The sequence below is a fragment of the Schistocerca serialis genome, chromosome 2, assembly GCF_023864345.2.
Source record: "Schistocerca serialis cubense isolate TAMUIC-IGC-003099 chromosome 2, iqSchSeri2.2, whole genome shotgun sequence".
NCBI classification, from domain to species: Eukaryota; Metazoa; Arthropoda; class Insecta; order Orthoptera; family Acrididae; genus Schistocerca; species Schistocerca serialis.
The window spans coordinates 473,066,085-473,642,800 of record NC_064639.1 but is presented as its reverse complement, the minus strand read 5'-3'; the positions used below and the strand labels follow the sequence as shown (position 1 = coordinate 473,642,800).

Sequence of the window (576,716 nt, the reverse complement as noted above, 5' to 3'; positions counted from 1 at the left end):
TTCCACACGGCCTTCAAGCTTTGCGTGAGCAATGGCCCATGCTGTCAGTTCATTTTTTATCACGGACAGAGCCGCTTGACTTATTTTACCATTCTTTATGTTCTGCTCCAAGAGCGGTGATATTCTTGCATGTCTTTGCGTGACTGTCTCAACCTCTGCCTGTCCCAGCTCGTCCTGGGGAGAAGGATCAGGCGCAAAAGAAGCGCGTTTTGGCGCACTCGAATCACTCCTTTCAGTTGTCTCCATGATCGTAACGAGTGATAAAAAAAGGTGGGAGCCCGTCTCTTGCCCCAGGCCGGCTCCTCTGGCATGGGGGGGGGGGGGGGGGGGCAGAATGCAGCTCGCCCAACGACCTCGCCCCTAGGTCAAGGGCACTCTCGAGCTGCTGGGTTCAACACGCCGTCTCCAGCGTACTGGTCCCCCTCGGTGACCTCGTCACCTACGATTTCACGCAACACTCCTCGGCAAAGTGCACCCCGCACTCCGGAGAGGCGGATGCACCTCTCGTCCTTCGCCGCCTACTTGCCCAAGCAGCCGGCAGGGGTGGCCGAGCGGTTCCAGGCGCTACAGTCTGGAATCGCGCGACCGCTACGGTCGCAGGTTCGAATCCTGCCTCGGGCATGGATGTTTGTGATGTCCTTAGGTTAGTTAGGTTTAAGTAGTTCTAAGTTCTAGGGGACTGATGACCTTAGAAGTTAAGTCCCATAGTGCTCAGAGCCATTTGAACCATTTGAACTTGCCCGGGCTTCCACCTTTCGGCCAAGGACCCACTCCTACTCAGGTGGTGGGCCGGTCACCCAGTCGTTCAGCGGTCTGGACCCATCTAACCCGGCCCAGGCGATGTCACCACCTCCTGGGTTTGGCAGAACACGCCCCGGTTACCCAGGGGCGCAGCGAAGCACTCTTGCCGACTCGCACCGCGATCCCACGCCGACAAACGAAGTCGCCGGCATGCAGAGCACCTGCTGGTCTGTTCCCTGCGAACAGAAAGGGACTGGTGTTCGGTCCCTCGACACAGCTCCCCCTGTGCCACGCACCGTTCGCTTTCACATCGGGTAGGGTCACCGCTCTCCATTTTGTCGCAAGGCAGAAATACCGAGCTTAACGTCTGGTACCACGGGAAGGCGGAAAGAGCCACTTGGGAAGGAGAGGCTATGAGAGACCCATCACTTCCCATTGTGAGGACTGCCGCGGCACGCCCGACTAGAAGCGATACGCGCCAGTGCGAGCCTCCGTGCCTTATGGCGCGCCGGCAACGTGCAGGGCCGCGGCGATCGCGCCGTCAAGCCGTCAAGCGACCGACCTCGCGCCCTAGAACTTAGAACTACTTAAACCTAACTAACCTATGGACATCACACACATCCATGTAAACCTAACCTAAGGACATCACAGACATCCATGCCCGAGGCAGGATTCGAACCTGCGACCGTAGCGGTCGCGCGGTACCAGACGGTAGCGCCTAGAACCGCTCGGCCACCACGGCCGGCTCTTTAGTCCAATCGTATGCCATCTATGCAGTTTGGTAAGAACCTATTTTGTTTATTAAGCTACGGCGCAAAAGTAGATCCAAGAAGCGAGCGAGGTGGCGCACTGGTAAAACACAGGACACTTCCGGGATGTCGGCTGTTCGTACATCCGTGTGCTCATCCAGATTTGGTTCCTTTGAAAGGCCACAGCCGACGACTTTCTCCATTCCCAGCTTCTTCTCTTTCTCTTAGTACCAGTCGTCAACGGGACGTTAAACCTTAACCTTTTTTTACATCCAAGTGTTCCCATAAATTATCAGGAAACCGAGCTCTGATACCTACAGCCCTCTTGATCTCTTGAAAGAATGATCCAAGCAGAACTTCACAAGATCAAATGTGGCAGAATCCCTATTGAAACCGACAGAAAAGTTGTTCAGCCTTCAAAAAAGCGACACACAAACAGATACGTAGATATGCGTATTAATGCAGCAACAAATTAGAATAAATCGGATTTTCTCGTTCCTATCAATGTTTTCTAGAGATTACCTTGGTTCTAAGCCAGATATCTGAATTGGGTCTTGCCCTCCAAAGAAAGAGTTAATATTTCTGCAATGGACCAATGTATTCACTAGTTTGGTCACAATTAAAATGTCGGAAAAATTTGTGATCGTTTAACTACCACAACTTTCCTACCTTATGCTAATCTTTTCATCTATTTAGCTGATGAGACGAGTGTTACAAAGCTTATGGAGTTTTGTGCACTGTATAGCCTACAACACTGGGTCTTAACTGGCGATTCCAGAGTGTCGCAGTTTTTTTTTTTTTTTTAATTTGCCAACATCATGATAGTGTCCCTGAGCCAACGGGCACCAATTGTTTCTAGGCGGTCATCCATCCAAGTAATAACTGGGGCCGAGGTTCCTTATTTTAGGTGACCAAGGGAGAACAGGCGTATGGAACATGTCAAGGCCGATAGCAGTCATATCATATACATGGTCTTTTATCTACTTTTTTATTATATCTCTCTGTTTTCAGCCAACGTTTTCAGAACTGGCATAGAAGAAAGTTTCCCTGTGTGTATGCGTGCGCGCGCGCGCGCGTGCGCTTGAGTAAATGTGAACAAAAGGAGTTTGTAGAAGCTATTTTATTTCGGAGTAGTTTCTTATTTTTTTCATCCAGATGAAACACATTCATCTCATTATATTTTAGTACTGACACTAAAGCTTCGTCATCGTTCGTTCCCAGAATCCTATCAGTATCATCATCATCATAATGACCATCATCATCATCATCATCATCATCATCATCATCATGACCATCATTATCATCATCATCATCATCATGACCATCATCATCACCACCACCACCACCACCACCATCACCATCATCATCATCTTTACATAGCTACGTAATTTCTACATCGCTGATAATGTGTTTAGCAAATTCAAATCTTCGTATGCCTTTGCAACGTTTCTCCTGCACTTCTTCTTCCAAGATAATTATATCTGGATGTCGTAACAGTTGTCCCTTCTAGTGATTGTGTCCATATATCTCGTCCTTTGCCTATTTTGTTTACTCTGATGCTCATCGATTCGGTATGATCGACATATAAAAAACATGTTTTCTGTACTGGGTGTTGGTGAGGTCGTAGAGCACGGTGAAGGACGACGAACTTCAATTTGTCTCTTCAGTGCCTGCCAGACATACGTTATATGATTCAGATCTGAAAGCCTCACTGATCGGTGTACGCGGACGTTTAGACGTCTGCCTTGCTGAGACTGTTGCATTTCTTCGGGCAGTTAAGATAATATCAGTCCTGCTGTGTGGAGCTGCAACTCTTGGTTGGCCTGGTACTGGCCTACGACGAGCATTTCGCGTGGCTCAATACCGTCACCATCCTTAATACATGGGAAATGACGTAGTGCTGCCCAGGCACCGTCACTTGGGAAGTGGTCAAGATCTACATTAAAGTGATCACTTTGTCGTCTAGCTGAGGATACAGTACCAGAGCGAAGTGGTTGTTGAGCTACTATACAGCCAAATGACTATCTCTGAGCACTTTGGCAGAACCCAGGAGTCAGTGGATCACATTTTCTGCTGATTCCGCCATTCCTACATCCGCTAGCCAGCCTAGAAGAAAAGTCGTACCTTGATGGAACGAGGAATGTCGGTCAGCAGTCAGAGATAGGCGAACTGCATTGCGTAGGTTTAGGAATAGGACAAGTGGAGACAATCTCGCAGCCTTTCGGCAGGCGAGGCCTGTAGCTGTACGAATTATGAAGGAAAGAAAATGAAGACCGTGTAGAGAGTTTGTAACATCCTTTAAGCATTCGACACCAGCGACGAAGATGGATCAATGCGGCAACTACCCGGGTTGTATTGCAAATGGATGCGAAACACTTCGTGATTTGATCTATCTCCTACATAAATCATCGATTCCCACGACGTAGAGAGCACATGGAGAAACACAGACTACTTTTGTAACAACTTGGAGCAAATTATAATTGCCCGTCTTCCATGTGGGAACTACAGTCTGCCCTAACTGCTCCACGTGGCACTGCTTCAGTACCCGACGGGATCCACTGTGATGTGCTACGACACCTCTATATGGAGGCGCAAGAAGTCATCCCATGTCTCTTCAACAAAACATGATCTGAAGGCTATTGTCAGGCTCTATGGCGGTAGACGATTCTGATACCGATTCTTAAGCCAGGAGGGGGGTGGGGGTGGGGGGAGAGGGACAGGTTATATCCGGATAGCTACAGGAATGTTGCGCTCACTAGCTGTATAGGAATGATTCTTCAGCGGATGAGAAACCGACACCTCTCGTGGACTATCGAAATCAGAAAATTAATCAACCGTTTCCATTCTGATCAGTCCATGCTGGACAACCTCCTCCAACTCAAAAGTGCGATACTGAAGTCAGTCCTACGGAAACAGGATCTTCGATCTGGAGGAAAAATATGATAGCACCTGTAAGAATAGAAATGTCATGGGCATATCCTCTTGTTGCTGGGGTTCTTCTTGGTTGCACCATACTTCAGGTACCGACTTGGCGCTACATTCTCCGACCAATTCCCATAAAACAATGGTGTTCCTTAGGGTAGCGTTTCGTGCGTCACCCTTTTTACCATAGCAATCAATAGTATCTCTTCCACGATAAAGAGCCTAGTCAAATATTCCCTACTTGTGGATGGATTTGAAGTATTCCGTTATTCTTCCAGTCTCACGAGTACTAGTGCCTACACGCCATCTACAGCTGACCCTTAAGAGGCTGGAGTACGCTGTATTGGGCTAGTATTTCCGTTTTTACATTCTCTGCAGAAAATTACTGTTTGTGTGTATTTTAATCTTTCAAGTCAATCCTTTACCTTACCAATATTCCGGAGGAGGGGCGAGATCTTGCATTTTAAAAACTCAGTGCGATTCTTGGGCCTCATCTTTGATCGGAGGTTAATATCTCCATGACCTGACGTAGATGAAACTTCCTGGTAAATGAAAACTGTGGGCCAGGCCGAGACTCGAACTCGAGCCGTTTGCTTTTTGCGGACAAGTGCTCTGCCGAGTGAGCTACCTAAGGACGACTCACGACCCCTTGTCACAGCTTTACTTCCGCCAGTACCTTTTGTCCCTTCTTCAAAACTTCAAAAGACTGTCCTGCGAACCTTGAAGAGTAGCACTGCTGGAAGAAAGGATATTGCGGAGACAGGGCTTAGCCACAGCCTGGGGGATGTTACCAGAATGAAATTTTCTCTCTGCAGCGGAGTGTTTGGTGATAGGAAACTTCCTGGCAGATTAGTGACTCTTCGGAGTTTGATGAAGATCGCTTAGAAGCATTAATCCACAATGATCCATGTCAGTGTACTCGAGAACTGGTAAACGTGATGAACTGTGATTATTCCGCTATCGTGCAATATTTGCATGCAACGGGGAAGGGTATGTGGGCATCGTATGCTCTAAGCCAAAATCACAAAGATCAGTGGGTGGCCATATGTGCCTCTCTGGTTGCTCGTCATCTGTATCTTTACTGGTGACGAGAAATGATGTCTTTGAGCTAACATAAGGAAAAGTAGGGAATGTTTGAGACAAAACAAAGCAGCGACTCCACATAGCAAGACCCGCGGATCCGCGTGCGTCCATAAAAGATAGCGTTTTGCGTCTGGTGGAAAGGCTGGTGTGGTGTACTACGAATTTCTTCCAAGAGATGTAATCATCATGGCTGTCATTTTTTGTCAATAACTGATATGTCTTGGAGACGCAGTCCAAGAACAACGACCAGGAATACTGCGTGAAGTGGTGCTACTTTACGATAACACGCGGACTGTTTCTGTTAGACTGACAAAAAACTCTATACAGGTGTTGTGTTGGGAAGTCATTCGGCACCCACACTATTCACCTGATCTTGCACCCTTAGACTTTCATCTTCTCGGCTCTCTGTCGAACAGCCTTCAAGGAACTTCCTTTCCGGATGAAAATGCGCTCTGAGCATGGGTCAAGGAGTTCTTCGCCTCAAAAACGAAGTGATTTCTACAGTCGCGGAATCTAAAAGTTATCCCAGCGCTGGCAGACTGTTGTGATTACTGAATGAGAATGTATTGTTCATAACTAAAGTCTCTGTTATACGTATCTGTTGTGCTTACTAAACTTAGGGAAAAACACTACGTAACCATGCGCTGACCTGATACTATTGGTTTATGACATTAGTATGGACAGATATACTGTAATATGTGTGTGACTTTTTTTTTTTTTTTGCTGTGGCTGTAGTTATATTGTGACCTTCGCTTTTCGTTTTAACACTCATATAACTCATAGAACGGTATGACGATCTTGAGAAAGGGCGCTGATGACCTGACTGTTTAGCAGCCAGAAACTTTAAATCCATCTATCCATCCATTCAATACTTTGAAATGACACTTCGTGCCACGTTCAGTGTTGTATTCACCAAGAGATTCTTGTCCATTAGACGATAATACATTCCTTTTCATTATCTTCGACTTTCACGCCTTTTCGGAGTATTCCTTTCACACACATAAAGCATAACTCAAGTTTGTTTTTCACTTCTGCATTTCTTTCTTAACTTTTGATACTATTCTAGAAGAGTTCTTTGAAAATTTTATTTTTCCGTCTTAACTGAATAAACAGAAAAAAAAACAATTTCCAGTATCTGTGGCAAAATACCACCATCAGATAAGAGGGCTGTCACAAAATTGGAGTCCCTATGTACACTGTACCAAGGTAAATGCAGACTCTGTGAAGTGCACGCCTGATCTATCCTGGGTGCCTCTCCAACCTAGCAAAGTACGTTGAGGATCTTAACAGCCGAACCGCCACAGACTCTAGACACGCTACTCGGCTCCAGGCTAAGTAACAACACCGTGCTGCGGTGTTGCAAATCGACAGCTACGCCGACTCGATGAAGAGGCTGGCTGCGCCCACCGCTTCTACCAATCTCTGGAAAGAACCAGGAGCAGTTTCAGAAGCCAGGGGAGGGGAGAACGACCTGCGCCTGGTTGTCAGTCGCGCTTTAGGCTTCTGTCGTGATTGTCTGTGCCACTTGCCGTACAGTATCTCCCAGAATACAAACAGAGCGTACATTTCATTCTTTACCCGACTATGACGCTTTTACCGTGATCTTCTTCGACAATGCTTTTTAATTTTTGGAAAAAAATTCCGTAATGCTTCTTCGATTAAATATAGATATTGTTTATAAGTAATTAATTTCTTCCAGTGCCTCAAATATTACTTCCTATTTTTATCTAAATCAATCTAAATGTATATATGTACCTATACGAATTTTATAAAGGTGCACTACTATGTTGTGATTGATCTGCTATCCATGACTGGCTAGATTAACCCAAGGCTGATTGCAAGTATGATCTGTTAAATGAATATTCATGACTCAATAATCAACTTTGAAGCACTACCTAACTGTGAATTAGCCAAAAGAAGTGAACATAGTAGCACATGCTTAACAGCAATTCTACGCAACGTAAAATTGATATGCGCAGCTCATACAACTGATTAAACTTTGTAAAACACGCTCAAAAGTCTCTCAAAATTACGAAGTGTAATATGCTTAGCTTGCAGCTGAACACGGTAAAGCGTGATGGTTTACCTTAACTGTTATCACATTACTAAACTATGAAAGTAATCTAGAATAGAATAAATACACTAAGTGATTGAATAATTACGTCGTCCAAGAAAAAATCTACACGTACTACTGCAAATGCCGGAGGCCTCACCATCATATTCTACAGAAATTATACACTGAAGAGCCAATAAACTGGTACGCCTGTCTAATATCGTGTAGGGCCCCCGAAAGTACGCAGAAGTGCTGCAACACAACGTGCCATGGACTCGACTAATGTCTGAAATTGTTCTGGAAGGAATCGACACCATGAATTCTGCAGGGCTGTCAATAAAACCGTAAGAGTACGTCGGGTTGGAGGTCTCTTCTGAACAGCACGTTGCAAAGCACCCCAGATATGCTCCATAATGATCATGTCTGGGAAGTTTCGTGGCCAGCGGAAGTGCTTAAACTCAGAAGAGTGTTCCTGGAGCCACTCTCTAGCAATTCTGGAAATGTGGGGTGTCGCATTGTCTTTCTGGAATTGCGCAAGTCCGTAGGTATGCACAATGGACATCAATGGATGCAGGTGATCAGTCAGGATGCTCACGTACGCGTCACCTGTCACATATCAGGGGTCCCGTATCAGTCCAACTGCACACACCCCACACCATTACAGAGCCTCCATCAGTTTGAACAGTCCCTCGCTGACATGCAGGATCCATGGATTCATGAGGTTGTTTCCATACCCGTACACGTCCATCCGCTCGATACACTTTGAAACTGGACTCGTCCGATGAGGCAACATGTTTCCAGTCATCAACTGTCCAATGTCGGTGTTCTCTGGCCCAGACGAGGCGTAAAACTTTGTGTCGTGCGGTCATCAAGAGTACACGAGTGGGCCTTCGGCCCCATATTCCCATATCGATGATGTTTCACTGAATGATTCACACGCTGACACTTGTTGATGGTTCAGCACTGAAATCTGCAGCAATTAGCGGAAGGGTTGCGGTTCAATCACGTTGAGCAATTCTCTTCAGTCGTCGTTGGTCCCGATCTTGCAGGATCTTTTTCCGGCAGCAGAGATTTCGGAGATTTGATGTTTTACCGGATTCCTGATATTCACGGCTCACTCGTGAAATTGTCGTACGGGAAAATCCCCACTCCATCGTTGCCTCGGAGATGCTATGTTCCATCGCTCGTACGCCGACTGTAACAATACGTTCAAACTCACTTAAATCCTGATAACCTGCAATTGTAGCAGTAGTAGCCCATCTAACAATTGCGCCAGACACTTGTCTTATATAGGTGTTGTCGACAGCAGCGCCATATTCTACGTGTTTATATGTCTCTGTATTTAAATACGCATAACTATACCAGTTTCTTTGGCGCTTCGGTGTAGCTTGAGACCATCAATCTACAAATTAGAAAATTCTGGCACATCATCAGCGAATTCGCATTTCAAAACCTTGAAACCTTACGTGCAACAGCGAGATATTTATTACTAATTCAGGGAGAAACTATATCTGACCGAACTATTTAAGTATCTGTTTCATAGACAGTCATTGAATATATATGGGAAGTATTGGCAACGGTTACCAACAAGATGGCTTCGGCAACATGTGCTTCAATATTTGCATGAAAATTAATTAAATGGCTGAAAAGGGCATAAACGAATAACAATGCCGAATCAACACTCAGTATTAACCTCAAGAGAATCAAACAAAGATATACACCACATGGGCTTTATATTACAGGTGAACATGAATCGAATTTCCAGCAGACACAAAAATACAAGCGTACTATACTCGTATGCCAAATAAAGGGCAAGAAAGGATGATTAAATCAATTGCAGAAAGCATTGGATTGAATAACTACGCCACTGTCCTGTAATCAGCTTCCAGCTTACGAAAAGTAAGTAAGTACCAAGTAACTGAATACAAATCCAAGCTCAACAATTCATCACTAATCTAGCACGTGAAATGACAGCAATGTAAATGAGCAAATACTAATGTCTTCCGAGAGCACCACTAAAGCCCGTGCTGGCTGCTCCTGCCATACAGCAGCGCTTTTCAGTCGTTGCTGGAGTACCAGTTAGTCTTCGTGTTTTACTGTCCCTGTTAGTACATACCGATAAACCAAATCTCGCAGTACACAAGTTTGGGATAGCAGTATCGAATCGGCACGTAAAATTTCGCCTCAAAAGTCATTTTGTTTGTAATGGGGTATCAAACCGTCGCTTTCCGTGAACACTGGGCCTCACATGAAAAACTTGATGAGGAGTATTTGTTTTTGCTGTCTCCAGCTACACATTGAAAGAACAAAACTGCAAATATGTGCCTAAACACTAAAGAAATGCACCTAACGACCCTTAAGAGGGACATCCTGTACATACACATAATTAATAACGCGTCATACAATAAATTATTAACTCTGTTTTAAGAAAAAACTTTACAGAATTTTATATTTTCAAGTATTAAGGCTCGACAAATGTCTTCGAGGACGTTAAAGTAAAATACAACAGGGTGATTCTGTAACGATGTTAACAACTTTCAGGGATTTTGTGGAAGGATAAATATCGGGTGATCAAAAAGTCAGTATAAATTTGAAAATCACGGAATAATGTAGATAGAGAGGTACAAATTGAGACACATGCTTCGAATGACATGGGGTTTTATTACAACCAAAAAAATACAAACGTACAAAAAATGTCCGACAGATGGCACTTCATCTGATCAGAATAGCAGTAATTAGCATAACAAAGTAAGACGAAGCAAAGATGATGTTTGTTGTGGCGTAACAAGCCTGCTACGCCACACTGGGAAGGGAGCCAAAAGAAAGGCACGCGTACACACACGCCGACTGGCGTCAAGTCTGGAACAGGATAACTATTGAATGGTAGCAAGAAAAGTACGTAGCTGCTTTATACTTAACTTTTATTCTTTGATGAATACAGCGTTCTTCTTGAGACATTTATACGATAACTCTCAAACTAGGTAAGGCTAATGGCGCCTTGCTAGGTCGTAGCCATGGACTTAGCAGAAGGCTATTCTAACTGTCTCTCGGCAAATGAGAGGAAGGCTTCGTCCGTATTGTCGCTAGCAATGTCGTCCGTACAACTGGGGCGAGTGCTCTATCGTATATCGAGACCTGCATTGTGGTGGCGCTAGGTCTGCGAACACACAGTGGCGACACGCGGGTCCGACATGTATTAAATGGACCGCGGCCGATTTAAAGCTACCACCTAGCAAGTGTGGTGTCTGGCGGTGACACCACAATGTTCTTTACAGGAAATGCTCAATATGTCCACCATCAATCATCAACAATAGCTGTTGTTGTTGTTGTAGTCTTCAGTCCTCAGACTCGTTTGATGCAGCTCTCCAAGCTACTCTATCCTGCCGGCAGAAGTGGCCGCGCGGTTCTGGCGCTGCAGTCTGGAACCGCGAGACCGCTACGGTCGCAGGTTCGAATCCTGCCTCGGGCATGGCTGTGTGTGATGTCCTTAGGTTAGTTAGGTTTAACTAGTTCTAAGTTCTAGGGGACTAATGACCTCAGCAGTTGAGTCCCATAGTGCTCAGAGCCATTTGAACCATTTTACTCTATCTTGTGCAATCTTCTTCTTTTCCCAGTACCTACTGCATCCTAAATGCTTCTGAATCTGCTTAGTGTATTCATCTCTTGGTCTCCCTCTACGATTTTTACCCTCCACGCTGCCCTCCAATGCTAAATTTGTGATCCCTTGATGCCTCAGAACATGTCCTACCAACCGATCCCTTCTTCTAGTCAAGTTGTGCCACAAGCTCCTCTTCTCCCCAATTCTATTCAATACCTCCTCATTAGTTATGCGATCTACCCATCTGATCTTCAGCATTCTTCTGTGGCACCACATTTCGAAACCTTCTATTCTCTTCTTGTCTAAGCTATTTATCGTCCACGTTTCACTTCCATACATGGTTACACTCCATACAAATACTTTCAGAAACGACTTTCTAACATTTAAATCTATACTCGATGTTAACAAATTCCTCTTCTTCAGAAACGCTTTCCTTGCCATTGCCAGTCTACATTTTATATCCTCTCTACTTCGACCATCATCAGTTATTTTGCTCCCCAAATAGCAAAACTCCTTTACTACTTTGTCTCATTTCCTAATTAATTCCCTCAGCATCACCCGACTTAATTCGACTACATTCCATTATCCTCGTTTTGCTTTTGTTGATGTTCATCTTACACCCTCCTTTCAAGACACTGTCCATTCCGTTCAACTGCTCTTCCAAGTCCTCTGATGTCTCTGACAGAATTACAACGTCATCGGCGAACCTCAAAGTTTTTATTTCTTCTCCATGGATTTTAGTACCTACTCCGAACTTTTCTTTTGTTTCCTTTATTGCTTGCTCAATATACAGATTGAATAACATCGGGGATAGGCTACAATCCTGTCTCACTCCCTTCCCAACCACTGCTTCCCTTTCATACCCCTCGACTCGTATGACTGCCATCTGCTTTCTGTACAAATTGTAAATATACTTTCGCTCCCTGTACTTTACCCCTGCCACCTTCAGAATTTGAAAGAGAGTATTCCAGTCAACATTGTCAAAAGCTTTCTCTAAGTCTACAAATGCTAGAAACGTAGGTTTGCCTTTCCTTAATCTTTCTTCTAAGATAAACCGTAAGGTCAGTATTGCCTCTCGTGTTCCAACATTCCTACGGAATCCAAACTGATCTTCCCCGAGGTCGGCTGCTACCAGTTTTTCCATTCGTCTGTAAAGAATTCGCGTTAGTGTTTTGCAGCTGTGACTTACTAAACTGATAGTTCGGTAATTTTCACATCTGTCAACACCTGCTTTCTTTGGGATTGGAATTATTATATTCTTCTTGAAGTCTGAGAGTATATCGCCTGTCTCATACATCTGCTCACCAGATGGTAGAGTTTTGTCAGGACTGGCTCTCCCAAGGCTGTCAGTAGTTCTAATGGAATGTTGTCTACTCCGGGGGCCTTAATTCGACTCAGGTCTTTCAGTGCTCTGTCAAACTCTTCACGCAATATCATACCTCCCATTTCATCTTCATCTACATCCTCTTCCATTTCCGTAATATTGTCCTCAAGTAGATCGCCCTTGTATAGACCCTCTATATACTCCTTCCACCTTTCCACTTTCTCTTCTTTGTTTAGAACTGGGTTTCCGTCAAAGCTCTTGATATTCATGCAAGTGGTTCTCCTTTCTCCAAAGGTCTCTTTAATTTTCCTGTAGGCAGTATCTATCTTACCCCTAGTGAGATAAGCCTCTACATCCTTACATTTGTCCTCTAGCCATCCCTGCTTAGCCATTTTGAACTTCCTGTCGATCTCATTTTTGAGACGTTTGTATTCCTTTTTGCCTGCTTCATTTACTGCATTTTTATATTTTCTCTTTTCATCAATTAAATTCAATATATCTTCTGTTACCCAAGGATTTCTACTAGCCCTCGTCTTTTTACCTACTTGATCCTCTGCTGCCTTCACTATTTCATCCCTCAAAGCTACCCATTCCTCTTCTACTGTATTTCTTTCCCCCATTCCTGTCAATTGTTTCCTTATGCTCTCCCTGAAACTCTGTACAACCTCTGGTTCTTTCAGTTTATCCAGGTCCCATCTCCTTAAATTCCCACCTTTTTGCAGTTTCTTCAGTTTTAATCTACAGTTCATAAACAATAGATTGTGGTCAGAGTACACATCTGCCCCTGGAAATGTCTTACAATTTAAAACTTGGTTCCTAAATCTCTGTCTTACCATTATATAATCTATCTGATACCTTTTAGTATCTCCAGGGTTCTTCCATGTATACAACCTTCTTTCATGATTCTTGAACCAAGTGTTAGCTATGATTAAGTTATGCTCTGTCAGAATTCTACCAGGCGGCTTCCTCTTTCATTTCTTAGGCCCAATCCATATTCACCTACTATGTTTCCTTCTCTCCCTTTTCCTACTCTTGAATTCCAGTCATCCATGACTATTAACTTTTCGTCTCCCTTCACTACCTGAATAATTTCTTTTATCTCATCATACATTTCATCCATTTCTTCGTCATCTGCAGAGCTAGTTGGCATATAAACTTGTACTACTGTAGTAGGTGTGGGCTTCGTGTCTATCTTGGCGACAATAATGCGTTCACTGTGCTGTTTGTAGTAGCTTACCCGTACTCCTATTATTTTATTCGTTATTAAATCTACTCCTGCATTACCCCTATTTGATTTTGTATTTATAACCCTGTATTCACCTGACCAAAAGTCTTGTTCCTCCTGCCACCGAACTTCACTAATTGCCATTATATCTAACTTTAACCTATCCATTTCCCTTTTTAAATTTTCTAACCTACCTGACCGATTTAGGGATCTTACATTCCACGCTCCGATCCGTAGAACGCCAGTTTTGTTTCTCCTGATAACAAAGTCCTCTTGAGTAGTTCCCGCCCGGAGATCCGAATGGGGGACTATTTTACCTCCGGAATATTCGAATGGGGGACTATTTTACCTCCGGAATATTTTACCCAAGAGGACGCCATCATCATTTAACCATACAGTAAAGCTGCATGCCCTCGGGAAAAATTACGGCTGTAGTTTCCCCTTGCTTTCAGCCGTTCGCAGTAGCAGAACAGCAAGGCCATTTTGGATAATGTTACAAGGCCAGATCAGTCAATCATCCAGACTGTTGCCCCTGCAACTACTGAAAAGGCTGCTGCCCCTCTTCAGGAACCACACGTTTGTCTGGCCTCTCAACAGATACCCCTCCGCTGTGGTTGCACCTACGGTACGGCTATCTGTATCGTTGAGGCTCGCAAGCCTCCGCACCAACGGCAAGGTCCATGGTTCATGGGGGGGACAACAACAACACAACAATAGCTGTAGTCGAGGAATAATGTTGTGAACAGCACTTTAAAGCATGTCTGGAGTTATGGTGAGGCACTAGCGTCGGATGTTGTCTTTCAGCATCATTAGAGATGTCAGTCGATCACGAGACACTTGCTACTTCAGGTAACCCCAAAGCCAATAATCGCACGGACTGAGGTCTGGGGACCTGGGAGGCCAATCATGACGAAAGTGGCGACTGAGCACACTATCATCACCAAACGACGCGCGCAAGAGATCTTTCACGCGTCTAGAAATATGGGGTGGGTTTTTTCGGTTCTAATAAAATCCGATGTCATTCCAAGCATGTATGTCAATTTTTACCTCTATATCTACATTATTCCGTGGTTTATTAAGTTTTCAAATTTATACTGACTTTTTGATCACCCGGTATATCAATTCGAGTAAGAGACCCTGCTCTGGAAACAACCGAGTCGAAATTTATAGGCGAAACTCGTTCTGATAGCTCTGACAGTAGAATACAAGTACTAATTTATAAGAGACACTCTACCCAAGTTCCTGGAACACATCCCTCTTGTTATTCGTCAACGGATGCGATTACAACACGGTGGAGACCCGTCTCGCTTTGGGATGAAGGTTCATGAACACCTGGAACAGACAGTCCCTGAAAACTGGTTATACAGAGGAGATCTCGTTTCGTAGCCAGCACGTTCACCTGGTCTAATCTTATTAATTTCATCTTTTGGGACCATGTGAAAAGTCTTATGTACGATACGCCTTTTCAAGACCGAAAATGATCTCTTTGTAAGAATTTTCTCTGCCTGCAACACTGTTCAAGCAACACCGGGGTATTAGAAAGAGTACGACAGAACTTTGCGCGACGGTAACATACCTCACTGATGCTGGGGGACGCCATTGTGGACAACTATTTAAAGTTAGCAGCTTGTGAAACTAGTGCAGCTAAATGAAAGCCATTATTACTGTACCGTAGATTTTCGGTCCCCCTGGCATCAAGTTACGCGTACCGTTAGTGCATCAACGAAGAAGTTAATTAAAGGTATTGGGGAGTATTCATAGGGAATTCTGTACGCCATGATCAGGGTTTTGAAGATGGGGACCTTAGTTACAGCACTGGCGAGCGTCAGGCGAAATTTTAGTAGCTTTTGGTAACGCCTTTCGACTAAGCCATTTCCGGACTAGGGGCCCTTGCCTTAAATTGATACATTTACCCTTCTCTATCATCCTCGGAAGTTCGTAACACCGTCGTAGAATCACCATGCATAACAAACTATACATATCTACCATATCACTCACATAGACGCAATAAGGAAAATTTTACAGTGATATTATATGAGTGGGTTCCCACTTGGGGGTAATTTTCCGGGCGGTGAAGGGTGGGGGGAGGGAGAGGGGAGGGATGGGAGAGAGGTAGTTGAAGTAGGAAGGGTTCGATTGCGCCAACATTACTTCCTCGTTAGACTAGTAAATTTTTGGTAGGTTGTCAAAGACGAGCATTAACGCAAAGAAAGTAATAATTTAAAGCAGTGTGTTTCGTTTACTATTAGACATTAACAGATGAGTTGATAAGTTGTAAGAAGATGTGTTTCTCTCTTATTTGTAGTTTTTCGGGCCAGTAAGTAGTAATCATAGAAAGATCATTGTAAATAACGTACCAAAGTTACAACCTAAAACTTGCTTCACAATAAGGGTAGAACTTAGTTCCGGATATGCTTCAAGCCAGCTTGCCCACTGCAGAAAGAAAGCTGGATACACAGGTCTATATTTTCAAACCTGGGCGTAGTAGTGGTTGGAAGCTTGTGAATTGGGGAAATTAAGTTCGAAGAAAATTTTTATAGAAATCTGTGAGAAGTGTTTCGTCATAACGTCGCATTAAGATAAAAAGAGGAAACATTATATCACAGTAGTGTGAGTGGCCTTCGTTGTGATCAAGGCTACGACAGATTTAACATCTGGCCATGACTCCAAAGACAACGCACAGTTAGCGCTACAAGCCACTATCTTCTCGCGTCGTTTGGGAATGATCCTCGTGTTTCTCAAGCCGCTATCTGAACACGCGTGACTAGGACGTGTACCCTGTAATAGCACTCCTCTTGTAATCCTCAGTACATACCCAGTGCCGCAGTTCTTTGTCGCCCTCACTTTATGGGAGACTTTTTCGCCCTGTCACGGAAATAAACATGTCCACATTTGGTTTGTAAGGTTTTCGTATTTTTTGTGCCATTGTAAATAATTCCCATTTACTGTACTGGGACGAAGCTGAATGAGCGCGCTGCACAAGTAGTGAATAAGATCCTTGACTATGTGCTGAACGTAATCTTTGGTGCGCCAGTCAGTTGTGCAGTGCTTGGGGAACACTAATTTGAGGTAGAGCAGCGAACTGATGAGTGTTTAGAGAAGGAGATTTGATATTTGTGAATAGGAGAAGAGTTTTTGGAGAAATTTTTCAAGGTAAACAATGGAAGCGAAAGAATGAAATGTTTGTTTCTCATAACTGTTAATTGAAGGAAATATTTGTCCCTCCGATAACTAATAATATTCGTGATTAGTCTTAATTTGATATCTTTGTTTTCATTATGTCACAAATAACGCAACTTTTTGGAATATCTGTAAGTTTTGTATTAAGAGAATTTCGTAGTTGTTAGTGTCTTCTTACATCGTATAGTCTTTTTGGACAACATTCAGAGTTCAATTTTTCAAGAACGACTTTCTTTAAAGTAAAACTCTCCTCCATCAATCTTAGTAAAGTCCAGAATATTTTGTCATATATGCACTGCTCCTTACTCCACGCGAAACTACAGATTGTTTGTCTGTCTTTTCTATTTGCTTTCGAGAAGCACACCAGACACAAGACAACATTCCGAACTTGAGGTAAGTTACTTTTATTTCAGGGCAGATCTCACTTCGCATTCTTACGAAGAAGCAGTTCATAGTCATAATTATCAGGTGTTGTGTTAAGCAAGCAGATTAATTTACAGTGAATAGTGTAAGCAATCTCAAAGAGTCTTTTTTTGCTCTAAGTAGAGCGTTATTTTATTTTTAGGGATATTTCAACTTCGAAATTGCACCTCATGTCACGCAATTTCGCCCCCAGGGGCTCAGTATTTGGTTGCTGGGTACGGGATTGGCGACCCCGGGTTCCTGAGCCGCGGACTGGTATTCGCTATTGGTCCTGTGTTACCATAAGCTCCCGGCATGCTTCAGCGACCACCGTGCGACGCAGCGGTGGAATGTTTTGTGTTTTGGAGAAAGTGGGGGCCTTGACTTCACTGCCTGGACTGTGAGGAAGGTACACACCTCTATACCAAAAAAAAAAAAAAACTTCAACCTCAAAGTGTGCTACTTGCTGATGAGGTGAATGGCTATTGAGGTAAAAGAGTCCGTAGCGGGCAAGCTCTGGGCTACCTGCCGCCCCCCAGTTGTTTAAGGTTTGCTCAGGCATGCAGAGCTCTGGGTCGACGGTTGTTTCCCTAGCGTCTCGTGGAATCCTTATGGAACGGTCTTATCATACTACTACTCCTGATGGGACGGGTGTACCTCAGCTAGAACCCACACGCATTCACCACAGACAGCTCGGTTGGTCAGTCCTCCCCAAAAGAGGTCTCAGAATAATAATAACAGGGCATTAGTGTGCCACAACACACTCGTTGTAATCAAGAGAACAAGCGGAACCTTTGAGAAGGTCTCCCCTTTCTGGATTCACAAGGCATTGGATGGTATTGCTGAGTCCCTAAAAAGTACCAAACGACTTCGTAATGGAACACTTCTAGTTGAATCTGTTAATTCTAATTAAGTACCTAAGCTTTTGGGATGTTAGACCTTAGGTGACGACTGCACAAACTCAGACCACAGATTCAGGTACGAGCACATGCACTTTTCAGCGTTCCTGTTGGTGAAACGCTACACTTGAAACAGAGCTCATTAGGAATCGTCGGCTATGGGCTTACCACCTAAGCCACATACCACCGTCCATCATCAGAAGCCTACTAAGCCGTCTCCTCAACCGAAGCAACCAGCTCCTTTCATAAGTAAAGAAATCGTCCTTCGAAAAATAGTTCCAAGTCGAAGAAAGTGGCAGTTAAACCTTCGGATCGGCGAGCTCTCTCCCTCTCAGATGGGAATTTTGCTATGGAGGTTATGGACTTCCAGTCGGAGGAACCGGAGGGCCGAGAACCGGCTAACGTTCCACCTGATCTCCCCGGTAACTCACCACCTCCGAGGGAGAAAGAAAAGAACAACCACCGCTAAACAATGGTTCCCATAGGGACTTCTGTGTTGCAGTGGAATTTAAAGGGATGTCGCTCACATTTGGAAGAATTACAGCTCCTGGTCCAGGAGAAACCATCTGCTTCTGCTTAAAGTCACCGACACACCTGCATTATCGGGGATAGCACCCCTATGGGAAGGACGATATTACTATAGACAGGGCTGAAGGTGGAGTGGCTGTTTTCATTTATGTCAGATGTCACTCCTCCCATGACCCTCTTACCACGACCATACAAGTAATTGCCGCGAAAGGTCTAGCACCATTTAATATCAAAGGGTGTTCTTTGTATCTTCCACGTAATGATGCTTTGGATGCAGATGCACTGACAGAACTCTTCCAGGCACTCCCACGCCCATTCCTCCTTCTGGGGAACTTCAATGCTCACAATGTTCTGTGGGGCTCGGCTACCACTTGCTCCAGGGGTCGGATGATCGAGCGACTCTTCCTTTATGGGAATATCTGCCTACTGAATGATGGTCAGATGACACGCTTTTCCACAGCTACAGCCATTGACCTTTGTTTTTGTTCTCGAGCTATCGCGCACTCATTTCAGTGTGAAGTAGCTACACATTTACATTGTAGTGACCACTTCCCAGTGTAGATCGTTGTGGTTTTTGTAGGTTCCCTGATATTCATGGAGAAATAATTAATGAATTACATAAATTTTAAAAAAATAAATGTTATTTCTCTTGGTATAGATCAGTTATGGCAGCCTATGTAATAGAAACAGATTCATAAACTTGAAAAATATCTAAAAAATAAATGAAAAATATAATTGTTTATTAATTCTAATTGATGTTTTCAAAATTTGCTTGGAATATTCCAGTTAAAGATAAAATAGGAAAAAACGAGGCTGATTATAGATCTGAATTTCTTTTTCATGAAATGTGTCTTCTAATAAAAACTCGTAAATGAAATAAAAATACATCGTGGAAATGCTACTGACAGTAAAAAAATTTAGAGCATAAATATTTTATCTACACAGTTACGAAGCGTGCAGAAAAAAGAAAGGCAGTCATTTATTTATATAAATTTTTATTGAAAATTTGGGGAAATTTAATAATATTTTACTTTTAAATGAAAGCTGTTAAAACTAAAAAGTGTAAAAAATGTCAAGTAGAGAAATCAATTGATAAGTTTCAGTCACACAAGTATACAAAATATAAGCATTCACTTATGTGGAAAGACTGAACTAGAAACTACCAAAGAAATAAATGTATTAAAGTGATCTGCTGATGTGAGAAATATATTACATTGTGTATTTATAAGCAACATTTAAAACTAATTTCGAGTGATGAACATTCTAAAATATTGTTATCAATTGAAACTAATGAACAACAAACAGAGTACAAAAATTTATTGGTTGTCAAGAAAGTAAAGATTTCAATTATTCTTAGTTAAGTTCAACATCTAAGGATAAGTATTCAGGTAGGTGTGTGATTATGATTATAATAAACAAAGGAAGAAGACAAATATACAATCAACAGCATCTAGTTTTACAGAAATCTAATAAATGTTTTTCTTTAATAAAAGAGACTAAAATGGAGTGACTAACAATTGCTCAACTGCATGACTATTGTAGAAGTAATAATTTAAGGGCATATAACAGGTTCAGAAAGATGATTTAATTAATTTAATTATTTCACATAATTTACCATCCACCACAATAACTCTCAATAATATGAAAGCTGCAGAACTCAAAAATTAAATAATTTAATGGTATTAGAAGCTACAGCAAATTAAAGAAATCAGAATTAATTAATTTAATCATTTTACAGCATTTTCCTTTTCATCCAAAATTATTCCAAAAGACTAGATCAAGATCTAAACATGTACGTAACGTAAATTATTTTTACAGATTTGATGACGATATTTTTGAGAAAACTTGACCTCCGAGACAAGAAAATATAGTGAGACTAGATCAAATATTTTCATATTTTCAGATTTGATGACGATATTTTTGAGAAAACTTGACCTCCGAGACAAGAAAATATAGTGAGACTAGATCAAATATTTTCATTCAGAGTAAACTATCTGAGCGAGAAAAAGGGGACAAAGTGTCAAAAAAACGATTTATTTGAGTTTAAAGAAATGAGATCTCAATTTAACGAAAAATTTAAAGCATGATCTGTTGGCTAGAAAATTGTCTTTAATGATGCTAATATTAGAAAACTCAATGCCGTTAGTGAGAAAACAGATTATGTAATGAAAGCATTCAGTTTTATGGTACAGACAGCTAAAAAGAGAACTAGTTTTAGAAAAGCAGGTAAGATGAATTTAACAGCTGCAAATCCAAAAATGTTTTATCATTTTACTACAGAATATAAGGCTTTACATTGTACTCGAGAACTTGTTTGAGTTCTATACAATGAAATAAAATATACATTATCATCTGATGCGTCTATTGATGTAGTACAGTAGAAACAACATTTAATATTCAGATGTTTGTAATTCCATGAGTTAGTGGTGGAGGTAAAAAATATTAAATTTAGCTGATGACAAAAAGACAAAAAAAGTACCACAACAATTACTAATAATGACAATCAATGTGGCCCTAGAGCAATGATAGTGACATACAAATATTAATTTAGGAAGAGAACTAATTACGAACGATTTTAAGAAAATTAGAGAAGGAGACGATCACAAGTTACAAAAAGAGTTAACCAACATATTATGAGACCAGTTAGGAGAATACAACAAACAACAAGGATTTACTGTAGATGATATTACAGATGTTGAGCAACTACTAGATATCGAAACAAATGTTGTATCTGCTGCGAATTTCAGTTCAGTTTTATGTACAAGGCACTTTGGAATTAAATAAATAGGAAGTGCAGGGAAGCTAAGGCGAAGTGATTGCATGAAAAATGTGATGAAATCGAAAAAGAAATGTTTGTCGGAAGGGTTGATTCACCATATAGAAAAGTCAAACAACCTTCGTAGAAATTAAAAGAAAGGGTGGTAACATTAAGAGTGCATTGGGAATTCCACCGTTGAATGCAGTGGAGGAGCAAATGGGTGGAAAGAGTACACTAAAAGCCTCTGTGAGGGGGAAGACTGGTCTTACGTAATAGAGAAAGAAACAAGAGTTGATACAGAAGAGACAGGGAATCCAATATTAGAATCGGATTTTAAAAGAGCTTTCGAAGACTTAAGATCAAATAAGACAGAATGGATTGATAACATTCCATCAGAACTGTAAACTCATTGGGGGATTTGCAACAAAGCAACTGTTCACGTTGGTGTGTAGAACGTATGAGTCTGGTGACTTTCGGAAAAACTTTATCCGCCCAGTTCAAAAGACCGCAAGAGCGGTAATTATCGCAGACATAGCTTAACAGCTCATGAATCCAAGTTGCTGACAAGTATAACATACAGAAGCAGAGGAAAAGAAAACTGAGAATGTGTTAGATGACGATCAGTTAGGCCTTAGGAAGGGTCAAAGCAACACAGAGGCAATTCTAGCGTTGCAGTTGATAATGGGAGCAAGATTAATGAAAGATCAAGACATGTTCATAGGATTCGTCGTTCTGGAAAAGCGTTTGACTATGCAGAAGGGAGCAAGATGTTCAAAATCCTGAGAAAGATAGGGGTAAGCTGTAGGGAAAGACGGATAGTATACAGTATATAAAAGAACCAAGAGGGAACGATAAGAGTGGTAGACCAAGAACAAAGTGCACTGATTATAAAAGTTGTAAGACAGGAATGCAGTATTTCACCCCTGCTGTTCGTTTTATATGTTGAAGAAGCATTGACGGAAATAAAAGAAAGGTTCAAGAATGGAATTAAAATACAAGGTGAATGGATAACAATGATCCGATTCGCTGATTATATTGCTATCGTGAGTGAAAGTGAAGAAGTAGTACACGATCTCTTGAATGAGTGAACAATCTAATGATTACGGAATACGGACTGGAAGTAAATTGAAGAAAAACGAAAGTACTGAGAAGTAGTAGAAACGAGAACAGAGAGAGACTTAAAATCGGTATTGGTTATCACGAAGTAGATGAAGTTAAGGAATTCCACTACCTAGGCAACATGGCAGCATTATAACTCATGATGGACGGAGCAACGAGGACATCAAAAACAGGTCAGTACTGGCAAAAAGGGCATTCCTAACTAAGAGAAATCAGTTGTTATCAAACATACTACTTAATTTCAGGAAGAAATTTCTGAGAATGTACGTTTGGAGCACAGCATTGTATGGCAGTTACACACGGACTATAGGAAAAACGGAAAAGAAGGAAATCGAAGTATTTGAGATGGGGTGCTACAGAAAAATGTTGAAAATTAGATGGACTGCTAGAATAAGGAATGAGTGGGTTCTGCGCAGAATCGGCGAGAAAAGGACTATATGGGAAACACTGACAAGAAGAAGAGACACGATTGTAGGACATATGTTATGGCTCAAATGGCTCTGAGCACTATGGGACTTAACTTCTAAGGTCGTCAGTACCCTAGAACTTAGAACTACTTAAACCTAACTAACCTAAGGATATTACACACATCCATACCTGAGGCAGGATTCAAACCTGCGACCGTAGTGGTCCGCAGTTCCAGACTGTAGCGCCTAGAACCTGTTATGACATCTCGGAATAACCCCTTGTGTACTAGAGTGAGCTGTAGAGGGTAAAAACTGTAGAGGAAGATTGGAATACATCCAGCAAATAATTGAGGATGGACGTTCAAGCGCCACGATTGTCCAAGACGTTACACAGGGCAGATCGGTATGAGTTTTAATACTAAAAAATATTTTGACGGTGCGAGTTTTAAATCGACACCAAGTCCCTTTTTTCGGGAACAAGGGCATACGACTACTAACCTGACCGACGTTATCCTAATATTGTGCATCACTTTGGTTTTTAAATAAAAATGTCAATTAAGGTTGTCGATACCTGTATGTGATGGTTTTTTTAATACTGGGCCGATGACCGTATTTTTATTGCTCCACTATACAATAAGCAATCGTGTATGGTTTGGATTCCGGTATACAGATATTTTATAACATAAAATATTTATAGGTTGCTCAGTATTATTTAAACAGTATTTTGCCGTTGTTGACTAAAATGTTCAGTAATATGCTTTGTATACTTACACTTACTTTTTACAATATGCCCAATAAGCACGCCTTATATGATAAGTTCGCGTTTATATTCTGATAACGAATTCTGCCAGTGTTATTCTCAGTTGGTGCTTAATTAACTTATGGAAAACTGTATTATTTTCTGTTCGTGGTTCTTTGTCGCCTGTAGATGTTATTTGGGGCAAGATCCTCACACTTTTTGTCTGCGAATGTGACCACGCCGCGCGAATTTCTGTTGGTCATATTGCCCCACTGCGCAGGCGTGGACCCGATTTCCGCCATCGACAGGGCTTATCGCACTGTTCACAGCTGGCCACTTCCCTGCCTGCATCTCTGTGCCTTGCGGTCTGCTGTATTTATGGTATGGCACTTTCGCAAGAATTTCCCCATCAGCCATCGTCTTAATACTGCTTTTATTACGAAATGATTTCTTGTTCATACTTCCAATATTTTCATCAATTTCTAGGCACACTGGATGGACTGCATCCCTATATCTAGTGGTTAACCGGTTGTGTTGGGCCTACTGTCAGCCGTTCCCGATTCATAATAGGTGTTTTTAACTTTTAAGTTTACAATTTGTGTTCTAACCCATTATTGATCTTTTATTGCAGTAGGTTGGGAAGACATTTCTTGACGGTTCTTATAGTTTTTAGGTAACCTTGAGGAGTCGTGGATTCATCCTTTATGTTTCCCTGACGATCCGCTAATTGCATCATTTATTTCCATGCTGCAATTATAATGTCATGATTCATCATGTAATTAATTGGCTCTTTCTCACTATTAATTGTAACTATAATTCGAGAACAACTATTACAGCGAACGCTTGTTCTACTTCAACAGATTTAACGTGATGATGTGGCTTCTAGGCTACTAAATCGGTCGTTAATTAAAATATGTAGAATTGCAGCCGAGTCGTTACTATTCAAGATATGGCTGCGGTTGACCCTCGTGCAAGATAGTGTGTATCGAATGAGAGTGTTCGCACGTCCCAACATTGCGGGAGCCACAGCTGTGTCTACATCTACATCTACATTTATACCCCGCAAGCCACCCAACGGTGTGTGGCGGAGGGCACTTTACGTGCCACTGTCATTACCTCCCTTTCCTGTTCCAGTCGCGTATGGTTCGCGGGAAGAACGACTGTCTGAAAGCCTCCGTGCGCGCTCTAATCTCTCTAATTTTACATTCATGATCTCCTCGGGAGGTATAAGTAGGGGGAAGCAATATATTCGATACCTCATCCAGAAACGCACCCTCTCGAAACCTGGCGAGCAAGCTACACCGCGATGCAGAGCGCCTCTCTTGCAGAGTCTGCCACTTGAGTTTATTAAACATCTCCGTAACGCTATCACGGTTACCAAATAACCCTGTGACGAAACGCGCCGCTCTTCTCTGGATCTTCTCTATCTCCTCCGTCAAGCCAATCTGGTACGGATCCCACACTGATGAGCAATACTCAAGTATAGGTCGAACGAGTGTTTTGTAAGCCACCTCCTTTGTTGATGGACTACACTTTCTAAGCACTCTCCCAATGAATCTCAACCTGGTACCCGCCTTACCAACAATTAATTTTATATGATCATTCCACTTCAAATCGTTCCGCACGCATACTCCCAGATATTTTACAGAAGTAACTGCTACCAGTGTTTGTTCCGCTATCATATAATCATACAATAAAGGATCCTTCTTTCTATGTATTCGCAATACGTTACATTTTTCTATGTTAAGGGACAGTTGCCAATCCCTGCACCAAGTGCCTATCCGCCGCAGATCTTCCTGCACCTCGCCACAATCCTCTAATGCTGCAACCTCTCTGTATACTACAGCATCATCCGCGAAAAGCCGCATGGAACTTCCGACACTATCTACTAGGTCATTTATATATATTGTGAAAAGCAATGGTCCCATAACACTCCCCTGTGGCAAGCCAGAGGTTACTTTAACGTCTGTAGACGTCTCTCCATTGATAACAACATGCTGTGTTCTGTTTGCTACAAACTCTTCAATCCAGCCACACAGCTGGTCTGATATTCCGTAGGCTCTTACTTTGTTTATCAGGCGACAGTGCGGAACTGTACCGAACGCCTTCCGGAAGTCAAGAAAAATAGCATCTACCTGGGAGCCTGTATCTAATATTTTCTGGGTCTCATGAACAAATAAAGCGAGTTGGGTCTCACACGATCGCTGTTTCCGGAATCCGTGTTGATTCCTACATAGTAGATTCTGGGTTTCCAAAAACGACATAATACTCGAGCAAAAAACATGTTCTAAAATTCTACAACAGATCGACGTAAGAGATATAGGTCTATAGTTTTGCGCATCTGCTCGACGACCCTTCTCCCGGCCGGCCAGCACGCGGGAGATGGGACTGGTTTCAACGACATTGTTACGATGATGACAGACGCCTCGCCCAACGACTCGCGTGCTTTTGTTCACCACGAGGTTTTCGCAGACCTTCTGCAAGCGCCTATGAGTACCTGCGATGCTTTGGTTTTCCGCCAAAAGAAACTCAATAACAATCTGCTTGGAAAGCACGTCCGTTACAGGCGACTGTTTCAAGGCTGCGTATAGAGCAGCCACCTACCGGAACTTCATGAAACTATAGGTGCTCAAGCGAAAGTATTTTACGAAGTCTCCCGACAAATTCCGCACTTTTTTGACCTAAATGGACCGAGAAAATCAGTTGCTTCACTTACTGAACGCGCCTCGTATTAGAGATTTTTGTGGCGAACAAAATACACTCCTGGAAATGGAAAAAAGAACACATTGACACCGCTGTGTCAGACCCACCATACTTGCTCCGGACACTGCGAGAGGGCTGTACAAGCAATGATCACACGCACGGCACAGCGGACACACCAGGAACCGCGGTGTTGGCCGTCGAATGGCGCTAGCTGCGCAGCATTTGTGCACCGCCGCCGTCAGTGTCAGCCAGTTTGCCGTGGCATACGGAGCTCCATCGCAGTCTTTAACACTGGTAGCATGCCGCGACAGCGTGGACGTGAACCGTATGTGCAGTTGACGGACTTTGAGCGAGGGCGTATAGTGGGCATGCAGGAGGCCGGGTGGACGTACCGCCGAATTGCTCAACACGTGGGGCGTGAGGTCTCCACAGTACATCGATGTTGTCGCCAGTGGTCGGCGGAAGGTGCACGTGCCTGTCGACCTGGGACCGCAGCGACGCACGGATGCACGCCAAGACCTTAGGATCCTACGCAGTACCGTAGGGGACCGCACCGCCACTTCCCAGCAAATTAGGGACACTGTTGCTCCTGGGGTATCGGCGAGGACCATTCGCAACCGTCTCCATGAAGCTGGGCTACGGTCCCGCACACCGTTAGGCCGTCTTCCGCTCACGCCCCAACATCGTGCAGCCCGCCTCCAGTGGTGTCGCGACAGGCGTGAATGGAGGGACGAATGGAGACGTGTCGTCTTCAGCGATGAGAGTCGCTTCTGCCTTGGTGCCAATGATGGTCGTATGCGTGTTTGGCGCCGTGCAGGTGAGCACCACAATCAGGACTGCATACGACCGAGGCACACAGGGCCAACACTCGGCATCATGGTGTGGGGAGCGATCTCCTACACTGGCCGTACACCACTGGTGATCGTCGAGGGGACACTGAATAGTGCACGGTACATCCAAACCGTCATCGAACCCATCGTTCTACCATTCCTAGACCGGCAAGGGAACTTGCTGTTCCAACAGGACAATTTACGTCCGCATGTATCCCGTGCCACCCAACGTGCTCTAGAAGGTGTAAGTCAACTACCCTGGCCAGCAAGATCTCCGGATCTGTCCCCCATTGAGCATGTTTGGGACTGGATGAAGCGTCGTCTCACGCGGTCTGCACGTCCAGCACGAACGCTGGTCCAACTGAGGCGCCAGGTGGAAATGGCATGGCAAGCCGTTCCACAGGACTACATCCAGCATCTCTACGATCGTCTTCATGGGAGAATAGCAGCCTGCATTGCTGCGAAAGGTGGATATACACTGTACTAGTGCCGACATTGTGCATGCTCTGTTGCCTGTGTCTATGTGCCTGTGGTTCTGTCAGTGTGATCATGTGATGTATCTGACCCCAGGAATGTATCAATAAAGTTTCCCCTTCCTGGGACAATGAATTCACGGTGTTCTTATTTCAATTTCCAGGAGTGTAGATTGTCTAATGACAACTTACTTCCAGCACAGCAATGGATTTTACGAGGAAACTGTTGAGTAGTGATGTCCAGCTTAGCGCTGCTGTTGTAAAGTAGTTTATGGAGATTTCTGAACAACAAGCACTTGAGACAGCCAACAAACGTCCAGCTAAGTGGTACCGCTATGTTGATCGCAGACCAATATTCCTAACATCGGTTTACTGCAGAATACTTGTACATATTTTCAGGTCGAAAGTAATAAATTTTCTTGAGAATGAGAAGCTTGTGTCTACGAATCAATATGGTTTTAGAAAACGTTGTTAGTGCGAAACTCAGCTTGCCCTTTTCTCACATGATGTTCCGTTAACTGCGGATGAAGGCCAAAAGGCAGATTCCATATTTCTAGATTTCCGGAAAGCATTTAAAACGGCGCCACACTGCAGACTGTTAACGAAGGTACGAGCACTTGGAATAGGTTCCCAGGTATATGACTGGCTCTAAGACTTCATCAGTGATAGAATAGAGTCCGAGTGGAACAGGAAATGAACTGATTCGTAATGGTACAGGATACCCTCCGCCACTCACCTACGTTCGTTTGCGGAGTATGTATTTAGACGTAGATGTAATTGACTCTATTGTAGTTTGTAACGACGACAAAGAAGAGCTGGATATCATCCAAGCATATTTCAAATGCGTTAACCTCAAAATTCGAATGGAGCAATGACCAGCTTAATTTCCTAGATTTATGAGGTCAAACGGACATACGGAAATTTGGGCCACAATCTGAAACGCAAAGAGATGGATATCTCTATGGTGAATTAAACTATCATTACAAACAAAGACAAAAACTCAAACGTAGGTGTATGGAGTAAATAAAATAAACAAGGCTTTTAAGTATGTCTTACTAGCTTTTTACACAAATAACAACATGGAACGAGGAAAACGACCAGGAAGAGACTAGGTTGGAACAACAACCACCAAAGAGCGATGCTTTCCTCCTGTTCATTAACAGAATTACTGATCTCATCGATGAAGTTTTGGCCAAGCATGATGTTCCAACAACTACTAAGCGCACTAATAAAATATAAGATACCATAAAACTGGAATAGATGCAAGTCATTCATTTATTTTTGAATTAGTTCCGCCTTGAGTAAACAAATTTCTTTTTCTTTTTACCCAGACATACAATGAGGTGACAAGTCATGGCATAGAGATACGCACGTATACAGTTGGCGGTAGTATCGTGTGACGAAGTATAAAAGGGCAGTACATTGGCAGAGCTGCCATTTGTATCAGGTGATTCATATGAAAAGGTTTCCGACGTAATTATGGCACACTACGGGAATTAACAAGCTTAGAACGGCGAGTGGTAGTTGGAGCTAGATGCTTGTGACATTCCATTTCGCAAATAGTGAGAGAATTCAATATTGCAAGATCCACGGCGCCAAGAGTGTACCGAGAACACCAAATTTGAGGCATTATTTCTAATCATGGGCAGCGTGGTGGCCGACGACCTTCACTCAATGACCGATAGCAGCGGTTTTCGCGTAAAGTTATCAGTGCTAAGGGACAAGCAACACGGCGTGAAATATCCACGCATGACGAACTTAATCGGTAGGTCAGAGCGCCGAAATTTGGGGTTAATAGGCTATGACAGCAGTTGACCAACCCGAGTGCCTTTGCTAACGCACGACATCGCCTACAGTTCATCTCCTGGGCTAGTAACGATATCGATTCGATACAAGACGACTAGAAAACTGATGAGTGCCAATTTCAGTTGGTAAGAACAGATGGTACGGTTAGAGTGTGGCCCAAACCCCACAAAGCCATGGACCCAAGTTGTCAACGAGGCACTGTGCAAGCTGGTGGTGGCTCCATAATGGTATAGGCTGTGTTTACTGCCAGAGTGGCCACCGGTTCTAGGCGCTATAGTCTGGAACCGCGCAACCGCTACGGTCACACGTTTGAATCCTGCTTCGGGCATGGATGTGTGTGATGTCCTTAGGTTAGTTAGGTTTAAGTAGTTAAGTCCCATAGTGCTCAGAGCCATTTGAACCATTCTGTAGGCTGTGTTTACATGGAATGGGCTGTGTCCTCCGGTCAAACGGGACCGATCACTGATAGAAGATGGTTATGTTCGGCTAGTTGGAGACCGTTTGCAGTCATTCATGGACTTCATGTTCCCAAACAACGATGAAATTTTTGTTACGCTATGTCACCGGGCAAAAGTTGTTGGTGATTTGTTTGAAGAACGTTCTGGACAATTCGAGCGAAAGATATGGCCACCAAGATCGCCTGACATGGATCCTATCGAACAGTTCGTGCACTAAATCCTGCACCGGCAACACTTTCGCGGTTATGGAAGACTATAGCGGTCGTATGGCTCAGTATATCTCTAAGGAACTTCCAACGATTTGTTGAGTCCATGCCACGTCGAGTTGCCGCACTACGCCAGGGGAAAGGCGGTTCTGAACACTGTTAGAAGGTATCCCATGACTCTTTTCCCCTCTGTGTAGCTCACTGTAGTTATAGCATCGTCATTGTTTTTTTTTATTTTCATTCTGTTCAGCAGAAATAAAATATAAAACCCATAGAGAGGCATGTCTGGGTGAAAAGATGAAAGAAAAGTTGACATAAATGTTTTCTGAGTATCATACCGCGTCATATTGTAAAAATTGTACTGGAGAAACCAGAGACGATAGTAGACACAGAAGAAGGCAACTGTAACCGTGGCCGAAACATTGGTTTCTCTAGTACGGTTTTTTACATTATGACGCGGTATGATGATTAGAAAACTTTTATATCAACTGACTCTGGTCGTGGAATCCTAAACAGTTATGAAAGAAACGTATCTGAGCAAAACTGGAGGACTTATGGGGCCAAACTGCTGAGGTCATCAGTCCCTAAGCTTACACACTACTTAATCTAATTTAAACTAACTTACGCTAAGGACGACACACATGCCCATGCTCGAGGGAGGACTGGAACCTCCGACGGGGGGAGCCACGCGGACCGTGAAAAGGCGCCTGAGACCATGCGGCTACCCCGCGCGGCCGTGTCTGACCAACACGGAACCCATTCACAAACAAATTTATTTGTATGCAAAGACGGACGCAAGTGTGAGCTTCAACCTCAAGACGCACGTCACTCCCTAGCCACAACTAGTGTGTACAAAATTCCGTCCAGGGGAGCGCGCCTACTTGTCATCACCGACATGGTCCAAATTTGTGGTATACACTGGGCTTGTCCAGAAATAAAAGTGGCAGAAGGGGAGCTCCAGATGTCCAAACGTTTAGAAAAAATGGCACTTTTGGCGCGTGTCAGGTGAGGTACGGGCCATTTAGGTGAGTGTTGTTTCCAGGCAGAAGTCGGCATCGCGAAAAAGTACAGATCGGTAAACCGAGGGTCGTGAGGTCGAGTCCCTAAGCGGAAACATTATTTTTTAATTTTTGCGTGACATACATTGCAAATAAACCAAACAATGCGCAATATACTGCATTTATTACTGTTTTCATAAAAGACACGAAAAGAAAAGGTCAAGTAATATTTGGGATTGCATATAAATCTGTAGGAAAGGATTGTTAAGTGTAGTCGAGAACTTCGTATACATAATTAGATACTTGTATCATTTTAGACGTAATGGCTCAAGTGGATCTAAGCACTATGGGACTTAACATCTGAGGTCATCAGTCCCCTAGTCTTAGAACTACTTAAACCTAACTAACGTAAGGAGATCACACACATCCATGCCCGAGGCAGGATTCGAACCTGCGACCATAACAGCACCGCGGTTCCGGACTGAAGCGCCTAGAACCGCTCGGCAACAGCGCCCGGCTAGACTTAATTATTTACACGTATTAGCGTGATATTCATCACAAGAACAGGAGAAGCAGTGAGTTCCTTCGCATCTCACACACATTATAAACGACGCATTTCACATTTACATGGTGATTTTATAGTTTCTACAGAAAAACAAAATTGGTTTACATTCATAAAAGATTCTTTCTCATTGCTGAATGAGGCAACAAACCATGTGTAACGTATTATTTCATCAAATATTTGCAGCGTAATGTAGTTCGTTCAGTCTTCTTGTGACGTAATTTCTTTTTTCTCTCCCGATAAGAGGAGTTTTGAAGCTTTTTGATCAAATTCTTTGCCTGATGCTAAGTGGGGGAAATCACTTTAAGACTACATCTTGAAAAATCTCATCGTATAATTGTGGATTTGTGTGTCCTCGCGAGTCAGTTAAGAGAAGAAATTTTTTTTCCTGGTCGTAAGGCTTCACCATATCAAACAAACAACAAATTTTATAATGTCGTAAGTTTTCCAGATTTTGACGAAGTAATGACGGCGTTCCTATATTTTTCTCTTATTTATTCACTACATTTTCGTATAAGTCGACCAAGACGAAAGATGCTTTCCTGTGAGAAGGCCAAGAAATAAAATTTCGGGAGGCAAGCGTTTAAGGCGAGACAACGCGTTATAATGTTTCTTTGTATAAGGAGGCAATAATCCTCGAGGTAGATTCAACAGAAAGAGAGAGTGACTTGAATAACGAAATATGAATACTGACTTCGCACAAGAACATTATTCCTTTCGGCATCTCATGGCGGGTAATTCTACACCCTGTACAAGTAATAAGGCACCTATAAATTAAGTTTTATCTCTGAACCTGTCTCACACAGATGAGGACGAGACGTTATTAAACAGTTTAATGTCTCAACCACAGCCTCTCAGCCCAGAATCCTAAACAGAAGCGTTCCTATGTCTTCTTTTTGGTTATTAGACAGCAAGCCAGCCCGGTATTGTATAGTTTAATTGTATGTTTGTCTTGACCACAAATATTTTCTTAATTTCGCGACGCGTTTCGGTCAGTGGCCATTTTCAAAAGGACAGTAAATAGATTGATCTAGCTTGTGTTGCCGGTGCGAATCGTAAGTATATAGATTTAATAAAATATTTGTGGTATTTTGTTAAATTATAAGTGCAACTATGAACGCTGCATCTCATTTTCGTTGATGCAAAATATTACCAAGCCTAGTATTAACTTACTGAAGTAAGTGGGAAAAGACTTTAACTGGACTGACATGCTCATAATCTGGCCCAGGTTTGTCTCATCTCCTTGTTTCACGGATTAGTATGCTGCGAATGTTATAGGAAATTACATATGACTGCATTATTAGAGTATATTCCCTACATCCTGAACTATGTTGAGTATACAGGTATTTGGAGAGTGAGAGCAATCTCAGATGGATAGAGGTGAAGAGGGAAATTCGCCCGATCCTTTGTTGATGAACAATTTCAGCATTCGTCAGACGTACGTGAGGTAACTGCGGAAAACTTAAATCATGATCTCTGAATGGAGATTTGAACACACACTTCTCGAATACTACGTGAATTACGAATTTACGGTTTACGCTATAGCAAAGTCATTATTTTTGGTGCTATAACCGTTCGGATTCTTGAATGCTATGTTAGTGTGAGGCGATAACAGCGATTTAAGGGTAGTGTTCCCAGAACTGACTAAGGCTTTCTCGGAATAGGACGCTGCGCCTCTTGGCAGTGTCAGGTCACCCCGTGAGACATCCGTGCTAAAGCTGAGCGTTAACTCAGCAATCAGTGCATCATCCCAGGGGCCGAATTCATTGACACACGCCTTCAGTGTTTGTAGGGCGTGGCGTTTATGGGGCGTCGTTTCTAGACAGCACCGCCGGGTGTCGCTTCCGGGTAGAGGAAGGCATCTAGGCCATAGGCCGCCTTTCGCAATCGACTGTTTGCGTCTTAATGTATCCAGCCCTTTAATGCTTGGTAGGCTGTTGCTGTAGCAGGTATCTTTTTGGACATGCTGCATCGATTATTGCTCCATATTCGACTTCAACTGCGATGTAACTTAAAAAAAAAAACCTTCGTGTTATTTGAGGCAACGTTATTGCAATACAGCATTATTTGCGGATGAGGTATGTGATAAAAATAGTCTCTTATTTCCGACACATTTTCAACCTAGAAATCCAATTTCAGGGACTACAAATTTTTAACCTTACGTTTGCTTCCATTCTTTACGTAGCGGTAAAAGAAACTAGACTGCTGTTATTTTTTACAAAAATAAGGCGTAGAACGAGAGTACAAATGATCTAAAAGCAGTCATGAAAAACTTTTATTATTGCTACTAGTTTAGATTCTAACAAATTATCTTCAAGCGAAGGAATTCTTTAATTACACTATTTTTGTAAAGACACGCGTGTTCTAGCACACCCTGAAAAACATCAAAAAGGGAAACTGAGTAAATGAACCTGATATATTAAACCTAAAACGTTGTTCCTAATCTCCAATGGAGTTAACAATAAAACAGTAAATGCACCAAATATTTAATGCCTAAGTGTTACAATACAGCTCTATTAGAAGCTTGACGCACAACTCACCTTTACGTTCTAATGCTTTACAAATAGTCTGAAGTTAGGTGCGCTATATTGTTTTAGTTGTTCTGAACAGCGTTTACATTTTATATATCAGGTTTTGTTGCCCAGTTTGCGTTGTTGGCTTTATGCAGAGTATGGATAACTGCCCTGTACATAACCAGTGCAATACAGAGATTGAAAAACTTCCTGTACCTAATCACTATTTGTGTCAGTACAAACTGATAGAAGTAATAGATTTTTCATAGCATCAAGCAAGATTAGTACTTACAGCTTTTGGCGCACGTGTGTGCAGTTTTCGCTGCCTACGCACGGTCGATATCCCGGACGTTATCATCAGTTCGGCGAGACTCAGCAACAGCAGTTCATATAAACATGGCGTCTACGGGGATCGCTGAGATGTAGTGTCAAGCTGGTTTCAGGATCCGGCACCAAATCCGAAAAGAATGTTGTAAATGTCAGAGTAGTATCATTTGACACAATAAGCAGTTAACATACAGAAAGTCACATTTATTGCTAATCTAGTTTGCAGTTTTTAAAATACGGTCGGCAATAGAATACAAAGAGCAGACTGTATTAGACCATGCACCATATCATCCTGCATTCAAAACACGTTTATTTTTTTTTTTTAAATCTCAGCTTCTGCGCTGTGTACAAATCTATAAATAACCAGAATGAAGTCACAGACTGGGCTCAAGCTTTTATAACCTCTACCCTTATTTTTCCACGTAATTTCATAATCATGATAGCGATATATGGAATTAACTGACTCAACTTAAACACTTAGATGGTTTACAACATTCTGGATTCTCAGAGTCGAAACTTGCAAACCGTTTTGAATTCCTAATAATTTGTGGGTTCTCATATTCCATTTGTGCGTTGTCACATTCCTAACTTGTGATTCAAATTTCTTTTCAGCCACACGTCTTCTTCTTGTTATTCAAATTTTCACAAACACTGGTGCGTTATTATGATACTTACAATTTCGGAGTGCAAAACAAAACAAAACTTTTTTGTCGACCAAAAACGTTTTCTACTTCGCAACTAGTAAGTCAGTTCAAAGGACTGTTTTGCTGCGCTTCTTTCCATCAACATCACGCTCGAACAGCTATTCTACACATAAGGGCCAAAGAAACCGGTATAAGCATGCGTATTCAAGTACAGAGATATGTAAACAGACAGAATACGGTGCTGCGGTGGCCGAGCGGTTCTGGGCGCTACAGTCTGGAACCGCGCGACCGCTACGGTCGCAGGTTCGAATCCTGCCTCGGGCATGGATGTGTGTGATGTCCTTAGGTTAGTTAGGTTTAAGTAATTCTAAGTTCTAGGGAACTGATGACCTCAGGAGTTAAGTCCCATAGTGCTGAGAGCCATTTGAACCATTTGAACGGCGCTGCGGTTGACAACACCTATATAAGACAACAAGTGTCTGGAGCAGTTGTTAGATAGGTTACTGCTGCTATAATGGCAGATTATCAAGATTTAAGGAGTTTGAAACTGTTGTTATAGTCGGCGCATGAGCAATGGGACATAACATCTCCGAGGTAGCGATGAAATGGAGATTTTCTCGTGCGACCATTGCACGAGTGTACCGCGAATATCAGGAATCCAGTAAAACATCAAATCTCAGAAATCGCTGCGACCGGAAAAAAATGCTGCAAGAACGGAACCAACGACGACTGCAGAGAATCGTTCAACATGACAGAAGTGCAACCCTTCCGCAAACTGCTGCAGATTTCAATCCTGGGCTATGATCAAATGTCAGAGTGTGAACCTTTCAAAGAAACACCATCGAAATGGGCTTTCGGAGCCGAAGGCCCACTCTTGTACCCTTGGTGACTGCACTACTCCTAGCCTGGGCCCGTCAACACTGACATTGGACTGTGGATGACTGCAAACATGTTGCTTGGTCGGACGAGTCTAGTTTCAATTTGTATCGAGCGGATGGGCGTGTACAGTTATGGAGACAACCTCATGAATCCATGGACCCTGCATGTCAGTGGGGGACTGTTTAAGCTGGTGGAGGTTCTGTAATGGAGTGGGGCGTGTGCAGCTGGAGTAATATGTGACCCCTGATACGTCTAGATACGACTAGATACGAATCTGACAGGTGACACGTACATGAGCATCCTGTTTGATCACTTGCATCCATTCATATCCATTGCGCATTCCTATGGACTTCGGCAATTCCAGCAGGACAATGCGACACCCCGTACGTTCAGAATTGCTAAAGGAGTGGCTCCAGGAACACCCTTCTGAGTTCAAACACTTCCGCTGGCTTGCAGACTCCCCAGACATGAACAATATTGAGCATATCTGGGACGCCTTGCAACGTGATGTTCTAAGAGGTCTCTACCCACTTGTACTCTTACGGATTATGGACAGCCCTGCAGAATTCATGGTGTCAGTTCCCTCCAGCACTACTTCAGATATTAGTCGAGTCCTTGCCACGTCGTTTTGCGGCACTTCTGCGTGCTCGCGGGAGCCCTACACTATATTAGAATGGTGTATCAGTTTCTTTGTCTCTTCAGCGCATCATTTTCTTGTAGAACCAGGCACGTCTACGAAGTGCCTTACATTGTCCCGCTGCTGGATCTCAAGAAGGCAGCTTTCGGTAGACGAGACCATCACTGGACTGCAGGCCACACGGGTCTAGACCCGAGACATATCTGGACCTGGAGTCAGCCTTTGCTGAGATCCGAATAGAAGGTTCCTGTAGCTTTCGGGATCCTCCGGGCACAACGATTTCACCATTCGCTTCAATCTTCTCGAAAGGAGACGATATCTAAGTAACACGTTCCGTCGACGAGGAGTCATTGGGCAATGGTCCTTCAACGTCGTCAGCAGTCAAAATGTAAAACTACACCGCTGCCCCGCGTTACTAGCACCGAGTAATAGCAATGTACCACTGCACACGCGTTTGTGAGATATGAAGTTCAAATTTCCACACGAGACAGATGGAATCAAAGCAAGTAAACTGTTTATTATTTCTAAAGTAATCTTCGTAACTGTTACTACACTTGTCTCAATTTTGAGAACAAGACGGTCAATGCCCTCATTGCAACATGTTTGCGGTTGCCTACGGAACCGCGATTTTTCCCGGGCGTGTACCTCTTTGTCCGAAGCAAATTGACGGCCACAAATGTTTTTCACCACGGTTCCAAAAATATGGAATTCGCATGAGGAGAGATCGGGACTGTAAAGATGATATGTAAGGCTTCACAACGAAACTTCTGCAGCAAAGTCGACATAATCTTAACAACAGGTAGGCAGCAACCGCAATATTTTTCCTTGAAGTGATTGACCAGCTTGTCTCACAGTGGCATGAATCTGTTAACAGTTATGGCGATTACCTTTGAAATAATAAGCAGTTTAATTACTCTTTAGGGTTCCGTACCTCAACCGGTAAAAATGGATCCCCTTTAGGATCTCTCTAATTTTCGTCTGTCTCTCTTTCTGTCTGTATGTCCGTCCGACTGTTAAGAGCTCTTTTTTCTCAGGAACGGGCATGCCTATCTAGTTCAGATTTATGTCACATAATGAGGACTACGGCCTCTTGGAGGTGTAAAACATTTAAGCTTCTAAGTCAATCCAATGCAAAAAATATACAGCCATTTACATGACAAACCAAAACATATGTGGTACTTCCCGTTGACCTAGAATTATGAAATTTGGCTAGAAGCGGGGTTTCACAGTATAGGTAAGAGACAAAAATTCGAAATTTATTAAATTGTAATTATATCACACATAAAATATTTTTTACCGTTAGAACTTGCAGTCATCATCCGCCAAAAGCATAAAATATTTCATTAAATCTTTTCTGCTATAAATAAAAACTGAAGTCCCCTGATAGCTTCTTTTTGTATGCTAAGGCTAGTCTCAGGAACCACTGTAGACATTGTGATACGGTCTTGAAATTCCTGGGACTGATATGTTACAAGTATCTATATCGATAAGAGGGAAAAATCGATCCCGGGATGGATGAACTATCTGTATCCATAATTGCGTTTGTACGAAACCCTCCGTGCGCGAATCCTACTCACACTTGGTCAGTTTTTCAGTTCCCAGACTGCCGCCTATACATCCACCTTGAATCATGGTGCCAAGTGACTCCGAGCTGAATGGTTTTGCTAGCTGTTGAAAGCGATTTCTATTGTCGAATATACGTGAGTTTGCGGTCAAATAAAGGCAATTTGGCAACACTGTAAACATATTTACGACAGCTATATTCATTCAGTACTGTATAGCTGCAGTGCGCTGTTTTGAGTTATAAATAGTTCGATTTCGGGTCTACATGTAGATTTTGTTCTTAAATTTAGTAAATGTACACTGCAGAATAAGGTGTCCAGCTTCTTAATAAATACACAGTATTCCAGCAGGTGTATACAGAACAAGAGTAATTATTTAATGCTACCACATCAATGACGTACAACTGTCTTCATTATTCCACTTTTAGGATGTATTCTGCCTTTAAACGATTCCTCTGTTAGCCATGCACTACACCCCTCCATGCGTTCCGGTCCATTACCAGCGATGATTCGCTTTTTTTCAGCTTATATCCCTTCCTTCCAAAGTAAAAATAGAAAAACCGACTCCAGCCCTCTCGTCCTTGTCCTATCCCCGCGTCTTTCAGCGTTGGTAGCTTTCCTGCAACCATTCAAGTTCTTTATTTCACAGTACTTCATCAGCTACGTTCGAACCCGCCTTCTGTTATACCCTCTTGCCAACGGTTCTATCGATTGGTACCATCTTACTTAGCACTTTCATGCCATCATGCCGTTATATTTCACTATAACACTGCATCCCCAGTAGAGTAACCAGCTCGCCTCACAAGTTATTACCCTTGTGTTACTATTCTTACTGTCATCATAGTATAATTATTAATTATAACTTTCAGCTATGAATCTATTATGATTTTTATTATTATTATTGCCTACAACGATGGATACCTGGAAAAATCTCTGCGTTATTACTGGGGAGACAACACAATTTAAATCTTTTTCGGGCTCAATAATGCAGGACAAAAGCTGCGATTTTACAAGTCGTGAATCACACACGCAGCCGCCTACCTGTTGACAGACTGGCTCAGAACATCGTTCACTAAGCGACTCCTTTCGCGAACCGCTACTAGTGCATCATCATTCTGTTTCTCCAAATGCACTCCCAAAATCTGAAATTCCTTACACCATTAATTTTGTCAAGGAATGCTCTGCTACTTAAAGTTCTGTTTAAAAAAATTTGAAGATGATCTTCATAACACAGTATGCAAAGAGGTCTCCAAAAACAGGCTGCGCTTTAGCAGCAGCGGCCCAGTTCGACGAATGACGTATTTACGTACGCTTTTCCCAAGATAGGGAACAGTTGCGAGCAAACTAACGCACAGTTAGTGTATACTCCACTGTACACTATTGCTCTTATCTTAACTGCTTTTGTCTCTTGCTGCACTTAATAACATGGATGTTCATGGATATGCCATTTAGGTACTCTGGTCGACGTTATCTAGAAAAAAAAATTCCGTTGTCTGGAGCCACGCCTTCGAGAGATCATCACTGAACAGAGGTCGTCCACTAACTAACCGTACTCCAGCTGACGGAGAAGCCTTTCTAGAAGCTATACACCAAGACCCCAAGAGAAATACGAGTGAGGAAGCGAGGCAACTACATGTCTCGCAGTACGTGGTCGTTGTAATGCACGTTGAAGAGCTGTACCCGTATCGTTATCCCTTAACGAAACACCACCATCCTGGACTTTTGTGAATGGTTCCAAGAGCAGCAGGAAGCCGCCAATGATGACTTCATAAAAATTGTTATATGATATGATAAAACTGCATTCCCACGTGACGGCATCTTCAGTATGAGCAACTGCCACCATTGTAGACTAAAATTATGGTCTAGAATTCTGGGAGACAGTGTCCTTAAATGGTGTCTCACCCGTTGCTTGAGCGAAGGTATCATGAATTTCTGGCAAAATTTTTGCAAGCATCACTAGCAGATATTCGACTTTTTGTTCGGCGGAAGTTGTGGTTTCAACATGACGGCGAACTTACAGATTTTGGAAGAAAATACGCGTCGATATTGTAGTAGAGTATTTCTTGGGAAACGGATCCGTCGTGAAGGTTCTGTTTTATGGCCTCCACCTTCGCCTGACATAGCTCCTCTGGATTTCGTTTTTTGTTGACTTGAAGGAATTCTACATTACCGATGATGTGTGATGATAATGTGTTTGCAAGCTACCCTTGTAGCGGCTGCGAAGATTCGCTAAATATTTGGAGGTGCCTCAAGGACGCTGGGAACATCTGCTCTGTATATTATGCACATTTTATGAATGACATGCTGTACTGACAGCGTATTAAAAATATTACCACTGACCGTTCTTACTGATTGTAATATGTAAGTTAACACTAGTTGATAAGTATTATAGCCGGCCGGTGTGTCCGAGCGGTTGTAGGCGCTTCAGTCTGGAACCGCGCGACCGCTACGGTTGCAGGTTCGAATCCTGCCTCGGGCATGAATGTGTGTGACGTCCTTAGGTTAGTTAGGTTTAAGTAGTTCTAAGTTCTAGAGGACTGCTGACCTCAGATGTTAAGTCCCATAGTGCTGAGAGCCATAAGTATTATAGTCATTTCGGTCCTATCAAAAGTAATTTATTTTTTAACGGAATATTATTCTTCATGAATATTTCTGACAAATAATTATGTTCCACGGTAAAGAAACTGTAATTGTAGGATATGTATCTTTCAAGAACAGTGTATAATATGCCTCTATTGGGAAGATCAAAATTAGAGTCTCGTGGGGTAGCCGCGCGGTCTGGGGCGCTTTGTCACGGTCCGTGCGGCTTCCGCCGTCGGAGGTTCGAGTCCTCCCTGGAGCATGGGTGTGTGTGTGTTGTCCATAGAGTAAGTTAGTTTAAGTTAGATTAAGTAATGTGTAGGTCCCATAAGAGCTTACAACAAATTTCCAAAAATCAAAATTAGAAAATAAAAGCGTTGCATTTCGACACGGAATTGAACTCGCGAACTCGGGGGTAATAACGTGAAATTTTACCCAGAGCGCTCTTTCTCTTTTTCTTTCTGTTTGTGGTCGATTTGCTTCTGTATTTCTGTGCAGACGTCGCAGAACATCTCTCACAATTCTTCAATGAAACCTTTCCTCACTTTTTAATTTTTTTTTACTGTTACTCTCACCGAAGACGCTGAGCCACCTTTTTGTCGTGTTATCCGTTTCCTCGTCGTTTCTCCTCATCATTTCTGTGCGGATGTCGCACGACGCCTCTGAAATTTCATCGATGAAATCATCACTCACTTTTTTTTCTATTTATTACAGGACGTAGCCAGTGCCCTGATCGACCACGCTCAGCTAATGTGTCGGCTTTACTACTTGGGCAGCCGTCTACGTGATACTGACTGAAGACACTTATCATCGCATGCCTTCCTTGGGGGTCTATTTTCTATTGAAAATATACACGGGACGAAATTTTGTTACAGACATTTTTGTACTGTCAGTACACATGGACGAAGTCTGGTTCATATATATGACGAGATTGCATAAATAGTTCGTCCCACCTAGTTACAGACGGTCAATAAAGAGTTTTATCGCTATGTTCCAAGTCATTCTACGGATGAAATAAGAAGAAAAACGGTTACATAAGTAGTGTGGTGTAGACTGTGTACTCCTTGACAGTGTAGGACCTCATACGGCCTATATTGTTCAGGATTATCTTTGTTAAAAACAATGTGCAATTGTTCCTTATCCTCTGCATCCGCCAGATTAGCTCTGTGTGATTTCTGTCTCTTCCGCAGGATGAAATTCAACTTCCAGTTATACTGCATCTTTTTTGTACTAACTATCAAATATGAAAGCACAAACACAAATACGCATTTACTCATTTATCACAAGAATGTTTATCTTAAAGTGAGATATTTCATGGCCTGGTTTCTTTTAATTTTATCGGCACAATTTTTTTTTTTTTTTAGGAATGCTGTCGATTTTGTAAGAGACACATTAAGCTTGAGGTGAACAGATTGTCCAGTTGTTCAGCAGTGATTCAGAAATTGTCTGAACACGAAATGTAGTTCACAGAAAAAGGAGTAAGTATCACAGCGTTCACATGTATGCAATGGATGTGTGTCACTGACGCTTTAGTTGCAGCAGTTTACAAACGAGACAGAATTAGTGCAGACAGCTGTCTACTGCGGACATACGAGTAGCTCGAGCGTCAGTATAAGTAATCATATAACGAAAATCGAATGAGGAAGTACGCATCGCATCAGCTCTCGGCCGGCTGTGGGGTTTGGATAACTAATCAGTTCGCATGGACGCCTAACATACATTGATTTCGTTAATTCCCCTCCCCGCCCCCACCTCTCTTACCATCCCTCCCTTTTCCACAGTGATGTTCTCCGCCGTCAGATGTTCCGCTTTTGGTATCACTTATATTTTTGGGGATAGTGAATACAGGGCTTATGACGCCCACTTTTACCATTGATATTTTTGCATTCATCTGGTAAATGTTGACCGTAATCTACTAGCCTGTATGTAATTCACTGCAGAAGCAGTGCTAAATGGACAAATGACAGCACAGAAATTCGTCCTGCAGCTTCGAAGGATCTTCCTTGTAAATATAACGACCGTGACGTGAAAATGTCGTTAACGAAACTAAAAATGCAAGGTAGGAACTTTTGAGGAAACACGATACGGAGAGAGGAATCGAGGGAAGATATGACAAAGGAAGCTTCTTGAACAACTCTCCATACGTCATGTGTCTGTGAAAATGCTACGGCACATTCTTAATATACAGGGTGCCTCAGGAAGTATGGTTAATATTCAGGAATATGACAGAAATGATCACGCGAAGCAAAGATGGATGCTTAAAAGGCGTACTCTCTATAATGCTTACGTTAAGAGCTACTAGTACTTCTTCATCTTCGATATTGTGTAACAAATCTCTTCTACTGCAAACTCTTTGCTTTCCATGTTTTGAGAGGTGGTAGTGAGGACCAAAACACGAAAAAAGTGTCCAGTAAACGTGAGCTCTAACTTGCATACCTTAAGAGCTATGTAAACTTGTTCATCTTCGCCACTGTGAAATACACTCCTGGAAATGGAAAAAAGAACACATTGACACCGGTGTGTCAGACCCACCATACTTGCTCCGGACACTGCGAGAGGGCTGTACAAGCAATGATCACACGCACGGCACAGCGGACACACCAGGAACCGCGGTGTTGGCCGTCGAATGGCGCTAGCTGCGCAGCATTTGTGCACCGCCGCCGTCAGTGTCAGCCAGTTTGCCGTGGCATGCGGAGCTCCATCGCAGTCTTTAACACTGGTAGCATGCCGCGACAGCGTGGACGTGAACCGTATGTGCAGTTGACGGACTTTGAGCGAGGGCGTATAGTGGGCATGCGGGAGGCCGGGTGGACGTACCGCCGAATTGCTCAACACGTGGGGCGTGAGGTCTCCACAGTACATCGATGTTGTCACCAGTGGTCGGCGGAAGGTGCACGTGCCCGTCGACCTGGGACCGGACCGCAGCGACGCACGGATGCACGCCAAGACCGTCGGATCCTACGCAGTGCCGTAGGGGACCGCACCGCCACTTCCCAGCAAATTAGAGACACTGTTGCTCCTGGGGTATCGGCGAGGACCATTCGCAACCGTCTCCATGAAGCTGGGCTACGGTCCCGCACACCGTTAGGCCGTCTTCCGCTCACGCCCCAACATCGTGCAGCCCGCCTCCAGTGGTGTCGCGACAGGCGTGAATGGAGGGACGAATGGAGACGTGTCGTCTTCAGCGATGAGAGTCGCTTCTGCCTTGATGCCAATGATGGTCGTATGCGTGTTTGGCGCCGTGCAGGTGACCGCCACAATCAGGACTGCATATGACCGAGGCACACAGGGCCAACACCCGGCATCATGGTGTGGGGAGCGATCTCCTACACTGGCCGTACACCACTGGTGATCGTCGAGGGGACACTGAATAGTGCACGGTACATCCAAACCGTCATCGAACCCATCGTTCTACCATTCCTAGACCGGCAAGGGAACTTGCTGTTCCAACAGGACAATGCACGTCCGCATGTATCCCGTGCCACCCAACGTGCTCTAGAAGGTGTAAGTCAACTACCCTGGCCAGCAAGATCTCCGGATCTGTCCCCCATTGAGCATGTTTGGGACTGGATGAAGCGTCGTCTCACGCGGTCTGCACGTCCAGCACGAACGCTGGTCCAACTGAGGCGCCAGGTGGAAATGGCATGGCAAGCCGTTCCACAGGACTACATCCAGCATCTCTACGATCGTCTCCATGGGAGAATAGCAGCCTGCATTGCTGCGAAAGGTGGATATACACTGTACTAGTGCCGACATTGTGCATGCTCTGTTGCCTGTGTCTATGTGCCTGTGGTTCTGTCAGCGTGATCATGTGATGTATCTGACCCCAGGAATGTGTCAATAAAGTTTCCCCTTCCTGGGACAATGAATTCAATTTCCAGGAGTGTACATCTCTTAGACTGTACTGAAGAAGTACTGAAACAGTGCTTGTAGCTCTTAAGGGCTGCATTTTAGAGCCCATGCTTAGTAGTTTTTTTGCTTGGAATGGTAGTTCCTGTCGTATCCCAGAATATTTACCATTCCTTCTCGGACAAGCTGTATACCGGAGAATAAATAGCTGTTCATTTATGCCTGAAAGTTGTAAAACAATGTTTCCCTGTAATTCGTACTAATAACATTGAAGAGAGGCTTACTATTCTTACAATACCGTTTCTCTAGGAAAACTGTGATTCTGTATCACGCTCCGTTTTGTTGATGGTCCTCGAGTTCATCTGAGGTGATTTTGAGTGACGCATTATATATACAGTCTTATTAGATGTAAAGAAGGCTTTCGACAATGTTGGCTGTAATATACGCTTTCAAATTCTCAAAGCAGCAGGCATAAAATAGGCCTACAGGTAGGGTAAAGCTATCTACAACTTCTACGATAATCAATTGCAACTATAAGAGTCGAATGAAATGAAAAGAAAAGAGTTATTGTGAAGTGAATGACAGGTTACTCAGTCTGAATACTAACCAAGCTGGGAAGGAAACGGAGATATTTGAAAAGGGACTTAAAGTTCAGGGGATAGAAATAAAAACTTAAGAGTTTGGCCGATGTTGCAATTCTACCAGCGGTGGCGCAGGACTTGGAACGTTAGTTGAAATGAGCGGTTTATTTATTGTAAGTAGTTTATAAGATGAATATCGACCAAATTAAATCAATGATAATGGAATATATTCGAATTAAATCACGCACTACTCCGGGAATTAGATTACGAAATGAAACAGTAAAATTATTAACGAGTTTTGCTATTTAGGTAACAAAATAGCTACGTTTGGCCAAAGTAGAGAGAACATGAAATGTAGACGCGGAATAGCAAGAATAGCGTTTGTGAAAAATTTGTTTACATCAAATATAAAATTAAAGTTAAGGTAGTTTGTGCTGAAGTTATTTCTCTGGAGTGAAGTCTGATGGAGAAGTGAAACTTTGTCGCTAGATAGATCAGTCAAGAAGTTAATAGACGCTTTTGAAATGTGGTACTACACAAGAATGCTGAAAATTAGATATGAAGATTGTGTAACTAATGAGGAGTTTTGAATCGAATTGGGGAGAAAATAGATTTGTGACACAACTTGACAAAAATGATGTATCAGTTGATAAAACATTTACTGAGGCATGAAGCAACCGTCAGATTTGTTAATGGGGATGGGAGTTGGAGGGGTAGAAATTGTGTATATGTCTATCAGTGAGTTAAGTCTTTCGAATGCAAGTAAAGAAAAACGTTTTGTTCAGGAATTTTGAAATGTGATGAACTTCATTTACTTGCAACGTGCATACAATGAATTACTTATCAGTGACAATTGCGCAATGCCAACTGAAATCTTCGGAGATTTCAAGTAAGTGTTAAAAGAAGACGAAGATTTACTCTACTGAACGTATCAGTGATCTGTTTTAGACGGTCACCTGAGTCTGTTGAGAATAAAACTAGCTTCCCTTTATCAGTATACTGTGCGTTAACAAAGGAACTACTTTCCAATCAATTGGGAACAGATACGCAGCGTCCTGAATCAAGGACTTACGATGTCAAGCTAATCTGTACCATGGAAATAAAATAAGTGTGCTAAATTAAATCTTCAATTGACTCTCTTGTGTGTCCTTTCTATTTCTTGACCCTTTCCAAGCATAACAAACGTGTTCCTTGAATTATACGTAGTATTAATACGTGTTGAATAATTATTTAACTTATTTTGCCAGTTGATGATTTTATTGATACATATGGACGCAGTGTTGTAGTGCTGAAGTTCTGTAATCGATGTGATCAGGTAACCATCCCCGAATAATTTATTTCATCGGTAGGAATGCTAGTGTGTTTCTTGTGATCAGTGTAAGCAGACAGTATTTCTTTGAAGTAAAGACCATGTAAAACACGTAATAATGATAATACAGCCTTTCCCAAAGTTGCGTCTAAATACGCTGCTGGCCATTAAAATTGCTACAACACGAAGATGACGTGCTACAGACGCGAAATTTAACCGACAGGAAGAATATGCTGTGATATGCAAGTGATTATCTTTCCAGAGCATTCACACAAGGTTGACGACGGTGGCGACACCTACAACGTGCTGACATGAGGGAAGTTTCTCATAAACAAACAGCAGTTGACCGGCGTTGTCTGGTGAAACGTTGTTGTAATGCCTTGTGTGAGGAGAAGAAATGCGTACCATCACGTTTCCGACTTTGATAAAGGTCGGATTGTAGCCTATCGCGATTGCGGTTTATCGTATCGCGACATTGCTGCTCGCGTTGGTCGAGATCCAATGACTGTTAGCAGAATATGGAATCGGTGGGTTCAGGAGGGTAATACGGAACGCCGTGCTGGATCCCAACGGCCTCGTATCACTAGCAGTCGAGATGACAGGCATCTTATCCGCATGGCTGTAACGGATCGTGTAGCCATGTCTCGATCCCTGAGTCAACAGATGGGGACTTTTGCAAGACAACAACCATCTGCACGAACAGTTCGACAGCGTTTACAGCAGCATGGACTATCAGCTCAAACACCATGGCTCCGGTTACCCTTGGCGCTGCATCACAGACAGGAGCGCCTGCGATGGTGTACTCAACGGCGAACCTGGGTGCACGAATGGCAAAAAGTCATTTTTTCGGATGAATCCAGGTTGTGTTTACAGCATCATGATGGTCGCATCCGTATTTGGCGACATCGCGGTGAACGCACATTGGAAGCGTATATTCGTCATCGCCATACTGGCGTATCACCCGGCGTGATGGGGGTGCCATTGGTTACACGTCTCGGTCACCTCTTGTTCGCATTGACGGCACTTTGAACAGTGGACGTTACATTTGAGATGTGTTACGACCCGTGGCTCCACCCTTCATTCGATCCCTTTGAAACCCTACATTTCAGCAGGATGATGCACGACCGTATGTTGTAGGTCCTGTACGGCCCTTTCTGGATACAGAAAATGTTCGACTGCTGCCCTGGCCAGCACATTCTCCAGATCTCTCACCAACTGAAAACGTCTGGTCAATGGTGGCCGAGCAACTGGCTCGTCACAATACGCCAGTCACTACTCTTGGTGAACTGTGGTATCGTGTTGAAACTGAATGGGCAGTTGTACCTGTACACGCCATCCAAGCTCTATTTGGCCGGCCGAAGTGGCCGTGCGGTTCTAGGCGCTGCAGTCTGGAACCGCGAGACCGCTACGGTCGCAGGTTCGAATCCTGCCTTGGGCATGGATGTGTGTGATGTCCTTAGGTTAGTTAGGTTTAACTAGTTCTAAGTTCTAGGGGACTAATGACCTCAGAAGTTGAGTCCCATAGTGCTCAGAGCCATTTGAACCAAGCTCTATTTGACTCAATGCCCAGGCGTATCAAGGCCGTTATTACGGCCAGAGGTGGTTGTTCTAGGTACTGATTTCTCAGGATCTATGTACCCAATTTGCGTGAAAATGTAATCACATGTCAGTTCTAGTGTAATATATTCGTCCAATGAATACCCGTTCATCATCTGCATTTCTTCTTGGTGTAGCAATTTTAATGGCCGGTAGTGTAGCACAAAATGATTGTGCCTTGCTACCTTTGATCTTCGACTACGAACATTTTGCACGTTATCAAGCACATCTAGAAATGAGTGCAGGGTATTTGGGCATCACAGTGCCCTCTTGAACTTCTGTGTTAGTGGAGCGCCTTTACTACAAGCTGTACGTTTCACATGCTGTTTTTCTGTGAACAGGCACTTGTGGCATTCTGCATGAATGATGCAAGCCAGCAGTGCGACAATTAGACTTTAAGCGCAGCAAGCTATTCCTCTCAGAGATCTAGGCCGTGTGATGTGACGTGACTTGTTGAGACTTACGCCTTGTATTTATGTCCGTTGCGGGCTGGAGTGCTTTCTCTGCAGAATAATTCTTAACGAGGATACTCGTATCTGTGTGGAGTGCTTCATACACACTGACGTAAACCAGAAATTTAACTGATTTAGGGTGAGGCTGGAAGTGGCGTGTTCTTACTCGGCGTCAATAATTTATCAACGTAGCAGATGCTTCACCAAGCAACTTCACACCCGATAGTAACAAGTAAATTCCACTAACTTCAAGGAATATCCCATTTGCCACAGAAGCCGTTTACTATCGGTGTACTGACGCATGTTATTATGAAATCGTAGTAAAGGGATACTTCGATGTGATTCTAATCATGTGGATAGTGCAGTAAGCCCTTAAGAGCAGAGGGAAAATGCAACTTTACTTCCTTGCATATTTTTTTATATCTAATGGATTTCTGAGGTGAAAGCTCGATTCCAAGCAGCAAGTGCCACTCTTCCATCTGAACGCCTTGCGCCGCGATTTATTGCAGTCTTTCACTGCTTTCGTCGACAGAGCCTGTCTCATTATGTTGAGGAACAGTGAGTCTTGCTGCAGCCCTTGTCCACAGTACGAGCAGCCCTTAGGGCTCGCCATCGCACTAGTGTTCATGACGTCGCCTTTCCGGCTGAGATCTTTTTTAACATGTGACTTGTAAGTACTGCATCTTTTCGAGTCAGTACAAACTTTAATTTTATTAATGTACTATATACCTAATGTTTTAGTACAGTTAGTCTAATTCTGAAGACGACACTCATAGTAGCGTCGAAACCAGGTCAATTTTGACTTAATATTTGTGACCGAGGGCTTATTTGTTACAATATAACAGTGAATTATGCCCAATTAATTTATGGTTTGAATTTTCAACAGTCTACCGGAGTGTTTACCATTTTTGCGCATTTTCTAATTTTTTTCTTGTAGTACACAAATATGGTATGCCAAGTTGTGTTTCACTGACTATTTAAACAAATGAGTGACTTTTCTTTCTTATATCAAATTTCTCTCGTTATAAACAAAACGTTGCCAGGGTATCTAACGGAATGAGCAGGAAACATGATAATAAATTCCATACCGAGCTTTTTAACACAGTCGCACAAGAATTTCATTATTATTCTTATTATTAATGAAACTTTTTGACAGATTAAAACTGTGTGAAGGAAGAGACTCGAGCTCGTGCCCGTTGTCTTTTGCGGGCAAGTGCTCCGCCGACTGTGTTTCCCGAGCACTGCTCACGACGCGTCCTCACAGCTTTACTTCCGCCAGTACCTCATCTCCTACCTTTCACAATTCTCAGAAATTTCATTCTGGAAACATTCCCCAGGTTGTTGCTAAGCCGTGTCTCCGAAGAATTCTTTCTTCCAGAAGTGTTAATGTTGCAAGTTTCGCTGAGAACGGGTACTGGTGAAAGTAAAGTTGGCAAGAGGGGTCGTGGCTTGTGCTTGAGAAGCTTAGACGGTAGAGCACTTACACGCGAAAGGCAAACGTCCCGGGTGCGATTCTCGGTCCTGCATATACTTTTATTCTGCCAAGGAGCACCTTATCAGTGCATACCCGGCTGCAGAGTGATAATTTCATCTGGATTAGTATTATTGTCAACTTTATTTTCATGTCATGCAATCTGTCTGTTAAGTTTCGGACTGCAGACTGCTTTCAGTTTTTTAAGCGTAGAACAGATTCAAGTTGTAAAAAAGCTCATGGAACATGCAAAATTTCCCCAGTATACTGACAGTGGGAAATCTGAGCTCAAGCTCGAGCCTAAGATACTGTGAAGTTATGAACACTACTTTCTATGCCGGCCGATGTGGCCGTGCGGTTAAAGGCGCTGCAGTCTGGAACCGCAAGACCGCTACGGTCGCAGGTTCGAATCCTGCCTCGGGCATGGAAGTTTGTGATGTCCTTAGGTCAGTTAGGTTTAACTAGTTCTAAGTTCTAGGGGACTAATGACCTCAGCAGTTGAGTCCCATAGTGCTCAGAGCCATTTGAACCAACTACTTTCTATTACTTTATTTTTTTTTAGATTATAAATGCATCTGACTTTAATTTTGTAATTATCAGAATGTTTTAAAAGCGTAGCAGCCGGCAGACGGCGCAAGAGCACTGACGCTGCGACCAGCAGAGAGCAACAGTCTGTGACAGCGCACGCTGCTGTCGTCAGGATATTTGAAAGCTATGCTTACAGATTTATTATTTTAACCCAACATCCATGACACCATTGTGTACAAAACTGAGAATGAGTAACGATGAATCAATATAGTAATTATAAAAATGTATATGGGGCAGCACCTGTAGCTGGTGGTAATTAATGTAACGTTTTACTTAAAATGTTTTAGGGTTTTATTTAAAAATATACTGTGACTGCAACATTTGACGACAGTTATAACAGTTTTACAATGGACATTTCTGAAGATTTTGTGGGAATGTAAATATGAAATTTTGAGGTACTATTCGCCGGCCGCGGTGGTCTAGCGGTTCTAGGCGCTCAGTCCGGAACCGCGGGACTGCTACGGTCGCAGGTTCGAATCCTGCCTCGGGCATGGATGTGTGTGATGTCCTTAGGTTAGTTAGGTTTAAGTAGTTCTAAGTTCTAGGGGACTGATGACCACAGATGTTAAGTCCCATAGTGCTCAGAGCCATTTGAACCATTTGAGGTACTATTCACTGTAAATGGAGACAGCGCCCATGAACACACAGTAAATAAGAAGTTTTGAGATACTATTGGCCACAAATCAAGACAGCACGGGTGAATTCGTAGCAACAAACCAAAAACCTTTCAGGCTCTCCTACACTCATGCTCATAAATTAAGGATAATTGCAGAATGTGGTGCCACACAACATGGAACTACGAAAAACTGGCGCTAATAGCATAGGCACATAGGGAACACACACGACACAGATCTCTAAGTCCATGGTATTGGTGATAAGTTGAGAAAACCGTCTCGAAACACGTGCTACAAAAATCCACTGTTTCCTGCGCAAGTACCCGGACATCAATATGGGATATTATAACTATGCACACGTACACAGGCCACACAACGGGTAGGCATACTCTGGATCAGGTGGTCGAGCAGCTGCTGGGGTATAGCCTCCCCTTCTTGCACCAGTGCCTGTCGGAGCTCCTGAAGTGTCGAAGGGGTTTGAACACGTGCAGCGATAAGTCGACCGAGAGCATCCCAGTCGTGCTCGGTGGGGTTTAGATCTGGAGAACAGACAGGCCACTCCATTTGCCTGATATCTCCTATTTCAAGGTACTTCCCAACGATGGCAGTTCGGTGGGGCCGTGCGTTATCATCAATCAGGAGGAAGGTGGGACCCACTGCACCCCTGAAAAGGCGGACATACTGGTGCAAGATGACGTCCCGATACGCCTGACCTGTTACAGTTCCTCGGTCAAAGACATGAAGGGGTGTACGTGCACCAATCATAATCTCACCCCACACCATCAAACCACGACCTCCATACAGGTCCCTTTCCATGACATTAAGTGGTTGGTATCTGGTTTCTGGTTCACGCCAGACGAAAACCCGGCGAGAATCACTGTTCAGACTATACCTGGACTCGCCTGTGAACATAACGTGGGACCACTGTTCCAATGACCATGTACTGTGTTCTTGACAACAGGCTTTACGGGCTCTCCTATGACCAGGGGTCAGTGGAATGCATCTTGCAGGTCTCTGGGCGAATCAACCACGTCTGTTCAGTTGTCTGTAGACTGTGTGTCTGGAGACAACTGTTCCAGTGGCTGCAGTAAGGTCCCGAACAAGGCTACCTGCAGTACTCCGTGGCCGTACGCGGTCACTGATGGTGAGATATTGGTCTTCTTGTGGTGTTGTACACTGTGGACGTCCCGTACTGTAGCGCCTGGACAGGTTTCCTGTCTGCTTGAATCGTTGCCATAATCTTGAGAGCACACTTTGTGGCACACGGAGGGCCCGTGCTACGACCTGCGGTGTTTGACCAGCCTCCAGTCGCCATAGTATTTTACCCCTCATAACGTCATAAATATGTTTTCTTTGAGCCATTTCATTTTCAACACACAGTCACCATTAGCACGTCTGAAAACGTCTGCACACTTACTCGTTGCACCGTCCTCTGACATGCAGCAACACAGCTCTGCGTATGTGGACTGCTGCCAGCGCCACCGTGCGACGACCGCAGGTCAAATGCACCGCATGGCCATACCCCGAGGTGATTTAAACCCACAAACCGTCCACCAGAGCGTTTTTTCACCATGTATCATCATTATCCTTAATTTATGAGCATGAGTGTAAATACATTTGTTATGTTGACCTTATGTATGATCAAGTCTTTTGAATATTCTGTTGGAAGTATGTTACAAACATTAGAATTGTGGGTTGTCATAACCTGATTATTATACTACTGTAATCTGTGCATACGGAATGCTGCGAAACTATGTACCTCAACATTACGTATTTAAAGTTTTTATCAAAATTTTATCTTCTGATGTAGGTAATATTTCGAAAACAAGCATTCGAAACCACTCACCATTAAAAATTATATGCAGCTTTGGCGGAAATCTAAATAGACAATACAAAAATGTTTATCAAACTGCGACAGCAACCATCGAAAATCTCATCCTAATGTTATCACACAGTCCGTACGTCAAGCGTAAGAAAATATCAGTTCTGATATTGGTCTCAGGTCTACAACAGTAGTGTTTACACCTCGCCAAAATGTAGCGGAACTATCCAAAACTATTAATGAACGGCTAATTTTAGTTGAAAATATTGTTAAAAAATTGATATGGGAAGAACTGGGTGCGCTCTTGCAAGAGCTCTGTTGCAATTTCTGAAGCAATGATGTCTTTGACAACCCTTACTGTTCATGGACAGTTCAAAGAATTTGACCCAAATAAATATTTTCATCTGGTAAATTTTATTAAATAATTCAACAATGATAATAGACCAATAAGCCATGATTATACGAGTCGAAAATTCAGCAGCCGCTTGAATACGTGCAAGATAACTGCTAGGTGAATTTCAAAATAATGATTCGTTGTCATTCTCTGATCTGATACACTGATTCACAGCATGAAGATTAAGCCCATCGGCCGTTAAACGAACTCTTGTTTCCGAGTGGACCTGTTTCGATATATAATCAAGAGGAAGTGTCAAACTGAAAAATCAACACAATAAAATACGAGTACAAATTTAAGTGAGACATCAGGGGAGATTCCATGCCAGAGAAAAATCAAATGAGTGATCAGGTCCCGATGCCGGTAACCGAAATTAAGTGTCTACGTGCAAGCACTGATTGATTCAGGAAATACGCTTGTCATAATTTCTAAATACTTATTTGAGCGCCTCAAGGTTGTTGTGGGTATTATCACGAGTTCCGTTAATAGTGTCTACATTGAGACAGCAATAGACAATCGAAGTTGTGCTGATGCTGAGCGAGCTCTAATTACATAAAATTTTTGACTGACTACTTCGAAGCTGGTATATTGGTTATTGAATAATTGAATTTTTGGAAATGACTATCTTGTGGAGAAACGTTCTAAAGATGTTGGAGAAGATTATTTGATGTCTAGTTGTGAAGGGCGTTTAGCGATGATCTTTTGGATTTGTTAGTGATATAGAAGAGGTTATGACATTTTGAGAGTCGTTAAGAAGAAAATTGACTAAGACGTCGACGTGCCAGTACAGTTAGAGAAGTTGGTATCTACCCTGAAGTAAAAGCACAATAAAGATGGTGCCCAGGGCACTGACACAAACATTAGTCGTTTGGCAGGCTTGTCAGAAGCACAGAGTGAAGAATTGCCGGATGTTGTACATATGTGTACTGATGGTTTTTTCAGAGATTCATAGATTAACAAAGGGATGCTAATCCGAATTTAAAGTCAAACCTTACAAGCCACTTGTGATAAACTGTTTTCCAGTACCAGGATCAAGAAGTGCAAAGAGATCAGCCTGAAAGTATCCAAGAATTCTTGCAGAAGTGTAATGGTGTGAATTATAAGTGCAGTCTGTATAACGCTGAGTAGGTCGCTGAGGAAAAAGTCGTTGACTGGATGCAAGCTGACTTTATTATTCCAATATTACGCGTTTCGGAAGTTACCATTATTAAATATCCTCGAACATCATGTTGCACGTAGATATAGAAGTTACATGTTGCGGTAGTATCTATGATATGCAGTCTGCTTGTAACTCCTTACAAATGTCACAAAACTACCCAAACTATTACATATGGGCTAATTGTAGTGCCACATATTGATAAAAATATGATGTGGAAAGAACTAAGTGCGCTCGTGCAAGAGTTCTGTTGTGAATTCTGAAGCAATACCGTTTTTCATAATTCTTACTCTTCATGGACAACTCTAATAACTCGACCCAAATAAATATTTTCGTGTTGTAGTAGCAACGATCACAAGCAGTCTTTACGTACGTGCATCGTGATGCTCCAAGACATCTGATGTCGGCAATGTCCGAAACGCGTAATATTGGAATAATAGTCAGCTTGCATCCACTCAATGACATTTTCCGCGGCGACCTACTCAGCATTTTTCAGACTGCACATTAATTTCGACGTAATCACATACCTGCTTCTTGACCTCGTGTCGCAGCTATAGTATGAATTACGTCAGCAACCTTAATTTGGTTTTTTGTAACTGAAATTAGATCTCATCTCAAGAACAGAAAAAAATTCGCATTTCACTATTATGGACATCGTTATTACCCTTCATATTTCTCCAGTATCATTTTTGAAGGTTTTGGAAGAGATTCTGAGAAATAAATTATTGCACAATGTTCTATGTTACGGGGATGAGTTTGTCAGCGTCCAGTGCAGTGGTATACTACCTGGAGGTTATAGAAAAAATCATTAAGACCTTCAAGAATACAGAAATCACTCTTAACTTGTACTAATAAGTATTTGGTATCAAGTGTGTATTAGTACGGTTGTTGGGAGGTATTAAATTGAACCTAAAAAACTTGAAGCCAAGTAAAAATTCGCTGTTTCACTTGTCGAAAACTGTTACAATCATTCCTCAGATTCTATAGGAGATTCATGGGAGGTCATTGTTTATCATCATATGCTCTGTTGGAATATGCCGAGACGACACTTGTTTGTATATGGGGAGCTCCACATGAAAAAGTGTTTGACGATATTGTAAGGCAACTACTCATAGCATCTCTCTTACAGCTTCCTGAACTAGAACAGATATGTTATCTCATAACAGACATTCACAGAAGAGGTTTTGGATGATCATGAGGGTAAGGAAAAACATCGAACAGTTGCTTATGCAAGCAGTTTTTAGACTTTTGTCATAGCTGGGAAGATACTACAGTGCTACTGAATGTGAAGCTCAGGTACTTGTCTGGAGTTTCGAAAGGTTTTCCTTCTTTCTTCTTGGTTAACACACACTCATGTGAAGCGAACACAGAGCACTGTCGCTTTGGAAAGCGTTTTTACCGAAAATCGATGTACAATGACAGTGTTTACGTATCATGTCACTTTACATGTATTTTACTGCTATCGAAATTAAACTTGCTTTATGTCACGTGACATCAACATCTTTCTACAAAATTCAACATCCTGAGAAAGGCTGAAAAATATTTCCCTTATAACTTGGATGTTTATACAAAATATTTTTAGTTTCTTACTATGGCGCGGATATGTATTTATTCCAATCTTTTATTACTCCATCTGCTCTTTTCTCCTCCCTCTCTCCCTCCATCTCCTCATACTCAATCCTTTCTTTCCATCTCCTTCGCTGTTCATTTCCTCCTGCCTCTCTCTGTCAATCTGCCATGGTCCCTCTCCATTTTCATCTGGTGCTACCCCTCTGTCCATCTGCTTCTTCCCCCTCTGTCCGTCTCCACGTTCTCCCTCTCTCCAACCATCTCCTCTTGACCCCTCTCTCTAACCAACTCCTCCTCTCCCCTCTCTCCGTCCATCTACTCCTGTTTCCTTTCTCTGTCCATCTCATCCTCTCCCTCTGTCCATCTCTTATTCCCTCCTCTCTGTCCATCTCCTCCTCTTCCCTTTCTTTGTCCAACTCCTCCTTTCCTCTCTCTCTGTCCATCTCTTCGTCTTCCCTTTCCGTCAATTCCAACCTCCCCTTTGCTGACATTTCTGACATCTTCACTTCCCCCTTTCTGTGACCATCTTCTCCTTCCTCCTCTCTGTCTGTCTGTATCCTTATCTGCCCTTCTCTCTCCACATTATCACAGTCAACCCAGGAGGTTGCTGCTACTCGCCTCCACAGTATTTTTTGCAGATAGTACGTAATATGTATGGCAAGCTTGGCTGAAGTCGATCCAGGGTTTACGAAGAGCTTTTCACTCCTTGCTTTGCTTGCTTACCCGCATGTCACATGCATTTAAAAGATATTTTACACACACACACACACACACACACACACACACACACACACACACACACATATATATATATATATATATATATATATATATATATATATATATATATACGTATTTCATCTGCAACTCTAGTTTTCATGTGGCTCAGTGTTTATGACGTAATATTTCCTGAAATATGTGTCATACAATAATATAATTTTCTGGATACATCCAGTGGTATATGTGGATATTGTCTGCAAAATGAGTTGCGATTAGGGTTGGTAGTAAGGAAGTAACAAATTAAAATGTTATGTATGATGCGGCTGGTTTTCACGTATCTCAGAGGTTTATGACGTCACATATCCTGAAATATATGTGGTATAGTCACATATATTTGCAGTTACATCCATTGGGATATATGAATACTGTCTACGAGATATGTTGCATATAGAGTTGGTAGTGAAGAAGTAATAACTTGAGAGGTTATGCATCACTTTTACTGAATGTACATCGAAAATGTAGTAAGAAACTTCATCATTTACCGGGGGGGGGGGGGGGGGGGGTGAAACGGTCTAGTAAAGACATGTAAATATGTGGAAAGTTACAAGTCATTAAGTGCTCTCGTTCTCAAACACTGGATGGATATAGCCACGTTATTTGCGCGACGCGAGTTACGCAAGTTTTCATCCCCAAGGCTTCGAGGGTACGTAGGTCGCTCTTATCCTCACAGTTGTTAGTGGTTCTTTACACACAGTAAGTGATATGTGTATCAAGTTAGTTTGACATCTACCCACCGGCTTGGGAGGAGATGTGGAACATACATACATCCATATTTATAATATGTGTGGGTACAGGATGTCCCAGAAGGAATGGCCAGAATTTAGAGTTACGACAGGAATGCTCTTTTAAGGCAAAAAAAGAAAACAAAATGGTATGGATATTTGCCCTAGGCCGAACGGTTTCCAAGATAGAACACCATAATGTACATTTGTTTTTGGGCTAGTGGGTGAGAAAGTATGTGTCTTACTCATCCAACCGCTTTGACGTTTTATTCTAGCCTACCTCGTTGCTTTCATTCTCGTCGCCAAGGATATATTTCTGACGCAGGAATAAGCGTAAACCCAAAATTGAATCCTGTGAGCCTCTCTTTGTGATTTCTCCCTGCAGTCACTAAAATTTTCTATATTTACAACGATTTTTGAGTTATTCAGCACGAGATTTTGCATTCTATTTATTAAATATGATTCAAACCAGTCGTGTGTAAGGCCATCAGTTCCATAAACAGCTATGTACAGTAAATGTGTTCTCTCACGGAATCCATTCGGTACAGGGCATACGTCCATGTGAACTTTTTTGCTTCGGATAGCATTACTGTCATTTGCCTGAATATTGCCCATTCCCCCTGGGACACTCTGCATAAAAATTGTTATGACTTTCAATTACAGACTTTATAAACTCACCGGACAAAAAATTGGTCACCCCAATGCACACGCAGAGTGGATGATTAAGCCTTCTCAGATGACGCAGCGATCGAGTCACGTGCTCAACCATGACCTCACTGCTCCTACGTGAGCATAAGAGCAGTGAGTATTGAGACATTTGTTTCAAGCGGGTATTTTGCGTAAACCTGGGTAAATACAAGACCATGACAGAGCGGCAAAATGAATCAATCGTGTTTGGCCGACGTCCACACGGTGTGTTACGTTGCTGAATTTATTGTGTGTAAAACACGTGGCCACTAAACACGCCGTCAGAACTGTGGTCGGAAAAAGACCCTGACATATGGAGCAGAGATGCGTTTCACGACTTGTGAATCAAAATTGGTTCCAAACCCGGCAGCAAATGCTGCAGCAGTTAATGAAGGTCCATCACAGCCTGTGAGGGAGAGAACATCGCGACGGAAGCACATAGAATGAACATTTGCAGTCGGTCACCACGTCGGTCACGCTCACGCAGGCACATAATAACAGCAAAGTTCATCGGAATGGAAGAATATGTAACTGGTGTTCTGAAAATTCCCCCACCTGTTTACATCTCGACTGGATTGCAGAATCACCTGACCTGAACTCCATTTAAAATCTGTGTGACATGTTGGAACAGCAGGTAAAACGCCGACATCAGCATCCCCGCAATTTGGTGGAATGGTGCGGTCAAATTCTCAGCGGGCTGCTTAGCCGGGATGCTACCCCGCACAACGTTGGCATTCACCTCCTAACAGAATCAAGGCGGCTATCAAGTCCAGGGGCTGAATTGCACGCTATTAAGTGATACTCATAACGATTTTTCTGGGAGTAACTAATTTTTTTGTCCAGTGAGCTTAGTTTGTTTTAGGATCTGAATATTACTGGCAAAATATTTCAGTTGCACTTAATTAACTTGACATTTAAGATTTGCATTTGTTGACGTTTTGTTTTCTGTCTTGGCATTTGAGATCAGAGACTTGTAATGGTCTGGTGTTTGTTTTTCGGCTGACAAAGAGTACATTGAAAAATATGTGCATATCTCCATATTTTTGTGAGTACTGATAAAGAGCATATGTAGTGCATCTTGGGAGTCAATTTCAACGTCAGTTACTTCTCATAGGCTATGGCTAATTCTACATTGGGCAGTCCCATGTGACTACTGGCAACTTTATTTCAAAAGACAGTTCCCATTAGTCGTATGGGGCAATCCAGTATAGGCTTGGTCAGATGAAAAGTAACTGATAATAAAATTGACGCCTAAGTAAGGTTACAAGAGAAAGAAATCTAGAGTACCATGAACTGTCGATAAAGTCATCCACTGACAGCTAACAACAACATAATGACAAAGCTATATTTTATGAAATCTTACTAGAAAATAGATATACATTACGTATTATTTGTTCAACAAATATCGCTCACTTACAAAACATTTGACACCTTTCATTAAGGTGGTTTTGAATGAGAAAACAAAAACCAATGCCGAACAAGAATGGTTATTACTATTTTTAATTATGTACAATAAAAGTTTCTGAGTGGCATGTGGGACCCTTTCGAGAATAATGAAGTCTCGATCTAATTCTCAACTCAAGTGCAGCACTAAGACATGGCCGAAGATCCTTATACTGATTCTGGCGCATACCACTATCGGTGAACACATAATTTGGTTGCACACCTCAAGACAGCATGTTCCAGATACAGACTCAGTACGTTCTCGCAGCACAGAAATAAGTTAGCCTATAAACATGGATGTCGCTAGCTTCCAAGTAACTACAGTTTAATGAAATACTTCTTACAGAAGTTGTTCAGACTTGGACGAGCACGAAACACTTTAACAGCCCACTGACGATTCACGCAATAAACAGACTCAGTGCTAAGACTGTCATACATCATCGTCCAGTGCTTTCGAGCATGGTGCCCGACGTGTAGGGCGACCGGTCAGTGAGAACGAAATACGGCCGGAGCGGTTAGTTTCCGGTTCCCTTGGTAGAACGTCGGCTACGAGGGCGCGGCGTACCCGCGGCGCACCGTGGCGACGAAGGCGTCGCCGCAGGGGTACTGCGAGAGGCGCTCGTTGAGCAGCTGCTTCATGACGCGCAGGGTGGTGGGCACGTCCTCCACCTGGGAGGCCCAGTGCGACAGCACGGCCGGCACGTCGTTGCGGCCGCGCTCCACCAGCGTCAGCTCGGTCGCCTCCAGGCTGCAGCGCGGCGCCGCCACCGCCGTGACGGCCTCCGCAGCCGCGTCGGTGGGAGCTGCCGCCGTCGACGAGGCCGACGCCGCCTGCGGGAGCTCCCGGAAGCGAACAGTGGCGTGCACCACGCGGTCGCGGATCGTCGTCTCGAAGTCGCCGTTCGGGCCGATACCATTCACCTGCAAAGCACCCATTCACTTCTTAGTTTCCAGTTTATTTCATTAGACAAAAATGGTTCAAATGGCCCTGAGCACTATGGGACTTAATATCTGAGGTCATCAGTCCCCTGGAACTTAGAACTACTTAACCTAGCTAACCTAAGGACATCACCACATCCATGCCCTAGGCAGGATTCGAACCTGCGACCATAGCAATATATTCGATACCTCATCCAGAAACGCACCCTCTCGAAACCAGGACAGCAAGTTACACCGCAATGCAGAGCGCCTCTCTTGCAGAGTCTGCCACTTGAGTTTGCTAAACATCTCCGTAACGCTATCACGCTTACCAAATATCCCTGTGACGAAACGTGTCGCTCTTCTTTGGATCTTCTCTATCTCCTCTGTCAACCCGACCCGGTACGGATCCCACAATGACGAGCAATACTCAAATATAGGACGAACGAGTGTTTTGTAAGCCACCTCCTTTGTTGATGGACCACATTTTTTAAGGACTCTCCCAATGAATCCCAACCTGGCACCCGCCTTACCAATAATTAATTTTATATGATCATTCCACTTCAAATCGTTCCGTACGCATACTCCCAGATATTTTGCAGAAGTAACTGCTATCAGTGTTTGTTCCGCTATCATATAATCATACAATAAAGGATCCTTCTTTCTATGTATTCGCAATACATTACATTTGTCTATGTTAAGGGTCAGTTGCCACTCCCTGCACCATGTGCCTATCCGCTGCAGATCTTCCTGCATTTCGCTGCAATTTTCTAATGCTGCAACTTCTCTGTAAACTACAGCATCATCCGCGAAAAGCCGCGTGGAACTTCCGACACTATCTACTAGGTCATTCATATATATACAGGGTGAAAAGTATTTAAACCGACAAACTCTGGGAGGTTGTAGGGGACATCAAAATAAATATTTTTCCCTAATGTCGTTTTTTCCTATGAGGAGTATTTAAACCAGTAGAGGAAGATTTATCTGGCGGCAAATTAATTAAACCAACAGACACTTTTCCATTTTTTATGACCAAGAGACAACAACTAGGTAGCAGATACGGCCCAATTAAACAGTCTCCAACAACACCGACAGACACATTAACGAAGAACCGCACTTAATGAGCGTTAGTAACTATGGCATGTGGGTTATCCTCACTCTAAACATGCGAATTGTGCATGTTGAAGACTCCATCATGCCTGAACGTTGCTTCATCGGTAAAAAAAACAGAGGATGGAAATGTAGGATGTGTTTCACACTGTTCCACGTACCACTGCGAAAACTGTGCTCTGGGTGGATAATCAACTGGTTCCAGGTTGTGGACACGCTGTAAGTGAAATGGACGTAACAATTGCTCTCGAAGGACTGTTCTTACATTCGTCTGATTCGTCCCCATGTGACGTGCAATTGCACGAGTGCTGATTGAAGGATCCCGCTCCACATGCTGCAAGACAGTTTCCTCAAATTGCAGCGCTCTTACCGTGCGATGGCATCCCTGTCCAGGTAATCTGCTAAATGACCTGGTCTCATGCAGACGTTGGTACATAGCATCAAAGGTCGCATGATGCGGGATACCGCGATTGGGATATTGTTGTTGATAAACCCGCTGTGCAGCTCGTTCGTTGTGGTGCCCTATGTAGTACGCACCAACCATATCAGTGTACTCACTCCAGGTGCATCGCTCCATTAGTAAACAGAGACAATGCACTACTACACTGGTGGGCAGCAGTTGCCTACAACTGAAGAACGTAATACGCCCTCCAACTACTGAAGATCGTAATACGGCCTCTATCAACTGAAGAGCATAATGCGGCCTCCAACGGTTTAAGTAATCCTCATAGGAAAAAATTACATTAGGGAAAAATATTTGTTTTGATGTCCCCTACAACCTCCCAGAGTTTGTCGGTTTAAATACTTAAATGCTGTGTTCTGTTTGCTAAAAACTCTTCAATCCAGCCAAACAGCTGGTTTGATATTCCGTAGGTTCTTAGTTTATCAGGCGACAGTGCGGGTCTGTATGTAACGCCTTCCGGAAGTCAAGGAAAATGGAATCTACCTCGGAGCCTGTATTTAATATGGGTCTCATGAACAAATAAAGCGAGTTGGGTCCCACACGATCGCTGTTTCCGGAATCCATGTTGATTCCTACAGAGCAGATTCTGGATTTCCAGAAATGACATGATACGCGAGCAAAAAATATGTTCTAAAATTCTGCAACAGATCGATGTAAGCTATGTAGGTCTATAGTTTTGTGCATCTGCCAGATGACCCTTCTTGAAAACTGGATATCAGATAATCGGCAACTCAGCGCCAGACATTTCTGAAAGGTCGTGCCAGGTGGACGCAGCTCACCTTGACGTCGTACTGCCCCCAGGTCTCGAAGTCGCCGAGCCGCACGTTGCAGGACATGTCGACGTCGCCGCCGGGCAGGACCTCGGCGGTGACGCGCGAGACGCGCCGCAGCGTGGCGGGCACGCGCAGGCGCACGCCGGAGACGCTCATGCGCGTCGTGACGGTGAAGAAGAGCAGCTTCTCGGACGTCTCCTTGCGCATGTCGGGCATGTCGACTTCGCGCCGCCCCTGGCGCTGCACCTCGGCGTGGTAGTCGAGCAGCGCGTCGAACGCGGCCGCGTAGCCGCTCGTGTCCGCCGGCTCCTCCTCGCTGCTCTCGCTGGCCGACCAGAAGCGCTTCCTCCTGCCCTGCGGCGCGCGCTCGCCTCCCACCGCATCGCCGCTGACCGCTGGGTCGACAGCGGCAGCGAACGAAGGCGTGTCTTCAGCTAGTTCCTGCTGCAAACGCTCCACGCTACTCTCCCGTTCATTTTCGTGGGCGAGCTTTAGATTATACTCGACTGAATAAACTTCTGCTGGAAGTTCATGTTGCAGTCTGTGTGGTATCTCGTTTCCCAGTGCAGGGATAAATGTGTTCATAAACGCCAAGGATGCCACGATGAAGACTTGTCCGTAGGAGGAGACCCTGAAACACGATAAAACATACCCGTCAGTCCTTTATGGAATTTGTCTCAATGATCACCTCCGCGGATAGACGTGACCGTTTCTAACATCTACATCTACGTGATTACTCTGCTGCCGGCCGGTGTGCCCGTGCGGTTCTAGGCGCTTCAGTTTGGAACCGCGTGACCGCTACGATCGCAGGTTCGAATCCTGCCTCGGGCATGGATGTGTGTGATGTCCTTAGGTTAGTTAGGTTTAAGTAGTTCTAAGTGCTAGGGGACTGATGACCACAGATGTTAAGTCCCATAGTGCTCAGAGCCATTTGAACCATTTTTTTAGATTTTTCTGTGCGAGCCCTGAGTTCTCTTATTTTATCGTGATGATCACTTCTCTCTATGTAGGTGGGTGTCAGCAGAATGTTTTCGCAATCGGAGGAGGAAACTGGTGATTGAAATCTCATGAGAAGATCCTGTCGCAACGAAAAACGACTTTGTTTTAATGATTGGCACTCCAATTCACGTATCATGTCTGTGATACTATCTCCCCTATTTCGCGATGATACAAAACGAGCTGCCCTTCTTTGTACTTTTTCGATGTCATCTGTCAGTCCCACCTGATGCGGATCCCACACCGCACAGCAATACTCCAGAATAGGGCGGACAAGCGTGGTGTAAGCAGTCTCTTTAGTAGACCTGTTGGACCTAAGTGTTCTGGCAATGAATCGGAGTCTTTGGTTTGCTCTATCCACAATATTATCTATGTCATCGTTCCAATTTAGGTTATTTGTAACAACCCCAGAGGGTACCGATGATACGAGGGATGTTCAATAAGTAAGGCAACATTTTTCTTTTGTCAACCAGTTTCGGTAGGAAAAATACGGAGCTGGTTGTGAGACATGTTTGAATATTCCCGCTTCAGCCCCTGTAGTTCCATAGGTGGCGATAGGTGGCGGCGCTATACGTAACATTCAAAATGGCATCTCTGACGGAGATGCGTTCCAAGCAGAGAGCTGTCACGGAGTTTGTTTGGGCGAAAAACCAGACCATCGCAGATATTCATAGCCGCCTGCAGAAGGTCTATGGAGACAGGGCAGTGGACAAAAGCACGATAAGTCGTTGGGCGAGGCATCTGTCATCATCGCAAAAAGGTCGCGCAAACCTATCCGATCTACTGCTTGTGGCCGAGCGGTCTAGGGCGCTGCAGTCATGGACTGTGCGGCTGGTCAAGGCGGAGGTTCGAGTTCTCCCTCGGGCATGGGTGTGTGTGTTTGTCCTTAGGATAATTTATATTAAGTAGTGTGTAAGCTTAGGGACTGATGACCTTAGCAGTTAAATCCCATAAGATTTCACACACATTTGAACATTTGATCTACTGCGTGCCGGCCAGCCGCATACAGCTGTGACTCCTGCAATGTTGGAACGTGCAGACACTCTAGTTCGAGGTGATAGATGGACCTCAGTCAAACACCTCAGCTCCCCTGGATGGCTCTGTTGGTGGTGCCGACACACTCGTCCACCAGTTGGCGTACTCAAACGTGTGTGCCCAGTGGGTCCCTCGCCACCCTACAAAAGACCATAAAGAGCAACGAAGGATCATTTGTGCGCAATTGCTTGCGCGTTACGACGGTCACCGTGACAATTATTCGTAGAAAAAATCGTCACAGGCCATGCAATATACGTTCATCCCTTCTAACCGGAGACAAAAGGGCATTGCATGGAGTGTGCCACACCATCTCTCCTCCGAAGAAAAACTTCAAAGCCGCAACCTGAGCCGGTAAAGTGTCGTGAAGATGTTTTTCTGGGAATCTGAAGAGTTATTCTGTTTGATGTTCTCCCTCACAGTACAACGATTAATCCTGAAGTGTATTGTGCTACCCTGAGGAAATTGAAGAAACAACTTCACCTTGTTAGTCGGCACAAAAAAGGAACGAACTGCTACTTCTCGCCGGCCGGCGTGGCCGTGCGGTTCTAGACGCTTCAGTCTGGAACTGCGTGACCGCTAAGGTCGCAGGTTCGAATTCTGCCTCGGGCATGGATGTGTGTGATGTCCTTAGGTTAGTTAGGTCTAAGTAGTTCTAAGTTCTAGGGGACTGATGACCTCAGAAGTTAACTCCCATAGTGCTCAGAGGCATTTTTTTTTTAAAAAAAAAAAGATCATCTTGGTACCGTGAAGAGCTTCTCGAAGGAGCTCAACATCATGCATGCTTCGGGAACCACCTTGTGCGTCGGCGGGTATTTTGCGCTCCGTTATCATTTGCCTCCCCCCTCCCCTCCCTCACCCCCTTTTCCTGTTCCAGTCGCAATTGGTGCATGGGGAGGTACGATTTTTGGTGCGTCTATGAGTGAACTGTAATCTGTTTAATTTAACCTTCATACCGTTTACGCGAGTTTTATGTAAGAGGAAGTAAAATTTGAGTTGACTCTTCTGCCAGCGTACGCTCACAGACTTTTAGCATTAATCCACACAGTGATCCAGATCGGCTCTCTTGTAGCGTCTGCCGCTGCTGGAGTGGTATGAGTACCTCTGTGATGCTTTTACACTTACTAAGTTAACCTGTCACGAAAAGCGTCGCTCTTCTTCGGTCCTATCTCGTAACAGTCAAAGATCGACGTGAAATGTTTAAGTAGCGGTCGAACAAGGATCTTGTCAACTATCGCCTTGTTGGCTAGACTACCCTTCTTGAGTATTCTTCTGATAAATTATTTTTATATGGCTATTTCACTTTACACTGCTCTGTAAACATACTCACACATTTTTAATATACTTTACTGCTGCCAGTTATTGTTCTGCAGTCGTGACTGTAAGGAGGATTTATGTCGTTTTATGGACAATACGCTGTGGCAACCATTCATCATGTGTTAATGTGCCATAAGCACATTGAATAATATGCTAAGACTATGTCATTTCTCTTCTAATGCGAGCCGGATATCGCATTAAAATTACGCCATTTCTCTTCGAATGCTTGCTGGAACGTAAATAAAACGTATGAAAACGTATCGTGTGGCGTTCTCCTCAGGTGCTGAGATGGTCAGCCGCACTACCACCAATTCAGAGAGGGGGACGCAGCTGTCTATTGTCCATTGTGCATTCTCTGATATGACCCCCCTGCCGGCAATGAGGGTGCTACGTTGCTCACAGTACAAGGTCAGGGTTTTTCTTTAAAAATGTTTGTAAAGTACTGTGCAAACGCAGAATATGAGGGGTTTTAGAGGAGCAGCTGACATATTGGTGCTGGAGCCCAACTGTGTTCTATAATGAGGTTGGCTGTCCTCTGTAATAATAATAATGATAATAATAAAAGGGAGAAAGAAGTTTTCAACAAAGAACTTGAAGAGGTGTCATGTGGCATCCGCACGAACGAAATGAAGAGAATAATGACGAAAGAATAGAAAGGTACAATGAAAGGGAAAAAAAGTTTGAGTGCACCGAATGGCAGTTTATTGACACGGGTTGGATTCCCGCTGCTACCATTATTTTTCTCTGTTTTTATTTTATTCCTCTCGATGTTAAATTATTAATTCTAAACATTAAAAATTTAAAGAATTCAATTAACAGATGTAAAATTAATATAGTCCATTTAGTTACAATTACTACCTTTGTAAGTCAAAAGAAAATATGTGGTGGTAAAAAAAAGCGAGTATGCGAGGAAATTTAGTATGAAAGTGCGTGAAAAGAGTTGGATCTGTGGATGCGATGTTCGCAAAGCAGTATTTTGCTTTCGATGTTTTTTGTTAAGGAACAATAATGCGTGGAATACAGGGAGAGTGAAAGATCTAGGACACATTAATGCTGAAATCACAAACATACTTGATTAGTGCATTGGATAAAGCTAATATCGCAGTAATATATAGAAAAATTCGGAGTAGGTATTAAAATTCATGGAGAAGAAGTAAAAACTTTGAGGTTCGCCGATGACATTGTAATTCTGTCAGAGACGGCAAAGGACTTGGAAGAGCGGTTGAATGGAATGGACAGTGTCTTGAAAGGAGGATATAAGATGAACATCAACAAAAGCAAAACAAGGATAATGGAATGTAGTCTAATTAAGTCGGGTGATGCTGAGGGAATTAGGTTAGGAAAGGAGGCACTTAAAGTAGTAAAGGAGTTTTGCTATTTGGGGAGCAAAATAACTGATGATGGTCGAAGTAGAGAGGATATAAAATGTAGGCTGGCAATGGCAAGGAAAGCGTTTCTGAAGAAGAGAAATTTGTTAACATCCAGTATTGATTTAAGTGTCAGGAAGTCATTTCTGAAAGTATTCGTATGGAGTGTAGCCATGTATGGAAGTGAAACATGGACGATAAATAGTTTGGACAAGAAGAGAATGGAAGCTTTCGAAATGTGGTGCTACAGAAGAATGCTGAAGATTAGATGGGTAGATCACATAACTAATGAGGAAGTATTGAATAGGATTGGGGAGAAGAGAAGTTTGTGGCACAACTTGACCAGAAGAAGGGATCGGTTGGTAGGACATGTTCTGAGGCATCAAGGGATCACCATTTTAGTATTGGAGGGAAGCGTGGAGGGTAAAAATCGTAGAGGGAGACCAAGAGATGAATACACTAAGCAGATTCAGAAGGATGTAGGTTGCAGTAGGTACGGGGAGATGAAAAAGCTTGCACAGGATAGAGTAGCATGGAGAGCTGCATCAAACCAGTCTCAGGACTGAAGACCACAACAACAACAACAACATATATTCGCATCTACATAACGACGTAGTAATATACTGTCTTCTTATTTTTGTAATACTGTAGCACACTGGTAGAGTTTTACACGAGCCGCTATTGACATTACGTTATATTTGGTTATGCTGAGAATCTATTGACTATCGTTACACTGATTGTCGACCTGCAGAAGTGCAGGTCTCCATATTCCACAACTGCAACTTGTCTATGGATGAGCGGATGAGATGCCATGAGCCACTACAAAAATTAGGTAAAAGAAGTAGCTCCCATTTTTTGCAGCAGGTTATCGTAGATCGCTGCAGCATTTTCAAGAAGCGTCGTCGGGTAGGTGCATATATACGGTAGCCCACATTGTTAACGTGAATTTACTGTAGAGTTATGAAGTACGTCTCATGCTTACGTACTACCACATTTTTGGAGAGCCAAATGTCCTCTATAAAAATCAACATAAATATTGCAAAGAAAGATATATTCCGAAACTCAGCTTGCTCTGTTCGTCCATGGGATCCGGAGCACTGTAGACGACGGCGTCCAGTTTGATCCCGTGTCCCCTGGCTTCCGGAAGGAAACCGATACAGTTCCGAACTGTTTGCATTACTCTCAGATACGAAGTCCGGTGCAGCCGTTTACGAAACACGATATTTCGGCAGCGTACCTTGCTGTGAGCTTCAGGTGATACCTGCAGAATGAACACCTTTGCTACATTGCGGCTCCATTTTACTCGTGCCTTTGTACTCTTATCTTAGAGAGGAGGCGCAATGTAACAACGACGCACATTCAGCAGGTATCATCTGAAGATTGCGACAGGGTACGTCGTCGTAATATCGTGTTTCGTCGACGACAGCACCCGAATGGACACCCGAGAGCAATACAAATAGCTGATCCGCCGAAAAATGCAGGAAAGTCCGCAGAGGATCGGGCCTGATGCAGGAATTGGCAGTTAAGCCAGAACATAAAAGTATGCATATATAACAGAACAGATCAACTGCTGTCTGATTACAGTATGCCAATGAATTACTGGGAACTATTGAAAAATACCTAGAAGTAACCTTCCGGGCTGATCTAAAGTGGAATGACCCACCAAACAAACTACAGGTAACTGAGATGCGCGGCTGACATTCGTTGGAAGAGTCTTACCAAAATATAAACGAATAAGGTGGCTTATTAAACTGTGTTCAAGCGACTCTTGAGTATTGCTCATCAGCCTGGGATTTTTACGAAGTTGGGTTAATGGAACAGATAGACAAGATCCAAAGAAGAGCGGCAAGTTTCGTCGCGGTACCATTTAGTGAGCGCGAGAACATTTCGGAGATGCTGTAGGACTTCGAACGGCAGACGCTACTAGAGAGACGTCGTGGAAGAGAAGACACATCACAAGAATAGTAGGGCAGCAAAATACTGCCTCCCACATAGTATCGTGAAATAAACACGACAAGAAAAACCACAGAAATAGGAGTTAGAGCGAAGGTTTACCTCCAATCATCCTACCCACATACCATTCGTGAATGAAAAAGGGAAGGGTGGAAAGGATAGTGGTACGCCGTGAGATGATGATTATGAAGAAGAACTACGTAGACCGGAACTAGAACCTAATACAAACGCCCGGTATTGCACTGCGAGAAGACTTTGGTCTCTGACACCTTTAATCAATGACGCCTTAGGATACACAATGGGAAGGCATTTAAGAGGATAAGAATACTTCAGCACAAGTTGAGCAAGTTCTAGACTTTGCACTGTGACACACACACGTAGACGAACGCACAGTCGACTATTGTTTTTTCTGCGACGTTGTCCCGCCAAACGAATTTAGGAGCCAGCCGCTGTGGCCGAGAGGTTCTAGGGGCTTCAGTTCAGAAATCTGCGTGACTGCTACGGTCGCAGGTTCGAATCCTGCCTCGGTCATGGATATGTGTGATATCCTTAGTTAGGTTTAAGTAGTTCTTTGTTCTAGGGGACTGATGACCTCAGATATTAAGTCCGATAATGCTCAGAGCCATTTGAAACATTTTTGGATGAATTTAGGCAAGTGCTAGACTTGATATCCCGTCACAAAACGAAACAGAACGTGACTGGTTGGTTCAAATGATTCAAATGGCTCTGAGCACTATGGGACTTAACATCTGAGGTCATCAGTCTCCCTACACTTAGAACTACTTACACCTAACTAACCTAAGGACATCACACACATCCATGCCCGAGGCAGGATTCGAACCTGCGACCGTAGCAGTCGCGCGGTTCCAGACTGAAGCGCGTATAACCGCTCGGCCACCGCGGCCAGCTGTTCCGCATGTACTCTAATGTTATTTTTATCAGTATGGTCCTTACAAGTCACATATTTAGGGGTCAATAACGTGACTTTGGATACCATACAAGACATATTTATAATCTTGAGTTCAGGCGAAGTCACAAGAAGCAACGCATTTCTTAAAGCGGTTCTCATTGGTTTTACTGAATCACTCTGCACCCTGGCGTTACAAAAAATACCTCACACGAAATGTGAACATTTTATTCTGGGATTTAAATCTCCGTTCTAGTTTGATAATAACAACAGCTCTTTAACAATTTTCACCTATTCAGAATTTATTTATTTATTTACACGTCTTGTTCCGTAGGACCAAGCTGGGGAGAAAATCTCCAAGGTCATCGAATATATCAGAACATGAAATTACAACATAAAAGTAATAACAGATAACCGAGCGTTGTGGCGCAGTGGTTAGCACACTGGACTCGCATTCGGGAGGACGACGGTTCAATCCCGTCTCCAGCCATCCTGATTTAGGTTTCCCGTGATTTCCCTAAATCGCTTAAGGCAAATGCCGGGATGGTTCCTTTGAAAGGGCACGGCCGATTTCCTTCCCAATCCTTCCCTAACCCGAGCATGAGCTCCGTCTCTAATGACCTCGTTGTCGACGGGACGTTAAACACTAACCACCACCTAATAACAGATAAAATAAAATGTTTATGAATCCAAAAAAAAGTCGAACCATAAGTCTAAGTAAATGTAGGAATCAGCTTAAGTTTTCAAGGAATAGGAGGAGTGACCTATGAAGAAAGTCTTCAGTTTCGATATGAAAGCGCGTAGATTACTGTTAAGTTTTAACTAGTCGTTATTCAACAATCGTTTGAGTGGTTATCGGAAGGTAAACTGTCGTGCTAAACTTAGAGATAAGAGTAACTTACGCATGATTTGTCACTTCAGCTAAGGTAGCTCGATGAAACTTTACCACAAATAGAAAGAACTGCTGCAGTTCAGTATGTGAAAGAAATACGCAGTGAGACGAACAGAGATGACACTTTCATTCAAAAACACTGATGTCACTGCGATTTACGACAGTATCCTCGACGTCACTAAAAGCGGGACATGGTTTTCAACAGGGCACAAAGTTGGTAAGGAGTTCTTGTGGTAGCGCGTTCCATTTCTTCACCAGCGCGGTTGACAACTGATGGACGGTCGTTCGTACATGTGTAAGTGCCGCAATATGTCTCCCCAAAACATCCCGCAAATGCTCGATGGGATTTAAGTCGGGGAAACGTGCAGGCCAATCCATTCACCCGACATCCTCTCGTTCCAAGTGCTCCTCCACTTTGGCAGTTCAGTATGGTCGGACATTGCCGTTCACAAAACAAAAGTCAGTGCAAAATGCAACCATGAAAAGACGCACATGGGTAACGAGCAAAGCGTCACGGTAACTATGATCGGTTAGTGTACCGTGTTTAAAGATTTGTAGGTCAGCACGCTCATGCAACGTTATGCTCCCCACCTTATAACATCTGGACCACCAAAATTATCATGTTCGATAATGCTGGACGTACACTGACAAAGCAAGGGTGGTAAAACGTAATGCAGCGGGAAATATTGCCAAGCATGATCGTTTTGGGTGTTAAGGTGTGTGGAGGCAAAATATTAAACAACCATAGTGACATCCAAGTCTTTCCCCACGTACCTCTTTTCACGGGTGCATTGGACACTGAGCATTTTTATGGATGACATGGGCGTCCGCATCGAATTGCACAGGTGGAGAACCTAATCAAGGAGGTGCCACAGAGTCTCGACTGGGCTTAAATCATGGGAGTTTGGTAGCCAGTGGAGTACGGTAAACTCATTCTGGTACTCTTCGAACCACGCACGTACAATGCGAGCTTTGACAGGTTACATTTTCCCGCTAGTAGATGTCATCGAGCGGCTGAAAAGTAGAGTGCATGGAGGGACGGACAGAGTCTCCAAGGATAGATGTGTTCATCCACTGCGCCTTTCAGAATAACGAGATCATCCGGGGAGTGCCACAGAAACATTCCCTAAACCGTAACTCTCCCTTCTCCGACCTGGGGCCTTACGAGGATTGTTGCAGGACCATACAAGGCTACGGCCATCTGTCCGGTGGAGCATAAAACGTGATTCATCTGAATAGGCCAACGGTCGCCAGTCAGTGAACTTTGAGTAGCGGTACTGGCGTGCAAATTCCAGCATTCGTCACTGATGAAAAGCACTGGCTGCACGAACTAGGCGCCTGTTGCAGAGGCCCATACGCAGCAACGTTCGTTGAACGGTCGTTGAGAAGACACTGTTGGTAGTTCCTCGGTTCATCTGAGAGGTCAGTTGCCGCAGAGTGGCACATCTATTCAACCGTACTCATCTCTGCAGCTGTCGTTCACCCCTGTCATCCACGGCCTGTGGTGCAACACAGTTGCCTTGGCACTGGATTTGGACAGAGCTATTTTGTCATGCATGGTACAGTTTAACCATTCCAGCACGCAAATAGTTTATAGACTTAGTCGTTTCGTAAATGCTTGCAGTCTTGGCCCGAAAGCCAATCATCATGCTCTTTTCTACGTCAGAAAAATCTCTCGTTTCCGAATTAGGACAGCTACTGCACCGTTTCCTGCGTTCCTCCCCCCCCCCCCCCCCCACTGTCCCAATATACTCTCCACTGCTAATTTTGCCACCTGATATCTCGGAGCGGTTATTGCAAGTTTTCGTCGAACATAGACAGTGGTCGCATTAATGTACAAGCAAATAGGTCATTTACTGAACGGCAACACGAAAAAAAAACATCAAATGTCAAAGAGGAATCAAGAAAAGTAGCATCAACTTTAGCGCATCTTCTACGAGAAGAGCTATATGGTTTATACGACAGCTGTTTCTGGGTTACATGTCGACTCAGAAAGGAGAGTTGCTCAGTCTTTTAAAAAGAAATCGAATTCGATCCCAGAAATGGTGCTATATTTCTGCTTCCAGCAAATGTCATTAAGAAAGATGTGTAATTCTGTGCATAGCTGCTACGCTCCTTCATAACAACATGTTGTAAGAACGTCACAACTTAAGACAACGAATAAAATACAGCACTTTCAAAGATGTTGGTGCGCTTGAGATTGTCGGCAGTAAATATCGTTCAAAGACACAGTAAAAATGAAATACCGCACGCAAGAATGAACCTATGACCTGAGCTGAAAAAAAGGGTGGGGGGAGGGAGTGGGGTGAAGAAGGGGCAACTTAGTTTGATGGCGAATATCGAAATACTTTTGAGATTTCATGACTCTGGATACACTTCCTACTGGTCAGTATCGCTTACAAGTAACAGCTTTCTTCAAAGTGGCATGGAATCGTTGCGTCTGTCTGATACGAGAGGAAGCGAGCTTGGTTTGCGAAGATTTTTTCTAGGGATTTAGTGGACGCCTTTCCCTCCTGCACCTCGTTGGAGACGCATTTGAAAATATGTGTTTTCTAGGATGATATACTAAAACATAAAACATAGAACTTGTAGACACTAACTGTGCATTGGATAAGGAACAAGTGTCACATTTTCGGGTTTCCGAAAGCCAAAAGCGCAACATCAATCGAACTGGGCGGACCTCAGGTGTACATAATCGGACAAAATTCATCTTTGTAAATTAATTCTGTGAAAAAGAAACAGGCAGTAACAGCTTGTGTGTATGTAAGTGATAAATTTTACCGTAATTATAGAGTACACAGGCGAATCAAGACTACAGCATACTAATTTATCGCTAAATATTGGGCACTGATAATATCGTGCGGAGTCAGAGAAGAAAATCCTTACTGGATTATTTAAGCATATTGGTACTGCCCAACAGTTCGGTCTTTGAGAATTAATTTCTGAGAAAGTGGAGCTGTAAGTCAATTTTAGCACAATACGCTCATTTTCTAGTTTATCTGTAAAGTCTATCGATAAAATATTTTCAAGCAACCCAGAAATGTGGTGATGAAGTAGCGTATCCCGATCTAGTATCAACAACTATGGAAGCAGTAATAATTGCAGTGCGCTGACCTCAAATAAAGTTATAAGAATTGACTGTGACACCTTATGACGAATACTCATGCATCGAAACGTACACAAAGCATGCATATATTCATTCATTAAATGTCGTATTTAGGCTTGTAGGATGGCCGCTGGCCCAGTATGAAGAAAACTTACATTGTGGGTGGTGCACGCGCCCGCACTGCCGGAGGAACTGCTGGAATGTGGTAATGCGCGTCCGAAAAAACACGGCGATAAGACGGACGACTCCCTGCTCAGGCGGCGCTAGGCTGGCCGCGCGCGCGCGCCTTGAACCCCTGCCAGCGCAGCAGATAGCGGGGTCACGGTTGCGTCACTGGGCGTCTACGCCCTGACTCGCTCCAGTCAACCGGTACACGCGTCACAGAATATGACGAGTGCTTGGCCTGTCCACTGATGGTGCGCCCATCTCCTGATCCACTCGAGCCCCTTACGTAAGCATTACAGCTACGCGTTGTGGCAAAGTACACGGTACATTGTCTGCCGGACATGGAAAGACAGTGTTTTCTCACTAAAAGCATACATACTTTTCTGCGTAAACCTGTTAGGGCAATACACTTTGGCTAATGTTTTTACACAGGAAGTCTGAATAAACATGCCTTCAGTCACTATTTTTTTCGTGTTTTATTATACGACGCATTTCGGACTCATCAGGTACAAATCGTCTAACGCGTAATTTACATTTGCTCTCGAATGAGATGAAATGCATGTTCCTGTTAAGAAAAGGTTAGATGTTAGGTTTTGTATCTCGTGAATCAAGAGCGAAAATTATGTGAACAACAATGAAAAAAACAGTAAAAAACTTACCGAACAAAAAACGAAGGATATTTTTGAACTTTTGAGGTCAGCATAAGTTGGATAATTCATTCTGTCGTCGCATATCACGTCACTCAAGGCGCACATTTATTTGTACTTCACAGATATAGTTTAACATGATGCGATCAAAGATGAAGTTTATCACCACAGTCTAGCATTACAGTTGGTATCATAGACCAGATATAACACAGACCACGCATGTCCCTATCTCTGCCGCGTTAACGCTTGAAACTAACATGTAAGTCACGTGACTTGGGGTAGAAACACGTGTTCTTGCCATTACGCGCTGCGTGAAGTGAAGCTGACAGTTACAGTTTCTCTCATTTATAGGTGAAATCAGGCATTGGTTGTGACAATTCAGTGAACTGTAGTACTACTCGCACAAATGTAGTGCAGTTAACCTAATTTCCCAGAAATTCCTAATAATAAAGCAGTGGTTATCCTTTCTTACATGTGGTCAAGTTGAAACGTATTGACAGTTCTTTTAACAAGCGTCAGAAGACTGGTCTCTAGTGCATACATTTTTTTTTTTGCACTGCGAATTCTTGTAGTTCACCGCTTCCACAGCAGAGGAAGACAAAATTCAATTTCGAACGCAGAATTAATTTTCTAACGATTCCACAAGAATATGTGTGAAACGTCTATTTGCGTAATATCAGGTATGTTATACTGGTATAGTGAGCTGGATATTAACGATATGTCGTCTCAAAATCTTAGTCATTCACCAAGTTTTACATTCAACGACCAACTTCCACCTTAACTATCAACTTACGGAAATGTCTCTGCAAGTATTTTAAAGTAATTCACTTACATAACTGAGATTTTCGTCACTTTATCTGATCCGTAGGATACAAAACAAAACTTATCTGTTCATATGTGAAGGTCTTTTCTTCTGCATTTAGTAAAAAACACATTTGATCTGTAGCAAAAATGTCATAAACTGTGTACTATAAATGCCTAATGACATATTCGGCTTCGTGCCCCGAGGCACGTGGCTTAGATGTTGGTTTCAGTAAAATGTCGTCATGCACAGTCTATGTTATCTATGGTCTATGGTCGGGACTCTCCGTCTCTCTTTTGTTACCCAGTGCGATTTCCACGCGCCAAGCGGCCAGGAAGTTGTACTGTCGAGTTCGGCGAGATCTTGTGAAAGCGAAAGCAAATCGTAACTGATATATTGTTCTGTAGAATGGCTTTCACAAACTAGACAGTCTGTAGCGCAATCAGTTGCAGCAACAATAAGAAGAAGACACCACATTTGCCCTTTTTTAGATTTCCTAACGGTCCTAGGAGGTGTGAACCGCTACTTTAGGCAACAGTGTATTTACGATTTTCTTGAAATTTACAGATATTTACTGGAGAATGTCGTGTTCTTTAAGAACAAAAAATATTGTTAGTAAACAGCACAAGACCTGACCTTTGCTATGCTTCCAGTGATATCAGTGAATGTGGAACATAGGTAACGTTATGGAATGCAATACGTACGTTATTTGACGTAGCAGACAAGCTACCACAACTCTGGCTGAAATGAAAACAGCACAGACGTGATAATTAAAGCACACAAGCAATAAAACTGTTTCCCAACACAGAAGAAACCAATTCAACAATTTTAGCTACATCTGAGCCACAAACGGTGAGAACCGTTAACACATTCGCTTTGGAAACAAAAGTAATTACATTTACAAAAATATTTATGTATTAAAAATCGATTGAAGTGCAAGATTGTACGAAACATTAGGCTCCCTAAAACGTTGTCACGAGTCAAAGAAAGTGACTGTCACAACAAGAACAGATTACAAAAGAAATATGTTCTTTTCATGCATGAAATATGTGTTTATATTCTCTTGTTTTCAGCGGAGTAAGCTGCAATTATACACACATTCGAAAGTATTTCTTTATCATGAAGTTGTAGCTCATGTCACTGAAACAAGGAGATATGGTTGCTTTTACATGCATTTCATGATCCTTCATGTGTGTTGATAATTTACTAATGCTTTGAACGCAAACATTTAGTAGCTATTTCGCTAGTTAACTACAAGAATGATTAAAAATAAACTTCACTTTTACCGCTGCTTTCTCGGCGTTGGGCGCTTGCGTCGCACCAACTCTCAGATGGCAATAAAATTTACACCGGTGAATCCCGCAATTTTGTATGTTAGATTGTGTTTATCAAATTGCGTCGAAGACATGGTTAAGAACTTGACATATGCAAAATAAGTGTAATAACTAAGGCTGGTAAAATATGTCTGTTCACTTATGATATATTGAGGCATTTTGGCTTTGTGGAGGTATATTTCCAATTATTCTAAGAGACTTATGGTCTTATCATTGGCTGAATAGTGCAGTTCTATCGAATTGTTTTTTTATCCTGAATGAGATTTTCACTCTGCAGCGAAATGTGCGCTGAAATGAAACTTCCTGGCAGATTAAAACTGTGTGACGGACCGAGACGCGAACTCGTGACCTTTACCTTTCGCGGGCAAATGCTCTACCAACTAAGCTACACCAGCACACCTGTCCCCACCGCATTTATCACACCAGTAAAATCTCGTACCTTCCTAACTTCACAAAGCACTTCTGCGAACCTGGCAGAACTAGCACTCCTGAAACAAAGGGTATTGCAGATACATGGCTTAGCCACAGCCTGGGACTGTCCGGCACACGGTTTTAATCTGCCAGGAATTTTCGTTTTCTATCCTGGTGATAGTGAGTTTCATTTTAGCATATGCTGTGTAGTAACTGATTTTTCAAAGTAGTTGAGTCTAAAAGCACGTACGTATTATTGGAGACAGGATTTGAAATTTCTGCCTGTTTTCACTACGAAATGGGCGGGACAATTGGGGCATGCTAATTTCTTCACTCCAGTGCTGATGAAAACGCAGAATGAATAAAGCAACGTATGCTGAACTCGAAAGGTTAAAAATATTTTCCCCTGTTTGTATGGTAAGTTTTTAAATGTTTTTTCACTGATTCTCACATAATTTTTGCACTTGATGTGCGAAATACAAAACCTAACATCTAAGTTTTTCATTGCAGAAACATGCATTTTACTTCTCTCAATAGCAAGTGAAAATTATGCTTTCGACGATTTGCACCTGACGAGGGATCCACATGGTCCGAAATGCATCGTGTGATTAATAAAACACGAAAAATGTAACTGAGGGCGTTTTTATTCAATCTCTGCGTACTGAATACAGTCACATTCACAACTGAAAATGCTTATAAAATTACAATGTTTCCGCAGTGAGATACCCCTCCCACTTCCTTTCATTACCAACTGATGATGTCACAGACTGTAATCTAAATGTACTCTACCAACCGATAGTTTCTTTTATTCAAATCGGTTCAGTACCTCTCCATCAGTTACCCGATCCACCCATCTAATGTTCAGTATCCTTCTGCAACTCCACAAATCAAAAACTTCGTTTCCTTCTTATCTGAACTGTTTGTTGCACACTTTTCACTTTCGTACGTGGGTGCAATCAAAATAAATACTTACATAAAAGACCTCCTCAGAAGTAATTTATGTTCGATGTTTAATTTCTCTGTTTCAGAAACGCTTTTCTTATTACTGCCATATGCAGTTCATATCCTGACTACTCCGGCCATATACAGTTATTTTTCTGTTCAAATAGCAAAGCTTATCTACTACTTTTAGTGTCGCATTTCCTAGTTCAATTTCCTCAACACCGCCTGATTTAATCCGATTATACTCGACTTCCCGCGTCTCTCCGTAGACTGTGCGGTGACGCTCGACTCTGAGGTACGCTGCTTCGTATCTTGAAGACTGCCGTATTTGGCCGGCATTTCTTGATCACCAGTCTTTGCGCCAATGTCCTGGATTAAATACGAAATCCCTCCCCAGCGGCCGGCCGGAGTGGCCGAGCGGTTCTAGGCGCTACAGTCTGGAACCGCAGGACCGCTACGGTCGCAGGTTCGCATCCTGCCTCGGGCATGGATGTGTGTGATGTCCTTAGGTTAGCTTTAACTAGTTCTAACTTATAGGGGACTGATGACCTCAGATGTTAAGTCCCATAGTGCTCAGAGCCATTTGAACCTCCGCATGTCGGGGCATTGACACTGTTGACGGTGATCTGTCCATTAGATGAGGACGTTGGCTCGGCGGCCGTCTTGGTGCTATTCGAGAGGCGTTTGCTGTGTGCCGGCACCGGGTCTCACCCTCCCCCTTCCCCTCGCCCACAACAACAGAAAAGCAACACCACACTGCACAAGCACTCATCACAATGATCCACACGACACGAGTGCACACCGGACACTTCACAACAGGTTGAGAAAGGCAATGGCAAACGACCTCCACTTGGAACTTGCCTAAATGTGTGAAACGGTATTTCCGTATCTGCTTCCCTACGCTCGTTACCTGAAACTACTTTGAACTTCGGTTCCACTTCCCTTGTGCAACTTCGGTTGATGTTCGGTTTATAAGCTCTTTTGAAGACACTGCCCATTCCCTTCAACTGATATCCCAAATCCCTTACCGTCTCTCACAACTGCAGTATTATGACACTGAAGCGACAAAGAAACTTGTGTAGGCATGGGTATTCAAATACAGAGACATGCAAACAGGCAGAATACGGCGCTGCGGTCGGCAACGCCTATATAAGACACAATTGTCTGACGCAGTTGTTAGATCGGTTACTGCTGCTACAATGGCAGGTTATCAAGAGTAAAGTGACTTTCAACGTGGTGTTATAATAGGCGCACGAGCTATGCAACACAGCACCTCAGAAGTAGCGATGAAGTGGGGATTTTCTCGTACGACCATTTCACGAGTTCACCGTGAATATCAGGAATCCGGTAAAACATCAAATCTCCAACATTGTTGAGGCCGGAAAAAGATCGTGCAAGAACGGGTTCAACGGCAGCTGAAGAGAATCGTTCAACGTGACAGAAGTGCAACCCTTCCGCAAATTGCTGCAGATTTCAATACTGGACCATCAACAAGTGTCAGCGTGCGAACCAATCAACGAAACATCATCGATTTGGGCTTTCGGAGCCGAAGGTCCATTCGTGTACCCTTGATGACTGCACGACACAAAGCTTTACCCCTCGCCTGGACCGTTCAACACCGACATTGGACTGTCGATGACTGGAAACAGGTTGCCTGGTCGGACGAGTCTTGTTTCAAATTGTATATAGCGGATGGACGTGCACGGGTATGGAGACAACCTCGTGAATCCATGGATCCTGCATGTCAACAGGCGACTGTTCAAGCTGGTGGAGGCCCTGTAATGGTGTAGGGCGTGTGCAGTTGGAGTGATGTGAGACCCCTGATACGTCTAAATACGGCTTTGACAGGTGACACGTACGCAGGTATCCCGTCTGATCACATGTCCATCGTGCATTCCGACTGATTTGGAGAATTCCAGCAGGACAATGCGACACCCCACACGTTCAGAATTTCTGCAGAGTGGCTCCATGAACACTCTTCTGAGTTTAAACACTTCCGCTGGCCACCAACCTCCCCACACATGAACGTTATTGAGCATATCTGGGATGCCTTGCAACGTGCTGTTCAAAAGAGATGTCCAACCCGTCGTACTCTTACGGATTTATGGACAGCCCTGCAAGATTCATGGTGTCAGTTCCCTTCAGCACTACTTCAGACGTCAGTTGAGTCCATGCCACATCGTGTTGGGATACTTCTGAGTGCTCTCGGGGGCCCTTTAACGATATTAGGCAGGTGTACCAGATTCTTTGGCTCTTCAGTGTATCTTCAAGGTTTTATTTCTTCTCGCTGAACTTTAATTTCGTTTCCTTTACTGCTTGCTCAGTCTACAGTTTGATAAACATCGTAAATAGGCGACAGCCCTGTCTCGCTTCCCTCTCAAATACTGCTCCATCATCCTATGGCTCGTGTAATCTTTACTGGACTCATGACATTTTCCAGGCACAAATTTTGGAGCCGCAATGGTGGAAGCTGAAGACTGTCAACTCTGATGCACTGGATGGATTTTCCAAAAATTGTTTTCTTAAATGCTCCAATTTTCTAATAGCATGAATACCCTAATGGTACGTGCGTTGTCTTGAAAATAAATGAATTCTACCTTTCCTCTTCAGGCCTAGTCTCACATGTTTTTTTCATCCACTAGCTCCAGAGATCTTCAGGAGTATTTGCCAGTTAATGTTTTACCTTTTTCAAGGTAACCTATAACAAGTATACCACCGCTAGTGATGACCTTTCTGGTAGATGAAGTCGACTTTTTCGTGTAAAATACAATGAGACTGCTGATCTTCCAACGCTTTGATCGCCGTTTCATTTCTAGCAAGAGGTGATCAATCCACATCATCTCCGCAGTAACTATTCTGTACGCAAGATCAGTTGCATTTTATTGATTCGAGGCGTGGTTTTTCAGGATGACAGGTCCGAAACTGTATGGTGTTGAGGGAAATTTGGGCACCGTATTTCCTAAGTAGTTACAGTTACTGACAAAGTGTGTTGTTTGAGAACCGGGCGAGTGAGCCCGAAACTGGTAAGCATTGCAGTAGTAAATTGTATGTTCATGCAACTGACGACGGAGAAAATAAAAATTTATCAAAATTTCCTCAAGTTGTATTTTAATTTGAGGGTACATAGGCGTATACTGTCAAATCGATGAGACTGGATACATATCATCGTCCTTTCAGAAAGAAATTATCAAGGCAGTCCTGAATATAATAAAGGCGACAACAATAATTCAATCAACATCTTGTGCATCCAAATTGCTGACAAGATTAATATGTAAAAGAACTGAAAAGAAAATGAGAATTTGTTAAATTACAATCAGTTTGGCGTTAGAAAAGGTAGACACATCACAGAGGCAGTTCTAACGTTGCGCTTGATAATGGAAGCTAGATTCAAGAAAAATTATGACACTTCGAACGGATTTGTCGCATTAGAAAAAGCATACATCCATGATGCAAAACATTCAAAATGCCCAGTAAACATATATAAGCTACAGGAAAAGGCGGCTAAAATAAAATGCCCACAAAAATCAAGAGGGAGCAGTAAGAATGGAAAGCCAAGACAGAGGTCACCGGATTCAAAGAAGCGTGAGGCAAGAAAGCAGTCTTCGCTCTACAGTTACTTTGCGCATCGAACGATCAATGATCGAATATAAGGAAGTCCACTAATTGACAAAAATTATAAAGTTGGATGTACATATGTGTTTATGTATGTTCCACATCTGACCGGAAATCCCAAGACCGATTTCAACCAAACTTGTAAGAAATATAACTTATTGTCTGGAAGTATCCCTTTGGGGCTAAGAACCACCCAGTTATCAAAGGGGTGGCGATAGGGATGAAAAAGCAGTGGAGCGCTTCACACGTCAACACCTATACTCCAGTCATTCAGTATTTGAGAATGAAAGCACTTGCGACGGACTTTACACATAATTTGAAACCTTTATGAACCATTTTATCTTTGAGGCCCCACACAAAATAACGGAAAATAGTTATCACTCGCCGCATTTTGGCTGTCACGCGAAGAAAATGCCACATGAAGCATGAGATTTTCTTTATTTCTTTACTACTAGCTGTATTCGTGACACATTTTGCAGAGAGTATGCACATATACTGCTGAATGTACTAGAAAAATACTTATTTGTGCGGCACTTAGTTCAGGAGATATGATGTATAACAATGAGATGCGTGAAAAACTACCGCATTATGCAAGATGTTTAAATTTATTACTTCGTTATTACAAGCTCTATTCGCAAACTTTCGGCAGACGGTATCCACATCTGCCTCAGAATGCACCTACAAAAATATACCATTGCACAATACATATTTCAGGATACATGACGTCATACACATTGAGAAGCGCGACAAACTTCCGCATCAAAATGAAAGTGCAAGGTAAAATTCGCTAGAGATATAGGTGAAAGGTGTGTACAAATACGTCTGAAATATAATATATACGTGTGACATATATTTGACAAGTGCGTATTCGGGCAAATCCATATGTAAAAAGCTCGTCCTAAGCCCTTCAAATGATTTGAGTCGAATTGGGTACAATTATTAGTTAGAATCTGGAAAGTAATAATGTATATGTAAGAACCATCAGGCTCCTACTGCGGTAAGTAGGTAAGTCGATGCTCGCTTTAATCATAAATATATGTCTGGGTTATGCTAAATGTTACTATCTTTACACAAAGAAAAGTATTATCTTTTCAATAACCTTCAAATCGTGGCCTAAACCCTGCATTTTTATGTATGAAATTAGTGAACTTACTCATGACACTTTTGTTGTCTATACCTGCGGTCACTTTCAGAGCTCAATAATCAAATTAATTAATTTAGTAAGACTGAACCTTAAATTCCTGGTGTACCCACGTACCACCACAGTGAAATGAAAACAGTGAATAGATGAGGGATTATGAATGAGAACAGTGCCGTGTTTAATTTTTAAAAAAATAATGACAAGTTTTATTAATCCTTTTATAGCTACAACAAGCTGTTAACTCTTACACAATCAGAAAAAAGGACGGTGTCTGATTAGCAAAGGATCTATTCTGGTTGAAGCTATCCAATTTTCCCCCTAAATTAATCCATTTTACAACGCAATCTGACTTTGTTTACATGACTCCACTATGAGGCCCAGTTCAATTCAAATGGAATCAACGATAACCAAGTGTGCCACAATCTAAGATTCAGCAGGGAACAGGGAGCTGTCAATACTATTTAACAATCCTACGCCGGTGCACTAGTATTTTATCCTTTCATCTTGATTCAGGCGGTAGCAGAAAACGGCGTGCCATGGGCGAGGAGTGGCGCACTGTGGCGGCTGTAATGTTCTGTCGCACCCACGAAAATTTGCAAAATACACGGACTGGCGTTCTGACTATTAGAATGCGGAAAACTTCGCTATCAGAATCCCGGAAGATTTCAATGTGAGGTGCACCCGTTCACTGGTCTGGTCGAACCAGTTTGACTCACAGGCACAATAGTACGCGCCGGTAATGTCAAACATCAGACGGTTGACTCATGACGAGTAAGTTCACTCTTGTGACACACGATACATCCCAGATGACACCCAGTTTCACTGTCGATATGGTTGCAAACTACCACTGGCTCTTAGTCCACCGCAAGTCTCACCCACTAGGGAAAGACCTGTTCTCCACCAAGAAAGGACCAGAAGACGAAGAAGGCAAAGAACCACAACCTCTTTCCATCAAGTTTCGGTCTGGGAGCCGAATTAGCAAAAACAAAACCATCCCCACAAAGCACAAACCAAACCAACTATCCTCTACTCCTTGAATCTCCACTCTTGTCTGTTCTGTTGGCCTGGTAGCCAATGCAGATACGGCACCGTCGCTTCCAAGCCGTGGGAGCAAGCCTCTACTTTTTGTATCCTGAGCCGGCCGGTGTGGCCGTGCGGTTCTAAGCGCTTCAGTTTGGAACCGCGTGACCGCTACGGTCGCAGGTTCGAATCCTGCCTCGGGCATGGATGTGTGTGATGTCCTTAGGTTAGTTAGGTTTAAGTAGTTAAGTTCTAGAGGACTGATGCCTCAGTAGTTAAGTCCCATAGTGCTCAGAGCCATTTGAACCATTTTTGTATCCTGAAAGAATCCAATCTGCGACTCTAAATCTTTCTTGTCTAAAAAAAGGAGATCTTATTTTAGACTAAGGGGGTCTCGACGATAAGCAAGGCCAAGATCGGGCAAAAAAAAAAAAAAAAAAAAAAAACACATGAACCTAGATGAGGCCACAGTCCCTCATTTATGGAGAGATCTAATCTTACCACGTCGACCATTTACAATTCTGAAAAAAGAGTGTTAAGCTTCCCAGACAGTCGTGTCCATGAAGTATGCATCTTTTTTGCTGCTCACTAAGAGAATCTTGTGACTTCCTGGCATCAGGGGAGTTACAGTCTTGCCTCCACTAAACATGCTAACCAGACACTCTGTCCCTAGCATCCCGGCTTCTGACATGAGAATACATGGAGGTTTATGACCTTCCCACCATTTGCACGAAGGTTAATTTTACAGCGGTCACTATTAATTGGCTTCCTCCATCCACTTTCTACCAACTGGCCATCTTCACTATGCACTGTCGCCTGACCCAGATGAGATGTTTTGCAGACTGGCGCCCTCCTGTCTGACCCTAAGCGGAAGGAGGAGACTGCTCTGGCCTGAAGTCCCTCTGCACGTGCAATCCACTGACTGCTGCTTCCCAGAATCACTCACACAGCCTGGTCGCTGCACTCAGAATTTATGACCCCCAGTCCATCTCTCTCTCCCTTTTTTTCTGTCGCCTCCACTATTGTCACTAAGATACAACCTCTCTACAAGTTACACATGCAGTTATAAGAACATTTTTCAGTTATAAGAACATTTTTCAGCATTCTTCTGTACCACCTCATCCCACACACTTCGAATCTACTCCGCTGCAGTTTTCAGTTTTCCCAGTGTCCAAGATACACATACAGTGATGTGCTTCAAACGTACATTCTCAGAATTTTCTTCCTCAGATTAAGGCCTATGCTCGATACCAGTAGATTTATCTTGATGAGGAATGCCCCCTTGGCGTGTGCTAGTTTGCTTCTTATGTCCTCCTTGCTTCGTCTGTCATGAATTATTTTGCTTCTGAGGAAGCAGGATTCCTTAACTTGATATTGTTTGTGACTACCAATTTTCATCTTAAGTTTCTTGCTATTTTCGTTTCTGCTGCTCCTCATTACTTTTGTCTTTTTTCAGCTTACTCTCAATCCATGTTCTGTATTCACTAGACTGTTGATTACATTCAACAGATCCTGATATCTTCTTCACTATGACTGAAGATAGTAATGTCGTCAGGGACTCTTATAACTGATATTCTTTCACCTAGAATTTTAATCCCACTCTTCAACATTTCCATAATTTTCATCATTCAATTCAACAGATACAAATATGAAACCTTCAGCAGTAAATTAAAGCTATTACTATTTACTCATAATTTCCATTACGACTTCCTATGCTCTAAATTTTTAACCTTTTAAAATGACAAAAAAATTAACCTTTTAAAATTACATACAATTTTTAAACACGCAGATCATAATTTAAAAAAAATTAGTTGAATAAGGTGGTTTTGATTAAAAGTATCTGTCTGTTGCTCTTTGATTATTGATGCACAGAGAACAAATTTGCATTTACTCGCACAGCTTCTTACACTAATTATTTACGTTTACCCACCTCTTTGACCAATCCATTTTCCAAAATTACTCATATCATCTCTGCCTGTCCTTAATGTCAATACAGAACAAGATACAAACCAGCTCGCCACACTTCAAATTGGGGTAGATCGGAAGTTATGCAAATGACTGCATTAGTTCCTTGAAACACCTTTCTCCAAGAGCCCTTTAGTCAACAACATCAGCTGCCAACAGGTGTTGATATACCTCAATGCGGACAGCTGAAAATGTGTGCTCCGACTGTGCTGTTGGCAGTTGAGGGTTTCGATTAATTGTCATTTCTTTCTAGAGAAGCTGCATGGTCATCATTGGATCTGTTCTTTCGGAACAGTTACAATCTTCATATAGTAAAAGGCTACCAAGCCACTGACCTTCTGTTCCAATGCGCACACTTTGCCAGAACTCTTACGGGAATCGTCACCAAGGTTGGGGCGAGTAATGAGTGAATGGGCAAATATCCTTCAGGAACATTACGAATGTAGGTTGTGGTCAGTTGGGAATGTGAGTCTCACACGAAGCGTATAAGGGATAAGTCCGTGCAGTCGCGCTATCCTCTGTGCCCTCGGTGGGTCAAATGGATAGAGCGTCTGCCGTGTACGCAGGAGATCCCGGTGTCGAGTCCCTGTCGGAGCACACATTTTCAGCTGTCCGCATTGAGGTATATCAACAACACCTATTGGCAGCTGAGGATCTCGATTAATTGTCATTTCTTTCTAGAGAAGCTGCATGGTCATCACTGGTATCTGTTCTTTCGGAACAGTTAAAGGCTACCCGGCCATTGACCTCCTTCTGTGCGAATGCGCACACTTTGCCCGATCTCTTAAGAGAGTCGTCACCTTAGTTGGCGCGAGTAATGAATGGATGGGCAAATATCCTTTAGGAACATTATGAATGTAGGTTGTGGACAGTTGGGAATGTGGGTCTCACAGAAAGCGTACAAGGGATAAATCGTGCAGTCGCGCTATCCTCTGTGCCCTCGGTGGCTCAGATGGGTAGAGCGTCTGCCATCTACATCTACATCTACACGGATATTCTACAAATCACATTTAAGTGCCTGGCAGAGGGTTCATCGAAGCACCTTCACAATTCTCTATTATTCCTGCCGCGCGGGATTAGCCGAGTGGTCTGGGACGCTGCAGTCATGGACTCTGTGGCTGATTACGGCGGAGGTTCGAGTCCTCCCTCGGGCGTGGATGTCTGTGTTTGTCCTTACAATAATTTAGGTTAAGTAGTGTGTAAGCGTAGGGACTGATGACCTTAGCAGTTAAGTTCCATAAGATTGCACAGAAAATTGAACATTTTTATTCTATTATTCCAATCTTGCATAGCGCGCGGAAAGAATGAACCCCTATATTTTTCCGTACGAGCTCTGATTTCCCTTATTTTATCTTGGTGATCGTTCCTCCCTATGTAGGTCGGTGTCAACAAAATATTTTCGCATTCGGAAGAGAAAGTTGGTGATTGGAATTTAATGATGTCCAGCCCAAATCCTGCATCATTTCAGTGACACTCTCTCCCATATTTCGCGATAATACAAAACGTGCTGCCTTTTTTGAACTTTTCCTATGTGCTCCGTCAGTCCTATCTGGTAAGGACCCCCCACCGCGCAGCAGTATTCTAAACGAGGACGGACAAGCGTAGTGTAGGCATTCTCCTTAGTAGACCTGTTACATTTTCTAAGTGTCCTGCCAATAAAACGCAGTCTTTGGTTAGCCTTCCCCACAACATTTTCTATGTGTTCCTTCCCAATTTACGTTGTTCGTTATTGTAATACTTAGGTATTTAGTTGAATTTACTGCTTTTAGATTAGACTAATTTACCGTGTAACCGAAGTTTAACGAGTTCCTTTTAGCACTCATGTGGATGACCTCACACTTTTCGTTATTTGGGGTCAACTGCCATTTTTCGCACCATTGAGATATCTTTTCTAAATCGTTTTGAAGTTTGTTTTGGCCTTCCGATGACTTTATTAGTCGATAAACGACAGCGTCATCTGCAAACAACCACGTAAGCAGGAGATCTCGGGTTCGACTCCCTGTCGGAGCACACATTTTCAGTTGTCTGCATTGAGGTATATCAAGAACACCTGTTGGCAGCTGAGGGTTTCGATTACTTATCATTTCTTTCTAGAGAAAGCTGCATGGTCATCATTGGTATCTGTTCTTTCGGAACAGTTACCATTTTCATAAGCTTGTGGGGGCGTGTGCATTGGAGTGATATGGGAACCCTGGTACCTCTAGATACGACTCTGACAGGTGACACGTAAGCATCCTGCCTGATCACCTGCATCCATTCATGCCCATTGTGCATTGCGAGGGACTTTGACAGTTCCATTAGGACGATGAGACAACCCACACTTCCAGAATTGCTACAGATTGGCTCGAGGAACACTCTTCGGAGCTTAAGCACTCCCGCTGAGTACCAAAATCCCCAGACATGAACATTATTGAGCATATCTGGGATGACTTGCAGCGAGCTGTCTTAAAGAGATTTCGACTCTCTCGTACTCTTACGGTTTTATGGACAGCCCTGCATGATTTATTGTGTCAGTTCCCTGCAGCACTACTTGAGACATTAGTCGAGTTCATGAAACGTCACGCTGCGGAGCTTTTGAGTGCTCGCGGGGACTTTACACGATATTAGACAGCTGTACCAGTTCCTTTGGCTCTTCAGTGTATATTTTCGCGATGTGAGTGTGTGTTTTCACTTAACTCATTATTTCAAATTATTTTTTAACAGTCTTTATACTTTAATTCGCAGTTTTACAAATCCATCCAGTTTTGGGCGTCCGCCTTTCTTTCAAGACTGTGACAGAAACAATAGCGCTTAGTTAAGTGATGATACGCCCGCCAGATGCCTCATCTTTTGTTTTCAGCTGGTGTGTCAGTCTAACAACATGTAGCCAAGTGTGATTAGTATCAATTTTAAATGAAACTTTTATCCTCGACCCACCTTTATAGGTAGACTCCCTTAGCTGTGCCAGCTGCAGACTCGCATCAGCCTCCCTGGCAGGTTTGAGTGCAACCAGTGTGCGCGAAGATAGACTTCTATAAGCGTGCAACGTTGTGAATTCATTAACATTGTAAACATTCTTCGGGGTGATTTTGCTAAACGGGAAAAGTTCCAGAAAACAATCTCTAAGAGGATAAGAAGCAAAAAAGCTCTTTTGGACATGTAACCGGCATGCTTTCCAGGGCAGGTACACACACTTGTAGCTGATGATAAAATACTTTTGACAGAGCAGGTTTCAGTGTACATTATATTACCACAGGAGAACACACCAGGCATGTGGATATGTTCTGTCTGTATTACTGTTTGAGCCCCACGCATATACAACTATATTAGGGTGCATCCGTTGCACTGCTGTTGCCAACTCAGGTGTGGATGTGTTTCAGGCAGTGCATCGCTGAGAGATACTAAGCAGAAAAAAGCGGACATGGTCTTTACAAACAGGCAGGCAAATGGCAATGGACGGAAGACAGCACAACTGGACCAGGAAATGTATCCATATTGACAGCAACTGCACCATAAACTACTTGCAGCAGTGCTTCGCCGTTTGCGTGAGACAAGCTCGTTTATGGGAATGGATAACCGTGGAAGGCCAGTCCCTCGGTCTGTACATATGCTTCGGAGGAACACTGTAAAATATGGCCCTGAAATCAGCACCAGTCATGTAACCTGTCAGCATGGCGTAAGTGAGACGACCGTGTGGCGCTTTTTCCATGACATCACTGCCCATATCGCTCACAGAGTGATAAGTCCTCATTACCTGTGGCCTTGCCGCTATGAAGAAGATTTTGTCTCTGGTTCGTCACTCGGGCCACCACAGCTACGAAATTTCACAATGGAGGCTACCTTGCTCGCGTTGGAAAGCTCCTATTGACGTTTTCTCATGTTTGCAACTTATAGAACCTAAATTTTAAATGTGGCTACCTTAACGAGGGGCACTATCGTCAGCTTTAAACAACACCCACCTGTGGACTAAGGGGAATACCCATGGTATGATAGCAGCGAACCATCAGTATCAGTTCAGTTTCAGTGGGGGGATGGGGGTTATTGGCGACCATCTCAAGGGAAAAGCCACACACAGTACGAGGCATATCAGTTTTTCTATCGTTGCCCATGCCTCCCCTGCTGTAAGACATGTGTTTGGTAGTATGAAATGTAATGTGGCTACTATATGATGGTGTTTCCGCTAACTTCCACACTTTTTAAAATGCGTTATAGCTATTAGCTGTTTATCTGTGCCATAGTTATCTATCAGTTTCGATTATCAACCATCAAGCAGGATAACCGAAACCAGTAGATGACTAATGGGACAAATAAACAGCTGATGGTTAAAATGCGTTTTATAAAATACTTTACGGTTGTTGAACCTCACCTTATGGAAATATTCCACATTTCCGTTTGGAGGCATCTCGACAACATCTACCCTGGTCCAGATTGGACCAGATAGTCCAGTCTCACAACCTAGTCTGTTGCTCGGCCCAAACTCGTTAGATTTCTACCTGCTGATAAGGCTGAAGGAAGTCGTGTATGCAGACAATCCTGGTCGTGTAGGTACTACAACAACGCATTAATGCTTCTTGCAACGCCATTCTGTTATAGGATGGCACCAGTTGTTGCAGCATGTGCTTGAATGTTCTTAGAGGCCTGTGAGGACCACTTCAAACACCTTACCCACCGGTGGTCGCATCACAGCATGTCATGTACGACATAGTAGTGCAGAGTCATGATGAATTACGAAGTACCGTGTAGCACAGACATCATTCAGGTCCGTACACATGACCATTTGCTCCTATTTTTATTCTTTCAGGAATCGTTTCCTGCAGTTTGTCCCCATTTAGCAAAATCATCACTAGGACGGCCACAATGCGGATCGCTAGCGGCTTGCGGCCTTTGCTTAGATCTGCTGTGGTATTTTTCACTTTGGTAATGCTGTACACGAACAATCGCCTTGCAGCAGATATTTTTAATACCGACATTTAATGCATTCAAATATAAGATCTGTGGACTACATCTTCTCAAGTGCAAAATACACACACTTCAAATGCTTCATAGAATAAATATACAATGACGCGCTTCGTGACATTTCTGAGTATTGCTTAGTCAGAGGGATATCAATAGACACGTTCTAGGTGGAATTTTCCTGTTACTGAGCCCAAACTGGTGCGAAACAAGTGTTGTATCTGTGGTGTCACTGCCAGACACCACACTTGCTAGGTGGTAGCCTTTAAATCGGCCGCGGTCCATTAGTATACGTCGGACCCGCGTGTCGCCACTGTCAGTGATTGCAGACCGAGCGCCACCACACGGCAGGTCTAGAGAGACGTTCTAGCACTCGCCCCAGTTGTACAGCCGACTTTGCTAGGAAAGGTTCACTGCCAAATATGCTCTCATTTGCCGAGACGATAGTTAGCATAGCCTTCAGCTACGTCATTTGCTACGAACTAGCAAGGCGCCATTATCAATAGATATTTAACTTGTGATGCCTGTACCGTCAGACCGATGTACACCACTTATGGATTAAAGTTAAGTATTCTACCAGTTACCTCCTGTTTTGCTAGTCTTATTTCTTTGACCTGTTCCAGACCTCACGCCAGACTGCGTGAGCTTAAACGCGTGCCTTTCGGCTACCCGTCATAGTGGATTGGCTGTCGGGCCAGTCCACTACAGTATCATTTTATAGATACAGAGAAGAGCGAGTGTGCCGGGACTTACCCAGTTCACCTGCCGGCCGCTGGTGGCCGAGCGGTTCTGGCGCTACAGTCTGGAACCGCGCGACCGCTACGGTCGCAGGTTCGAATCCTGCCTCGGGAATGGATGTGTGTGATGTCCTTAGGTTAGTTAGGTTTAAGTAGATCTAAGTTCTAGGGGACTAATGACCTCAGCAGTTGAGCCCCATGGTGCTCAGAGTTATTTGAACCATTTGAACCCAGTTCATTGCCACCAGCACCACGTCATTAGAACGCGCCTGAGCGTAGGATACCACGTATTGCGCCATAATCTAAGAATGAAATTAAAAAGTGAAGAAGTTTTTCCAAACTTTTCCAACAAATGCTTCTGTATATTAATGTTAAAATTGTTAAATCTCAGAATGATCAGATGAATAGATTTCACTAAATACGTTGTTTTAAGAAAAAAAAGGTGGCGCTAAATAATAAATCTAGAATTCAAAAATTGTTCAGAATGTGCAAATGTATGCCACAATCAATTGGTACAAGTCTCAACTTGCTCGGAAGAATATTACAGTCAAAATTGGTGTTTTAACGAAAAGCTGAAGGTGCTAAGTATTACACTTAGAAATGTGAAAATTGGTATGAAGCTTCAGTTTGATATGAAAACCTTAACTATGTGACTTCATTAAGCTACCTCTAAGAGTTTTCAAGTAATTTACTAAAAACTAAATTTGGAACAAAAACGTCCTTATTTGAAATAGATTAAGTATCATTTATATTAATGATAGAAAGTTTTGATTATAGCACTTGATTACATCCATTAAATAAAAAAGATATGACGAGTTTCAAGACTTAGATGTAAATAACAAACAATACAAGGACTATTAAAGAATTAGTTCAGAGGTCATGTTCTACCGTCGTTTCCGCTCTAAAAACTCTAGCCGGCAAAGTTTAAATGCAGTCGAACTAAAAATTTTTCTGTAATTAAAACCATCTTAACTCCATTCATGTAAAAATTACGTAGATTGTGAAGTGATAATAGTGTTATAAAATGTGTCCGAGAGAACGGCCATTTAGATGCTGCTACCTGGGCGTAGAGCAGGTGACAGCAGGTGTTCCTTTCGGCCGTCCTCTGCGCCCATAATCACTCATGCTCTCAAATTAAGGATAACTGCAGAATGTGGTGCCACACAACGTGGCACTACACAAAACTGGCGCTAATAGCATAGGCACATAGGGAACATACACGACATAGATCTGTAAGTCCACGGATTTGGTGATAAGTTGAGAAAACCATCCCGAAACACATGTGCTACAAAACGCCACTGTTTCCTGCGCATGTACTCCAACATCAATATGGGATATGATCACCGTGCACACGTACATAGGCTGCACAGCGGGTTGGCATAATCTGGATCAGGTGGTCGTGCAGCTGCTGGGGTATAGCCTCCCATTCTTGCACCAGTGCCTGTCGGAGCTCCTGAAGTGTCCTAGGGGTTTGAAGACGTGTAGCGATACGTCGACCGAGAACATCCCAGACGTGCTCGATGGGGTTTAGGTCTGGAGAACAGGCAGGCCACTCCAGTCGCCTGATATCTTCTGTTTAAAGGTACTCCTCCACGACGGCAGTTCGATGAAGCCGTACGTTATCATCCATCAGGAGGATGGTGGGACACACTACACCTCTAAAAAGGCGGACATACTGGTACAAAATGATGTCCCGATACACCTGACATGTTACAGTTCCTCTGTCAAAGACATGCAGTGGTGTAGGTGCATCAATCATAATCCCACCCCCCACCATCAACCTACGACCTCCATACAGGTCCGTTTCAAGAACCTTAAGGGGTTGGTATCTGGTTCCTGGTTTACGCCAGATGAAACCCGGGCGAGAATCACTGTTGAGACTCTACCTGGACTCGTCCGTCAACATAAACTGGGACCGCTGTTCCAATGACCATGTTCTGTGTTCTTGACAGCAGGCTTTACGGCCTGTCCTGTGACGAGGGATCAGTGGAATGCACCTTACAGGTCTCAGGGCGAATAAACCATGTCTGTTCAGTCATCTGTAGACTGTGTATCAGGAGACAACTGTTCCAGTGGCTGCGGTAAGATCTCGAGCAAGGCTACATGCAGTACTCCATGGCCGTTTGCGGGCACTGATGGCGAGATATCGATCTTCTTGTGGTGTTGTACACTCTGGAGGTCGCGTACTTTAGCGCCTGGACACGTTTCCTGCCTGCTGGAATCGTTGTCATAATCTTGGGATCACACTTTGTGGCACACGGAGGGCCCATGCTACAACCTGCTTGTTTGACCAGCCCCCAGTCGCCCTAGTATTCTACTCCTCATAACGTCATCAGTATGTGTTCTTTGAGCCATTTTCAACACACAGTCATCATTAGCACGTCTGAAAACGTCTACACACTTACTTGCTGCACCGTGCTCTGACGTGTACCAACACACCTCTGCGTATGTGGACTGCTGCCAGCGCCACTGTGCGACGACCGCAGGTCAAATGCACCGCATGGTCACCCCCAGGTGATTTAAACCCACAAACCGCCCATCAGAGCGTTTTTTCACCATATATCAGCATTATCCTTAATTTATCAGCATGATTGTACATTATATTACTCATACGGTCTGAGAGGCAGTGACAGACACGCTTCGCACACAGTTATCAATGTCCCGCGTCAGTCAAACTCCAGCTTAAACGCTGCCTGGGAAGACGCCACAGCCAGTCTGTTGTTTTCGATACAAATAGGAAGTGAACTCGCGAGGACTGGACACCGTCCGGGATCCCTTAGATTTTGACGGAAGTAACTATTTGCGTGCCGCCCGTAATGTTGAGAAAACCGCGTGGCATGTAGTGATATTATTTTCCACTTTTGTGGCGCACAATTGACTTCGACGATTAGAAGTCAGGGACTGTTGTAACTTAGTGTGAAGGTGGTTCTGAGCTGCTCACAGTGTTGATAATTATAGGGACATTATTGGTTCAAAAGGCTCTGAGCACTATGGGACTTAACTTCTGAGCTCATCAGTCCCCTAGAACTACTTAAACCTATCTAACCTAAAGACATCACACACACCCATGCCCGAGGCAGGATTCGAACCTGCGACCGTAGCGGTCGCGCGGTTCCAGACTGTAGCGCCTAGAACCGCTCGGCCACCTCGGCCGGCTGGGGACATTATTACTATTATTATTTCTTTCCTTTCTCAGATGTTATATCTGGTTAAAAATGGAAAGTGACGCGGACTTTGATCAAGCGTGACTTCTTTTTAACTGTACGGTATATATTACATTGCATTTAGGAACTTTCGGGTAATTGAACATGTGTCAATAATTACAGATTTCTGTAGTTGTGTATATACGTTTCGATGTAACTGTATTGCGTTGATGTACTTGTGGATATTGTCTCGTATGACTCCTGTAGTTGATAGTATAATTGGTATAATGTCAACTTTATCCTGATGCCACATGTCCTTGACTTCCTCAGCCAGTTGGATGTATTTTTCAATTTTTCTCCTGTTTTCTTCTGTATATTTGTTGTATTGAGTATGGATATTTCGATTAGTTGTGTTAATTTCTTCTTTTTATTGGTGAGTATGATGTCAGGTTTGTTATGTGGTGTTGTTTTATCTCTTATAATGATTCTGTTCCAGTATAATTTGTATTCATCATTCTCCAGTACATTTTGTGGTGCATACTTGTATGTGGGAACGTGTTGTTGTATTAGTTTATGTTGTATGGCAAGTTGTTGATGTATTATTTTTGCTACATTGTCATGTCTTCTGGTGTATTCTGTATTTGCTAGTATTGTACATCCTCTTGTGATGTGATCTGCTGTTTTTATTTGTTGTTAGCAAAGTCTGCATTTATCTGTTATGGTATTGGTATCTTTAATAATATGTTGCTGTAATATCTGGTGTTTATTGTTTGATCCTGTATTGCAATCATGAATCCTTCCGTCTCACTGTATATATTTCCTTTTCTTAGCCATGTGTTGGATGCATCTTGATCGATGTGTGGCTGTATTATATGATATGGGTGCTTGCCATGTAGTGTTTGCTTTTTCCAATTTACTTTCTTCGTATCTGTTGATGTTATGTGATCTAAAGGGTTGTAGAAGTGGTTATGAAATTGCAATGGTGTAGCCGATGTACACTCCTGGAAATTGAAATAAGAACACCGTGAATTCATTGTCCCAGGAAGGGGAAACTTTATTGACATATTCCTGGGGTCAGATACATCACGTGATCACACTGACAGAACCACAGGCACATAGACACAGGCAACAGAGCATGCACAATGTCGGCACTAGTACAGTGTATATCCACCTTTCGCAGCAATGCAGGCTGCTATTCTCCCATGGAGACGATCGTAGAGATGCTGGATGTAGTCCTGTGGAACGGCTTGCCATGCCATTTCCACCTGGCGCCTCAGTTGGACCAGCGTTCGTGCTGGACTGCAGACCGCGTGAGACGACGCTTCATCCAGTCCCAAACATGCTCAATGGGGGACAGATCCGGAGATCTTGCTGGCCAGGGTAGTTGACTTACACCTTCTAGAGCACGTTGGGTGGCACGGGATACATGCGGACGTGCATTGTCCTGTTGGAACAGCAAGTTCCCTTGCCGGTCTAGGAATGGTAGAACGATGGGTTCGATGACGGTTTGAATGTACCGTGCACTATTCAGTGTCCCCTCGACGATCACCAGTGGTGTACGGCCAGTGTAGGAGATCGCTCCCCACACCATGACGCCGGGTGTTGGCCCTGTGTGCCTCGGTCGTATGCAGTCCTGATTGTGGCGCTCACCTGCACGGCGCCAAACACGCATACGACCATCATTGGCACCAAGGCAGAAGCGACTCTCATCGCTGAAGACGACACGTCTCCATTCGTCCCTCCATTCACACCTGTCGCGACACCACTGGAGGCGGGCTGCACGATGTTGGGGCGTGAGCGGAAGACGGCCTAACGGTGTGCGGGACCGTAGCCCAGCTTCATGGAGACGGTTGCGAATGGTCCTCGCCGATACCCCAGGAGCAACAGTGTCCCTAATTTGCTGGGAAGTGGCGGTGCGGTCCCCTACGGCACTGCGTAGGATCCTACGGTCTTGGCGTGCATCCGTGCGTCGCTGCGGTACGGTCCCAGGTAGACGGGCACGTGCACCTTCCGCCGACCACTGGCGACAACATCGATGTACTGTGGAGACCTCACGCCCCACGTGTTGAGCAATTCGGCGGTACGTCCACCCGGCCTCCCGCATGCCCACTATACGCCCTCGCTCAAAGTCCGTCAACTGCACATACGGTTCACGTCCACGCTGTCGCGGCATGCTACCAGTGTTAAAGACTGCGATGGAGCTCCGTATGCCACGGCAAACTGGCTGACACTGACGGCGGCGGTGCACAAATGCTGCGCAGCTAGCGCCATTCGACGGCCAACACCGCGGTTCCTGGTGTGTCCGCTGTGCCGTGCGTGTGATCATTGCTTGTACAGCCCTCTCGCAGTGTCGGGAGCCAATATGGTGGGTCTAACACACCGGTGTCAATGTGTTCTTTTTTCCATTTCCAGGAGTGTATTTATATGGGTGATTGCTTTATGTATTTTGCTAGTTTCTGCTCGTTCTATAAAGAATTTTCTTAAATTGTCTACCTGTCCATAATGTAGGTTTTTTTTATCTCGATAAATCCCCTTCCTCCTTCCTTTCTGCTTAATGTGAATCTTTCTGTTGCTGAATGTATGTGATGTATTCTATATTTGTGGTATTGTGAACGTGTAAGTGTACTGAGTGCTTCTAGGTCTGTGTTACTCCATTTCACTACTCCAAATGAGTAGGTAAATATTGGTATAGCATAAGTATTTATAGCTATTGTCTTGTTTCTTGCTGTCAATTCTGTTTTCAGTATTTTTGTCAGTCTTTGTCTATATATTTCTTTTAGTTCTTCTTTAATATTTGTATTGTCTATTCCTATTTTTTGTCTGTAACCTAGATATTTATAGGCATTTGTTTCTCCATCGCTTCTATGCAGTCGCTGTGGTTATCCAATATGTAATCTTCTTGTTAGTGTGTTTTCCTTTGGCTATGCTATTTTTCTTACATTTGTCTGTTCCAAAAGCCATATTTATATCATTGCCAAATACTTCTGTTATCTATAGTAATTGGTTGAGTTGTTGATTTGTTGCTGCCAGTAGTTTTAGATCATCCATGTATAGCAAATGTGTGATTTTGTGTTGGTATGTTCCAGTAATATTATATCCATAATTTGTATTATTTAGCAAGTTGGATAGTGGGTTCAGAGCAAGGCAGAACCAGAAAGGACTTAATGAGTCTCCTTGGTATATTCCACGCTTAATCTGTATTAGCTGTATGTGATATTATTTGAATTTGTTTGGATATTAAGTGTGGTTTTCCAGTTTTTCATTACTATGTTTAGGACAGAATCAATTTAGGATCTACTTTGTATATTTCCAACATTTGTAGTAAACATGAGTGGGGTACACTATCAAAAGCTTTTTGGTAATCAATGTATGCGTAGTGTAGCGACCTTTGTTTAGTTTTAGCTTGATATGTCACCTCTGCATCTATTATCAGTTGCTCTTTACATCCTCGTGCTCCTTTGCAGCAGCCTTTTTGTTCTTCATTTACAATTTTGTTCTGTGTTGTATGTATCATTAATTTCTGTATAATGACAAAAGTTAATATTTTGTATATTGTTAGTAGGAATGTTATGGGGCGATATTTTGCTGGGATTGCTGTGTTTGCTTGATCTTTAGGTTTCAGATAAGTTATTCTATGTGTAAGTATATCAGGGACTGTGTATGGGTCTGCAATGTAACTGTTAAATAATTTAGTTGGATGTGAATGTGTTGAGGTGAACTTCTTTAGCCATAAATTTGCTATTTTATCTTTTCCAGGGTCTTTCCAAGTATGCGTAGAATTAATTGCTCGGGTGACTTCATGTTGCAAAATTATCACTTCAGGCATTTGTGGTATCATCTTGTATGTGTCTGTTTCTGCTTGTATCCACTGTGCATGTCTGTTATGTTGACCGGGTTTGACCATATGTTGCTCCAGAAGTTTTCTGTGTCTGTTATGTTTGGTGGATTGTCTATTTTAACGTGTGTGTTATCTATTGTCTGGTAAAATTTCTTTTGATTTGTGTTGAATGTTTGGTTTTGTTTACTTCTATTTTCACTCTTTTTTCTATCTTCTAAGTCGTTTGGCCAATGCTTGTAATTTCTGCTTCTTTTCATCTTATTGCTCTATCGCTTCTTGTTGTGAGATTTTACCTAACCTTTTTCGTTTTTTGTCTGATATTTCATTTCTTATAAATTGTGTTAGCTGTCCGATGTCTTTTCTCAATTTATCTGTTCTGATCTGTAGCCTGTGTTGCCACGCTGGTTTTGTGGGTTTCTTCTGTGTGTTGGTTGGTTCTGATCTCTGCCTAGTGTGTATATTTAGTGTAGTGAGTGCTCCTATATAGACCAGTAGTTGTAACTCTTCCATAGTGGTATTTTCATTTATTTTGTTGTGTATGATTGTGCTGATAGTTGTTATTGTTGTTTCGACTTGTGGGTTATTTGGTGGTCTACGCAAGAATGGTCTAATGTCTGTATTTGTGTCTTTGTGTTCTATAAATGTCAGCTGAAATTTTTCTTCTATATCTAACATGTGGGTCACTTCGTGTTCTATTTGTGCTTGTTCTGGTGGCTGTCTTAATATTTCGCTTTCCTCTGATTGTTTAATTGATGCATGTTGTTCTTTGTTTGTTTGCTCTGGGATGTTTGAGTCCATTACTGTATTTTCTTCTTCTTATGATTGCACATTATTTTGTTCCAGTATTTGTTGTACTTGTTGTTTGATGTTTTCTAAATCTGACTGGGGTATCCTGTTATTTTTGATTATTACACGGATCTGATCAGCTAGACGTTGTTCTGTTAAAAATTTTAATTCTGGGTGTCTGGCAATAAATGTTGTGTATACTTATGATCTGTATCCAGTTGTGTTGGTTCCTAAGTTTGTTGCTTGGTGTCTGTTAGCTTCATATGACCATTTCATCCTCTGTTTTCCTTCTAGAGTGGTTGCAGGAAGCATATCCTGCAAAACACCTCTATTTGGATTTAAATCATTTTCCGTGTGGCTAGCAGTGGCGTTACCATTGTGGACGGGCATAGGGTTCAAGCGTCGTCCCCGACCATGACAGCGCTTGTCCGAGGCTTCATTAGTTCTGTCCTGAACCAACTAATCACACTAAAAGGGGGGTTAGCCCTATTAGTGGTTTATTCTTTTCGTCGCCTTTTACGACTGGCAGAACATACCAGAGACCTATTCTTTTCCCGGGCCTCCACGGGGTTTATTATTATTATTATTATGAGGAATTATTATTATCAGGAATATAACTATGTTTATGCGTGTGAACTTTTGCTGAATATACCCGTATGAATCAGTTAGAACTCATATCTTTTACTCATAATCATAGTTCCTGTGCCGCTGTGTAAACAGAGAGTAGAAACGATTCTTTAAGTGAGCACAAAAAGAATGTGGCCTTGCAGACTGGAAACTATTGACAGACTGTTCTCCATCGCTTTCTGGCTGACCGCATAAAAGACGGCGACGAACAAATAATTGTCAAGAACACAATATTAATCAACCCGCCGCCCCACAAAACAAACAATTTATGCGGAAAAAAGGTAAATGTTTCCTTCAGCCTGATGATGATGATGTTTGATTTGTGGGGCGCTCAACTGCGCGTTTATCAGCGCCCGTAGAAATTTACAACTTGTGCTCAGTCCAAATAAGCCACTTGCAGCAATGATGATGAAATGATGACCCCGCCGGGAATCAGCATGATGAGCCACAATGACTGTCAGATAATTAGATATGGCTCTTAGTGCAGAAGCTGTTCATTTATAACGCTAGGTGTGTGCCTAAATATAAGGGAGTGGGAAACATATTTTTTATTTAGTGCAGTGTGTGTTTAGCTTCCATGACAAACTTGAGACTGTTTCAGAAAGGCTGTTACACTAAAACATACGCTTATCTCAAATGTGTAAAGCAAATTATTGATCCCTTTCCGAAGTTTAAGTATAAGCGGAGGATTGTATTGTATTGTACTGCATGTTAACCGGGGGCCTAGAAACGACGGAGAGGCTCCGTCCCCGCCGCAGCCGCAGTGATCCACAATCCCACGACGGCTACCGCAGTCCACTTCACCCCTCCGCTGCCCCACACCAAACCACTCTTTCAAGGTTATTGTGCTGTTCGGCCCCCCAGTGGACCCCCCACCCCCAGGGACGTCTCACAACAGACGACTGTACCCCTATGTTTGCGTGGTAGAGTATGGTGGTGTATGCGTACGTGGAGAACTTGTTTGCGCAGCAACTGGCGACATAGTGTAGCTGAGGCGGAATAAGGGGAACCAACCCGCATTCGCCGAGGCAGATAGAAAACCGCGTAAAAACCATCCACCGATTGCCCAGCTCACCAGACCTCGACACAAATCCGCCCGGCGGATTTGTGCTGGGAACCAGGCGCGCCTTCCCAGACCGGAAAGCTGTGCGTTAGATCGCGCCGCTAACCAGGCGGGCAAGCGGAGGATTACTTGTGTAAAAGGTCTAAATCTACCATTTATTTCTTAAGCGCGGTCAGCGGTGTGAAGACACTTAAATATTTGATGTTGACGTTGTAGCAGATGATTGTCTCGTTTCATCGTCAGTTATAAAGCATTCAGTAACTGTAGAGTTGGAGCTAATGGAACTAAAAAACGACTTAGAACTAAGAGCACTGAAATAAAACAGTTGTTCTGGTACTGAATTTTGTAATTAGGTTCCAGTAGAAAAGCACTCAACAACAAAAGATTCTGCCAAGTTACTTCAAATTCTGGGAGCACCAGTATATGACTCGCTGAGCTCAGTACTGCAGTTCATTAAATCGAAATATTGAACTGAACTAACTAATGAACATTTAGGTGAGCTTCTGGGAACTCTGGTCGTTATCAGCCAGATCTCAAACACAAAAAATTCACGGTCGCTAAAAGACGTCACAAAATCAATTTCTTATTTCTTGTTGTGTAATGAAATGTTATTCACTTAAGTTGGTTTAAAATAAAAAAGTTTCTTCATTAATAAAATAAAAATGTTACTTCAGAACTATTAACTGTTAGTCTTTGAACAATGCGACTGTCTTCGAATCAGTTCCATAAATAGCAACAAACAGACCCGCTCTCTTTGAGGATGCCTGCATAGAACCTGCTATGTGGCTCTAAGGCAACAATGATTACTGAAGTACAAAGGGCAACTAAAAGAGGTAGGGTTTATATGTTTATGATGTGTGCGGCTGATACCAGTGGAGGTTCGAGTCCTCCCTCGGGCATGGATGTGTGTGTTTGTGCTTAGGATAATTTAGGTTAAGTAGTGTGTAAGCTTAGGGACTGGTGACTTTTGCAGTTGGCTCCCGTAAGATTTCACACACATCTGAAAATTTGTTTTTATTTTTAGCAAAGTACATCAAGAGGCAGCAGTGTCGTATCTCAGCAAGGTTCAAATGGCTCTGAGCACTATGGGACTTAACTTCTGAGGTCATCAGTCCCCTATAACTTAGAACTACTTAAACCTAACTAACCTAAGGACATCACACACATCCATGCCTGAGGCAGGATTCGAACCTGCGACCGTAGCGGTCGCGCGGTTCCAGACTGTAGCGCCTAGAACCGCTCGGCGACCCCGGCCGGCTCTCAGCAAGGAAATCAAAACATTGGGCATTGGAGGGGAGCATATAGAAGAACTATGTCTCATGTTTACAGGAACAGTTGACCATGAACTTGATTTATACCTAATAGGACAGTTCATTATACTAGAGAACCTCCGTCGTATGTAGACACTCTAAAGAAACTTACCGGTGTACAACAAATCACAGGGCCACAGGTAGAGAGAAGCTGTAGCTTTTGCTGTCAAGACGGCAATACCTGAAGCCTTCAACTACTACCGTACTAAGAATGTATCACAAAACCCAAAGAAATTCTAGTCATTTATAAATGCTGATAGAGATACCAAAGCTTATGAATGGTGTCGAGAAGCATCTGAAATTGCTAAAACTTAACAAATCTTAAGAGCCCAATGAAATCCCCATCAGATACTACATCGAGTTTGCGGCTCAGTACCGTAGATCACTCGAACAAAAAAGAGTAGCCAGTATTTAGAAGAAAGCATAGGGCACTCCCTTCTACAAGAAGGGTGGCAGAAGTGATCCACAAAACTATCATGCGATACCCTTTCGATCCATTTGTTGCATAATCTTAGGAAATATTCTCAGCTCAAACGCAATGAGGTATCTCGAGCAAAATGACCTCCTGTACGCCAAACAGCAACGATACCAAAAATATTGACCATGCGAAACATGGTAACATTCTGTGGCATCATGAAACCCATGGATCAAGGCAGACAGGCAGATGCAGTATTTCTCGAGTTCTGGAAAAAACATTTGACTCGTTACCACGCTTAGGTTTATAACATAAATTACTATCGTATGGCATATCAAGCGAAATTTATGACGTGACTGAGGATTTTTTATTTGGGAGGAGAGTGATCAACACATGTAGAAGTAACTTCAAGTGTGCCCCAGGGAGGTGTGTTGGGGTCCTTGCTGTTCATTTTGTATATCAATATCCTTGCGAACAATATTAGTAGTAACCTCAGACTTTTCGCTAATGATGCAGTTATCTTTAATGAAGTGCAGTCGTAAAAAAGCTGCACAGACGTTCAGTCGGATCTTGATAAGATTTCCATATGGTGCTTAGTTTGGCAACTTGTTTTAAATATTTAGAAATGCCAAACCTAGTACTCCAAAAATCGAAAAAAGTAATTTACAATGACTACAATATCAAGGAGTCACTGCTGGAATCGGTTAGCTCATACCAGGGTATAAAAATTTGAACGAATATGAAGTGAGCTGATCACATAAGCTCAGTTTTAGGCAAAGAAGGTGCAGACTTTGGTTTGTTGGTGTAACACTAGAGAAATGCATCCAGTCCACAAAGGAGACTGCTTGCAAATCATGGGTGCGACCTGTCGTAGGATATCGTTCAAGTGTGTAGGACCTGTACCAAATAGGACTAACAGAGGATATTGAAGGTACACAGATACGGAGAACACGAATGTTCACAGCCAGGTTTGACCCTTGGGAGTTGAAGATATTGACCTAGGAGACATTTGTGGGCGCAAACTATCCATAGAAAGTCAACTTACAAAGTTTCAAGAGTCAGTTTTAAATTATATTAAACCACCTACGTATCGCACCCGTAGAAATTTTGCGAACAAGATTAGATTAATCACAGAGCCAACAGCAGGGCCGGTTCGATAACATTTGTCTACACAAGCGACTTGTCATTTGGTGCAGCCTCCCCCCTTTTCGCATGTACACTTTCATCCGCGTCAGTTTTCCCTACTGTAGACAAATCTTGCAATTATGCACCCCGTCGCCCCCTTTAGCTTGGTGCACCAAGTAGCATATTATGTCGCTTGGGCCTTAAACCGGCCGTGGCGTATAGAGACGTATACACAGTCATTCCTCCCTTTGCCATGCATTTAAGAGTGATCTTTAGCATACGAATGTAGATGTAGATCAGTTTGCCGGGTAAAGATTTGGGTCACCGCTACTAGAAATGCTAACAGCCAATTTGATTTGCACAGCACTGATTTGCTAATCTTAGCGCACTGCTCTCACCTTGACCCCTAGCGAGGAAAACACGCTCCAGATAAAAGGCACTGCTGTCGTTTGTCGCGTGACTGCGCGTGACGTCACCTCTGCCGTTACTCCTCTGGCAACGACCTTAACAAGCCGCTGTCGCAAGACTGCAGCAATGGATGTTGCGCAAGCGCCTGTTCGCAGGGCACACCGTGATTTCACACCAGCCCCTGCCTAAATAAAGAACACTTTCTCTTCCGGTTGCTGTCTCTCATTCCATTTTCCTCTTTCTAGTCTCTGCAAGGTTGTTTCAGACTATGCCGATACACTTTTAGAGATTCATGGACGCATTCTACGATTCTACGAGGCGCAGGGAAAGGCTTGCCACCATCCTCCTCCCCCCCCCCCCCCCCCCCCCCCCTCGAATACAAACACGAACCGCCGCCGCCTCCACTATCACACAGACAGACGTGTCGATTCAAGATTGTTGTTGTTGTTGTTGTGGTCTTCAGTCCTGAGACTGGTTTGATGCAGCTCTATCCTGTGCAAGCTTCTTCATCTCCCAGTACCTACTGCAGCCTACATCCTTCTGAATCTGCTTAGTGTATTCATCTCTTGGTCTCCCTCTACGATTTTTACCTTCCACGCTGCCCTCCAGTACTAAATTGGTGATCCCTTGATGCCTCAGAACATATCCTACCAACCTATCCCTTATTCTAGTCAAGTTGTGCCACAAACTCCTCTTCTCCCCAATTCTATTCAATACCTCCTCATTTGTTATGTGATCTACACATCTAATCTTCAGCATTCTTCTGTAGCACCCATTTCGAAAGCTTCTATTCTCTTCTTGTCTAAACTACTTATCGTCCATGTTTCACTTCCACACATGGCTACAATCCATACAAGTACTTTCAGAAAGGCACTATCCATTTCGTTCAACTGCTCTTCCATGTCCTTTGCTGTCTCTGACAGAATTACAATGTCATCGGCAAACCTCAAAGTTTTTATTTCTTCTTTATGGATTTTAATACCTACACCGAACTTTTCTTTTGTTTCCTTTACTGCTTGCTCAATATACAGATGAATAGCATTGGGGAGAGGCTACAACACTGTCTCACTCCCTTTCCAACCACTGCTTCCCTATCATGTCCCTCGACTCTTATAACTGCCATCTGGTTTCTGTACAAATTGTAAATAGCCTTCTGCTCCCTGTATTTTACCCGTGCCACCTTCAGAATTTGAAAGAGAGTAATCCAGTCAACATTGTCAAAAGCTTTCTCTAAGTATACAAATGCTAGAAACGTAGGTTTGCCTTTCCTTACTCTTTCTTCTAAGATAAGTCGTAAGGTTAATATTGCCTCACGTGTTCCAACATTTCTACGGAATCCAAACTGATCTTCCCCGAGGTCTTCAAGATTAGCTGGGCGAAAGCAAGATAGGGACTAGTAGCAACTATACCCCAGGTCATTTCTCTTAAAAACCCAGTAACTACGCGGAACTGTTTGATAATAAAATTGCGACCTCAAGAAAAATATTTAATAACGAAACTTTATTTATTATGTGTATTCAATATGATAGGAAGAGGGCTTGATTAACCCTCATGCGTTCGCGCTAGACGGGGTCTAGATGTTTCAATTTAGTTCTTTCTCTCAGGTTTTCGCTCATAAATTCCAAAGTTAAATCGTGTAAGAACGGCCTTCTCGTTATGTCTTTCGCATTAGCTGTGTTGAAGCAGAAACAAATTTAATAATCAATGGAGACTGGAACGCAATAGTAGGAGATAAAGAGGTACAGCCAGCTGTTGGACGCTACGGCCTTGGTAAAAGGAATGATAGAGGAGACCGACTTATAGAATTTTGTAACAGGAATCAACTGATAATATCGAACACGTGGTTTCAACATCACCCCCGTAGAAGATACACCTGGAAGTCACCAGGGGATAGAGAACGATACCAAATTGATTACATTCTAGTCAAAAATAGATTTAGAAATCAACTAAAAGACTCTAGAGCATACGCAAGCCCAGATATTGTGAGTGATTACAACATGGTTGTTGCGGAATGCCGACTCAAGTTCAAATGCATAAGAAAATAGGAAATGGAAAACTGGATATAGGGAAGTTTGGAAACCGTGAGACGCAGAAGGAGTTCCAAGAAAGGGCGAAGGATCTAATTCAACAGCATCCTATAGAGAATGTAGAACAACATTGGGAAAATATGAGAGATGGCCTAATAAAAGCAGCTGAAGAGATAATTGGAAAACAAAAACCTGAAAAGAGGAAGGAGAGGATAACTGATGAAATAATACTTATGTTTGAGGAAAGAAGGAAGCTCAAAAATAATGAAACGGAAGAAGGGAAAACGGCATACCGAGTGCTTAGGAACAAAATCAACAGGAAGTTGAAGCAAGTAAAAGAAAGATTCCTTGATGACAGATGCAAAGAAGTTGAAGACCTTCTGAAGAAAGGGAACCTTGAATTAGCATACAAAACAGTGATACGCTTCTTCTCAGGAGGACAAAGGATTAGATGTAATGCCCTAATAAGGGAGGATAATAAGATGGTGTATAATCATGAAGATATAGCACTTACGTGGAAGGAATACCTAGAGAAATTATATGGAGGCAACGCACAAGATGACATGATTGAAAGTGAGGACGAAGTAGATAAAGATGAACTGGGAGACAGCATACTAAGGTCTGAATTTGATCAGGCACTACAGGCACTTAAGCACGGAAAAGCACCAGGAATTGACTCATTGCCTGCAGAAATCATCAAAGCAGCTGGAACAGAAATAAAAGATAAATTGCATAAATTAATCTGCCAAATATATGATACTGGAGAGCTGCCTGAGGACTTCAAAAAGTGTATTATTGTTCCATTACCAAAGAAAATGCCAGCAAAATCCTGTGCACAATACAGAACCCTCAGCCTAACATCACATGCATCAAAAATTTTGACGACCATCCTCCTCAGAAGAATTGAAGGGAACGTGGAATGCATGCTCACAGAAGACCAGTTTGGGTTTAGAAGAGGGAGAGGTACGCGAGAAGCCATTATGGCCCTAAGGCTCATAATAGAAAAAAGAATGGAAAAAGGAAAGGACACCTACATAGCATTTATTGACCTCGAAAAAGCCTTTGATAAGGTTGAATGGAAAAAACTATTCCAGATATTGAGGGAAACTGGAGCTACGTACAAGGACAGGAGAACGATATGGAACATATACAAAGAAGAGGTGGCAATAGTGAGATGTGGGGAACATCAACAACAAGCAAAAATTAAACAGGGTGTGAGACAGGGATGTGCACTCTCCCCTGTCCTCTTTAATATGTACATACAGAAAGCAATGGACGAGGTCAGGGAAAAATAGTTGATATGCTGCGTTTTGCGGATGACATTGCTGTCCTAGCGGAAAATGAGGAAGAATTGCAAGTAGTGTTGGAGGAAATGGAAAACACTCTTGCTACACGGTACAACATGAAAATTAATAAGTCAAAAACAAAAATCTTAGTTGCAAGCAAACAAAATAATCAAGCAATTACGAATATAAGGCTGAATGGAGAGAAGCTGAAAGAAATACAAGACTTTGTCTACTTGGGAAGCAGAATAACATCAGATGGTCGTAGTAGGAAAAATGTAATAAGTAGAATAAATCAGGCAAAGATTGCATTCTATAAAAGGAAAGGACTCCTCACATCAAATATGATAAGTCTGTCGTTAAGGAAGCGGTTAATAAAGCCCTTTGTTGGGAGTGTGCTTCTCTATGGCAGCGAAACCTGGACACTTGGAGAGGACGAAAGAAGAAGGATTGAAGGATTCGAAATGTGGTGTCTGCGAAGAATGTTAAATATTCCATGGACGGCCAGGATGACAAATGAAGAAGTCCTGCAGAGAGCGGAGGAAGTTCCAGTTCTTTGGAAGACAGTCAAGAAGAGGAGAGATATATGGATAGGACACATTCTGAGACATGAAAGTCTTCGCCACACTATAACGGAAGGCCTTGTGGAGGGCAAAAGGGCAAGAGGCAGACCTAGAAGAAAGTACATAAGCCAGATAATGCAGGACCTAGGATGCGGAAGTTTCACGCAATTGAAGAGGCTGGCCGACAATCGCACTGAATGGAGAGCTGCTGCAAATCAATCTTAGGATTGGCAACTTAAGAAGAAGAAGAAGAAGTGTTGAATTGAAATATCCGTAACGACTTTATTCCTGTCAGAAAAACACACACGCAGGCCACCTTTGCGTCTTTCTTAATGTGGAAATTCGAGAGCACATGAGGTCGACAGTATCAGCCCCACCTTTGGTTGAATTATAGACAGTGATTTGTACAGGCTTTTTGGTAACTTCATCAATGGCGTGCGTATCATGCATGGTTGAGAGGACTACTACAGCTTTCCGTTTTTTTAATAATCATAGACACTAGAGTTTTGTCATATTGACATCCGAACACGTAGTCTCCTGCCACTGCATTACTATGTACTGTCGCAAATTCGGGGGAATTTCATTTTTATTTTTTCTCATTGTACCTGAAAAAGTTGGTTCTTTGCTGAGGAGGTATACAGACAACGGGTAACTCGCAAAATACTTATCGGTTGTTACATTTCTATTTGTCTCATCTACACATTCTACCAATCTAGCCACCATGTCATGCGGTTTATGGATAGTACGTTAAGGTCTGGAATTTGTTTACCGCAGCACACTACTGAATTATATCTTTCAAAAATGCGTGCGTCACACAAAACATACATTTTAACCCGTATTTGGCTCGTTTTTAGACATATACTGGATGAATGAAGAGTGTGCTCTATACGCGGCCAACATGTCATCAATAGTAACAAATTCCCTAAACTGAACAATCTTTGTCTATTTGCAATAAAAGAAGAGAACACTTCTCGAATAAGAGCAAGTTTGTTCGTTACTTGAGGTTCCAACCCCGTGGTTAGATCATCAAATCTCAGAGCCCGTAGCAAAAATTTAAATCAATTTAGGCTGAAATTGGCTCGCAAAATCGTCAGACCTGTGAAATTAGTATAGAAATATTCGGCAAAATTGGCGCGTTTTCCCCTTCTCACCGCAATCAAAGACAAAGCACCAAATAATGCTAACACTTCAGCTATTGTTGTTGGTCTATAATCCCCATCGCGTACCTCAAAGTTATTTCTTCCTTCGACTAGGTTTGACGTGCCACTTTTATCCTTTCAGTATAAATATTCGTATATCTTGCGATCCGTCCTACCATTTCGGGAGAACATTCCATCCGAGTTTTACATTGTCTAGCTTGTCCTCTAGCGCCTGGTAATGTTTTGACTATATTTTTCTGCTTTGTTTTTGAACCAGCAAAACTGGCACTGCTCGCCCAAATAATCTCCATATCCTTACCTATTTTTTTTTTTTTTTTTTTTTTTTTTGTCATCAGTCTGCTGACTGGTTTGATGCGGCCCGCCACGAATTCCTTTCCTGTGCTAACCTCTTCATCTCAGAGTAGCACTTGCAACCTACGTCGTCAATTATTTGCTTGACGTATTCCAATCTCTGTCTTCCTCTACAGTTTTTGCCCTCTACAGCTCCCTCTAGTACCATGAAAGTCATTCCCTCATGTCTTAGCAGATGTCCTATCATCCTGTCCATTCTCCTTATCAGTGTTTTCCACATATTCCTTTCCTCTCCGATTCTGCGTAGAACCTCCTCATTCCTTACCTTATCAGTCCACCTAATTTTCAACATTCGTCTATAGCACCACATCTCAAAATGCTTCGATTCTCTTCTGTTCCGGTTTTCCCACAGTCCATGTTTCACTACCATACAATGCTGTACTCCAGACGTACATCCTCAGAAATTTCTTCCTCAAATTAAGGCCGGTATTTGATATTAGTAGACTTCTCTTGGCCAGAAATGCCTTTTTTGCCATAGCGAGTCTGCTTTTGATGTCCTCCTTGCTCCGTCCGTCATTGGTTATTTTACTGCCTAGGTAGCAGAATTACTTAACATCATTGACTTTGTGACCATCAATCCTGATGTTAAGTTTCTCACTGTTCTCATTTCTACTACTTCTCATTACCTTCGTCTTTCTCCGATTTACTCTCAAACCATACTGTGTACTCATTAGACTGTTCATTCCGTTCAGCAGATCATTTAATTCTTCTTCACTTTCACTCAGGATAGCAATGTCATCAGCGAATCGTATCATTGATATCCTTTCACCTTGTACTTTAATTCCACTCCTGAACCTTTCTTTTATTTCCATCATTGCTTCCTCGATGTACAGATTGAAGAGTAGGGGCGAAAGGCTACAGCCTTGTCTTACACCCTTCTTAATACGAGCACTTCGTTCTTGATCGTCCACTCTTATTATTCCCTCTTGGTTGTTATACATATTGTATACGACCCGTCTCTCCCTATAGCTTACCCCTACTTTTTTCAGAATCTCGAACAGCTTGCACCATTTTATACTGTCGAACGCTTTTTCCAGGTCGACAAATCCTATGAAAGTGTCTTGATTTTTCTTTAGCCTTGCTTCCATTATTAGCCGTAACGTCAGAATTGCCTTTCTCGTCCCTTTACTTTTCCTACAGCCAAACTGATCGTCACCTAGCGTATTCTCAATTTTCTTTTCCATTCTTCTGTATATTATTCTTGTAAGCAGCTTCGATGCATGAGCTGTTAAGCTGATTGTGCGATAATTCTCGCATTTGTCAGCTCTTGTCGTTTTCGGAATTGTGTGGATGATGCTTTTCCGAAAGTCAGATGGTATGTCGCCAGACTCATATATTCTGCACACCAACGTGAATAGTCGTTTTGTTGCCACTTCCCCCAATGATTTTAGAAATTCTGATGGAATGTTATCTATCCCTTCTGCCTTATTTGACCGTAAGTCCTCCAAAGCTCTTTTAAATTCCGATTCTAATACTGGATCCCCTATCTCTTCTAAATCGACTCCTGTTTCTTCTTCTATCACATCAGACAAATCTTCACCCTCATAGAGGCTTTCAATGTATTCTTTCCACCTATCTGCTCTCTCCTCTGCATTTAACAGTGGAATTCTCGTTGCACTCTTAATGTTACCACCGTTACTTTTAATGTCACCAAAGGTTGTTTTGACTTTCCTGTATGCCGAGTCTGTCCTTCCGACAATCATATCTTTTTCGATGTCTTCACATTTTTCCTGCAGCCATTTAGTCTTAGCTTCCCTGCACTTCCTATTTATTTCATTCCTCAGCGACTTGTATTTCTGTATTCCTAATTTCCCCGGAACATGTTTGTACTTCCTCCTTTCATCAATCAACTGAAGTATTTCTTCTGTTACCCATGGTTTCTTCGCAGCTACCTTCTTTGTACCTATGTTTTCCTTACCTATATAAAATCTCAAAACACTTGCTGTTAAGTCTTGTTGACCTATGTCTTCTGCTTCACCGATTTCCAGATCAATCTCTGAGACACTTATATGTAGGCCTATATACTCTCCAATTCTCTCTTGTTCATAAGCTGGGTCATCGGAAATATCATCTTCTATGTATTCATCGTGGAGTTTCTCCTCTGCTCCCTCCCTATGGAATTCATCCAAAATTCTTTGTACGTCATCAGACGTAAGGCATCCTCTTTCCCTTTAAAAAATAATAACAATTGTTACTGGTCACAACGGAAAGTTCTTTGAATGAAAATGTGCATAAGCAGGAAGAAAAATAGAATTTGTGAAACAAAATATTTATGTAAAGCAGTGCACAGGCATTAGAGAACGGAAAGAGTCTGCAAAAGTGAGAAATTGTGGAGGTATGACAAAAATAAATACTTTCATTCTGAAATAGAAAAAAAAATCGTAAGCGCTCGCAAGGCGATGAACTGACCATAGTTCCTGTGCGTGAGCTCGCAAGGCACGACCTGTTCAGACTTGTACTGAGAGGCGCAGAGGAGTGATTTCAGTGAACTTTGAGCAGTATCTGTCGGAGGAGAGTTAGTGTGGGGAGAAATTGTAAGAAGACGGTCAACGCCCGCAGGAGCACATGAAGGTTAAGTCTGCACAGGTGATTGAAGGTACACAGGTTGTGAATTTAGAACACAAGACTACCCTGTATGGCAGCAACAATGGCTCTATACCGACTGGGCATCAAATCGGATTAGATGTTGATGTTCTCATAGGGGGCGTTCTCGTTATACTACATTCATTTTCTCAGTTGGTCTTGCTCTGTGTGACACTAATTCTTCAGTGGTTAAGCTCCCTCCATGCCGGAAACGGTAGATGATTCCCAGCAGCGAGCTGTTCTTTAGGCTATGTTTTTGCTATATATTTTCTCTCCTTATATCACGCGGCTCGTCTATAGGGTTGGTCAATCATGTACAACTTCGCTGGGACTTCAATCGGTTGTATTGTATATTGTAGGCATATAACGGGTGCCCTTGATCATCGCCGGCCGTTGTGACCGAGCGGTTCTAGGCGCTTCAGTCGGGAACCGCGCCGCTGCTACGGTCGCAGGTTCGAATCCTGCCTCGGGCATGGATGTTTGTGATGTCCTCAGGTTAGTTAGGTTTAACTAGTTCTAAGTTCTAGGGGGCTAATGACCTCAGCAGTTGAGTCCCATAGTGCTCAGAACCATTTGAACCATTAGACTGTTTCCATTCCGACTCGCCCAGAACTTGCCTTCTGGTTCTGGGCGGATCTATGCCGACAATGGGGTAAATTAGTTGAACTGGTGTTGGTTTTAGGCAAGCAGACACTAGGCCCACTGTCTCATTAACAGCAGTGTATGGTATATAGATTATTTATTTATTTAAAGAATTTTTCAGGAAATCGATCACCACCTTCACCACTCCATCCCCGCCACCCCTTGCCCTCTCCCCTACCTGGAACTTGGCAGCTCTATGGTGAAGAGGAGGGATCTCATGAAGGGAAACTCAAGGGTATATTGTTTTCATATATAAAAAAATCAGTTTGCAGGAGTTGGATTTCTCTTGTTCATCATTCTTTGCTGTTTGGAAAGATGCTGGTCTTGTAAGAAGTAATTAAATCGATCGTCCTTCTTTTTATTCTGATCGCACAAGGAATACCATCATGCAACACACATCACACACAATTCACAGTTAAAAATCGATCGCGAAGCACGCACCGCCCGCCGTCCCCTGTCCACTGGACCGCACACGCTGCCAAGAGTCGGAATGCACCGGCAACCCCGCGAAGTGACGACATGGCCGCCGTCAGCTGCCGAAAAAAGTGCAGGTGTCACTTTGGGTCCTGCAAGGATGATGCGGCATCATCCCTTTCATACATGACACACGAGAAGTACCTTCACCTAGGCACCGCTGCTGGCACGATGACTCACAGCTGAGAGTCCAGTGCTGAGAGAGATGTAATGGGACAGCCCAGCCATTACTTTTCAGCTCCTTCTCAGAAATAGTAAAGTGCTGCAGAAATAGTTAATCATCGCTTTTGTTGTAGCTTTCGTGATGTCGCAACTTGTCTGAATGGAAATTCCTGTCCTAGCAGAACCAGTATATGAAAATAGCCCAGAATAATGCCGAAAGCATTCCTCCTGATGGTCCTAATGGGACAGCTCGTCCTGCGTGTGTAATGTCCTGCTTTCCACATAAGACTAAGAAATGGTAAACGTTCTCACAGCTAAAAGCTTCATCATGTCTGTACCCGCTTGAAGAAACGCCGTTAATCATAAAAGTATTCTTGTTGTCTGGAAAGAGAGCACTGTGTAAGCACAGAGTGGAAAATCAGAACAATTACACAAACAGAACTCTCAGAACATTCCATACCTTAATCCCATCTTGTTCTAAACGGTCTGTAGAGGCTCCTATGTCCCAGCACAAAGAATTTCTTGTGAATGAATGGAGCATTCTGACTGGCTCTTACTGAATTTACCCACCAAACTGCTGCTGCTGCCGGTGTGGGAGCACCATCCACCACTGTTTTGTGCAGATGAGACTTTCAGTGGCAAAACTATTTTGTACATATCGCCATATTGCACTGACAGTTAAACCCCATAAAATTGGTCTACAGATCATCAAACTAACCTACTTGCTTGCTTCTGTGCTTTCCACAGCCATCTCCAGACTCACAAGAATATTGAGCACATATTTATTAATGTAAATACAATTAAATATTAGTATTGCTGCTGCAGTCTGACAAGAAGCAATGAACTGGAAATGACTCCTCTTGGTGGTCATGGTTCTGGAACGAATCTCAGTATCTATAGCGCACATAATTTTCCATGTCAACATATATATATATATATATATATATATATATATATATATATCGTACCCCTTAGAGCTATCTATGTGCTGAATCTATACCTCCCTCACGATAGGACACACAGTCATTTTCTCTGGACATGCCAGTGCATAAGCCACAGTAACTTTACACTGCGACATATAAGCATTTCAGACAAACAGTGCAGTTATCGTTTATATGTGTACAGTGCCCGAAAAAATTATGGTTTGCCCAGACTCACACCAGCTATGTGTCTCGATTCTCTTCAGTCCTAGGAAAGTATCTAACATTTAAGTTTTCCACTCAGTGCTTCTGGAAGGTGCTGCATTCTGCCAAGACTCCCTCAAACAAGTGTTATAAAGCACATATGTCTGGCTCTATGTGATAATCAACAACGCCCCTGCGGACAAAGGGTTCGAAAGATGTCACCAAAATGGGTTGGTGTATTGTAATCAACATGATTGTCGATGGTGCAACAACGAAAACGTGAGGATATACTTAGGGGCGCCGATGAGGGGACATTTATTTACAGCTGTACTGCCTGTCCTGTTTGTACACTATAGCAGGGTCAGTTGAGCTCTTGCATTGATATATTGTGCAGCTATTTGCGAAATGAATCTATCACCCCTTACATTCGGATACACTCCTGAATGCGTTGAAATCTTAATTCGCCATGCCAAATCTATCATTCCCTTACGACTAGCAGTATTTTTTTCTGTTTTTTGTTTTAACGTAAATAGTAGTTTGGTTACTTCCCTCAAACATCTGGTGATATGTCGGAACATAACTCTTTCAGGGGCAGTGGTTAACAGTGTTAACCACACATTTCTTGACTCTTTGAGAGGCAGGACATTTTTTTAAAATGAAAACAAGTCATTGGTCAAAATTATAAAACTTCTTACCAAACAAAACAATGTATTTTAATCCAATTTTACAATATTTTGCTAACTTTTTTTAATTACAGTCAAATAAATTGTAACCTCTGTTAACCGCCGTCCATAATACTCATTAGTTACTTATTTGTTGAGAAATTTTGAGAGGTAAAATTTTGAACAGTTTTCTTAGGAAATTATTTACACAAACAACTCAGAAGTACATCATTATTGAGAATGAAATGTTTGAAAGCAAGTTTTGCCTTTTCATAGACAAAGAGGCACATTACGTGAAGAACACATCCACACTGTTCTAACAAGAACAGCAAGTGTGTTGCATACTGCACACTGACCTGCTTTGGCTTATGTGCACCACCTTCTAGTCTGATTTGTTTGTCCACGTGTGTTTTATGTTTACTGAGAGTTACGCTCTTCCCTTTTTGACTTAGGCCAAGCGATGGACAATTGCCTTGGCAAGCAGTCCTTCGTATGCTTTCCTTTGGAAGTCTTTATTCGTGAATTGTCCCATTTCAATTTCTTTGTGTATGATAAACGTATTCACTACAAACATATCAATAAAGTGGAAAAAAAGCCTATGCCACAATTTTTTTACTTTTGCGATCACAGCCATAGCCTCCTTTTAGACGATCAAAACTGTCAACAGAATTCATGCTCCTGTTACAGTCACTCAATACACGGTGACATGCCACTACAGTAGTTGATCCATCTTTCTCCTTCCTATTTACACTTGTGGTGTCACTAGGATCATGCTCTTTAAAGATCAAATTCACAGCTCGTTTGTCCATCCACTTGTAAAATGCTACACCATGATTGCTGACTTTGCTCTCAAAGTCCCCTCGTTCCATCTTTTTATCTTCCTTCAGTTTTGGGAGGAATTAACGTGTAGGGTTCACAGTTCCCACTGCAAATGTTTTCTGGGCTTTTAGTAGGACAAGAAGATTATAAGATGTGAAGAAATTATCCATGAAAACAATATGATGTTTGCCATAAAGTTCTTAACATAAATCTCTTACTACCTGTGTACTCAGTCCCAGTTCAGACTTCTCTGTAGCTAATCTTCCAGTATAAATTTGGAATTTCAAATTATATGCAGATTCATCACACAGCATCGATATTTTATAGCCTCTTTTGCCAGGCTTGTCCCTCATGTATTACTTCATTGAGCTTCTACCTTTAAATTTTACCATTGATTCATCAATTGTTACTTTTTGATGAGGCTGATAGCATTGTGCAAACATTTTGTTCAACATTTCAACAACAGGCCTTATTTTAAAAAGCTTGTCAAAATTGGCCTGTCCCCTTTTGGCATCATCGAGTGGTCATTTGAATGGATATGACTGAGGAGAAAACTGAATCGTTTTACAGTCATCAAGTCAGATGTATATGACTCATTTAAATCTGGAGATAAAGACCAATAATTTGTATAACACTCATAAATAAATTGATGCCTAAGAAAACCCTTATCTCATCTTCATTAGCTGGGAAAACAGTCTTTCCTTTTTGTGTGGCGTACAAATTGGTGTGAAATGTAATATGTTTTACCATTTCATCAATAAAAAATTCACAAAATATTTTATTTGGTGATGGATTTGACATCTCTGTAAAAACAACTGTAGAGTCAATTTTTTCCACAAAATTAGGCAGTGATTCAGCTCTGAAATTTTGGCTCCATTGTGGAGGATCATCCTGAACAATGGGTACACTTCCAAATCCACCAGACCTACCAGAAGATTTGGAATGTTTGGCTGTGTATGTGAAGAACTGTCACATATGTTGTTGCTTCAGCCAATGGTGATCTCAAACGTCTAGGCATGAACAGAGAAAGTGGTTCAGGGGCTTGAGAATCATCATTTGATGGAATTTTAGCCATGCAAGGTTGTTTATTATCTCACAAAAAAAATGGTTCAAATGGCTCGGAGCACTATGGGACTTAACATCTTAGGTCATCAGTCCCCTAGAACTTAGAACTACTTAAACCTAACTAACCTAAGGACATCACACACATCCATGCCCGAGGCAGGATTCGAACCTGCGACCGTAGCAGTCCCGCGGTTCCGGACAGCAGCGCCTAGAACCGCACGGCCACCGCGGCCGGCATTATCTCACAAGTGATGATTACTTTCTGGTAAATTGTCATCTGCTTCATTGCTACTCTCTTCAGAACATGATAACACAATATTAACACAGTCATGTTCATATGTAGGATCAATGTCACAGTCTTTAAACAAACTTATTTCACTATCCGAGTATGATGGAAGATCCTCGAAAAGTATTTTCGTATTTCATCATCACTAAGACACCTCCTAGCCATACTGAATGAAAGCTGTATCCCAATTGCGCGGTGGTTAGAAGTGCTAACCTAGATTAAAGTAACAAAAATATGAAATAAATAAACTTGCTTCATGTAACTATTGCACTGAAGGTCATTAGCATGAACTAAATTTACATATGAAAAAACTTAATTGGAAATGAAAGTAGCTCTATATGTGCCAAATTTGTTCTTCAAAACATACACCAACTAAACGGCGCAAAACTGCTGCAAGGCAACAAACGAATGGTGCTGTACCAACAATAGGAAAGCAAAATGTGTGATATCCAATGTTGTGCCATCTAGGGAGAACTCCCTCAACTATCTGTGTGGCTCGCAGTGACAACTGCTGCCCCATTCGGTCATCAGGTGTCGTAAAATAGGTGGTTAAGGTTGATAACCACTGCCCTTGAAAGAGATAATGCCTCGCGATAGCCACTACCCCTGAAAGAGATAAGTACGGTACCTTTATGTTCAAGCAGCAGCATAACACTTCTGACTATCAATTAAAGGTATGTAAATAAATTATGACATGTCCGGACTCGCACCAGCTGGGAGTCGTTCTCGCATTGCAAGAAAAGATGTAATTACAATTTAGAAAAGTCCTAGCGTCTTTTCGCTTTATCGATTTCACCACTTCCACGGAACCTTGTCGTATTTTCTATACTTGTAAATCAAGCCGACACACGGTGGTGTGTTTTATATATTCAGGTCGCCAAGTCGGGGTTTGTGACAGTAAGTTCCATGCATAGCGACCACCACCCAGATCCGAGTAGATGGGTGGAGAAACCGCAAAACTGATGTAGTCTAAGCACATTTTTAAGTTTCTGTTGCTAAGCACCGTACCTGTCTAACACTTTGGAGCAGGAGGAGGATCACCACAAGACGACTCTGTTGTTTCAGCTGGCAAAATTGAGTTTGTTAAGAGAAAAGCAAAAGACACATTAGAATGTCATGCAAAGATTTTGTTTGTTCCATGTGCGAGAAGTGTGACTTATTGATACAGACCTGTTTAGATCCTGTAACATGTCTGTGAGCGACCATAATTATCAAAAAGGAATATCACGTTATGTAGAAACCTTCTATAGGCCTGAATGCAAAGAATGCTTTATTACACGCGTGCAGTAGACTTCTGTTTTTGTCTCTTTCAGCGCACAGGCTTTATGTAACTGAATAATCAGTATGAATCCTCCGTCATTCAGTTAACCAACTTCAAGAGTGTGCATGATGTCTGTGAGTAAGGTATTGCCACGGTTCTAATAGTGAATTTGAGGAGTGGTGGTGATTGGTTGGTTGGTTTTGGGGAAGGAGACCAAACAGCTAGGTCATCGGTCTCATCGGATTAGGGAAGGACGGGGAAGGAAGTCGGCCGTGCCCTTTGAAAGGAACCATCCCGGCATTTGCCTGGAGCGATTTAGGGAAATCACGGAAAACCTAAATCAGGATGGCCGGACGCGGGATTGAACCGTCGTCCTCCCGAATGCGAGTCCAGTGTCTAACCACTGCGCCACCTCGCTCGGTCGGAGTGGTGGTGAGTTATTGTGCAAAGTATGGTCATACTTTAGTTATCCCTATTAAAGGGGGATACTGACTGTGCAGCTCTGCTTTTTTAGGAACAGACCTCTAGCCGCCCATTCGAAAAAATATTCTAGATCACTTACTTCCTCAATATGTTACGATAATTAACCTTGAGGACTACAGATCCGAAGGGAGAAGAAAATATTACTGCTTATAGAGTGTTTGTGTGAGCTATATATCTTAGAACTACTTAAACCTACCTAACCTAATGACATAATACACATTCATGCCCGAGGCAGGATTCGAACCTGCGACCGTAGCGGTCGCGCAGTTCCAGACTATAGGGCCTAGAATCTCTCGGCCATACCGGCCGCCCAAGAAATGTGTGTAATGTGCTCTCGGGTATTTATGTGAAACTGATTACTGCATGTTCCCTACACAACTTGTATCATTATTATGTGACATCTATTTTATTTGTCACCCGACGTACTTCGATGTATGAATCCCACTTTAAGCACTATGACTCGAATGCGCAATATCACACTAATGGACCACCATAAATTAAAATGTATTGTATTGGGTGTATAGCTGGAGAGATCAATAATAATAATAATAATAATAATAATAATAATAATAATAAACATGGACGATAAATAGTTTGGACAAGAAGAGAATAGATGCTTTCGAAATGTGGTGCTACAGAAGAATGCTGAAGATTAGATGGGTAGATCACATAACTAATGATCACATAACTAATGATCACATAACTAATGAAGAAGTATTGAATAGGATTGGGGAGAAGAGAAGTTTGTGGCACAACTTGACCAAAAGAAGGGATCGGTTGGTAGGACATGTTCTGAGGCATCAAGGGATCACCAATTTAGTATTGGAGGGCAGCGTGGAGGGTAAAAATCGTAGGGGGAGACCAAGAGATGACTACACTAAGCAGATTCAGAAGGATGTAGGTTGCAGTAGGTACTGGGAGATGAAAAAGCTTGCACAGGATAGAGTAGCATGGAGAGCTGCATCAAACCAGTCTCAGGACTGAAGACCACAACAACAACAATAATGTCTATTCTGTAGCCAAGTAAGATGACATTACTTTTTAATGACCTATTTTTTTACTTCATGGTTTCTAAGATGACGAATGTAGTCAGATCTTATTTAAAGATGCTGCACATACAGATGATGCCAGAATAGTAGAGGCATTCTCAGCAAGCATTGAATCACCGAGGTCTTTCAAGTATGTGAGGCTTGATAGAACACGGAGGAGTGCAAAATGGTTAACACATTTCTGCCTAGAAATTAACTGGAATGATCTTCGAAAACCCTATAAAGATATGGTGACGTCGTTTCGGTTATTCGACCATCATTTTCGTGCAGGGGAAGGAGAAGATCTAATGGGTGCGTCGAATCTTCAAGTTTGCTGCTACTCAAGACCTGGAATTCTACGGATGTCCTTTTTTCCATCGATTCAAGAAGAAGAAGAAGAAGATGGAAGAAAATAGTGTTGCTGTTTCTGCTTATGAAAATGTGAAATTACTTTGAGAAATAAATGAATTTTTACCTCACAACCTCTGTGTTCTTTTTTACTCAACCCTGTTCCCTCTTTGACAGTGTACAGTTTTAACCACATGCTATGACTGTGGTTTTCTTCAAGCACAGGAGATATAATTTTAGACATGTGAGCTATATATCTTTGGAAGCGGACACGGTCACGCGCCTTCTGTTCCCATAACCCAGTTCGTGCTGCACGATAGGCGTAATTCCATGCAAACATTCTATATATTTTGTTATCTTCCATCTTAAACTTCACCTCCTTAATAGCCCTCATCTTCAGCAAAACTAATGTCATTTGTGACCTGCACAGCCTTTATATACACATACTTTTAGAAATGTACGTCCTTCCAGTATCAGATCGAATAGCAATGTGTCCGATTCTACTCTCATGCTCATAAATTAAGGATAATTGCAGAATGTGGTACCACACAACGTGACACTGCACAAAACTGGCGCTAATAGCATACGCACATAGGGAACACTCACGACACAGATCTGTAAGTCCACGTATTGGTGACAAGTTGAGAAAACCTTCCCGAAACACATGTGCTACAAAACGCCACCGCTTCTGCGCATGTGCCCCGACATCAGTATGGGATATGATCAACATGCACACGTACACAGGCCGCACAACGTGTTGGCATACTGTGGGTCAGGTGGTCGAGCAGCTGCTGGGACATAGCCTCCAAATCTTGCACCAGTGCCTGTCGGAGCTCCTGAAGTGTCGAAGGGGTTTGAAGACGTGCAGCGATACGTCGACCGAGAGCATCCCAGACGTGCTCGATGGGGTTTAGGTCTGAGGAACGGGCAGGCAACTCCATTCCCCTGATATCTTCTGTTTCAAGGTACTCCTCCACGATGGCAGCTCGGTGGGGTCGTGCGTTATCATCCATCAGGAGGAAGGCGGACATTCTGGTGCAAAATGACGTCCCGATACACCTGACCTGTCACAGCTCCTCTGTCAAAGACATGCAGGGGTATACGTGCACCAGTCATAATCCCACCCCACACCATAAAACCACGACCTCCATACATTTTCCTTTCAAGGACATTAAGGGGTTGGTATCTAATTCTTGGTTCACGCCAGATGAAAACTCGGCGAAAATTACTGTTCAGACTATACCTGGACTCGACCGTGAACATAACCTGGGACCTCTGTTCCAATGACCATGTACTCTGTTCTTGACACCAGGCTTTACGGGGTCTCCTGTGACCAGGGGTCAGTGGAATGCACCTTGCAGGTCTCCAGGCGAATAAACAATGTCTGTCCAGTCGTCTGTAGTCAGTGTGTCTGGAGACAACTGTTCCAGTGGCTGCAGTAAGGTCCCGAGCAAGGCTACCTGTAGTACTCCGTAGCAGTTTCAAATGGTTCAAATGGCTCTGAGCACTATGGGACTAAACATCTATGGTCATCAGTCCCCTAGAACCTAGAACTACTTAAATCTAACTAACCTAAGGACATCACACACATCCATACCCGAGGCAGGATTCGAACCTGCGACCGCAGCAGTCGCGCGGTTCCGGACTGAGCGCCTAGAACCGCAAGACCACCGCGGCCGGCCCGTAGCAGTTTGCGGGAACTGATGGTGAGATATCGATCTTCTAGTGGTGTTGTACGCTATGGACGTCCCGTACTGTAGCGCCTGGACATATTTCCTGTCTGCTGGAATCGTTGCCATAATCTTGAGATCACACTTTGTGGCGCACGGAGGGCCCGTGCTACAACCTGCTGTGTTTGACCAGCCTCCCGTCGCCCTAGTATTCTACCCCTCATAACGTCATCAATATGTGTTCTTTGAGCCATTTTCAACACATAGTCACCATTAGCACGTCTTAAAACGTCTGTACACGTACTCGCTGCACCGTACTCAGACATGTACCAACACACCTCTGCGTATGTGGACTGCTGCCAGCGCCACCGTGCGACGACCGCAGGCCAAATACACCGCATGGTCATACCCCGAGATGATTTAAACCCGCAAACCGCTCACCAGAGCGTTGTTTCACCATGTATCAGCATTATCCTTAATTTATGAGCATGAGTGTTTATTTTACCCGATCTCTGCAGAACGCTATTGCACACTGCTGATCAAAGAATTGCTACTCAAGACACTACTGCGTCGGCTCGCGTTCTGAAGTCATCGAGAGTTCTGAAATCATTGAGCGTTCTACCCGCTCCCCGCCTCGCTGCACTCAGGTATTAGCCTAAGATTTGTAGTATAACCGAACTTGAAATGATGATGACAGACGTAATCAGGCATCGTTCCCCACACAGAGATAAGTGTGTCGTGACGCTGTGTGCAGGAAACAGGACGTATATGACGTGGAGCCACTCGTGTGTCCAGTGTTGTCGCGCCATTGTCGGCACGTCAGTCTGCTGTCGTGCAAGCCGCAATAATAGTCCGTGGTGCTCCACAAGTTGTCGCACTGTCCCTGTGCTACTTCACGTACCTGACGCGTTTGTGCGATACAGCACGGACGAGCGAACGATGTCTTTCCTCTCTGGCGATAATCGCATGGGGCCGTTGAGATGAATGCCGGATATTTGCCACGCCGGACATATGCCACACTTGCCTCTTCGCCAGGTAGCGATCCCTCAGGTAAGGGACGCCCTTCCACGTACTACTTCTGTCCGCTTTCAAACCGCCGTCTCCACATCTTACTCGATACAACCAGTACGTAAGGAACCTTCTTCTTCGACATCTTGGCCAAATACAGAGCTTCTTTTCCGAAATCGAAATATTTATAACTTTTGGGAAACGAAAGCAATACCGACGATTAAGTCAGTATGTAATTAGTTCTGCCAAGTATAAATATAGATTCCTCTGTCTGTACGGTAGCTTCCTATCACGCTTACCGAATGCGATAGAAACAGTCCATCACCAAGGGAGCAACAAGAAAGGAACGATGTAAAGAGAATGTGGATGTATGCTAATCATTTCTTTTTGATCACTGCATTTGTGCCTACTTTAATTACTACAACTGCATGCCCAAAAGACAACAAGGAAAGAAGAAATTTGTATGTGAATGTTTGAAAAGAAGAACGACATACTCCATATTAATTTACTCTCTAAAATGCAATATCACTTGCGGCGAAACATTAGTTAGCAAAGTGTAGCGGGACAATGTTCAAAACATGACTGAAAATACGTTCACTAAATAGAGATAAGAACATCTATGATTGACATGTCATCTGAAGTCGACGTACAATTTTAAAATGTTAGAAATAAGGAAATGAAGTAATACAGAATGATATGCTTGTAACGTACGTTATTGTTCTACTTTGTTTAGCTCTTGTATTTATAGGGTCACAGAGAAAGCATCCTAGGTTTTGGAGGGAAAAGCCGTAATTGTAATGATCTGCACTACAACAGAAACAAGAAGCACAACTTAACGAAAAATAATGTAATGTGTGTTCCAGCTCACAAGCGACATTGAAGCAGATAGTTCCTGTGACTGAGTATGGGCAGAGGTTATATTCGACAACCGGAATAAATTAATAACTAGCTCCTTTTACCGACCCCCGGTCTCAGATAAAACAGTTGCTGAACAGTTCAAAGAAAACTTGAGTCTCATCAAAAATAGGTGCCCTAATCGTAGAATTATAGTTGGCAGTGACTTCAATCTACCTTCAGTATGTTGACTTTTTTCAGACCCTATTGTAGACAGAAAACAACTTCCGTAATTGTTCTAAATGATTTTTAAAAATTATTTTGATGAATTATTTCACGAAGCCATTCAAATTGTAAATGGTTACGAAAACACACTTGACTTCTTAGCCACAAATAATCCTGAGCATCACGACGGATACATGGATTAGTGAACACACAGTCGTAGCGAGGCTTAAGTTCAAAGAAATAGTGTCAACAGCACTCGAGAGATTCATACCAAATAAATTCATAAGAGACGGGACTGATCCCCTATGGCACACAAAACACGACAGAAAGCTGCTGCAGGAGCACAGAAAAAGGCAAGTATAATTTAGACGAACGCAAAATCTCCAAGATTGGAGAAGTTTTATTGAGGCTCGAAATTTGTTGCGGATTTCAATGCGAGATGCATTTAATAATTTACTCAACGAAACTCTCTCTAGACATGTGGCGAAAAATCCAAGAAGATTCTGGTTCTATGTTAAGTAAACCAGCGAAAAGGCTCAGTAAGCGATGGGGAGGAGGAGGAGGGGGGGAAGACAAGGGAACCAACCATTCGGAGCAGGTAAAATCGTGACAAATGTCCGGCGTGGCAAATGTCAGGCCTGGAAAATGTCCGCACACCGTTGAGATCCCGCCTGGTCATAAGGACGGCCATCCTGAACCCATCGATTGCGTATTGGCATGACTCGTGGGATCCAGTTCAACACGAACAGCAATACCACGATACGATAGATAGCAGTCTAGATAGCATCTTACCGCGTTGATATTCTGACACTTTTCTCCTTCCTACATATGCAGGAAAATGACCCTCACAAATAGCGAACATTCAAATGCGATATCGTAATGAGGAATCTGCTACATAATCTTTTTTTACAAAAACAATGTAGATGGCATTACTCCTACCTAACTTGTGAGGTTGGGCTGCAATGATAATCATTAGCATAACAGCGCATGTAGCATATTTTACTTTAGTTTGAAATTTGTAATACGTCCGCTTAATGGTACTGAAAGGTTTAGAAAGCAGCGTATTTCGTCGTTTGCCATTTTTCTCCTATGAAATGAAAATTCTAGCTGTGTGATTTTAGATTTTCCAGATAGCTCTGGATTCAAAAAGCTTGCCACGGTGTTGTTCTTTCAATTCGCGCTGTTTTTTCTCAGCCCCAAGTCAAGAATTAAAGACAATGTGAATACTGTATATATTCTCATACAACAGAACATTATCTGTCTGACAGTAAAGTAATTTCTACAAATTTCAGAGTTAACTTACATTCTGGAAGTTAGATTCACCTGTATGAAAACACATTTTATTGAAATCACGACCGCTTTCGTGGCATTACAACCTCATACTCAGGTGATCATCTACATAGAAACACATAACCATTATATTTGCCCTATAGCGGAAGCAAATAATCTTAAACGTGGTTGTAATAGAAGGTACTCACATACCTCGCGCCATAAGATGATAAACACTGGGGATATGTGGAAGACCCACCATTCGTCGTCAATTTAGAAAAAAACTAAACCACTAAGGAAGCATTCTGTCGAAAATAAAAGCTGCACGTAACGACCTTGTCCACAATTAATGGTAAGACTTACAATAAAATTCCATGTAACAACCAAGGTTATGTAGTTAAACAGCATGTCGAAATAGGATCAAACAAAAACAATGCACCGAAAGTTACTACCTGAGGGTGTAACTGTCAACTAGTTAGAAAGTTAATCAATAGAATTCTGGATTTCCACTGTAGAAAAACCACTACCTAGAAATAAAATAACAGCGTTGAGGGTAGGACGGAACAATATAACGATGATCCTGGTTGAGGAAACTCACTATTTTTCCGGAACTCGATCTCATAACTACTAAAGGAGCGAAAGTAATCGGCTCACTAAGAAGTCAAGCACGTGCGTCATAGACAAGAGTGCGCGTGCGTTACTGTTCCCAACTATATTCTCGTGTAGTGTAGTTACCCAGCCAGTCTTGTTCAATTAAACCCGAGCAATATCGGGCCATTTCGTGCTCGCGTCTCTTGCCGCAGCGGCGAGCGCATTCTTGTCTTCGGCGCATGTGCGAACTGCCAAGCGCAGGTCCGTTGCGAAATATATTTGCAATTTTTTAGGGGCGTTCGGAGATATAACGGGTGCCCAGGAAGTTAAGGACGAATTTGAAATTTGTGCCATTTTGTCGTATGAAGCTCGGCAGCCGTGGTTTTTCAAGTTTGTTATCTGCGATCCTTCCCATTAGTAGCCTGATAGCTATCGTGTGGTGAGCATTGTTGTTTGATGTTTATTTTCATCATGGAGCAGATGACAAGTGAGCAACGTATCCAAGTGGTAAAAATTTATTACGAAAACAGTGATAGTCCCGCGGCAACATTTCGTGAATTGCGTGCGACACTCGAAAGTAATCTGCTCCAACCGGATCAGCAGTTCGGAAGTTGATACGGAAGTTTGAGACCACGGGTTCTGTTTCAAACGTTAAGAAAACACGACGGGCAGCGTGGGGTAGCCGCGCGGTGTAAGGCGCCTTGCCACGGTTCGCGCGGCTCCCCCGTCGGAGGTTCGAGTCCCTAGTGTGTGTGTGTGTGTGTGTGTGTGTGTGTGTGTGTGTGTGTGTGATGTCCATTGAGTAAGTTAGTTTAAGTTAGATTAAGTAGTGTGTAAGCCTATGGACCGATGACCTTAGCAGTTTGGTCCCATGGAAACTTACCACAAAAGAAGCATGCGACTGCGTTCTATTCGAACACAAGAGAAAGTCGTTTGAGTCTGTCACCAAGTTCATTACATGAAATCCTTTCAAAATATCCGAAAATGCATGCGAACAAGATTCTACCTACACAGATCATGGAAAGAGACATCGAGTTGCTCAATAGGTCTTGGCTCGACAAGCGAAGAACGAGAACTTCACAACAAGAATAATTTTCTCAGATAAGGCCCACTTCCACCTCATTGGGTAGGTCAATTAAGCAGAACTACAGAATTTGGGATAACGAAAACTCGCGAGTGACTGTGGAAGATGAGATACATCCGCATCGCACGAATTTATGGTGTGGGTGTGTGGGTGGGCAGGAGGAGTGATTGATCTGTGCTTTTTTGAAAACGATGAGGGAGCTGCCATCACTGTGAACGGCGACCGGTACCTAAACATGCTTTCCGATTGGTTTTTTCCGTCTCATTGATGAAAATGGCGATTTTTTGTTTCAACAAGATGGTGTGACTTGTCACACATCCCGTGAAACGATTGCTCTGCTGAATGAAAAGTTTCCTCAAAAAATTATCTTTTGAGTGGCGACCAGGAATGACCCGCCAGATCATGCGATCTTGACGCCTTGCGACTTTTTCTGAGGGGATGTGTAAAATCAAAAGTGTACGTGAACAAACCACAAAGAGCACACCAATTGAAGGATGAAATTAAAAGGATTATTACCGGCATCCCACAATATGTTTTTGAACGCGTCATCGAGAGCTTCAATGAACGCATTGCTCGTTGCCACGCGGCCTTGGGTGCTCATACGAAAGATATAATTTTTCATACATAAAATGGAGAAGTTACTTAATGTGTTTGTAAAAAAACCACTACATTTTCAATAAATTCTTTATGTTCTATAGCATTTTAATATTTGTCCTGAAACATCCCCTTAGAAAAATTAGTGAATTACTGTGCAGGTAAACCCTTTACGTTATTTGATTTTCAAACAGCTGAGCAAAACTGAACGTACTCAGACACTACTCTCTTTACTTATTCTGATCATCACTAAACTGACACAATATTTTTAGCGCAACGCAGTCTGACTTTAAATAATCCCTACAAAAGAACGGCCCTGACTGAGAATAACCTATACCTTTCATGTACCTCACAATAATCTTCGTTACTCGAACTACTGCAATACAGCGAGCGCCAATACTGCCAGCTAAATAAAAGATTCTAACTACTGAAGGCACTAACTAGTGATAGGCATTCTTAGCAAATGAAAGATTTTGATAGAGAACAAACAATGTATTTACCTTAATAATGTTCAAAAGTCGTAATATATATATCAGTTCATGACATCCAGTCTTACAAACTTCCTTTTTCTGGCGGACACACGTCCAGATCGTCCGCTCTCAAAATTCTTCCATCTCTCTCCCCACATCCACCACTGCTGGCGGCTCACCTCCAACTGCGCAACACTACGCACTGTTCACATCCAACTGCCCAACACTACAATAGCGAATATTTCAACAATGTCAACCAGCCACAGACTGCACACAGCACAGCCAGTGAGTTTCATACAGAACACTACGGGACGTTACCAACATAAAAACCTAAACAGTCTACTTACAGTCCTACTTCCCGGACGCCCTGAACAATGCACGTTATGCAGAATAAGTTGTGAGGTTTGTGACGCTATACCCAAGGTATCACTGTAAGGATTCTGTTACTCAAAGAAAACATCATATTTATTGAAACACATATTATTAATATTAATTATTATTTGTATGAAAATTCCATTCTTCTTTCTTGCCTGGGGATGATTACATCATCACTGAAGCCATGGCTACTTCTTAGTTTATGGAGAACATCTGCTTTTATGGACAGAAGTGCCGAACCCGAAAGACACCGTTGACTCTTTGTACACCTGTGGTACGACATAATTCTGCTTAGTGCAGAGAACGATCTTCCTACTGAAACAATTGTGCTTGTGAGAGTAACAATAAGTACACCTAGCTTATATACTCCCGCAAGCTGATCTAATTGTCTGCTCTTCAGTGAACACACAAACACATATGGGTGTTCATTAGTAAAGTCTCCTCAGGCATACAACTCGGTTAATGAAATAAAACACATCCTTATGGTTTTCTTTCAGTTTGTTAGATGCACATGTAGTAAAATTTGTTTTGTACGTTTCATACATTTTTGGGTCCAGCAACCATATGAAATCAAGTTAATGCAATGATTCAAACCTTTCTTTAATTTGCACAACTATATTGTCAAAAATATTGCATAACAGAGAAACGCTTAAAATGGATTACAACGTTCCCGTTTCACATGAGATTCATCTATAGCATCAGCACGTTGTGTCTCTCACTTCAAATCAAATCGTTCTGGTTTCTGAGGTTCAGTATTTCCCTTTTGGTATTTTGAATCTTCTGTGGACACAGCATATCGAGATGTCTGGACTGAAGAACACTAAAAAGTACATCAGTGAAGAAAAATGGTGCTGACAGTCTGTAACAAAAACGTTGTTTCGGGGCTAGTCAGAAATTTCAAAAATCTTTGAGCTCAAAAATGGCTCTGAGCACTATGGGACTTACTATCTTAGGTCATCAGTCCCCTAGAACTTAGAACTACTTAAACCTAACTAACCTAAGCACATCACACACATCCATGCCCGAGGCGGGATTCGAACCTGCGACCGTAGCAGTCACGCGGTTCCGGACTGAAGCGCCTAGAACCGCACGGCCAGCACGGCCGGCCAAATCCTTGAGCTGCAATTACTCTTTCATTATCCCAATTTGAAACTTCATCCAGTACGAGTTGAACGAATTCAACAACTAAGGCTCGGAGATATTTTACTGTGTGAACCAAACGGAATGAAAAATTCCACTATGTTGGAGCATGTCATGGCATTCTTTTAACTGTAAATAAAATTATTTTATTCGTCTTTGGAAAAGAGAACTCTGTGATTTGAGGACCTTTTCCTAAGTATCCTTACGTATACAAATCCATTAGAAGAAACTGCGCGGTCTCGGGCACCTTGCCGCGGTTTGCGCAGTTGCCCCCCCCCCCCTCCCTCCCCCGTCGGAGGTTCGAGTCCTCCCTCGGGCATGGGCGTGTGTGTCGTCCTTAGCTTAAGTTAGTTTAACTTAGCTTGAGTAGTGTGTGAGCATAGGGACCGATGACGTCAGTAGTTTGGTCCCACAGGGAATTATCACCACCACCACCATTACGAATTTGTGGCTATTATAGTAAAGGTGCTGTCATGCTAATGTACATTTTAGACTAGTTACCCCATACAGTTAAGTTTTATATTTAGTAATGAAGTTAGACAGATCTCCGGTTTGTATCGTCATCTTACATAATTATATCTCTTAACCATCAAAGGTCCTCCTACTCAAAGGTATTATACTTATTCCACTATCGACTTTATTTTCTGGATCTACCTTGATCAGACCTTATCACATGCCTTTAAAATTGTTTTCAATTATGAGACGCTCGGGTGGGGGTGGAATATCAACGAGATTGTCGCCCGCCGTGCGGCCAAACAGCCAAGAGTGATGGTCTGTGGGGCCATTTCTTTTCAGAGCAAGGCCCCTTCGGCTGCATCCGCGTCTGCCTTACAGCACAGTGGTGCGTTGATGATTTCTACTCTCCGTTTTGCTGCCGTTCATGTCAAGTCATTCTGGGATTACATTTAAGCAAAATAATGCCCCACCCGCACAAAGCGAGAGTTTCCAGTGCTTGTCGTCGTGCTTGCCAAATCCTACCTTGTCCAGCAAGGTCGCCGCATCTCACACTAACTGAGGACGTTTGGGGCATTATGGGCAGGGCCCTGCAACCGTCTAGGGATTTTGATGGTCTAACGTGCCAGTTGCACAGAATCTGGCACAATGTGCCTCAGGATAACATCCAACAGCTCTGTTAATCAATGCCATGCCGAATAATTGCTTGTGTGAGGACTACACGTGGACCAACGCGTTACTGACTTGCTCATTTTGTGAATCCCTTTCTCTTGAATAAATCATCGAGATTTCCTGAAACTGTAATCACCTGTCTGTACATGTACATCACACCTACCGATTTCTGTCCCATTCGGATTATTCCTTCGCGGCGCGTGGTTTTTTTTCCTCCTTACTTTGGTAAGCTACTGCACGGAGAGAAACCTCGCATTCTACACACCAGTAAGATGACACTGTTGCAGGGCCTCTTCTCCTGGTTACTCCACGCATGCTTGTTGGCGTTTTCTTCGTTATGCATGGAAAGAATTCTGGAAAATGTCTGCCAGTAAGACTAGTCGCTGTGGGCGTTTGAGGTGGGAGTCTTCTTTTTGTGGAGAAGTTACGGTTAAATGTTCACCGAGACTAATCATAAACTATAATCTGCTTCCTTCGCCGTCTTTTCTTGTACAGAACCCTACGCACTGAATCATGCGACACCCAATAAACGGCAAAAAAGTCCTAGGATAATATTTGTTTCAGTTTTCTCCTGGCGATATGGTAACTTTCCGACTGGGAACCGTTCCTGTCTACGGATCTCATATTCGTGTTGTAACCCATGACAACACATGGCTTTTGCACGATACCTCGTTTAATTTACGTCTTGAAATGCGGAACTTCCTATCCTTCAAGACATCTCTCTTGTCCCGTTTCATCTACATCTGCTTATTCTGTACGCCGTTATGTATTTGCCCTTCTACAGTTTTGTCATTTTTCGTGAAGTCTGGGGTCTGCCTTCTGCTTTGATTCATTTTGACGACAACATCGGTGTTTTGCCTTGTTAGTTTGTCAACCAAATCGGGATTATCGTACCATTTGTCAGGATAAAGGGACTTTCGTATCCACAGGACATGTCCTGTGAATATGATTGTCCTATGCCCAGTCGTACAAGGTGTTCTGTTTTTTTTTTTTTTCTCAACGTGAGCGTACAGTAACCATTCCCAAACAAATCATGAGCAAACGGGAATAGAGAAGCGTCCGAATCAACACGTCTGATTTGACAGATGACGTCATATTACGCGTAAATACGATTGTTTTCCTTAGTTGCTAACACAATCATAGATAATATTTTATAACAGGCCTATTACATTCTTTAATATGGAAACGGCGACACAGAGGGTTATGTTTGAAAATAAACGTAATAAACACATAAAAGTATTTCAATCAGAAAAGAGAATGAAATTAATGGGGAAACCGCTGGAATGAGCGGGTTTGAGGAGAGGATAAACTTAAAAAGGTTAATGAAGATAAGATCATTCCACAGCAACAAAGACGTCGAAAGAAACGACGCACTGATTCTACTCGAATAAACCGATCGAAAATACAAAGAAAATACAAAACTGGAATCGAATAATTCGCTTGACGTACATAGCTCAAATTAAGGGATAGATACCAGACGCTCTCCTCACCAAAATGACAAGATAATCGAGAAATTACATACATGATTTTGTCTAAAACAAACCAAACGTAAAAATGCAAAAATCACAAAGTTGGAACTAAATTTTTTTCCCTGACCTATATAGCTCAAACAGAAACAAGTGTACCATACACGCCCCAAAAAGCCAGCAAGTGGAATCTCAGCTTCCTCAAGCAAAGCAGACCCCCGCCGCCTCATTCCCTCAAAACAGCGAGAAATTGCACACACGAATGCCAATAAATTAACTCAACCAGAAACACAAAAACTGCACAATTGGAATCGAATTCCTCACTTCACCTCTATGACTTAAACGATGACAGCAATGCCAGACGCGTCCGCAGTAAACAACCAACGACTTATTCAAATAATAACAGAAAATAATTCGTCTATAGCAAAACTGAAAAAGTAGAAGAAAAATTCGAATCGCAGAATACTCTGAACCTATGTAACTCAAACGGAGATAATAATACCAGACATCGCCACCGCAAGGGAGTCACGTAATCGAGAAACAACAAATCAAATTCCTCCAGAATAACCCGAAAAATGTAATGTAAATCGAATATTTCACTCGACCTATATAGCTCAAACGAAGACGGGGATATCACAAACAGCCACAAAGCAATGAAAAATCGAGTAAAAATACACAACAATTTCTCCAAACAAAAGCAAGCGAAAATAAAAATAAACCCACAGGGATAGTCGCAACGTAGTTAAACATATACATCTGAATGGAAGACAGCAGTAACATCACCTCCCTCCCCTTCCACCCCCCCACCCCACCTACAAAAGAAAGCACGTAAACAAAAAATTGCACAAACGAGTGCCTTTATAGTAAACCGAAAAAAATAACACAACTGCAATCTCATTCTTCACTTGAAGTATATAGGTCAACCGAAAACCAGGAGACCACACACAGTTCCATAAAACAACAACTTAATCGAAAATAAAAACAAATTCTTCTACGATAAACAGCTTATGAGGAAGAAAATAGATATAACGAGATTGAAATCGCAGTACACACGAAATTTAACAAGTCACTAACCTTAAAGAAGAAAGTAATCAATATATACCAAAGACTCCATCCCACTTAATTAAATCATTATTACAAACCACATCACCAAATATACACATTCTCTGAAAGAGTGATCCACCACTAACAACAACACAGCAGCATGTGATACAAAGACGAATTCACATACATAAAGGCTCAACGACGCCACATTTGGAAGAAAAGTAAATTATAGAAAAATACCACAATTATGAATAGCATCAAAACTAATTTCGCTCTTGACCATATGAACAATGCACTTATATTCCTGGCTAACCTTATCCTTTAAAAACTTGCTACATTACAAAATCAGTCAAAAAATTACACACACACACACACACACACACTAATCGTTTCACTCGCAGCAATATGTTTCTACATAACCTTACCCTCAGAAACCACGCCCAATACAGAATTAAAAAGCCAAGTGTTTGTGCAATATAAATAAAAATATAAACGCTACTTGTTTCTCTGTCGCCAATTTAAGCTATGCTTTCTGTTTACAAACATCATAGATTATACGAGAAATTCGAAAAGCACAGATATCATTTCATAACAGTTACCTTAAATGACGTCATACAGAACGACATGAGTCGAAGCAGACTTGTGGAATCGGATCTAGCTCTTGACCCGAGCAAACTTCACAACAATTCGCAAAGTTATTTTCTCTGCAATATAATGACTTCCATAGTTCGCGTCCAGCATAAACAATAATAAACGTTGTAACTGCTCCGGAACGAGTGTCCGACGAGTCGTAGCATCTAGTGGAGTAGGCATTAACTAATAACAATACCTATCCGCGTGGAAGTCGTGGCAAGCAAGAGAAAAATGTGCACAAATATATCCGTGAAACGCACTGAGAACGAGCAGGCCACGAACAGATGTACCCGTCTTGTCCCCTTAAAGGGTTAACCCACTTGTCGTTTTTCCATCTCTTCCCTTTAGTGGCTCCTTGCACAAATCTCGATCAAACTTCAGTCTGTCATTCCAGTCTGAAGAAAGTGCACTTCTTCGACTGACCTTGTTAACAGGACGTTAAACTGTGAAGGAAAAAGAGGGAAAACCCTTGAGACGCAGCACTCAGCGGCCGGTCCCGACGCTCTACAGTGACTGACGTCAGCCGTCGTCTGCAGGGTGATGATGGAACAGTGGGCTGCCGACAGAGCCTCCCGCACGCTTTCCCACGCCCACGCGGCCGCAAGAAGAGCCGCTGGCCGGCGGTCTGCCTGTTGATATCATCGCGGGTACAGCCTGCCGCAGCTCCGCTTTGGGCATCAGTCAGACTCTGACCTCGCGCTCCACGTGGAAGCCTACCTGCTACTGGAGCGCAGAAACTACACAGATGCAAAACTGGGCATCAACGGTGTCCACTTACGGACACTGTTGCTAGGACGCAGAAAGGAAGAAAAAGTCGTATCAACATACATCCCCAGACAGTTAATTTCAGGCTAATATCTCTAGCAGTCCAAGCGTGTCGTACAAGGTGTTTCGCAATTTCTGTGACAGGCTTCTAAGGGTCGTATAAGGGACTTGGTAGATAAAGTTTTGGTAAGGGACCAATATACAGACATACACCATCGAATGTAAATTAAGATCGAAGATCGGATCACTTTCCAATCTCCTGCTTCAGCGGAGACAATGAGCTGTGACCTGTGTGCTGCACAGCAGCCCATGGCAAAGCAATCTTTAAAGTACACTACTGACCATTAAAATTGCTACACCAAGAAGAAATGCAGATGATAAACGGGTATTCATTGGACAAATATATTATACTAGAACTGACATGTGATTACATTTTCACGCAATTTGGGTGCATAGATTCTGAGAAATCAGTACCCAGAACAACCACCTATGGCCGTAAAGCGGCCTTGATACGCCTGAACATTGAGTCAAACAGAGCTTGGATGGCGTGTACAGGTACAGCTGCCATGCAGCATCAACACGATACCACAGTTCATCACGAGTAGTGACTGGCGTATTGTGACGAGGCAATTGCTCGGCCACCATTGACCAGGCGTTCTCAATCGGTGAGAGATCTGGAGAATGTGCAGGCCAGGGCAGCAGTCGAACATTTTCTGTATCCAGAAAGGCCCGTACAGGACCTGCAACATGCGGTCGTGCATTATCCTGCTGAAATGTAGGGTTTCGCAGGGATCGAATGAAGGGTAGAGCCACGGGTCGTAACACATCTGAAATGTAACGTCCACTGTTCAAAGTGCCGTCAATGCGAACAAGAGGTGATCGAGACGTGTAACCAATGGTACCCCATACCATCACGCCGGGTGATACGCCAGTATGGCGATGACGAATACACGCTTCCAATGTGTGTTCACCGCGGTATCGCCAAACACGGATGAGACCATGATGATAATGTAAACAGAACTTGGATTCATCCGAAAAAATGACGTTTTGCCATTCGTGGACCCGGGTTCTTCGTTGCATACACCATCGTAGGCGCTCCTGTCTGTGATGCAGTGTCAAGGGTAACCGCAGCCATGGTCTCAGAGCTGATAGTCCATGCTGCTGCAAACGTCGTCGAACTGTTCGTGCAGATGGCTGTTGCCTTGCAAACGTCCCCATCTGTTGACTCAGGGATCGAGACGTGGCTGCACGATCCGTTACAGCCATGCGGATAAGATGCCTGTCATCTCGACTGCTAGTGATTACGAGGCCGTTGGGATCCAGCACTGCGTTCCGTATTACCCTCCTGAACCCACCGATTCCATATACTGCTAACAGTCAGTGGATCTCGAGCAACGCGAGCAGCAATGTCGCGATACGATAAACCGCAATCGCTATAGGCTACAATCCGACCTTTATCAAAGTCGGAAACGTGATGGTATGCATTTCTCCTCCTTACACGAGGCATCACAACAACGTTTCACCAGGCAACGCCGGTCAACTGCTGTTTGTGTATGAGAAATCGGTTGGAAACTTTCCTCATGTCAGCACGCTGAAGATGTCGCCACCGGCACCAACCTTGTGAGAATGCTCTGAAAAGCTGATCATTTGCGTATCACAGCATCTTCTTCCTGTCGGTTAAATTTCACGTCTGTAGCACGTCATCTTCGTGGTGTAGCAATTTTAATGGCCAGTAGTGTATTCATCTAACAAGGGGAGGCCGTGACATAGGAAACACATATTTACTTAAAACTCTGTACGCCTTTAGGCGGCCATTAAAACAACATAATGTGCAAGTAGTAAGGTACACTTCTCTGGCAGTTCCGAGAAAATCGCAAGAAAAGTTTTACGCGACTGTTATCTGGCTTATGTATGTGCGCGTAGGTGCTGGCAGTTAGGAATTCATGGTTGTCAAGTGATTGGCGTTCGAGCTTCGTAAGACGAACGTTTATTAGGCGATGTTCGACCCATGCTCGAACTTAATTAGTAATCTATTTTTTCATCACTGGTCATATTATTTAATTTGCGACATTTGAGACGTAATATAATGAAAAAACCCACGTATATTTGCATGAAGTTTCTGTGTATGTTTTCCATGTCTGTATGAGAAATACCATCCTGCAACGTGTGATGTCGAGAGCACAGCTGAAGAGTAATTGTACATGACTCATGTGGTCTGGCACATTGTGACTTACTATATTGCTGATTGTGAATAACATCATTCGGAGCATCATTTATCGAGGTTTGGTTTAGCCTTTCCAAGCCTGTCCCTCGCACTTGAAAATTTATTTACGAATAGTAAATAGTCAGATAACGTATGAAATTAACTACAACTTCATAAAAATGCGTGTGGTTTTTTTTCATTGTATTACCTCTCAAATGCGGCATTAATTAAATGATGTGACTAGTCATGAAACAAATATTGATTAATAAGTGTGTTTCTGGGATTCGAACCGTCGCCTCGTCCGAGACTCTTATTGGTCGCGAACGCCAATCACTTTTTTTAACTTTTTTTTATTTTTTGAGGAATAGAAGGAATGATCTCGGGGACAAAGTGGGCAGGGGTCATTCCACGAGGCCTGGCCACGATGTCTCAACGCCAAACAGGATTATATGGAAAGGTAACTGGCCATAGGAGATTACTCTCGCCTTTTCCATAACTCTTCTCATAAAGAAAGAAAAATAAACAAAAAGCTGCACTTCTGTAACACGCACATGCGGCGTTGATACTCCACGGACGCCGCCGTCCCATTTTCGTGGCATGTCTTCTTGTAATGTCGTCTAGGTACTTATCTGTTCATCTCCTTGTGTTTATGTATCAAATTTATCCCCTGCGACGAATAATCCAGCTACGGGGCCGATCGTGGAAGATGCTCCGCAAGAGTTCGAAAAGTATTGACTGTACTTATGGTTCCTCAAAATAGCATAATGACGATCGTTTAAATAGTTCCAAAAATGGTTCAAATGGCTCTGAGCGCTATGAGACTTAACTGCTGACGTCATCAGTCCCCTAGAACTTAGAACTACTTAAACCTAACTAACCTAAGGAATCACACACGTCCATGCCCGAGGTAGGATTCGAACCTGCGACCGTAGCGGTCTCACGGTTCCAGACTGTAGCGCTTAGAACCGCACGGCCACTCCGGCCGGCTAGTTCCAAAAATCCATGAGTTCTGTGACACCATCTCCAAATAAATAATGAAATGCGTAACCTCTGATCCACGTGCCAGAGTTGTGTTTCGTCCTCGGGTAATAAACATCGTCCGGATAGAGTAGAATGCAGGAATCGACATATGAGGGCCACATTCATAAAAAGAGAGCCAAAATTTTACGCACAAACTACCGTATCTCTTCTACCGGCCCACAATGTACCCGGCGTTCATCTGTATCCTGGACGTTGCAGTTCACAAATAAAGGCGAATCTGCAAGATGGATCCTACGGAGTCTCTCTCGAGTAATTTGTTTTCTGTTCACCGTCAAGTACCAGGTCGAACGTACACCTGAATCAAGCGTTTCCGTTGGCAGTGAGCCATACTATGTTCCAACGTACGGTAGGGCATGTCAGTTCGACGACATTAGTGTGCGGTAGATATCACAGGCCGTTGGTAAGCGAGAAACGGGGAGAACGTCCAGTAGGTAGCTATAGTCCAGATCAAACATCCCAAAGTAGAAGGGCACTGGTATCTCGGTAAGTCAAGGAAGTCGGTAACGGTCAAGGAAATATGGTGCCAGTGCCTCCACCAGTAGGCCAGTCATGCTGGGCGGGCTTCGTAACCAAAGCTTGAGGTGCATACTAACGTATAGAAACACTGCTCGATCATGAACATTGACATGGTCAAGTCCGCCTCGTTCTTTAGGAAGAGTGAGGGAGTCGTACTGAACCTTAAACATCATTCCAGTTCTGACAAAGGAACCGAATGCCGCCATGATGCTCCGATCTATATGTTTAGGCATCGGTAGTGTTTGCGCTATATGTGGAATTCGTGATGCCTGATAGACGTTATCAAATTCGGTCCGTTGATGAAGGTCCAATGCACGAAGACAATGATCCACAGTGGCCGAGCGGTTCTAGGCGCTTCAGTCCGGAACCGCGCTGCTGCTACGGTCGCAGGTTCGAATTCTGCATCAGGCATGGATGTATGTGATGTCCTTAGGTGAGTTAGGTTTAATTAGTTCTATCTACGTCTAGGGGACTGATGACCTCAGATGTTAAGTTCCACAGTGCTTAGAGCCATTTGAACCATTTTAACAATGATCCACATTATGAATGAGATTTTCACTCTGCAGCGGAGTGTGCGCTGATATGAAACTTCCTGGCAGATTAAAACTGTGTGCCCGACCGAGACTCGAACTCGGGACCTTCGCCTTTCGCGGGCAAGTTTCAATGATCCACATGTCCAGCCCGGATGTGTTGCAACAGGCTCCGATAGTTAATGGTCGTCTTGCGTGAGACGTCTTCCGTCAAGTCGATACGAAGACAGCGGATTTTATCGCACAGTCTGAGTGGGGCGACGCTTGCAGTTGTCATCCCAGTGCCAATATTCAAAGCCATCGATTTATGTACATTTATACGGCTCCCCGAAGCTTCACCATAAGTGCCTAGCCAATCCAAGGCTCTGCGAATATCATGTTCGTCACGAAGGGTTAACATCAGATCATCAGCATACGCAGTACACCTAGAAACGAAGCCACCAAGAGACAAACCCATGAGGTGTTGTCGCAGCCCGCACAACAAAGGTTCTAATGCTAAAGCGAACAGTATTGTGGATAAGGGGCATCCCTGTCTAACAGACCGGCGAATTTGCAAGATGTTCGACAATCTACCATTGACAAGCACTTTCGATGTTGCGCCACGTAGGAGACGGAGTAGCACCTCGACAAAAGCTCCTGGGTAATACATGTTCTGAAGAACATATGGCTGACGCTATCAAAATGCTTGATTGAAGCCTATCGCAGCCAGAGCTCCCGGTACGCGACGCACCTTAGCGACGGCAATCAAGTCCCTGTTGCGGCACAGGGCGGAGCGGATGTTGTGCGCCCCACCCATCGATGTCTGATCCACTGGTGGGATATGGGATGTCGTACGACGAATTCGAGCTGCCAGTAGACGTGTCAAAATTTTCAAATCACAGTTCAACAAAGTTATTGGTCGGTAATCTGTAATATGTGAACCGCCGCGAGACTTACATATTGGAGTGATGATACCTTCCACAAAGGCAACCGGAAATTGTACCTCTGATGTCATGAGCTCTTGACATATAATAGTCCAATATGGCACCAATAGTCTCTGGAACGTCCTATAAAACCCGAAGGGTAACCCATCCGGTCCTGGTGGCTCATTGGGCGCCCCTTTTCCTACGGCATCCAATACTTCTTCATCGTCGCCGGTACTAGAAGTTCCTATTATAGTTCCGGAGTAAGCGTTGCGTGCGTCAAACCAGCGACATCAGTAATGATCTATAGGTCAGATCTCTTCTCCGCGTACAGTTGAGAATAATGGGGGAAGTGTGCATCGCTTATGTCTCTTTGAATGAGACGTTGGGCTAGCAGGAAACGAACTCGCCGACAAGCTAGCCAAAGAGGTTACCCGCAAACTGACGCTGGAGATCGGCCTCCCGGCAACTGATCTCCGATCAGTGTTGCGCCGTCGGGTCTTTGGGATGTGGGCAGACTAATGGCGCACTCTGTCTGTACCCAACAAGCTGCGGCGGATAAAGGAGACCACGAGTGTGTGGGGTTCCTCCATGCGGGCCTCTCGCAGGGATTCTGTTGTTCTCTGTAGGCTCCGCATTGGTCACTCTTGGCTGACGCATGGTCATCTGCTGCGTCGGGAGGACGCCCCTAATTGTCGCTGTGGTGCAAACATGACGGTGGCCCATATGTTGTTGGAATGTCCTCTTTTAACCGCCCTCAGGCGAACTTTTAATCTCGTAGGTGATTTATCATCTCTTTTAGGTGACGATGTCTCTATGGTAGATCGGGTTTTAAGTTTTCTTCGTGCAAGCGGCTTTTATAGAGCCATCTAATTTTATTGCATCACCCTCTTTTGTGCTGTATATTTTACTTAGTTTTGTGTTGTAATTCGACTCCACCCTAATCTTTTAGGCTGGAGGTTTTAATGAGTTGCAGAGTGGCTGGCTCATCCTTTTATTTTCGTGATCAGCCAGCCACGGTCCTCTGCTGTACAGTTTTAATTCTTTCTGCCTTTCTTCTATATGTTGGTTTTGTTGTTGTGCTCCATTTTCCCTGATGCCTTACCATTGATCTTGGGGCTTTTCTTCTCACGGAATTTTGTTTTGCTTAGCCTCACTGGTGGATGGTTTCAATATGCTCTGTGTGTTTATGAAACAAGGGACCGATGACCTTTGTAGTTTGGTCCCTTTAATCTTTAAACCAACCAACCAATCTTTGAATGAGGTGACGGACGCCATCTTCTGTCGTCATCTCACAGATTAATGCCCTGTGTCTGCGGTTTTTTTTCCATCCTATATGGTACATGGAGTGTCATTCGTTGACGATTCCGATCGTCTGTTGTGTACGAATAATGGTCCCTTCCAGGTGTTGACGCGTTAAATTCAGAATCTTCGCTTTTGCTCGGTTGACAGTCATCTGGCGTTCCGGTGATGGGGGCATAACAGAACACTCCCTGAGAATGACGTAGTAGAACTCTGTAGAGCTGTGCCTGTATGCTGCAGCTTCCCTACTAAAAGTCTTCAATGTATGTCGTAAGCTCGGCTTGGCTCAGTCCAGCCACCACTCTAAAGCAGATGTATACGCTCCTCGTCGTCGTAGGCACAGTCTCCATGTGTCTCCCACTGCCGCTTGACAAACCGGTGAAGCCAGGTGAGCGGTGTTAAGTTTCCTCGGGCTGCGGCTTCGCTACACGTGTTGGCGTCGAAGCGTAGTGGTACAGATGTAAGCAGTGTGGTCAGTAAATGCTGTTGGCCACAGCTCGGCTGCCGTGACCGCATCCCTGAGAGAATGGGATGTGTATATCCTATCAATCCAGCTAGACGAATGTTCCGTAAAGTGCGTGAAACCCTGTCAGCATAGATGATGTTCCAAGTGTCTACAAACCCTAGCTCAAGAATGACAGCGCCGAGTGCTGGGCATGGTGAATGCTGTGGAATTTGATCCTTGGAAGATTGTGTAAAATGAAAATCGCCCCCGATCACCATATCAGCTATCCTGCCTTGGCATAATAGTGTTAATTCCTCAGTAAAGAAGAGTGAACGTTCATGCCTCTTGCTGGTACCGGACGGTGCTTAAACTTTGACGAGGTATGTACCTTGGACCGTAAGAGCCATGCCCCTGGCATTCGGTAGGTAACGTATATCAGTGGCTATTAACCTTTCTTTGAGAAGTATTGCTACACCACTGCCCGTAACCGACGCGTGTGATGTGCATGTCATGTATCCGGTGATGTCCTCGAAGCCTAGAACGTATATCTCTTGCAATAAGGCCACATCAATGTCTAGCGCATATAGTGGGTCGCGTAGCAATGACAGCTTCTCGCGTGACCGGATGGTATTAACGTTCTACATCTATATCTACATTTATACTCCGCAAGCCACCCAACGGTGTGTGGCGGAGGGCACTTTACGTGCCACTGTCATTACCTCCCTTTCCTGTTCCAGTCGCGTATGGTTCGCGGGAAGAACGACTGCCGGAAAACCTCCGTGCGCTTTCGAATCTCTCTGATTTTACATTCGTGATCTCCACGGAAGGTATAAGTAGGGGGAAGTAATATTTCGATACCTCATCCAGAAACGCACCCTCTCGAAACCTGGACAGCAAGCTACACCGCGATGCAGAGCGCCTCTCTTGCAGAGTCTGACACTTCAGTTTGCTAAACATCTCCGTAACGGTGTCACACTTACCAAATAACCCTGTGACGAAACGCGCCGCTCTTCTTTGGATCTTCTCTATCTTCTCTGTCAACCTGACCTGGTACGGATCCCACACTAATGAGCAATACTCAAGTATAGGTCGAACGAGTGTTTTGTAAGCCACCTCCTTTGTTGATGGACTACATTTTCTAAGGACTCTCCCAATGAATCTCAACCTGGCACCCGCCTTACCAACAATTAATTTTATATGATCATTTGACTTCAAATCGTTCCGTGCGCATACTCCCAGATATTTTACAGAAGTAACTGCTACCAGTGTTTGTTCCGCTATCATATAACCATACAATAAACGATCCTTCTTTCTATGTATTCGCAATACATTACATTTGTCTAGGTTAAGGGTCAGTTTCCTCTCGCTGCACCAAGTGCCTATCCGCTGCAGATCTTCCTGCATTTCACTGCAATTTTCTAATGCTGCAACTTCTCTGTATACTACAGCATCATCCGCGAAAAGCCGCATGGAACTTCCGACACTATCTACTAGGTCGTCGCCAATCGATGTGACTGTCGTTCGCCGTCGAAGGCAGCGGCAGTCAACGACGTTTCTATTACCATGCTGTCCGCAGGAGTTGGGGAGGACTACGTAACTCCCCCTCTTCCGTATGTGATGTGCCCGTCAAAGAGTCGTCTTCCACGTCGTCCGCCCACGAGTTACTAGGGAGAGTCTGCCGGAGTGGTTCGTCGGCTACCAAAGAGGCCCTTGTGATTCCTCGCGGCTGCGACGGTGTTTCATCGCCCCCTCCATCTCCGCACGGCTGTCCAGTAGAAGAAAAGTCCGTCGTCTCAGTTCTGAAAGAGTGAGCAGTGTCGGTCGACGTCTCCGGAGCAGGGACATCCACGACACTGTCGAACTTAGTTCAATCATTTCTATCTGTCCGCAAGAGACAGTGATCAGAAGGCGACCGTTGCCGTTTCTTGTGCTTGCGGGGCGAACACTTCTTCTGGACTTGCGTCTCCGTGTCAGAATGTGAGTTTAGATCCGACTCCTCTGAGCCTTCAGAGCCGAAAGCTCGGGTACGCACGACTCCTGCACGAACATCCATCCGCTCGTTGTGCGGTGGTAGTTGCTGTTCGGGTTTATCTGTCTACTTCGTCTGCATAGAGCGGACGGTATGTGCCTCATCAATAACATGTCCGTCTGTCTGCGGTAGCAACCGTGCCCCATCCTCACCGCCCGACGTCGCAGGTGCCGCCACGTATGCGCCAGACGTCGTAGGTGCCGTCACTTTTGCATAAGTAATGGGTAAAATCGATGGATAAACATGTTGTACCGCTTCTCCTAGTGGAATCTGGGTGATACGCCGCTGCAGACAATCAGAGCGAACATGACCCTCCTGTCCACATCCTGAGCATGTGCGCGGCTGTCCATCGTGCATGATAATTGCACGACAACTGTCAATGTTTAAGTATGAAGGAACATGGCCGGCCGGAGTGGCCAAGCGGTTCTATGCGCTACAGTCTGGAACCGCACGACTGCTACGGCCGCAGGTTCGAATCCTGCCTCGGCCATGGATGTGGTTAGTTAGGTTTGTGTAGTTCTAAGTTCTAGGGGACTGATGACCTCAGATGTTAAGTCCCATAGTGCTCAGAGCCATTTGAACCATTTTTTGAGCATGCTTCGTTAGCTCGATTTTGACCTTGTTACTCCGTTGAATCCGGGATATGTTGTAAAAGTCTAACACTTACAAGCCACGTGGCTAATGACAGTCCCGTACGGCTTAAGAGCGGAGATAACGGACTCGGCGGGTACCTCAAAAGGTAGCTCGTATACCCGAAAGATCCTCATGCCTAAGCCTGCATGTTCAACGGTAACATCGTCGATATGTCCATCTGAGTGCCTAAACTGCGGTTTGCCTGCAGCGGCGGTAACCACCTTTGTGCACGCTTCTTCGTTAATCATCTTGACATTGACTATACTGGCCGTGATCGAAAAGTGAATACCATTTATGCCCTGTGGATCTAGACGTAGTCCATCATGCAAGACGTTTTCTACCTCATATGCTTGCGGTCTAGAATATTCGGTTGGAACGTAATGTTGATAGTGTTCTTCATAAAGGAGTTCGCCATGTCACTGCAGTGAGCTTGTAATAAGCGTCTCGCGTTCTCGCGAAATTAACAAACTCGCGTACGACACTTGACGGACTGGACGGCAAGCACGCGTCCTCGGCGCTCCGTCGCTGACGTCCAACTGACTGAAGCACAATGACTTCCTTCGCAGGCTCTTTCGCACAGATACATAAGACATATAACACACGCATAAAACTTGTCTTGAGATTTTCTCGAAATTGTCAGGACCTTACTAATTGCACATTATTTTGTTTTAATGGCCTACTAAGCGTGTACTAAGTTCAAAGTAAATCCGTGATCCCAACGTAGTGGCCGCCTCTTATAAGTTATGAAGGACGTCGTCTTCATAGTCGAGATGCAGTGTTTTCGCGGAGCACCACAGTCAACCCTCCTACATCTACATCTACATACATACTCCGCAATCCACCATACGGTGCGTGGCGGAGGGTACCTCGTACCACAACTAGCATCTTCTCTCCCTGTTCCATTCCCAAACATAACGAGGGAAAAATGACTGCCTATATGCCTCTGTACGAGCCCTAATCTTTCTTATCTTTTCTTTGTGGTCTTTCCGCGAAATATAAGTTCAAATGGTTCAAATGGCTCAGAGCACTATGGGACTTAACATCTATGGTCATCAGTCCCCTAGAACTTAGAACTACTTAAACCTAACTAACCTAAGGACATCACACACATCCATGCTCGAGGCAGGATTCGAACCTGCGACCGTAGCAGTCGCGCGGATCCGGACTGAGCGCCTAGAACCGCTAGACCACCGCGGCCGGCGAAATATAAGTTGGCGGCAGTAAAATTGTACTGCAGTCAGCCCCAAATGCTGATTCTCTAAATTTCCTCAGTAGCCATTCACAAAAAGAACGCCTCCTTTCCTCTAGAGACTCCCACCCGAGTTCCTGAAGCATTTCCGTAACAGTCGCGTGATGATCAAACCTACCGGTAACAAATCTAGTAGCCCGCCTCTGAATTACTTCTATGTCCTCTCTCAATCCGACCTGATAGGGATCCCAAACGCTCGAGCAGTACTCAAGAATAGGTCGTATTAGTGTTTTATAAGCAGTCTCCTTTACAGATGAACCACATCTTCCCAAAATTCTACCAATGAACCGAAGACGACTATCCGCCTTCCCCACGACTGTCATTGCATGCTTGTCCCACTTCATATCGCTCTGCAATGTTACGCCCAAATATTTAATCGACGTGACTGTGTCAAGCGCTACACTACTAATGGAGTATTCAAACATTACGGGATTCTTTTTCCTATTCACCTGCATTAATTTACATACACTCCTGGAAATGGAAAAAAGAACACATTGACACCGGTGTGTCAGACCCACTATACTTGCTCCGGACACTGCGAGAGGGCTGTACAAGCAATGATCACACGCACGGCACAGCGGACACACCAGGAACCGCGGTGTTGGCCGTCGAATGGCGCTAGCTGCGCAGCATTTGTGCACCGCCGCCGTCAGTGTCAGCCAGTTTACCGTGGCATACGGAGCTCCATCGCAGTCTTTAACACTGGTAGCATGCCGCGACAGCGTGGACGTGAACCGTATGTGCAGTTGACGGACTTTGAGCGAGGGCGTATAGTGGGCATGCGGGAGGCCGGGTGGACGTACCGCCGAATTGCTCAACACGTGGGGCGTGAGGTCTCCACAGTACATCGTTGTTGTCGCCAGTGGTCGGCGGAAGGTGCACGTGCCCGTCGACCTGGGACCGGACCGCAGCGACGCACGGATGCACGCCAAGACCGTAGGATCCTACGCAGTGCCGTAGGGGACCGCACCGCCACTTCCCAGCAAATTAGGGACACTGTTGCTCCTGGGGTATCGGCGAGGACCATTCGCAACCGTCTCCATGAAGCTGGGCTACGGTCCCGCACACCGTTAGGCCGTCTTCCGCTCACGCCCCAACATCGTGCAGCCCGCCTCCAGTGGTGTCGCGACAGGCGTGAATGGAGGGACGAATGGAGACGTGTCGTCTTCAGCGATGAGAGTCGCTTCTGCCTTGGTGCCAATGATGGTCGTATGCGTCTTTGGCGCCGTGCAGGTGAGCGCCACAATCAGGACTGCATACGACCGAGGCACACAGGGCCAACACCCGGCATCATGGTGTGGGGAGCGATCTCCTACACTGGCCGTACACCACTGGTGATCGTCGAGGGGACACTGAATAGTGCACGGTACATCCAAACCGTCATCGAACCCATCGTTCTACCATTCCTAGACCGGCAAGGGAACTTGCTGTTCCAACAGGACAATGCACGTCCGCATGTATCCCGTGCCACCCAACGTGCTCTAGAAGGTGTAAGTCAACTACCCTGGCCAGCAAGATCTCCGGATCTGTCCCCCATTGAGCATGTTTGGGACTGGATGAAGCGTCGTCTCACGCGGTCTGCATGTCCAGCACGAACGCTGGTCCAACTGAGGCGCCAGGTGGAAATGGCATGGCAAGCCGTTCCACAGGATTACATCCAGCATCTCTACGATCGTCTCCATGGGAGAATAGCAGCCTGCATTGCTGCGAAAGGTGGATATACACTGTACTAGTGCCGACATTGTGCATGCTCTGTTGCCTGTGTCTATGTGCCTGTGGTTCTGTCAGTGTGATCATGTGATGTATCTGACCCCAGGAATGTGTCAATAAAGTTTCCCCTTCCTGGGACAATGAATTCACGGTGTTCTTATTTCAATTTCCAGGAGTGTATATCTATATTTAGAGTTAACTGCCATTCTTTACACCAATCACAAATCCTGTCCAAGTCATCTTCTATCCTCCTACAGTCACTCAACGACGACACCTTCCTGCACACCACAGCATCATTAGCAAATAGCCGCAGATTGCTATGCACTCAACCCAAAGGTCATTTATGTAGATAGAAAACAACAGCGGACCTACCACACTTCCCTGGGGCACTCCAGATGATACCCTCACCTCCGATGAACACTCACCATCTAGGACAACGTACTGGGTTCTATTACTTAAGAAGTCTTCGAGCCACACACATATTTGGGAACCAATCCCATATGCTCGTACCTTAGTTAGGAGTCTGCAGTGGGGCACTGAGTCAAATGCCTTCCGGAAGTCAAGGAATATGGCATCCGTCTGATACCCTTCATCCATGGTTCGCAAGATATCACGTGAATAAAGGGGGAGTTGCGTTTCGCAAGAGCGATGGTTTCTAAAGCCGTGCTGATGCATGGACAGCAACTTCTCTGTCTAAAGGAAATTCATTATATTCGAACTGAGAATATGTTCGAGAATTCTGCACAAACCGATGTTAAGGATATTGGTCTGTAATTTTGAGAATCTGTCCTTCTACCCTTCTTATTACAGGCGTTCCTGTGCTTTTTTCCAGTTGCTCGGGACTTTGCGTTGGGTAAAAGATTCGCGATAAATGCAAGCTAAGTAAGGATCCAATGCAGTAGAGTACTCTCTGTAAAACCGAATTGGAATCCCATCAGGACCTGGCGATTGATTTATTTTCAACCCATTCAGCTGCTTCACAAATCCCAGGTATGTCTATCACTATATCCTCCATACGGGAATCTGGCGAGACTCAAACGGCGGTATGTTTGTATGATCGTCCTGCGTGAAAGATTTCTCAAATGCTAAATTTAAAATTTCAGCTTTCGTTTTGCTGTCTTCCGTTGCGAGGCCAGACTGATCAGTGAGTGACTGGATGGAAGCCTTCGACCCGCTTACCGATTTTACGCAAGACCAGAATTTCCTTGGGTTTCCAGCAAGATCTTTTGTTAAGGTATGACGGTGGTAGTGGTTGTATGCTTCGCGCATCGCTCTTTTTACAGCAGCACGAATCACTACTAACTTTTGCCTGTCCTCATTCTCCTGATATTTCTTGTACCGCAAGTGCAACTGTCTTTGCTTCCTGAGCATTCCCCTACTTGCGAACGTACGATTTTCGGACGAAACCGGTGTATAACTGACGACAGTATCCGCTTCTCAGATTGTGTGCGTACTATGAACGTGAAACTGAAAGTGATCCGATCCTCAAAAATTTTACATCCAGACGGCACATTTCCGGACATGGTGTCCCCTCCAGAACCATACAAGGATGTAATAGGAATTGTGAAACACCCTTTACATAACACGCGGAAGTTATGTGACGTCACACATCAGCCACGTTGTTCATCAGAGGAGATCAAACGAAATGCTATGAACGTACCCTCCCCTCCCCCCTCCCCTCTTTTCACCTGGCTTGAAGTCCAATCAGTGCTAATCAGGCCACAGGGCCACTACACACTATCATGGTAGCCACACACACTCCAAATGTCAATACAGTCAACGAAGGAAATGCACTAGTGGCACATCATGTATAAACCACATGACTACCTAGATCCACGTCTGCAACTGTTTATACTCTGAAGGTCACCTTAAATTCTGTGGTATGGAAAGTAATGAGGGCCAGTAGAAATGAGATTACCAAAAAACTTATAATGACATAATTTAGTAGTAAACAAATTAAAAACATTTTAATTGAAGAACAGTCGGTTCAGGAAGCTTTTTATTTCAAGAAACTTACACTCAAAACTAGAGACCATGACGTAGACGAAGTGAACGGATTCTGCTACCTTGGAAGCAAAATAACACAACCGGCGAAGCAAGGAGAAGTTAAAAGAGTAGACCAGCACAGACAATGAAGACATTCCTGGCTGATATGGATCATTGGCTGTAATCTGGGAAAGACATTTTTGAGAATGTGAGTGTGGATCTCAGCACTGTAAGGAAGTGAATCATGGACTGTGGAAAATCTGGAAAACAAGAAAATTGATGCGTTTGAGATATGGTCCTATAGAGAACTTGTTGATAATTAAGCGGACTGATAAGGTAACAAATGGGTAGGTTAACCACAGAAGGAGCGTGGAGTGGAACATGTAGAAAACCACTGACAAGAAGGGATGGGATGGTAGGACACGTTTTATGCCATCAAGGAATAACTTCCATGGTACTAGAAGGAGCTGCAGAGGGTAAAAATTTACGGGTAAGACAGAGAATGGAATACATCTAACAAATAATTGAGGAAGAGGTCGATGCAGGAGAGAAATCATGGCGGATCGCATCAAACCACTCAGAAGACTGATGACTCAAAAAATGGAGGGAAGGACATTTTATTACGCCATTTATTACCGTTTTCCTCCACTCCATTCCCACATGGAGCAGGTTACTAATTGCCAACTTTGTCAGAGCCATCCCTATGCATGACTAAATCTTTGTACATCTTATACTCGATTGCAGCCTTACGTTTACGGAAAAAAACGAATCAGTATCCTACGTCTGATCCATAACCACGCTGCTTTCGAGAGGAGGCAAGAGCTTTTCATGTTATTGGTTCAAATGGCTCTGAGCACTATGGGACTTAACTTGTGAGGTCATCAGTCCCCTAGAACTTAGAACTACTTAAACCTAACTAACGAAGGACATCACACACATCCATGCCCGAGGCAGGATTCGAACCTGCGACCGTGGCGGTCGCGCGGTCCAGACTGCAGCGCCTAGATCCGCTCGGCCACGCCGGCCGGCTTTTCATGTTATCATGGGCGTAGCTTTCGTCTCGGTATATCCTACCTGTCTTCTTAAGCACTAAAGGGTCAACCAGAAAACCGATCCAGATGTCAATATTCTCCAAATTACCTCGTCTTTACATTGTCTCATACCCCTTTATTTCCGTCTCCACAAAGTTTTTTTTTTCGTTATCACTTCTGAAAACACTTGCCTATTGGTTCTCGATTTCCAAACCAATTAATTGACACACCAGATCTTATGCTTTCGTTGCTGCTATCACGTCTTCTTGTTAGAATGACATTACAACCCATTCAACAGAAACGTTACGTTATGAGAAACTGATTTACAAAAATGCTAACAAAACTAACATCTTTCGTAGATAATTTCGTTACGTTTTCACTCTTATTAGTTTTGTTTCATGTAAAGATAATTTCTAAGATTGTGTAAACACAACTAAGAGAGGATCGGAAGGCCGTTTGAAAGTAGTGTCTAGTATCACTGACTTCAGAGGCATTAGTTGTCCGTCAAGTGCGCGAGGCCGTGATCATTAGCTGCCGGAGTTCACAGGCAGTCGCATTGAGTCATAGTAGCGCCCAGTTGCGTGTGTTTACGCTAGCGCACGAGTTTGAAGCTGCTCGCAAAACACTTTGATCAAATATTGAAGCAATGAAAGCAAATTGATAGTGTTCATAATTCTGTATTGGATGTTTGACAATCAGCTACTGTGCGAAGCTATTGCGCAAGGAATTAAGTAATAATATTATTAGAACTACAAATTCTCAGATGAGCAGCATGATTAATAATCGTTCACTGCAACATCAGGAAGGATATAAGTAACCAAGTTCTCCTTATCGTGAGTAGTATAGTAGGAAGAATATAAGAGAGGTGTTCAGTAAGTAATGCAACACAGTTTTTTCTCGGGTAATTTGGGTTGAAAAATTGAGGAATTTTGAACATTGTGGACTATTCACGCTTCAGCCCCTATAGCTCCATGAAGTTCCAATAGATGGCGACGCTAAACTTTGCGTCTGTGGAGTGCGTTCTAAGAAGAGAGACTTTATTTTGGCTGAAAATCAGAGCATCGCAGACATTCATAGACGCTTGCAGAATGTATACGGAGACCGGGCAGTGAAAAAAAAAAAGCATACTGAGTCATTCGGTGAAGCGTCCGTCATTACCGCAACAAGGTCGCGGAAACCTGTCCGATCTCCCGTGTGCCGGCAGGCAACACACGGCTGTGACTCCTGCAGTGTTGGAACGTGCGGACACTCTCATTCGAGGTGATCGACGGATCACAACCAAACACCTCGCTACTTAGCTGGGCGTCTCTGTTGGTAGCGCTCACAGTCATCCACCAGTAAGGGTACCCGACGGCGAGTGCCCTATGGGTTTCTCGCAGCCTAACTGAAGACCATAAAGATCTACCATCAGTTTGGCACAATGAAAAATATACTCCATGGGAAACAGTACGCGGATGACGAGAAATTTATTGACGGAGCAAGATCGTTGGCTCCGAAATCGACCAGTAGACAGGTACCCTGTGGCCATACAAGCACCCTCCAAAGGTGGCTTAAGGCCGTCAAATTAAATCAAGATTATGCTGAAAAATATTATCCTATAGCCAAAAGAGTGGGAAATAATATGGTGTATTGGAAACTTGAATAAAACGAACCTTCTTTCATAAAAAAAATGTGTTGCATTAGTTACTGAACTGCCCTCGTATGATGTAAGTAGCTGCCACCTCTGGCAGCAACAATGGCTCGCTCCTGGCTCGTCTTAGGGAGCCGACCTGAGCTTGAATAACAGATACCGGCAGAGCATTCTACGCAGGTTCATGTCTACCCCAGAGTTCATCGATCATAGTGGTCGGTGACTGGCGCTGCGGCAATCTCTTGGCAAACCATGCCCATGGTTTTCAGTGGGTGAGAGATGTCGAGAATGCGCCGATCAGGATAACAGTTGAGCACCGTATCGATACAGGTTAGCGCGGCACAGGCAACAATAGAACTCCCAGTACCTTGTTGAAGGGTTGCGACAGGGAGACCTCGAAAAATAGGGCTTAACACAACAGAAATGTAGAGGCTTCTGTCCAAATTACCGGCTATGTGAACCAGAGTTGATCGTGTTGTGTACCCAGTCATATCCTATGGACACTTAGGACAAGTACTGAGCCCATATGACTATGACGAAAGCAATCTGGAAACGATTGTTCTCCTCGGAACTCCATTCACGGACATGTCCATCTTGATGGCGTGTGCGTAACCGCGATGTCAAAAAGACGACGTGGCGCCATTCTTGTGTCCGTTGTTTTCCTTGGACGCACCACTGTCAGACTGCCTCTCTCTCCTTCCGCGTCAAGGGAAGCCGCAACAATGGTCACCAGGCTGACAGTCCATGAACTCCAAATGTCATCGCACTGCCCTTGTGGATACTTCTCTTGCTGTAACAGCAGTGTTGTGGTCAGTCGAGTAATGCAACATGGTGTAAAGTATGTACATTGAGGGTACTGGGTGATCTGTAACCACGGAAGGTCCGTACGGTGGTTATCGTTGCGTCTTGTGACACGCTGGGAACGCAGATATTTTCTCTAAGCGAGAGGTGCATTGTTTTCTTTATTTGTATGCAGTGAGAGCGACTTATTTTGTATGTGTCATTGTACAGAAGGTGATATTATTATATTGTGAACGTGACTAATGTTGATGCCATTGTATCGAAAACAATCTCGTTATTTTACACTGTAAGAGTGATCTGTTTTGTATGTCATATTCTACTGAAAACCTATACTGAGAAATCTTCATTGGTAGATGGTTGGTAGGAGCTTTGGTTTAGTGACTAGTTGGCAATGTGAATGGTAGTAGATCTATATTTAGATGAGTGCTAATGTAGGTAGCCTTAATTAAATAAGAGAGTTGTTCTCTATATTGCTGCCATGCAGATTATTGCAGATACTAATTTTATTGACATTTTTCAAAAAAATGTTCAAATTTGTCTGAAATCTTATGGGACTTAACTGCTAAGGTCATCAGTCCCTAAGTTTACCCACTACTTAACCTAAATAATGCTAAGGACAAACACACACACCCATGCCCGAGGGAGGAGTCGAACCTCCGCCGGGACCAGCCCCATAGTCCATGACTGCAGCGCTCTAGACCGCTCGGTTAATCCCGCACGGCTCTTCCTTACACGAGGCATCACAACAACGTTTCACCAGGCTTTTAAAATAAACATATATTAATTAGTGCGTTTTACCTCCTCTGCCAAATAGCCAGCAAGTTTACAGAAATGTAAAATTATGCATTTCATAAATAATAAAAATCGTAGTATACTAAGATTTCAGTTTCCATAATAAGACCTTTAAACGGACTCCACTTCGGAGACTTGTGTGTCCTTCCCCTATCCCACTTATCCAACTGGGTACAGGGGATCTACAGTTTAACGTAGAATCTGAACCACCTGTTGGTCCTGGCGACCCCTCACATCGTTGTGAAGGCTAGAACAAAAGCAGACTGAAAATTTCCTTGGTTCAGCCGGGTTTCGATCCTTCACAGTCAACACTGGGTCCGCCCCAGTAGCTGAGTGGTCAGCGTGACGGATTGCCGTCCTCTGGGCCCGGGTTCGATTCCCGGCTGGGTGGAGATTTTCTCCGCTCAGGGACTGGGTGTTGTGTTGTGTTCATCATCATTTCATCCCCATCCGGCGTGCAGGTCGCCCAATGTGGCGCCGAATGTAATAAGACCTGCGATATGGCGGCCGGACCTGCCCCGCGAGGGGCCTCCCGGCCAATGACGCCAAACGCTCATTTCCATTTCCAGTCAACACTGGATCATCAGACTCGACTTGCCATCAATGAGTCTCTTCACCTGGATGTGGCATTTTCAAACAACATTGTGGACTCTCTTCCTCGTTGTTTCGCGTAATGAGTCTACTATCAAAGCTAGAGCGGTTTTACATGATATTAAAGTGATGTCTCCTCGGTGCGACTAATGATTTGTTCGGAATGCTTTTGCATACGTATTACCTTAGCAGCAAGTGTTGCCTGGGTATGTATTCCAGTCATCTATTAGTCCTTCTCCTCCTTCCCCCACTCTGTGTCCATCTCCTTCTCCTCCTTTCTTTGTCTATCCCCTCCTACCCCATCCCCCTGTCCATCTCCTCCTACCCCCCCCCCCCCTGGCTATTCATCGCCTCCTCCCACGCTATCTGTATTCATCTACTCTTCCTCCCTCTCCGTCTGCCCACCTCCTCCTCTCGTCTCTCTGTATAGGCAACTCCCACATCCCTAAATGACGCTTACATCCACAATATATCTTTCCACTCCATAACTAATATGTGTACCAAATTGGACTGAAATCGTTCCAAGGGTTAAGGTGAGCTTTTTTTTTAAAAAAAATGGCTCTGAGCACTATGGGACTTAAAATCTCAGGTCATCAGTCCCCTACAACTTAGAACTACTTAAATCTAACTAACCTTAGGACACCACACACATTCATGCCCGAGGCAGGATTCGAATCTGCGACCGTAGCGGTCGCGCGGCTCCAGACTGTAGCGCCTAGAACCGCTCGGTAACTCTGGCCGGCGTGAGCTTTTTCCCCCAGGCTTTGTCCGTGTGCGCACATGTCAGATATAGTTCAGATGGCACAAAATATTTCACGCGAATTTGCGCACAAATTTCACCTGTACCTTCAGCGAATCGCGCCCTGCAGTTTCATTTTCACTAACCTCAGTATATCTCCAGAACTATACAAATATACACTCCTGGAAATTGAAATAAGAACACCGTGAATTCATTGTCCCAGGAAGGGGAAACTTTATTGACACATTCCTGGGGTCAGATACATCACATGATCACACTGACAGAACCACAGGCACATAGACACAGGCAACAGAGCATGCACAATGTCGGCACTAGTACAGTGTATATCCACCTTTCGCAGCAATGCAGGCTGTTATTCTCCCATGGAGACGATCGTAGAGATGCTGGATGTAGTCCTGTGGAACGGCTTGCCATGCCATTTCCAACTGGCGCCTCAGTTGGACCAGCGTTCGTGCTGGACGTGCAGACCGCATGAGACGACGCTTCATCCAGTCCCAAACATGCTCAATGGGGGACAGATCCGGAGATCTTGCTGGCCAGGGTAGTTGACTTACACCTTCTAGAGCACGTTGGGTGGCTCGGGATACATGCGGACGTGCATTGTCCTGTTGGAACAGCAAGTTCCTTTGCCGGTCTAGGAATGGTAGAACGATGGGTTCGATGACGGTTTGGATGTACCGTGCACTATTCAGTGTCCCCTCGACGATCACCAGTGGTGTACGGCCAGTGTAGGAGATCGCTCCCCACACCATGATGCCGGGTGTTGGCCCTGTGTGCCTCGGTCGTATGCAGTCCTGATTGTGGCGCTCACCTGCACGGCGCCAAACACGCATACGACCATCATTGGCACCAAGGCAGAAGCGACTGTCATCGCTGAAGACGACACGTCTCCATTCGTCCCTCCATTCACGCCTGTCGCGACACCACTGGAGGCGGGCTGCACGATGTTGGGGCGTGAGCGGAAGACGGCCTAACGGTGTGCGGGACCGTAGCCCAGCTTCATGGAGACGGTTGCGAATGATCCTCGCCGATACCCCAGGAGCAACAGTGTCCCTAATTTGCTGGGAAGTGGCGGTGCGGTCCCCTACGGCACTGCGTAGGATCCTACGGTCTTGGCGTGCATCCGTGCGTCGCTGCGGTCCGGTCCCAGGTCGACGGGCACGTGCACCTTCCGCCGACCACTGGCGACAACATCGATGTACTGTGGAGACCTCACGCCCCACGTGTTGAGCAATTCGGCGGTACGTCCACCCGGCCTCCCGCATGCCCACTATACGCCCTCGCTCAAAGTCCGTCAACTGCACATACGGTTCACGTCCACGCTGTCGCGGCATGCTACCAGTGTTAAAGACTGCGATGGAGCTCCGTATTCCACGGCAAACTGGCTGACACTGACGGCGGCGGTGCACAAATGCTGCGCAGCTAGCGGCATTCGACGGCCAACACCGCGGTTCCTGGTGTGTCCGCTGTGCAGTGCGTGTGATCATTGCTTGTACAGCCCTCTCGCAGTGTCCGGAGCAAGTATGGTGGGTCTGACACACCGGTGTCAATGTGTTCTTTTTTTCCATTTCCAGGAGTGTATTTTGTCGGTACATTCAGCGGCATATATAAATACTGTATGCGAAATTTGTTGCGAACGGAGTTGGTAGTAAAGAAGTAATAAATTCAAACGGCATGCATGGTACGGCAGTTTTCACGAGTTTCAGTGTTTATGACGTCATATCTCCTGAACTATGTGTTGTATAGTGATATAATTTTGCTGGTGTATTCAGCGGTGTATGTGAATGCTGTGTACAAAAGTGTTGAGAATAGAGCTAGTAACAATATATTAAAACGTCGTTCGTCATGCGGCAGTTTTACTGCGTGAACAGCAAAAATGTAGTAAGCGATCACTTTTTCCTTTCATCACTATGTTGGGGGTTATCACTGAGAAGAACTTTGGCAAACGTTTGAAACTTTGCATAATGTTCCTTGGAAGTCTCTAAGTACTCTCAGCCTCAAATGTTGGACAAGTAAAGTACGGTTATTTGTGCGTCGTGGGCTTCACTGTTTTCTCATCCGTATCCTCCACAATCAACCGCACTATTAGGTATATGGTTCCTATCTCACTGCGATTCTTTTGATACAATGAATAATATGTTTAGGAGATGTGGAAAATACGTACAAACATGCAATGAAGCGCCAAAGAAATTCGTATTGGTATGCGATTTCAAATACAGAGGTACGTAAACAGGCAGAATACGGAGCTGCGGTCGTCAACGGCTGTATAAGACAACAAGTGTCAGGAGCAGTTGTTAGATCGGTTACTGCTGCTACAATGATAGGTTATCAAGATTTAAGTGAGTTTGAACCTGGTGTTACAGTCGGCGCACGAGCGATGGGACACAGCATCTCCGAGGTAGCGATGAAGTGGGGATTTTCCCGTACGACCACTTCACGAGTGTACCGTGAATGTTAGGAATCCGGCAAAACATCAAACCTCAGACATCGCTGCGGCCGGCCGAAGTGGCCGTGCGGTTCTGGGCGCTGCAGTCCGGAACCGCGAGACCGCTACGGTCGCAGGTTCGAATCCTGCCTCGGGCATGGATGTGTGTGATGTCCTCAGGTTAGTTAGGTTTAACTAGTTCTAAGTTCTAGGGGACTAATGACTTAAGCAGTTGAGTCCCATAGTACTCAGAGCCATTTGAACATCGCTGCGGCTGGAAAAAGATCCTGCAAGACCGGGACCAAAGATTACTGAAGAAAATCGTTCAACGTGACAAAACTGCAAGCCTTCCACAAATTGCTGCAGATTTCAGTGGTGGGCCATCAACAAGTGTCAACGTGCGAACCATTCAACGAAACATCATCGATATGGGCTTTCGGAGCCGAAGGCCCACTCGTGTACCCATGATGACTGCACGACACAAAGCTTTACACATCGCCTGGGCCCGTCAACCCAGACGTTGGACTGTTGACGACCGGAAACATGTTGTGTCGTCGAACGAGTCTCGTTTCAAATTGCACCGAGCGGATGAACGTTTAATGGTATGGAGACAACCTCATGAATCAATGGACCCTGCACGTCATCAGCGGACTGTTCAAGCTGGTGGAGACACTGAAATGGTGTGGGGCGTGTGCAGTTGGAGTGATGTTGGACCCCTGATACGTCTATACACGACTCTGACAGGTGACACGTACGTAAGCATCCTGTCTGATCGCCTGCATCCATTCATGTGCATTTTGCATTCCGACGGACTTGGGCAGTTCTAGCAGGACAATGCGACACCAGACACGTCCAGAATTGCTACAGAGTGGCTTTAGGAACACTCTTCTTGGTTTAAACACTTCTGCTGTTCACCAAACTCCCCAGACATGAACGTTACTGAGCACATCTGGGATGCCTTTCAACGTGCTGTTCAGGAGAGATCTTTGCCCCCTCGTACTCTTACGGATATATGTACAGCCCTGCAGGATTAATGGTATCGATTCCTTCCAGCACTTTTCAGACATTAGTCGAGTCCATGCCACGTCGTGCTGCGGCACTTCTCCGTGCTGGCGGGGGCCCTATTCGATATTAGGGGTACGAATTTCTTTAGTTCATCAGTGTATGTGCTTCCACAGCATAGAGTATATTTATTACTTTGTCATAAAGAGAATGCAGTCTATACCATTTTAAGTTGATTAATTGACTCCTCATAATTAATAATCCTTGTGGCATAACACGTGCTTCGACATATGGCATAGGATAGCACATGTTATAGTATTTGTTCTCCGCTCTTTCCAAAACTGTACATACCTGATCCCCGCCTTGACATAACTTAACACTCCCACTGGAAATATTTTGAAAATATTTACTTTCTGGGGTTGAAAATGTAATAATACTTCCAGATAACGCACTTTTACAATAATCCACAGACACATATAAACTTCAGTAGACTTCTTTCTCTGGATGACACGCTGTGGCCTAGTGCTTCTAGGTGCTTGAGTCCTAAGATATTGTTGTCGTGCTTCGCAGCGCACGGATTGACTAGTGGCAGTTTTGAAGCCAGTGTAGGAGCCCGCCTGCTGTGGTGCGTACGTGTGTTGGGCGAGAGGTCGTCGCCGAGCTGCCGTACTGCTGTGTCCGCCAGCAGCGACACAGGATTTGGTATTGAGTTGACATTTTTATAATTTGCAACGCGCTTGTTAATTTAAAGAAAAGGGTTTGTGTATGTGCGTAGTAGCAGACGGTAATTTTGATAATGATAGGAGTTGAATTCTTAAGGGAAACCATTGTTAGATTAAGTATTGATTTTTGTCATTGATTTCTTTTGTATTTGTCAGGGAATTGTTTCACTATGTATTTAATTGAGAAGTATTTCAGTCTGTCTCAAGAGTTTGATTAATTTGTAATATTGCTTTAATGCCACTGGAGGCAGATTTACATACGAAGCGATTATTCAAAGAGCTTCTAGAGTTTTGTTAATTGAATGAGAAAGAATCGCTTTCAGAATATAGTTTTCTAAAAAATCGAGTTTATATTTGACCAAACCCTTTCTCTTTAGTTATATGTTGTTGTAGTAAGCAGAAGCAGCCGCAGCAACAGCAGGAGCCGCCATACAGAACATGCATTGCACTCAGCATGAATAATAGGTTTTTTTATGTTTTTGTTAAATAATGGAACGCAGCAGATCAAGCAGTGGCAGCAGAAAGACCAAGTAAGTTATTTGTTGCGCACAGGACCAATTTTAAAAAAAATAAAGGTTAGGCGATCTCTGTAATAGTAAAGTTAACAAGAGTACAAGCACGAGAATGTCAGTAGAAAACAAGAGATAAGAAGAAAGAGCTCGCGACTTTCAGTGGATGTGTGTGATGTCTTTAGGCTAGTTAGGTTTAAGTAGTTCTACGTCAAGGGGACAGTTGACCTCAGATGTTACGTCCCATAGTGCTTAGAGCCATCTGAACCATTTTTTAAAACGCACAGTGTCACTGTCCGTCCGCAGCCTTTAGCCGTATGACTCCATATGTTTCCTCGTCAGCTCCTATGATAATACTGTAGATAACAGGAGACAGTGCACTAGTCAGAAGCTCCGATTTTCGCTCCTGTCTACCGGATCCAATAACTAACAGTGGCTCTGTGGAATGACCGAACCCCTCTTGTTGGCCTCGACAGAACGACTTTTACTCGTTCGCTCTTAACGATAGTAGCGGAGATAGCCTGACGGGGCGCACTAGTCGCAACTCTGACATATTCGCCGGGTAACCAGATCCTTTGATCAACTCTAGCTTGTCCAGTGCGCTTCAGCCAATAAGTAATAAACTACGAGGTAGTTAAAAACCAGCGTTACATCAGCGATCGATGAAAATTTAAACGTTAATCCGTATAAATGACGAATGTGCTTCAGTGGATGATGATCAACTTTCGTTTAGTCTTATACCGCAAATATAAAGCAGACTGAAATGAACTGACACGCTTGGCATAACAGTAAAAATAATTCGTCGCGGGGATTTATCTCTACCTCTTGGATGCAGGAAGCAGGATGCGGGCAAGTGTCAGGCAGGAACTGTGGCCTGCGTTTTCGCTTCTGTCAGCGTCTGTCAGTATGCAGGAAGGACATGACGACCACAGCACGCACTGGGCCGCCACTGCTGCTGCTGCTGCTTCTCTCAGCTCTCGCCGCCACGCGGGGTACGTTAATTAACAAACTACCTAACATAGATTCCGCTTAAACGACGAGTGTCGTGAGATCACAGTTGCTGCCTGGAAATACGCTGACGGAAAGAAAATCTCGACACCAAGAAGGAGTTTTGCGACACGAATGAAAGTTGATAGGCGTGCTTCTACATCTGGAAAAAGGTGTCTATTAAAATTTCGAGCAAGTCGTATAAGAATGGCACTATGAGGATGCAAGTCACGTTTGCTTTAAATACACGCTCTTAAGCTGTTTGCTGTTGGACGTGGTGAGTTGATGTTAGTCAAGAATGCCTTTAAGGCGACAAAGATGCCATTATCAACACTTCACTGAGTTTGAAAGAGATCGTGTAATAGGACTACGAGAAGCTGGATGTTCCTTCTGTGATATTGCAGAAAGACTTGGCGGGAAAGTAGCTACTGTACATGATGGCTGGCAGCGATGATCAGGGGAATGTACAGTCACAAGACGACAGCCACGTGGCACTACCGAGAGGGAAGCCCACCGTGTTCTGTGTGTAGCTCTATGGCGTCGTACTGCGTCTGCAGCAGCAATTTAAGCAGCAGTTAGCACCAAAGTGACGCAATGAACTGATACAGATCGATTACTTCAAGGACAGTAGCGTGCTTCTCACTGACGCCAAACCACCGCCACCTAGGAGGGCAGGGTGGAGATCTGGTGTGTTTTCTGATGAAGGTTTGTTTTGCCTCTGTGTCAATGATGGCCTTGTGTTGGTTAGCAGGATGCCACTTGAGGGCTTCCAAACACCCTGTCTGCCCCTGTCTGCGTGTTAGGCAGACTGGACCGCCACCTGGAGTTAAGGTCTGAGGTGCGATTTCGTATGGCAGCAGAAACGCTGTCGTAATTGACCCACGCACCATGACCTCATATTTGTACGTCACTCTGATGATTCCATCCGTTGTGTTGCCATTCATGAACAGATTCCAAGAACTGTTTTCCTACAGGACAACACTCACCCAAATACCGCTGTTGTAAACCAAACGTGCTCTACAGGGTGTTAACATGTTGCCCTGGCCTGCTCGACCACCAGATCCGTCACCAATCGAGCACGTGTGGGAAATCATCAGATGTATCATTCAGTATCGTTCACAACCAGCATTAACTGCCCCTGTATTGACCGACCAAGTGCACCATAAATGGAACTCCATGCTTCAAACTGACATCCGAGGCCTGTAAGATACAAAGTATATACGTTTTCATGCTTTCATTCAACATTCTGGCGGTTACACCGGTTATTAATGCACTAGCATTTCACATTTTCAGTGGCTTACCCCACGCTTGCATGAAACTGTGATATTGCAATGTTAGTTAGGGAAATATATTCTCGAGATTTCATTACTCTACATTAATTATTTTTAGGTGTTGCGATTTTTTGGCCGTCTGTGTAATTTAACACTTTTGCGCCATTATTCTTCGAGTCGCTCGTAATCTTTTCAGCTCTACATGCCAGGGCTTAATTTCGTCCGGAACGGCGTTCTGGCACCGATCAATCCTTTCCTTTTTTTTTTTTTTTTGAGCTTGTAGGAACAAGTCGGTAACGGAGATTTAAAGCAGTACACGTGTATTAAATTCAAACGTAACTATAATTTGCCCCTATGCCGGCACTGCGAACGTGACCGTGGGTGACCAACGGGATGCAACGGGCAGGGACGTGATAAAAAGTAATGTGTAACTAATGTAGCTAATGAAATATTTCAGTCAGAGAGTTAAAGTCTCCAGAAAAGTCTTGGTGAGCTTTTCTAAAACCTAGGAGTACACGTGTACACCCGAAAATTCCGCTTCACACAACAGATACAGTGCAACTCTTTGAATGTAGCGGCTGGCAGCAGTTGAAAATATGACGTCATAGTCGCGAAGACTGCCGACTTGTGGGGATATTTATCGAGCAGAACAAGGAAGCAAAGTGACCGTACTCCGCGATACGGGGAAAGACGGTAGCGACTGTTTTTTATATTAAGTTTTGTGTTTTTGTTATTTGGATTATAAGAAATTATGTTATAAAAACATGAATTTCAGAACAAAATTTTGTAAAAAATTATTTCTCATTGTAAATTTTATCACAAGTTTTCAAAACTCGAAACTTATGATTTTTATGGCTGCGTTGCGTATGGGTGGGGGTGGGGGGTGGGGGGGGGGTATAGTTGATGAGGTTCGTTCCGACTATTAAAATTTCGTAAAAGCAATAATGGAAGCCCCATTAACATGTACCTTCCTTTGTCGTCTATTCTGTCCTGCATTTCTCGTTATTTATTTGTCCTCTTAACTTGAATATTCTTCGGCAGCACTATGTGAAAAGTGATCCCTGTTTTCTCTCCTACGGTTTTGCAGTGGTACACGGTTCTGAAGCTCCTGTGCAACAGAGCTAAGGTTTCAGGGCACCTCTTCCTCATATCAATACCAGTACCTAATAAAAGTAGATATCTTTTCACGTAAATAGTTTCTTCGCCTGTGACAGTCTGCTTTTGACATCTTTCTTCTATCCTTCAATCTTTTTTGTTTTTTTTTCTTTATTGTGATTTTTATCACCTTACACAAGGCGGGCTGTCAGCAGCTGAGATCGCCGCTCTTCAGCCTTGAGATTTACAATAAGGAATAAATAGAGGGGACACAGAGAATACAATCAAAAATGGCGGGCAAAACAATGTAGACACCAAAAAACAAAAAACACGGAGCCGTTCACGCCTGACGAGAAAACATCACTGACACTAGTTGACACGGCGCACAAAACAGGGATGATGGCGATGGTACACGTGAACAGTGGCGGCGTTTCGGCGAACAAACACTAAACACAAACGAAGGCACACACACGAGACACTAATGGCGATGACCTCCGGCGCGCGAATGTTCACTGTGCGTGTGCGAGTCCGGGGACGTGCCAAGAGAGGAGGAGGAGGAAGGGGAGTGGGGGAGCGTGAGGGGGGGAGCAGAGATGCCACGGGCTGGGGAGTAGGGGGAGGGAGGAAGGGGGAGGGGAAGCCCGGGGGAAGAAGGGTGGAGGGACGGGATGGGGGAAAAGGAAAGAGAAGGGAAGGGAAGAGAAGGGAGAGAGGGTGCCAAAGGAAAGGACACCGGAAGTGGGGGGGCAGGGTCAAAGTTGATAGAAGGGGTAGATGGAGGGGAGGAGGACATCATCAGGGAGGGGGAGCTGGTGGAAGCCACCTTGGGAGAGGGTAAGGAGGGTTGAGAGATGGAGACCGGGTGGGATGTGAGAAGACAGGCGCGGCAGCGGGCGGGGGTGGGAGAGGATTGGGGAGACGAGCGGGTGAGGAGGATCGAGTTTACGGGAGGTGTACAGGATCCATATCCTTTCAAGGAAAAGGAGGAGGTGGGGGAAGGGGATGAGATCGTACAGGATCCGCGTGGGGGAGGGGAGACGGATGCGATAGGCGAGGCGGAGAGCATGACGTTCAAGGATTTGGAGGGATTTATAAAAGGTAGGGGGGGGGGGGGGCAGAGATCCAAGCCGGATGGGCATAACAAAGGATAGGGTGGATGAGGGATTTATAGGTGTGGAGGATGGTGGAGGGTTCCAGACCCCACGTACGGCCGGAGAGGAGCTTAAGGAGACTGAGTCGGGAGCGTGCCTTGGCTTGGATATCCTTCAATCATCCTCACTTCCTATATAGGGGAATACCATGACTTCTTCCCTCAGTGTGTCATTCCTAACGTTGAAGTTAAACAAGCCAAGTTATCCTTGCTACTAGTTTCCATTGTCTTTGTCTTCGCTTTTTTACCCTCAACACATATTCTGTGCATTGTGTTTTAATGTTTGCTATTTGTTCTTGCCAACAAGTCTTAGTTACTTTCTGCCAGGTCTACACTATCTCATCTAAAATATACGGATACCTATGTAAAGCAGAATTGACCACTAGATGCCACTAGTGGCAGACTCGCCAGTATAAAAGGAGGCGGGGAGCGCTGTGTTGTCAATAGCAGCAGAATGAGTCGTTCAGAAGGACACAGTTAAAAAACGTGGACTACTTCCTGGATGTCACATGACTAACAATCCATGCGAGACATGATCTGAATAAACAAGACCGCTGCGACTGTTACAAATCTTTATTGGAGAACAAAATAGTAACAGAAAAAGTAGCGTGTCCATTGGAGACATTTCAACCCTTCTAAAGACGCCCAAATCGACTGTTGGTGTTGTGATCGTGAAATGGAAACGTGAAAGAACAAACGCAGCTAAACCAAGGCCAACCTTAAATACTGACGGACGGGAACCGTTGAACAATCAGGAGGGTGGTTGTAAGAAATCACATGAAATCAGTGGAAGCAATCACTCCTAAGTTGCAAAGTGCTTTCAGCAGTCCAGCTAGCACAGTGATTGTGCACAGGGAGCTAAACAGGAAGGGGTACAATGATCAAGCAGTTCCTCATAGGCAACACATTTCTGTACCCAATGGTAAGTGACGCTCGAGATGGTGTAAAGAAAGACACCACTGGACAATGGATAACTGGAAACGAATGATCTGCAGTGATCCATCACGGTATTTCCTGAGGGAATCCGATGGAAGGGTTCGGGTTTGATGACTGGTTGGAGGGCGTTGCTTGCCGTTGTGCTTGCAAGTACCAAAAATATCTGGAACTGAGCTGCGGAACACTGACGTGTTTACGGGCTTAGTTCCAATTTTTTTCTTTATTGAGTTTCGATTTCCCCCCCCCCCCCCCCCCCAAGGGGGCAGGCTCGCAGCAGATTAGTATGCCGCTCTTCAGCCTACAGAATTTGTTTTAAAAAAATGGCTCTGAGCACTATGGGACATAACACATATGGTTATCAGTCCCCTAGAACTTAGAACTACTTAAACCTAACTAACCTAAGGACAGCACACAACACCCAGTCATCACGAGGCAGAGAAGAATTTGTTTTAAAAAGAGGAAGATAATAAATAATAAAACAGGCGATAAAATCGGAGATTAAATGGTAACATGGTGGAAAAAATCTTGGAACTTAAAACATAGAAACAAAGGGATAATGATGCTAATAAAATACATATGAAGCAGACAGGTAAAATAATAGACAATCAAAAAAAAAAACGGCGACAGTCTGGTTTCTGATCGCAAGAGACATAAAATTCACATCCAGCGACAGCATGATTTCTGTTCGCAACACTTTGGAAAGACGAACAACACTGAACATTCACTTGAACACTGCACTGAAAAGTTGGCAAATATGGACATACCACAGCCGAGAGCAGGTGGGGGGGAACCTGGACAGATGATGGGAAAATAAAAAGGGGGTAAGGAGAGGAAAAACGAAGGGGTCGAAGGGGGGGGGGGGGGGGGAAGGAGCCGATGGAGGTCGAGGACCTATAAGAGGGGGGGGGGGGGGGAGGTGCTGGGCAGACGCAACAGGGAGCTAGTAGGTCCAATTAGCATTTACGGTATAAATTACGACAGAAGTAAAAACATTTGCCGAATGCACATCATACAGACGTTTATGTACAAACACAGTTGTTACGTTATTTATTTATGAATTTTGCACACGCAAGACTTCGCCAAGATACTTAAAGGCCGGCCCACATGCAACTAACAGTCTGCGCAGATATCTGCGCGTGAAACAAATCTCTGGAAATGTGTGTCCACACGCCACAGTTTCAGTCTACTGTTGGCCCGCTATCTTTCGGTCTGGGAAAGAACTTCCAGCGGCAAGCGGCTACCATCTCTCAAAGGACATTGTTGTTGAAGGATCACTTGGTGTTGAGCATTTTCACAAAATAGTAACAGAAAAAGTGAAACTTTATATATGTTTAGAAAATAGAATCGCCAAGGCCACAATTACAATGCGCTTATTTGCTTAAAAAGTGCAAAACATCCACTCTCATGCCCACAGGCTTCCATAGGTGGCCGGGGTCGGGAGGGGGGGGGGGGCGATTAGGAGGGAGTTCATGCGCCCCCCTGTGCGTTGGTATCTCTATATACTGAGTGGGATAACCATCAATTCTCTGGGATGAAATAAGTTTTATGTCTTATCCACAAAATTTAGTATTTATCGGTTGAAATGTCTCGAAAATGAGCAACACATTTCTAGCAATTTTAGAGCCTTGCCCTCGCCTACCCCCTGCCCCCCCTGCCCCCACCTCCGTCACGCGGAAAAATTTCTCCGGACGCCTATGCACGCAGTTTTTTGTGGTCCTCGTACCACACCGTACGTCAGTGCCGTCACGGAGACCAGCCCCGAGTTAATAGAGTGCTCTATAATTCTTGCTGACAAACGCAACAATTAGAAGGATATGTGCAAGACCCACCCACGGCTCACAAAGAGTCGTACGTGGCAGAATGTGTATGCCTTATCCAGTATGTGCGCCACCATTTACGGGACTTGTGTTGTCAGCCTGCAGTCTAAAATTGTAGAGGCCTCTTACGATAGAAGATACTCCCACTCAGCCCTTTGTGTTCCATTTCTCATACGTATACTTTACTACTGACGGTCATAACTATGTTAACTTCCCGTCAGATGACTGTATAGTAGGCCGAGTATCAAACACAGGACTTTATTAGTGCTCTATTGACTGAGCTACACAAGCCCAACTCATAGTACGGGGTGTTCAAAAAGTCTCTCCGGAGTGCCGTATGATTGTTAGCCGCGCGTGCTGTATGCCACAGTGAATATACCGAAATGAAACTCAGTGACAAACAAGATTTTAATGTATTGAATATTCGTTTTTACTTACAAATTTTCACATTAAATGTTAAACATGTCCCCCCCCCCCCCCCCTGTTGTTGAATACACAATTCAATTTGTCTAATCATGTTTCCAATCACAAGATGTAACAAATGGTTCAAATGGCTCTGAGCACTATGGGACTTAACATCTGAGGTCATCAGTCCCCTAGACGTAGAACTACTTAAACCTAACTAACCTAAGGACATCACACACATCCATGCCCGAGGCAGGATTCGAACCTGCGACCGTAGCAGTAGCGTGGTTCCGGACTGAAGCGCCTAGAACCGCTCGGCCACCGCAGCTGGCACAAGCTGTAACATTTCTTCTGTAACGGAAGCAGTGAAAGTGGATATTGCAGTTTTCAATTCATCGATGGTTTTGTACGGTTTTTATAGACAGCTGCTTTCGCTGCATGCCAGAAGAAAAAGTCAGGTGGTGTTAGGTTAGGCGATCGTGGAGGCCAAAGAACCTGTGAAATTATGCGATCACCAAAAACATTAGCAAGCAGTGACGTTGAAACGCGAGTTGTATGCGCGGTTGCACCATCTTGTTGAAAATAACCGTTCAGTATTTCATTTAACACAAGTTCTCCTGTGTATGGGTACAGAATATCACTGCACTATCGTTGTGCGTTTACTACTTTCGTTGAAAAATATGGGACCCACAATCCGACGTCTAGAAATTGCAATCCAAACTCTTATTGTCACAGAATGAAGCGGTTCCTCATGAATACACAATGGATTTGCAGTACTCCACATAAAAGAACTTTGCGAGTTCATGTACCTGTATAAATGAAACCACACCTCATCAGTGAAAAATGTTTCATTAAGAATATCCCTTCCATTCTGTTGAACGAAGTTTTTGAACCATTGACAATAATGCAGTCTCTTGCCATGATCAGTTTTTTTCATTTCTTGCACGACTGTCACTTTGTATGGGAAAAGTTCTAATGTTTTCCTTACAGCTGCGTGGGCCCTTCCGACACTAAAATCGATTTCCTGGGCGAATTTTCTTACTGACTTGTTCAAACTCATGGGCATTTTATGAGAAATATCAAGTAGTTCATCCTCAGACAAAACGCTAGGACGACCACTTCTCGGTGCATCTGTCACTGAACCCGTACTTCGAAATTTGTTAATCAAATCTCGCACAGTATCGTGATGTGGGAGTGTTGTCTCAAGGAAAACTGAATTAAATGTTTGACGAACTGAAATTGTGTATTTACCGCCAGCTTTGAACACTCGGTCGACTAAAAACACACATCCTTCAATGGCTAGCATTTTAACAGCGGCAAAAGCGAAACAAACGAACAAAGGAACTAAACTTAATGTTCACGTCAACACGTAACGACACACACTGTCGATACTACTGACGCTGGCAGAGATAAATGAAACAATGGAATGTTGGGAGAGTCCACTTGAAGGGAAGTAACCCAGGCAGGCGAACAATCATACGGCACTCGTGGCTAACAATCATACGGCACTGCGGAGAGACTTTCTGAAGATCCCGTTACGTCCACACACCTTCACTTCAGGCAGTGGCTCATTTCCTATCTTCCAAACTTCACAGTCCTCCTGCGAAACTTGCAATACCAGCACTCATGGAAGATATGATATTGCTTAGACATGGCTTAGCCAGAATGACTAATTCACTCTGCAGCGGAGTGTGTGCTGATGTAAAAGACAGAAGTCCCAAGTTTGAGTCTCGGTACGCCATACGGTTTTCATCTGCCAGGAAACTTCATATCAGCACACACTTCGCTGCAGAGTGAAAAAGTTGTTCTGTGTCTCAGAACATTTCTCATAATTTTTCCATTACTAGTTATTAAACAAAGAAAATGTTTGCAATACTTCAAAAAGTAGCTTTCACGCCAAACTGAAAAAAATATTGATTGTTACATGGTATTTTAAAATTATATTTAGACGGTTTCGACTGACCGTTGAGGCCTGGGATGGCCTAATTGGTTTCAATTCCGGTTGAATTGCGTCACTGCATTTCGTTTGAACACACTTGTTAATTCAAATATTTTCGTATCAGTTCACTGTGGGAATTTTTGACTTGAGATGAATGCTGTATTTGTCACCGTTGCATTGTTAGCCTCCCCACACACAACGATCTATCTTGTGCGCATCACTTCTGCGCTGCCTGATCGTAGTGCGTGGACGTGAGATTTGCACAGGTAAGAGGTGTGCCAACCTGGAAGTTGGGGTAGGACTTTTGAGCTAAACTGACATCTGCGCAGACAAATCGTAGTGTGTGGATGGGAGATCGCTGCAGACTGGCGCGCGAAACTTGTTCGAGTCAGCTATTTGTTCAGTCTGGTATTCCTCTCCTATGGCTACACAGTGAATTCTAAAACTCTTGATATGTGTTAATGCTTTAGAGAGTTCACTGCTTAATTCATTGAAATGTGCAGTAGTAAAACATCTTAGTGGGAAGTAAAGTGATCTAGATGAGGAGTCAGCTGCTTCTAATTTTTAAATAGAGAAGACAGCCACAGCTACCCCATATCAAACAGGGAAACTTTAATTAGTTGCGGAATTAACCAAAATTGTTAATTCTACCTGCTTTGAGCTTAGAAATGTTTCCCATTACGTTGACCTGCTATAAACTTTTATGACAATGTAGACAAAATAAAACTATTTATCTTACAGAAGAGTGCAGTCATTATAATGTGTTAAGATAATAAAGAAACAACTTTTAACAGGGTCTTAGGGACATAGGGATTCTTACACCCGTGCGTCCACATACTGCCTGATGGGATGTGTGGTTCATAAGAAGAATGAATTAAAGTTTGACTGTTCAGTTCACGATTGCAATATTAAAAGTAAAACTTTTCATATAGGCTATCAGTCCTATCTAGAATTCAGACTAAAGCCTTGTAGCCTGGTGCAAAAGTTTATAACAGAATGGTGGTAGACTTCAAGGAGAGAACAGAAAATACCTATATTCTTTGAAACTAAGTAAAAGATGTCTCATCAGTCAATCATGTAATTTATTCGAATACACTACCGGCCATTAAAATTGCTACACCACGAAGATGACGTGCTAAAAACGCGAAATTTAACCAACAGGAAGAAGATGCTGTGTTATGCAAATTATTAGCTTTTCAGAGCATTCACACAAGGTTGGCGCGGGTGGCGACACCTACAACGTGCTGACATGAGGAAATTTTCCAACCGATTTCTCATACACCAACAGCAGTTCACTGGCGTTGCCTGGTGAAACGTTGTTGTGATCCCTCGGGTAAGGAGGAGAAATGCGTACCATCACGTTTCAGACTTTGATAAAGGTCAGATTGTAGCCTATAGCGATTGCGGTTTATCGTATCGCGACATTGCTGCTCGCGTTGGTCGAGATCCAGTGACTGGAATCGGTGGGTTCATGAGGGTAATACGGAACGCCGTGCTGGATCCCAACGGTCTCGTATCACTAGCAGTCGAGATGACAGGCATCTTATCCGCATGGCTGTAACGGATCATACAGCCACGTCTCGATCCCTGGGTCAACAGATGGGGACATTTGCAAGACAACAACCATCTGCACGAACAGTTCGAGGACGTTTGCACCAGCATGGACTATCAGCTCGGAGATCATGGCTGCGGTTACCCTTGACGCTGCATCACAGATAGGAGCGCCTGCGATGGTGTACTCAACGACCAACCTGGGTGCACGAATGACAAAACGTCATTTTTTCGGCTTAATCCAGGTTCTGTTTACAGCATCATGATGGCCGCATCTGTGTTTGGCGACATCGCGGTGAACGCACATTGGAAGCATGTATTCGTCATCGCGATACTGGCGTATCACCCGGCGTGATGGTACGGGGTGCCATTGGTTACACGTCTCGGTCACCTCTTGTTCGCACTGACGGCACTTTGAACAGTGGACGTTACATTTCAGATGTGTTACGACCCGTGGCTCTACCCTTCATTCGATCCCTGCGAAACCCTACATTTCAGCAGGATGATGCACAATCTCATGTTGAAGGTCCTGTACGGGTCTTTCTGGATACAGAAAATGTTCGACTGCTGCCCTGGACAGCACATTCTTCAGATCTTCACCAACTGGAAACGCCTGGTCAATGGTGGTCGAGCAACTCGCTCGTCACAATACTCCAGTCTCTACTCTTGATGAACTGTGGTATTGTGTTCAAGCTGGATGGGCAGTTGTACCTGTACACGCCATCCAAGCTCTGTTTGACTCAATGCCCAGGCGTATCAAGGCCGTTATTACGGCCAGAGGTGGTTGTTCTGGGTACTGATTTCTCAGTATCTATGCACCCAAATTGCGTGTAAATGTAATCACATGTCAGTTCTAGTATAATATATTTGTCCAATGAATATCCGCTTATCATCTGCATTTCTTCTTGCTGTAGCAATTTTAATGGCCAGTAATGTACATGGCGTTCAAATCATGTCTAAAAATGTAAAAATATTATGTGTAATTTGTCACGATTAATATGTTACATAATCAAGATTCCTTACTTTCTTTGAGGAACTCCTTCTACATGATGATTTATATAGATTCGCATGTTATTTTGCTCAATGCTTGCTTGGACACTGCTGGATAAAATTCTAAATCTTTGCCACTTCTGCTTGTTGCTGTCAGCCATCCAGTGGTGAAATTACTCTCATACAATCATTTGGTTGTTGTGTGATGAGTTGCAAGCGTCAGTGAATATTTATCGGTCTCCATGTCCATCTGCAAACAATTTCGCTAGTCTTCGGGTTCGCCGTGTAACTCACGTGGTACTGTCTAAGGGAAAAAAAGGCGATGCAGAACGAGTGAATTATTTGAATGGGACGGAAATATCGTTATGTACATATACAGACAAACAAATGATTACGGTTTTAGAAAGATTGGACGATTTATTCAGCAGAAAGAGCTTCACAGATTGAGGAAGTCCATAACGCGCTGTTCTTCCGCTCGCCCGTAAGCAAGCCGTTATAAGGCTTAGAATTGATGGATAATGTTGTTGGACGTCCGGCTATGCGATATAGTGCCAAATTCTGTCTCATTGGCACATTACATCGTCAAAATCCCGAGCTGGTTGGAGGGCCCTGTCCATTACAATCCAAGCGGTTTCAGTAGGGGAGAGAGCCGCTGACCTTGCTGGCCAAGGTAGGATTTGGCAAGCACGAAGACAAGCAGTAGAAATTTGTGCCGTGTGCGGACGCCCATTATCTTGTTGAAAAGTAAGCCAAGGGTGGCTTGAAATAAAGGGCAACAAATCTGGGCGTAGAATATCGTCGACGTACCGTTGCGCTATGAAGGTGCCGCGGATGACAACCGAAGGAGTCTTACATGACCGATCATCTATCCTGGTTGTAGGGCCGTATAGCGGAAGATAGTCGGCCCGGTATCCCACCGTTATCTGGGGCGTCTCCAGGCACATTTTCGATGATCATCGGAGCTCAGATCGAAGAGGGACTCATCACTGAAGACAATTCTACCTAGTCAATGAGATTTCAGGCCGAATGTGCCCGACTCCACTGCAATCGGGCTTGTTGGTTGTTGGTGTAAAGGGTCAATTGCAATGGGCGTAAGGGACGCCGTGAGCTCAGGCCCCTTTCTTTGAGCCGCCAGTTAATGGTCTTTGTGGTCACTGAAGCACCAGTTGCTCGACAAATCGATGATAATGATGAATCCGGGGCTCACTATTGCTCGGTCCTCATGTGCTGTTGCCTATCTAAGTCGGCCTCTTCCTTCATGACGCTGTGTTCGGCCATGGTTCACATCGTCGAATAGTGACATCCCTCCTGTTCAAATGTCAAGCGATTCGCCAATTGCTCCAACCAGCATCTTGGAGCCCAGCTACAATCCTCTCTCAAATGTTGACATCTGTGTACATGGTGGCAGCCAGTCAAGGAATATTTTAGGGAATTGGTTTAAAAAATTTATTTCAAAGGCCCAGTCAAATCTTTACAAGTGTTCTCCCCGAGTAACTTGCGCCGTGCCTACGTGACACAAGTCGCTTGTCTTCCAAAACCGAGGCAGTTCTGTCCATTTAAAGCTGCAGACAAGAGACCCCTTGAGCCCTCTGCTCAAACCGCTAGCGAATTCACGCCATTGGTTTTAGCCAATGGCGTGCGCTGGGTACCGATCACGTGTGTGGACGCTGGAGTGTTCTTTCTTGTAATCCACACCTCGAGCAGAACAGACGTCTTTTCGGAAGGCAGAGCCTCTGGCTCTGCCTTTCACGACCGGCCGCCAACGTAAGTTAATATGAACCGCTTCCCCTTCCGTTATCGTTTCAATTAATGTTCGACCTCCTAGACTGGTCTAAACCTGGTAACTTGCGACCCTTGGTGCGCCCCTTTTACACCGTACACTGAAATACATCCTCTTTATTGTACCTCATTTCCTGTTTTGTCATTTAACGGCAGCCCTGAATACCCACTCTCTAATCCTGACCGCTCGACCTCCTGTACACTGCCGCCACGAGGCGTAGGCAACAACCGCCTCGCCCCTTTCCCAAACCATGTATACATTTACAATTGGTGCCAGAAGTGCCCGTATACTCTACAATTGGTGTCAGAAATGGGATATACGATATACATCTACATCTGCTTATGGTGTTCACGCGCATTTACTGTCCATCTGATTTCACGGACGGCAATTCGCAAAGATTTTATGTTCTGGTATCGACACGTCCCCCGTTTAGTATCCTTGTCAGCTACGTGGTGAAATTGTGGCGCAGCGTCATGCATTCATCCATCGGCTGCCAAAGTTTAGAATTTTGCATTTTCCGTCGATACCTGTCTGAATATCAAATTCTGACCAATTTGCATAGCTCCTTCGTCGTGCGTTTTTTCTTCTCAGGGTGTACAAGAGCTTTCCTCCAATTGTACACACCTCTCGTACATAAGACTCTTCATATAACACCAACGAGGAGAGGTGTTAAGCAGTCATATTTAGGAATCTTGTCTTCCAAGCGCTTTGTCTGTCCCAGCCTATCTACATTCCATGATTATGGCGTTGAGGAAATCTCGGAACAGAACTGCAGAATGTGTTGGCGTGCCATCATATTGAAATACTATTTCTTCTTCGGTGTGCAGAGGAACATCTCACACGGTCGGTGTAATGTGACTGCATGTATCCGGTGTCCTGTCTACAGTACTAGACCACCAAAGCTAACGACTGAAGGGCAAGCGACGATCGAATCTGTAAGGGAACTTGTAAACATAGGACACTTTGAGCCTACCACACAGAAAAACTAAGAAATGTAAATAACAGCGGGATAGGTAAACACCTGTGGCGGCTTTGTATCATTGTAACACGGCCAAGGCCCATTTCCACACATATATCTTCCTACGTAAAACTTCAACCAGAAAGTTACCTCTACATCCTCTGGAAGAGTAAATATACATTTTCTGACAAAAAAAAGTAAATCATCCAAAAGGGAAGGAGAAAAATGAAATGAAACTTCACAGGTGAAGAGGGCAAGCGGTGTTATTTCAGTGATTACAAAGCCGATTAAAATTTACAAAGACCATGGTAGTATGAGGCCACTTATCAGTATGACGTTGCGCCCTCTCTGGCTTGGTTGCATGCAGTGATTGGGTTCCGAAGCCTTTGTATCTTATCCTGAGCGCAGCTGGCCCACAACTGCTGTAAATGGTCTTTGATATACCGGATACTGGCACTGGGACGGAAGTGACGTCGAAAATTGTCCCACACAAGTTCTATCTGGGATGGATCTGGGGACCTTCCTGGCTATGGGACTAGCTCAGTACGTAGCAGACAGTTCACAGAGATACGTTCCAAGTGTGGACGAGCATTGTCCTATTGAAAAATGGCACCACGATACCATAGCACATCCTGTATCACACGAGGAACCAGGATGTCGGTGACGTACTGTCGTGCAGTCAGCATTCCCTCAGCCACCACCAGCGCCGACCTGAAGTCATACCCGATGGCTCCCCACACCACGAAGCCAGGAGTAACACCTGTGTGCCTCTCCAAAACATTGGAAGAATGGGACGTCTCCGTAGGTTGCCGTCATATGCGCCGACGATGGTCATCCAGGATAGTGAGGAATTGCACAGTGAAGATTTGCTGAATGTAATGCGACGCTATTCATCGACAGTCCATGCTTCCCAGTCACGGCGTCACTCCACGCAGTCATTTGCGTTGTGGTGTTAACGGCAGCCTACGTTTGGTGCGGTAATTTCCCAGTCCGATTGTTGCTAGTTAGTGACCAACAGTGTGGGATGACACAGAACGTTGCAGTGATTCCACTACTTGTTTTCGGATGGTAGATGTGAAGGGACTACGATGTGCTTGGTGCACACTACGGCGGCAGTCAGACGTGGTCACTGGAAATTGACACGAGTAGGGCTGCCCCCATGTTCCCATGCAGACCTACGTCGAGCTTCCGTCACATTCGAAAGCTCCAGAAAATCCGGATAATGCCAAATTCCACCCCCTCCCCTCCTCCATCTAAATGAAACCTCCCACAATGAGACTCATGATGGGAGAATATTCGTGGGAGTTTCAGCTATCCAATTTGTGCAAAAAATTGAGTGAACAAAAAAGAATCCTCGTGCTGTGAGAAGACACTGCCCTGTTGATCTAGTTTCTTTGAATACATTTCCCTCTAAACAGCAAGTTACGCTTGTCTATTTGTCTATCCTAGGTCGTTATGGATGTCTTCGAACGCTACCTGCATCCCTCTAGAGCAGGAGTAATTAACCTTCTTTTACATATCGGCCAATTTTGTATTTCTGTTAGTAGCAAAATTTTCTAAGCACCCACCGATTCCACGGTAATGGCGATTTGTGAAGTGAGGAAGTAACTTTACTTCACAAAAGTTCTACGTTTACACAGAGCATCCAACGTACAGTCCTGACTTAGCTCCAATTGATTTCGACGTTTCTTGTTAGGTGAAGAAGCATGCCTGTGTGAATAATACTTGTCGTCGGAGGACGAGGTTGTGAAGGCGATGCAAAAATGGATAGGCAACGAAGGCGCAAAGCTTCTTCCACGACGGACTTACGAAGCATGCGATTTGTGGTGGAAGGTGCGTCTAGTGCCACCATCTCTTCTCTTCTTCCATTCGGGAGTGGCTCGTGAGAAACGGATGAACCTCCATATTAGCTCAAATTTCTCTCATTTTCTCTTTGTGATCACTTCGCGAGACGTTTGTGGGAGTAAAGTAATATATTTCCCGACACTTCTCGTAATGTACTCTCACAATATCAACAGTAAAGCTGTTTGTGATGTGCAAAGCCTCTGTTTTAGAGTCTCTCTCCACAACGTTCTCGCTCTGACCAAACTATGCCGTGACGAAACACGCCGTTCATTGTTGGAGATTCTCTATTTCTTTCAATCCTACGTCGTAAGCGTCACAGACTGATCCGCAGTAGTCAAGAGTCGGTGGAAATATCGATTTGTGAACCATTACGTTCATGAATTTCATTCACTTACGATTCTTCCTCAGAATCAACCTGTGTATACTTTTCCGATACTAGCTTAATCTCACTTTTTGTGTTTTAATTGGTTCCGCATGATTATTGTTAGGTATTTTACTTTAGAAACTGTTTGTAGCAATTTTTTATCAAAAGTATAATCCAGCAGCAGTTGAATTCTTCTCCTGTTTATCCGCAATACGTTTTATATAAAAAACAGTACCGACCCTGTCACATTTCCTTGCGATATTTATAAAGTTACGAGGGCTTGCTGAAAAGTAATGCCCCAGAAGTTTTAATCTGAAAACTCTTAAATCTCCCTAAGTAAACAAACTGTAGACTCGAAGAATAACTGTGTATAATGTTAATAACATTATACACAGTTATTTTTTAAGTTTACATATGTATTTCTCAACAAAATCATTCTGGCGACGAACACACTTCTTCCAACGAGAGATTAGTTTGTTGATACCGTCACATTTACATCTACATCAATATTGCACAGTCTACCTTATGGCGCGTGGCGGAACATACCCCGTATGAGTACTAGTTATTTCCGTTCCTGTTCCAGTCGCAAACAGAACAAAGGAAAAACGACGGTCTGTTTGCTTCCGTGTAAACCGTAGTTTCTCGTATCCTATCTTCATGGTCCTTACGCGCAATGTTCGTTGTAGGCAACAGAATCGTTCTGTAGTCAGTCTCAAATACCGGTTCTCTAAATTTTCTGAGTTGTGTTCCTCGAAAGAAAAACGTCGCTTTCCCTCGGGGATTCCCATTTTAATTCCCGAAGTGTGTCCGGAATACTTATGTGTTGTTCGAATCTACAAGTAACAAATCTAGCAGCCCACCTCTGAATTGCTTCGATGTCTTCCTTTAATCCGACCTAATATGCATACCATAACACTCGAACAGTACTCAAGAATACAGGGGATAGGCAAAATAATGTGAACACCTGTACTTACTTGGGAAAGGTTTATTAATAAGGGGTTGGACCCCCATTTGCCCGTAATACAGCTGTGGCTCTTCTTGGAATACTGGCATATAATAATTGTATAGTGTCCACTTATGCCACTCTTCAATCATAACTTCTTCTAACTCCTGTAGTGACAAGGGGGACGGAAATCTGCTCCAGATTCTGCGCTTCAATACCGCCCACAATGGTTCGATGATGTTAAAGTTCGGAGCTGTGTTGCCCAGGAAAGACGCTGCAGTTCAGTTCCATGCCCCTCATAACACGATTGTACTACTCTGGTTGTGTGAATGTGTGCATTATCGTTCTGAAATATGGCATCATTGTTGGGGAACAACTTTTGAATCATGGGGTGCACCTAATCACCTAAAATGTTCTCATAATCGTTGGTTGTAAAACGGCCTTTGAGAGAAATGATGGGACCAGCAGAATACCACTATATGGCTGCCCACACCATCACACTCCCACCTCTATGCTTAACCGTTGGAATAAGGCAGTCAGGATTGTAGGCTTCTTTTGGAGTTCTCGATACGGAAGCTCGGCCCGATGTTGCAAATAACGAAAACGTTGACTTGTCGGACCATATGACGTGTTTCCACTGATCAGCCGACCAGGATTTGTACCCCCTTACACCATGTATTAAGTTTCTTTGTGTTGGTTGTCGTCACTAATGGTTTCGGTATAGTAGCTTTATGGCGTTCTCGGGGACAGTGTCGATAGATACGGGGGTCTCTAAGACAGCTATTGAGCTCTGCACTCACCTTAGCCACCTTATATTTGTGTTTTGACACAATACGACGATCTCCGTCATAGAGTTTTGATTTTTCCCAGTATTACGGTTACACGATAATGTCTTTCCATGTTTTGTGTAGGCTGTCATGGCTGTTGAAACAACTGCTCTTGAAACATTCAATAAGTTGGCTGTCTTAGTTACTGATGCTGCAGGTAATTTGAAATTCTGTTAGGTCTTTCATTGCACGTCGACCTCGGCCTCTGCATGCAAATATGAAGTCTGCACTACCCGCAAACAGCCTACACTGATTCCTAGTGCGTACTGAACACATGCAGTCAAGCACGACACGTGCCTTTCGTGCGTTATTGGACGTCAAACATAGCCATCCCATTACTATCACTGTTCACATTATTTTGCCTATCCCCTGTAGGTCGCCCTAACGTCCTACATGCAGTCTCCTTTACAGATGAACCACACTTTCCTACAATTCTCCCAATAAACCTAAGTCGACCACTCGTCTTTGCTACCACAGTCCTCACATACTCGTTGCATTTCATATCGCTTGGCAACATTACGCCCAGATATTTAAACGGCGTGATTGTGTCAAGCAGAACACTAATGCTGTATCCGAACATTACGGGTTTGTTTTTACTACTCATCCGCAGTGACTCACATTTTTCTACATTTAGAGCTAGCTGCCATCCACTACACCAACTAGCAATTTTCTGTAAGTCATTTTGTATCCTTCTACAATCACGCAACTCCGACACCTTACGGTACACCACAGCAACGTCAGCGAACAATCGCAGATTACTGCCCACCCTGTCCACCAACTCATTTACGTATCTAGAGAATAATAGCGATCCTATCACACTTCCCTGGAGCGCTCCTGGCAATACCCATGCCTGTGATGAGCACTAGTAGTCGAGGACAACATACTGGGTTCTATACCTTGAGAAGTCTTCGAGCCACTCACGTGCCTGTGGACCTAGTCTATATGCTCGTACCTTCCTGAACAGACTGCAATGGGTCGCCGTGTCCAATACTTTCCTGAAATCTAGGAATATGGAATTTGCCTCTTTCCTATCGTCAATAGTTCGCAGTAAATCATATGAGAAAAGCGCAAACTGAATTTCGCGCGAGCGATGCTTAACCATCCTGATTCTTGGGTATAAGCTTCTCGGTCTCAAGAAAATTTATTATATTCGAAATGATAATACGTCAAAGGATTCTGCAACAACCCTAAGTTAGGGATACTGATCTGTAATTTGGCAGGTCTGTTCTTTCACCCTTCGCTTTTTTCCAGTCGCTTGGTACTTTGCGCTGTATGGTGGAACCGAGATAAATACAAGCTAAGCAAGGGGCCCATACCTTAGAACACCCGTCGAAAATCCGAAGTGGGAATCCATTTGGACCTGGTGATTTATTTGTTTTCAACTACTTCACTCCTTTGTCAACGCCAGAGATGCTTATTATTACTATGTAGTCCATACGGGAAGTCAAACAACGGTACATGTGTTCGGTTCTCCTGTGTCAACGATTTCACGAATGCAAAATTTACAACTTCGGCTTTCGTTTTCCTGTCTTCAGCTGTCACACCGAACTAATCAACAAGCGACTGGATAGAAGCCTTAGGCCCAATGAGCTATTTTATACAGGATCAGAATTTTCTCGGGTTCTCTGCATAAGCGCCGACTATAGGTATGATCGGTCGCTCAAGCAAACCCCAAAATATGAATCGGTGTGCACAGCACGCCTCTTTGAAAACTGTAATATCGTATTATCTTCCCGTTACGTTACTGTTCTATAAGTTTTCGTAGTACCCAACCTGCACTATAAAGGTTTGATTCTTGATCATAAATAAAATCGACTCACTCATCGCATTTGTAGACGGCTGGCTTTTGTAATACACCACCGTAAAAAGGTTATCTTAAAACAAACGGCTAATTCGTAGGAATTAAAATCCATGTTGACATGTAGGTGCAGTGACCGTTTTGTAAAGTCCGAATAATGAGGGAATGACTCTTATTAAGTCCATAAGTAAACTGAAGGTGGTAACCTTTAATTATTATTGTTGTACAAAATAACTAGAAATAGAGCCGGTTGGGTACGACACAGTGAGAACTTTTATACTACCAAGTACGAATTTAATTAGCGGTTTCTTTTAAGATAACGTTTTGATACAACAACATACGTTACCAGTGAGCCGACATAACCTGCTGCAAATGTTCCCCATCCCTTCTAACTAAAACATTCAGTAAATGGGCAGTACTTATAACAACTTGGTGAAGTTCTTTGTGCTTTAATTGTCATCTCTGCAACAATTACGAAAGGCAACAGACAGCGTTTTCTCTTGTGAAATCAATTTGAATATGGTGTAACTTCTATTAAATTTGAATTTCCAAACTTCAGAAATTGAACGAACAACGAAGTAGTCAGAACGTGTAGACCGCTAGACGTTAGTTTGTGATCTGTTTGACCTGTGTTACGTCCGCTTGGCATTATATTATGTCTTCATATCTTGTTAAAAAGGATACGTATGTAGCGAAATACAAAGCGACTTTGACTGATAATCGTGATGGTGATATCGAATCAACAGCTTGTATTTTTGATAATTCCGCGAAAAATGATACCGGTACTGAAAGTGGCAGACACAGAGGCAGGACTTTCCAAAAACATTGGGTAAAAACGTATTTCATATATTGTCAGATGGTACGAATTGTTCTATGAAAAAAGAAGTAGATTTTCTGTCATCAGCTAGTGATTCCACAGCTAAACAAATGCAGGCCGCTACTGTTTGTTCAAGAAAAAATTTTGCTTCAAAATTGTTCTTGGTTTGCCAAGGATTGTACCCGAACTGAAACTATGGCTTAATTAGATTAGTTAGAAGTGCATGTCTAATGACATTAATTAATGGAATTATAACCTTGATAAATATGTCTCTTCAGATAAATTTCATTCAACAAGCGAAAGAAAACGAGTTATTTGCATTAATGTTGGACGAGACATCCGATATATCAATTAGGGAGCTGTTGTCTGTTTTGTTTTCGTAATGTAGACCAGAATTTTGATGTTCATGAGTTGTTTTGTGTTTTCTATGAGCTCCCATTAACTGATTCAGATACCCTGTTTAAATCTGTGAAGGATATATTATTAAGATATTCTGTTTCTGTGAACAATTGTCGTGGGCAGTGCTGTGACGGCGTAACAAACGTCAGCGTTTGTCTAAAAGGGTTCAGTCGCGGATAAAAAATTGAACCGAGGGCTGTTTACATTCATTGCTTGGCTCATTTCTTAAATTTTGTTATTCAAGACTGAACAAAAATTCCTGTATCAAGAGATATTCTGTCAGTTCTCATCGATTTGATTTCATTTATTCGTGGTTCACACAAGAGGCTAGGAAAATTCTGATATTTTCAAGAGTTGCTTTCAGATTCTCATGAATTTGAAGCAGGTCAGGTTTTAAGATCGTTCTGTCCAACAAGATGGTGCGTACGTGTTGTGTCTCTGTTGTACATAGATAATAATTATGAAGTTCTTTTGCAGTTTCTTAATGATACGCAAGATGAAAGAATTGTGCTTGTGCAAAAGCCGAAGGATTTCTAAAATGTCTCCAAAAATTTAAAACTTTGTTTTAAATCAAGAGGCTAAGTTTTGTATTCTAAAGAATAGATGAACTTAACACAGTACTTCAAAAAGTGTCAATGGACTTCCTCCTTGCTTGCAGTTCTGTAGATTTCTTTTTCTTCAATAAAAGGAGTCAGAAAGGCAGACACGTTTTCATCACTTTGGGAACATGCTAAAGAAAAGTGTGTTACATTGCAATTAAGTCTCCCCACCGTTTCACGCCCTGGAAAATTGCCGTTAAAAATAGAATATGGTGGCAAGCATAATTCATCAATTATTCAAGAAAAATTGCGAATTTTATTTTTTGGGATAGTGGATCAGACAATAAGCAGATTTAAAATCATATTTCCGCCCTAACCACCACCACACCTTCATTAGATAAAGAAGATAGTAGTTACGTTACTTCTTTTTTCGGTGACGATTTCGACTGTGTAAGACTGACTCTTCGTAGATATGTTTTGTTGGATATGGTAAAACAGCATAAAACTACCCTAGAGAGCTTTGAAAGTGTAGTGTAATACTTGAGTAGGACAGAGGATGACAAGTGCGTAGCTCTGGAGAACATGATACCAGTATATGTAAAATTACTGCGACTTCTTTTAACGATACCTGTATCCACGTGTATGGCAGAACGTTCTTTTCTACTCTCCGAAGACTGAAAACTTAACTACAGTCACCATAAACCAAGACCGGTTAAATCACGTAGCATTACTGAACATCCAGTCTGATTTCGCAAGGGAACGGAACCTGGAACCTCCAATAAACGAATTCATCAGCAAAACAACTGTCAGGAGGAGCACGTTACAGTGTCTGCCTATTTAGGTGGGTGATCATGTATTTAAAGTTACTTTTGTAACATTCACGTTTACTATAATTATATATAGGGTAGTTACGAGTTTTAAAGTGTAAAATGATAAGCATATCCCCAAGATTTTCAAAAGTCGGCGCCTATGGTTCTCTACCAGATCTTTTGCTAAGATATGACAGTGGTAGTAGTTGTATTCTTCGCAGATAGATCTTTTCACAGACGCATGAATCTCTGCTAACCTTTGCTTATCATCATTTGCGTGTTCTCTATTGAACCTCTGCTTCCTCAGCAGTTTCCGAAAATCGTTATTAAACCATGATGGGACTCTTCCGTCCATAATCCACTTACTAGGTACATAATTCTCTACACCATGATTTACATTCTGCTTAAACTTTGCCCATAATTCCTATACCTCGATCTTAGTGGAACTAAGAGATTTCAATTCAGTCTTAGAAAGATGCTAACAACTGTTTACCTGCTCTTTCTAGCAGAAACACTCTCCTAGCCTTCTTAACTGATTTATTAACTTTCGTAACTGTAGTTGCTAAATTACAGCATGACCGCTAATCCCTGTTTCTGTACTGACGTTGTCGATAAGGTCCGGGCCCCTTTTGTAGCTATAATATCTAAGATATATCCATTGCGTGTGGGCTGCCGAACTAAATACAATTTTCAGAAAATGCGTTCAGAAGTACTTCGCATGACTTTCTGTCTGTGCCCCCTGCAATGAATCCATAGACATCCCAGTCTATACTTAGAAGGGAAAGTGCCCTCCAACTAATAACGCGTGAGCTGGGCATCTAAGCCCTTCTGACATAGACATTCTTTGAATGACTCTAGAACTGTCACAGCAAAATCGGTTGACCGGTAAAAACATCCAACGATTAACTTGATTTCACCTAGGCCTGTTATACGCGACCAGGTTACTTCGCAGTCCCACGCAACTTCGACCTCAATAGAGACAATACTTTTGCCAACTGCAATGAACACCCCCCCCCCTCCTATGACCTCTAATCTGTCATTGCGATACATTTGTGACTCACTAAATATCTCAGAGCTTTCCATTTTGGCGCTCAGCCGGCTCTCGGCCCCGAGAATAATTTGAGCGCGATAACATTCCTGGAGGGCACAAAATTCAAGAACTTTGTTACTTCGACAGTTACTGATAAAATTTTGATGTCGAAACGTCTTTGCTCTGAATGCGATCTGACTTCCCTTGCCGTGAATCGACTGGCGAGTGTTCATCAGATTACCTGTAACTACCGCCTCACCTAAAAAACCCTCCTGTGCATTCTGCAAGAACTGTGCTATCCAAGTAGCTGCTTTCTTTGTTTAGTGTACCCCTGATCTGTCACGGGGAGCCCTATAAAACGCAACCGATATCTCACGTCTAGAAATCTGCAGCCAAGACCGTCACAGAGTCCACGAATCCTTTAGTTGATACTAGTGTTGCGAGACGTCCGTCTTTTTGGGACGTCCAGTATTTCCGGCATAATTTTAAAAATGTCCCTCTGGAACAGGCTCTATCACTTATTTCAACATTGTTCCGTTATTATTGCCAAATCTTTTGCGCTGCAGCTGTCAAGTACCTATTATCCACGCACTTACCGCAAGAAGATAAGACTAGCTCAGCTATCAGTCTATGACAGTTCCGGGCGGGGCCGATATTCACCGCTGCCCACGCTTCGCACAGCGCCACACGTCTCTGTTTGCCTATGTCTGTTTCACATTCTCCTATTTGTTCGTCCTTCTTACTTCCTTTCTACAATTTCGCAGTAACAGTTTCGTTCGTTTGCTAACTCGTATAAATGCTATGTCAACACGTGTATTGGAATGATTTTTTAATTCCATTGTATTTTAAGACTTCGTTTCGTTTTGCGAGAACTGCTGACTGTTGAACGTGTAACATTTGTGATTTATTTCTAAAACCATAAACAAAATAAGTAATGTAAGTGACAGCGGCCCAGATAATTGATCTAGAAATGGTGGAATACTTTCTGAGAATGCCAGGTCTGCTAAGTACATCCGAACTGAGACTAACAAGGAATCTTTTGAGTGCGAGGTCGCAAGTTCAGTCTTTAGTAAGGCTCATTTGAAAGTGTTGTGTTAATAATTATGACAGAAGAAATATTAACTGGTATTTATTCAACATGTTCAGACAGAAAATGAGGGTCCGGGAGATGCAGAGGTCAACCTTTTATGGGAAGTATGTATTACACTTCACAAAATGGACATCGCAGACATTCAAGAAATGGTCAGAACAAACCATTAGCTTACACCATGAACCTGAATGAAACATTGTGCGCCCCAGTGATCACGAAGTTCGCACCATCAAGATTGGGGGCTAACTCCCAACGTTCAGCTAGAGGTCCACTCGTAAAAAATGCTTGCATCTAAAATCATATTGGTGTAACGGGGTGATGAGAACTGACAGAATGTGATGGCTTGCAACAGAATGCGAAAGAGTCTGTCGTGGAGCTTATCGTGAAATTGGCTGTCCTTTAACGCGTAGCTGCAGAAAGCGCGATAATATATTTTATAGGCAAGGAAATAAACAAACATCCAGCGGCTGAATTTGTTAAATGGTTCCAGGTGGTGTGAACTGCAATGTAACACACTTTTCAAGAGGGATAGCTTGCTCTGAAGGAGAACGATTTTTATACGCAGACCAGGAATCAAACAAACGAAAGTTATTTTGACCAGCTATCGACCAAAGTCAGCGTTCATACTATAGTTTTAGTTCTCTTACGCGCATTTTCCCACTCTTGCTTGCTTTGACTTAAATATATCCCACTGCTCTCGCAAGTTCACGAACACGAGAAAGATCGTATGGGGCAGAGCGCCTCCAACTTCTCTCAGCATAATAAACAACTTTCCAGCCAATTTACCATCCAGGTTAATAGCCGGCGAAATTGTATAAGAATGCGTTAAGGCATTGATGTTAGGTGGTCTTGATACAACTCTCTTGGTACCTCTAATTTCCATGGTTCTTTTCATTTGCATTTGTTCTTCAAATCCCGATTGGTGGGAATTGAAAATAAATTTCTTTTTGAACGATGGGATAAGTTTGTTTCTCTCATTTACGAGCTGATTCCGTAGTTTTCAGTTCTTCGTGATGTTGACGCTTTGTTTGAAATTTCGTTATCTTACGTCTTCCACTTCTGTAACACTGTGTGAAGTTGTGCAAGCATCCACTGATTGCCTTGAAATCATTGTAATCTAGGTTGCACGCAGTTTGATGTGATTTAATAGGTTACTATCATGCTCATCCTGTAAACGGTATCGAGCATCCTTGAAACGAGCAAACGCCAGTATTTGTAACTAGTGCGTCTTGTCTTCCCGTGAATATCTGTAGCTCTTCTTATCCACTAGACGGTCTTATTTCTGCGGACTTATTCGAAATCTGTTCATAACTTTTTTTTTTACTATGCTGCGGATGATCTTCCATGTACGTTATTATGTTTAGTACCCGCTCCTTGGATAACGATTGTGTCTTACTGCGTTTCGCTGGAGACGAGATTTGTGGCTCCTTGTCCGACAAGGATGGTAAACTGCATAGCTCTACTCACTTTTCAGTATCGCTTATACTTGTTGAGTAGTTACGTCATCACTGTACTCCTCAAGTACGTCGTCTGCACAGTTGAGTGTAACGACACCACACATTCCAATGACTCATCTTGCAGAAACGCTCATATTTCATCTGCCACTTGTTTCTCACCCTGCGAAATTCCTTGAGTTACTTTCTAACGAACTTCGGTAACAACTGTTGCAGACATAATGCAGTGCTTGCTTTGTTTATCGTTGCCATTGCTCTGCTTTGTATCAAAGCTATTAGCACTGTTGTTCGAGTTACTCGCCGACTAAGCAGTTTAACTACATTCTGTAGCCTCATGCTGTGCTCTCAGTGGTATACCTCCAGTCCTTTCCCCTGATGGATTTAGCAAAAAATAGTGTGGTTGCATGGCAGAAAGTACGTGGGGCGTCGAATGCCCAACATCAATGGCCTTTTGCGACCTTGCACTGAAGGTCTTCCATCTGAGTGGTGTGGTTGGACCCTAGTGAAATACATTCTTTGAATAACGTTTTTTCACAGGAACGAAGCCAAATACAACTTCTGAGAATAATTTCTACACAATTTGAGGACAGCAAACAGCAGGGGAGATTCACAACTATACAGTCCCACGAGCCTGGGAGGTCGTAGGCAGTCAACTGGAGAGCAGTAAGGTGTCACATCGACACGATCCAAAGAGGCGATGAGTTCGTGGGCAGTCTCAATGAATATTACGAAGCGGTGCTCTAGGAGCAGCTGCTGAAACCATACCGTCGGACGTGGCTCAGGACGAGCGCGATACCTTGGCGTGCAGCAGCAGCGGTAGGCCGAGTCTGTTGCGGTGACGCTTAGCAGATACTTGACTTGAGGCGACTGTTGGTTACTCCAAGCGCGCGGCGTAACTGGCCCTCCTTAGACGGAGCTCCGACCCGAGTACACGCCTGAATAACGATGCATGCATGGTATCACGTGAGCACGTGACCGCGCAGGCTGTGTGCTGCGACTTGCACGTCAAGTAGTGGGGAGACTGGCGCCTCTTACATTTACAACCTCCTAGGTGAGCAAGGGCCCATACCTGGCCCGCGGAACATACACCGAAGTGTGGTGGCCGAAATATGCAAGGGGCAGCCCGGCAGAAACCACAAGGGTAACAAATAAGTTGGTTCTCGTACAGGGCCATCCAATAGTTTCTACTTGTAGTGAAATGACGAAACGATTTAGAATTGTACATTATGGTACTAGTTCTTCGAGAGTAGGACCTGTATGACAACAGCCTGTGGATTTTTACCATTTGTTGCACAGTGCATGGTTTTCTGTTGAAGGTGAGAAGCCGCTGGTGAGCCCTGAGTGCCTTCAGTGCATATGCTTGGCCCAAGGCTGCGATATGGAAAAGGTGTGCACGGAAGCAGCGATAAGTTGCGGCCCCTTCCAGATCTCGAGGCCCTTCTGGCTGGACGGACACCAGCCTGTCATCCCGGGTGATCTACATACAGATTTGTGGGGTACGTATTACTTATTTTCTCTGGAATAGAACGAAAAAAAGGATAGGAGACGTAGAAGGGCGAACCCAGACTGAGCACATATTTTTCTCTAAGAAATTACACATTTACTTCAAAATACGCCAACAATCAGAACATGATATACAATAATGAACAGCAAGTTTCTCTTACATAGGCAGTATTTAAGACAAGAGAAATATCAATGTACACAACAAGCTTCAACTACACAAGCAAATTTAAAACGGAGAAACAGTAATTGAAATGAAACTTCCTGGCAGATTAAAACTGTGTGCCCGATCGAGACTCGATCTCGGGACCTTTGCCTTTCGCGGGCAAGTGCTCCACCATCTGAGCTACCGAAGCACGACTCACGCCCGGTCCTCACAACTTTACTTCTGCCAGTATCTCGTCTCCTACCTTTCCAAACTTTACAGAAGCTCTCCTGCGAACCTCGGGCACACAGTTTTATTTTAATCTGCCAGGAAGTTTCATATCAGCGCACACTCCGCTGCAGAGTGAAAATCTCATTCTGGAAACATCCCCCAGGCTGTGGCTGATCCGTGTCTCCGCAGTATCCTTTCTTTTAGGAGCGCTAGTTTTGCAAGGTTCGCAGGAGAGCTTCTGTAAAGTTTGGAAGGTAGGAGACGAGATGCTGGCAGAAGTAAAGTTGTCGTGCTTCGGTAGCTCAGATGGATTGACGAGCTGCGTTAGCGTAATGGTTAAAATGTTTTTTGGAGCACATTCCATAATCCGCCCCGCAGCTGGATTATCGATGACATGAGAAGATAACCATAGCACCTCTTCCCAGTTCCTTTTTTTTTATGAGATTGAAAAAACAACAGAAACAACACAGCAACGAGAAAGTCATCGAAAAATTCGCAGCGGGCTATAGTATGGAGCATCCTTTGTGGTAACGGGACGACTTCCTATTATTCTGTTTATGTAGCCGAAGAGGAACGGCCTTCCTTTTATCCATTTGTATAAAAATAAAATAAAATAAAAATAAAAAAAGCAGGAAAACAAACCTTCCAAAATCCTTTTTCCCTTTTTTCATTTTTGTTAAAAAAAAGTGGCTAGGATAGCTGGCTATTAAAAAAATGCCCGTTGGTGTTACGTACGCATTTTGTTATTTTAATTAGTGCAGAAAAAAAGATGGTAGAGCACTTGCCCGCGAAAGGCAAAGGTCTCGATTTCGAGTCTCGATCGGGCACACAGTTTTAATCCACCCGGAAGTTTCATATCAGCGCACACTCCGCTGCAGAGTGAAAATCTCATTCTGGAAGTAAGTGAAATAACTGAAATTATCACAACATGGTTTTTTGTTGCTAGGTGGGGTCGCGTCTGAGATATGAAGGTCAACTTTGTTTTTTTTTTTTTTAAACGGGTTGCTATAATTTGGTAATCATTTTCTGATAGCGGCTATCGAGACGAAACCTATGATTTTTAACAGTAAGGTCTTTGAAGGTCGGCGAAGGTCACGAAGGTGGCATGAACGTCCATTTGCACAAGGTGTTCGAAGTGATGACCATTGGCGTCAGTGCAGTGCTGCAAACTTCTTATCATGGATTGAGTGGTATTCCTTATCACATCGGCACTTATCGAAGCACATGATCTGACAGTTCTCTCTCGCAAATCTTCAGATGCAGTTGGAACGTCTTAATGAACAATGTCTTCTACGAATTCGCACAAGAAAAAATCCAGAGGCGTCAAGTCTGGCGAACGAGCCGGCCACTAGACATCTCCTCCGCGTCCAATCCAACGATTAGGAAAATGTCTCTGCAACACATTCCTAGCCACGAGAGAAAAATGTACTGGACACCAGTCGTGTTGATACAACATTCTGTTCCATGGTCAAATGGTTCAATTGGCTCTGAGCACTATGGGACTTAACATCTATGGTCATCAGTCCCCTAGAACTTAGAACTACTTAAACCTAACTAACCTAAGGACAGCACACAACACCCAGCGATCACGAGGCAGAGAAAATCCCTGACCCCGCCGGGAATCGAACCCGGGAACCCGGGCGTGGGAAGCGAGAACGCTACCGCACGACCACGAGATGCGGGCTGTTCCATGTTCCTAAAGGTATTTCTTCCAATAACAGGCCTAATGTTTCTTGCAGGAATGTGGTGTACTTCCTACCATTAAGATTTCCTTCGATGAAATAGTGGCCTTTAATTCTGTCCTCCAGAATCCCATATCACACATTCATCGACCACGGTTCTTTGTGTGCAACTTGCCGCAGCCAACATGGATTTTCAGTTGCCCAATAATGCATGTTATGCAAATTAACATTTCCATCGTTCGTGAATGTAGCCTCGTCAGTAAATAAAATGAAATTAATAAATGTGTCATCCCTCTGAATCTGAAGTTGAGCCCATCGGCAGAATTCAATGCGACGCATACAATCCATACCAGTTAATTCTTGGTGGAGACTGATAGGTAAGGATGATATTTATGGCGGCGCAGAACGCGAACAACACTACTCTGGCTCATGCCAGATTCCCTTGCAATTTGACACGAACTAACACAAGGATCTTGAACCACAGTGGCAGGATTACCAATTTCCGTTTCCTCGTTGATAACTTTCCTTTGCTGGATATGTTTCCGATGCGTTAAAGATCCAGTTGTTCTAAATTTATGATACACATATTTAAATGTACGACGTGTAGGATGAGTAAGTTGAGGATATCTTTCAGCGAATAAGTCTCTAGCTCTCATTGAATTTCGTTGACATTCTCCGTAAATGAGAAGCATATCGACTTGTTTTTCGAAGGAATACATCACTCACATTCGGTTGATTCGACGATACTAGTCTTACCGTTCCCATTAGTGTCGTATTGCGAAACAGTCGAATGTTGTTTACTTGTCAGTGGCACGTTAGACGGATACGCCATATTCGGCGAATATTTACTATTTGCACGATATACGGGAGAGAGTTGTCAGAGCATGTGCTTCGGTAAGTGCCGAAGTGATACGGAATACCACTCAGTCCATGATAAGAAGATTGCAGCATTGCACTGATACCAATGGTCATCACTTCGAACACCTCGTATAAATGGACGTTCATGCCACGTTTTTGGCCTTCGTTGACCCTCAAAGACCTTGCTGTTACACATCATTGGATTCGACTCCATAGCCGCTATCAGAAAATAAGTACCAAACTATAGCGTCCCATTTAAAAGAAAACAAAGTTGACCTTCATATCTCTAACGCGACTCTACCTAGCTACAAGAAACCAACGTCATATAATGCCCCGCGTTGTCCCATGCAACATTTGTCCCACAAACGTTTTGGCTACTATCATACTTCCGGAGTTATTCTAGGTGGCAATAGTTAGTGACTCACCCTGTATATAAAATGGGAGTTCTGGTACACTTACGTATTTTCCTTTATTTTTTTCGAAAATGCCCCTGTAACTACTATATTTCATATTAGCTACCAAATATTTTAAACGACTTAATTGATCTTTAAAACTTAACCTGAACAACGTATTCAAAAATTTTTAAAAAAATGTGCATTAAAATATGTGCAAAATCATTGAATTGATGTATATTTTTCAAAAACCATCAAAAATCTGCCCAAACAAAATATTTACAACTAACAAACTTAAAAATGTATTATAGCTACATATTTCTAAAAAATCTTCAAGTAGATGAACCTGCATAAAATAGCTGGGAAGAAAAAGTACTACTAAAATCTATCAGTTTCTCAATATCGCACTTGTTTTCTAAAATGAGACAAATATAAGTTACTCTTAAATTAGCTATCATGTTAACATATTGAAGTTCGTATTTTGATTTTTCACTTTTTTTTTCTTTCAATCCTTCGTGTGGAAATGAAATATTTTCTTCTGTATCAATCGTCTTGATAGCACCTTTACTCAAAAATTGTAAATGTTTGTTTCCCACTGTGAAATATTATATCCATAATCCAAAATATGATTTGCTTTCTTAAGGTAAATTTGTACTGCCAACATTCAAGTTGGTAGCTTCATACTATTTTTTAAGTCATGTTCATTTGTTTTACAAACTCATATGTTATTTAACTTAGTGGACAGTTCCTTGTTCTTACTGGGCGTTCTTTATAGAGGACTTATTTTTTAGTTTTACATTCACTTTTATTTTTCTCAACATACAAAATGAAGAATAATTTTATTCATTTATTCGTAGAGAGTATTTCACCTCAACGGTTTCTTTTAACTGTCGATTTTCTCGACAACGGCTGAGAAGTGCATCTTGGTGCTTTGCCACATTACACCTCTAGCCATGAGCTTTTATTATGCGCAGTATGAATTGAATCTGAATTTCACAATTGGCGGCCTCCCCTTGTTAGTATTAAATATAATATTACTCCTACCGGAAGAAATAAACCAAAATCTATAAAGATAGGCGCAGTGGAAATGGAATTTAGCAGCAACATAGGCTGTGAAGTGGACATGACTGGCCATTGTGAAGTCAAAGCTATAATACAGCTGTGATTATTAACAATACTGCTATCAGACACAGTCACTAAAACGTTAAGAAAATTGTTCAACAAAAATTATTTTAAACCAGCACAATAATTACAAGAAAAATCTAATTGATTCAGAATCAATAACAATAATATCCAAAACAAAAGGACGAAAAATATTAAGTAAGAAATTTAGCATTACCAATAGTTCGTTATCAGTCAAACTACATCATCCTTCAACATATTTCGCAAAATCTCACAATTCATAATTGTGGCTCAATCATACGAGAAATCCTCAGTGACAGAATAAGTCAACAAGTTAACACTAAAATTCTAACATAAGAGCCCTAAGATAATATCGTACTAAAATTATGTAGAAAAACCACATCGCACATCACAATGCTGAGCCAGACTGTTACGCTAATTGAAAACCTTTGTCCTCGCACACACACGCCATCCAGAACTATGTGTATTACCAGATAGTAAGCTCACAAGAAGCCCGTAGCTCAGTTGCACATCAATACGGAAAGGTATTGTGATACCAAATCCAAAACGTAGCAAATTAAGAAATAATGTTTTAAAAGTATCAACAAGAATCTGCTCAAAGGCCTTCCCACAAACAAGCTGGAATGAGACAAAACAAGTTAGGCTAGGTCACTGTAACTGTAGTAGTCGGAGTCGGACGCGATAAAGAAACATTGCCCGACGGGCCGAGAGCGTCGACGGCGAGTTACCGAAAACCACGGGAAGACAGCAGTCGTGACGGACGAAAACGAAGACAACACGACAGACAAGTATAGAGAGTAAATCAAATCGAGAGCCTGCATGTAATAATGTCAGAAACCAAACAACGCTGAGTACAGTGAACAATACGAGACCGCAGTCGGGACACGACTAATATCTGTTTTTTTTTTCTTTTTTTGTGTCCTAGGTGGGGGTCAGGGCCACCATTGGATCTCGGTCTTACTGTCTTGATATAAGTGTAAAATTTTTCTATCCTACAATGATATCATTCCAATGACATCATTTGAGTGAACGTTGGTGTGGCATTGGGACTTGAAGTCGTGTACCACGCTCTGATAGTGGAAGTTCTAGGTGGCAAGTAATAGGGAACACAACTACATAGGTATTGATATTGGTGGTCGCATTATGGACGTCACATATCGAGTGGTCGTATCAAGCCTGACACTTTATTAGTGGGCGTAACAGGGCTGTCGTTAGCCATGGTTTGAATCTGATTTCTCGAGTATGATAAGAGGGATAGGGTGGTGGTGCCAATGCCGGGAAGTCGTGGTGCCAGTGTGGTGTAAGCCAGTGACCGTGTCACGCGAGGCATCCACTCTGAGGCCAGGGCCCTTGCGCTGCGAGCTTAATAGCGTGGCCACTGGCGCCGATAGGCTGGCGCAAAGGGCGTAGCTCGCGCACATAGTTGAGGCAGCGCAGCAGCGCTCGCAAATATTAGGAGCGCAGCCTAGCGACCGTCGTCTAGGTCCATGCACTATAGCGGACTTTCGAATTCGTCGAACCGGGAAACCTGAATAATAATAATATTGCGCTTGCAGCCGCCAGTCTGTGAATGGAGAGCAATAAGGCTCACAGTTTCAAAATACAACTAGCATGCAAATGAACAAAGTCACCGTGGCACGCTACGGAATCCACAACAAGTATCAAGGACTGTTAACTGAACACTCCAAGCCCTGAAAGCTCCGTTGAGCAGTCTTCTGTAGGTGTGTACAGCGCTAGTTGCAGTCCACGCAGTCCTCCCAGGGAGCAGTAAAACACTGTGTGGGCCAATCTTCGTGTGTCTGGCGCCGCTCTCTCGGTGTCGACAGCCGCCGAGTGCCACTCTGCAGGCCCTCATCTCCAGACTAGGCTGTGCTACAGCTGCCCAATAAACTCCAATACATACTTCTCAGAAACAAACAACGTTAAACGGGCGGTCTCCATGCGCTTGGCGCAGCACTCCATGTGACAGTAGCTAGCTGCAAGCTCTCCAACCTTCGGCCTTTGTCCTGCTCGTAGCAATCCTCCAGGAACAGCCCGGCGGGGAACCTGAACGAGCTCGAGCCAGCTTGCCACTGGAGCATTCACGCTGCTATCCCTGTGTTTGCTGGCCAGCAGCCGCCCATCTTCTTCCAAGGAGTTGATTTCAAACTCTAATCCGTCCGCTGCCCGACACAAGGCTCCTTAACGCTGTCCCCGTTGCCCGCTCGACAACGCCGGTAATGCTTTGTTCGACAGCTTTGATGCTCTGCGCGCCCTCTACCGCCGTGGGAGGCTACGACGCCAACTGCTGAGTGGTGCGCGACTGCAAATGCGTCGCATAATCGCAGAAGAAGATAAAACACTCAAAGGCTGTCTTAAAGACATATGATTTCCTCGGTAACTATTTAAGGCATGAAACTTCACGACAGAATAAATCTGTGTGCCGAACCGCGACACGAACTAGAGATTTTTGCCTTTGGTAGGCATGTGCTCTACCGACTGATCTACCCAGGCTCAGCTCATAACCCGTCCTCACAGCCATAATTCTTCCAGTACCTCGTCTCCTGCCTTCAACCTTCACAGAAGCTCTCCTGCGAAACTTGCAAGACTGCTGGCGGAAGTACAGCTGTGAGGACTGGTCGTGAGTCGTGCTTGTGTAGTTCAGTCAGTAGAGCACTTTCCCGCGAAAGGCAAAGGTCCTGAATTCGATTCTCGTTCTGGCACACAGTTTTAATCTGCCAGGAAGTTTCAGCACACACTCCGCTGCAGAGTGAAAATTTCATTCTGGGAACATCCCCCAAACTACGCAAAACCGTGTCTCTGCAGAATCCTTTCTTCCAGGAATGATAGTCTCGTAAGTTTCACAACCTAGCATCTGTGAAGTTTGGAAGGTAGGAGACGAGGTACTGGTAGAATGGAAATGAGCGTTTGGCGTCATTGGCCGGGAGGCCTCTTGCGGGGCAGGTCCGGCCGCCTTGGTGCAGGTCATATTACATTCGACGCCACATTGGGCGACCTGCGCGCCGGATGGGGATGAAATGATAAACACAACACCCAGTCCTTGAGCGGGAAAAATCTCCGACCCAGCCGGGAATCGAACCCGGGCCCCTAGAACGGCAGTCCGTCACGTTGACCGCTCAGCTATCGCGGCGGACGAGGTACTGGTGGAAGCAAGCCTGTGAGGGTGGGTTGTGAGTTGTATGTGGGTCACTCAGTCGGTTCAACGTCTGCGTCCTAAATGTATGTGCACTGTCTTGCTCCAGTCGACATTGCAAACGACACACCTTCTTTGCTAGCAAGGTAACGCCGCTTTTTAAGGGTCCATGCGATGATCTGGTCCTCGGTGGGTCTTCAAGCCCATGCAAGGACCCCTCAGCTCCACACAAGGACCCACTGATCAACTCCTACGACAATCCCCATGTGCGGCCCCCTGTCAGCTTATTGACACATGAACGAAGATTCACAGCACCCGCGCAGGTTTTCAGGTTTCACATAATATACAGTGCACTCTTCCAGTCACCTTAACCATATCTATCTAACAAGCTCCGTTGATGACGTCACTCGATATGCCAAAGTGTGTTCCCAGGCTTCATCCGAACATGGGGTCTACATCTGCGATGTCGGCGTCGCCCGCCAACGGGTGTGGCAGAGTCGTGGCCTGTGGAAATTAAATGTTGCCCACCTGACTGCCGTTGACTGCTGACAGATAATTAAGGAGGCATGGACCCTATGTCATCGACATCGCCTCACCTACACATCCGCCCTATCCTGGTGGCTAAGCTGTGTGAAACTGGCTCTGCACAAGCCAGTGATAAGGCAACGACGTCAAGGCTTAGCATGTGAGGACATTATTGTCTGTTACACGATTCTACATGATTGCACTTCGATGGCGTTCTCTCCCACCTGTCAGGTGATAGTGCATCAAGCTAAAGCAGGGATCACTCCACTGCTCTGATGATGCTTGAAAGAGACCATTGTTAGGTCCCACATCAGTGACTGTATGCTTCACAAAACGCTGTCGATGTACCTCCTCCTTAAAGAATGGAGGCGGCGTCATCGAGCTCTCATGCGCAACCTTACCCATGCAGAAGGATGACGACATACTGTACAATGTGCCATTGGTCGCACTTTCCATTCCTTTTATCCAGTTACATGCTGCCATCCTGCATAACCCAACCTTAACTGAGGAGTTAGCGGCACTCACCGTAAACACCGTACCAGAGTACGTCGCTTTAGAACTTCAAGGAGACGTGGTCATGGACAAAGTCCTAGATGCTATCAGGGCGGAAGCTGCCAACAAGTCCCCAGGACATGACGGCCTCTCTTAGAAATTTAAAATGTTTTAACTATCTGTTGGTTCCTACTTAGATGTTCATCTATTGTGGTGTCCCCGACAATGACAATCTCAGACACCTTCCTTAATGAGGTCATTATACAAGTCCCTAAGCCGCAAGGGCGATCGAGGATCTGTGATTACCAGCCCATCAATCTACTCAACAGCAACATAAAAGTTTTCACCTGTTTGTTGGCATCATAACCAAACAAGGCAGCACTGTACGTCACGTCCCTGGACCACACTTCGCTGTGTGATGACAATAACATTCATACGGCCCTTTGCCGTTAAAGGGACATGATCGCACTGGCCAGGTGGCGAAATCTACCTGATGTCTTCAGTCAGGCATTGGACCGTGTCGATCACATCCTCCTGATGACAGTCTTCCAGTACATCGGTTTTCTAGCTCATATATTAACAGTGATAATACGCTTCTTGAGCGACGCGACTTCAAGAATATAACGGACGCTTCAACGCGCCTCTAGCATTTGTGCGCTCCGTCCGACAGGGTTTTTCCACGATATGGTATGCTTTGGCATAACTCCTACTCCACGGACTTCGCTAACGCCTGATGGGTCTCATTGCAAGCACACCACTTCTGTTGTACATATTATCTGATGATCTCGTCCTATGCCTACACAGTGAAGATGGTGTTCGTATGGCACTGACGAGGGTGGCGACATATAGTGAGGCGTTGGGCAATTCTCTTAACGTTTCCAAATCGCAGGGTCTGCTCACTGGAGAGGGCCTACCTTAGAGATGTTTCCTCTAAGCGTGTCACCACTGTCCATTGCTTTGACATTGATTTTACGAATAATCTTTATTATTTGGTAATAACAAGCAGTAGACATCTCCTCCAATGATCAGGGATGGCCTAATTGATCACTGAGTTCTATCACTTGACTTTGTACAGCGTGCACGATACATGAATGTCTGCCACGCCTCTCGTTCCGTAGTGTGTTACAAGAGTGCCTGTCCCGAATACCCTCACCCATCATATGTTGATGGCGATGGGATCCTTTGTCTGTACTGGGACGTTATTCAAAGTTAAATAAGGCTCCCTTGGCCTCCCACGGGAGTTGGCTTATTCCATGTGCCGGACACAGTTACGGCACATTTTGTTAGCTCCTAACTGGAAGTCCGGCGCTGTTGCCTGACGAGCCTTACCGGACTACTTTTAGATGAATATGACACATTACAAATGCATTGGCTCCCCAATCCTATCGAACAAAAGTTACCCCAGTCATATGGTTTCGTGTATGGAAAGCGGTGCAAGCATGCCTTCTCGATACGGGCGTCCTATTTGGGGGAAGCAATCAAGGAAATAAAACAAAGGTTCAAGGGCGGAATTAAAATTCGTGATATTAGGATATGAATGACAAGATTGATGACATTGCTATCCACAGTGAAAGAACGGAGGTGAGCACTCCACTGAGTACAGAACATGGAATAGGAGTAAATCGAAGAAAGACAGAAGTAGTGAGAGAAAGAAGAAATAAGAATAGTGAGGAACTTAATATCAGGATTGGTGATAACGAAGTACATGAAAGAATTCCACTGACTAGGTAGCAAAATAACCCATGGCGGATGGAGCAGAAGAACATAAAAAGCAGACAATCACTGGCAAAAAGGACATTCCAGGCCAAGAGAAGTCAACTAGTATCAAAAATATACACAGGCCTCAATTTGAAGAAGAACTTTCTGAGAATGTACGCCTGGTGCACAGGATTTTATAGTAGTGAAACTTGAACTGTGGGAAAACCGGAACAGATGAGAATCGAAGCATTTGAGGTATGGTGCTGCAGACGAGTTTTGAAAGTTAGGTAGACTGATAAGGTAAGGAATTATGAGGTTCTGCGCAGAATCGTAGAGGAAAGAAGTATGTGGAAAACACTGACAAGGAGAAGGAACAAAATGATAAGACATCTCCTAAGACATCAGGGAATGTCTTCCATGGTACTAGAGGGAGCTGTAGAGGGCAGAAATTGTAGAGGAAGACAGAGATTGGAACCCATACAGCAAATAATTGGGGGCGTAGACTGCAAGTGCTACACTGAGATGAAGAAGTTGGCACAGGAGAGGAATTCGTGGCGGGTCGCAAACCAGTCAGTAGACTGATGACTCAAAAAAAGATAACATGAATTTGCTTTAAGTCTTAAAAACACGTAAGACAACCCACTCCGGTTTCGTGAAGTAAAGCTTTACGTTCCAGCAAAATAGTGGTAAATTAATTAAAATTTTAAAGCCCTTACTTAGTTCGCCTGATAAGGCTCATAAATTTCAGTAGATTAAACACACACAGCATTGTAATTTCTGCTCCACTGAGACGTTCCAAACATCAGTTTAACTAGAAGGGCTAGAGATACAGACCATAATTAATACCACATTATATATATAAGGTGAAGACACTAACCAACTTTAATTTAATTTAAATCTGGAAAATATCTCAGTACTTTGAAATCTCTCTTCCATAATTTTCTTGAATGTACTACACCAAGCCCAATCAATTTAACAGATAAGTTTGTCCTTGGAGAATAGCACCAATAACCTAGACTTCGGGCATCGCAGCATCACAAACATCAGTTGCAAATAAAGTAGACCCAAGCTACCCAAAAAAAAAAAAAAAAAACAACTCTAAAGACAATAGCTACAGTTTCTTCCAAGCTGCAAGCGTGATACAGATCAAAACCCAAGAATTCAACTCGTTCATACGTCAAACTATCCTTTCAGCTGTGTGTGGAAAACAGCCACACATAATTGAAACCTGGGTGGTAGGTACTCAGAGAACGCACAGGATAAGATTAGGATTGTGGATGGGGCCGTAAATAGTTACTGTGAGTTCCACAATCAAACACACAACTTTATTTTTCTAAGAACCACTTTTTTACACATTGCTTTAAAAGACCGCAATTAGACAATACGGCTAAAGGCCTAGTTAAAGGAAACAAGGAAACTTGAAATGCTTTCTGGGCTGAAGGCCCAAAACCTCACCAAAAACAAGAACGGCTGAAGGCCTGGCTTAGAAATCAAAAGGAACTAAAAATAGGTCATTTTTTTAAAAAAAAAAACATGCAATTGAAAACAATTAGAGGCTGAAGGCATACACTACACGTCTGAAGGACAACTATAAGTAAAACACATTAATAAACAGCTTTTCTAACCAAGAAAGTTCTTTTTAAACTTACAACAGAACGGTCAATAGCCTAATTAAAGAAATATTAACTTACTACAACGGCTGAAGGCCTGAACAACAAGTCAGACAAACAATTTAAAATAAAGCCCTTCCTTCATATAAAATTTTTCCTTTAAAGAATACACACGGCTGAAGACCTTATTAAAAGGGGTTCACATAAATCCTCGACTGAAGGCCACGCATAACACATCGAACACCTAATGGCTTAGGGCCTGGATTACAAACAATTTCAGATAGAACAAATTTTAAGGAAATTTTTTTAAAAATAAAATCAATGTTCAAAATTTTAATGTAACATGGCTGAAGGCCTTTATGTAAAATTTAAAAGAACTGAATTAATACATGGCCGAAGGCCTCACACAATACTTCAAACTATAATGAAAATCACAATCTAAAACAAACAGAACAAGTGGTGCTCAGAAGTATTCCAAGGATTGATCTGAGAAGGTAGCTCAAACGTAAGGTGAGGTGAGACAGGCAGCCAAGAGTTGAAGTTAAATAATCAGATGGCAACCCAAACTAGGGACAGCTAAGGACCGATCAACAATTTAGCCAATTCCCTTCCGTCCAGCCAACGGCACAACAATGGAAAAAATATCGGCCGAGGACGAGGATACGAACAGCACTATGCCTTCAGAAATTGGCTTCTAAAAACAGCCAAGGGAACAATAAGCACTCTAACCAAAATATGAACCGAACGACTTAAAAGGCTATCAACAACATGCCGTGCCAGACAGCATCAACATGACGAGGAAAGGCACACTACCAGGAAACTATGCTAACGACAAGGGCAGGTAACTTGGGTGTTAACGGCCACAGGGCAGAAAATACGGCTGGTGCACTTCACTGGCAAGTAACAGTCAGTTTAATAATTAATCACAATATAGGAAGACGGCTGCAAGATTTCGCCGACTCCAACACATCATACGTTCCTGCTACCCCGAACGGCCCAGGGAGCAGCAACAGGTTAACTGATCACTCAACTTCAGTGTCCAGATTCGGTGGGCAACGAACTTCGTCGTTCTCACAGCTAGAGCCCCATGATCCGACAGCGCGTGCACACCGCAAGCGGTCCCGGCCTGACCTTGGGCCGCGGAGACTTGCTCACTGCTCCCCCAACCGACTGACTGCCTGCAGCACGCACACAGCATTAAAACAGCTGCTCAGTCAAAACCACACAGACTACACACGGTTCCGCAAAAACACTTCCACAAACAACTCTAACAATACTAAAGCCAGTGAATCTGGAACAACAAGGATGAATCACAAGTCGACACACACAGAGAACCCAGAAGCGGCCGGCGACCAAATACACGCCGTCCGATGAGACGACCAACCGAACGACCAACCAACGTCGTCCCCACTTAAGTCACGTGCGCCGGCAACGGTCGGGCGAGTCATGGCTGTCCGGACCTCACTGCTGCTCCGTCCCAACTGAACTGCCGACACATGACTACCCGGAAATACTAGCGGTCGCTCCAAAGATAGTATGACAGTGCTTTATCGATAAGCGCTGCTGCTGCCACTCACAGGCAGGCAAGGCAGCAACTTAGTGACGCCAGTAAATCGAATAAGAAACGAGACGGGAGTGCCGCTAAGACAAGATGTCAAGCAATAACGTCACGAACACGAGCCGCACAAGGCTCAATCATTCTAAAACACAAACGAGAACAACTTGATTTTAATAAATAGATTAATATTTTTACCCATCTGGTCTTACCCCTTGTACAGTAGTGTTCTGGAGCTGCCCTGGGGCTGAAGCAATACATCCACTGCTTCACGGCTGGTACGTTTCACACGACTACAGGGTCCAAACCCAGCCCACTCCTGCATAGTCTCCCGTGAAGACCAGTGTTACATCGACTCCACGTGTAAATTCCTACAAAAGAAAAAGTCCAGTTAACAATATGCCAATTAAGGGTTCCCCGACTGCTGCGGGGCCAGCTTCTAGGCATAAAAATTTGCCAAGGTGAGAGCAACCCTGGACAACGTCAATTAGGGATGAAATGTGGACAACATCTTTCGTTAACTGGTAATCTCAAGCCGTCCACATGGCACATATTAACCATGGCACATATTAACGCAACTGTCTTAACTAAACCCCTGAACATTAAAGAATAAGGTTCACTCCCTCAGCAGACGCGCATGGCACCAGATAATTCTATCAAATGATCCGACACTTTAACAGTCAAAACCCGCCACTAATTAAACGAGCAGTCTGGCCACCAGAAAATGGAGTTCAAACACCAACTCGGTCAAAGCCGGTCGCGTTGTATCTCTGCCAGATAGCAACATTTCCACCGAGTAGCCCATCAGTCGAGTATACTCTGCTCCCCTCAGGTGTCTCCTTCGCAACTGTCACAGTGATGGCCGTCCACACAATTCTCGATCAGCGCCCTCTCTGCTTCACTCCGAGACCTCCTAGAGAGCCCATCTCAGCGATCTGCACTGCTTAAAAGCCCACCGATGTTGTACCTCTTCAGGACCGAGCGAATACTCTTTGGGCCCATGATACACTCGCAGCAAAATCGATATTGGCGTAACAGTTTTTTTGTTTAGTTGCTTTCGCTTGGCTTTTACAGTTATACCAGATTGTAGATATTAACTCAAATGAAGAGCTTGGTGGAAGAAAGGAAGGTTATTGTTTAGATCAGTAGAGACAGAGAAAAAGCTCGAACTGGGGAAGTGTGGTGAAGGTCGTTTCATATTCAGAGGAACCATTCCGGCTCCGGAGCTAAGCAATTGTTTCTCTTCTTCTAATGCTGTTTCAGTTCTAGTTTAATGTTAAGCAAGTGGTTACTACGCTCTGTACTACTTTTCGTCTTTGTTTTGTTTACCCTCGATCTATTTACTGTGCTAAGCCTACTGTTCTTTCCATTCCACTCGCCTTTCCTGCATCAGCCCAGATATGCTACGTCCTCTGTGAACCTTCCTATCAGTATTTTTTTTCTTTTTTTGCCCTTCCAAAACTGTCTTCACTTCATTCATTTACTTCTTCGATATACAACAGTAGAAAAAAATGGTCAGAAGCTACAGTACTGCCTTCGAGCCTTCTATTCACGGAATAAAAACCCACTCAGGTAGCCTTGCATGTTAACGTGGCTGCTTCTGGAATGGGGAGGTATGCTGGTCCAGATGGAACCCCCCCCCCCTCCACCTCCTCGGCGGATTAACAGACGAGGGGTCGTCGTGCAGGCCATCTTGGGTGTGGTTGTAAGGTGGTTTCCTTCATCTCTTTAGGCGAATACCGGGTTCGATCCGTGTTCTGCGTCAGATACAACTTACACAAACATTTAGAAAACTTTCTCACACTTGTACACAGAACTTACTCTGAACGCAGACAGATTGTGTATACTACTTCTGTCCTGGGGGGTGAATAGGAGACTGATTACCTCAGCTGTTTGGTCTCCTTAAAGACTTACTCAGTTGCAGCAGCAACATTGGATAAAATGTTATCTGAAAGGGGCATATTTCGAAACACAATTGCATTTCTGACCAGAAATTCACAGTCTTTCCCTGCTGCACCGAGAACCTTTTTCCGTTACTACGTAATTAGAGGACGAGCAGTTTTATATTAATCCAGACAGATATCTTTTGATGCTCTTCCACGTCCATGGATGTCTGGCCTTCGAGGGGGAGTGGGGGGAGAGGGTGACGGTACTGTTTAACGAAAATGGCTGAGCACTATGGGACTTAACAGCTGAGGTCATCAGTCCCCTAGAACTTAGAACTACTTAAACCTAACTAACCTAAGGACATCACACACATCCATGCCCGAGGGAGGATTCAAACATGTGACCGTAGCGGTCGCGCGGTTCCAGACTTAAGCGCCTGGAACTGCTCGGCCACACCGGCCGGCCCAAGTGCTAGTGACTCTGTATCACAGGATTCGCTCTGTAATTTTCCCTGCTGTAGTTAAAATATTTATGTAGGACCGAGCTTAATATGGTAACTCATATAATAATATGAGTGAAAGCTGCACTCACCAAAAAAGAAAAAAAACAGTCATCGGTTTTCTTCTTCTTCTTCTTCTTCTTCTTCTTCTTTGCCTTTTTGTTTGTTTTTTGTTTCTTTCGTTTATTGTTTTCCTTTAATACTTCCAAGTCTTCTCACATACTTCAGTGCTATGAATTACAGGTCACTTCCGATTACCTGATAACGAAATCCTCATACTCTGCTCTCTCCGCACTTGTTCGTAAATTTCTTCCTTAAATTTCTGTTTTGTTTGAGATGTCAATTGTAATTTTTGTTTTTACAGCATTTGAAAGATGTGCTGATGATCCATTTTGTTCTGCTCAGGCCGTAGAAGCTTACATGACGAGATACCAAAAGGTAGGTGGTGCCTTAATGTGTAAGATTCGTTAATGTTGATATAATCATAACACGTGCCTAAGTCTTTTGACAGGGTTCAAGTCCCGGTCCATCACACAGTCGTAATCTACCAGGAAGTTTCATATGAGCCCACACGCCGCTGCAAAGGGAAAATTTCGTTTTTGACATTCTTGTTAAAAATTTAAAATAGTGTCGACTAATAAACAGCAGCTTCATGGCTTTTATCTTGTCTGCATGATAGAAAGCAGAATGCATCTATTCCACGTTGATGACACAATGTCAGGCAGTCAAAATCTGAAGCATTCAAACATGTGACCTAGCTCACATGCCTTAGCTTTCAGCCTGTCTGCACATTACCACGACACCACATTGAGTGGGTGGAGGGGCAAGAGGGGGAACTGCGAACGCACGATATTTAGATGGCTACGCAGTCACACTGCATACGATTTTGTTTTGTATTTTGTATTTCTCACCAGCACAGATCACAAGCGGTCTCGGACACAGCTCGAACACAGGCGTAAGACTGGCAGCGTCCTCAAAACGTTAAGAAAACCACTACTGTAATTCTTTCAAGGCCACAACAAATTCTTCAAACTCTCCGTTTTATTTAACGCCAGTTGGTTGGGGAACTGGACTGTGTTTGCCAGAATTTGTTCCTTGTAGAGTACTGTTTCCTTTTTAAATGCATCTCCATCAAATCAGAAATAAGTTGCTTCTCACCCTGCAATATCCTGCTGTGGGCAGCGTGCAGTCAAGTCCACTTAAAATGCGAGGTTTGCAATCCATCCCGGATGTTCTAATTTTCGTTTCAGGACTCCTTTTTCCTTCATAAATTCAACAATAGCGAATTTTTAGCCGAAAAATTGCTCCAGGCATGCCCCTTAACTTCATGACCGTACTTTGCAGCAGTATATAGTCTCCATACTCTCCATTCATTTCCCTCGACAACTGTTGCAACAGACTGGAATAATGCGTGCGAGTTTATAAATTTTACTACTCGTACCACCAATTTCTTCATGTGCTCCATGCTTGCAAATTTAGCACAAAGTGCTTCTTGATGTACAGAACAACGAATCCCATCTGATGATTGTAATCTTTTCAGCATTCATTCTCAACTAAATAGGTCAGGAGCCCACTACACGAAGGAGGCGGCTACACGGGTAGCAGGGGCTATGTAGCGTGCACTGCGCGGTTTTTTAAGGTTAGAGGGGTCTCGGGGACACATAAAAATGGTTTCAGTCTCAAAGCGCACAGGTCGGACACAATAAGGACGTAGATCCAAGAAACATCGATATAACAGTTGCAAATTGTCGTAGTTCCACCGCTAATAGAAAGCACTGCTGCTCAAATAGCTATGGGCACCGAAAGCTGGCTAAAGCCGGACGTAAGTTCAGTCGAAATTTTTCGAAAGACATAATGGTGTTCAGAAAGGGTAGGTTAAATACAGTAGCGAAATTGAAGTACATACTTCTTGTGAGTTATTATGGGTAGAGGTCATTCTTGATAACCGGAATAAGATAATAATTGGATCTTTTTACCGATCTCCTAACTCAGATGATACAATTGCTGAAATATTCAAAGAAAACTTGAGCCTAATTTCAAACATGTACTCGAGTCACACAGTTATTCTTGGTGGTGACTTCAATTTACCCTCGATATGTTCGTGAAAATACATGTTTAAATCCTTAGCCACGCATAAAAATCTTTCCTAAATGTGCTAAACGCATTGTCTGAAAATTATTTTGAGCAATTAGTTCTTGAACCTACTCGAATATTAAACGGTTGCGAAAACAAGTTGAATTCTTAGCAACAAATAATCCTGAGCTAATAACGAGCATCAAACCGATACAGGGATTAGTGAACACAAGCTTTACTAGCGAAACTGAATACTGTAACTTCCGAATCCTCCAAAAATGAACGAAAACTATACCTACAAAAAAAAAAAAAAAAAAAAAAAAAAAAAACAGATAAAAATTAACTTGACGCCTTCCTGACAGACCATTTTCGTTCCCTCCAAATTAACAATGTAAATGTAGACCAGATGTGGCCTGAAATCAAAGAAATAATATCGACAACAATTGAGAGATTTATATCAAATAAATTAATAAACGACGGAGCTGACCCACTTGGTACACAAAACTGGTCAGAACACTGTTGCAGAAACAACTAAAAAAGCATGCCAAATTTTAAAAAAAATGTTCAAATGTATGTGAATCTTATGGGACTTAACTGCAAGGTCATCAGTCCCCAAGCTTACACACTACTTAACTTAAATTATCCTAAGGACAAACACACATACCCATGCCCGAGGGAGGACTCGAACCTCCGCCGGGATCAGCCGCACAGTCCGTGACTGCAGCGCCTGAGACCGCGCGGCTGATCCCGCGCGGCGCCAAATTATAACGAACGCAAATTCCCCAAGATTAGTGATCTTTTGCAGAAGCTGGAAATTTAGCGCGGACTTCAATGCGACAAGGTTCTAATAGTTTCCACAACGAAACTTTGTCTCAAAATCTGGCAACAAATTTAAAGAGATTCTGGTCATATGTAAAATACGCTAGCGGCAAGACACAGTCAATGACTTCTCTGCGCGATAGCAATGGAAATACTACGGATGACAGCGCTGCCAAAGCATGGTTACTAATCACATCTTTCCGAAATTTCTTCGGCAAAGAAGACGAAGTAAATATTCCACAATTCGAATCAGGAACAGCTACCAACATGAGTAACTTAGAGGTAGATATCCCCGAAGTAGTGAAGCAACTTAAATCATTTAACAAAAGTAAGTCTTCCGGTCCAGACGGTATACCAATTATGTTCCTTTCAGAGTATGCTGATGCAATAGCTCCATACTTAACAACCATACCGTACCCAAAGACTGGAAAGTTGATCAGATCACACCAACATTTAAGAAAGGTAGTAGGAGAAGTCCCCTAAATTACAGGCCCATATCATTAGCGTCGATATTCAGCAGGATTTAGGAACATACACTGAACCGCCAAAGGTTATAGTATAGGCAAGCGCATTCAAATACACAGATATGTAAACAGCCAGAATACGGTGCTGCGGTCGGCAACGCCTTTATAATACAACAAGCGCCTGGTGCAGTTATTAGATCGGTTACTGCTGCTACAATGGCAGGTTATCAAGATGTAAGTGAGTTTGAATGTGGTGTTATAGTCGAGGCATAGGCGATGGGACACAGCATCTCCGAGGTAGCGATGAAGTGGGGATTTTCCCGTACAACCATTTCACAAGTGTACCGTGAATATCAGGAATCCGGTAAAACATCAAATTTCCGATATCGCTGCGGCTGGAAAAAGACCCTCCAAGAACTGGACCGACGACGACTGAAGAGAGTCGTTCAACGTGTTAGAAGTGCAACCCTGCCGCAAATTGCTGCAGATTTCATTGCTGGGCCATCAATAAGTGTCAGAGTGCGAACCATTCAACCATACATAATCGATATGGGAGTTCGGAGGCGAAGGCCCACTCTTGTACCCTTGATGACCGCACGACACAAAGCTTTACGGCTCGCCTGGGCCCGTCAACACCGACATTGAACTGTTGATGATTGGAAATATATTGCCTGGACGGACGAGTCTCGTTTCAAATTTTATGTAGCGGATGGACGTGTACGGGTTATGGAGACAACCTCGTGAGTCCGTGGACCCTGCATGTCAGCAGGGGACTGGTAAAGCTGGAAGAGGATCTGTAACGGTGTGGGGCGTGTGCAGTTGGAGTGACATCTAGATACGACTCTGACAGGTGACACGTAGGTAAGCACCCTGTCTGATCACCTACATCCATTCATGTCCACAGTGCATTCCGACGGACTTGGGCAATTCCAGCAGGACACTCTTCTGAGTTTACACACTTCCGCTGGACACCAAACTCCCTAGACATGAACATTATTGAGCTTGTCTGGGATGCCTTGCAACGTGCTGTTCAGAAGAGATCTCGACCGTCTCGTAGTCTTACGGATTTACGGACAGCCATGAAGGATTCATGGTGTCAGTTCCCTCCAGCGCTACTTCGGACAATATTCGAGTCCATGTCACGTCTTGTTGCGGTACTTATGCGTGCTCGCGGGGGCTCTACGCGGTACTAGGCAGATGTAATAGTTTCCTTGGCCCTTCAGTGTATATTGTGTTCGAATATTATGAATTACCTCGAAGAGAACGGTCTATTGAGACCCAGTCGACTCAGTTTTCGAAAACATCGTTCTTGTGAAACACAACTAGCTCTTTACCCCCACGAAGTGTTGAGTGCAATTGACAAGGGATTTGAAATTGATTCCGTATTTCTAGATTTCCAAAAGGCTTTTAACACTGTACCTCACAAGCGGATTATAGTCAAATTGCGTGCTAATGGAACATCGTCTCAATTATGTGACTGGTTTCGTTTCCTGTCAGAGAGATCACAGTTCGTAGTAACTGACCGAAAGACATCGAGTAAGAAATGATTTCTGGTGTTCACAAAGGTAGTGCTGCAGTTCTTCCGCTGTTCCTTATCTATGTAAACGAGACAATCTGAGCACCCTCTTAGGTTGTCTGCAGATGATGCTGTCGTTTATCGTGTAGTGGAGTTATCAGAGGATCAAAACAAATTGCAAAACGATTTAGAAAAGATATCTGTATGGCCCGAAAATTGGCAATTGACGTTGAATAATGAAAAGTCTGAAGTCATCCACATGAGTGCTAAATGGAATCGTTTAAAAGTCGGTTACACGATAAATCAGTCAATTCTAAAGGCCGCAAATTCAACAAAATAGCTAGGAATTACAATTACGAGCAACTTAAACTGGAAAGAACTCTCGGAAAAGCTTGCATGGAAGGCGAGCCAAAGATTGCGTTTTGTTGGGAGAACACATAGAAGATTCAACAGGTCTACGAAAGAGACTGCCTCGGTACGCTTGTCTGTCTTCTTTTGAAGTACTGCTGCGCAATGTGGAATCCTCACCAGACAGGATCAACGAAGCACATCGAGGAAGTTCAAAGAAGAGCAGCACGTTTTGCATTATCGAGAAATAGTTGAGAGAGTGTCATGATACTCAATTTGGGGCGGACATCATTACAACAAAGGCGTTTTTCGTTGCAGCGGGATCTTCTCGTGGAATTTTAATCATCACTTTCTCCTCTGAACGCGAAAATATTTTGTTGACGCTGATCTACGAAAGGAGAAACGATCATCATAACGAAATAAGAGAAATCAGTGCTCGCAATGAAAGATTTAGGTGTTCGTTCGAGACTGGAATAATAGATTATTATTGCCTCTTCCAGACACTTAAGTGTGATTTGCAGAGTATCCATGTAGTTGTATATCTTTTAATTGCTTCTAAATCTCGTTGTAACGTCGTTTCATAGCAAATTTGCAGTACCAGCCGATTGCGCGACTATATAATAGATATTGAAAATTATAACCCTTTTCTTCCGTCATTCCTACTCAGTTTTAAGTGCTTGTGTTGATTGATCGCTGGACCGCAAACAGCCACTTAACCTGTGAACGTCCTTCACACCACTAAGAAGTAGCGAAGGGTAAAAGCGCGGATACCGCCATTTTGCCGAACGGAAAACAGTTGTGCCAACCGAAAATTCCACACCGCAATGCTAATATGAATAGTCGCGCTGTACTGGGTATTTTCGAGAAGGACCGAGCAAAGCCGAGAAGGCCGACCCTCAGCCCGCTTGTCCGGCTCACGTGCATGCTGGCCATGGTCTAGAGCATCTTTCAGAGACCTCTTCAAAAAAGCTTTATTCTGACAACTGATTCACGATACATACTGACTTTTGAATGCGTAGATTAGTCCTTGCAGAAAGTATCGTTAATTTTCAGCCGAAAATATCTCTTCAGTTCTTTGATTGACAAAAGTATAGTTAATAAATAATGTCAAAGGTTCTCGTATATTGCTGCGACATTTGGTAACTTCCTGTGGCAAGAACAACGCAAATTGTGGAACAGGCACACAGAAAGTTCTCATACAAATCAAGCCTTATGGAAACATGGTGATCAGATTCTGCATTCTCTTGTCTCACGATCGAGACTTATCGGTATGTTGCAACCAACGCACTTCATTTAGACAAAGGAGCTCCTTGAAAGCTTTATAATGTCATCATTTCACTTAGGAATTAATTCGGTCATACTACACATGTCGTTTGTGAACCACGGAAAAGTAGCGATAGCTTAATAAATATTGGGTTACATGAAAAATGGTACATAACATTTCGATTCCTTTCAACATTATTCGTAAATAGTTTGATATTTCGTACACGTTGATTAGTCATCATACACTCCTGGAAATGGAAAAAAGAACACATTGACACCGGTGTGTCAGACCCACCATACTTGCTCCGGACACTGCGAGAGGGCTGTACAAGCAATGATCACACGCACGGCACTGCGGACACACCAGGAACCGCGGTGTTGGCCGTCGAATGGCGCTAGCTGCGCAGCATTTGTGCACCGCCGCCATCAGTGTCAGCCAGTTTGCCGTGGCATACGGAGCTCCATCGCAGTCTTTAACACTGGTAGCATGCCGCGACAGCGTGGACGTGAACCGTATGTGCAGTTGACGGACTTTGAGCGAGGGCGTATAGTGGGCATGCGGGAAGCCGGGTGGACGTACCGCCGAATTGCTCAACACGTGGGGCGTGAGGTCTCCACAGTACATCGATGTTGTCGCCAGTGGTCGGCGGAAGGTGCACGTGCCCGTCGACCTGGGACCGGACCGCAGCGACGCACGGATGCACGCCAAGACCGTAGGATCCTACGCAGTGCCGTAGGGGACCGCACCGCCACTTCCCAGCAAATTAGGGCACTGTTGCTCCTGGGGTATCGGCGAGGACCATTCGCAACCGTCTCCATGAAGCTGGGCTACGGTCCCGCACACCGTTAGGCCGTCTTCCGCTCACGCCCCAACATCGTGCAGCCCGCCTCCAGTGGTGTCGCGACAGGCGTGAATGGAGGGACGAATGGAGACGTGTCGTCTTCAGCGATGAGAGTCGCTTCTGCCTTGGTGCCAATGATGGTCGTATGCGTGTTTGGCGCCGTGCAGGTGAGCGCCACAATCAGGACTGCATACGACCGAGGCACACAGGGCCAACACCCGGCATCATGGTGTGGGGAGCGATCTCCTACACTGGCCGTACACCACTGGTGATCGTCGAGGGGACACTGAATAGTGCACGGTACATCCAAACCGTCATCGAACCCATCGTTCTACCATTCCTAGATCGGCAAGGGAACTTGCTGTTCCAACAGGACAATGCACGTCCGCATGTATCCCGTGCCACCCAACGTGCTCTAGAAGGTGTAAGTCAACTACCCTGGCCAGCAAGATCTCCGGATCTGTCCCCCATTGAGCATGTTTGGGACTGGATGAAGCGTCGTCTCACGCAGTCTGCACGTCCAGCACGAACGCTGGTCCAACTGAGGCGCCAGGTGGAAATGGCATGGCAAGCCGTTCCACAGGACTACATCCAGCATCTCTACGATCGTCTCCATGGGAGAATAGCAGCCTGCATTGCTGCAAAACGTGGATATACACTGTACTAGTGCCGACATTGTGCATGCTCTGTTGCCTGTGTCTATGTGCCTGTGGTTCTGTCAGTGTGATCATGTGATGTATCTGACCCCAGGAATGTGTCAATAAAGTTTCCCCTCCCTGGGACAATGAATTCACGGTGTTCTTATTTCTATTTCCAGGAGTGTATATGTACAGCATGGACCGAAATGGGCACACTCGGACCTCCGGCGCGATTCCATGCATACTAAAAGTACAGAAAAGTTTGTAGCAAAATGTTATCCCGTACGTGTCTGAAGACACGCAGTTTGGCGTTACTGTAGTAACAAGTACGATAGGTATCTTCAAAATGGTTCAAATGGCTCTGAGCACTATGGGACTCAACATCTTAGGTCATAAGTCCCCTAGAACTTAGAACTACTTAAACCTAACTAACCTAAGGACGTCACACACACCCATGCCCGAGGCAGGATTCGAACCTGCGACCGTAGCAGTCCCGCGGTTCCGGACTGCAGCGCCAGAACCGCTAGACCACCGCGGCCGGCGATAGGTATCTTCATTCAGTGCTGTGAAGCAGTACTGTATAGTTGGCGCAGTGGCTAGAGATTTGCATTAGAATACTTGAGTTCGAGTGTTCAATTCTGGATCTACATAGGTGTAATTTTTTTACTATTTTTGATATACCCAATAACGCTATAGTATGCACTGCTTATTAAACGATACCAACCCAAAAGCTATAACATTTTTAACATTGAACGTAACAGTTATTGTCAGATTCGTCAGCGATGTTCATGAAAAGTTAAAAATAAATTAACTTTCATAGAACAGAAATAACTACAATACTTATCAATGTGCAGATGTTAAAATTATGTACCACATTCAGTAAGAACAGCCAGCTTCGAAATTTTAAATTTTAAATACACTATCAGTGACAGCATGTACTTTCACAAAGCGCATATAGTCTTCAGAGCAGATGCTCAAAGCGACCTCCTTGTAAATCCAAACATTTCGCAACTCGCTGGACCATGCTTCTCTGAATTCTTTGCAACATAGCTGAATCCACAGTTACAAGAGCACCATATACACTCGCAACCAGATCTTCCACATGCATCGGTGTAGCAGAATAAACGCCTTCGTTCAAGTGTTCCACAGGAAGAAATGCGGAGGACTTAAGTGAGGCGAAAGCGTAGGCCATAAAATAGAACCTCCATTTCCTGGTAATGGCTCTGCTTAGGTGCTATCGCACATTTCTTTCAAAGTGCACCATCGTCACAGTCTAACATAACAGGACATCAGATGAGTGCGAATACTAACGCTTATATTGATCTGTAACATAGTTTTTAAACAGGGAGCGTATGTACGAGGTGCATTCAAGTTCTAAGGCCTCCGATTTTTTTTTCTTCGGTCTGGAAAGAGATAGAAACATGCGCATTGTTTTAAAATGAGGCCGCGTTCATTGTCAATACGTCCCAGAGATGGCAGCACCGTACGGCAGATGGAGTTTTACCGCCAGCGGCGAGAATGAGAACTGTTTTAAATACTTAAAATGGCGACGTTTTCCTTACTTGAACAGCGTGCAATCATTCGTTTTCTGAATTTGCGTGGTGTGAAACCAATTGAAATTCATCGACAGTTGAAGGAGACATGTGGTGATGGAGTTATGGGTGTGTCGAAAGTGCGTTCATGGGTGCAAAAGTTTAATGAAGGCAGAACATCGTGTGACAACAAACCGAAACAACCTCGGGCTCGCACAAGCCGGTCTGACGACATGATCGAGAAAGTTGAGAGAATTGTTTTGGGGGATCGCTGAATGACTGTTGAACAGATCGCCTCCAGAGTTCGCATTCCTGTGGGTTCTGTGCACACAATCCTGCATGACGACCTGAAAATGCGAAAAGTGTCATCCAGGTGGGTGCCACGAATGCTGACGGACGACCACATGGCTGCCCGTGTGGCATGTTGCCAAGCAATGTTGATGCGCAACGACAGCATGAATGGGACTTTCTTTTCGTCGGTTGTGACAATGGATGAGACGTGGATGCCATTTTTCAATCCAGAAACAAAGCGCCAGTCAGCTCAATGGAAGCACACAGATTCACCGCCACCAAAAAAATTTCGGGTAACCGCCAGTGCTGAAAAAATGATGGTGTCCATGTTATGGGACAGCGAGGGCGTAATCCTTACCCATTGCGTTCCAAAGGGCACTACGGTAACAGGTGCATCCTACGAAAATGTTTTGAAGAACAAATTCCTTCCTGCACTGCAACAAAAACGTCAGGGAAGGGCTGCGTGTGTGCTGTTTCACCAAGACAATGCACCCGCACATCGAGCTAACGTTACGCAACAGTTTCTTCGTGATAACAACTTTGAAGTGATTCCTCATGCTCCCTACTCGCCTGACCTGGCTCCTAGTGACTTTTGGCTTTTTCCAACAATGAAAGACACTCTCCGTGGCCGCACATTCACCAGTCGTGCTGCTATTGCCTCAGCGATTTTCCAGTGGTCAAAACAGACTCCTAAAGAAGCCTTCGCCGCTGCCATGGAATCATGGCGTCAGCGTTGTGAAAAATGTGTACGTCTGCAAGGCGATTACGTCGAGAAGTAAAGCCAGTTTAATCGATTTCGGGTGAGTAGTTAATTAGAAAAAAAAATCGGAGGCCTTAGAACTTGAATGCACCTCGTATTGCCATAACATCGACAATAACCAATAAAACGACATCACATTTTGATTCTTGACTTGCCTAAGGTCTCTCAGAGGTATGAAACGGTACATTACGGAAAAGTTTATTAACGATTCTATTGTAAAGTTCATGTAGTCATTGAAGAATATCGTTTTCCTATAACAACAAAAAATTTCTCTTAAACACCAGAAAACCTCGCCTCTCGCAGAAAGATGTCTTACATCTACCCAATAACGCCAGTTTTTGTTCGTTACGCTTACAGGAAAATCAGCGAACGTGCAACGTAAGAAACATGTATAGAACGTAATGTTTACGTTATTTAGCGTACCAAATAAGTCACAACAACTGTAGCTAAAGAGAAAAACACTAAAAAAGACCTATAACAAAACCTCAAAAGGAAGAAAAGTGTTTCCAACCGTAGAAGGTAGCATTTCTACAATTGTCGCTTTATCTGAGACAAAACGGCAAGAATCTTAAGCTTATTCGCTTTTGAAATAAAAATAATTATATCATAAAAGTACTCGTGTGTTAGAAAGCCGATGTCATCTGTTGAGTGACAGAGATCGCAGACAGTTGAAGAGGGTCGTAATGTGTAATAGGCAGACGTCTATCAAGACCATCACATAGGAATTCCAAACTGCATCACTGCTATGACAGTTAGACTCCATAAAAATTTATATGTCAAGGAAATTGCATATCATAATAAGAAAAGAAACATAAACCATGTGATCAAAAGTATCCGGAGACCTGGTTGAAATGGATTTACAAGTTTGCGGCGCCCTCCATCGGTAATACTGGAACTCAATATGGTTTTGACCCACCCTTAGCCTTGATGACAGCTTCCACTCTAGTAGGTATACGTTCAATCAAGTGCTGGAAGATTTCTTGGGGAATGGTAGGCCATTCTTCACGGAGTCCTGCACTAACGAGAGGTATCGATGTCGGTCGGTGACGCCTGGCACGAAGTCGGCGTTCCAAAACATCCCAAAGGTGTTCTAAAGTATTCAGGTCAGCACTCTGTGCAGGCCAATCTATTACAGTGGTATTATTGTTGTGTAACCACTCCGCATCGGCCGGAGCCGCCGAGCGGTTCTAGGCGCGTCAGTCTGGAACCGCTACGGTCGCAGGTTCGAATCCTGCCTCGGGCATGGATGTGTGCGGTGTCCTTAGCTTAGTTAGGTTTAAGTAGTTCTAAGTTCTAGGGGACTGATGACCTCAGACGTTATGTCCCATAGTGCTCAGAGCCATTTGAACCATTTTTTGAACCACTCCGCCACAGTCCGTGCATTACGAACAGGTGCTCTATCGTGTTGGAAGGTACAATCGCCATCCCAGAATTGCTCTTCAGCAGTGGGAAGCAATAAGGTGCTTAAAACATCAATGTAAGCCTGTTCTGTGATAGTGCCACTCAAAACACCAAGGGTTGCAAGCCCCCTGCATGAAAATCACGACCACACCATAACACCACCGCCTCCGAAAATATGTGGGCACTACACACGCTGGCAGATGACGTTTACCGGACATTCGCCATACCCACACCCTGCCATCGGATCGCCACATTGTGTACCGTGATTCGTCACTCCACAAACGTTTTTCCACTGTTCAATCGTCCATTGTTCACGCTCCTTACACCAAGCGAGGCGTCGTTTGGCATTTACCGGCTTATGATCAGCCGCTTGACCAGGAAATCAAGTTTTCTCACCTCCCACCTAACTGTCATAGTATTTGCAGTGGATCCTGATGCAGTTTGGAATTCCTGTGTGACGGTCTGGATAGATGTCTGCCTATTACACATTACGACCCTCTTCAACTATCGGTGGTCTCTGTCAGCCAACAGACGAGATAGGTCTGTACACTTTTGTGCTGAATGTGTCCCTTCACGTTTCCACTTCACTATCACATCGGAAACAGTGAATCTAGGGATGTCTAGGAGTGTGGAAATCTCGCGTACAGCCTTATGACACAAGTGACACCCAATCACCTGACCACGTTCGTGAGTTCCGCTGAGTGCCCCATTCTGCTCTCTCACGATGTCTAACGATCACTGAGGTCGCTGATACGGAGTACCTGGAAGTAGGTGGCAGCACAATGACCATAATATCAAACACGTATGTTTTTGGGGGTGCCCGAATACTTTTGATCACATATTGAATGCTTCTCCTGCCTAAAATATGTGTTTATAGCCTGTTGCTGTCAGCAAAGTAAGAGGCGGTTACGCACATATTCGAAAATATTTCTTCATAAATAAGTTGATTTTTTTCACTGAAACAGTGGGATTCGGCCGTTTCTATGTTTATTTCGCGGTATTCATGTCTCTCGTTAATTTATTAATGCCTAGAACGCCAATATATAACAATTACTTCGTTACTTAAGTAGAAATGTGATTAAAAACAAATGCATCCTTACTATGCATGTGAATGTCTGCTTCCTCACCACTTGGAGCGCTCCTGCCGCTCGAGTCGTCAAACGTAATAGCTTTCGCATCAGAGAAGGTCGCGACTGTAGGTGTTAATTAGGCTGTATCGTCATGGTGGAACCACAACCTCTGCCGAACGTGAAGAGAAATTTCTTCTAGTTCTTCAGGCAGGGGAACTACCTGGAACAAAAGAAGAAGGTATGGGCGAAGAAGGAGAGGGATTTTTTTAGTTTAGGGGGCAGGGGTTAACTGAAGGGAAGAGAAGCAATGGAGGGGTATGGCGCGTGGAAAATAACAGAGGAAGCTTTGAAACGCAAAATTCATTTATAAATTGGAATATTAAAAATATTTCGCTTTCCAGTATTAACATTAGGTAATCGGAAGTGTTTCGTATAAGACCTGGTGTACTTTGTCTGTAACGATGATGAAGCCAGATATCAAATCTCCCAGTCTAAGATTATAAAATAAAAGATATACCTAGATACGGAATCGAACCGTCAAACTCTACTATGCTAACACGAAGTTCTAACCACTGCAGATATTTTCGATAGTGAAGTATTAATTAACAACGAATGCGCAAATGCCACTAAATTTGTCCTTGTGTTGTTTTATCAAAGAGCAGAAGTCCTCGTAGAAGTTAAGTAAAAACCTCCGTCTCTATTTCTAAGATCACTTACTAATTTAATCGTGACGTCTTCATTAATAACACTTTCCATGTAACTGGAGATGCACACAAAAATCTCTGTGTCTTTACCTTCCGTCGGCTGACCGATAGCAAGGCAACATTCTGCAGTTGCAGATTTGCTCGGCTGTTGTAACCATGTGTGACGCTTATGCTCTACAAACGGGTCCACCATGATCCCGGTGGCCTGCCCCAAGTATACTTGCCACAGCTGCTGTGGTACGGTAGACACTTGACGTACCCAAACAAACATCATCCTTCACAGACCCCCCAAGGGTCCTAATCTTATATGGTGGTCGAAAAATACACTACACTCCGTGATTCTTCAGAATACGACCAATCTTGGAAATGCTTCCTGAATACGGCAAAAAATATTGTAGACTAAACCACCAGCTCGTTATTCTCATCATTCACCCAATTAACGGTTGGTCGATAGCGCAACATGCTGGCAAAAGATGACTGAAATGGGCTAACTCAGCTGACAAACTCTCAGGATGTGCAACAAATGTAGGTTATCAACATTTGAGTTAGTTTGAACGGCATGTTGTCGTCGGCGCATGGGTGATGGGGCACAGCGTCGCCGAGGTAGTGTGACAAATGTGTGTGAACTCTTATGGTCATCAGTCCCTAAGCTTACACACTACTTAACCTAAATTATCCTAAGGACAAACACACACACCCATGCCCGAGGGAGGACTCGAACCTCCGCCGGGACCAGCCGCACAGTAAATGACTGCAGGGCCCTAGTCTGCTCGGCTAATTCCGCGCGGTCCGAGGTAATGGTGAGTTGGGGATGTTTTTGTACGACCATTTCGCGAGTGTACCGTGAATATCAGGAATCCGATAAAACAACAAATTTCCGACATTGCAGGGGCCGGAAAAATATCCTGCAAATACGGTACCAACGATAACGTGACAGAAGTGTAACCTTTCCGCAAATTGCTGCTGATTTCAGTGCTGGGCCATCAATAAGTGTCAGCGTGCGAACCATTCAACGAAACATCATCGATATGGGCTATCGGAGACAATGGCCTACTTGTGTGCCCTTAATGACCGCATGACACAAAGTTTTACGTCTTGCCTGGGCCCGTAAACACCGACATTGGAACATTGATGACCGGAAACATGCTGCTTGGTCGGACGAGTCTTATTTCAAATTCTGTCAATCGGATGTACATGTACGGATATGGAGACAACACCATGAACCCTGCATGTAAGCAGGGGACTGTTCAAGCTGGTGGAAGCTCTGTAATGGTGCGGGGCGTGTGCAATTGGAGCGATACGGGAACCCTGATGCGTCTAGATACGACTCTAACAGATGGCACGTACTTAAGCATCCTGTCTGATCAGCTGCGTCCATTCGTGTCCATTGTGCATTCCAGCAGGACAATACGACTCCCCACACGTCCAGAATTGCTACAGAGCGGTTCCAGGAACACTCTTCTGTGTTTAAACGCTTCCGCTGACCACAAAACTGCCCAGACAAGAATATTATTGAGCATATCATGGGTGCTTTGCAACACGCTGTTCACAGGAGATCTCCACCTCCCCCCCCCCCCCCCCGTACTCTTACGGATTTATGGACTTATGGACAGCCCTGCAGGATTCATGGTGTCAGTTCCCTCCAGCACTACTTCAGACCTTCAGACATTAGTCGAGTCCATGCTACGTCGTGTTGCGGCACATCTGCGTGCTTGCGGGGTCCCACACGGTATTAGGCAAGTGTACCAGTTCTTTGGCTCTTCGGTATATGTGTAAACGATCTTCCATCTAATTTATAACAAACAGGATTAGATTTTTTCGGATAACACCAGTATCGTTGTCAGTCCAAGCGTACGTAACAGTGTCATTGAATGGTTTTCCGCGAATAATCTCACTCTCAGACTTAAAAAGATACAGCATATTCATTTCCGCACATTTAGCGCTACTACACCAGTGATATGTGTAATACACGGCGAGGAAATAATAAACAGGGAGGAAACTCCAAAATTTTCGGGTGTCCATATCGGTGTGAATTTAAACTGGAAAAATTCCATTCTGGAACTCCTAAAAAATTTAGTTCAGCCACGTTTGCACTTAAAATCATTGCATATCTTGAGGAAAGACAAATCAGTTATATTTTGCACATTTTCAATGAATAATGTCCTATGGAGTAATATTCTGGGGTAACTCATCTTTAAGAAAGAAAGCCATCATTTCTCAAAAACGTGCTGTAAGAATAAAATGTGGCGATCAGCCACGCTCGTCTTGTAGACTTCCGCTTAAGAAGTTGGGCATTCCGACTGTAGCTTCACTGTATTATTCCCTCACGAAGTTTATTGTAAATAACCCACTGCAGTTCAAAAGGAAAAATGATGTACATAAAGTATCAGAAGAAAAAATGACATTCGTTACTGTAAGTTATGGTTGTCTTTAGCACAAAAATGGGTGCAAAATGCTGAAACTAAAATATTTTATCCCTTACCTGGTGATATAAAATGTCTGATAGAAAGTAAAGTAATATTTAGAAACAAACTGAAGAAGTTGCTCCTTGACCACTCTCTTCTTTACGTAGAAGAGTTTCTGTCATTATAATGTTTAAAATGTAACGGGTAGGAATTACTAAGTCACATCCATACGTTATTGATAATAATAATAACAGAAAAGAAAAACTTCTAAATTACCAGCATTTAGCCACATTTACAAATTAATTTGCGATGTGAATGGAAAAGACTTGTTCCGGATCATTACGATTTCTCGTAGAAACGATCCATCGAAACATGAAACTAACTAACTATCGAAATATCGGCGGTTTTCGGGGACGTTGCTCGGCTGCATTTCCGTAAGTTATTTGAACATTCGATATCCTGGGAGAAGCTGAAATTTCACAAATATTTCCGTTTTCTATAAAGAATGTGAAAACCACAGATATAATATCAAGACGAAAAAAATGGTTCAAATGGCTCTGAGCACTATGGGACTTAATATCTGAGGTCATCAGTTCCCTGGAACTTAGAACTACTTAAACCTAACTAACCTAAGGATATCACACACATCCATGCCCGAGGCCGGATTCGAACCTGCGACCGTAGCGGTCGCGCGAACAGATGTCCCCCTTCCCTATTCCACTCGCGAATGGCGCGTGGGAATTACAATTGTCGGTATTCCTCAAATTTTCTCGTCATTCGTGAGATGTATATGGGGGGGGGGGGGGGGGGAACCAATATGTTGTCCGACTCTTTCTGGGACGTGCTCTCTCCAAATTTCAATAGTAAACCTCTCCGTGATGCCTCTTTTGTAGCGTCTGCCACTGGTATTTGTCGATCGTTTCTGTAACGCTCTCGCGCTGACTAATCGATCTGGTGACGAAACTCACAACTCTTTGTTGGATCTCCTCTGTCTCTTCTATCAATCCTACCTCGTAAGAATACCAGATTGATGAACAACAGTCAATCATCTGTCTCACAAGCGCCTTGTAAGGCACTTCCTTAGTGAATGAGTTAAATTTCCTTAAGATTCTTTCTATGAATATCAGCCTGGCACCTGCTTTTCCTTCTATTTGTGTCATACAGTCATTCCACTTAAGCTCGCTCTGGATAGTCCGTTATAGATATTTTTTGGATACGACTGAATTGGGCAATTACTTGAAAATTGTGTTCACAGACATATCTAAAATCAATGTTTTCGGTTCTATAAGAAGTAACATCAGCACTGTAATGAAATAACATTTCTTAATGTTAAGTCATTTAGTTATACTGCACGTAAATAAAATGTACGCCTTTGACTTCCTTTCCATATCCCAGAGACACCGTGTCGTACGTGGACAGATTTAGTGTAATGCCACGGAGACTTTTGTAATAGACCAGTGATACTATTGCACGAAGTGCAAAATATAGACCGTTCGTAAAATGAAAAGAACTGATGGTGTACATTGCTATGAATGTCTACAAGAATCACGATTATGTGTTAGGATGGAACGCAGTCACGGTTACCTACTCTTCTCGAACACTGTGTACCCTCTTGTCCATCTGTCCACACCTATAGGACCCACTCAAATATTCAGTGTTCCCCTGCTTCCACTGCACACATTGTTGCCCATAAATACGAACTTTTTTCAGGGGAGGGGGATCTTGTTCCCAGATTGGGAGCCATTCGGACTGCTTACTGGCACCACATGCCAAGATCCGCCGACAGAAAGCCAAAGGGTCTATGCTGTTATTTATCTGGCACTGGTCCTAAATGAAAGTGAGGAGAGTACTTTCTAGATAGTTGTTTTCCATTTCTCCGTCAACTGTCAGTGCTTTCCTAGACTTAGTGTTTCCGACTAGTAAACTTGGATTTCGCACTGTTGGGAATTGTTTTTGCAATGTCTGTGTTTACTTCCTAGGTTTTATTTTGGTTGTTTTCAGCATTTTATCATTTACCTTTGATGATGCACGAATATTGGTATAATGACACGTATTTTTTTTATTTTGTCAGGACTGCGACAGTGACGGGCAAGTGGACTGTATGGACTTCATGTTAATACATCTGTATGGACCTGGAGGATGTGATGGCGATAAAACGCAGGGGCCAATCGCTATATTCATCTCCTGCTGGGACTCGTACAAAAAACAGTCGTCAAATATCACTAGTCAAGCACTGCCCAATTAGCAGTGACTACATTATATTTCTCTTATGTAGCATTGGTGCAATGAACAAATATTTAACATTAATTACATGTACACAAAAAAGTAAAATATATTGACCATATCATAACGCAAAGAAAGCTCACAACCACACAGATGAAAAATTGGGAGTTGACGAAGTACTTATTCTAACGTAATGGCTCGCCTGTTAATATGAGGGGTGTTCAATGGGTAATGCAATACTTTTTCTTCTCAGCCAACTTCGGTTGAAAAAATACAGAATCCGTTGTGGAACATCGTGGAATATTCCCGCTACAACCCCGGCAGTTTCATGAAGTTCCGATAGGTGGCGGCATTATACGTAGACTCCAAACTGGCGTCTGTTATGGAGGTACGTTCTAAGTAGAGGGCTGTCATTGAGTTTTTTTGGGCGGAAAACCAGAGCATCGCACATGTTCATAGGCTCTTGCATTATGTCTACAGAGTCCTGGCAGCGAATAAAAGCATGGTGAGTCGTTGGCAGACATGTTTGTCATCATCGCAACTAGGTCGCGCATACCTGTCCGATCAGCCGCGTGCCGGCCGACCGCACACAGCTGTGACTCTTGCAATATCGGAACGTGCGGACACTCTCATTCGAGGTGATCGATGAATCACAATCAAACACAGCACTGCGCAACTAAACATCTGCACACCCGCGAGGAACTCACGAAACTTCATTGGACTGTTCTTCATCATCCACCCTACACTTCGGATCTCGCACCTTTCGACTTTTATCTCTTTGGCCCAATGAAGTATGCAATCCGTGGGAAGCAGTATGTCGATGATGGGGTGGTTATTGATGCTGCAAGACGTTGGCTCCGACGTCGACCAGTAGTGTGGTACCATGTGGGCACATAGACCCCCCAATAAGGTAGGGTAGCCCGCCGGGTTAGCCGTACCGTCAAACGCACGGCTTTCCGGGCGGGAAGGAGCGCCTGGTCCCCTACACGAATCCGCCCGGCGGACTTGTGTCGAGGACCGGTAAGCCGGCCATTCTATGGAGGGCTTTTAGGTGGTTTCCCATCTGCCACGGCGAATGCGGGCTGGTTCCCTTTATTCCACCTCAGCTACATTATGTTGGCGATTGCTGCGCAAACAAGTTCTCCACATACGCGTACACCACCATTACCCTACCACGCAAACATGGGGGTTACACTCGTCTGGTGTGAGACGTTCCCTGGGGGGTTCCACCGGGGGCCGAACCGCACAATAACCCTGGATTCGGTGTGGGGCGGTGAAGGGGTGAAGTGGACTGCGGTAGTCATCATGGGGTTGTGGACCACTGCGGCTGTGGCGGGGACGGAGCCTCTCCGTCGTTTCTAGGCCCCCAGTTAACATACAATACAAAACAATGCAAGGTGGGTAAGGCCGTTCCATTGAACTTAGATTATGTTGAAAAATAGGGTTTTGTAGCCAGAAGATTGGGGAATAATGTGATGTAATGGAATTCTAAACAAAACCTACTTGCTTTCAGAAAAACGTGTTACATTACTTATTGCACGGTCCTCATGTAATGAACTGATGTCTATACTACTTTGCTCGACTTGCATTGAACCGGTATCATTATACCTAAATGAATAAGATAAACACTTTTTATTCTGCTCTTTCCTTCTATTCATCCATTTTTACGTGTTAACGATTTCGATGTCATACATATTGAGGGTTCTTTCTTAGTTGTGTTTGAAGTCGATAGCTTGTAAAGCTGAAAACAATAAACACAACTGAGGCCACAAAGAAAAAGAAACAATTAGGACAATAAAAATATTTATTTTCCTCCATCACATTCTTATTAACTGAAGTCCGCATCATCTTCCTTCACTAAGCAAGGTGCAAGATAACACGAGTCCTCGAGCTCTATCTGTAGCTTGCTAAGCACGTCGTATGACTCGTAACCAGACTGAAACGACAGGAACTGAAGCACCAGACTGCAAAAGCTCTCATTCATTATTTACAGCTGTCATTTACAATACAGGTTTCAGCAAGAATAACAGTTAAGAAGACAGAAACAAGACATAAGAGAATCACTCACAAATGTGCATTCGAACCAGCATCTTGACACCACTATCACACTAAACAAGAATATACTACAATATTCTTGTCTGGTCTACAGTTCTACAAGAATATTATTAACTAATACATAGGGAAAGTTTTTGCAGTCACAATAAGAATATACTACGCTCAATAGAATAGTTTTTCCGTAATCACTTATCAGAGTGATTATAAAAGTGAGTGCTAGTTTTCAAGAAAGTGTCCAGCAGCAGTTGTGCCGTGGAAGAGAGAAAATAGATAATTTGTTACTCTCAGTGACAAAAAAGTAATTTTAATAAAGTGTACTATGCTTTTCCCGGTAATAATGAATAGTGGGGTTATAACAGTAATATTGGTCACGAATTTAGAAAACAATGACATTTTCTGACAATTTCGTAAGCGACAGAAGTGGCCACGGTTACATCTGAACAGAAGTCAGTATAACCATCACGGTTTCCCGTCTGCAGCGAAGAGGTGATATTGCTGAACCTGTCCTGCATCTCACATGAAAGGAGGTACTTATTTATTCTCCATATTGCATTGGATCTGGATGCAATCTACAATGTTGGGCCTTCCATAAAATGTACGAAGGTCGTTCAATAAATAACGCAACACTTTTTTTCCTGAAAGCAGGTTGTTTTTATTCAGAATTCCAATACGCCATATTGTTCCCCAATCATTTGGCTACAAAACCTTATTTTTTCAGCACGACCTCTGTTCAATGCGACGGTTTTACGCCACCTAACTGGGAGAGTCTGTATGCCCGCACAATACTATTATACTGATCGACATCGGAGCCAACGTCTTGCTGCATGAATAACCTTCCCATTATCCACGTATTACTTCCCGCGGACTGCATCCTTCATTGGGCCAAACAGATGGATGCCAAAAGGTACGAGAACCCACCGGGCATGCACCTTTGAGTACCCCAGCTGGTGGATGAATGTGTCAGCAACCCATTTGCACGAGTTACTGTGTGAAGCGAAGAACTAGAGAAAGTTATCTAAAAAAGACATGACCATATTCTTGCAGTAGAAGCTTAAGTCCTTTTGATGCAGACTGTAGGCCAAGAAAATGTGTTCAACGTTTAGACTCGCTTGATTAGGGAAACTAGAAGACCCAGATATAATAGCGTCCATATATTCTTCCGCAGATGATATCACAGGCAGCCACAGACATGCAGTAACAGACTGACACTACCGCATACTGTACCATCGGCGTTATTGAAGCCAGCACTTTAGGCTAGCAATGCAGCGACGAGCGCGAAGGACGCTTAAAAATCAGTTTATATACTGAGATAAAGAAATGGAGATAAACTGATACAACTCGTTACCTTTAGAGTTTTGACAAAATGGTTATTACATGCGTCGTGTTTGGTTGTAATTTCTGGTATAGCAGACGGATGATACAAGGAAGGGAACATGTCACAATGAAGAATAACTAGAAACATCTTACGTATTTTTGCTTATATGCTGTATGTAATCCTAAATAATTACATTACAGTTTGTCTTATCGGAAATACTGGCAATGATTAAATAGTTTATGTACATTTTGGGATGTTACATAAATCTATTATTAACAGACGTAGCTTAATGATATGCCTTTAACCAGTTCTTATCGACTTTGGCTCTTCTTCGAGTAGTATGCTCCTCATGAAAGTGCTCCTATAAGTAGAACGTGCTATTTGTCGCTGAGAACAAGTTCTTTATTCATTTGAATAGTCTGCTTTAAAAGCATGCACATGCAACTCCACGTTCTTCTCATAACAGGATGCTACAATGTATGATTCAACTAGTATACAAATATTTGCTCAACTGCAGGACTTTATTAGACAACCTTGTAAAGGCACAACGTCATTTTGTCTCAGAAAATCTTGGTAGTACAATATAGAAACTTGCTGACGCCGGCATCTTACTTCACCAAACTCAGACTTCAGTAAAAGATGCATCTTTGCCAGTCTAGCGATGTATGTCTGTGCAGCCAACCGGTATCGTTTGTTTATCACAGATGTAACTCAGAGCAGTAGTTTTTCGAACATAGTGGGGCAGAGCTCTCTGCCTAACTAACAACAAAATATTAAAAAAACACTGAATACAACCCGTTTGCAGAGAATAGTTCCCAGATTATGTAGTGATTGAAAATTACTGGATGTAATCAGGATTAAAACCAAGTTTTCAATGTCTATAATTGTCGCAGACATATTAGATGCCTACTACATTTATCATTTTCCCCTTCTTATTGATCCAAAATTCAAAAGACATTGATAACGACACTCAATTGAAAGTGAAAGAGGGTGTATCATGTATTGAAGCAGTTGAGACAGTAAATTTTTTTCATATTTCCAGTACATTTTATGAAATTTTAAAAAAAGAATCCAGATTTAACCAAACTCTATGTCATGCCACAAGACAATAAACCTGATGTTAAGCATTACATGAAATGTATTCGCAGTTGCGAATTTGGGTAAGTATCAACTGTATAAAGGAATGGCGACAGTGAAAATTTGTACCGGACCGGGACTCAAACCTGGATTTCTCGTTTATCACGAGCAGCTGCCTTGCCATTAGGCTATCCGAGCACACTTCACAGCCAGACCCACACTTCCACATGATACTGTAGTGCCTGTGTCGTTCAGAAGTACGATTCATCCCCCCTGTAGGTACATCGCATTGTACATCCGAACAAAAGAGGCACTGCAATATCGTATGATGTTAAGCATTACTTCTCAATATCTAACAGCCCTTCATTTTTGTGCAAGCCACGTGGATTAGACCCACAGGAATTAAAAAATGAGAAGGTAGAATTACAATACTTGTTAGACCATTTCTTTCAACTGCATAAATCGCAGTAGGCCCATCTCCTACATATGGCTATAAAACCAGATCGTTTTTAGGAGTGGAGGAGGATGGTAAGAATTAGATGAGTGCAGAGAGTGACTAATAAAGAGATGCTGGAAAGAACAGAGTAGAATTATTGTAAGTTATAAGGAAAAGAAAGAAGAGCTAGCTTAGTCACATGTTGAGACGAGACTGCTGAATGCATTGGAAGGAAAGAGAAGACACAAGAATCGTGGATGAAACTAAAGGAAGTGGAAGCTTCTTGGAAATGTAGAGAACAGCTTCAGACAGAAGGACTTGGATATCAACCTTGTGAAGCTCTGCCTTCAGCGTGAACACACAACAGTAATAATACGATTGTTTACTTGTTCGTGGAAATTATTGTCGTGTAAATGATCGCACGCTGACATATCTCTGTTCATTTTGTTTACTTAATCCTTCGTGCCAAAAAACACTGTCTTAAAAAGCTTGTTATGAAACTCCGTTCCCGTGGAAGATAACCAAATATCTATAATAATAACTCAGTTTGGCCTATATGAATTTCATTTCCTGCTTTTTCGGATTACGGAATGCACCTAGCATTTTTCAGTGATTTTCAACGAAGCACTTCGAGGACTACATTACTGTTTTCCCTCCATATACAGCGTTCTAACTCCATCTGGTTCAGAAAGGGAACACTTGGGACAATTTTCCGTTATTTTGCGAATATACCGTCGGAGAATTAATCTTCAAAGGTCTATGTTTAGTACTCCGAAAATTTCTTTGCTGGGATATGTCATTCCATCAGATGGCACCAAGATGCACTTGAAAAGAGCAAAAGGTAATGTAAAAGCGGATCCTCCAGAAACTGCAAAAATTACGAACATTGATCAGTGCCATCATTTTCTCAGTGCCATCATTTTCTTTTGTCATTATTTGGAGTACACTACACGAAACTAAACTCTTCTACACGATAATCCGAAAGTAAGTACAAATAGTGGCAAAAGGAAAATCGACAGAGCGCCACCAGCAACATAACTGTTTGAAGAAGGTAAGTAAAATCTGTAACTGTCAGTACTACTAACTTACAGAAATGTGAAGAATGAACTTGTGTTATATGTGGAATAGTCCCACACAAATAGGATTCAGTTTGGAAGTCTATTGTCTATTCATTTATTTTGAAAGAAATTTTCTCTTTCCAATAGGAATTACTCACCTTAGTACAGGAACTTCTCAGTATTTATTTAGCGATTAAATATTTAAATTATCTGCTCGAAGTAAGAATATTTTATAGCTACACGGACCACGACTCCTTAAATATAGCGTGAGCGTACTACATGACTGCAGCATTGTTTCTTACCTGAAGTACATTTTCGTGCGTTATATGTCTGGCATAGCTATTCATCTGTGTAGAGATGACAGACTGCGACGAAAATGCTATCTCAAAGAAATAGCGCTTCATTGAGGAAGCATATTTACTCCTAGTTGATGAAAATACTGGAGTGACTTAATTGATAACAGTCGTCCACATACTCAAAACAATTTAGGATTCCAGTTTTGGAGCATGGTTAAGTTATGGCATGTCAAGATATTAGGTCGTCAGCCAAGACCACATCTTTCAAACTTGTCTTACACTGTGGCTGATATTTGCTTTATGGGTATTAGGTCGTGATCCATGGCATAATTCCCTGCCTAACATTTCGTCTTCTGACGCTGGAGACATCGTCAGATGGAAATAGCCATTGCAACAGCTTTTATATACAAGGTGGTTACAAACAGTCTGGAAAGCTTGTAAAGATGTTGCAAGGTATGCTGTACTGAGAAATAACTGTTAAGAAAAAATTCGATATTTTGCGCTGTTTCTCAGTTAATTAGCATTGAAGTTAGTCAATCAGGCCGTTGCGCACTCAGATTCAAGCGGATCGCCAGATTCAGTTAGATACGACATTGCAGGGGCTGTATTATTCTGATTACGATGCAAAGTTCCTTTGGATATGCATGCTTGCATGCATGCTTCGCATCGTAATCAGAAAAACACAGGCGCTGCAGTATCGTATTTATCTGCCGATACCGGGCGAGCGACTTTCAAGTACAACGTCTGACCTGAACGGGAATATACATAACGGATGTAAGAGTACAGGTCGTAGACGCGTGGTTGACGGCGTATGGAAGACTGGGTCGGGCCGTGACTCGTGCACGGGCAGCTGAATGGTAAAGCGACTGCACGCGATAAGTGGGAAATCGGGGTTCGAATCCCCGTCTGACACAAATTTTCATTGTCGTCCTTCCACTCTACCGCTGATGGTAGTTCTCACTCGAAATTGCGAATTCTTTTGAAGAGATACAGTTAGTGTCAGCTGTTCTCGTAGCGTAGATGAAGGCGCACCGTACTGCTCAGCCGGTGGCTCGAATTCGATCCTTACTACCGTCCCATATCCAGTTCTTGTATCGCTTTCTTGTTCGGTTTTACGAAACCAAACGAACAACACGTTAGGCGACACTGTCTCTGGCAGGCCGTTTGAATTTGTGTGCGCAACGGCCTGCCTGACTGGCTAACTTCAACGAAAATTTACTCGGAAGCGGCTCAACATATCTAATTTTTTTCTGAACAATTCTCAGCACAATCTACCCTGCAACACCCTTACAAGCTTTTCCGACTGTTTCTGACCACCCCATACACACAGGTCAGCTTGCTGTTGTGAGCTTGTTCGAGTCTGTAACAGCCTCCTACGCCGTTAAAGCTTCTAATGGTGTCTCCAGCACTGAAAGACGAAACGTCAATCTGAGATTTATGCCTTTGACCAGGGCCGAATGCACATAAGGCAAATATCACCCGTATCACAATTACTGGGCGTCAAAGCTTGCCTTCTGTACTGTCTTGCCAAACTTGAAAGAAGTGTAATTACGCACTATGCCATATATAGAACGCCAAATTAATAATTACAAGGCGTTCTAGAAATTCTATTGGAAAATTGCCAGTTGCTAATGAAAATTTTTCGGGCGGTACATGCTGGCGTAGCTGTTCCTCTAATAGACTCCGGCGGATTCGCTGTTTTGCATGTACTGAACGTAATGTACAGATAAACCATCACAGGTCGCTGTGTGCACAACAGGACATGCTTGCGTTTACTGTCCCTGTACTGAAGGTTTCTCCACCTGAACAGAAGTTGTGTCCCTTTGAAATTTCGAAGCAGAGGTGGTAGCAGTAATACGTGGTCAGTGTAAAGCTCCCGTCACTATAAAAATTTATTTATGAGGAACTATGTTACACCCACTTAAGTGGTTTGTTGTAAATGATAGCTTGACTCATATAGTTTATGGACACTCTTACACACGTGATCCGTTTGCTGTCCATATAATGTCTCAGTTACTCTCCTCGTAATAGGAAACACATCCTAATGTTCTGTAAAATTATATTTATTTGGTCATGAAGCGGCTTTCAGCTTCTTATGGCGTCTGCAGGTGAAATACTCTATGTCATCTTTGTATCTTCTATGCAGATAACATCTATGTATTTGTATTGTAGTGAACTGAGGACCTAGAAACGACGGAGAGGCTTCGTCCCCGCCGTGTGCGGTTCGGCCCCCAGTGGACACCTCCCCCCCCCCCCCCCCCCCCCAACCAGGAACGTCTCACACCAGACGAGTGTAATCTCAATGTTTGCGTGGTAGAGTAATTAAGGTATAGTGTAACTGAGGCGGAATAAGGGGAACCAGCCCGCATTCGCCGAGGCAGATGAAAAACCGCCTTAAAAACCGTCCACAGACTGGCCGGCAGTCCGGACATCGACACTAATCCGCCGGGCGGATTCGTGCCGGGGACCGGCATACCTTCCCACCCGGAAAGCAATGCGTTAGACCGCACGGCTAACCGGATGGGCTTAACATCTATGTAAGTCACACATCATCTTACCTGTGTTTGCGACATTCAGTTGTCACCTGGAGATGGTCTAACAAGCCGGAAACCGGTTCGCAATCAAACGAATATAAGTCTCTGTATGTCCATTTTCTTTAGAGATGGAAGTGGGATTCGGCTGTTCGATACAGGATGTCAAATTAAATACCTGTCGGCCGTCTAGTTTTCAACTTTATTTTATTTGGCAACCAGTTTCAGTGTTCTACTACGCCATCTTCAGGCCCCTGACGGACGTATAGGAACATTCTACCTCATTTATGATCAAAACAGGGGCCAGTTGTACTGATATTAGTAGATTTTTGCAATAGCGATCACTTCTTCCGTCACCAGCCGACTGTTCAGATGAGGTTGAAGTGATCGCTATTGCAAAAATTTACTTACACCAATATTACTGGCCCCTTTTTCTTGTCACAAACGAGGTAGAATCTACCTACACGTCGGTCAGGGACCTGAAGATGGCGTAGTAGAACGCTGAAACTGGTTGCCAAATAAAATAGTTTAAACTAGACTGCTGAAAGATGTTTAGTTTGACAAATAAATATAATTTCGTTGAACATTAGGCAGTGTTTCCTATTTAATGTTACCATCATGTTCTGTCAACTACCGACGGAAAATTCAGTTAATGAACACTATCAGTAATGTAGCCATAAGAAAGAATCAGGAGCGGTTATGTTTAGTGAAAGTGATGGCCATGCTATTGGCTATTGGACCATCTCTACGGATCCATCCAAGAACTTATGAACAAATGAACCCGAACGTGGCGGATCACAATCTTGTCGAAATACTATCACGGTTGAAATTCTTGTACCTGAAGTACAACCCCTAAAGTTCCAACTTGTCCTGGAAAACTGTTCTCGTAATGGTAGTAGGCCCAGTAATAAAGAACGTTTCAGTATTTTTGCTATGCGTTAAGCCACACCACACATTCAAAAACATGGTTCAAATGGCTCTGAGCACTATGGGACTTAACGTCTATGGTCATCAGTCCCCTAGAACTTAGAACTACTTAAACCTAACTAACCTAAGGACATCACACAACATCCAGTCATTACGAGGCAGAGAAAATCCCTGACCCCGCCGGGAATCGAACCCGGGACCCGGGCGCGACCACACATTCGTTTTCAGACTGTCCCTTATCTGCTGTACCACGATACGTGGGTTCTCCGACCCCTATATCAAAACACTATGGCTACTTACTTTATCGGAGATATTGAAAGTCGTCTCATCACAAAAACAAATTTTATATTGTCTGCACCGATTCGTTCGAGCATGTTCGTACATAAATTCTGCACGTCAGGGCCCATCACTGGCTCCAGAGTTTGCAGGAGTTGCACGTTGTATGCATCGAAATGCATCCGTTTGTGCAAAACCTTCATCACAGTGCCCTGAGGTACGCATTTTTCTCTGGAAAGACGACGTGTCGGCTACCGTGGAATGCGCTGAAATGCTACACGCGCGGAATCAACTGTTTCGTCATTCACTCCAGGTCCACCACTTCTGACCTTGTCGTGAAGACTGCCAATCTCTTTCAACTTTTCATGTCATCCTTTGATGCTCTTCACATCTGACGGAACTCGAACATAGACACTGTCGCTGAACTGTAGTGGGCGACAATGTTCCATGAAACCAATAAACACATGCGATCTCTCCTGCATAAGATGTCGTTGTGACAGCAGCGCTCCTAAATTATGTTACTTGTAACCAGAGAGTAATAAGAGAGAGAGAGAGAGAAAACAGAAATCAGATGCTGTCAGAACACATGTAGAAATTTATCAATAAAAATAGCAAGAGTTTAACTACCATTTGCAACAAATCACACAGCTGTATCTAGCATAGTTCCATGTAATCAGGGGAATACTTCATGCTCACCCTGTGTTTTTTAAATCTTGAATTAGCAGATTTGGAACGCCGCAACAGATAGTGACAAATCAAACCGAAATTTAAGTCTAATATGTTCTGAGCCTTATAAAGCTTTTTGGCTCCGACTAACAAGAACTGCTACGTAACACTAACGGAAAAATCGAATGGTTATACCGTACACTGAAGAGTGTCATACAACCCATGCTGCAACGAATGACCAGCGATTCTACTTAGCTTCCTTATTCCTTCTGAAGTAAAAGCAGCTATGTAGTAGCGAAAATATTGTGTAGGTCTACAGTGTTCTCAGGAACCTAAAATTGCAATGGACTTTGACCCTCCAACTTTTGTTACCGAATGGAATAAAAGCATGATTTCGGAAACGTGCAGATTAGCCCCACAAGAAAAAAGAAGCTCTTTTCCTTCACAACAGTCTTTGAAGCACAAATGATTTGATTGTCAAAACTGGCAAGGTAAAGAGCGATCTCACACAGTCATAGCATATAAAGGTCCTTATGAAGTGATTCCACGTTTACTGAAATTTTCCATCATAAATATTAAAGAAAAACCACCTATTTTGTTGGACAAAAAGTTCCCGGTAAACATGCTGCGTCCAGTTCGGATAATATATCAAGCTTTCAATGAGGAAGACTTCTCGTAGATTACCGCCAATGCAGGTGATGGTGCTGCTGTCAACGTTAGATAGAATGAGCAAACATTATCTATGCATATGTTCGTGCCATTTTAGTGATACCACCATGACGTAATCCAGCCAATTAGATGCCATCGCTTGGGCATAGAAGTGGGAGCCTCGTCAGTTTCACGATAGTCAGACATAGTTTCTGATGACGATAATCGAGGTAGCCAGCGAAATATTGGAATTTTATTCGAATCTGTTGGGGCAAGTTCACTGGAAACCTTTTATCCAATGACTTTGTCGCAGCCTATTTCCTTACAGATGGAAGTGCGCATGAGCATGGGATCAGCTTGGAAGCCATATAAGCGATTCTCATGATATATAGCAGTTCGTGGGTAACACTCATCTCACAAGACTTTCTGTAAACGTGAAATCTTGATATCACACGCAGTATCGACAATCGATGCGGCAGGCACCATTTTCATTTTGGTATATTTAGATAGTTGTATTATAGCTTGCAGTACGCTGCTTCATAGCAACGACTTATTGAAAATTTACCACACACACATCCCATTACCATTAAATGTCAGTTATTAACGCATCTACGATATAAACCTTCAAGAAATACGTTAATAACCAAGACAGGAGATTAAAATGGTGTCGCTGTGTGGATAATGTCCGCGGTTCATGAAGTCTAAGGCTGTGGGTTGGCATCGTACTATATCCTTTTTTTATTTCATCTTAGCGTTGTTAACACTTTCTGGGACTTTCTTACGAATGTAATATATGCATGTTCTGCAGTACTCGATGTTATTTACAATTCCGACTGATTAGAGAATGAAGGATGATATAAATATTCGGTGATTTTCGAGTATGTGGTTAGGCAGGAGCCTAAGAGGGCAACTTAAATTGCTGCAAGTGAAACGAAGAGCAATAAAATTAACATTCTTCTTCCTCACAAATGTTTGGCTCTTTATTTCCGAATACGTATCTACACTCCTGGAAATTGAAATAAGAACACCGTGAATTCATTGTCCCAGGAAGGGGAAACTTTATTGACACATTCCTGGGGTCAGATACATCACATGATCACACTGACAGAACCACAGGCACATAGACACAGGCAACAGAGCATGCACAATGTCGGCACTAGTACAGTGTATATCCACCTTTCGCAGCAATGCAGGCTGCTATTCTCCCATGGAGACGATCGTAGAGATGCTGGATGTAGTCCTGTGGAACGGCTTGCCATGCCATTTCCACCTGGCGCCTCAGTTGGACCAGCGTTCGTGATGGACGTGCAGACCGCGTGAGACGACGCTTCATCCAGTCCCAAACATGCTCAATGGGGGACAGATCCGGAGATCTTGCTGGCCAGGGTAGTTGACTTACACCTTCTAGAGCACGTTGGGTGGCACGGGATACATGCAGACGTGCATTGTCCTGTTGGAACAGCAAGTTCCCTTGCCGGTCTAGGAATGGTAGAACGATGGGTTCGATGACGGTTTGGATGTACCGTGCACTATTCAGTGTCCCCTCGACGATCACCAGTGGTGTACGGCCAGTGTAGGAGATCGCTCCCCACACCATGATGCCGGGTGTTGGCCCTGTGTGCCTCGGTGGTATGCAGTCCTGATTGTGGCGCTCACCTGCACGGCGCCAAACACGCATATGACCATCATTGGCACCAAGGCAGAAGCGACTCTCATCGCTGAAGACGACACGTCTCCATTCGTCCCTCCATTCACGCCTGTCGCGACACCTCTGGAGGCGGGCTGCACGATGTTGGGGCGTGAGCGGAAGACGGCCTAACGGTGTGCGGGACCGTAGCCCAGCTTCATGGAGACGGTTGCGAATGGTCCTCGCCGATACCCCAGGAGCAACAGTGTCCCTAATTTGCTGGGAAGTGGCGGTGCGGTCCCCTACGGCACTGCGTAGGATCCTACGGTCTTGGCGTGCATCCGTGCGTCGCTGCGGTCCGGTCCCAGGTCGACGGGCACGTGCACCTTCCGCCGACCACTGGCGACAACATCGATGTACTGTGGAGACCTCACGCCCCACGTGTTGAGCAATTCGGCGGTACGTCCACCCGGCCTCCCGCATGCCCACTATACGCCCTCGCTCAAAGTCCGTCAACTGCACATACGGTTCACGTCCACGCTGTCGCGGCATGCTACCAGTGTTAAAGACTGCGATGGAGCTCCGTATGCCACGGCAAACTGGCTGACACTGACGGCGGCGGTGCACAAATGCTGCGCAGCTAGCGCCATTCGACGGCCAACACCGCGGTTCCTGGTGTGTCCGCTGTGCCGTGCGTGTGATCATTGCTTGTACAGCCCTCTCGCAGTGTCCGGAGCAAGTATGGTGGGTCTGACACACCGGTGTCAATGTGTTCTTTTTTCCATTTCCAGGAGTGTATTTCCGAGTGTGCGGTTAGGAGGGAAACTAAGGGGACAGTTTAAATTCATCGAAACGAAACAGGGAGCAATAACATTTATTTTCTCCCTTGTCACAAATTCGATGGCAATTCCTGCGGCTGTTGATATTGCACGTGACGTTAAAATGATGTGACATTTGCAGGAAGTATTGTGAGATGAGTGTTACTCTCGATGCGTGTGTTGCACAGCACTTTGATGACTCAAAAGTACTCTATAGTCAATGTTTTCGTTTGCTAGAGCAGCCTTATCTTTGATGAGTTGTGCAAGGCATGTACACTGATTAGCCAGAACATTATGACCACCACCGATGTGCTATCGATAATCCGTCCAGGCGATAGCAGCGTCACCTGGTGAGGAATGACTGCTAGTCAGACACACGCACGGTGCATGTAGCATCAGTGAACGTGATGTCCGTGAGTAGAAGGGGAAGGCGCGCTATCTGTCTTGACTTTGACCGATTGTGACGGCTCGGCGGCTCGGCACGAGCACTTCGGAAACTGTACTGCTTGTCGGGTGTTCGAGGAGTGCTGTGGTGAGTGCCTTAAACACGTGGCGAAACAAAGGAGAAACCACGTCCAGACGTCGTGGCATTGGGCAGCCAACCCCTCATTACAGATATCGGACGTCGTAGGCTGGCAGACTGGTAAAACAGGATTGGCGGCGAACTGTGGTGGAACTAACATCAGACTTTAATGCTGGACAGAGTAAAAGTGTTTCTGAACACACAGTGCACCGAACACTCCTAACGCTGGGCCTCCGCAGCCGACGACCCATTCATGTGCCAATGTCAACATCACAACATCGGCGACTGCGACTGAAATGAGCATGTGATCATTGGCATTGGACGTTGGAGCAGTGGAAGAGCATTGCATGGTCTGATGAATCCCGATACCCTCTTTATCATGCCGATGGGAGGGCGCGGATCCGTCGTTTCGGGGGGAACCGTACCTTGACACTTGTACTGCAGGATAGAGACAAGTTGGCGGCGGCTCCTTCATGCTCTGGGGAACAGTCATGTTGGTATCCAGGGCTGGAGCTCGTGCAAGGCACAATGATAGCGAAGGAGTATCGTACAGTGCTTGCAGACCACGTACACATTTCATGACGATCATGTTTTCCGACGGCAGTTGCATCTTTCAACAGGACAATGCGCCATGCCAAAAGGCCAGGAGTATGATGGACTTGTTCGCGGAACACAGTAGCGAGTTCCAGTTGATGTGCTGGTTCCCCAACTTGCCCGATATGTACCCGATCGAACCCATCTGGGATGTGATTGAGCGTGGCATCAGAGCTCAATGCCCCCTCCCTGGAATTTTCGGGAATAAGGTGAGTTGTGTGTGCAGATGCAGCTACCTACCAAGGCCTCATTGCTTCCATGCCACGACGCGTCGCCAGTGTTATCCGTGTCAAATGTGGACAAACCGGCTATTAGGTAGGTGGGTTATAACGTATCATCTGATCAGTGTATATAGACAGTATTTTGAACGTGAGGTCTAGCTGGTCAATTGTATTGTTTGTCGCCGAGTTTCGAGTTCGATAGGGCAGCCTGGGGGGCAAACAAAGCACTTAATTTCCGTCTGAAACAATGAACGTTGCCCTGCTAGCGCCGGCTTTTAAAGTATAAACATTTGTCTTGTAACATTGAGATGGGCATTTTAAAGCTATGTAGTCTAGAATTTTTGGTGAGACCGTTACTCACTCGTACTGCATCGGCGTAATTCTATGTTACATGATTTTTCAGTTTCATTTACAGGACGTGCTTTTCAATTGTGAATTCCCTTGAACCGTAACAGCTCTTTGTTCGATTCATGTCTTTGGTAGAATACGTGAAGATCAATATCTATTTTTCACAGGATCATCTGAGCATCTTGGTCGCTTCGCACATTAATTTCCCATTCTTTAAGTAATAGTAAGGCAATTATCACGAATGTGGAGTTATTTTTAAGTCCTTTATAAAAGTGTGATTCAGTACAGCGACATGGCTCGTAAGCGGACGTTTTGTGTCTTATTCATGGGATTTTGTGTCTTACTTATGAACAATAAAAGTTTAAATTCTATACCTTCACGAATTCTTTTTCTACAAAATAATTTTTTAATCTTACAGTGTTTAATTTTCGTTAGCACATATGCTCAATCATGTTTTGTTTACGAAAGATGGTTGTTCAGGTGCAATCTATTTGAAACATTTGTTGATCTGCCCTCAGCAGAGACAGCATTTCCAGAAACTGCCTTCAGAAGCAATGTTATTTTCCTGTTTCTAGGTAATTTTCAGCAAATTAAGGTAAGTGCGAGTTGCAGTGATCTTCAAGACACTACCTCAAATTTCACTAAAAGTAGTTAGATTGTGCTGTTATTCACGCACAGATCGAATTTGTTGCAAAAGGGTATAGTTTTAGAACATAAAAACGAGAGACATAATATACTACATTGTTAAATTTGAGGAATACTTCTCTCAAGATCTTGAAAGAGAAGGTAAATTACTGAAGAAAAACTGAGGACTGCAGTTAACAAAGGTAAGGGGTAGGCGAAGAGAAATTTTCATGCAGAAACATAGAGCAATTCCAAAGCAGGAAGAAGGAAAGTATATTTAACAAACACTTCCACGGACAGCAAAGCAAGTTCTATTGAACTTAAAATGTCATGAAAATGCAAGAAAATAAATCCTTTAAGGCATCTGGATTTTACAGACCTTACATAAGCTTGATCCATAACGACAGGACGATACAATATGAGATACTCAGAAAAAAATTATTATATTATATGAACAAAAGGCAATTGCAGTTAATCTCATGTACCGAAAACTAACAATCTACCAGTATATGGACTGGCATGAACAAACAAGTTAAAGTGAAACGCATTTTGGAGACGAAGCAAGCAGATGGTTAATGATACCGTAAAACTCCCATTTAGCAAGAGAACAGCGAGCTTCAGCGCAGAAAGGGATAAGGCCAGAACAATACATTAATCCTTTTAACGTCAATAAGGCCGGGACCAAGGGTAAGTGTCTGCATGTCATTAACAGGGCTAGCCTGCGACCCAGTAAGAAAATTAAAAATGTATCCACCTCTAGCGAGATAGTGATTGTATGAAGCCATACTTGGCAATGCAGACGCAACTCGCTGTTGAGATTCCCATTATATAAAAGCACTTCGAGACCTTAAGACTCTATCTCTCTCTCTATCGTCTCGCGGCAGACTGCACAAGTGTGTGGAAATAATCGAAGGCATTGTGAGTTTGCTTTCTGCAAAGTGAGGACGATACGCTTCATGTATCATGGCGACAAACAGCAAAGCGGTAGTTAATTATTCCTGCAGGAATTTTTGCGAGCAAAGAAATTGTGCACGTCGATCCAACCCATAGCGAGTGTGCAATAGCCATTATTTCGACTAGGAAAAGATTAACATGCTACGGAATGCAGGAAAGTTGCGACTGAGAGAATTCAGTCAAGGCCAGAATAGGGAATTAGTGTTTCAGATCCAGCACATGGATAACGTCGTTGCAGATGCCACTTGGTAAAGTACCATCGCACATTAGGCCGCAGTAAATGTTGAGTCTAGATTTTGCTCACTCCAACTTGCTTACGCTTTGACCATTGAATATCAAAAGCTAGGATACTAACCTACCCTCACATTGAGTACATGAGAGTTTTTTCAGTGGTTCAAAAAGTAAATTTATTCTCCACCAACTCAGTGCATTGATCAGCTACGACAACGAGGATTTAAATGAGCTGATGAGGATTTTTCATAATCATTCTTTCCTATTATAAAAGATTTTCATGTATAGAGATAACGATTTTAACCATCGTCATTTCAATATGTCCAAGACGTAAATATTTTGTTACTGAGTGTCAAAGGTAATTGAACATGATTGTTGTTTATCACTTGACCCCTGAAAGCAACAGTTGATAAATTATATGTAGAATAAAAAATGGAGTAGCTGTTTTGCCTTTCTAGGATGGATCCCAAACTTTCACTTTTATTAATTCATGCATTCTAGGTATGTGACAGCAGCATTTCTAATGCTTTTTATTATGATTTGCACCTGATACTAGCTGCCTTACAAAGCCAAGTTCATATTTATTTAGGACGTCTGTTTGACACGTCTGTTTGACACCCTGGGCTTGAGAAGACAGTTCAGATATTTCGTCCATTTGCGCGCTAAGTGGTAAGTTAAGTTTGCACAAATTAGTACACTCACTGTGCAGATACAAAGGTCGGATGTACGACAGTCAAAAAATCAATTCTTGTGAAGTTTTTTGGCCTGTATTGTAATTTTGAACTTGGAATTTCTTTAAACTATACTGCTGGAGGTAAAAATCATGAAACTGTAAATTCGAACTTATAATTTACGTCAAAGCCACACAGTGAAAAAGTTGGCCGAGGAAAGTACAGTTCATGTTCAAAAGAACGACTATATTGGAATTTCTAGTCTAGGGATGGAAACAAAGTAATTGTATCACCCTGAATTTTTTTTACCCACGGTTATATACATCATTTCAAAGACACGAGAAAAGCAGACATGCACTTATAAACTGGTAGAATTTCATCTTGCACCAGTACGGCATGAATTTGCTGATAATAGCCGAAATTTTAAAACAAAGGATTTCAGTTAATCGAAGGGTGGACTTCAGCAAATCAGCATTTGTGAGGCCAATACCTGCTGATTTCAGAATAATAAGGTCTCTGCGTAGTTATAGTAAAATTTATTTTTGTCGCCACAAATATTTTTGAAAAACGTTTGTGACATTTTAGCTCAATTTCAACATGCACTTCCACAATAGTATAATGTGGATGAAACCTTATCTATTTTGGGAGATAATTCATACATTCTCCGAGAATTGTCTTTTGAGGTTAAAATGAACAGGCGAGATAGCAATAATATTTGTTTATTTATCGGTTTCGGCTTATGTTAAAGCCATCTTCAGAATTTTTGGCCCCTGTGGCTGCCGCTGGCAGCTCCTCGGTTTTCTCATGATACCACGATCGTACGATTTGAGTGTACCATCGTGATATCACGAGAAAACCGAGGAGCTGACAGCAGCAGCCATAGGGGCCACAAAATTCTGAAGATGGCGTTAACATAAGCTGACACCGATAAATAAAGAAATATTATTTCGATCTCTACTGTTCATTTTAACCTAAATATGGCATCAGCTCGCTGCTCTCCATAGACAATTTTTTCTAAATTTATGATTGACGTTTCACTCTGCAGCAGGGTTTACGGTGTTCTGAAGCTTCCTAACTAATTAAAAGGTTACACTTTCTGATCAGAATTATCGGAAGAGTCCTATCTAGTGCGGAACTGACCACTAGACATGGCGAGAGGCGGACCCGGCATTATAAAGGGGGAGGTGCAAAGTTTTGTGTTCTAGCAGAGAATCAGTAACACCGGAATGGGTCGGTCAGGAGACCTCAATCACTTTGAACATGGACTAGTTTTGAGACGTAATTTGAGTAAAAAATCCATTGGGGATATTGCAACCCTTCTCAGGCTGCCCACATTGACTGTTGGTGATGTGAATGTAAAGTGAAAACGCGACGGAACAACCACGGCTAAACCAAGACCAGGCAGACCCCATATACAGAGACCGTCGACAGTGGATGGTTGTAAAAAATCGCATGAAATCAGCCGGAGAGTGCTACTAACAGTCTAGCTAGCACAATGACTATACCTGAGGAGTGCTATGCAGTACAATGGTCGAGCTGCTTCTCATGAACCAAAATTTTCTGTACACAGTGCTAAGCGACGCTAGAGGTGGCGTAAAGAGCGAAACCACTGGACAACAGATGACTGGAAAAAGTGGTTTGGAGCGATGAATCACTCTATACCCTATAGCAATTCGATGTAAGAGTTTGGATTCGCAAATGCCTGGAGAAGTTACATGCCATCATGAAAAGTGAATTACTAAGGAGGTGATTGGTTCGTTGGCTGGTAGATTGAAGTTCATGAGGAGGTGGTCCTATAGTATAGGGATTTTTTTGTGGTAAGGGGGTGGTGCCACGTGGTGCCATTGTTGTACTTTAAGACTATGCAAAGTGGTGAAGAATATGGAGACAGCATACAGCAGTGTGTACTGCGTACAGTAAAGGAACAGTTTGGATATGCATGAATATCAAGAGCTCAGATGGAAACCCAGTTCTAAGCAAAGAAGGGAAAGCAGAAAGGTGGAAGGAGTATACAGAGGGTATATACAGGGGCAATGGTCTTAAGGACAATATTATGGAAACGGAAGAGGAGGTAGATGAGGGTGAAATGGGAGATATGATACTGCGTGAAGAGTTTGACAGAGCACTGAAAGACATGAGTCGAAACAAGGCCCCAGCAGTAGACAACATTCCATTAGAACTACTGACAGCCTTGGGAGAGCCAGTCCTGACAAAACTCTACCATCAGGTGAGCAAGATGTATGAGACAGGCGAAATTCCCTCAGACTTCAAGAAGAGTATAATAATTCCAATCCCAAAGAAAGAGGGACCGATGGCCCTAGTAGTCTGGTCCCTTTAATCCCACAAACCAACCAACCAACCCAAAGAAAGCAGGTGTTGACAGATGTGAAAATTAACAAACTATCTGTTTAATAAGTTACAGCTGCAAAATACTAACGCGAATTCTTTACAGACGAATGGAAAAACTGGTAGAAGCCGACCTCGGGGAAGAGCAGTTTGGATTCCGTAGAAATGTAGGAACACGTGAGGCAATACTGACCCTACGACTTATCTTAGAAGAAACATTAAGGAAAGGCAAACCTACGTTTCTAGCATTTGTAGACTTAGAGAAAGCTTTTGACAATGTTGACTGGAATACTCTCTTTCAATTTCTGAAGGTGGCAGGGGTAAAATACAGGGAGCGAAAGGTTATTTACAATTTGTACAGAAATCAGATGGCAGTTACAAGAGTCGAGGGGTATGAAAGGGAAGCAGTGGTTGGGAAGGGAGTGAGGCAGGGTTGTAGCCTCTCTCTGTATATTGAGCAAGCAGTAAAGGAAACAAAAGAAAAGTTCGCAGTAGGTATTAAAATCCATGGAGAAGAAATAAAAACTTTGAGAGACACCAAAGGACTTGGAAGAGCAGTTGAACGGAATGGACAGGGTCTTGAAAGGAGGGTATAAGATGAACATCAACAAAAGCAAAACGAGGGTAATGTAATGTAGTCGAATGAAGTCGGTTGATGCTGAGGGAATTAGATTAGGAAATGAGACACTTAAAGTAGTAAAGGAGTTTTGCTATTTGGGGAGCAAAATAACTGATGATGGTCGAAGTAGAGAGGATATAAAATGTAGACTGGCAATGGCAAGGAAAGCGTTTCTGAAGAAAAGAAATTTGTTAACATCGAGTATTGATTTAAGTGTCAGGAAGTCGTTTCTGAAAGTATTTGTATGGAGTGTAGCCATGTATGGAAGTGAAACATGGGCGATAAGTAGTTTAGACAAGAAGAGAATAGAAGCTTTCGAAATGTGGTGCTACAGAAGAATGCTGAAGATTAGATGGGTAGATCACATAACTAATGAGGAGGTAGTGAATAGAATTGGCGAGAAGAGGAGTTTGTGGTACAACTTGACTAGAAGAAGGGATCGGTTGGTAGGGATCAACAATTTAGTACTGGAGGGCAGTGTGGAGTGTAAAAATCGTAGAGGGAGACCAAGAGATGGATACACTAAGCAGATTCAGAAGGATGTAGGCTGCAGTAGGTACTGGAAGCTGAAGAAGCTTGCACAGGATAGAGTAGCATGGAGAGCTGCATCAAACCAGTCTCAGAACTGAAGACCACAACAATAACAATTACAAAAATAAGCAGCATGATACGAATTCTGATCCGGTAATTGGGTATTGTAGATTATGAAATTGTATCAAATGCTTACATAGAAGATAACAGCAGCCAGCCACTTTTCATATAAACCGTGCCGTTACCGGTTTCAAACAGACAGGGTCATCTTCAAACGTTTTATATTAGCTTTCGCCTATTGTTTCCCAAACTGACGAAATTTCCTTGGGGTTGTGGTGCCCTAGAACCAAAACAAGATGTGAGACGTATTTTTAACTGTAATCGTGCCTCACAACAGTTTTAAGTGATGTAATTTCGTCAGTTGGGGAAACAAAATGCGAAAGCTAATGTAAAACGTGAACTAGCCGTCTGAAGATGCACTTGTCAGTTCGAAACCGGTAACGGCGCTGTTTATATAAATAAATAGCATTGTAAGAAGTGGCTAGTTGCTGTTATCTTCTATGTAAGAGTCAACCTATAGTTTGTACACAGTCACGGGCTCAAAATGTCAGTTTTTGACAAAATAGCACGTACCAAATGCTCCAGAACATTTTGAAAGCTTTGTTTTTCCAGAACATAACTGAATATGCCGCTTGCTCTTCAGAACGTTTCTTAGATTTTATTTACTGTGGCACTGTTGGAGGTTACTAATAAATATTTTACATACAGAATGTTTACAGTGTTGCGTGAGAACAAATAGCAGTTAAGCAGACTTCATTCGCTGAATAAGCTCCAGATATTACTATTTCTATGATTTTTCCTCTTTAGTCAACACGTGTGGCCATTCTCAATAACCACGCCGTCAGCACATCTGACCTCATGTGAAGGCCCCAGGGCCTGGAACTGCCATGGATTTTTCCTTGCAAGGAGGACAGGAATGGGGCGCACTCAGCCTTCTGATGCCAACTGAGGAGCTGCTTGAAAATTATTAGTTACCACGTATAAGTTGACAACATCTGGGAGAGTGCTGTGCTGACCCTGCACCCACATTACAGCACATGGAGCCGGCCGCGGTGGCCGAGCGGTTCTAGGCGCTTCGTCAGGAACCGCGTGACTGCTACGGTCGCATGTTCGAATCCTGCCTCGGGCATGGATGTGTGTAATGTCCTTAGGTTAGTTAGGTTTAAGTAGTTCTAAGTTCTATGGGACTGATGACGTCAGGTGTTAAGTCCCATAGTGCTCAGAGCCACTGCACATGGCAGAGTATGACACGGCCACGCGTCGACATAACGTGGTCTGTCTTCAGGGCGTGATTACGGAGTTTTGGTACCACTTATTACCTGAAGATGGTCCCGCGTATTGACTGATATCACTTGTTTTAATGTTTAAGTGACAGTCAAGTGAAAATGAGACAGATGAAAAAAAGTAAGTTCAAATGGTTCAAATGGCTCTGAGTACTATGGGACTTAACTTCTGAGGTCATCAGTTCCCTAGAACTTAGAACTACTTAAACCTAACTAACCTAAGGACATCACACATATCCATGCCCGAGCCAGGATTCGAACCTGCCACCGTAGCGGTCACGCGGTTCCAGACTGCAGCCCCTAGAACCGCTCGGCCACTCCGGCTGGCAAAAAAAGTAAGTAAACTGTTTATTGTCTCAAAAGTAACTGTTATATCTCTTTATCCCACTCTGAGACAACCTGGTCAATGTTGTTGTTGTTGTGGTCTTCAGTCCTGAGACTGGTTTGATGCAGCTCTACATGCTACTCTACCCTGTGCAAACTTCTTCATCTCCCAGTACCTACTGCAGTCTACATACTTCTGAATCTGCTTAGTGTATTCATCTCTTGGTCTCCCTCTACGATTTTTACCCTCCACACTGCCCTCCAGTACGAAATTGGTGATCCCTCGATGTCTCAGAACATGCCCTACCAACCTATTCCTTCTTGTAGTCAAGTTGTGCCACAAGCTCCTCTTTTCCCCAATTCTATTCAATATTTCCACATTAGTTATGTAATCTACCCATCTAATCTTCAGCATTTTCTGTAGCACCACATTTCGAAAGCTTCTATTCTCTTCTTATCTAAACTACTTATCGCCCATGTTTCACTTCCATACATGGCTACATTCCATACAAATACTTTCAGAAACGACTTCCTGACACTTAAATCAATACTCGATGTTAACAAATTTCTCTTCTTCAGAAACGCTTTCCTTGCCATTGCCAGTCTACATTTTATATCCTCTCTACTTCGACCATCATCAGTTATTTTGCTCCCCAAATAGCAAAACTCATTTACTACTTCAAGTGTCTCATTTCCTAATCTAATTCCCTCAGCATCAACCGACTTCATTCGACTACATTCCATTACCCTCGTTTTGCTTTTGTTGATGTTCATCTTATACCCCCCTTTCGAGACCTTGTCCATTCCGTTCAACTGCTTTTCCAAGTCCTTTGCTGTCTCTGACAGAATTACAATGTCATCGGCGAACCTCAAAGTTTTTATTTCTTCTCCATGGATTTTAATACCTACTCCGAACTTTCCTTTTGTTTCCTTTACTGCTTGCTCAATATACAGATTGAATAGCATCAGAGAGAGGCTACAACCCTGTCTCACTCCCTTCACAACCACTGCTTCCCTTCCATACCCCTCGACTCTTATAACTGCCATCTGATTTCTGTACAAATTGTAAATAACCTTTCGCTCCCTGTATTTCACCCCTGCCACCTTCAGAATTTGAAAGAGAGTATTCCAGTCAACATTGTCAAAAGCTTTCTCTAAGTCTACAAATGCTAGAAACGTAGGTTTGTGTTTCCGTAATACACTCCTGGAAATTGAAATAAGAACACCGTGAATTCATTGTCCCAGGAAGGGGAAACTTCATTGACACATTCCTGGGGTCAGATACATCACATGATCACACTGACAGAACCACAGGCACATAGACACAGGCAACAGAGCATGCACAATGTCGGCACTAGTACAGTGTATATCCACCTTTCGCAGCAATGCAGGCTGCTATTCTCCCATGGAGACGATCGTAGAGATGCTGGATGGAGTCCTGTGGAACGGCTTGCCATGCCATTTCCACCTGGTGCCTCAGTTGGACCAGCGTTCGTGCTGGACGTGCAGACCGCTTGAGACGACGCTTCATCCAGTCCCAAACATGCTCAATGGGGGACAGATCCGGAGATCTTGCTGGCCAGGGTAGTTGACTTACACCTTCTAGAGCACGTTGGGTGGCACGGGATACATGCGGACGTGCATTGTCCTGTTGGAACAGCAAGTTCCCTTGCCGGTCTAGGAATGGTAGAACGATGGGTTCGATGACGGTTTGGATGTACTGTGCACTATTCAGTGTCCCCTCGACGATCACCAGTGGTGTACGGCCAGTGTAGGAGATCGCTCCCCACACCACGATGCCGGGTGTTGGCCCTCTGTGCCTCGGTCGTATGCAGTCCTGATTGTGGCGCTCACCTTCACGGCGCCAAACACGCATACGACCATCATTGGCACCAAGGCAGAAGCGACTCTCATCGCTGAAGACGACACGTCTCCATTCGTCCCTCCATTCACGCCTGTCGCGACACCACTGGAGGCGGGCTGCACGATGTTGGGGCGTGAGCGGAAGACGGCGTAACGGTGTGCGGGACTGTAGCCCAGCTTCATGGAGACGGTTGCGAATGGTCCTCGCCGATACCCCAGGAGCAACAGTGTCCCTAATTTGCTGGCAAGTGGCGGTGCGGTCCCCTACGGCACTGCGTAGGATCCTACGGTCTTGGCGTGCATCCGTGCGTCGCTGCGGTCCGGTCCCAGGTCGACGGGCACGTGCACCTTCCGCCGACCACTGGCGACAACATCGATGTACTGTGGAGACCTCACGCCCCACGTGTTGAGCAATTCGGCGGTACGTCCACCCGGCCTCCCGTATGCCCACTATACGCCCTCGCTCAAAGTCCGTCAACTGCACATACGGTTCACGTCCACGCTGTCGCGGCATGCTACCAGTGTTAAAGACTGCGATGGAGCTCCGTATGCCACGGCAAACTGGCTGACACTGACGGCGGCGGTGCACAAATGCTGCGCAGCTAGCGTCATTCGACGGCCAACACCGCGGTTCCTGGTGTGTCCGCTGTGCCGTGCGTGTGATCATTGCTTGTACAGCCCTCTCGCAGTGTCCGGAGCAAGTATGGTGGGTCTGACACACCGGTGTCAATGTGTTCTTTTTTCCATTTCCAGGAGTGTATTTCTTCTAAGATGAGTCGTAGGGTCAGTATTGCCTCACGTGTTCCAACATTTCTACGGAATCCAAACTGCTCTTCCCCGAGGTCGGTTTCTACCAGTTTTTCCATTCGTCTGTAAAGAATTCGCGTTAGTATTTTGCAGCTGTGACTTATTAAACAGATAGTTCGGTAATTTTCACATCTGTCAACACCTGCTTTCTTTGGGATTGGAATTATTATACTCTTCTTGAAGTCTGAGGGAGTTTTGCCTGTCTCATACATCTTGCTCACCAGATGGTAGAGTTTTGTCAGGACTGGCTCTCCCAAGGCTGTCAGTAGTTCTAATGGAATGTTGTCTACTGCTGGGAACTTGTTTCGACTCATGTCTTTCAGTGCTCTGTCAAACTCTGCACGCAGTATCATATCTCCCAATTAATCTTCTTCTACATCCTCTTCCATTTCCATAATTTTCCTCAAGTACAGCTCCCTTGTATAGAACCCTATATACTCCTTCCACCGCATTCGGGAGGACGACGGTTCAATCCCGCGTCCGGCCATCCTGATTTAGGTTTTCCGTGATTTCCCTAAATCACTCCAGGCAAATGCCGGGATGGTTCCTTTGAAATGCACGGCCGACTTCCTTCTCCGTCCTTCCCTAATCCGATGAGACCGATGACCTCGCTGTTTGGTCTCTTCCCCCAAACCAACCAACCAACTCCTTCCACCTTTCTGCTTTCCCTTCTTTGCTTAGAACTGGGTTTCCATCAAAGCTCTTGATATTCATTCAAGCTGGTCAATACCTTCCTAAAAAAATGTTTGCGGTTGCCCACAAAACTGGAATTGTAGCCAGGAGTTCACCTCTTTGTCTGAAGCAAACCAACTGCCAAGAACGTCCTTCTTCAGGGGCCCAAAAATATTTAAATCGCATAGGGAGAGATCGGGACTGCATGGAGGATGTATAAAGGCTTCCCAGCGAAACTTCTGCAGTGCAGTCGAAACAACCTCGGCAACCTCTGGGCCTGTTCGACTTCGAGTGAAGAGGTGCATGCCTGGTTATAATCATGGTTCCATAGGTAATCGCAAACATTTTTCCATGAAGGTGTTGTCGATCGTGTCTCACAGTGGGGCAAACGTGTTAACAGTTGTGGCAGTTAATTTTGGACTGGTAAGTAGTTTACTTAATTCTTCCACGTCTCGTTTCCATTTCACTGCCACTTGTAGATCGAAGCACAGCTTGAGCCATGACAGTGACATTTCATACCCTGCCCACGCACATTACCGACTGTAATATTACAAGATTACGTAAGTTTACTTAAAGGATAGATTATTTTACATTAGGCTACCAAATACGCAGCGGAAAATATCCAGTTCATTGATTCAATCAGAATCTAAGTAGGATTCTTGGTTTGAATTCTATGCAGTTTTGAAGGCAGCGAAAAAGTGGAACTAATGGTTGGACAAGGCAGCCTTGTTTGCTATTGTTCCGAGAAGCGCAAGGAGAAATGGCCAGACTAGCAGCAGTGACACTGGGATGGGTGGAAGTTGCATCACGTGGAAGTTCCAATGCGGCTTTTCGTACCTTCTAGAAGGATGGCGTGTAAATAAACTTCCAGTGAAAAGGAAAATAAGACGCAGTTTGGATGAAGGAATAAGCCTTGGTTTTAAAGTGATGGGCTCGTCGTAATCCCCGATGTGGGAGACACACAAAGCACTGTGTCAGTAATTCTACGTTTTAAAGATAAATACACAGTAAAATTCTCAAAATAGCTGATCCGAGTAAACATAAGAGTTCATAAAAGTTTGTTCTAACAAAACTAATTTGGGTGAGTGAGCTAAGAAAACTGGCTACTCTGATGTCACATGTGGGAAATATTTGACATATAGGGGTAGTTGTGCCTTGTTTGGAGAAATCTTCATATGGGTTGAAAAAGAGCAGTGTCGTCTGTAACTGTCGAAACTCAGTGACGCAGTAAGCTGAAGGAGTAGTTTAATTAGTGTCACCCTGTCAAATATATAAAATAGGTTAGGGAGAGATCATGAATGTTAAAAAAAATGTTTTATTTTCTACGGCGACAATAACCATATTCTTGACGTGGCTAGATAATAATGAAGACAGTTACATCGCGCCACTGCGCCATTATTCGCCACTGTCATACTAAGTATCTCACTGTGCGACTTTCCCGGTGTTTTGTGATAATCGCAAATGGCCTTATGGTCGCGGTAGAATGGATAAACGTAATAGAAATGGAGACTCCTTTGTTAAACTGTACCAAGCACCATTTCTATATTCTTACTGTTAATGAGTAAAATTCTGTGTGGCACAATATTTTAACAGGCTTCGTTAAATGTGTGTGATTAATGCTCCTCAAGGATATTATCATTTTTTCTACGTAGCAATACACTGATTGGTTAACAGTTTGAAAGTTGAAAAACGAAAGCTGTCCTCAAACTGTAAGTTACTTTGAGCACCACAGTGCTTTATTAGAGAGGGTCCTGTTAGAGGTGTTATGCCCTTCAGTTCCTCAACTTGTGAACTGACTTTTCCCACCAGTTCTTGAGTCACCTCTAGATTAATGTGCATTCCGTGGTTCGGTGCAATTGTCATTGCCCACAAATCATTTTCAGAGGTGAAAGAAGCGGTAGGTGACAGAAAAAAGAATTGATAGGCTGACAGTGGATTCAGCGGCCCAGCTCTTATGATCTGTAGTTTAACAGTATGCACTTAGCCACTGACCCCTAACTCTTTTTATTTCACAACTGGCGTATCTGGTAAAATAACGTCTCCCCTGACTCAGCAACGCATCATCTGCACTTCACGAGCATTATAAACAATTTCTATGCTGGGCGACTACCAACAGGTTACACGTATAAAAAGACATAGGCAGTTGCACGCTAAGAGCGCCATACGCGGCTGATGATACGCTAGAGATGTCTCGGTTCTCATGAATGCATTGTACTTCTAATTTAAAACTGTGCTCATTTATTCTTCAGTCTGAGTTTCACATATTTTAATGCATAACATATTCGATCTCTCTGGGTCATTTTAGGATCTAAAACTAAGTAAAACTAAATACATATGTACTGTTATTTTACTTTAAATATACTGTACAGATACGAAAGGTTCCTGACACTAGTTTCACTTTGATTTAGATCTGAAGATGATCTAGAGAGATCGAAACATGTCAAGTATTAAAAAAATGTGCAGCCGAGACTGAAGAATAAATGAAAATTGTTAGATATCAATATGGGTGCTGTTTCCTCGCGAGGAATATTTTGGCTGCAGTATGCATTTCTTTTGCTTCTTGAGAACAAAGCTCTAGATCAGGCCAAACAGCTTTGATTGATAGTGTTGTGGATGTCCTCCTGTGGGATATCGTGCCAAATTCTGTCCAATTAGCGAGTTGGACCGTCAAAATCCCGAGATTGTTGGAGAGCACTGCCCATGATGCTCCAAATGTTCTCAATTTGGGAGAGTTTCAGTGACATTTCCGACAAAGGTAGGATTTGGTGAGCACGAAGACAAGCAGCAGAAACCCTCGCAGTGTGCAGGCGGGATTATCCGGCCTAAATGTAAGCTCAGAATGGCTTGCCATGAAGGGCAACAAAACGGGCTGTTGAATATAGTCGATGGACCGCTGTGCCGCGGATGACAACCAAAAGGGTCCTGGCTTGAAATGAAACGGAACCCCAGGCAATCATTCCTGAATGTCAGGCCACTTGGAGGGCGATAGCAAGCTTGGTATCCTACCATTGTCCCAGGCGTTTCCAGACACATATTTGCTGGTCACCGGGTCTCAGTTCGAAGCGGGACATATCAATGAAGACAATTGTACTCCAGTCAATGTGATTCCAGGCCGAAGACGACTGTCTCCGGTTTTGGGCGGCTAACTGGTGTGGTAACGACTGCCAGTGTTGGTTGCGAGATGAAGGCAGAGATCACCATCTGTAGCACCGTAGACAGGATCGACTGCAGACCTTAGTTACAGAGCTGAGTGGAGGGTCTAAATCAGCGCCTCAGACCGTTCTGGGACCGCGTAGGTTGCAGATTTCTCGACTTGCTCCTTAAGTAAGTGGGGTTTTCGATTCTGCTTAAATAGTTCAGGGGCCCACTACGCACAGCTAGTGGTTTCACGGGTAACAGTGGCACTGTGGAATGGAATTGGCGGTTTTTAGGTTAGAGGGTATCGGGAAGATACAGAAAGGGTTTCAGTCTCAGAGGGTGCACGACGAACAAATGAAGATGGTAGACAGAGCAATAGTCAATATTGTAGCTTTCAGTTGTTTTAGCTGTGAAGGGAAAGAACCAGAGCTCCAATCGCTAATGGAAACCAGTGAACCTCAAATCGTTACAGGTACCGACAGCTGGCTAAAACTGAAGTTAAGTTCAGCTGAAATATTGTCAAAGGACCTAATAGTGTTCAAAAGGAGAGGGTAAATACAGTTGGCGGTGGGGTGTTTGTTGCTGTCAGTAGTGTATCTTGTAGCGAAATGAAGCAGATAGTTCCTGTGAATTAGTGTGGATAGAGGTCATTCTTGACAACCGAAATGAAATAATAATTGGTTATTTTACCAACCCCTGACTCAGATGATTCAATTGCTAAACGGTTCCAAGAAAAGTATGTGTTCAAGTAGGTACGCCAGTCATGTAATTATAGTTCGTGGTGACATTAATCTGCACTCGATATGTTAGCGAAAACACATGTGTAAAGCGAATGATAGGTCCAAAACATCGTTAGAAGTAGTATTAATTGCTTTCTCCGAAAATTATTTCGAGCAATTAGTTCAGAAGGTCACTCTAATTGTAAGTGGTTGCGAAAACATACTCAATCTAGTAGCAATAAATAATCCTGAGAAAATAGGGAGCATCATGACTGATACAGGGATTAGTGGTCACCAGATTTTTGTAGCGAGACCGATCACCAACATTCAAACTCACCAAAAATAAACATAAAATATTTGTATTTAAGAAAAGCAGATAAAAATTCGCTCGACACCTTCTAAGAGGCAGTCTCTAGTTCAAAAAAATGGTTCAAATGGCTCTGAGCACTATGGGACTTAACTTCTGAGGCCATCAGACCCCTAGAACTTAGAGCTACTTAAACCTAACTAACCTACGGACATCACAAACATCCATGCCCGAGGCAGGATTCGAACCTGCGACCGTAACAGTCGCGCGGTTCCAGACTGTAGCGCCTAGAACCGCTCGGCCACACCGGCTGGCAGTCTCTAGTTCTTCTCAACCATGCCGTTGTAGACCATATGTGGCTTAAATTCAAAAAACAGAAAATTGAAAGAGTTATACCGAATAAATTAATAAAAGATGGTACTAATCCCCCATGGTACACAAAACAGGCCCGAACACCGTTGCAATCAACCGAAAATGCATACCAAATTTAAAAGAACACAATACCTCCAAGACTGGCGATTTTTTTACTGAAGCTCGAAACTTACCTGGCACATCAATGCGAGATGCTTTTAATACCTTCCACAACAAAATTATAAGTCGAAGTCTGACAGAAAATCCAAAGAGATTCTGGTCGTATGTTAAGTACACCAGTGGTAAGAAACAATCAATACATTCACTGTATGATGGCAATGGTAATATAACTGATGAAAGCTTCACTAAAATCAAGTTAATAAACACAGTGTTTCGAAATTCACTCACCAAAGAAAACGAAGTAAATGTTCCACAATTAGAATCAACAACAGCATGAGTAACTTAGGATTCTGGAAAATGTACTGTGTTCGAACACTGTGAATTACTTCGAAGCAACGATCTATCTTCACATAGCACGGATTCAGAAAATATTGTTCTTGTGAAACGCAACTAGCTCTTTATTCGCACAAGTAATGAGTGCTATTGACAGGGAATCAAAATTGATTCCGTATTTCCAGATTTCCGGAAGGCTTTTGACACTGTTCCTCGCAAAAGACTTCAGATTGCGTGCCTATGGAGTATCGCTTCAGTTGCTCAACTGGATTCGTGATTTCCTGTCAGAAAGGTCACAGTACGTAGTAATCGACGGAAAATCATAGAGTAAAACGGAAATAATATATAACATTCCCTAAGGAAGTGGGTCAGGCTATTGCCGTTCCTTAACTGTATAAAATATTTGGGAAACAATCTGAGCAGCGCTCTTAGATTGTTTACAGATAAGCTTTCATTTACCATCCAGTAAAGGCATCAGAAGATCAAACCCATTTCCAAAATGAATCAGATACGATATGTATGAGGGTTGGAACTTTAATAGAGGCTCGTACAGAATAGATACGTGTTTCAAAGTTTTACTGACCTTCAAGGTAGTCACCAGCACTGTGTATAGCCCGTTGTCAGCGATGTAGAAGTCGTAGGATACTCCTAGCAGTGCCAGTTGTGTTGACAGTTCGAGAGGCTCTGTCTATTGCCCGACGAATTTGTAGCAGTTCTGAAGCGAATGCCGTGAAGTGTTTCCTCCAGTTTAAAAATCGAGTTGAACTAACGAGGGCTTAAGTCAGGGGAGTACAGTAGGTGGTATAGCACTTAGCAGCCTTATCAGTCATACAAATCAGTAACAGCTAGCACTGTACGTGCTTGAGCATTGTCCTGCCAAATGATGGTCAGGACCTGCAGAAAGTGTCATCACTACTGTCTCTATGCTGGTCGTAGGTTGTGTTCCAAAAACGAACTGCATAGATACACCGTTGGGTGGCTTGCGGAGTATAAATGTAGATGTAGACTTCACATCGCTGAGAACGGGTTATACACAATGCTTTGAAGGCCAGTAAAACTTTGAAACCCGTGTCTATTTTGTACAAGCTGTAAATAAATAGTTGCCACTATTGAAGTTCCAACCCACATATATGGTGCGAGAAGTAGCAACTGTCTCTGAATAAGGAAAAATGGAAGGTCATCCAGATGAAAACAAAAATAAATTCGTTAAGTTTTAGTTACACGATAAGTCACACATATTTTAAGGCTGTCAATTCAAATAATTGCCTAGGAATTACTATAACGACCAACTTAGATTAGAACGATCACATAGATAATGTTGTGGGGAAGGCTAACCAAAGATTGCACCTTATCAGCAGAACACTTATAAGATGCAACAGGTTTACTAAAGAGACTCTTACACTACACTTGCCCGTACTCTGTCTACAGTATTACTGTGCCATGTGGGACCCTTACCAGGTAATATTGATGGAAGACATCGAAAAAATTCAAAGAAGGACAGCTCGTTTTCTGTTATCACGAACTAGGGGAGAGAGTGTCACGCATATGATAAGCGAATTGGGGTGGCAATCATTAAAACAAAGACGTTTTTCGTTGCGGCGCGATCTTGCCACGAAATTTCAATCACCAACTTTCTCTTCAGAGCGTGAAGATATTTTGTTGGCGCCCGTCTACACACTGAGGAATGATCATCATAATAAAATAAGAGGAATCAGAGCTCGTACAGAAAGATTTCAGTGCTCATTTTTCCTACGCGCAGTTCGAGACGCGAATGATAGAGAAAGAATCTGAAGGTGGTTCGAATAGCCTTCTGCGAGGCATTACTGTGTGAATTGCAGAGTATTCATGTAGAAGCAGAAGTCAAGAAAAGGCTAAATGCGAAAGCATTTGAACACATTTTACAGCTTTGTGTATTGCGCAAACATGACAATGCAACCCACCATAAAGCAGTATCTGTGTGGCAATGGTTTGTGGGCAATAAGATTCTTGAATGGACTGGCTTGCCCAGAATCGCGACTTGAATCCAGTGGAACACCTTTGGGATGAGATAGATCGTCGACTTCGCTCCAGACTGCAGCGTCCAACATCCCTATCTTCTCTGGTTTCGGCTCTTGAGAAAGAGTGGGTTGCCATTCTTACACAGCCAGTATCATTTAAAATGTCGCCAGCATAGTTCAAGCTATCAGAAACGCCAATGGTATATGTCCACTAAATGGTGTCCGTATAGCTTTCATCAGATAATGTGCGTGTATGTTGGACACAGATTGAGTATCTTCCATTTACCGTGTTACCCTCGTACACCAAAAGACCAATTTATTTTATTGCACAAAGCCTACATGGTATTATAAGACGTTGTTACCAGTATTGATTTTACAATGAATCATTTTTAAATTTTCTTGAGAACAGATACAGTCGCTCATCTGTAATCAGCGTTCTTCTTCTTTCTTCCTTCGTTTCACCCTCTTTGGGGTACGCTGGATCAAATGGTTCAAATGGCTCTGAGCACTATGGGACTTAACTTCTGAGGTCATCAGTCCCCTAGGACTTATAACTACTTAAACCTAACTAACCGGACATCACACACATCCATTCCCGAGGCAGGATTCGAACCTGCGACAGTAGCGTTCGCGCGGTTCCAGACTGTAGCGCCTAGAACCGCTCGGCCACCCCGGCCGGTTACGCTGGATCAATCATTACTTTGTGCGTTGTTTTCTCCTTAGAGCTCAGTATTTCTTCATTCTTTCTGATCTTCTTTTGCTCTCTTCTTCCGAGATGAAGGGTTTGGACTTTTGTGTAGATTCGTCGTGGAACCTTATGTTTTAATCTTTAGTAATTAATTTGGCTGTTCGATCGATAAGTAAATTTTCTGAAATCTTTAATTCTGCTAGGTCTTTCTCAGTTTCTTTAAACCAGTTGGGTTTCGTTTTGCGGTTACAGAAAAAGTCAAAGATTTGTTTAGTTAATCTGTTGGAATTCATTCTGAGAAGATGACCATAAAAATGTATTCTCCTTTTTCGCATAGTATCTGAAAGTTTTTCAGTTTTCTTGTAGAGAGTTTCATTTTTGATGTATGTAATCTTATTGTCTTGAAATTTTGGTCCTATGGTTTTTCTTAAAATTTTCCTTTCCTTTAGCTCAAGTTTCTCCATTTGGCCTTTGAAATTCATGTGTAGTGTTTCTGCCGCATACAGTGCTTCTGACTTAATCGCTGTCTTGTAATGTGTAATTTTGGACCCCCATGAAAGGGAATTTTTGTTGTATGTATTTTTTGTTAGTTGGAAGGTAATTCAAGTTTATTTTTTCTGGATTCCATTGCTTTGCTTTCTTCAGCATTCCAACTAATCCATTCTCCGAGATATTTGAATTCTTTTACTGTTTCAATCTTTTGTTCTTGAACTTTGAGGTATTTACACGAGCGCTTGATGTTTGTCAGTATCTTAGTTTTTTGAAAGGAGATGGGGAGACTTATTTTAGCTGCTTGTTTCTTTAGTTCAAGGATTTACTCGCGCGCTTCTTCCATTGTTTCAGCAAACAGGGCCACATCATCTGCAAAAGCAATGCAATTTACTTTAAGGTTCTTCTTTTTTCAACCCTATCTTAAACCACTCTTAATATTTGTGTTCCATTCTCTGACTACTTTCACAAGCTCACAATTGAACAGCAACGGTGAGAGCCCATTCCCCTGTCGCACTCCCGTTTTTATTTCAAAGGGTTCCGATAATTCGCCCATAAATTTAACTTTCGAAAATGTATTTGTAAGGGTCGCTTTTATAATATTAGTTGTTTTCTTATCCAAACCCATTTGTTCCAGGACTGATAATAGAGATTCTCTATTAAATTGCACCATATGGTTTCTTGAAATCAATGAAGGTGATTACGTATTACTTTGCCTTGAATTTTGGTATGCCATGATGTTTTTGAGTATTATGGCTCAAATGGCTCTAAGTACTATGGGACTTAATATCTGAGGTCATCAGTCCCCTAAACTTAGAACTACTTAAACCTAACTAACCTAAGGACATCACACACATCCATGCCCGAGGCAGGATTCGAACCTGCGACCGTAGCAGCAGTGCGGTTCCTGACTGAAGCGCCTACAACCGCTCCGCCACAGCGGCCGGCTTTTGAGGTTTAGTATTTGTTCCGAACATGATCTAACTTTTCTAAAACCTCCCTGGTATTCCCAAATTTGCAGGTACAATTGCAACCCTGCCCTGTTCAAAAGGACTTTAGAAAGAATCTTTTATGTTATATCCAGCAGTGATATTCCTCTGTAATTGTTCAGGTCCGTCTTCAAACCTTTCTTGTGAATAGGGTGGATCAGAGCTGTTCTCCATTATGTGGGGACCTCTTCTTCTTTCCAGATTTTATCGAAAACACACTTAAGGGATGTCATTGCATTTTTGTCAGCCTTTTTCCATAGTTCGGCCACTATTTGGTTTTCTCCGGACGCTTTGTTGTTTTTAAGTTTTGAAATGACCTTCTGTAGTTCTTCAGCGTTCGTTTGATAAACAGGCGCTGTTTCTCACTTTGGTCGGCTTTAGAAACAGAAATGCGTCGTCCTTTTACCAATAACTTTACGTAACCACTATGTGCAATAGCCTGCAGGTAAACAACAAATGCCGGCAGAGGCGCTTAGGCTAATCCTCCCTGATCCCCCAGACATGGCCGACTGCAGCGCCATCGGCAGTATTGCCATTCGTATTGTGACAGGTAGTTAAGAAGCAACGCAGCAACATGGGCGCTTCGTTGTGGTCAAAGAAACTCAGGTAAATATCAAAGGAAACTGCAAGGTGTTATATTTCAGAGCACTGTTCACAGTGTTGATTCTTACATATTTACTTATTTAGAAGTTCGTGATGAAGGAAGCTACATAGCAGCATTGTATTGTCTAGTATGAATTGTAATTTGTGTAGCTCTTATCATTTTGCTTTAAGGGGATACGGAAGGCAATTTTTATCCCTATTTTACACTTCACTTTGAATAGGTACACTTTTCAAAAGAACTATAAGTGATAGAAGAATAAAATTTTTATTGCATATATATAACATATATGCCTCAGTTTACAAGTAAAATGAACATAATACCGCTTATGGTTTTGAAGAAAAAAATCTAATTCTTTCACTAGTAAAATTTAACTTTTTTTGTACATTAATTATTATAAAACAGTTTCTGATTGTTTGGTGGTTGTCAGCTTACTTGTAATAACTTATTACCATCTGCAGTAAAAATTGACCAAATTTCATTTTCCTGACCCCAGTAGTTTATCAAATAATGGAACCTAAAAGTAAAAAAAAAAAATGTAGTTTTGAGAAAAATCCATTTAAAGTTTAATATGCAATTCTAATCAGTTATTGATGAGAATTACTTACCACTAATATTTTCCTGCACCATACTGAGCATCATCTGAATCATACTGATCTTCTTTCCTTCTCTTGGTCCCTCTTCTTTTCTGTCTGGCTTCTTTTGTGCATTTTAAATTAGCAATACCTGCTTTGTGGATTATCTCTTTATCTATTTGCACCAAGGATTTTGCAGTATTTCCACTAGATTTCATGCCCAATAATTCCGAAACATCCAGTTTTCTAATTACACCATCATTGAAGCATAAAATAGCATCACAAATACCAAATTTGACGGTTGTAAGCTGAAAAAATACAGTTTTTGGCAATCGGTTCCAAATGACGGAATGCACATATTCATTTAAATTTTGGATTTTCCCATGAAGACATTTCTTCAACAAAGTATCTACAAAGGTCTCTAAATATGAGTTTAATTTCATTCATTACTGATGCAGGTAAAGAATGTTTGTGGTAATATCTGGCACTTCTCCTGTACTTGCACCAAGTGTCGGGATCATTCGGGCAAAGACCGTGCACTGGATTTTCATTTGTGGAAAGCTTGTGGGAAAAGATAGCCCATACAGCTTTTTTCATGTTTTATAAACTCCCTACATTTCTTCTTATGGCCAAGCCATAATAATCTTGTAATCGATATTTCAACATTTGTCAGGCGACCTTTACCACCTATCTTCTTACCATCTTCCAATACTATTTTTGATTTTTCTTTCAATAATCTTCTCAACTGGACCCCATTCTCTTCTGGACATGCCCAATGCACTCTAATTTAGAAATTGTGACATTAGGACCATAGGGTTGTTCTACACACACCCGGCCACGAGCCTCGCTGTCACCGCCCCAGATTGCACAGAGCGTCAGGAAAACCGTCATATCTGACGAAAAAATTGTCGTATTTATATAAAACAAAACTGTTTCACTCAGGAAATACCAGGCATTTCAAATATGCTAAAATCTAAAAATCGAATTTTTGAAGCTCACTTGCCTTCCGTCTCCACTCAAATGATATTTCAAAATATCCTATGAAATAAATATATCAACGAGCTCCTTGCCAGGCCGTGAAGGCCCAAGGGATGCCTGCCCGTCTTGTCATCCTCTGCCTTGCGTAGGTGCGGTATGGAGGGGCACGTGATGAGCACACTGCTCTCCCGGACGTTTTGTAGGCATTCCAGAACGTGGAGCGGCTACTACTCAATCAAATGGCTCCTCAGCTGGCATCACGAGGCTGAGTGCATCCTGTAGCAGTCCTCCTACCAAGGAAAAATCCCTTGGCAGTACCGGGAACCGAATCCGCAACCTCCGCATGGAAGCCATCTAGGCTGACAACAAGTACTTAAACACGTCAGTCAAAACGTAAAAGTCGTATCGCATTATTGGCTGGAATGTCCCATGGGGTGAGTTCGGCCATATGTCGGAAACGGTATTCTTCCTTCGCGCACATTGGCCTCTTTCCTTGTGGAGATGTGATAGTTTTTCTGTATATAGAGTGTAGCTGATTTAATGGATTCGTGGGTAGTGTCGTGTTTGTGTCGTACGACGATGATCAGGAGAAGGAAGATAGTGAAGCCTGGTGCGGGTACACGGTCCACTCCTCTCAAATAGCACGGCGGGGGCTGCTGAGCTTAACGACCTCATTCGACAGATGGGACACCATCGGTAGTGTGGCATGACCTTATTTCATGAGACTCTGCGGCTGGGTTTGAAATTCGTATTATTGTTTGACATTGTCACTGTGGGGAGATATGCGATCTGTTGACTTAAACATGTGTGGATTACAGGGCCATCTTCGTATCAGTCTACAATTTCATTCAGTGTGTGACATTCAATACACATCGTCGTATTTCTAGAGCTAGGTCGCCCTGAAGTAAAAATCTTTGTTGGTGGTGTAAATTGACAGTGTTAATCACTAATCAAATATTGTTACAGTGCCCATTTTTCTACAGACACGTACAAACGATCCACAGCAATGATAGTTGCATCTTCCATCCGTGGATGTAAACAAGATATCATTTCTATCATTTGTAATGGGAAACAGGAAGTGTCTGTGTGACGGACGACGGTGTGTAATGAGTGTCATACAATGAACGACATTTTAGGTTTACCTGAAGATGGCTCCGTAATGAGCTGAATCCGTTAATCAGTAAAGAAAAATTGCGATATTGACGTAGGAATTTCTGGTAGGCACTCCATCGAGGTCATGGTTCAAATGGCTCTGAGCACTATGGGACTCAACTTCTGAGGTCATCAGTCCCCTAGAACTTAGAACTACTTAAACCTAACCAACCTAATGTCATCACACACATCCATGCCCGAGGCAGGATTCGAACCTGGCACTGTAGCGGTCTTTCTGCAGTCAGATGGTCTGATAATTACAGCACTTTTATTGTTGGGGAGTAGAGATCTATTCTTTTTCCTGTTTTCAGTATCATTGCAGGACCAGTCAGATACTACGAAGTTTCTCCACTCAGCGACAATGATAACTATGCATTTTCACTAGTGTGCTAGTATTTACAAATACTTTAATATATCACGATATGTGAACATACTTAAATACGAGCGTAGTTCCGTGCCTACATCTGGCACAGTTGATTCACACATATTAACCTGTACTGATCTTACAAGATGAATCATAAAGTTCAGCGATGATTTCTTCTGGTGGATGATAAATTATGCATGCTGACTCCATACAATCGATGGACATGCCGTTGCCAGATTAATCGACGGTCTAGAGCACGCTGGATCGTGTAACTGATGTACATTAGACTTTTAAAAGTATCCTCTTAGACTTTTAAAAGTATCCTCTTGTAGCTTGGTTCACTCTCTCTCACAATACAGCTTAATTGTTGGTGAGAAGACTGTTGCTGCGATCATATATCACCCAGAATCACTGATGCAGAGTGGGAATTCTGTGGAACAAGAAGGTAATCTACATTGATGTCTTTCATAGATGCATCTACTCATCCACAGATAACACGACTTTGCTATCACTATATTGTGGATTTTAGAAAACCATAATTGGATGGAATTCACGATCTATCATCACTCCCACACTGATGTGTTTGCTGGCGTTGATGTTAAGCGTGTAAGTCACGTTAAATAATGTTAATTTCATGTTGGGCGGCATCTCCTCAGGTGAGGGCCGTCCTGCTATGCGTTTTGACATGCTTACTGTTCGAAAGTTCTGACACAACTTAATGAATGAACTATCAACTGCTTCCCATAAATAATCTATACATAAAATATTTTTTGCGTATAGTCATAACAACTTAGAAAGTTGGTCGCTTTTTTTTGTGTTTATGAATCAAGCATCTTACCCTTACAACTACAGCAGCTACAGGGATTTTATTCACTTTTATTTCACATTTGGGCACTGACTGCTTATGGAGGAAGGAATTGGAGCAACTATTATCTCCTCCTCAGCTGCTTGTGTGTGGGCAACCAGCTAGAGCCCTTGTCCTCCTAAGTACTTGTGACATGCTGGCTGCTGTTGCTGTGACCTCACCCAAAATGCGCAGCTATGGGATGGAGTGTGGCGACCATCACAATGCGAGGGTCCAGGGATGGTCATGGGGGTTGGTGGGGGGGACTGTCTAGCAGGCTGATGAGGCTGAATGCCAGGCAGTCAGGACTGGTCATATAAGAGTTGGAGGGATATGGCTTCGCTGTTAACCCATCCATCCCCCCAGGTGGCATTAGCTACAGCAGCAGGTTGACAGTAGTCCTATGCTGTGGTACAATTAGTCAGAGTACTGTTTTATGCACAGGCCCTTGAGGATCTCTGTTCACTGTGCCCAGCCTAGGTAGTGATGATGGATACGATGACATTTGGAATGTAGCTACAGTCTGTGTGATTTTTTTAATGTGCTTCTTCTTTGGATAATTTCAGTGAACTATAAAACAGTTCATTGATAGGATAGGGGTGGGGGAAATATGATAAATATTGTAGTAGATATTTTTATATATACATATCGTTCATTCAGTTCTACAATACTGTGCAACTAACAGGTTTTTACAGGCCTTATATTCAGTATGAATCACATTCTACCCTATAGGAGCAATGACATACATGTGTATACCATCTGCATATTCGACTTGTACACATTATCTGTTTATGGGATCAACTGTTATAAACTTTGGCAGTGGAGGATACAGGCATTTATACATTGTTCTAACTGCCTCATACTTCCACTATGCTTGTCTAAATAGCCTGTAAATACATAGTATGCAGCTGTGATGTATGGGTGCCAGGGACAAAGTCTGCCTCTCGTGACCACTAACACACTGACTAGTTCACGAAAATTGACGAAAGTTGAACTTTTAATGTACGGGTATATGTGTGCACCTCCTAAAGTTATTTACAGCATTGCTTCTGCAAACATGTCAATTACGGATAACTTGCTTCCAAACGTATAGACGTCAATAAGAGTAAGTGACGTGTCTTATTCAGTCACCATCTTCCTGTATGTCATAATACTGCACTCCGTACCGAGCCCTTGGATATTCTCCACTTCAGTTAACACGTCAGTCGCTATCAGGCGCCCGGCCGACATTCACACATTAAGATCCATTAACAAATTGTAGGCACCTCTTAACTGAGATAGATCCGACGGCTGTGGCTGTGGCTGTGGTGGCACAGAATAGTCTGAAAGAACAATAAAATATAATACAATCCGCAGAATATTTAAAAGACCCCACTGAATAATAACCAAATTGCAGCGTTTCCAAGGGTTTCAATAGACAAGACGGAAGAGGGTCACAAGAAAATTAAGCCCGATAGCCAAAAACTAATTTTAGTTTTGAACTGAGGATCCACAAATGAGCTAAAAACACCATTCACATTCTTTTTACCAGAACGGTTGTTGACCAGCGTTATCTGCTGTAGGTTACACCAGTTCGAATCATTGGTCAAGGCACATATTATTTTATGTCACTGAATTTATCATAGAATTTCTGGAGCCAGTTTTATATTCTTCCATAATTGCAGCTTAATTTTTATTCGACTGTCATGTTGTTAATATTATTGGCAATCCAGACACTTCGCAGTTTTACTTTTTATAGAGCGTGCTTCATTAGTAGCACGTGAAGACCGTTCGACTAACAATAGATTGACTATTATTTTCTACTTACTAGTTTCTTTCATAAAGTTTAAACCATACATATTATGAAACTGGATGGAAGTATGTATGTTCCCCATCTCCTCCTAAACTACTGGATCGATTTTGACGAGACTTGGTACACGTTATCACTTACTGTCTGGAAAGAACCACTGTGTGTGTAAGATCAGAAAAGGGTGGAGGTAAAAAAAAAGTGTAGCTCACGACGCGCAAATAGCCAGACTTTATTCATCCAGTGTTTGAGAAATGGTTCAAATGGCTCTGAGCACTATGCGACTTAACTTCTGAGGTCATCAGTCGCCTAGAACTTAGAACTAATTAATCCTAACTAACCTAAGGACATCACACACATCCATGCCCGAGGCAGGATTCGAACCTGCGACCGTAGCGGTCGCTCGGTTCCAAACTGTAGCGCCTAGAACCGCTTGGCCACTGCGGCCGGCATTGTTTGAGAATGAGAGAACTTAGCGATTCTCAAAAAACTTTTTTAAGTAATTTCAACCCTCACGATATTTTTTCTCGATGATTCCCCCTCAAAACGATGAAAGGAAAAACGTTTCTCTCTTACTACGTATTTTCGCTGTTCACACAGTAAACTGCCACATTTGGCATGACCTTTAAATATGTTCTACTTTACTACTAACCATATTTGCAGCACATTGTACAGACAGTATTTACATATACCACTGAATATATTTGCGAAAATATATCGTTCTACTACATATAGTTCACGAGATATGACGCCATAAACATTGATATTCGTGAAAACGAACTAGCAGGGCGATAATTCGCACGAGATACAGGTCAAATTTTGCACGAATGCGGTGTGAAATCTGTAAAATGTATATGAAATATAATTTTTTAGTGTTAGTACGTGTGCAAAGCCACAGGTGGAAAGCACCTTCTGAACCCCTGTATCGATTTCAACGAAACTTTGTTCACGTATTACTTACTATCTGGAAGTTAATATTGTGGGGGTAAGAACCAGAAATCTCCTGTTGGGGTGACGGTGATAATGCGGACAGAGAAGGGGTACGAGGGGATGGGCAGAGAGAGGGTGGAGGTGGAGATGGACTTAAAGGGGATAAAGAGAAGATACAGGGTGAGGAGGAGATGGATGCAGGGGAAAGGAGCAGATGGGGGAGGGCATGTGGACGGAGGTAGTGCGGAGGAGCAGATGGACAGAAAGATAGGGTGGGGGGTAGAGCAGATCGACGGAGATAAGGGCAAAAGGGAAAGGACAGCGAGTGGGAGGTGGAGAAGGTCGACAGGAGAAGAAGGAGGAAGGAGTAGGAAATACACAGAGATGGGGAAGGAACAGATGTACAGAGAGATGAGGGAGGTGGAGAATTTTGGAATAAACACGTACCAAAACAATGCCGAGTACTCAGCTAGTGTTACTGCAGATTGTTCCTTTAGAGACGCCGCTCTCAGCTTTTTTCTTTTTTTTTCATGCAAAATTAAAGAATTGAGGCACAGCAAAATTCAGTTCTGCTGTCATTGCCGAATAGTATTTTCATTCTCAAACTGAAAATGTTTCTGTAATTGTGATGACGTAAAATCACTACAGTTCAGGTGAAATCTCGTTTCAGCAAGGCTCTTATGCTGATCGTACTAGCAGAGATGGTGTCACTAGAATCCCTTCATGCAGTTGACTACGGATCCGTCAACATCAGACTGAAATGCTTCGCGGAACCCAACACTGCAAGGCGGGTGAGTACTTACTGCCTGCACTGCTGCCCATTAAAACTGTAACAGCAGGACAGTTACCAAATAACGAAATTTTATTGATTGTGTGTATACAGCATTACAGGAACAACAAATGATTAAATTTGTTGGTGATTTGGGGGTACATAGGATGCGAAATTTATTACACTTAGGTGCCACCTCTGATGACAACGGCTGTAAACCGGCTGACATCAAGTCAAACTAAGTTTAGATAACAGATACGGGTATGTCACTCTATCCTGCCCCAGCTGTATGCCAGAGTTCATTAATTTTAGTTACTACTAGTGACCGTCTTTCAATGAGCTGAAAAAATTTGGATCCACCTTCGACAAGAACCGAACCGTCATCGAGTACTGAGGGTTTTTTCGGGCTGCCGTGGTGTCGTATTAATAGAGTATGTCCGTAAGTGGCAAAACGGAAGAGGAGCTTACTGCTGAAATCTCCTGACCAAGTTACGGGAGACCATTCAGAAGAAGCGTAGGCGGAAACTGTTCAAGTGGTGTTTTGTTCCACGACAACGCCTCACCTCATACTGCTCAAGACATAGTCATATACACTCCTTCTTTGGGCAATGAAATTTTGCCCCGTATCCCGTATTATTCTGATATGGCACCCGACGGCTTCCTCTTCATTCCCGGCATGAAGAAATTATCCCATGGCAGGTATTTACAGAATGACGAAAAGGTGATTATTCAGAAAGTAGACTTCCAGAACCGAGGTCTTCGTCAAGTCGCCCTACGTTGAGAAAAATATGTAAGAATCAACACTATCGCCAAATTTCACGGACGCAACTTGGTTTTCTCGAGGTGATAATTAAAACGTTATAACGACTCCTCGTAGGTGGAAGGCCAACGGAAGACTCAGATTTGTGTGGAGGTTTTTGACAAACTGTCGTGGAACAGGAAAAGAAACCGCACACTAGACAGCAATTTCAGAGTGATGCTTTGGGTCCTTGTCAAGCACATACAACTGAACCAGTTCTGAGACACCCTGCTGGAATCGCAGTAGGCCAGTGCAGTTCGTTCAGAAGTATAAAGGGGATGCTTACGGAACTTGAACGACAAGCTTTGAAAGAGAGGCAACTTTAAAGAGAGGCAACGGTATTTTCACGAATCCTGTTAGGCAGGCCTGCTTTTTGTTCTTCGCTCGATAGGCGACTGGAAAGGACACTAAATCTCACCCGTTCATAAAAAATTTTGTGCTGACTCGTGTAACCTACGTGCAGATGAAGTTATAAAGGAAGGAGAAAGTAGCTGATCCTACAGGTACATTTTTTTCTAGTAGAGTAAATTTATCTAACTCCTTACGAGTATGTGGGACTGTGTACCTTAGACGAAAAATATGCTACCAGTAGAAAAACGTCGTACAGGGTAGGTCCAAATTTCTGCCGAAACGGGCCGGAACAAGTCGGCACCGGAATTTAAAATAGTACATGTGTACTAAATCCCAATGTAACTGCAATTCACCGCTGCGCCGGCAACAGTGAACGTCACAATGGATGACCAATGTGATGCGATTGGCAGGGGCATGGGGTGAGGTACTACGCGTAATATTAAGTCTTGTGGTTTTGTTGCTGTGATTATAAGAAATTATGTTTCAAAAATTTGAGCTTCAGAACAGTATTTTGTAAAAAATAATTTATCATAGCAAGTTTTATCACAAGTTTTCAAAAATCGCAACTTGTGATTTATGATGAAGGGGGGAGGAGGCAGGGAGAGTTGTATGGTTGAAGAAGTATGTTCCAGCACCAACAATTCTAGAAATTCAGCGCAGATAAAGGGTCGATATAAAAGTGTTGCAACTAGCCTTTATTGCTATAAGAAATACTCGACCTTTGGTAAGTATGAAACAGATCATTTCACTCCCGTCAGAATAGCAATGGTGCGATATATGTGACTGATTCCCATTAGTGCTTGCTTTCTCTTCTACAATGTGCCTCCGTGTGTTGCAGGCGGCATATACATGGAGGGATTATAAGGCAGCGGATTTCAACATGGATGATTTGTCCTGGAGCTGTTCCCCTGAGCCATACGTTAGCCTGGTGTTGCACATGGTACCAACTCAACCCGGTGGTCTTCGTTCGTTGAGTAATGCAGCATTTCTTTTCTTTAGTATAGGTCTTTTTACGTTAATTTTACGGCAGTGAGGTAAAATAGCACAGAAGGAGTCAGATTAAAATCCTGATGTCATTAGTACCATTTAAATCGGTTTTCCTTCGTTTCCATAGACTGTCCTAACAGGCTGTCGAGATATTTTCTTGAGCAAAGATACGAGGGATTCCTTACGGCATTCTTATAAAAACTTCATGCATTATGTCGAATCTATTTCTACAATATGTGATAACTGCAACAATATGAAATGTCTCATTTCGTGTAAAGCATTTCTTTCCATAACGAATCTCTGCGCTGTCAAAAACGTTCCCCACTGATTAAAACAGTATCCCGGCTGAAATTCGAACGCAGATCCTTACCTGTCACTGATAATTATTTCTCTTTTTCCTACCTCCTCAGATGATCCTGCGTTACACAGTGTCTTTGTTACTTGCGGTTGATCATGATGATTTTAGCACACAGTTAAGTGACTTACATATCTACAATAATTTGTGGGTTCTTGAGTCAGATCGATTCTACAAGGTGGTCAGAACCAGTTTGAAAAGCTTGCAAGGAATGACTGTTAAGAAAAAAATTCGATGTGTTGCACAGTTCCCGAGTTGATTAGCACTGAATTTAGCCAATCAGACCCATGCGGGAGCAAATTCAAGTGGCCCGCCGTATACAGTTAGTGTCAGTTGTTGTCAGAGCGTTAAGATGATAGCACACGAGACTGCTCAGCCTTTATCCCGAATTCGATCCTTACTACCGTGCCACGTCCAATTTTTGTATCGCTCACTTGTTCTGTTTTAGGAAAGCAAACCCAAAGAACTCGTTTGGCGGACAGCTTGAATCTGCACACGGAATAGCCTGACTGGCTAATTTCAATGCTAATTAACTCGGAAACAGTGCAAGGTACCGAATTTTTTTTCTTAACGATTGTTTCTCAGCATAACCTATCCTGAAACACGCTTGCAAGCTTTTCAGCCTCTTTCTGACCACTCTGTGTATCTATGCAAATAAATACCCTTCATTTCAGCTTACGTTTCGGATTTTTGCGCTAGGTCGATTCTTTGTCTATGTAAATGAATAATTTTAGTATGTATTCCATTGACTCTGGAATACTGCATTTGTAGATTCATTTACAAAAGAACTCCAAACTTGTGAGGGAGTGGGTGCTATTCTGTCATTGTGTGCAACGGATTAATCTGAGATGTACCCTTTACCCTGTGGCTCCTGCAAGATGCAATTTCCACCCCATCACTATTACAGAAGTCAGACAGACGCTCCTAACGTTCCAAAGAGAAATGCCTGAAAAACTTATCTTCTGGAGTCGTTCGCTGTTAGGAAATGACACAAAAATTCACAAAATTTCTTACGTAACTAGTGGGCTACTTGGGTACTGGAGTAGTGCTAGTTAATGTAAGAAAAACATGAAACTAACGAAAATTATTATTTATATTGCAAAAATTCTGAGAAATCACAATGGCACTTTTAGTTATGAAGTGAACAAGTTATTTCCGGGTTCTTTTCTGAATGTGAAGTTACCTCTTAAGGATAGGATTCGCTAATGAAATTTCTATACAAAGTTTAAGATTGTTATTGACTTGGCAGAACGGCTGAGAGCCGCGCCTACTCAACTTGAATAATTATCCGTTAGAATGTTATTAGGTACGGTCGAAGCTGTCGCGTTCAAAATGCAGTGAAGTGTACTGTTGTGGAGGAAATATGGAGCTCGCAAGAGCTGTAGCGCAGGCCGGCCAGTGTGGTCGTGCTGTTCTAGGCGCTTCAGTCTGGAACTGCGTGACCACTACCGTCGCAGGTTCGAATCCTGCCTCGGGCATGGATGTGTGTGATAGGTTAGTTAGGTTTAAGTAGTTCTAAGTTCTAGGGGACTGATGACCTCAGAAGTTAAGTTCCATACTGCTCAGAGCCATTTGAACCATTTAGCTGTAGCGCACAATACCGTAAGCTGCGATGACTGCTATCTGTGCCACTCACTGCTGACAAATAAGATAACTCTCGTTCTACCTGGATTGACCTTCGCCAACCAAACTCTCCCTACACCTTGATGAATTCAAGGACTCCTATTCGCCCCTAGTCTAACTATTGGCATGGTACACCGGTCAGATAACCAGTCCACCGCGATGCCACTCAAAAATTCGCTTGCAGGCGTTTAACTATAACTCTGTCCGTTCACACTGCACAGTAAGTGTGGTGGCCAACACAGTGAACAATGCTTAATCGCAAGGACACAATATAGAGTCACACTCTGATTCGCTCTCCCAGTGAAGTACTGAGGAGAGACTTCTTCCTCGCTCTTTGAGTACATGTATGAGCGCACACGCTCTCGTTACGTGTTCTCGCTCCAAGAGCGACAACGGAACGGCCCCTCTCCATGACAGACGTGAAGGGGTATATCTTTCAGTCTCTTCCATTACTCCTTCAGCTCAAGGCGTCAGGAATATTGTCTGCCAATCAGCATTGCTCTTCTAAAGCGGGAGAATGATGTTTCGTTTAAGGCAACCAATCCGGAAATCTGTAGCATCGGCATTTGGCGTTTGCTGTCTCCCTGTGAAAACCTCTGAAACTGTGTGCTATATTTGTAAAGAATGCTCCCACACAATGTAGCGGAATTTGCTTTTAAGTCGAACACGGGGTCGTTCTCCCTTTCACTTGGCAAACGCTGTCTGCTCTACGGGTGGTCGCCAGCCGACGTATATAGGTTGACTCATCCTCTGAAGGGACCGGCCTCCCAGCGTGCGGTTTGCCTCTCCCAAACTAAAAGCTCCGGCGACCGTCATGTCTTGAATGTGTGTGTGTACGCCAGCCTCGAGTATTTCAATCTCGGTGAGCACTTGCGATTTACTAGTTATTTGCATATCGTTTACATGAATTCATACAACATTGACTTTATCTTATCGAGTTTGGGTTCGAATGAAGCGTCTTCATGTTCGGAATATGATTGTGAGGGCGGAATATGTAAGCAATGAAGGTCAGGAGACCACGACGTCTTACAAACTGGCCAACAGAACAGAGTGTAATGACATTTGTCATTAGAACTTTGTATGTCTTAACAAATACAGATTGTGCAGCGACCTTTAAATTTACTTAAAACTCGTCTCTCTTGCATACTGCATCAGTAATGGTAGAAACAATTTTTTAGAAGTTGACTGCATCTGCAAAAACCCATCACCTTAGGAGTTAATGACAAGCTTAATACGAAAAAGTAGGCTCATAGAATAATAGGGTACAATGAGACAGGGGCCATAGGATCGTAAATTTGTCCGGTGCACTGCATAGAAATACTGTGCCATATTTTTCAGGTCCTTTCTTGATACAGGCTTGTTTCCCGACGTAAGGATGAATGACAAGCACGAAGAGTTCACAGGACAGGATGACATGTTAACTAATTCTGTATTCCTTACACAGTGCAGACCACACAAAATGAATATGTTGCATTCATTCCAGAGTTAGTTGATAGTCAATTGTTTGTTGGCTCCGTGTTCCAGGGATCATTCGCACGATCTATCCGTCCATCGTAATGTCGTTGAATGAGTCTTCTTCGTTCATATTATACCGTATATTAATATGTAAATATGGATACAAGCTGACCATTTAGAACCTACATGGCCACAGTGACTGTCACATGCAACGCAATCTCGGTGTCCACTGTAGTGTTATGTGCCTATACCGGGAAGGCAAGACTCTGGTCTCTGCAAAGCTTGCGGCCCGCTTCTCGTACCTTGGCAGGTGGCGAATCGTTTTTGATAGAATTTTACGAGTTAGGAGCTGACTTGGAAGGAAGTCCGAAAGAACAGTGTCAGATTGATGTATCAGTAACATACGCTCAAACAGCAGTTTGCGATCTGAAACTGATAGTCTCTTTCATGAAAAACACCTCACAATACCGTCATGGGTGCATTGGTGACGACTGCTCTTGCATTGTCCTCCACAAAGTAACTGTTAGGCTGTTTGTTATTTGTTAATTTTCGAGTATAAGTTGCAGTATATTATTCACATACACTGAAGAGCTAAAGAAACTGGTACACCTGTCTAATATCGTGTAGGGCCCCCTCGAGCACGCAGAAGGGCCGCAACACGACGTGGCATTGACTCGACTTATTTCTAAAGTAGTGCTGAAGGAAACTAACACCATGAATCATGCAGGGCTGTCCATAAAATCGTAAGAGTACGAGCGGGTGGAGATCTCTTCTGAACAGTACGTTGCGAGGCATGCCAGATATGCTCAATAATGTTTATGTCTGGGGAGTTTGGTGGCCAGCGGAAGGAAGTATTTAAACTTAGAAGAGTGTTCCTGGAGTCACTCTGTATCAATCCTGGACGTGTGGGGTGTCGCATTGTCCTGCTGGAATTGCGTAAGTCCTTCGGAATGCACAATGAACGTGAATGCTTACGTACGTGTCACCTGTCAGAGTCGTTTCTAGACGTATCAGGGGTCCCATATCACGCCAACTGAACACGCTCTACACCGTGACAGAACCTAGCCTGAACAGTCCCCTCCTGATATGGAGGATTCATGGTGAAACTTCCCCTTTGTATGTAAAAAAATGTCAGTGCTGGAAGAACTCTTACGTTATTTGATTTTCAAACAGCTGAGCAAAACTGAACGTACTCAGACAGTTCTCTCTTTACTTATTCTGATCATCACTAAACTGACACACTATATTTTTTTAGCGCTACGAAAGAATGGCCCTGACTAACAATAACCTATATCTTTCATGAATCACTTACCTCACAAAAATCTTCGTTATTCGAAATACTGCAACACAGCGAGCGCCAATACTGTCAAGCTAAATAAAAAATTCTAACTACTGAAGGCACTAACTACTAATAGGCATATAGTTAGCAAATGAAAGACTTTGATAGAGAACAAACAATGTATTTACCTTAATAGTGTTCAAAAGTCATAATACATATATCAGTTCACGACGTCCAGTCTTACAAATTTCCTTTTTCTGACGGACACACGTCCAGATCGTCCGCTCATAGTAACCTATCAAAATTCTGGCATCTCTCTCCCCACATCCACCATTGCTAGCGGCTCACCTCCGCTACACGCTGTTCACATCCAACCACCCAGCACTATATTAGCGAATAATCCAACAATGAGTCCAACCAGCCACAGACTGCACACAGCGCAGTCAACGATTTTCATACAGAGCGCTACGTGGCGTTACCAACATAAAAACCTAAACAGCCTACTTACAACGGATTCATGGATTCACGAGGTTGTCTCCATACTCGTACACGTCCATCCGCTCTATACAATTTGAAACGTAACTCCTCCGACCAAGCAACATGTTTCCAGTCATCAACAGTCCAACGTCGGTGTTGACGGGCCCAGGCGAGGTGTAAAGCTTTGTGTTGTGCAGTCATCAAGAGTACACGAGTGGGCCTTCGGCTCCGAAAGCCCAATCCGATGATGTTTCGTTGAATGGTTCGCATGCTGATACTTGTTAATGGCCCAACATTGAAATCTGCAGCAATTTGCGGGAGAGTTGCACTCCTGTCACGCTGAACGATTGTCATCAGTCGTTGTTGGTCCCGTTCTTCCAGGATTTTTTTCCGGCCTCAGCGATGTCGGAGATTTGATGTTTCACCGGATTCCTGATATTCACGGTACGTTAGTGAAATGGTCATACGGGAAAATCTCCACTTAATCGCTACCTAGGAGATGCTTTGTCCCACCGCTCGTGCGCCGACTATAACACCACGTTCAAACTCACTTAAATCTTGATAACCTGCCATTGTGCAGCAGTAACCGAACAAACAACTGCAGCAGACAGCTGTTTTCTTATATTGGCGTTGCCGACCGCGGCGCCGAATTCTGCCTGTTCACATATATCTGTATTTGAATACGCATGCCTGTACCACTTTTTTTGGCGCTTCGGTGTACACATCAAAAGTTATGTTTTGATGGAAACAGATAGGTCCAATAATTCTAATTACACTAACTGCACAATGCACACCTGTTTCGACACCATGGACACGCTCATGAAGAGAACGTGAACACAAATGGCTGCGTTTGGGGTGGTGACCGAGAAGCTTGGATTACAAATGACTGGCATCGTACTGTGTTCAGCGATGAATTGTGGTTCTTCGGTGCCCCAGACCACCATCGTCGGCGAGTACGGCGGCAGCATGAATAGAGGTCCCTTTATTTGAATGTTTTGCACAGGCAGAGACGTATTACTCCTGGCGCCGTAGAGGGGAAGCCATTGTGTGGGGGGGTACGTTGGTGTCATTTCGGAACAGACCTACGTTCGTTGCACATGACACGTGTCATGCTATAGTCGCAATTTTTCCCGAGCGTATGCAGCTCTTCTGTATAGTTAAATGATTATGACGTCCCCTTGAGTAAAATATTCCGGAGGTAAAATCGGACAGTGGAATGTCAGATCCCTTACTCGGGCGGATAGGTTAGAAAATTTAAAAAGGGAAATGGATAAATTAAAGTTAGATATAGTTGGAATTAGTGAAATTCGGTGGCAGGAGGAACAATAGTTCTGGTCAGGTGAATACGGGGTTATAAATATAAAATCAAACAGGGGTAATTCAGAAGTAGATTTAATAATGAATAAAAAAATAGGAAATCGATAACCTACTATGTACAGCATAGTGCACGCATTATTGTAGCCAAAATGGACACGAATCTCATTCCTACCACAGTAGTACAAGTTTATATGCCAAGTAGCTCCGCAGATGATGAAGAAATGGTTCAAATGGCTCTGAGCACTATGGGACTCAACATCTTAGGTCATAAGTCCCCTAGAACTTAGAACTACTTAAACCTAACTAACCTAAGGACAACACACACACCCATGCTCGAGGCAGGATTCGAACCTGCGACCGTAGCAGTCCCGCGGTTCCGGACTGCAGCGCCAGAACCGCACGGCCACCGCGGCCGGCAGATGATGAAGAGATTGAAGAAATGTATGATGAGATAAAATAAATTATTCAGATAGTTAAGGGAGAAGAAAATTTAATAGTCATGGGGAACTGGAATTCGATTGTAGGAAAAGGAAGAGAAGGAAAGGTAGTATGTGACTGCAGGTAAGGGAAGACAGAGGAAGCCGCCTGGTAGAACTGTACACAGAGCATGACTTAATCATGACTTGGTTTAAGAATCATGAAAGAATGCTGTATGCGTGGAAGAGACCTGGAGACACCGGAGGTTTCAGACTGATTACATACCGGCAAGACAGAGATTTAGGAACCAGATTTTAAATTGTAAGACATTTCCAGGGTCAAATGGTTCAAATGTCTCTGATCACTATGGAACTTAACTTCTGAGGTCTTCAGTCCCCTAGAACTTAGAACTACTTAAACCTAACTAACCTAAGGACATCACACACATCCAAGCCCGTGGCAGGATTCGAACCTGCAACCGTAGCGGTCGCGCGGTTCCAGACTGCAGCGCCTAGAACCGCTCGGCCACGACGACCGGCTCCAGGGTGAAATGTGGACTCTGACCACAATTTCTTGGTTATGAACTGTAGATTAAAACTGAAGACACCGCAAAAAGGTAGGAATTTCAGGAGATGGAACCTGGATAAACTGAAAAAATCAGAGGTTGTACAGAGTTTCAGAGGGAGCATTAGAGAACGATTGACAAGAACTTGGTTAAGGAATACAGTAGAAGAAGACTGGGCAGCTTTGAGAGATGAATTAGTGGAGGCAACAGAGGATCAAGTAGGTAAAAAGACGAGGGCTAATATAAATACTTAGGTAACACAACAGATATTGAATTTGATAGATGAAAGAAGTAAATATAAAAATACAGTAAAACGTCTCAAAAATGACATCGACATGAAATACAAAATGGCTAAACAGGGATGGCTTGAGGACGAATGTCTCCTGATTGAAATATTTCGCAGGTTTTTTAAGGATTTTTTCGATCGTAATGGTCTGTCTTGTGTTCGGCATCTTGAAGAATGTAATCGGCCTCTTATTAAATGTTATGTATAGTTGTCCTAATAACTCGTTTAAACTATCCTATTTACTCAAGACCTGACGTGATGGGTCAAAGCAGACGGATAGAATTCGTCTTTGCTCTATTCCCTTTGTAAGACGTAGTGGTAGAGTATGGCCCTACTAGACAATGGCCCACGATTGCAGCCCACACGTTAATGCTGATATCTACCCTGTACTGTAGCATGAAAATTGCGATCGCCCGTATGTTTTAGGTGCAGAAATTTATTATTCCATCTCTTCCAAACGTCACTTCGTCTGTAAACAAGCCGAAGAGACAAACAACGGATTGGCAGTTTGCGCGACAAACCATCCTCAAATGTTCTTCTGTGTAGGGTGATCGGCAGGCGTTGGGCCCTCCACATACCGAAGATGATAAGGACATATGAGTTGCTCGTGAAGTATATTCCTTGCTGAACTTTGAGATGTACCAAATTTCAGGGTCACTTGTTTTGCGCTGATACCTGGTTCTTCTTCAACAGCCCAGGACGTGCCCTTCCTGATCAGGCGTCCGAGCAACACGAGGTCTTCCTCGATCAATATTCTGTGGCAATAAGGATGCCGTTTCGGCAGCGCGACGGTACACAGTAGCAAAGTTTGGATGACTCGATCTTTAAACGCCCCCTGATACAGCCGTGCAGCCTCGTATCCATTACCCAGCCGTAGAAAAAAAAAATTATGTCGGCCTGCTCCCGAAATAAATATCCTACCACGCTTGAAAGGAGCACCTCCTGTAAACTCTCTGTCTGTAGAACATGTACACAACAGGCACGCTGTAGACAGACGAATGAAGAATGCAAACAATTCTCCCTGGCAACACAACACCGTCTAGTGTATAATGAGTCAAAGGGGTGCATAGATAAGTTGTTGGGTTCTGCCTGGAAAACCGCTGAACGTCAACTTTCGTTAATAGCTCGAAGCAAAGGATTTTCATACGTCTGTTCATATGGACTTACTTTTTCGTTTTGGTGTAAGTAAACTGTCCGCAAAATTTGTAACACTGTTTTTGAAGAGCTTATTTCCACTGGTCTCCACATGAGACCAACTGGATTTTTCAGTTTGAAGTGTCAAAATGCTACCTAGATATTTTTCTCACATGACACATAACTTTTCTCCTTGAGAAACGGCTTTTATCCTGTTTGAAACAGCATAGGAATTGCTTTGGGAGGTCAAGGGCCATTTCACCCAAAAAAGGTAAAAAAATAATTTATAGTCCGGAGACATCTCATGTGGGAATAAGATATCCCTAGCACCTAGGGCTACCACATTTATTTTATTTTTTATTTTTTTGAACAAATGAAATATACTGGTTGTTAAAGGACGGAAAAACAGTATATCGTGTCAAAATAAAGTAGTATTACAAATTTGCTTAGTTATCTTGTTTAAAAATATTTTTATTGTATTTATTAATATTTAACAAATAACTGTCACTGCTAAACAGCTTCACAGCATCTTTGGAGTTCACATTTTAGTTAAGATAAATAAATAATTCATTTTTTATCAAATTCATAGACACTTTGTTTCTTTCGACCAGCCAGTAAATATTCGTCACAGATGAAACTGTCTGTGTAAATGCTGAAATGGTGGGAATAAACAGTAGCAATGAAATTAATTTGTAAAATCATCATTTGTCTTCGTAAACATTTATTACCATTTTTGTGCAGTCGACAATTCTGCGAAACCTTTAGAAGTGTATGTTTGATAACATAACTTGTTTAATAATGTTACTTGCCCCTAAATATCATCAATATTTAAACAGAGTTTTGCAGTTTTAATTTTCAACTATGTTAACAAAATTGTCAAATACAGCACTGCCTTCTAATTTATGTTACTTAGCGTAAATAACCAGTTTGTGTCATAAAAATTAAACAATTTACTTAGGAAGTCTAAAACTTTTACAACAAACAATAAAAAATTCCTGTAAATTATACTAGTCAATTAGGGTGAAGGGAACAGATTAACTTTTTTTTGCCTGTTTCGTATTCAAAGAACAGATGCTTTTTTCTTTTTGTTAGTCCGTTTTTAAGATTATCCATGGTATTATGCGCATCCAAAATTGCTATGCAGTTGCCTCCAAGCATTTTAGAGTTTTACTAAACAAATTTAAAATATGGCTACAGTAATGCAAGTAAATTTCAGTAAAGTCATTGTCAGTGTTAAGCATCAATAAGTTTTGGAAAATCATGGGACAGTTTGCGTCTAAGCTTACGAAGTTATAACGCTTTGCAATTTAATATCAATGTATCTACGCCAGGTGTAAGAGAGAGCCAGCTTATTTCACTGCATGAAAGTCTCCTTCCGCTGATTCCATAAATCTCTTCTTTTCTCTTTTTTCAGTAGATTGCGAAAAATAAGCATATCTCATCCATTTATGCACTATGTATGCCTAATAAATTCCCTTAATCAATTTTGGTCCCAAATCTCTCACATTTGTAAACAAAGATTGCTTAACTCCAAAGCATTTGTGTTGTTGGCACTTATCTCATATACATTATGAAAACAATTTCTTTTTCCACTAACTTTTAAATTGCTTGAAATCATCGCTATTATCATAAATATCTATGAACTTATTTTGAATAACTTTTTTTGCTGTACAGTACTGTAGAACTAAAGGAAAGTGTTTCAGGTTTTCTTGTTAGAAGTATCAGTTTGTATACTGGAAAATCCGTTGTCTGTGTCTAGATCATCTACTACATTTTTAACAGCAGATGGCCCCAACACTTCTATATCTAGGCACTACATCTTCTTTCATGCCAAAATATTTGTAGAGAAATAGACATAAATAATTTTATTCAGATTTACAATACAGTCCATACTGTTGTAGGACAAATTATGTTTTACAGTGTGATATGTTAATGCTAGTTCAGCTGCAGTAACTTTTTGTTGATCACCGCAACATGAACTTTTAGATATGAAAGCAGAAGCAGAGTTCAGAAATTTATAACCAGCCAGTAGTCCAGCCTACCATCATAACCAAAGAGAACGTACACGCACGTATACGCAACATATGCGTGCCCAAAAGATTTTTTCACTCATCTGTCCTGTTCCAGCAGAAGTAGTTGTAAATTTAACTCCACGTACGTTGCATTTGCCCTTAAATCCGTTTCACGCGTTATTACACTTCTGGCCATTCAAATTGCTACAACAAGAAGAAATGCAGATGATAAACGAGTATTCATTGGACAAATATATTATACTAGAACTGAAATTTGATTACATTTACACGCAATTTGGGTGCATAGTCCTGAGAAAATAGTACCCAGAACAACCACCTCGGGCCGTAATAAAGGCCTTGATACGCCTGGGCATTGAGTCAAACAGAGCTTGGATGGCGTGTACAGGCACAGCTGCCCATGAGGCTTCAACACGATACCACAGTTGATCAAGAGTAGTGACTGGCGTATTGTGACGAGCCAGTTGTTCGGCCACCGTTGAGCAGACGTTTTCAATTGGTGAGAGATCTGGAGAATGTGCTGGCCAGGGCAGCAGCTGAACATTTTTTTTTTATCTAGAAAGGCCCGTACAGGACCTACAACATGCGGTCGTGCATTATCCTGCTGAAATGTAAGGTTTCGCAGGGATCGAATGAAAGGTAGAGCCACGCGACGTAACACATCTGAAATGTAACGCCCACTATTCAAAGTGCCGTAAATGCGAACAAGAGGTGACCGAGACGTGTAACCAATGGCACCCCTTACCATCACGCCGGGTGATATACCAGTATGGCGATAATGAATACACACTTCCAATGTGCGTTCACCGCAATGTCGCCAAACAGATGCGACCATTATGATGCTGTACACAGAACCTGGATTCATCCGAAAAAAATGACGTTTTGCCATTCCTGCACCCAGGTTCGTCGTTGAGTACACCATCGCAGGCGCTCGTGTCTTTGATGCAGCGTCAAGGGTAACCGGAGCCAGGGTCTCCGAGCTGATAGTCCATGCTGCTGCAAACGTCATCGAACTGTTCGTGCAGATGGTTGTTGTCTTGCAAACGTCCCCATCTGTTGACTCAGGGATCGAGACGTGGCTGCACGATCCGTTACAGCCATGCGATTAAGATGCCTGTCATCTCGACTGCTAGTGATACGAGGCCGTTTGGATCCAGCACGGCGTTCCGTATTACCCTCCTGAACCCACCGATTCCATATTCTGCTAACAGTCATTGGATCTCGAACAACACGAGCAGCAATGTCGCGATACGATAAACCGCAATCGCGATATGCTACAATCCGACCTTTATTAAAGTCGGAAACGTGATGGTACGCATTTCACCTCCTTACACGACTCATCACAACAAAGTTTCATCAGGCAACACCGGTCAACTGCTGTTTGTGTGTGAGAAATCGGTTGGAAACTTTCCTCATGTCAGCACGTTGTAGGTGTCGCCACCGGCGCCAACCTTGTGTGAATGCTCTGAAAAGCTAATCATTTGCATATCACAGCATCTTATTCCTGTTGGTTAAATTTCGCGTCTGTAGCACGTCATCTTCATGGTGTAGCAATTTTAATGGCCAGTAGTGCAGTTAACCAAGTACTGTGTTCTATATCCCATTGACTTTCATACTTCTGAAATCGTGTTATCATCTGCACCGACGTATCAGTCCTTTTGGCGCATTTTTTGGGGTGAATTATTCAATATCTATTTCATCTACTCCACGACTGTGATCACGTTTTGTAGGCGTAATGGGTGTATCGAGTTTTCTAAAGCTGCCTTTATCCACTATTCACTATTACACAAGCTGTAAAACCGAAGAACCGTACTTCAATGTACTCAGACAGTCTCACACAAAACAAACACATAACACAAGAGCTTGTCACGCAACAATAGCGCCACACCTATAGAATCCGCCAGAAAAATGAACACACACTTTAAGGAACGAAAAGTGTTACGTATTTATTTTACATTTAATAATTGATCACACATGTTGCAAAATCTTCAGTTTAGCACATGATTACTTTAAATGTTCAAAACGTTCATCGTTGGCGGCTACACATATAAGAGAACGGCGTTCGGTCGCCGTAACTACTTCAGTCAATGCTACAGTGGAGATCGCTGCACATGTAGCTGTAATCTCCTGGCGAAGTTCCTCCAGCGTGCGTGGATTCCGTCGATAGACGTTATCTTTCACGGTTCCCCACAAGTAAAAGTCCATAGGTGTTATATCTGGCCTAATGGGCCCTCTTCGTCCAATCCAAAGCCCCGGGAAACTGTCATCCAGGAAAGCTCGTACGGCTAGGTGGTAGTGTGGTGGCGCCCCGTCCTGTTGGTAGAAGATCTCTTCATCAGCTCCATAAAGCGCACGTATACCTGGCAAAATTGATGTGCATAACATTTCCAGGTACACTTCTCCAGTGACAGTAGCATCAAAGAAGAATGGCCCTACTAAGCTCCTAGATGGTAGTCCGCACCACACATGGTGGATTGACCGCTTTATCCACGCATACATGCGGGTTATCCGGTGCCCAGTACACACTGTTATGCCGATTCACGGTTCCATTAAGTTTAAATTGTGCCTCGTCACTCCACACTACCTTCGTCACAAATTGTTCGTTATCAGTTACCATTTACTGACACCATTCGTAAAACTGCATTCAGCGATCAGGTCCGTCATCATTAACCGCGTGCAGTAATCGTGGAATGTAAACTTTTTTGCAGCTTTCAGAATTCTTCGTACACTTGTACTGCTAACCCCCACTTCACGTGCACATTGCGTAGCAGACTTCTGTGAAGAATTAACAAACGTTTCCAACACGAGAGCCGACGAAGCAGGACTTGTAGCTGTACGCTGTCTTCCTGATGTTCCTTTGTGAATATCACAAATCGTTCCATGCAATTTAAACTTGTCAACGATGCGTTTGATTGCTAGGCGGGCTGGCGGTTCTGTTTCAAACTCCCGTCTCCACCAACGTTGCACTTCAACGGCATTATCGAACTAGAAAAATCACTTCACTATTCATTTTCGTTGCTCGAATGTCAAGCGTGCTCCAGCCATCTTATTTTCTCAATACCGAGATTGTTCAAATGGCTCTAAGCACTATGGGACTTAACATCTGAGGTCATCAGTCCCTAGACTTAGAACTACGTAAACCTAACGAACCTAAGGACATCACACACAGCCATGCCCGAGGCAAGATTCGAACCTGCGACCGTAGTAGCCGCGTGGTTCCGGACTGAAGCGCCTAGAACCGCTCGGTCACAGTGGCCTGCCTACCGAGATGAAAGTACTAACTTCTGTTGAGTCGAAGTCCATACTACGACGTACTCGTAACTCAAATCTAGCTTCAATATCGATATCTCGACAGATGCTGTCAAAGAGTGTCTACATTTTTCTGGTGGACTCTGTATTAGATTGATGAGGTAGACAGCTGTCATCTGGTTAGAACACTAAATGTTGCGTCTTGCGATAATATGTAACGAGCAGTACTAAGAAATGTTTATTATCTCACACAGTCTAGCACACTCATTTGCGGTGCTTATTAGTTGCAAAGAATATGAAATTAATCGGTTCGCACTCTTTCTCGAATGAAACTCTGGCATTTGTGGTTAGGCAGTGCACAAAGACGAGTATTCAGTTGATGGTTCAATCTGTTACATCCAAAATTGTGAACAACTTTGTGGTCTTTTAATGTTTAACAAAAAAATGAATCCAAAAAATATGTTTTCATGTATTTTATTGTTCTTATAAAGTATAGAGAACTGTTGCCCGAAATAACGTACAATACTTTAAAAGGTAAAAAGACGAGGGCTAGTAGAAATCCTTGGGTAACAGAAGAAATATTGAATTTAATTGATGAAAGGAGAAAATATAAAAATGCAGTAAGTGAAACAGGCAAAAAGGAATACAAACGTCTCAAAAATGAGATCGACAGGAAGTGCAAAATGGCTAAGCAGGGATGGCTAGAGGACAAATGTAAGGATGTAGAGGCCTATCTCACTAGGGGTAAGATAGATACCGCCTACAGGAAAATTAAAGAGACCTTTGGAGATAAGAGAACGACTTGTATGAATATCAAGAGCTCAGATGGAAACCCAGTTCTAAGCAAAGAAGGGAAAGCAGAAAGGTGGAAGGAGTATATAGAGGGTCTATACAAGGGCGATGTACTTGAGGACAATATTATGGAAATGGAAGCGGATGTAGATGAAGATGAAATGGGAGATACGATACTGCGTGAAGAGTTTGACAGAGCACTGAAAGACCTGAGCCGAAAGAAGGCCCCCGGAGTAGACAATATTCCATTGGAACTACTGACGGCCGTGGGAGAGCCAGTCCTGACAAAACTCTACCATCTGGTGAGCAAGATGTATGAAACAGGCGAAATACCCTCAGACTTCAAGAAGAATATAATAATTCCAATCCCAAAGAAAGCAGGTGTTGATAGATGTGAAAATTACCGAACTATCAGCTTAATAACTCACAGCTGCAAAATACTAACACGAATTCTTTACAGACGAATGGAAAAACTAGTAGAAGCCAACCTCGGGGAAGATCAGTTTGGATTCCGTAGAAACACTGGAACACGTGAGGCAATACTGACCTTACGACTTATCTTAGAAGAACGATTAAGGAAAGGCAAACCTACGTTTCTAGCATTTGTAGACTTAGAGAAAGCTTTTGACAATGTTGACTGGAATACTCTCTTTCAAATTCTAAAGGTGGCAGGGGTAAAATACAGGGAGCGAAAGGCTATTTACAATTTGTACAGAAACCAGATGGCAGTTATAAGAGTCGAGGGACATGAAAGGGAAGCAGTGGTTGGGAAGGGAGTAAGACAGGGTTGTAGCCTCTCCCCGATGTTGTTCAATCTGTATATTGAGCAAGCAGTAAAGGAAACAAAAGAAAAATTCGGAGTAGGTATTAAAATTCATGGAGAAGAAATAAAAACTTTGAGGTTCGCCGATGACATTGTAATTCTGTCAGAGACAGCAAAGGACTTGGAAGAGCAGTTGAATGGAATGGACAGTGTCTTGAAAGGAGGATATAAGATGAACATCAACAAAAGCAAAACAAGGATAATGGAATGTAGTCTAATTAAGTCGGGTGATGCTGAGGGAATTAGATTAGGAAATGAGGCACTTAAAGTAGTAAAGGAGTTTTGCTATTTGGGGAGCAAAATAACTGATGATGGTCGAAGTAGAGAGGATATAAAATGCAGGCTGGCAATGGCAAGGAAAGCGTTTCTGAAGAAGAGAAATTTGTTAACATCCAGTATTGATTTAAGTGTCAGGAAGTCATTTCTGAAAGTATTCGTATGGAGTGTAGCCATGTATGGAAGTGAAACATGGACGATAAATAGTTTGGACAAGAAGAGAATAGAAGCTTTCGAAATGTGGTGCTACAGAAGAATGCTGAAGATTAGATGGGTAGATCACGTAACTAATGAGGAAGTATTGAATAGGATTGGGGAGAAGAGAAGTTTGTGGCACAACTTGACCAGAAGAAGGGATCGGTTGGTAGGACATGTTCTGAGGCATCAAGGGATCACCAATTTAGTATTGGAGGGCAGCGTGGAGGGTAAAAATCGTAGAGGGAGACCAAGAGATGAATACACTAAGCAGATTCAGAAGGATGTAGGTTGCAGTAGGTACTGGGAGATGAAAAAGCTTGCACAGGATAGAGTAGCATGGAGAGCTGCATCAAACCAGTCTCAGGACTGAAGACCACAACAACAACAACTTTAAAATAAATAACGGACAATCCTATCAGCATCCCATTTGTGAGGATGAGAAAGCGGTAACAAAGCCTGCAGCAATTGTACGTAAATTTGGTACGCATATCGCTATCTACTGAGTAGTAAGGTTGTCAACTGGGAAACAACTGAAAATTATTGGTATTTCAGTCGTACCTAGCGGACCGCAGGTCGATGGTTGATTGGTGACAATTCCGATGACGTTTCGCTGCTCCTTGGTAGGTAGGGGATTAGAATTTATTGACATAAAAGTAAGTAAACGGTTAAGGTCATATAATGAGCTAGTACATGAATAATTAAATACATGTATGGTTAATTTAGATACCCATTCTAGACAATGGAACTAAATGACGGCACGCTGCAGCTGCAACGCGTGGTATAGCTGGGTCGCTTTGCCGTAATATTTGTTGGTGAATATTCGATGGTGAATGTTCTTTGGTGAGTGTGCAGTCCTTTGTAGGGAGATTGAGGATGGAAAGCTTGAGCGGAAGAAGGGAGGAAGAAGATGATGGGAAATTAAGAGTATATTATTCGTTGTACTGAAATGGAATGCACAGCTCACTGACACCAAACATTTGTTTGGAAAATGTTTTAGTGAATAACTGTCAGACTTTTCTTTACCCCTGACATACCCGCATTAATATACCACTTTCGTGGAAGCGATATTTCAATCGACGGAAGTGGGAGACCAAAAAACATTTTCTTATTCTGTATAGCTGCGGCAGCAACACATTTTTTAAAAAAATATCTGTGCTGCACCCATGAGTAGTTTTTAACAAAAGCTGTGAAATACCAGTTTCTTAAACGTCTAACTTAATATTGTTTCAGCAAAAAAGGTGACTGTAAAGGACGAGCATTGGCATGTCAAGTGCTGCACTGGAGAGCCAATTCTTCGCTTGGCAAAGATACAGGAAGTGCTGGACTCGTCCATAATTTTCCGATCGCCCGAAGAGGGAGAACGCTGCTGGATTTTCGGCAACAGTCAAGAAGGTAAGTTGATGCAATCAATGCAGGAATTTCGTATACTGATGTCCTTACCCCTTTGAGTCCAATCAATTTAAAAAGAAAGTTAATTTTAAAATATTTCAATAATTTGACTTTTATCATCATGCTAAGTAATAAATACAAGAAGAAATTAGCAAAAAATAAACAATTAGTTATTTTAAGTCTTAGTTACACTTTGGAACCACTGGGACATACGGTTTTCAACCACCTATCGTTTCATGAAATATATTTTAAAGCAATTTCTCATTGTTCCTAGACACACTCCCAAATCTCGAAACTTTCATCATTGTACCGAAAAACGTTCTTCTCCTAGTCCAATATTACACAAGGGCATGCTGAAAAGTAATATCTTAGAATTTTTTATTTGTAAACTCTTAAAACTTTTTAAATAAAACAAACGTTACTAACATTCTACATCTTTGTTCTTCATGTCTACATAATTATTTCTCAACAGTCACCCTGGTGGCAAATACATTGCTCCCAACGAGAGACAAGATTGTTGGTACTCTAGAATGCATCAATTTATTAACGGAGACACAACCTCATCTCTGCTTACACCGCTTCACCATGAAGTGAAGTCCTCGAGGATGTTCTTTATGCTTTGGAAACAGATGGAAATCGGATGCGGCCAAGTCGGGGCTGCATGGAAGATGATCAAGGCCGGTGATCCCAAAACGTCGGACGGCTGCAGATGTCGCAGCGCTCGAGTGTAATCTCACATTTTCATGATGGAAGAGACGGTGCTCCATGTGTTAACCAACTCTTCGAATTCGAAACTCGATTACGCATGCTGTTTCTCAAGCACCAACATAGTTACGTTACACATCGCCGTGTTACACGCTATGATTCGCAGTCCTGTAGCGGCAGAGGCATGCAAATTTTTAGACACGAAGAATAAAAATGTAGAATGTTAATAACGTTTGTTTTTCTAAAAAACCCTTATGAGTTCTGGCATAAAAAATTTGGAGTCATTACTTTTCAGCACGCCGTCGTAACCCTCTATTTGTCATGGGTACCAAATTTTATTAATGCATGAGGTGTCGTGCCTGTCAAATTATATTAATGCACACTACTGGCCATTAAAATTGCTACACCACGAAGATGACGTGCTACAGACGCGGAATTTAGCCGACAGGAAGAAGATGCTGTGATACGCAAATGATTAGCTTTTCAGAGCATTCACACAAGGTTGGCGCCGGTGGCGACACCTACAACGTGCTGACACGAGGAAAGTTTCCAACCGATATCGCATACACAAACTGTAGTTGACCGACGTTGCCTGGTGAAACGTTGTTGTGATGCCTCGTGTAAGGAGGAGAAATGCGTACCAACACGTTTCCGACTAAAGGTCGGATTGTAGCCTATCGCGATTGCGGTTTATCGTTTCGCAACATTGCTGTTCGCGTTGGTCGAGATGCAATAACTGTTAGCAGAATATGGAATCGATGGGTTTAGGAGGGTAATACGGAACGCTGTGCTGGATCCCAACGGCCTCGTATCACTAGCAGTCGAGATGACAGGCATTTTATTCGCTTGGCTGTAACGGATCGTGTAGCCACGTCTCGATCCCTGAGTCAATAGATGGGGACGTTTGCAAGACAACAACCATCTGCACGAACAGTTCGACGACGTTTGCAGCAGCATGGACTATCAGCTCGGAGACCCTGGCTGCGGTTACCCTTGACGCTGCATCACAGACAGGAGCGCCTGCGATGGTGTACTCAACGACGAACCTGTGTGCACGAATGGCAAAACGTCATTTTTTCGGATGAATCCAGGTTCTGTTTACAGCATCCGTGTTTGGCGACATCGCGGTGAACGCACATTGGAAACGTGTATTCGTCATCGCCAAACTGGCGTATCACCCGGCGTGACGGATGGGGTGCCATTGGTTACACATCTCGGTCACCCCTTGTTCACATTGACGGCACGTTGAACAGTGGACGTTACATTTCAGCTGTGTTACGACTCGTGGCTCTATCCTTCATTCGATCCCTGCCAAATCCTACATTTCAGCAGGATAATGCACGACCGCATGTTGTAGGTCCTGTACGGGCCCATCTGGATACAGAAAATGCTCGACTGCTGTCCTGGCCAGCACATTCTCCGGATCTCTCACCAAATGAAAACGTCTGGCCAATGGTGGCCGAGCAACTGGCTCGTCACAATACGCCAGTCACTACTCTTGATGAACTGTGGTATCGTGTTGAAGCTGCATGGGCAGTTGTACCTGTACACGCCATCCAAACTCTATTTGACTCAATGCCCAGGCGTATCAAGGCCCTTATTACGGCCCAAGGTGGTTGTTCTGGGTACAGATTTCTCACGATCTATGCACCCAAATTGCGTGAAAATGTAATCACATGTCATTTGTAGTATAATATATTTGTCCAATGAATACCCGGTTATCATCTGCATTTCTTCTTGGTGTAGCAATTTCAATGGCCAGTATTGTAAAATGTGGCTTGGCTACGAAGAAAAGAGAGAAGCTTTAATATTCGGATAAGACACAAGGCACAATGCCAGGCAGGACTCCAGAATAATGGCAGCATTCTGTATGAAGTAAGACTTGTTTACAAGACTGCCGAGACCACGGCTGTGCACTAGGGAGTAAAGAGGACAACACCCTCGGGCGGCAGGATGAATAGCAGTGGGAATGAAGTCGGCATTCTGACTGACAGTGAGATAAGGATCTTATTTCAAGTGATAACGACATCCGATGTTGAATTACACACTTGGGCACCTCGTTTCCCCCTCTCGCCTTCCCTGGGGAACCACTGATCATGGTCACCCAGGGGAATCACCCAGGCAGTTGCGTCACGTGAGATAAAAAGGCGGGAACCCTCTGCCCCCTGGACCCAAGAGGATCGAGCTTCCCCTCCACACCTTTGTCTTTTATAACTGGGACACCTGTGTGGGAGGGGTTACTCAGAAACTGGAGAGCGTAGGAAGAGGAGTTGTCTAATTGCGAATAACAAATTACATTAACTCACGTCACTTGAATTCTATTTGTTAATAACAATATTACGTGACAATAGCAGATATGTAATGACTCGCATTTTTTTGTATTTTTCCATACTTTTTATAGTTTCTCCGATATTTTCCACAATTATCTACTTTATAAGTCGAGCTGTGTATCACAGGGGGAGGCTGTGTAAATTTGCTTATAATAAATTACATAACGCTATGTAACAAATAACAATACTATGTGGCGCCAGCAGAGACCTCGCCAAGGCAGATAGCCAAGTATTTTTAGTTTCATGTATCCTTACGTACATTCCTCAATTTTCGTATTTTTATCTTGTTTTTCACAATTCTACGTATTTTGTCCAATAAAATAAGACTGTTCTCGACGCCCCGTCGACGTTGTGATGTTATCAGCTGTGGTCCCGAATTATGCATCGTTGCTAAGCCAGCACTCCATTACTAGTGTGTGATGTCATAGTGTTAGAAACGAATGTGTTGATAGAGTAGTGACGTCATAGAGAATTCTATAAGCCAAAGGTATTTTATAAGAAATACCACATACATTACTGGATTATGTGACGCCATAGTAAAATTCTGATACCTCTAACCAAAGATACTGGATTTGTAGCAAACTTCTAGAGAGGAAAAGTTATGTCGCCTGCTGGAGGGTAGATAAGCCCCCTCAGACTCCGACGTGTGGGTGTGTAGCCGCAATCGCCGATGATCGTGGACGCAGTGACCAACAGTTGCTGATTAAAGTTGCGGTGGATGCCTAACATTTATGGCCAAGAGATCTCCCGTTCGCGGTAATAACGGCAAAACAGATCCCACGCTGTAGGTGGAATATTAAAGACTAATACACACCCAGATTATGAGTAACTCCTCCCCTGTATTCACCAGATAATACCGATATGGTCTGGAGGTAATCTTAGGATCGCGGCCACCAGGTCGCGTTCGGGAGAGATCCACATGTCTGTCTAACACTACGCCAGACCATCTCGCCAGACGTGGTAGAGAAATGTGACCAATGTATGTATAATCTTCTCCGACCTAGTAGCTGTGAAAAATTGTAAGACGTGTATATTTCTATTGTTTATTGTCAAATCAAAATTTATGAAAGATGTTTATATTTTATTAATAGGATTAAGTAGGAATAATTAATATTTGTCATGATGGAAATAATTGAGGTAGCAGGGAATGTCTGCACTAAAGTATTGTTGACAAAAGAGACCGCAAATTGATATAATTTTAAAAAGGGCGGGAGAGAGCGCGTATGGATACATTTTAAGAAAAGAGCGGGAAAGACCGCGCATTGATACATTTTGTAATGGTAGCAGGGATTGTCTGCACCAGAAAGCATTGTTGGCAGGAGAGACCGCACTTTAGCGTTCGTAGGAAGTCAGTAGTAAGCGAGAAGTGAAGTGAGTCGGTAGCAGGTCAGAAGCGAGAGGTTGAGAGGAGTGGTGTGCCTGCCAGCCAGCCACTACCTATGATTTACAAGAGATTATAAACGGATGTACAGAGACATCAGCTAACTATTATAATAAGAGGAACTAATATTATTGAATTAATTTTTTGAGAAACTCAAGACTACTGAAGGTATGTTTGCGCATTGCTAGTTGTAAGATTATTGTAAAAAGTAAGTCCCATTTGAACGTTTGTAAAATCATTTCATTCAGAATATAATTAACTTTTGCCAGCAATATTGCATTTCTAATTATAATCCATCCCAAAAACCATCAACGTAAAACTTTGCAAAATTTTATTGTTGTCAAGAAAAAGTTTAACTATGAATTACGTAATTTCAGTCAAATTAATTATAGAATAACGTCAGTTTTGCTATTAAAGAATAACGTCAGCTTTGGTAATAAATACAGCCACTTATTATGAAAGCCCACCAGCAGCTAATAGAGTATAGTAAAACAGAGTAAGTATATTCATGTCGCAGTTCGATGTAGCAGTCAGATGGCGATCCAATAACCCAAAACTGTTCCTTACCTTTTTTACTGTTACTGGATCGCCATCTGACTGCTACATCGAACTGCGACATGACTATACTTACTCTGTTTTACTTTTATATAACTCTCTTCGAAAATGCTTTTCCGAGACTGATGTCTGAAATACAGCTCCGTGATACTGGAAAGAGAGAGACTGAGTCAATAATTAAATCACTGAAGACTAAGGACTCTCATGGACATGATGAAGTGCCTAGCAGAATACGGCGGCAGCTATGAAATACTTATCATCCGATTTCAAGAAAACTATTTGGTGAAATCATTTGATTCTTCCGCATCTTATAGCTTGATATCTTTGCTCGATAAAGGTCTGAATTTATTTGCGTTATTCGTCATAGTTACTGTGCTGCACGTAACTGAGTTCATAGGTACACGAAACTTTTAAGAATTTGCAGAGGTAACGTCACATTGCGTAGACTTTCCGTATAGTTCATTTAAAGCTCTACATTATTGCGTATGAAATGCAGCCAATATAGCTATATTGTATTTAAAGTGGAGACTGGAATTTATCTCTTTTCATTCTTGAGATATTGATTGTTATATATATATATATATATATATATATATATATATATATATATATATATATATATATATTGAAATATTTCATGAAAAGCTGCTGCCAAGCTATGTAAATGAACTGTCAAAAATTTCGTGTTCTAGGCCCAGCTATTTTGCACATAAATATCAATTGTTACGGATTTAAATGTCAAAAAAGATTCCTTTCAATCAAATACCAAAGTTAGGATTTTCGAGAACAGAAAACGTTAGGAAGGCAAACGAGGAGTCAGAAAGATTATGCTTTCTGAATAAGACCTGAAAATAAACAATGAAAGAAATCGATCAAATATTTTATGAAATGATTTGTGTGAAAGAAATAAGTAGATCATAGAAACGTTCTACGTGCCTTTGAATGATGCTCGAAATCATAAACAGAAAGTGAGGTGCACCAAATGTTTCCCGAATAATTTTTATTTCATACTTTTAGACAAATCATTACACAAAACGTTTTGACTTTCTTTCCATAAATTTGGTATGCTTTACTTTTACAAACTATTTAGATTAATTGAAACGCTTGGCCTTAACACTGACTGCTCATGAATTACGTTCGCAACATCAAATATTTGTAAAATTTCATGGTTCATTGTAATTAATTACGAATTTAATGTGTTTGATATACAGGGATAGGTGTGAAGACCAAGTTCTTTGGCAAGACCTTAAAAATATACTTAGTGATGCAGTGTAAAGAGTATACATAAAACTCTGTGTACAGAATTATAACTGAGTCAGTTAAAATGAAAGAACAGCTTGGAATCGAGCCCAGGACCTTTCCGCTAAGCCAGAACCCACTGTTGTGTATTTATGTGTTTTTTTATTGTAGTTAGTCATGTAGTAGTCATTCTTCCACATTTATTGGCTGTTAAAAGTTCTTGATCATGTAAAAAGACATTCCTATTTAATTTATTGATGAGGTAATCGAATGATCCTGTGCTCATTCACGTGTATTCGAAGAATTTGACAGGTGATCTTCGTAGTTGATAATATTTATGAAATTCTCCATGGAGATTCCTCCCTTTGTAAATTTCATGCACAGTATTCTTTTTCGCTTTATTTTCTAAAGTGAACCTAATTTTGCAGTCTTACTCGAGCTACAGTACTCTACAGGCTAGGGGCGCCGTTTTATAGAAACAGCTGGTTGGCTCTAAGCAGACATCTCGCACGCAGGACACCCGAGCTTTTCGCCCGATGCTGCTGCTTGTCGCTGGAGTGTCGCGTATCCAGAGGTCGCTCACTGTCAGTCGCTTCCGTCGCTCAAGTAGGCCAAGGGTAAGACTGTGTCCTACGTGAGCGACAGAAGCGAGCACCAGTGCTACGAAGTTGATCAGCAACCTTATAAAACACAAAAATGGTTCAAATGGTTCTGAGAACTATGGGACTTAACTTCTGAGGTTATCAGTCCCCTAGAACTTAGAACTACTTAAACGTAACTAACCTAAGGACATCACACACATCCATGCCCGAGGCAGGATTCGAACCTGCTACCGTAGCGGCCGCGCAGTTCCAGACTGTAGCGCCTAGAACCGCCCGGCCGGCTATAAAACACATTGGTTGGATATAGCTATTTTTTTCTCTTCTTCATAGGAAACAGTGTATGAGGCTGTATTGTGATACACCGATCATAATGTAACACTACATCCATTGTCAGACCCTTTTTCTTTTTAATGAGTCCTGTCACAGTGGCAAACACAACCAAATTTGCTGTCTATTTGTCTTATAACATTTCTCTCCTAGTACATCGCTATGCAGATAGACTCTGCAACCGTTTTTCTCAGAAGAATTGGTCTCCAAGATTACCAGATGTGTGCTCTGACATCGACGACATCGTATTGTCGGAGCTCTAGTATTTGATATTCCACCTACATCTTGGGATCTATTTGCCATTATTATCGTGAACGGGAGATCTCTCGGCTATCAATGTTAGGCACCAATCACAACTTTCTCAGCGACTGCTGGGCATTTACAGAATTCTCTAAGACGTCCTTATTTTTATCAACGTGTTCGTTTCTAACACAATGACGTCGCACACTAGTAATGGAGTGGTGACTTCGCGGTGATACAAAACCGGGACCGAAGCTTACATCACCATGACGTCGATGGGACAGTCTTCCTTTATCGGACGAAATACACTCCTGGAAATTGAAATAAGAACACCGTGAATTCATTGTCCCAGGAAGGGGAAACTTTACTGACACATTCCTGGGGTCAGATACATCACATGATCACACTGACAGAACCACAGGCACATAGACACAGGCAACAGAGCATGCACCATGTCGGCACTAGTACAGTGTATATCCACCTTTCGCAGCAATGCAGGCTGCTATTCTCCCATGGAGACGATCGTAGAGATGCTGGATGTAGTCCTGTGGAACGGCTTGCCATGCCATTTCCACCTGGCGCTTCAGTTGGACCAGCGTTCGTGCTGGACGTGCAGACCGCGTGAGACGACGCTTCATCCAGTCCCAAACATGCTCAATGGGGGACAGATCCGGAGATCTTGCTGGCCAGGGGAGTTGACTTACACCTTCTAGAGCACGTTGGGTGGCACGGGATACATGCGGACGTGCATTGTCCTGTTGGAACAGCAAGTTGCCTTGCCGGTCTAGGAATGGTAGAACGATGGGTTCGATGACAGTTTGGATGTACCGTGCACTATTCAGTGTCCCCTCGACGATCACCAGTGGTGTACGGCCAGTGTAGGAGATCGCTCCCCACACCACGATGCTGGGTGTTGGCCCTGTGTGCCTCGGTCGTATGCAGTCCTGATTGTGGCGCTCACCTGCACGGCGCCAAACACGCATACGACCATCATTGGCACCAAGGCAGAAGCGACTCTCATCGCTGATGACGACACGTCTCCATTCGTCCCTCCATTCACGCCTGTCGCGACACCACTGGAGGCGGGCTGCACGATGTTGGGGCGTGAGCGGAAGACGGCCTAACGGTGTGCGGGACCGTAGCCCAGCTTCATGGAAACGGTTGCGAATGGTCCTCGCCGATACCCCAGGAGCAACAGTGTCCCTAATTTGCTGGGAAGTGGCGGTGCGGTCCCCTACGGCACTGCGTAGGATCCTACGGTCTTGGCGTGCATCCGTGCGTCGCTGCGGTCCGGTCCCAGGTCGACGGGCACGTGCACCTTCCGCCGACCACTGGCGACAACATCGATGTACTGTGGAGACCTCACGCCCCACGTGTTGAGCAATTCGGCGGTACGTCCACCCGGCCTCCCGCATGCCCACTATACGCCCTCGCTCAAAGTCCGTCAACCGCAAATACGGTTCACGTCCACGCTGTCGCGGCGTGCTACCAGTGTTAAAGACTGCGATGGAGCTCCGTATGCCACGGCAAACTGGCTGACACTGACGGCGGCGGTGCACAAATGCTGCGCAGCTAGCGCCATTCGACGGCCAACACCGTGGTTCCTGGTGTGTCCGCTGTGCCGTGCGTGTGATCATTGCTTGTACAGCCCTCTCGCAGTGTCCGGAGCAAGTATGGTGGGTCTGACACACCGGTGTCAATGTGTTCTTTTTTCCATTTCCAGGAGTGTACATAAAATTGTAGAAAACCCGGTAAAAACACGTAAAATTGAGCGAAATACGTAAGAATACGTAAAACTGAGAGTGCTTGCATACCTGCCTAGGTGAGGTCTCTTCTGGTGCCACGTATCATTAACAAACAGACCTAGAGAGATGTAATTTGTTATAAACAAATAGACTCAGCCTCTCCCTGTGCTACACAGCTCTAGAATTCCTCCAGTTATAAAATAGGAAACTGTGGAAAATATTGGGGAAACAACGACAAGTGTGGAAAAATACTGTCTCTGTTAAAGTCACATAACACTGTTATTATCGAATAGAACTCACCTGACATGACTTAACGCAGTTTGTTATTAACAAATAGATGAATCCTCTCCTTATGCTCTCCAGCTACTGAATAACTCCTCCCACAGAAGTGTCCCAGTTATAAAAGATGAAGATGCGGACAGGGCACTCGATTCTCATTGGTACAGAATGGGTTCCCATCAGTTTTATCTCATATGACACAATTGCCTTGGTGATTCCCCTGGGTGACCTTGAACAATTCCCTGCGGTTCGCCAGGGGAGAGGGAGAGACGGAAGCGACGTGCCCAGATGTGTAACCTGACAATGGATGTCCTTACCAGTAACCTTTAGATAAGATCGTTATCTCAGCTAGAATGCCCACCGTGTTCCCACTAACAGCAAATGCATGCCTAAAGGCAGAATGTTAGAGAAACTTTTGGTAGGTTCTGGAAAGATCTCGGTTACTAGGAAGACCTTCAGTTGTGTCAGGGGAAAGCAACGCTGCCAGGAAACTTATCAAGAAGTCGCTGAAAAATCAGTACACAGGACCAAGGCAGTCACAGCCAGTACCAGTAAGTCAGAAGCAATCATTACCAGACAGCAGCTAGGTGCAATGCAGCAGCCGAGTCGCCGGGAGCGCTCACTATAGGGTGACACTTCGATGCAGTAAAACTACGAGATGTCTGTACTGCTGAATTTCCAGTATCTGGCGACAGTTATTATCTTGAGTTTTCCGCCTGTTACGGAAAAGGGTTTGTCTCTAGTGTAGTAGCAACGACTAATAGTCGTTATTTTCTGTGTGTCAGAGTATAAAGGGGAACAAAAACTGACTCGGACTTGGCTCCTACCGCGAGTTATTGCGTGTAGTTGCTACTAGTAATATTCGATATTTTCTGTGAGCCAGAATACAGGAAGGAACAAATGCTGTTTCACACTTGTCCCCCGTTACGGCTAAAGTATTTGATTGTGTATTGCCGTAGAGAGCTGCAAGCAGAGCGCTTGTCTCTGATATCGAAAAGTAGAACTCAGGATCCGAGTGTTGTTGGGAAAGATATAGAGTGGTAGGGTGTGCGCATTGATTCGCAAAGATATAAAAACCACTGTAAGACACTTTTCCAAATACGGTTGAACTGCTGAGAAATTAACTGTTCTTAAAATGAATCCTTAAGCGTTTGCACCCATATTCAGTTCTTACAAAGTTAACAACTTCTCCTCTTCATTCCAAAATCGTCTTTGTTAAGCGTCCTAGGAAACTTTCTCACACACACTTCGTTAAAGGGTGACCCACCTCAGATTGCAGTGTCGTCAACGTCCTGATTGTGTCACTCAGGCCATACCTTTGTCCAAGGCTGGTGATCGGTCCTTTCGATCCTCAATTTCTGAAAATTCATGTCTCACTATAGTAAATCAAAACTGGTAAGAAGCGCTGATCGTTTATAATCGAAGTGACCTACAATTTCTGACTTAAGGCAGTAAGACATGAACTTCTGATACGAGAGTCATTCAGAATCTTATAAATGCTGAGAGAAAAATGGAAGGATTGTCGTTGGGAAATGGTAGAAGATATTGGAGACTAATAAATGCGTGAGAGAACGACTGGAGAGGAGGGTGTAATTGTGGCCGTAGTGAGAAGGAAACGGTGGTGGGTAGAACGTGTGGCTATGCGAAGCTCTGATAAAGGAATTTCTGGTGGGGGTCAACACATAAAGAACCTCCAGAGAAGGCCTTTATCAAGCAGACAATGTAAAGTGGCTCACTTTTATATCCACATTGTGTGAGTATGTGTGTGTGAGGGAGAGCACGCGGATGTCCTTGTCCCAATTTACCTATGTGTTTCCTAACCTGAGTTTAGTGCTGCAAGCAAGTCAACGATTTCAAATGGCAAATTGAATTTAAAATGAAACATAGTAACATAAAATCAAGTCACTTCGCAAAAAATTCATTTAGTCAACTAGAAAACTATATTATAAACGTTCATTACTGATGTCGAGAGCTACTATTTTTCCCCATCTTTTAATCGTAGGTTTCAGCCGAGCGAAAATAAGATTCCATAGAAATTACACAACGGATTTTTGTCAGAATTTTCATTGACAAACGAAGATTGGAAAATGGGCAGATGGGACATCTAAGTGACCAGCGTGCAGTGTAGTTTAGCAACAAATTGGTTCAAGTTCATTAAAGTAATATGCGTAATTGAGAAAAACATTATTGGTAATTTAAAGGAAAATTTTTGTCCGAATTTTCATAGCCGAACTAAGAGAGTCAAATGGACAAATGGGGTATCAAATTGATCAACATAAGATGCACAGAGCACAACTTAATCATAGCTAACACTTGGTTCAAGAATCATGAAAGAAGGTTGTATACCTGGAAGAATCCTGGAGATACTAAAAGGTATCAGATAGATTACATAATGGTAAGACAGAGATTTAGGAACCAGGTTTTAAATTGTAAGACATTTCCAGGGGCAGATGTGGACTCTGACCACAATCTATTGGTTATGAACTGCAGTTTGAAACTGAAGAAACTGCAAAAAGGCGGGAATTTAAGGAGATGGGACCTGGATAAACTGAAAGAACCAGAGGTTGTACAGAGTTTCAGCGAGAGCATAAGGGAACAATTGACAGGAATTGGGGAAAGAAATACAGTAGAAGAAGAATGGGTAGCTCTGAGGGATGAAGTAGTGAAGGCAGCAGAGGATCAAGTAGGTAAAAAGACGAGGGCTAATAGAAATCCTTGGGTAACAGAAGAAATGTTGAATTTAATTGATGAAAGGAGAAAATATAAAAATGCAGTAAATGAAGCAGGCAAAAAGGAATACAAACGTCTCAAAAATGAGATCGACAGGAAGTGCAAAATGGCTAAGCATGGATGGCTAGAGGACAAATGTAAGCATGTAGAGGCTTGTCTCACTAGGGGTAAGATAGATACTGCCTACAGGAAAATTAAAGAGACCTTTGGAGAGAACAGAACCACTTGTATGAATATCAAGAGCTCAGATGGCAACCCAGTTCTAAGCAAAGAAGGGAAGGCAGAAAGGTGGAAGGAGTATATAGAGGGTTTATGCAAGGGCGATGTACTTGAGGACAATATTATGGAAATGAAAGAGGATGTAGATGAAGATGAAATGGGAGATAAGATACTGCGTGAAGAGTTTGACAGAGCACTGAAAGACCTGAGTCGAAACAAGGCCCCGGGAGTAGACAACATTCCATTAGAACTACTGATGGCTTTGGGAGAGCCAGTCATGACAAAACTCTACCATCTGGTGAGCAAGATGTATGAGACAGGCGAAATACCCACTGACTTCAAGAAGAATATAATAATTCCAATCCCAAAGAAAGCAGGTGTTGACAGATGTGAAAATTACCGAACTATCAGTTTAATAAGTCACAGCTGCAAAATACTAACGCGAATTCTTTACAGACGAATGGGAAAAGTGGTAGAAGAGGACCTCGGGGAAGATCAGTTTGGATTCCGTAGAAATGTTGGAACACGTAAGGCAATACTAACCTTACGACTTATCTTAGAAGAAATATTAAGAAAAGGCAAACCTACGTTTCTAGCATTTGTAGACTTAGAGAAAGCTTTTGACAACGTTAACTAGAATACTCTCTTTGAAATTCTGAAGGTGGCAGGGGTAAAATACAGGGAGCGAAAGGCTATTTACAATTTGTACAGAAACCAGATGGCAGTTATAAGAGTCGAGGGGTATGGAAGGGAAGCAGTGGTTGGGAAGGGAGTGAGACAGGGTTGTAGTCTCTCCCCGATGTTATTCAATCTGTATATTGAGCAAGCAGTAAAGGAAACAAAAGAAAAATTCGGAGTAGGTATTAAAATCCATGGAGAAGAAATAAAAACTTTGAGGTTCGCCGATGACATCGTAATTCTGTCAGAGACAGCAAAGGACTTGGAAGAGCAGTTGAACGGAATGGACAGTGTCTTGAAAGGAGGATATAAGATGAACATCAACAAAAGCAAAACGAGGATAATGGAATGTAGTCAAATTAAATCGGGTGATGCTGAGGGGATTAGATTATTAAATGAGACACTTAAAGTAGTGAAGGAGTTTTGCTATTTAGGGAGTAAAATAACTGATGATGGTCGAAGTAGAGAGGATATAAAATGTAGACTGGCAATGGCAAGGAAATCGTTTCTGAAGAAGAGAAATTTGTTAACATCGAGTATAAATTTAAGTGTCAGGAAGTCGTTTCTGAAATTATGTATATGGAGTGTAGCCATGTATGGAAGTGAAACATGGACGATAAATAGTTTGGACAAGAAGAGAATAGAAGCTTTCGAAATGTTGTGCTACAGAAGAATGCTGAAGATAAGGTGGATAGATCACGTAACTAATGAGGAGGTATTGAATAGGATTGGGGAGAAGAGAAGTTTGTGGCACAACTTGACTAGAAAAAGGGATCGGTTGGTAGGACATGTTTTGAGGCATCAAGGGATCACAAATTTAGCATTGGAGGGCAGTGTGGAGGGTAAAAATCGTAGAGGGAGACCAAGAGATGAATACACTAAGCAGATTCAGAAGGATGTAGGTTGCAGTAGGTACTGGGAGATGAAGAAGCTTGCACAGGATAGGGTAGCATGGCGAGCTGCATCAAACCAGTCTCAGGACTGAAGACCACAACAACAACAAGATGTAGTTTGGCAAATAATATTTAATTGCTTGAAAATAACCATAATAATTAAGGAAAACTTAATTACTGATTTGAGCCGGCCGGTGTGGCCGTGTGGTTCTAGGCACTTCAGTCGGGAACCGCGTGACCGCTACGGCCGCAGGTTCGAATCCTGCCTCGGGCATGGATGTGTGTGATGTCCTTAGGTTAGTTAGGTTTAAGTAGTTCTAAGTTCTAGGTGACTGATGACCACAGATGTTAAGTCCCATAGTGCTCAGAGTCATTACTGATTTGAGGGAAAATTACAGATTCAAATTTTCATTGCAAAACGAAGAGTTGGAAATGGACAAATGAGATATCAAATAGACCAGCGTGAGGTCTAGTTTTGGAAAAATAATTTAATTGTTTAAAAATAATTAGGGTAATAATAAAAACTTAATTATTGATAGTACGAAAATGTTTGGCATAATTTCCATACCCAAACGAAGAGTGGAAAATGGACAAATGAGGAATCAAATTGACCAGCTTGAGGTCTAATTTCGAAAAAAAGATTTAACTGTTTGAAAGTAATCAAGTTAGTTAACAAAAATTTTGTTATTTGAGGAAAAATTGAAGTATTTCCGAATAGCTTGTAAATTAAGCATCAAAAAGTGCGTGTCTTCAAGGCCTAGCTATTTTATGGATAAAAAGTTACAATGGAGTCATACTTAACAGTCAAAAAATTGAAAATAACAACTTGAAAAATACCTCAAAAGTTGTGTGGACTGATTTGTCTAATACTAAGAAATAAAATAGATTAGAGAAACATTTCACGTCTCTCTGAAAGATACTCGAAAACATGTGCAGCTAATGAGGTAAGAACTGAGGATTTAAAGTTCAGTGTGTAACTAACGATTTTAATGAGTAGTAGAGAATAGTGGTCTGGTCGGTTGGTGGATTATGTACACTGTGCAGTGTGCTATTGTGGGGCCTTGAGAGACTACTGCCATATGAAGTCAAGTGGCAAAATGTTTTACCAGTTAAGATACTACTGGTATGGATAGTCAAGAGGTTGAATGTTTTACCAACAGAGTTACTACTGCAAAGCAAATAATTAAAAATAATTAACCGTAACAGCATGGAGAATCGTGCATTAGTGACGTAAGAAAAGCGCTGAGCGAAATTCGACATCAGATTTCAACTAGTATCTGCTCGAGCATCATTCAAAGGCGCGTCAAGTGTTTCATTAGTCATTTTATTTCTTACTTTCAGACAATTAATTCACAAAACATTTCAAAACTGTTTTCATCTCAAACCTGTTGTGTTCCAGGAAACAAATCAAAATGTGCAGCATTCCAGGACGGAAAGGTATCTTATGAGGACTGTGAGACGGCTATGAGCTGCTGCTGCATCGCGTCCTACAGCAGGTGGTGACCTATCTGCCCTGAAGATGGGCTGGAGCCGAGGCACTTCCCTCATTATGACTCAAGTTCATTCATATGCTTATCTTTTCATGTCCAGTTGCAAATGTAAATCTTCAAGTGTTCCAGTTGGAAACAGTAAAAAAATTAATTTACGTCACGAATGCGTTTATACTAAACTTAAACATTCACTTGTTTCCACAAGGTCTCTTTTGGTGCCCGCCCACAACATTCTATTTTTAAACATCTGTCTGAGTCTAACATATTTCTTTTATTTGGTGCAAGCTTATATGCCCTGTTGTACCATCACGTGAGATGTTTTTACATGCGTTGAGTAACAAATCCTGATGAAACTCATATTTAAACATATAAAAATTTGTTACAGAAATTCTAACTTCAATGATAGTAACATTCAGGTAATTTTTATGTCCTTAAAAATCTGACAAAGTCAGCTTTATAAAAGTCTAAGTTCCTCTGTCTTTATAAAAGTTTTTTTTTTCATTTTTCAAAACGGTACAAAAAACTGATACGCAAGTAACAATCTTGACAAAAAAGTAAAGACATTTATTTGTTAATGAGAAATATCGAGATCCATAACCATGTTCAACTCAGTCCCAGTACCACAACACAAAATCCTCATGTGCGGAACAGCATTTACTCAAATTCTGGTAACTATAAGTAAGTGTGTAACCAACAACAAATTATGGCATCTCCGTAGCAGTTGAACGTCAGGTGTCGGACTGGAAGCGATCTACATCCACATCTACACGGATACTCTGCAAATCACATTTAAGTGCCTGGCAGAGGGTTCATCGAACCACCTTCACAATTCTCTATTATTCCAATCTTGTATAGCGCGTGGAATGGACGAACACCTACAGTCCTACATCTTTCAGAACGAGCTATGATTTCCCTTATTTTATCATGGTGATCGTTTCTTCCTATGTAGATCGCTGCCAAAAAAAATTTTTTCGCATTCGGAGGAGAAAGTTGGTGATCGAAATTTGGTGAGAAGATTCCGACGCAACGAAAAACGCCTTTGTTTTAATGATGTCCAACCCAAATCCTGTATTATTTCAGTGACATTCTCTCCCCTATTTCGCGATAATACATACGTGCTGCCCTTCTTTGAACTTTTTCGTTGTACTCCGTCAATCTTATCCGGTACGGATCCCACTTCGACACCGTGCAACAGTATCCTAAAAGGGGACGTACAAGCGTGGTCTAGGCATCTCCTTAGTAGATCAGTTACATTTTCTAAGTGTCCTGAAAATAAAACACAATCTTTGATTAGCCTTCCCCACAATATTTTCTATGCGTTCCTTTCAATTTAAGTTGTTTGTAATTTAGTTGAATTTACGGCCTTTAAATTTCACTGATTTATCGTGTGACCGAAGTTTAACGGATTCCCTTTAGCACTCATGTAGATAACCTCACACTTTTCGTTATTTAGGGTCGACTGCCAATTGTCGCACCATACAGATATCTTTTCTAAATCGTTTTTCAATTTGTTTTGATCTTCTGATGACTTTATTAGTCGATAAACGACAGTGTCATCTGCAAACGACCTAAGATGGCTGCTCAGATTGTCTCAGTGATGGGGTTAACACACAGGATAAAATATTAGTCACTGGCAGGAGATATCACATTAATATCAGGTATCATTATCTCTAGACCTAATAACGCCCTCAGTTCTGCGAGGAAAAGAGCAAACAGGTTACCTTCAGATACGCCACAATAATCAGTTGAAGATGATGATGCCGTATGACACCACCGTCTGGTCCAAGTCTTTTAGTTGGACACCACTCGAGCCAACAGCACCCGATTTCTCCCCCGATAGCCAACCACCCAAGTATGAACCAGGCCTAATGTTGCTCAACTGTGGTGATTGGGCACGATTCAGTCTTACCAAAGTGGCAAGAGCGTTGGCACACATGTAGTTAGTTCACTCAGTGGTGGTTGGATCCCATAGAGCTATCAAATTGTATGGATGTTGAGTGCTACGTTTCGTCTGCTGTGCCAAGTAAGTACAGTTATTTTCCATGGGCTTAAGATTGGATGACTCAGAGATCCAATGGAGATCGATCATCAGACCCAAAATGCATGCACACAGCTCCGTTAACTCTGCTATTGTCGACTTGGAAAATGGGAATGGCTCTGAGCACTATGGGACTCAACTGCTGTGGTCATAAGTCCCCTAGAACTTAGAACTACTTAAACCTAACTAACCTAAGGACAGCACACAACACCCAGCCATCACGAGGCAGAGAAAATCCCTGACCCCGCCGGGAATCGAACCCGGGAACCCGGGCGTGGGAAGCGAGAACGCTACCGCACGACCACGAGATGCGGGCAGGAAAATGGGAATGTCCACAGCATATTCATTGTGTGGATGTGGGAGAAATGGCAACACTCAGTCAAGGGTAATATTGAAATAAACATCCTGTTCCATGTTCACAGTAACCTGAGTGAATGGGCCCAAGTCATGGTACAAAAAACACCCACAAAAACATTACATAATCTCATCTGGCTTGAACTATAGCCTTCATACCCTACAAATTAAATGCAACATTGAGCTGCTGGTGCGCTTGACGTCTTCCATCACACCAAATCGCACAGCTCTAATCAGCTCCGAGCGGTTCTAGGCGCTACAGTCTGGAACCGCGCGACGGCTACGGTCGCAAGTTCGAATCCTGCCTCGGGCATGGGTGTGTGTCATGTCCTTAGGTTAGTTAGGTTTAAGTAGTTCTAAGTTCTGTGAGACTGATGACCTCAGAAGTTAAGTCCCATAGTGCTCAGAGCCATTTGAACCATCTAATCAGCTATTGTCCAGGTTCTGTATTTAATTTTTATGGATCACAGATATTTTATTTATTTCCTTACTTGTTATCCTCCTCCACAGCTGAGAGGTCAGTGCGAAAGACTCTCATGCTGGGGATTTTTCTTTGATGATAGGACTGAACCGGGGTGCATGGAGCCTTGTGATGGCAACTGAGGAGTTACGTGACTGAGAGGCACTGGCTCCGACGCCAGAGCGTTGGCAACGGCAGCGTGTGTGGTGTACTGACTCCATGCCCCTCCATACCGTATCCAGTAATGAATGACTGAGGATGACCCAACGATCAGTCGACTATCAATGGTCTTCATGGCCTCACCGTGGGATTTCCATTATTTTTCCTCATTCGTTTCTCTCATTGGCCATTCTAAAAAATCTAAATAAATTAGTATAAAGTGTTTCTCAACTTTTGTTTTATCCAGGCAGTGTCCAAGATGCAATTTATAAATATTTGTAGTCAGAAAAACACATAATTAAATTACATATACTGATCGGCCAGAACATTATGACCACGGACCTGGTGAAGGTATAAACCCGCCCAGGCGATAGCATCATCACCTAGTAAGGAATGACGGCTAGTCAGACAAACACATGGTGCATGTACGTAGTACCAGTGAGCGTGCGGCCCATGTGTAGAATGAGCAAGGCGCGCAATCTATCTCGCCGGCACGGCAGCTCAGCGTGTTCGGTCAGAGGGCTGCGTGCTCTCTGTAATAAAGAAACTGAGTCAAGTAATCAACGATCAACTTAAACGGATGTCTTGTGACGTCCGCCCAGACCAAACGCAACGAACTACATCGAACAAAAAAAAAAAAAAAATCTGAGTCTGGCCAAGGACAGATCATGATGGCCCAGAAGCTCCGCTCGAGCATTTCGAGAACTACATGACTTGCCAGGTGTTCGAGGGGTATTGTGGTGAGTGTCTTCAGTATGTGGCGAAACCAAGGTGAAACCACATCCATCATGTTGTGGTGTTGGGCGGCCACCTCCCATTACAGATGACAGACTTCGTAGGCTGGGCTACGCGGCGAACTGTGGCAGAACTAACATCAGACTTCAATGCTAGGCAGAGTACAAGTGTGTGTGAGTACACAGTGCACCAAACATTCATAATTATGGGCCTCCGAAGCCGACGACCCATACATGTGCAAACGTTAACACCACGACATCGGCAACTACAATTCAAATGGGCACGCGGCTCTGGACATGGGCGCAGTGGCAGAGCTTTGCATAGTCAGATGAAACTCGATACCTTCTTCATCATGCCGATGGTAGGGCGCGAATCTGTCGTCTTCCAAGGCAACAGCTCCTTGAAGCCTGCACCTCGGGACAGAGACAAGCTGGCGGTGGCTCCATTATGCTCTTGGGAACACTCACATGGGCATCCATGGGTCCAGTGAAACTCGTGCAAAACATCATGACGACCAAGGAGTATAGTACACTGGTTGCAAACCATGAACACCCCTTTGTGGTGATAATGTTTCCCGACAGCAGTGGCGTTTTTCAAGAAGATAATAAGTCGTCACAAGACCAGCAGTGTGATTGAGAGGTTAGAAGAACACAGTGTCGAGTTACAATTGATATATTGCCCCCTCCCCCCTCCAACTCTCAAGATTTGAACCTGATCTAACACATCTAGGATGTGACTGAACATGGCGTAAGAGCTCATTGCCCCATCCCCGGAATTTGCGGGAGTTGCTCAGGCTGTGTGTATAAATGTGGTGCCAGCTCCCTCCAGCGACATATTGAGGCCTCATTGCTTCCATGCCATAACACATTGCCACTGTTATCCATGCTAAAGGGGGACATACTGGCTAGTAGATAGGTGGTCATAATGTTCTGTCTGATCAGCGTAAGTGCAAATATAAGAGCTGCACCTCATTTTGCGTTCATAAATTTCCAAGTTTCTGTTTTGTTTTGCCATTGAACCATGGAGTGTTTGTGTTACTGGGAGAAACATCCTTTAGCAAGCTACACTGCTGGCCACTAAAATTGCTACACCAAGAAGAAATGCAGATGATAAGCGGGTATTCATTGGACAAATATATTATACTAGAACTGACATGTGATTATATTTTCACGCAATTTAGGTGCACAGATCCTGAGAAATCAGTACCCAGAACAACCACCTCTGGCCGTAATAACGGCCTTGATACGCCTGGGCATTGAGTCAAACAGAGCTTGGATGGCGTATACAGGTACAGCTGCCCATGCAGCTTCAAAACGATACCACAGTTGCTCGGCCACCATTGACCAGACGTTTTCAGTTGGCGAGAGATTTGGAGAATGTGCTGGCCAGGGTAGCAGTCGAACATTTTCTGTATCCAGAAAGGCCCGTACAGGACCTGCAACATGAGGTCGTGCATTATCCTGCTGAAATGTAGGGTTTCGCAGGGATCGAATGAAGGGTGGAGCCACGGGTCGTAACACATCTGAAATGTAACGTCCACTGTTCAAAGTGCCGTCAAGGCGAACAAGAGGTGACAGAGACGTGTAACCAATGGTACCCCATACGCCGGGTGATACGCCAGTATGGCGATGACGAATGCACGCTTCCAATGTGGGTTCACCACGATGTCGCCAAACACGGATGTGACCATCATGATGCTGTAAATAGAACCTGGTTTCATCCGAAAAATGACGTTTTGCCATTCGTGCACCCAGGATCGTCGTTGAGGACACCATCACAGGCGCTCCTGTCTGTGATGCAGCGTCAAGGGTAACCGCAGCCATGGTCTCCGAGCTAATAGTCCATGCTGCTGCAAACGTCGTCTAACTGTTCGTGCAGATGGTTGTTGTCTTGCAAACGTCCCCATCTGTCGACTCAGCGATCTCAGGGATCGAGACGTAGCAGCACGATTCGTTACAGCCACGCGGATAAGATGCCTGTCATCTCGACTGCTAGTGATACGAGGCCTTTGGGATCCAACACGGCGTTCCGTATTACCCTCCTGAACCCACCGATTCCATATTCTGCTAACAGTCATTGGATCTTGAGCAACGCGAGCAGCAATGACGCGATACGATAAACCGCAATCACGATAGGCTTCAATCCGACCTTTATCAAAGTCGGAAACGTGATGGTACGCATTTCTCCTCCTTACACGAGGCATCACAACAACGTTTCACCAGGCAACGCCGGTCAACTGCTGTTTGTGTATGAGAAATCGGTTGGAAACTTTCCTCGTGTCAGCACGTTGTAGTTGTCGCCACCGGCGCCAACCTTGTGTGAATGCTCTGAAAAGCTAATCATTTGCATATCACAGCATCTTCTTCCAGTCGGTTAAATTTCGCGTCTGTAGCACGTCATCTTCGTGGTGTAGAAATTTTAATGGCCAGTAGTGTACCTGACTCTAAATGCCCACTCCATGCAGTGCCCTTCGCTATGTTCTCTCAGAAACTGGTTAAGATCTGAGAGAAAAGCGAAGCACGTAGAAGGGCAATGGAATGCATGGGTTAAGAGGGTAGGTGATGTTATTTCAGTAACTACAAAATCGAGTCATTTTACACAGAACGACAGTATGAGCTCACTTATCAGTATTACGTTGCAACCACTCTGGCCTGGGTGCATGCAGTGGTTGGGTTGTTCGGTTGGCAACGTTGTCATAAAGCTGTTGTATCCTCTCATGAGCAAGATGGAAAACGACTGGGGGGGGGGGGGGGAGAAGGGGGGATGTATCTGGTCATTGATACAAACATGTTCTGTTGGGATAGATCTGGGGATGTTGCTGGCCAAGGGAGTACCTGAAAACCAAAAAGACAGTTCATAAAGACACATACCCTGTGTGGACGAGCATTGTAGTGTTAAAATGGTATCACAATACTGTCGCATGAGAGCTGCACCTCATTTTGCGTTCATACATTTCCAAGCTTCTGTGTTTCTGCATGATGACACAGGATGTCCGTGAAGTACTATTGTGCCATCAGAGCTACCCTCTATCACTACGTATCTGAAGGCTCCCCACAATATGACACCAAGAGTAACACCATTGTGCTTCTTCAAAATATTGGAAAAATGGGACCTCTCCCAAGGTCGCCGCCATAATCACCGACGATGACCATCCAGGGCAGTGCAGAACCACGACTGGAGGTTGTGCAGATGTGGACTCACTTTTGCAAAGATTCTATAAAATATAAAATATTCTTATTGTTAATAGAAAAAGATAACAAAACAGTACTTAATTTACAGCCCAATACAGTTTTTGGAAGCAGGTATCAGCAGAAGAATAACAATATCAAATACTTTAGCACAGTGAAAAAAAACTGAAATCCACTTTACCCCAACAGAAGGAACCGTGCCAATAATACACTGATGGACAAAAAATTGCAAAACCAAGGAATTGTGCGCCATAAACGGAAGTTGATGGACATGTTTCTACATCTGAAAGATGATATCTGTTCAAATTTCAAGCCAGTCCTTTAAGAGTGGAGCTAGTGGCGCCACTGTGAGACTACAAATCAGATTCGCTATAAATACACGCATTACCGCTAGTGAGCTTTAGTTACCTTTGAGCCGCGCCGGATTAGCCGAGCGGTCTCAGGCGCTGCAGTCATGGACTGTTGGACTGTGCGGCTGATCCCGGCGGAGGTTCGAGTCCTCCCTCGGGCATGGGTGTGCGTGTTTGTCCTTAGGATAATTCAGGTTAAGTGGTGTGTAAGCTTAGGGACTGATCACCATAGCAGTTAAGTCCCATAAGATTTCACACACATTTGAACATTTTTGAGTTACCTTTGAGACTGGACGTGATGAGTTGAAGTTAGTCAAGAATGCCTTTGAGGTGACAAAGATAGCATTATCAACACTACATTCAGTTTTCATGAGTTGTGCGATAGGGCTACGAGAAGCTGCATGTTACTTCTGCTACAATGTAGAAATACTTGGCAAGAAATTAGCCACTGTACATGATTGCTGGCAGCGGTGGTCAAGAGAATGTACGGTCGCTTGAAGACTGGGCTCCATCTTGTCTAACGAGAGGATACAACAGCTTTATGACAACATTGCCAACCGAATCAGATACACTCCCCCCCCACTTGTGATGATGATGTTTGGTTTGTGGGGCGCTCAAATGCGCGGTCATCAGCACCCGTACGAAGTGCCATTTTTTTTTTTTTTAATCTTATGGGACTTAATTGCTAAGGTCATCAGTCTCTAAACTTACACACTACTTAACCTAAATTATCCTAAGGACAAACACACACACCCATGCCCGAGGGAGGACTCGAACCTCCGCCGGGACCAGCTGCACAGTCCATGGCTGCAGCGCCTTAGACCGGCCAATTTTTTTACACATTCCAATGCTCACCCAGTCCAATCAAGCCACTGTGACAAATGATGATGATGATATGATGAGGAGAACACAAACACCCAGTCCACGGCCGGGAACCGAACCAGGGACCGCGTGATCCAGAGGTAGCAACGCTGGCCACTAGACCACAAGCTGTGGACTACCCTGTTGGAAGATCATCGTGTTGGTGTATGGCTCTGGTGCATTGTATTGCATCTGCAGCAGGAATTTGAGCAGGACTTCACACTACAGTGACACAACAAACTGTTACAAATTGGTTACTTCAAGGACAACTCCAATCCCGACTCACTGTAGCGTGCATTCCACTGTTTGCGATTTTAGTGGTGTCAAGTGACAGAGCACTGAACGTCGGGGAGGAGGAGGGGGGGGGGGAACTATAGCGTTTTCTGATGAAAGCTGGTTCCGCTTTGATGCCAGTGATGGGTGTTGTTGATCAGCTGGAGGCCAGTTGGTCTCCAACCAACCTGTCTGCGTGCTAGAGACACTGGAGCTACACCTGGTGTTAGGGTCTGGGATGCTATTTCTCATGACAACAAGGGCGCTCTCATTGCAAATGTAGAGCAATCTAGTGATTCGACCTGTTGTGCTGTCATTCATTAACAGCATTCGAGGAGGTGTTTTGCAATTGAATAACGCTCGCCTACGTACCACTGTGGTAACACAACGTGTAGCACAGAATATCGACAAGTTACCTTGGCCTGTTCGATCATCAGATCTGTCTCTAATCGAGCACATATGGGACATCATCAGACGACAACTCCAGTGTTGTCCACAAACAGTATTAACCTTCCCTGTATTGACCGACCTAGGCATAGAACTCCATCCCACAAACTGACATCGAGCATCTGTACAACAGAATGCTTGCATTCAACATTCTGGCAGCTACACTGGTTATTTATGTAGCAGCATTTCACATTTGCAATGGCTCATCTCGCACATAACATTAACCTGTGATCTCGCAATTTTAATCACTTAAATAAGTTATCCAGACAAATGTATTCCCGAAATTTCATTACTATACATTAATTACTTTTTGGTGTTGCGATTTTTTCTTTCACTGCCGTTTACAATAACAGTTCACAGTGTTTGACGCAAGGTCACATGCAGAAATACGACAAAAAAAATTACTTGTGCAGTTAAGTGCAGGATAACAAACCAGAAGGCAACTCTGATTTAAGTAAGGCTGCTTACTTCAGCACTCAACTAAGCATAGGTATATGACCACTCATATCACCAACAACTCATTAAAGCGAAGCTACTACCAACTATTATTGTAGTACCTTCACAAATTTTCTCAATACAATTTTCTGCACAATATGACATACAATACAGATAACTCATACAGGGTAAAATAATAAGATGATTCTCGTTAGAATGGCGTAATTTCAATCACGCTCACAGTGTGATAGTAACATGATCCTCTTATGTACAATGGCACTTAGAAAATCAATCACGCTAATAGCGTACGATTAACAAATTCAATATGGCTCTCGCTTTTTAAGAAAATGCCTGCACGTCCAGTGTGCCTGCACAAAATAACCATCTGTGTGTAATGTATTGATCTTGGGATACATTCAGTACACTCCCTGCACTCATCAATGCACATTACCTTACATCATTCAACTGACCGAATTACTGCTGTCGGTCACTAAAGCACCACTTAGTGCTCCCCTTGTAATCTGGAAGCCCCTCTCTGCGTCTCCACTGGAATGCTGTCCTCTCGCCTGGGCTGTCTGTGTCCACAGAGCGGCTACACTCAGTGCTGACCGTTAGTGAGATACCAGCGACAGCTCCTTGGTGTAACAGTGTGGAGAAGGCTTCCCATTATTGGTTCTCCAGCAACTCACTGTCTCCAGCTGCTCCACAGGCAACGATCGGACTGCATGGAAGGGTCTGCACGCACAGCATCAAGAACTCCCCTGGTGTCCGTAAGACAACTTGTGGTGGCCTTGCCGCTACCAGAGTGAGGTCCACCACGCTACTCGCAGTCCATGGACAGACCACTCCATCCAAATCGTTCACTGGTCAATCCAAGATCCTGTCTCATGCTATTCCGTCCAAGCTCCATCAGCGTCACAGACGCCACTGACTGTACTCCACATTCAAGCCCTAGCACGAGAGCAGCACTAACACAGCCGGCTGGGCAGTGCAGGAAACAAGACGTGCTGTGCACTGCAAAATCATGCCACAACTGGTAAGGCTGTCTCAAATGAGTATGCAGCATCTCGGTGTCCATCACAGTAATCACTCAGCATCTGGCCTGGTAAAAACACTAAACATGAATAAATCTCAGGCACTCCAGTAGGTGTTCAAACGGTCACAGAAAAATGCAAATCTAATCATTTATATACCCACTGACTTTTTTTCCGTCATCATTCTTCTGAGTGGTGTAATGCAGCCCGCACGAATTCGTCCCTCTGCGTCAACCTTTTCATTTAAGACCAGCACTTGCAACTTAGGTCCTCAATTATTTGCTGGATATTTTTCAGTCTCTGTCTTCCTCTACAGTTCTTACCCTGCAGCTCTTTCTAGTACCATGACAGTTATTGCCTAATGTCTTAACAAATGAACTATCATCCTGTTCCTTCTTCTTGTCAGTGTTTTCCATACATTCCTTTCCTCGCCGATTCTGTGGAGAACCCCCTCATTCCTTACCTTGTCAGTCCACTCAATTTCCAAAAATCTTCTTTAGCACTATATCGATTTTCCTCTGTTCCGGTTTCTCCGCAGCCCATGCTTCACTACCATACAACTGTGTGCTCCAAATGAACATTCTCAGCCTCGCGGGATTAGCGGAGCGGTCTAAGGCGCTGCAGTCGTGGACTGTGCGTCTGGTCCCGGCGGAGGTTCGAGTCCTCCCTAGGGCATGGATGCGTGTGTTTGTCCTTAGGATAATGTAGGTTGAGTAGTGTGTAAGCCTAGGGACTGATGACCTTAGCAGTTAAGTCCCATAAGATTTCACACATATGAACATTTTTTTAACATTCTCAGAAATTTCTTCCTTGTATTAAGGCCTATGTTTATAGTAGTAAACTTCTATTCGCCAGGGATGCTCATTTTACCAGCGCTAGACTGCTTTTTATATCCTCCTTGTTTCATTCATCATGGGTTATTTTGCTGCCTAGGCAACAGAATTCCTTGATCCACCGTTCTGACGGTAAGTATCTCGGCATTCTCATTTCTGCTACTTCTCATTACTTTCGTCTTTCTTTGACTTGTTCTCAGTCTGTATTCTGTACTTGTTCGATTGTTCATTCCATTGAGCCGGCCGGAGTGGCCGTACGGTTCTAGGCGCTACAGTCCGGAACCGCGCGACCGCTACGGTCGCAGGTTCATATCCTGCCTCGGGCATGGATGTGTGTGATGTCCTTAGGTAGGTGGTTTAAGTAGTTCTGAGTTCTAGGGGACTGATGACCTCGGAAGTTAAGTCCCATAGTGCTCAGAGCCATTTCAACCTTTTGAATCATTCCATTGAACACGTCCTGTAATTCTTCTTCACTTTCATGATGATACGAATGGCATTAACGAATCTTATCATTGATAGCCGGCCGTTGTGACCGAACGGTTCTAGGCGCTTCAGTCCGGAACCGCGGTGCTGCTACGGTCGCAGGTTCGAATCCTGCCTCCCTCGGGCATGGATATGTGTGATGTCCTTAGGTTAGTTAGGTTTAAGTAGTTCTAAGTTCTAGGGGACTGATGACCTCAGATGTTAAGAAACTTAGTGCTCAGAGCCGTTTGAGCCATTTGAATCTTATCACTGATATCCTTTCACTTTGAATTTTAATCCCACTCTTGAACCCGTACATTTACGTGTATGAAGTTACTTTGACATCCAACCATGTCTTCTGTGTGCTTCACTTTTATTGTCAGACAGTGTAAGTACTTACTTATAGTTTCTTTGCTTGTAATTGTTAATGTCGTTATGATTGTCCAAGACCGCCTAGTGCTGTATAAATATATGGCTGTGAGTGGTACACAGCTGGAAAGTCCGCATTGAAACACTAATAAATTGAACAACTTCACTTACGATATGATCCGATGGGGGAATGCTGTTAGATTCCATGCGCAGCCTTCCCAGCTTCCTCAGTATTTAGAAATCGTATTCCTTTGAGCTGTTTCTTAAATTTTGGGAACATATAATAGTCTGAGAGGACCAAGTCTGGTGAATAGGGCGGCGGTTTGAGTATTTCAAAGTGAAAATCTGACAATTTTTTGCAGCATGTTGGCGTGTTGTGAGAAGGGACATTGTCTTGCAGAAACAAGTATCCCTTTTTCAGCTTTCTTCAACGTTTAGAGACCAATTGTTGCTTCAGTTTGTCGAGAAGTCCATCATAGTAGTTTGCCGTGATGGTTTTACTTTATTAAAATAGGCAGTACGTAGCATTCCATCTTCATCCCTAAAGACTGATGCGAGCAACTCGTCTCTGATCCTTGTTATCTGAACTTGTTTGGATGCGGAGAACCACTATATATCCACTCTTTGGACTGTTCTTTGGTATCTAATCATAAGCACATATCCATGTTTCACCCATGGTGACGAGACGATCCAAAAATCCCACAGAATACCGGCGAAATTGAACCAAAACGGACTGTGAAGCAACAATTCGTTCATACTCGTGATCTTGGGAATCCATTTGGCTGAGAGCTTTCTCATGACCACTGTCTCACGAATATGACCAGACGTTTTCGAGATATGGTTAAGGTCTTTGCCATCTTCTTAGCAGTTATCCTCCGATCACCCACGATGATAGAATGAACAGTGTCCACCAATTCTGGAATTACGACTTGACTTGGCGTTCCATGACACTCTTCACCTTCAGTGCTGAAGTGCCCAGGTTTACATGCCGTAACCCACTTCTTGATAGTGGAGGAGGAAGGGCAGTTATCCACTGAAGCAGACATATCATCATAGATTTGTTCCGCCGTGTTCCCATAAAAAAATACTCAGTAACAGCACTACTCTGATTCACTGTGAATTCTCTGTGTTCTTGCGCTATGTTCACTTCAGACCTGCACAGAAAAATAAAAACCAAAGTTACCGATACGCAATTACTGTCACCTATAATGTAAAGAACAAAATTTAATGCCAAAACATCAGAATTAATCCACATCAGTTTTAACTAGAAAACGTCAAGAACGTATCCGTACCTCCTCGTAGGCACATCCAAACACGATAGCTCCTTTCTACCATTCTGTCACGTCTCTTCGTTAATATATCTTATGGCACTGACTCCATCGACCGCCATTTCTTGTGTCGTGCAGCGTCTGGTAGAAGTCGTATACCATCTGCAGCGCACCAAAGCGATCAGTGTGCTCTTTTGTGGCTGTGACTAATATACTGTATTATCCAGTAGCCTTATTTCATAGTAACGTCGTGAAGAAGCGACCTTAATGATTTAATTAGAAATCACTTCACAACACTTTCTCGCACATCTACGATGGTGTTGTTTACACCACAGTGTACATCATCGCTCCCACTTTTTAAACAGTGGTTTTGCATAGTAGCGTGTCCGTATAACCCAATTATTGTCGCTTATCAATTCAATTACAATAGCCATCAGTTAACTGCCTCCCTGGTGTTTCCATCTGAGCATCACAGTGCCTCACTAGGTATGCTCCTAACGTGTCTTTAGTGTTTTTCGTCTAAGAGGCGGTTTTGTTCGAGAGCCACGAAAAATCGGTGAAGTTTAGAATCGCTTTTTTTCATACAAGAATTGTTTTTATTCAAATGAAGTTTCTGCCACTTTATTACACATACGTTCGTGTACGAAGAAAAATGTTTTTACCTCACAAAAATGGCGGCTGCAGCCCTTGTCAAAGTATTATATGCACCTCGCGGCGCGTACCGATTTGCGCGAAGCGTTGCGCGAACTCGTGCCTATTTCTGAAAAGTATAAAAAATACAATTCTTAAATTAGAATGAATTGGGAAGGGGGGGATGACAATGGATCTTTCAAGAACACCTCGAGACAAGAATATGGCACTTATTTGGAAACATCTCAATTTTTTGCATGTTATTTTAAGTTCAAATGTTTAAAAAAATATGTAAAATTCGAATACGAAAAAAGGTCTCGCTAAGGCCCCCTAGATTTATTTATCTTTCATTTTGAAAAAAAAAAAATATCATGTGACTCGAGTAATCTGTTGAGGCTCCAGAGCGCTTCGCGCTCTGAGAACTGTTGTTTCGAGAAAAATGCGTTTCAAGTTTGGAGTCACAAGAAACAAGCTGTTTCAGATCTTACAGTTAATCTGCTATCAGGACCATAAACGCATCCTTACTATTCCTCAAACATCCTTTAGTTCTGAATCCGATGCTGTATTTTTTCAATCAGAGATCTTTTAACAAACTGAGACATTCCTTGCTCCGTGGCGGTCACGCGTTTGCTGTCAACTCCGCGAAGCTTTTACTGTTCCTGTCTTTGACGATTTATAACTTCTCCATCGCCTTCAGAATTGGTGAACAGCCTCCGCTGAATATATCTGCAGCTGCATACGCTGCTATTTCAACAAATTTTACCTCACGATGAAGATGTCTCGGTACCAGATTCCAAATGCACGCTTTTAAGTTATCGTTGTCATTTTGTGTATTGGCAGCAGTGTATCTTTTAAGAAAATCTTTAGTGGACAGAAAATCGTATACTGATCGAATCTACGGCTACAACTGCCTATATTTTGGTCGGTGTAGGATTCCATTTAACAAGCTGTAACTTCTAAAACACTTTCAAAATCAAAAAACACTTTTGCAGGCGTAATCTACATACTTCCGACATGCAAATTTTGTAAAAAAAATCCATTTTTTTCATGGATTTCGACCAGAACGTCCCCTTAAGTATACGGAAGGACGTGTCGTCACAAAATTATTTTCTTTGAAAGATTTATTGCCAACGAATATTCGTTGAAATTTCGTTCACAGATGAAAAAATTGGAAAGTAATAATAGAGTTTTGCTTGGTTGGCAATTAAAGATGTATGAATAACATGTCACATCCGTATCGTAAAAAAAAGTAGAAACATTTCACTAAGTTGTAGCTGAGAAAAACCTTTATGCTAGATGAAAGCAGCAATCATTGTATTGTAAGTAACGCGAATGGGTAAAAACTTTTACAAATAGTCCTGCTGATCTTACACTGTTAAATCAAAACATTATGACCACTGCCCAAGGAGAGACTGAATGCTGCCTCATGACGTTCCGGGCACGTGATGCATTAAGGTCAATGGCAGGGTATCATTCCAGCGTCGTTACAGGCCGAAAATGGAGAAATTCACTAAAGATTTGCACAAAGTTCGCGTGGTTACGGCCCGGAGCTTGGGAACGAGCGCCACGGAGGCGGCGGTGGTGATCGGCTGTTCGCGTACCGCTATCTTCAGCATATATGAAAGTGATCGAAACACGATGAAACCACGATCGGAGGCTTGGCCACTCTGTAAAGCAGGAAGGACATGGCAGATCTGACAACAGACTACAGTGCTAATGCAAGCACAAGTGTTTCGGAGCACATCATTCAGCGCGCACTGTTGACCATGGGAGCTGCAATAGTATATCTATATCTACATTTATACTCCGCAAGCCACCCAACGGTGTGTGGCGGAGGGCACTTTACGTGCCACTATCATTACCTCCCTTTCCTGTTCCAGTCGCGTATGGTTCGCGCGAAGAACGACTGCCGGAAAGTCTTCGTGCTCGCTCGAATCTCTCTAATTTTACATTCGTGATCTCCTCTGGAGGTATAAGTAGGGGGAAGCAATATATTCGATACCTCATCCAGAAACGCACCCTGTCGAAACCTGGACAGCAAGCTACACCGCGATGCAGAGCGCCTCTCTTGCAGAGTGTGCCACTTGATTTTGCTAAACATCTCCGTAACGCTATGAAGCTTACCAAATAACCCTGTGACGAAACGCGCCGCTCTTCTTTGAATCTTCTCTATCTCCTCCGCCAACCCGACCTGGTACGGCTCCCACACTGATGAGCAATACTTAAGTATAGGTCGAACGAGTGTTTTGTAAGCCACGTCCTTTGTTGATGGACTACATTTTCTAAGGACTCTCCCCATGAATCTCAACCTGGCACCCATCTCACCAACAATTAATTTCATATGATCACTCCACTTCAAATCGTTCCGCACGCATACTCCCAGATATTTTACAGAAGTAACTGCTACCAGTGTTTGTTCCACTATCATATAATCATACAATAAATGATCTTTCTTTCTATGTATTCGCAATATATTACATTTGTCTATGTTAAGGGTCAGTTGCCACTCCCTGCACCAAGTGCCTATCCGCTGCAGATCTTCCTGCATTTCGCTACAATTTTCTAATGCTGCAACTTCTCTGTATACTTCAGCATTATCCATGAAAAGCCGCATGGAACTTCCGACACTATCTACGAGGTCATTTATATATATTGTGAAAAGCAATGGTCCCATAACACTCCCCTGTGGCACGCCAGAGGTTACTTTAACGTCTATAGACGTCTCTCCATTGAGAACAACATGCTGTGTTCTGTTTGCTAAAAACTCTTCAATCCAGTCACACAGCTGCTCTGATATTCCGTAGGCTCTTATTACTTTGTTTATCAGGCGACAGTGCGGAATTGTATCGAACACCTTCCGGAAGTCAAGGAAAATAGCGTCTACCTGGGAGCCTGTATCTAATATTTTCTGGGTCTCATGAACAAATAAAGAGAGTTGGGTCTCACACGATCGCTGTTTCCGGAATCCATCTTGATTACTACAGAGTAGATTCTGGGTTTCCAGAAACGACATGATACGCGAGCAAAAACATGTTCTAAAATTCTACAACAGATCGACGTCAGAGATATAGGTCTATAGTTTTGCGCATCTGCTCGACGGCCCTTCTTGAAGACTGGGACTACCTGCGCTCATTTCCAATCATTTGGAACCTTCCGTTCCTCTAGAGACTTGCGGTAACGGCTGTTAGAAGGGGGGCAAGATCTTTCGCGTAGTCGAAGGCAACATGACAACAGCAGACTAAGAGAACATGATTGCGGGCCACCTGCATCTCTTCATGCATAAATATCTTTCCCGATGATGATGCCATCCTCCAGCAGGATATCTATCCTTCTCAAAAGGATGGAATCATGCTACAGTGGTTTCAGGAGTATGACTGTAAACCCAAGTTGACATCTTGGTCAGCATATTCCACCAGCTGGTGGAAACTGGTTTACCAAAATAGACGAATTCGATTTCATCATTCAGAGATCTTAAGACTAATGACTTCAGTGAAGTAAAGGAATCGATCCATACAAGACATTCCATTGATCACAGAGATAAGAAGCCACATATTTTGGATAGTCCATGGCCTAGCGACCATTTGTATGCCTATCGGAAGAATGGGCATACTATAGCTACCCTATAGTACATTGTCAACATTTAAAACATTACACATTTCCTGCAGCCCAGATAATTTGGGTAAATCGGTTGGTTCTTTTCTGTTAGGTGCGATCTAGGGTGGACACTGAGTGGCTTATAAAAGCGCCGTTTGCTCATAGGCAGTTCCTGAGGAACCCCCGAAAAACTATGAGTTTTGGGTACGAAAAGTACCAATTGTAGGAGAGCCATTTCTATAATTTGTGTTCATGGTATATGGTCGAAATTTTTACCATATGTACTTAAGGTGATATTCTCGAGTAACTTGGAAACTTTCTTCTTCAATTTCATTATCCGTTAAACAGATGCAGAGGTTCAAAGTTACTTTAATTATGAGCATAAAATATGCAGTAGTATCGCGTCTGACATGTAAATGCAATTTTAAGTGACACTGTGAACACGTAGCAAGGGTCTGAGTGTCATCCTAAGTGGACACGTTGAGTGGGGGACGGGGTGAGCAAGAATCATTATATGACAGATGACTTCGCCCTTGATTACTTGTGGTCAGACTTTTATCAGTGTTCTGCATGCTCCCAACGGTAAAACCGAAAGTTGCTCGTGATGTCATGAAGAGGGGGGTAAGGAGGTTAGAAATCATTATAACCTGCTTGAAGGGTGTATACCCCTACTTCAAGCATAGACAACATGGTGAACATGACGTCCGTTATTGTAACCCCTAACAAACACGAAAATCACGCAAAATATTTTACTCCAGCAAAAAATGAAAAAATTGAAACTAATGGGACAGCCGTGTGAAGTTAGTTTTTTGACAGGCCGAATGTACAGCTATACCAATAACAGCACAATTCCAAAACAAATATTAACCCAAAATCCAAACAGACAAAATTTTCAAATATCAACAATCAAAAATAGCGAAACAACTGCTATCGTAAATTTCGCTTAAATATAGTGCGAAATGGCGTTTGTTCTGGACTGCAAACTTTTCTCAGGTATAGGAAATCATTTTCTTAGCGTGTTGTTTTCTTTCTTTCTTTCTTTCTTTTTTTTTTTTTTTTTTAAGAAATTTCAAGAAGCTTTAGCTGTTTTCTAGAAACACATCTTCAGTCACCACCGTCTTTAGGTTACATAGCGCATATCTTCTTAGGTGGGGTTAGTATATTCACTATTTAAACACTGCATTATTCCCTGGGGACTTCTCCATTCCACCTACTTCCTGTTGCCGCCATTAAGAAGAGACACTTCAACTGTTGTGTTTTTGAAGGCACCACGTGCCGGTAACAAATAGTTTCGTGTATACGGCTACAAAATGGTTCTTACTAAATAAATTGCGCTTTTCTTGCTATACGCGTATTCTTACCAAACATATAACATACAGTAACGCAAAATGCACTCGTGGGTTACCATTTTCTTCTGCCGTCCCCTTTCAATTCTCTCAAGATACTCCCAGAGAGGTGTGGGTTAATTGTGTTTTGTACCAAATGATGGCAGAGATTATGCCGAAGCGGAAAAGAGTCTACGTTTTCGATTTCTGTAAATAATTTATGATTTTATGTTGATTTATGTTGACGTCCAGTTTTGTTAACACATTTTAAAAGATTTTTTTGTGACTTTTTTGGGGAGGGTCCACATTTGTATCTTATTTTCAGAGCTATTTTGCGTGATTGTTTTGAGTATTCGTTTCCGTGTAAAATAATTTATTTTATTACCGTTTTGCCTCCTGTCATTTTTTAAACTTGTTGTACTGGTTCTTGCAAATGAAGGTCAAAAATATTTATTTTTGAATTAAAAAGAGGATTGTCTACTTCCACTTTATAGTTATTATCACAATCAGTCTACGTTTGCGAATGAGTTGCAACAGTTGTATTGCATAAAGAAACGTCCCATTGCTACAGTTTTTAACACGGCAGAGTAAGGTAAGTAAGATCAGCTGCCAGCATCTGAAAACAAACAGTAAAATGACGAACAAGATTAAAGATCACAATGAAGAACGTTAATGAAGCAGACTGCTAATCCAGTGGAAACATCCTGACATCCTCATAAAACTCCTGCAGGCATGGGTGTCGCCTAAACATGTGCCAGTATTAATAATATTTCACTAAAGATTTAGATACTTAGTAAACTATACAAAGAAGTAGAAGAGTCATATCTTAATGAGGAACTTGCAACTTTTAGCTCAGGGCAAGAGCATGTAGAGGAAATTTGGCTAAAGTTTAAAAGAATAGCAGAGCATGTACTGGATAGATATGTACCCACTGTAAGAGTTAATGATGGGGGAGATCCTTCATGGTGTACAGCCACTGCAAAGAAACTTCTAAAGAAACAAAGACCACTGTATAATGTATATAAAACAAAGAATGAGGCTATAGATAGAAAGATACTGAATGAAATGCATTTGGCAGTCAAGAGAGCAATGTGTGAAGCCATCAATAACTACCATAGCAGAATATCGTCAGAAGATCTTTCACAGCATCCAAGGATGTTCTTATTTAAAGGCTGTTAGTGGCATCAAAGTAAGAGTCTGGTCACTCATGAATGAAACAGAATATGGAACTGAGAGTGGCAAAGCAAAAGCAGAAATGCCTAACTCCATTTTCATTTCTGGTCCACTTGGCTGTGAGTGGCATGCCAATGATGGATCTGTCCGTGCTGTACAGAGGAGACAGGTATCAGTGAGAACTCGGGATGCTGCATCCATCCAACTAACAAACAGGTTGCAGGAGCTGTCTTCTACTGGAAATGAAACTGAGCTACTGAGATTTGCTTCATCTGTTGTCTTGTGTCAAAGGGCAGCAAAAGCAAAGAGTTAAGGGGTCTAGTAATCATCATCAGTTCAAACATAAGGCAAATAATGTGTCTATTAGGATGGACATGAGCTGTACGTAATTTTCTGAAAGTTAGAATTTTGCTTCTGCCACTCCCTCACTTTTTTTTTTTTTTTTTTTAAAAAAGAAAGAACAGCCTGTGAAAATGTTCATCTCACTCCAACAAATTCTATGTGACCCTCAAATGCCCTGAAGTTGGAACATAGCATCCACAAGACCTATTCTTCCTTATCTCCACTGTATACTTGCCTTTCGTGAGAGTGATGTGTGTGGGACCTTCAAGCAAACACAGCAATTGTTTAAAATCATTTTCCTCTATTACTGAAGAGATCCTTCAAGGAATTCAAAATACTGCATGAAAAATTTAAGAAATATCAAGTTTCATTTTGATAATGCACAATTTTTTGCAATTGGAGGAATTTTTTAGTTACAATAATTGTTTTACATCATTCGTTTCTGTTCAGTGAAGAGATAATTTCATTGAATGAACACTAAACATTATTTATTTCTAAGAGGAGATTTAGTAACAGTTGAGTGATTTTTAGGGCTTCCAGTAACAATATATAAAACAAATTGTTTTACAGTTTCATCTCTTCTGAGAATGTTACTGTAGTCCCAAATGAGTTTGACACATCTTTCTGCAATATCATTCACAACAACCTTCTCTTCAACTTTTATGTTGCACTTCTGTAATGGGAGTCATCTTCCCATATTGAAGGTTCCTGGTACATAAAAATGATACTGATAGAAGACCTTGTGAAGACAGCTTTCATAACAGATGCTACAAAGATGAAAAGTAATTAATCATAAAAGAAGAAAGATCATTTTTGTGTATAATGTATCTTTCAATTTGATATTTTCTTCTTCCTTGTATTGACCTTCTTCTAATTCAAAAATGGTTCAAATGGCTCTGAGCATTATGGGACTTAACTTCTAAGGTCATCAGTCCCCTAGAACTTAGAACTACTTAAACCTAACTAACCTAAGGACATCACACACATCCATGCCTGTGGCAGGATTCGAACCTGTGACTGTAGTGGTCACGCGGTTCCAGACTCTAACGCCTAGAACCACTCGGCCATCCTGGCCAGCTCTTCTAATTCCAAAATAAGTTATATTTGCGTTGACCCATGTTGGAACATCATCATCAAACTATGCTAAGGCCATAGTTTCTGAAACTAAGTACCAGATGTGGTTTGAAAATTTTTTTGCAGCAAATTTACTGATTACTGGATCAATATCATGATAAGTTATCAGTTGACTGATAAAAAGGAAATCATGAATATGGTGCCTTAATTCCTTCTGTTAGCAGAAACAAAGCTTGGATGTAAATACATGGAAGAAAAATATACACTATGTGATCAAAAGTATCTGTACACCCTCAAAAACATACGTTTTTCATATTGGGTGCATTGTACTGCTACCTACTGCCAGGTACTCCATATTAGCGACCTCAGTAGTCATTAGACATCTGAGAGAGCAGAATAGGGCACTCCGCAGAACTAACGGACTTGGAATGTAGTCAGGTGACTGGCTGCCACTTGTGACATACATCTGTAAGCAAGATTTCCACACTCCTAAACATCCCTAGTGGTAGTGATAGTGATTGGAAATGCAAAGGGACACATACAGCACAAAAGCGTACAGGCTGGCCTCATCCGTTGACTGACAGAAACTGCTGACAGTTGAAGAGGGTCGTAATGTGTAATAGCCAGACATCTATCCAGACCATCACACAGGAATTCCAAACTGCATCAGGGTCCACTGCAAGTACTATGACAGTTAGGCGGGAGGTGAGAAAACTTGGATTTCATGGTCGAGCGGCTGCTCATAAGCCACATAACCCACCAGTAAATGCCAAATGATGTCTCACTTGGTGTAAGGAGCATACACATTAGACGATAGAACAGTGGAAAAACGTTGTGTGGAGTGACAAATCACGGTACACAGTGTGGCGATCCGACGGCAGGGTGTGAGTATGGTGAATGCTTGGTGAATGTCATCTGCCAGCATGTGTAGAGCCAACAGTAAAATTTGAAGGTGGTGGTGTTATGGTGTGGTCGTGTTTTTCATGGAGGGGGCTTACGCTCCTTGCTGCTTTGTGTGGCACTATCACAGCACAGGCCTACATTGATGCTTTAAACACCTTCTTGCTTCCCACTGTTGAAGAGAATTTGTAGATGGTGATTGCATCTTTCAACACGATCGAGCACCTGTTCATAATGCATGGCCTGTGGCAGAGTGGTTACACAATATTAACATCCCTGTAATGGACTAGCGTGCACAGAGTCCTGACCTGAATCTTATAGAACACCGTTGGGATGCTTTGGAATGCCGACTTCATGCCAGGCCTCAATTCAATGTAGCACTCTGTGTAGAATGGGCTGCCATTCCCCAAGAACCCTTCCAGTCCCTGATTGAATGTATGCCTGCAAGAGTGGGAGCTGTCATCAAGGCTAAGGGTCGGTCAACATCATATTGAATTCCAGCATTACCGATGGAGGGCACCATGAACTTGTGAGTCATTTTCAGCTAGGTGTCTGGATACTTTTGATAGCATAGTGTATATTCTTCTTAATGTATACTTCTTCATGGCAGATAAGTGTAATAGACCTTGAAACATGTATAAGCTGAATGCAAATATGGCGTTTACCAACAATCTAGAATGAACCACAACTCCTGGGATGCAAAGCAGTATCCCATTCTTTGAAATGCCGCAAAGAAGGATTATCATTAACTCAAGCAGTTTTCAGTAATCATCTCACTTTTTTCTGCAATAAAAGTTAGTTTCAAATAAATCTGAGAATAATAAACGATAAATCAACTGGTACTTCAAAGCTACAAGTTATGTAGGCATTCTTGTTAAGTTTTGACCAAGTTACTCTAAATTTCTTGAAAAATAATGTACTTCATGGCTACCAGTTATTTAAGCATTCTTGTTGAGTTTTGACCAAGTTACTCTAAAATTCTTGAAAAATAATGTGTCCATGCCAGAAGTTTCCCCCTAATGGTGAATCGAAATAGCTCCTTAGCACCAGTTCAGGAACGTGATGACAGCAACAAAGGTGTAACAGGTCATGAATGAACAGTTTTTCAAGATTTGTACAGCTGTTATTTACTTGACCTGTACTGCCTGCTGTCATATCATATAGCAAAGTACCTGAAATGTATCACTATATCCCAATTCTCTAATGCCTGTAAAGAGACATAGCTTGATCTTCTTCAGAAGATGTTGTGATTTCAGAGACTCTCACAATTATTCCTGGCCTTGATTGCTTGGTTTTCAGTGTTTGCCACTAGGCTGCAGCACTCTCGGAATCAGTAACAAGAAGAGGCCACTTTTACCCCTGCCTGCCAACTGCAGCCATCTATGTTTAGACTATTAATGTTTAAGTATTAATAAAATTCTGATATTTGTTATGTATTACATTATTATGAGTAAAGTCTTACAACAGGGTAATTAAAAATTAGAATTTCTTGTAATAACACTTTTTTAGTAATCATAATAATAATGAAAACCTGTAGAACAAAATTCATACAGGAAAATTCCAAAGTTCATAATACCTGGTTAAAACCTGAATACTTTTCAAATGTTGTGGCAATATCCCTGGCTTTCTATTTGCTGATAACTCTCTGGCTTAATGACTAAAATCCTCATCTGCTATGTGTCCCGTTTCTTCCACTTGTTTTAGCAATTGTTCATTCACTGTCCACCTCATTGCCAACAGTCAGTGTGAATAATGTCTCCTACTCACACTATCTCTACTAGTTCAGACATGAGTTCCTTTTACTATGCCCCTACTGTAAAGCATTCTCAGTTTAGGGCACCAGTTATAGCTTTACTGATATGTAACTATGCTTTGAAATCTCTTGGTCTTTCTTCTTTGATTGTCCTCGTGCTATTAATGGACATGACAAACATTTATTAAATAAAGCACACACCACTGTTGCAGCTGAATTGCAGTCTCTTCATGTTTAATGACATACAATGTTTGCTTTTTATGATCAGCTTTGTAACATGCAGGAACTTCATTATTTGATGTATATCAGGAAGCTACAACAATTAACAAAACATCACACAGTTCACTTGTGACAGACTAACAGCTGTACACAACACTGACAGACACAGTAACTTTACATTTTAACAGATTTGTGGTGACATAGTGACTATTTACCATCTGTCAATGTAATTACTGAGATCACTATAGGCAACAGTAATGTCTTTGACTGTGATTTCAGTTCTCTCTGTTCCTCTAGTCACGGTGTATTGCGTACTCTGCAAATGAAGTACTAAATTGTTTACTCAGTATGTTGTATATTATTCCATATATGCACCTACCTGCTGCACTTCCTACACTGGTGACCCATCTACTGGGCTGTGTCACAATATTGTCCAAATCTAGCACACCAGTTGGGTACATGACAGTGCTAATATTGTCCACTGTTTTGCTTCACAGCCTCCATGGTGGAACCAAAGATATTACACATACAGTGCCATGATGTGTTACAAACATTCCATGTGACATTTTGCAAAGCAAGTTCCAACCTGGACCAAGTGAAATGCAGTGCAGTCATTCAGACAGGAACAATGCCAAGCGGAGTTGTGAACAATTGTGACCTGTTTGTCCCGCAACTACTACCTCATGTGCTTCTAGGTTTTCCACTGAACTGACTCCTGTGTCTATTCATGGACTTATCAACCACTCCAGTGACTTTTTGAGTGAAAATCTCTGACCACAGTACTATACAGACACTCCTAGCAGCGCCTTTACTGCACATCAACAATGGACTCTGTCAAACAGACATGCTGTTATCTCATTTACCTCTTCAGTTTATGGACAGCAAATTCTATTGGTTCATTCCTCCACAGTGTCTGAGTATTATGTTTCACCTATTCCCACATTGTCCATTTCACTCAAAAGTGACCCTGTGCAATGAACAATGACATCGCCCTTGTTCCTGCTGTGTCTCCTATGCTGCACACCAGTTTCAATCTCACCACCACCACCTATCTCCCATCTCTCTCCTCTCAAATACATTCTGTGTACAATGCAAACATGCTCCAAAAGCTGAACTCTTGCAGCCTTCACTACTTCAGGTTTTTCCGAATCTGCAGGGCCAACCCATGGCTGATGTCACATCAATGCCAGCCATGCTGCACACATTTTACCATTTGTATGCTATCCATGGAACTGGGATGCATCCATCGGATCAACCGTGCATTGTCCCTTCAATATTGTGCTACTAATGATGCCATCATAGCTGTTGGCCTCACCATGTCTGTTACTTGTGGTCAGAAAAACATATGCCTTGGACCATCCTCACCACCAAGATCATCGAGCCGGTCCTGGGAGCGGACTTTCTACATCATTTTCAGCTGCTTCCTGTCATCGCCCATGGTTTGTTGCTATGCAATGATGGACAGCAGCCCATCAACAGTGTTATCGGTGATGCTCTCCCTGAGAAAGTACCTCCACCACTCGTCCTGTCTTCACTAGGAAGTACACTACTAGAACTTCTCATTAAGCATTCTGCACTATTCAATGAACTTTGCTCTCTGATGCCGGACTACTCCATGCTACACAACACAAATGACATCACAAGACGTGACAATATAGACCTCTGGCAGTACACTGCTGCTACATTGCATGCAGCCACGTAACATCTTGCTGTCCTACAATGTCCTCAAAAGCTCCATCGCTCTTTCACTGCCTCACAGGACATCGACACAGTACTGGATCCCATCTGGAAGTACTCTGAACAGGTTAGTGAAGTGCAGCATCCAACTGCAGTGCACGATTTTGACAGTATACCAATGCTCCACCCAGTCCTTCCACTCTACAACACAATGTGGTCTCAGCCCCTGATGTGCTCCTCGCTCATCTTTTCTGCCATTTGCGATGGTACTGTCCATCACATCACTACTACACTGGGCCCACCCACCTGATGTAGACCTTGATGCCCCCCCTCCTCCAACCCCCTACAAGCTGAGAGCAGCGAAGGCTGTCGTGGATGAACTATTAAAAGCAGGGATCATTCACTTATCAGGCAGTGCCTCAGCATCACCTATACAAATAGTTTTAAAAGAAAAGATGGATTGTGGCACCTTTGTGGCAATTACTGAACACTCAGTGCTCAAACTATCATAGGCAGTTTTCCCATTCCCAACCTATGGGACTTTCCACATGTACAAGCGGGTGCCACAAATTCCTGTATAGCAGACTGTAAAAAAGCATATCTTCAGATTCCCATGGTGGTGGAAGAGGACAGAAGACAGGGACCATTATGCCTTTCAGACTCTTTGAGTTTTTGTACATGCCTTACAGATTAAAAAACAGTATGCAAAAGTGGTAACATTTTATCAATAGTGCCTTGTTCAGTTTATCATTTTGTTATGTCTACTTAGATGATGTCATTAAATTCTCACCTTCAGTGGAAGACCGTGATTCACTTGTACAAGTTCTCACCAGTCTAGCCACCCATGGGGTTGTCATTAATGAGGACAAATGTCAGTTACAACAAACTTGTGTGACATTCATCGACCACTGTGTAGATGCTTCAGACATCCACCCAACACCTGAAAAGTCTGATCAGATGCCACCACCCACTAATTATCAAGAATTACACAGATTTTTGGGTTTCATTAACTTCTGTGGAAGACACATCTAGCATGCACTGAGGCTCTCTTTTTCTTGATGCAAGTTCTGCAGGGAAGAATACATTGGGTAAATATGACCTTGAGTGGAAACAAGCCATGCAAACCATCTCTGATAAGATCAAGGGCGATTTAGTGAATGCAGCTACCCTGGCTCATCCGTCTCCTTATGCACAACTTACCATAACATCGGACTCTGCCAACCATGTTATCAGTGCCATATTACAGCAAGAGATAGCTGGTATCCCTCAGCCTCTGTGGCTTTTCTCTCACAAACTCTCAAATACACTGCACAGGTGGTAAACCTACACCTGAGAACTCTTCGTCATCTACAAATCGGTGCATTACTTCCAAGATGATGTAAAGGGTGTACCTCTTATGATTTACACAGAGCACCGCTCTTGGACCAATGCAATATGCAACCCACCCCAGACTCTGGCCCCAGGCAGTTTCGACACCTTGACTTCATCTTGCAGTTCATGACCGAAGTCTGCTATGTCAAGGGTGCAGATAATGTGGTCACGGACTATTCGTCATGCATGCCTCTATTTCTGCCCAGTTTGATTATGAACAAATAGCCTTATGACTTGGACACAGGCCTTAAACTAGAGAAACATACCTTCCCCAGCTCCATCAAACCAGTTTGGTGTGACATGCCCAATGATCAGGTCTGATCTGTTTTACCTAAATCTTTCTGCAATCCAATATTTGATTCAGTACACAATCTGGTGTATGAACATCTGCACATTTAGTCATGGTGCACTTTTTGCGGCCCCATGTGGAGAAAGATTGCACCACATGGACCAGAGAGTGTGTCCCTTGCCAGGCTGGCACACACAGCCCCATTTGGAAAATTCATGACTCCGAAGAGGAGGTTCCAACATATGTGTATTGACATAATTGGACCCCTTCCTAACTTAGGGGAATGTCATTACATGATCTCAATGACTGACTGGGTCATGTGGTGCATTGAAGCAACACATACTGTGGACACCTCCACTGATACTGTGGCCAAAGTACTTGTTAATACCTGGATTTCAGACTTTGGCTGTCCTGCATTACTCACCTTTGACCAGGTCAGACAATTTGAATCCTCATTATTCAATGAGCTGTGCCACCTTTGCAGCTACCACAACTTCCATATCACCACGTATCACCTGCAGTTGAACGGACTAGTGGAAAGATGGCACCAGACATTAAAAGTCGTGCTAATGTGCCATTTAGAATCATGGACAGAGGCCCTTACCTGGGACATGATTTGTGTACAGACCATCCACAAGTAATATCCTGATGCCTTCTTAGCAAAAACCCTCTACAGTGAAAAATTGTGACTTCCCCCCTGACTTCTTTGTGCAGGCCATGTCTCCCACTGATCATAACCTGCCTGATATTGTTGTCCACATTAGACGACACATACAATACTTGCATGTACCCCTTCAATCCCACCATTCAACACCATGGGCCTTAGTACATAAAGATCTTTCCATCTTCTCACACATAATGCTACACATCAACACAGGAAACTGTGCTACATCCACCATACCTTGGCCCTCCTGAGATGATAGCATGTGGCACAAACACATTTGATATTATGACTGGGAGCAAAAGATTGAAGCCTGCTTGGACAATCACAGACCCATCTCATCAGCCATCCTCTGGCTCTGCACCTGCTCCACCCTCTTCTACCATCTTCACATTTCAGATAAACCCTTCAGACATCCTGTCTGAGGACATATCAGTGACACTTGCTGATGACAATCTTATCTTTGAGCATTATGAGGTCAGGAAATCAGTTGTCAGCACAGTTTCACATCACTACTCTCATACCCCTCCTACACCCTCTAACATGGATGCAATGGAATTGAGTCCCATTTGCCTATCAAGGGCCCCCTTATCATCACGCCCAAGTCTACACTGTGGTTGTTCTGGCATCAGCAGACAACAGTGCCACATAACCTGACATTCAACCATGTTGGCCTATGCTGTCAACCTTGCTGATGTTGTTGCACTGGCCCCAGCTGCTTCACTTTGCAGGCACACTCTCCATCCCCCTACGCACCTCCGAGACTACAACATCTCCGGCATCACTGTGGCCGCAGCACTATCACCACCTAATGCCAGTACTTCACCACCACATGCCTCTTTGCCTTCTCCCATGCTCCACTCTGTGGTGACATAGCAATATTTATCATCTCTCCCTGTAAATGCTGAGATCGCTGCCCTGAGCAGCAGGCAAGAGTAATGTCTTCGACTCTGGTTCCAGTTTTCTCTGTACCTCTGACTTGAGTGTCACAATGTATTGGCTAGTCTGGAAATTAAGCATGGAATTGTCTACTCAGTACCGGCATATACCATTCCATATATACACCTATCAGTACAATACTTCCTACAGATTTATACATTCTGGCTACTGGATGCTGACTGACTAACGCAAAGGAAGTGCTCACTTTTACTGTTCAGTGTCAACTGTCTCACATAGATGGTTACAGTTTGAAGACTAGATGAAGACTGACTATGTAGTTACTATACTCTAAGATTACCAAATGCTGATTGACCTATGCATTGTGTGTGACATGTGCATATACAGGAAACATGAAATGGAAAATACAAAGCTTGATAGCATGTTAGATGTTAATACATGAAAATTAAAGGGACAAAGATATTAACATTAGAAATTGAAAGACTAAAAGGGAAGAAGATACAGAATGCAGAAGTGTAAGTTCCTTTAACTAAAAGCTTCATAATTAGGAAATGGTAAAATGATTACTATTGTTTTATAGCAGAGCAGCTCACTATGAAAAGGGATTCCAAAGTCTGCTAAAAAAATCTTGAGAAAGTGAAACTTTGTAACTGTAATAATTAACAGACTAACAAATTATTGTAATGAAAATATGTATTTTTGGCAACAGAAAAATCATGGATACAAAACTATGGCACTGACTTTGGGAAATAATTACACTTGAAGAATGGAACACTTTGGAGCACAAAAGTAATGAACACAAATAACTTATGAAATATGAGGTATTTGAGGAAAAAATAAAACACTTATTGAAAAGAGGCAAATAAGGGTTTGCAAATGAGATGTAACAGTATAGAAACAAACAATTTTTAGTTCTTCAAAAATTTCCCATCAACACGGTTTGCATGTATGATAAACCATAATTATTTTTTTAGAGAAAGTATTTCCAGGTAACTAACTATGAGCATACTATTATCATTAGTAATCAGAAAATTACACAGTGAATAATAAAGTATTATGTATTCCTGTTTCAATAAGAAATTAAATATTTCGTATAACTGTTGTATATGTATGAAGGCATGCTGAAAAGTAATGCTTCTGAATTTTTTTTACGTGAAAACTCTTAAGGGGCTCCGGAAAGGCTCAAAATCATGAAAAGTTCAATTTTTACTTTTTTGCGTTTTCTGAATCTGCAGACTATTACCTTTTAATAGATATATAATTTATTCAATTCCGAAGACTACAACTATTTTTAAATTTTTTTTGAAATGTGTTCTACATGGGCGTGACCCACTGTGGCGCTGTTAAACTGCTGTCAAATGGTGTTATTATTAACGTCCGTGTTCATCAGGTACAATTTAGTGATGTGAGATAAAGTATGTGTTGTGGCTAACCTGTGATGGTTCAATATATATCGCTGGTGTGATTGTCGATTGTTTCATGTTTATTTACTCTGTCGTTATCTCGAAAATATTCGTAATTAATTCTGTTTCTTGAGTCTCTGTTTTGTTGAAGTATAATAATGAGTAAAAGTAAAGTTATTAGAAATCCTCTGAAGGCTTTTAAGAAAAGGAGAAATGTTGGAAAGCCAAAGGTATGTGTTATTACTGTAAACAATAAAGACGATAACCAAGTGAGTGAACCTAACCTCTCAAGTACACCTGCCCATAGCAGTCAAAGTGGGAAAGAAAATACTTCACAGAAGAAGATTGGTTCAATGAGTGAAAACTATGAATGTTTTATGGGCGAATCGGGTGTGAATGACATATTTGATATGTCGGTTCTCAAAGGAATTTTTTCAAACTGTGTAAGATGTATTCATTGTAGTGAAGTTGGTCTGGAACTCTCTATAATAAAGCACGTAGGACTTGCTAGTGAAATTCAACTGAAATGTGATAAGTGTTCATACATGACCACCTTTTGGAACAGTGTTGCAGTAACTGCAACTGAAGAAAATTGTAGCAAAATCTACGAACACAACAACGAGCGATGCTTGCTTTAGACAAGGAACGCCTTCGGGCTGCAGACAGGGCTGTAAAGAGTCTAGAAATACAAGCAAGAGTAAACAGGAGGAGGAACAAGAGGAAGCTGGAGGAGGAGTTTGCAGAGGATGAAGATAATACATCCTATGGACCTGGAATGTACTAAAAAGTTAATCCAATCTTTGTCGCTCGATTACCAAAACTTTTATTGTCTCATACTAATTACATGTTTTCTAAGGATCTTCCAAACATATTTGTTTCAAACTTTCAGTAAATGTTACACAGTACCTTCTGCATAATTTAACACAGCCTTTTTCCAAAAAACTGTATATTTTTGAATATATAAATAAAAAATTGCAAAAAAATGTTGTGAATTTTCATTACAATTGCAAAAAAATCATCTTTAATAACTGAACTAAAATTTTGTAAAATCCCTGTGTTAAGTTGTAGCCCATATTCCAATAAATAATCTGTAAAAAGTTCAACTTCCTACCTCAAATACTTTGTGAGGAAAGATGTAATTTATAAGCGTTATTTTAACATTGCAAATATAGGGCTTTCCGGAGCCCCTTAAAGCTTTTTCAATAAGACACATGTTATTAAAATTCCACATTTTTATTCTTCATGTCTATATATTTGCAGCCCTTTGCCAACAGAGGGCTCTGAATTGTAATGTTTAACATGATGGTATATAATGTAAATGTGTTAGTGCATGAGAAATGGTGTGCTATAATTGACTTTTTAATTTGAAGAGTTCATTCACACATGGAGCACCCTCTCCTTCAGCATGACAATGCCAGACCACACACAAGTGCTACAACATCTCCAACATTCTCACATCTTGGGTTCACTGTCACAGATTATCCTCCTTACAATCCTTACTTGGCCTGATCTGATTTTCACTGTTTCAGAAACTTAAAGAACACCTTTGAGGACTTCTCTTTTGTAGTGATGAAGCAGTTCAAGCAGAGGTGAGGTTGTGTTTTATGCCCGCACACCCACTGTCATCGCGACTGCTGCACATGTGTTGCTTCGCTGTTCCCCCCCCCCCCCCCCCCCCCCCCCACCCCGGCAGGGGAGCTGGTCTCAGAAGTTTGTGTATATATTGTCCCGGCTTATTACGAACCATACCCTGCAGTGTGGGTTGGACATAAAACATTTCTGAATCATGTTGTGAGTCTAGTCGAATGAACTAACAGTTGAAAATTGATTGCATTTTTCCGGAGATATTTCATACACTTTCAACCACGACGGATCCAAAGACAGTTTTTTTTAATTACTCTGGAGTAAGATATCAATTGAGTTCCAGTCTATTTTTACTAATTTCTTTCCTTGAGTAATTTGATTTAGTTACTTTACCAATCTGTATGCATTTGTTAAATCTTATTAAATATGTTTTTAAAAGGTTTATCAGCTTCCTTGAATAACCCTTGAATGTTCACAGAGATTATTGTCTATGTACTAGCTGATTATTGAATTTAGTAAACACTGGGAATGTCTCATATATTTCTGTTTTATTGACACAATTAAGTTCTTAAATTAATGAGAGATGGCACTGGGGGATCGATGAAAGGAGAGCTGATACTAGTGTATATTGTTTCGGTATGATACAGTCAGTCAGTACTACATTCCTTCATGTACCTATCAGCAAAGATATGCTTTCCCATGATACTGTCCTTTGCTATTAATGTCCAATAAATCATAAATATTTCTCTGGGCCTTACAATGTCTAAGCTTCTCAATTGTCACGAGTTGATATTAATTATGGATTCGAATCCTTTCAATGTCTGTTCAGCACAAGTTTAGTCTTTTAACAGGCACTATTTTTTGCATCTCGTTTATTAGTGGAATCACCTTGACAATGAGCAGCAAAGATACTAGTGTAATAAGGTCCAAATTATTTTTGGTCCCAATACTCATTAATAAGTCGCATACAGTGAATAAGGTCCCAATTCAACATATAAGTTTCTGTATTGTTGGGCGCTGATGACCTCGATGTTGAGCGCCCATAAACCCCAACACACACACACTCTGTATTGTTAATAAATCTCTTCACAATCGTAAGTATATGGTCGTAGCATTTCGTTTAACATGTACAATCACCATTCACGTGAATATCAATGTTCATACACCCAATCACCTCTAATTGACTCCGTCTCTCAATTTATCCCAAAATAATCTATTTTCCATCACTCCATTGTCAAATCCAGTTCTAAGAATGCAATTTAATTAGGCTTCTAATCCCAAAATTCCGACTACCACAGAAGAACTGCGAACACATTCGCCACTGCTGAAAACAAAAACCTAACAATGCTGTGCATTGGTTTATATATTACATTCAAAACAAAACACAGCTCTGTTATGTCTTCCTTGGATTCCCTTTGTACTGCTTTGTGTTACTCTATTTCGAATATCTACTCTTTGTAAAATTTTAACCAACTATTACTTCGAAATACTACTATTGCTTTTTGGCTCTTAGGTCATTTCGTATTACAGTATTTAATCTAATACTTGTTTATGTATAACCAGTCTCTAAAGAGCGGTTACACAGCCCCCCCCAGAATGATACCAGGTTACTTTCTCATGTCATCTGTTATCATTCTACCCTTTAACCATGATTTATCTCTTTTTTATGATTTGACAAGACTTTAGCTTTCTTCTTGGGTTATAGGGTAATGACTATCTTTCTTTAGGTTCTGTACTAAGGGAGCTGTGATGTTTCCTTCTTTGAGTTTTTCCAATGCGAACTGTGAGGTGTGGTTACCTCTTAGATTTTTCATTTTGGATTTCTCATGAGTGCTTTGAGGTGGGCTTACATTTTAGATTTTTCATGCATCAACATGCAGGGTTAATTTGGATGAAGTATGGAAAATGGTACATTGATCTTTACAAAGTACAGTCATTTTCTATGCAAGAGCACATCATATTTTAAAGTCCATAAATGTATCACTTTATACTTTAGAATTCCTTAAATATTTCATAGCTATGCTAATGCAGATTAAGTCTGCCTATCATAAATAAAATTTCATTACTTCTGAAGTACAGAGTTTATCAGGTTATTTCATAAAATATTTTGCAATCTTCATTGACATGCAGCAGGTCTCTGAACCCTCCAAACAGCAAATCTCCAAACCCACCAAACAGCAAATTTCTGAACCCACTGAACAACGACTCTCCAAATTTGAAGTTTTTTGAGCAGCCTCTTAAATAGCAAGTGACTGGAATCGATGAATCTTGGTATTCTTATCGAGGCTCTGCTTTAGTTGTTTGCTGCTGACATCAGCTTTGGCGAGATTGTTGCCCGTTGTTGCACCCGCCCCTTCTTTTGACTTGCGGTGTACAATCATTCGGAAATGACATTACATTATTGCTTGTCATCTCCTTACATTTGATTGTAAGTTCAAAATACAAGTTTTTTCGCTGTGCTGCAGATAAAATTTTGTCCACAGCCCTGCAGCCCTCGTATCCATTCACCATCTTCATAAATCTGGGTCTCAGAAATAATCGCCCGCATCTCGTGGTCGTGCGGTAGCGTTCTCGCTTCCCACGCCCGGGTTCCCGGGTTCGATTCCCGGCGGGGTCAGGGATTTTCTCTGCCTCGTGATGGCTGGGTGTTGTGTGCTGTCCTTAGGTTAGTTAGATTTAATTAGTTCTAAGTTCTAGGCGACTGATGACCTCAGCAGTTGAGTCGCATAGTGCTAAGAGCCATTCAGAAATAATCCCCTCTTGTTGCTAGTATTATCAATATCTTGTAGCACATAGCTACCAGCACACGGCATGTCTACAATTTGATAAGGACCCATATACAAATGTTGCCATTTCTTGTTCAGTGCCGGCCACTGTGGCTGAGTGGTTCTGGGAGCTTCAGTCCGGAACCGCACAACTGCTATGGTCACAGGTTCGAATCCTGCCTTGGGCATGGATGTGTGTGATGTCCTTAGGTTAGTTAGGATTAAGTAGTTCTAAGTCTAGGGGATTGACGACCTCAGATGTTAAGTCCCATAGTGCTCAGAGCCATTTGAACCATTTTTTTCTTGTTCAGTCTTTTGATAGCTGATGATTTTGTATGTTTTCTTAGCAAGACCTTATCATTGATGTCATAAGTACATACTCTTATTAGTTTTTTGTAATATTTCTTTTTACATAATTCAGTGGCTTTAGCTAAGGCTAATCAAACCTGTCTGAGAAGAACTGGTCAATCAATATCCAGTTCCATTATCCTTGGCAGATGTTTGATCCACTCGTTGTTTGGGTTTTGGTTAAATGTAACTTCTACCAGACTAAAACCTGTGGATGAGTAAGGCTGTTCATTATGTATGTTTTCAAATAAACCTACTTACTCTATCCACTGATAATGATTTTTCTCAAGATAAGTTCAAACAAACCGATTGAAATCACAAAAAATTCTCTCAACGGGTGAAGCCTCAGCGTGATATCTGGATACGAATATGTGTTTGATTCCTAATTCCTTCATACAGTCATGCCATACATTATCGGTATAATATGACACATTGTGTGTTAGCAATGCCAAAGGTTTTCCAGCATTTGGAATGAATCGTTAATCAACTTTGTCAACATCGGCCTTGCATTCGCTGACCTCAATGGATACATTTTAACATATTTGGAAAAACAGTCATAAAATGCAACAACATATTTAAACCTACCTTTTGCTGTTGGCAGAGGTCCCACCACATCCCATGACACCAATTTCAAAGATTTGGAAGGAAGAATCAGATTTAACCAGATCTTAGTAGAATAGTTGATAGGTTTGACTTTTTGACATAATTTACATTTACGCAACACATCGTATACCTTCCTTCTCATATTGATGACAAAGCAATATTAATTTTTCAGTGCACTAATCAGCACTGAAATGTTCCCAAGAGTAATGCATGTACCATATAAGTTCACTAAACATTTTCACGGGAATGCAAACTCTCCATCTCTCATTTGCCCCTTTTAGCTTACGAAATAGAAAATCCAAGTTCAACTTATAATTAGCCAACTGAGGTTCACAAACATTATTTATAAATTTATTTCTAATTTTACTCCAGTATGGGTCTTGTTGCTGAAGCCTTTTTTTTTATTTTATTTTTTTTTCCCCCAAGCTGTTCCACTTCTTTTCTAAATGGCACTTTACAAATAAACATGACTCTGAAGTTTTGATTGGTTTCCATTACTTGAGAATTTAAATCTGCACCTCGCAGAAGTCATGTAATGTGTCCGCTACAATATTGTCGTTTCCTTTAATATACTCAATACTTATCTGATATTCTTGCAGGATTAAAGCCCACCGCACTAATCGGCTGTGCACAATCCTGCAAGTCATTAATGATCACAATAAATGTTTACTTTTCTAGCATACACAAAATTTCTAAATTTGTGCAGAGCCCACACAACAGCCATGATTTCAAGTTCTGTTGTCGTATACACTCTCTTGCAGTGGGACAATGTATGACTTGCAAATGATATTACACAAATGTCCTCCAAATTATCAGGCTCTTTAACTTGAAACAAAACTGAGCCAATGCCTGTATTGATGCATCCCTCATAATACAAAAGTCCTTATTGATATCAGAATCAGACAAATCAGCATTTAACAAGGCATGTCGAATTTCATCAAAAGCTTTACAATTCTGGTCTGTCGCATTTCCATGGCGCGTTCTTCTTCAATAAACATAAAAGAAGATCATTGTTCAACAGTCCATTAGGTAGAAATTTTCTAAAAAAGGAGGCTACACTTAAAAACAATTTTAATTGTTTTTTTGTTTGAGGGTATGGGCAACTCCATATGGCTTCCAGTTTCTTCGGATTGGGCATGATACCATATGGCAAAATTATATGCCCCAAGAACTTAATTTTGTCAAGACCAAACTTAGACTTAGCTAGATTCACCGCAACACCATATTCATGAAATTGGGCCAATACTTCCTTCATTATAGCTACAAGTTCTTCCTAGGCCATTGTGGTTATTAATAAATCATCAACATATGATGTGACCTTTTTTCTGAGATCGTGTCCCAACACTACATCTAAAGCTGTTATAAAGACTCCACCACTAACATTTAGTCCAAAGGGTATAACCCTGAATTGATAGCTTCCTCCCACAAGTATGAAAGCCATATACTTTCTAGATTGTTCAGATAGTTTTGTTTGCCAATTTGTTTTAAATCCAGTGAGGTTAGGTAACGTACCCCATGAAAACTTTGGACCAAGCCTTCTAAATTCTCAGGTTTTGTACGCACAGGCTTTATGATTTTATTTATATCATGCACATCCAAAACTAGGTGTAAACTACCATCTGCCTTTCCCACTGCTGGCAAAGGACTACTGTATGGTGAAGTATATGGTTCAATTATGCCCCAATCCAACATCTTTTTAATCTCTTTGGCAACTTTTTCTTTATGCGCTCAAGGCATTGAGTACGAGGATTTACAGTAGGTTTGATGTGGGTAGACATCCATAACATATTCATATACATTAATATACGCATTAAGTACAGCTGCTAAATTACATCTCTGTTTGTCCGACAAATATTCGGACTCTAATGTTTTTTGAGATACTAATTTTTTTTATTTCCGACACAGAATTCACAGTTAATGAACATAGGTGATAGTCATTATTCCAGTAAAGTAATTTTATTTCTTTACTCTGAACTCTTATTCTGTTACATATATTTTGCATGTATTCAAGTTTCCGTACTAGTTGCAACCTAACTACCCTACCCTGATTGTTCAGAATAGACATTCCTTTCACGATGTCAAGTGTTACGTCTCGTCCATGTAGAAAGTCAATCTCCCAAATACATAGAAAATGGAGATGAGGAGCCAACAAGAAGGTACATTCTATTATTTCCCCTTGTGCTTCTACATTCACTAATACTTGGGCTTTAATGACAATGGAGTGTGATCCCAATGCTCCAGACAGGGTGCAGTTAGTTACAGGCAATACAGGTAACTTTTGTTTAGTGGCTAAATATTTAAACAACCCAATACTCATCACACTGAAGGCAGCGCCGGTGTCTAACGGAATTTCAATATCTTTGTCAATAGTTTTGACCTTAACAACAGCTTGTACCACTTCCACAGGACTATTACATAGTTTTCCCGGGTTGTCTAACAGTTCAACTTGGATGTCTGCTCTGTCATTATACCTTAAAACACGCAGATTAATGTTGTCAGGGCCTCCCAACTCTCCACCAGCCACACTGGGAAGGCTCAGGGCAGCTGGTTCTAGTTTGTTGTATTATTTGGATGAGGGCTACCCGTCTCGTCGAGCACCACCACCCGAACTCCAGAACCTTGCCCGTTCCATTCATCATTATTATTGTGAGTAGTAGACTCTGGTCTAGGGAGCACCAGTGTTGGTACATATTGACTGTTTGCCATTGTCACATTCGTAGGAGCCCCCCACTGTACATTCTAGCTATTTCCCCAATTACCACATGTATCATTGACTGGCCCATGACTTTCCTACTGTTCATCATATTTCCCTTTTCTATTAAATACCTCAGAACTGTTTCTCAATGTATTTTGCAAATTTATGTTGTTACGTTCATAAGTATATTTCCTATTCTCATATTTATTTTGATTAGAATTATTAGGCCAATAATTTCAGTTTCCCGGATCATTATTTTTGTGATCATTGTAGATTTCATTGTGATTCCTCTTACCATAGTTGCCATTCCCATCATTTTTTGGTTTTCTGTTGCTATTTTTACTGTTACCATGTTGCGAACAGCAACCCTCATTAGAATAAAATTGGTTTCCCATGCTTTCTGCATCTTCCATAATGACATCCAATGAATCAGTTACTGATAGAAAGTTATCTACATCATCTACCATTACATTTACCAACTTTTCTCTTAAATGTATGGGCAATTTTCTGGTCAGTACTCTAAGGATCTCACTATGGCTGATAGGATTATCCCAGTATCTGGTTTTGTTAATGTATTTTTCAAAATATTTCCTGAGTGTACCCTTCTCGGGATTAAAGAACTCTGGGCTATAAATTTCATTCCTAAGTCTATTTTGTTTACTTTGTGACCAATATTTCTCTACAAACGGTCTTTCAAATTCTTTACATGATCAACATTTCTCAGCAGCTTCAGACATCCACAAAGATACTTCACCACTCGTTTTTAATACCATGAACTGAATTTTATCTAGTTTCTTCCATAGACATGGGAATACATTTTTAAAACTTTTTATGAAAACCATGGGTGTATGGAATTCTTATGATTAGAAAACGTCTGAAACTGTCTAGATTTAAATACACTATGTTCAACCTTTATTGGCACAGTGGCCCCCTGATGTACATAGCTTTGTTCATCATCATCCATTACCATCGCTATTACATTCATTATCATTATATCTTCACACCATTTAATTGTCTATCGACACTTTCTTGCCACATAGGGAGTTCAGACATATCTTTTTTCTTTATTAGGTTGAATTCTTCTTTAAGCTTAGCTACTGTTTCAGATTCATCACGCTGTGGTGCATCCAGTCTACATTGTTGCATCACATTATTAATCGTGCTATTAACCTGAGTCTGGACATCCCCAGATTTTGCTTCCAACCACTCAGATATATCATCTTCTAATTTTTTAGTTTGTTTGGTCAGATAGTCATCAATATACTCCTGACCGACTACTTTCAAATTCTTAACCTGATCACAAACCTGTTAGACCTGTGTGGCCATTTTATCATGCTCTTTATTAATGTAATTTACTTTCTCTTCTAGATTAGCTACAGAAGGTTTCAAGGAATTGGCTACACTTTGAATTGTTTCTACAATTAATGATAGCTTAATTAAAGCATCTGACAATTGCTTATCTCTTTCCCGATGGGCATTTTCAAACTTATTAACTAAGTCAAGCATTCCTTCTTAAAGGCATTCTCCCTACATTCTTGTTCACTAATAGAATTCTTTATTTCTAACTTCTGTTCCCATAAAGCTTTATGTCTCCATTCTTGTCCACCAATGGATCTCCTTGTTTCTAAATTCTGTTCACTTAAAGTGTTATCTTGAACCTTTTGTTCATTATTACATTTAACTAGAAACTGAAACAACCTTTTGATACTTATTGGTGCAGAGGACTCAGTGTCTACACCCACAGTTTGATTGGCACTAGGCAGACCTATAGTGTCTAGATCATCATGTTCATTCTGAGATCTAGTCTCTCTTGCACTAGCTGAATCTCTATTAATCAATTAAGATTCCTCAATCTCCCTGGCATTATGATTAGCTACATTTTCTATACAACGCTCATCACTATGAGCCTCATCAAATTCGACATCTGACTTGTTGATGTCAAGATTGGACCTCAGCTGATAAGTATGCTTCATTTTGATAGGTTATTTTACACAGAACACAAGTATTAAAATCAGTATTACTACAGCACTAACTACTTATGAGACTCCTGAGCCACTGATCTGCCTTGCTCGAACACAGTACTGTGATTAAATAAGCACTATGAAGAACTGCTTTATGAATCAAAATGATTTTATGTATCAACCCAAAATCTGTACCACAGGAAGTGAAGTGAACTGTTTCCTACCTTAGTTTCTTCACAGTGTTCGACATCACTTAATGACAACTCGAGAGGCAGTGCCACGTCATCAGCAAGCCCTCGCAGAGACAACAGCACCAACAGAAGACAGCATGCTGATTGCTGGTCCCCCTTCAGACCCACATCAATTGGCGCTTGTTATGACTAAGTCACAACCGCATCGTGGAGTCATCGTTGAAGCAGTCGGTGGTAATGGTAGTAATTCCAGTTGCTCTCGTCAATGGTAAAGTAGATATTTCTGATTTTCTGGTGCTTCTATATCTGTTTTCGGCCCCCACGTTGACTGCACCAGTTTATGCTCACACACCCATTGTCGTCGCAACTACACAGATATTGTTTCACAGAAGTATTCTGTAAGAAACTAAAAGATGCAATAAATAAAGTTATCAAGAATGACCAAGTGGGAGTATAGTATATCATGATTTAAATGCCATAATAAAAATGCAGACAATTCAGGACTTGGTGGATTTCATGAAGAGGTAGAAGTAAACAAAAACTGAAGGCTGATTAAGACACTTCACCAATCATAACAAAATAAGTATGTACTTAGAATTACAACTAGCATAAATGTCATTTATAATTATTACAATGTAGAGATACCAAATGGGAGACTTTTGATTATTCTTAGAAAAATTTGAATCATAATTATGCCACCTAACAGACAAAAGGAAGCAAATGGTAGTCTATGGAGATTTTAATATTACTTTTCTCAACAGACATACTCATGATGCAAGTAGTATTAGTGAGTGTGCTGTCCACGTGTAGAATGGGAAAGGCATGCAATCTGTCTGAGTTTGACCGAGGACAGATTGTGATGGCCCGGAGGCTTGGCGTGAACATTATGGAAACTGCATGACTTGTCAGGTGTTCAAGGAGGGCTGTGGTGACTGTCTTCAACGTGTGACAGAACCAATCCAGACATTGTGGGGTTGGGCGGACATCCTTCATTACAGATGTCAGACATCGTCAGCTGGGAAGACTGGTAAAACAGGACAGACAGCAAACTGTGCTGGAACTAACGTCAGACTTCAATGCTGGGCAGAGTACAAGTGCGTCTGAATGCAAAGTGTACAAAACACTCTTAAGGATGGGCCTCTGCAGCCAATAATCCATGCATGTTCCAACGTTAACACCACAACATTGACAACTACAATTGAAATGGGCACATGACCATCGGCACTGGACATTTGTGTGGTGACAAAGTGTTGCATGGTCTGATGAATCCTGATACTTTTTTTCATTATGCTGATGGGAGGGCAAGAATCCATCGTCTTATAGGGGAACAGCTCTTTGACACCTGTACTGAGAAATGGAGACAAGCTGGCAGTGGCTCAATTATGCTCTGCGGAACATTCACACGGGCATTCAAGGGTCCAGTGGAACTTGCAGAAGGCACCAAGATTGTCAAGGAGTATTGTACACCGGTTGCAGATCATGTACACCTCTTCATAATGATCAAGTTTTCCAATGGCAGTGTCATTTTTCAGCAAGATAATGTGCCATGTCACAAGGCCAGGAGCATGATGGAATGGTTCAAGAAACACAGTGCCGAGTTCTTGTTAACTTTTCCATAGCGCTTGTCTCCTTTAAATGAGGATGAGGATAATTATTTGACTAAGAACATAAAGTACACGTCGTCACTGTTTACTCATGTATTAAACCACATGTTCTATTTTATTCTACACAACACACAGTCTACATAACACAAAAAGCCATCACATTTTTGAATCTGATACACATCCCTTTTTTGTCCATCTGTTTGACAGACAACAAGTTCCCATCCAGTTCTTTCACCAAAAGCACTTCTGTTAATTGGATTGCCTTACCACCACATGTTTCTGCTGCTTTCATGATAACTGTCCCCTTACCAGTCACTTCAGTAACTTTCCCATCAACCAGTTTCACTTCTCCATAGATACCCATCTCTAAGTCCTGTAGTATCTCTTGGTGACTAGTCATATGATGTGATGCTCCTGAGCCCAAAACCCACACCTTTTCATCAGCACCTTCTCCACATTTGGTCACTGTCATAGCCACTATTTCTTCATCTTCTTTTGCACTTGATGGACCTTCACTGTTTGGAATGTTTTTAAAACTGTTGAGCTTGCATCCATTTGCCCCGTATGCTGATTTCTTGGTATAATTCTGTTTGCTTGGTGGAGCCCCCACTTGTTTTCCTTGGAAATGTGGACACTCCCTGGCGATGTGGTCTGCTTCACCACAGGGAAAACAGAGTCTGTTTCTGTTGGATGTGTTATTCTCACCTCTTTGGTTTTGCTTGTATCTGTCCTGGCTTTGGAAAAACTTGTTTTTCTGACTTCTGCCTACTGCTGCATATGCTTTGGCTTCTTCTTGGCACTTAGTGCACTTGATATCTGGTTCCAGACACTTCTCTTCTAAATCTAATCTGTTGATGACAATTTCTGTAGTTAATCTGTTTTTGTCTCTTTCTAGACTTCTAATGAGGCCTTCATACTTCTCCAAAGGTAGTCCGAGAAGCATGAAACCTGCAACTGTCTTATCATCAAAGTTGAAACCCCCTTGCTTCACTACTCTGTTGGCAGCAAGGATTTTTGTCACATATTCATCCATAGTCATATCATCATCTTTCTTGATATTTACTAAGTCTCTCATCTTGATTATAGTGTTGAGTAAGCCATTGTTGCAGTTAATGTTTGGAGCTTCTCCCATGCTTCCTTTGCTAATTTCAGAGAACCAATTGTTTCTAGGTAGCAGTCTTCGGCTAGCATCAGAATGATGGACAAGGCCATTTCATTTTTCCTCCTTTTTTCTGCATCCAATTGATCATAACACATTCCAAAACTGGGTTCTATGGCACTCTTTGCATCATGATGCTGTATCAATGAACAAACACGGATAGACCGTGTAAAATAGGTACTGCCCTAACCCTTTAGATCCTGCCTCCACTCCAAGGTAAACACATTCTTATGCCCGTTCTCCAAGTTTGTCAGATGTCAAGAGCTTGGACAAGCACATTGACATCTGACAAACTAGGAGAACGGGCATAAGAATGTGTTTACCTTGGAGTGGAGGCAGGACCTAAAGGATATCGTCTGTGGAGCCTTGGACAGAGAAAAATACTTTTGAGAAGAGATGTCATCTTTGATGAAAGAATATTCCCACTGAAGGCTACAGTACACAAAGAAATGTCTCTTCCAGGGGAAGTAAACCTGAGGCAGATGACAACAGCTGAGCAACAAAGCAATGCAGTGACAGCAGACGACACCAGTATCGTGCGATTGGATTTCCCGGATCCATCAACAGATGAAGAAAACACACCGCTGAGGAATGCAGGACCAGTAACAGAAGATCCAGTCGAATCAATAGTTGTTCGAGGAGATGGGGGCCAATCCAGTGGTGGAGAAGAAGAGAGGTATGACACAGAAGACGGTGTAGTTCCTGGCAGTGAAGACAGTTATGTGTGTGATGAATGTGATACAGTGTTGCAAAACAGAATCTCAAGTGCACATAGTGAAGTAGGGTTATGATGGTCTTCATGCCTAGTGAAACCAAAAATGTGTGGTTCGTGTCTCTCTGCAAGTTTGTTTGCTGCTTTGTGTCAGGTGAATCCATCTGATCCAACATCAGTAGAAGAAGCCTTAGCTTCAATTCACAGGGACAAATGGTATAAAGCCATGGAGTCGGAGGTGAGTAGCCTAAAACTTCACAACACATGGCAACTTGTTGACCGATCAAAAGCTGACCATGTTATAAGAAGTAAGTGGGTATTCTCATCGAATGTTGACGATGTAGTTGCAATTGGTGAAGAAGAAATGATTATGACATTATTAAGTGTTTGAAATCTCATATTATCATTAAAGAAATTAGTGACAGCTTGTTGATTTTGGGTCTTGAAATAGAACAGTCTCAAGGGCAAGTGAAATTAAATCAGACGGGTTACATTCAACAGATGCTAAAATAATTTAAAATGCATGGCTGCAAGGGCATATCTACACCATGTAACGACAACTGTTTTAGTGAAGATGATAATGACAGGCCAATTGACCAGAAATTGTACCAAAAGGCAGTAGGTTGCTTGCTGTACATATCTACATGTACTTGACCTGATATCGCTTTTATTGCAGAGAGATTGAGTCAGTTCAATTCTAAACCTTGTATTTCTCATTGGGCCAGGGTAAAAAGAGTATTTTGGTACCTGCAGCAAACTAAAGAATTGAGTTTGTGTTTCCATACTGATTGCTGTGAAACTATTGCATTCAGTGATGCTGATTGGGCAAATGACCCAGGTGATAGTAAATCTGTGTCAGGCTACACAATTTTGTTAGCTGGAGCAGCAATCAGCTGGAAAAGTACAAAACAATAAATTGTGGCAACTTCCACAGTTGAAGCTGAGTACATTGCCATGTTTGAGACATGTAAGGAGGTAGAATGGTTTATTGATTTTTTAAAGGAGCTAAAGTGTTCTGAATTGTTAGACTTCCCCTGCAGGTCAATGCTGACAACACAGGTGCAATTGAAATCACCAAAAAGAAAGGTGTATCAGAGAGAACCAAGAATTTCAGGGTCCACTACCATAAAGTCAGACAAACTGTCTTGGATGGTTTTTTTAAGTTTAAGTATGTGTCAACTAATGACAATGCAGCTGACATTTTAACTAAAGGACTAAGCAGTATTAAAACTGAGAAATTCATAGACATGTCAGGATTAAAATGAGTATTGTTTACTATTGGAATTTGTGATGTATTATTGTCTTATTTGTGATCTTAACTTCAGTGTCTCATTTGTGTTCCTATGTTTGGTACTGGAATTTTTGATGGTTTTATTGTCTCATTTGTGTTCTTAATTGTAATGTCTCATCTGTGTCCCTATGTGTAATATTGGAAGTTGTATTCTTATGTTCAATATCAGAAATGGTGAATTTTTTTGATACTGGAGTGTAACAGGATGAGACTACTTACTAAACTGCACTCTTTGTTGCTCACCGAGGGAAGTGTTGTAATTCAGTTGATCTAATTCAGTGAGACGTCAGTTTGAATACAGCGCCATTTCCAGAGGGCTTGTACCTTCTGTTTTGTCGTCTTGTATGGGTGCTCTTTGGAGGGGAGTTCGCGCCAAGTTGAAGTATTAAGCGGAACAAAAATGTGATGGCTTTTTGTGTTATGTAGACTGTGTGTTGTGTAGAATAAAATAGAACATGTGGTTTAATACATGAGTAAACAGTGACAACGTGTACTTTATGTTCTTAGTCAAATAATTATCCTCATCCTCATTTAAAGGAGACAAGAGCTACAGAAAAGTTAACAATTCTTGATTATGTGCTGGCCCTCCAACTTCCCAGATCTGAACCTGGCTGAACACATCTGGGATGTGATCTACCAAGGCCTCATTGCCTCCATGCCATGACACATCATCACTGTTGTTGACATACAAGCTATTAGGTAGGTGGTCATAATGGTCTGGCTGATCAGTGTAGAGATACAAAATGAATTTGAAATAGTACTTAACACTTACAGCTTGAGCTCTGTTCTTTAACTTCCCAGCAGAATTGTAAATGAAAAGAGTAGATCTACACTAATAGACAATATTTTTATAGGTGAACAAGCAATCAGTATCAAGTAGTGAATGCCCTCTATCCAAACTAAATAACTAACCTGATTACAATGAAGTGGCATAATGGAATACAGAGCAGTTAATGAAGAGACAACAGACATTTTGAGAGCAGCCTTACAGAAAAGTGATTGGAGGAATGTGACTATATTTGATTTAGATTAATTTAGATTAGATTCAGGTTTTGTTCTGTAGATCCAAAAAAGAAATGATTCTCATGGGTTTGGAACATGTCAGAAACTATAACATAAGAAACATAAAACATATGAATATAATACTTATTACCATGATCATTTGTCAGGAGATTGTAAAAATGGGTGAATACATTACAGTAAGCTGGAAAAATGGGTGAAGACATTACAGTAAGGTGGAACTGTTAATATTTACAGAATTAATATACTGTCAGAATGAAACATTGTTATGCACTTTTAATAAATTTATCACACACAAAATACCTAATCTCGACTGTTGTGATCAAGTGCTGTCAAAACTGAAATCTAATAGGCATTTTTATTTAAGCAGATGTCAGTTCCAAATTTAATGTGTTTATAGACGAGTTTCTATCAATTATTAACAAATCTCCATCTCTCCCCCCTAAATAAAGGGTATGACACAAGTAAGACATAAAGAAATGACACGGGTTACAAAAGGAATCAAAATTTCAAGTGCTAGGCCAAACAGAGGAGAAGCACTGGTTTCATATTATAAGAAAAATTGTGCTGTGTTAAGGAAATTGATTAATAACTCAAAAATCTTTTGTGTAATGTATATTTTACATTGTGCCTTGAAAAAAATTAAAAGACCATTAACATAGTTTAGAGACGAGAGTTGGCCGATCCTTGTGGCCGTCCAACTGCCATGTTCCCTCACTCTGAGGTTAATTTCATGTAATCTGTTAATGAGACCCTCTGATTTCTGATATGAAGGTAAAATTCCATCTATGTAAGAGGGATGCTGTTGATTCCATAACAGTTTAGATTGTGAAGTTAAATAATTTCATGTTCCACACTATCAATGACTTTAGTATGGTCACAGAATATACAAAGAGTATATTATTTTGTTTAGCTGAGAAACTTTGTGGGTGCTACATTTATTTGTTTGTTTCATTTTCAGTTATATTCCAAACAATTTTTGCCTTATTCTTGCAGTGATCTATTTTTTGAGAGTTGTACATGAATTTTGCTTTTTTGGATGAGAAACTAGAGAGTTTGACAGTGCTGGTAGTTTTAAATCTTGTGTACTGCGTGTTCTCTGAATTTCATTGAAATCTCTCTTCCTAGCACAAGGTACTTTAATCTTAGGAGTTGTCCACCCTCATCCTTGTTTTTGTCCATTTTTCCCCCTTATTTGTTTTAGGGGAAAGCAAGATCCCTATTGCTGTAGGAATATTTTTAAGAAGGAGCTAAATTTTCCATTAGTACTGCCTGATTTATAAACTTCTTTTTAGCATTATTGCTGTAATTTCCTTGTAAACATTGTGACTGAGTCATTCTAAAACATCATATATCATCCTATCCATTCTCTACATCAGTGTTTTACACATATTCCTTCCCTTACTGATTCTGTGGAGAACCTCCTCATTTCTCATCTTATCAGTTCATTTACCTTTTACATCCTTCTTCTTACATCCACATCTCAAACATTTCCATTCCCTTCTTTTTCAGGTTATCCTCTGTCCATGCTTCATCTATATACAATGCTGTGCTTCAGAGATACATTCTTAGAAATTTCTTCCTCAAATTAAGGCATATTTGGCCATGATGTATTATTTTACCTCGAATGTAGCAGAGTTGCATCACTTCATCTGCTTCATAATCCCTACAGTTTCAGGTATTAGTGGATTGGAACTAATGATGATCAAACACACTATTTGGTACACAATAACTATCTTGCTTTTGTTCTGCAATATTATTTTTATTGTGTTAGCCAGTTTTCAGCGTACAAGGCCATCTTCAGACATTTACTGAGTATTGTCACCAAAGAAGTTACAATGTTTGTCGATTGTAACTTCTTGGGTGACAATACTCAGTAAATGTTTCAAGATGGCCTTGTAAGCTGAAAACCGGTTAACACAATAAAAGTAATATTGCAGAACAAAAGCAAACTGGTGCTTGTCATTTATTATAATGTTGTTCTACCATTAACTGATGGAAAGTTCTGTTAATATAATAACTATCGTATTTTATTACTTATCATAGGCACAAAATACAATCATGCTCTTTCATGTCACACACCAGCTTAAACACAAATATCTTTTCAAAACAGTCCACTTCTCAGTCTTTTGCATAGGAAGGTTTCTTTCTTACACATAGTTATTCTGATTGGTTTGATTATCTTTGAATTTTAATATTACTGTTATTGATAAAATCTTCTCAGGTGATCAGCTGAGTGGTGTCTTCTTGTTGCACCATTTCAATGAATTTCATACGCGTTACCTTCAGGTGAATGTCAGGATGTTGTGATCTGCAGATGTGGACCACTGACCTCTTCTTTGTCTGGGACAATCACTCATTTCCACAAGAGGCTGCCTCACTCGTGATGGAGGAACACAGAATGGCTAATGGTGGGGGGAACACAGTGCAGTCCTGGTGCAGGCATCAAGTCCTGGTGTCTGTCCATTCTCAGAATGGACTGTTCCTGCCACATTTTCACAATTTGAGAATCCCATGCCGTGCTGAGTTGAAATCCACTATCCTGGTTTATAAGGCTGCTGTGCAGACATATTTTTACTGTGTCTCTAGCCTTTGGTGCTACATATCTTCTTCATTTGTTCAGAATCAAAGGTGTGTTCCTTACTGATGCTATACTCTGCCACCATGGATTTGTCTGTCTGTGTTAGTTAAACATTTCTTATGTTTTCCATATGGCACTGTGAGATTCATTGCTGTGTCTGTCTGATGTGCTGCAATCCACTTCTATGTGCAATACAGTAAACACCTGGCTGTCCTTAATTTTCCAAGTTGCATGGAAAATGGTATTTATTTGATGTTTCTCCATTAGTCTGATAATCTCAGATGTTGGTGGCCCTGCATATGACAGAAATGCCACACATTTGGCTTCTTCTCCTTCTTCTTCTTCTTCTTCTTCTTCTTCTTCTGGCTTGCCTTCCCTTCTCTTGTCTGCTTTTTAGGCACATCTTATTTTCATCTCATTGTAATCATTTTGCACAACTATTCCAAAGATACTGCAACACATTTGCTAAGCTCATCCTGTTGCAGATTAAGCTGACTCTAGGTACTAAGATGGTTAGTACTGAGATGTGTTACACTGGACGGGGGCTTCTCCATGCATTTAGATTAAATTCCATGCGCGTATTGTTCCTGTAGACTGACTGTCACAATATGTCACCCAAACTTCTCTTGATCAACATGCCCAAGAAGGATAGGCTTCCACTCTCTTCTTTCTCCATGGTGAGGATGATGCTGTTGTGTATTCCATGGAGATGATGTAGGAACTTCTATAGGTTTCCTCTGCCATTTTGTCTCATCTACATATCTGTAGAATGCCTATGGTTTTAGTCGGGTGGTATTTAATGCTACATCTTTGAAGTGCTCCATGTATAGATTAGCCATACCTGGAGCTAAGAGAGAACCCATGGGAGCCCCATTACCTTGCGTATATTATTTCCCACCACATTTTAAATAAGTGGTGGTTAGTAAATGTCAAAAGAGTATGAATGTGTCCTCATCAAAGTGTTCCTCAAGTAGAACTAAGGAATCCTCCAGTGCCATCCAGATAAACATTGACATGACATCAAAGCTGACGAGCAGGGCCTTCTCACCCGAGCATAATCCTTGGGGTACCTTCACAAATTCTGTGGAGCTCTTGATATGGCGTGGGCAGTGATCTACAACACAGTTTAGCCACTGTATCAGATGTTTTGCTATCCTGTATGTCAGCAAGTTTACGGTGTTTAGTACAGGACACAATGGAACTCCATCCCTGTGTATTTTTGGAAGCAATATAGTCATGGTGGTGCCGGTGTCCTGTGTAAAACTTCACGATGGTGTTCCTATCCAGCCCTGGATTGTTGAGTAGATCAGTCATCTTTTATGTCACATAACTGTTGCATCCTTCCACACTTGTTTGTATTTATTTATTTCATTAACAGTACAGAGTAACTCACTGCCTTGAAATGTGGGGTAGGTCAGATGCTTCTGAATCTATCAGCAAAGACTTCTCATTGTTCAATCTTATTGGTATACAGTTGTTAATGCTTCTTCTTAATAATATAAAGAATACAATATAGAAAGATTTCTTTGAGGTCACAGTGAATTGAAGGCTTAACAATTGTTAAAATGATTCCACATAATTTATTACTACCTAGTTGATGAGAATATAATTTATATAATGCAAATGTTAAAAAAAAAGTAATACAATGAGTGTGGTGAAAACAATTTGCAGTTTGTAGAGGGAAGTGATATGCTGTATTTGAATGTGTAATATAGTCTAAGTAGCATGTTGGTTGATAATGGTCTATTTCTACATATTTCAGATGAGAAGGTTTCAGTACAACCTCGAGCTATTCTCGTCTGAAATGGTTTGTGCTAATGTAAGTTTACACAGGTTATACAGATCAAATACTGATTGAGCACTCCATACATGGAATACATGAATTTTAGCTTTACATGAGAAATACACTTATGTTTGTAATTTTCTAGTAGAAATGCATTATTCCTTAAATAGCTTAATACATTACTCATATGTAAAATTCATTGATTGTAGCTTTGAATAGAGAAGAGAATATAGTTCTGTCTGCACACAATAAGATGAGCAACACATTACTGCTTGTGTGCAGTATACTGTAAACATAATGCAGTATGTGATTGGGGAGGAGGAGCCTTTGAATATAAGTTCTTCGAGCCTTCTCCTCCCAAGCAACATTACCTTATTACTACAGTCTTAGTATGTGGTGCTGGTGTGTTTAGTTTTATGATTGTTGTGTTGTTTGTGACTGTTGTGGCATGCAGTGTCATGCATTGTTGGATTTGGTCCCCTACATGTTGTTCCCTTCTGAGTCATGTTCATTTAGTGTTCCTTCCTTGGATTCAGAATCTGTCCTCCCATGTGGTTTGATGTGTTGTTTGTGCTTGTCTACACCTCCTTCCATATGGCTTTTGGTGCCTGTATTCTTCGTGCAGAGTGTTCAATGCAATATCTGCTACACTATTTATTGTGTTCCAGTCATCGGAATTACACATTATTCTGGCGATATCATTATCATTCTGTATAGGTCTCACTTGTTCTAGCATGTTGCACAGCATTGTGACTTGTTCTGGTGTTCCAGTTTCTCATTGTTAGTTTGTCCCATATGGTTTAAATGTACTTGATATGGCCCGTGTGCTGTCAGGAAACACACCATCCCCCAGCTTGGGTTAACATGTTTGAGTTGAAGTCATTTGTGTACATCAGGAAAGAAAGATTGTATTGGGTGACCATTGTCAGATGCATCCCACTCTCTGTGTCATATTTCAGTCCACCATTGTTTCATTTTTGTTTTGTTCATAACATTGGTTCCCATAATTTCGGTGACTTTATCGAGCCTGCCCCTCTTAAGCCAATAAAGTGCAAAAGTGCAGCTCTATAATGTATTGTTATGGCTATAGGGCAGGCCTCCATCACAACACAAAGTGCCTCTAATGATGTGGTGTTGAAGGCTCCGCTCATTCTCGGGAGTACATTACCTTGACCTCATCTTACAATCGTCTTGTTAGTCTGTATGTTCAGTCTGTGAGCCCAGGCACTTGCAGCAAAGCATGCAATGAATTCAAATATCACAATGTGGTAGGTCCACCATCTTAATAGGTAACTTGTACTGAGTTGTGTTTAGGCTTGCTAGTTCATGCATAATTTTTGAGGCTTTGTCAATTGTCAATTTTATGTGATGGTTGAATGTCTGTTTTTTGTCAAAATGCAGTCTGAAATAATGTGTGGCTTGGTTCCTCTGTATGTTTGTATTGTCTAATTTTAGAATTGGATTCCTCTGCAGTGTTCCTCTGAACAGTAAATATACAGTTTTCTTGGGAGGTATTTTTAATTTAATTTCTTTGCACCAACTGTTAATTTTCTGAAGCAGTTGCATGCCTTTTGTCTCTAGTGCTGCTCTTGAGTTGGCTGACACCACTACAAGCAGGTCAACTGCATAAGCCACCACACCTTTTACACTGTCATCACTGTCCAGGATGTTCAGCAAGGGCTCGATTGCGATATCCCAGAATATTGGTCCACAGATCAAGCCCTGTGGACATCCCTTTGTTATTCTCTTGACAACCTTCTGTGTACCAGCCCTCCACTCTGCCTCTGCAGTAGTTGAGGAGGCTATTGTAAAGGGAAGCTGACAGCCTCATTTTCCTTAACCTGGCGAAGAGGGAAGGCCACCACAAGTTGTCAAAAGCTATGTCGATTAGTATGGCGGCCATGTATTTGTCACTGATGCTATTTGTAACTGTCAGTGCTTGGTTGATGGTGTCTTCTATTGATCTACCTTCCCTGAAGCTGAATTGATGGGGCATTAGGCCGAGGAGGTGTCTGTGTGATTGTAAACAGTCACACAAGAGCCTTTCCTGTACTTTGCCGAGAGTGTCTAAAAGACAGATCGGTCAGTACGTTTTGGGGTCTATTGGCTCTTTGTCTTGTGATTCCCTGATTATTACTAAATTAGCAGTTTTCCAGAGGTTTGGAACTCTGCCTGTTAGTAGTGCCTCATTGAATATGTTAGTAAGAAAAGATGTGATTTGTGTTACTGTTTGTGTGGTGTCACCGCCAGACACCACACTTGCTAGGTGGTAGCCTTTAAATCGGCCGCGGTCCATTAGTGTACGTTGGACCCGCGTGTCGCCACTGTCAGTGATAGCAGACCGAGCGCCACCACACGGCAGGTCTAGAGAGACGTACTAGCACTCGCCCCAGTTGTACAGCCGACGTTCATAGCAATGGTTCACTGACAAATACACTCTCATTTGCCGAGACGATAGTTAGCATAGCCTTCAGCTACATTTGCTACGACCTAGCAAGGCGCCGTATTCAATTGATATTTATTATGTGAAACATGTCTCATCAAGAGAGATGTTCTACAATTGTGGATTAAAGTTAAGTATTATATCAACTACTTACTTTATTTGCAATTCTCAAGATATTGTCCTGTTCCAGACCTCACGCCAGTCAGCGTGTAATTAAACGCATGCATTTCGGCCTCCTCTAGCAACACAGTGTTGGCGCTTCTGCCAACACTACAGTTTGTTTTAATGTTTCAGAAAGTATTTTGTCTGGGCCAGGTGCTGTTTGGTTTTCAAGCCTGCTGATTGCCATTGCAACTTCTTCTTGTGTGAATGGCATGGTTACACTGTCACATGTATGGTTGCCTCTTGCTCTCTCTTAGGTCAGTGTGGTGTCGCATGCCTTGTGTGGGGTCGTCATTTGGGAGGAGCCTGTTCAGAAGATATTCTGCTGTGCTTCTCTATCCTCTGGTCATTGTGCTGTCAGTTTGTTTTAGCGTTGACAGAACTGTCAGTGTCGTAACTCGTTCTGATCTTGAATGGTTGTCTCCAGATGTTGTTCTGTAGCTAGGTTTTCACATAATTGGTCCAGTAGTCTTGCCTTGTTGTCATTAGTTATTCTTGTTATTTCTGTTTACCATCACAATACAGATCAAGTCTTATCTGTCTTTCAGGAGCGTCTTCGCTTGTTGGTAGTACTTTCTTTAGTCCTGTGAATCCTTCCGTAGTGTAGCCAGTTCTGTTGACCACGGTTGTTTCTGTCCCCGCCCAGTTTTTGCCCTTGGTATAGCTGCTTCCTGTGTTCTTTGTAGGAAATCTGTCAGTACATGCGTTTTATAATCTATACTGCCTTGAACAGTGTGTAATGAAGATGCCTCAACAATACCTCAAACGTTTTGCCAGTCGGCTCTTCCTATGAGTAAATGCTGCTGCTCATGGTCCACGTTATGTGTATTGATATATCTGTCCGTAGTTATGATGATTATGTTGTGGTTGCTGTGTGTGGCACTATCTAATACCCTCCATGTATTGACTAGTGGAAGAGATTTTGTGTTCCCTAGAGAAAGGTCTATGTTACTTACACCACCAGTGTCTCTGTGGTAGGTAGGTGGTTGACCCTCCCTATTCAGTATGAAGAGGTTGCATTCATTTATCACATCAAGTACTAGATGCCTTCTGTCGTCAGTTGTATCTGAGTTCCACAAGGGGGATTTTGCATTGATATCTGTTAGAATGAGCAGCCTCTTTCTTTCTGAGTGTCGGGCAATGTCTTTTATTTTGTCTAAGAAAGGCTCTATACCATACGAGTACTGAGTGTAAATAGACGACATGAGCCATACAGGCTTGTTTGTATGCTGAGCCTTGCAGTAAAGTTTCAATCTTCTGCCAGCAATCTGATTTTAGTAGTACTGTTGCATTATGTTTATCTGCTACTGCGGCCGCTATGTCCCTATCATCATATAGAGCCAGTAGTGCCATGCATTCTGCTACTGAAATTTTGTTATTTGGAATTCTTACCTTGTCAAGGATGCTGCAAGTGAGAAGGGGGACATGCAAGGTCCTCAAGAAGGCACAAATACCAAAAAACAACATTTTAGCAGCAGAACACAGTGTCATACAGAACAATTATTTACTATCAAAAACAGTCTTGATCACAATTTATTTATTCCAGTGACCACAGTTGTGGTCATCTTCAGACCAATGAGTAATAACCTCCTTCTGCTGGTAAATCACTAGTGATTTACCACCAGAAGGAGGTACCTGCAAGGGTATGAAAGACCTTCACAATCATTAGACAGGTGTCTGTGGTATTGCTAAATATGCCCAAGTCATGATTGGCATTGTGTGCCCATGCCAGAATGTGGGTTATGTGTGTGGAAGCCAAGATGCATAGCTGTTTAGTGTTATTCACTACAGCCTTTTCAATATTGGTGACGTGTGTGGTGTACTGGCCCACAGTCATCTTCTACATTTGCTTGCACTTGCTGTAGTGACTTACTGATCTTTTCTAAGTCCTCTGTGTTAGTCGTACCAAAAAATGTTTTCAGGATCCATCCATCTGCATCTAGTTAACCGCTTTTTCATTGGACTCATGGACCTAATTCTGTAGTTCAGTTTAGTTGCCGTGCTACCATGTAAAGGCCGACTGCAGCAACTGATATTCTCCTTGTGTATCATTGACACTTCTCTGGTTTTTCATCATGAGTTTCAGTTTGCCGAAGGTATCCTGTAAATACTGAATTTTGTTTTCCATTACCCCTACATTACAACCCATCCCTAGGTTCCACTGATGATCTGACATTGTTATGTCTTATTATTACACAAACAATATTCCACTATTTAGAGGACATACACTTAGGGCTTCCCATGGTAGGCTTACTATGACAAGGCTTCCTATGTTTATTTTCCCTTTCATCCTGAACTGTTGCCTGGTGCTGGAACTGCTACCTCTCATCCTGGGTTGAAATTAGACCATTCCCTAAAGGAAGAGAAAATACTGTTGTTAGCTTATCCTCCTCACTCACAGCCTAAATGTGTAGGGAAGAGTCAGAATAACTATAGGAGTATCCTTTCTCTTTTGTTTCTTCTTATCCTTCTTTTCCTTTTCCCCAGGCACCCCCTTACTCCTTTTTGAAGGGCTGATGGAAATTGGTGAATATGGCCTACATGCACTATTGTGGTGTATGTTGAGATTGGAAATTTGACATTAACATATTATGTTACCTATACTACTTGATAGGGTCCTTGGTAAAAGGTGACAACCTTTTTAGTCTTTCCCTTCAGGACAAGAGGGTTAGTGAGCATCACCCACTCTCTGATATGATACTTTAGTAAGTTGCTTTCTTATGATGGGAGCATTCATGTTGTTCCAAGACCTTAATGTCCATCTTTTTAACTCCTTAATGCCGGGCATTGTGAATTCACATCATTCTGGTGCAATTCTAATAAGTGTAAGATTAATTGTTTTTGAGCACCGATGCCAACAGGTCAGTCTGTTCTAAGTCAGCCCCATGGGGCACAGCCATCCACAGGTGCTCACAGGCTCATCCAGCAAGTAGGCACTTAGGGATAGACTGCCCACAAGAGCCCATTTACCCGCTCATGCACACTGCTTCATTACGTGCATGTTGCTTGGTTATGTCTTGTGCTTCATAGTGGAAAAAGTGATGAAAATGAGTTCTAGAAGCAGCCTGTTGCCATTTTTGCAAAGTTGGTAAGGATGGTTTTTGTTTGTTGTGAAAGATGGGTTGCCTCAGTGTCTTGAAGAAGTATAATATACAGTGTCACTACATGTCTCTTCATGTGACACAGTACAATGAGGTGGACAGTAATGCAAGAAAGCAACTCACTGTCACACTGAAGGATGGAGTTCAGCAGCTGGTAAATCTAATGCAAAATAAATGTAACAAACGAATGTGTACTACTTCTGTGTGCTGTTTATATGTATTGATTTACATACGTGTTATGCAACTAGTGTAGATTGCTGATGTTAATGGAGGTTGAGCTGATGCGGTGCTTCAAGCAACTTACATAGTTACCCACTTCATTGCACAAACTGGAACACCATTCTCAATGGGTCCCTTGGAGAAATCATGCCTGTTCACCTTCATAAAATGCTTAGAGGAAACAGACATTATGAAATTTGAAGGAGATTGCAACTTCAAGTAATTGTTATCTCATTGGATCTGAGCATGGGTTTGGAAAATCAACTGAAGCAGAAGTGCCAGACTTTTACAGCTTTTTTGTTAGCCCTTGGCAAAACCACATGTGTCACACATGTTGCTCAGCTCATAATATTTGTGAGGGGCACTAATTTGGAACAACAGGTTTTTGAGGAGCTGCTAGACATGATACTGGAGGATTGCACGACCACAGGTCATGACATATTTGAAGTTGTTTGTGAGTGTGTAGAAAACACCTGCTTGCCATGGGACGGGCCTTACTCTGTGGCAACATAAGGTTCACCACAGTGGTTGGGAGCCAGCAAGGCTTCATGACTCGTCTGAAGGACAAAATCAAGATGGAACTTTGGAAAGAAATATCAAGCATACACTGTTTTGTGCACCAGGAAGCTCTTTGTGCTGAAAGTGTGAAATGAGCTGACATCCTGAAGGTCTTGGTAAAGTATGTAAATTTTGTAAGATGACATCATGTCAATCACTGCCAGATGAAATGCTTTTTGCATGACATGGAAACAGCCTATAGTGGTATTCTTTATCACTGCACAGTTCAGTGCCATAGCAGAGGCAAAGTTCATGATGTATTTTTCACAATTTGGGAAGAAGTTGCATTGTTTATGGAAATGAAAGGAGAGAAGTGACCATCATTCAGCAATGAGAGAGGGGTAGTAGGCCTGGCCTTCCTAACTAAGATTTCAATGCATTTAAATACATCACTTAAAGGAAAGTATCCATTAATTGCTGATATGTGCATTAAAATTAATGCATTAATGGACATACTTCATCTATGTGAAAGGCAACTTGGTAGTGGCAACAATTTTTTTTGAGTGTTTTTCGTTTCTTCATTGGCCTGAAGAAACAAGTTTTGGTGATTATCAACAAATTATCATACAATCTCGTCAAAGTTTTGATGCAAGGTTTCATGACATTTGATGCCCACAAAATGAGTTAAAACTGTTTAGAACTCCATTTTCAGTTGTGCCAGATGTACTGTTCCTTCAGAAATGCAACTAGAACTAATAGATTTGCAAATCAGCACACTGCTAAGGACAAATATTAGAACATAATGAAGTTGGTGAGATGGTACCATGATCTTCAAGCAGAAGACTTTCTCAGATTACACAGGAATGCATCAGACATCATATCTATGTTTTCAACATATGGTTGTGAATAAATAGTTTCTATATTGAGGAAAGTAAAGGTCCCAGATGCACAACCCAACACTTAAGAGTATTTTGCATCTTGGGGTAGCTCAAGGACTGACACCCAGTATTTCATTTATTGTGGCTAAACGGAAATGTCTTTCTCAAACTAAATAAAATGTTTGTACATTTGACTTATATTAGTGTTTTTTGTTAATTATAATTAGTCACCCTGTATTGCATTGTACATGGTCCTCTCCCTAATGCCTGTTTTGTGCACAGTGCTGCATGTAAGCTATTTGGCTAGCCCTGTCCACCTGTGGCACTGCACACATGTTCACAAGCTGTTAACTCACTCCTGCCTTCCAGTGCACATGGACACCCAACTGCTTGCAGCTGAGCTCTCGAGCTGAAACAGCCTGTGTTAGGTGCAGATTCTACATGAAGCTACCAATGCTTCTGACATGTGCTGCCATGTCCTGAGTGGTTCAGGTACTTCTAAAGTGACATAAATTTTTACTTTTTTCTTCCATGAAGAAATTTATTCAGGCATTAAGGGTTTAACTTGGCACCATATATTTTATCACTTTTTTGAAAAATTTCAAACTGATGATATATCTTCCCCTGGAGGGTGATAATTTGACTCAGAAGGAGATGGAATTTTTTGACCAGAAACAACCTTCTATTGGGACATGCATGCACACTCACAGATTTTTGAGTTAAACACCACAACTACATAAGATAGTGGGGAGTCTCAGCTGTTGTGATGACTGTTAATGTGGTAACTCAATGTTTTTCCTGTTGCCCAGTGAAACCTCTACGTAAGCCCATTTGGCTGTCAGTCTAAGGACTGGTCATAATTTTTTTAATGCATTTATTAAATCTGACATAAAATTCGTTCCTTGGTCCATTCTCACTTCCTCAGCTGTCTAAACTGAAGTATCCATTGATTAACCATTGCTTGTGCCCCTGTTTCTGCCTGCTAGTTAGGTATGGCTATCGTGGACATGAAATGGTAAAAATGATTGATGATTGTTAGAATGTAATGGTTTCCCTGTTAGTGTTTGAGCAGATGGTCCAAGTATGTCCATGCTAATCATCTGAAATGATTTATCCGCCTCTGGTAATCTCTGTAATGTAAATTTTGATGATTGAATTCTGCTCCCTGCAAGCACAGGGAACAACTCTTGACACAACATTTCACATCTTCCTTGCATATCTTCTACCAGCAAGTTTGTGCAGCACTATGTTCTGAGGCTTGGTTGCCATGGTATTCAGCTAAAATTGAATTATGAGTCTCCTTGAACACCTCATTTAATAATTTTGCTGATACCACCATGTGCAAATCACATTTTGTCTTTCTAAATAGGATCCCATCTTCTCTGCTGAACTGTGGTTGCTTCAGCAACTGCTGGTTTTGCCTGGTCTGAGTCAGCACCTCGTGAGCGCCCATAAACCCCAAACACACACACAGCACCTTGTGCTTCCTGCCATTCTTCTGCATCTGCCCCAGCACATTCCATCATGCATAGTTTGCTACTGAGTCTCTCCACATTTCCAATTGATTTATCTAGTTGGTATAGGGGATGGTGTCCTAAAATGACACACCATAAGGGAAAAAAATCTGCAGATGGCACATTTTTTGAATTATATGATTCATTTTTGGTAAGCTGACATTAAAAACTATTAACTACACAGTGATTCACAAATGAAAACTATATTACACTTCATATCATTATTACAATGTGTTATTAGAAAGCTTACATAATGTCCTGTCATGAGAGTCATTGGGCAAAATAACACACTCTTGTACACTGAAGTGCCAAAGAAACTGATATAAGCATGCGTATTCAAATACAGAGATATGTAAACAGGCAGAATATGACACTATGGTTGACAACACCTGCATAAGACAGCAAGTGTGTGGCCTAGTTGTTAGATCAGTTACTGCTGCTACAATGGCAGATTCTCAAGATTTAAGTGGGTTTGGACATGGTGTTATAGTTGGAGCATGAGTGGTGGGACACAGCATCTCCAAGGTAGCAGTGGGGTGGGATTTCCTGTACGACTTTTTCTTGAGTGTGCCATGAATATCAGGAATCTGGCAAAACATGAAATCTCTGGCACTGCTGTGGCTTGAAAAAGATCCTCCAAGAATGGGACCAATGATGACTGAAAAGAATTGTTCAATGTGTCAGAAGTGCAAATTGCTGCAGATTTCGGTGCTGGGCCATTAACAAGTGTCAGTGTACTATACATTCAATGAAACATCATTGATATAGGCTTTCGGAGCTGAAGGCCCCATGCGTGTACCCTTGATGACTGCATCACACAAAGCTCTATGCCTCGCCTGGGTCCATCAACACTGACATTGGACTGTTGATGAATGGAAACAAGTTGCCTGGTCAGACGAGTCTCATTTCAAATTGAATTGAGTGGATGGATGTGTATGGGTATGGGGACAACCTCATGAATCCCTGGACCCTGCATGTCAGCAGGAGGCTGTTCAAGCTGGTGGAGGCTCTGTAATGGTGTGGGGCATGTGCAGTTGGAGTGATGTGGGACCCCTGATACTTTTAGATATGACTCTGACAGGTGACATGTATGTAAGCATTCTCTCTGATCACCTGTTTCCATTTGTGTCCATTGTGTATGCCGATGGACTTGAGCAATTCCAGCAGGACAATGCACACCCCACACATCCAGAATTGCTACAGGTGGCTCCAGGAACACTCTTCTAAGTTCAAACATGTCCGTTGGCCACCAAACTCCCAGACATGAACATTATTGAGCATATCTGGGATGTCTTGCAACATGCTGTTCAGAAGAAATCTCCACTACATCACACACTTACTGATTTATGGACAGCCCTGCAGGATTCATGGTGTCAATTGCCTCCAGCACTACTTCAGGCATTAATGAAGTCCATGAAATATCATGTTGCAGCTCTTCTGCATGCTCGCAGGGGCCCTACATGATATCAGGTTGGTGTACCAGTTTCTTTGGCTCTTACATGTATCTTCTATAGACATTCACTTTCATTTGCAAATGTCACATGTAAACATATTTTCCCTTTGTGAAAACCCAGCACATTTATTGTGGCACTTAACACATCTGAGCAATGTCTGTTTTGCTTTAGACTGATTAAATAAGTCATTACAGTATCTGCAAGGAACATCATCATCATTATCACTCTGAATTTCATTCATCTTGGCTAACTCAAATGTCAGTTTCCATACATCATTCATGGTCTTTAAAGCCTTGTACTAGCTCAATTTATAGCTTTGCTTGAAGCATTTGCTAGGTATCAACACATATGTTATAAACTCTTACAATTTGCTTATTCTTACCTCGCACTCTCCTTCTGAAAGCAGCTTGAGAATCACCAAACATTTTTAGGCATGTTTCCAGCCCATGTGCTTGTTATTAACAGCATCAATAGTCTCTTACATGGTCTATGAATCCCATGACAGGCAATTATTAACACTCTTATAATTTCTCACTACTGTTACTGAAATAATAACAATAATAATGATGAACTACACGTTATGTTATCATAAACAGAAACAAATGGAAAGACAGGAAGTACAAACTGAGACTGTGAGTAAAATGACATACCTATGTCATTCCCCCACCCCACCCCTTCTATTTTGGAATAAAATAAAAAGATATTTACAGCAACAGGCAAATCTTCATCAGTTATTTACTTCAACAAGAACTCAAAACATTATAAAAACTACAGCCTCAAGAATTTACCCTAGACACAACAAGACTTGGAGCCAACAGCAACAATAACAACAGTGACAACATAATGAAGATAAGTAAAAAGTTTTTCTTTTGTGTATCTTACGCCTCTTGAAGCTTTCAAAATTTGTGCAAAGATAGAAAATTTTAATAGTGATGTGTGGGAGGGTAAGATTACACTTCTCATTGTATGTCTTGTTACTCACAGTTAGAGCATTCTGTGTACCAGGACACTACTCATAAACAGGTCAACCTACATACCTAGAAATATGCTTAAAATGTTTGCAAAATAAGCATTTACTTAGATTTTGTGTAAACAAAATTGTAAATCAAATGATCCAGGTGTAGTATGCCACAGAAGAACAATTGTCACAACTTCTAAAACCTGATGTCTATGGATTCTTTTCATCATATATAAGTGTCTAAGCAAACGGCCTTGCCATTTCTGGTTTAACTGTTTTGCCAACCCAAGAAAGTAGCCTTGTGCCATAAAGTGCTGTCTGTTGTAGCAGTAACAAGAATAAATACAGGTATGCCATTTTACCAGACTATAACATGACTTTCCCCTACTACTTCAAAACTGAATACACTCAGTCATAATGCTCATTTAGTTAAATGACTTGTTGAATATTTAAGTCTCATTAGCCATTTCAATGGTGTGTAACCAGTCATTACCTTGGAGTGTCATCTGTACAAATAACGGTGGAAATAAGTGACTTTACATACCAGTGTTAGCATTTCCTTTTCTGTAGTTGAATGCTTTTCTCTAACTTATTGAGTTGTCGTGATGCGTATGCTACTGGCTGTTTTCATCTGACTACCTCTTGACATAAAGTTCAACCCAAGGCAAAATTGGTGGTGTCAAATGACGGGATAAACACCTTTTGGTAATCTGGAAAAGTGAGAACTAGAGCAGTGCTCAATAAATATTTCAACCTTACAAATGCTGTTTTGCAATCCAGAGACTGGACTTTCTTCAACAACTGTGTGAGGGATCTTGCAATTGCAGAGAATTTTGGAATACATTTTCTATGGAAACTAGCTAAGACTATGAGGTGACAGGTGGTTGTGCAGCTATCATTGCATGATCACCTCATTGCTTACTACGCTTTGACTGAGTTTGTGTGCTGGCTGCTAGGAGCACTGACATGTGGTTATTCCTTGCATGGCACACAGACGTTCCATAGTTTTGAGTTATATATTTTAAACTGTTCCGTTGCTGACTACTTTCTGAGATTCTTGCTCTTAGCATCTGTCAATGAATTGTTTCCTCCAGTTGATGTTAATTGTATTTTCATGTTTCCTTGTGATTCCTGTAACATGGATGGATTCTAATTACAGAAATAAAGTGCACTGAATATAGGCCCGTCGGAAAGCAATTCCTCCACAATAGGAACATGAAATTAAGCCTTGTGCACAACAAGACTTGTGACAGTGGTGACCCAGTGTGATTTATGGTCAAGAATATGATTTAAAAGTCTGAAGAACATCACATTCAACAACAGAAACATGTCAGAGACAGATGTACTTGCAGTCTCAAGACTGGTAATATGGCTACCACTGCTCTGGCCTCACAGTCCTGTGCTTTGGTTTGTGCAGATTCAGGCAAGCTTTCTTTGTGTGGTGTGATAGCTGATTCCACAAAGTTTGTTTTAGTAGTTAGTCAACTGGTTCAGTGATGTGCTGCCAAAGTACAAGGTATTATAACTTCACCACCCAACACATGAGTATACCTGAAACTCAAGACAAAATTAATAAGGCAGGTATTGGCATCACAAGACGACAGAGTATGATAATTACTAACACAAGAGGACATTGGGAACAAGATACTGTGACAATACCTTCTTCACTTGAGAAATATAGTTGATGTATGCTTGTTTCTGCTCATCAGCAGTAACATTAGAGGACAGTTCCAACAGAGATTGCAGAGTTGCTCTTCATCAAATGCACCCTCCTCTGGCGACTCACAGTAAGCAAGCATATGTTGATATCACCAGCAATTTGGAGACCAGGCACACAAACATAATTTTCCATGCATGTATGTCAGCCATAAACATCAGACAGAGGTAGTAGAAACAGGTTGTCCTTCTGCATGCCCATGCATAATGGATCACAAGTTGGGGCAGAAGTTTTTGATAGATACAGTATCTGATCTCAATATTCTGCTGTGTGACAAGTCACGCAAGTACCATCTGTTCACCACAGTTTGACTGTCAGTAGCTAACAGCTCTGCTATCATGATGTACTGAATGCAGCATTTGGAGCAGGACCTGGGACTGAGGCATGCTTTGGTATGGAACTTCATAATTGCAGATGTGACAGAGTCTATCATCAGTGCAGATTCCTTGGTGCATTACTGTCTGATGCCCAACATTACCAATGTTCAGCTACTGGACACTGCCACCAAGCTGTCCACCACTGGATTTCAGTGTCACCTTGCTGAATAAGACACAAAGGTGACCCCAGCTACAGGAAATGGGTATGCCAAGCTGCTCAACCAGCTACTGCTCGCACAAGGCCATTGGGGGCTCCTCAACAGTTATGTCATGATACATTAATATGATTACAGATCCTTCGATTCCATGCAGGCCCAAACAATCAGTTCCTGACCAGTACACAATCGCTAAATCAGTGTTTGACACTATGCCATCTGATGACATCATTCACTTGTCTAAAGGTCTGTGGTCATCTGCTTTGCATTTGGTCCCAAAAAAGAATGGTACATGATAGCCATGAGGTGACTACTATGCTTTAAATGTTAGAACAATCCCAGACCATTATCCAGTGCATCTGGCACAAAACTATAACCATGCATTTTGTGGAAACAGGTTTTTAGCACGTTGGATTGTGCCAAAACATACAAGTAAATCCCATTTGCTGAGAAAGACATCCAAAAGACAGCCCTTATAATGCCTTTTGGTCTGTTCAGAAGCTTATTCGCACTTTGTGTTTTGAGAATTGCCATGTTATTTTGTGTACCTTGATGTCTTTTTCATCTTCTCAGCAATGCTGGACAAACATGAGCAGCATCTTAATGAAGTTTTTGAGCACCTTGAAACATACACCATTGTTTTGAACATCTCAAAGTGTGTGTATGGACAACTGGAGATAAAGTTTTTAGGGCACTTTATTTTGTCAGTGGGATCACACCCTCTGCCACAGAAAGTTGAAGCGATTTTGAATATTCTTCACCCAGAGGCAGCCAACAAATTGCACAGGTTCCTTGGAGTGGTCATTTCTACTGCTGCCATCTGCAGCATGTGGCAGAACTTCAAGAAGCAGCTCCAGTCAGTCTGGAAAAAAAATGGCAGGGTGCCTATGCAGTGGTCACAGACAATGATAGATGCCTTTGAGGCTGCCTAGAAGAGCACAGCTGAGGTTACACTTCTTACTCTCCTGTTTAAGATGCAGCCTTCACACTAATGGTTGACACTATCTGGATACCCATTGGCACTGTATTGTAACAGTATGATTATGAGGCCTGGCAACTCCTTGATTTTTTCCTCTCAGAAATTCTCTCCAGCTCAGCAACAATGGTGTGGGTATGTCCAGGAATTGTTATCAATCTATGCATATGTGAAATATTTCCATCCACAACTGGAGACAAGAGTATTCGAGGTCTAAATGGCATACAATGATAATGATATGCCAGAACTGTGAATGTGGTCTTTGGATGATGTTCCAGAGCTATCTGTAACTGATGGCACCCACTTTGTATGTCAATATTTGGAAAATACTAAATGTGAATTCTTTACAGACGAATGGAAAAACTAGTAGAAGCTGACCTCGGGGAAGATCAGTTTGGATTCCGTAGAAATGTTGGAACACATGAGGCAATACTGACCCTACGACTTATCTTAGAAGCTAGATTAAGGAAGGGCAAACCTACATTCCTAGCATTTGTAGACTTAGAGAAAGCTTTTGACAATGTTGACTGGAATACTCTCTTTCAAATTCTGAAGGTGACAGGGGTAAAATACAGGGAGCAAAAGGCTATTTACAATTTGTTTAGAAACTAGATGGCAGTTATAAGAATCGAGGGACATGAAAGGGAAGCAGTGGTTGGGAAGGGAGTGAGACAGGGTTGTAGTCTCTCCCCGATGTTATTCAATCTGTATATTGAGCAAGCAGTGAAGGAAACAAAATAAAAATTTGGAGTAGGTATTAAAATCCATGGAGAAGAAATAAAAACTTTGAGGTTCACCGATGACATCGTAATTCTGTCAGAGACAGCAAAGGACTTGGAAGAGCAGTTGAACGGAATGGATAGTGTCTTGAAAGGAGGGTATAAGATGAACATCAACAAAAGCAAAACAACGATAATGGAATGTAGTCGAATTAAGTCGGGTGATGCTGAAGGAATTAGATTAGGAAATGAGGCACTTAAAGTAGTAAAGGTGTTTTGCTATTTGGGGAGCAAAATAACTGATGATGGTCGAAGTAGAGAGGATATAAAATGTAGACTGGCAATGGCAAGGAAAGCGTTTCTGAAGAAGAGAAATTTGTTAACATCGAGTATTGATTTAAGTGTCAGGAAGTCGTTTCTGAAAGTATTTGTATGGAGTGTAGCCATGTATGGAAGTGAAACATGGACAATAAATAGCTTAGACAAGAAGAGAATAAAAGCTTTCGAAATTTGGTGCTACAGAAGAATGCTGAAGATTAGATGGGTAGATCACATAACTAATGAGGAGGTATTGAATAGAATTGGGGAGAAGAGGAGTTTGTGGCACAACTTGACAAGAAGAAGGGACCAGTTGGTAGGACATGTTCTGAGGCATCAAGGGATCACAAATTTAGCATTGGAGGGTAAAAATCGTAGAGGGAGACCAAGAGATGATTACACTAAGCAGATTCAGAAGGATGTAGGTTGCAGTAGGTACTGGGAGATGAAGAAGCTTGCACAGGATAGAGTAGCACAGAGAGCTGCATCAAACCAGTCTCAGGACTGAAGACCACAACAACAACAGTTGGAAAATAATGAGATTCGCCAATATTATCTAAGGTCTCTATTATATTAGGTATAGGGTAGGCATCTGTAACTGTACTCTGGTTTGATCACAACAAAACCTACATGCTTTACTGCCATTTGATGATGTTTTTGGCACAAGCACAATTAGTGTGGTCTAGGGGTTGTTACTCTCATCTGTGATCCTATCATGGTGTAGTTGATTTATAAACTCATCCATTATAGTTGTAAATAGTGAAGGACTCTGTCAGTTTTTTTTATAGACAGGTAGTTCATTCCCCATGGAAGTATGATGTTGAGTTAGTGGTGCAGCGGGTCCTGGGGAATCAAATAACTCAGCTTGTTGTTCCAACAGTCTCTCCACATCCTGCTCATCCTATCCCTCTAAATGTGACACTTTCCTCTTCAGTGCTGTTAAACTGACAGACTGTATGAGTGTCATATAGACTGACATGAAGCCTCTATTTAATTCATCTTCATCTAGTACTTTTAAGCTAGCTATTTGAGGTTTGCCAATGACATTGTAATTCTGTCAGAGACAGCAAAGGACTTGGAAGAGCAGTTGAACGGAATGGACAGTGTCTTGAAAGGAGGGTATAAGATGAACATCAACAAAAGCAAAACGAGGATAATGGAATGTAGTCGAATTAAATCAGGTGATGCTGAGGGAATTAGATTAGGAAATGAGACACTTAAAGTAGTAAAGGAGTTTTGCTATTTGGGGAGCAAAATAACTGATGATGGTCGAAGTAGAGAGGCTATAAAATGTAGACTGGCAATGGCAAGGAAAGCGTTCCTGAATAAGGGAAATTTGTTAACATCGAATACAGATTTAAGTGTCAGGAAGTCGTTTCTGAAAGTTTTTGTATGGAGTGTAGCCATGTATGGAAGTGAAACATGGATGATAAATAGTTTAGACAAGAAGAGAATAGAAGCTTTCAAAATGTGGTGCTACAGAAGAATGTTGAAGATTAGATGGGTAGATCACATAACTAATGAGGAGGTATTGAATAGAATTGGGGAGAAGAGGGGTTTGTGGCACAACTTGACCAGAAGAAGGGATCAGTTGTTAGGACATGTTCTGAGGCATCAAGGGATCACCAATTTGGTACTGGAGGGCAGTGTGGAGGGCGAAAATTGTAGAGGGAGACTCAGCAGATTCAGAAGGGTGTAGGCTGCAGTAGGTACTGGAAGATGAAGAAGCTTGCACAGGATAGAGTAGCATGGAGAGCTGCATCAAACCAGTCTCAGGACTGAAGACCACAACAACAACATTAGAGTATCATCCAATAGCTTTACTTCTTGGGAACCGAAGTTATTTCTGCTGACATGCACAACTCAGGTTCTGTCAACATCCTGTATGTAGGACTAACTATGTGCTTTATTTAACTCTTCATTATGGGACAAGGGCTCAACCATACACAAAGTGTTAATCAGCAGTGCAGCTACTATGTTTACTCAAAGTAATTTTCTTCTAGTATGATATCCCATGAGTTGATTTTAAGGGACCTTGTATTCAGGTTAGGTGGCCACCCACAGGCTAGGGGTAATCCTTGTGAGAGTGTTGGTTTTCCAGCCATAAAACTGAGATGCTATTTGCTGTTTAAGTCAACTTTGGCATGATGTGCAACCAGGAAATCTAAACCAAGTATAACTTCATAACAGCTTGAAAACTACAAGGAGAACTCCTACACTAACTCAAAAGTTGTTCCCCCTTCCCCCCTCTCAGAATCCAACTATTGTCAAATAAAACAAATTAACATCACCCCCACCTCTGCCTCTGTCTCTTAACATTCAGTATGGCACACTCTCTTTTAATTCACCAACTATATGCTTACTTGTCACAGATATTTGCACCATATACCTAACACTAATTTGTGCGATTTTCCTTTCATATAGCTGGTCAGAAAAACGGCTGCCACATATTTCACAGAGAGATATCCCATGCTAATCCTTACTTGCAAAGTGGGAACAACACCTCCTGCCCTTGTATAACAGAGGTTCACAAGGTCCTGTCTGTGACCACTGTCCATGTTTCTGTGAACCTTTATGTGTACAATTCCATTTAGAGTGCCCAAACTGTTTACATGCTTGGCACTGTTATTACCTACAATTACACTTAATATAACCTGGACACCCACATTTAAAACACATTACTTTCTTTTTCTATGGTTTGGTGGAATCATCAATTTTGGCTAATGCCGCAACAGTGTCTGCTGCTTCATTCAAAGTCTTTATTCATTTACTCATTAGCCAATCAAAAACTTTCACACTGCATAAGGCACCATCCACAATTACGTATATGTAAGTTATGTGATCTGAAATACAGGTTGTATTGCACAGTATGTAATTGTACAATTTTGTAATTACACTAGGTTAAATTTAGTTTCACTATCTATATAAAGTTTTCCTATACACACTCTAAAGACTAATAATAATGGTAGTTGTTTGTTTATCATTAAACTGAAAGATAGTAAATACAGCAACAATTTTTGTTAGTATTACTAGATCACTTACATCACGGTTTACAAATTCATCAACAGTGTAGAAAGCTGCTTCTTTTAACCAGGATTCTATAATATTTCTGAATTTATTATTATTTGACTGCCTCATCCCACTTGGTAATTTGTTAAAGGAGACCTTCCTGTGTGCAGAGAAGTTTCTTAAATTTTGTAAATCTTGTCCAGGGAATTTTCAAAGAGCTCCTGTTCCTAGAGCTGTAAGAGTGAACATTTGATCTTTTATCATGCTATCCCAGTTCTTTTTGGTGTGCATAGGAGTATGAAATATATACATACTTGGAACAGTCATTATTTTGTTAACAATGAAATACATTTTGCATGGAGTCCATACATGCATCTAATAGGTTTTTCTGCCAAAGAAAGATTCTTCTGGCTCCAGCAGAGTTACTCCACATCATTATTCCATAGTTTATGTGTGTGTGGGAAAAGGCATAGTAGGCAAGGAGTAGCTGTTTTGCATTAACACAGGCTTGTGTGGTCTAGTTCAATTTTGCATTGAAGTGGGGGCCCAGTAATTTGACAGTCTTTGCCATGGCGGTCATTATGTTTTAGGAAGAAAACTATATTCTCAGTTTTGCTCTTGTTTAATTTTAATTCATTTGCTTTAAACTAGCAAGATGCCTTGTCCATTGTAAGTTTATTCATTTCATCCATAGTATTTCTGTCATCATGGGAAGTAATAAATATGGTACCATCTGCATACATTATAGGTTTGAAAGGCAGCAGGCTAGGCAGATAATTAACATAAACAATGAACAAAAATGGTCCAAGCAATGATCCCTGAGGCTTTAGTCTTACGATGTTCCAAAAGCCTGATGTATTAATTAAATCTCTTAAGACCATTTGCTTCCTGCTGGACAAGTGTGATTTTAGTAATGCCAATCTCTTATCAATTATCCTACACTGCTTAACTTTATTCACAGGAATATTATGTGATATTGTGTGAAAGGCCTTAGTTGGATCAACCAATGCAGTTCATGATTATTGCTTATGTTCAGATCCCTATAAGACAGATAAAACAATATCCTGCACTGCTTCAACCATAGCTTGACCTTCACAAAATCCTTGTTGGACCAGACTTAAGAGGCAACTGTTCTCAAAATATTCACTTAGTTGCCTTTTCATAATCACTTCAATGATTTCAGGATTTAAGAATTCCATGTATACAACACTTGACATTTCTAGGGGTAAAATCTACAAAAATGAATAAGTGCTCTCTGTTCAGCTCCCTGTAATATGGCCTTATTTTCATTGTCATTCTCAGTAAGTTCATATGTATTAATATTAATTTTCCAAATGCGGTCAACAAAACTCTCTACTGATTCTCCGTGTTTCTGAAATATCTCCATAAACTGATAACTGCCCAATCCTTTCTGTATTTGTCATCATATATATTTCTGCTGGTCCTTCTCTTAAGTTGTCAAATGACTGTACATCTCTTAATCCCTTATCACACATTAAATAAGCCATATCATTACCTACTAGTTTCAGTCTAGCTACACTTAAATTGCTTATCTTTCCAATTTACCAACCTGGCAGCTGTATCCAAATTATCACAGAATACAAACATAGCTTCCCTGGATTTACTCAAAGGTGGGATTACAAATGAAGTGGTGTTAGTTTCAAGGACAGTACACAGGGATGTGACTATTTGTTCTCTTAGTTTTCTATTTCTGCCTGTAACTGAGTTACTTGATCCAGCAGATATTGAATCACATCCTGAGATAGAATCTGTTTAGACATTTTGCTCACTTACTACCATCAGAAATGCATGGTTTACCATAAATAATAAGGAAGAAGAAAGGATAGGAAAAACAACCACACGGGACCATGAAAACTTTAAAGCTGGCATTTACTCAAATTCTGTTTAGAAAGCCCATGTTGCAGAACCATGGAACTGACTACTGGCTTTGACTGGTTGTCCATCTTCATCTTCAGTAGTTCTTCAGACACCAAATATAATAGGGTGGCTAGGATGGCCTGATGTAGGCAGTATTTCTCTATCAGAGATGGTTGTGGGTGGTGCAGAAGAAGGCAGCTCATCAATACAAGAAATCCTTTCTTACTGTTTATTTACATTTGTTCACTCTTTGATGGTGCTGGCATTGATCCTTGGTGACCAAGGAAAATAAACTGACATGACATGTCCCTGAGTGTTGTCCTCCCATCCTGGCCCCAACAGCAATAGTGCAGACCAAGTAACACCACTGCTGTTGCTGTATCAAGGGATGTCTCACATTACTGGCCCATCTTGCCAGATGCAGAGATGGCTGGATCCCAGCACTGAAGTGTCTTGAACAGGGGCTAATGACCTGGGCATAATAGTTGCCACACAGTAACGGGTCAGTGACTGGGCACTGGTGATGAGACAGGACTGTTATAGCAAGAACAAACATGATTTATGGAACATAGTTCTTTATAGAGTCAACATAAGATACAATGAACTACAGGCTACACATAGCATAAAACACATTGAAAGGAAAACAGTAATTCAGGTTACAGACAAAACCGAGCACTCATTTGCGATTGCTTAAATGATACTGTTTCTTTGGTGGCTCACCATTGATATGTATTCCCTGAAATCATGTGCATTCTGAGTGAAAGTATATCACTCCTCCATTCTAGGGGTGAGAAAACGACTTACATGCATAAAAGCAGTAGACACAGGAAAAATGCATGATACAAAAAAAATGCACTGGTACCGAAAAAAGCATTGGTAGCACGAAAAAAAGAAAAGCACTGATCTCACAAGGCTTTGAGGTAACTAGTCATGGAAAACACTGATGACGGTGCTGATGTCTATTTCATTGTCCAACAATGGCAGCTGCTGCAGCATGTGGTGGGCAGGCACTGGCGAGTAGGGGCAGAAGTGATGACAGGCCGGTTTGGCATAACATCCATCTGTAGCCAACATGAGATGCTGACCTGGCTGAAGAGTAGCTAGACATGGAGCAGATGGAAGTTTAATTTATTCAAAGCAAATTTTCAGTCACAAACTGGAGACCAGAAAAGGGCACATTTTTATGCAAAACTGCATGCAGGGGCTGAGCAACAGTGGATGCATCTGGTAAAAACTGATGATAGTACACACCTCTACCTATACATGCCTGCAGTTCCTTAATGGGGGGTCAGCCACAGCAAAGCCACAATTGTGTCAACATGGTGACACTATGGCTCGACCCCCCTGTGGGAAACCTGAAAACCTAGATACTCAATTGATGGCTGGAAAAATTGAGATTTACTAAGGCTGCACTTGACACCTGCAAACTACAAAACAGAAATCAATTATTGGAGATTGCTAAGATGGTCATTGGTGGAAGAACCTGAAACAGTGATATTATTGAGGTAACTGATACAGCCAGGCGCAGAGGCTGTCAGTTTTTCTAAAATATGCTGGAAAATTGCTGGTGTGCTAGTGATACCAAAAGGCAAGTGTTGACATTGGTAGAGGCTGAAACGTATTGACAATGAGAAGGCACCTAGTGGCCTCACCCAAGGGCAGCTGGAGGTGTGCTCCCTACAAATCAATCTCGAAAAAGTAGTGTCTGCGTAACAACTTTGCTAGCAACTTGCAACTTGATGGGGGAGGGGGAGGGGGGGGGGAGGCAAAGGGCATGTCTCTATCACGGACTGTACATTAATTGTGACACCAAAGTCACTACAGAGGTGAAGCATACCTATCAGGTTCTTAATGATGACCAGTGGTGTAGCCCATTCATTGGAAGAAATAGACCGAATGACATTGAGTGATGTCAGACAGTCTAATTAGGCCTTGATAGAGTCATGCAACATGAGAGGCACCTTCTGCACCCAAAATAAATGAAGGCCCTTTTTCATAGTAATGTGGATCTGAAAACCAGTAGCATAACCAAGCCCAGGGCAAAACAGTGATGAAAACTCAGAGCAGAGGCACTCCAGTTGCTGATACAGAACTTGCTCTGACACTAAATTTACCTCATTGTCAATGGAGAAATTGATAGCATTAAACACATCTAACCTGAAATGGTCTGATGTAATAGAATGATCCTCAACAAGGGAGGAGTGAGGGCAAACAACAGATTTGTAAGATACAGAAGGGGAGAACTGACCTAGGATCAGAATCTCCTGTTTACTGCAGCCAAACTTCTGTGAAACCTGTGTGAGGGGAGAGGAGCCCAAGTCCATGAGCATTTATGCATTTATTAAAGTCACTGCAGCTACTGTGTCCACTTGCATTTTAGTGGTATATTGAACACACACAAGTTAATAAACAATTTGTTTGGGGAAACAGTCATTGTAGAGATACAGTTTACATCCATTGGTACTACTGTGTCCACCACACTTGAAAAGAGTTACACAATGAAGCAATGTGGCCTTTCTTTTGACACTTGTTGCAAACAGCCCTATGCCTAGGGCACACAGCATGCTTATGTGGAATGAAGCAGTACGAGCAAAGGTGTATGCTGCTGTGATGCGGCCTGTTACTGCTGTGGCTGAACCAGCACTGCCCCTTGTGACATTGAATTGAAGGTTGTACTGCAACAATGGCTTCTGCATCATCCTGAACACTTGCAGCATGCCTAGCAGGGTTGATGAGAAACTTCTGATAACTCCTCCCATGCAGCTATCTGATCCCCTATGTCTTGTGCTATTCTGACCACATCCTTAAGTATCTTGAAGCAAACTGCTCAGTAATGCTAGATTGCTCCATTTCACAAACTTCAATGTAAATAGATTTGTAGTATTCCTTTGGGGGTTTTGGAAGTGTGCTGTGAGCTGCCTTAACTGTTTTCATACTTCTTTGGTATACTTCGATTCCAAGGAAGTGAAGGATCATCAACTTGTGAAGGTTTTCCTTTAAACACAATTCCCAAAAGCATTCAAAACTATCACGCCTTCCATTCAATATACAAATCAAGCCCTTATATATTTTTTCCAGTTCAGCAACACTTAGATAAGGGCACTGAATTTTTCCATTGACATCCTCTACCTGGTAAAGACGTAAAAAGAAATGTCTTGAATTGTAACATTGACTCAAGGTAGCCTGCACATTTGTAACCTGCCTCTGTTTTGTCCTCTGCAGAAAATGTTTCAAAAAACTCTAGAAGTTCTTCAAAGTTTTTAAATATTCTCAAGATACTAGAAGCTCACACAGTCAATTGAGTTGGGCAAAGGGGTCGTAGACCAGCTTGGTTGCTGGTGCTCTCACAGCATATGCTTCTGAAAAGTCCCATCCTTTTGTTGGATTCCCTTATGGTGTTTATTAAGTTCTTGGCTAAAGCCATAATATCCCTCATAGATTTAAGATGGTGGAGATTGTCTACAACTGCCAAGTCTAAACTGTGAGAAGTGTAGTGCACATAGCATGCTTCTGGTTGTATATCCAAAATTAACTTCTTTATTCCTGTGAACTTACTTCTCATATTCGAGGCACCATCATAGCACTGTGCTCTTAAGTTATCCATTGACAAATCAAGATGAGCAAAAACGTCTTTTAAAATACTAAACAGAGTTTGTGATTCAGTGTTGGGGTCTTTTATAAGCCAATAAAGTCTTCATTGATGATTAAGGAATCATCGACAGTGCGAATACAAAATGACACTTGTTCGTGAACCAAAGAATCACTTGTTTCATCAGCCATAATAGAAAAATGTTCAGTCTTTTGATTGAAACTCATACCTTTCTCAACACTGACTTTTCTAGTAGATCAATGATCTTGTTTTGAATATTGTGGGACATCCACTTATACCCCGAATCTTTAAACTCAGGTATGTCATTCTTTCGGAATTCCAACAGTTGAAAAAAATTTGAGTAATAATAATAATAATAATTTTATTGTCGTTCAGCTGATTACAGCAATAGACAAAGTCAAGAGCATATATTTCTACATAAACTACTATATCGATATAAATTGGTTTACATAAAATAGGTACACGTTAGAATACAGTATTTTCATCTTCAAAGAATTCATCAATGGTGTAAAACGGATTGTTCACTAGTAGCTTGTATAATTAAGCTTTAAAGATATTTACAGGCAGTTCTTTAAAGTCAGCACTTAGTCTATTAAACATCCTTAGTCCAAGAACTAGGTAAGAGTTATGCGATTTTGATAATCTATGATATGGTACGTCTACAGATGTTCTGTTTCTAGTATTATGGCTATGAATATCACTTCTCAACACAAAATTAGACACATTGTTTCTAATGTACATTAAAACATTGTAGATGAATAAGTTTACTACTGTAAGACACTGAAATTTAATAAACAGAGGTTTACAATGTTCTGTTTTATCATTACGTCTTCGTGCCCTATAATTGCCAGTCCTTGTTGGCATAGAAATTGCATGGTAGTAAAAACTGTCTCAAGAGTTAAACAGCCTTTCTTCATATCACTTTCTAACTGTTCATTAAATTTGGAGGCCACACTTTGGTTAGTGTTAGATTTTAGTTTCAGAACACCTTCTTTATGCGTAAACATATTTTCATGAAGATAGAATTTTTTCAAAGCCTTTTTCCAGTTAGAAAACCCTACGGAAGTAAATGCATCTTCTTTGTTTTGAAGAAAATTGTAATAGATTTTTAGCATCTGTCTCTTTGCAGGTTTTGCAAAAAACTTTTTCGGTAGATGCTTCATATTATAGCCATGTATATTTGATCAACCAAGACTTCTGAAATGATCTTCCCTTACCAAATTGTCCAGGTTTCAGTTGTGAACAGTTCTTGCCTGAAGACAACGAAGCAATTGATGACACAATAAATGTTGGAGGTTGACTTACAGTATCACCAACTACCAAGTGTGCCTTTTTGGTAACAAATTTATCCATTGCAAACTTAATTCACAATACACTAAGAGAGTAAACATAACGAATAAAATATAGTCATATAAAATAGTCCACTAGACACTAAAGTCGGAACACTAAACATGTCTGCAGCATGCGCTGAACGAAACTTTCCACACTGAATGAATGCGACAGCTGGGTGGGCTTTATAAAGCCATGGCATTGTAATGTCTCGAAGCATTGAGGCGATGTGAGGTGGAGGGTTTCAGGTACTTCTGCTCCAGTCCTTTTGATGTCACCACAGCAGCAGTGCTGGCCTGCTGGCGCCAGACTTTAACTGGAGGTTCACGCACCAGGAAAAACTCTAAGTGTGCCCACAGCACCATAACACTATCATGATTCACACCACTCATTTTGAGTTAACCTGCTTACCACCATAATAATTATTTGTTTTAACTCATTACTGTATGTATTTTAAAAGGTAACTATCATCAAACAAGGAAAATAAAAAATTCCAACATAATTTTGTGATTTTATCAAGCATAATATAACTAATAATTTTATTAAATTATTGCAGGGGGGGGCTCCTTCCCCCACAAATGAATTTTTGAGGGGGCTCGGGCCCCCTCAGGCCCCACGGAGTCGGCACCTGTGGATGCACGTATGATGAAAGCCAGGAAAGAAAGAAAGCCCTACACAGGTTTGCATCTCCCACGAAAGAAACCTGGAAATGTTGGCATAGCCATGTCTAGTAGGAGTCCCAATCTTCAGCTGATTCTTCATATGCCACAGAGGGCAATGGTTGCACTGTCTGAAAAGTAACCTGCTGCAAACATGCAGATGCTACTTGATAGAGAGTGGTGGTGAGAGCCTACCATTGTTCTACATCTACATCCATACTCTGCAAGCCACCTGACTGTGTGTGGCGGAGGGTACCTTGAGTACCTCTATCGGTTCTCCCTTCTAATCCAGTCTCATATAGTTCGTGGAAAAAACGATTGTCGGTATGCCTCTGTGTGAGCTCTAATCTCTCTGATTGTATCCTCATGGTCTCTTCACGAGATATACGTAGGAGGGAGCAATATACTGCTTGACTCCTCGGTGAAAGTATGTTCTCAAAACTTCAACAAAAGCACGTACCGAGCTACTGAGCATCTCTCCTGCAAAGTCTTCCACCAGAGTTTATCTATCATCTCCGTAACGCTTTTGTGATTACTAAATGATCCTGTAATGAAGCGCATTGCTCTCCATTGGATATTCTCTATCTCTTCAATCAACCCTATCTGGTACGGATCCCACACTGGTGAGCAGTATTCAAGCAGTGGGTGAACAAGTGTACTGTAACCTACTTCCTTTGTTTTCAGATTGCATTTCCTTAAGATTCTTCCAATGAATCTCAGTCTGGCATCTGCTTTACCGACGATTAACTTTATATGATCATTCCATTTTAAATCACTCCTAATGCGTACTCCCAGATAATTTATGGAATTAACTAATGCTTCCAATTGCTGACCTGCTATATTGTAGCTAAATGATAAGGGATCTATCTTTCTATGTATTCACAGCACATTACACTTGTCTACATTTAGATTCAATTGCCATTCCCTGCACCATGCGTCAATTCGCTGCAGATCCTCCTGCATTTCAGTACAACTTTCCATTGTTACAACCTCTCAATATACCACAGCATCATCCGCAAAAAGCCTCAGTGAACTTCCGATGTTATCCACAAGGTCATTTATGTATACTGTGAATAGCAATGGTCCTACAACACTCCCCTGCGGCACACCTGAAATCACTCTTACTTCAGAAGACTTCTCTTCATTGAGAATGACATGCTGCATTCTGTTATCTAGGAACTCTTCAATCCAATCACATTACTGGTCTGATAGTCCATATGCTCTTACTTTGTTCATTAAATGACTGTGGGGAACTGTTCTGCTAAACCTTGCTACTGGGCAATGAAATGTTGGAGTATTTCTTCTATTGAGTCATTTGTCTGCTGACTTAGCCCTGACAATAACACACAGAGAAAATGTAACCCTCACTTGTCACCAAGTTTGTTACAGCAAGAACAAACACAATTTATGGAACATAATACTTTGTAGATCCAACTAAGACACAGTGAAGTACAGGCTGCTCATAGTACTGAACGCGTTGAATAGACTACAGTAATACAGGTTACAGAGTAGGCTGAGCATTCATTTACGAGTGCTCAAATAATACTGTTTCTTTGGCTGCTTACGAGAGTGCACCAGGAGGTTGACCCAGGTGGCCTCTATAAGCAGGCCTGTGAACTGTATGCATCCATGATCTCTCAAATTGTGCACATCCTGAGTGAAAGTACATCAAGGACTGCGGCTGTGTTCTTCTTATTACATAATAAAATGCAAGATGAGAAACATATTCATTAATTATACGATGAGATTTTACTGTATCTCACACAGCATGGCTTCAAAGTTAAAACAATTAAGAGAGTGTCCTGATAATTATTAATTATCAGTTTCTATGAGATAATTAGTAACTGAATAAGTGTTTGGCTGGGAACTGATGCAACTATGCTGTTTAATGCTTTGAGTGGGTCATTATTGTGGGGTACTACTTGTATGCCCCAACAAAGTCATACCAGTGCAATGAAAATTTCTTTTAACAATGATTAATTAAAAAGTTATTTAGCTCATATAATGTAAAGATATTTTATCATTCTTTAATTAAATTGTGATTAATGTGAGATTTTGCTCATACATGTTTACCTCAGTAACATAATGACAGTTATTCTTTACATGTGTACAAAGAAAACTGTGTGCCCGCTCATGTTATGAAAATGAGCACACCCACTCCAGGGTTTTTAAGATATTCAAAACATTGTCATTAAATGTAATACAGTATGAATTTTGGAAAGCAAAACTTAGACAATCATTGTAATTGGAAAACTCTTTCACAAGGTAAAACTTCAGTCACTTTTAATTGTAAATATGTACAGATCACCAGTGGGAAATTTTGGACTGTTTATGATAAATCTGGATTTCTTAACGTGCTATTTGTCAGATGGATGCAAGTAGTTAACCATCTGTGGTGACTGTGCAGATTTTCTAAAGGATTCTGACGGAAAAAATGATCTGGAAATCTTATTTGGATCCTACAATTCGATCTCAGTAATTAACTTTCCAACATGGACAGATAAAGGCAGTAGGACCTTAATTGATAATATTTTCTTTGGTGAAGCTCAAAGCAAGAAACTGAGTGTTTACCCAGTAACAAATGCTTCCTCTGACCATGATGCACACTTAGTTAGGGTAAATTACATAGTGCCTTGCAGTATGGGTACTCCTCAGTGAAAATTAGTTGGAATAATTAAGGACTCCAGGACAAATGTTTTTAAGAATAGTTCACAAGAGATGACCTGGGATGAAACTTATAGTCAACCAAATTCTAATATAAAATTTAATCTATTCCATGATAAATTCATATCATTAACTGAAAATAACTTTCTGCATAACTAATAAGCCAGTACATTGAACAGCCATGTAAAAAATTATGGGCCATTAGAGGAATTAAAGTACATTGTGAAAGCAAAGGGGAATTGTATCTGTTGGGATGAACAAGTAGACATCCAGTAGCAGTTGCAAATAAAAAATGCTCAGAATTACTAATTATGATCTTTGGAACATTAACTGCTCTGACTATCCTTCATGTTTAATTGAGTCTTTGTACTTCATGCAGTGTTCATGTGTATCAGTCTTTATGATAAAATATATGTGTGTATAGAAAACTTGGGAACTGTTTATTATGTTTATTATGAACCATATCCAGAATCCCATATTTGTGACCCCGGACAAAAAGTTCTACAACTTCTGTGACTTCCGCACTGGTACTATAGAATCAACAGGTTTCACATATGATGCCATGGCTACATCACCGAACATTCTTTACAAAGATTTGGAGGCCCAACACTTACAACCAGGCCAACACAACCCTACCTCGTCAGCTATTTCGCAGCTAACGGACAATGATCTACGATCTTCGATAAGGATAACCTCTACTTTAGCAACTCCATAATGACTGAGTGTTATGCAGTTACCTCAGACAATGGACTCAGGTTTTGTTTTGCCAGATTACGCACAACAACAAGTGAAAAGGGAAGTGAACGATCTACTAAATAGTGTGACAATCGATTGCTCGTATGAAGTTCAAAGGGACTGAAATTCACACACGTGCTTTGATCTTCTATGCACCAGGACGTCAGTTACAGTAGTGCTGTGTGCAATGCTGCCATTTGTGCAAAACACACATGCAGTCAACTATTACCAAGCTACGCCAGCCTCGCCTCCCTCAAAAATCAGTAAGAGACATTTTTATGCATCCAGTTTGCCAGAACAAACCACCAGATCAGTGGCTCAGTTTTGCGGCCACACGGGAACGAATGCACTCAACATAGCCTCTTCACCCAGCAATGTTGTACTATGATAGTGTGACCACCAACAGGTTTCACCAGTGTTTTATGGCCCTACCACAAAGGGTGTGTGGCCAGTGTGCGCAAAAACTCTCATTGTTGGCACTTTAAGCCCCAGGCCACCACCCCCCTAACTCCCACTCCCTCACTCACGGGGGGCCTTGATTCTGACCATACAACCGCTCACTCCTTCTGCATTACCGTCTGCATCTGCAGCACTGGCTTTCTGCGTCATTTCCGAGTTGGACAATGTCAGCGCTATAACTGCATTTTCCGGTTCAGTTTACGAGCCCTCATTACGTGCCGCTTGCCTGTTCACTTCCACGGTTCCAACCGTGCCTGCCGCATCGTGTTTCCGTGTGTCTTCAGAGACATTGCAACCAGCTGTTGTTCCGAACGTATGTGTTAGTAACATTTCCGCTCTGGTGATGCTGGATCCCAGCATGAACTCTTGTGTAGTGGGACCGTAGGCCTTCCAAGGCATGCCGAAGCCACCTTCGTCTCCACCTCCACACCGCCTACCCAAGCCACCTCCCCCATAAGAGGACAATCCAGTTTCACGGTTCGCACTGGTGGAGCACCTCTTCGAGCTGCATTAAGTGACTGATGACAACTCCAAGTTCCTATGTTTGGTCACACACCTTCACGACCACGCGGATTTAATTTTTGATCTCCTACTTTCGCCTCCACTGCCACCAAAGTACGAGTTCGCCAAGAAAACGATATTGGACCGACTTGCCTGCTTGCCACAGGAATTGATAATCAAGATTCTGTATGAGGAGCACCTGGGGGACCACACTCCATCACAACTTTGGCGCCGCCTTAGGTTACTCGTGAATGAACACATGATGCCGGATGTCACCCTATGGGCGGTGTGGTCTGCCAAGTTACCTACTGACCTACAGGTACACCTACTGCCGCTCTCTTTTGAGTCTATCAGTTCTCGCCTACACATTGCAGATCAGCTGTATGCGCTCCTGTGCCAGAAACACCGAGCTCATCCACCATCACTGTGTGACACTACTCCTCCCGTTTACTGGCTGTCTGCAAGCAGGGGCAGGGCCCGTTCCACTTCCACGCCTTCTACGCCACCAGGCAGTACTCATTCGCCCTCTTCTCTTTCTGAGCACTGAAGAATCGTCCACACTCCATACGTCCCGGTTTATGTCCCAGAACAGATCAACAAGGACATGCCTCCCCTGCCATCATAGTCACTGCCACCACCACATCCGGCTCATTCGTAGTGTTGGTACCACAAGAATTTTGGGGCTGAGGGCAAGAAGTGCAGGTTACCTTGCCAACACCCAAACGCTGACCACAGTAACCAAGTGATGCAGAGTCCTGTGGGGAACTTCACAGGCATCCCCTAATATTGGAATCCATCCACTCGTCCCGTCGTTCGAGCGGTCGTTTATACATGACAGACATTTCATCACAGTTTGTCTACCTAATTGACACTGGCGCTGACGTGTCTATCATACCTCGATCGTTGGCTCCTACTGACTTTTCACTGACAAAGTCTATCCGACGAGCTGTCAATGCATCAACATTACAAACTGTCGGTTCTGTGAAAGTGATGATGGACCTATCCCCTTCTCCGCATTTCTCGTGGACCTTCTACATCGTTGACATCGAGGAACTAATTTTTGGTATGGATTTTTTGTCCCATTACAAGCTCTCCCCAAATGTAGTCCAGTGTTCAGTGTTATACCACCTGTCTACCACTCAGATACCATGCTCCGGCACCCATTCTCCTCATTCCGTTTCCGCCGCAACATGGGATTTAGTTCGTGAGTGTTCCACCCTCATGGCCTAGAATGTGACCTGCGTCATTAACCTACTTTCAGAATACGACTCAGTGGTGCACCTCTGCTGGGAGGGTGATGAGCTGAAACAACGCACTGATCACACTTACAATGAGCTTGCTGCAGCCCGCACCTCGCTGTTGAAACTGCAGTCTGCAGTTCCTTCACCGGATTGAACTTCATAGCCAAGCATCAGTCCAAGCACTCATCAGGTTAGTTCAAAAACATTCATTGCGTGTGACGATTTGCGTTCAGTGACCTCCCACCGCCCAAGCACCCACTATATGCAGTGCTTTGTGTTTCAAATAGTGTCTGTAATAACAGTAGCTTGCACAGGACGACCACATCCACTACGCAGGCAGCCGCCCCGCTTGTCGATAAACATTCCCCCTCTCCCACACGTCAGCCAAGCAACTCGGTGTCCATCGCTTTCCCTTGCACTACGTCAGCGCCTCTCTCGCCTGCGCCGGTTGCCCAAGGCAAAGTTAACAACAGACAGTCGCTGTGCGCCCCACTCCGCTCCGTGCTCCATGTGCAGCTGACCTCTACAAACAAGCGCACGCCGCGCTCGTGTAATAGGCATGTGACTTTCGACCTGCCTTTTCCCACTTGTGCTAATGGCTACGCCTCATCGCGCCCCACTCGCCCCAAAACTCCATGTCAGAATGTTACTCAGCCTCATGTACTGTTCTCAGTCTCTTCTGTCACTGACGGAACGACACCCAAGATAATTACCACTGCCATCCCTCCTATTAGACACAAGGTTAGACACTTCAACCCCATTAAGTTGTATGCGGCCAGGCAGCAAATTAACGAAATTCTGGAGGCAGGCATCCTACAGCCATCGGACAGCAGTTTGTCTTCACCAATTCAACTCATGACCAAGCACAATGGTTCTTTTCGAATGTGTGGTGATTACAGACGTTTAAAAGCTCGCACTGTCATGGAAAATTACCCCGTGCCCAACATAAACGATTTCACTCATATGTTATGGGTGCCACAATCTTCAGTGTGATTGATTGCAAACATGCTTATCACCAGATTCCCATAGCGCTGGAAGACATTCCAAAGACTGCAGTCATCACGCCGCTCGGTTTGTTCCAGTACAACTTCATGCCATTTGGTCTAAAGAATGCGGCACAAACGTGCCAACGTTTCATTGACTCAATCTTACGATGATTCGAGTTCTGCTTTGCATACCTGGATGACATACTCATTTTCAGCAAATCAACTGAAGGCCACGAAGATAATTTATCCCAGGTCCTCCAGACTTTGGCATGCAACGATGTCGAGGTCAACAAAGAAAAATTCAAATTGCGTCAGTCTTCTGTGACATTTCTGGGTTACACTGTCTCTGCAGATGGAATACAGCCCCCAAATCCTGCGTGCAGGCTATCACGTCATTGCCACCCCCAGCTATGCACAAAGAACTCAGACGTTTCCTAGGTACTATAAATTACTACTGCCGTCATCTATATTCTGCCACTGCCGTGCAGGCCCCGCTGATGGACTCGCTCTCCGGCGAACAAACTTCGGGCGTTAAACGAGTCCGTTGGACTGAACCAGTGCTAGAGGCTTTCAGGGCTCTTAAAACAGCTTTAGCTCACGCAGTCATACTTGCCTACCCTGATTTGTTTATCACTACAGACGCCAATGACGTCGCTGTCAGGGCAGTATTACAAGAGAGCAAAGGCGACACAGTTTCACCACTTCGTTTCTTCTCCAAGAAACTGTCTACAGCACAGAAGAAATATTCAACTTTTGATAGAGAGCTCCTGGTGATGTACGAGGCCATCAAACATTTCTTCACTGACATCGAAGGCCATTCTTTCTTTGTTCTTACTGATCACAAATTGCTGGTGGACGTCTTCTGCAACCGGCCAGAGGATCCCCCCCCCCCCCCCCCGACACTTCTGTCACTTCGACCTGGTCTCTCAGTTTACTACAGATGTATGCTAAATCAAAGGCATGGAGAACATCCCTGCTGATATCCTCTCGTGGATCAATGCCATTTCAAGTATCGTCGATTTATCCGACCTTGCCGCTCTACAGACTTCGGACAAGGACACTCAGGGTCTGCTCACAGACCTGCAGTCTTCACTCGTTCCCGGGCATTTCGGACGAAGTGTGGTGTGACTCTTCTATGGGCATTCTGCACCCTTTGCTCCCGCCCACACTGTGCCGACAGGTTTTTGACGCCTTGCATAATCTCGCCCACCCCGGCGTCCGAGCCACCATTCGCCTCGTCACCGAGCGTTTTGTGTGGAAAGATGTGAAACGGGACTGTCAACCATGGGCACGCAGCTGCTTTCCTGTGAACGAAACAAAATAGGACGTCACACCTATCCACCACTCGGCAAGTTTTACATCCCTAATGGACGTTTCTGTCATGTACATATCGACATTATCGGTCCCCTGCCTCCGTCGGAGGGCCACAAGTATATCCTGTCCACAATAGACCATCCCCTTACCCATAATCACAGCAGAAACTGTGGCCAAAGGATTCGTTTCTTCTTGGATCACTAGGTTCGGCTGCCCATCCACCATCGCAACTGACCAGGGTCGACAGTTCGAATCTGCACTTTTTACAATTCTCTGTAATCTTTGCAGTATTAAAAAGATCCATACAACATCCTACCACCTGCAAAGCAACGGGTTGGTGGAACGATGGCACCACACCCTTAAAACTGCACTCAGGTGCCATGACTGTGTCTGGTCCAAGGCATTTCCTTGGGTGTTGCTGGACCAACGTTCTACATTTAAACCAGATTTACATGGGACGATTTCCGAATTCGTTTTCTAGGAAAACCCGGTTTTACCTGGGGAATTAATTCTCCCCCAAGATCCCGGGGATTCCCCCTCCTTCCCAGACTTTATCGGAAGGATGCATTCACACTTTAGAAACATCCGACTACACCCACCTGTCAGCCATTCCCCACCTGACACTTACGTGCCAACCGCAATCAGCACTTGCTCACACGTCATGCTCAGGGATGACTCTGTCAGACCACCCTTGCCTCAGCCCCTTTGAAGTACTCCGGAGGGGCGAGACGACGTTTGACATTATGATAAAAGATTGCCCGCAAACCGTTCCTCTACACAGGCTCAAGCCTTCCTTCGTAGACTCTGACACAGCTCTGCCATCCCAGTTGGACTGCCCGAGCACATGTTCTTTTGACAAACCCACTAACGAGCCCTTTCAACCTATGGTTGGGTTTTCTCCGTCCAATAAGTCACCACCACTGTTCGCGGGTCCCTCAGGCATGTCATCATCATCCCCATTCACAGGTTTTGAAGACAATTCAGGTACTAGAGACGTGGATGCCCCGTCCTTCATTTTGCGCTGCAACATACCACCTGACCGCGTTGATGACATATCGATTATGGTGTTAGATGACTGTATGCTTGTACTGCTCACCGACAGCACAAACCTGACCCTCATCAAGGAACTCAATGTCAATGCACAGCTTGTGCCTCCCACAAGAGTGCGACCCATCATGTGTTCGGGCTTTCATTTCTTCGGTCAGCTCAGTATGCATTCGGGAAGGCATTCTCACACACTGGCGCCTCTCCCATGCTGCTACTCCCGAGCTAGTCAACACATCAGTCCCCCTCCCCTCTGGGTTGCGAATTCGAGTTGGACTGGCGGCTCCCCGCCACTCCTTCGCACTCTGACCCGTTGGAGATGGAGCTTCCGGTCATGTGCCTGCCACCTCGCACCACTCACACCGATGCTGACACCCACACGACCCTCCCCCCCCCCCCCGCCCCCATCCCCCTCAGGGCTCATAGGCTGTACTCCGTACTGTGGTGGGGGGACTCTGTGGCGCATTAACTGCTCTGACGAGCCGCTATGTTTAATTCAGTCTGCCTTTGTACTTCATGCAGTGTTCATGTGTATCAGTCTTTATGGTAAAATATATGTGTATATAGAAAACTTGGGAACTGTTTTTGCATATATTATGATCCATATCCAGAATCGCATAGGGTATTAAAAAGTGAAGTAATATGTATGTAGCATCAGAAACCTGTAAATCTGACAACAGTTATAAACTTTTAACATGTGCACTGTTTTTTATGTCACGAGCAGGCATGCAGCATACTTCGTACATATGTAAAAAAATAAGTATCTTTATGTTACCAAGATAACTATGTAAGAGCAAAATCCCAATTTCACTTAGTTTAATTTCACTGCAAAAAACTATACTTAAATGAAATGAGCTAAATCACTGTTTAACTAAACAATAATAAAATCAACTTTCATTACATCACTCTGTTGCTGCTTACGTGTGTCACTCCACAGTAATGACCCATTCGAAGCATTAAACTGTGCAGTTGGATCATATTCCACCCAAGGACTTACTAGATGGCTAATTACCTCATATGCAACTGCCTCATTGTGGGATTGTGCTTCTAGATCAGAAACTTCGTTATTTTCATACATGGATCATAGATTTGTTCTTACATGCCTTGCTGCTCATTTGATATTATGGCTGCTCAGCTGGATATATAACAACGCAACTTATCACTGCATTAGCTGAAGCAATAATGAAGGAACAGCTACAGGTTCGAAATTGTAGAAGCAAAAATGGAATGTTGTAAGACATTGTTATTTGTGCTGGCTTATGTTATACATAGGCACGCCTGCTGGAGGGTTAAGGCTACATGGAATGTAGTGAAACAAGACTCAGGACAACCAGCCACAGCAAAGGATAATGTCGCTGTTGAGCTGAATGGAAGGGCTATAAGTAATAAGTCACAGGTAGCAAATGTATTTAATAATACTTTCTTAAATATAGTTCAAAGTATAGGAACAACAAGCCAAGAGAAAAATCACAGCAGTATGGATGTATCACCATCATCTCCTTTTGAAATCCACAAAATTTTATATTCCCTCAAAAATAAAAGGTCATCTGGTTTTGATGGTGTTTCCGATAGAGTACTAAAGATTTGTTCACATTTCTTACTTGAAATATGTAACGCACCACAAATTCAAGGCATTTTCGCAGAGAGACTGAAATATGTTGTTGTTAAACCACTCTTAAAGAAAGGTGATAACAGAGATGTCAGTAATTAACAACCCACTCCCTGCCTACATCATTTTCCAGAATTTTTGAGAAGGTGATGTCTTCTATAATGGTATCTCACCTTAGCAACAATAATATCGTCAGCAAATCATTATTTAGGTTTCAGAAGATTTGCCCTACTGGGAATACCATTTACATTTTTATTCAACAGATTTTACAAGCATTATATAATAAAATAGCACTATTTGATATTTTCTGCGACCTATATTATGCATTTGACTACATGAATCACAGTATTCCCCTAAATAAATTGATGGTATGTGGGACTGTTGGTAAAGCCAACCAATGTATAATGTCATATCTGATTAAAATAATGAAGAAGGTTGTGCTGAGTAATTCAGCCATTATAGTCTGGGAGTGTAATGCTGACAGGGGAGAAATCAAGTATGGGGTTCCCCAAGGCTCATTCTTAGGTCCACTATTGTTCTTTTTATCTGAAAACGATCTTCTGTCTAAGATACAACAAGCAGAAATTGTCCTTTTTACACTAGTATTGTTATTAATCCAAGCACACATACAGAAATAAAAGAAATGGTGAACAGAGTTCTTAAAAGTATCATTGACTGTTTTTCTACAAATGATCTCACCCTCAATTTTAAAAGACACGATGTATTCAGTTCCACACATCAAGGAATACTACAGCAATGATAAGTGTAACAGGTGGTGGGGAAGTAATAAATAGGGTGGAAACTTCAAAAATTTTAGATGTCCACATTGATGAGAATTTAAACTGAAAAAAGCACATTTTGGAAATCCTAAAACAACTTAGTGCAGCCACATTTGCACTTAGAATCGTTGAAAATATTGGGGAAAGACAAATCAATAAGTTGACATACTTTATGTATTTTAATTCCATAATGACATATGGAATAATTCTGGGGTAGCTCATGTCCAAAAAAGAAAGCCTTCATTGCATAAATATGTGTTCTATGAATAATATGAGGGGCTTACCCACGATCATTCTATAGACATCTGTTCAAGGAAACTTCCTGGCAGATTAAAACTGTGTGCCAGACTGACACTCGAACTCGGAACCTTTGTGTTTTGCAGGCAAGTGCTCTACCACTTGCCCGTGAAAGGCAAAGGTCCCAAGTTCGGGTCTCGGTCCGGCACAAAGTTTTAATCTGCCAGGAAGTTTCATATCAGCGCACACTCCGCTGCAGAGTGAAAATCTCATTTTCTATCTATTTAAGGAGTTGGGCGTTCTGCCTACTGCTTCACAGTATACTTTTCCTTATGAAGTTTGTTGTAAATAATCCACTACTATGCAAAAGGAACAATGACTTGTCTTTAGCACAAAAAGGGGTGCACAATGCAGCAACAAAAATTTTTGATCACTTACCCAGTGATATAAAATATCTGACAGAAAAGTAAAACTTGAAAACAACTGAAAAAGGTCCTCCTTAACAACACCTGCAATTCTGCAGAAGAATTTCTATTATTGTCATGTTTAAAATGCTGGGTAGGGATTATATCTCATATCTGCACTTTAGACACTTACAAATGCTCAGTGTGCAACCATATTCAGATATTAATTTGTGATAAAATGTGAAATGAATTGTTCAACAGCATTATGATTAATTGTGCAAACTGATACATGAAAAATGGAAGTAGTTAACAAACTAACTACCAGCAACTCAATAATATAATATTAGTATAGATACCATATCAGATTTTGTATATATGGACAGCCACAATTCTCAAAATCAACACACACAGTAGAGGGTATAATAAACTACACAAATTAAATGGAATACTGGTAAGAAACTATGGCAAACAAATGATAAAAGTGATACAACTACAACTTCACAATGTCATTCCAGGCTGGCTGTCCTGTATAGAAGTTATTATATGGCTTCGGGAAAAAGATAAACACTCTCGAAAGCAATAATTAGCAGCTTTCAAACAACATTTTTATGATCGGTTCGCTAAGTGGCATAACTTTGAGATAAGTACAGAGCAAGTACCACACTCAAAACATATAAAAACAACGACATGTAGGGAACCTACACATCTTCAGATTTTCTTGCCTTGGAGAAGGTGAAAATATTCAAGTAAATTAATATTTCCAGAAGATGGAATGTAAGTACCGAAACCTACCTAGGTTACTAAACGAACAATAAATATTTTATAATTCGCACAGGATAGGCTTAAAAATCTTAATTATCATGGAAAAATTGTTGGTGACTGTTTATTACTTAGCAAATTTCCTTTACTTCGCCCCTATGGTCGTAAATTTTTATGTCATTAGACTACCGTTTCGGTCTATAATGACGATCTTCAGATCTGTTTTACAAAAAACATGTCCTAATACTACACTGGAGTCACAGAAGCATATTAGGACATGTTTTTATAAAACAGATCTGAAGATGTCTGATGAGATAAAAATTTGTGACCATAGATGCGAAGTGAAGGAAATTCATTCAACTTTCGGGTCACTGTTCAATTCGCGACCACGTCGCAGCTTATATGACTTAAGAAATTTACAGGTTGTCACTTTTCTAGTGATTCTTAAATTCCCTAATGTGTCAATGAACAAGCAATCAATCGAAGAAAAGCGTAGTGTTTGCATTGCGTAGTAGTACGTTTCACTTGTTTATTTATTTATTCATCGACGGAAAACCTCACAATCGTACAGTATTTGTCACGTAATAGAAGAATTAATGAAAGTCATCCAAGACTAAAACGTCCAACTGCATTGTATCGTTTGCTGATAAATCGGTTTTTAGATCTATATGATTGACTGTTTGTGTTAAGAAAAAATCATGCCGTTCGATTGCACTCGGAAAGCTACTAATACCCACCTTCTTGAAGTCCATTGTAAATGTGAACGTATAAGCGTGATTTTGTCACGACCGAATTTAGTTGGTAGACTTGAAGTGAGCAAAGGTACGTCTTGTCAGCACTTCGATCTACAGCATCTTTGTTTTGAAGGGGGTAGGGTGATGGCGGCTGCAAGGATTGTGTGGGAACAAGTGAAATAACTGACGTCTGACGCATGGTGTTTGTGTGGGTGGAACTTGGGAGTTGGTGTTTACCTCGGACATTACCTTCGTGACATTCACTGATTAAGTGTTCGAGGCGGAGGCTCTGTAACCATGCTGACTGCTCGCGCACGTCAATTCCTATCCAAAATATTCATCTGTGGTGTTCAGTTCACTTGTGATTGAGTGCAATAACGAATGATATAAGGTGACTGTGTTTTTTGCAGTCTTCCAAACGACACAGTGAATCTATAGCATCTTGCACGGACTCTAGAAGTGGCGGTCTTTAGCCTGGGGGAAACTGATTTTGACTCACTGATAATTAAACTGGTAAAATGTCAGACGACGAGGATAAGCCACCAGCACCTCCTGTTAGACTGACAAGCAATAGGTGAGTTATTTATGTAGAGCAATGTCAGTAAATATGTAGATGAGATCATTAATACAGCAATTGACAAGTACATGATGATTTCTTACGGTATTTTTAGGGGCGATTCCACTCCGAATTTACCGGTAGATATGCGACCCCTTCCGAAAGAACCAGACTCTGAAGACAGGAAGAAAAAAATGTTGAAAGGAAAGATCAAGCAAAAAGCTAAGGAAAACGAGAAACCTAATATCTCATACCCAACGAACTTTGAACATACAGTGCATGTGGGATTTGATGCAGTTACAGGCGAGTTTACGGTAAGTTTAGCATAAACTTTCGATTTGGAATGTTTATTCTGTAATTTCGTGATATCTGTAGTGCTTTCGATGTTGACAGTTGCCATACAATTGCACTTTAGGTGCTGGCAAGTATTGCTTAGTTAGATGAAGAGACTGTCAGTGAGCTGGTATATTGCTAGTAAGTTAATTTTTGTGTGTTTGTTTACTTCGACAATTGAAGTGAATTATTGTTTGTCGATGGAACGAGTATGTTTGAGTCCAGTATATTTTACTGAAGGCTTTACTCTCACTGTTTCAAAGACATATCTGCCACTGGTGGCAATCTGCCTGCTTATACACAGTTTCAGTTATTATTGTTGCCCTTTTCTATGTAATATGATATGATTAAAGCAAATGGAATCGTCACTGTAGTAGATAACGGGAGGGGGTCCACTTTTTAGTTACTTTGACATATGCAATCCATTTTTCTTGTATGGAGGCTGACAAAAAAAGTTAACATTTCACTAAAGTCATTTTGTGACAAATGGCACCGTGTATAGAAGAATAGCTTTTGTTTAGAGTATAGCAGTTGTCAGGAAGTACATCATCTGTATATAATCACCATACCAGTAAAAACATTGGCAGTAAATACTGTCTTTCTAAACACATTAGTTACTTTCATTCTAGTTCTCATCTTTCCACTATGGTACTATCTGCAGAAAATACTGATTTTTGGCATACTTGGTACGACATGGCCTGTAGTTTGGCCATAACATTCTGTTGCAGAATTTGCCATCAGACGTTTGAACACACTTATTGCTGTCAGTTTTCATTGTTGTCTTTCTTATTCTGATTGTGTCATAAGATTGAATTCTGATGAGAACTAATATGTTTGATAAACGCAGAGAGGAGAGAATCTTGACTGTAAATGGTGATTGTAACTTATATAATGTATTAAGCAGGTTCCATTGCAATGCAAGAAGACAACTTACGTGCAGTAAGGAGGACAAAAAAAAAATTCACAAGTCTACTGTTTACACACAAATAGAAAAGTTTAATCAGAAATATGATTAACTCTAACTGAGGCCTAATTGTAGATTTCTGGACCTGCACTCGAGAGGTGGTGTTCTATCCTGTCCAGTCATTGTGACTTTGGGTTTCCATGGTATTCCTAAGTTGGTAAAGCCATTTATGACTTTCTGCCCTGAGCTCACCTAATCCTATCCTACTTTGCATACTGTTGTGCGGGAAAAATAACTAAATAGATTCACACTGTGTGTTGTGTAATATTTGTGTGCCACTGATATATATGCCTACATTGCATAATAAATCTGGACGTACTAGATTCATGAATGTGTTAATATAGGGGACATTCAAATGAAAACCAGACAGGTGAAGGAAAAAAAAAGTAAAGTGTTCATTATTTCAAAAGTAATTATGATATCCGTTAATACATTTAGCCTACTGTGAAACAAGACAGCCAAGGTTTTGCAATTGCCTAGGGAACCGTGATTGTACTCGGGCATATTCCTCTTCATCTGAATCCAGTTGATACACACAAATGTCTTCCTTCAGGGCTCCAAAAATATGGATATTGCATGGGGATAGACTGGGATTATATGGAGGATGTGTAAGGGTTTCCCAGTGAATCTTCTGCAATATGATCCAAACAACCTTGGCAATAAATTGCATAAAATGTATTAACAGTTATAGCAGTTACTTTTGAAATATTAAACAGTGTACTTACTTTTTCCGAGCTGTCTCATTTTTCATTTAACTGCCCCTTGTACATAAAAATGGGAAGGAGCAGTGTGTGTGTGTGTGGGGGGGGGGGGGGGGGATTTAAGACTAAAAGTTGGAAGGTAGATTACCTGATGATTTAGGTTATCTGCCATTTATTAGTGTGAATTGAATAGTGCAGTTAAATTTCTGTTAGTGACAGTCTACCTTCCTTTAGTGTAGATATTGGTTTATAGCTGCCAAGCTCTGTTTAGTAAGTTTTCTTGTTTTGTCTCATGTGACAGTATCAGCAACAGTGTGACATGTCAGGAGTCTGAGTTGCTTTAAGATGCTCATTTCTTCTGAGATAATTTTTGTTCCTACAGCTGTATCAAAAAATTAAGGCCCTGACTGACTGTGACTTTCACTATCAGTAAGAACGTAAGTGGAGTTTCTGAGCATATAGCTCTGTATTTTTCTCCTCCTTTGAATACCATCTGCTTTTTTATGATAGAGGTATAACTAGATACTTATCCATAATTAAGAACTTTTTTATTCTGACATAATGAAAGATGAGCTATGAGATCAAAACTGAAAACTCAGGGGGATCTTTCTGGGAAGTGGATAGTGTGCGGCTGCCAAATACAATACTGAACGTAATTCATGAAAACCAGTTCCACAGTTTAGTTTCTGTAGAGCAACATCATCTCCGAGCCTATTGAAATATTGGCAGTAAGTAGGTAATTTGTACAATATCAAGGCTCTCTCGATTAATACAACTTCATTTAGTCATTTTATGTGTCACTGCATGCTGTTCTTGAAACTCTTAGGAGGGTAGAAAGAATGAAAAAGAGAATTTTGCTCTGAAGAGCAGTTAGGCCTAGCTTTTTTTATCATTATAACATGGATTAGCTAGAGCTGCTACAAATTACAGTAAAATAATATGTGGAGTATTTATGCTATTTCATTACTTGTCTGCTTAATTGAGAATGTATCGAAATTTAAAAGAAGCATCTGTTGGTATTTTCTTACACTGTTAATAGAGACAGGTGGTGAATATGATATTTGTGTCACTTATGTAATATTGTGTGTAGCATATACAGTGAATGACATGTTTAGATGTTTCAGAGGCATTTTCAGTTTTTATTGGCGTTTCCTTGTGAAACAGTATTGTGAACACTTTTGAGTCTTCTAGAATGTTGAGTGGGTGTAGAGCTGAGTTCCCTGTTCCTTTCTAATCTCGCAAGACAGCTTGTGTGGTGAAATCAGTTTATTTTTATCATTTACCTGTGTTGGTTTGACAGATGGTAATATGCAGATCATTAGCAGATAGAACCCTACATTATCTGTAAACTGGTAAATAACAAATACGTTTTTAAAGGCAGACTACAGTAAAGGAAAGTGCAGGACACGTCACTGATTCCTTATCAAGTTTGTAGATTTGTTTCTGGGAAAAGGGCTTTCAGTTGAATGTTTTATTTTATACATCAGCTGTTTTTTCCTCTTTCTATTCTCAGTTAATGGGTAAACATTATTCAACTAATATTTTTTCACTTAGAAGAAATGTTTTGCTTAGCAACAAATATATTACTGGTATAAGACTTTTCAATGTTATAGAATTTTTTCTGTACAGGACATAATGTTTTTGTTGTGTGTCAGAGTTTTCCTGGCTTACTTCTCATAAGATTTCTTTAATATTGCATTTTAAATGAAACAACAAGTTTACTGTTACCAGTCACCGTTTTATTTTTACTTTTTTTCCATGACGCATTGCATTTTAACTTGAGACAACCTGGAAAGATTTATCATCAGTTAAATTTGTCATGAAGGCCTGAATTATCATATAAAATGAGTGATGTGTTTCCAAAATTGGTGGCAGACAGAATTTTATAATGTGTGCTTTCATAATTAGTCTAACCAAAGTGGTAAATTGATGGAATGTTTTACTGTTTCATCTAAGTACATTTAATAAGCAACAGTAGTTGGAAGGTCCCTTCTTAAATTGGATTAGATTAAGTATTTGATTTCTTCTGCAGAAATTCTCAACTACTGCTTGAATTACTAATTTATTTGTGAAGCATTAAAACATTAACAGTAGTGTTCTTGGAATTTTGAGTTCTCTCCTGCGAGACCAACAGTAGTAACCTTCCCTTGTGTCCGGAAATGTATCTGTGAAGGTGTTTCACACTTCTGTTGCTGTCATACAACATCTCATTTGTAGTTAACTTGTTGGGAAAATTGTGCTTAAGCTTGACATGGAATATGAAACAAACATGTCGCCCTTGTTTAAGGCTGCATTGGGATTTTTTAAAAATTAATTTGCAGAAACTGGAGAGAAACAAAACATAACTGTACCCTAGTTTTAGCAAATATCTTCTCTTTTTTTTCCTAACATGTAATTGACAACGTTCTTTGAAACTCAATTGTTGTTTTAGTGAGGATAGAGCAATTCTGGAGCATGTAGTATTATTCTAATAAATTTTTAAAACTAGTAGGAACTTTTTTTTAATTACTTAAAATTCCCAGTTTTCCTAAGGAAAATGAAAGATAATAGTTACTTGAACCAGAATTCTGACTCTGCCATCCTTGCACTAACACCCCATCATGGGTTTTGTGGTTGACAGTATTGCTTCATTTGAAAGAAACTGCAGCATTCATCCAGTGAGCATAGATAAAAAGTAATTTTAGCTTAGATAACACTTCCTGAAGTGTTGAATACAAAAGTATTCAGTAGGTTCCATTTTCTATAGGCTTCCAGCCACCTGTAAACTGATTAAGTAGTTTTGGCTTGCAGGATCCAGTGGGAACTGATAAATTAATCAAATAAAAAGTAAAGTTGTTCTTGAAGAGCAAGTTTTCCTTTACACATGCAAATAATTACACCCAAAGGAACTTTTCAGAGTGATGGGCAGAGTTTGAGTGTCATAAAAAATTTCAGATTTTGTGTAATTTTAAGAGAGTGAAAGCAGTAACTTAAATACTTTCTAACTGAATAAGGAAAAAATTCCCATGTAGCAGACATCTCACCAACAAGAAAGTCACGTTCCCTCTCTCCATGGTATATGATACAAATGTATGGAATTTAATGACTTGCCTGGAAGCCCGGTTCACAAGAATTTTATCCCTCTCCCTCTTTGCTGGCAAAATACTGGTAATGGGACTTTTTCTTCTCATCAGGACATGAACCAGGTACCTCTAATTCATAGGTCAGAGCTGAAGAGGTTGCTTATTGATACTCTGTGCTTTTGGTGTACGACAGTTTAGTAAATGTAAATAAGGTGGTAATGAGGGAATTGAGAGAAAAACAGTATAAAAAAAAAGAATTATGAAATAAAGATACCAAAATATTTGAAACCCAAATGCAGAAGGAACATTCAGAACTTTTGCTGGAAAATGGAAAAGACAGGAAACAAGAAAGGCAGGTGTTGAAGAGAAATAAAAGTTGTTTTAAAGTCTGTGTTTGATAGGAAAATGAAATGAGAAAGGATTCAGAAGTGTTTATCCTGATAGGTAACTCTTGTATCAATGACATGTTTTGACATTGGGTGGGAGTGTAGTTTATGTTACTGGCAGGATCCATAGGCACTAGTGTACAGTGAGGTGAGAGGTAAGAGCTGTGGCAGATGAAAAGTAGAGGGTTCCAAAACCGATGCTATGGGAGTTGGATGGAAGAGATTGGTTACTGTGAGATATCTTTGGTATTGTTTTTCTCATTTCGTGACATTACTTCAGGATATTATTTATTGATTAGGAACTTGCTTGAATGGTTCTGTATGGAAGAACACTTTAGATAATTCTTTTAATCCAGTACAATTCCCTGATACAGAACATAAATACGCTCCCATATAGCCTGCCCAGCTGTGGATGGCGAATCTGCGATGATGGGAACTTCCTCACCCAGTAAGGTTTTCCGAGGCATGAGGGCCTTTACAGGAAGGTATTTCCCATGCCATATCCTCATAGACCTTTAACTCTCCTACCACCTCCAAGAATCATCTATCATCCTATCACCTACAAAGGAGTCCTCCGCCCCCCCCCCCCCTACCCCACCACCCTGGACTGGAACAGTTGAACCATATCTTATCTATTGTCATGCTCAGAAATGAGGGTCATCCCACCCAAGATCTTCCCACCTCTCATGAAGTAGTATTCTGATGCCCACCCAATCTATGCAACATACCACTCCTACTCCCAACTCCACGCCACCGAGTTCATCTCTGTGGGAGACCCTGGTGCAAGACATTCCCAATCAAAAAGTGGTTCAAATGGCTCTGAGCACTATGGGACTTAACATCTGAGGTCATCAGTCCCCTAGACACATAGAACTACTTAAACCTAACTAACCTAAGGACATGGCACACATCCATGCCCGAGGCAGGATTCGAACCTGCGACCGCAGCAATCGAGCGGTTCCCGACTGAAGCACCTAGAACCACTTGGCCACCGCGGCCGGCCATTCCCAATCCACCCACCCAATACATCCTACTCATTTTCTGTTACAGGCATATCCTACCCTATCAGAGGTAGTTCTACCTGTGAAAGCAGTGATGGCATATATGGTAAGACCGTGATAATGTGACACTTGGCAAACTGACAGGCCCGATAATCCGGCATGGAGCAAGGGGTCATACAAAATCTCAAATGCTGGTACAGAGAAATGTTTGTGCAAAAGCTGCTATGCTCAGATTCCAGTGTCGTAGTTCCAACAAAATATTAACACCAAAGACAAGTGAAAATTGCAATTTTACACAGTGTCTGGAAAAAAACTACGGCCTAAACTGTTTGCAGAAGCCAAGATGGGGAAGCATCGTAAATAATGAGGATGAGTCGACAACTGTTCGCTCTTAAATCCTGTAAATGATAAATTATCCATCCACCAATCAGTGTAGTGTGTTTTCAACAGAAGAAATTGATGAATGGATCGACATTGACAAAAATTTAGCTATTGAAGAAGAGATAACTGACCATGTGATTCTGCAAAGTGTTTTCAACCCACGGGAGGCACTAGAAACAGAATGAGAGCCATCAGCTCACATCCTTTGGGCTGAGGCTTCGGGAGCCTTAAAAAATTTTGTGAAATTCACCGAGAGTAGCTGACAATTGAATTCTTCTGTAGTAATGAATTGGCCCATCATATGACTTTTTTCTTCAAAATAGTGCTCAATCCAAGAAACAAGTCAACATTCCTGCAATGTTCCAGAGGACTCAGAAGAAATTTCAGCTATACCATCATTGGTGATACATATCTGACATGTTCCATGCCCTAGATAATGTGAGATATCTCTGCCAGTGATTCTATTTTAACTGCACCAATTCATTAGTAACAATTTTTGTTCATTACCTTGTTCTTGATCTTTTCAAAGCAGTGGTGCTTTTTTCATTTTGTAAATGGTGTACAAAATATTATTTGTGTATATCAAACTTTTCTGAAACTTTGAGCATCAAATTGTTTGGGTATAGCAGTACAGAGCTAGATTAATTGAATTTTGTTTTTTTTTGCAGAAAAGTAATACATGGTTGTAATTTTTATACTCTGTTTTTTTATCCTGTTCTACTTAGTGAATAACTATTACTTGTTTTTCTACATTAAAACTAGGTTCTGCAAATACTGATTTTTTTAAAACCAGGTTTCTAAAAATGACCTTGATAATCTGGCATATTCGATAATCCAATATTGACAGACCACAGAACATCAGGATTATCAAGGCCCTACTGTATTGTCTCTGCTGCAATCGCAGCACATCTTTTTATGTTGATATGACAACCAACAGCTGTCAGTCGAATGAGTGTCCTCTGCCAAACTGTGGCCAAGAACAAATTTGACAACCCAGTGTCACAACATTCTCGATTTCAAGGGCTGCTACACAGTGTAGGCCATGGATCCTTCCGCTCATGGCCAGCTTTTGAACTATGCAGATGGGAATTATCTTTGCAACACATTCCTCTCTCCCATAAACCTACTGGTCTCAGTGTCCATTAACTCATTGTCTCCACATCCTCTATACAACAGATTCCTCTTCCTCTGTCCTATCACCACATCCCATTGCATGTCATGTACATCTTGCACAACACTCCACAAGCTCCAGCACACCTGTGCATCACTTGCCTAGCCCGTGCATGTCTCATCCCTCCCTCCTGCATTCATAGCCAGCAGATATGCTGCTTCTGTCTGAGCCCCTAGTAACTACCCAATACAGGGAGCTCCACAGGTGTGTGTGTGTGTGTGTGTGTGTGTGTGTGTGTGTGTGTGTGTGTGTGTGTGCACACATTGTAGTTCAATGAAGGATGTATTCTGAAAGGTAGCAAGTTTGTGTTCTTTTTTGTGTGTGCCTATTGATGACTCAGTGCTTCTATTATTCAGTGAGTGGTCTCCTTTACTGCTAAATCATTTATAATCGACGATTGGGTTGACGTCTCCATTCCTGAAGATACTGTTCATCTTATCCTTTATTTTTCACGATTTCCTGCCCTTTCGCTTTTCGTAATAAAAACACCTAAAAGTTAGCGAATATTAACTTTAGTACATTGTGTTGGTTTGACATCTCTGCACAGATACTCCCACAAGTTTTTATTTTCATAGTGACATAAGGTGGCCCCACCCCATTAATCTGTGCAGTTTCTACCCCATCTTTGTCCAGTCTAAGCTGATAATTTATTTCTAATGAGCTCTTCTTTGTCTGGATGTTAAACCATAATCTTCCTTCCGGTTTATAGTGCCTTCAATGAGTTGCTTGATTTTTTTTGGAAGAAACCCTCCAATAGATAAAAATGAATTAAGTTTACCTTCCACGTCATTCATATTTTAAAAAATTGTTACCTACTTGACATGGATAAAAATAAACAGAGGAAATCTGGTTTAGCTAAATTAATCCATGCTAGTGGGAGTCTGTGGAAAAAAGACAGAGTACTATAGACTTGAAAGAAAATTGGCATCGTAACAAGATCCCTCAAATTAATGCAAGGTGGTGTGTAAGTAAATTGACAGTTTACGGGAACTAGCTGCCAGTTATGTTGTTGTGCGGTATAAGTTCAGCAAGACATAAGAAATTGCCTGAATAATCATGTGTCAAATAGTTCCGAGTCTTGAGAATAGGTACCACCTAATGTAGCATTTTAATCGAATAAGGTCTTAATTTTCATTTTCCCTGAGCCTTATGCTGGTTCTTTGTACTTAATACTCCATTAATTGAAAGCTCTTGTGGGCTTGACACACTTCTCCAAACAATCTGTCCAATTTAATCTAATTAACCTCTTGCAAAAAGGAGATGAATTATATATATTAACCAGATTGTATGGTGTAGTATATCGAATGTCAGAAATCAGAAAAATGAGGATAAAATATATTCTGTAACCCCAAGTACAAGTTTGTTTTAATATGTACTCTCAAACAATGGAAACTCAAGACAGGAATATCAGCAATGTAGGGAAAGACAGATTACTACTTGCCGTAAATAAGACACATCGACTTGCACACAGGCACAATTGAGACACTTTTGGCCAGAGACTTCATCAGTTAAAAAAAAAAAAAAAAAAAAGAAAAGAAAATGCGCGCACACACACACACACACACACACACACACACACACACACACACACACACGACCAGCAACTCCAGCATCTCGGGCCTGAGTCCAATCTGATGCCTTCCAGGTGTGTTTCTAATTTATGAAATTTTTGGGTGTCAGGCTGGACACCTGAGAATTCTATAAGGGATTTTTTTAATTTGGCATGTTTGTTTTTGTGTAATCAGATATTGAGTAGTTTCACAGGATCTGATTTCCAAGTTGATAGTCAGTACTAAGTTGTCACTGATCACCAACTGCTAAAGTTGTGAGTGTGTAAAGTTAATTGTTGTGTGATTTCATATATGACTTAAAAAAAATCTTTTTTTACTGAAATTCTTGCTTTTTAGTATTTGTATCTCTGAAGAACTCTTTAAAAGTATTTAGTTTCCATGGATTATGATGTTCCTGTAGTTCTGTCCTTTACCTCTGTCCATTTCATTACTCAGTGAGTCACCACACAGTACATGGTGATGTCTGTAAATTATTATTTGGCAACCTCAGTATGACACATAGGGAAGGAAAGAAATGTGGGTATACTGATGATTACATGCATCTGAAAATGCTTTTATTTCTTTGTTTCATTATTCAACTCATTGCATTGTTCATATGCTGGAGAAGGTAGTGTATTTATCGACCCATTTCTGATGTCAATTTTCCCCCACCTCAGAGTAATTTATCAAGTAATATGTGTTCTATTTGCTATAGCCTTCGCCTACTGTATACCTTAAACATTACAAATTTTAAAAAAATTCACAAATTGTGCAGTTATTTTACTTGATTTTTCTTAATCCCTTTTGTTAGGGAGATAAAGATTCTACACATGTACATAATTCTTCGGTTTATGTCCCTGTCCAAATATCTATATTTATCAGTAGGTTTTCCATGGCTTCCCTAAATCACTAAAGATGAATGTCAAGATGGTCCACTTGAAAGGACCATGGCTGATGTACTTCTCTATCTTTTTCTCTTATTGCCTTGAGCTCCATCTCTCATGATCTTATCACAACAGAATTTTAAATCTGCATCCCCCCCCCCCTCGTGTCCCCATCAGCTGTTCAGCTATTTGAAATACGCCACTGTGCAGTTTTCTTTGTGGCTTGTTTCACAAAGAAGTCACATATCAGTGTTCCAAGCCTTTTGATAGGTGTAACAGAGTTAGGCAGTTTAATATTTTAGTTATAGTTCATATATCAGGTTGGAGCATAAGTTCGTGATGTTTTTGTTTTACGTGTTGTATTCTGGTTGCTATGGATTTATTTTTCGGTTGTCATTTTCTATTTGTAATGCGCTGTTGCTATTTGACTTTACGTATTCCTAACCCAATAGTAATGAATCATCTGGTCTACTATGCACATTGCTATACTGTATTTGGTATTAGTATTGATATCTCTAGGCACTTTAGGATGTTATAACATTGTACTTAAGACAGACACCAGGATGGAAAAATTGCATTGTTTATTAATTTTTTTAATGTTACACAAATGATGTTTGACAGAGTTGTTAATGTGCAGGTTGAATTCAAACTGTCCATTAGCCTCTCTTTGAAATGTGCCTGAAGTACAAATATTTCTCATTACTACTCCCTTTTTGTAGTGACATTGTGGCAGTATTAATCTTTTCAGAAAAAAATGTCCTGTGCTCCTAATATGCATTGTCTAAGGCCTTTAGAAAAATGAGCATTGTTGGTTGGGGTGTGTGTGCAAAGTTATCTGTGACCTTTTAGATGTGGTAGACAACAAGCAGTAATGTATATGTCATGTCCCCCTGAACCATTATTGATTTCTGTAGAATACATAGAAATCAATAATGGTTCAGGGGGACATGACATATACATTACTGCTTGTTGTCTACCACATCTAAAAGGTCACAGATAACTTTGCACACACACCCCAACCAACAATGCTCATTTTTCTAAAGGCCTTAGACAATGCATATTAGGAGCACAGATTTCTATAGAACACATGTCTGAGGTAGGCAATGGCAAACCACCTCCACTAGGACCTTGCCTAGCAAGGCGGCGCGGGTCTATTGCGTTGCTCCCCTATGCTCTTTAAAGAAGTATGGGACTCATCATCATCATAGAACACATAGTTTAGTTGTAAAGATAATCTTCATCTTTGAACACACATTTGAGTCCATTGGCAGATTGAGGTGTATGGCTGGCAGGAGGAGTGGTGTGTGCTGCACTGTACTGCGTAACTCTATCTAAAATGGTATAACTATATGTTGAGTAATGACTGTGATATGAAGAAGACAATTGGCTACTTTTTGGTTGTGTATAGATAATAATTTTTTTTCAGCAACATAACTGTTTGTCGTCACCTATTTTCTTTACTTTATCACGGAAGTGGTCAGATGGAAGAAATGTGTTCCTTTTTGTCGGCTCAGTTATATGGGAGTTAAAGGAATTCAGAATTGCAGTAAAGTGTTGTCTGCCAGTCGTATAGAGTAGATACTACAACATGGCAGTTAGTCACAAATGTAAACTAATGAAAACTCAGACAGTCAGAGGGTAGAGGAGAGGTGTGAAGCAACATGCCCCATCTTTTTCTCATAGGGCTGGCAGCCTACACCCTTTTTCTGTCTTTGTGCAAAAGGAGAACTGACAAGCCCTTCTGATGTAGTGTGAGTCACACTTGAACATGGTGATGTACCAAGATTAGTATCTTGACTCATTTCAGAATAAGAGAAGAAAATAACAAGCAAAGCACAGCCCAAAGCAAAGTGAAGACAGAATTAATTTGATAATGGCTATCACACAGTCGCTTGCAGAGGCTGGCACTCTCATAAACGAGATAATCCAGGCTGCTTTGTACCACTCAAAACTGCCACTTTAAAGTGTTTGCCTAATAGTGCTAATTATAGGAAATATTAAGTCACTCCTAAGAGAACTGTGGGAGAGGAAATGAATGTCTTCTACTTTATTGTAACTGCCTTCCACTAACATTATTTGCTTTGTCTATAGCTGTACCCCGCAAATGGAAGACTATCTTGTCCTCCTCCCATGTTTCATTCAAATGGTGTGTGGCAAGAGTGACTGTTGATAGATCTCTGTATTAGCTTTAATTTCTGCGGTCATTCTGTGGGATGTATATGGGATGAAGTAATATGTTGCACACTTTCTTGGAACATATGCTCTTGAAACATCAACAGAAAACCTCTCTGTGATGCACTGTGTCTGTCTTATAGTGTAACCTTCCTAACACACTCAACTTATTAAACAATACCCTGACAAAATACCATTCAGTAACGGAATGGAACATATGGTAAGTATGTTCTATTATTATTTGTTGTATGTGTTCCAACCCCTGTCTCCCCTCTAGTTTTCATCCTTTCCAGCTCGCTTTAGTATCATGGGAATTATTCCCTGATATCTTAACATGCCCTACCATCTAGTCCCTCCATCTTGTCAGTGTTTTGTGTATGTTCCTTTCTCCAGCAATTCTGTGAGGAACCTCTTCATTCCTTACCAGTCCACCTAATGTGCAAAATGTAGCACCATATCTCAAAATTTGATTCTTATACAGTTTTCCCATGATCCGTGATCCACTACCACACAATCTACAAATGTGTATTCTCAATTTTTTTCCCCTCAAAATAAGTGCTACCCTGGGTACTAGTAGACTACTTTTGAACAAGAATGCCCTCTTTAGCTTTGTTTGTCCTCACAGAATACCACCTTTACTTCTTCCATAATGTGTTGTTTTGCTTCAAAGGTGGCAGAATTCTTGAACATAAAGTACTTTGAAGTCACCAATTTTAAGAATGCTGTTTATACATTTACTCATCTGATATTATAAGCCTTAATTAATAAAGTATTGCCAGTTGGTGTTTTTTGTGAACTTTCCAGGGTATTTGATTGTTGTAGATCATGTTACACTCTCGGGAAAAACCCACGTTTTATGGAACTGATGGCTTTATACACAACTTGGTAGAATTCTACTTAACAACCCAAATGCAGAATGTTATGCTAAATAATACACTGTTGGAGGGATAGAAAATTGCCATGATTGGAGAGAAATCACAAAGGAAGTTTTGCAGAATTCAATTTTGGCATTGTAACTGCATGTCACAGTACATGTATTCGTTAATGAAATTCTTCATAAATAATCCATCACAATTTGAGAAGAATGGTGATGTCAATATCTAGAATATGATCAGTTTCTCAGAAAAGACTTAGATACGCAGCAACAAAAAAAGTTTTGATCATTTGACCAATAACATAAAATATATGACAATATCAACGCAAGTTTTAAATCTAACCTAAAATCATTTCTCCAGGACTATTCTTTGTATTCCATGTACGAATTTCTATATAAAACTCGAGACCTGTCAAAAAACTGATTTTTAAGTGTAATTGCATGAGCAAGACTGAAAACTATATTCATAATGTTAACACTAATCATGTATACAAATCCTGTAAACTGACTCATTCTGCATGAAAAGAATTGTTCAAATGGTCTATCGAACATGTAACTAACTAGTAAATTTATCACTAATCTCATTTCTGTTTCTCCTCATTACTTCAGTCTTTCATGGGTACACTCTATATTCATATTGTATATTCATTAGACATGTTAATTCCCTTCAACATGGCCTGTACTTCTTCACTTCCACTGAGGGTTATAGTGTCACCAGCAAATCTCATGTTGTCCTCGTAAATATTGTGTATTACCTATCTTTCCTTAAAGATTACTCACATATTTCTCAGAATGTTAAAAACTTTGCACCATTTTACACTACCGACTGCTTTTTCCATTTCCATTTCCATTTCCAATTGCATCCCTTGTCAAGCTCAGTTATCTGCTTTTACCTTCACAAAAGCCACAATGATGATCAGGAGCAAAAATTCTTAGGATTTTTAGTTAGAGGGATTGGCAGTATTTTACCTTTTAGTTCATCGAATGCTTCTTGCATTTTTATCCTTAGTCATTTTTGCTTCATTCAGCTTTTATTTGTCAACTAGACTTTGACTTTATTTAAATATATGACTCTCTCTTTCATAGTACCTTTTGGCAGATCAAAACTGTGTATCAGTATGGGTCGGAAACCCTGATCGGCATGTTTCACAGTCAGTACTTTTCACGGAATGACCTATCCAAGTGTGGCTTATGATGAGATCTCATGGCTTTACTACTACTTTCCAAACTTGGCAGAAGTTCTCCAGCATTCTTGTGCAACCAGCACACCTGGAATAAAGCATATTGCAGAGAAATTGGAGGCTTCAGACACGGGAATTGTTCCCAAAATGAATCTCAGCTACAGAGTATGTACAGTTTTGAAACTTATTGGCAAATTAAAATGAATCCAGTATCACAGTCTCCATCTGCCTGTAAGTTTCGTTTGCAGAGAGATAGTTTCATTCTTGAAGCTTTGGAATTGTCGAGTAAACTTGATGACAAGGTATTTATGTACTTGAAAGGGAGATGTAGTCCATTTGTGGAACCTATGGAGCACCCCAGTTTACTTGGCATCAGCTAGATGCATGTTTGTTTCCTATTACATGATAGTTTACACTATCTTGCTGCCTCCTGCCATCTAAATAGGCATGATTCCAACAGTATGACTTTTCCCTAATTCCATAAGAGTTCAATTTGTTCTGCACTATGTTATGATATGCAGAGCTAAAAGCATTTGTTAAGTTGCAAAATATATGCTATAGTAATAATTTTAAATGGCAAAATCTTTTATTATTTCACACAGGAAGAAGTAAATTGCCATTTCATTGAATGGAAACATCTTCCAGTCGAGGTGATTCCATTGAAAAGTGTACATTTTGTTTCCTTTCATATCCGTGTCAAACCAGAGCTTGCACTCTTCCTCTTAGGGGTTTCCTAACCAATGAAATTTTACATGCTGATCTTCCTGTCCTGTTTAAAAGTTATAGTATCTGAAGTAAGTAGCGGCTCTACTGTAGCATGCTTTCTCAATTTCTGTTCTTTGTCTGCATTTCTTTTCTTGTCTACAGGTCATGCAATTGATCTATCTTGGTAAAAATTGACCATAAATTGTGTTTCCCATAATTAACTACTTGCATTTAAAACTAGGTGCACAATATTTAAAATTCAACTTTGTATACAGCCATAACTATTGCAATCCTTGCACTTCAGCAATTCATCAATTTCTTTGCTGTTTGTCTCTGAAAGACCAGAGTCCTGTGGTTCTCTTGTAAACCTATTTTATGAGAAGTAATAAGAGACACTATATGAGATACAATGTGGGATAGTGTACCCAGAGTTGATAAGGTTACCATCATACCTCATTCCCTTATCTTTTGTAATAACTTTTTTGAGCACCTTAAAGTATTGAATTTAATGACATGCTGCTAACTCATGATTGTGCTATAACCTTGTAACACAATTATTCCTTTCTTCTACATGTACCTTAGTGGAAATGAACCCTCATAAAATATTATAAACATTGCTGGGAATGTATTATAGTTATCGCTTTTGCTACACGCACTGTGCACATGTGCTGTTAATGGTTTTTCAGGGATTTTGCAACTGATTTTGATGCAGTGGGATAGTTGGCTATAAATGTGTGTTCTTCATATCAGTCTTAATACTGTCCTGTGCTCAGATCAGTGACTTGTGATCTGCTAATCCGTTAGTAACTCTTTTGCATTGAAAGAATCTACTAGTGAGATATCAGTGTAAATATCTATCACTGTTGTGTTTTTGTTGGTTCTTGTGTGGAACTTCAGTGGTAAGCAAATTGAAAGAGCAAGGGAGATATTCTACTTTTCTTTTTCCAAGAGAAAGTGCCAGAAAGTCTTGCAGAAGACTCGAAATACTACTGTGTTGTTATTTTGAATAAGAATTGCAATTAATGTTTTTTCAAGCTTGCTGAGAAATTTCCTGAAGTTAGAATAACATGTTCTTTTAAACTTAATCTTGCTAAGAACCCCATGAATAAGTGCTTTCAAAGTTTGTTGGAGCTTCCATGCACCTGCATTTTTTTAGGTTCTTTATCTCTCCAATATGACAGCTGAAGAAATCTAACTTTTGTATGCAGTAGAAAACTATTTGACCACATTCTTATCTAAGCAGATTTCCTGAGAACTACCAATCCCTCTCCTCTTTCCTCTCTCTTCTCAGTCTGTGACCATTGCCCGTCATTCTGTAACTTTACTGCTCTCTAGTAATTTGTTTGTGCAACACTGTTCAGTATCAAGAGAAGGCATTATTGAGGTCCCAGTTAAGCTCATGCCTCTGAAGCCATTATAATTTTTTCTCTTAATCAGCACCGAGCGAGGTGGCGCAGTGGTTAGCACACTGGACTCGCATTCTGGAGGATGACGGTTCAATCCCGCATCCGGTCATCCTGATTTAGGTTTCCCGTGATTTCCCTAGATCACTTCAGGCAAATGCCGGGATGGTTCCTTTGAAAGGGCACGGCTGATTTCCTTCCCCATCCTTCCCTAATTTGAGTTTGTGCTCCGTCTCTAATGACCTCGTTGTCGACGGGACGTTCAACACTAACTTCCTCCTCCTCCTCTCTTCGTCGTGTCAAACCAGAGCTTGCACTCTTCCTCTTAGGGGTTTCCTAACCAATGAAATTTTACATGCTGATCTTCCTGTCCTGTTTAAAAGTTATAGTATCTGAAGTAAGTAGCGGCTCTACTGTAGCATGCTTTCTCAATTTCTTTTACGTATGATGAACCTGAGAAAAAGGTGGCATATGGTGGCAGCTCTGCTATATATAACAAAGCTTTATGTTGCACAAAACACCTCTGGAGCTCTGAAGTCACTTAGAAATATAGTAGCTTTCTTTGAATCCCAGGATCTTCTATTCCTGAGCTACTTCATGTAGTTTCCTGATGACCTCGTGGTTTGTGCAGTGTGTGATAATGATAAACACTTGTGTACTGCGTAAGACAGTGTACTCAGATGCATAAAAATTTCTCTTTTCCAATTCCGCCATTCTGGTTACAGACACTGCCTTTGGTATGACGTATATATCGTTGGATAATAAGTGGAATACTGTTTCACAGAATATATTTTAACTTTGTCGCTAATGTATAGTGTACTCAAAATGTCTCCAACCCACCCTCCCTCCCAAGGACATAAACGATTTTGTAGAATTCATTTTATGTTTTCTCTTTTTCCATTTATTTTGCTACTAAGTGAGGTTGCTGAGTGATAAGATATTAGATTTGTATTTGAGTGTGTGATGGTTCAAATCCCCATCTGGCTATCCAAATTTAGATGTTGTGTGATTTCCCTAAATCGCTGGAGGTGAGTTCCAGGTTGGTTCCTTTGAAAGGAAAGTGTGATTTCCTGTGCTATCCTTTTCCGGCCTGAGCTTGTCTTTAATGACCTTCTCGTCAAGGAGATGCTAATACCTAGTCTTCCTCCTTTTTTGTATTGTATTTTTATGGTTTCCTTTATTAAATTCCTTCTATGTGATTTCTCTTGTTATTCTCCTATCAAAGCAACTCATCTTTGTCTCCTAACGTTTTTATTGCCGATTTCTTCTTTTGTTGCCTTTTTTCCCCTCACTTCTACAGTGTTGGACTAGCTTCCCAAATGTACAATGGTAGATATGTGTTGAGGCAGCTGTTCCAAGGTTTTTCTGTAGAAAAGCCTTTTGACATTTATTGGTGATACAAGTAAGTAAGAGAGTTGGGGACCATTGCCTGTTGACATCCTCTTTTATAGCCCCCCCAGGGGATCCACAACTCTTTTGTGGATACGTGCGTAGCGAGCACGGGGCCCCGAGCTAATGTGGCCTTCCTTCCTTTCCGGGCTGCATACCTTCCCTTTCCGCATCCTTCCCCATCCCCTGTCTTCACCCCCCCCCCCCCCCCCCCCTCACCTCTTGCTCTTTCCTTCACTTTCTCCCCCTCTGGGAGTATGGTTTGCGCCTACGTCCGGAGACGGACGCTTGTAAATGTACCGCATTCTTCTTCTTCCTTGCTTGTATGTCTTCTTCCTTCCTTTGTCCATCTCCTTTCCTTACCTCTTCTCTTTACCCTTTTCTCCGCTGCGGCGTTTGAGACCCCCTCTTCTTTCCTTTCCCTTTCTCTTTCTTCCTCCCTGTGCGTGTCTGAAGGCCGACCCACGCACTTCCATGCGTAGCCGGTGACGGGGTAACGCGTAATTCCCCGCCCCGGGTAGACAGGTAGGACACGTACGTACCCCCTGGTAAAGGCCAGGCCCAGGGAGGGGTGATTACCCGAGCTGATACCTTCCGAAAGTGCCGATTGGTCCCTCCGTCCGTATGTCGGGAGGTGTGACCTGAGGTGTGAACAATCACCTAAGGCGGGTGTGCCCTCGGTGAGGGCCCCCACAAGGGAGGAGCGCGCCATCGGAGACGCCGGTAATCATGGGGGATTCTTCCGCAATGGTTTCCTCACCTTCCACTATGTCTGCTCACAAACGTAAGTTCACTGAGTCTCAGCCACAGACGGTTCTTCCATCGTTGCCACAGTTCCTTGTTGTTTCTCGGTCTGACGAAGGTCACGACTTTTCCACGGTCAACCCTTTCATTATTCAGAAAGGTGTCGACGCAATTGCGGGTCCTGTAAAGTCTTGTTCCAGATTACGGAATGGTACCCTGTTGTTAGAAACACACAGTGCCCTCCAGGCTCAAAAATTGCTGCGTACTTCTCTGCTCCACACCTTCCCTGTCCGGGTGGAACCGCACCGTACCTTAAATTCCTCGCGTGGAGTCGTTTATACACGCTCCCTCGATGGATTGTCTGACGAAGAAATTCAGCACTACCTGTCTGACCAGGGCGTCACCGCTGTTCATCGGGTTATGAAAAGGGTTGACTCGAACATCATTCCAACCCGCACTGTCTTCTTGACTTTTGACAAAGTTCAACTCCCATCAAAAATCAAAGCAGGCTATGAGATAATTTCCGTTCGCCCTTATGTCCCAAACCCTACGCGTTGCTATCGATGTCAGCGGTTTAATCACACCAGCCAGTCCTGTTCCAATCCGGCCAAATGTGTTACGTGTGGCAGGGATGCCCATGAGGGTGCTTGTCCACCTCCATCCCCTCGCTGCATCAACTGTATGGGTGACCACGCTGCTTCCTCTCGAGATTGCCCTGTTTTTAAGGACGAAAAGCTGATCCAGGAAATAAGAGTGAAGGAAAAGGTGTCGACCTTTGCTGCTCGAAAGTTACTCGCCAGTCGACAGCCCACCGTGCCTCAGAAAGGAAAATACAGCGCTGTCCTTGCTTCTTCTCGGCCAACAAAGGAGGCGGCCACGCAGACTTGCGACCTCACATTTAGTACCACGGTCGTCAGATCGGCCAGCGCAAAGATCGCCCGTTCAACCTCACCTCTTTCGCCTGCCCACTCTATGGCTCACCCTTCGTCGGGTTCTGCTAAATCTCGAGCCCAAAAGTCAGACGCCAAGTCTACAAAAAAAGAGCATTCTCGTGAAGAGTTTTTACGTACTGCAACTTCACAACCATCGGTTCCTCCTTCATCTAAACATACCTCCAAGAAGGCTACGAAGAAACACAGTTCCTCTCCTTCTCCGCCAAGGCGTGTCCCATCTACAGCACCACCTGGCGGAAATCGCCCTCGGCCATCTTCTGTGTCGCCGAGGCGCACTGTTGGTGGCCGGTCAACTGGCCGATCGTTGGTGGCAGGAGCTGCTCCTGACCAACCTATGGATCAGGATCTTCTGCCTTCGACTGAATGCCATTCCATGCTGTCGGTCGCAAGCTCTGAGCAGTCGTTGAGTTGACAGCACCCTTGGTGCCGTTCCTCCATTTTCTGTTCACCCTATGTCCATTATCCACTGGAATATCCGCGGCATTCGCGCCAATCGGGAGGAATTGTCGATCCTCTTACGATTCTACTCGCCGGTCATCTTCTGTCTTCAGGAAACAAAGCTGCGTCCCCATGACCGCTTTGTTCTCCCTCATTTTCAGTCCGTCCGATATGACCTCCCCTCAGTTGAAGGCACTCCAGCCCATGGAGGACTCATGATTCTGCTCCATGATACTCTCCATTATCACCCAATCCCCTTAAACACTTCCTTCCAAGCTGTCGCCGTCCGTCTGTCCCTTTCTGGATACACGTTCTCTCTTTGTACGGTATACATTCCATCGTCTACACCAATGGCACGAGCTGATCTCCTTCATCTTCTTGATCAGCTTCCACCCCCCTATTTGCTGGTTGGGGACTTCAATGCCCACCACCCGCTTTGGGGATCTCCACATCCTTGTCCACGTGGCTCACTATTGCTAGACGTCTTCCACCAAGCGGATCTAGTCTGCCTCAACACTGGGGTCCCTACATTTTTGTCTGCCTCCACGGCAAATTTATCCCATTTGGACCTTGCGGTCGGTACTGTTCCGCTAGCTCGGCGCTTCGAATGGTTCGCCCTTGATGATACACACTCGAGTGACCACTTTCCATGTGTTCTTCGACTGCAGCCTCAACTGCCATATATGCGCTCGCGACGCTGGAAGTTTGCCCAAGCCGATTGGACACTTTTTTCGTCTCTAGCGACATTCGATGACCGTCGCTTTCCCAGCGTCGACGATGAGGTCACACATTTTACCGACGTTATTCTCACAGCTGCGGAACGTTCAATACCACGCACCTCCGAATTGCCCCGGCGCCCTCCAGTTCCTTGGTGGAACGAGGCCTGCCGTGACGCAATACGTGAGCGGCGACGTGCTCTTCGCATTTTCCGTCACCATCCAACTTTGGCCAACTGTATCCGATATAAGCAGCTCCGTGCGCGATGCCGTCGCGTCATCCGCGATAGCAAGAAGGCAAGCTGGAAATTCTTTACTAGCTCATTTAACAACTTCACTCCCTCCTCGGAAGTTTGGAGTCGGCTTCGACGGTTCTCAGGCGCGCCTAGTTTCTCCCCGGTCTCTGGGCTCACTGTCGCGCATGATACCTTAGTGGACCCCGTCGCAATTTCTAACTCATTGGGTCAGCACTTTGCTGAGATTTCGAGCTCTTCAAATTACCCGCCAGCGTTTCTCCCGAAGAAACGTGCAGCAGAAGTGCGGCATCTTGCTTTCTCCTCTCAAAATCGCGAAAGCTACAATACTGTTTTCTCCATGCGCGAACTCCAACATGCACTCTCTACTTCTCGCTCCTCCGCCCCAGGACCGGATGGTATCCATGTCCAAATGTTGCTGCATTTATCAACCCATAGCCTGCGTCACCTCCTTCGCCTTTATAATCGAATTTGGACCGACAGTACCTTTCCCAGGCGATGGCGGGAAGCTATTGTCGTTCCCGTTCCGAAACCTGGAAAGGACAAACATCTCCCCTCTAGCTATCGCCCCATTTCTCTCACGAGTAGTGTCTGTAAGGTTTTGGAGCGTATGGTGAATTACCGTTTAGCTTGGTGGCTGGAGTCCCGCAGTCTTTTAACACCAGCCCAATGCGGATTCCGAAAGCATCGTTCTGCTGTTGACCATCTTGTTGCTCTCTCCACTTATATCATGAACAATTTTCTCCGGAAACGCCAAACGGTAGCAATATTTTTTGATCTGGAGAGAGCGTACGATACCTGTTGGAGGACAGGCATCCTCCGCACGCTGTTCTCTTGGGGCTTTCGAGGCCGGCTGCCCCTTTTTCTTCGCGAATTTATGGCAGAGCGCACATTTAGGGTGCGGGTGAACACTACTCTCTCCCGTACTTTCTCCCAAGAAAACGGGGTACCCCAGGGCTCCGTGCTGAGTGTTGTACTGTTTGCCATCGCCATTAATCCAATTATGGATTGTCTCCTTCCTGATGTCTCGGGCTCCCTCTTTGTGGACGATTTTGCGATCTACTACAGTTCTCAAAGGACCAGCCTTCTTGAAAGACGTCTTCAAGGATGTCTCGATCGCCTCTACTCGTGGAGCATCGAAACTGGCTTCCGTTTCTCTCCCAGTAAGACCGTTTGTGTTAATTTTTGGCGACGTAAGGAGTTTCTTCCGCCCTCCTTACATCTAGGTCCTGTCAACCTTCCGTTTTCCGACGTCGCTAAATTCTTGGGTCTTATGTTTGACAGAAAACTGTGCTGGTCCTCCCACGTTTCCTATCTTTCGGCTCGCTGTCTGCGTTCCCTTAACACCCTCCGTGTCCTGAATGGTACCTCTTGGGGAGCGGACCGGGTGGTCCTTCTCCGCCTCTATCGCGCCTTAGTGCGCTCGAAATTGGATTATGGAAGCATAGTCTACTCCTCTGCTCGGCCGTCTATTCTTCGGCGTCTCGACTCTATCCACCACCGTGGATTACGTTTAGTGTCTGGAGCTTTTTACACCAGCCCTGTGGAAAGCCTTTATGCTGAGACTGCTGAACCTCCGCTGTCCAATCGGCGGGCAGTCCTTCTGAGTCGTTATGCTAGCCATCTGTCTTCCATGCCTGCTAATCCAGCCCATAACCTTTTTTTCGACGCCTCCTTTGATGTTGGGTATGCAGGCCGCTCCTCCTCCCTACTACCCCCGGGAGTCCGCTTCCGTCAACTGCTCCATTCTCTTTCCTTCCGCTTTCCTAAAACCTTCTTGACAACTTGGGGTACAGCACCGCCTTGGCACCGTCCCCGGATCGACTTGCTCAGAGACCTATGTCAGTTTCCCAAAGATGGTACCCCTACACTTGTTTACCATTGGGCATTTGCTGCTCTATGTGCACAAATGACGGAAGCCACATTTATTTACACCGATGGCTCGAAAACATCGTTAGGTGTAGGGAGTGCCTATATTGTTGGCGACACCCCAAATCACTTTCGGCTTCCCGACCAGTGTTCGGTTTATACTGCAGAGCTTTACGCTGTTCTCCAGGCTGTCCACTACATCCGCCGCCATCAGCGGATACAGTACATAATCTGCTCAGATTCTCTCAGCTCTCTCCTCAGTCTCCAAGCTCTTTACCCTGTGCACCCTCTGGTCCGCCGGATTCAGGACTGTCTGCGCTTGCTCCACCTGGGGGGCGTCTCAGTGGCGTTCCTCTGGCTCCCGGGACACGCTGGTATCTGTGGAAATGAGGCGGCCGATATAGCGGCCAAGGCTGCAGTCTCTCTTCCTCGGCCAGCTCTTCAGTCTCTTCCGTTTACCGATCTACGGAGCGGTTTATGTCGCCAAGTTACTCATTTATGGCATGCGCATTGGTCAACACTTCCCCACAATAAATTGCGGGAAGTGAAAGCCGTTCCTTGCGCTTGGACCTCTTCCTCCCGAACGCGTCGTCGGGAGGAGGTAATTTTAGCTCGACTCCGGATAGGGCACTGTCTTTTTAGTCATCGACATCTTTTAAGCGGTGATCCTCCCCCACTCTGTCCCCACTGCTCTCAGCTGTGGACGGTCAGACACCTTTTAATTGAATGCCCCTATTTTAATCCGTTACGCTCCCGTCTACAGCTATCGCCTGATCTATCGTCGATTTTAGCAGATGACACGCGCTCAGCTGACCGCGTTCTACAGTTTCTTAGTGACAGTGAAATGACGTCAGTCATTTGAAGCTTTTTTTTTTGTGGACAACCAACCCCTTTCTATAGTGGACTTTTAAGCATTCCTTCTGCCTTTAGTTTCTCCAATTTTCTGACTATGTTTCCATTGCTGCTGATTTTAAATTTCGTTTTTTTCCTGTTTTCTACGTCACGGGCTGGGTGCTAATGACCATAGAAGTTTTGCGCCCTAAAACCACAAACAAAAAAAAAAAAAAAAAAAAAAAATCCTCTTTTATAGCCTTTTCCATATTTAACACCCATATTCTGCAACTGAATCTTCGCAGTAGAGATAATGTAATATAATGTAATGATACATGAAACGATCAACACCATGGACGATCAGTCCAGTTTTGAGTGTAACAGTTGCCCTCTGTAAATCAAATGAGTAAATTATCTGTTGATATGGCCTGGCTGAAGGATAAGTATAGGGTTGGTGGCTGCTAATATATGTGGGAGTCCCTGTAGGCAATAATCCATTGTAACAGGGCTACACTTGGCAAGAAGAACAATAAACAACATGAACACTGATTTCTCCTCAGATGACCTGGGATTAACAAAGTCACAGGATTAATGCATTTTTGAAAGTCAAAATCACCTTCCTGTATGCCTAGATATTTGGAATTTCATGATGATTCCCCCCCCCCCCCCCCCCCCCTCTCTCTCTCTCTCTCTCTCTCTCGTATGGCAAATGATAATCAACGCAAGTGCCTTTGCTAACAGCATGCCTGCAGTGCCTCTCCTGAGCTTGTGTCAGTTGGTGGGGCTTTAGTGTGGCACAGCCCCCACGAAGTCATGGATCCACACTGTCAGCAAGGCACTGTGCAAGCTTGGAGACCCAGTAACAGTGTGGGCTGTGTTTACTTGGAATGGACTTGGTTATCTAGTTCAGCTGAACTGACCATTCACTGGAAATGGTTATGTTCGGCTACCTGGGAGACCATTTGCAGCCATTCGTGGACTTTGTGGTCGCAGAAAATTATGAAATTTTTATGGATGACAATGCACAGTGTCACAAAGCCATAGTCATTCATGATTGGTTTGAAAAACATTCTGGACAGTTCGAGCAAATGATTTGGCCATCCAGATTACCCAACATGAATCCCATTGCAGATCTGTGAGACTTAATTGAAATGTCAGTTTGTGCACAAAATTCTGCATTGTCAAAACTTTTGAAATTGCGGATAGCTATAGAGACACCATGGCTCAATATTTCTGCAGGGGACTTCCAACGATTTGTTGAGTCCACGCCACATCAAGCTGCTACACTATGCCAGGCAAGAGGAGGTCTGTCACAATATTAGGAGGTATCCCATGACTTTTCACCTCAGTACATATACATAAAGAAATATGGTGTCAAAAAATTTCGGAGGTCATAGAAAAGAGACTTCAAAGGATAACTGAACCTCTCCTGGAAGAACAGCAGTATGGGTTCAGGAAAAACAGGAGTACAATTGATCTGAGCTTTATAACAAGAACACTTCTGAGAAAATATTTGGAAGGGGATAAAAGCATGACACTAGTTTTTCCCCTAAGCCCATGCCTGTGACTGTGTACTGAGAGCCAAAATCTGGGAATGCCTAAAGAGAAGAAATGTACTGACAGAGAAAGTGATGATGGCTTTACTTGTGACAGCTGTGTTTGAGTAGGAAACAGAGAGCAAATGGTTTGAGATCAAACGTGGAGTCCAGCAGGATAGTGCCTTAACTCCACTGCTCATCGTCATTGTGATGGCTGATGGGCCATATCATGAAAAAGATAAAAAACAGTTTGTGCTTGCATTGAAAGCAGTGATCACAGAGGGTGACGTGATAAGGAGAGACACAAATGAAGTACACAAAACTGAATATATCTATGAGTAACTTCACAAAGTTTGGTCTGTCAGTGAATCAAAGACTGTAGCCATGATACCAAGCAAGGGGGCACAGTGGTGAGGACACATGACCTGCTTTCAGGAGGATGACATTTCAGATCCCCATCTGGCCATCCAGATTTAGGCTTTCTGTGATTTCCCTAAATTGCCACATAAAAGTGCCGGGATGGTCCCATTTAAAAGGGTATGGCCGATTTCCTTCCCCCCTCCTCCCATAATTGCTAACGGCCTCACTGTTGACAAGATGTTAAATTCTGATGTTTGTCTCTCTGTAACCATGATAATAAGCATGAGGAGGATGGTGTGAGCTACAACCGGATGAAAGACTCCTGGTGAATGTTCAATATTTCCCATATTTGGCCAGTGTGTTACATTGTAAAAACTGTAACTTGAAGTGTAGTTCTAAACCATACACACAAAGCTGCGTAGTTTTACAGTCAGCTAAGATGCTGTCTTTGTCAGAACCAGATGCTATACAAGGCAAAAGTAACCTACTTCAATACATTCAATGTTCTCATTTTGACCTAAACATTGGAGACTTATGCTCTGACACACACACACACACACACACACACACACACAGAGAGAGAGAGAGAGAGAGAGAGAGAGAGAGAGAGAGAGAGAGAGAGAGAGAATATCCAAGCTGCTGAAATGAATTTTGTTAGGTCTATGCTGAGGTGAACAAAAATGGATTGAAGGGAACAGAATGAATGTAGGTGTAAACCTCGGTGTACTGGTAAGTCTCCACCAATCTAGATTAAGATGGTATGCTAATGTGAAATGAATAAAAGAAACCAGGATAGCCAAGAAGTTCCATGAAATGGAATCTGCTAATTTTTTCTGTATTTGAGTCAGGAATTTCTGTTATTGTAATAAACTTTGACAGTATGCACCGCCGCAAAGTTGAAACTTCTTGGCAGATTAAAACTGTGTGCCAAACTGAGACTCGAACTCAGGACCTTTCCTTTTTGTGGATAGGTGCTCTGCCAACTTAACTACACAAGCACGAATCACAACCCATCATCACAACTTTATTTCGGCCAGTGCCTCATTTCCTACCTTCCCCACTTCACAAAAGTTCTCTTGCAAAATTTGCAGGACTAGCACTCCTGGAAGAAAGGATATTGCAGAGTCACATCCTGGTGGATGTTTCTTGAATGAAATTTTTCGCTCTGCAGCAAAGTGTGCACTGATACGAAACTTTCTGGCAGATTAAAACTGTATGACTGTCTGAGATTTAAGCTGAGCTACCCAAGCTGCGAGGATGGGTCATAGTCATGCTTGGGTAGCTGTCTGTGGATCACTTGCTCACAGAAGGCGAAGGTCCTAAGTTTGGGTCTCAGTCTGGCACACAATTTAAATCTGCCAGGAAGTTTCATATCACTCATACTCTGCTGCAGAGTGAAAAATTTCATTCTGTCGCAAAGTTTCTGGTTCAACTGAGTTCACACAAGAGCCTCAGCAGACTTTTGCAATGAAAAGGATGGAGTATGTATAATCTCTGCAGCATGCATGGATGGTTCAGTTAGAAGAGCCTTGTCCACATCTTGGTGCTAGTGCAGCATGAAGTTTTATTATCATTAATACCCAATATGACATACTGTACCGAAAGGCACTTTCAGTTCACTGTTCCAAGTATTCCTAATTCCTGGATCAGTGTGTATGTGGAAGAAAATGGTTGTGGGGAGAACAGTTGTAATTTGAGATGGAAATGTCACAACCCTCCTCCCCTCCCCTGCCTCAGTCAGTCTCTAACCACTGTGGTTTATTCTTGGAACTCTGGCTTGTTTGTCTCCTCTAGCTGGTTTTGGTAATTTCAGATATTTTATTTCAACTTTGAAAATGAATGCCATCAATAGTGACTAATTGTATTACAAGCCATGTTTAGTAACCTGTGTAAATTCTTTTTTGTAAGGTGTTGAATTACGCTCAGTCACTGTGTGGGTCCTACTCAGTGTTTAAATCTGCCTTTTGTGAGGAAGATCAAAAAAAGAATTTATCTCTTTTTGCTCTGTTGTGAAAACAATGTCCAGCTAATTTTAAAACTAGCTTTTGAGAGTATTATGAATGGAAAAGCCAAAATCAGTCATGGAAACACTATTGTTTTTTTTCTGTAATTCCTGAATCTTGAAACTAGATAATAATAGTATCTTTTATGAAATTAGACAATTACATTAGTGTGTTTTGTGCCTAGTATTATGACTTAAAGCTTCTGAACAGCTATTAAGTCTGCATGCTCATAAAACATTGCTATCCTTTTTGATATAAACTCGTTCAGTCTGAGAGTTTATGTAGTTACATATTGTAATTAAGGCAGTTTTTACAAATAATTGAAACACTATCATTTTGGTTCACTAATTTTGTATTACCCAGTTCTCTGCTCCATGTTGGTCGCATTTTGCGCACAGTTGCTGCTTAAATCACTGCATTTCTACTGCTTTATCTGCCAGTTCGAAGGATGAAAGTTTAGGTTTTCTTTTTTGTTTTGACAATTGTTGCAGTGTTAAATTCTTATAAAATATTCAGTAAATAACCATACAAATAAGTTTTGCTTTTTCTATTTTGGTACAGAGACCGATTGTTTGTTTTGTTTTTTTGTTTCAAGCTGCCATTGAAAGTAAGTAATTTAATTTTGAATGAATTTCCTTCTTTTGAATGTGTTTCTTTAGTTAATGTTTGTACAAGCAATGCTGTAGTTATCAATGAGGTACATGCTTCCATCTTTGCTTGCAATAATACTGCATGTATAGTGTTGTAAATATTTACTTTGAAGATTGTGTGACAGCTGATCGTCATTGTGATTTTGTGTGTGTGTGTGTGTGTGTGTGTGTGTGTGTGTGTGAGAGAGAGGGAGAGAGAGAGAGAGAGAGAGAGAGACCCGGGGGGGGGGGGGGGGGCTGAGCTGCGACACTACATCTTGTTAAGTTAGGAAATTAAATCATTTAATAAGTCTGTATTATCACCTGTCGGGCTGCTTTGATCCAGGTCTTTAATTCATTGTTACTGAGTTACAGATGACACTGTGAGCTAATGAGAAAATGATTTTGTGCCATGGATGATCAATCATGGAGCTTTTTCCCTGCAGGAAAAAGTTAATATTCTGTATACTATGTAGTTGGGCAATGTGTCATGGGAATGTAACTGTGACTTTTTGCAGAGGAAATAATTCACGGTGCTAATGCTTCATTTACTTTTGCACAAAATTTTATCTGCAGATGCATTAGATGAGTCATGTGTTTCTGCATATACTGAGTCTTGCACTAGGTGAAGTTTGACACTCACTGTATAGTGGAGATGATGATTTGCAGACAGGTGCAACAAAAAGACTACTAAACAAGTAAGCTTTTGGCCAAAAGGCCTTCTTCTGAATTAGACAACATACTTGCACATTCATGTAAACACAAATCAGATACAAATAACCAATGTTTTTAGCTCCAAGACCAGACTGGCCTCAGCAGTCAGAGACAGTGGTCATGTGCACATATGTTGCCTCATTCAGAAGAAGACTTTTTGGCCGAAAGCGTACTTGTTTAGCAGTCTTATTGTTGCATCTGTCTGTGGCTCAGCATGTCCACCGTATGGTGAGTAGCACTCTATCCTTTTCATAATATGTTGTTATTTGGTCCTGGATTTTCCATTGTTTGAACCTCAAGTTTGAATATTTGCTCTGGAAAATCTCAGTTTCACTGTTTATCCATATCATCCAGAAGACAACAGTTAATGGAACCCAGATTAATGCTGCGTCCCTCAGCTTCCCAATGATGTTTCATTCAATACAGAACTTTCACCTACAAATATAATATTGGGCCAGTTTTGTGACTTAATTGGAGACATTATAGTAAAATACAAGGCATTCTCGGGAAGGATCTTACATAAATGTTACTCATCCATGAAAGTGATAGCTCGCAAAATTCTTTTTTGACTGATTCTGTAGTATTGTTTATCACTCTAGGTTCCTATGCTGAAGGATCTCACAGCTTTGGTTTTTTTGGCAGCGCTCTTGTGCTTGAGTCACCCAGTTGCTCTTGACAAATAATCATTGCAGGGCAATGAGTTAGCACTTCCTCTTTATTCCTCCTGAAGTCTGTGGTGAGATGCAGAATGAGATGATGAGGTTGTTAAAATACTAGACGTGCATTCAGAAGGCCTGTGTTACAAATATCCAGCCCACCATCCAGATTTAGGTGTTTTTTGTGGTTCCCCAACTCTCTGGCAAATGCAGGACTGGTTCCTGTCAAAAGGGCAATGACAATTTGTTTTTGAATCTGAGCTTCTGCTCTGTTTCATAACGACCTTGTTCTCAGTAGATTGTTAAACCCTAATCTTTCTTTCTTCCACATAATGTATGTGATACAGTGGGACTGGTCCTGGGGAGGAGAATGGGTGTGTGGGATGTCCCACACTGTGATTGGTATCCATTTTCAGATACTGGATAGCAAGACACTGCCCTGGAACTCCAATACATCCAGAAATCTTGCTCCATGCACCATGTGGTACATGATCCAGCTGTTTACAACAGCCATATCAATTATTCTTGTAAAAAAAGCTCAGTACCATTTCTTGCTGCATAAAGAAGTGGCATATTACCCAACAAGCTAGTCACAATGGGCTACTCCTCTCACATTTATATTGTAATTCTTTACAAGCTGTGGCTGTTGAATGTTGGTTTTCTGCTTAGCTATTCTGTTCAAACTATTTGCAGTAGTAAATGGTTCCACAGTATCAAAATTGGTGCCAATAAAGAGATATTTATTATCATTCCATTTGACAAACAGGATTCCATCACTTATATCAAATGCAAAGTCATAAGTGTCATAAGGCAATTTTTTCAATTGCTTCAATTTCTCTCCCCGGGGACTGGGTGTTTATGTTGTCCTCATTATTTCATCCTCATCATCATCATTTGTGACAGTGGCTAGATTGGACTGTATAAAACAATTGGGCTGTGTAAAAATTGGGACTTTGTATGGGCGCTGATGACCGCATAGTTGAGCGCCCCACAAACCAAACATCGTCACCATTTCAACTCCTTTGTTTCTTGAAGAGGGCAATTTTTATTTCTGTTTCCTCTCACTGTACCTGCTGCCTTGAATAAAATGTTTCACTGATGCAGAAAGAGATCTCGACAAGTGAAATTGTTGTTGAAGTAAATAGTATGATCCTGAGGATCTTCAATAAACTCAAGTATATTTAGCGATACTTTAGATCGAACACCAAGGTCTGTATTTTTATTTGTCACTCCCTTGCCACAATACAAATCAAAATTGAAACTGTATCCATTAGAAGCACACAGGGCCTATATTTCATAACCAAATTGAAATGGTTTGCCTCGAATTAACTGTTTTAGTGTGTGATGGTCATAATACTTCACAATCATTTCATCGACACTCAAGTTTTCCAAAAAGACACCAAACTGCTAGAAGGACGCGTCTTAATTAGTAGCTAACCTTGAACCTTCTGTCATGTTTGTTGTCTTGAGCTTGTTTCTTCTAATATCTATTTCGCAGCATAACTTTTGTGACGATTTCCAGTCCTAACTCATAGTCTTCAGATCAATAATAAGTTTATGATGGAAGTCTGTAGTGCCCTTACAAAAGTAATAAGCCTAGGAATAGGAATAATTTCAGTTCTTCCATGTCAAAACAATATACATTCCTAGAACAACTTGCATATAGCATTCATTCTCTCACGATATAATCAAATGCATTATTGAAAATCGAAGATACTTTCTCTAACTTCAAATGGCATGAGATCCTTTATTTTGTTTTCATTTGTTCCATAGCTACATCAGCTGGAACGTCATATTTAGGCGTTGCAGTGTATATTGGCTTCATTTTGCTGTAAGTCGGCAGTTGGCTGCAAAGTTTCTTCTATTTTCTTGAGTTTATTCTGTCTTCAGCAGCCATTACTTCATTATCTGCAGTCCCCAAATACTTATTTTCAGTACTTTGAAGCTAAACTTTCTCCGATCCAAGGACATCCAGTACATTCATCGTATCTGTTGCACCGTCATCTTTCTCATCTTCATCTGTCAAAGCATCAGTATCCAAAGGAGCAACAACATCAGCATTTTTATTGCCTTCCTCAGTCAGTCATTATTTATAATGTGAGACCTTAGTTTCTCCTGGCGTAAACAATGTTCAAATAACTTCGGGAATGGAGCCAGGTTATTTTTTTTTTTTGTGTGTGTGTGTGTGTGTGTGTGTGTGTGTGTGTGTGTGTGTGTGTGTGTGTGTGTGTGAGAGATACATCAGGAGAAACCGAATGCCTCACATTGTGTAACTGTAGGGGAGGAAATGTATTGTAGTTTGCGGAGATTGGATAAACTTCGCAGCAGCAGGATAAGATTGCGTTACCACGTTTACTGAGGTGTCGTGATCAAAATATTGTTCCAGTGTTTGCTGGAAGTTGTGTATCATACTAATTCTCCTGCCATCAATCACATCAAGCAACATGCTGGCCAAGCACTTGTTTGCGAAAGGAACCATTACACTCATGGACAGTTGGATTTTGTTTCCAAGGAGCTGTCTTGGTTTCATTAAATGATTGCTTCTACAATTGCAGTTTTTCCTTGGGGTTGGCTGAATGGTGCTTCATTGTAACAGTCTGACTGTGAATTTCAACCCTTAACTGCCTGGCATTTGGCAAAGTTTGAATGTTTCTGAGTCTCGGAGTCCAATAGTATTTCCCGTCTTTCTATGATAAATCTCACAAGGGATGCTTTTGACGACACAGCTTTATCTGTGCTAGAGAAAGGTTTAAGTTTTGCACTGATTCCCAGGTGTTCATCAGTGGTTGATTTTATTAGCTCTATTGAACATGCTGTTTTCAAACTACCTCCTGATGATTCAGAGGAAGGAGGCATTTTGTGTGTTGAATGGGTACGTCCACCCAGGACTAATGACCACAGCAGCTGAGAGGCCTGCTTTACGTTCACTTATAGTTGATCTGGATATTGTTGTTTTACCACGAACATGGGCAATGCCACCTTTGTTTTAAACAGGCGAGATTACGTCCTGGTCACTGTCAATGTATCGCAGGATCGGTTCTGACCCCATAAAAAGATAAAAAGTGTTGAGGGAAAGACTAATGGTCTCTGAATATAAGTTTCTGATCGCAGCAAACTATGAAGTGTATCAGTTCTTATTGTGCTGTTACCTGTAGGTTATATAGCCACCCTAAAGTCCACAAGGAAGGGGTTCCTCTTCATCTGATTTTAACATTTGTTTTCCGCACATCGTGTAGAAAAACATCTTGTTACCCTGTTGAGCCCTGTTGCAGGTTGATGTGAGCATCACATTAAGAACTCAGAGGATTTTTTGCGTCGATTAGAGGGAATGCGTTTTAATGACCCCGATATTCCAGTAAGTTTGATGTGGTCTCTCTCTTCACTCGTGTTCCTCTGTCTGATTCCTTACAGTTGATTGAGGTTAGGTTTGGTGCTGATTTAACGAACCCATTTATATATGTGTTGACTTCCACTTACTTTTTACTTTTTATTCCATGACCAGTACTATGAGGAGAAACATGGAGTTGCGATAAGGAGCTCGTTGTCACCTATTATTGCCAATTTGTTTGTGGAAGATCTTGAAGAACATGGCTGGGAGCCTGCGGCTTTGAAACCTACGTGTTTTTTATGGTATTTAGGCGACACTTTTGTTCTTTGGCCTCAAGGCAGTGATGTTTTGAGCAATTTTTTAGAACACCTGAATTCATTTCACCCCAATATTCTTTCATAATGAATGTGGAAAAAGATGGCTGTCTTCCCTTCCTTGATGTGTTGGTCAGGAGGTGGTGAATGGTACGTTGAGACTGCTGCTTATAGGAAGTCTACTCACGCTGATTTGTATCTGCAGTCTGACAGCTGTCACCATCCAGCTCAATGTGAAGGGATACTTCGTATTTGTAATGCCTATGTCATCTCGAACCCTGATAGTTTGTCTCCTGAGGTAGCCCATCTCGAAGTCACCTTTCGTCAGAATGATCATAAAAGACATATTAGACGTGCATTGTGCTATCGACTAACTGTGCACCGGCTGAGTGGTGATAATACTTAGGTGGCACCAAAGTCTACGGCCTTTTTACCTTGCGCAGGGAGCATTTTGAACAGGATTGATCCTATTTTGCGGAAATGCGATGTGAAGTGTGTGTTTTTGACCACCATCTGAGATCAGGGCCCTTTTAGGTTCCGTGGAGGATGATCTTGGTTTGTGGTAGGCGGGTGTCACTGTATTCCTTGTAGTTGTGGGATGTCATGTATTGGTCACAATATCAGGACTGCGGAGGACCGGTGTACTGAGCATAAGTGTCACATTCGCTTACGACAGCGGAGTGAATCCGCCATTGCAGAACATTGTCTTGACACCGGTCATCTTGTGGACTGTAGCAACACAGAGATTCTGGCATGCACTTCCACTTACTGGGGTAGTGTTACTAATGAAGCTGTTGAAATTAAATTAGCAAGTAACATTATAAACAGAGATTGTGGTTTTTGTTTGAATTTTGCATGGAAACCTGCTCTCTTACTTGGCAAAAAAGAGGGGGACAGAGTTTCTGCGAACTTCAGCCGCTGATTTCACTGTCAGTAACTTCAGGACATCGGTTGCCTTTGGTTTGTGATGGAGCTAGTGCTTACTGTGTGTGTTTTGTGTTCACGGAGTTTCTGTGAAACCGAGGTTTTAAATTCGATTGCACAGCGCTTATTTGCTGCAGTTTTGCCTTGAAAATGGCAGGGTGTGCTGCTGTTGAAATATCGGCGGTTGTCGACAATGTCACCCAGCTGCATTACCATAAATTATTTAAACATTATTTATGATGTCTACAACTGTAGCCATTGTAATGTCTTGGAATCCTATGTCATAGCTTGCTTGCGTTTTCTCTGATTTATTGTACTATACTAAATAAACACTCAAAAACTGAAGTATTACAATTGTATTGCTTACTTTTATTACAGCTGTGTCAGCAGTCGGTACTGTCTGTCTCCTCCCAGTGATGTTGTTGTTGTGGTCTTCAGTCCTGAGACTGGTTTGATGCAGCTCTCCATGCTACTCTATCCTGTGCAAGCTTCTTCATCTCCCAGTACCTACTGCAACCTACATCCTTCTGAATCTGCTTAGTGTATTCATCTCTTGGTCTCCCTCTACGATTTTTACCCTCCAATGCTAAATTTGTGATCCCTTGATGCCTCAAAACATGTCCTACCAACCGATCCCTTCTTCTAGTCAAGTTGTGCCACAAACTCCTCTTCTCCCCAATCCTATTCAATACCTCCTCATTAGTTACGTGATCTACCCACCTTATCTTCAGCATTCTTCTGTAGCACCACATTTCGAAAGCTTCTATTCTCTTCTTGTCCAAACTGGTTATCGTCCATGTTTCACTTCCATACATGGCTACACTCCATACAAATACTTTCAGAAACGACTTCGTGACACTTAAATCTATACTCGATGTTAACAAATTTCTCTTCTTCAGAAACGATTTCCTTGCCATTGCCAGTCTGCATTTTATATCCTCTCTACTTCGACCATCATCAGTTATTTTACTCCCCAAATAGCAAAACTCCTTTACTACTTTAAGTGTCTCATTTCCTAATCTAATCCCCTCAGCATCACCCGATTTAATTTGACTACATTCCATTATCCTCGTTTTGCTTTTGTTGATGTTCATCTTATATCCTCCTTTCAAGACACTGTCCATTCCGTTCAACTGCTCTTCCAAGTCCTTTGCTGTCTCTGACAGAACCTCAAAGTTTTTACTTCTTCTCCATGAATTTTAATACCTACTCCGAATTTTTCTTTTGTTTCCTTTACTGCTTGCTCAATATACAGATTGAATAACATCGGGGAGAGGCTACAACCCAGTCTCACTCTTTTCCCAACCACTGCTTCCCTTTCATGCCCCTCGACTCTTATAACTGCCATCTGGTTTCTGTACAAATTGTAAATAGCCTTTCGCCCCCTGTATTTTACCCCTGCCACCTTCAGAATTTGAAAGAGAGTATTCCAGTTAACGTTGTCAAAAGCTTTCTCTAAGTCTACAAATGCTAGAAACGTAGGTTTGCCTTTTCTTAATCTTTCTTCTAAGATAAGTCATAAGGTTAGTATTGCCTCAAGTGTTCCAACATTTCTACGGAATCCAAACTGATCCTCCCCGAGGTCCGCTTCTACCAGTTTTTCCATTCGTCTGTAAAGAATTCGCATTAGTATTTTGCAGCTGAGACTTATTAAACTGATAGTTCTGTAATTTTCACATCTGTCAACACCTGCTTTCTTTGGGATTGGAATTATTATATTCTTCTTGAAGTCTGTGGGTATTTCGCCTGTTTCATACATCTTGCTCACCAGATGGTAGAGTTTTGTCATGACTGGCTCTCCCAAGGCCATCAGTAGTTCTAATGGAATGTTGTCTACTCCCGGGGCCTTGTTTCGACTCAGGTCTTTCAGTGCTCTGTCAAACTCTTCACGCAGTATCTTATCTCCCATTTCATCTTCATCTACATCCTCTTCCATTTCCATAATATTGTCCTCAAGTACATCGGCCTTGTATAAACCCTCTATATACTCCTTCCACCTTTCTGCCTTCCTTTCTTTGCTTAGAACTGGTTTGCCATCTGAGCTCTTGATATTCATACAAGTGGTTCTCTTCTATCCTAAGGCCTCTTTAATTTTCCTGTAGGCAGTATCTATCTTACCCCTAGTGAGACAAGCCTCTACATCCTTACATTTGTACTCTAGCCATCCCTGCTTAGCCATTTTGCACTTCCTGTCAATCTCAATTTTGAGACGTTTGTATTCCTTTTTGCCTGCTTCATTTACTGCATTTTTATATTTTCTCCTTTCATCAATTAAATTCAATATTTCTTGTGTTACCCAAGGATTTCTATTAGCCCTCGTCTTTTTACCTACTTGATCCTCTGCTGCCTTCACTACTTCATCCCTCAGAGCTACCCATTCTTCTTCTACTGTATTTCTTCCCCCATTCCTGTCAATTGTTCCCTTATGCTCTCCCTGAAACTCTCTACAACCTCTGGTTCTTTCAGTTTATCCAAGTCCCATCTTCTTAAATTGCCGCCTTTTTGCAGTTTCTTCAGTTTCAATCTGCAGTTCATAACCAATAGATTGTGGTCAGAATCCACATCTGCCCCTGGAAATGTCTTACAATTTAAAACCTGGTTCCTAAATCTCTGTCTTACCATTATGTAATCTATCTGATACCTTTTAGTATCTCCAGGATTCTTCCAGGTATACAACCTTCTTTCATGATTATGATTAAGTTATGCTCTGTGCAAAATTCTACAAGGCGGCTTCCTCTTTCATTTCTTCCCCCCAATCCATATTCACCTACTATGTTTCCTTCTCTCCCTTTTCCTACTGACGAATTCCAGTCACCCATGACTATTAAATTTTCGTCTCCCTTCACTACCTGAATAATTTCTTTTATCTCGTCATACATTTCATCAATTTCTTCTTCATCTGCAGAGCTAGTTGGCATATAAACTTGTACTACTGTAGTAGGCATGGGCTTTGTGTCTATCTTGGCCACAATAATGCGTTCACTATGCTGTTTGTAGTAGCTAACCCGCACTCCTATTTGTTTTATTCATTATTAAACCTACTCCTGCATTACCCTTATTTGATTTTGTATTTATAACCCTGTAATCACCTGACCAAAAGTCTTGTTCCTCCTACCACCGAACTTCACTAATTCCCACTATATCTAACTTTAACCTATCCATTTCCCTTTTTAAATTTTCTAACCTACCTGCCCGATTAAGGGATCTGACATTCCACACTCCGATCCGTAGAAGGCCAGTTTTCTTTCTCCTGATAACGGCGTGTGATAGGAATGCCATATCTAGCTGGGACCACATCAAGACACTTTGAGATAGGATATGTAGAAATGAAGCAAAAAATTTAATCTAATTACTTTTTATTTAGAACGCAATTAATGGAACTTCTTGCAGCAGAAATAATTGGTACACCATATTTTTCAGAAGATTTCACCTTTTTCAGCAAGACTTTTTTCTGTTTTACACAGTTATAAAACACTTTGCAAGTCAGCTTGCAGTTAATCTGGCACAGTAAGGTTGATTTCTGTTTCCTGAAGAAAGTAAGTCCACCTTTCTTCCATGGAATCTTTAGACAGCGATTCTTCCGTGTCACACTTAATTTCTAAAAAGTTTCTCAGATACGTACATTCTTTAAAACAATATCGCCTAAAATTTTCACATCATTTTTAGTCAGGTATATTATAGTGTTTTTGATCGCCGCCCAATCTAGGGTTGCAGATAACGTAATCCAATCAAATACCTGATATTTATTAAAAGAAATAGCCCATTTATCCAAGTAATACTGTGAATACCCCCCCCCCCTTTTCCCTCATGAACTATGCATGGACCTTGCTGTTGGTGGGGAGGCTTGCATGCCTCAGCAAACAGATAGCCATACCGCAGATGCAGCCACAACGGAGGGGTATGTGTTGAGAGGCCAGACAAATATGTGGTTCCTGAGGAGAGGCAGCAGCCTTTACAGTAGCTGCAGGGGCAACAGTCTGGATGATTGACTGATCTGACCTTGTAACATTACCCAAAACCGGCCTTGCTGTGATGGTTCTGTGGATGGCTGAAAGCAAGGGGATACTACAGCTGTAATTTTTACTGAGGGCGTGCAGCTTTACCATATGGTTAAATGATGATGGTGTTCTCTTGGGCAAAATATTCCGGAGATAAAATAGACCCCCATTCGGATCTCCAGGCGGGGACCACTCAGGAGGACGTCGTTATCAGGAGAAAGAAAACTGGTGCTCTACAGATTGGAGCATGAAATGTCAGATCCCTTGTTGGGGCAGGTAGGTTAGAAAATTCAAAAAGGGTAATGGATAGGTTAAAGTTAGATATAGTGGGAATTAGTGAAGTTCGGCGGCAGGAGGAACAAGATTTCTGGTCAGGTGAATACAGGGTTGTAAATACAAAATCAAATAGGGGTAATGCAGGAGTAGGTTTAATGTATAAAAAATAGGAACACGGGTAAGCTACTATGAACAAAATAGTGAAAGCATTATTGTACACAAGATAGACATGAAGCCCCCGCCTACCACAGTAATAAAAGTTTATATGCCAACTAGCTCAGATAACGAAGAGATTGAAGAAGTGTACGATGAGATAAAAGAAATTAGTCAGATACTAAAGGGAGATGAAAATTTAATAGTCATGGGGGACTGGAATTTGATAGTAGGAAAAGGAAGAGAAGGAAAAATACTGGGTGAATATGGAATGGGAGTAAGGAATGAAAGAGGAAGCCAACTGGTAGAATTTTGCTCAGAGCATAACTTAATCATAGCCAGCACTTGGTTTAAGAATCATGAAAGAAGGCTATATACGTGGAAGAGGCCTGGGGAGGAAGGTTTCAGACAGATTATGTAATAGTAAGACTGAGATTTAGGAACCAGGTTTTAAATTGCAAGACATTTCCAGGGGCAGCTGTGGACTCTGATCACGATCTGTTGGTTATGAACTGTAGATTAAAAGTGGAGAGACTGCGAACAGGTCGGAATTTAAGGAGATGGGCCTGGATAAACTGACTAAACCAGAGGTTGTACAGAGTTTCAGGGAGAGCATTAAGGAACGATTGACAAGATTGGGGGAAAGAAATACAGTAGATGAAGAATGGGTAGCTTTGAGAGATGAAATAGTAAAGGCAGCAGAGGATCAAGTAGGTAAAAAGACGAGGGCTAGTAGAAATCCTTGGGTAACAGAAGAAATATTGAAATTAATTGATGAAAGGAGAAAATACAAAAATGCAGTAAATGAAGCAGGCAAAAAGGAATACAAATATCTCAAAAGTAGATCAACGGGAATTGCAAAATGGCTAAGCAGAGATGGCTAGAGAGAGGCATATATGCCATCTACAGGAAAATTAGAGAGACCTTTGGAGAAAAGAGAACTACATGTGTGAATATCAAGAGCCTCAGATGGAAAACCAGTTCAAAGCAAAGAAGGGAAATCAGATAGATGGAAGGAGGATATAGAGGCTTTATACAAGGGCAGTATACTTGAGGGCAATATTATGGAAATGGAAGAGAACGTAGATGAAGATGAAATGGGAAAAATGATATTGCATGAAGAGTTTGACAGAATACTGAAAGACCTAAGTCGAAAGAAGGCCCCGGGAGTAGACAACATTCTGTTAGAGCTACTGACAGCCTTGGGAGAGCCAGCCATGACAAAACTCTTCCACCTGATGAGCAAGACTTGTGAGACAGGCAAAATACCATCAGACTTCAAGAAGAATATAACCATTCCAATTCCAAAGAAAGCAGGTGTTGACAGGTGTGAAAATTACAAAACTTTCAGTTTAATAAGTCACAGCTGCAAAATACTAACACGGATTCCTTACAGACAAATGGAAAAACTGGTAGAAGCCGAGCTTAGGGAAGATCAGTTTGGATTCTGTAGAAATGTCGGAACATGTGACACAATACTGACCCTACGACTTATCGTAGAAGATAGATCAAGTTAAGGCAAACCTACATTTCTAGCATTTGTAGACTTAGAGGAAGCTTTTGACAATGTTGACTGGAATACTCTCTTTCAAATTCTGAAGTTGGTAGGGGTGAAATACAGGGAGCGAAAGGCTATTTGCAGTTTGTACAGAAAGCAGATGGCGGTTATACGAGCTGAGGGGCATGAAAGGGAAGCAGTGGTTGGGAAGGGAGTGAGACAGGGTTGTAGCCTATTCCCGATGTTATTCAGTGTGTATATTGAGCAAGCAGTGAGAGAAACAAAAGAAAAATTTGGAGTAGGAATTTGAATCCATGGAGAAGAAATAAAAACTTTCAGGTTTGCCGACGACATTGAAATTCTGTCAGAGACAGCAAAGGACATGGAAGAACAGTTGAACGGAATGACAGTGTCTTGAAAGGAGGATATAAGATGAACATCAACAAAAGCAAAATGAGGATAATGGAATGTAGTTAATTAAATCACGTGATGCTGTGGGAATTATATTAGGAAATGAGGCACTTCAAGTAGTAGATAAGTTTTGTTATTTGGTAGCGAAATAACTGATGATCGTCGAAGTAGAGGATATTAATTGTAGACTGGCAGTGGCCAGGTAAGCATTTCTGAAGAAATTTGTTAACATCGAGTGTAGATTTACGTGTCAGGAAGTCTTTTCTGAAAGTATTTGTATGGAGTGTAGCGCTATATGGAAGTGAAACATGGACGATAAATAGTTTAGACAAGAAGAGAATAGAAGCTTTCAAAATGTGGTGCTACAGAAGAATGCTGAAGATGAGGAGGTACTGAATAGAATCTGGGAGAAGAGAAAGTTGTGGCAAAACTTGACTAGAAGAAGGGATCGGTTGGTGGGACATGTTCTGAGGCATCAAGATATCAGCAATTTAGTATTGGAGGGTAAAAATCGTAGAGGGAGACCAATAGATGAGTACGCTAAGCAGATTCAGAAGGATGTAGGTTGTAGTAGGTACTTGGCGATAGCCGGCTGAGCGGTTCTAGGCGCTACAGTCTTGAACCGTGCGACCGCAGGTTCGAATCATGCCTGGGGCATGAATGTGTGTGATGTCCTTAGGTTGGTTAGGTTTAAGTAGTTCGAAGTTCTAGGGGACTGATGACCTCAGAAGTTAAAGTCCCATAGTGCTCAGAGCCATTTGAACTTGGAGATGAAGAAGCTTGCACAGGACAGAGTAGCATGGAGAGCTGCATCAAACCAGTCTCTGGGTTGAAGACCACCACCACCACCACAACAACAACAACAACAACAACAATGCTATGAAAAAAAAGCCATTGTCCACTCCTCAAATTATGTATTTCTTGGTTAGGGTTATCATTCATTAATTTTTTTCAGCTTCATCTTGGTTTGTATCCCAATAAAATTTGCAGTCTTTCTTCCACTCAGACATTTTTGAGTGTTGATTAATATATTTCTTATTTCAGTTCTTGAGACTTCATTCTCCTCCACGCTTTTTATATTTTTTTCAAACAGAGCCAAGTTTGACTACCGAAACAGAAATAAATTTCAGTGATCGGACTACTGAAAAAATCTGAAATTATATTAGGTGCCCTGTCTTTGGCATCAATAAATTGTTTTAATAGACTCCAAATCAGCCATCATGTCTTTGAGTGAGATAGAATAGTCTGAATATGTCATCAACGTATAAGTGGAACCGTTTCAGCTTCTCTGTCCTTACCGTGTACATTGAAAAATAATTAAATATTTTCATGATGATTATTTCACTGTCGATAGTTAAGACTCCAGCAGCACTTGATGTAGTATTGTGGAGAATATGTGTGGCGCATCCAATTCCTTATTCATTTTCTCCTTGTTCTACTTTAATTTGATGAAACACATTCTGCTGGCCTCGTCGATGAAGCCCCCTGAGGTTGGTATTGTCTCCATAAAGAGCGATTATTTTTTCTAATAGAATTTGCAGTTGTCTTATATTGTCTTGACAAAACTTTGCAATTGTCTACAATGTTATGTTATAATCAAACTTCAACAACTTCTGCTTGATTCCGTCACTTTCAGAAAAATATTGAACAAGTACGGGAACCATATTTTCAGCCCTGTGGTTCAAAATGTTGGGACCTATACCTTAAAATAATTGCTTTAGTATGCTGCGAGAATATTTTCAACAATCGCAGTAGCTTTCCTATCTGTAGACTGCTTTGCGACGAGTTTGGGGTCAGGAGTCAAGAGAAATGAAAGATTGATGGTGCTTGGCAACTTTATAAGCGGCTGTTAGTTGTGCAGCAGCAAAGAGCAATTTTCCCTTGATATCTTCTTTAATCATGAATGTAGAAACAGGCTTTAATGTCGATGCTACCACGAATCTATTTGTATGATTCTTAGTAGAAATGTGATGCCTCACATATGCTTTGCCTCCATATGTTACTGAGATGAAACAGCTACAAATCTCACCCAACGCTTCCTCATCAGCGCGTCACTTCTTGACAAAAGACCACTCTTTTGTGTAATCACCTGAAAAGTGACGCTTTCTTGTTCCAACGTTAGGCATTTTCGTGAGCTATATAAGTTTATTAGACGGTAAATAGTCGATAACAACACTTCAGTAATTGAAGTACACTTCACTATACACTCCACGCCCCCATAGATCCCACAGTAAGCACTTCAAACATGTCTAACATGCATTCGTTGTTCGTATCTTATCAGATCGCTATTTTAATGGGAACTACCTGATTCTTGTAAGTGGTGCTTCTTAAATAGTTCCAGTCCCGTACTACTGGAGACGTCTGGTATTTTCTCGAATGATGATGCTAGACCTCGAAGATGCCATCGTCGATACAGTTTACGAAACAAGCAACGCCATCTGTGAGACGACCTTGTCAATATAAACTCGTTGACATAAATAATACTATGAGGCTAGATTTGCATGTTGGCGTTACTTCAATTCTTGAGTATAGCTCGTAACAGTACTTACAAAGTCGGGACAAAATTGGGTCTTGTCGAGATAATAAAGTCGAAACGGTGACGGTCCTGATACATTGTGGGACGAATAGCAACCGTACCCAGTGATCTAAAAATAGATATTAAACAACAATCTAGACAGTGACAGACTTGCACAAACAGAATCAACAGACCCTAAGTAAGAAGTTGATGGTAAACATAGAGGATATGAAAAAGTAACGTGCTGCATTTGTGGCATTCGTTTTAAAATACCAAAAGATCTCATTGTTTGTATGCTCACTGACAAAGAAGGACAATTACTGTCCGTAATGCAGGTTTATGATATAATATTTAGAATTCAATGTAAGTTATCCGATTATTAGTAATAAAATGGAAAACAAGTCTGAAAATAGATCACTGGTAGATAATGGGTTAAGACATTGATAAAGCAGAAAACCCGCCGCTGTAGTACTTTTTACAACGAACTCTACTTTGTTAGATTCTTAATGCTAGTACTGTATTTCAACTTTTTGAAGACAGTCACCTACGCCGTAAGCTCCGAATAACATGGGGGTACTTTTGCCACGAATCGTACTATTTTATTCACACAAATCCACGCACAATCAGATACAAATACTTCCTTTAAGAGTACACAGCAAGACAATAACGATACAGAAATACAAAGACAATAATCAATACAAAAAGAGACACTCGTTCACAGTTTGTAATACCGATTTTGTAAGTGTATACGGTATTGATGTCGGCGATCGATACCGCCACAAATGCGACGTATACGTTCAGTACGTATTTAATGGTATTTTCTTTATAAATAAAATTGTGGGGTGAATGTAGAGAAGTTGTATTACAAAAAGTAGAAATCTACAGCGACTATTTTGATGCACGTACACATGCTGTACAGGTTAATATTTTTGCGTGCTTTAAGCTGTGCAGTCTGTTGCAAACTACTTAAGTTGATGTTGCAGATCTTTCAATCGACACTCCTAGGCACGCATTCGACCACTTGCGTATTACAGAAATAAGAATTTGTGTTTGTAGCCCCTCCCGTATTTTTGTGTTTCTTTTCCCCCCTTTTCTTGTGTTATCAGTATTCCATTTTACGAATCTCTCTTTCGCGCTCCAGTTTTCCCTTTTTGTTGGAGTTCACACTTTATTCTTGTACAACAAATAAGAAATGGCCATTTTTTTTTGTTGAATTCTATCAGTCTTTCTCCCAATTCAATTTTTGAATCAACAATGAAAAATGCAGGTGAGAGGGGGGTAAATGTAATTCCTTATCACCTCATTATGTATTTCTGAAGGAAGAGGAAAATCACTGTGGGCGTTTCTACTTACAATGTTAGCGTTAGGGTCGGCTTACACTTAACGGAATGGAACATCCAAAATTCCACAGTGTATTTCAAGTGGGATTATTCACACAAAATCAGTCGATAAGAGGGAGACGGGACGGGGTTTCGGGAAGAAAGCTTCGACATTGGCGTCTTCTGCTAACGACATTGGCGTCTTCTGCTAACGTTGTAAGTGAACTTATTCCGGCCGCACTCTCATTGTATTTTAGTGGATTTTGTGCTTCGGCGTCATAATCGTTGTTTCCGTGACACATCACAGTAATTTTTACGAGGACTTGGATATTTCTTCTGAGCGTTATTCTACGAAACACGCCAAATGCGTCACAGCGTAAAATGATCTGTGTTTTACAGTACCTAGGTAAAGCCTACATTGTGCATGAACCAGTTGTCTCTAAATAACATTTTAACAGCATAGTATAGAATAGCATGGAGAGCTGCATCAACGAGTCTTTGGGCCGAGGACCACAAGAACAACACATTTTTTTAATAGTGAAAAGTTAGCTGTATTGAAGGAAAATATTACAGCTGTTTTTGACTTTATTTGGTATTTAGAAAGAATAAAAACACCTTGGATACAGCAGAAAGGGGTCTACGTATTGTTTAGTAAATATCATTTGATGTGTTCGTATATATATGTTTTTTCTTCAGCAAATAAATGTCCGTGTTTTTAAATGTTTTGGACGACACTTTCCCTGTTGTTTTACTTTTCATCAGTTTACCACTCTGTCAGGGAGGTTCTTTGAGTTTAGCTTTGTCCTTTACCAAACTTTACGATTACTAGTTCCTTAATTCTGACTGTATATTCCGATAATTTACATCGCTTTTACCGTTCGGTACTGGGTAAGCGAAATGAGGTGCTGATGTTCCGTGTAGTGTGAAGACAACAAACATTTGACGGTGGCAGTGGCGTTAGCTGTAAAGTCCAGTGTGAATCGACCTTTTATCGACAGGTGTGTAAAATGTTGATCGATAATAAAGTGACAGCTCTGTTTGGAGTAGATATATTGGAAGTAGGTAGTTTTGAGTTGAGAGACTAGTCCGCGGCCGTAGCTCAGTTTCAGCAGGCGTGAGAAAAGCCGCGCAGACTGAGGCATGCGACGTGGGCGACGAACCGCATGACACACCGCAGCCAGGCTACTCGACACCACAGCATAACCGGTCGCGGCTCGCTGTGACTCACGTGCCAACCTGCTCGAGATAAAGCCGGGCGGGAGCTGACGCCGGCTACAATGCCGGAAACGGCTGCGACTCTCTCTCTCTCTCTCTCTCTCTCTCTCTCTCTCTCTCTCGAGACCTTAACTTCACATGATGCTTCAACACAGGATAATGCATGCAACTTTTAGTTGTGCGGAAGTGATAATGGGCACTGTGAAGGAGCGCATACACTCGGTGTGATAGTGTTTTGACTGGACAGCAGTTGTATACACAAGCGCGCGGATCTTCGTTGGGTTTTCAGCTTACTGCATTTCAATTAGGGTTGTCCGATTTATTGAGCGAAAAAACGAAGCACTTTTCGAAGCTACACAGTTTTTGGAGAGCAAAAAAATCGGAGTATTTTCGAATTTTCTAGCTGTTTTCAGAGATAAAAATGAGTAAGTCATAAAATGCGATAAACATTTATGCAAATTCATTTAACTTTTTGTAGATATTTTCGCGTCTTTCAATAATGTAAGACCTTGTTTTACGTATTCAAAACATTCTGTACAAGTGTCAAAACTTACCATGCTTTGTAGCTTTGCCCCGATCAGTTCCGTATTATATCCATTTCTTCTCTCATTCCATTAGTTAAAATCAGTGAGAACATCCTTTTCTTAAAAGCATTAATTCCTGGTATTCTGAACAAGACCCCCCCCCCTCCCTTTCCCCTAGCTTATAAATATTTGGCTCTTTATGTTCTGATACAGCTGAAAAGAAACGAACCACTCTGTTACATCACTACAGAACTTGTTCAAGTTTTCTAGTAAGTTGGTCTTGAATTCAGAGAATTCTTCATACAAGCTATCAGTAGAAACGTAATCTCTCGAGTTACGAATTCCCGCGGCAGTGTCAAAGTCTTAAAGGTCTATTTAATTCTCAAAGGAAAAACCAGCTATGCAGCCATATCGATTACTGGCGGTAATCGCACTATTTAAGCCTATCAGTTAAAGACGTATTTGCTTAAAGGTGTCCAAGACACTCAGATCGAAACCTTCATGTGTTCTGTTAACTGCATCCAACAGATTTCCAACATCGGAGGTTTATATCTAGCATGATGGCTTTCTCAGGGTTTTCAGTCAGAAAAACTGTCTTCAAAAATTTTGGACAGTCATTAATACTTTTGAAATAGCTGTTGATGGGATCTCTGTTCAGAAGAATCCTGTTTGCAACTGCAGTCAAAGAAAGCGATCTTGTGGGACATGGTCAGTATTATTTACACTCGACTTGTGGGTATCTAAAGTTCGCAGTAGCAAATCAGTCACGCCAGAAAGGTTTCATCACCATTTTCAGTGAAATTCAAAAGTTTGTTTTGCGGTTAGTTCAGTGTGTCCAAATAATGAACAGTGTGTCCAAATAATGAAAGCGAACAGGAAACAGGTTTTTCAGCCCTTATTTTATGCGTCTGCTGCCAATGAAAAAAAAGTTTTTCTGAGCCTCTGAAGAAAGGCCAGTGCACGTCAAGCACGCATTTTCATGCTGCGAGACGACGAGAATGAAGAGGAGGAAGTATTCCCCCTCCCTCCCTCCCTCTCTCTCTCTCTCTCTCTCTCTCTCTCTCTCTCTCTCACACACACACACACACACACGGCTTACCCGCCATAACCAATCACAAGTGCGTAACGTTTTACGGACGTGCACTTAAGTGACGTTTATGTTCATATGTGGTACTTAATGTGTAGTAAGGACCACCATTAAATAAATCATTTGTAATATAATAACTGTTTGATCGCTACGGATGTCAGCAGTTACAAACAATACGTTCTAGTCACGAAGCCCACCAGATAAGTCTCATGCAGAATAATGGCAAAACGTCTGTTCTTAGCGCACAGACTGTAGTCTGACGCTAGCCGCAATACATATATTCTCAGGATTATTATAGATATATCCATGCAAACGACGACGTTATGGTTCCCTGGCGTTTTAAGTTCTCATGAAGTTCAGTTTGGTATTTATATGAAAACGAAGTTCAAAGGATTGTTAGGGACCCCAGGGAAAGAAAAAATGGAGTACCAAAGTTCTACGAAAAAACACGAGTTTACAGCAACACTAAGTTCAAGCCATGTGGTTACTCTCAGATTCTTGTTTGGCGTTTCTTATCCCTTCCATCACCTTGTACACCCACCAGTCGACAACCATATAGAGAGTAGAGCAAGTTCCAATCCCACCTGTCTCCTTTGACCCATGATGACGACGATGATGATGATGATGATGTCTGGTTTCTCGTGAAGAGCATAGTTTTTACGAGTTACTAACGAGGGAAACTCCCCATCGCCACCCCCCCCCCCCCCCTCTCGGATTTAGTGGTAAGATGATCGGGTGGATAGCCCGGCAAAAACTGAACACAGATCAAGCATGAAAAGAGGAAGATGATGTATTGATCTGTGAAAAAAGCAGCAGCATAGAAGCAGCGAATGGTCCAAGCTCATGATGTGCAACAGCGAGCAAATTTGAATTGCCACGGCATCGCGGTTGTTTGGTCACGGTGTTGGAGGGGGAGAACCGTGTTCAAATCTCTCTTTTGCCTCATTTTTTTTCACAAAATTATGTACTGTTTGTACAGTCATTGTCGCGTTTGTTTGCTGTATTGAAACTTGACTTGTGTCGTGGCGTAACGCCTGTTTGCAACAACGAGGTGTAAGGAAGGGACCTTCTGACGTAGGCCAATGTACGTCGTGTTTTTTCTATACAAGTACCGGCATGTTACGACTCTTCTGTTCCATTTTGGAAATTTTGACTCTTGAATTCCTTTGTTGTAACATAGTTCACACCCGTTCATTTGTTGTTTTCATTTCAATGAGAGGTGTATGCGGCATCTCGCCTGCTCCTACCATTCATCACGTTTAATTGCGACGGAAGGATATTATTACCATATGACTCATATTATTTAATCAGTGGTGACAATTGACAAGACTTCAGAAGGAGAACAGACAAGTCAGTGACTGGACGGACAGTTCATAATTTTGTAGAAAAAAAAGGCACGAGGGAGATCTGAACACGGATCTCCCACTTTACAGCCCAACACCGTGACCACACAACCACGATACTGCCGCTCTTCCAGTTCGCTCATATTGCAGTTCTTGAACTTAGACCGTAAGGTGTTTCTATTTCGATTTTTTTCAGCGTTCAGCACACATTCTTTTCTGTTTTCATGCTTGATCTGTGTTCAGTTTTTGACAGGATATCCAGTGGGCTATCTTACCACTAAATCTGTTAGGGGTGCGATGGGGAGAGTCCCTTGTAAAACAACCAGAGATAACATTCAATAACAGACAGATTACATAAATCAAAATGGCGACCACGGTCGAAAACGAACGCAAAAAACCTACGAACTATTTCAGTCAGCAAATAAAATGAAATTAAGTGGACTGCCGCGAGAATGAGGAGGGTTTGGCTGTGGACAAACTGAAAGTAGGTCAGTAAAGCCAAGATCATTCCAAACCAACCAGGAATCGAAATATCGCACATGCGAATTGTTCTAGAATAAAACGGACAAAAATATTCTGTGTAGCTCAAACGAAGACAGCGATACCAGACAGCCTCCAGAAATTAACAAAGGAATACCTTTAAAACAAACCGAAGGAAAAAGTGAAAAAACACGCAGTTGGAATAGGGTTTTTCTCTTGACCTCTATAGCTTAAATGAAGACTGCGATATGAGACATCCCCATACAAAACAACCACATAATCGGAAAATAATGCAAACAAATTCCTTCAGAATAAACCGAACAAAAAATACAAAAAACACACAATTGGGATCGAATTTATCACTTGACCTTCGTAGCTCAAACGATGACAATGACATTGAAATAAGTAGCTGATTGTAGAATATTCTTTGTTAAAAGTACTGCCCTGCCTGCTGCCGCTCAACCACGTTCCCGCTCGTGAAGCATTTAGCGCGCAGTTTTTTACAATTTGATGTTGAACTGTTAAAAAGAATCCTTATCATCTGAGAATGTGTCTTCTAGTGGCGCGAAATCGGTCGTGACATTTAATAAAAAGTATTTTACAGCCAGTGCGGATTATTTATTTCAAAATGTGGAAGTTTGGCTGTAGTTAACCACAATTTAAAATAACACGCTGAAGACAACGATACCGGCCACACCCCCACAAAACGATTATTTAATGAAAAATAACACACACAAATTCCTCTAGAACAAACCGAAAGAATTTAAAAATGGGAATCACATTACGAGCGTAAATTAACAGGTCAGAAACTGATAACACAGACATCCTTTGAGTGAGCCATCGGTAACAATAATATGACCCCTTAAAGAATTTAATACACGCAACGCATCAATATCGTCTCACTAGAAAAAAAAGAAAAAAAGCGTATGAGCTCTGCACTGCAGTTCTTGGCTAACCTCACCCTCAACAAAATTGCACATTACGAAAATGGCCAATTAATTGTGATTCACTCACAACAATTTCAGTTATGCTCTTATATTCCTGCTTAACCTTACATCCAGAAATCGTGACAGAGAAAAAAATAAAAATATAATCTCTAATAGATTCTCTGTCATCAATTCAAGCTGTGCTCTTCAGTTCCCACCATAAACACACCCTTGAATATCACAGTGTATTTGAAATAAACAGCCTAGTTTACAAACATTATAGATTACATTAGTTATGAAGACACTCAAAGACAACATTTAATAACAGGCTGCTTACATTCTTCATATTAAATTTGTGACATTACACAGGACGTCATAGGTCAAAGCAGATTGGTGGAATTGTACTGTGTATTTGACCAATCATATGTAGGATACGGTGGGGCTAGTGGAGACACTTTTTATATTTACTATTTCATCTTAAAATTATTTGAGACAGATTTTTGGAATTTAATATCTTTGGATTAACCAGTTTCCACATTAAGAGAAGCATTAAAGCAGTCCTTGTATCCATGGGTGCCCATAACCAGGGGCAAGTGGGGCCATGGGCACTCCTAGGTCTTAAGTTACAGTGTAGTCAGCTGTTTTTCTTTCAAGATAATGATGGAAAAATTGGTATTGCATAGGTTTTTAACAGGGATTGAGCTGGTCCTTTTTATGACTGCGTACAACACAGCATTTGTCTTCCAAAATATTAAAATATTCCAGTGGACAAGGTCTTGGCCCCCCTCCCTCCACCCCCTAAAAACTATCATACAGGTGCTCTTGTTTATATCTTCAATATTTTGAACCCTTTGCATGGGGTAAAACTGAATAGCATGTTCTTCTTATAAATAAGGCCAAATTTCCCCCCAAAAACGCTTTATTTATTCCTTAATAAATTTCATATATAGATATAAATTAACCCAAAAATGTTTGTAACAAAAATTTCAAAATTAACATTAAATACGACATCCACTGTTGCCTTTGTGTCCCAGTTACTTTTGCAGAATGCAGGAGACAAGTAATATCTGAGCTCTCCACTAATGACTCATCCGAAACAAAAGGAAGCACAAACCCTGAGTTTTTCTTTTGCAGAAATGAAACATAGGCTTCACCTTTCCCAACTGAATCCCTAACTTGACCAACAAATATTTAAGTCTTCTCTGTAGTGAAATGAAGCAAAACAAAATCACTAGACCTCACTTTGTCATCTGTCAACTTTTTTAAGGTTTGTGATTCATCATCTTCTCTTTCATGACACCCCTCATCCCCAGAGCCCAGCACACTGTTTGGAATGGTTTCTGATCCACTGTCTGTGTCATCATCGGTGTTATTTTTTTGCAAAATTTTCAGTCCCTTCTTGCTCTGGAAAAATATCTCTTTAAAGCTGGTCTCATATTACATACCATTGCTTCCAGTTCGTTTTTGGCTTGAGTGCTAGTGTACATTGCAGATTTCTTTTGCCTCCATTTTGATTTTCCCCTGCAGGTTCTACAATCTTCAGATGTTGGCATTTCAGTTATGTCTGCACCTGAATTGGAAGGGGAAGCATCACACAAAGTTGCAGGTTGCACAGAAGCAGCTTTATCACACCTTGTAGAGGCTGTCGACTGCTCAGTTACTTCTGATGGCCTGAAATCTTATTCAGTGAATGACAGACCGATGAAATGAAATAAATTCTGACGTCAGCTGCAATTGGGCATAGAAATGGATTCAATGGCACCAAGTGAAAACCTGTGTCAGACCAGGACTTGAACCTAGACTTCCCTCTTTACGCGAGCAGTTGCCATAGCCGGATTGGCTCTCCAAGCACGCTGTCTGTCAGACCCAAATACTGAACTTGTTGCCTACTACTTATGTAGCAGCCCCTGTCCACCATACTCATTGCTTGCCGCATCCTAAATTCTCGCAGGAATCCAGCGTTACGCATCCAGCAAGGAATGTGTTGGATAGGGAGCATTGCGTAAGTAGTAGTGCATAACACGTTGGGAATTTGGGCTAGACAGAAACCGTGCTCAGATAGTAAAAATGGTTAAGGTGACTGCTCACGTAAAGTGGGAAATATGCATTGGAGTCCTGGTCTGGCACTCATTTCAGTGCCCAGTTGTGGCCAATGTCAGAATGTATTTCATTTCATCAGGTATATTTATGGCTGAGTGATCATGAATGGTGCCTGTGCTTCAGACGTGTATATGAATGGCAACCTATTAAATGGCCACAATCCGGGTGCCTTGAACCCAGAAATGATATTTTTTTGGGTAAAGGAAATGGGATGTGCATCCTGAAAAACTCACCTGGACAAATCTGAATGATTTCAGCTGAATATTTCTTAGCTGTGGTGGTGTGCTTATGCAGCATAGGCGCCTTAAACCCAATTTTCTCTGTAATTTATTGAATTCTCCTTGTTTTGAACAAAACCTTTTTCGCCACTCATTGAACTTCTTCTTTATCAATATTAGCCCTGTTAGTATTGCAGATATGCGCCCTCACCCTCTACAATATAGATAGATCACTTAAATTCATTTACAAAAGTAAAATTGTGAAACTGAAAGTTGGTCTTGTTCTAAATCACTACTGGAGCAACAGTGCACGTTGTCCACATTTACCCTCTTCAACTGTCCACATGTGCCCCATGGGGCCACTTTGGAAACGAGACCAAAGTGTAAGGAATGTATTGTATTTAAATGAAATGTTACACAAGAAAAAAAGTAGGTCGCTGTTTATAGATTCATAAACCACAACTTAGAATATTTTCAGTACCAATTTTTTGGACTAATTTTCCAATATGCTCAGCACAAAAAAACCAGAGACGAATGGGCTGTATTTTATTTGAACTTCTCTTGCCTGCAACAATAACCCTACTGGTGCCAAGTTTTGTGTAACTGTTTGCTGCATCCTGAGGAACTACCAACTTGAATGTACAAATATTTCAAGGACTATTTCATTAAAATTATTATGTTCACTCTTACCCCATGTCCACACTAGTGCCAGTCTTCCCTATGGACATGTTTGTGCATTGACATATGCATGCAATTAACTAAACAGTTGTTCTGTTATTGTTCAGAAGTGTTTTAGCATTCAGAATGAAAGGTCATATTCTTTTTTAAAGTTATCAGAACTGTGGGAATTGTTAACAACAAGAATGTTGAAAACAGGCCCACACAGTATTTAAAATCGTCATCTTGTGAATATTTTGCAGCTGGAATTGCTTCTCATTTCCTGTTCTCCACTTCTTCCAATCATGCCAGTCTCCATATTGTAGTCCTTTGGTATCCATCATGTCCTGGACCGACCTCTAGACTCCAGCTCCTCCCACATCATCCATACTTCTTTCTTTCTACTGACGTCCATTGCCGCACTTCCTTTTGCCACTGACCATCATCCATCCTTTTCAGATGTATATAACATGTTAGATGTTTCATCTCTATGATGACCCTATTATTGATTTATTGATACCCATAGCCTCTCTTAAATTGTTATTTGGTACACAGTTCAGCTTGGGGATGCCCCAACATTATCTTCAAAAGTCTATTTCTAAAGCAAGCAATTTGTTTCTCTGATGCTTGTTGATTACCTAAGTTTCTGCTCCACACATAGTGATGTTTGTAACAACTGAAGGATATATCACCTGTTTGGTCCTTTTTGTTGTTTTGTTATTCCAAAGAACCAAGTTCCTGCCGTTGCCGTAGTTTATTATTTAAGTCATCTGCTCTTTTTTTTCCATTCGATAATGGCATAACCCTCGGATACTTACTAGTTAGATCACGTGATCTTATTGACTCCAACCTCCAGATCCTTTAAGGTATTGTTGTCAACCTTCAGATATTAAATTTTTGTCATGCTTGTCGTGAGACCTAATCTCTCATAGTTCTCCTTTAACTTCCAAAGTACGTACTCAGCATCGTCCTTGGCTTCTGCTATGATGACCTGGTTGTCAGCAAAGAGAAATGTGTAAAAGATCTCATCCTCCACAGGGATGGGTCTCTACGCCTTTGGTGGTTCCCCTCTCTATTAGAGTCTATAATGTGTATATTCCATCAACAAAGAAGTGCCCTGGTCTAAAACCATTCTGTTCTTCAGACATTAAAGTCTTCATCTCCATTTTCCATTTAAGATTCTTCCATGTAACCTTGCTAATGATGGCATCACACTTACACACCAGTTATTTTCACTGTCCTGCCTCTACCCCTTCTTATAGACTGAAGTAATAATGGACTTTTTTCCATTCCTTTGGTACCTGGTCCCCTCCCAAATGTTTACTATACAATTGGGCCAAGATACTGTACACAATCAAGGAAGCTGCCTTTATTAATTTTATGTTTATTCCACCCGAACCTAGTGACTTCCCATTTCTCATATGCTTCATAGCTCTACAGATTTCTTGCAAGGCTGCCTATCACTCACATGGATATTCATCTTCTTCTGTCAAATTTAAAATTTCTTTCTCTTCTCCATGAGTAGGGCTTGGTAATACTTTAACCATTAATCCAACCTTATTAGAGTAATCCCAGCACTATATCTTTATTTTCAACTCTCATCATCTTCAGTATCTTCTACACTCCGCTTGCTGTAGTATTACAGAAACTTTGCTCTGTATTTTCTCAGACTTTCTGCCATGTCTGATACTTTGTGCTTCTTTCGTTTAGCTCCATACATTTGACAGTCTTCATCAAGCTCATTGCTCAGCTACTTATTATAGGCTTTCCTTTTTATCTTCACCAGTTTCTCTTCTTCCTCATTCCACCATGGATTCCATCTTTCTTTTCCCAATTTGGTTTTGTCCCCCAAAGGTTCAAAGACCACCTTATGTATCCTTGCTTTAACAGACTGATAAATATTCTCTGCAGTATCACCCTTGATACGTGATACCTTGGCCATCAGTCTAACTTAATAGAGGAAGCATGTTGAATCCTCTTGCAAACTAACAGATTATACCAGACCTCTGATGACTTCACACTTGGCAACTATTCACGTACTACTTCCTTCTGTCTAAAGGGATAGTATATTCTTGAAACCTAAGTAATGGTCTGATCCACATTTGGGGCACTGTGAAATTCGTGTCCTTGATGAACAGTCTTGTTTCCTGGCATGTTATTTCATAGTCAGTAATTGACCTTAACATAAGAGTCAAATGGTTCAAATGGCTCTGAGCACTATGGGACTTAACATCTGAGGTCATCAGTCCCCTAAAACTTAGAACTACTTAAACCTGACTAACCTAAGGACATCACACACATCCATGCCCGAGGCAGGATTCGAACCTGCAACCATAGCGGTCGTGCGGTTCCAGACTGGAGCACCTAGAACCACTCGGCCACACTGGCCAGCATAAGAGTCAGTTGTTCCCATTTATATTGGTGTATTGACTTATTCCTAAACCATCCATTCATTATCTTCAAAGCATTTTGCTGACATAAGTCCATCAGCCTATCACCACTGTCATTTAATACATTTTTCCTATACTGTCCAACAGTGGGGTCATTAGTTCTCCACGTAATATGTACATTTGAGTCCCCTGTAACTCGATTTTTTTCTTTACCATTTTCCCCAGTGATTCTGTCAGTTCCTCATAATTTTTTTCTCCTCCATCTTGGCATCATCATTTGGTTCATACACTGCCATGATAGCAACTGAGTGGCTTAATAATTTCATTTGCAAGTGCAGGATGTTTTCACTAGTTTGATTCCTAGATTTTATATCTTTCTTATGGTTTTTTCCTAATAGTACTGGAAACCTCACGTCTGGCTCTCTCCTCTTTAGATACTCCACTGTAGGTATGGATGTAACTATTCCATTATTCAGTACTTTTGCCCTTTCTCATTGTTTCAGTTAGGGCTTCTACATCCATATTATATTTCCTCCTTTCATGAAATACTTCCTCAGTTTAAGTGACAATCCTCTGGGTGTTCCATGCACTGATATTCATTATCCTTGTCCATGCCAAATTTATTTTTTGAGAAAGACCAACCTGTTCATCTGAGGCTATTTTAATGGGAAATTTTGTCTTGAAATTTTTTATGGGTGACTGGTAGAGGTCTGATGTTCCAACTCCCATCCAATAGGACCGGGTGATTTTTACTCATGGTTTTCGTCCATTAGACCATTTATACCAACTGTCTTTGTAGGCTACAGGGCTCGGTCTGCTTCTGTCTCCTGAACTCTTTTGCCCTCTCACCTGCCCTTGATGCCATGGATTCCTATTGTTACATCCAGGAATTAGCATGAGTTGACAGATTGCAGTTGTGATTCATTGATATTAGAATCATCAGGTATTGCATTTACTTAATACCTAAAAGTAATATCTAATCTGTGTCACGATGATACAGAACTCTTCCATGATGTATCTGGGCATTGTGTGTATAGTTTGTCCACAATGAAGGCTCCCCTGGTTCTGCGTGGGATGAAGCTTATAGGGCCTAAGTGCCAGTAGACTTTAGATCATGAGTGTTTTGTGTCCGGCCACTGCTAAAATTGGTGATCTGAAAAGGCAGTATCTGTGTGTACCATGTCTGTTATGAAGTGACTTGTTGTTCCATGCCAAACACACTAAGAAAATGTGTATTAATTTTTCCCTCTAAGAAGAGTTACGGCACGGTGGTTGACAGGAGTAGCTGCTACCTATAATGGGAATGATGGCTCCAGTGGTGCATACCTGCTGAAGGGAACTTCTTTGAAGGGGCAGATATTGTTGTTTGAAAAAATAAAAGCTTTGGCAGATAAAAATCAGTCTCATTACTTTTTTCACACACCTAATATATTAAATTGCACTTGAGAGCAGCATTTGCATCCTACATAAAAGGTTTAGGAGTGCTACCTACAAGAACATTAGAATATTAGCCACAAATGTTTATGTGCATCAGCTAGTTTGCAGTTTTTCATCATATCTCTCTCTCTCTCTCTCTCTCTCTCTCTCTCTCTCTCTCTCTCTCTCTCTCTCTCTCTCTCTCTCTCTGACATATATATCAGATTGAACCTTGCTTTTTGTATATTCCATTTCTGAGTGTTTGCTCACGAGCATTATCAGTCCATTTCACGACATTTCCAGCTTTTCATTTGCAGTGTCATCATCCTTCTGTCGTGGTACGTAAATAGTTTATCTCTGTCTGTTCCATCATTACAGTACTATTTGTCGAGACTTTGATATACTTCTCAGGAATGATATATTCTTTCAGATACTGACCTCTTCTATCACTCAAATGAATTTGTGCTTCTCTCGTTCAGAGTTTTTCCTTGACTCACCTTCCAGTGCTCAGTAACTCGGTGCATTCTCACTACAGAATTCTTCTTTTTCTTTGTCCTGCATCATTGCAGGGTTGGCATGGTCAGCAACGATTCGGCATATTAATTTAACTGGTGACTGGATGCCCTTCTTATCGCTCCCCCATTACTCACCAGGGATGGAATGTGTGGACCCCAAGTGTTGTTGTGTAGCGTTATTCGTATGAAAATCAGAAAAAGTTTTAAAAGTCCATGTGGGTCAAGTAATTGAGGCGAGACTTGGCTAACAGCCCAGCGTTCACCTACTAGGATATGGGAAATCTCTTAAAAATCGTATCCAGCCTGGCCAAGGGTTCACTACTGAGTTCTTCCCTGGTGCATAATGCCAATGCCTACTGGTCTGTTAATAACTTTTAACAATATTCCATAACTTCTTCCTTGCAGAACTTTGTTCCCCTCGAAAACACACTCAATAAATCAGGTACCATAATTAAATATTGACTATGATGATTCTCTTCCAAAGCATGTTCCTCTTACATCTCTTTCTCCATCATCTTCAATATTTCCTCAACAAAATTAATAATTGTAATAATATGCTGCTCCCATGGCCAGATGGGTTACAGCTATGAAAATTTCATACTGTGGGTGCTGTCATTTTACTAAATTATCTCAGTCTTTACCTTTAAATTGTATTTTAAATGCCAATCGTAATATATAATTCACAAATAAATTTCATAAACATTGCTCACCTCGCATATATCTACTGCTGACCTGTCTGAATTAATACCTGTCCTTAATGTTATTCCCATCTTATTACTTAAATTGGTCCCCAATTTCAACTTTTGTCATCCATTTTTTCTCTAATCACTATTTATCTGGCATACTCCACACTTCTCAATCTTTAAGGTAATACAAAAATAATACAAACTGTCAGACATCACACCTATATCAGACTCCATTTTCCATTTGATTGTTAACAAATTTTTTAGCTCGGTGTTCTAAAATTTGTAAGGAATGAATTGTCCAGTGCTGTGTAAGATAGTGCATTCTGCTATTGCGTCAAAACATGGGACATTGTGAAACCACACTCTCTCAGACTGAGCATCTCACTATTGTCAATTACTGGCAAGCCAGGACTGATGCATACTCTAGTATGGCTCATGCTATCTCCCTCTGCAGCTTCGGATTGTGGCACAACTGTTTTTTGGCTGACAAATTAGTTCCCTGATGTAGAGCAACATTGTCACCACCTCGCAGGTGTTGCACATTATTTACTCTTCTGTTTGCTGCTCTTCCTTTGCATCATTCATTTCATGTGTGGAATTTTAGTACACTTTATCTGTCGCATCTTCAAAGTATTTTTTTCCAAGATTTGTGATTAGGCTCATCGTGGATTTGTTTGAAATCATTAGAAAGAGCATTTTGCATCTCTGAAAATTTCATAGCCATTGATTGATCGATTGATTTTAACAGGAGAGCTAAAACAGCTTAGGTCTATCCTGCTACCACCCGCACTGAAACTAGGTTTATTGTGCAGTATTGCTCCCTGTATATCTAGTAAAGCCAACCAGTGCCCTTAAATAGTGCAAGGAGTCCCTCTACCAGTTTTTTGTTAGACACAGTATCTTCAGGTCTAGTTGTCCCAAAGATTCTGTATCTTTTACTCTACAATGACATGCATTCAAAGATTAGGTGTGATGCAATTTCTTCACCCTCATCATAGGTCCTACATTTAGGGTCCTCTTCCATTATACCCATTGTGTGTAGGTGTTTTTTGAAGTTCCCATGGCCGGTCATCAGTCCAGTCATGAGTTTGATCTCTTTCCTGTTCAATCCCAGGATTACAGAGCTTCTTTTAAAACATGGCTTGGGCATCATTACCTTACCATGTCTTTGTTTATGGACCTTGGTCCAATATCCTACGTGCTGTTTCCTAAGCCAGTTCCGCAGTTCTAATTTGATCATAGCCTTGGTGATTGTCAAGACAGGTTCCGGTCCAATAAATGGAGTTGTTGCCCCCATCCTAGCCAATCTATCAGCTTGTTAATTGCCACAGATCCATGAGTGGTCAGGGACCCACACAAGGTTTATCCTATCACTTCTCCCTAGCTCCACCAGAGCCCTGTGGCAATCTGCAACAATCTTAGATCTTGTTGCAGGAACTGCCAATGATTTCAGGGTTGCCTGGCTGTCTGAATAGATGTAGATGCTACGGTCATTGTAGCACGTACTCATATTATCCTCGACGAATGCCCTGATTGCAGCAATTTCGGCTTGGAATACAGAGGCCAGGTTCCCTAGAGAGATGCTGCTCTCCAGTCTTGGCTGAATTCCGTACAACCCTGCCCCAACGCCTTGATCTGTTTTTGACCCATCGGTGAACCAAACAGTGTCCCCTGTATGGTGTCGAACTGTTTTCTCCCACTGCTCCCTACTTCCAATTATTATGTTGTAAGGCTTGTCGAAGCAGTTCGGAGTTGTTATATAGTTGGTGGGCATTTCTCCAGCCATACCTATATTTACCTCACTATGTTAGTGTGTGATTCTGGATATCCAAATGAGACCCAGTTTTGGCCAGTTTTAAGTCTGTATGCCCCAGCTGCTGCCTCCATCTGAACCCAAAGGTGAAGTGGAGGCATATCCAGCATGGCTACCATTCCAGCAGTTGGTGTGCTGCTAATTCCGCCCATTATGGCTAAGCAGACCAATCTCTGCACCTTAGCAAGCTCTTTAGCAGCAACCCACTGTTCTACCTTCATCCACCACACTACAGCCCCATAGGAAATCCTAGGTGTAACCACTGTGTTGTATATCCAGTGCATACCCCTGGGGCTTAGGCCCCAGTTTTTGCCACAAGCCCTCCTAGTACTCACTAAAGTACTTTTTGCCTTGGAGCACATACTCTTAATATGAGGGGTCCAAGTTAGCTTCTCATCCAATTTTCCCTATTCACTGTCCCCTTCACAGGTAGAGTTTCATCAAAGGGCTTTAGATTCCAACTTGCATGCTGAATATGTCTCTTTGTAAATGGCACCACAACAGTCTTCTTAGGATTAACTCACAGATCCTGTTTAATGCACCATTTTTGCACAATGTCCAACCTTCCTTGTGCCTTACTCCTGATGTGTCAGTGAATTTGCCAAGTATTACTATGCAAGGTCATCCTGCATATCCTTGGCAGAAGCATTGTCTGGAATTTAGTTCCTCGCTTCCCGTGCCCGGGTTCCCGGGTTCGATTCCCGGCGGGGTCAGGGATTTTCTCTGCCTCGTGATGACTGGGTGTTGTGTGCTGTCCTTAGGTTAGTTAGGTTTAAGTAGTTCTAAGTTCTAGGGGACTGATGACCATAGATGTTAAGTCCCATAGTGCTCAGAGGCATTTGGATTTAGTTCCTCAATGAGTTCGTTCACCACTAGATTCCATAATAGAGGAGACAAAACTCCTCCTTGTGGGCAGCCTCTCGTGGTCTTAATTACCATCTTTTCATTCATCATGGTGGCCTCTATCTTCCTTCCACTAAGCATGGCTCTGGTCCACCTACATATAGTGGTCCCCAGGTCATGCACCTCTGCTGCCCTTACCATGGAATCGAAGGTCATGTTACTAAAGGCCCCCTTGATATCCAGGAAGATGCAGAGGGCTATTTCTTGGAAGTGAAGTGCTTTTTCCACCTTCCCGACGAGTTGGTGGAGAGCTGTCTCACATGATTTACCTGGTTGGTATGCGTGTTGGTTCAGGTGTAGAGGGACCCTACTTAGCCTTGTCTCCCCAACGTATACATTAACCAGTTTTTCAAATGTTCTGAGAATGGAGGAGGACAGACTGGTTGGTCCCATATCCTAGGCCTTGGTATATCAATTTTCCCTGGCTTTGGAATGAAGACTACCTTCACTGCCCTCCAAACATTGGGAATGATTCCTACTGCTAAGCTAACCCTAAATAGCCTGCATAGGATTCTTATAAGCTTTCCACCTGCCTGTTGCAGGAGAGCTGGAAAAATTCCATCTGGGCCAGGTGACTGGAACAGCTGGAATGTTACCACTGCCCACTGGATTTTATTGAAGTTCACACACTCCTTGGCCGATTCCCAGTCCTCTCTTAGAGTGTCTGAGAACTGTTGTCTCTCTGGGGTCACATACTGGTCTGTGTTATCCAGCAGATCATACTGAGGAAAGTGAGTTTTGAGGAGCAATTCCAGCGTCTCATGTGCTGTCTTTGTATATTCCCCCTCCTCCTTCCTCAACGTACCTCCTGGATTAGTTGGTACTCTAGTGAGAATCTTGTGAAGTCTGGCTTGTGCAGCCGTGCCTTCCACTTCGTCACAGAATGCCTTCCAGGATGCCTCCTTTGCTTGTCTTATTGCATGATTGTAACTGACAAGGGCCTCACGATATTTAGCCCATTGTCCTTCATGTCTCGCAATATTAAACAGTCTCCGTACCTGTTTTCTTTGTGTTTCCAATTTGTTATTCCACCAAGGAACACTCCTATTTGTGCACTTGCTGGTGATTGTGCAGTTGTCCTGATATGAGGTCACTATGGCAGAGGTAACATTCTCTGCTACTTCCTCAAATTCTACTGGCTTCCTTATCGTGGTTTTAATTTCTGATAAGCCTAAGTCAAGGTCCCTCCCATATGTCTCCCAGTCTGTTTTCCTGGGATTTCTATAAGTCATGGTCTGTCTGATTCCCATTTCAACCTTGCATTTAATGTGCATGTGGTCTGATGAGAATGGTTCTAACACCACATGCCATTGTTTGACATAGCTACCCATCGTCATGTAACCAAACGTTATGTCAATTACTTCTTCCTTTCTGCTATTCCTGAATGTAGGTTCATTGCTCCTATTCAGGACCTATAAATTGTTAGCTAAGAGGAATTCAAGAAGGTATTCACCTCTACTGTTGGTGTCTTTGCTGCCCCACACTAGGCTGTGGGCATTGGCGACGCACCCCACCCGCAGTTGGTCACCTTGCCGATGGCAAGTCTCTACCACTCTCCTCACCTCCAAGGGAGGGGGAGAACTGTCTTCGAAAATAAGGTATGCTGAGGCCAAGACAATTTCCCTCGTGAGACCTTCCTCAAATTGCTGCATTTTGATGGTCACTAAGTCCCTAGAGCAGAAATCATTATTGGCATGAAAGAAATGCCGTTTCTAACATAGATGCATGTTCTGGAGTTTCTTAGATTCCTTGCATAAATTAACTTGCCTCCGAGGCCCGATACACCCCCTTTGTATAAATAGGGTTCTTGTATCAGGGCCATGTCCACTTCCTGTCTCCCCAGGCAGCGGCTCAGAGTAGCAGAGGCCCCTTTACTGTGTGGCAGATTAATCTGCGGCAGCTCCAGGCTCTGTCTTACTGCCATCTTTGAGAACCCTGATGGTGACCTGCGAGAACCCTAAAAATAGTTTCAGGTCCTGCTCCTGCACCGCCCTCAGGGACTTCTCACCAACCTCCACCACCAGGATTCGTCCTTCCGGAGCAACCTTCTGGTTAATCACTCTCCAATCTTCTGTCGGGACTTTTGGGTTCTGTGCCCTTATTCTCCCTAACAGAGTCTTGGGAGAGATTTCCTTAAGGATCTTGGGTACCCATAATGATATCTTTGCGGTCTTAAGAAGCTCCGCTGCCGTCTTGACCAGCAGCTTCGCATCTTCCCACAGGGATATCATGGGCACCTTGGCCTTGAGCCATTCTACTGTGTGCATCCCCTCACAGACAAAAATGAGTGCACCATGATCTAGATAGACCCTCCTGAAGTTGGGAAATTGTCGTCGTCCCCCCCCCCCCCTTCCCCCCCGCCCCCCCCCCCCCCCAATCTTTTCAAAGAGGGCCATCTTTACTAGTTCCTCCTGCTGTGAGGTAATGGCCACCAGTGGATAACCTTCCTGGATAACTGCCATCCTAAAAACTGAAACTGCAGTACTATAGGTCTGTTTCCCTATTTCTTGCCTTGGTTTTTTTTGGACTCGCTTATCCAGGGAGGAGGGAGTCTTTGATTCCTCTCTTATCCGCTTACTACCTGTGTTTGACTTTGTGGGGGTCTGCGTGTCCTCTTCAACTTGAGACAGTTTTTTCCTGGGGGTCATGGGTTCTAGTCCCTTTACTCCCTCCACTTGTGTTTAGGAAGCCATTCTTTTCCTTCCTTTTCCCTCTGTTCCCTGAGTAGCTTACTCCTTTGGGCCCCAGACAAGCCTTTGATCTTAATCTGGTCTAGCTTCTCGGTTACAGTTCCCACTTCTGGCTCAGGTCTAGACCCTGATTCAGTAGTGGAAAAGCCTTCCATCGGTTCAGTCCCTGTTGTTTGGGTATCTGAGGTTTCCCTCAGTTTCTTTTTCTGTAGTCGTGTCCATGTTGGTCCCATGAGATTTGTGGATCTAGAAGGTCCACACCACGAATACCCCTTGCGGTGTAAGGCTAATTACTCAGGGAGGCCGCCCGGTGTCCCTGAGGCTCCGTTTGCGACACATCTTCCCATGTGCCACATACCCCTCAGCACGGATCGCATCACACCTTGGGTTGGGTCAGGGAATAGGGTAGGTCTAGGAGTGGATAGGGAAGATGAGACATTGTGGGACACTCTTAGTCTGATCCATCAGCTGAGGCCTTTCCGGCAGTAGGTCCTCTACCTTTGGCATAGCCCTCAGCTTCCCGTGGATATGCAAGCCTCTCCACCCGCACGGACAGGTGATGTCCCCCGGAGAGGAGTTCATAGCCATTTATTGTGAGTCGTGGCTCTCTATGAACTGCACCATTCTTTAACATTGCATATAACTTCATTAACATTTCATTCCCTATCAGAATGCTCTATTTACCTCTCTACTCTTATGATACTCTGTCTGTCTTTCAGGTTTCCTTGTAACACCCCCTCCGTACAACTAACTTTTAACCATTGACTCACCTCACCTGAACTCGTCGTTATTTATTACTGACTTCAAGAAACATCGACGAAATTCACGTGCCAATTTTTATTCTCTCTCTCTCTCTCTCTCTCTCTCTCTCTCTCTCTCTCTCTCTCTCTCTCTCTCTCTCTCTCTCTCTGTTGAACCAAACAATACACTTAACCTAATTCTCCCCAAGACCAGACAACAAGATCAACATGGTGCTGATACGCAATGCCAAGAAGACACAAATGACACAAAATATCAAACAAATGGTGTGACAGTTCAAACGATACTTCAAATGGAGAGCCATATTCAGACAATATACAACATACACTCATGTATTCCATCCGTAAGTCTAATAATGTAATATTGTGAAGGCAGCAGGAAGATGTGCTGGTGTCACTACTGACATTTCCAGTGTTATAGTAGCACGAATGTGTCGGGCGATGCAAATGTCTTTGGTAGTTGCCAGTGGTGGATGTCCGGTGATGCAGAGACAGCTGATGCTCAGACACCAACCAGGAAGAATCCCCTTCGCCGTCTTGATGACAACTGTTTCTCCAGGATGAGCTATTTGTGGTCTCAAGAATTGTCTCTGCGGCTGTGGTCATATGTGTGATTGGCTACCCCATATTCATTTTGCTGTTCAACATGCTTGTTAAAAATTTTGTCGCCCAAAATTGTCATCCAAGGAAAGGAGGACCACATGCAAACTTCATTGTAGATGAAATTCCTTCACTGGACATACTACATGTTGCCATTTGAGAATGGATGTCCTGTGTCTTGTTGACTCATCTGTTACCTCCGCCCCTCCATCTGCTAACATCTCCTTTCATTGCATCTTAACAGTGTGTGTCTGGGTCAACGATCATTCCCTCACTTCTAACTGTAGTGTACTGCATGCAGACATTAAAAAAAACATTAAAAAAACCACTCGTGGCAAGTGGCCCTTCACCTGGCAAAACTGCATACATCTTCTTATCTACAGTTTGACTCTGTGTTTGAGTCAGCAACACTCCCAGACTCCTTACAGTAAAGATAACGATCGTTGGGTGCTGAGAACTTTTGATTTTCTGACATGCAGTGTGGGAGGGGGTGAAGTATGTCTCGGAAGGTCGCTCACCTGTGGGTGGAAAGTGCTTTATGGCCAGTTGCGCATCTTACTCAGGGAGACGACCAGACCTCAGAGGCAGCTTGGCTCCTTCTTCATGTCCATTGTGTATTGGTGATAGAGTAGCATGTCAGCTATGTTTCAAACATCGGGGTGTAGAACTAGCTCAAGGCAAAGGGAGTTTTTGTTCGTATTGGAGTATGTCATGGTGGTTGAAAATGGGCAGCATTACGTGTAAGCTCCAAACATTTGCTTGTGTGTGTAAAGAAAAGATAAACAACACGTACTCTGTCTGGCACATAGAAATTCTATTTTTAGTCTAGATGAAGTGTTGATTTGGTATAGTTGTAGGCCATATATGCAAAAATACTGTGTGAATGAGTGAATGTGTATGGATGATATGTCAGTTGTTTATAGGGAAAGTGAGTTTTCCATATATAGATATTTGAGATAAATATAATGTAATTCTGCATTGATTCTTATTTTATCCCATTCATTATGCACCTTTGGCAATGTGTTCCACGATTCGATTCATTTCTGGACCATGAAGAGGTGTCTAAATGATGTTTTACTTTCTCAAGTTTTAAGTGTGTAATCTAACTGAAATCATCCCAGCTGTGCATAAGTTGGTGGCTTTCCAGTGGTTTATTGGTTTTAGTATAATCCAACAATATCAGGTTTTCACATATTTATTAACGTCAAATTAAATTTTGTTAAGTTGACGCTTAACTACTACTTCTTACATGAAGTATGGATCCTCTTCAGGTCTTTCTGCACTCCTCAGAAATTTTCTGTTAATGTAACCTCACTATAGACGGTTGGGAGATACCTAAATTGCCTAACAGACCTTTTTTGTACAGTGTATCACAGATATCAATGACAGACAGATTATTTTGTAAAAGGTTCAAGCTACTGAAACAGGATATTTGAAGAAAAAAAAAACAATAGCTAAAAACATGTTAAATTTGATGCTGAAAACTTACAGCACAACACAGCACAACACCAGCTGTGTTAGGCTGTGTTTATCAACAGTAGACTGCGCCGACAAAGTCTCCTTATTTCAGTTCATCAAGTGCTGCATAAAAAGTAAGTCACATACTGAAAATGTTGCTTTGGTATCTTGAGCTGTTTGTGTAGTATTGTGGGTAGTGAATGACTAAAGATTCTATTGCATTTCATGGGTTACAACTAATGCTACTGCTGCTTCTGATTATGTTTGATCATCAAGAACTATATTCTGTGAAATGTTTTCTGAAGAAACTCTTAATATAAGTCATATACCTGGTCTGGTATTCCACAACCATTCTTTTTGTAAATAAGGTGACAGTTATGTACTGTTTTGAAAGCATCGGAAGTCAAAGTACATTATATTAATCCGACCATTCATAGCCTTCTAGATCATTAGCGTTAAGAGACCATGAAGGAAGAGGGAAATTTCCACTAAGCAAAAATTTGATCATAACTCACTTGCACTCCTCCACTGTATTCATGAACAGTCCGTAGTCACTATCTACCACATTCCTGTTTCCTAGGAACTAAACACTTCTGTCGTTTATTCTGATGTAAAAGTAATCTGGGTATTTTGGTGACATTCTCCATTTATTTTGTCTTTATTCAATACCAGTGTTTCTGCATACAATTTACACCTATAGGTAGTGGGGAGCAGGCATGATAATTAGGATGATAAATAATAACTCGCACTCCCGTCATTTACTATCAATACTTTTAGTCTCTCAGCATATAAACAATGCGTTTAGCGTAGATTACGTACTAGAGAGAACTGATCTGGCAAAGATACACTTCTTCTTGCTGAGGTAGGGCAGCGATATTATTGGGGGGGGGGGTTTAGACCCAGTAGTTCTACATCCCCAAGCATCTAATAAATGCAGCAATTTGTGTTATATTCCATTTGGTATGAGTTCTGAACAGTTTTTCTGCAAGTCTAGTTTTATGTAGTAAATTCTGACTTATTGCGCAATGTAAAGTTTTATAGCCTCTCGAAAAATGTTTCCCAAAATTTATCTATCTGTCTTTTTATAAGAGGAATTTAATGTTATTTCAATGATCTCAAATCAAATTCTGTGTGTGTCCAGACTGAATCAGTGGGTTCCAACAATATCGTCACACATCTGAATTGCTTCAATATCTTTCTTTAATTTGCTGGTGGTGAGAGTCACAGATACTTCAACATCCTTCTAGCTTAGGTTGCGTAAAGGTCTCATATGTAGTTTCCTCTGCAGTTGCTCTGCTTACAGTAGGTTTCCTGTGTTCATTTCATGTAGTTATTTTTTACTGTGCCTGCATATATAATGGGGAATGATACAGAGTGCAGTGGTATCCCACTTTGGATTCAAATACTATTGGACCTTTTTGTGTTTGTACAAATTGTATTTCATTTATCAACATTTGATACAAAGTAACATTGATGGGATCACGTGGAAATTTTGTCTTAACTCATTCGGAATGTCCCTAAGTGTAATAAACCATGACATCTTCTTTTATTCTTTGGCATTGACATCAAATCATCAGAGGATATTATTCACTGTGTTCGTTAAGTTATTTAACGTGTTTTGTCAGTCAACAGTTCTTCAGACCAAATTGACCTGGAATTTTCAGCACATGCCCCCCTAATGGAAGTAAATAAGTACTCAATTAATTAGTTATCTATCAAATAATTGATAAAAAGCAAAAATATTTTAGCATCATGTGTTAAAAGGTAAGTATTGACTTCTTTTCCAGTTTTTATGCTGTGCAAGTTTCACTTGCTTACATTGCTGTACTCTCAGTGTACAGTTTTAGAAATTCCTCCCTCATTACTAGGTATTGTCACTAATAGATTTCTGTTGTTGAAGAAACATTTCTTCCCATGTATCAACCTTGTCTGCATGTCCCTTGCTTGGCTCATATTCTGTTAGGTTTCTCTGTATATAGCAGAGTTGTTTCACCACTTCCCTTACTGCTTAAATTCGGATTCTTCTCACTCCTGCTATGCTTCACTACATTTGTGTTTGTTTTCTGTGTCTACAAGGTAGATTCTCTACAAGCAGGTATTAAATAGTTCTGACTAAATTAAGTGAAAAAAATTCTGACAAACCAGTCAAAAGTGTGACCTGTGTGTTGTCACTTTGCCCAAATCTTTCTCATTAATGAACATGATTAATGGTACTTTGGATGTATTGTTGTTGTTATCTTCAGTCTGAAGACTAATCTAATGGAGCTCTCCACTTTAGTTTATCCTGTGTATTACTGTCATCTGAGCATAACTGTTACAACCTACATCCACTTGCACCTGCCTTCTATAGTTGAGCATTGGTCTCCCTCTACTATTTTTATCCTGTCCACTTCCCTCCATTACCAAATTAATTATTTCACACTATATCAGGATGTTTCCAACCAATTTTCCCTTGTTTTAAGTTGTACTTTAAAGCTCTTTTCTTCCCAGTTAGATTCATTACTTCTACATTAGATATCACATATATCTTTTTGATGTTTGGTATTCTTTCGTAGCACCACATTTCCAAAGCTTTTGCTCTCTTCTTGTACGTATGTGTGGTTCACTTCATTGTAAGACTTTAGTCTACACACATACTTTCAAGAAAGACATTCTAACACTTCTATCTATACTTGATTATATAATATTTCTCAGTTTGCAGAAAAGTTTTTTTTTGTTTTTTCAATGTATCGTCTCTTACCTTGTTAAGGACACTGTTTTGTAAGTGAAACAAGAAACAGATGTTAATACACTGTAACAACTGCTGGCTAGGCTGAGCTAGGACATAGAATGTATATGCTAATATTTTGTGACAGTAGTAATAACTTTTCAAGTGTAACCGTGCTTACTTATTATGGATTTCCATTTGCTGCTTTGCAAAAAATGACAGTTCATGTGTTCAGTTATAGTTTGTGACTGATTCCCTCATATACATATTGTATTGTTTAAAATGCCACCAAATTTAATTAAATTGATTGTTTAAAAAATGAAACATTCTAAGGCAGTGGAAACTAAGATGCTGTTTATTGCAGCTCAAATAAAAGAAACCATTGTTCACGTGAAATTTAGGTTGTATGACTTTCAGAAATACTTTTTCCTCTCTCTCTCTCTCTCTCTCTCTCTCTGTGTGTGTGTGTGTGTGTGTGTGTGTGTGTGTGTGTGTTGTAATTCTTTTCAGTAGGGACACCTAACTTGTTAATCCAGTTTGAGAGAGAGAGAGAGAGAGAGAGAGAGAGAGAGAGAGAGAGAGAGATGGGTGAATGGGGATTTGCTGTTATGGTTTTTTGTAATTCTTTTCAGTAGGGACACCTAACTTGTTAATCCAGTTTTTAAGAAAGATTGTTTACCCATTTACTTAAAAAAAATATTCATTTCTCTGGCCTGTGAGAGTAGGGTGAGATCTTGAATTCCAGCTTTATGGCCAAAATGTTATGAGGACTGAATAAAGTTAGAATTTCAACAGAAATACTACAAGTTTTTGTTTTGGGTAGAACCGTAGGCATATGTCTTAGTGGCAGCTACCTTTGAAAATATGTTTTTGCAGTAGCTTTTTAAAGACTGTCTGGAGTCAGAATTGTCATCTTTACAACTCGATGACTGTTAATTTATGCTGCTATTTTGCTCATTTACTACACAGTTGGCTCTGTCATAATATCACTGATGTCTCTGCTGTTGATAAAAGAGTAGCAGTGTTGTATTTGGTTTCTAAGAACTGACAAGAGATAAGGGCAGATAAACCTACTGAGAAGATTTAAACTCTGTGCAAGTAAAGACAGGGAAGTTTACTGTAGGAATGGCTGTTAATGGTACTGAAGTGATTTTTGCAATGGAAGAATTGGATCTGCATGTTAAGTTTAAGGTAATAATTGAACAGTACAGTTATACTGTGTAAATAATTAAGTTTAAGGACAGGTACTGTATGTTATAGCCAAGGGAAGAATTCAGTGGTTGTGCTTTATGGACCTTTTTTCTATCTTTAAAGATCCTTTCTTTATTTTTATCAGATATTAACTTTATATGCATTTCAATTTAAGTATCTCAGAAGCAGCAGGTATCAACTGTATCATTATTATTTGTATTAACTTAGATTTATGAGGGAACTGTTGATTTCACTAAAAAAAATAAACACAAATCGCAAATGTCTTTCACATGCCGTATTGCTGACATTACAGGTGCAAATAACTAGATTTAGATTTTGTTGTAATCTCTTTGAGAAGAGCATGATCTCAGAGTTTTCATATTTTTTCTGTACTCCGGTGAATTCTGAGACTCTCCTTGGCAGTTTTTGCAGTATTGTTGGTAGCTCCTTGCAGCACCTGCTGTGATATGCAGACGTCTGCTGGTGAACTGAAAAGGCCACATGCCACCCAAAGAGTGCCTCAAACAAATAAAAACCAATATTTGAACTAACACTGAATATCACATCCATAGAAACGACCCATATCTATGGTAGTTAAAAATCATAATTTTTACAATAAAATTATGGACACATTTGCTCATTTATACATGACAAGGGTACAGTAAACTTCAGCCTCTAATGATTACGGGAAAATCATGACTGTAAGCCAGCTAAATTTTGTACCCATATATTTTTCATTTTAAAGAAGTTGGCAGTTAAATGTAAAGGTAAAGATAAGTTCCATTGAGTCTGTTTAGAATTTAGTGCTTTCATTGTCTATCATTGTATATGTTGAAGCACAGCATCCTAATTAGTGCATCAGTTGTAATACAATGCTGTTAACTTTAAAATATTTTTAACTGACTTCATTCTCCCACATGCATAGATATCAGTTGTTTTGAAGTAATAGAGGAGTTACATCATTAAGATGTTTTAGTCTTAATGATAAATCTGCACCATGACATGAACACTAACAGTTAATAAAAACACTATTCTAAACAATCAATAACATGTTATTTAACATTACATTTACCTTCCATTGACTCAGTTTTTGAGCCACTATGGGTGCATTAAAGTTTTTAATCAGTTTCTTAAATTAGTGCCCAGTGCTACTGAAAAAAATCTCTGCATATTGAGATATGTATATCACATTTTTGACATGGTTCTCCTGTTACGTGTGAACCATGAATGTGCTATTGAACCATGGATTGGTTTGGAAGTTTTTGTTAGTCTACCTGTACCACTTTAATCCTGTCTTTTAGTACAATTTGTGCCCTCGTGTTCTGTTGTCTGGTAATGCTACATGAAATACTTAAAAACCTCTTCAGGTACCTGTTTGGTCTTATTCTGTTTGTAATTAGCAGGAAACTGTAATTTGTAATGTGTTTGGTACTTTGTATTCTGGTTTTGATAATGAGGCACAGATTGTTGTCATTCTTTGTCTAAGAGTAAAATAAAACTGTAACAATAACTAGTTACAAACTTTGTTGGGAAGATTTGAATTAATTTAGTGTAGTTCCACAACGGCACGTAGCATTTGCAACTATCCTAAAATATCAGGTAAAGTTAATGGAGTATGTTTTTGGACTGAGTAAATTAGTGGTATTGGATAATATTATTTGGGTAATAATGTAATTATGTACATCATTTTTGGTAAGTGTCAGGTAATGTGAGTGAAACATTTGATAATAGTCACTGCACCGTTTCAAACAACTAGGTCAACTGAACTCTGTGCTGTATTAATAAATAAATGATATTTGGTAATGACAAAATTTTCAGTGTATAGGCTTCAGAAACACTTGTCACTATTTGATGCATTCCATTTAGATATTTTGGATAAGTTGTGATATTCCAGATCTTAGTGGCATTTTTCAGAATGTTTTTGGAGACACAGAGTGAAACTGTATTTGTCTATGTAATTACTCCTTTTTTGCAGAGGGGTATAGTGTAATTTCAGTTTATCAGCTTGACGTTTTTTGTCAGAATTGTTTAACTTGTTTTGTTTGCTTAATGAATTATATTCTCTGTTAATTTGTGTTTTAAAATCTTAACAGGGTATGCCAGAAGCATGGGCAAGGTTACTGATGAGTTCAAACATCAGCAAACAGGAGCAGAAGAGCAACCCACAAGCTGTGTTAGATGTCCTCAACTGGTTTGATAACTCAAGCAAAGAAACAAAGGGTTCAAAGTACATGACAACAACTAAAATGGTTGGTGAGTACCATGTAAAAGTGATGACTGTGTCATTTTGTTTGAGTATCTGAATAAGTAGACTTACCATTGTGATCACTGGTGGAGAAGATTGGATTTCCAAACTCAGGCTATTCATAACTAGTTGTTACCAACACAGTAAAAATAAGTAATTATCTTATGAGATAACATCAGTTATAGCTGTCAGTCACACAAAAAGGATTACAAGTTTCAAACTTTTGAAGCTAATCTGTCATCAGGAAATTATGAAAGTGGAGGATGAAAAAAACTCATTAACTGTGAAACATATGACACCAAGGCACTCCAAACATTACATGAAACACTACACAAAACACAGTATAAATAAGAGGGAAAGGCATAGACTGGTGAGCAGAAAGTGAGAATTAAAATATTTCATAGTTAATAAAATTAAATGAATTGGCTAGCCTGAAAGGTAACACAGCTGTGGAAAGTGGAAAATGTTGGTAGTCCCAAGGTGGCTGAGGGGATAAAGTGACCAACATTGCTCACTATTCAAATTGCTGACTATTTTTGGCCATAAAGTACTACCAATATGTAAGCTTGTGTGTGTTCATTGATCATATAGAGAGCTAGATGGTGGTAATCTTAATGCTCTCCTCCAGCTTCAGAAGTTTCCCATGAGTTTTGTTGCTGATTTCTTCTGTTGTATTTTCTTCTTTCTTTTTTGTATAATGTCTCATATGTTTTTGTTTCTCCCTTATGTATCTTATTATTTTTGGCATTCTGCACCTCTTTCAGTAAAAACTGAACTAGGGATGACAGTTATCACAGAAACAACCAGTTTTCAGGTATATCAGTTTTTTCCAATGCCAATTTAACCAGACTAATAAAGCCACTCAAAATAACCAATTTCTGAAATAACTAATTGTTGGATTTTTGATTCCTAGTACTTCTGTAATAAACGAAGAAATTGAACAAAGTTTGACCATTCTGACTTTCAGTTTCAAGATACAGAATAAAAGTATTAAATTAAATATGCAAATAAAAGAAAAGTTGATCTGTCCACATTCACTGCTTTCCTTGAAAAGTGGTAAATGGTTGAATACTACAAAAGATCACCACTATTCTTCTATTGATTCTAATTTTTTGAACCTCTGCTTAAAAATCATGTAATTGGGGATCATACCACTATTTGGATGTTTTGAATAGTTAGTGCAAAAGGGTGAAAACTGTGGTTAAAGAAGCTTGTTTGTCATGTTCATTCATCCATTTTTGAGGGCTACAAGCGTATAAAGACATATTATGTAGACACAGACAGCATATCAGCTATTTTCTATTTTTATTGTATATTATGAGTGAATTGTTGTCAAGTTTTAATTAATTGATTTCCTTCCTCTGCAATTAATTAGTGGAAAGAGCAGACTAATCTTTATTCTATTAAAACTAATTAAGCATTGTACTTCATTGCTACATCACTTTGTAAAAATATTCCCAGTTAGGGTTGGTGCCATTCTGCTATACAACTGAAGACTGGCAATGACAGTGAGAGACTACTGTATAGAGTGGTTGGGGACACATCTTGCACATTGCTTATACATGCATACAGTAAGCCGCAACACATGACAGGAGAGACATCATTGTTTCAGCAATGCTGAACCAGTTCTTATGCCACATTTAGTTGCTCATTTAAATCGGCATTGCTATTAAAATGCTGCTGTTCACTTGTCCCATTTTCTATGATAGAACAATATTTCAAGCAAGTGCAAATGTTAACAAATAAAAATTACGTCCTTTTTAAAAAAAGGTTTGTTTAAAAATGAAAAATTTTAGCACTGCTGCCATGACCAATTGATATTTCAGTTTTTTAATCATTTATTAGTAAAAAATTATAAAAAAGCACCTTTTACACCCAAAACCAAATAAATACCGGAAAATACCGGCATCGGTTTTATCCTGTAAGTTTTTCCCATCCCTAAACTGGACCCCTATAGGATCACTTCATTGCCTGCCTGCCTGTCTGTCTTTTTCTCAGGAGCAGGTGGACATATTATGTTGAAATTTATGCCACATACTATGGTCTAAGGTGCCTTGGCGATGTAAAAAGTTAGAACTTCTAAGTTAGTGCAGTCAAAAGTTATGGCCATTTGTGTAACATATTTTTATACTAGCAAACTCAATCATCAAAATCTATAGGTTACTTGCCAGTGACCTAGAGTCATGAAATTTGGCAAACAATACTTTGACAGTAAAAGTAAAGGAAAATCTCTGGAAATTGTTAATTTGTAACTGTCTAAAAAGAAAAAAAATGTCATCTGCTATCTGTCCGTCTGTCCACCTTTTAAGACCGTTTTTTCTCAGGCAGGTGTAGACATACCAAGCTGAAATTTGTGTTGCGTACTAAGGGCCACGGACCCTTCGCGGTGTAAAATATTTAAGTTTCTATGTCACTGCAATCAAAAGATGTGGCCATGTACGTCCAATTTTGATACCTTGCCAGTATCGATATCAATAACAGGCAAAAATTGGTGAAATTATTGATTCCCAGTATGGGTGAACAATCGATATACATAATTCAATTTGTACAGAACATTCGGTGCACGAGTTCTACTGGCACTTAACCAGATTTTTTCAACCAGATTTTTTCCCCCTATTATTACTCTCCTTGCTTTCATTTCCTTAGCCACATTTTATCTTTTCTACTTGCTGGTTTTGATTTTCATCATTATCATCTTTGACATTGCTCTATCTAGTATCGACTATCTTTCCCTTTTCTCACAACCTCATTAGACATTGTGTCTTTAAGAGTCATTAATTTATCAAGATTCTGGATTTCAATTGTTGAGTATGTTTGCTTGATTTGCTTGCGTACTTGTTAGGTAGATCTTTCTCAACTTCTGATTCTTAGCAACTTTTCCCATTGTCTTACTTTCCGCAGTTCTCTCTACTACTTTCTTTTTTTTATTTAAATGGATTAATTTCAGTAGTCAGAATACATACTTTGGGTTGAAATTGACTGTATTTGCACATTTTTCTCAGTAAGTAGAAATTTCTTACAATTATATATTTTTGAATATTTGTAATTTTCTGTTAGTTGCGTATTATTTGTGCATTGAGTAAATTAGTATTGATTGATATTTGATGTGCCATAATTCCTCCTATAGGTGAAAAGAGGGAAATACGGTTTTCTAAACTCCATCCAAGCGGTTTATGGGTAATTGTACATTTAAAACACTGTCCTTATTCTGTACTCACTATTGTTTTTACTGTATTATTTCACCTTCGATAACTTTACATATCTAGATCAGAAGTTGAAATAGCAGCAAGGTGGACTATAACTTGTGGATGTCTTAAGGGAATACATATTGACCTTTTGGGCTGTAGTGTGGTCTGAGGAGTGGAAAAGTGTTTTTCTCCAACAACACAGTTCTTCACATATTAAATTCAGTGTTTACCACACTGAATGTATTTGCATCTTCTTTCATACGGGTAGCTTTAATGTCTTCATGACTTCAGCTGTGAATATTCAGATATATTGTGTGTTGTTATAATCCACAGAGGATGATGAGGTATGATAAAAAATTAATTGGAATCCCTTAATTTCACAAGCTTTATACATCCAATTTTTAAATTTATTTATTTTTTTTATCTTGTTGGTACACATGTTCCTGATGTATGTTTGCATTTCCAGCACTTTTGAATACTTTGTTTATTGTTGACAGTCGAAAAGGTTATATACATTTTCCAGCTTGGCGAATTTTTACTTCCGGAAAAGATGGAACAAAGAAGTTACATTAAATTTTGTTGAAAAATGGAATAAAGTATAGCACTGCTCCAAACTGTTGACTATGGCTTTTGGTGAGTCTATTGTAAGAAAGACAAGAGTTTATGAGTGGTATGAATGTTTCTAAGTGGATCGAGAAGACATTGAAGACAACAAAACACCATGGACACCCAGGACATCAATTACTGAAGACAAAAAGGTTCTGTAAAATCACTGAATCACCATCAGAGAGGTTGCAGGTAGTGGCATATCCTTTGGCTCATGCCAAGCAAATTTTTTTTGGATGTTTTGGAAATGAAATGCGTAACAGCAAAGTTTGGTCTGAAATTGATGAAGTTCAACCAAAAACAACATTGCGAAGACATCATTCAGCAGTTGTTGAATGCAGTCAGCAATGAAACTTCTAAAGGAAGTATAACAGGTGACAAACATGGGTATATGGGTATGATGTCTAAATCAAGGCCCAATCGCCCACTGGAAACTGCCTGAAGAGCAAAGACTGAAAAAATTTGACAAGGTTGCTTACGTTTCCTTTGATTACAGGGGGATAGCGCATAATGAGTTCATACCATTTGGTCATATGGTCATATGGTCAATAAGGAATACTACCTGGAAGTTGTGCACTGTTCGTGTGAAGCAATCCAAAGAAAAGGACCAGAATTGTGGCAGAACCACTTGTGGGAATTGCATCACGATAATTCTCCCATTCACACCTCTGCTTGTTCAGTGAATTTTTGGCAAAAAACAAAATTTTTGTGTTGCCTTAGCTACCGTATTTCCCAGATGTGGCCCCCTGTGATGTCTTTTTATTCCTGAGACCAAAGAGAACCATGAAAGGATGTTGTTTTGCCACCATTGATGAGATAACAACAAAATTGCTGAAGGAGCCAAACACCATAATGAAAAGTGAGTTCCAGAAGTGCCTCCAAGATAAAAGAAAGTGCTGGCACAAGTGTATTATATCTGATACAGATTACTTTGAAAGCCAACAGCCTTGTTGTGTGGGGCAACACGGGTTCCCATCAGATCACCAAAGTTAAGCGTTGTCGGGCTGAGTGCTGTTGGCAAGAGGGGTGCACTCAGCCGTTGTGAGGAGAACTGAAGAGCTACTTGATTGAGTAGTAGTGACTCTGGTCTCGTAAACTGACATACGTCTGCGAGAGTGATGTGCGGACCACATGCCCCTCAATATCAGCATCCAGTGACACCTGTGGCTGAGGATGACACAGTGGCTGTTAAGTACCATTGGGCCTTCATGGCGTGTCCGGGCAGAGTTTAGTTTAGTTTAGTTAAGTTTCAGGGATTACTTTGAAAGTGACAAAGTTCATGACCAATAAATAAAGTTTCCTATTTCTTTATGATCACACCTCATACATCAACATTGTTTACTCATATCAGTCTGTGTTGTATCAGTTTCTGTAATTCATTAACACATTCACATTGCAGTGTCATCTTCTAAGGAGTGTCTGTCTGCTTGAATGTTTTGAACAGTCATTGAGAAGTCAATATTGCTATCTGTTACATGCTGTGCAGCATTTAATTATGATTATAATGTCTGCAAAACTGTAACATTAATGTCTTTCCACTTGTAATTCTTCATGCTTTCCTGGCAAGGTGTTGTCACGTTCAATAATCAGGTTTTTGCTGGTTATTCACATCTTTCCTGCATGATATTTCCACTCTGTGGCTCGCAGTCTTCTTCAGGTGCTGTCTGATACTGATTCCAGTGTGGAATGAGTCTGGTATTTATGCCTGTGTTGTTGTAGGCGCTCCCTCTGCACTCCGAACCGCATCAGGTGCTCTGTCTGTGGTACGTGCTGACCAATAGCAGCGACTGTAGCATTTCCTTCTAGATGCGGCTGTTCCGCACACTCTGTGCATACTTTGTGGTTATTATCCATTGTCAACCTTGCTGTATTAAGTTCTGAATGATGTTCAAGCTGTGCTAGACTTTTTATCTTCAGTCCTCCTGTGATCTAGGACATTCTGTTACCATGGTATACCATCTCAGGTGTTCCACCTGAAGTCTTTGCCTGCCACAAGCGGCTGCAGTGTTGTTTTCAGGCCGATGGTGTTAAAATTGCCGCTTGAGACTCTGGAAAATGTCCTCAGGTATGGTGTCTGTTGTCTGAGGTACCATTTCACCTGCGTCCTTTGTTACATGTACTGTCCTGTTATCTCCAACTCCATGTTCATATGTGTGTCCCTTGCGGTCATGATGTTGCCTCTGTTGCATCTTCAGAAGAGCCAGGTTCCAAGCTGAGCTCAGTTGGAAACTGATGTCACGGTTAATAAGATTCTCCGCGACCTTAATGTTAGTAGATTCTTTGATGATGCTGTCCCAGTATCTTAGCGTTCTTGTTAAAATCTTGGCCTCATTAGATTTTGTAGAGTGATTGTTTAGAACTCAATACTTAGCAGTTGCTGGATTGGTTGCCTGTCTGTCTGGTGTCCCTTTGGTGCTCTTTGCATCTGATATCAACAGTTGTGGTCATCTGGCCGATGCATGCCATACCACATTCACAAAGAACATGCTAAACACTCAGTCTCTGTAGACACAGATCATCCTTCATGCTCCATAGCAGAGCCTTAACTGTGCTGGGTGGATGGAACATGTTTCTGATGTTATGTTTTAGGAAAATTCTGCTGATTTTGGCAGATATCAGCCCGACATGTGACAAATATGCAACCCTCCGTATTTCCTCTTGTACCTCTTCAGAAATATCTGGCAGGGAAACAGGGTGCAGTGCGTTTTGAACATTTTGAGAAGGATATCTATTTTTGTAGAACACAGATTATAGATGTTCTATCTCCGTTGCCAAATTATTGGGATCTTACAGAGTTTGTGCCCGGTAGACCAGAGTTCTGAGTACACCATTTTTCTGTGACAGCTGGTGGCAACTGCTGGCTAGCAGGTACAAGTTGGTGTGAGTGGTTTGCTGTACACATTGTGATTGAAGGTACCAACTGCCTTCCTCTTAACTAGCACAACTAGGAAAGGGAGTAGTCAATCCTACTCCAGTTCCATGGTGAATTTAATGGTAAGATGGCATGAGTTTAGATGGTCCAAGAAAACATAGAGCTTTTCTCTCCCATGGGGCCATATGACAAAGGTGTCATCCACATACCAAAAAAAGTGTTGCAGTTGATCAGGAACTGACGTAATAAGTGCCTCCTCTTCACATCTTTCAATAAAGAGATTAGCCACCACTGGTGAGAGAGGGCTACCCATTGCCACCCCTTGCGTTTGATCATAGAGTTGACCCTCATAAAGGAAATACATTTAGGCCAGTATGTGCCTGAATGAGTCCAGGAGAGCACTGTTGAACTTTCCTCCAATCAGCTCAAGTGAATATTCAGTGGTATGGGGGTGAGCAGGGAGGCCACATCGAAACTGACCATAATGTCAGAGTCCATGATCTGTAGCTGCCTGAAGAGTTGTAGGATATCCTCTGAGTTGTGAATGTGATGGGCACACTTCCCCACATATAGCGAGAGCATGTTCCCAAGGTGTTGAGCAGTGAGTTAGGTGGCTGCACCATTGTTGCTGACTATTGGATGTAGAGAAACCCCCTTCCTTGTGCAGGCAGGCAAGCAGGCCACAAAGTCTGGGTGATACTGGTGCTTTAGCTCTTAGCTGCTTAACGATCTTTTCTGGAACGCCAGTTTTCTTTAGAATAGCACTGGTCTTCCTATCCACACCTTTTATCTGTGGGGTCCCTTTCTACTGGTCTGTATATCGGGTCGCCCTGAAGTTGCCGCACCTTACTGTCATAATCTGCCTTCTGTAGGATGAAGGTAGCATTCCCCTTATTGGCCGGTAACACCAGAATGATGTCATCTTCCCGGAGTCGTTTGAGGGCCAACCTCTTGTCACAGGAGGTGTTTGATTGGGGCAGCTTGGTTTTAGTGATCACCCTACATGTCTCTTGTCAAATTTCTTAAGCCTCACTGGCAGGAAGTTTCAGGACCACCTGCTCCACTGCACTGACAAAGGCCACAACAGGAAGCTTTCTGGGGGTAACTGAAAAGTAAACACCTTTACTCATACCTTCTAGGTGGTCACATTGAGATATTTCGTGCTCAGTTTGACAACTGTGCAAGTGTCCTCGTTCTGTGCAAGTGTCCTCGTTCTGCTGCATCTTGTCGTTAAGATATTCAAAACATGACTAATTGCTGATGTTTTCCTCGTGCCCTCTCTAGGAACCAGCAGGTGCCATTAACTCGCTCCCTGTCTTGTCTGGTTAGGGAATTTACCATAAAAAGATGTAGAGACAGCAACACTCTGGGTATCACATCAAGTTGGTGGCACATGTCTCACATCAAGTTGGTGGCGCATGTCATATACTTTCACCCTGAACAATGCTAATCTCACTTGATGATTAATTCTGTTGGCCACACTGGAATTGCCATGATTGTTTAATTCTAGCAAACACGAGAACCACGTTCTCTTTTCGGCATCACAGCAGGAAACTGAAAGGGACTGAGAAGTCTCCCCTATCTTTGTCGAAGTGTATCCAACTTTCTGATATTCACGTACATTTCCTCCCCATAGAGTCTTCTAATGTAATTCTTCATGCTTTCCCGGCAAGGCATTGTCATGTTGAATAATTGGAATACTGCCAGTCATTCGCATCTTTCCTGCATGATATTTCAACTGCGAGACTTGCAGTCTTCTTCAGGTGCTGTCTGATGCTGATTCCAGTGTGGAACGAGTCTGGTATATATGCGTATGTTGCGCTAGGTGCTCCCTCTGTCCGAGCTGCATCAGGCGCTCTGTCTGTAGTGTGGGCCACCCAGTAGCAGTGACTGTAGCATTTTCTTCAAGCCGTGGCTGTTCTGCACACTGCTTGTGTACTTTGTGGTTATTATCCATTGTCAATCTTGCTGTATTAAGTTCTGAATGACATCCAAGCCGTGCTAAATGTTTTATCTTGTGATTGTCATCATTTAAGTCCTCCTATGATCTAGGACATTCTCTTACCATGTCAGGCGTTGTGTCCAAAGTCCATGCCCGCCAGGAGAAGCTGCAGTGCTATTTTCAGGTCTGTGGTTTTCAAATTGTCGCTCAAGACCCGGAAGAATGTCCTCAGGAATTGTGTCTGTTGTCTGAGGTACCATTTCACATGTGTCCTTTGTTACATGTACTAATTCCATCTTCATACTTGTGTCCCTTGGGGTCTTGATGTTGCCTCCATTGCATCTTCAGAAGATCAAGTGTTGGGTTCCAAGCTGAGCTCAGCTGGAAACGGATGTTACGGTTAATAAGATACTCCTCGATATTAATTTCAACAGATTCTTTGATGACGCTGTCCCAGTGTTTTGATGCTTGTGTTAAAATCTTGGCATCATTATACTTCATAGAATGACTGAGTTCAAAATATTACCAAATGATTTATCTTGGTTTTCTTTCAATCCCCAAGTCTGCTGTAATGTCACATATCACAGCTAGACAGATAGTGGATATGATGTTTCACAAGTCTGTCACAGAGCCACAGCCTTGTAGGCTACTGCTGTTAAGCATCCTTGATCTTTCATGACAATTTCCTTACTCTCATTAATCAGTGTTCTGTTGTTCAGTTATTTGATTGTTTCAACTATACCTTCCTTATTATTCATGATGTCATATCTTTTGTCTTTCATATTTTTATTTTCTCCTTATTTTGTTTCTTCAGACTGAGAAGAGTCTTTTTTTAATATTCTGTTGTGTTTAGTATGACAACTGATTTATCTGTACCTGCTTTTTAGGTTTGAGAGTAACATACCGGATATGAGACTTGTTTCATCTCTTTCTCTATATATGTATTTGACTTGAGATATCTTGTGCGGGAGGATATTAAGGGACACTTTTTTCATTCTCAGTACCATGATATAGGCTTCATAATCATGTTTATCTCTCTTGGTGGGAAACAGAAACAATTGTGAAACATGGGATGGAACATATGGGAGCAAGTCACACACCCATGCCCACGCGCGCGCGTGCGCGCGCACACACACACACACACACACACACACACACACACACACACACACACACTAAATGTTGACTGCTTTGTCATGTAAAACAATGTTGCAGGAAGTGGATTGCTCGTAGTTTGGGGAGAGCGGTGAATGTCAAATATAAGCATATGTGTGGGATGACAATTGTAAATCTTCCCTTTCCTCACTATGTTCTGTGGAAGAAGTCTTTTACCTCATCTGTTCAAGAACCAGTATCAGCATTCTTGTTTTCTGTTGGGCTTTTGTTCTAGTAATAAAGGAATCTCATTTGCATTAAGTATTATCAGTTATATCTTATTTGATAGTTATATATAAAAAACAAAGATGCTGTGACTTACCAAACGAGAAAGTGGTGGTAGACAGACACAATAAAAAACACACACACAAACACACACAAATGTCAAGCTTTCGCAACCCAAGGTTGCTTCATCAGGAAAGAGGGAAGGAGAGGGAAAGACGAAAGGATGTGGGTTTTAAGGGAGAGGGTAAGGGGATTGGAATGACTCCTTACCCTCTCCCTTAAAACCCACATCCTTTCGTCTTTCTCTCTCCTACCCTCTTTTCTGATGAAGCAACCTTGGGTTGCGAAAGCTTGAAATGTGTGTGTGTGTGTGTGTGTGTGTGTGTGTGTGTGTGTTATTGTGTCTATCTACCAGTGCTTTCTTGTTTGGTAAGTCACAGCATCTTTGTTTTTTATATATATTTTTCCCACGTGGAATGTTTCCCTCTATTATATTATTTGATAGTTATTAATATTTCTAGTATTTTAGCTGTTGTTGAAAACATAAAAATCACATATAAATCACTGTCTACATGAAAAGTGTGGTTGTCTTCAATTTTTGAGGTAATTAACAATTCTGAGAGCAGGCGAATTTTATTTTCTTGTGGATTTTCATTAATTTAAGAAGCATTAGATCTTTCTAGTTATGCTGTTTGCAATCCTGTACTTTTTAAAGAGGCATTTGAAAATATGCACCATTCATTTTTTCCGTGCTTTGCCTTAATGATTAATGTCATCATTTTTAATTGATGTGTTGATGCATCACATCATTTGTGTTATCCTGTTGTTATTTTAGGTCATGCTTCGCTGTATTATAACTGCGCATTGCTTTTTTTACATGTTTTACATAATGTGTAACTTCATTCATATAAAAATGTGACATTCTGTGTAAGGAATAACTGCAAAAAGAACTGCCTCTTTTTGTGTAGTCGAGATAGTGAGAGTGTGACTTTTGACAGCAACAGCTGAATTAGCCCCATCCCCAAGACCCAGTTTGCGGCAAGTGACAACGCAATCTGGGTCAAGTCATAGCCAGCATAGCCTCAGCCAGCCCTCTAGTAGCAGCCCTTCGTCAACAACACCAGATACAGAGGGAGGAGGAAATGTCACTTCAGCCCCAACCAGCAGTGAGGTGGATGAAGAACCCCCACCTCCACCTGTTGCTGCTCGGCCAGAACGTACAAAATCTATAGTAAGTATGAGACTTGCACATTGAATCTCTGAGTTTGATTGAAAGAATTTGATAAAGAGGTGGTCAGGGGGAGATCATCTTGGACTAAACTTTTTGTAAATTAGGCAGTTACAATTATATGCATCAACACACGGTGATAAAACTGATATCTGTCTGTATCAAATGTTGCTTCATCTAGTACTAGAGAAGAATGATTTCGAAGATGTGGCCCACCCTTCCCAGTATTCTCTTTGCATTGTTTTTGAACAATTGCTTTTACATCATGGTCATTCTTGTCCCTGCAGCATAGTGACTAGTCTAATGTTTGGGATGAGTGGTTATCTACAGGGTGGCACACAAAATGTGTTTCCATTTTGTTTTTGAATATAAACTTTATTATCAATACAAGCTGAAAGGAACATATACTACAATGAACAGCCGTCCATGGAGATTTGTTCTAACTCAGCACATGCTCAATATGTCCACCATTTCGTTTCCTAACTTCCTTCAAATGAACGCTGAAGTTAGTGATTACCCTACGGCACATGTCTTCCGTAATTTCACTGCAAGCTTGAAGGATAAGTCTTCTGAGCTCCATTAAATCATGTGGCCGTTTCAGGAAAATTTTTTCCTTTATGTACCCCCAAAGAAAAAAGTCAAATGGATTGAGGTCTGGACTATTGGAGGGCCAATTTTGTCCGTCTCTGAAACGACCTGGAAACCTGAGTGAAATGATCCGCATGTTGAAATGCTTGTGTAAAATCTCCAACACAGTGTTTGCAGTATGTGACCTTGCTCCATCTTGCGTGAACCACTGCGTGTTGAAGGGCAAGGCAGTATAAGAAGCTGTGGAATGAAGCTATTGTGAAGCATGCACAAATAATGTTCGCTGTTCACTGTTTCTTCAAAGAAAAAGGGTTGAATAGGTCCGTGACTGGAAATTGCTGCCCACGCTGTAATCCTCGGAGCTTAATGTTGTTGTTCATGAAGCGCTTGTGGGTTTTCAGTGGCCCAAAAGTGTACATGTTGTTTGTTAACCACACCGTCTAAATGAAAATGCGCCTCGTCTGAAAGCCAAACATTGTTGAGAGTTTCTTCCCTATCCTCCGCCCACTGAGCAAACAGTAGTCTCTGCTGCTTGTGTTCTTCAGTGAGCTTCTGTGCACAGGTCGTCTTGTATGGATACATATGGAGGTCACTTTTAAGAATGCATTGAACGGAGCGTCTGGATATTCCCAGTTGCACTGCTGCCTTTCTACACGATGTCCCGGGACTTCTCTGTACAGCAACTCGTACCGCTTCAAAATTCTCCGGCAAACAAACAGGCTTAGGCCGAGGTCGCTTCGCTTCGAATACTGTTCCTTCCTGTACAAATTTATCGTACAACCTGTGGATGGTCTTCTTGGAAGGGACCCATCGTGTGTTAATCTGTTGTCAAAAATGCCTCGGAGTCACAACAAGGCTTTTCATTTAATGAAAAAGTAACACAATTGCCGATCGTTGCTGTGTCGTCAGTCTTGCATTGTCAGCCATTGCTGCTTACTAGTCTCCTAGTGGCAGTATTGTGAATTACACATCATTTCGTAACTCGTTTGTTTTTCCAAGCTCTGCTGGTACTGCTGTAGAGATCCCAGCAGGATATCTAATGTACGTCGTAAATTGTGAAAGAAACAATTGGTAACACATTTCGTGCGCCACCCTGTAGATGTAAGTTTTTCTTGGTTTGCATAAACCATTTGGGGTGAACACCATGATGGTTTTCTAACAAAGCATCAAATGAAGTGTTAAAATGATTGAAACATTGGACTTCTCCTCGGAGCAGTAATATGGAAATATGTCTGACTATCTTGCTAAGCTATGTATCCACCTCCACACACCCTTTTGTGGCTTACAAAATGCAGATGTAGATGTAGAATAAAGTGTGAGAATTTCTGCCTTCCACTGCCTTAATAGTTGCTGTAAACGTAATATGACCTAATGAAAGCATCAGCTACTCCTCCAGAGTTCAGAAACTGAACTTTGAGCAGACACTCTTGACATCACACCATTTTTATAAGTCATATTTTAACTTTTACCATCAATTGACTGAAATCTCTGTTGTAGGTTTTTCTAGGCAGTGAAGGGATAGGGATGATCTGGATGTGTGATTAAATCTTATGTGATTAAACTAAGGAAAGTTACACCATTACATAAAGTAATGTAAAAAACTGGTCCATGATTTGTGAGCATGTTCAGTTGTTTTGTCAGTGTACTGCAAATACACATCAGTGGGCATAAATTTGTGTTTAATCTTTCACTTCAGGGACTTAACTTTTCTTTCAGTACAATATCAGTCATATACAACAATAAACAACAATAACCTTTTGAAATCAAGCAACACAGTTCCTTCAGAATATAAGAATTTATTTTCTGCATTATTTTAGTAAATTTTTGTCTCCCCTTAACCTTAAAAATGTGCTGACTGCACACAAAACCCACATCATTCGATGAAGTGGGGCATCTCCTGAGACAGTGTTCACTAAATAAAAAAAAACATGACAAAGATCTTTTATTTCTGTAATTTTCCAGGCTCACAAGAACCTTAAACACAAAAAAAATTTGTGGCTTTCGTATCCTTCACTGAATATTCTGTCAGAGAGTGCTACCAATTTAATCATAAACTAAGTATCTCATAATTTTTCTCCTGCATTGCGTAGTCTGTTAAGCAATGACTTCACTAAAACTAATTTCATAGATTATTTAAGTCCAAAATTATATCAGAAATAGCTATATTCGTATAAATGACCAAATGATTCTGTAGATATTTGTATAATTGCAAAATAACCCTGTAGCTCTTCGAAGTAAAAATCCTAGAAACCCAAAAATCCGGTAAGAATGTAAGGAATACTAAATATTAGGAACCATAGGGAGAATAAAAATTTACCCTTCAGCACAGAAAAGTTGTATGACAATCTGAATCAGTAAACCATTACACGAAGTCAGATAGATACGTAACACATATAGCAATAGAGCACAAGATATTGAGATGGTTATCTCACTGTAGAACAAAGCTGTTTCAGTGTATCAGTGAAGGAAATTGTGCGCAGACTATAATACAAACTTTACTTAAGTAAAACTATGCTGTGCTCATTCTTTACTTTGTGGAACACTTTATCGATATAATTTTGGACTTTTTCATGAAAACCCAACAAGCATGATACATAATAAAGAACAACTTCTCATTTAACTAAAAGTAACTGAAAAATCAAAAGATAGTTCTGTAGCTGTAATATGTGCCACAAAACATCATTAGAAGTCACAGAAATTGAACAGATGCACTTGAAAGGGTAGTAGACAGTATCGAATTACTGTAGGCATACTGCAAGGAAAGGAGCAATGGCTACATACATAAAAAGTGGAATAAAATTCCAGGTCATGATCTTTAATGAGTACTCTAGTTATTTTAGTTCTGACAGACTAAAGGCCCACAGCAGAACTTCTTTTTACACTTCACCAGGTAATTAGAGTGGTGCTAATAATGCTTAGTAGAAATAACTAGGAAGTCATTGTGTGTGCCTATTTCAATATTAATTTCATCTTGTATAATACTGATTGCACTGAAAGTACTGGTTGAGGACATTGTCGTCCAACTTTGATTTCTTCGCCATAGTAATATCCCCAACTAAAAGAGGATGTAGAATAAATTATCAATCTCTGTTGCATTAATTCCAAACGTCTTTCATGAAACAGATGGGAATCCACAGTAAATGGTTTATCTGACTATGATGGTCAAAGGGCAACAATAAACCATTCTCCTCAATCATGCTTAGTTAAAGAAGACAGAAAGTACAGTTACGCACAATCATAAATGCTGACTCAGCTACACCTTTCAGAGATCGTTTTATATATGATCAATGGGAGGAATTTGCCGGAGTCACACCGGATATGAGAATTAAATGTCTCTCCGAAAATATATTCTTACAATAATATGAATCCAGTTTGCCTTAAAAACTTTCCAGAGATACTGTTACTAAAAAATCTAACATGACACTGGAAGACACCAGGCAGAAAATTGGAAATCCCAAGATACTGAAAAGAAACTAAAAGAGTATGAGTACCTTACTAGCCACTCCCATATTTTATTAAAATCTTTGGACTCAGGTATGTGACTTCCAGTTCACACTATTGCTCATAGCAACCAGTTTATTTCAGAATGTAGACAGATGATGACCCCGAAAATCTGTAAGGTTACATAAATGCTTAGCATAATGTAGTAGATAAAAACAGCAGCTGCATATTGCAAAAGGAATGCTGTGACTTTTTTCCCAAACCAACTACTTTTCTCGTGCCATAATATATTATTTATATATTTCACATGAATTACCTACAGTGCCGCCTCCTGGCTGTTAATTTATATCTTGACTTGTTCAGCAGAATGAGATTTATGGAACATGATGTATCATTCAATGAAGATGATAAGCAATAAAAGCCACATAGAAAATCCAACTGTTCCTCCCCCAATCTGTTCTCATCACAGCAAGATTTGTAGCAGCTGCATTTGACCCAGTGAACTCAGACTGGTTACGTGAATTTACTATAGAAGGAATTAATAATCAGCCAGTTATTTTCTGGCATTATAATTAGGTATTCACGGAAAGGTTCATGAATAAGGAAACATTCTACATCTACATCTACATCCATACTCCGCAAGCCACCTGACGGTGTGTGGCAGAGGTTACCCTGAGTACCTCTATCGGTTCTCCCTTCTATTCCAGTCTCGTATTGTTTGTGGAAAGAAGGATTGTTGGTATGCTTCTGTGTGGGCTCTAATCTCTCTGATTTTATCTTCACGGTCTCTTCGCGAGATATACGTAGGAGGGAGCAATATACTGCTTGACTCTTTGGTGAAGGTATGTTCTCGAAACTTTAACAAAAGCCCGTACCGAACTACTGAGCGTCTCTCCTGCAGAGTCTTCCACTGGAGTTTATCTATCATCTCCGTAACGCTTTCGCGATTACTGAATGATCCTGTAACGAAGCGCGCTGCTCTCCATTGGATCTTCTCTATCTCTTCTGTCAACCCTATCTGGTACGGATCCCACACTGCTGAGCAGTATTTAAGCAGTGGGCGAACAAGCCTACTGTAACCTACTTCCTTTGTTTTTGGATTGCATTTCCTTAGGATTCTTCCAATGAATCTCAGTCTGGCATCTGCTTTACCGACGATCAACTTTATATGATCATCCCATTTTAAATCACTCCTAATGCGTACTCCCAAATAATTTATGGAATTAACTGCTTCCAGTTGCTGACCTGCTATTTTGTAGCTAAATGATAAGGGAACTATCTTTCTATGTATTCGCAGCACATTACACTTGTCTACATTGAGATTCAATTGCCATTCCCTGCACCATGCGTCAATTCGCTGCAGATCCTCCTGCATTTCAGTACAATTTTCCATTGTTACAACCTCTTGATACACCACAGCATCATCTGCAAAAAGCCTCAGTGAACTTCCGATGTCATCCACAAGGTCATTTATGTATATTGTGAATAGCAATGGTCTTATGACACTCCCCTGCAGCACACCTGAAATCACTCTTACTTCGGAAGACTTCTCTCCATTGAGAATGACATGCTGCGTTCTGTTATCTAGGAACTCTTCAATCCAGTCACACAATTGGTCTGATAGTCCATTTGCTCTTACTTTGTTCATTAAATGACTGTGGGGCACTGTATCGATCGCCTTGCGGAAGTCAAGAAACACGGCATCTACCTGCGAACCCGTGTCTATGGCCCTCTGAGTCTCGTGAACGAATAGCGCGAGCTGGGTTTCACACGACCGTCTTTTTTGAAACACATGCTGATTCCTACAGAGTAGATTTCTAGACTCCAGAAAAGTCATTATACTTGAACATAATAGTTCTGCACATCTGTTCGACGTCCCTTCTTGAAAAAGGGGGATGACCTGTGCTCTTTTCCAATCCTTTGGAACGCTACGCTCTTCTAGAGACCTACGGTACACTGCTGCAAGAAGGGGGGCAAGTTCCTTCGGGTATTCTGTGTAAAATCGAACTGGTATCCTATCAGGTCCAGCGGCCTGAACTCTTTTGAGCAATTTTAATTGTTTCTCCATCCCTCTGTCGTCTATTTCGATATCTATCATTTTGTCATCTGTGTGACAATCTAGAAAAGAAAGTGCAGTGCAGTCTTCCTCTGTGAAACCGCTTTGGAAAAAGACATTTAGTATTTCGGCCTTTAGTCTGTCATCCACTGTTTCAGTACCATTTTGGTCACAGAGTGTCTGGACATTTTGTTTTGATCCACCTACTGTTTTGACATAAGACCAAAATTTCTTAGGATTTTCTGCCAAGTCAGTACATAGAACTTTACTTTCGAATTCATTGAATGCCTCTCGCATAGCCCTCCTCACACTACATTTCGCTTCGCGTAATTTTTGTTTGTCTGCAAGGCTTTGGCTATGTTTATGTTTGCTGTGAAGTTCCCTTTGCTTCCACAGCAGTTTTCTAACTCAGTTGTTGTACCACGGTGGCTCTTTTCCATCTCTTACGATCTTGCTTGACACATACTCATCTAACACATATTGTACGATGGTTTTGAACTAAACAGAAAAATCTTCCTACCTTTTTTAATATTTCTATTTACGGCTGAAATCATCGATGCCATAACCGCTTTATGATCACTGATTCCCTGTTCTGCGTTAACTGTTTCAAATAGTTCGGGTCTGTTTGTCACCAGAAGGTCTAATATGTTATCGCCACGAGTCGGTTCTCTGTTTAACTGCTCAAGGTAGTTTTCAGATAAAGCACTTAAAAAAATTTCACTGGATTCTTTGTCCCTGCCACCCGTTATGAACGTTTGAGTCTCCCAGTCTATATCCGGCAAATTAAAATCTCCACCCAGAACTATAACATGGTGGGGAAATCTACTCGAAATATTTTCCAAATTATCCTTCAGGTGCTCAGCCACAACAGCTGCTGAGCCAGGGGGCCTATAGAGACAGGCCTATAGAGAACATTAAGTGCTTTTCAACCACCACTGTTTGCAGTTGATTGGCAGCCTTTATTACAGGAAATGGTAGCAACTGGTGAATTTCAGGTGTTATTTCATACCATTAAACCAAATTTGACCATCTATCTACAGTAGACCAAAAATGTCCTGCAAGCATGTCATAACATAGGTAAAACTAGTGAAAGAAAAAATGTGGTATACTAGTGAACTGAAAAAATTAAATACGTTTTATGCCAATTACATGATCACTTCAAAGCACCACAGTTCCCAGCTCAAAGGAAATGTTTTATAGCAAATGTTTACAGGCAAAAATAATTTTTAGAATGGATGTAGGAGAAGACAAGAAGAAAAGCAATGATAGCATCATTGAAGGACCTCGCAAACCATACAAAGCAGTTACTTCTGTTGCAGCATTACTGGAAGAAGCAGATGAAGAGAAATTGTGCTGGGATGGGGCGTTAAGAGATTTCCAGATTCCATTTGCGAACCTGTAAGCAGCTAGTAAAATAACTTGCACAAGAGAGAAAAACAAGAAGTCCTTTGTTTTATATCTTAGTCTGTGCCTGCTACTCACCGCAAGATGTATTTGGGACATTAGTAACTGGAAAAAAAACCTTTTATCATCAGAGTCAAGCATATCTAAAATATCTCGCGTTAACTGTAATAAGTACTTTTTTTTTATTTATTTATTTATTTTTTTTTTTAAATCGGGAGATGTGTGGTTTCAACACACTTAAGTATACCTTCAGTATAATGTAAGCAATTTACATTCATAGGAAACTTATATAAGTTCGACACATTATCTACCAAAGTTTCCTTGTAAAAAAACACGAACTTCCAACTTTCCATTAATAACTACAGAATAACCAACAGATGTACAGATCCTGGTGGTGCATCTGTGTAACAAAAAGTAGACAGTCTGTCTTGCTGGTGATGGTCCAGAATGAAGACAAGTCGACTTTATGCTCTCCTAGTAACTGAAATATACTTGAAATTTTATTTTCACATTAATATTTTTCAGTTGATTTCACACTTCCCTTCATTTTCACCAACTGCAACAGAGTCGCATATACAGTGATCCAATGCTGTCAAATGTTTTTTATTCCAGTCTTTGACCACTATATCAATTCTTTAGATGATGACCAATTTCAGTCCCTAGTGACTATCCTCAGATCTACAATATACAAAATATATACACCTAGTGAGCAGTGTGTCTTTCAACATAATACAGCAATACGTATCACAATATACTATCATACAACCAGGAAAATGTACAGATAAAATAAGGTGAAACATACCTTTTTTCACCATGTCCTAAAGTGATAAGGCCATAATGGCATCATCGAAACATATCAATATAATCAGCACAGCATCCTCACATATATCTAAAATAAGGTGTAGAATAGGCAACTGGCAACTGGCTACTGAAGTACAGTAGATACCAGAAATCTGATTTGCCTACATCCTCCCTAGATGTCGTGACTGTGGGCATAGATGTAGTCATCATTTCCACAAAAAATATAATCTGATAAAAACACATTAGGTAAAATACATGTAGCAGACTTTTAAAATTGATAACTATCATAGAAACCAATTGAGATACATTAAAAGATGAATACAGTTACCCATTTAAAATTATTAAAAGGAAATATACGAAGAGAACAGGACCGACCCTTTTTATGGTGAATTTACGGTCAACAATTAATATACGTAATACATAGCCTGTAGCAAACTATAAATTGCCTATGAAAGATAAAATGTCTATATGACAGCTGAAAAAAGATCAATGATCAGCACCCTCTGTTGGGTCGGCCACCAGGATGTAGGCGCGCACTGATCGTAAGAACTTAACCACTAGAGGGCTTTACATACAATGTGATATATCTCCCACAGAAAACGTTTAAACAACATATTAACAGTCAATGAATAAAATTGTATAGTCTGGTTATACATTCCATGAATAGGTAAGACATAATCAGTTACAGGATTAGAGCGGCTAATGTATGGAAGTAAGGCAAATGCCTACTGTTCTTGACATAAATCATCAAGTACGGCTAGGTATAAATACGTGAGGCAGATTATATTTTTTGCGTAAATGATGACTACATCTAAGTCCAGAGTAGCAACATCTAGGGAGGATGTAGGCAAACAGATTTCTGGTAGCTACTGTACTTCAGTAGCCAGTTGGAATAATGACTGTGTGGACAATGTGGCCTAATCTACACCTTATTTTAGATATATGTGATGATGCAGTGCTCATTATATGTTCCGACGATGCCATTATGGCCTTACCACTTTAGGACATTGTGTAAAAAAAGTTACGTTTTACCTTATTTTATCTGTACATTTTCCTGGTTGTTTGGTAGTATACTGTGACACATATTGCTGTATTATGTTGAAAGACACACTGCTCACTAGGTGTATATATTTTGTATATTGCAGATCAGAGGGTGGTCATTACGGACTGTAACCAGTCATCGTCTAAAGAATTGATATTGTGATCAAAGACTGGAATAAAAAACATTTGACTTCTCTTCATGGCTTGCTGAAGTTGTACTGCTTCCAGACACATTCACTTTTTGTCAGTTCATTCCCAGAAAGCCAGTTGTGATGATGGCTGTTCAACCAGAAAGTATTGATGGAACTCATCCTTCTTGTATCCTCTGTCATTTGAGATTGACAGTTAAAATGTGCCCTGGTTTAGCACAATGGTAGCATGTTGTTCAAACAATACTTTCCATTAGCAAATGTTTGCGACAAATCTGTAACAGCACGCCAAAGTCAGTATTACTATCCTTTGTCAAAACAGTTATGTTCAGGACAAACATTCTACAGCCAGCTTTGTACTAATCTTGTCAACTATGTTGTTGAATTTAGAAGCGAGTGGCCTTGGCACTCCATACAGAAATGCTGTAAAAAACCGACAAATGTGGTGCAGTGGCAACAAATGGCAAACCACAAATTTATCATCATTTACTTAAATGGTGTGCAGGCACAAAATCCTTTCTGGGTATTGCAGTGAGCCAGTGATTTCTCAGCTTCTTGCATCTGGAAAATTGGAACATGTACACTTTAATTTCTTCTTGTGATTTACAATTTCCTTGGCAATAGGGAACACAGCACTTCTGTCCCAGGCTTTAAACAAGAACTACGGGTGTATACTGTATAAAATAAACAAATTTCAAGTGGCACACATTTTCCACACAACACACTCATGACCTGAAACTTCATGTAACAAACGGTCCTTAGCTAGTGAAGTCATGCTCCAAAATGGTCGCTGTGTGTAGGCCTGTGTATTTAGGTGGTGTTGCTTCAGCCATGGTTCATGGTATGAATATTCCTTGCCTTAAATTTGCATGCTAGCGCATGAGAAGCTCCACAAAAGCCATGGCTGGGAAAACTTTCTGTGAACACATTTGGTACAAGGTTTGTTTCAAATAGGTTTTAACCAAAGTCTTACTTTCCTCTGAACAGAACAGTTCGGAAGCCTTTAATAGGGATCAATAGCATAACTTTCTGCAATAAAGTACATATAGGGTTAATTATAACCTTATGAAAATAATTAATTGCTATTCACCATGTAGAGCAGACTTTGAGTCACAGAGAGGCACAATGAAATAAACTCACTCACACACACACACACACACACACACACACACACACACACACACACGCACACGCACACACACAAAACCACTGTCTCTGGCCATTGTGCCCGGATCCGGATTCTACGTACGTGATTCTACTTACTACACTCCATATAATATAGATTTAGTATATTTACTTTAAATACTATACTAAATATAGGATGTCTTCTTGCATATAGGATGTCTGCTTACATATAGGATGTCCACTTACATATAGGATGTCCACTTACATATAGGATGTCTACTTACATATAGGATTGTCGCACACGCTGATGATTTGGTGACACTAATCAGCCAACTGAGAAGAAAGAAAATGCACAATATACCCATAACATGGCCTAATTAATTTGATCCATGGGGATGAGAGATAAGAGAACAAGCACTATTTTGCACCATGTAAGTCTTTACAAACAGTGTGCTGTGGCTACATCACAGCACCACGTGTTCTTTGTGTAAACACAGTGTAACAATTGCGATGTCCGGCTTTGAACTATCTTGCAGTCATTTTTCTTGTAATCCCTACTGATTGGAATGTAATTGTTCTTTGCACATAAAGTGCTCTTGAATTTTTCTGACCGAATTATTGTGGTTGAAAGTGACACACATGCCACATTGAACTGGTGTTGCCAGTTGCTTTTGTTTTCGTATTCTGATTTGTATTGTATTGTGTTGTGGGCTATGCATCCACTTAAACTACAATGCACTAGTGAAATAGCATCATACACCTTCTCTTTCCCTTCTCCTTGTGTTTCACGTTCTTGCATGACTTGTTGGTATGGTGGCTGTATATCTACAAAACACTATTACAGTGTTTGGTAAGCACTAGCTACTAATTTCCTGTTGCAGTATAGGGATGGAGAATTCTTTTGCAGACCTTAATACAAATAGTATTGTTTGCTCCTTGCATTCACATCTCTGTTCCTGTTTGCAGAAATTTGTCAACTTATTATCACCAATAGCAAGGGGAAAGAAAGAAAACACAGTCCTGAGCTTATTTCACAACTCGCCAATAACTAATCTGAAACTGTGCTTCTGTCCTGCGAATATGATAATGTAAGAAGATTGATTTTCCAGTCTGCCAAAATTAATACAAAATCTGTGCTAGAAGATTACAGTGCAAATTGGTGGTACCCTGCACAAGTAGAAAGGTGAAACAGCAAGCCATACATATTACGTGTGTGTCGACCATAACCAGGAATCCTAACTGTATGCTGTCTAATCAACCCAGTTAAATGTAAACCCTCTAACAGATTACACAAAATTGCCTATGATGTGAAGCATATACTGGAGACTTATTAAATCTAAGTAAATCTAAATAAATTATGATGGAAACAAAGGAATAGCAGTCTATAACATTGCAACTTTTCTTCTTCTTTTGCCATTTGTTAATCTCTCTTTCCATCACAGCTCTCCTGAACAACTACATATGATAAGACTCCACAAAAAGGCTCTTCTGATTTCCCACTCAGTTTGAATGGAAATATGTTAATCAAGCCCTGTCTTTTTTTCTAATACATTGGTATATTGTTTCAAAAAATTCATTAAATTGTCCCTTAATTGAGTGTGCTGACTGAAATCTTCTACCAGCTTCATATCAGTTGCCTTCTTTAAATGTGTAATGGCTTTATACACCACACAATAGCTAGAATTCTGTGTAGCTTGGGATTTCCAGCTGTTTTAGCTCTTCATTGAGCTTCTTTTCAGAGAAACAACCTTTTCATTAATTTTCCATTATAGTATTGAACCAAGTGTTCAGTGGATGAAACCCTAATTTCTATATCAGCTAGTTGTATGGTTCCCTCTGCAAGGATTTGTTTATATTTTAAGTTGCCTCATTGTGATCTTCAGCTCGGAATAGTCTGCAAACCCCCAGCTTGTTAAATATTCTTCTTATCTGTAGAATAACTTCATAAAACCCAGGACTTGGAAACTCCGATCTTTTAAGGCTTTTGTTGCACCTTTGAATTCAACACATATTATAAGTATCGTATTACATTTTTTGAAAACATACGTATATACATTATTGATATAATCTTACGGTCGTTGGTATGCCTGGCCGGCACAGAAGACTCTTTGCTACCTTTGACTACTTTGCCCGTAAAGACTCCATGTATGTCTTCAACTCCCTTGGAATGGCATGGAGACCAGGCTGAATATCTCGTGCTAATAATAAAATACGCAGAACAGGACTTGTCCTGTAATAAATCTTCTTACATAATAATTAAAACTTTATATCCTGAACGATTATCCTGCATAACAAAAATGCATATAATTCCACTAAGAAAGCTTGTTTATTTATATTCAAAAGTAGTAAGAGATTTCACTTTGACTCAACAAAATTATTTATTTCCAAACTTTGGTTACAAAATATCTGGAACATCTCGTACCCTCATAACAAATTTGAATGCCACGTTTGCTCATTTGCCTGTTCATGGCTGTTTGGTCATTCTTTCATGGGTCCTTTGTATCCGGAACCATATTGTTGCTCCCTTCTGATTTGCTGTGTCGAGCTGTTGCCTTGATCATAGTTGCAGCACCCTTATGTTGGTCTTTCTGATTGTAATTTGCAGCCCCTCCATGCCATGCATCATAGACACTTTCCTATGCCACTCTGCCACTTTACAACTGGCCGTGGTTCCCATTGTCAAACTGGATGTGCTGCTCCTGCACTTGGTGTTCTTGCATTAAATCAGAATAGTCCAGCATGATTAGTAATTGTTTCACATTGGAGTCAGGAAGGGCCAACCTTATCTCCATAATGTCAGTCAGCAGTTTGTGTTAAAATTCTTAGTAGTCTGCCTGAGCTATTATTCTGTCTCCGTATTTGATTTTGTTCAAATACTTCTCAAAACATCTATGCAGACTGTCCTACTGAATCTGCTATTGTAAGGTTCTTGATTTGGAACTCCAGTGTGAAGATGTATCTGAGACCCCTTGCAATGAATACTTCACCAGAAACCACTGCATGAAGTCATTGTAGTGTAAATAACTTTCTGCAGCTTCAATAGCCTACAGACTGGGACCACTCTCTGCACATGGCTAGCTAGAAAGGGGATCTTTGAATGTTATTCCAGCTATTGGGAAGGATACCTCAGAATGATTCTAAAAACACAACTGGTTGTATGTCCTGCCGTGTTGTTCTTAAGATACTTCATTATGATGCCTTGGCCTGCTGTCCTCCACTACAAACACAGGTGCCAGCTGCTCAGGCCTTGTTACTATACAATATTGCATTTGTGGCTTGGAAGCAGTTTGGTTTATTTCATCCTTTAGCCTACCAATCTCTGCATGCAGATAGGTGACAATTTCATAACCTAAATGTGAATTTTAAGCATAGTGTTTTACAACAAGAGGAGCTATAAGATGTATGGCAAGCTGCTGCATTTGCTTAAAAAGTCATTGACTCTGAATTGCGAAATTCTTAAATCTTCTCATTTCATTTCTAGGTCCTCAGTAGTGGCAGAAGTTTCTTCAAATTGACTCTTTAACTTCGTTTCACATTGTGAGTTGGTGCTCACAGCTCAAATTAGCCAACTGTGAGCCAGACCGCAAGTGTCACTGATGCTGCATAGCTCAGACATTTCCACACTATATTAAGTTTTTAGTTCAGAAATACGTTTTGATTATACTTTGTCTATCTGTTTTTTGGTTTACTTCTTTTGAATGATTGTCCACAGTTCCCTATTTTGTTCTTATCACCATTGTTAAATTTCAGCAGCTTCTCCCACCCTCAAGATATCGAATTTTTGTCCTATCACTCTATTCATAGTGTACCCCTCTCATGGTGGCTGCAGAAACAGAACTTATTTTCTGGACTGTATATTATTGCTCTGCCTTTAATTTTGTGGAAATGGAATTTATTTCCTCTGTAAAATGGTTTTGTTCATAAGTCACTGACCCTAACTTTTTGAATCACTGTTTAACCTGCTCTGCCAATATCTTGATCTTTTCTGTAAAGTCTGTAAATTGCCTGGTTGCTGCAATGGCAGTTTTACCTAGTCAGTATCGATCTTCAGGTAAGTAAGATTCTCTCACTGTGATTTATATATAATACTTCCTGCCAAAGCTGTTCTACTATCTATCTATGGCATTCATGTAATGAAATGCATTTTTTTTTTATTTATGCTCCAAGACAAGAAAATTGAGAAAAATGTCATATATTATTTTTTGAAAATTTATCGGATCCAACTTTCTGTCTAATCATGGGAAGATCTGTTACTTCTAACTTCTATCACAGTCCATTCTTTATGTTAATGTGGTGTTTAAATAATGTATATATAACACACATTTAAAATTGTCATATAAAATACTGCAAGGTTCCTTTTTTTACAATGTATTTGAAATTCAGTGCACTACTTCTCAGTGCAGTTCATGTGCTCACAAAAATTGCAGTAAAACGGTTTTTCTCTCATTCTGGGTGTGGTAATAGAAAGGCCTGATTGCACCTGCAGTCTAGTGTATCTGCTTATCAGTGTCTCAGCACATTAACTATACAGTAAATTGTTAGCTTTACTGCTTTCACTATCTATTTTTGTCATGCCTCCTATTTCTGATCTTGGCAAAAATTGATAAATGCTTACGAGAATGAGAACACCATTGGAGAATGAGATGCATAAGTAGTAGTTCCAGTAAATAACGCTGAAAATTACAGTAAACTCAGCAGAAAGATTTCTGTTTCTGCCTCTAGTAGTGTGGATATGCGTGCTATCACAGTGTGTTTGAAATTTACTTGTACTTAGAAAAGTGGATCTGAGTTCTTTACTTTCAGTTCATAATGTGCTGAATCAGTGTGTGTACGACTCTGTTGCAGATTATTTTTTGGTTGAAATAAGTTTTCTATAGTGTTACGTTTCTAACAGATATTAAGGTTCTGATAAAGAATAAGGTATTAAAACTTAACAATTGAAATTATTGTTAGAAATGAGTGCAGTTTTAGATTTGGTTGCCTTACTTTCATCATTGTGGACCAGTGGGCAGTTATGGGCTGTCACCATCTAATCTCTGAGGTGTGCCAGTCACGTAAGAGATAATAAACATATTATCCCTTAAGTGTAATTAGAACTGTCTGATGTACATATTTATGCTGTGCTGTATACCACCGAGTTAACTGTTTGCAATTTCAGTACACCAAACCAATAGAAGAGGAAACAACAACAGCCCCAGCAGCTACAACAACAGCGACTACAACCACATCGGTGGCTGCTGCACCGCGCACAACAAATGGCACACTGGACAAGAATAGGAATAACAACGTCAGTGTAGGTGCTGGTGTAGATGCAAGGACACCTAGTGATAAAGCGCGTAAGAAAAAAATGAGTGATGAAGAAATACTTGAAAAACTGAGAACTATAGTCAGTGTTGGTGATCCCAATAGGAAGTATACAAAGATGGAGAAGATTGGGCAAGGGTAAGTAATTTCATTGTTATTGCTGAACACAGACAGGTTATTTAAACAGAATTTTTTTTTTCAGATTTTGTGCAGGAATACATATCTGCTACAATTTAAATAATTCTAAACTGCCATAAAATTTACTTAAGATTTGGTAAATGGTGTTAGAATTATACATTTACTCACATAAAAATTTATAATAAATTAAATTCTGTGTTTCTTTTTTCTCTCGTATTTTAGATATCTCAGAGTTTTGTCTTTACCTGAAGTTTAAGTGATTTCTTACCTTTACTTAATCACAGATCTATTTTTTCTTACAACATTTAATGTAGCTTGAACATTTGCTGATTACCACACTCATTTTAGTGCATCAGGGACGGTGTACACTGCTATTGAGACTTCCACGGGGATGGAGGTAGCTATCAAGCAGATGAACCTATCACAACAACCCAAGAAAGAGCTTATCATTAATGAAATATTGGTGATGCGAGAAAACAAACATCCCAATGTTGTTAATTACCTGGACAGTTATCTAGTTGGGGAAGAGCTTTGGGTGAGTTTGATTGTAATTGTGATCTGCACTTGGATTTCAGTGACTGAGACAAAAAGAAGAGAGATTTTTTGATGATGCTGTAGCTAAGTAAGAATTCAAAGGATATCTTGGATTGATATTGGTACAATTTGAAAAATTGTTGAAAATGTGCCATTCATTATAGGTTTGTCCCATCGCATTTGCTTATTTAGTTCTTTTTTGCCTTTCTTTGAATATCAGTCTATAGCACTTTGAAGTAAGATCTGGGGAACACAACAAGTATTTCATGATTGATTTGGCAGATTTTCTGTTAACCATATTATCAGCATCAGGCATAATCTGCTTTTGTCAGTTTATTTATTTATATATTTATTTTTAAGTCACCAGCCTTCTGAATGGTTTGAAGCTGCCTGCCATGAATTCCTCTCCTGTTCCAACTGTTCAGAGTAGCACCTGCAACCTACAAACTCAGTTATTTGCTAGATGTATTCCAGTCTGTCTTCTTCCACAGTTTTTGCTCTCTGCAGTCCCTTCTAGTACCATGGAAGTCATTCCCTGATGTCTCAACAGATGTCCTATCATCCTGTCCGTTATTCTTGCCAGTGTTTTCCACATATTCCTTTTCTCTCCAATTCTGCACAGAACCACCTCGTTCCTCACTATATCAGTCCACCTAATTTTCAACATTCATCTGTAGCACCACATCTCAAATGCTTTGATTCTCTTCTGTTCCAGGTTTCCCACAGTCCATTTTTCACTACTATACAATGCTGTGCTCCAAACGTACATTCTCAGAAATTTCTTCCTCAAAGTAAGGACAATGTTTGATACTAGTTGGCTTATATCTACTTTTGATGTCCTCCTTGCTCCATCAGTCATTGGTTATTTTGCTGCCTAGGTAGCAGAATTCCTTAACTTAATCTACTTCATGACAATTGATCCTAATGTTAATTTTCTCGCTGTACTCATTTCTGCTACTTCTCATTACTTTCGTCTTTCTTCGATTTACTTTCAGTCCATATTCCATACACATAAGACTGTTCAATCCATTCATTACATCATTTAATTCTTCTTTACTTTCATTCAGGGGAGCAATGTCACTAGTGAATTGTATCATTGATATCCTTTCACGTAGAATTTTAATTCCACTCCTGAACTTTTCTTTGATTTCCATCATTGCATCTTCGATGTACGGATTGAACAGTAGGGGCAAAAGACTACATCCCTGTCTTATAACCTTTTTAATCTGAGCACTTTGTTCTTGGTCGTCCACTATTATTATTCCCTATTGGCTCTTGTACATATCGTATATTACCCATCTCTCTCTGTAGCTTACACCTATTTTTATCAGAATTTCGAACATCTTGCACCATTTTACATTGTCAAACTCTTTTTCAAGGTCAAAAAAAAACCTATGAATGTGTCTTGATTTTTCTTTAGTCTTTCTTTCATTATCAATTGCAATGTCAGAATTGCCTCTCTGGTGCTTTTACCTTTCCTGAAGCCAAACTGATCATCACCTTACACTTCCTCAATTTTCTTTCCCATTCTTTTCTATATTATTCTCGTCAGCAACTTGGATTTATGAGATGTTAACCTGATTGTGCGATAATTCTCGCACTTTTCAACTCTTGCAATCTTTGGAATTGTGTGGAAGATATTTTTCGAAAATCAGATTGTATATCGCCATTCTACACACCAGTGTGAATAGTCATTTTGTTGCCACTTCCCCCAGTGATTTTAGAAATTTTGATGGAATGTTATCTATCCCTTTTGCCTTATTTAATTTTAAATCCTCTAAAGCTCTCTTAAATTTTGATTCTAATATTGAATCCCCTATCTCTTCTAAATTGACTCCTGTTCCTTCTTTTATCACATCAGACAAATCTACCCCCTCATAGAGGCCTTCAATGTACTCTTTCCACCTATTCGCTCTCTCCTCTGCATTTAACAGTGGTATTGCTTTTAATATCATCGAAGGTTATTTTGACTTTCCAGTATGCTGAGTCAGTCCTTTCAGCAATCATTTCATTTTTGATTTCTTCAGATTTTTCGTGCAGCCATTTAATCTTTGCTTTCCGGTACTTCCTATTTATCTCATTCTTCAGTGACTTGTATTTCTGTATTCCTGAATTTCCCTGAGCACTGAACATTTTTGAACTTTACTTTCATTGATCACCTGAAGTATTTCTTGTGTTATGTATGGTTTCTTCGCAGTTACCGCCTTGTACCTATGTTTTTCTTTCCAATTTCTGTGACTGCCCTTTTTAGAAATGTCCATTCATCTTCACTTTTACTGTCTACTGAGGTGTTCTTATTGCTGTATCTGTAGCCTTAGAGAACTTAAAAGCTGTATCTCATCCTTCCTTAGTACTTCTGTATCCCACATCCTTGTGTATTAATTCTTCCTGATTAATCTCTCAAACTTCAGCCTACTCTTCATCACTATGACAGTGTGATCTGTCTATATCTGCTCCCCTGGGTATGCCCTACAATCCAGTATCTGATTTTGGTATCTCTGTCTGACCATGTTGTAATCTATCTGAAATCTTCTAAAATCAGCTGGCCTTTCCAAGTATACCACCTCCTCATGTGATTCTTGAACAGAGTCTTACCTATTGCTAGCTGAAATTCATTACTGAACTCAATTAGTCTTTCTCCTCTCATTCCTCACCCAAGCCCGTATTCTCCTGCAACCATTTCTTCTTTTCCTTCCCCCACAAAAGCATGCCAGTTCCCCATGACTACAAAATTTTCATTTCTGTTTACGTACTGTATTACCCTTTCAATGTCTTCATATATTTTCTCTATCTCCTCATCTTCAGCTTGCAACATCAGCATGTATAACTGTTGGTTTGCTGTCGATTCTGATAAGAACAGCCCTATCACTGAACCGTTCACAGTAACATGCTCTCTGCCCTACCTTCGTATTCATAATGTATCCTACTCCTGTTATACCATTTTCTGCTGCTGTTAATATTTCCTTATACTCATCTGACCAGAAATCTCTGCCTTCTTTCCATTTCACTTCACTGACCCCTACTATATCTAGATTGAACCTTTGCACTTCTCTTTTCAGGTTTTCTAATTTCCCTACCATTTTCAAGCTTCTGACCCATAGAATGTTATCCTTTCATTGGTTACTCAGTCTTTTTCTCGTGGTCACCTCCCCCTTGGCAGTCTCCTCCCAGAGATCCAAATGGAGGCTATTCTGGAATCTTTTGCCAATGGAAAGATCATCATGACTCATCTTCAATTACATGCCACATGTCCTGTGGATACACGTTATGTGTCTTTAATGCAGTGGTTTCCATTCTGCATCCTCACGCCATACATCATTGCTGATTCTTCCGCCTTCAGGGGCAGTTTCCCACACAAAGGACAAGAGGGTGCTCTGAACCTCTGTCTTCTCTTCCGCCCTCTTTGATAAGGCAGTTGGCAGAATGATGGTAACTTCTTATGCTGTATGTCTTCGGCTGCCGTTGGTAATTATTAATCAAAATTTAAGCAGTGGCGGGTTTTTGAACCCGGGACCGATGATATTTTGATTACTAATTAAAGATGCCACCCCTAGACCATGGGTGCATCAATTTAGCATTAAGACAGTTCAAATTAAAGAAGCATGACAGAAAAGAGAAGAAATAAACTGTTGTTAGAGGTCTGCATGGATAAGAAAATAAGATCTACACCTGCTAAGTCACATTAATAAAAGGCACATTGCTATTATCACAGCATGTTCATCAGTATGTTCATGAGATTTTGTGGGTGGAAGAGATCATCACAGAAGAAAAATTAGAGCTGCCAATCTGTATGAAACAATATATTAAATTGTATTTTGACTAATGTAGCAAATAATTAATTTTTCCTACTTCTTAAATTGTATGCATTTTGCTTTGATCTGTCACTTTTGTGTGTGTGTGTGTGTGTGTGTGTGTGTGTGTGTGTGTGTGTGTGTCCCTACCTCTGACATGTAGGCTGCCCTGCATTACAGAAATGCTTGGGATAGTATTGGCATGTATTGCAGGGGTTGTGTGGATGGGCGTAGCTGAGCAGAGAGGGAAAGAAGAAATGAGAGAGAGAGTCGATGAGGTGGACAGAGAAAGGGAGGGGAGTAGATAGATGGGGAGGAGATGATGGAGAGCAAGAGGAGGAGGAGGAGGAGGAGGAGGAGGAGGTGATGGGCAGAGAAATGGGGAGAGGTGGTGGTGAAGATAAAGAGGGTGGGTGTTGGGGGGGGGGGAGAGAGAGAGAGAGAGAGAGAGAGAGAGAGAGAGAGAGAGAGAGAGAGAGAGAGAGAGGGGGGGGGGAGGGGGGAGAGGAGGGGTGGAAGGAGAGATAGGGGGTGGAAGGAGAGAGAGGCGGGGAGGGGTGGAAGGAGAGAGAGGCGGGGAGGGGTGGAAGGAGAGAGAGGGGGGGGTGGAAGGAGAGAGGGGGGTGGAAGGAGGGGGAGAGAGAGGCGGGTGTACGGAGGGAGAGGGGGTGGAAGGAGGGAGAGGGGGGGAGGTAGGTGGGGGGGGGGGAGGTGGACAGAGTGAGTATGGGGGAGAAGATGGACTGAGAGATGGTGTAGGGGAGATGGACAGAGAAAGGATGAGGAGGTATGGATTGAGAGAGGGGGGAGAGGAGATGTACAGAAAGAGGGATGGAGAAGATGGACAGAGGAGGGTGGAGAGGTAGATGCAGTGGGCAGGTGGAATATGTAGAGGGCTTAGAATGTAAGCTATTTAAAAAAAAAGTTTCTGTAATGCAAAGAGTGTGATTTCTATTTCCTATTTGTCACTTTATTACAGGTGGTGATGGAATACCTGCCAGGCGGCTCACTGACAGACGTGGTTACAGAAACTTGTATGGATGAAGGACAGATTGCATCTGTCTGCAGGGAAGTTCTTCAAGCCTTAGAGTTTCTGCACAGTAATCAGGTCATACACCGTGATATTAAATCAGACAACATATTGTTAGGTCTGGATGGCAGTGTTAAACTGAGTAAGTATTTTGTAACTCAGTAATTGTTTATATGTATAAGTTATTTTGTATTTTTTAATAACAGTGATTTCACTTGTATATAAAATTTATTCATGGTGTTAATTGCAACAGAAAATTTTAGAGTTACCAGTTTTGTCTAGGTTACTCACTAGCCTTCTTCAGATCCAAGTAAAAACTTGATACATCTTAGAAAGTTTTCTGCTGATTTGGATTGTCAGAAATAGCACTACAATTTTTAACTGAGGTCACAAATAAATTAAAAAAGAAGTTTTATACACAGAAAATGATTCTTCATCTCACATAATGATTAACATGTTGACCTTTATTAAGATGACAAAAAAATCTGTTTATTTACAGATGCCTATAAGGTGGAATATACCATTGCCAAATGCAGGATGGAATACAAAATTTGTTCAACCAGTGGCTAGTCCCAGAATGCATAGTTTTTTCACCCATGTTTACTTATATAATTCATCATGATATCTTTGTATTTCCCCACCAGTTAACTTGGAGGACTTGAGACATAGAAAAAACTGTTAACAATGAATGGATGCATGTAGTTACTATAAGAAACAGGCAGATGAATGAATTGATCAGGGAACGGACTAGTGGAAGATGTTAATTCTCCAACAAAATTGAAGTGGAGGCAGGCAGAGCATGTATAGTAGATCTAGTATAGTGGATAGTAGATCAAGTAAGGAAATTTTTAGATGGACTCCAAGATATAACAAGAGACTTAGGTGTGAGATATGTGGGAACAACATAGATACATATAGTTAAAGACAGTGACGCATTGAGATGGCTCTACTTGGCTTTTATCCAGTTCTCTGTGTCAAGTGATTGTTGTGTTGGTGGTTTCGTTCACATACAGTGTGAAAATACAAATTGCAGTGTATAGTATATTATATAAATGCAACTGGAAAATAAGCCTGTGACCGCTGAAATGCAGTGCCACAGATTACCCAAAAGTCATTCTTACAATACATCCATGCCATATTAATTCACATGCGTCTACCTATTGATGGTGGTATAATATTTCAAAATGTGTGGTAGAAAATATAAAATAGTGAAGTATCTTGCTGATTGAAGCAGTGAATGAAAATTTGTACCAAGGTTGTGATTCGAACCTGGGTCTCCTTCTCACTAGGTAGATGTGCTAACCACTATGCCACCCTGGCATAGTGGCTTTGCACAACTGCACAGACTAACCTAGCACACCTCTCTCCCCAATCCAACATATTGTATCATTTACCTATTACAATTTGCTTTGAAACGCTTACTGTGTCTTTAATAGCTCCAATCACTTGCCACATTCCATGTGAGATTTTTGCCCCTTTTTGTTCCTGTGAACTTCCTGCAACTTCTACTATTTATATTAAGTTAAAAAACTGCCAATTTTGTCTATGCATAACTGCATTGTCTAAGTTGGTAAAGTAGGATCGTAATGTAACATATTTTTTATCCACAAATAAATTATCTTTGTTTACCATTTCTGGTTTCCTACCTGATGGTTCTGTTATTTCTAGCTTTGTATGTATATTTTCACTTTGAATCTGAGGAGTCTATGGTGACTTCTAATGCTATAATGGTCTAGGGTCATTACATCCTCTTTAATTTCTTTATTTGCACGATCTTATTTTAACTTCTTCCAGGTCAAATAACCCATCTTCAGGTAACTAGAGTTCTACACTTTAATATCCCTAAATAACAATACATGCCTATAAAATCAATTTCTCACCAACAACATGCTGTTTTTGAATCATGACTTGTCTGAAATAAGAGGTTGTGCACTATCTTGTATTTTGTGATATTTGCTGAATGGTTTTATTTTGTGTGTAAGTGGACAAGCTACTATATGAAGTTTTTCTTTGTTGTTGGAACTCTGCTTGTAATTTTGTTGGACAGAGCTTGTGATCTTTAATTCTGATGGTAATCTCGCTTATTTCATGTATTACATGTACTAAAAATATTTTTATGTTTTCAACAGCTGACTTCGGGTTTTGTGCTCAAATTTCACCAGAGCAGTCAAAACGTACAACTATGGTAGGGACGCCATACTGGATGGCTCCAGAAGTTGTAACTAGGAAGCAATATGGGCCCAAAGTTGACATTTGGTCTCTTGGAATTATGGCTATTGAGATGATAGAAGGTGAACCTCCGTATTTAAATGAGAACCCTCTCCGGGTATGTATATTTTATATATTTTGCTTGTCAAATTTAAGCAAAGATAACTGTACTATCAAGAATTATCTTTTGTGTTTCAGAGTTAATTTCTGTAATATATGCAGTCTAACTGTTGCACTGAAACTCTGAATTGACAAACCGCTTTAAAAGAAATCTTGGGTTTAATGAATATTTCCATTGGTCCCCGTGAAACTTCCTTGAGAACAATGTTATTCCTCTCTGTTTAAAGAAGAAGTCTACTTTTAAGGAATAAACACAAATCATTCTGCAAATTAAAAGCCACTTTTTACGCAGTTCCTAATATGTCAAAATGAATTTCCAGTTTATTTCAGTTTCATGCAGTTCATACTTTGTGCATTGTGACTGCAGGAAATGGTAATCTATTCTTTCAGATGACGCATACTTTTATTGTAGTTTAATGAATCAGAAAACGAGTGTGTACAGCCCTGTGTAGCTTGCGACATTGGGCACTTGATCTGGCATAGAAGTCGCAGAGTGTAAGAAGTGTGACCTGAGAAATATAGTCCTGTACCAACAATTTTGTCAGCTTCACCTGTACAGAACTGTGCCCTGCAAACACAGCAAGCTTGCAGTTCAGTGAAAGCTTACCATCATCCACAATGGCAAAGACAGTCATAACAAAAAAAATTTACAACATGGTGAAGATCTACGATTTGGTGCTGTCTTTATTGTGCAGCTTACTCAGAAACAAGGAAGTGTTGTTAAATGTCAAAACTAGAGGTTTGTCAGATCCAACAGGAAGAACATTTGCATGTCGACATTCAATGATTTGGAAAATATTATGTTAAAATGTTTTAATGGAATGAGAAGTGTCAGCATTCCTATAAGTGGAAACATGATGCAAGACAAGGCTCGTGAAATTACCCTAAGGAAAGGTTTTGAAAATTTCAGTGTTTTGAATGGCTGGTTGGCTTATTTTTAAAAAGTCATAATTTATAATTTCAGACTGTAAGTGGATGAAGTGAGGCTGTTGAAGTGTTACATGCTGTATACACAAATGACATTTCAGTCTTTGTAAACTACAAAGAAAGATGATAGTGACAGAATAATATTAAGTAAGCAGTAAGTCGTGGAACATTTACTGTGTGCAGGTGTTCGTTTTCGTACGTGCAGACATTAAACAGGAGGTGTAGAGTACAAGAAAATTGCAAGGTGTGACAACTTAGCTTCACCTGCTGTGGGCAGGGCCTTTTATGTTTTGGCATTGCAGCTTGGCAGTGGCTTGACTGTCAAAGATCAATCACACTCCCCAAGAATGAAAACAAAAGACAAGATGGTTTCGTGACAAATGAAATATATTGTAATCTGGTATGTCATGTTGAGCCTTCAAGGCATGTCTTGTATGTAGAGTTCTGTTCTACTCTAATTTACGAGTCACTCTAATCATCTGTGCAGACATTTATGGAAGTATAGGTGTGTAAAGAGAAAGTAGTGGACGTGCATTTTCGTGATACGAGTAGAAGTTGTCTTCTTTTGCTCCAATAGCAGCTGCAGAATGTGAAGTAGTCAAGCTTTTCTGTGGATGCACACGGGATTTCAGAGGCCCTGATTAGCAGGACCTCTGCTTCAAGAAAATTGGCTACAGTGACTGGATTGAAAGAGAAAGGTAGATTCTTCAGATGTTGTGTCGGGTGATAGATCTTCCTCTGAACTGCACAAGCCATTCGCAGCCTCTGGACGTGGACATAATACACTCTGTTAAAGCCAAATGGAAGGTAGCAGTTGTGCAGAAGTAAATTTTGTTTCTTGAGAGGAAGGAACTGATGAGCCTCAATGCTTAACATCTACACCGACATCAATACAGCGCAAGGCACGTGATGGTATGTGCTGTAGGGTACTTCTGGTATGATTAACTAATCCTCTCATCCCTGTTCCACTCATGAATGGTGTGTGGGAAGAATGATAGTTGGTAAGCCTCTGTATCAGCTCTAATTTCTTGAATTTTCTCATTATGGTCATTTCGTGAAATGTTTGTGGAACAAAGTAATATGTTGTCAGCCTCTTCCCAGAAAGCACTCCATCGAAATTCCAATATTGAACCTCTCCATGATGTCCAACACCTCTCTTGTAGTGTCTGTCACTGGGATTTGTTGAGCATCTGGGTATCATCCTTGCAGAGCTAAATGATCCCTTGAAGAAACACGCCGCTCTTTGTTGGATCATCTGTGTCTCTCTTATCAGTCCTTTCTGGTAAGGACTACGCATGTATGTTACTACTGCCTGGAATTGTGTAACACAAAAAACTTTGTTAAATTGTTTCATGATGGCTGGTTATGGTACATCAGTTGCGATTGAAGATGATGATGATGATGAAACAGGGAGAGAATGGAGGAGAATCACAGTTGTTCTTGAAAATGGATCATTCCAGGAGTTATCGCTTGTGATTATGATGTCGTGACTTCCACACCTGAGATGAGTGTCATCAGTGAGAAGTGTGAAATGCTTGTGAAGGCACACAGTGAGATAGGAGCTGACGACAATAGAGGAGGAAGAGTCTGTTGCATGAAGTTTTGCCACTGCTGTGCGAGGAATTGTTTTCAGGAACTTACTTTGAGTAAGGCAACCGCTCATGAGAAGTGGTAAGTCTGGTTTCGAGTCTCGGTCAGTCACAAATTTCCAGTTTTCCTCAGTAAATGTCTGACGATGGCCTCGTGAGCCAAAGATCAGTTAACACAATAAAAGTAATACAGTAGAATAAAAGCAAACTTGTTCTTTTCATTTATTTCCTCATTGATTTATTTCAATACCTCCTAGCAGGCACTGTCTGTCTTCCTTTCAATTTATATTCATATAAGGCTGCAGGATTAAAAACGGTATGAGTTCTTCCCAACATGTGTGAAAGAACAGATGTCATATATTGGGCTCAGTTACTTCAATATCCCTTCTGTGCAGATGCACATGTGTGGTTGAACTCATATGGGAATCAGTGAATGCTGTGAGAATAGAGGCTTAGTCGGTAGTGACAGGATAAGTTGGGAACTTATCGGCCAGGGACCATGCAGATTGTAGAAACAGTTAAGACAACCACTCAAGAGAAGTGGTCCAGTCCGACACCAAATTTTAACTTTCCTTATTGATTTATTCCAGTGCCCACTAGCAGCTGTGTTCTGTCTTTCCTTAGATTAATATCAGCTAGCTGGAGTGACAGTTTCTGTCACTAATATGCTGGAAAGACAAAACAAACAACAGTTCTTAAGGTTTTTGTTAAGGATGTGTTCTGTAAAAATTGATAAAATGTACAGTTAAATCCCTTTTAATAAATCTCTGGATACCAAAATATATTTTCCTTAAATGGGGGTTTTGCCCGAGTACATGGAAGGAGCGAGTCAGAATCATAATTCAAGCATGTTTAGGTGATATAAGTGCTGTTTAATTACAAAAATACCCATGTCCTGTGCTAAAAATTTAAATGTACTAAATACATAATTATTACGCTTCCCGCAGAAAACATCCTTCATCTTTTAAAAAATCAAGAAGTCTTCATTCTTTTGCTCTTCCAGGATATTGTAGGAAAGAACGTGTCACTCCAGATGGTTGATACAAATTAGAAGTGACTCATCATCATAATCACCAGCACCACCACCACCACCGCCGCCGCCAGTTCTTACTAGTGTTCCTTCATAAGCATATCAATCTCAGTATGGAAGCCAGGACATTGTCATCACAACAAACAATGTCCTGGAGTGTTGCATTTACAGAAATATCAGTTTTTTATTCTGTTCTGCTTCTGGAACAATGTAGTTTTCAACAGTTCAGCACAGTTGGTTGTGTTACAGAGTTCCTGGTAGCAACAAACATATGCATAGCCTGTAGAATGGTGAGTCTCACCACTTCCTTCCTGTCAAAGAATGAAACTGACTTGTACACAACTGCTAATCTGCTTCCACAGAAATTATGTTTCCTGAGGATGTACAAAGCATAGGTTTATAATAAATACAATTTTCCTTCCTGCTGTACCCTTCGTGGCATCTAAACACCCGAAAAAGTTGTAAACGCTTCCAACACTGCTGTACTCATAAGTACAAAATAGCGTCTTTGTGTTTGGGAAACACCTGGGAATTAATAATGGAAGTCACTTCCATTTCTGTTTGCACATAACAGCATCATGATGTTTTCTTAACTTATTTACCTCCATGACTCTCTCTCCATTAACAGAATAATATTTATGCCGGAAGTCAACTATAAAAGTTGTCAGTTTTGTCAGCGTTGAACATGTATCTGGGCTCTTAATCTTGTATCCATTCATGGAAGTGTGATTTTCTTCCAATAGTTTCTACTTTCCTTGACCAAAGATTCACTTTCTCCACTTGAACTTTGAAATGATGTTTTTCAAAACTATTCAACCAGCTGTTTGATGCACTAAAATTTTCAGTGCCAATCTTCAGAGCAGTTTTATGAGTCTTCTCTTGCAGTATGTTTCTGCTTAAAGCAATGTTTCGACTTTGATCCTTGAAACTCCTTACAATTATATTTTCCACATCATTGAATGTAGATGTAAAAATATTCTTCCTTTTTTGGATCTACAGGAATTGTTAGCATTGGCATATTAGAACAGTTTCTTATTTTTGAATTTGCCACACATTGAGATGTTGCTGTATTGTATTCTTCAGCATGTCTGAAAGATTTATGTTAAGATTGTCATCATTGTTATAGCACTTAGTGTTGGTGCCAAACAATATGAGGGGGTACACCCCCCCCCCCCCCCTTCATATTGGGGGCATGTGTAGTATGCATTTGTGCCGTTACGTGGGCATAGCGCAACTCATTGCCAGTGCAGTGCCACCTGTTTTGTCAACCTGGCTAGCTCTGTTTGTTTGCAGTGATTGTTTTTACTAGCACTGTTTGTTCTTGTTTCATTTTTTTTATGATAGCAAGTTTAGGTGAACAATGTGCAGCTATGAAACTTTGTTTCCTGCTCACTAAAAATACTGCTGAAACTATTTTAATGCTGAAAACCGCTTACCAATGTGACACTATGGAAAAAACTCAAGTGTACGAGTATTTTGCTCAATTCGAAAATGGTGAATGTTGTTTGATGACAGACCTCATTATGGATGTCCATCAACTGCCCAAATTGACGAAAATATTGAAAAAAATCTAGAGCTTGTGCTCACAGACCATTTTAAGAACTTTTAAGAAGATTATGGAACAGTGTTTGTCATAAAAGACCCAATTTATGACAGACACGAGACTGGTTCTTCCACCACGACAACGCACCTGCAAACACGGCCATCTCTGTTAACAGTTTTTGGCTGAAAATGGCATGCTCCCACTGCCCCATGCACCATACTCACCTGACCTGGCTCTATGTGACTTTTTCTTATTCCTGGGCATGAAAGGACGCCGATTTGACAACATTATAGAAGTCAAGGGGGGGGGGGGGGAAAGGGTGGAACTGTCAGCTGTTTCTAAAGATAACTAAAAAAAAAATGTTTCGAACAGTGGAAGCACCGGTGGGACAAATGTATTAGTTGCAATGGAGAGCATTTTCGAGAGCATAAAGTTGTTTTGAAAACAATTTGAAAATATATAACTTTTAAAAAAATGATGCTTTTTTTGTTTTGTACCCCCTCGTATGGTTCCAAGTGGACATACATACAAAATACAGTACTGTTCAGGAAGGTGCATGGAAGTGGAAGCACAAATCAAACATCGAGTGAATAAACCAATATCGCTGTAAAATAGCTATATTGAGAATACTCAATGTATACATTGATATCTGCAGGTGGTGCAGTACAAAGTCCTTTGCCTACTGAAGGCATTGTCATTCACAATTATAAGTCTCCTTACTATAATTCTGTTGCACCTGACTAAAGTCAAAGTTCCACAAAGCTAACTGTCCTAGCTATGAGTTGACATCTGTTGACATCTGAGGTAAACACTGAACAGCAATGTATGTCACTGAACTGCTTAATGGCCCCCCTTGCGTCAACTTCGACTACACTGGTTCTTCAACCACAACAATGCGCCTGCACACATAGCCATCTCTGTTAACAGTTTTTGGCTAAAAATGACATGATCCCACTGCCCCATGTACCTTACTCGCCCGACCTGGCACTGTGTGAAGAGTAACTGGGGAGTAACCACAAGTAACTGGTAAGTGTACAGTGCTGAAGCAGTGAGTAAAAGAGGTGTGTGTAAATGGTTTAAACACTTTGGAGATGGAATGGTACGTGTCAAGGGTAAGTCATGTTTGTGTCAACTGTCAACAAGCACAATCCCAGACAACACCGAATGAGTGTGACAGGTGTTTACAGACATCGGCAGCTGTCACTGAAACTGAGCAGGAGAGTAGAAGATAAGCAAAGACAGCATAAGTACTACTGTTCATGAACATCTGAAAAGGCAAAAATTTGTGACCAATTTGTGACCAGTTTGTCACACAGGCTGAATGATGAGCAGAAGCTAACTCACATACAAACGTCTTGGGATTTCATTGATATGTCTGACTGGAATCTGCAGTTTTTGGAAACTACTTCTACAGGATCTGAGATCTGGTGCTACCAATACTGTCATCAGACCAAGCAACAATCAGTGGTGCAGTGTTCATCTTCCCTGCCTCCCAAAAATATCAGATTACTAAATCCAAGCTTAACATGTTGTTGATTGCTTCTTTTTTTTTTTTTTTTTTTTTTTTTTTTTTTAGCAAGAACTGGTGGGTTTGCCCAGAACTTCACCTTTGTGGACAGTTGAATTTCCTCCATGACAATGCCTGTCAGCACATTGCAGTCCACGTGCTCAACTTTATCACTGAACTCAATGTGACTGTTCTTCAATGCCCTTCTTGTTCTCCAAATTTGGCACTGCCAAACTACTTTTTCTTTTCCCACATTAAACTAGCCCTGAAAGGCTTACACTTCGCAGATGTTGTGTCTATCCAACAATGCTTGCTCACCATGCTTTGAGCATTTCCACAAGAAGCATTTGCTTACAGTTTCCAACAGCTTTACAGCTGTCAGATGTGTGTTGTAGCTAATGGTGATTACTTTGAAGATCAGTAAATACACACTGCAACTCTTGTTTCCTTTCTTTCCCGAGATCATTCACCAAATTTTTCAATTGCACCTTGTACTAATCGTGCAAATAGTCCTGAGTAGTGAGACCACCCTTACTCACACTACTTAATTACACCAGAAATGGCGTCACCATCCACAAATTGTCTCAATGACCCAATCAAAGGTGGTGAGCTTATTGTTATATTATTGCCATTGACTATGTGGGAGAAGTTAGCTTTAACTCAACACAAAGGTACTTAGGAAGTTTATCTATAGCCACTGACGTGGTGTACCAAGTGATGTGATGTGCACTGTGGCGTGTGTGTGACTCAGTGGTAACAGATGTGATTCAGTGAGCTATGTGGCATCATGTTTTCTTTGTGGCACCATGTCTTCTTCGTACAATAATGGTGTTCTAGCTTTAATCAACATAACATTTTATGCAGATGACACAAATCTCTGCAGTTAGATTCTCACAAAAACTTTTCCTTTTTGCGCAAAAAAAAGAAAAATATTTTTAAAGCCATTGTTTTGGGATATGCGCATGTTCTCCACTACATGATTTTTCTCATGCAACTATTCATTAAAATAATTTGAGTCTTTCGTAACTCATTTTCTCACATCACAAATTCATAATGAAATGGCACTCTTCATTTTGCACTAGATTTTACAGTGAAGAGTTCTCAACCTGCCGGCTGGGGTAGCCGAGCGGTTCTAGGCACTACAGTCTGGAACCGCACGACCGCTACGGTCGCAGGTTCGAATCCTGCCTCGGGAATGGATGTGTGTGATGTCCGTAGGTTAGTTAGGTTTAAGTAGTTCTAAGTTCTAGGGGACTGATGACCACCAATGTTAAATCTCATAGTGCTCAGAGCCATTTGAGCCATTTTCTCAACCTGATTTCGTTTGAGTGTGCATGCTACTTCACTTCAGTAATCTGCATGATGGTGGCACTAGGTGACATGTCTCCCTGCATGTGTGCTTGTGCTTTTTAGCTAGCATATGACCATACTTTTCAGATGCACCTTGTATTTATTTATAAAATTTCAAATTCCCTGCAACAGGAAAAATGTTACACTATGCATATTTCCATATAAACATGCTGTCGTAACGTAGCTCATATAAACAATCTCTTACCACTCTAGGCACAGTTCGGACAAAGTATTTAAAAAGTACTTGATCAATGTTGCTGGATGGTTTCCCTTACTTGGTCCAAACCCCTGAAATTTTAGGATGTTCATTCCATTATCCGTTACTGAATTTGGAATTGTAAATCAGAGTTCATGAGATTTATTTTTCAGGCAGAATCTACCTCCACACACACTACATTTTAGATGCTTTCTAATGAACAAGAAACATTCTTAATAGCAGTTCTTTTGTGATTTCCAGAAAATATAGTTGACCAGTTTAATTGAGGTGCATCTGATTTACATGCAATCACCTTTGACAGTAACAAATTCAACACTGTGTGTTTTTACTTGAACATTGATGTTCTCAGTTGCTTTGCGAGGTTGTAGCTGATGATTGGAAAGCTGCAAGTTGACTTTTACTTTTTTGTACCACATCATGCTTGCCCAGAAACTCTGATCACAATTTAGTTTGCTTTATTGGAAGTAATTAATTGAAATGATTCATTCAAGAACTCATGTGTAATGAAGTTCATGCTGTGTTCAGTGGTTCCTTGAAAGATTCTTGAAGTTCCTCCTCAGCTTCTTTGAACAGTTTATGCATTTCCATCATTAATTACAGCAGTGTGTCATTCCTGTTTACTGTAGAACCTTGCCTGGGCATTGCAATTGACACCTTCATTGTTGAGCTCAGTAAAGGGTTACCGTATTTGCACATTTCCAGAAGTGTGTTATTGGAAATTCAGAATCATTAGTTGTTTTTATACCAGTTAATTTCCTAACAGCTAGTCCTCTTTACTCAGTTACTCACAGATTTTCACTAGTATTAGTCATTTTGGAACAATACTCAGTAAACATTGTCTGTAATGTCTGACAGTTTTCATGTCATTTATAAAAGGAAATTACAGTCCATGTCACTATTCACTGCTTTACAGAAACACTTGTACAGAATGTTGATCAGACTCTGGACAATGCACCTCTGTATATTTTGCTGCAACTCAAACATGTTCTAGTCCACAGCTCGTGGTCTCGCAGTCACGTTCTCGCTTCCCGAGCACGGGGTCCCGGGTTCGATTCCCGGCAGGGTCAGTGATTTTGACCTGCCTCGAGATGACTGGATGTTTGTGTTGTCCCCATCATTTCTTTATCTTTCATGAAAATGAAAATGATGAGTTTGGACTGAGCAAAGGTTCAGAATTTTTACGGGCGCTAATAACCGCACAGTTGAGCCCCACAAACCAAACCATCATCATCAAACGTGTTCTGCTACATTTGCTGAAGATTGCGACTTTGTGAAATCCTGGAGCACCTGTCATTCTGTAAATCTACCCATCTCAATAGTATTGCTTCTGGAATTGTATGGTGATTTTCTATTATATTAGTAGTAAAAAAAACTTGCTTAGTTTTTATCTGTAGATTCCTCAAAGACAAAATAACTTTACTGTGTGCCACACTGCTATGTTGCACAACTTTGAAAACATGCATTGTATAACAGCTTTAAATCTATGATTTGTATGAGAGTGAATTGTGCCTCTCTAAGGTCAGGCATCACCACCTACTCACTTTGTGAGGCAACCAGCATTTCATTTCAATAATGTTGTTGTATATTTACTTTAAATTGCAATACATAAACAAATTTCATACTTCATTTAACAAGTTGTGGAAAGTGTAGCTATAACAGCTATTATGGCATTCTTGAGAGATCGAGTTTTTGGGTACACAGCTTTTTTGGATTGGCAATGGAAGTTACTGATTTTTACCCATTGTTACAAAAAAATTTTCAGTTTCTTATGTCTGTATATTATTTTGCACAGGGGTATTTTCTTCGAAGTTGAAACGGTCATTATATGTACCAATATACACTGCCGAATAAAAATTGGCACACCCTTTTAGAGGCTTACAATACACTAAATATTTATTGTTGCAACAGTGCAAATGGATTACGTGAAATGATTACATTTATAGATCAATAGCACAAGCGGTTCTGAGCTACCAGGTGCTGACCCATGCTGAAACACGCTAGTAGTATGTGGTGTAGCCTCCACAAGTGGCAATGTAGGCAATGACTCCGGCATCCAGTCAATTGTACAGATGACAGATACTGTCCTCGGATGCATTATGCCATGCCTGCTCCACCTGTTCACCTAGTTCTGTAAGAGCTGTTGTTTGACAAATCACATGAGTCACTTCTTGTCCCATTATATCCCACACATGCTCAGTTGGAGACAAGTCTGGAGATACTGCTGGCTAGGGAAGTTCCTGCACATCTTGCTGAGAATGATGAGTTTCTCAGGCAGAATGCGTGCAAGCATTATCGTGTTGGAACAACACATCACCTCCCGTTGCAGGAACAGGTCCAACATTTTGCATGAACCATGCTCTGGTTTGTGTCCCCTCTGGAAACAACAAAGGTGAATGAGTGTTGTAGCTTGTCTCACCCCAGACCATAATGCCTGGGTTGGGGCCTGTATGTCTTGGGTGAATGCACATATGAGACAGCACTCACCAGGTGGTCTATGTACAAGTGATTAACACCTGCATGCAGGCAGAAGCTGCTTTCATCGCTGAAGACCACAGTATGGGAGTCCATCTTTCAAGTGATTTTCTGATCACACCAGTCAAGCCTTGCACGTCGATGCTGTGGCATGAGTGAAAGACTTGATAGAGGTGTACCTGACTGTAGTCCCACTGGTAATAACTGATTCACAACAACTCTTGTTGATACATCTGGGCTCACAAGCCCTCTTACCTGTTCTGTGATAAATGTACGATCTGCCACTGCCACCCTTACAGTGATCCTGGTGGGCTTTCCAGAATCTTGTTCATGGATGTGAGAATGTTCACATTAGCGCTGATACCAGCATCATTGTGCAACCAACACAGCACCTGGGTGGCAATTCTTTGAAAGGTCCATCCCACCACTTGGAAGGCCACAATTTGACCCCTTTTATGCTCAGTCTGTTGGTTGTAGGAAGCGCGAGTGCATCTCCATGGCAGGGTTCGCCTTATATATATATATATATATATATATATATATATATATATATATATATATATATATATATATATATATATATATATATATATATATATATATATATATATATATATATATATTACAAAATGTTTTGTTCACTTGCTAGCTCATTGTTTTGTTCTTCAACTTACACGTGTATAGTGTGTGAAAGTACTAACACATAGCATAGCTGGATGCTATCCTCATGTTGTTCGAGCAAAAATACATCATCTTACTGTAGTACACAGGAAACAGACCAGATGTCTGTACCAGCCAATAAACAAATAAAAAATAATTAATAAATGTATGTTGTTGGAATTAAAGAACTTCTATTAGAAAATAATGGTGAGCACAAGATAAAAGGTAAGATCTTCAGTGACTGCATAAGGGTAAATTACTAGATCAGAGTGTGGTAGCTGAAGTGCCATTGTAAATGTTTAGAAATATATAGAGTACACATTAGTGTGAAAGTGTTTATCCTTTGTATGTGATATGACTAATTTTAATGCTGTTAAATGTGCAGAAAAGTGAACTCGTTGTTGTGTGATGTGTGGGTGCAGCAGTGTGTGTGTTGTATGCTTTGAAACATACTTAGTATAAGAATTGGAAGCCAACAGTTCAATTTTAAGTAACAGTAATGCAACTCATGCTTGAGATACAGAATGAAACATTGGAAGGAAAGTCTTTGAAATCTTTCCAACATAAGATGGTCTTAATGTACACTTAGAAAAAAACATAATGGTGTATCAGTTCTTGTTTTCTAAAATTGTTGATCAACTTTCAGGCCTTGTATCTTATAGCAACAAATGGAAAACCTGAGATAAAGGAGAAAGAAAAACTCTCTCAGATATTTCAGGACTTTCTAGATCAATGTCTTGAAGTGGAGGTAGAGAAAAGGGCAGCGGCCTCAGAATTATTGAAGGTATGACAATATTTTTTCTTTTGTAAGCATCAGGTAATAAGTTCCAATATTTTATATATGCATTTCTGCATCTTTGAAAATAAACTGATGATGGCCGTGGCACCCCGAATAAAATTGTGTAAAATATGTAATTTTAGTTACAAATCAGAAACTTTATTCATTAGTATTTTTACCAAAACAAAATATGACTTTTAATCATAGATATTTTATTTTATTTCATTTTTCTATACAGCAAAGCAAAGTGGTTATAAAATTACTAAAATGCTAGCATCAGACAAGGATTCAAATGAGACTCTGAGATTAAAGGATATGAAATTATGTAAATATTAAATGAAACGTGAAAAGCAGCAAGAAATGATGCTGAAGGGAAATTGAGAATTGCAAAGGCACAATGAGGAAAGGGGAGGAAGAAATTGAAGAAAAAAAAAAAAAAAAAAAAAATGACATAACAGGATAAATTAGTGTCTGTTGAGAGGACAAAGCATATGATGATTAGACAAAACTTCATACTCAGCAATTCTGTATTCATCTGCTGGTCGCATCTTGTTATGAATTTGTATTCTGTCCTGAAAGGCTATTTCTCTCTGTCTTAATCTTTAGAGAGTCCTACTTATTCCCAATGGTACCTCTCAGTTACCCAGTTAAAGCCTTCTGTGAGGGCAAGTCAAAAATTATTTACACTTTTCACTCCACCGTTCATTAACATGAAGCTACAGGTGTACATTGCACATCATTTTTCTACGTAATCTCCCTCCTTCTCAATGCACTTGGCCCAAAGGTCAAGGAGCAGACTTATTCCTTCCAAATAAAAGGTTTTCGGTTGGTCATGAAGCCATTTTTGCACCACATTTTGCACGTCCACATCTGAGGCAAATCTGCGACCACACAAAGCATCCTTGAGTGGCCCAAACAAGTGAAAGTCACATGGAGCAAGATGTGGGCTGTAGAGGGGGGGGGGGGGGGGGGGTTTATTCCAATGCCTGAAATTTCATCTCGATGGTTTCGATAGTGTGACGCATGTGTGGCTGTTCATTGTCATTCAGTAACACCTTCTTCGACAGCAAACCTCGGCATTTGGTGTGAATTGTTGGCCTCAGCTTATTTTCCAACAATTCACTATGCCCTGCATTATTGGTAGTCGTTCCCTTTTCCATAAACTCTGCAAGTATGGACCCCTGTGAGTTCCAAAACACAGTTAACATAACCTTTCCTGTGGATGGCCCCATCTTGAATGTTTCCCTCATTGGTGATTCAGGGTGTTTCCACTGCATACTCTTGAGCTTTGACTCAGGCTCATAGTGATGCACCCATGCTTCATCTCCAGTGACAATTCTGCTTAAAAATGCATCACCTTCGTTGTTGAAGTGAGTGAGTAAGCGTTGACAGACCCTAACGTGGGTGAGCTTATGGTTATCAGTAAGCTTTCTTTGTACCCACCGTGCACAGACCTTATGGAAACCGAGCTCATCGTGGATGATGTGATGGGTGGAGCCATGGCTGATATTCAAAGCAGATGCTACCTCATCAACAGTGATTCGCCCGTTCGCCAGAACCATTTCTCAAGCTTACTGAATGTTGTCATCTGTAGTGGACGTTGATGGCCAACCTGCTCCCTCTTTATTTGTTAAACTTGTTCGACCACTTTCAAACTTCTCAGTCCATAAAAACAATCTTGCTTGATAATGCACTTCTCCCATATTGTGATGAATGTCTGCCCCTTTGACACCCTCCGACCAAAGGAATCGGATCACAACCCATTGTTCCTCTTTGGTGCACACTTCTAATGGAGCTGCCGTGTTGTGTCTGCAGCAGAAGGAAGAACAATAGCGGAAATAAGATCAAACTGTCACAGCATTACCATAACAGTATAACAATGACATGTGCAAGGACAGAAGACAAGGTGCGCAATGTAACAAACATTATGGCAAAAGTGTAAATAATTGTTGACTTGCCCTCGTACATCTACATAATACTGTGCAAGCCACTGTATGGTGCATGGCTGAGGGTACCTAGTACCACTATGAGTTATTTCCTTTCCTATTCCACTGGCAAATGGAGCAAAGGAAAAATATGCCTTTGTGAAAGTCCTGATATCTCTGAATTTCTTTCCTGGTCTTTGCAGGTAATATATGTTGACTGCAGTAGAGTCACTGGCTCACAAAACTTTTTCAATAGTCTTTCATGAAAAGAACATAGTCTTCCCTCCAGTGTTTCTCATTTGAGTTTATGGAAAATCTCCATAATACCTGTGTGTTGATCGAACCTACCAGTAACTAACTTAGCAGCATGATTGTGAATTGTTTCACTGTCTTCCTTTGATTCAGCCTGGTTGGGATCCCAGACCCTAGAGCAGTACTCAAGAAAGGGTTGCACTTCTGTTGTAAATGTTCTCTTTTTTTATAGATGAGGTGCACTCCTCTAAAATTCTCGCAATAAACCAAAGTGGACTATTTGCCTTTCCTATTACTGTCTTTTTGTGCTCATTGCTTTTTATATTTCTGTGCTATGTTGTGCCTGGATATTTAATTGATGTGACTGTTTTAAGCTGCTCATCACTAATGCTATATTCGAACATTATGAGATTGTGTTTCCAACTCACCTCATTATAATTTTCTACATTTGGAGCTATCTGCCATTCATCACAGTAACTAGAAATTTTGTGCAAGTCGTCTTGTATCTTCTTATAGTAACTCAACAACAACACACTCCCATACACTCCAGCATCATCAGCAAACAGCCACAGATTGTTGCCCATCCTGTACATCAGATTTTTATGTTTATCACACTTCTTTGGGGCATTCCTGATGATAACCTTGTCACTGATGAACACTCGCTAACAGGATAATGTTCTGGGTTCTATTACTTATGAAGTCTTCAAACCACTCGCATATCTGGGAATCTATTCCATATGCAGGAACCTTCATGAATAGTCTGTAATCGGGTGCCTTGTTGAACCAGTTTTGAAAATCAAGGTATATGGAATCTGTCTGTTGCCCCTCATCCATGACTCATAGGGTATCATGTGACAAAAGGACAAATTGAGTCTCATACAGGCAATGCTTTCTAAATCCATGCTGATCTGTGGACAGATGCTTTCCTATCTGTAATTTTGGAGGCCCATTCTCTTACCCTTCTTATGTAAAGGAATCACCTGCACTTTTTCCAGTTGCTTGGGACTTTGTTCTAGATGAGAGATTTGGAAAAAATGGAAGCTAAATAAGGACCCAATGCCAAAGCGTACTCTCTGTGAAACCGAATGGGGACTCCATCTGGACTTGAGAACATACTTGTCTTCAACTCTTTCAGTTGCTTCTCTACGCTAGGGATGTGTGTTACTATGTCCTTCTGTGAGAGTTTGGGTGGTGGTCATCCTCTTGCTTAGATGACTCCATAAATGCACAATTTAAAAGTTCAGATTTCCTTTTGCTGTCTTCTATTGCCATACCAGATTGGTCAGTGTGTAGCTGGATAGAAGTCTTCGACCCATGCAGCAGTTTTATGTATAGGACCAGAATTTTCTCAGGTTTTTGGCAAAATCTTTTGCTAAGGTATGATGCTGGAAGTTTTTGTATGTCATTTGCGCATGCTCTTTTGAACGTAGATTGTGACAGTCTGCTGGAACTGAATGGTGGCCAGTCATTATCTAGATGGGACACTAACAACAGCATAAATGCTCATTCTTGCAGGTTGTTCTCCTAGCCTTCTTGACGGACTTATTAACTTCAGTAGCAGTTGTCACTGTGAGTTTTTCGCCTTCAGCTTGTGTATCATGTTTGTGTTGTATAGTTTCATTTTGAGCCATCTTTATGTTTTTATAGCCAAGTCTAGTTTGATGCAGATCTACACTAGACTTATGGTTCCCAAAAGTGAAAGCTTGTCCCCCCCCCCCCCCCCACACACACACACACACACACACACACACACGCACAAAACTATTCCCTCCATTACCAGTGTACAGGCACACACGGTGCTGGTCAGGTTGGCGGAATTTTTTTCAGTGAAAGAGTTGGTTAAAAGTTAGTAAATTCACCGTATTCTGTGTACAGGATACACACATGTACCTAGATTAGCCTGAGAGACCATTAGCCAGTCGTGCAGTCATAACATGATGAAAATTTTGGTGTTGGAACAGAGTCTGAGAAAAAGATGTGTAGGAGAGGATTCATGACATTGCTAGTTGGAAGCTGGTGCCACAGAGCACATCCAGTATGGATCGAATGCTCCGAATGACAGCGAGCAATTAACATGTGACTTCTCTCCCATGGTCATTGTTCACTGCCCTCAGCAGGTGGATAGTGGGCATCTTGTCGGCAAATCGCATTTCACAGGAATGACCAAAATTTGCTGAACAATGCTCCTACTCAGCACATAGATAACAATACGTACGTGAATATCAGAGGAAATGGTTAGAATGAAAAATTAAAATTAAACTTAAAAAGAATTATTTATCAATCAGACTGGTTAGGTGAGATGAATATTGCTCCCTCTTCTGTAAGGCCCAAACATAGTGGAGAGAGGGAGAAGGGGTGTTGAAGCACTAGGGAGCTTAAGGCTAGGAATATCAAAGGCCCGATCAGCTCATGTTACTGGCCAGACATTGGCTGTATGCAGTTGTTGAGGGTAGAAGTGAGAGGTGAAGGTAGTAGCCCTTATCCTTCTTAGCAATTTAGTAACTTTCTATTAAAGTCATCAGATAGGAATGATCTTCATTATATAAAAATTATGTTTGGGACAGCAAATATCAATTAAGCTACTTAGATCCGACAGGCAAAAGCCTAATTTGTGTGGTGAAATTCCACAACAGTGGTTTAAATCTTGTTAGTGGTCATTAAAACTTGATTCACTAAATACAGCAAACTGAACCCATTAATTGCTTTGTGTAGGAACCAGAATTTGTAGCATCTATTTTTGATGAAAAACCGTATATTTTTTCGCAAATTAGCATCTATTTTTGGCCAAATTAGTGTCTATTTTTCTGGCGGTGATGCGATGGATATAATAATCTGATTACACACTGTTACATTCTATCCTTGGCAAATGTTTCATTTAATACTACCGTGTCATCAGTGTGCTGGAGGAATGAAAGAAAACTGGTACTTTCCAACAGAATTTTTTAAATATGTATTTTTATTGCTCAAAAGCGTGCAAATTTCAGCAATAGTTTCATTATTGGTGCAGTTACATCAAATTCTGTTACTCAAAAGGAAGGAGAGTACAATTTCTGCAGTACTTTCTTCAGGGTAACACCACCTGTCGGTTACAACCATATAATATTATATAAAAAAACAAAGATGAGGTGACTTACCGAACAAAAGCGCTGGCAGGTCGATAGATACACAAACAAACACAAACATACACACAAAATTCAAGCTTTCGCAACAAACTGTTGCCTCAACCATATAATATTAATACAGAATTCTCTCACTGTCAGCACTGTTTGTTGTTGTCCACAATAAATCCAAGCAATGTTTGGCAAATGTTTCATATTCACTTTGGCAAATGTTTCATATTCACTTTGCTTGGCCCTAAACAACCTTGATTACATCAACTTTGTTATGCTCCTTCAGCTCCTTCTCAATACGTTTTTTCAAATACGCATACCCACTAAACATGTTGTGCATTGCTGTAGCTGGGTAAATGAGATGTGTCTTGGTTTGAGGATCTTTAGAACTATTCAGAATGACATTTCTAGGCTAAAATGCCTGTGCCGAAGCCTCAAATTTCTTAAGATTGGGTGCAGCAGTTGTAGCGCATCATAATTACAAAATTATAATGGCTGCCGAGGAGAGGGAGAAGGGAGAGAAGATTCCTCATAGCGATGAGCCGTGGCTCCACAGGAGGCAGAAGGAGAGGGGTAAAGTGGATAAAGTGGCGTACCGGTTGCACAAGATACAGTGGTCGATGTGCAGTGACCAGTTTTCATCCAAAGAAGTGAGCAAGGTCATTCGTTTTTTCAGAAGGGGAGGTTACTAGAGCTGGGCAAGTTCGTTCATTTTTTTTTTTCAGAAGGGCAGGTCGCCAAGTGTTTGCTACCTTTCTGCCAGTCATCGATGCAGAATCGACTTGCACAGCCTGCAATCTTTCTCAAAAGATTTTACGGAAGCTATTGGGTAGAAAAAAATTCATTTTTGCTTTACTTGTAGCTTTATACGTCAGACTCATTACAATGTGCCTGTCATTCTGTTAACGGCACTAGTTATTGTGACATGTACGTGGAAGTAAAACACTGCACAAAATTAAAAAAAGTTGATAAGTAAAAATAGGGCTTGCTATGATTTTGTGTCTGGTATATATTGCAGAATATGTTGCTATGTATGAAATTTAGCTTACATATTGAATTTTTCTTTAGACTTGCTTGGAGGTCTCCAACAGTCACCAGTGTCAGGAAAATTGACCTGACATATCACACTCATTTACGGTCGCACCATGCCAGTGAAAAATCCATGGTGAAATATGCACAACATTCTTCATATTTTATAAACGCTTCGACATATCAAAATGAGATTTTGGTAAATGATAGCACACAAAGAGGAGAGGATTTTGCCATAGGGTTATTGTGCAAAACTTCGTTGTCTATTGTGTTATTGCAGTAACTACAAACTTCTTCGATGAAAGAACGTAATTGTTCAGCGCCATCAATAACAGGTGAAATGAGAAATGCTGTGGGTTTGGAACAACCTAAGTGAAATCAGTACCTGTTTATTTTGTACTGAGGATGTGCTTTTTCCTAAGATGCTGACCTTACCTTTCCTCAGTTCGTCACTTAATAATCATAATAAACCACAGTTTCAGAATTTTGTCACAGTTGTCTCTGCATAACATGTTAGTGAGGTGAGACTGTCTAAACTCCACTGAGTTTTGGCAAAATAAGAAAATTTTAACATGGCAACAAGAGAAATGTGTAGGTTTTACTCAAAATTCCCCACTCGTGACTCATCTCTGAAAGTTCTAAATGGTTAACAAACCAAGCAAAAATAAATCTCTCTATTTTCAGTGGAATTCTTTGTAGATATTAACCAAAGAAGAGGTGGCAATATCTTTGAATGGTCACCATGCAAGTGTGGATGCAGAGGGGCCATGCTTAATATTTACCAAAAATGTGAACGTAGGCTTCAGTTTAGAATGATATTTCCCTCCAGCACCTAGCGTTTCCCCTACAGTGCTCGGAGTGATCCCCCACCACTGTCGCTCTCCCCACGAATCCCCAGTGGAATGCTTATCTAGTGGCCAAGGCATTTAACATGCTCTATACTCCTGTGGAGTGTATGAGGAAAGGGGGAAGTGCTACGTCACAGAAGGAGCACGCAATACAATAATGACGTTGAAGAAGTGCTTGGTGTTCCCTGTTTGTTAAGAAAAAGGAACATCAATTTTGGTCATGAATCTCTAATGTTAATTTTGCATATGAATCACAAATTCTTCAGCTTCACTGCATCAGTTTAAGTTCTACTCAGGGACTCAATAATTTTCTGGGTGAAGTTGCAACAAATACGATATTCAAAAGATGTTGGCCATCGTCTTTGGAACTTGTCATCAGCATTGAAAACACAGTAGATGCACAGCAAATGAGAAGGTTTTGATATAAATAAGTACAGATACTTAAAAATATTACAACTTGGATTATACTATTTAGCTAGTGAGGGAGGACAGAATCATCAATTCAGAAGTCAGAGAGAATGTAGAAATCAAAATTAAGCCCAATATTTTCAGTCTTTATCAGTATCACTTTGTAGATAGTGAAAATAGATGTTTCATAACAGGAGAAAGACTGACTTTAACTTCAGAGCAATGCGACATTAATTAATGCAGATCACTGAGAATTTCAGTTACAGTTAGCTATGTGGAATGTTGAGAATGTTGTCAAACTGAATAGATTCTGTGGAAACATGGGTTTCCTATTCAGTACTTAGTAGCAGAATGGAACACTCAACAATTGTGAGGGAAATTGTGAGTAGAAAAGCTACTCTGGAAAGCATAACTACATATTAAAACAAGTCCTCATCCTTTGAAACTTCCTGCAGATCAGATTTCAGACACACTTAGATTGGAGGACACACTTGATATATCCTTCTCACTTTCAAAGTATGCATAATACATAAAAGATGAACAATCAGAAAAGTGTTCTTGATGACACGAAATACACAAACTAAAATTCTAATACCATAGGAGCTTAACAAAATAACTGTACAATAGCTGGTAGATACTACCAGTTAAAAGATTGGTGGAGTGACCTTGTGTCTGTGGGTGTCCAAACAAATTACTGATGCATGCTACTAGCCACCAGTGTAGCAAGAGAGACTCTTCATGTCAGAATCAATAAACACTTTATTGTGTTGTGCAGGGCGTTAGTTAACGATGAATACCAGTAGAACCAACCTGACAGCTAGAATGTTCAATAGTCAAAAAGTAACTCTGTAAGTAATTATCAACAGAATGAGAAACTATTCTAAGAGTAAGCACACAAGTGTTATAGAATACAGTGCCTCTGGAGGCTGCTGCAGAAGCACCAGTGTTTCAAAATTACATGCTAAAACAAAACAACATGCACTGCACTGTCGTGTCACTTCTGTCTGCTTATCAGCCTCAACCAGAAACACAGAGCAGTGTCTAAAAACCTTGTAGGCAAATGGACCCATCAACTTGAGTACATTGTGTCTCCTAATGGCTTCTTCTCATTGACCGTTAGAAGAGCCAGCGGTGATGAAGCAGTTGAAACTGGGTCGGGATTGTGCTGTGTTGTCCTTGTCAGCCATTTTTCTGGACAGAGGTATGTCCGTTTCACACTGTCCAGTGAGAAAGGAGTGGTTTTGCATTAACGATAAAGTCAAGCATACAATCTTCTCATAGTACCACTTTATGCGGTAAGGTGGTTGTAAGGGGGGTTTCACACCTTCAGAGCATAGAATTGTGTGTGTGCACTTGTGAAGGTCTCAGTGTACATATGTAGGATTGGTGCTATGTCTGGGTGTTTGTCTGGAAAGGATGTGATAGGTGTGTTCTCTCAGCTGACAAATACGAGGGTCGTCCACAAAGTAAGTCCTGTTTCTATTTCTATCCATGGCAGCGTTACGATCGCAGTTTCGAGCATGTGTGGCAGTTACTCTGACTCAAGGAGAAGACATGTACACCATTTTGAGATTGCTGCTGCCTACAGGTGCTTTGTAGTCCTTGTTTATAACGTCAGCTGTAATTGAAAATTCCGCTGCATGTGAAATCGGATCTGTGATTCGTTTTCTAAATGCAAAGAAAGTTAAACAAAAGGAAATTCATCGCCAAATCTGCGATGTTTACGGACAAAATGCTATGAGTGATTCAATGGTTAGAAGATGGGTTGGACTGTTCAATGAAGGACGTGATCGAGTACACGATGAAGAACGAAGTGGACTCCCATCTGTGGTTACTGATGAACTTGTTCACACAATTCAAGAGAAGATTAAGCACAACTGTAAGTTTACACTTAGTGCCCTTGCTATTGAAGTTCCGCAAATCTCACGATCACTAATTCATGAAATTGTTACTGAAAAACTGAAATTTCGAAAACTTTGCTTACGTTGGGTACCCAAAATTTTTACTGAACAACGCAAAAAACAACGGATGGGCTGTGCACTTCAGTTTTTGACAAACTACAATGAAGAAGGCGATGGTTTTCTTTCTCGGGTAGTCACGGGGGATGAAACTTGGGTGTCGTATGACATCCCTGAAACAAAACGTCAATCAATGGAATGGAGGCACACTTCATCCCCAATGAAGGTTAAGCCTAAGCAAATGTTGACACCTCGAAAAGTCATGTGCACTGTTTTTTGGGACAGAAAAGACATTTTGATGATTGATTTCATACCACGAGGCCAAACAATCAATGCACATGGTTACTGTGAGACCATTAAGAAATTGCCAACTCTTACCGGAATTTCACTGGGATGCATTTGATCATCCTCCGTACAGCCCGGACCTCACTCCTAGTGACTTTCATCTCTTCTTACACCTAAAATCTGTCCTTGGTGGTCAACACTTGAACGATGATGATGAGCTGAAAGAACATGTTACTACGTGGTTGAATACACAGGCGGCAACCTTCTATGAAGAAGGCATACAAAAATACTATGACAAGTGCCTACAAAATTTTGGAAGCTATGTAGAAAAGTAGTTAAACAGTTGCAGATTTTTGTACAATAAATATTTTTTTCTGTATCTGTACATGTTTGTTTTATATAACCAAACGGAACTTACTTTGTGGACATACCTTGCAAAATCACCATTTGTGAAGTTGGATAGTTTCAAGGACCATGGATCACATTTCAGTGTACAGAACTTTGGCAGCTGAAGCATCCAAATCCAGATTGTAAGTGTTTCCCAGACCGAGCAAAGCCATTGGTAAGGCTGTGGTTCAACTTGTCACGGCATATCAGGGCTGCTTTCAGCAATCATTGCCAGAATTCTATCATCCCATTGCCGGCAGGATGATAGCTCATTATTCTGTGGTGCACAGTGCCACAGAATTTAGCCAGCTGTGTGAACAGGTCAGAATCAAACTGGCTTCCACAATGCATCATGAACTGTGAAGGGTAGTCAAAACGTAACACCCATGTAGAAACAAAGGCGGAAGCCAAGATCTCTGCCGAGATGTTCTCCACTGGTGTGGCTTTTGTCTACTGGTGCGGCCTCTGGCCAGCAGGTGAAACATTCTGTCATTCTTAATAAATAACACTGGCCGTTGGGTGAAGGTAAGGGGTTGACCACATCAATATGAATGTGTGCAAACTGAGTGGCACAGGTTATTTATATTATCGAAAGGAAAGGACAGGGTTCCCAATTATTGCGATTAGACACATCACAGTACAACTTTGCATTGGTGTCTGGAATCTCTACTGCCTGAATTTTGAGCTGTGATTGAGAGTCTTCAAGCAGGTCATGCAGCTCCCTGTCTGATTGTTGTGTCACCACAAGTTCTGTGAAATCCATCAAACAAGTGATGCTGCTAATGTAGGAGAGGCAGTCAGCCACTATATTGTCTATTCCAGTATTTGCTGTCTGTATGCACAGAACTGAGAAATGAAGACTAACTGCTTGTGTTGCCAAGGTGAACAATTTGTTATTTTGTCAGAAGGCAAATGCGAGTGGTTTTTGGTAGGTAAAGATGATGAATTCTCTGGCCTCCAGTTGAGATTGGGAATATTTAAAGGCTTTGTACATTGCTGAAAGCTGTCTATTGTAGACACTCCATTTCTTTTGAGTTGGACACAGCTTGTGGAAGAAGAATGCTAACAGCTGCCATGATCCATCATGAAATTGTAGCAGTGCTGCATCGATTGCCATCTGACTCGCATCAACTACCAATGCTAATGGTGCGCTCGATTCTTGTTGTACGAGTAATGTCCATCCGCTACACTGTGCTTGGCTTCTTCGAGAGCTGAGATCATTTCATCCATCCATGAAACTGGTGAGTTTCCCTTCTTCAGGCCAGTGAGTGCTGTTGTTAACACTTCGAATCCAGAACCCTTTGGAGCATGCATATAACAGAATCCCGGGCATTTTTGGCATCTCTTTAATTAATTACCATTTCATTCTTCAAACCTTATTTAAAGATATGGAACTATTTTTTTTCTTTTTAGAGGGAAAGGTTCCTATTTGATCCATTTGTAAAATAAAGCTCATTTAAATACAAATTTAGGACACAATTTTTTTTTTACATTTCAGTATACATTTAGTGGAAAAAAATTCTGTGCAGATTCTTATCTATCTGTACATTTAACAATAATTTGCCCTTGTATGGTACAATTTGAAACACTCTAGCATGCACAGCGGAATTTTACAGTTAGGGCACCACCATATTGTTTCTTTTCTTGAAGACTTTCCATTGGACAGATTTGTTTTTTCTGCACAAACTTTGCGCTCTTGTGGGATGTGCTGCCCTTACAGTGGAAGGAATCCTGTCTGCAAAATACCTTCCTAGAAGTCTGCTGCTACACGCATTTTGGAGAGTAGCAGTATGTTGATGTACAGCATTTTTCTTTGAAAATTCTTCACCTAATTGCAGAAGAAAATTTGCCAAATGGCAGCCTTTGTTCTGAGTGTTTCTTGTTGTACAGTAAAAGATGAAAGCATTCACTGCTGCCATTAAAAAACGATGGAAAAACAATTTCTTCACCATTTCATTTGCCTTCTCTTGAAAGGGTAGTAAGATATAAGTTGGCCACTTCTGTCTACACCTATCTTGTTGAGGTTGTAGTCTAGAATGGCATCAGGTTTAATTTTCTTTGTCAGCCCCATCTTGCTATGCACTTCTACTTCTGCTTTGGTCATCTTGTGAAGACTTGACAAACACAGAACATCTCTTGTGTCCCTCCATTTCAGGCGCAACAAATGTTCCTTCCTCATAAATATACAGTCACCCTTTTTCAGTTTTTGCTTACTACACAGCCTTTGTCTTATTCTCCCACAGGAAATCAAAAACAGCAGGTGAAGTGTAATATCTGTCCATATAAACAGTGTGTCCCTTTTTGAGGTAGCGAGACAGAAGTCTCTGAAAAAGGGCAGTGACAGAATTGTCTTCCTGCCCTTTACCTGTGTAAACTTCAGTGCGTAAAACATATCATGTCTTTGCATCATACAAGGTAAACAGTTTGATACCATACTTGTCAGGTTTGTTTTTTATATAGACACGAAAAATAACTCTTCCCCTGAATCCACAGACACCTTCATCCATAGTGAGGTTTTCCTCAGGTGAAAACGATGCTGGCAACTGTGTGAGTAAATTATTCAGGAATGGTCTGATTCTGTGATTGGGATCATGGCCAGGTTCATTTCTTGGAATGTATGAGGCATTGTCGTTTACATGTAGACAAGAGAGAATAGCAAAAAATCTATTTCTAACTAGAACTGAACCTGGAAAAGGTGTGGACCAGTAATCACGCAGTCTATTTGTTTTCACCAGGCACATGTCGATTATGACAGCAAAGAACAATTACATTTCATGAAGCTGTACCCCAGCCCATGAGCTCCACATGCTATTGAGTTTCATTTTGCCTGATCTTCTCATTTTATCTGCAATAGATTTCACATACCTGTTAGTTTCTGACTTGATGTGTTTTACCATTGATTCAGGGATAAAAATTGAAAAAATATCGAAAGGACTGCTGCTGTCATCCACTTCTGCTACACATCCACTTTCCTCTTTGAATTCAGGCAATGAAGGTTGCACGTCTAATGTAGTCCACCCTAATTCCGCACCTGAAGATTTTGGAACACTAGAACGCCGCCTCTTGCGTGGTGATTCTTTAGATGGCACTACATTTGAAGTACTGCCTTCAGTATTAGGCAGTACATTATATACTGACAGAGGCGAAATTTCGTCTGAAAACACAATGGACATGTAACCTAAATGGCAGACTTATTACACAGAACAATGTACAACAATGGAAAGGAAAATAATGTTGTTTTTGTACCTGAGTCTGCTTCAGAAGCAAAATCACTGTATTCACTTTCAGAAACATCCCCTTCGGAACTGGAATCTTAAAATGTCTCGTTCAAAAGCTTCTCAATCGCAGTTTTAGTCAAAAACTTCAACATATTTATTGCAAAACGCAATGCAAGTGCAACAAGAAGTACACTAAAACTACGGCGTCACGTGACAGTACAGTGGTTTTGAACAACTGAGGATTGCCCTTGACAATGTCGAAATAGTTTCAGAAATATCCACACGATGGCAGCACCATGCAGTGGGCAGATCACAGCACGCCAAGCCTGAATATTAGACGTTAGCGCAATGAAAACAAAGGAAATGGAGGAAGACGAGCAGAACTCGGGCGAGGGATGCTCACAGCGTGCCTGTCACACGAGCTGCACTCGGGCTTGGGACTCAAAGTGTTAATGGCACATGCAACTCAGCCTCATCAGGTAAATGCCGGTGATAGAAATTGAGGATGCTGAGGAAATGATGCAGTTCCTGGTAGATCTTCGACGGGGACATCTGCAGGATGGCTTCAACTCTCCGACAAGGGTAGCTGCCCTGCGTCTTGATCCTGTGGCTCAACAAATCAACTTGTGTGTGACCATAGACAGACTTGGTCATATTTAGAATGACACCACATTTTTGCAGTTTTCTGTAGAGTTGAGTAAGATGCTGCTGGTGTTGCTCTGGAGGGGCAGAAAAAACGAGAATGGCATAGAAGTAATCGAAGTAAAAGGTCAGCCCTCATAGGACAGAGTCGATGAAACTTGGTCAATGTTCGCACTGCATTTCGGAGGCCAAACATCATGAACTGACTCTCAAAAAGGCCAAAAGGAATGACACCAGCTGTCACCAGGTGTCTTTTGTGTATTTGCTGCCACCATCGGAATCTGCATATATTACTTTGGAACATCTAAAACACTGAATGAATTCATGCCACTAAGCACATAATTATAGTCCTGAACTAATGCTATGGGGTAACGATCAGAGACAGTTCTATACTCCATTCGCCGAAACAAGAGACGTAGTGTAAACACGGCAAGGCGCGTGATCACAGCGCTGCCGTCGAGGGGTGTACAAGGCAGGGGCGTCAGACATTAAAAAATCAAAGTCGTGTTTTTTATAATTTGGCACCTGAACATGATAAAGTGATCCGAGAACTACCTTCCGACACCTTTTTTTTTACATTACGTTAAAATTTATTGTCACTGAAAAAGAGAAAAATTTAAGCTTTCGGAAAAGTTATTTTTTCGCTTACTCTATATTTATCACACCATATCTCCTCAACTGTGTGTCGCACACCAAAATAATTTTATAATTGTCTTCAGTACTATATGTTGATGACGTCTGCAAATTTTCTGCCCAATAGAGTCAGTAATAGCGAAGTAATAAATTAAAATCTCACGTCTGATGCAGAACTTGTACCAAATCATCATCCGAAATATAGTAAGCGACAAATTTTTCCCCTTTAAATTTTTTTGTGGGGGTGTAAGCGAGAAAAGTTTCAGAAATGTTTGAATTTAATTTTGTAGTTTGTTCGAATGCGATGGGTGCAACCGTTTGTCTTTTATGAGCGATGCATTGTGCGGTTCGCAGGCGCGGCGCTCAGTCAGTGTGGCCGTCTCAGATGCAGGTGTGAGCTCGTTAGTGGGTGTTGTACAGCGGCGATTTCAGGATATCTTAAGTTCATCTGTAAAGACACTTGAAAGACTAGTTGTTGATTATTAGAGTAAGTATATGTGTTTGTAGTCAAGCTGAGCATTGACTGTTTATCCAATAGCATCGCATGGTTTCTTATTTTATGTATTCACTTATTTCATTAGCATCACATACGGCCGAGGTCGACGTGTCAGTTCTGAGTCCACCAAAGAAGCGAGCAAAGAAGAAATCATTAAGTTCTTCTGAGAAGCACATGGTGCTTAATGTGTGTAAAACGGAACTGTTACATCCAGAGCAGTCGATGAGTGACATTGTTCGAAAACAGCTGCAGCTACAGGTGTTGGACGTTCTTCAGTGTATCGTGTGATAAGTGAGGACAAGGCCACACAATCTTTGAAGTCTCCCAAGAAAGGAAAATTACGAAAGAAACTTTCTGAAAGTGTTGATGACTTCGATAGAAATGCGACACGAAGTACACGAATTTTTTTTTCGTAACGAATTGCCAACAATTGACAAAGTGCTTACAGTCGTGAACGAAGATGCAAATCTGAGCAATTTTCGGAGAACTACATTTTATAAGTTATTGAGAGAAATGAATTTCAAATATGTCCGGCGTGGGCGCGATAGCATGCTAATAGACAGGGATGACATCATTTTATGGAGGCGGCGTTATCTTCGAACCATTAAACTGTTGAGAGATGAAGGCAGACCTATTTACTATTTGGACGAGACGTGGGTGAACGCAGGACATACCCGAAGTTACGTCTGGGAAGATGACACAAAACAAGCGTTTCTGTCCGGATTATCCACCGGAAGCAAGCGCCCATCAGGTAAAGAACATCTGATTATCGCAAACATTGGCAGCAAAGCAGTGTTCGTTGAAGGATGGTTGTGGACTTTTCGAATCCAAGAAAGTGGAGATTATCATGAGGAGATGTGCGCCGAATCCTTCGAGAAGTGGCTTGAAGATGTTCTTCCTCGGCTTCAGGAAAATGCAGTTATTGTTCTTGATAACGTGCCGTACCATTCTCGGAGAAAAGAAAAGTGTTTAGGACCCGATAATCACCACAAGGGCACCATGCGCTGTTCTTTTTTGGCACCAAGTGTAGTAGGGATTATCAGGAGCTATTCAGCAGTCATATCATGCCTTCACGAGTCATAGTGTCAAATTCTGCTTTCACTAAGGCAAGTCGATCTGGTGCCAAGTGCCGAGGTTGGCAGAAGACTAATGGGACTTCTGCAATCTGTATGTGATGCAGTGTCATGGGGTATCTCCTTCATTGCTCCCAGAGGTCTGTGGTGGGAGTATCTTCAATACGTCACTGTATTTGCCGCTGTCTTGTAAGAGTTTAGCCATATGCTCTGCCACATCTCAACAAAAACTTGCAGCTGGAAACCATGTGACACTGTTGAGTAGTCATGTATTTTTTATGCTGGGAAGCAGTTGAAAATGTGCCAAAAACACATCTGCAACTGTGAAATGCCGCGTAAAGTTGCATTGTAGTCTGAGGTCCAGTCTGTTTCGTAGCATTCCATACGTCAGTGTAGTTGAATTGTTAGCAGCAGTACAATGGAAAGGGGTGCACAGCCACTTGCTGTGCAACTTTGTGTGCAGGAAAACACATAAGTTGATCCAGTATCTACAAGATATTTCTGCCCAGAGTTATGATCACTGATGAATAGGTGTTGGGGCAATTTCTGGCAATTGGTCGATGTGCCTAAATCGGGTTGCTTCTGGCATTTGCATGTGTGCAGGGCATTCTACACTTGCTTGTCTGGTCCTCAAATCTCCCGAGAGACCAGCAAACTGTGGGCTTCTCAGTATCTGGCGTTGAGAAAGTGGTAGACAAGTGGCTTATCAGTCACTCGTGATAATGGCCCCTATCTCTGCTGCGTTCATGACAGAACAATTATTCTTCCATCTTCTTGGTCAGTAAATCCATTTTGGTGGACAGCATGTTATAATTGGCCTGTGATACCATGTGCGATGACAAGCTATATTGCATGTTGCCTCCACTGTACTTATTGGCACAGGCGTTATAGCATCAAATATTTTGTCAGCTAACTCTGCTACAGCATGTAAGAGTATGCCAGTTTGTGACGCAATAATGGATTTCACTTGGTGTGGCAAGCGATTAATTCACAGAGTGTGCAAAAGACTGTCAGAAGCAGTTCTCGTATCCACCTTATTCTGCAGGTGTTAAAATATTGTGAGGGTCTTCCGTTGCCAATATCTTCTTGGATTAAGACTTGTCTGAGGCGCTCTTTCTCTGAAGTGAAACCTGTCTTGCCAGTTCCGTTTTTAACTTCTCATATGTGTCGGCTGTAGGTGGAGTGGTGATTACATCTTCAATCTCTGGTGCATATTTCTGATCCAGCTGGCACACTACGATAGTGAATTTGGTTGTGTTCACCAAAGAGTCGGTGCCCGCAACAGCATCAGGCAGCATGCAACGTCACCGTGGGCAGTGGGCATAATGTTTTGGCTGATCAGTGTTTATGTGCCAAAGAGGTCTAGTTCGTAGTGATACCATTCTCCTCTTATATGATTGCTTTAGTTTGTGGACACACCTAGCAGTAGTGAATAGAACAATGCACATAAGTAACAGTTTATTGTGTTGTAAATAAAATGTGGCTGATGTTTATTTTGGTAGCTCTTTTCAGAATATCTTAGATCTAGTTACAGAGGAGGGTATTAATTGATATAGTATTTGTTCTTATTCACAGCATCCTTTCCTGAAAATTGCTCGGCCGCTAGCAAGTCTGACACCTCTCATAATGGCTGCAAAAGATGCAGCCAGGAATCATTAGAGCTGTAGACCAGGAACACAGCCGTATGATGGAACTTGACTTTTGACATGCAGCGACCACAGAGCTTTAAGTAGAAGCAGTCGATTGTGTGTTGTGCCACTGGGAACAATTCTTGCAATTCTTTGTACCTGGCTTTTTGTGCTGGGTGACAAGGACATTTTTCACTTAGTGTAAAGTTTTGTTGTGAATATTTTTTGGAGAACCCAGTGCTGTGAGGTATATAGTCCACAGAGAAAAATGAATGTGACCCTCGATGCAAAAGCTGATCATGGGTCTGTGCAGCTAAATGCAGTTATTTTACATATTTAAATAGCTTTGCATCTAGGCCACATTTTTATGCTGTGATGCTGTTGAGAGAGAATGGACAGTGCTGTAGTTGTGTGAGTAACTAAAATGTGGAGCACAGATCACGGGTGTCAGATGTGTTCTTATTTTTCTTCCAACCAAAGAGGTGCATTTAGATTTATTAATGGTCATATGCAAGGTGTTTTCTGAAACAGTAAGGCTTCTGACCCAGTTAACATCTTGTTCACGCTGGGTAAATCTTTGATTGGAATGTTTTGGAGGTGCACTACATTCTGTAATCAATATTTTAATGTGTGAAATGAGAGAGCTGCTATTTTAAGAGTACCATTAACATGTCGGTAACCATATTTGAGATGTAGATGTGTTAAGTTTTGTATTCACTGCCCTTTTTTCTTTACTTTTAAAGATAAGTTCTTATTTCCTCGACTATTTTAGATTGTAATTTTGCAGTAATACTAAAAACCAGTATTATATTATCTGTGTAGGAAAGGCATCCCTGAAAGCTAGTAGTGTTACATAATTTTATGATAACGTTATAGGAAGTTCATTTTATTATGTTTTTAAATGTTTCTGGACAGTCATATCTCCATCACACACTTCAATTTGTATACAGATTTTGGTAAAAATAACTGAAAATAGTCATTCCGTGCTTCTTGGTGAACAGTTTAGGGATGCAACACAATGACTGAAAATGTGCCCTAGTCATTATCATCAGCTGAATTCTGATGCTAGTACAGAATTTTATAATTTTGACAATGTGAGTAGAAGATAATTGCCATTGCATTCAAAAATATGTGAACAATTTGGGACTATTTTTTGCAAACAGCAATAAATGCAAAATATTTTTATATTTTGTCCTCTTGTGATTATAATTTTTAAGCTGTTTAGACAGAATGATAATATAATGTGAAATGTTTTGCTCCAGAAAAAGATCATGTAATAAACATGATAGGAACAGCTAAGAATGTGATATTGACATTTGTGATTTCCTTACAGTGTCTCTAAGTCAGCAGTTTGATTGTGCAGTGTGTGTTGTCTCTGGATACATTGGATGACCGAGAGTGCACACTGTTCCTGCTGACTTGCTACTCTGTTTGATGTGTTAGAGAATATTCACAACAAAAAATAAACAGAATTTCATGGCCTGTAATTTAATGGTTGCTCCGTAGTTCCCGTGCCTAGCATTTGCATGCACAGTACTGCTGTTCTACTTTCAGAATATCATTTAGTGATAAAGTGACTACCTTCAACTCACTTAAGACTTTAAAGATGAGATATGCTTATTACAAATATAGAAAGTATTCGGAAAGTAATTATAATCAAGAAAAGTTAATTATTAACATGTTGTGCTGCTGCTGCTGCTGCTCTCTCTCTCTCTCACTCTCTCTCTCTCTCTCTCTCTCTCTCTCTATAATCACTTCAAAGGCAGAAATTTAAAAAAAAAGGAGTTTATCAACCAGAGTTCATATACAGTAGGAAAAGTACTTCCAAATCAAATTCTGAATGTAATATGTAATTACTGTGGTGTTAGACACTTGTATTAGTGAACTTGTTTTCTCTTACTACCCTCTACAAAGATGCTTGCTGTCATGTCTCTTGCCTTCTGATGATATTCTGCAGTTTCTCATTTGAGCTGAAGTTACAAACACTTTTCATCCAGAAAAAAGGTAGAAGTCACTCGGTGGCCAGTTTGAATGTAGAAATTGCACATGCCTAAATTGTTCAGGAATAGCAGTTGCTTCAGCAGTATGCAGATATGTGTTGGCTTGTGGAAGATGTCACCTAAAGATAATCTTCCTCTGTTTTGGATTTGTTGAAATTTTATTTGGAGATATAAAGTAGATCTTCTGATTTATTGTTGTTCCCTTTTTTGTCAAATTGACTTTTAGGTGACAGGGTGTTTAACAGTGTAGCCACAAGGCTGTTGGTACTGAATGTCTTGAATGTTTGTGGTATGTGTAAATAATTTATGAACATTCACTACTGTGATTGTACTCTGGTGTTGGGAATTTGAATGAAATCCAAATTCAACCTCCCCCTCGTAGCATGGATTAACATTCACGTGACAGTCTGCTTTGTTAACAGGTTTCAAAAGTACCTTAATCAGCGTGATATTATATTGATAAGAATGTCATAGATGTAACTTCGTGCTGTGAGTAAGCTCTTGTTCATACATTTTTTGAAGAAAACATTTGTGTCTGTAAACAAAAGTTGATCAAAAGATTGCCGCTATTCATTCTGTATCAAAGAAATTAATTTAATTATTTAATACCCTTACCTACCTCCCAGTCGTGTTTGTGATGTAGGGGTCTACCAACGTCTTACATCTTTCTCAAGTTCCATTTTATTGTAAATTCATACCATGTGTAAGGGTATCAAAAATGTCTTTATGGATGTGTTAACCTTCATATACAGCAATACAATATTACAGAAGAACACAGAACTTAAGAAATGTGAACTGAAGCATAGAACATATTGGATGGAGTAAATGGGAGATGAATAACTGCTTTAGCTCTGGAATTAAGTAGCTTTTTCTCAAAGTAGTCATAAAAAGAAAACAGTTGTACCATATATTTTCAGAAAATAATTGTTTTCCTGTTTATCTAAATGCTTTAATTCCATGGATGCACAATCCATAAGAACACACAGCAGGAATCATGGAGTTTTACTCAGCAGTCAATAAAATTTTCAATCAAATCCTGTGGAAGGCGTGCTTCCTGGATTGGGCTTCTACAACACATTAACAAAACAATGGTAATAATCCTACTGGCTGTGCGGTGGTCGCTTTTTGTGCAATCATTCTCCTAATAATGTTGCTAACAATACAACATTGTTCAGTGCTTCCTTACATGACACAATTATATTGCATTGTTGTGAATTGGTTGTCATTTTTCTTGCATTTGTGCTTATGTTTCATTGTATGAAGTGTGAAAAAAAGTCTCCTGATTAACTCAGTAGCCACTAGGTGCTTGCAGAAAGAAGAAAAAGGTCTTTTATTTTTTAACTGTTTTCTGAAAATGGAATTACATTGTTCAAATGAAAATTAGTAGCCCGTGATTTGAGTCAACGAGTGAGCATTTAGTTTTGGCACCTAAAATTTAAGATGTCAGTTGCAAATGTCAATTGTGACATTTTTTTAAAGTGACAACAGTTTATTTCTGCATAGTTTTGCCAGAGTACCAGTAATTGTGGTATGAAAATCTCAAATAATAACAGAGGAAGATAGTTCTGTTTTCTCGATTTCAGTAAGTCCAACTTAATATTGTGTTGTCTCCGTGACAAACACTATCATTAATGCTTTCTGCTTCACCTAAGCAAGGGCAACAAATAAAAGTATTCATAAAAATGAATTGATTTCTTGTAAATGTATAGATAAGGCAAATTCATAGCCTCTCTCATTACACCACAGATCACAAGGGGCTGACAGATGCTGGATTTCTCTGTGGGACCTGTTTCAATGAAATACTACTGTATAGATTATCTGGAAAAGGTGTAATTTTAATCAAAGGAGGGGGAGTAACTTGGAACACAAAAAATGAAACCTCTCCTGTTTTTATTCAAATTTTCTTCATACAGAGAGCTCTGATCATGGATGCCACAGCTAATTGCTGGGAAATATATGACTGGATTAGACTCTGTATACATGAAAATACAAAGGGAAAATGCTAGACAGAATCACACCACATCAGAAAGAAAACTGTAAGGTACTTAAAATGAGACTGAAATTAACCCATGTGACCTTGTTTCTTCTTTCCCCACAAGTGCTGTATCTCTTTCTTATGTGCTGAATTTTCTCAACAGAGAATCCGATTGTCCAAAAATGAGAAATTGTTTAAATAGATTTAGTGTAATCCACTTGGTGCTTTTTCTTTCAATAATTGTCTTCTTTTGAAGTGGTGATGTTTATACATTGATTTTCATGACTGGTAGCACAACTTAAAGCAAGAACTGTGGGGAAATCTGTGTGATGTTGAGAGATCAATTTGACAGTCAGTTTTTCAGAATCATCACTATAGAGAATGTAGGTTGCAATGGATTATGTGATAGTATAAATTCTCTGGTGCTCGTCTGAAATGTTATGCAGCCTTTCAATAAAAAGCAAGTGAACTGCAAATTAAGTGATTATTATAACCAAAACGGGTCATTGTACATCTAGTTTCCTTTACTTTCAATATGAACAATGTTGTCCTTACGGAAAGGAAGTGACACGGTGCAGCTATTAAACTCGTCCACTCTTCAATCCTTTCAGTGTACTCTGAATGCATATTTTTTCCCCAATTCCATTTGCTATCGTATTCTTATTAGATCTTATACTGGCAGACAAAACACTGTCTGGTGCTAATTCCAGTTTATCCTATTGAGTCTTAACACTTTCTTAGTTTAAAATTATTGTTGCTGTCTTACCCATGTCCGAAACTTCGGGTGCAATAAACAATACAGTGTGTGTTTATGAGTGGTATAGTGTTCATAGTCTTATTGAAACCTTTTCCTTGTTTAAAAGCTTTTTTTAAAACTGATATTCACCCTATTTCTATTTTTATTCCTCTCTCTTCAGTTCATGTTTGTGTTATGCACTGTTAGAAATATGAGCTGTGGTAGATACTTCACTCAGGATTCTACCGTGATACGTAATAGATAACTCGGTAATTGCATAAATTGGACCTTATGAGGTTTTCTGTGATGCTTGTTCAGATTCATGGAGCATGGCCCTTCATGTTAATAGAAAATTTTGACTTTTGGTTTATACATTTGTGTTTGTGCAGGTAAATTCTGCAACACAAACTTACCAACTTAGCTCTCTTTGAGTCCATGAGATTTATTGTTTCTTTGTGAAGTTCTGTCAAATAGTTTCTTTGTGAAGTCCTGTCGCATAGTTTCATCATTTTAGAATAGATTCAGTTTTTGTTCCATAGACCCAAAAAATGAGATGATTCTTGTGGGTGTGGAACATGTCAGAATTGTGAACTATTCATTGCCACAAGATGATGATGATCTGTTATTTTGCTTGATCAGATTTCTTATTTTGCATCAAAACATGGTTTACAATGTTGCATTAAATATTCATAAATTTGAAACGCCGAAATGCTGCAGGAGGCACAGACATACATTTGCATTTTTGATTAATGATGTCAACCCTCTCTGCCAGTTTATCATTAACTATCCTGGTTGCATATTAAACTGTGAACCAGTCTGATGGCCTTAGCTGTTTTTTCTTCTTTTACCTTACTGGCATTCACCTTATCTAAATTCTTTCATGTATTAATTGGCTATCGTCAGTAGCCAAGAACTGTTATTTAAACTGCAGTTTCCCATTTTTATTTTTTATTGATTTTGGTATTCATTTTTCTCCATCCACTATTTGAGCATCCAGTCTTAATAACTTGAAGTGCTGAGTGTCTGATGTCAGCAAGTGCCTTTCAAAAGTGAAATAAGTCCATTGTAATTACTTTCTTGTTCAGTGTAATATTATGATAGTAGTATCTGATATGCTAAAGATGCTAATATTTCTGCACAAGACCACCTTGGATGTGAAAGAAACAATGGTAATCTGTTGTTTTGTGAGAACAGTACCATTACACTCAGGTGGCTTGCGAGGAGGTTGTCCCCTTCCCCTCCCCTCCTTTATTCTCTCTCTCTCTCTCTCTCTCTCTCTCTCTCTAATTAGTTGCATGTCACAATATCATAAAATACATTCATATTGTGTTAACTATTTTTACTTTAAATACCTTCTCTGAACTGTCATAACAACCGTCCATTCCCTTTTGTAGACTTGTACTTCCCTACATGTCGTGTTAAAGGAAGATTTGCATACACATTTTTGGTTATGGAGCTTTTGACGATTTATTTATCCCAAAAAGCCCTGCTCCACTTTGAAAGCAAATAGCGGTTCTGTGTGTAATATAATAAATAAAGCTGGAAATTTCCTGTCGAAAGTATGTTGCCTCCTAACACTTTAGTTATGTAGTGGTGTAAGTTTAACGGTATTAGGCCTTAACATAAATTGTTATATTTGCACAGTCCTCTAAAGTTCCAGTAGACAACATAACATTATTATATGAAAATGTAATGTAATGTAATTTTATGAATATCTACATTGTCAGTAATTTTGGAGAATATTTTCAGCAATTTTATAAACTCATTTGTGTAAAATATTGCTTCTATATTGGGAGTTGTTGACTTTGCATGAAATAAATGTAAATTGAGTGTCAGAAGCATATGTGAAGTAATCTATAGTTTAACACGAACAGTGACTTCCAGTATTAATAGTCAGCTCTATTGTGGTGAATTTGATACCAACAATTTAATCTTTGAAACTGGTATGTGAATTTTATTCAGTATTATTATTTACAAAGGTGTTGCTCTTCTTCCTTTCATTCTTAACTGGTATCACTAGTGATATAAGTATTTCATTTACAGTGAGAGAATAAGTGTAATATGTTGTATGTAAAGTAAAGTAAAGTAATGTAGTAGTGCTCTAATCCGTGATCTGTGCACTATGTCAGGCTGTGCTTGGAGGCATGCACATTGTTGGTTAAAAGCTTAATTCTTATGTCTTGATTGTTAAGGGTGGTGTGTTTAATGACATGGCCGGGATGCGATGAATATCTCAATTTAGAAGGTAATAAGCTGCTTCTTACACAGAAATGTACTGATGTACACTGTAAAGAATCAATATTATTGTCTTAAGAGTACTAAAGATAGTAACTTCATCAACATTTTGGTAACTAGATAGAATATATCTTGATATTTGCAAACAATGTGTATTTCATGATGTGCACACACCTTTTTACATTGACACATTGTACCTTTAATAATAATCAATACAGGAAAATTTCCATCCTCTTTGGTAACTGGAACTATGATGCGTAATGATAATGCAGTGAAAGTGTAAGTATTCATGATTTTATCAGGATATATAAATCTGATTGATCAGATGAAAAGTGAAGATAATAGGAACAAATATTTGGCTTTAAAGTTGCCAAAAATACAGGGAATGAGAAGTGAATTGAGGTGTTTAACACCATATTGTAAGCAGTTAGGGGCCCAAGGGGTAAGATATAACAAGTGTGCAGTCTGAAGGGAGATGGATAATGTAAATTATGTTGTAAGTGTGGGGTAATGAAGTGTAAGGATAGTTAACAAAAACTGGGATACTATTACCATTCTTTAAACCTCCTAGCTGACACTTCCTACATCTCGAGTACCCTTGTAAGTTCTTGTGGTGAACTCCCTTGGGCCTTGAAATGTTACAATAACAGTGGAATGTATAGAGGTAATTTGTACAAGTTGGCTGGTTGATTTGGGGGAGGGAAACCGATGGATCAGGGTGGTTGTCTTAATACTGACATTTGATAGGCAGTGCTCTTCCAGTTGAACACCCAAGTGTGTGCTGCAGGCTGACTCAAACCTTCAACTTAGTGGTGGCTCACTCTGTTTCGTTTTAAACCTTCCTCAGCCAGAACAAAACTAGCTGCAAAGGCAGATCAATGTATGAGCCTTAATTCAGCCTTGATCTTAAACTTGTATGAATGATTATTGCAATATACAGTCCGTCAATCTGAAAATGTCATCTAACAAGCATAAGTTTAATATACATAGTATAAGTTAATTTTTTCTCTGCTGCAGCATATGCATTAGAATGGACAATTGTGTGAATTGGAAGAGTGTGTAGGGATGGCTCAGAAGACACGCAATGAGGCCCAGATTGCTATATGATGTAATGTTTCAAAAAACTTATGTTTTGTCAAAGTGAAATATCCCTTTATAACAAACAATAGGCTGTGGGTGAATTATTTTCAGCAATGGATTGAACCTGATCTTCCTCAGCAGTTTGTGCAGCATTTATCTGTGTGATGAAAAATCTACTATTCTTAAAAACTTTGGAAATTGTATTATTTGCATCATTGTGCTGTCATTAACTGTTTCATGGTTCCATTTGTCATTTGACAGAATAGTCTTTCCACTTTCTTCTTTGAAATTCTTCCGTACTTTATTTTTGTCTTACTGTGTGAATGCACTGCTCTGATTCGATAAAGCATTGTATTCATGTGAGCGATATTAAAATTAGACTTCAGAAATCTATATGAACATAAAGTTCAATAATTGGTTATTACCTATTGAAATATATAGTAGAAAAATCTACTTTTATATATGATGTGCCATTATATTTTTTAACCTTGTGTGAAACACAGTCTTTCTTAAGGTGATTTACTTGTGTTCATTTGCTTTGTGTAACAACCTGTGTGCTAAACATTTAACACTTCCTGTCAAGCAGTGTTAATGTTGAAATATTTTTGTAAGCTATGCTGAAGGAAGTTTTGGAATCGTAGTCATAAACAACAATCTTTGGGTTAAGCCACAAGCAATAACATAAAGTACCTGTTGGTTGAAAATTCTTGCTTTCCCTGTCATCTGTAAACTGTGGTTAACTGCTCTCGAAATGCAAGCTGTGATAACACTATTTGTGTTGTGTATTGCCAGCTAATTTTCCAAATAATAAATATAGCCTGCTTTCATTTATCTTACATAATTATTTTTCAGTTGATGTATGAGGCTTTTGCTCAACACAAGCACAATTTGTTAACCTCTTTATACTATTTTAGGAAAGGTTACAGCAAACATCCAGGCAGTTGCCACTGTAGGACCATTGAAACTGATGCCCTGATTTGGAAATTTATTATAATTATTTCCTAAGGAGCAAAACACAGCTGCTGCATAACCCCAAAAACTCTACAACCATAGCCAGAAAAAAAACTCTAATTTGCTTGCTGCTGAGATTGATTTATGATTAGCAGAATATTGCATGTGTCGAATTGCTCATGCTGCTTGTGAAGCCTTAGGGAACTTTGTTACATGATAAGATGTTAGGTTGTGCAGGAAGCAAATGAACATTAACTCATCTGTTGATTTGAGGCATACTGATTATAAAGATATTTTAGTAGTTGCGAACTGTGGTAATCTCACCAAGTAGAAGGGGCTGACAGAGATACTCAAGTTCATAACTGAATGATCTTGCAGCATATTCCTTATTAAGTGTCAGTTTTTGTGGAATGTTTCCATGTTAAGTTAAGAGGTAGAGACTGCAAATATTGAAAGTAAGCAGCAAGGTAAATCTCTAGCAGTCCTTAATGTAAAGGCACTGTGTTAATGGGATTACAAACATCTAAAATGACAATAAGGATTTTCTTTTTAGAATAATGCAGTTGTATTATTTGGAAATTGTTTTGAGGAGAGGTCTGAAATACAAATATTAAGAATAATTTGGTTATTTGTTTATCATCTGGAAGTCTATAATTGCAGTATGTAACATTTGTCTCATGTAACATTGCAGTCCTGGCCAGTGTCATTACTTGGTCAGATTCAGTATAGTTTTGTGCCTCTAATAAGATAAGAAATTCCCTACTAGAAGAATTTAATGATAATAGATTAGTTTACTTAATACAGTTTACAGTGAATTACAAAAAAATCAAAATTGTCAGCAGAATAATCGATAAATTGTCTACTGAAAACACTTTATAAAGACAACCGTGAATCTGTACATAGACAGCAATATTTTAAATTGTTAATTGCATTCAGTGCCTGACCAAAGTTTTAAGGCCTCATTTTATAAAAATTTTATTTGAATTAAATATGTGGTATTTCATACTTATGGAATTCATAGTGCTATTTTTTATTATATCACCGTATTTCTGTTTGTTGTCAGACTTTTCAATTTATGATCAATTATTTCAAAATAAGGTTTTGTCATAGGTTCATAATCTTTTTGTGTGTACATGCTATATTTGCTTCAGATTTTGAGTATTTTGAAATTGAGTCTGATGGTTTTGCCACATTGTAACTTACTTGACAAAAGAAGGTATGTTAATACATTTATTTACATTATGTATACTAAGAACATATTATTCAGTTGCTCATGTGCATATTGCACATGTTTGCTATCAATTAACATGCCTCACAGGTGGTGTGGATAATGTTTTATTTATGTATGAGTGAAGAGCATGATTGATTTCACATTTGTTAGAAAACTTGATGAGTTATTATGTTCTTGTTTTTGTAAGCACATTGTGTAAGTAAAAGTGGTGAATACTGAAAGAGCAATTTAGATATATTTTCTTTTTTTAATTGCTACTGACCTTCCACTAAAGAATGCTCACTTCTTTCTTTGAATATCACACTGGACTTAATTTTCTTGTTTAATATTTTGTTCATAGTTGGAAATAAAATAAAACTTCAAAACAATTTATACGATGAAAGGTATGTATTGTTCTAATGAAAAAAAAGACTCATTGCATATTTAAATAGAACAAAAATATATATCGGAGTTTTATTTTGGCACAAATATTCATCTCCAGTTTTGCTGATTCGCAATTACTACAGTTACTTCTAAGAACGTTTGAAGCAATAATACACAATAGTATCTGACTATCTTAAAAGTCTTAAAATTATTCTTTAATTTTGAAATGAATGTTGTAGACATCTGTGCCTTAAGACAGCAGGTAATTCTTGTTGTAGAGAGTTCATTAAGTAAAATTTGTGTCTAATAATGATTTTAGCCATGGAGACAAGGGCTTAGTAAGTGTATAAACTGAAATAAAGAGCCGATTTCTGCAGGTATGTGTCATTTGACTGAATGTAAGAATTTTTTGTTGTTTGTCATGACATCTTCAGCGTGCATGAAATCATCATAAGCATAATACAGTCTCTCCGATTGTTGATAATTTTTGGTTTCTTTCAATATCTTAAGAAAAATATACTGGAAAATATATTTCATTTAATATTACTGAGTGGTTCTGGGTTAAGTATTTCCATTACATGCAGATTAGATTATTACTTATTGTACTGGTAAGCTTTATTTACCTGTATAATGTATGCACACTTTTTTGTTTAATGCTTTACATTGTCTTATCTAATTGTTAACACTGCCCCTCCTCCTTACTGTTTCTACTTGTTTTCCTTCTCACATCTTAAGTTCAAGGTATTTCATCATGCACCAGAGGACAATGAAGTCCTTGCTAATTTGTGAATACATAACAAAAACAAGTCTTTTATGCTTTGGGGTTCTTTCCTTTTTCTTACTAATAGAGAATATATGTATAACAACTTCAGCTCTTATGACATGTGCAGATGTGAACTGAATTCGTATGTGACTTAACACCCACAGAATAAACTCCAGTTTGTGGTACTGTATGGTTTAGTAGGTAGTGTGCATGCATCTGAAACTACAAGTTTAGGTTCAGTGTATTTCCTAGAACATGTTACAGTTAATTTCATATTGTCCATACCGCACCACATTTCACATAATGGTTTCTTGACTTTAGTTATGTTAACTCTTTGACATTTTGTATGAAATATTACATCTTGCTGCTCATCAGCTGTACCTCTTGTTCAACGTGTCACATGGTTTTCAGTGACACTCTGTTCTCATTTTCAACAGTACTGACTTCCTTTTCCATCTCTGGAGCTTTCCTGAAGGAGATTCGGAAGTCAGGGTAAAACAATATTCTCTTTCACAACTATTGTGGGTGCATCAGTGAGTGGTATATGATGACTTGAAAGTTGACACCGATCCTCTTTGTGATGAAAATTGATATGAAATCTTGAAAACTCTTTGAAGTAGAGCACATTAACTGCTTGGAAGGAAGTGTTAACAAATCACTATTTGTTCTCTAATTAACAGTGAAGTGGCAGAACAGTCAGGTGGCAGAGCAGAACAGTCAGGTGGCAGAGCAGAACAGTCAGGTGGCAGAGCGGAACAGTCAGGTGGCAGAGCGGAACAGTCAGGTGGCAGAGCGGAACAGTCAGGTGGCAGAGCGGAACAGTCAGGTGGCAGAGCGGAACAGTCAGGTGGCAGAGCGGAACAGTCAGGTGGCAGAGCGGAACAGTCAGGTGGCAGAGCGGAACAGTCAGGTGGCAGAGCGGAACAGTCAGGTGGCAGAGCGGAACAGTCAGGTGGCAGAGCGGAACAGTCAGGTGGCAGAGCGGAACAGTCAGGTGGCAGAGCGGAACAGTCAGGTGGCAGAGCGGAACAGTCAGGTGGCAGAGCGGAACAGTCAGGTGGCAGAGCGGAACAGTCAGGTGGCAGAGCAGAACAGTCAGGTGGCAGAACATCCCAAAGCATGCAGAGTTCTAAGAATGGCAATAATGATAACACAAATAGTCTAAAAACATGCTACAGAAGATTTTTAAAAATTTCACTTTTTCCCTTTTTTTAGCTCATGAAAGGTGGCATGTTGTCCCTCAGAAGTCATTGCAGCAGTAAAGGCACCTGTGATGTGAGTAAGTAGTTGAACACATTTTAATTTTCTATATGTGTGCATCACCCTCAGTCTGTCTTCCTAAATGGTAATCTGATATGGGGTGTGATCAGGGAGGCTGTTGGTGGCTAGGGACTACACTCGTGCAGGAAATATGCCAGTTAGGGAGTTTAGTATTTAGCTTAAACAGCATCAAAAACAATGATTTATTGTGATTTATACTAAATATTTAACGTTGTTATAAGTCACAGGCATCATGATGACGTGTAAACGTTGGAGAATTTGTAAAGTTTGATATGTGGGAAAGTACAGTCATTGGCAGCACATCACTTGACAATAGCCAAGCCAGAAATTGCAGTGGCGAAAATACTTTTTCTAAAATCAGTGATGAAAATGAGGTCTTTTAAAAACTTAAATAATGAATCTTCATGTATTTTCAGCAATGATATATAACATTTTAAGCTCCAACACTGCAATAAATAAATAAATAAATTTTTAACAAAATTGACCTTTATCATCAAACTAAAGCAATGAGTACAAGAAGAAATTGGCGCAAAGTAAACAATCGTTTTAAATTTGGAAGCCTTGGACATGTAATTTTCAACAACTCATCATTACGTGAGATATATTTTAAAGCAATTTTGCATTTTTCCTAGACTCAGTCCTGCATCTCAACACTGCTATAAACTCATAATGCCAAAAACCAATTAAGAATCGTAAATAACAAGCAAAAACGGGCCTAAAATTTAATTTTTATATAAAAAAATACATACAGCTCCAGTGGTTTTGTTTTGAAACTATTTGTAACAGCAGTAGTACAAACCCAAATATACGTTATATTAACTTAAGATATTTTTATGTTAATTGTTAGTGATCTCAGTATGATCACTTTAAAAACTAAAAGATGTTACAATGTCCTACAATCACGTAGTACAATCTCCATGTCGACTGTTGCGTTGAACACTGTGACTGCTACAATGCGCTATATTCCCAGAAGTACCTTAAGTACCACTAGAGGTTTCTGGCTTGCAACAGCATTGAGAGTTTCATGTGAAAGGCACTGGTAGGATTTAAAAAAATTAATAAAATGGTGGTTGCAGGCAGAAACCACTGGTAATCAAAGGGTTATCTCAGTCATGCTGAAAAAACATAATGATGCAAGTGGACACAGTCTCCTTACAGCTTTTGCATTGTATCTTGATGAAACACGAAAGGTACATTTGTTAACTGGTGTAATTGTCCGTAAAGTTTACCTTGCTGATTGAGAAATGAATTAAAATTAATAATAAATGTGTTTCCATTACTACTGAATTATTTTTGGATGAATGTGGATTCTGCACTGAATTTTATGATTAGAAAAATGTGATGATTATCTAGAGCTCTTGGCTTTTAGGAGGCCTATAATGTCCCTTAAGAATGGGTGACCTTTCTTGAATATTTCATTCATTTGACTAGTAATCAGATGTGTGTGTACCAGTGCCATTCAGAGTATGGCGTGTTCTGACAAACATTTCTTGAGCAGCAATTCTGTTATTTTTCGTGACTAGCAATACGGAAACTAGTTCCATGTCCTAAGCACTGCAAGCATGTTTCCAAACATACACAAATTTAAAGTACAAAAAAATAACATAACAATAAAACACTGAAAGGAACATGGAAGCTAGATGAAATGATCTCATGAGTGTAGAAATGAAACTTAAGGTTGGTTTTGACGAAAGTGATCTCAACTTTATTCCATAGATCTAGATACAACAACGAAATAGGAAGTTCACAAGAGAAATGAATTTAATTCCTGGAGTTAAGTCTTCAATCTTGGAACTGCTGTTCAGAAACAAGGTAGATGTTAGCGACAAATTAGAATGTGTGATGAAGCAAACTGGGGTATTCAGCTCTTCACCTTTAACTAATTACCATTAGCATAAGTGATTATAATCTGCATGTTCATATAATAGAAAGGTTGGCCCTCAGTTTTAAAGAATATACACCAGATCTAATTATGTGTTTAGTTTTATGTATGTAATTGATTTTTTAATTTATTTTGACTAGTACTAGTTAGTATCATTGTAGGGGAAAATCAGTAATTGTTTCGTAACTTAAATTCTATTGTTGACTTATAAACAAATTTACATTCTGTACTAATTATAAACATTTGGAGGTACAAGTTTTAAGTATTCCTAAAGGATCTATTTGACTCTATTTGAAAACATGTTACCAAAGCCAGCACTTAATTAATTCTAAAGTAATTAACAGTTTTGTCAAAAGTATTGTTTACATAACTTTATGTGTTAATTTTATGATTTAAACAAATAATTTGGCTTAACCCTTGTAGTAGAAGACACTGTTAAAAAGAACAAATTTTTTGCTGTATTCAGTTAATTTAATGAGCTACGTTTTTATTGTAATTTCTGTAAATTTAACTTCGAGCAATGTGTAGTTCCAGTACCTATTATTGTGAGGATGCATAAGGGCCCAATTTTTGGTCCTGAGACAGTCAGTCCAAATCCAAGTTTCAGATGAGGAACCTGTGTTGGTTAGAACAACAACAATGCATCAACTTAACAGTGATATAATTGTATGCCAATAGGCCCTGTGTTAAAGCAATGACAGTGACTGTTCCATATGTATCTGATTTTTCCAAAAGAACTGTGAATTACGTGGTTATGTTTTTACTGCTCGTTGATGTTCAACAGGAAACTGTTGTAGCAGTAAGTGGATGTTTGCCTGCTAACTATTAATGAGGCTTATGGGAAGTTAGGACAATAGTGCACTGGACAAATAACTGTGTATTATCAGGGGGTTGTGAAAAGTGAAAGTAAAAGACTGTGAAATGCAACTGTGCATCTGTTGGCTACATCATTTACAGTAGACACCCCATAGTTTTTCAGTCAGTATGTTGATACCAAGGACAACAAATGATCAATGAAGAAACAAAGTAGGTGAACCACTACAAATGCTTGATGAGATAATATCTGGTAATTGCAACTTGTGCTATGGTAACATACATGAGTGAACACTGAATAAAACCATCATGAAATATATCATTGGGAGAGTGTTCAAATCTCGTAGTTCCAAAACATGAAGAGAATATTAAATTGAAATCACTATGTAGGAAGCCTGTTACTTCAGGGAAGAACAGAGGTTCACTGGTTAGTGTTCATACTTGCGCCTATCAGCAAGTTAAAAAGTGCGAGAAAAGGAAGGAAAAAATGGACTCTTCTTTCAGTGAAGGAGAGTAGCACAGTCAGAAAAGAATTTGTTTTTGGGCACGCTTAGCAGTAAAGGAATGCCAGATGACTTGGCTTGAAACTGGTAAAATAGTTTTATGGTACTTGGTTGTAATTACATTGAACTGGTGAACACTCACTCATTAATCCAGTGCTGATACAGGAAGGACAAACAGAGCATCTGGAATCAGATTTTCCTGGAAAAGTGTGAAGTCCTCTGAGAAAAGGCAGCTCAAAACCAGGGCATGGAAGATGTGATGGTATGCTAGCTGAAAGAGGAGCATCACTGTTTGCCAGTGTCTGGTGAATGCAGCACATTGTCTGCTGCAGTTAGTGGAGGCAAACAAAGGGAGTGAACGATCAGTATTATTCCACAAAATCTGTGGAATTAAAATCTATTCGTATTGTACACAATTAGCATGTGCATACTTGTGTATGTGGGAAGCATCTTATACATCAGTTTCATTAAATACAAGTAGTATGATAGTTGTATGCAGATACAATAGTTGCTAACATTTGCACTGAGGTAACTTACTCCAGAAAACTGCTTATAGTAAAACATACTGATTGAAAATTAGATCCACACATTTAGCATTATCTATCCAGTAATATTTTGCAGTTGTCCTGGAATACACTGTTATACAGTGTATCGAAATCCAATTTATGACAACTATATCTAAGGGAGACACTCCAATACAATGTTAGACATATGAAGAGACACCAATACTACCTTAAATTCATGCATGTCTGAATGTGGAATGGTATAAATTGTGAAGGCAATTCAGAGATACAGTTCCTCAATATAAATGTTGAAAACAAAGGTAATACTTGCATAATTCAATAAGGGGAACTTAGTTTTTTGTGTACTCATATTCATAGGAATGTAATTAAAGTATTTTCTGCAATTGGACAACTGCATCAGAAATATTGTTTTGTAGGCCACACCTTTATGCAACACAGAAATTACTGAAAGTGGAATGCTTAGGCGATACTGTTTTTTTGCGGATTTAGTTATGAACCACATCTCTGGAAAACACAATTTGCTGTATTGTTAAGCTCTTGAAGCAAGTATGTGTAATTATATTAATGTCAATGCTACAGTTGCAACCAAATAATGTGTATCAGGGAAAGAAAAAGCCTTAGTGTGGAACCATGAGAACACTACAATTTAAAGTATCTCAGTAGGATGCTATCTAATTCGCTGATGTGTGTTGGTGGAAAGCACTGCTCAGCTGTTACCAAGATGATGCCCAACAGTTATCCTCAGCCAGTTTTAAGCACCTCCTACTCTCTTGGTGGTGGTTCCTCTCAAAATGGAGAACAGTATTCATTTGCCTCCACTGAAAGAAGAAGACACGCTGTGCTTGCCAAACATCAGCAGCCAGTGAAGCTCCTTTCAGATAGAGAGAAACACACACAATATTCCACTAGTCACTTGCTCAATAATCAATTTACCAATAACTGGCTATAAGTTATTAAATTATTGTATGAGCAGGAAGAGGGTGGGTGAGGCAATGGGCCAGTCACATCGCTGCCATGGTGAATAGGAGTGATATTCCTAACATTACACCCCGTTCTCTAAACTATTAGCTACACTACCAGTATTTGTAGTTTTACTTCTTTTACCAAAATGTTCCCCACTTGAATTTAAGTAAATAATATACCCTGTACATACCTAAGAAGTAATAATTAATGTGATGCTTTAAATGTTGTATTATTATCAATGAATGTAAATGAGAGAGTAAAGATGTTACACGACTATTATTTACAAAGTCTCCATCAATCATAACTTGTCAGTTGTTGGTAAATTGAATAAACACTTTGTGTACAACATCATTTTAACAAAGATTTCTTACATAAGAAAAAGGAAACAGGAGATGGCACTAATGGAGGCCAGCAGAAAGGAAACTGTGGCAATAATTTTAGTCTTTGAGTAGTGTCATAGTGAAGATACACCCTCCTGAAAAGACCAGAAACTGGACATGGGCAGCTGCTGTTCGCGTCACTGGGCGCACATAAAAATAGTGTCACATGCTTCAAAGGCATGTGCACTGGTGGCAACTGCAGTAGAGGCTTCGTGTTGGGCACCTGTGGCCAGAGGCTGGGTGAAGGGCAGAGTGCTGGCAGCATTGCAGTCCCAGACTGGGAGACTTGTTGGTCAGTTAGTAGACTCGTGGCAGGTTGGGAGCGACATCAGATGTAGTACTGGGTGGTGGCTTATTGGAAGCAGCATTGGACATGCCATCATCATCTGCATTGAGATTGGGGCCTGCAGTAGGTGAGAGAGAATCCATGCTAATGGTGCTGTCCTCGTTAGCCAGGGATAACTCCACGACATAGACTGGCTTGATCTTGTCCATGGAGACAGTTCAAAGAAATGGAGATCGTCTTGTCCCCACATTGCAACACCAAGTGGGCCTGAGTACTGTGGGCGAAGTGGCAGCTGGTGCGCATCCACCTAAAGTATGTTGTTGGTATATGCTGAGAGGTCATAGTGAATGAAACTGTGGTGCTCACCATAATACTGCCAAGGTATGGGTTGCAGCTGAGCCATGAAATTTTGGAGCTTTTGCTTGATGCCTGAGACGATGCTGTCAAGAGGAAGAGGGGCTGCTTCCAGAAAGCCTCCAGGGCAACAAGTGGTTGTCCATATACTAGCTCAGTGGCAGAAGTTTCCAGGTCGGCTTTGTGTGCAATATGCAGGCCCAGAAGTGCCAGGGTAGGACGGTGCCAAGTGTGTGGTGGAATTGTTATACCATGTCATTAGCAGCATGGTGATAGCAGGTAGAAAAATTGGTACTAGAGTCACAGTTGTCTGCCGAAGCACTGGAAAGTGCAGAGCTGAATTGGCACCCATGATCTGAAGTGCTGTGGTGGGGGCATCCAAAACTGGACACACAGGTCTGAATAAAGGCATCAGCAATGGTTTCAGCTGAAGTTCCAGTGTTCGGGGTTGTCTGTGGCCAGTGCAGAAATTAGTCAATAACTGTCAGAAATATCGACAGCCATTGGAGGAAGGTTGTGGACCGATGTCAACACGTATATGTGTGAATTGGTGTTGTATGGAAGAAAAGGTGGCAATGGGTGCATATACGTACCGGCTGACCTTGGCACACCGGCACTGAATACTGGTTCGGGCCCAGTTGCTCCAGTCGTGCAATGCCTGAGCAGACATAATGTTTCATCAGAGCTAGAGATGTGAGTATGCCAGGGCATGTGACACCGTGAATGCTGTCAGAGGCCTGCTTTCGGAAAGCTGGGGGGGAAGTTAGAGTTTTTTAATGTCACAGGAATGGCTCAGGCAATCTGCCACAATGTTATCGATGCTGGCGAAGTGCCGGATGTTGGTAGTGAACTGCGAATATGCTCATGCAGCTGAAACTGTTGTGGAGGAGATCTGATGCAAATGCCTGCTTTAAAATCTTGTAGGGAGGGGGCTGTGGTCCGTAAAGACTCATCCTTCGAATGATGGTTGGAAATACCAAACAGCTTCGTAGATCGCAAGAAGCTCACGGTTATATGCACCCTAACAGCGTTGAGCATCAGAATGCTTGGCAGAATGAAATGCGAATGGGTAGTTGCAATGGCAACTGTGTGTGTGTGTGTGTGTGTGTGTGTGTGTGTGTGTGTGTTTTTGTCTATTTCAGAACAAGGCCTTCTTGCTGTGCCTGTCTGCGACTCAACATATCTGCTATAAGGTAAGTAGCAATCTATCCTTTTCATAATATTGTTATTTTATGACTTGAGTGAGTCAAACGATGAATTATGTTAGCATCACATTTTTTTAACTAATTTATACCACACACACCTGTAATAGCAGACAGTAGCAGATGCATTCTGTATGATTTTCTTGCAGATAACTGAATGTAATTTGCTTTAGTTAGTTAATTCAAATGACAAGTCACTTCAAATATGATTCCTAGCCATCATTAATGGATGCTACTTTGTAATATTTTGATAATCACTGAAAAAAAAATGACTGGAAGAAAGTGAATAAGTGGGGCTCAGTATCAATTGCTGGCAAAATAAAATAAATAAAAAAAAGAGAGAGAAGAAGAAGCATTGAAGAAAGTTCTGCACCTTGACATGTTTTTAAAAATGCCCAGAGAATTCAGATAGGGAAGAAACACTTCTAAAATGAAACTGTAGAAGGTCAAGACAAAACAAGTCCACCAAAGATGAAGAAAAAACACAAAAGTGAAAATATTTATTGTATTCAGAAAGTCGGAGGACATTATTTTGTGTACCATGTACTGTGGTAGAACATCACACTTCTTAGGACCTCATGGTTTCTCAGAGTGGGAGCATTTAGAAGTATTTGCAGCTCATGAAAACTGTTCGAGGCACCAAGATTGTGTTTATAGTTTTAAAAACAGAAGCTGGGCTCTGGTCAGGGCAGCTGGAAAATTGTTCACGCAACTTGAAAATGAAGTGCAGTACTGGCATAATGTTACAAAGAGTTATTGGTGGTGATGAAGTACTTGGAAGTATTTTTAATGGTAACTTTTTAATACAAGTGGAACTAACTGCTGATGTTGAGCCATTTCTTCTAGCCACATGTCACAATACAAGGATTCTGGAAATGGAAAAACAATATACCTGTCTCTTGCTACGTATGAGGAAGTAATCAAAATCATGGTTGAGAGAATAGATGAATAAATAGTGGCAGGAATTATTGGAGCTTAATATTATTCTATCATTGCTGATTCAATGTGATGCATCCATGGAGGACAAAGTGTTTTGGCAGTGCAACAGGTGTGTGCAGAATGGTTCACAGAAGGTCATAGAATATGATGATAGGGCCAGGTCGCTCCACCCAGCTGACCACCCAACAAGATCTGACACCTCATCCGAATGGCATTGCAGGACAGATCTGTGTCCTCCTTGGCTCTAGCGCAACAGTGTACACATAATTCACTATCCGTGGTGACAGTCCACTGCTGTTTATTAGAGTCTGGGTTACATGCATGCTATCCACTACTCTGCCTAGTTTTGAAAAATGAGCACAGACATGCTAGATGGCATTAGTGTAGGGAACAATGTCACTGGGGACGAGAATGGCATCAGATAGTGTTTTCAGGAGAATCCAAGTTCTGTTTGTTTGAAAATGATGCCGCATTTTGGTTTGTTGCAGACCGTGGGAGTGACATCATAAGTGACTGCATTCTCACAAGACATACAGCATCAATTCAAGGCCTTATGGTACAGGGTGCTATTGGATACAACAGAAAATCATAGTTGTTGCGTGTCCAGGGCATTGTACCAAGTGTGACCTACATGAATGACATCCTGCAACCTGTAGCCATACCCTTTCTGCATAACACCGCAGACACTGTTTCTCAGCAAGACAATGCACAACCACATGTTGCTGCATCAACTCGTGCCTTCTTGGTTTCATAGGATGCCAGCCTTTTGTCCTGGTCTGCCAAATAACCAGACCTGTCACCTGTTGAAAATGTGTTGGATATGGTTAAATGATGGGTGCAGTGCTGTGATCCAATGCCAGCCACCAAAGATGAACTTTGGAACGAGATGAATGCAGCATGGATGGCTATACCACAGGACTCCATTTGCGCCTCATATGCATCGATAAAATCATGCGTGGAACAAGTTGTCAGGGCCGATGGCAAACCTTATGCCTACTAGAAGGCTGGACTCATGGTAAACTGTGGTGACTGAAATGCTAATCATTTCTGCAGAACATGCTAATGTACATGTCCTGTGAATATGAATGCGCTATCTCTAGTCATTCAAGGTGTTCTGTGTGTTTTTGTTTTTAAAATATGAATGTAGAAAATGTTTAATTTTTCAGTGATTCTAGTCTGTGATATGGAATCATTTAAGCAAACTTTTCAGTAAAGGCAATTTAACTGCTAAATCCCTCTCTACAACCTGATGATCTATTAGAGAAGCAGCTTGCATGAGTTTGAACAAAGATGACAAGGCAATTGTCGAATCACTGTTGTTAGTCATTAAGAATGAAAGTGAAAAGTCTTTGTGGAAATTTGAAGCTAAAGGCATAATGAAGAAATTGTGTGGTTTTGAAACGTCTTTTATAACTGTAATTTGGGGTTCAACTCTTGAAATATTGTGTTATCAGTAAGCAATTGCAAGCAGCAGACATGGACGTAGCCACTGTTCTAAAGTTTTACAGTTCCTTAGTTGATTTCTTGGAAGAAATGAAAATGGGATATGAAGCTCTGAAGAGTCTAGGTCAGAAAAAAAAAAATGAATCTCTCTTTAATATTGCTAAAGTGAAGTTCAGAATAAGAAATGCAGGACAGTCTTTGATGAATTTGATTCTGATATTGAAGAAACCAGTGAATCAGATGAGCTGGAGATATCTTTTCCTTTCTTTCTGCATAAATTATCTGAGAACTGAAAAAGAGTGTCTCCTTACAGGATTTAAATACCGGTAAACCATGTAAGTTTTTCTCAGATCTTAAAAATCTAAATCCACTTGAAATCTTGGAAGATTCATCCAGGCTTCAGAAAGTTAATAGTTTGGATCTACAAGACCCAGCATTTATACTTGAATGTTTACACTAACCTCTGATGTAAAGAATCAAAATGAATCATATTCTTTTTCAGAACTGTCCCAAGATACTAGAAGGTAGCAATTTACAGAATGTTTATGCAAATTTAAACTTAGCCCTTCAAATATACTTGGGTACTCCTACTTCGAATTGCTCAACAGAAAGGTAATTTTCAAGTATAAGATGCATAAATAATTATTTATGGACATCACAAAGACAGTATAATCCTAGTTATCTTGGTTTCCTTGCTATGGAATCAGACTTGACAGTGAAATTAGGCTATGAAGAAATCACAAACTTGTTTGCAAATGACAGGACTTGTAGTAAAACTCCTTGTTATATAAATAATCAGTGTTTAGACCTCGGTATCATTCTAAATGCAATGTAAGTTGTTTGTATTGTTTCTGTTTTTAATTTTAATAAAATCACAATTATAGTGTTTGTATTTATTGTATGACACTGTATCAAGAGATTTTTTGCCCAGGGACTGTAACAAAGCAGGTGGGTTTCTCGCTCCTCTCCTCCCCCGCCTACTGCCCCCCCCCCCCCCCCCCCCAAAAAAGGGCAAACAGCAGCAGCTCACTCCAGTTAATTACAGCAAGTTTGAAGAGTGGCTGCTGGAAGACATTTTAGTCAGTCTGCAGAAGATGGAGAAAGTACAAAATCTTTGTCCATCAATTCGGGAATGTATTGCAGACAAGTTAGCATAATTCCCAATAATTTCACATCTGGGAGGTCATTCTGTAACTTAGTGATTGTTTTAAATTACTGATTGGACGCGAATAGGTAATTAGTATTAGAGGCGGTACCAGTAGTGTTCTCTGTAATAACAGGAACAATATTAGCAGCGTTATTTCCAAATTATGCTTACTGTGCATCACATGTTTGTTTAGATATGAGTGTCCACTTTGATGGACAGTGCAATTAGTGAATGTGTTAATGGTTTATTTTCCACACATGAACTTTAGTGTCATTTTAGTGTTACGTTACTGCACTCGTTCAATCACATTCTAGGATATCAATCAAGTGTAGTATGTTGGCTAGCTGTTTATCTGTACATAAATTGTAATAGATGATACTCAGTCTGGCCATAAGCAGTAGTTCATTCAGCAATCAAAGTGAAAGTAAAGTGTTTGAACTGCATATCCTCTGTGGGCCCCATTATTCCTATTATCCTAGACAGATTCAGCAAAGGTTCTGCTGCCAATGACGTACTTTTACAGGTAAATACAGCTATGCTTCTGGGCATCACGAGTCCTATATAACGGCCTGTGTATACCAAATCAAAACATCTTGGTGTGCAGTGAGAATGCACAGACACAAAGTGTCGGACTGCTCATTTCACCTCTAGAACAATACATTGTTATGTATTCTGTAATGGTGGGTTAGTTTTTCAGTGGGATTCGGTGAAGTAATTTAACTTTCTTCCAGTGATGTTCGACAACTGTAAAGCTGCCATATTCTTACACATGTACAAGAAATATTTTCTATAATTGCTGTCTTTTTATCAGTAACACTCAATAATCTGAGGTTTGTACTATAAGTTCTGAAAATTCTGGTAGATCCCTTGGTAATGGACAGAAAGCATCTCCTATCACATTGTCCACAAACATATACTACTTCAAAATCTTTCTCTGCATGAATAAGGACCAATGTGTCAGGTGTGCGTGTAGCACTTTACCCATCACAAGAAAACTTAACTTGATGACAACAGAAAATTTTAATGTGTTTGCCATAAACATAGTAACTAATTTTTTTAAATGCCCAGACTATGGACAGAGTTTCCAGAAGAACGGCTCATTCGCTCTCAGGAAGTGTATGAATAGGAAAACTTCTTACATGGACATAATATTTATCATTTTCCTCACAAAACTGAAACAGACATGCCTGCAATTCTGAGTAAGAGGCATCAGTGACAATACAGAAATCTTTTGACGTGTCAGAGTGATGTAAAATGGCAGAATTCGCTAGAGTATGTTTGACTGCATCAAAGTCCTCTTGATAGTTCTTTGATCAACTCCATAGTGCACTTTTGTTTTTAATAAACTTAATGAGAAGTTGATCAGACAGAAAACGTCTAAAAATTAACATAATTCTAGAGTGCGTTATGCTGCTTCCTAGTTCTTGGAATAAGAAAATTCCCCATTGCACTAAACTTATCAGGATGTGGTGCTATACCTGCCGAAGAAATCGCACGGGTTATACCTGCTGAAGAAACATGACCCTGAAATAGGAGCTCTTCTTTCCCAAAATTTGATTTTTGGAGATTTGCTGTAACCCCTGCGTTCGAAAACTTCTGTAATGTCCTCTCTAGAGAATCAATATGTTCTTCCCAAGTAGGAGTGGCTAAGGAACTTACACCATGAAATTTTTGTAGTCGTTCTTCTAAATTTTCTAATCTAGTACGAACTGCAACACTGATTTGATTAACTGCCCCTGCATCTAGTACAAGACTTGCTGACATCACATTTACGGCAACACCTGTGTCAATAACAGCTGTAGTCGAAATTCTTCCCACGACAGCATTAATAGTGGCTTGAATTATATTGAAACTTTAAAAAGAGCAGTCATTGCTATGTTACAAACGCCTGCCGCAAGCGGTGACGGGAATGGAAGATGGCGGAAGAGCTGATTTGTGTATCCAATAAGAACGATGTACTGGTTTCAAACGCGGGAGAAACAAATATTGCATTTTTCACAACATCCTTAGCATTGTACGTGTAAGTAGTGCGTTTCACAGAGGAACATTAATACACAAAACACGAAATAAACGATTTATCACAAGTGGTATCACCATAATCTTGGAGATCTGACGTGTCTGTGGAACAAAACAAGATCTTATTTTTATCGAATACATGTTTCGCTTCTTTGTATTTAAGAAACGCCATGTATCACAAGTCACAAATGACACTTCGTAAATAAAAGGAAGCGATACGTGTATGTCAATAGAATCCTATTATTTACGAACTACATCTCCAAGAAAATTAAAATATAGGAACAACGAAGGAATTCCAGAAAAACATAAAAATAAAACCTTGATTTTTTTTTTAATTCCACCAAATCACACAAGAGCTTGCACACTGTTGCTGCACTCTTAATAAAATTCATAAATAAATCCTGATTTTGAGAGTACCTTCAGCACCACACATTTTCAAACAAGTAACTGTCAAAATGTTTTTTGCACTGACTGGTGCCGTGGAGAGATTGCCTTGTGGCATTCCAGGTGCGTTCGATACTACTTTATGGTTTACAGTAAAATACTTCAATCCTTCATCGTACAAACACTCGGAAATGACAGTCGTCCGTGGAAAGATGTACTCTTTATGTCACCGAACAGCACCGCCCTTCGTATGTTTTAGAAGAAACACTTGTGGGTTCCTCTTTCGATTCCTCCGAAAACCCACCTTCTCTCTCTCTCTCTCTCTCTCTCTCTCTCTCTCTCTCTCTCCTGCACCTCTGACATTTTATTCTCTCAAGTAAAGTTTCGTCGACCTCGACAATGACTCCATCCCCACCAAGTTTCTCACTTTCGTTTGACACACATCTCAATACATACTTCTGGCAGAAACTTTCCAATCCGCTACTGTCTTCTCAGGTAGCTGTAGTTCAACGGCAATAAAAAAGTTACTGCATCCTTTGACCCAGAGACAAGTTAATTGCAGAATTTGTGAGATATTTAACTTGCTTCCCATACCGCGCGCTGGGGTTACGACAACTTGCTTTTCTTGCTGTTAAAACAGCAGCACGATAATTTGCCACCCCGCGCGCAGTACTGTCTCCGCAGCCAACTCTCCCACAATAGCAGCTGCTGCTTTCATCTATTACTTTCCCCTCTTTGGGGAAGTGTGAGGGGGAGTTTGTAGCCTTTCGGCTTTTACTCCCCTGTGTACGTGTGTGTGTGATTTTTCTATAGTTTTTTGGTGTCTGTGATATGTGATGATTGTTGTGAATGTGTCTGGTACTTGCCTGAGGTAGGCGAGATGATAGGTGTTATATGGGAAGGAACAGGATTAGGGATTGGGTACTGGGATTTTCTCTTCGACTTAATCGTCGAAGATCGTCATAGGGCGCTTGTGCTTATCGCGGGACATGTCATACCGACCTAGGGAGTGGATGAGTGCGTTTCCGGATCTGGAAGAACCCTCATAGAAGGCCCTTGCCAGATCCTGGAAACGCTCTCTCAGGAGTGGGATTTCGGCTGCGGCGTACAGGTCGTCTGTGGGGAATCCAAGAGGTAGATGCAGTGCCCTTCTGAGGGCGCGGTTCTGCAGCCTCTGGAGTTTGTCCAGGTGCTGCTTTGCCGCGTATCCCCAGACAGGGCACGCATACTCCATTACTGTCCGGATCAGGGCCTGGTACACATTTACTGCTACTGGGCAGGGAAGGGAGCTGGTTGTGTTCAGGATAGGGTATAGGATGGACATTCTGGCGCAGACCTTCCTGTGGACCTCGTCTATGTAGGGTTTCCACGTAAGACGAGAGTCCAAGGTTACGCCAAGGTACTTGGCGGTTCTGCGCCAGGGGAGTTGGGTTCCATTTAGGTGAAGGTGGAGGGGGGGGGGGGGGGACGTTGAGGAGGTTCGCGCCTTCCGAGCCTGCGGGTAATCAGCATTGCCTGCATCTTCTCAGAGTTGATGGTGGTGCGCCAGCGACGGGCCCAGGTTTCTGTGTCGTCTGAAACCCTTTGTAGCCTACGAATGACCAGGTCCTTGTTCGCATTTCTCGTGTAGAAGGTTGTGTCGTCCGCGTACTGCGCAGTGTGCACCAGGGGGGCCGTTGGAGTGTCCGCAGTGTACAAACTGTACAATACGGGCCCCAGGACTGATCCCTGTGGCACCCCAGCACGAATACGCCTTCTGGTGGAGGTGGCAGTTTCTACTTTGACGGAGAAAGTCCTATTCGTGAGATAGCTCTTGATCAGCTGAATTATGCTCCCGGGAAACCCTTGTGTGTACAACTTGTAGAGTAGCCCTCTATGCCATACTGAATCAAAGGCTTTGGCTACGTCTAGTAGCACTATCCCGCAGTAGCCTCTGTGGTTGAAGCCCTCTGTGGCTGCTTCAACCATTCTCATGACCTGATGTGGGGCAGAGTGGTTCTGCCGGAACCCAAATTGGAAATCTGGCAGAATTTGCTCTCTGGTAATATGTTCTTGTATGGGTCTTAGCAGGAGGCGCTCATAGATTTTGCTGAGAGTTGGCAAGAGCCTAATCGGCCTGTAGTGCTGCGGGAATAGAGGGTCTTTCCCTGGTTTGTGAATCGCGACCACCTCCACATGTTTCCAGCAAGCTGGGAACTCACGGGAACGAGTAATCTCGTTGAGGACGTTCGCGAGGTGTGTGATCGCTGTAGGTGGGAGTTTTTTGACTAAGTGGTTTGTGACACTATCGTGCCCTGGCGCCTTTTTGGAGGGAGGGACCTGATTACTCTTGCCACGTCCTCGGGGGCAAAAAGTACGGGTTCGTCCTCTGGGTCCTCTTCAGCATTGAGGAAGACAGCCAGTTGACGACTGACTACCTCTTCATGCTCTTCATCCTGGGGTTCTGCCGTTTGAAACTGCTTCTCGAAGGAGTCGGCGAGAGCGTTGGCCTTCCCAGCATGGCTGTAGACCAGTCCCCGCTCGCCGTGCAGTGGCGGCATCCTAGCGCGTCTTTTTGTGAACTGTTTGGTTGCTTGCCATAGTGTATGATCGTCTACTTTGAGAGCTGTGAGGCGGTTTTGCCATTGCTGGTTTCTGTGCTCATTGAGCGCTACCTTCAGTTCTCTCTGTAGACGATTGAGCAGCCTCCTGGTGGCCTGATTTCTGGTGATCTTCCACTCTTTTGCCACTCTGTTCTTATGTCGGATTTTAGCTAGCAAGTGTTCCGGGAGCTGTATTTGCGGTGGAGGGCCATCCCTTTGTGGAGGGGTGGCCTCTTCCGCTGCCTGCAAGATGGTGCCTGTCAAGTCTTGTAGCGCTTGTTCTACTGTTTCGGCAGTAGGTGGCGGAGCGCGAGCGGTATCAGAGGCGACAGTTTCTTGGTATCGCTCCCAGTCTGTGTGTTTGTAAGACGTCTGGTACCGTGGGAGTGCTACCCATTCTCCCACATCGACTTCTAGAATCACTGGGTTGTGGTCGGAGGACATTCTGTTGATTGTCCTTGCGGCCACAAATCCTGCGATCCTCCCAGTGAGAGCTATGTCTAACACATCGGGCCTGCTTCCGTTTTTCGGAAAATGTGTGGGCTCGACTGGACCTCATGTTTCGGAGTGGTGGGTGCGCGCTAGTTGTTGCTCTGGAGGTTACTCTAGAATTCCAGTCAGGGTGTTTGGCATTGAAGTCTCCCCCTATTGCGAGTTTGCCTTCAGTTTGCCCTAGAGCAGCGATGTCTCCCTCATCTATCTGATCATGTGGGGGTCGGTAGACTGCAGTAGTACCTCGGACAACAGACACAATATCTGAGGACGTTCTTCCGAGTCTCGAGCGGCAATTTGAACACCACCGGCCTGAAAATAACACTGCAGCCGCTCCTGGGAGGCAAGAACTTCGGACGGGACGCCTAACACGGCACACCATGTAACAGGAAGTCCTAATTCACAGGAGGACTGAAATGACTACAACCGGAAGATGAAACATCTAGCACGACTTGGACGTCATTCAGAACTTAATTCAGCAATACTGACAACGGACAATAACCACAAAGTACGCGCACAGCGTTAGGAACAGCCGTGGTTAGAAGAAAACGCTACAGCCACTGCTCTTGGTCGGAGCTGCCGTGACTTCTATTAGGCTTCTTGCCTAGTTGATACGTAGGTTAAGCAGCCTACACTGCTGTTCCTACAGCTTCCTATGTGTTCTTCTTCCATCTGTTTCTTGAATTGTCGTCTGGTTGTCACTAGTGATGTCTTCTTCTTCTTTTGCTGCTGGTGCGCAGCAGGTCCGGCCAGCGTGTGGTCGGTCGCCAGTGGACTTGATTTCCAAGTCCCCTGACGAGTTTGTCGGCTTCAGTCGTTGACGCGTAAAAACTTGCCGCTGCTTGTCGGAAGCGCTGTTCGAGTCGCGGTATTCCGGCAAGTTCGTGCAATTCCCTCGTTGGGGGTGCAGTGCGAGCCTGAGGGCTTTGTTCTGCACGGTCTGGAACATCTTCACTGAGCTGTCGGCTGCGTTTCCCCAGACAACGGCAGCGTACTCCAACACTGGCCTGATTAGTGTTAGAGTATTCTGCCCCAGTCTGGAGGTAGTGTCGACTCTGGGTTCAGCAGCGGGTACAGCAGGGGCATCCTGGACAGCGTCTTTGCCCGCACCTTCCGAATATGCGCCTCCCATGTCAGGCGCCTGTCGAGGCTAACGCCGAGTTATCGACCAGTACGTGACCAAGGTATGGGGTCACCCGTGATCTGCACCGGCCTGACGTCCACTGTCACCTTCTTCCGCGTGAAAATCAGCGCCTGGCTCTTGCCTGCGTTCAATTTGAGCCACCATTTGGCGGCCCATGCTCCTAGCTCGTCGCAGGCGGGCTGCAGGCGGCGTCGCAGCTGTTGCGCGTTTACACGCCTCACGAACAGCGCGGCGCACGCCACTGACAGACCGCCAGGCGCGGCGCTAACCGCAGAGGGAGCGCCTAGCACAACATAGGCACAAATACTGGACTCGTTGCACTCTGGAATCAATGTCACACAGCACCTGAAAGAGACTGTGAGTCACGCAGTTGAAATATTGGGCAGGAAAGATACAAAAAATGTGCCGTAGACCATGTGCACATGTGGATTTGCATACCTCGTTAGTTCGTGAAGCTTTACTCATCCACGAAAACAACAGAAATGTGAAGGTTCCAGTTTTTTTTTCTTCAGCCACCTGAATAGTAATTCCAGTTATGACGGTACGGAAGTAAGTGCAGCCCAACACTCAGTCCCCGAGTGGAAAAAAGAATTTCCAACTCAGCTGCGCATCACACTCGGGTCCTTTCATTCGGCAACCCACCACGCTAATCACGCAGCTACTGAGGCTAATGAGGGGTGCGCTCTAGAACGGCACATTAACGTAGAAATCACTTCCAGCATCATGTTTCCACGCTTCATTTGAAAAGAAAACCTGTAAATACGGAAGCTAAATAAGCGTTTACATACCTTTGAGTTAGTTGATACTTCTTATCTTATATCTCAGCGTTGAACTCTGAATGCGTTATCAGCAACCTTATAAGCTTCGGTGTTCAGCCATCGCCTTGTAGGAGAGTATCGCAAGGCGACCCAGGCAGTACTCTCCTCCCAAAAGTTCGGCGCTCCCACCACAATCATCAATCAGACATAAGCCATCCACTAGTTCACCACTCTCCACCACTCTCAGGGACTGGATAATAAAGTAGCTGACTAGCTCACTGCTCCCAGCCACTCTCAGGGGTCAGATCTCAATGTAGCTCACTAGCTCTGTTCTCTCCAGCACAGTTAACGGATCAGACTGCAAGGTAGCTCGCTGCTCCGCACCATGTTCACAGATGAGCTCGCGCGGAGCATATCACACAGTGACTTCAAGTGTCAATTTGTTCTCTGTGCTTTGGCACAGTCATACAGCTTACAGCATGCTTTCCTGACTAAACACCTCTCCATTCAAGTTCAGCTTTTTATAAAAATAACAGCATGTGTAACACATGATTATTTTGACATGAGTGATAGTCAATGTATACAGGTTGTCTCAGGAGGAATGATCATTTGAAGCAGAGAACTAAGTATGGATGTATGCCCTATTCCAAAGTGTTATTGAGATGGAATACACTTAAAGTTACTCGAAATCCGCGCCCTGTAGCGAAAATGTGTCGCAAATTAAACTACATTAAATTTCCTATAAAAAGGTCCTATTATTCTTTATTTAGGACTTATAACTTATATAAAGAGAGCGACCAAATAATGATCTCAAGCGATGCATTTTCTAAGTCAATTTGAGGTACTTTCCTGAGTTGATAGCCCACTTGTCCTACATCAAATTATTCGTCTCGACTTCTTCTACACCACTGTCTTACATTGTAAACAATGACAATGTACTTGAATAATAAAGAAAATAAATAACAATGTACATTAAATATGCTGTGAACGCATAGTGCGTGGTGGGGCGATCACTCTGTTGTAAAAATATCTCAAAAGCCAAGATCGCTTACATTCTGTTTACTGGATAACCGGTTTCAACACACTAAAGGTGCCATCATCGGATCTGTGAAGATACAACATGACAGGTGTGAGGGAGGGCTTACACGAGTTACACTATATACATTACCATTAGTACAGTACCACATACCTGAATGTAGATTTACGTTTGTAAACCATTTGGATATGACGATACATGAGGCAGACCAGCTGATGTAAAATCATTGTCACAAAAAATAAAAAACGACTGCTCTCATGGCCATTCTTTTCCATCATATATGTAAAACCGTAGCCACAAGATAAAACTATCTGGTGCATGACTGATGCTCGACTAACAACAGTCGGCGTCACACTGCCCTATTCCGCGCAGGTTTACCTGTTGCGATTCTACTGGTTCACAACCGGCCACCAGATAGCGCTGTCCAAGCAGTGCGCGCGCACACACACACACACACACACACACACACACAGTCCCACCGTATAACCACTCATTGATACTACAATACAACTTTACTATTACTGCTAATCAAATACTCATGCGAAGCATACTTTCGCAAACACTTACTTAACATACTATACATACTACACGTACTATACATGCTATGCATACTATACCTACTATAAAGTACGTAAATTACAGAGTAAAAACATCTGAAGCAAAGGCATTATCCATATTAGCGCCATACAAAACTACTTATTATAATTCAACCTTATTTATATATGGAAGTTAGGAATTTACACACACAACTTCCTGGCAGATTAAAACCGTGTGCCGGACCGAGACTCGAACTCGGGACCTTTGTCTTTCGCCGGCAAGTGCTCTACGAACTTTTTTTTGAATTATTTATTTGTTTGGGGCGGACGTTTCATGACACTTGTTGAAGTTCGTTGTTGATCCATTCACTCAGTTTTTTTATTACAGAGGGCAGCTAACCCTCTGACCGAACACGCTGAGCTACCGTGCTGGCTAACCAACTGAGCTACCCAGGCACGACTAAGCTGCGAGGACGGGGCGTAAGTCGTGCTTGGGTAGCTTAGTTGGTAGAGCACTTGCCCGCGAAAGGCAAAGGTCCCGAGTTCGAGTCTCGGTCCGGCACACAGTTTTAACCTGCCAGGAAGTTTCATATCAGCGCACACTCCGCTGCAGAGGGAAAATCTCATTCGGGAATTTACACATAGTAAGCTGTTCATAACATGACTTAGATACAATGTGACGAGTGATTAAAACCTATATACTGGGCTTTGCCTGTCTGAGCACTACGGTCTTAGGTATTATAGGCGCTACAAAAAGTACTGGGGCCACTCAGAGAACAGCTGTAAAGTGCAAAATGCTAACTTGGTGAGTTTACGCTTCTATCCATGTGTCAATCACATAATACGAGTACTCGGGAAAATACACAGCTTCAAGAACCAATGAATCATTGATAGTAGCCCTTTATTTTAAAAGCAGGAGCAAGCAAGCTTACACTCTCTCCTATACACAAATTTTCCATACTTCTTTAGTGAAAAGGATGAGAAGCGCCGACATTGACGATCACATGCACAACGCCGCCGCCGCCGCCGCCGCCGCCGCCGCCGCCGCCGCCGCCATGCCCGCCATATGCACAGTCCACAAGTCCGTGCCGCAGATGTAATACCTCAATACTACAGTGCAGTGCAAGTTTGTTTCATATAAATTCGTTGGTATTTTTTAACTCGTGAGGGGCTTATTTTTATCGGCTAAGTTATCGTCGACAGCATGTACAGGGGTTGGACGAAAATATGTAAACACTGCGAAAAATGCATGCTTGGACATGCTAGCCAAGCCTGCACTGTTCTACTTCACGACGAACGGCAATTGCCCAGTGTTCTCAGTGCGTTGCAAGTGTCAGTGGCTGTCAGGACAATGTTGTGTGTAGTTGCATTATGCATTGTGCATTATGAGCCAAGTGAATTAGAATGTGGGCAAATTGTTGGTGTTCGTATGGTGAGTGCTTCCATAATCAAGAGTTCGGTGATTCATGAGGCACCATATCAAAGATTTATACCGCATGCTAAGTGACTGTTTTTTTTTTCCAAAACTGTTCTGTAAGGTATATACAATCAGAATACGTATATAGACTATTTAATTAATCGGCATCAAAAGTACTAGTGACTGTCGGCGATCAGTTGTCGTAATGGACATTTTACTCGAATTTGCATGCTTTATGTACGAGGACGTTGAAAGCACATTTGGATGAGGTGACAGTGCTAGGCGAGCAGCAGAGTCATTTGGCAAACAGAGGAACTACCCTCAAAGCAGTTTTCTGAAGGACTTGGTGGGAAGGCTGCAGGTCAGTGCCATGCAGTCCACCAGATTCTCTTTTTTAGTATCGTGCCTAAGTATCGGACCCACAGCAGGCAACAAAGATACGATCTCATCTGACGTAAGGCCCGAAGTAGCGACTGTTTCAGGGCCCATAAATGGAAAGAGAAGGAGCTCTGTTTTTAGCGACGTCCAGGAATGTATTACTGCACACAAAACGTAGAAAGCTGTGTTTAGTTCGATCGCTTGAGGTAACTTATAGAAAATGAACCCATAGTGTGGGGTGCCTTTGAAAGCATGAGATGCCACTGAACGTTGACTTCACAAAAACTAAATGTTCATGCACACAAGAATTGGCTAATGTAAATAAACTGTAGCTTAAAGAGAGAAACTCAACTGTGTAGATGTGGACTCACCTCACTGGCCAAAGGAAGAGGTAGGAAGTGTGTGAGACGACGCCTTCCTTCGCTAAATGGTTAGACATGCGTGACTGGTTAACCACCCGAAAAAACTCAGGGAAGGGGACCAGCATTTTCTCAGGAATATTTTTATACGTCGACACTTTGAAGGTCTGTAGCCTAGACAATCGAGCAGAGTAAATAGTGCAAAATGCAGAAACACGAGTTTTCCTTTGAGTAAGCATTCGATACAAAATTACTTCTTCACTGGGAGTCCTCAAGTCTTGATCGCTGAGAACCTCCCTTCATCGCTTGGTATCCAGGAGCCTATATTACAGTGCTAATAAGCTGACGGGCTTAGAAAGTTTTCGTTCTGATTTGACTTAGCTGCAGACGATTGTCATGGGTGCGCCATCAACGACTGATTCTGCCGCTGCTCCAGCCTCCACCTACAGTTTGATATGGCGAGATCAAGCCACGACCACGAGATGATATGTGGACACAGTAAAGTCGTTTTTATAGTTTCTATAATTTCAAGCTTCAGTTTGAAACTTGCATTCAGATTCAAATGATCAGTTTGCTTTGAACTCTGGACACAGATGCAACACATTCCCTTCTTTAATACTATTTGTGATTTATACTGACATTACGACCATCACGTTGCAACTTCACAGCTGCAGTTGTTTCATTTACGCAATCAATAGAAACTTACCACAGATCCTTTTATCAGATGTGCCATGGTTTTACTTTGATATTAATGTTACTTGTCAAGCCTTTTACGAGTCAGTTTAACAGAATAAACCGAATTCATGGTAATTCTTGTTTCATATAATAGTCATCGAAGTTCTGATTCATTATTTTGGAAGGTTTCTAATTAATTTATGTCAGATGACGAGGTCAGTTTACGTACCTCCAGTTTAGAAGACGATCTGCCCTCCTTACATGCACACTAACCCAGAAAGCTACCCACTGAACCAACCGCATAGCATTACTCCTGTATGCTAATAGAGGTAGTTATCATACACGCGATTGCAGTGTTGCCATATTGATGACTTTTAACGTCCCTTTAGTGCCGAAAGTACGCGCAGGACGAAATTTTGTGACAGAGATTTTTGTATATTATGTGAGGAATCGCGCTACGAAGTCCGAGTGCGCTAATTTTTTTCACCCTGTATAATATGATAGCCTGAATGAAATCATAGAATGGTTGTGACCACCAGTGGCGGCTCTTGTGTAAGAGGACAAGAGCACGTGAATATCCTAACTTTTGACACCTTGCATATTTATTGGTTATTTTTCTTTGAGTGCTGTTAAACGCAATGTAAATGCGGTAATCTGAAATACTCGGCCCTAAATCTGCCACACTGTGCTACATTGCTACTCCAGTCTCGGTGAAACTTGACATCAAGGTCCCACACACACACACACACCTTCACTTATGCACATTTTAAGGAGCGTCTGCGCATGCACAACTGGCGTGATGTAATTGCCTTATGGGTCAAATACATATGGATTTGATAAACAATGTGTGCGGTTCACGACGTGCACTGTTAGCCTTTACCACTCAACTACAAGTTTACGTCAATGGCACCAGAGGATAGCACACTGTAGCAGACTATTATCACGTTCGCTTGGCATAAATCCCTCTAGGTGGTAGCACACTCCACAGATATGCCAATTTACTCACTATATAGTAAATTAGACCAGATATCAGTATATGTTATAGGTATACTGATAGAAAAACCTATTTTGTGAGATTCTGAATCAGATGTAGTACAGGGTGACACAGAATAACGGGAATGTTTGAAATGAGTAGTGGCAGCCATGGGCAGGTGGCAGCACTGCAAGATTGTGACAGCGAGTAAGCAGTCCGCCATTTCAATAATCATGGATTATTGGAACGGACACAGCATGCGTTAGCCAAAAAAATGTTTTACAAAAACATTGATAGTTTGGTAGCGGAGCAGAGGGATTTTCGACGTTTTTATAATTTAGGGAGTCATGATGCCGTTCCGTCGAAACGCGCGGTAAAATGTCGGATTAAAAACTTTGAAGAGATTGGATCTACCCTCAAGAAGAAACCAACAGGATCACCAAGAAGTGTGCATTCTCGGGGGAACATTGATGTTGTGCGCGAGTCTTTCTTAGGGGGAGCCCACGGCGTTCAGTTCGTAAGCAAGCAGCAGCGGTTGGAATGTTCCGAGAGTGTGTTCGCAGAATTCTTCATTTTGATTTAAAATTTCATCTTTACAAACCACAGATGGTGCAACAATTGAAGGACAACGATTACCGGTTACGCTTTGGATTCTGTCAACAAATAACAAAAATAAACAATACCCATGAATTTCTAAACAAGTTGTGGGTATCAGATGAGGCACATTTTCATCTCACAGGTTATGTGAATAAACAGAGCTGCTGTTACTGGGCAAACACAAATCCTAATGACGTTCAGAGCCCCCGTTACACGCTAGTAAAGTGACAATATGGTGTGGTGTTTCATCGCATGGGATTATCGGACCGTATTTTTTCGCAAATGAACAGGGAAACACCATAATTGTCAATGCCTGTCGTTACGTGGAGATGTTACGAACTTTCGTTACACCTGCATTGAACAACTTTCCAGACGTTCAAGAAGCCCGGTTTCAACAGGACGGAGCGACATCACACACTGCACGGCAATCAATGGCATATGTGCGAGAATTGTTTGGCAACCGTGTGATCTCACGGGTCGGTAACATTGTACACGCAACACTTTGTAAGAAATACATAGCGAGTCACAAGGATTTCTCCCGGTTTCTGGAGGATACTACTTAGGCTATTTGGAACAAAAAGTAAATAAACTAATGGGATCAGATCCATAATTAAGGAGCTACAGTAATTGAAAAACTCAGGAAAATGGCAGAAAAAAGACTTTTATTGTAGGATTTAACTATAAAAAATGCACGTAATAATTAATTTAAACAATTTTGTAGCAATCTCTTGCATTCAGAGTGGGTTTAAAGCAAGGGTTCAAAATATCCTCCCTGCATTTGAAGGCAAAGATTCGCACGGGAGTGAACCGCGCGAGTAGCATTTCGTAACTTCACATGCTCGTTCCTTATTGACATTGCGGCATCAAAAATGCGTTGCATCAATTCTTCTCATGTTTCCCCCTTAACTTCGTACACGATGTCTTTCATCCACCCCGAGATGCAGTAATCTAGGGGTGTCAAATCTGGGGATCTGGCAGGCCAGTTGATAGAACCCCCGCGGCCTATCCATCAATGTGGGAATTGCTGATAACCCTACACTGCATAATGTAGCACTTTTGCTACATGTAAGTTATTTGCCTGTAAATCTGTAGAATTCTAACAGATGGCAGCAGCGCTTATGTCAGAGTGTCTCCTTGAGTTCTGTGAGCTTATGTGTAACATTGTTGTTTCTCAAATCTCTTAAATCTCCGTTGTATTGTTTGTTGTATCTTTGACAAACGTGTTCTGTGGTCTATAATGGCGGCTGTCTACTGATATTGAATTAGTGTCTGCATTTATGAAGCAAATACGGAATTTTGAAGTCTTCAAAAATCATTTTTCTGCAGAAAAGGTTTGGAATTATAGATATCAATGTTGAATCAGTGTTTTCTTTTGGTTCTAGTGGGGAAAATATGACAAAATGTAAGTATAGCGTTTTTGCTACAACATGCAACAAAGGTATTTTTTACTCTGTACAGTAATTGGCACATTCATTTATTTATAGTTGTTTCTCACATAGAAAATCGCTATTTGAAGCTAAATAAAAGTTTTCGTTGCTAATGGAAGTATTAATTGATGTAAATTATTTCTATTTTAGAGGTATGGACGTACAATTTATTGACGACAAAGGTCGGAAAAGAAAGAGGAGGATGATATTCTTGCTATCCTTGAGATGCCTTTTGGAAGTGAAGATGATTTCTCATCTGATGACTCAATTGCTGACCCAACTGTAAACATAGACACAGTAGTTTATAATATTGAGTTGTCCAACAGACTCTGAATCTGACAACTGTAATAATGAAACTTCACACGTCTCTGCAGTTACAGCGCCAGATTCCTTGCCTCATATGCCTAATATGAATGATAAATCTGAGTCATCAAGGAAAAAGCTGAGAAGAGATCATGTAACATGGAAGCTGGGTAGTATTGATTTTCCAGTTGATAAAAAAAATATTCAAGGGGAACCTCCATCTGTCAGATGAAGTTTGTGCTTTGCAAACACCATTTCAGTTCTTCAAATATATGTTTACAGACGGGTTACTGAATCACATTGCGGAACAAACAATATTATACAGTGTTCAAAAAGATCCAACAAAGCCTTATAATACGAACTCTGAAGGTCTTTCAATATTCATAGGAATCTGTATCTTATCATCAGTCATGCCTGCAAGAAACGCTAGGCTGTATTGGAACCCAGCCATGGGGTTATCTGTGATACATGAAACAATGTCAGTGAATAAATTTGAGAAATTGAGGCAGTTTTGGCATTTCAGTGACAACACCAAGGAAATTCCTTATGATCTGCCAAATTGTGATAAGCTATATAAAATTCGTCCAGTCATAGAGTCACTAAAGAAGCAGTTTTCCACAATACCACTTGAAGAGAATATTGCAGCAGATGAGCAGATGTGTGCAACAAAATCAAGGCACCATGTAAAGCAATACATGCCTGATAAGCCACACAAATGGGGCTACAAAATTTTCATGTTGTGTGGTATATCTGGCTTATGATTTTGAAATTTACACTGGACAGGAAAATCTTCCAGCACATCGCTTGCAAAATGAACCGCACTTGGGTGCCAGTAACAATGTGGTTGTCAGATTAGCACGATCTATTCCAAAGCATGTGGGTCATATGTTGTACTTTGGCAATTACCACACATCCTTACCTCTAATGACATACTTGCTTCTCAAGGAATTTTGTCTCTGGGAACTGTTAGGAGAAATAGAATTCCAGACTGTAAACTTCCTATGGATGATGATTTGCGAAAGGAGTCAAGGGGAACATCTGTGGAGTATGTGACACACGTAAGTGGAACATATGTATCCCCTGTAGTATGGAAAGACAATAAATGTGCAACATTAATGTCAACATATGCAGGGGAACTACCGAGATGTGCAGCCGAAAGGTACAATCTCAAGAAGAAACAGAGAGAAGTGATAAGTGTTCCTTATGTGATACAGGAATGTAACAAACATACGTTGGGTGTGGACCTTCATGACAGTCTACTTGGACACTACAGAATTGTAATGAGGAGCCAAAAATGGTGCTTTAGACTATTTTATCAACTAATAGATGTTGATACCATCAATACCTGGATTCTCTACAAGCTTGTTTCAAAGCAAAACGCGGGTTTAAAAATACTGAAATCGTCTGAATTTCGTATAGACGTTGGGAGAAGTCTCTGCTAAGTAGGAGGAACACAAGGAAAGCAAGGCAGACCAACATCCAGTCCTTGGAATGAAGTGAAAAGGACTCGTGTTGCAGCTCAGCCAACAATTGATGTACGGAGAGATGGTGTTGATCAATGGCCAAAAGTGATGGAAATGCTTCGATGTTGTAAGCGTGCCAGCTGCAAGGCATTTACGGTAGTCCAGTGTGAAAAGTGTGGGGTATCTCTGTGTGTGAAGAAGAACACTGCTGCTTCAAAATTTATCACATTGAATAAAGGTCATTTTTTACAGTGTTTGTTTCTAAATATTTCATGGTGACTGACAGTTTTGCAAAAATACGACTATTTTTCTATATTGTGCTGAATTACGTCTTAGAAGCTATGAAATATTGATTGTACAATTTGTTAAATGGTGCTAATCTAACACATTTCATATCACACTGCATGATGTAGCATTTTTTGCACAATATCAAATATTAGTCTCACTGTATGGTGTAGCGTTTCCGCACATTTTTCGTTTTGTACCCATAATGCAATAATAGATGAAAATTTAAGGAATCTTAAAAGTTATAATTCATTTTTTTGCTCAAAATTACTGAAATAATTATTTTACCACAATTTAATAACTAAAAATAAATTCATGCAGTGTAGGATAGGATTAAGATAAGCTGTTCCCACGTGGTGGAAGTGTGCAGCTGCCCCGTCATGTTGGACATACATGTGGCGTCTTGTTTCCAGAGGAACGTCTTCAAGAAGCTGTTGTAAGTCTCCTCGCAAAAAGTTACCGTACGTCTGACCATTTAGAGTTCCCTGGAGATGGTTCAAATGGCTCTAAGCACTATGGGACTCAACTGCTGTGGTCATCAGTCCCACCCCCTGCGGGTTCGGGGGAAGAATAGGCCCGCGGTATTCCTGCCTGTCGTAAGAGGCGACTAAAAGGAGTCTCAAACGTTTCAGCCTTCTGTGATGGTCCCCTCTTGGGTTTGACCTCCTTTTATTTCCAAATTTCCGTTCTTAGTGCGTGCCATTTGGGGAAGGACACCTTACGTGGTGTTTCTGTATTGGTCCATCATGCTCCACCATCTTGCATGTCACCTATTGTCGTATGGAGGGGGACTACGCCCAACATCTTCTGGGTTGTCTCCTTCTCGCCTTGTGCGCACTCTTCTTCTTAGCGCCTACGACAACTGTGGACCCTTTCAACACCTAAAATCCAGCACGGTAGCCAGTCCGTTGTGGTGGGGTCGTCATGTACCCTCTTGGTGGTAGCCCCCTGACCACGCAGGGATCGCACTACAGATGCCAGAGCTGTTTCCTCCCCATGCATGCCAAGGAGTATGTGCCCATCTTGTCTGGGGCACGGGGACTCCAGGCAACGGGATATCGGCCAGGTACCCATTGCTTTGGCTGGGTGGCGCCCTTGGGGAGAGCCCTTGTTCGGAGTAGGTGGCATCTGGGCGGATGTGGCGCAATGAAGCGCAATAAATCACACCAAGCTGGTGGTCGCACGGCCACCAGCGTCTCTAAGCGTGGTAGAGTCGACTTTGATGCTGCACAATATGACCCTCAGTCGTTCCCCTCGTTGGCTGCGCCATGGGAGGGACGCCGTTCCAGTGCCAAGCGGGAGCCTTACGTACCACAATACCTTGTCTGCAGCAGGACTGATGGTGACTCCTTTCTTATGACGAAGCCTCTGTTTTTTGTGGAACACCTGGAGGATAAGTTTGGGGAAGTGGCGGGGTTGTCTAAAATGAGGAATGGGTCCATCCTCCTCAAGACGTCCTCCCCAGCCCAGTCACGAGCGTTGCTCTTGTGCGATAAGCTGGGTGACGTCCCTGTTACCGTCACTCCCCACAGTAGCTTAAATATGGTCCAGGGGATTATTTATCATCGTGACCTCTTGTTACAATCCGATGACGAGCTGAGAGCCGACTTGGAACGACGTGGCGTCCATTTTGTCCGTCGTGTGCATAGAGGGCCCAAGGCTAACAGGGTGGCCACCGGTTCCTTTATCTTGGCCTTCGAGGGTGATGTCTTGCCTGAGAAGGTCAAGGTAATGGTTTACCGTTGCGACGTGAAGCCATACGTCCCTCCCCCGATGCGGTGCTTCCAGTGCTGGAAGTTTGGGCATATGTCCTCCCGTTGCCCATCCAGCGCTACATGTCGAGATTGCGGACGCCCCTCTCATCCCGATTCTCCATGTGCGCCCCCTCCTGTATGTGTCAACTGTGGGGAGCACCACTCTCCATGCTCGCCGGACTGCCCCGTTCTTCATAAGGAGCGGAAGATCATGGAATTTAAGACCCTGGACCGGCTTACTTATCGAGAGGCAAAACTAAAATATGCTGCAGCCACGTTATCGTTGCCCACGCGAGCGACGGTTGTCGCCTCATCTGTGCCACCTTCAGTGGGCCCTCGGGGCCGTGTATCTCTGTCTGCCCCCCTCGTGCCTGGGGGCAAGCCTTCCTCTGTTGCCCCCTTAGCAGTTGGGGGCAAACCCTCTTCTGTCGCTCCCCCCAAGCTTACTTTGGGAGTGACATCTGCTCCACAACCGGGAGGCTCGATTCCTCCCCCTCCTTCTCCGGCGGCGTTGCCTCCGCCGGTTCCTCTCTCGCGGAAGGGGTCCCTCGGGGCTCTCCCTTCCTCCGTTTCTTCTCCTTCCCAGCCAGATGTCAGCCAGTGGCTGAAGGTTCCGCCACCTGCTAGTCGTAGGGCTTCTGCGTCGTCGTCAGCCTCCGACGCTCCTTCAGAGAAGCTCTCCCAGCCCTCTCACCCTAAGGGCAGACGCGAGAAGAAGGAACGGAATGTGTCCAAGAAGAAGGACGTTCCGGCGGTTTCAGCACCGCCTGCTGTCCATAGTCCTGGCTCCGGGGATGAGGTGGAGATCCTCGCCTCTGCCGCGGATCTCGCCCTCACGGAACCCTTGGGGGCCTCTCCTATGGACTCAGCTGACTCTCCCCCGGTGGCGGCAGTTGGCTCTGAAGCGCTGTCTGCCTCTTAGTCGCATTCACGCCCTCCCAGTCCCTTCCTGCTTCCATTCTCCAATGGAACTGCGGCGGTTATTTCCGCCACCTGCCTGAGCTCCGAATGCTTCTGCGTGATTCCCCTGTTCTCTGCATTGCTGTGCAGGATACCTGGTTTCCTGCACTGCGGACCCCCGCCCTTCGCGGTTATCGGGGATACTATAAGAACCATGCTGCCTGTCAACGAGCGTCAGGTGGGGTTTGCCTCTTTGTTCACCACTCTGTCTGTAGCTCGCCAGTACCCCTTCAGACGCCTTTAGAGGCAGTTGCTGCCAGGGTTGAGCTCTCGCCGGCTATTACTATTTGCTCTGTTTACATTCCTCCAGATGGGGAGCTCCCCCGACATGTCTTGGCTGCGCTGCTGGCTCAACTCCCGCCACTGTTGCTGCTTCTGGGCGATTTCAATGCCCATAACCCTCTATGGGGTGGGACTGTCTCAGATGACCGCGGTCGGGCCGTGGAGCATTTGTTGGCTCAGCTCGACCTTAGCCTCTTGAACACCGGTGCTCCCACGCATTTCAGTGTGGCCCATGGCTCGTTCTCGGCCATAGATCTCTCTATTTGCAGCCCTGGACTTGTCCCATCCCTCCACTGGAGAGTGCATCCTGACCTGTGTGGTAGTGACCATTTTCCCATCTATTTGTCACTACCCCAGTGTCATTCTTCTGGGCACCTGCCCCGCTGGGCTCTCCACAGGGCTGACTGGCCAGCTTTTACTTCCGCTGCAACCATTGAGTCTCCCCCACAGGGTGACATTGACGAGGTGGTCCGTGTTTTAACCACGTCCATCATTTCAGCGGCCGAGGCTTTCATCCCCCGTTCTTCTGGCCTCCCTCGGAGGAAGGCTGTCCCCTGGTGGTCGCCGGAGATTGCTGAGGCTATTCGCGACCATAGGCGGGCTCTCCAGCGTCATAGGCGGCACCCGTCTCTGGAGACCCTCATCGCCTTTAAGAGGCTCCGTGCCTTCGCCCGTCGTCTTATTGCACGGCGTAAGCAGGAGTGCTGGAAGAGGTACGTCTCATCCCTGGGCTCCCGTGTCTCCCCCTCGCTCGTGTGGTCCCGGATCCGGCGGATTTATGGATCCCAGACCCCTATGGGTGTCCCTGGGCTCTCCTTGGACGGCGCTGTCTGCACGGACGCTGCCGCCATTGCTGAACGGCTAGCCGCGCACTTTGCTCAGAGCTCTGCGACTGCATCCTATCCGCCCGCCTTTCGCTCTCTAAAGGAGCGAGCCGAGCGGACGCCGTTCTCATTCCACACGCGTCATTCTGAACAATACAACGCTCCTTTCAGCGAGAGGGAATTCCTCGCTGCCCTCGCCGATTGCCCTGATACAGCACCAGGACCGGACTGCATCAACGCACAGATGCTGAAGCATCTCTCCAGGGACTGCCAGAGACACATTCTCGCGATATTTAATCGCATTTGGAGCGAAGGCGTGTTCCCATCGCAATGGCGGGAGGGTGTTATTGTCCCCATCTTGAAACCCGGTGCGGACCCACTGGCGGTGGACAGCTATCGTCCCATTACCCTCACCAACGTTTTGTGCAAATTGCTCGAACGTATGGTGGGGCGGCGTTTGTGTTGGGTCCTTGAGTCGCGCGGTCTCCTCGCTCCATCCCAGGGTGGCTTCCATCGGGGCCGGTCTGCAGTGGACAATTTGGTGCGGCTGGAATCTGCTGTCCGTACGGCCTTTGCCCGACGTCAGCATCTCGTTGCTGTATTTTTCGATCTGCGGAAGGCGTATGACACCACATGGAGGCATCACATCCTCGCCACGTTGCATGAGTGGGGTCTTCGTGGTCGGCTCCCGGCTTTTCTTCAAAGCTTTTTATTGCGCCGCTCTTTCCGGGTGCAAGTCGGTGCCACCTCTAGTTCCTCTTATATACAGGAAAATGGGGTCCCGCAGGGCTCGGTGTTGAGCGTCTCGTTATTTCTAGTGGCCATTAATGGTCTGGCTGCAGCAGTGGGGTCGTTGGTGTCTCCTTCTTTGTATGCCGACGACTTTTGCATCTCATTTAGCTCCACGACTACGGGAGTCGCCGAACGCAGGCTGCAGGTGGCCGTTCGCAAGGCAGCATCATGGGCTCTGACTCACGGTTTTCAGTTCTCTGCAGCGAAGACTCGAGTTATGCACTTCTGCAGGCGTCGGACGGCCCACCCTCATCCTGAACTTTACCTCGACGGCCACCTGCTTGAAGTGGTGGACACTTGCCGCTTCTTGGGACTCGTGTTTGATGCCCGGCTCACATGGTTTCCCCATGTTACTCAGCTGAAGCAAAAATGCTGGCGGCACCTCAATGCCCTCCGCTGCCTTAGCCACACGTCTTGGGGTGCGGATCGCTGCACGCTGCTGCGATTGTACAGAGCCCTTGTGCAGTCTCGGCTTGATTACGGGAGCCTGGCCTATGGGTCTGCATCACCCTCAGTGTTGAAGTTGTTAGACCCCATACACCACTGTGGGGTCCGGCTTGCAACTGGCGCTTTTCGTACGAGCCCCGTGGATAGTCTACTGGTGGAGGCCGGGGTTCCCCCGCTGCGGATTCGCCGCCATCGACTGCTCGCCGACTATGCTGTCCACGTGCATTGCTCGCCAGGCCATCCCAATCGTCGCCTGCTTTTCCCTGCCATGGCCCTCCATCTGCCCGAACGGCGACCTAGGTCTGGGCTTTCCGTCGCTGTCCGCGTTCAGTCCCTGCTGTCAGAACTGGGGTCATTCCCTCTTCCGCCTCCCTTCCGGGTCCATGCACCTACGCCTCCCTGGTGTTTGTCCCGTCTGTCCGTCCGTCTGGACTTGGCACAGGGACCCAAGGCCTCGGTTCCGCCTGTGGCCCTCCGTCGCCGTTTTCTTGCGCTCCTCGCCTAATTTTCGGACTGTGAGACTGTCTACACTGATGGTTCCCTGGTTGATGGTCGCACGGCCTACTGTTTTGCTCATGCTGCACATGTTGAGCAACGCTCCTTGCCGGCTGGCTGCAGTATTTTTACTGCAGAGCTGGTGGCCATATTGCGCGCACTGGAGCATATGCGTTTCTGCTCAGGTAGGTCCATCGTGATCTGCAGTGACTCCCTGAGCAGCCTTCAGGCCATCGACCGCTGCTCTCCCTCCTCTCCTCTGGTGTCCTCCATTCAGGAGTCTGTTTCCGCCATTGCCCGTTCTGGTCGTTCGGTGGTCTTGGTTTGGACGCCCGGTCATGTTGGCATCCCAGGGAACGAACGTGTAGACAGGCTGGCCAAAGGGGCGATCGACGCCCCGGCTTTGGAGATCGGCCTTACGGCTCGCGACCAGCAGCTGGTGTTGCGCCGTAAGCTGATTGGGATGTGGGCTGCTGAGTGGCGTGGCATGAAAGCCCCGAATAAACTACGGGCTGTCAAGGGGACGACCGATGTGTGGCGTTCCTCCCTGCGGGCTTCTCGCAGGGACTCGGTAGTCCTGTGTCGGCTGCGCATCGGCCATACAAACCTGACGCACGGCCATCTGTTGCGTCAGGAGGATCCCCCCTTGTGTCGGTGTGGGTCCCGGCTGATGGTCGGCCACATTTTGCTGGAGTGTCCTCGACTGCGCACACTCCGGCAATCTTTTAATCTCCCGGGCACTTTGGCTTTGGTTTTATCCGACGATGCCTCCATGGCTGACAATGTTTTACATTTTATCCGTAGTAGTCCTTTTTATGGTTCGATTTAGGGAGGTCCTGCGCCTTTCCCTTTCTGTGTCTTTTGTCCTTGTGTCTGTTGCTGTTCTGGTGTGCCGTCAGATGGTTGACTCTTTCCCTTTTTTTTCTCATGGTCAGTCAACCAGTCTCCGGCCATCCTCCTTTCTTCTGTTTCTTTCTGTTTGGTGCTCCTCTGTCCTGTTCTTGTCTGTAGTGTTTCTTGCTGCATTTGTGTTCTTTTAGCGCCTGGGGGGACGTCTCCTCCCCCTTTGGTTTTTATCTGCTCCGTAGTTTTTCGGCTCGCCTGATTTTGGAATGGGGGGACTGATGACCT

The 576,716-nt window shown here is 41.9% G+C and overlaps 4 protein-coding genes and 1 long non-coding RNA gene across 6 annotated transcripts; 3 read left to right on the top strand and 2 right to left on the bottom strand.

Moving 5' to 3' along the window:
* Nucleotides 1-59,826: 59,826 nt before the first annotated feature.
* Nucleotides 59,827-75,084, bottom strand: LOC126457388 (uncharacterized). Its single transcript, XM_050093647.1, has 3 exons — nt 74,928-75,084; nt 63,209-63,833; nt 59,827-60,859 (listed from the first exon to the last, which is right to left on the bottom strand). Coding segments are annotated over exons 1-3 (1,002 nt in total). The 5' UTR covers nt 74,930-75,084; the 3' UTR covers nt 59,827-60,484.
* An 86,437-nt stretch (nt 75,085-161,521) lies between these two features.
* On the top strand, nt 161,522-223,238 carry LOC126457385 (invertebrate-type lysozyme 2-like). The gene is made up of 4 exons (XM_050093646.1): nt 161,522-161,610; nt 188,729-188,908; nt 205,127-205,200; nt 222,960-223,238. Exons 1-4 carry the CDS (start codon nt 161,538-161,540, stop codon nt 223,131-223,133), a joined length of 501 nt encoding a protein of 166 aa, XP_049949603.1. The 5' UTR covers nt 161,522-161,537; the 3' UTR covers nt 223,134-223,238.
* On the bottom strand, nt 202,595-392,216 carry LOC126457387 (uncharacterized). The gene is made up of 3 exons (XR_007585463.1): nt 392,172-392,216; nt 342,612-342,984; nt 202,595-202,747 (listed from the first exon to the last, which is right to left on the bottom strand). It is a non-coding gene; the product is annotated as an uncharacterized LOC126457387 (long non-coding RNA).
* On the top strand, nt 259,139-302,017 carry LOC126457384 (uncharacterized). The gene is made up of 5 exons (XM_050093645.1): nt 259,139-259,249; nt 266,544-266,664; nt 268,631-268,766; nt 286,286-286,447; nt 301,767-302,017. Exons 1-5 carry the CDS (start codon nt 259,218-259,220, stop codon nt 301,868-301,870), a joined length of 555 nt encoding a protein of 184 aa, XP_049949602.1. The 5' UTR covers nt 259,139-259,217; the 3' UTR covers nt 301,871-302,017.
* Nucleotides 392,217-392,288: 72 nt separating the features above from the next.
* Nucleotides 392,289-531,760, top strand: LOC126457383 (serine/threonine-protein kinase Pak). Of its 2 annotated transcripts, none has more exons than XM_050093644.1 (10): nt 392,289-392,742; nt 392,840-393,038; nt 465,093-465,252; nt 476,237-476,463; nt 492,224-492,507; nt 492,856-493,042; nt 497,812-498,004; nt 499,992-500,188; nt 512,132-512,269; nt 530,103-531,760. In XM_050093644.1, exons 1-10 carry the CDS (start codon nt 392,687-392,689, stop codon nt 530,184-530,186), a joined length of 1,725 nt encoding a protein of 574 aa, XP_049949601.1. In that variant the 5' UTR covers nt 392,289-392,686; the 3' UTR covers nt 530,187-531,760. The 2 variants fall into 2 exon arrangements, with proteins under 2 accessions (XP_049949601.1, XP_049949600.1); XM_050093643.1 differs by having other exon boundaries at nt 476,231-476,463.
* The last annotated feature ends 44,956 nt before the right edge of the window (nt 531,761-576,716 follow it).

Bases quoted from the DNA above. Each gene is read 5' to 3' on its own strand.
- LOC126457384 (XM_050093645.1), top strand. From the start codon at position 259,218: ATGGGCGCTTCGTTGTGGTCAAAGAAACTCAG. The intron at 268,767-286,285 runs GTAATGCAGCAT...ATATTGTTTCAG, and splicing joins CGGTGGTCTTCGTTCGTTGA to CAAAAAAGGTGACTGTAAAG. The intron at 286,448-301,766 runs GTAAGTTGATGC...GTTGTGTTCCAG, and splicing joins TTTCGGCAACAGTCAAGAAG to GAAACAAATCAAAATGTGCA.
- LOC126457383 (XM_050093643.1), top strand. From the start codon at position 392,687: ATGTCAGACGACGAGGATAAGCCACCAGCACCTCCTGTTAGACTGACA. The intron at 393,039-465,092 runs GTAAGTTTAGCA...AAATCTTAACAG, and splicing joins CAGTTACAGGCGAGTTTACG to GGTATGCCAGAAGCATGGGC. The intron at 498,005-499,991 runs GTAAGTATTTTG...TGTTTTCAACAG, and splicing joins GGATGGCAGTGTTAAACTGA to CTGACTTCGGGTTTTGTGCT.
- LOC126457385 (XM_050093646.1), top strand. From the start codon at position 161,538: ATGACGACCACAGCACGCACTGGGCCGCCACTGCTGCTGCTGCTGCTT. The intron at 188,909-205,126 runs GTACGTATTACT...TTGTTTTTACAG, and splicing joins TCTACATACAGATTTGTGGG to CATTTGAAAGATGTGCTGAT. The intron at 205,201-222,959 runs GTAGGTGGTGCC...TTATTTTGTCAG, and splicing joins ACATGACGAGATACCAAAAG to GACTGCGACAGTGACGGGCA.
- LOC126457388 (XM_050093647.1), bottom strand. The intron at 60,860-63,208 runs GTGAGCTGCGTC...GGTGCTTTGCAG, and splicing joins GGGGGCAGTACGACGTCAAG to GTGAATGGTATCGGCCCGAA.